Genomic DNA, 576,716 nt, shown 5'->3' with positions numbered 1-576,716 from the left:
AAGAGAAGGACAGTGGGCTGTGGACAGTGGTCTATGGGAAGAGTATGGCTTCCCTGCTTTGCAAGGAAGAGTACAATTTAGATAAGTTGGAAAAGAATGTGGAAGACCTTCCAGACCAAAGAAGTGAGCATAAACATGGGGTTCTGCAGAGCAAAAACATGCTCACTGCAGAGGCTGTTGGGGCTGTGGAAGGAGCTGGAGTACATAAATGTTGGCTCTAGGCTACTGCCTGGGACGCAGCGGGGCTGAAGGCCACATTGGCCATTCCAGGCCTCATAGGGGAATTGCTCTGGTAACCAGAATGGACTAATGGTGGCATGCTGCAGCTGCCCTCTCCTCTTCCCAGGCCCTACAAGCAGGCCCAGCTGGGGCCTGAGGCCTCGTCCAAACTACTGCTATTCTTGCTATTCTTGCCACAGGCCCAGAGGTAGCAATAGAAGCTGGAAAGGCAAAGCTGTTTGATTCCCAAGGCTTTCTGAACCAGCCAGGTGGAAGGCAGCCAGGGAGGCAGCAGCTGGTGACAGCCTGCCTGCCCGCCTCAGATAGCAGGCGGCTACTCAAGGGAACAATTGGGCAGAAGCAGGGGTGGCCGGTCAGGGAACACGGGCCAGTGAAATTCTGAACAAGGTCAAAGTCCAATTTGGTACAGTGGTTTATTACCAATTTAAATCTCATCTTTCCTCCCAGAGTAGCTGCCACCCCTGCAAAGAGACCAGGACTGCCACAGGAAAATTTGCATTTAAACACTGCAAATGCCAGGCCCTGGCTGGGCTGCAGTGTGCTTGTGTTCACCTTTGCAGCTGGCAGTCTCATGCTGGAGATGCCCCTCTTCACCTGTAACCGGCTGCCTGTTTCCAGGGTGGGGGTGGGGGATAGGGATTCCAAAAACAAAAACTTTTCTGGCTGCTTTCAATCTGAGAAAGATCCGGAGGCAGGCAGGTGGCAGGTGGCAGGTGGGAGGTGGAAGGGTCCAGAAGGTGTTGATCACACATTTTTCCTAACTTGAATGGGTGGGGGAAAGTGCCAAGGAAGGGCAGCCACAGAGGGCAGGAGATACCCAGGGGCTGAGCAAGAATCCGGGTGCAGTGCAGTTACACCAGGAGGCAGGAATCTGGGAGAGGCTGGGGTCTGGAGGGTGATTCTATAGAAGTCCTTGGCCGATTTATTCCAGGCACGTGAGTCAGTTTGAAAGCAGGCTTCTTTTTCCTGCCTAATTACTAATGGCCCAGAAATCTATTTTTACTGCTTCCCATTTGTAACCCTTCCCACTACCCCACACTGAATGGATGGAAAAGCTCCTCCCCACCTCTGTGTAACTACAACATTTTTGGATTGGTCTTTTTAAATTATCTTTATTTTTATCTTAAAGAGAATAAAACTGAACCAAATAGAATAGAGCCAATCAAAACAAAACAGTGACCCTGATATAGGACTTCAAAACAAGATTAATAGGAAATCAGTAACGGCTACCATAGTGTCTCTTGTTTTCTTCCAAATAGCTGTCCATACCATCAGACATAATAAAACCAAACAAAACAGAACAATGGAACCAATATAGGACTTCAAAGCAAGGTAATAGGATATTAGCAATGGCTACCACCTTCCTTTTTAGAGTCCTTTTGTGACCTGTGTAACGTTAAATTAACATTGTATTGAGGATTTAGGTGTCAGTAAAAAGAAAATAGCTGTACAGCTTAAAATATAGATAGGTTACTTTTGATTTCAGCAGGACTTTTCTTGAGAAGAGGGAGTATGTGAGGCAATTCTTTCATGCCCACGATGTCAAGGTATGTGAGGATAATGACCTCCTCACAAGGAGATTTGCTCACAGCACCTCAAAGGCAAGGCTTGTGGCAATCCTTGGCTGCTTGATCTTGATGGCCTGGGGCATCAGGACTAAGTGACTCAACACCCTGTTCCCTGAAATATGCAAGTATACACACACACACACACACACACACACACACACACACACAGGAGGCACCTGAAGACACATTCTGCACATTTTGCAGCTAAGTTGACAGTCATCCAACCTTGAGTCCCTCTAAGCACTGTTGGAACTCAGCAAGATCACTGAAATTTTGGTGTGGGCCTCAGGGGCTCATCACTCTGCCCTTTCTTGGTGGCCCTCTGTCTCTTCTCATCATACTGGAAAGAGCAAAAAATGCCCCAAATCAGTTATTTGAATATAACATGCAGGTCTCCCCAGACCTCACCATCATGCTGGGGCCCCGGAGGCTGAATGGCCCTGGAGGCTCACCTTAGTGCCCATCTCTGGCAGGAGCTCAGGGAGAGCTATCACTCAGAGACTGACACCAAGATAACTAGGCTGCAAATTATTTTTGTGCACATGGAAAAACCCAGCCCCACCTGCCCCATTTGCTATTTCTCTGGAAGTGACATGAGCTTTTGTGGGCACATTAAAAGCCCCACTTTTAGGATCAGAAATCCTGTGTAGCTCCATGCCCACTGCCTGAAGTGCAAAGGCCTGTGGGTGCCACCCAGGGTACTTTATCATCTGCTCCCAGATGTCCTGTCCAGCCTCACTTGCCTCTGCTGTCACTTGGCTCTTCTCAGATTGCTCCACACTCGGTGTACCTCACCCCTATATCACCTGGCTTGTCTCCCAGGCCATTAGTCCTGTGTGCCATTCCTATCACAAGTGAGGAACACCTGCTTCCTCCCTGGCCAAGTCCTACCAGTCCTTATGGGCTCAATTCTGGGAGACCTTCCTCAACTGGAAGGGATTTCTTGGCATTTATTCAGGATGATACTCTGTGCCTCAAGTGCTAGCATGGTATGAAGGAGGTGCTTGGGAAGACTTGATCGAATAGAGCAAATACATATCGACAATCCTTGCCATGAGCATGGCACTGTGGCTTGGGGCTTTTCTCATGTATATATGTTACCTCTGAAACTTCTGAGTGTGCAGAGAGCCCAGCCCACGTGCTTCCCATCTCCTTACATGTCACAGGTAGCTCAGCACCTTTCCCACGAAGGTGTTCAGTGAGAGGTGCATTTTGGTAATTAGGAGGAGAGACACTGAACAAGGGCTTTTTCCTCTTTTGCACGACATGCTTCACTGGAGAGCTCTTCTTGACTGTCCTTGTCATCTGTCCCCTCCCTTGAAATGTCTTGTTCTGCTCATTCCATTCTACTCTGCTCCTTTGTCTCCGCTAAGCCACACCTGTAGTTCCCAAGGCCAGGCTGGATCCCATTTTGTCTGTCATATCCATCTCTAGGCCTCTCAGAACTGGAAGTTATGGCAGATCTCAATTAACCATCTCATGTTCCTAAGAAATATCGTTCTATATGTTCTCTAAAACAGCTCAGTGTTGACTCCATATCCCCATCCTACTGCCCTTTCTTTGGTCACTCCTGGATCTTGAATTGATTTGGGTAAATTCTCCAGGCCCTTTTTGCCAGATGTCACTATCGCATGTCGGTCACAGTGCAGATGGCCCCTGCCAAGTGAGTATGGTCCCCAGGGCTCTGTTGCTCTTGGTCTTTCCAGTCACCTTTGGGCTATGGGCTTCAGGTCAAGAGCAGAGTTCCAGGTGCAGTCTCCCTATGTGCCATACAGTTATTTCTTCATAAGACTTCTCAGTGGGGGGGCTTCAGGGTGCTAATCACAAGTTTATAGCTCTGGGAACCTCCTACAAGTAAGAGTTGGATAAGGCAGAGGACAAAAAGGGGCTCAAGACATTTTATTTCACAAATTACTTTACCAGTCCCTCCTTTCTGAGTTTCACTTATATATGAGTGTTCTTTACTTTTCAAATGGAATATTCTTGTCTTCCTAATGAAATCATAAACTTGTGAGGTCCATTTGCTGGTGTTTAATTTTTCCTTATATTTTCTTCTTAACAACTTGTGCAGAGCTAAGCATGCAGCAGGTGAACCTTTGGGTTTACTGATAGACTCATCAGAAAATGACTTTGGCTTTGCTCCAGATCCTTGGAAAACTGGTTGTTTACACTGGTGCTTCCTGTTGCCCTGAAGACATCAGCCCTACTCAGGCTTACTTCTTCTACCCTGGCCCTTCCTGACATGGGGTCCTCTCCCAGAGCTCCTGCAGTGCTCATCTGGAGGCAGAAAGGCAGCCCATTATAAAGGGCAAGTTCCTTTTCCTATCCTGGCTGGGTCCTGGCCAGGATAAGGCTGAGCCCCAAATGGGTAGGGCCTCAGCCTCATTTGTGGCAAGGGCACTACGTGTCTCTTGGAGAGAGTTTTGGAATTTCCATTTTATTTCTTGTCTTGTGGGATTGAAACACTGAGATGTTTCAGCAGCATAGAGGAAAGACAATTCAGCTAAGGAAAAGTCTGTAGGCACAGGCAGCCTTAGGTAAATGTGAGGCACTCCTCCTCCTTTCAGCTTATTCTCCCTCTAACCCCTTTCTTTCCTCTTTCCTTCTCTCTTCACCCTGCCCTTCCTGGATTTTCTTGATTGCTGCGTCCACCTTGGGCTGCCAGTGCTGACAGCAGTGCTACCTTCTGTGGCTTTCTCTAGGAATAGACTATGTGCTTGTCTTGGTTACTTTTTACTTGTCACTGAGACAAAATACATGATGCCCAAGTTGGGAAAGGAAAAGTTTATTTCTTACAGTTTTTAGAGGTCTTAGTCTATACTCAGTTGGATCCAAGGCAGGGTGGCGTGGCGGGACTGCAGTTTCATGGTGGCTGCAAACAGCAAGCTGGAAACCTGCAAGAGACAGACACACACCTTCTTCCTGCCATTACATTGTATGCTGGCTCCACCCCTCTGTGGGTGTAGCACTGACACATCTATCAAGTACTAGACAATGAACCAATCATAAATGCATAATGCAAAGTCAATGAGGCCTGGGGCCCACCCACACAAACCGTGACAGTGCTGCACAATAGTGTTTCCATCAACAACAGGTTTTGAATATGATGTGGTCTGTAACATTACTATGGAGCTGAAAAATTCCCTTTCCCTAGTGAAGTCACAGCCATCACAGTACCCTAGAGCAATACATTCTTTCATGTGTCTTTGGTGATGCTGGCAAAAATAAACCTACTACATATAAAATTTAAGCATATACAATTGTATATAATATGGGGTACTAGGTAATGGTAGTAAGTGCCTATATTACCAGTTTATGTGCTAACTATACTACATCTTTTGTTATTGTGTTAGTATATATTCTCATATGGAAAAAAGTTCACCGTAAAACACTATGCTGCATTATACCAGCGACAGCTTCTTCTGTCTCATGTTGACTCTGTCTCTTGATTGCATCATTTCCCTTGGTGCTTAATTTAATCTCATGTTATTTTGCTCATCATGGGCCCTCACTATGCATTTTGGTAGATTTTGTTTGTTTTGAGACAGGGGTCTCACTATGTAGTGCAGGCTGGCCTTAAACTTGCTTATGTAGTCCAGGCTAGCTTCGAACTCATGTCAACCCTCCTGCTCCAGTCTCCTGAGTCTGGGATTACAAGCATGTACCACCACACCTAGTTTCTTTAACTATGCAAAATTACCTGCTAATGTTGCCAGTAAGAGGCTACATTGAGTGATTGACCTGGAAAAAAAATTAAAAGTGATAAAGGACTATGAAGATGGAAGATCAGTGTGGTTCTTGCTTACCAGCGAGGCATGTCCATTCCACCGTAGCTATGATCTTGGAGAACAAGAACAAAGTGATGGAAGCTGTTAAAGGGTCTTTTCCACTGAAGGCAATGAGACTAGTGGAAAATTGAGAACAGTCTGTATCAGATATGGAGAAACTTTTTTTTTTTTTGCAGTACTGGGGATTGAGTGCAGGACCTTCTCGCTGAGCTACATCCGCAGCCCTTTTTTATCTTTTTATTTTGAAACAGGATCTCACAAAGTTGCTTAGGCTGGGCTTTAACTTGCAATCCCCTTTCCTGTACTCCACAGAGTGCTGGGACTCTAACTGTGCACCACTACACCCAGCTAGACTTGGAGAAACTTCTAATGACCTGGAGTGAAAGTCAGACATAGTTTATCCTTTCTGCATCATGACAATCAGCACTAGGTCCCTAGGTGTACACCAAAACGTGGTATTGAAAGAAAAAGCTGAACCCAACTAAAATGTTCTATGTATTTCTAGTTCTGGTTGGTTTAAATGGATCTAAGAGTCATTATCATTCATAGTATGGAAGTGAACAATGAGTCTGTGAGTGCTCATGAAAAGTTTTGGGAAAGCTAAATGAGCTAATTCTAGAGTAAAACACTAGAACAAGTCTTCAATAAGGATAAAACTCTACACAACAGACAGAAATCACTCAAAGATGCAGTTCTCAGAACACATCCCTGTCTCTCAGTGATGCATGAACATGTGTGCTTGCAAACATGAAAATCATCTGTTGGCTAGCTTGTGATTTTTTAATAGTATCATGCTACCCTTAATGGAATGTGAAAAATACCTCCGTGTTAACTGGTATAAAATAATGCATTTTAAAAATGGCTAAGTCCTATTTCTTAACTTGGCTCTACTGTACCATCTTGTATTCAAAAGATTCCTTCAGTAAGGCTGTTAATGTTTTGCACAATATAAATAATGTTTCTATGTTGTTGCATTTGAATTCTATGGAATGTACTCTTAGATATGGCTTTTCTGATCCAAGTAAATGTGTGAAGTTTACAATTTAGATACAATGAAATACTTCTAATACTTTAGTGACATTCTGCAGGTTTACAAAATGCATACAGTGCCTAACCTACACCACAGTCAAGATAGAAAACAGATTCATGCACTCAGAATTTCCCTGTTGCTCTTTGACACTGCTTCTTTTGACTCTGGCTCCCTTAACTCTGGCTCCCGCCCTTGCAATCACTCATCTTTTTTATACTTTTGTTTTTTATTTTCTAGATTATCATAGCAATGAAGTTAGAGATTAGGCTTTTGAGTCTGGCTTCTTTCAACTCAGCATAAAATTCATCATTAGGACAAACATCACAATCTTTCTCCTTTTTATTGCTGAGCAGCATCTCACCATATTGATGGGTATGTGTCCATTCCTGCTGGAAGTGTTGTATCTATTTTTTTGCAATTACAAATAAGGCTGCTATAAACTGTGATAGTACTTATGCATCATACATTTTTACTTCTCTTGATTATATTTCTAGAAGTAGGATGCTTAGATGTGTGGTAAGTATTAAAGAAATTGCTGAGAAAGGATTTAAAATGTAACAAAATTCTTTAGCAGGGGTAAACAGAGATATGAGACTGCAGCCACCTAAATTGATCAGATCTAGCACTGTATGTGTAAGTCAACTCCTTGCTACCATAAAGATAATACATTAACCCAATACAAGTCTATTCCTGCTTATCACAATTCTTACCTATAATAAATAACTAAAAAGATATGCTGTGTCCTATATTCTTATCAACCAATGCATTATAATAACCATTTTAAAGTTTCAAATTCTTTTTTTTCCCCCATCAATCTATAAAAACCCAGTCTTCTTGGTTGCTATTTCAGGATTTCTTAGTCTGGGAAATGGTAGTGCATGTTTTCTGTATACATTTTGGCTCAAATAAAAGTTTTCTTCTCTGTGTGCCTAACTTGCCTTTTCGGTTGACACCTGCTCAGACCAGGCTGGGAGAGATCCTCAGCTCTAGGCTGGGGGGGGGGTATCTTCTCACTCTCCCCACAGCTTTTCTATGAACAAGATGGGTGGCTCCATCTCCTATCTCCCTGAATGGAGGCAACACGATGCTTTGCCAGCTGTGAGCCAAGGTAAAGAAAGGCAGACTTTCTGTAAGCACTGGACCTCAGGGGCCCTTTGACAGGCACAAGAAAACTCCCAGGCATGCTTAGGCTTTGTGCACAGACAGCATGAGTCTCCCCACCTGTCTTGGAGAAGCAGAGTAAAGACACCTTGGGCCTGTCTAGGGGTGACCAGAGGTCTAGAGTCAGCTTGCATAAAGCCAGACTTGCTTTTTCTTTCCTAGAAAGAAAAAACATTTATTTTTCTTGTTTCTTTCCCCTTTAAGTCCTTCAAGGGAGCAGCAAGGAGAAGCAATTTCCAGACACTAAGGGCCTGAGCATGATCATAAAGTGAAAAGATGTGTCAGAGAGCCTTTAACTAGAAGGGCTGCTCCTATGGATCGTGTAAGCTGGATCCTTTGGCTGGGGTCCTTATGCTGGGGTCTCTGTTATTCACAATGCTCTCCACATCTGGGCCGGAGCTGTGGCTTCATGAGCCCCTCAAGTCTTTGTGCTGGTCCTGAGCCAGGGTCTGGAAAATGTCAGGTTGTGGCAGATCACATGGAAATGACTAGCTTCTTCTGTGCTGAGGAAGGTTTTCCACTCACCACCTTCCTGGTTTCCAGGGCCAGTGTCTGTATTTATGTCCAGGATCTGTGAATGGAATCTCCTGACTGGAGAGGCTTCACTTTGGCCCTGGACCTATGGTCAGCTGTTGCCTGCAAGAGAAGGGACTGAGGAGGGAATGGGCAGCCACACCCGAGCTCTTCCTAGTGTCCTTTTCTTCATGAGAGGCATCCAGAACCTGTCTCCTGGGGTCCAGTGGTGCAGGGAGGGCCAGTGCTCTGTGCCCAGGGGGTGATGCCTTGCCTGGTGTGATTTGAAAGGAGGAACTTCCTCCTCGCCAGCCAAATACATTTACCCTCCTCTCACATTGCTTAAAAGACTTCCCAGATGTGCCTCAGATAAAACAGCTTCAGTGATAATAACACAAATGTCTCGTTTACCTTGTGCTTTCCTTGTCTCACGAACTTCTTCAATCTCCATGTCAGTTTTCCCAGGTGGTAGAATTATTTCCACTGTTTCTTTTTTTATTTTAAAGATAATAAAACAAAAGAGGACAGAACAGAGCAGATCCGAACAGAAAGTAAGCAACACAGCACTTCACAATTTAAGTTTATACTATTACACATAATAAAATTCAATCAGACACAACATGATGGAACCAACGGAAACAGAAGAACAAAACTATGGTAGGATTTCAAAGCAAGATGATATTAAATCAGCAATGGCTGCCATAATGTCTTTTCTTCAAAGTAGCTGTTTATACCATCACACATAATAAAATCAAACAAAACAGAATAAAACCATTCCAACCGATGAATGAAAACATTATAAGACATCAAAGCAATGTATTGGAGAATCATGATTACCATAAAATCTTATGTACCCTTACCATTTCTTACACTAGGGAGACTATATGGTATTTATACATATGAGTTTGATTTATTTCACTTATGAGTGTGGTCTCAAGGTGCATCCATTTATTTATAAATATCTCAATGTGATCATTCTTTGTAGCTGAGTAGTACTCCATTGTATAAAAATACAACAACTTTTTATCCATTCCTCAGTTGATGGGCACTTGGATTGTTTCCAAGATCTGCCTGTTACAAATTGTGCTGATATAAACATGGGTGCACATATATCACTGTGGTAACATATTTTCAGTTCTTCTGGGAATGTACTCAGAAGTGGAATAGCTGGATCAAATGGAACTTCCAATTCCAGTTTTTTGAGGAACCTCCAGATTGACCTCCACAGTGGCTGCACCAGTCTACACTCCCACCAGCAGTGCAGGAGAGTTCCTTTTTCCCCACAGCCTCTCCAGCATTGTTGTTGGTAGTTTTCTTTATCCTGGCCATTCTTTCTGGAGTCAGATGGAATCTCAGTGTGGTTTTAATTTGCATTTTCCTAATGACTAATGATGCTGAATATTTTTCCATATATTTATTTGCCATTTGTATTTACCTGAGAACTGTATTCATCTCAGATGCTCATTTTTGGGTTGGGTTTTTGAATTTTGGGGGTCTTTTTTAATTCTTTATATGTTTTAGAGAGAAATCCTTTGTCTGAGGGACAGTTCACTAAGATTTTATCCCCAACTTGTGGGTTTTCTTTTCACTATGCTGGAGATTTCTTTTGATGTGCATAAACTCTTTAATAAGATGTGATCCCAGTTATTGATTCTGGGAAGTATTTCATGTGCGGTTTGATTCTTGTTCATGAATTCTCTACCTACCCTGTGCCTTCAAGATTTTTATCTACTTTGTCTTCCAACAGATTTGGTATTTCTGTTTTACTATTTAGATCTTTGATTCATTTAGCCTTTAGTTTAGTACATGTTGATAGGCATGGGTCTAGTTTTAGTTTTTGCATATGGACAGCCAATTTTCCAGCACCATTTACATTGGCCCCTTTATCAAAGATAAGGTGGCTGAGTGTGTTTGTAGTTGTACTTGTATCTGCTAATCTATTTCACTGATTTTTAAGTCTGTCTTTATTCCAGTACCATGTTGATTTTATCACAGTAACTTTGTAGTATAATTTCAAGTCAGGGATTGTGATGCTTCCTGCCTTGCCTTTGCTGCTTAGGGCTGCCTTTGCTATTCTAGGTCTCTTCTGGTTCCAGATGAATTTTAGGAGTGATTTCTCTAGATCTATCAGGTATGTTGTGGTATTTTGATTGAGATTGCATTGAATCTGTATAGGAGTTTTGGGAGAATGGCCATTTTCAATATTTATTCTTCCTATCCATGAACAAGGGATGTCTTCCCATTTTCTTCTTCAATTTCTTTTTCAGGGTGTTACAATTTTCCCTGAACAGATCTTTTACTTCTTTCGTGAGATTAATTCCTAAGTATTTCATTTTTTGGGATGCTATTGTGAAGGGGGTGGCTTCTCTTATTTCTCTCTCAGTGATTTTGTTGTTAATGCATAGGAATGCTATTGATTTTTGAGTGTTGACTTTGTATCCAGCTACATTATTAAATTTATTTATTATATCTAGGAGTCTTTCAATGGAATTTTGGAGGTCTTCTATGTAGAGCATCATGTCATCTGAAAATAATAATTTAAATTCCTCTTTTTCTATCCTTACTCCTTTTATTTATCCTCTTGTCTAATTTCTCTGGCTAGTATTTCCAATACTACGTTGAATAGGAGCAGTGATAAGGGACATCCTTGTCTTGTGCCTGATTTTAAGGTAAAGGCTTTCAGTTTTTTGCCACTTAATATGATGCTGGCTGTTGGTTTGTCATAGATGGCTTTTATCATATTGAGGTAAAGATCATCTATTCCAATTTTATGTAAGGTTTTTATCATGAATAAGTGTTGGACCCTATCAAAAGCTTTTCTGCATCTATAGAAATGACCATGTGATTTTTGTTTTTGGCTCTATTGATGTGTTGAATTACATTTATTGATTTACGTATATTGAACCATCCTTGCATTCCTGGGATGAATCTCACTTGGTCATGGTGAATAATCTTCTTGATGACTTGCTGCATCCTATTTGCCAATATTTTATTGAGGATTTTTGTATCTGTGTTCATCAGGGAGATTGGCCTGTAGTTCTCTTTTTCAGTTGGGTCTTTCTCAGATTTTGGTACTAGAGTAATATTTGCTTCCAGGAATGAGTTAGGAAAGATTATTTCCCTTTCAATTTCACTGAAGAGTTTGAGGAGTGTTGGTATTAAGACTTCTTTGCATTTCTTGTAGAATTCCACAGTGAATCCATCTGGGCCTGGGCTTTTCTTTGTTGGTAAGGATTTAATTACATTTTCAATTTCATTAATAGAGATTGGGCTATTCAGCAGTTTTATATTTTTGTGATCCATCTTTGGTATTTCATATGTTTCTAGGAATATGTCAATTTCTTCTGTGTTATGAAACCTTTGAGAGTAGAGGTTTTCAAAATAGGTATTAATGATCTTCTGTATTTCCATAGAGTCTGTAGTGATTTCACCCTTTTCATTTCTTATTGCATGAATTTGAATTTTTTCTTTCTTTTTAAAAATATGGTTGGCTAGGGGCTTATCAATTTTATTTATTCTTTCAAAGAACCAGCTCTTTGATTCATTGAATCTTTGTATTGTTTTCTTAGTCTCTATTGCATTAATTTCTGCTCTGATCTTTGTAATTTCTTCCCTGCTTTTGATTTTGGGTTTGACTTATTCTCCTTTTATTAGATGTTTGCAGTGTAGCATTAGATGGTTTATTTGTATTCTCTCTGTTTTCCTGATGTGGGGATTCACTGCAATAAATTGTCCTCTGAGGACTGCTTTCATTGTATCCCACAGATTCTGGTAAGTTGTATTTGTATTTCTATTTGCTTGTAGATATTATTTAATTTCTTCTTTAATTTCCTCTGTGACCCACTGATTGCTCAAGAGTGTATTCTTCAATTTCCATGTGCTGGTGGGGTTTTTGCAGTTTCTTTCATCATTAACTTCTAGTTTCATGGCACTATGATCCGATAACATGCATAGGATAATTTCAATTCTTTTGCATTTACTTAAGGATGTTCTGTGGGCTATTATATGGTCTATTTTAGAGAGTGCCCCATGTACTGTTGAGAAGAATGTATATTCTGATGTTGTTGGATGGAACACTCTATGTCTATCAAGTCCATTTGTTCACAGGTGTGATTCAGTTCTGTTATTTCTTTGCTGATTTTCTGTCTGGTTGATCTGTCCCTTTATGTTAATGGTGTATTAAGGTCTCCTGTTATAATTGTGTTATTGCTTATTTGATTTTTTCATTTCTGTTAATACTTGTTTTGTATAGCTGGGTGCTCCCAAATTTGGTACATATATATTTAAGATTGTTATCTCTTCCTCTTGAAGTTTTCCCCTAACCAGTATGTAGTGTGACCTTCTTTACCTCTTTGGATCATTCTTGGTTTGAATTTCACATTGTCTGCATACAGAATAGCTACCCCTGCTTTTTGGGGGGGTTCCTGTTACATGAAGTATTGTTTTCCACCCTTTGACTTTCAGTCTATGCGTTTCCTTTTGGGTTAGATGGGTTTCTTGTAAACAGAATATGGTTGGATGTTGTTTCTTGATTCATTCTGCCAGTCTGTTTCTTTTAATGGTGAATTGAGGCCACTTACATTAATGGTTATAACTGTTATATATTGTTTTATTGTTGACATGTTATCTTTTTGCTGTTGCATCTTTATCTTTCCATTCTGTTTAATTGTCTGTCTTGCTTAGTGGTTTTTCCTAAGTATATCTAAACTGTCTTTCAGTATTCTTTGCAGGGTTCGTTTGTTGATCACGAAGTTCTTCAGCTATTCTTTGTCATGGAAGTATCTTATTTCTCCATCCATTTTGAAGGACAGTTTTTCAAGATACATCAGTCTAAGTTGGAAATCATTTTCCTTTAGTATCTGAAATACTTCACTCCATCCTCTTCTTGATTTCATTGTTTGTGCTGAGAAGTCTGCTGTGACTCTGATAGGTTTTCCTTTATTGGTGATCTGTCTTTTCTCTCTGACAACTTCTAATATTCTATTCTTTTGTTGGATTTCTGGGATGGTGATTATTATATGTCTGGATGTAGTTTTATTTTGGTTATGGATTTTTGGAGTTCTATATGCTTCACTGATCTGGATGTCAGTTTCCATTCTCATGTTTGGGAAATTTTCAGCTATTACTTCTGTAAATAGCCTCTTGATATACTTTGTGTCGTTCCCTTCTTTTTCATTTATCCTTATCAATCTTATGTTGTTTTTCTTTGCATCATCTTGCAACTGTTGAATTATTATTTCTTGATTCCTTGTTAGTTTTAAAAGATCTTTTCTTTCCTGTTCACTAGCTGTAATCTTGTCTTTGAGGTCTGAAATTCTATCTTCACTTTCATTGAGGTGGTTTTGCCAACTTTTGATGGAAATTTTGATTTCCTGTATATCTCTTTGAATCTGCTTCATGCATTGTTTGTTTCTTATATTGTTCATTCAGGATTTCCATCTTTTTGCATTGTTCCTCTAATGTTTTAACTATGTCTTCTTTAGATGTGATCAGCATTTCATTCATTACATTTATCATTTCTTCTTTTACTTGGGAGATTATTTCTGATTTGAGTTCTTTTATAGCTTTCTGGAGTTGTTTCTTTATTTCAGTTGACATCATTTCAGGCATTTCAGGTGTATGGCTTATATGTTCTTCTATGTATATGGCTCCTAGACTTTCTTGGGATGGGCTAGAGATTTGAGATTGCATTTTGGTCTTTCATTTTGTCACTTTCCTGTATTTCCGGGTTTCGTGTGATGTTTCAAAGCTTCCCTCGGGCGTGTAAGAGATCACCTCGTGTGCCCTTGCTGGCATTGATGGTCCAAAGCTCTCGCCAAGCCAGTGCAAGTGCTCTGGAACTCTATTTCCTCTATTTCACAAATGGGGCCACAGGAAGGAAGCAAGCTCTCACTGGGAGTCAGGTGGCCTGGCTACTGTCTTCTTTCTGTGTCTGTCACTGCTGCCATAAACATAACTTCTCTGAACTCAGTTTCCTGATTTGAATATGACTTTGTCCTTTATTAAGTTATTTTCATGTACACAAGACATATGTCAATTGAAAGCAGCTCTTTATGCATGGATAGAGTAGCATCCCAAAGGTAAAATGTTAGGAGCAGAATGCACCACACAGAATATGGGCATAATGTGCTACTGTTTAAATTTTTAAAAGTCTGTATGTCCATACATTGGATGTGTCTTCACTATCACTGGGTGGATATGTAGGGTGTTGGCAGGAGTGGGGTAGGAGGTGAGGTGGGTGATCGACTTCTCTAAGTATTCCTTTGTGCCTTCTAATTTCATACCATATAATTACATTATATGTTACACATTTAAACAAAATTAAAAAATAAAAACCTAGTTTAAGAAAGTGTTAGTGACATCAACATTTTGTTTTGGAGCCAGTGAGATACACAATGACATGAGATTTTTATCTGAGAGAGAGCGAGATCTCAGAGAGCATTCTCCACACTATGAGATGTAACAACATCATGAATTGGGAAAGTTATGTGCTCAATTAAAACTTTGCTTTTGAATTTTTTCTTCTAAAATCTTGGCTGGGGGAAAAGAACAGCATCTCTTACAAGTTACTAGAAATAAAATGGAAACTCATAAAACCTCAGGCAAAAAGTAGGTTGCGCTTTCCTTCCTATGACCATGTGTGGCAGGGCTCTGGGGAAGTCAAATTTAAGGTAAGTTTTGACTTCCAGGAAGACCTCTGAGCTACAGTATTCTGTAGAAATGTAATGGGAGCCTCAGATGTAACTGACTTCTAGCAGCCATGTTAAAGAACTGGAAAGCAACAGGTGAAATGCATTTTAATGCTATATTTAATTAATCTAAAACGGCTATAAAATATTACCTTATGTAGTCAACGTAAAACCATTCCTGAGTTATGGTATATTTATTTCCATAATATGTCTCTGAAGTATGGCAGGTATTTTGTAATTACAGCACCATCCAGTTTAAATTAACCCCTGCTCAGGTGTTAATAGCCCCTGGTGCTAATGCGGTGTGTTGGAGAGAGCAGCTGGAGAGGTGGTCTCAGCCAGAGATGACACAACGGGAGGCTCCGAGTAGGCTGACAGCTCAGTGCTAGATTTCAAGTGGAAGGGGTGGACTGAAAACTTCCTTTGGCTAGTTCAGGCTATGCTTAGATTAGAAAATCACAGAACATTGCTGAGTGGGTAAGAAGTGCTGCTTGCCCTGTGAGACTATCTTCCTTCCCCTTCCCCCTGTCTGAAAAAGGTCAGTGCTACCCTGCTACAGGAGAGTGGGAGGGACCCGCATGAGAAGCCAGGGCAGGGGCCAAGAAGGGCTTAAGGTATCTCTGCTATTGTCCTCTTTTCCTCCCCCTGCTTGGTCTTTTTCTCCTTTTCCTTCTGCTTCCTCTTCTTTTTCCTCTTCTTTTCCTTCTTCCTCTTCTCCCTCTTCCTCCTTCTTTGTACTGGGCGATTAAACTCAGCAGTGCTCTGTCTCTTAGCTACATCCCCAGCAATTTTTATTTTGAGACAAGATTTTGCTAAATTGCTCAGACTAGCTTCAAATTGCAATCATTCTGCCTCAGCCTCAAAAGAAGCTGGCATTATGGGTGTGTGCCACCATGCCCAGCATCCTATTTGGTCTTCTGGTGGATCTGCACCTGTCTGACCCTGACATGGTGCTTCTTCTGAATTTACTATGAGACTTTTTCATGCCATATAATCTCCCCATTATGGTTGATACATTGTGTCAACTTGAGAAGTTTAGAAGGTTAACTAAGAGACTCGGCAGGAAGCCAATTTTCTTACTTTGTAAATATCATCATCCTGCACAAGAGGAGGACACAGGTGGTGTGAGGGCTGCAACCACTCTGGGGTTGGGGAGGTGGCCTGCTTTACAGTATAAGGGAGGAGAGGCTTGTAAGCCACCAGCCCCCTCCTTGGCTCTGGCTGCTTTTGCTGGCTGCTGCCTTGAAGTGTTGCCCTGGTGCCATGCCACCATGCCTTGAAGTTAGTTGATTATGAACTGAAACCTCCACAAAGAGTGATAAACCTTTTCTTCCTTCATTTTGGCTATCAGGTATTTTATCCCACAATGAGAGAAAAACAACCAAGACATTGAGTCATTACTCTCCTTTCCTGGCTCTAGAACACTTGGTGGACTCAGACTCTGTCCCTGAGATCTCTTTAAACTCAAGCCTAACATAATCCAGAAGTCACTTCTGGACATCCCAATCTTCTGGACATCTCTGCTTGGATCTCTCCCTTCCTGCCGGCACTTGCTCCCTTTCCTGTGTGCTCTTCTTTTGACTGCTCAAGTCAGAAACATAGGCACATGTGTGAGTCCTTTCCTGCATTCTCACTCCCTAATCATCACCAATTTGATTCCATCCCTAAATATCCATGACTATTTCTTACCTGAATCACCAGGACAGCTCCTTGCATCATCCCTTGGTATCTAGTTTTGCTCAGATCTGATCTATTCTCAACTCTGTAGTTAGCCTAGAGTTCTAAAGCTTAAATTCTGTCACTCTCTGGCCTACACACATGCCTTGGTCACAACAGTCCCCGGATGGAGTCCAGGGCCCGTGTGCATCCCCTGATACTTCTGTGGTCTCGTTTCTGACTACTTGCACTCCTACCCTGTTGTGGGCTGAGTAGTGTCCCTTCCCCATTCATGTCCACATATCTCACAACACAGCCTCATTTGGCAGTTGGGCCTCTGCAGCTATGGGTGAGTGGATAAAGATGGAGAAGGCTCCAGAAGATCAAGACAAAGTTGGAAGCATGCCCTGAGGTGGGGCATTGAAGATGAGGCTTCAAGGTTTCTAGGAGGCAAGAACATTACCACGTTGCCTGTGGGTCTCTTGCAAGTCCAACTTCCTCTTCCTTCTCCTTATCTACACCTTGCCCTTCCACCCCCCCAGGAGGCTCCAGGCCTCATTGGCCACTGGGCCTTAATTCCTGTCCCCTGTTTTCTTGTCTTTCCCACCCACCTAGGAGACCCGGACAAGTCTTTCCTCCTGCTCCTACCTGCAGGAAGGCCCGGGCAATCTCCAAGGAGGGTGAGCTCCCCATGCATGAGCAGGTACCTTTCAGTGTGACACCTTACCCCACTGTCACCCAGATTCTGATTGGCTCCCTCCATTCGCCTCCATCTCTTGTGTTATTTTCTGCCTGGAGCAGTAGGGCAGAATCCTATGTTGCAGAAAGCATGGGCTTTGAGGCTCCCATACCTGCATATAGATTGTCACTATCAGTTCAGTGGAACTTCCAACAAATGATTAACCAGAGCTTCCTCCTCCATAAAATGGAAACAATAATATGTTCCTCTGAGGGAAATAAAATGATGCAATCTGTTTAACATTCTTGGCATACTGTAGGTGATCAATAAATCCATGTTGATTAATCAAGCAATTACTTAAGTGTTGCCTAATTACAACAAGGATTGGGAAGCACTTTTTTTCTCTTTTAATACAACAAGCCCATGGGTTTTTAGTAGTCTTGTTTCACAGAACTGAAAACAAAGTTTAGATAAACTGTGAACTCCTGCCTGGACCAGCAGCTGCCCTTAGATCTTTTTCCCTGGGGTCCTCGGCTTTCTCTACACCATGGCTCCTTGGATGCATGTGAGGGACATTGGGGACAATTGTTGCTGCTGGACTCTGCTCTGAAGACCTCAACTTTGGGTTGCTTGGCTGAGGATGTGGCTGCTGGCCCATGACAAAGGGCCTGCATGTTTGGCTGCAAGCTGTGGTCATTTGCAATGGCGCGGCCCACATCACGTTTTGATGTTTTCCCCCGGGTTATTGGACATGTCCCACTCTTGCTTGTATACTCTGTCTTTGGCTTGGTCTTCTCCATGCTGGTAATGGAGCACCGATGTGGTCTGGAACACGATGTTTTCTGGAACTGCTGTTCTCTTAAAAAAAAGGAGAGAATCGTTTGATGAAGAATATAAAGAAAACATAGAATACATGAAGCAGGTTCAAAGAGATTACCAGAAAATTAAAAACTACATTGAAAGCTGGCAAAACTGCTTGAAAGAAACTAAGGATAGATTATCCAAACTGGAGGACAGGTTTGCAATGTGGGATCATGAAAGGAAAAATTTCTTTAAAATAACAAGGAAACAAGCAGTAACAATACAAAAGGCTAGAAGATGACAAGAGGATCTATAACTTAAGAATAAAGAATGTGAATGAAGAAGCAGGGGTACAAACAAAGGAACTACAAAGGCTATTCACAGAAATGATTAAGGAAAACCTCCCAAAATAAGAAAAGGAAATGATATTCAGATATATGAGGCATACAGAACTCCAGCCACCTACAACCAAAACAAAGCTACACCCAGGCATATAATAAAGACTCCAGAAATTCAATATAAGAACAGAATATTAAAAGCTGTCAGAGACAAGAAATAGATTACTTATAAAGGAAAACCCATCAAAATCATGGCAGACTTCTTGACACAGTCCATCAAATCAAGAAGCACTTGGAGTGAAGTATTCCAATCCCTGAAAGAAAATAACCTCCAGCCCAGATTGATATACCCTACAAAACTGTCTCTAGAAATTAATGGAGAAACAAGATGCTTCCAAGACAAAGAGGAACTGGGAAAATTTGTGACCACCAATCCAACTCTACAGAGAATACTGAAGGACATTCTAGAGAGAGAGAAAAGTACCAGGATTTCAGGAACAGTGGCAGAGTCCTCAATGAATGAAGCAGAAAGCGAAATGAAGTAGACAACCAGACAATTAATGGCAGAAAAAGAGCACAACAGAAATGAGGCAGATAAGGTTGGCTATAGACTCTAATATAGATGGCCTTGACATACTAAATAAAAAAGAAAAAGAGAATCATAGGCAGAGTGAATCAGGAGGTAGGGTCCACTGAGATGCTCTTTATGGAAATATAATTAACCTGAAAAAGGGTATATGGTCCAAAAATCAAATATGAGAAACAATGCTCTATGTGACAGGGAACCAGAGAGCAATAAGTATTTGTGGATAGGTTGGAAAAACAGGCTTTAATAGGTAAAGGAATACAATTAGAGATCAAGTACAGGACAGAGAGGGTTCGGAACCAGTTAGATAAATAGCAGGTTGCTCCCCAATATAAAACAGAGGATGTTGGTGAGACCCAAAAATGCACAGTGCATCCTGGGGGAGTGAAAGGGGAGGAATAGTCTTTAAAAAGATGGCAGAAGATATTGTTAATAGTGTATCAGGAATTAAAACCCATATTACTCACACTGCTCTGCCTAGATAGAATTTATTCTGTCCCAGTTTGTCTACTTGCACTAGATCTGAGGGCACAGACAGCTATCCCCAAAATATCAGGATATAGCACAGTAATCATCTTTAATTTCCTATTAACTTAATCTTGAGCCCTGCATAACTTATTTTTTTTTTCTTTTGAAAGTAGTAAAATACAACAGAACAAGACAGAATAAATCCAACAGACTGTGTAGTGAAACTGGTACAGAACTTCACAGCAGGTAACCGGGATAACAGTAATAGGTATCATAGTACATTTCATTATCTTTACAATAGTTGTTCTTTCAATCATGTATATCAAAATAAAATGAAATACAGAACATTATAGAACTTATCAAAACAGAATATTGAATAGAGCAGTACCATTAATCAGAATAAAGCAAAACAGTAATAAAAATATTTGCCTTCAAAGATATGGTAGAAGGAAATCCCCCTTATTTGCTACGGTCAACCTCCCAAGAGATGCTCAGATTTCTGGTTCCCATTTGCCTATAGAAGGACAGGGGAAGTGGGGTAGGGGAAGTGGAATGTTTGACTTGAGGCTTTGCACCAATAGGTTTGCTATTGCTTAGCAGGGAGGCAGGCTGGTTGCTTCTGTTTCCCAGCGTCCTAAGTTCCAACATGGTGTGGATCTCAAAGGACACTGGTGGTTCTCCCCCAGGAAGGGCCACGGCCTGCCACACCACAGCCACTTACCAGGGAGGGGAGCTGCTTGCTTGGTTTCCCAGGGTCCTAAGTTCCAATATGGTGTGGACCTCAGGAGCCACTGGTGGTTCTCCCCCTGGAAGGGCTTCATTCTGCCACACCACAGCCACTGACCAGGGAGGCAACGAGCCCTATATAACTTATATTGTTTTATCATGACTGATTTTAGTTAAATCTGGTTCATTAGATTGCTGTTTGGTATCAACAGATTTAATTTAAAACTGTTATGATTGATAGTATCAAGTCTGAGAGTATAGGCAACTACACTGAAGATGACAAGATTCACTATGATACCCATTCTGGTTTGATTATTATCTGTTTTTGTAGTTTTACACTATCTATAAAGTTGTGTTTTTTTATTAATACTGTTATGTACTGATATATTCAATTATACTATGTCTGATGATATAGTCAATTCTATTGAAGTTATCTTCAATAGAGACAAGAGACAACACTAACAATGGTAGAACTCCTTGTACAGTGGTTTTATGTCTTTTTCATTTTATGTGTTTACAGGAATATGTTTTGTTTCTCCCTGCTTTGTTTTGTTTCTCCCTCTAATATATAAAGGACAGAAATACATATTAAGACTCATGCATGCATAGAACCTATAAAGAGTTTATGAGAACTGATCTTATAACACATGATGACATGAATAGATACTTTGAAGAAAAAAAAGACACTACAGTACCTAGTACTGATCCCGTAGTGTCATGATGTGAAATCTAGCAATACTAATATTCTTTGTTCAGAGTGATTTTAGCCTGTTTGGTTTGTTTAATCTCAACATAAAATGAAGATATGGACAACTGCATGTATGTTTAAGTGTATAGAATTGATAACTATATTACTAAGTTTTTGTTGGAGAGTTGAACAGAACTGTTTGCAGTCTCGCTGTTTGAATCCCCACTTTATATGTTCCACTTTTGTAACTTGAACAACTATTTGTAAGATGACAATATGTAAACATCAACCAGTGATTTGTTACTGTTTATTTTTTCTTTGAAAGTATGTATCATTTCTACCTATTTTCTGTTTTGTTTAATCTTTCTTTAAGTAAAATTAAAAAAAAAAAAAAAAAAAAAAAGGAATCTCCAAGCATCTCCAGCACCAGGCTGGTGTTCCCTTCCTTCTGAAATGTCAAGTTCTCTCCCTCCCACCTCCTCTCTTTGGCCAGCAGAGCTGCTATCCTGGGTAGGAGTGTACCTGGGACTCCCCAGGTGGCTGCTGGGCTTGTGCTTTAATTTGTATCTTGGGAGCAGCTGTGCAGAAATACACACCAAACGAGACCCAGCCTTTGGCCTCTCACTACATATGTTCAGAATGGTCCAGCAGAGACCCACATACAGCTGTTCACACCAGTGGCTACTCTTAGAAGTGAGAGGAAAGCTGGTCATCACTAGTTGATGAGCGAACCCTGGAGATCAGACTGTGTGAAAGGTTGCTCTGTGGTGCCCTGGGAGGGGAGACAGGCTTGGTGCCCAGCGCCCTTCCCCACGGGGCAGATAGCCACACTCGAGAGTGCAGTCAGTGTGCAGAAATATTTGTTGAACTATTGTGTGTGTGTGTGTGTGTTAGTGTGGATCAAGCCCAGGGGTGTTCTGTCACTGAGCTACATCCTCCACTATTTTTTAAAAATTTTATTTTGAGACAGAGTCTTACTGGCCTTCAACTCATGACCTTCCTGCCTCAGCCTCCTGAGTGAGTAGCTGGTATTTTAGGCATGTGCTACCACACCCACTATGAGTCTTATACTTGTTTGTTTGTTTTGTTTTGTGTGTATTATTGTTTTGTCATTTGGTTGGGAGAATGGAGTGTATGTACTTGGGCAAGTCTTAGGGAGGGTCTTCCACAGGCTCAGCTGGGGTCTGGAAGAGGACGTGAATCACTGAGTTTGTTGGAAGTGGAACAGGAGTCCCAAACCCATGGAATGTGGCAGTGCAGGGCACCTCCTGACGCCCAAGCCAGCAGCGAGTTCTACTGGGAAGGCAACCAGCAGACCTGGTCTGCTGAAGAATCTCCTGAAGGATCCTGAGATACGCCAATGAGGACAGAGAAGCAGAAATCTCTCCCTGGAGCTTATATTCCAAAACCATTTTTGTAACACTTTTCAGCTCCTGAAGCACTTTCTCCTTGGTTCTGTTAGGTTGGGTTGGGTCAGCGGTCCTGCCTCGAGGCCAGGGACAGCGCCTAGGAATCTTGCAGTTGCTCACACGCTCCCCCTGGGAACCAGCCCAGATCTGCTTAGCCGATCAGCTCCTGGTCTGACAAACTGCGGCAGGTGAAGCCAGGGAAGCTGGGGTTTTAAATGGAATCTTTCAAGTCTTAGAACCAGTCCGTGTTCTTAACATAAATTTCATCTCTACAGAGTGCCAGATGGAAGCATTCTCATCTCCATCATCTTTTCCTCTTCTATCCTCTTTCCTTCTCTTCCCGTTCCTTTTTCAGGTGCTATCTCACCGACTATTTTTTTTTGTTTGTATTAAAATTTATTTTTATTGTACTAAAATATACATAACATAAATTTCCATTCTAACTTTTGTTTTTCTTTTGATACCAGGGATTGAACTCACGACTGCACGCTTACAAGGTAGGTGCTTATGCCATTGAGCTAAATCCCAGCCCCCATTTTAACAACTTTCAAGGCCGTAGTTCAGTGGCATAGAGTACATTCATATTGTCATGCTACCTTCACTACCATTCATCTCCAGAAGCCTTATAGCTTGCAAAACTCGCACTCACTACACACTAACTCCCCATCCCTCCAAACCCCAGCCCTGCCTGCAGCCTTGTTCTGCTCTCTTTCTATGAATCTGAGTATCTTAGCAACCTCATAGAAATGGAACCATACAGTGTTTGTCTTTTTGGGTCTCATCTTCTCTTATAATTGATTTAAATTATATTTACACTCTCCTTATCTTTCAGTAACTGACACATGCCCCCTGGGATAATCACGGCCAGTGTTCACTGGACACTGCCTCATGCTGGGCTGTGCACCACGCAGCCACTGTGCACTCATGTCCTCTGATCCTATAGCCATCCTGGGCAGTGGGTCCTAGTCTTAACCCCATCTCAGAGATCACGAGTGGGAGGCCCAGATAGGTGACACAACTGGGGAATGGAGGGCTGCAGGTGGAATCCTGACTGTCTAGGTCTAGAGTCTGATGCCTCCTCCTTTCTGGGGGCAAAGACGAGCATAACCTGGATCTGGTTTGTGCTTCACAGCATCTTCAACATCCCACAGGACCCCGGAGTTGTTCACATCTCTCACTTACTCATCACCTTGCTACAACTGTTTTCCCTCCTGTGCCAGTGTGGGGACAGCACACCCAGTCCTCCCATCATTTGCTCCAGTGAGGAATGTGGGAGAGCTTTGCCCTCCTCCTCCAGCCAACCCATCTGTTTCCTTGGATATTATCTCCTCAATTACTGGCAAACTGGTCCCACCAAGATTCCCTTCCCTCCTTTTGCCGGGGTTATCACAGTGGCCCCTGAACTGGGCTGACTCGCTTCCAGTCTGTTCTGTCAAGGCAGTTGGGTGCAGCCTGCTAGGTTCTCCTGAAGGAGGACTCTTCATGCTGCATATTAAGCCAGACCACTGGTGCTTTGAAAAGGTCCTTGAATGTTACAGCAGCTTCCTGAGTGAGACAGGATGAACCATCAGCTCCGATGAGGGCTTCAGTGTAATTTCTAGATTTCACTTAGAGCTTGACCAAGACTCTGACTGAACTTTAATCAGGTTCGTCTAGGCCTCTAGTCTTGACTTTGCCCTGTGTTCCTGTTGGGCTGGCATTACCCAGTTGCAGTGAGAAGCGTGATAAGGCAGTTTAGAGAGAACTCCCCACACGTGGCTTCTGACAGCTTTCAAAGTCTGATCAATTCCTTAGTCCATACTCTCAAAGCCACATAGTCTGGGAACCCCACGCAGCAGGCTCCTTGTCTATCAGTAGCCTGGCTTCTATGACATTTAAGCTCCACTGATGCTGCCTGAGTGATAAAGAATGATCACAGAACATAACAGGCCTTTGAATGGGGACCTCTGCAAGGGAAAACCATTTGCTTCACTAATTCTAGCATGCAGCATGATCACCTAATGAGATAGCATGTCTGATCTGTGATTTTATAGTGAAATGTTAATGATACTTGGGTTCAATGTGTGTACTGAAATAGAAATATGTTGCTACATAGGTGGTGTGATCAGTGAATGCTTACATTTTAAAAGATTGTTACAGTAAAAATACAATGCCATTAATCCCTTTTAGAATACTCTCCCTTGGCTGGGGATATAGCTTAGTGGCACAGTGCCTGCTCAGCAAGTGTGAGATCCTGAGTTCGATTCCTGGTATCAAAAATACCAAAAACCACCCCTCCAAGAAACACCAAAAACACCAAAAAACACCCCTCACTTCAACACCGTTATACCTTTGCTCTTACCACTTTCTGAAGCAGTGCCCAAAGTTCTCTTCTGTGGGTGTCTTTAATAGCATTGGGACTACTGCAGCGCCCTGAATCAATTCAAAATGTTTACCTTTCATGGTCATTCTGACTCCAGACAAGCCAGAAGCCAAGTGGTGCTAGGTAAGGTGAATGAGGTGGATGAGGGTGCACACATGGCCATGTTTTCACAAGTCTGCCTTTCCACTGATGGCACTCGGCAACAGTATTCATTGTATTTTTGAAGACACTCATAAAAGATGACTTCCAGAACTTCAGAAGATGGCATAACAATGAGATTAAGTGTCTTTGAAGTGAGGGTAGTATTTTGATGGGATTAATTGCATCTTGTCTTTTATTGTAATAATTTTTAAAATTTAAACATATGCCATTAAAAAAAAATCAGCCCTTGTGTTGTTGAGAACCAGGGTCTCAAACAGTGTGATTTTTTTTTAATCCATCTGAGACAAAAAATAGAGTTGAATCTAAGGTCTTAAGGTCTTAATTTATTAATTGGCTAAGTTTTTTCCTTGCTATAGACTTGCCAAACAAATTAGTTCCACAGAAGACTCCCTTTCCTGCCTTTTACCCCTCCATGTCCTGTAATGCTTGTCTTCTACTCCTTGTTCTCTGGAAGTGGCTCACAGATTGCAGTGGGCCACAGATCTGGGAGGTGAGTCAGAATAGCAGAACTGGGGAAGGAGGAAGGCAGGGGAGGGAAACACAGGGGATTTAAAAAAGAAAAAAGAAAGAAACAAGCTGTGGTATGTACGGGTAACCCCTCTCCAAGGTGATTGTAAACTGCATAAACTGCAAACATGTACTAATAATATAAAAATTTGAAAAAAGACAACATGAGGTGTTGGCTGGGAAGGAGGGGGCGGAGAAGGGCCCACTTCCCCAGGAGATCTTCACAAAGCCTCTCTTTTCCCACCACTGAGGGAGCATAAGGACAGGTAGTGGGTGAGGCTCCTGAGTAGGGAAAGATGACTCCATTGTCCCCAGAGAGAGCTGAATTAAAGAAGAGGGATGGAGAATCCCAAAGATTTGGGTGCCCCATGGCACCATCAATTTGGAGGACTTATTGGCCAAGATGAGGCTGGGAAAGAAGGCAGTGAGGCTTGCTTCCTTAGTGAAGAGAATGCTTTTTCTGGACTGTCAGGCACCAGCAATGACAGGCACACTGGCAATTTCACAGGATGTGAAATCCCTCCTTACGAATCCTTCTTTACGCAAGCATTCAAATCATCCAAAGTTGAGGCTTCTAATTGTTTCCCTGGCTTGGACCCAAAGCAGCAATTCAAACCCAGTCTTTTCTTGGATTAATCTAGAATAACTTCCTTTTTATCCCCTCCTACCTGCTCTCTTCCAAGTCTAGAATCTAGAGACTTGACATGACTGAAATTTGGGGTTGTGTAATTCCTTATGGCGGGAGTTGGAACACTCCAGTCTCTCTGTGAACATTGCCATATGTTCCCTTAGGGTTAAAATTGCCACTGCTTGAGACCTACTGACCTATATGTAGATACTTAAAGTATCTATGTGTCATCCTTTCAAACTAATGGCCTGATTTTGATTCAAGATCAAATGAGGAAATCATGACAAGATCTAGCAGCTGGGGTGTATCATGACATGGTGAAACCAGTTCAGCTGTATAATTGGTTCCATGGCCTTGGGCAGGCAGATTGTCCTTGTTGCAACTATATTTGCTTACCAAACACATAGCGAAACAGCAGTCTTCGATTAACTGCAGGTGTGTTTGCAAGATAAGGGCAATAAAATGGTAACGGATGCTGGGAATCTTTGGAGGAAATATGTATTGTCATGAAGCCAGTTTGCTATTCTTTTACATGAAGCTTCATTAAATCAAGCTGTTGTTCTAGCATCTGACAGATATTTTATAGTCAAAAATCTCCATGGTACCTTGATTTCAAATATTCTGCCCCATTGTCTTGAAATGTCTCAGGAATCCCAAGAAGGCAGTTCTTAGCCTGCCTCCCTCCTGCCAGGCAAGCATGAGGCACAGTGGAATGAGACTGGCTGAGGCCCTCTGGTCTCCTATGCAGAAGGACCACGTAGGTAGATTGTAAATGGGCACGAGACACATGCTACATTCTCCAAAGATGCAGAGAGGCCCTACTTGTCAAGGATAGTCCCAATCATAAAGACATTTTTTGTAATAAATGCCTCATGAAGAAGGGGGAAAGTATGTTACAGTGAGTTTGGAGCTTAGAATTTTGGTCCCAGCTTCTCTACTTCCCATGCCTGGGTCTTGTGTTCTTTATGTGTAGGATTGTAGAGCTGGTTTAGAGGTCTTCTAAGCCTGCTTACAGCTCTCTAATTCCTCGTGATACTCATGATTCCTGAACCAGTTTTCAGCATACTCCTGGCAGGCATTTAGAAAGCAATCAGATGTCCTTGCACATGGTGTCCTCCACATGGTCACATTCTGGGTGTGTAAGCCATTTGGAGTAGGACTCTAGGGTCTGATCCTTATAAGCTGTGATCTTTCTAAAGTTACTTGGACAGTATGTTTACTATCTGTAAAATGGGCCTAAACATGGTACCCCATCACAGAAAGAATGCTGTTCTTAGATCAGTGTCTGGAACATAATAAACTCTCAGTACCTATTAGCTGTTACTTGTATTATTACCTGTATTATTACTTGAATTATTTCAGTATGGTTAACGCCACAGTAAAGCTGCAAAGAGAATGTTGCGGAGGTGTAAATGATAAATGCGACCCAATCCAGGAAGACTTGATCTTTGCAAGTCTGTGTCTCTAACAAAGAGTAAGATTCAGAACTCAGGAACATACATACAAGGAAATCCAGCTTCCAACATTCCATGTGGCCTCATCTGAGCCAGTGGGCTGTCCAGCAGAAGAGGGACGTTTGTTTCTCAATGCATGCTCTCTAATGTGACTGGGCCCAGCCTCTGGGCTCCACTGGGAGGGGAGCAGCTACTTCCAGGAAAAGGTCAGCTGTGTTATGAAAAGATGGGAATTCTTAATACTTTGTTTACAGGAAACTGGTTCAGTGAAATAATACAGACTATCAGTGATTAAAAATTACCCAAAATTTTGCACTAGCTTTGTAAATACAGAGCCATTAAAATGCAACTATTTTTTATACTCAAGAACAGCTCAAACAGAAGTAAATCTAGAGAAGTGACAGAATTGGTCCAAATGGCTCAGGGCAGTGAGCGTGCCACCAGACATATTAGGTCCAGAAAAGGGACACTAGTACCTGGGGATGGTTTTTGAGGTATTCCTGAATTTCCTTTGGCTGTTGGCTCCTCTGGCAACTATATCCAATGAAAAAGTCAAGTGCCAAGAATTCAGTGGGGAAGTTGAGTTGTCTTTTTAACAAATGGTGCTGGGGCAATTAGGACTCAGATGTGAAAGAATGTCGGACTCTCCTACACAGTCTACAAAGATTAAATTAAAATAGATGGGAGACTTAAATGTAAGAGCTAAAACTACAGAAGATAAATATTCATGACCTGGGAGTAAGCGATGGTTACTTAGGTATGACAATAAAAGCACAAGTGACCAAAGGAGGGGGAAAATGTTGAATCAGACAATCAAAATTAAAAATCTTTTGTGCTTCAAAGGATACTATCAAGAAAGTGAAGAGACAAACTATGGAATAAAAAAAAAATATTTGAGCACAAAACTGGTACATAAATGTTTATGGGATCTTTATTCACAAAAGCCAAAAAGTAAAAGTAAACCAAATGTCCATCCGTGGATGAACGAACATTATATATTCACACAATGGATATTGTTCATTCATAAAAAGGAATGAAGTACTGTACATGCTATAACCCTGACAACCCTGAAAACACACTGAGTGTAAGTATAAGAAGCCAAACACAAAACACTCTAAAGTATCCTTCTTGTACATAATGCCCAGAATAGACAAATCCGTAGAGACAAATAGCAGTTGCAGGTGCTGTGGGGTGGAGGGTATGGGGAGCCATTGCTGGTAGGTAAGGTGTTTCTTTTGTGTTTAATGAGAATTTTCTGGAACTAGAGGTGGTGATTTACAATCGTATTAATGTACTGAAAACTGAATTTTACCTTGGTAATACATGAAGTACGTCTCAACACAAAAAGTAATTCAAAGGACACGTCTCTCCGTGTACCTGCTGTTTCTCTCCACATCTTCCTCAGGCTTTTTTCTCCAGAGGGGCTGCGAACCAAGTATCCCTACTTGGATCTCTGTACTTTGCAGCAGATCATTTTCAGTATAGCAGAAATTTGTATCATCCCAATTAAATTTCACTTGGTTAATTTAGCTCATCTTTCTATCCTTTCAAAGTGTTATGCAATAGCAGCCCGTGAAAGATTTGTGGTTTCTAAGTTGCATATCACCTATACATTTGACAGTGTGTTGGTTTCTCTGTTTGTTTGTTTGTTTGTTTTTGCAGTCCTGGGAATTGAACCCAGAGCCTTTACATTGAGTTATACCCTTAGTCTTTTAAATTTTTAAAAAATGATGGTATCTTTCTAGGTCATTAAATTGCCCAGGCTGAGCTCCACTTAAAATCATCGTACCTCAGACTCCCAGAGTGCTGGTTTATAGGCACATGTGCCACACCTAGAAAATGTGTGTTTTGATGTAGACATTGATTAAAAGCAATGAACAGAAATTTGCTGCGAATTGAATGTGGTATTTTACCTACAGAAAATGTTTCTTGAAAAGTCAAATGACCCCAGGTTATTATAACTAGCAAAAATGAGCTTTACAATTACACTCTTTTTTTTTTTTTTTTAAAGATAAATGACTTGTCCAAAATTCCTTCTGCTGAGCACATAACCAACACTCCCTCTCCCCTGGGCTTAGATAAAGCAACATATCGTACAGATACTAGCCTAGGAGGTCAGGCTGAGTTTTCTCTGCACAGGAAAGGGAGAGGTCTTGCTGAGGAAGGCTGGGAGTGATAAAGCAAGCCTGGAGGTATGTGTTACCTCTTCTGCTTAACAGGCAGGCTCTGTATGGCTGAGTTAAATCCCTAGCCTAAAAGATACATTGTCTATCCAGAGCTCTGGACAGGTTAGAGGAGTTACTTTATTATCTCTCTTTTATAAGTGAGTAAACTTTTTCCCCCTGTGTCACATTTTTATTGAGACTGAAAACCTTGGAAAGTCTTCAATTTAAGCAATTTAATGACAGTTCTAAAACAAGTTAATCCTAAATCCGGACCTCAGCTCATATGCCTGTTGGAGGCCGTTATCTCCAAAGCTCTTTGGAGTACTGAGACTGGCAGCCCTCACATTCTACCTCCATACTACCCAGGGCAGCCATGGCATCAGCTTTTACTTCTTTGTTTTTAATAATAATAATAATATTATTATTATTATTGGCTGCAAGATTTCCTTTTTTCTTTTTTAAACTAAAGCCATCTTAAATAAAGACATTCATTTGCTTTTACCTAACCTTTATAAAGATATTTTTATAGCAAGGTTTCTAAGTTTCCTGGTCTGCCACACTATCAGAAATGTAAATCTCTATAATTCAAATTACGCCTATTAAATTGGAAAAAATGGACCAGGCATGCATAAGTCTGTAATCCCAGCACTCAAAGGCTAATGTAAGAGGATCACTAGTTCAAACCTATCCTGGGCAATGTAGTGAGATCCTTTCTCAAAATGAAGTAATAGAAAAGAGCTAATGATGTAGCTCAGTGTCAAGACCCTGTCTGTGTTCAATACCCAGTAGCAGAAAAAGCAAACAAATAGACAAAAATTGTAGGAAACATGTGTGTGGGTAGGGAAGGACTCGTATGTTACGGATAGCAGTTTAAATTGGCACTTCCATCCCTGAGGGAGTTTGGCAGTCATTGGCTCACAGTGTTCCAGACCTTTGTGCTGTACACAACATCAGAAAACAGACAGAGCCGTCCTCCCCAGATGGAGAAGCCCACATCGATATCTCTTTGAGACCAGCTGCTTGGTCTTGGGAGTCTGGCTTCAGAAGGACAAACACAGCATACAGGGAACATCAGAAAAACTCAGTTCTTTTTTGTTGGATCATTGAACAGAACTGTTTGCAGTCTCACTGTTTGAATGTCCACTTTGTATGCTTTAATTTTGTAACTTGAACAACTATTTCTCAGATGACAATATGTAATCTATTAACTAGTGATTTCCTACTGTTTATTTTTTTGAAACTCTGTATTATTTGTACCCTTTTTCTGCCTTTTTCTTTTTCTCCTTAAATAAAATAAAAAAAGAAAAATTCAGTTCTTCCTTTTTATTAGGGATTATGCTGATATAAATGGGTATCATTTATTGAATGTTTACTGCATTTTCTTATTTATACCTTAAATCTTCTTTACTCTTTTTTTATTATGAAGGAAATAAAAAAAAGCCATAAAATGAAACAAAACAAAACAGTGAGAACAATATTGGATTTCAGAAACAAGACAAAAAGAAATCTCTTATACTTGCTATATTGCATATTGTTAGCCTCTAAACAGGTGTTTGGACTACCAGCTTTAGGCCTGCAAAGTCAGTCAAATAATACAAGCATTAAGTTGTTTTTGTACCTCAGTACCTATCAACTCAGCCTGTGTTCCTCCAAATCAGTCAGTTGCAGTGTGTGTGAGGGGAGACTCTCTTCTAGTGTCTGGCCCACATGAGTACTTCTGGCTCATGGGAGGAGTTGGTTGGCTTTTTGGTTCTCCTCCTGGCTTACATGGCTGCCACTGGCTCATGGGAAAAGTGGGTTGTACTCTTCTCTTCCCTTATTGTTTCTTTTCTGCAGTGCTAAAGATTAAACCCAGTGCTGAAAATCCATTTTACCCAGATTATTAAGCCCATCTTAAATCCAGTACTGAAGATTAAACTCACACTGAGCTATGTCCCCAATCTCCTACCCCCTTTTTAAATTTCAGACAGGGTCTCATTCAGTTGTTAACTTGTCTGCTTTGGCTGAATGTGTGATGTTCCTGCCTAAGCCCCTCAGTGTGTTGGAATTATAGATATGCACTATTACAATTCCTTGGGTACTCATTTTAGTACTCAGAAAGTCAAAGTTCAGATAGGTTAAATAACTTGCCTAAGATCACATTGCCAAGTTGTCTGTTTGTCTGTGTAACTATTTTAAGTTATTCTTTCTTAGAAAGATCAACAGTCCTGTTTGGGTTTGACTGCCCTGGTTTGAGCACGGAAAGTCCCACATCCTGAGAAACTCCTTACTCCCAGGCAATCTGGGTAGCAAGTCACAATCAGCTGCCCTTTGCCTCCTTCAGTCTGAATTCTACCACTGGAAAAATCCCACTTCTTGTCTTATCTCTTCTCTGAAGGCCTTGCTGGACATCCTCCTCTCCTTTGATATGTACAGTTTTCCTCCCACTGAGTGCTTAGCAGCTGAATGTTCACATTGGCACTCACCTGGCTTCAGCTGCAGCTGGTGTTTTCCATGGCAACTTGGGCAACAGTGTACTTAGAACTCATACCAAAGGGGAAGAATCCAAGTAGAATTAATGAGTGAATGAATTACTCAGATCCCCTACTGCAGATACTTCTAAATTATTTCTTTTGAACCAAGCATGGTTAGGTACTGTGGGAAATAAACAAGTGAGTTAACTAAATAAACAAAGGAGTAGTGAGACTAACTAAATTACACTCCAGGGTAGAAGCTTGCACGATTTGATGATGCCAAAAAGGGCTAATGATGGGATGCTATGAGACAGGCTTGGTGGCTGTTGTGACATCAGTGTCACCCACAGCAGTGATGCTGTCTGCTTTTGGGAAGTCTTGATGCTTATAAGCCTTGTCAGTCATGTGATCTCATTCACTTGCCTTCTAGGAAGCACAAAGAACAAACAGAGATGCTCAACCCAATTGTACAGGTGAGGATGGTGAGTTATGAAGAGTCTGCAACCTGCAGAAGTCATGATGCCAGAACGGGGCTCTCAGTTTCTCTACAGGCCACTCTTGTGGTTTTGTGGCTTATACAATTATTTTACTAATTGCAATATTTAAAGACTGTAAGGTTTTGCATAAAAATCAGAATTTCTCATTCTTAAAGAAACAGAAGCTATGACATCTCCTGTCTCTCACAAATGGCCACCACTTGACATGAGTCATGGATTTCTGATATTCTTATTTCTAAATTGCCAGCCTACATGTCCTGTGGCATTAAAGCAAAGAAATGAGATGGTAAAGAAAACATCTCCAGTGACAAAGTCATGGGACTGTAAGGGTGTTAGGGACCCTAGTGGTTGTTACATATCTGCTTGGCCACATCTGCCTAGGCCAGAAGCAACTTACCTCCTGCAGCAGTCTGATGTTGTCCTTGCTTCTCCTTTCCACCATCATTGATTCTCTCTCCCATTTGATTGGTCAAATTACAAAATGAGCTTTTGACTTTTCCCGATCAACATTTCCTTTAGTAAATGGCAACTTTATTTTAATAGACCAAATATCTTGGAGTCATTCTTGACTTCCCTATCCTATCTCAGCAAACTTTGGTTCTGCCTTGAAAACATCCTGAAAAACCTTCTTCTCCCTCCATAGGCAGACTACCAACAGCAAAGCTTGGAAAGTGGTGGTCATGTTCTGATTCTTCTTCCTGTTGCTGATACTGTCCTGCTGCTGACAGTACCCTGCTGCTGTCTGTCCTCCATACTGCCACAGAGGGATCCTGGTGAAATACCAATGTGTCATGGTTTGTATCTAGATATCCCCCAAAGCCTCGTGTGCTCATAGGTAGGGCTCTGGGGAGGTGACTGAATCATGGAGGGGGTGATAGTCTTCAGGGGATTAGTCCACTGATGAGTTAGTAGCTTGGAGGCAAAGCCTGGCTGTAGGAAGTGGGTTGCAGGGAGCATGACCTGAAGGAGTGTATTGCCCTCCCTCTACTCTTAAGCCATGCCATGAGCTCTTTCTCCTCTGCCATGCCACTGTGTCATGGAGCCAGTTGACTTTGGACTGAAACCTCTGCAAACTGTGAACCAAAATAAACCCTTCCTTCTTTAAACTGTGGGTATCAGCTATTGTTTCTTGATGACAAGAAGGCAACTAATATACAGTGCAACCAGGTTTCCTCTGCCCAAAGCCCTTTGTAGCTTGCATCTCTCAGTCAGCCCATTGTGCTCAGCGTGACCTCTGTAGCTCCACCCTCATTCTATCCAGCCTCACTGACCCTGCTCCTGCCTCTAGAATCTTTGAATACCAGTGCATTAGTGTTAGGGCTCTTTGTGCTTGCTGGTGATTTTGGTAACTAAGATTGTGTAATGAATCACTCAAAATTTAGTGGCTTAATAATAATCCTGTATGGTCTCCTATGGATTCTATGGTATGAAGATCCAGGAACACCTTAGCTGATAATTCTGACTCATGGACTTTTATCAGGTTGCAGTTGGCTGTTGGCAGGGACCAAGCCATAAGAAGCCTGTCTAGGATGTAGAGGCTTCTTCCCAGGAGGCTCACTCACATGATTAACAAGTTAGTGTTCGCTGTTGGTTGGAGCTTCAGTTCCTAGCCATGTGGAACTCTCCACAGGTTTGCAGTAGAGCATCTTGAGGACTTGAAAGTTGGATTTCCTTAGATTGAGAAAACCAACACAGCCAGGTGGAAGGAGTCCACTGCTGCAGTGTCCATTATGACTTACCCTCAGAAGTCACACCCTATCACCTGTGATGTGCTCCGTCACTCACTCAGAACCAGCCCTCACTCACTGCGGAGGGTAAGAATCTCAGGAGGCTGTGATCACTGGTAACACCGTGGAAGGCTGCAACCACACCAGTCTCTGTTCACGATGCTCTTCCTTAGTGACTGCAAGGGCTGACTCTTTCATTGCCTTAGATGTTCTGCTCCTATGTTGCTAACTAGAGAGGCTTCTACACATGTCCCTGATAAAGCAATACCCTATTCTCATAGCATTCCTATCTTACTTTTGTTTTCTTCATATCATTTACCATACTTGAATTATTATGTATATGTTTGTTTATTTTTGTCTGTCTCCTTCCAGTAGAAAGCATTCTCAACATTCAGACCAGTACCAGGTCTAGAGGAAGTGCTCAATATTTTTCAAATTAATGCATAGTCTATGCATGCATTAGAATGAGTGAAATCTTACCTTTTTGAATATGCTTCATCACATCACATCAGAGGCACATTCTGTTAACCCAATTATCATGCTGTCTGTCTTCCATACTGCCACAGAGGGATCTTGGTGAAATATCAATGTGTTGTGGTTTATATCTAGATGTCCCCCAAAACCTCATGTGCTTTATCACAGTTGATGTTGACCTTCATCAGCAGACTACACTGCAAAGTTACTGTTTGTGTCTTGTTTTGTCGTTTCTTTTGTTTCTCCATTCTATGTTTATTGGAAAGAAGTCACTATGTGTCAACTCACACCTACAAAATAAGTAGGTACATTCTACATCTTTGAGGTTGAGTTATGTCCATGATTTATTTGGAATAGAAAATTTATCTCTTCTCCCTCATTTATTGAGTTAATTATTTATTTGTATTAGCATAGATTCATGAATATTTATTTTATACTTTGGGTTATAATTCAATCCTACATTATTTTGTTGCTCAAATTATTATAGCTTTGGCCAATGAGAGTTTTTCTATGTCCCTTGGATGTATCCCCATTGTGTGTGTGTGCGTGCATGTGTGTGTGTGTATGTGTAAGCGCATATGTGTGTGCATATAGCACTTTATTGCTTTTAGGCACCACAAGATGCTCCAAGCTTATCCTGCCATGATCCTAGTGTCTCTTAAAGAGCCTTAATGTCTCTTTGTTGGAGAATGGTGTGAGGAACCAAGGTTTGCCTTACATTTACCTCTGGGTCTCCTCTTGTCACCATCTCCTCAGGCACTGGCCTCATCCACATTGCCATTCACGGTGTTTTCACCTCTTTGTCTCCTCCATTCCTCATCCCCAACACTCCTTCCTACAGTCATGAATCTGATCATGTTAACCTCCCAGTGGGTACCATTGTTATCAGGATAAAGTTCAACTCCCCCGTATAAGATAAAACATCCTTCCAACCTGGGCCTTCTCAACTTTTCAACCTTATGTTTTCTATTCCTTCCAGCTTTGTTTCTGTGTCTTACAAATGTCCTGCAGGACTTTTACACTGCTGAGAGACAAGCTCTTAGTCAAATAACCATGACTATATTAAAATGTTTCTTTCTTTTTTGCTGTTTTGAGCTAAACTATGAAGAGCCTCTGTAAATTAAAAAATAAATATTTGGCATTCCCCCCTCTATTCCTGGCACAAAACTCTTAAATCCCTTGTCATTTCTGCTGTACACTAGCAAAAAGAGCTTTGTTATTGCTCGTTATATTTGTGTTATGCCAAAGTACCTGTACCGCTGCCCACTGTTCTGTATGCGTTTTTTCCCCCTCTGGGTGACCTAATTGATTTGTTAATCAATGCTCCCCTCTGTAAAGAATTGTAAATCCCTAAAAACCTAGCCTAATTGATATGTTAACCATTGTTGCTCTTCTACAAGTAACAGATGTGGTGCTAGAATAAGTTGATAAAGAATTGTTAATTACTACTTGCTAGACTACTCTATCCTCTGCTAAGGAAAACAAAGGTCTTCCTCATTAGCAGATTTCCTGATCCACCCCCATAGCCTCTTTGTAAACTGTGATATGTACATAAAGACTGCAAGTATGGAGGAGCGACACACAGCTTTTGCAATCTTCAACTGCACTGTGTTGCTGAGCCCAGAATAAATCAGCACTGCTTTTTAAAAATATGTTTTTGCCTCATGTTTTGAACTCAAGTTTGGGGGCTCATTTGTGGATTACAAGAATTTCCTGCATTATAGGAGAGTCTTTTGTTCTAAGTCTTGCTCAGCCTCATTATAGCATTCAGGATGAGTGCTGGTCTGTAGAGAAAGAAACATGATTAGGGAGTTAAAGGTGACAATTCTAGTCCCAGCTTCCAGGGAGGGGAGTGAGGATTGAAGATTGACTTAATTGCTAATGGCTGGTGATTTCAGTTTAGAGTCATTTTAAATTTAGAGTGAAACTTCTATAAAATCCCTAACCCCAGTTTAAGAGAGCTTTTGGCAGTGGGCACACTGAGTTGGTGAACTTGAAGAGGGTACTTCCCTGCCCCTTGCCCTCTGAATTTCTTCCGTCTGGTGGTGCCTGAGTTGAATCTATTATAACAAGAGAGTAACTGTAATTAAAGTATTTTCTTGAGTCCTAAAGACTGTTCTAGCAAATTATCCAAAAACCAAGAAGGGGGTCCTGGGAACCTCAGATTTGTAGCCAGTTCATCAGAAGCACAGGTGAAAGGGCTGGTAGTTGCATGAGCCATACACCTGCAAAGTCTGTGTTTATTCTAGGAATTAGCATCAGAGTTTAACTGAATTTTAGGACATCCAGCGGGTATCTGGAGAATTAGAGAATGGGCTGATGTGGCAAAGAGTTCTTATGCATTTGGTATCAGAAGTGTTGACAGAACAAACTGTTCACTTACTTCTGTGAATCTGTCTTGCAATGGGCCAGACTTCAAATTGTGCTCTGGAAATGTGTGTGTGTGTGTGTGTATTCATGCATGTGTGTATGTACATGTGTGATGGGAATGGTGCCAAGCTTGTCTTGGGTTTTACTGTCCCATGGTTGTGTTTAGCTGCCTCTTGCAGTACCTGGTACTGTATGATTCATGAAGCCACACATTGTGGCCTTTTATGATGCTAGTACCTGGGTCTATATTTGCAATGTTTGATATATTTGTATATGTATATATATATATATATACTTTTAGCAGAATGAATAATCAAAAAGTGAATAAAGATAAGGTTGGGTAAATGAATAGATGGATAAATTATTGTGCTTTCTTTATTTGCACACAAGGTCAGAAGTAGTTTCCAAATATTGAAATTTTAAACTAACGTGAATGTTGAACATTGGCTATTCATTAGTCTATCGGGAACAAGATGTTCTTGCATTGGAGAGTACTGAGTGTCCTCAATTCACAGTACCCCACTGCGGAGGAGAAAAAGAACTTGCTGGCTGCTATGAGAAGCCTGCCTCCAGCTTGTGTTAGGGAGGGCTTCCTGGAAAAGTAAGGTTTTCTTTGAATTTGAAGTTCTAAGAGAGACTAAGGAGGCCATACATCCTGTCAAGCCCCTGCTGCATATTTCTGATCCACCTTGACTATGGTTCGGCTGGGGAGTGCATACTTTGAGTGGGTGTTGAGGTTTTTGCAAGCAGAGAGAAGGTAGAAGGAATAGGCAGTTCCCCTTTTGTCATGTCTTCCTTGGTATCAACCAATCCAAGAATTTGCTTTGACAGGAAGGACCTCTGTGCCAGCCCCCAAGAATCTTTAGTGTCTAGAAAGGGAAGCATATTGATGGGAAGATTTCCATTACTGGGATATGGGATTATGGTAAGTGGGCTGCTCCTGCCAGGCCTGTGCTTCCTTTCCTCCTCCTCTGGATTTGTCTTGGGCCTTCCAAGACACCTAATGTGGATGGAGGGGTCAACTGACATAAAGGATGAGAAATTGCTGCATTGAACAACACATAATTGTTATATGATTGTTTTTATTAGGAAATAGAAACTAAGTTCCAAATGATCACTTTCAAATGAATTCGTAATGATAGTAGACATCTGTTGTTTTGTTCTGCTCAGTATCCTTTTCCCTTTTTTCTGGCAACAATACCTCCTACACCCTTCTTCTGGGAAAGTGCAGCCCCTTAAATCCAAAATTGCTACACTGACAGGGATGTCATGCCATTATTTCATGCCAGCTCATAGAGATGGACATGGGACCAGATTTGCTAATCCCAGTAGCCCTGCCCTTCATCTCACCTCTCCCACACAATGATTGGTTGTGGGGTCCATGTCCAAGATCTAGTCAGTGACAAAGCCCTTAGGTTCTGACTTACCGAAGCATTAAGAAAGCCATTTTCCTGCCTCTAGATTTGAAATGTCTCTTAGATAGGATACTTGACTCAAGATAATCAACAGACAGTAAAGACATACTTAAAGAATTAAAGTGGGCTGGATTAATGACCTTTACAATAACTGCTTCATCTGCTTTTAGTTCTGTTCAGAACATACTGAAATATAAAAAATAATACAAAATAAATATTATGTCTGGATGAGCCAATGCATATCCTTATAATTAAATTAAGGGAAACCAAGTGTCAGTTCGCTTTTATCTCTAGGTAGAGGCAGTTCTGTTTGCTACAAAGACCCAAGAAGCAAAGTGTGTGGTGGTTTGGGGAAAAGATAAAAGGAAACTGGAATTTCTTTTTCTGTTCTGGGATCTTGTTTTAAATGTTGCTTAACTGATTGGATCTTATTCTGATATTGGCAACCATTTCTGGCTGGAAATATCTCCTCCAAGACAAGTTGGGAATTACAGACTGAATCAGTTCAATGTAGAATTTGAGGATACACAGAAGCTGTGCAGAGATGTATAGCTTTTGAATGGGAAGGGGCACTAGCTGGGAAATATCCCAGCCCATCTCACTTTTTAAACTATCAAAATAAAACACCAGTGGCACAAACAACATCACATGATCTCCAGCAAGAAAGCAGAGTGAGGAGCTGGGAGGGAGACAGATTAAGCAATTCAAGAGTTAAGATAATGCTTGGGAATTTGAGATTACCTCACCCTACTGTCAAAGTTTAAATAAATAATTTCACTTAGAATTATGACCACTTGTATGCTTCCGCTTAAGGTTAGTAAAATGTCTGACACAATGAAAGAAAATGAGTAAGAACCCCCATGTCCTATAGAGGCTGATGGGGCTACTATGCTGAGGATGAGAACAAGGCCACCTCCCATTCCAGGTCTGAGCAGGAGCAAAAGGAGCTGGTGGCAGTGCAGAGGAAGGAGACCAAGCTCTGATTTGCCCCACTCCGAGGCTGCCAGTGCTATGTCTAGACAATTACCTACCTAGAGATCTTATCACCCATCTGTATAGAATTGCTTTAAAGGTCAGGTGAAATAATGGATGACCATGTATGTGGAACATTGTAAATACCTGTAAGAATGCAAGATCCACTGGAAGGGTGGTTTGCACTGCCATGGCGGCTACCTCGACCCTCTGACTGACTGGCCAAGTCCCCGTGATGTGGGTTTACCACCTAAGGGGCAAGAGGCCCAGGTAGTACCTGACATGAGCAGGACCCAGATTTAGTTTGGGAGCCTAGGAGTGGAAGCTACAGGAGTTGGAAATCCATTGGCCTCTTTGCAAGCCCTCAGCCTGAAGCGGGGCCCCAGAAGCCCGGGATCATGTCCCTTGTCACCAGGTGTCCTCCTCCACTCCTCAGCAGCCCTACTATACTTTGTTTTCAACCTGCTGCGAGGGCCACAGGGGAAGGTATTCAGTTTCCTAGTGACTGCAGGTCCCTTCTCTAGGGATGTTATTTCATTACCCATTTAGAGTTCAGCTCATTTATGGGCAATTATTGTTCCAGGCATTCAGGTTGTGGGTGGAGGACAGGGCAGCTCTAAGCTTGCAACTCTAGGGGGGAGGAGCAAAGATGGTGGATAGATAACAACTGGCTACAGAAGCTCCATGAGATAGTCAACTTAAAATTCAACATAATACAGAGTGGGGAGCCCCAAACAGAGGGAGATGAAGTCTCTCATCCCACAAAGGAATTAAGGCGACTTGCCAACTACCCGAGGTCCCACCACAACTGGCCGAGTTCCCGCTGTGACTTGTCGGGGGTTCTGCTGCAATTGGTTGGGGTCCCGCCGTGACTTGCTGAGCCGTCCGAGGTCCCACCGCTTTGACTCACTGGAGGCACAGTTACATTGAGTTTGGGGGTCAGTGAGCTGAATGGAGAGCTGAGCTGGCGGGGAGCCTACATCAACCTGTGGTGAGTGACGGTAGTGGAGCCATTCCATAAATAGGGGGGCACTGGCAGACGACATTCTGGGATCCGGCAGAACAGGCAAGTACAAGGGGCAGCAGTGACTTCAATTGTTCCCTTCCTGAACAGGATTGGTGGAATGAGCTAGACCTGGGTCATATGACCTGGCTGAGAGCCAATAGGTTATCTGAGGTCAAGTCCCTGCAGTGGTGTTGCACCCTAACCACACTGGCCCAGTGGGGCCTTGGAGGTTTGGCTGGTCAGGAGGGGAGGCAGCACAGAATAATACAGTGCAGGACACAGCAGCTTGACTAATCTAGAGGGGAGGGGCCAGGTTATGCTGTCCCTGTCTGTAACTCACTAACACACTGTAGTGTGAAGGGTTATCTAACCAATGTGCTTCAGAAGAATTATAACCAACAAAGAAAGAAACTGGGGCCTCCTGGAGGAAGCAAAAAAAGATGGGAAAAGGAAGCAACAACTAAAAGTCCCCAGGCCCCAACCCTAAGAATACTGACCCAGCGAATGAGAATAGCAAACATGCAATATCATACACAGTGCTAGTGGACATAAAGAGATATATTTGGGACCTCATAGTCAAGTTCAAAAGTGATATATTTAGCCAAATGAAGCAAGATATAAGAAGATTAATAAAGGAGATAGTAAGTACCCCTCAAGCAGACACAGATGGAAGAAGGGAGGAACTCAAACACAAGAGAGAACCATTTGGTGAACAATATAAAAAAATACAGAATACATGAAGCAGATTCTAAGAGATCACTAGGAAACTAAAAACTCTATGGGAAGATCCAAATCAGCTTGAAAGAAACTAAGGATAGATTATCCAAACTGGAGGACAATTTTGCAATGTGGGAGTATGAAAGGGAAAACTTTTTAAAAATAACAAGGAAACAAGCGGTAACAATACAAAGGCTAGAAGATGACAAAAGGATCTATAACTTGAGAATAAAGAATGTAAATGAAAAAGCTGGGATACAAACAAAGGAACTACAAAGGTTATTCACAGAAATAATTAAGGAAAACTTCCCAAACATAGGAAAAGGAAATGATATTCTGATATATGAGGCATACAGAACTCCAGCCACCTACAACCAAAACAGAGCTACACCTAGGCATATAATAATCAAGATCCCAGAAATTCAATATAAGAACAGAATATTAAAAGCTGTTAGAGACAAGAAACAGATAACCTACAGAGGAAGGCCCATTAGAATAATGGCAGACTTCTCGACACAAACCATCAAGTCAAGAAGAGCCTGGAGCAAAACATTCTAAGCCCTGAAAGAAAATAACCTCCATCCCAGATTGATATACCCTGATAAGCTGTCTCTAGAAATTAATAGAGAAACAAGATGCTTGCAAGACAAAGAGGAACTTGGGAAATTTGAAACCACTAATCCAACTCTACAGAGAATACCCCAGGGCATTCTAGAGAGAGAGAAAAGTACTAGGATTCCAGAAACAGTGGCAGAGAGGCCGCAATGAATGGAGCAGAAAATAGAGTAAAGAAGATAAGCAGATAACTGATAACAAAAAAAGAGCATAACAGAAATGAGGCAGAGAAGATTTTATTCAAAACTGATATGATTGATAGTATCAAGTTTGAGAGTATAGGCAACTACCCTGAAGATGACAAGACTCAAGGATACACATTCTGGTTTGATAACTGATATTTTTTGAAGTTCTATACTATATACAAGGTTGTGTTTTTATTAATACTGTTATGTATTGACATATTCAATTACACTATGTCTGATGATATAGCCAATTCTATTTGAGATTAAAAAAAGACAACACAGGAACTATGGTAGACCGATTCATACAATGGTCTTATATGTTTATTTCATTTCATGTGTTCATAGGAATGTTTTGTTTTGCCTTGCTTTGTTTTGTTTCTCCCTCTAATATAGAAAGGATAGAAATACATGTTAAGACTCATGCATGTGTAGAATCTATAAACAGTTTATGAGAACTGATCATATGACACATGATGAAATCAACAGATACTCTAAAGAAAAAGAGACACTAAAATACCCAGTGCTGATACTGGAGTGTCATAATGTAAAACCCAGCAATAGTATTATTCTTTGATCAGAGTGATATTAGCCTGCTTGGGTTCATTCAGTCTCAACATAATTGAAGAGATGGATAACTGCATGTATGTTTAAGTGTATAGGATTGATAACCATATTTCTAAGTTTTTGCTGGATAGTTGAACAGAACTGGTTGCAATCTCAGTTTGAATCCCCACTTTATAAGCTCCACTTTAGTATCTTGAATAACTATTTGTCAGAAGACAATCTGTAATCATCAATTAGTGATTTGTTACAGTTTATTTTTTCTCTGAAGCTATGTATTATTTCTACTCGTTTTCTGTTTTGTTTAAACTTTCTTTAAATTAAATTAAAAAAAGACACTACAGTATCCAGTGCTGATCATGGAGTGTCATGATGTGAAATCCAGCAATACTATTATTCTTTGTTCAGAATGATTTTAACCTGCTTTAGTTTGTTTAATCTAAACATAAATGAAGCTATGGATAATTGCATGTATGTTTAAGTGTATAGGATTGATAACCATATTTCTAAGTTTTTGTTGGATAGTTGAACAGAACTGGTTGCCATCTCACTGTTTGAATCCCCACGTTATAAGCTCCACTTTAGTATCTTGAATAACTATTTGTAAGAAGACAATCTGTAGTCATCAATTAATGATTTCTTACAGTTTATTTTTTTCTCTGAAGGTTTGTATTATTTCTACCTATTTTGTTTTGTTTAGTCTTTCTTTAAATAAAATTTTTAAAAAAAGCTTGCAGTTCTAAGCTCAGTTGCCTTTGAGAGCAGAGAGAAGGTAACTGAGCTGTCTGTGATTTAATCGAGACTCTTCACCTATCCTGCTTGCATGGATGGCTTCTGCTATTGACTCTTACTCCTAGCACCCTTAACCTGCAGAAAGAAGCAATCGGAATTCAGAAAATCCAAAGGCAAAAGGAGCTGCCAGTGCTCCTTCCCAGAACCCTGAAGCATGAAGCCAGGACCAGATCTGGTATTTACACTAGGGAATTTGCAGATTCCTGATCAGTTTCCAGGTTAGCCAAAGGCTTTGATGTCAGCACTGATGTTATTTGAAGGGTTTTAAAAAGTAAATTTGCACCCTCTTTGAAGCAGAAACTGAAGCAGGATCAAAAGTCCTGAAGACCGGGCCTGTGTGCTGGCTGCAGCAGCCCTGGGCTCTGGAGACTGTGCAAAGCCCCTTGCTGCAGGCCATGCTATATCTAGCTCTTTACAGAAGCCTGGGCAGGAAGCCTCATCCAGAGATCAGAGCCACAGCACAGCTTTGAAAGGGCTGGAGCCCAGCACTCAGAGTACAGAAGAGAGGGAATAAAGGAACCCAGGGACTGGGGAAGGGAAGCTTTGAGCCCGTCACTATAGCCTCGGATCATCAGAGTCCTGCACAGGTGACTGTGTGGCACCAGAAGCACTGACAGCATGCCAAGTGACAAGAAGCTAGAAGAGTTGATGGTAGATGAGCCAGGTGACAAGAATTTCAGCAGCAAAGTCATGCAGAGGGGGCAGGAGTTCCTTAACACCAATGGGAACTTACTTACTATACAGAATTTGAACCAGGGTGTGGAAATTCCATGTGGTTATGGAAATTCCATGTGATGCAGAGCAGGGCGAATAGGGGGCTGTCAAGATTTCTGCCCTTTTTGTTTTGTTTTGAGAGTTCCACCATGCAGCCAGGCTGGTCTTGAACTCAGGGCAATCTTTCTTCTTCAGCCTCCTGAGTTCTGGGATTAGAGACATGCATGACTAGGTCCTGCTAAGATTTCTGCATGTTTTAGTTACCTTGATAGAGTGGAATGTTATGAGCCTGGGATATGAGTACTTGTGGAGAACTGCCCCCACCCTAATACTTGTAATAAAATGTTTGGGAGAAGCAAAGTGTTTGCCTTCTGATCTCATTTCCTTCTTACTCACTGAACACTAAGAGTTCTGAAACTGCTTAGTCAATTGGTTGTTTTCCTTACGTACAAAAATAAAGGACTGGAGATTTAGCTCAGTGGCACAGTGCCTGCCTGGCAAGCTTGAGATTCTGAATTTGATTCAACTACAATCAAGGGGAAAAAAGATCCAGTTAAGAATGGAGGAAGAAATAGATCCTCAAATGAAAAGTGAAAACCACAAAGCCTAAAATAATAAGAAACTAAAGATGGAACATGGAAAAGATTAAAGGATGTTAGAAGATTGATATTGCAAATCTAGCACTTGCAATATCAAGTGCTGACCTGTTGGAATACAGATCGCTACTAGGGTAGTGGACTGTAGGGATGAAGGCTTGGACATACGCTGGAGCTTGACCATCTAGAATCATCCCAGCCTCACTGTGAATTAGCCAAGTGAACCTGGGGGGACACAGCTTCTCTTTTCTTTTATTCCTTCATCAGTAAAATAGGGATAACACATGCATCTCAGAGAAGAGTTGTGAGAATTGAGTCCACATATATAAAGTACTAGGAATAATGTCTGGACACAGTAAATGTTCAATAAATAAGCTACCACTTATTATCCAGAGTAATAATCCTGCCTTCCTAATAACTACACGTGTGATCTTAGGCAGATTACTTAGCTATAGTAAAGGGATGTGTCGGACTAGACAGGGTTCTCAGTGTCAGCACTGCTGACATTTTGGACCAGTAATGCTTTGCTCTGTGCTCTGTTCTGTGCATTATAGCATGTGTAGTTCCTCCTTGGCCTCTACCTACTAGATGCTTGTGGCACCCTGCTTTCTTATGGGAAAAGCCCCAAATGGTTCCAAACATTTCCCAATATTCCCCTTGCTAGGTAGTGGTGGGAAACTACCTTCAATTGGGAACCACTCGATTGAAGTGGGGTTCCTAGGACAGACTAGGGGATCCCAAAGATGAACTTTGAGAAGTCTGAAGACTCTGAGATTCCTGCCGGTGTGTTGTTCACATGACAGTCCCATTCTCATTAGTTTTAAAGTAGTCTGTGATGCAAGAATTCTAAAACACTGGTCCTGAGTCTCTCACAAAACTATCTGTGCTCTGCGAAGAAAAGGGTTTTATTATTTGTTTATTTATTGCTTATATGATTCTAGAGATTGAACTTAAAACTTTCACACTGAGGTACTTCCCCAGATATTTTTATTTTTTGAGACAAGTTCCCACTAAATCTCCAAGTTGCCCAGGCTATGCTCAAATTTAGGATCCTCTTGCCTCAACCTCCCAGCTGGGATTACAGGTATGCACCTGACCAGGAAGTGTTTTAGATAAATACTGAGTTCTGTCTACCCTGTGTTGCTCTCTGATATTTCTCAGCATTTTGGATAACACTTTGTCCTTTGCCCCTTGCCTCATCTACAAAACCTTTCCCTTCTCCCCAACGCTGGTCACCTGAAGGACTTTTACACTTTTCCTGGGAAGACTGAATATTCTCCCCCAATAGCCAGCTGCTCCATTCCAGCTCTTTCTGGAGCTCTGTGCTGTGCCACAGTGCAGTGGGTGGGTAGAGAGAGGATAAGTGGTGTTGGGCAGATGCAAGCCAGGAGGCATTTTAGGACTCTTTCTTAGCAGTGTTGGTCATATGCTGGCTTTGTTTCTGTCTCTTCCTTGCTATTGTTCTCATCTGTATTATCTTGGGTAGAACCAGGGTATTGGGGTTGATCAGTGCTCCATCTGCCTAGAGAAGGATACAGCAAGGGATAAAAATTAAAGGCAAAGAAACACACTTTCAAAGTATGAAGGGGGCTGAGAGGTCAATGCCTTGGGCTGGGCAGAGACAAAGCCATTGAGCTAGCCACTATTTATTGGGTGCGCACAATAACTGGAGGGATTATCAGATGACTCAGAAGATAGGTGGTGATTTTATGCTGCTGAAGATTTTGGCTGGATGAAGATTATTTCGGATAAACATTGTGGGATGTGGAAAGTTCTTTACAATAGCAGGTGGGAAGAGACAGCAGGTTAATAAGGAGTTTGCTCTTTCCCCCAGGCAAAACCCCTTTTTTTAATTACTACTGAGTTCTCGAGGAACCAGGATATCTTCAGCTAACATAATCTTGTCCTGGAGTGTCACAGCATCAAGGGACCTCTGAGGCCTTCACTGTGACTGGAGGCCCACTGAGTTCTGTATATCGTAGCTGGCTGGCATGATAGGATACTAGGCCTAAGATGTTCCCTAAGCATACTTTAATTATGAATTAATGATGACCCCCCCCCAGATTATATGGAATGGCTCTGGACGCCAGGGAAGCCAGCAGCTTTTTGTCCAGGGTCACTCTGCTGGAGAGCTAATATGTACACTGCTGCTGGGGTATGGGATGAATCTATTGTGTTCTGCAGCCCAAGCTGTGCTGGACCCCAGGATTTCCTCATGAAATGTGAGCAGGTTGAATACGCAGAGTCTCTCATTAAGAACTTGGCTCATAACCAGGAAAATCCGTTCCCTTCTCAAATAGAAGCAGAATCTTCGTTTAGCCTGACTTAGGGGTGGGGAGAAGGAAAGGGAGGCCAAGGCACTCAAACATTTTCTGATTGTGTCATAGTTTATATAAAATAATGGGAGAGAAAGAGAAGAGTAACTTTGCTGAAACACTATCAGCCTGGGCAGTTTGCCCTCCTCGGAGCTGGAAATCCAAAGGCTGCTGGTGGAATGTCTCAGCTCTCTGCTCCCACAGGAGAATTGTGGGCCAGTGGAAAACACCTACCATCATCAGATCCTTCTTCATTTTCTCTTTCCTCCCACATTTGCCCTAAGGAATGGGTTGGAAAGTTTGGTTCCTCTCCAGCGTGGTTCTAAATTGGAACTATGTTATGTATTCAGTGTCAGGACTGAATGAAGACAGGTGTAGTCTAGAAAAAATTTGGGTATTTGTCCAAGTAACCTAGCATTTGGACTGCCTGGGTCAACTTTGTACCAACAGTTGGATTTTTCTTTCCATGATGCTAATGGGCAATGTGCATGGGTATGGGGCTATGGAATGATCTAAAAAAGCAGTGATTATGACTCACAATTCAACTTTGTCATGAATGAACCACTGAGAGGTTTTCACAGGCAAACTTCCTAAGTGAATGTATCAAATGATTTGGCTTTCATCTACTTTATCCATTCTTCATCATTAGAAGAGTCAGGAAATTTGTAGTTCCAAAGTGTCACCCTCAGCAGTAGCATTTATCAAATTCCCAAGGTACCCTTTTTTGGTCCTTGTTGCAGTCTGGGGAGTTTACATTTATAATCAGATGGAAAAATTATTGGAATTCTAGTGATTTAATTTTAACCTACCACCTCCAGTGCAACCCATGGCAAAGATGAAGACACTAAGACATATTTATAGTTATGGGCAGCCAGGGGGTCCTGAGTCTGGCCCAGATGAAGGTTCATAGAACAAAGGCCTGGAGCCAAGCTTTGGGAAGAAGTGTGTGACTAGAGGATGAGTGACTGGGAGAATGGCAGGAATCATGTGAGTACTGTGAGCTGGGCTGGCTGGGAGGCTGGAAAGCATCTTTGCCATATGTAAAGAGGATATACAGCAAGACCAATTTGCATAACACAATTGAGGAACATTTAATGTTTAGAAGGCTGGTGCTTCAGTTCTAAAGTACAAACCTTTCTTCCCTGGCCTCTTTATCTCAAGGATTAAACCCAGTTGACAGCCCTGGAGTATTGGCTCTGCATCCCGCTGGGCTCAACCTTTAAGGAGATACTGAGTCAGGGAAACAGTGACTGTCGTCTGGCTTCAAAGATTATGCACCAGTACTTCAGCTGGCCCTATTTACATTGCTTAGAGCCAATTGAAGGGAATAGGAAATAGCTAAGTCAGCTCTGTTCATATAGGTACATGGAGATAGGGCCAGGAGGTAATTGTTTTGCATTCAAGGAGAGCTGTCCAGGTGGCCTTCTACAACTTGGAAGCTTGGTTTTTCTTCCAGCATTCTGGAAAACACAGATCTCTTCTTAAGCAGTTGTGGGAAGTACCTTAATAACTTCTCCTGTTGCTGAGACACAATATGTGATATCCACAGTTTTAAGGAAGAACTATTTATTATTTTAGTTCACAGTATGCAGAGGTTTTGGTCCATAGTCATCTGGCTCCAGGTCAGAGGGGCAGTCCAGAGGTGAAAGAGCTCATGGTGTGATAGTAGGAAGCAGTAGATCAAAGGAAAAAGGAGAGAGATATACCCTTCAGGTCACAGCCTATCTCTTTCCCCACACTTCACCTCCAAACATCACATTTAGATATCAACTTATCACTGGACTAATCCACTGATTAGTACCATGCCTCCATGATTCACTCACCTTCCAAAAGCCCACCTATGATTACATAAGGCTTTAAGGGGACATCTAGTTATAAACCATAACAGGAAGACACTTATATTTCATGAGCCTCAGTCTCCTCGTTTGTAAATTGAAAGTAATGCCTCCTTCAATGAGTTGTTTTGGCTATTAAATGACTTATGTAAGGGATAATATTTTGTATATGATAAGTGTCTTCTGTTATGAAATGTTATTACATGTTAAAATCTTGTGCCCTTAGTCCTATAAAAAGACATCATTTCCAGTGAGAGACTACTTATTACTTAAGAGTGACTTGAGCATTATCTAGATTCTGTACCTTCAAAAATTCATGTACTTCTAGGCTAGATGGAAATAATATTGAATTAACAATTGTCTCCCTAAAATAGGGAATTCTAAATCCAAATATAATTTTAAGATATAGTGAGATAGGAGGTTAGAGTGTGGAAAAACTACCAGGGAAGTAGGCATGACCACTTAGTTACAGAGATCGTGGAACACATGCCCAGAACAGTTCCCCAAGCCCTGCTTGTGGACTTCTCAAGAGTGTGAGCAGGTTTTTAATAGGTGGGCCATGACCTCCTGTCAGGCTGAGGTGTGGAATCCTAGTAGCACCCTTCAGGGTCTGTCTGTAGAAGTTCTTGAGGGTGTCCTTGAGATTTGGACAGAATAAAAGACACAGACACCAAGAAGAACGTGCTACTGTGGCCTTCTTTATGGTAGCCCACCCTACTATTTCTAGTGTGTCCTCTTATTGCTTTTCTCTTTTTACTCAGCTCAGGCTCACTTTGAAGAGCCATTCCTCCTTCAGTCTTTACTTGTACTTTCTCAAATAAATTTGGCCACTGCTGTTTGTTTATTTTGTTCAACATGAGAAGAACCTGGAATGCAGCTCCAGAGGGAGAGATGAAAACCCCAGAACCTGGGAACGTCAATGAGCAGCACTTTAGAGGCAGATTACCCAGCATTCAAGAGAATACTGCAGGAAAATAAAGTGAAGTGCTCTGAAATATGTTCACACTTCTGGTTTTGTTAAACTAGACCTATTTTGGTAAAATTAGAAAAATTTGGCTTACTAAGCAGCTTTATGAAGATGTAATAGTTACCAAGTGGTAAGGTCAGCAGAAATGTGTGCCAGCTTGTAGTTTCACAGAAGTAGCTGTCACAGGAAAACAACTGGAGAGAGCCTTGCTATTGACTGAATATTTGTGTTCCCCAAGTGCTTGGGTTGAACCCTAATCTCTGATGTGACTGCATTTAAAAATGAAGTCTTTGGGAGGTGATTAGTTCAAGAATGGTAGAGCCTTAATGCATGAAATTAGTGTATGTTATTGCTTGTATCTAGATGTCCCCCTAAAGCTGCATCCAGTCATAGGTGGGGAGTTTCAACGTGGCTGGATTAGGGTATGTGAATGAGGACTAGAGTATGTGGATGTGGACTAAGGCATGATACTAGGATTAAGAGGGTGGATAATGAAACTCCACCCTGGGTATAAGTGGCAACAATCAATAGGGTTACAGCCTGGGTGGAATATAGAAGCAGAGAGAAAAAGTGGCTGCTTCTTCTCTGCTGCTGCTCCTTGCTGCTTACTGCCTTTTGCCTGCCCTGCCACACCATGGACTATTTCTCCTCTGTGTTACCCCTGCCATGCCACCCTGCCTTCCAGCCAACAGACTATGGACTAAATCCTCTACAACTGTGAACTAAATAAACTTTTTGTCCCTTAATTTGGTGTCAGGTATTTTTTCCTCAGCAATGAGAAAAGTAACTAAGAGAGTGCCCTTGTCAGAGAGAACCCAGAGAATTCATTTATCCCTTCCAGCATGTGAGGACACAGCAAAAACATGGCTGTCTATGAGCCATGAAGAGACTGTCACCTGACATTAAGCCTGCTAGACCTTGATCTTCTCATTTGAGAACTACAAGAAATAAATCTCTGTGTTTATAGCCACCCAACCTATGGAATTTTTGTTACAACAGTTCAAGAAGACCAAGACAGGCTTGGAGATCATCTAGTTAACCCTACAACAATATAACCAGAACAAAGCTCTCCCTTGAGTCCAAGGGAAGTGCAGAGACTTGCCCAATGTCACACACCCAGGGAGTGATAGACCGGGAAGCACTGGCTTCCTGTCCAGTGTTCTGTGTGAGTATGTTCCTAAACATTAGTTCTGAGGCAAAGTCATTTTTTTCTTAGATTTAAATAGAATCAACCAAATAAATTTAATTGACTGATATCTAGCCATTGAAAGATTAAAATAGTGCACATTTCAGAGGAAGCGTGTGTGTGTATGTGTGTGTGTGTGTGTGTGTGTGTGTGTGTGGTATTTAAAGGGGAAGTGATATTTCTAGAATATTCCATTTTATGTATAACACTGGAAGAGTTTCTGTTGAGTTGTTGTGAGGCCTCCAATATTAACCATAAATTTTGTTTTTTCTTTTGTAAGTACTAGGGATTGAGTCCAAGGCCTTTACACAGAGCTACAACCTCAAGCTTGTTTGTTAGCTTATCTTTTATTTTGAGACAGGGTCTTGCTAAGTTGCTAAGGATCCCAGACTAGGTTTGAATTTGTGAACTTGAGGTTCTTTAAGAGTGCTGTCATTACAGGTGTGCACACCTCCAAACCCCTCTGTATTTCTGATGCTTTGAAAGTGACTACTTGCTGACTCTGGAAAGACTATTTTATCCACAGAGACTACATAACCTGTTCACAGGCATGGTTTTCAGATACAAACTGACGAATCCAGAATCCACACCTCCAACCACCTTCTTCACTCCAGGCCACTATAAACATGTTAATTGTCCCAGGGTCAGGTAGTACTCAACATACCCTATGCCACAGATCCTACCAAAATTATTCAAACCAGCCAATCCCAAGCCTGCATACCCTCTCTCAACCTGTCCTTTCAAATGTAAAGCACAATAAAGACTCTTTACACAATCCCCCGAACTTTTACTTATGATAAACCTTAGCCTTTCCCTGTATGGTCCTGTGTGCTAGGGTTGCTCCCTTCTCTTGGGATCTATGAATAATAAACCACCTTTTCAGGAATGATTATCCTGTGAAGTTTTGGCCTTGTTGTACCCATTACATTAAAACACTGTTGTGAGAATTCTACCTGCATGGAAAGAGGAAGAGGAGCCCCCACTTGATGCTAGATGGCTGAGTCAGTCAGGGCTCTTTCAGCTGCAAGTGTTAGAAGACTAGTGAACTAATTTAAATTAGCTGGTCATGGTGGCACATGCCTGGAACCCCAGCTCTCTGAGAGGAGCCCAGGGCAGGAGAATAACAAGTTAGAGCTCGGCTGTGCAGCATAACAATTCAGTGAAGCCCTGTCTCAAATAAAGAGGGCTGGGGTCAGTATGTAGGTGCTGGGCTCTCAATCCCCAGTTGAAACAAAACTAATTTAAGTTGAAAAGTGAACTTATTGGTTCATGTGACTGAGAAGCTGAGGGCTATGTCACATTTCAGGCACAGGCAGACCCACAGGTGGAACTGATGATGCGGAGATGCTGTTTCTCCTTTGCTTCCCTTGATTCTCATTTCCCAGCTTAGCTTTCCTATCATGCAAATGTCTCCTTCCCAACAGCAGCTCGGCAGAAGCCCCCCTGGGAGCTGTGAGACCCTGATCACGGTTCCATCAGGGAAGGGTAGTCTGTATTTGACACTTGTTGTCTCTTTGGTTCAGATGTAGCATCCTAAATTGTGTTTCCTTGCTGTTTCCTGTTCAGGCTGTTACAGCAAAATACCATAAACAGGTGTTTTATAAACAGCAGAAGTATGGTCCCGAAACAATGCCAGCTATTTGTTGTAGCTGCTGGTTTCAAACAGCAGTCTAAAGAGAAGTCTTTCTAGGGTCTCTCGGCTATTTCAGAACTTTCGAAACGTAATGGTCAATTCATTACAAAGAAATAGTTTAGGGCCCAGCATGAGCCCAGAGAAGAAGTCACATCCTGAGGCTCTGTAGCCATGGGAGAGCATCAGTGAACCACAGCCCTGTGCCTCTCCACTTCTCCAGGAACCCTGGATTGAAGGAACCCATATGCTTCGCCCAGTTCCCTACACCAAGAGGCTGGCAGCCAAGGCAGGAAATGCCTAGGATGCAGAAATGGGCTGATTTGGAGAAGCACAAGAAAATGCAAGACAAAGGAGCAAAATACAGTCTCAGACCTCCAGATCACTCAGAACAAGTTCAGGAGACACTTGAAATTTCAACTTAGTTCTTATATTTTTGGTTAATTTTACATGCGTATGTCTGATGGTCTGGGCAGTTCTTTTTAAAATAACAAGATGCTTTGTGATAGCCATTGTTAATTTCCTATTATCTTATTTCAAAGTCCTGAATCCCTTTCATTGTTTTGTTTGACTCTATTCTGTTTTGTTTGGATTGATTTTAATCTTTTAAAAAGCAGCAGAGATTTATTTATCACAGTTCTAGAGCTACAAGTTCAAGTTTAAAGGGGTTGGCACATTCAGTGTCTGGTGAAGTCCTAGGGCACTCCTGGCCTATAGACAGTTAATTTTTCACAGTAAACTCTCATGACCTAAGAGCTAAGAGGTCTCTGTGGGTCTCTTTTATAAAGGCACTAATCACATTAATGAGGAGTCCAATTTCATTACCTAATCTCTTCATTACCTAATCTCCCAACTAATACCATCTCTTTGGGGGTTAACATTCCAGTCTGCTATCACTGTGAATTGTTAGGAGGCAGGAGAGTCAAGCATTTAACACATTGCACTCACTCTTGTATAATACAACCCAAGTGAGTTCTGTGTCCAGCAACATCCCCAGCACCATATCAGCTTTACTATTTATGATTGGGGTGACATCAGGGACCAAATGGGGTCCGTTTTATATGACCCTTGTGAAGAGGTACAAAAAAATGAGGCACGGAATGCAAAGGTTTTAGTACAGTCTACCCTATAAATAAGACTCCAATAAAAATGAATTACATTATTTCTTTAGGAATTGAAGATGATGGTGTTCAAGACTACACTGAGTAGACCTAGCTAATGGGTATGGAAGACCACTGAGATGGTTCTCTTTGAAAAAAGAGTCTTTGTTTCCATTTTGGCTAAACCTGGCCCTGTTTCCATTTACTGATATGTACACAGTGGCCTAGGCTATTTCTTTACCCCATCAATTGGCTTTAAGCAATGCAAATGGGTCTAGCCAAGGTGCTGATGTGCAACAGGTCAGTGATGCCCCACCTATGGCTTTCAACTAGTAAGTAGAGCGTGGCAGAGTGGCCTTGCACTATTGACTAAGACTGAGGCTTGAGAAAGAACCTGTGACATTTCAGGCATGAAGGCCAGACATCAAAACTGAAGCATGGACCTCAAAACAGGAGATACTTCCTCAAACTGTGTTATGCAGGTAACTCTTCCTGCGCACCTCTCTCTATATACTATAGAAGTGCTATGATGCCTTCTACCTAGCCCAGCTCATAGCATTCATGTAGTTCCCACTCTTCTCACTGTCCCTTATCCGCATGACACTCCCCTCTTCATAAATTAATAAAACCCAAGTTCAACCTCAGGTGAAGGCCTTTGTTCCAGTGAGCCATTCTTCTGACTGGACTTAGGATCCTGTTGGCACCTCACCATTGTAGATATGTTTTTGTGTCTTTATTCTTGTGGCTTGCACTGGAAGTGGGAGATTGGAATTACTTATTAAAATTCCAGTAAGCTTTCCCTGGAATTACAAATGTGGACTCCTCTAGGCCATGATGAGGCTGAATCTCTATAAATGGGATTGAATGTCTTTTGGCAAATAAATTGGATCGGTAGGAGATAAGACAAATATATGCTAAGATCATACTTAGACAACCAGGGGATGGCATTATTTGGTGCCCATGAACAGAAAACAAAGCTCATGTCTCATGCTGCACTACTGTGAGGATTCATTAATGGTTACATGAACATATGCTTACATGAACCAGCTGGGTCCTCGTAATCTAGAATCAGAATGACAACATCCACTTCCTTGGGCAGGGTAGGAGCATGGAAGGCTGGGTGCTCAAGGCTTGAAGAGCCAAGGGAATATTTGTAAAATATGTGTGCCCCTTGCTTCACCCACAAGTAGGCTACACTGGACTTGAGATTGAAGATTGAAAAAAATTTCACCTTTTTATAACCACTGAAACCCTGAAGACTACGAAGAAAAGTACAGGATTTGAGGCAGGTGAGACTTTGCATGGGGCAATAGAAGTACTTTTGGATTAAACAAGGTCTCTAGCAAACACAAGTCTTTGAAGGGTCATGAGTTCAGTTGATATTTCAGGAAAACCACAAAAAACCTCAGAGAGTCCTTTATGAAAATGGGAGTTAACTATGTATTATTAGATGGGGTTCTATCTCTGTATGTATGATTCTATCTCTGTACAGTTCTATCTATGTACCTATCTGCCTGTTTGTGTTTTAAGAGAGATTGAAATGTATTTTAAGGAACTGGTGGTGAGTCATGTGGTGCTGAGTCCAAAATCTCCAGGGCAGGCAGGCAGCCTGGAGACTCAGAGAAGTTGCAGCTGGAATCGAGAGGCCGTCTGTTAACTGAATTCTTTCTTGCTCAGGGGAGGTCAGTCATTTTCTACCAGGCCTTTCAACTGCTTGGGTAAGGGCTTCTTACATTATGGAAGATCTTCTATTTTACTCAGAGTCCACCAATTTGAAAGTTAATCTCATTGAAAACACCCTCCACAAACATCTAGAATAATTAACCAACAATCTGCAGTCTAGCCCAGTTGACACAAATTTAACCATCACAGTTACAAAGACAAGGCTGAGACTCATGGGTCATGGAAGAATGCTAAGACTGCGTATGGCTGGGAGTTGTGACAGTGCCCTCCCATGAACTTCCTCATGACCTCATGGTCTGCATCTTTCATTGGAGAGAGCTGGGAGTCTGTTTCTTGGAGCTTGACTTCAATCATTTGTTTCTCGCATCTCCAAGTCCGAGTTCATTCCTCCTGACTGAGGGTGGTAAAAGAAGCCTGTGTTTGTTCAACAAGTGTTTATAACATTTTTGTCCTTTTTTAGAGCATGAAAGGTAGTGCTGATGAAGTAACTTGGCTACTTGATGTCTAGTTGTCTGGAACAGATTTTCCCTGACAGTGCAACTCTTGGCCATCGTACTATAATTTTATGTTTTTGTTCAGTCCAGCCATGAACAATGTAGTCAGTGTTATGCGTTCATGAATAGCCCTGGCATGATAATTGCCCATTGCCCAGCTCCTGAACATGGGAAAAGGAGCCCTCTGCTGGGACATTCTTAGCAATTCTGCTCACAGGCCTGAGGATGGAAACATGGTTAGAAGATGGCGACACCATGCAGACTCCTCACAAGGTTCTCATGACCTTGTAGCTCCTAAAAATGACTTGTGGTGACCCCAGTTCACACTGGTGAGTCTTGGAAACTGAGAAAGGCAATTTCCTCATTAATAAAAACATTCTTCAAGAAGAGTAAAAGCTGCATGTGAGAGCCACTTAAGTAATGAGCATCTGATCCTGCCAAGGGCCAATCTGCTAGGGAAACAAATTCAAGCTGATGTTTTTACCAAACAGTTTTTTGGCAAACACAGAGGCTCAGCTCTGAGCTCTGTCCTTCAGTCTGAAGTTTGCAGGCAGTGAGAGGAACATCCCCTTCCCACCAACCCCTCCCTGCAAGCACAGAAAATAGAAATGGTGTTTGCTGAGTGAATCAGCTGTGCACCCCCTGTACTCACTTCCCATTACTTTCCTCTCTAGATCAGCATTTGCAATACTGCATCATTGGTCTCGGAAGAGTGTTTTGCATAGAGAGCACCATGGAAACTGTTCTGTGTCCTATACATCCTAATAAAGCAAAAATCCCAGATGTGTTTTCTCAATAGTAGCACAAATTGCAATTAGTCAACTATTCCTTGATTAAGAATATGTTGATCAGACAAAATGACTAATGAAATCTACAAAAGAAGAGAAAGGTTAGATATTTATGGATCATAAACAAAAACAGACTCACCTTTTGGTAGTGGTTCACTTGACAACAGGAAAAATATATTGGCCATGAAATAAAATTCTTTTTCCCCCTGGAAAATATCATGGCTTAGGGAATTTATCCAAGCTCATATGGATTGTTCTATTGTATGTGAATTTGATCCTCCAACTCTGTTCAAGTCCATGAGCTGAATTATTGCAAACCTACTACCTGGGCGGGGGTGGGGGGGGAGATTGAAAATTAGAGAGACTATTTTCCTTTTTCTCATAGAGTTGACAAGGCTATAAGAGGTGCCAAATGAAACAATAAATCTGACAGCAATATAAGTGCCAAGTTAAATTTTTAGAGAGAGGGAGAGAGAGAGAGAGAGACAGAGAAAGAGAGACAGAGAGAGAGACTGGCATGTAGTTGGCAAATGCTTCATTGATAAAGTGGGTCTTAAGCTGGCCAGTGAAAAGAGACAAGACTCACATTCAGAAGGAGGAAGGTGATCTGCACTTAGCAAACTGTGCAAGTGTAGAGAAAAATATGATTCAAGTCCAGCTGAGCAAAAATGAGGAGAAAAATCAGATCCAGGTCTATGTAGCAGGAGCTGTACCACAGCCTTTCTGGTAAGGTAGCAAAACCAAATGTTTAAAGTGGCATTTACACATAAATCCATAGTGAAACACAATAGGCCTCTTACATGTGGTTTTACCTTCCATGTTTCAGTGACTTAGGCCAATTGCAGTCTAAAAAAACATTATTAAGTGGAAACTTCAAAAAATAAACAGTTTACAGTTTTTAGATGTTGCCCTGTTTTGAATAACATGACAAAATCTTGAGCAGCCCAAATCTGTCCCACTTGTTCCTGTCTGTTATGTGAATCATCCCTAAGTCTAGTGAATCCACATTGTATATATACTACTTGCCTGTTAGTCCCTTAGTAGCCATTTTGGTTGTAAGATTGAATGTTGTGCTATCATAGTGTGTGTTCAAGTAACCATGATTTACTTAATTGTTGCTCCAAAGGGTAAAAGTAGTGATGCTAACAATTTTACTGCCACTTGTCACAATTGTTCCATTTTATTTTTAGTTAATCTCTAGAGATGCCTAATCTATAAATTAAACTTTGTCATAGACCTGTGTGCATAGGAAAAAACATAATATGCATAGGGTATGACACTGTTTGAGGTTTCAGGTAGCCACGTATCCTCTGTGGATAGGCGGGAGGGACTACCATAAATGAGTGATGGAATAAATGTGAGGAAAAAACTAAATCTTTCTTGCAGAATAATTCCAAATAGCATACGTTAATATTCTTATCTCCAAGAAAGATGAGAATACTTAATCTACTTCTGTCTTTATCTGGTGAGCAAGACAGACACAGTTGGTTTCAAAAGACAGAGCATTGAAAGGACAAAGAGCATTACCCAGTGAAGTCTGGCAGACACTGTCTTAGCCATGTAGTCAAAGTTGACATTGCTAAGCGGATATATGATAAAATATGATAGGGCTATTTTACCTCTGTGGTGGTCTTTGCAAAACAACTTTTCACTCCAGTTTAATTATGAGAAAAACGAAATAATCCTAAACCAAGGGGCATTCTACAAAATACCTGATTAGGACTCAGAATTGTCAGGGTCATGCCAAACAAGCAATCTGAGAAATTGTCATATACCAGAGGAGACTACGATGAGGTGGCAACTGAATGCAATTTGTCATCCTGGATTGGTTCCTGGAATAAATAGAATAAAAAGTGCTAATGGGAAAACTGATGAACTCCAAACAAAATTTGTAGCTTAGCTAAGAGTATAGCCAGTGTGGGCTTCTTAGCTTTGACAAATGTAACCATGAATGATGATAACATTAAGAAAAGCAACATTGGCTGAAGAGAATGTGGGAACCTGCTGTGTTACAGCTCTTCTGCAAGTCTTATACGCTTCCAAAAATGTTTAGTTAGGAAAAAATTTATTCTACAGCCAAAATTTGGGACTTTTTTTTAGATTTCAAGCCTTTTCCATCCCTGTGAAGAGAGCATCTTGGTTTGTAGTATCCACTGATTGAACAAATGCAGGCCAGTGGAAATCTCTTGTATGGTACAATGGTTCGGAGCCTACACTGCCCCTCACATCCACTAGCTCTGTGGCTTTGGTAAGTTACTGTATAATCTCTCTGTCTCAGCATCTGTCTTGGTAATCTAGAGATAATAATTGTACTTTTCTCCTACGTTGCTGCGAGGGTTAAATGAGTTAAGGCACGCAACATGCTTAGGATAGAGCCCAGCAAAAAGCAAATACCATCTGAATATTAGCTTTTATTACCAAAAGGTCACTAATGCTTTTAAATGAAATTGCCCTTTGATCACAACAATATCTGCAAATATTTAAAATGCATGTGGATCATGCTATGACATGAATGAATTTTGAGTACATTATGCTAAATGAAATAAGCTAGCCACAGAAAGACAAATAATCTGATTCCAATTATGCAAGGTCCCTAGAATAGCTAGACCCACAGACAGAAAATAGAATGGTATTTGCTGGGGTAAGGGGACAAAGAAACAGGAGTTCAAGTTTGAATGGGGCCAGAATTTCAGTTTTACAAGATGAAAAGAGTTCTGGAGATGGATGGTGATGATGGTGGTTTCACAGTAATGTGAAAGTATTAATGCCATTGTACTGTATATCTAAAATGTATATAAGGAAAGTTTTATGTGTATTTTATAGAAGTAAGAAAAAGACACTAAAAAATGAAATACATGTGTGACACATACTGTTTCTTCAGTCTGCAGCAATGGTGGAGGTGAGAATCTGTACTTTGAAGAGTAGAACTGGGTCTACATATTGACTTTGAGCTCTTTGCAGTCAATCTTTGCCTTACCCCACTCCCTGCCCATCCTGGGGTGGGGGTGGGTGTCCCCACAGCAGCATGGTGACACAGGAAAACTGACGTACTGGGTTAGGTGTCAGGTATGCTAGGACTTCAGAGACTAGAGATCCCAGAGGAGAAGGCTGACATTGTCATGGAGGCTTCCAAAGCATGGGCTCCATGTTGGACAGATGGAACCCAGGGAGTCTCTGCGGATTATACAGACAGAGAGAGGATGACCAGAGCTCCAGGATGAAGTCTTTTCTTTCCTTCCATCCTTCCTCCCTCCCTTCCTTTCTTCTTTGCTTCCTTCATTTTTTAATCACACTGTGAGGTGAGCAAAGAGTCACCAAGAACCTCTTTTTAAAAAGAACCGGTGTCTCATGTGAGAAGGCACAGCCTCCCACCTTGCTTCCTGCTTCCTCTGACTTGCTTTGTAAGTTTCCATCAAAGGCCTAAACACCTGTGTGTTTTTCTGAGAAGTATGATCTAATGGAGGCGAGCTGAGAGCTTGAGCTCTGAAGGTAAAGGCCCAAGAGCTCTTCCTGGCTCTGCCATATCCTGTGCATTTTGGAGCTAGTTACTTTGCCTTTTTGTGCCTCCCTCTCCTCCCTTGAAATTATGGCTAGTAAATAATGTCTTCCTCAGAGGCTTGTTTCAGAGACAAAAGAGACATTAGAAGTCTTCCTAGCATATCAAGCATAACATAAATGTTAATATTATTGTGATCAAGAGTGTTCAGTGTTGCAAAATATTCGAGACAAGTAAATAACCGGATGTGGCTATGGGCTTGTCTTATTTGAGCCAAGTCAAGGCAACTGTTGTAGGAGCTGGTAGTTGGAAGGGGCTAAAAGCCAGATTGTGAAGATGGGAGTAAACATACCTGGCTCCCTCCTGCTCCTATGTTTCATAATGTTTGATGCTTGAATGTCTCAATTTATCTTCCTTCAAAGTTTGACTGAGTGCTATATTAGTGCCTCAGGGTCATGCAGACAGGAGGTTTTGGGTTTTTGTTGTTTATTTAAGACACTTGGTGCAGAAAATGTTGGGCCTTCACGGTTACTTTTCCAATAGGGGCAGAGGACCCTGAGGACCAGAACTTTACCTGGCCTGTCTTCTTGGCTCCCTGGCTGTTGGCAGGGCAACCAACAGGATCCTTGGCATAGCCACAAGAATGATATGGAAGATGTCAATCTTTCTCTGAGTCCTTTGGATTGGAAATTGAGGACTATCCAGAAAGGTAAAATGAGCTAATGGAGGTGGCATTTCACTAAAGAAAGAGAAAGGGAAAGACAGAAACTAAGCGGTGCCCTTCCTGTGCAGACAAAGCCCAGGTTATTTCCAGGTCCTGGTAAATTTTCCCTCAGAATGCCCCAAGGCTTCAGGAAAAGTGCTTCATAGGGGCTGGGGATTTAGCTCAGCAGCATAAGCACCTGCCTTGTAAGCAGGCGGTTGTGAGTTCAATCCCTGGTACCGGTAAAAAAACGAAAAAGACAAAAAAAAAAAAAAAAAAAAAAAAAAAGTGCTTCATCGTCCCTGGAGAGCTGTGTCCCCTGCTTCATGTGCTTGAGAGGGAACGTGATCACAAGAGCTTTCAGTACTGTTTAAAAACAAGAGAGCTGATATTTTGATAAACAAGCTTAACTGGAGAAGGGGGTGGGCAAGTGGTAGCTTGTTTTGGGCAATGGGGCAGACCACTGGGGCCAAGCTCCAGGGCCAGCTCCAAGGACAGAGAGCAGAGAGGACAGGCCTGAGTGATCAGCTAGGAGTCTAAAGGCAAAGGCCATGTGGGTTTATCTCTAAATGTAGCTGAACCAGGAGCAACCAGGAATAGAAGGGGTGTGTCAAGAGACTGCTATTCCTGCAACCAGTAAGGTAACTGAAGCCATTCTTCCACCATAAAGCCATCTGTCACCTTAAGGGAGGAATGTGTCAGGGGAAGACTTACATGATTATGGATGGGAGAATTCTACCATCTGCCAGGTGTAAACTGGAGACCCAGGAAGCCAGTGATGTAATTCAACCTGACTGCAGGTCTGACACTTGCGGGGTGGTAGTGGTGGTGGTATGAAGAATTTTTGGTTCAGTAGTAAGGAGACGATGAAGGGAGATGGCCCAGGTCAAGCAACAAAGCAACAAAAAGGAGAAAATGCCTTTTTCGCCTTCCTTTTTTTCTGTTCTGGTCCTCAAAGGATGGGATAATGCCCAGCCACACTAAGAGGGCCCTATACTGGACTGAAGGCCACTTGCCACTCCAAATGGTAGTCTCATCCAGTACACCCTCACAGAGACCCCCAGAATAATGTTTAATCTGGCACAGAGATAAAAGCAGAGAGAAGCCTGACACTTCTAAAAAGCCAAGGGATACCAAGAGTTTCCAGAAGAACACTAGATGCTTTGAGAGAACATGGAACAAGTTCTTTCCTGGCCTTAGAAGGAGCCATTTCTGCAGACACTTTGGATTTCTACCCTCCAGGACTGTAAGACAATCCATTTCTGTTGTTTCAGGTTCGTTATTACAACAGCCCTAGCAAGCGAATATATGTACAGACAAAACCACTCCATTTCCATGTGTCCTGTAAACCAGTAACTGACCTAGCGGTCACACCAAGTGTCTCAAGACAGTCCTGCTGTGCGAGAGTCACGGTGAGGTCACCCAGAAGTTGAGAGGGGACCCTGCTGGGTCCATCCCAGGGGCTTTATGGAGAAACAAAGAGTAGACCAGAGAGCTGCTCTGCTGTCTCAAAGTCCTTTGCCCCTTTGCCTTCTGGAACCAGTCAGCCTTTATTTAAAAACATAATTTAAGGCTGTAATTTTCTTTGGGCAATTAATGTTTCCGCAAAAACTCAGAAAAACAATGATCAACACACAGGTATCCATTGTGCCCCTCATCTGAAGAAGGGACATTAATGTTGAATGCATAGAATAGTCTCTATGAGACACCAGAACCATCCAGGGATGTCACAGGGAGCAAAGTTTTGGGTGGCAAAGACTCATTATCTGGAATGCCATTTCCCTTACTGTTCTTAGCTATGGTGTCTGTGGCTTATCTATTACTAAGTGCTTGAGTAGAGTAGAGAGTAGAACACAGCACAGTCAGAGTACCAACAAGTCATCTAGTCTTGGTATATTCTTTTGTGCGATAAACCTAGCTCCTGCCTGGCCGGCAATCCTATGGAATCTCTTAGCCCTCTGAAGATTTCTTCATGGGAGAGCTCATCACCCATGACTATGGAGCGAATTTGTTAAACAGCATTAAACCAGGAATTTCTTCAGCTCTAGAATTTGCTTAATCCTGGGAAGGCCTTTCAGAGCATTTAGAGAATCCCAGTGTATCTTTGGGGTGAAGTTTCCTCAAAATGGTATTTGTATATGACTTAGGGAGTGACATTACCAGGGAGGCAAGGGACATGCTTAAGATGACAAGTCAGTGGGGGACTGATGGCTTTCCTCACCTGCATTCTAGGGCACATCATTATGCTTGAGTATGTCCCAGGGTGCTGAGCACAACCACATGTCCAAGCTGAGAGAAAATTCACGTGTTATCAACTGCAGTTTATGTTTTCATTTTAGAGAAACTGCAGACCAAGAAGGAAGGACCTTCCTGAGGGATCATTAGTGGTTTCCAGACAATGCTAGGGCTAGAATTTTGATCCTTCCAAGGCCTAGGGCTAAGAATTTTGATGCTTCCTTGCCTAGATTGGGTTCCACCATTTCCATATCTTTCTTGCTTGCTTGAACTTTATCAAGGTAAAAACACGGATGTCAAAGCCTCTGGATGGAAACAAAGAGAAGACACAGCCATGGTTGCAATTCTAGTTCAATCTTGAGTTTCATCTGCCTAACAATGTTGATTTCTCTGGAGCCAGAGAATAATAACTACTTAAAGTTTAAAAGTGCCATGTGCTCCCTTGTGCCCGAATTAGTCTTGTCAACTGTTTACTTATGTGAGACACATGAGTTTATACGGTTACACATAAAATCCCAGTCTAGGGTAATCTTAATGTACTAGCTGTGCAAATGCTTGGGTTGCTGACCTGCTCAGAAGTTTGTAGGTGTGTGTGCCTTTCCTCTGAGATTGTCCTGCAGAGTGGATAGGCTACCAGGAAGATAGCATGTGGCTGACCCAAACCCGCTGCTAGAGTCCATAGTGGCTAGACCATGTGATCAAGTCTAACCATGTGACCTTTCTGGGTTACAGTATTCTTCTCTATATGTTGGGTTTTATGATACTTATAACATGGCTATTAAGAGGACCATGTGAGGCACCAATGAAGAAATAGTTGGAAAAGAGTAAGTGGCAGGAAGCTGGGCAGCCAGGCAGCCCCTTGTTATTGTCTCTGTTCTACCTACCATGAGATGATCTGGCTATGGGGAGGGAAAAGGCCTGCCATCTCTTGCCGAGATACTCTTCAAGTTAAAGGTTTGTTTTTCTTTTCAAAATTTAGTGATGTGAACAAGGACTGTCCCACTGGAATCTGGATTCCTGGGCATGGGGGGAAGCAGGTTAAAGGTTCTAACCAGGACGTCTTGGTTGCCAAGGCAGGACACTGGAGCAGGCCTGTCTCAGGACCTGGTTGACATTGCTCCTGCTGGGAGGTTGGTGACTATGGAGAAGGACATGCGCTGAATAGGAGCAATTTCAGGAATGTAGGGGAAAATGCACCTTGAAGTGGGTCTCTTGTGTGCTTTGATATACTTGGAAAGTGCTCAGTTAGAAATGTGGTTCTTGGGTAACCCACTCGAGACCTCTTCTGTCTCTCTCAGACTGAAGCTTCCTTTCCCCTCAATAAATATATTCTACTTTTAACCTCTGTTGTTCCTAGAATTTATTCTTCAATTGTAAAAACTATTCATATCAAACATCTAGCAGATTGGGTGTTTCTTTCCCATACATTATTTGAGGTCTTCCACTGAGACACCTGAATGGAGAAATAGGGAACACAATTTCAACGTCTCTTACTTTTTTGAAATGTATTCTTAAGCACTGGAAGATGTTCAACCTTTACATGTTGAGAAAGATCTGTTTAATACTTTTCTGTACATGTACATGGCCTGCCTGCCCTCTAGAACCAAGACGTAATATAGAGGGCAGTATTAACTATGATGCTCTTTCATAACTAGAATCAGACTGTAGGAAAAAAGAAAATGGTCAGAATTACCTTATGTTTGAACTTCCTTTACATTAAGCAATAATTCTTATTTGTGTTCAAAGTATAATTATAATCCATTAGAGACTGCCTACATTCATGTATCTCTTTCTCTCAGTGATCTAAAGCAGATCAACCTACATCTAGGAAAATTTTCAGAAGACCCTGATAAGTACATTGAGGTCTTCAGAGGACTTATTTATTCAGATATATCAGCTAGACTGGAAAGATGTATTATTACTCTTAAATTAAACATTGACAAGCACCATTACAAGCTACTACTATATTTGGGATGAATATCATGTTGTTAATTTTAAACAGTCAGAAGACATGCAGCCAGGGAAACAACCAGTTCCCACTGGAGCCCAAGGAGTCCCTACTCGAGACCCCTGCTAGCCTAACAGCCAGACCAGAGATTGGTATAAGAGACATTTTCAAGTATACATTCTTGAAAGTCTAAGAAGGACAAAAACCATGCCCTCTAGTTATTTTAAATTGTCAGCTATTTGTTAGGAGACAAATTAAAAACCCTTGTGCTTTCTTGGGTCATTTATGAGGGAATTGGTAAACTATGTTCCTAGCTCCTGATTCAACAGAAGGACAGAATATTCCTAAAGACAAGTTTATTACCCAGTCAGCCTGAGATATTGAGAAAAAGTTACCAAAAAATAGCTACTATTCCAGATAGTTCACTTATATTTTAGCAAAAACTGCCTCAGTATTCTATAATCAGGACTGGGAGAAAGTCAGGGAGAGAAAACAGATAAAAAAAAAGCAGCTACCTTTGTTTCAGCTGTAAAAGGAACAGACCCTCAGTCTGATTCTTGGGACTCCAAGAAGAGCTTAATGACTAAACTCACCTGCTACTACCATGGAAAGCCAGGCTTAAGAGGACTGCCTGCCATGCCCTGACTGCAGAGGTGGACACTGGAAATATGACTGCATGTGGAGGCTGAGGTCCCAGAGCTCAGACTCATCTTCCCAGCTGGACTAGTAAGACTAAAGGGCCGGCGGCACTCTGCCATTTCCACAGAGGAATCCTAGGTAACCATGACTATAGAGAAAAATCAGCCTGTTGTGGCACATTCGCACATATCTCTTAGTCTTTCTCTTCAACCCTGACCTTCCTTCCAGCCATCATACCTCAATAAAAGGAATCACTGTGAGAGAGAACGAGAATGAGAGGGAGAGAGAGCAAGAGAGAGGGAGAGAGAGAGAAAAAGAGAGAGTGAGAGAGAGGGAGAGAGACAGAGAGAGAGAGAGAGAGAGAGAGAGAGAGAGAGAGAAGTTACTTAGACTATAACTGGGATGACTTTCTTTTCACCCATTCATTTTGTGTCTCAAAGCCCAGCTTCCCTTCTGAAGAGAGATATTTTATCCTATACAATATTGTAATATATATATCCAGCTTGCCAACTGATCAAAATGATGCCAAGACTGGTTTTACAAACACAGTACATATTATTGTCTATGTGTAATAACTTGAGAGTTTTTCATTGGTTAAAATAATGTGTTAATTGTTAGAATCTGGTTCTCCCAAGTCATCAAATTTTTGGATATAATTGCAACTGAAACTGGAGGGATTTATGACAAGATATCAGACTTCATAAATAGAGGAGTCTACCATTGTTATTTCAGCCCCTTAAAAACAGTTTCTAGATTTGGCTCTTTGCCCAGTCTGTCTATTTTAGTGCTCATGCTTTGATTATATATGTTCTAATTTCTCAAAAATTTGTTTATGATTGCCTAGAGGCTGCTATACCCCACATGATCATACAGAAAAAACCAACAACAAACATGCTAGACTTTTTACAGGGATCCGTCAGATCAGCCTTGTTGAGAGAGGGTTATTTGACACATTGAGGCATTAACTAACTATATTCAGCAGGCCTTAAATGACACCACAGCTGGTCTCTCTCTCCTAAATGAAGACCTAAAATTATACGTCTGCCCAAGATGAGAATGCCTGGCATTAACTAAGGGCTGTTAGATAGAGCCTCTGAATGTTATCGCTGGCTGCTGACTGCACAATTACAATCTCCTTCAGCCTGAAGAAAAACCAGATGGGTCATTTCCCATTGCTCCTTTCAGAGGGTTAATATTATACACAGATAAGTTAAGTGAAAATATTGCAGGCAGTCAGACCGCCCTGGAAGGAGCCAGTGTAGGAGATGGGAAACATTGTAACTATGGGGGCAGTACACAGCATTCACTAAAGGCCAGACCTCAAGACGAAAGGTAAATGAATACACCGGCATACTTCCTGTAAGGACTGATACACAGGAATTTATATTCTAAATAGGTATCCATTAACTTGGAGACGCCAGGAAGAGCAACTTACCCACTCCCTCCAGGAAAACGACCTTTTCTGTATTCATGCCCTCTTGCTACATTACCTGCTTTCTCATATGATCCCCACTTAATCAATATTACCAGAAAAATCATGCTCATCATCTTATTGGTTGACTATAGTTCTGTTCCACCTCATGCCCACCTTGTGATTTCTTATCTTCCCTCCATGTTGGACCTGCCTCACCTTAGGGTTTTGCTCTATTAAAATCTCTTGAAAAGGCAGAGTCCTTGGCAACTCACTTGAGACTCCTTCTGTCTTTCAAAGACAGAAGCTTTCTTTCCCCAATAAATTTATTCTACACTTCAGAAAGAAAGAAAGAAAAAAGAAAGGTGGTTCTTGCTAGGATTATTTCCAAAAGATGAAAAATATTCCTAAAAGATGAGAAGTATAAAATAAAAAGTGGCCTTTATTCTGAGAACAGAGAGAGATGACCGGCACGCCTACCCCTGGTGTCCAGCCATCTCTCCAGCACGTGCTGTGGGGGTATGTAAATAGCCTCGGTTTGGGGTGGAACCTAAGGCGGGCATTAGGGATGCACAGGTAGCCCATTGGTGGTAGGTTTGGCGCCATATGTAAATTTCCAGGGGCGGGAAGTGGCATCACTGGTAACTTCCTAGGGGCAGGGGAGATGGGGCTTCCTGCTTCCGGTTGAGGCTTTCCTGGCTACAGTGTCCTGTCTGCGCCAAAACCCTTTCAGGTCTTGACTCCTGTTAAGGCTTAAATGCCCTTGAAATTGATAGCTTAGTGAGAGTTGTATGCATTTCACGGTTAGTGAGTTTACCAGATCTTTGTGGATAAGAGTTTGGTTCAGGTTGAAGATAGGGAAAGAGGGAAGACCAAGAAAGAGAGAGGAGAGTGTCATGCTCCATGGGTGAGGCTGTCAATGACAGGCATGGTAAGAAACCGCAGAAAAAGAACAAAGCCATGTCTTTCTACACAGCCTGTCCCGAGAAATGACCACATGCACCTCTGCCCTATCTGTTCATAGAAGCACTATGGCCCCAAAATTCTTCAAGGCAGCAAACTCCTCCCCTTCCCTTTAAAGCCTCTGCTCTACTCTTGCTACCTGCTGATTTCTACTCTCCTAACTTAGCTCACTCCCATGGGGGTGAGTAAACAACCATGCTTGGTATATGGAGCCTACTCAGCCGTCCCTCTTCTTTCTATGCCTTTAAAAGGGAGAAAGTGAGGCAGCATTTCAGACCAAGGAGAGGGTCATACAATTATCAATTAGTTTCTGGTCTAAAATGGAGTTTGGAGATTGCTTATGACATGAAAATGGTCATGTTTTGTCTCTTTGGGATCCAACAGTCTTTAGATAATTGGATTCACTGAGTTTATTTTTGCTCTTACCTATCATCCAATTCATTTTCTTCTACTAGGTGATCTGTTCATTTAGTGCATACGTGGTACCTATTTTAGGAAGTCTGACAGCTTATCAGTTCCTGTCATCAGACATTCCCATTCCCAGATGCTTTCTCTGCTTGCTGTCCTTGTCATGTATTTGTGTCTTTTTCTTGTTCTACTTGGAAGAGTGTTTCATAAATAACAACACACACACACACACACACACACACACACACACACACGTACACACATACACTCTGATTTCTTAAGTTGATAATAATGGTGATGAGGAGAATGTTTTAATTAGCCAATCTCTTAATTTTTCTTAAATAAGTCTGAGATCTCAGTTTCCTTAACTTACTCTGACAGTTAATATGCAGCAAGGAAAGAAATGAGAGTCTAATTCTTCATGTATTACAGGAGCTGGATTTCTTGTCCTTGGAGATCAGCCTGAATGCAGCCAAATGGCTTCCCATTGAGTCTTGGTTTCTACATGTATGGAAAGCGGATCTGGGTAGTGAAGCCTTAGATGATGCCCATGAGGATCAAGGTGGACAATGAAACAAGACTGATGAGGACTGTAGCAAACTGGAGAGGCTATGCCTCTCTACTGTGGTAGCTACAGATAGCAATGCCTAAGTACTCAATTCTGGGAGAACACTCTCCTCCTGAAAAAATTCAGAGATTTGTATTTATTTTTCAAAAAATAGTAACTACTTAATATTTTTTTAAAAAAGTTACCCACCAAGCAAGTCTTAAACATATTGTTGTCTCTAAATAGGAATATAACACTCAGGGAGGGTTGGACACCGTGTCACACTGTAACATCCAGGGGTGCACAGAACCTCTGCTCTACTGCGACATGCATGGCTCTGCTGGGGCATGCAGCTCCTGGTGGTTCTAAACCCAGTGTCAGTAAAGAACTACGGGGGCTGGGGGTATGGTTGAGCAGCGTAGTGCCTGCCTGCCTGCCAAGCATCAGGCCCTGAGTTTGAATCCCAGTACTCTCCCCAAAAATGGACTAAAGAAGCATTTAAAAATAAAAGAAGACAATTCATTTAAAGATGGGGAAGGAGAAAGAATCTGATTGGCTCACTGGTTTGTCTTTCATCTCAGCTAGATTTCTTCTGGCCAGACAACCTCCAAGCTTTGATGGAGAGTAAGATTATGGGTAAGCACAGGTAGTTTAGGCTAAAGGGTTAAGTGAACAGAAAGTCTGAGATCCTCATGTTAATTATGCTGCTTAGGAACTTCCTGGTCCTGAGCTCTATGTCTTTATCTTCCTTATTGCTTCAGTTTAGCTGCCTTTGTCCTTCTAATTGCTGGAGTCTGGGCTGCAGAGATCAAAACGGTTTTTTTAATAAAGCTCAATGAGGCCTTCATCCTATCCAGGTAATCCAGGTAAAAATCTGGATTTAATTCCTTTTAGGTACAGGCAAGTTGAAACTGGAATGATGTTAGCAGGTGTTTTAGGGGAGGGACTGAGTTTTTATATGGCTTGGGAACACAGCAATTCGATTCCGTTGTTCTATGCAGATCTCAAGGAATCTGCATAGAATGTGCGGAGTCAAAATACCAAGGATAAGCTGGGCCTAGTGGCACATATCTGTAATCCTGGCATTCAGGAGGCTGAGTTAAGATTATTGTGAGTAAGGATTATTGTGAGTTTGAGGCTAGCCTGGACAACAAAATGAGTTCAAGGCCAGCTTGAACTGCTTAGGTAGATCCTGTGTCAAAAATACCAAGAACAGGGCCGGGGATTTAGCTCAGTAGCATAAGAGCCTGCTTGGCAAGTGCGAGTTTATGAGTTCAATCCTGGGGACAAAAAAACAAAAACAAAAAAACAAACTAAAAACCCAAGAACAAAACAAAGGAAAAACAAAGTACCAAGCACGGTCAGTGCAGTTGTTCAGACACTGCCAGACCCTCTGGCATCCAAAGATTATATGTCCAGTCCTAAATTTCTTTATGACTATTGTTGTAACCTAGTTCTAACCAATGCGCCCCCTTCCTGTTCTGTAGGCGCTGCTTCAATAGAGATTAAAATTCCATCTCCAGTAAAGACTCAAGTTTCAACTTGTAAATCCCTCTCCCCTCCCCATTCTTAGGTTAAGTCTCCATTTCCCATAAAAGCTTTAAATTTCAGTTTCTTGTAATCCCCCCCCCTTCAGCCTATCTGCAATACTATGTGCTGTCCTTAAGAAACTACAAGGAAGTTTAACTACAAGGAAGTTATCAAACTGGGTCAAAGTTCGCAACATTCCTGTGGTTTTTGGCTTTAAAACCCAACCTTTTTAGCTGTAAGGTGCGCAGTCTCCAAATTGGCTCCCGGACCTAAAATAAAGCCTTTGCTCCCCAAATTTTAATTTTCTTGCTTCCTTGGGTTTTATTCTGGGGTCCAAGCTATCACAACCATCAGTTATTTGCTGAGGGTAGCATGGTCCTTTTAGTAGATTCCTGTTGCATATGGAAGGCAGTATGTTTATTGTGATGGTCTTTCTCAGGTCAGGCCTGGCACCTACTTACAGTGCCACCTGTCCCTAAGGGAGATCTAGAAGAATTCTTTTAATGAACAGAAAATAAAAACTACAGTGAATGTTTAAGAAAATGCTTTAAAACTTACGATAAAAGACACCTAGATGTCCCTTTATTTCCCCTTGCTTCAAACACATGAATCCCACAGTTTTTGCATTTTCTGAAGTAGTTGTGAACATCTTCTTGTAGATCTGTACTTGTAGTATTGTGGCTGCCTCAGTGTCCTGAAGCAGTCAAAACACTTACCTGTCATGACCATGTTGGTTTGGAGGGAGAACCAGGAGTCACGTGTACCAGATCTAGTAAGCAAGGTGAATGATTTCATGTCCAGCTTTCCACCAAATGGCAACAGCATTCACTGAATTTTTTTATGACACCTCACAAAGACACAAAAGAAGACTTCCAGAGCTGATGCAAAAATGGCAAAAACAGTAAGTACATTCAAAGCTAAAAGTCATATTTTGAGAGGGTCAGTGATAATATCTTTTACTGTAAGTTTTAAAAAATTTAAACACACACTTTTTAAAAATCAGAACTTACACTTGACTGTAGGGCCAAGACACTGTAGACTTTTAAGAAACACTGTCTTGCTAATCTGTGTTGTAATGCTACAAAGTTGGTAAATTATCCACACTTACACATCAGGAAGCTAAAGCTCAGAGACATTCAATACCTTCCCTGAGGTATACTTTAAAACTGATTCTAGGAACTATTAAACCACACAAGAAAGTCCACAAGCAAACTGGGAGAATACATTCCAAGGTTCCTCTAGTGTTGGATCTCTGACCAGAAAGAGAAGCAACAAAAAATAATTGGCAGCCTCGTCTACTCAGGAGAAAGTTCCCAAAGAGTGTGTCTCTCCCCAGCACTTGCCATCTGCCTGCATGCTTTGTGTTTGACTATATCCTGTCTTTCATTGCTCTCTCAGTAAAAATGTGGTACCTTGAAAGACCCTGTCTCAAGGGCAAGAACTGAGTTCATATCCCTTCCTCTTGTGTCCCCTACCTTACCTAGTAGAGCTCGTGAACGTGATGAGTCCTCACAGATACCTAATTGGTAAAACAAAGAAATCTTACGAGTCTGAGTACTTTTTAAAATGAAAGAATATTTCCTCCTCACCTTTCCAAAGTCTTGCCCATATTGTTCCATTTCTAGGCACAAAGCAGAGATAGCTTTCTTCCTCTGTAAAACATCTCTTGAGAATGGTAATTGACCTACATGTATTTTGCTCCCTGCATATGCATCTTTTCCTGGAGCTGAGTCAGAAACTTGGAATGTAAACATTCAGAGTCTGCTTAGGTTTCACTGTTTTAAAATTTTGTCCAGAGTCAGATTTGTTGATATTTAAGTTTACAGGAACCAGAACATATGCAGAAGTGGGCATCTGGGAGACCTCTCAGTCCCTTAAGAACAGACAAGCCTGATCTTCCCCAGCTACTGCCACCACCATGGCTATAGGTGTGCCCAGTACATACAGCAGGTGTTTAACAAATATCCACTGGATGCCAGATGGTTGGATGAATACACTGACTATGAGCTAACAAATAGTTGGATTATTAAGTAATTTTCTGTTTGGCAAGTCTATGAGGGGCTTCATAGTCTTATCATTTCCACATCCTCCTTCTTCTTTCAGTCAAGTTGGTATTAAAATTCATATGGAAAAATAGGAGCCAGATGTGGTGGCTCATGCCTGTAATCCCAGCACTTGGGGGGCTCAGGCAGGAGGATTACCATCAGTTCCAGGCCACCCTAGGTTAATAGGTGAGTTCAAGGCCAGCCTTTACTACTAGTGAGGCCCTGTCTTTAAACAAATAAACAAATAAATAAATAAATAAGCAAGTAAGATTGGGCAGAAAGAGACTAAAAAAAGAAAAAGTTTGATGGGACACTATTTCATGTTAAAACAAATCATAAAATATCCTTAACATTAAAAGCATTATATTAGCAAATGCAAATGGAAGTTAGTAGAAAAGAAAGTTTATCAATAGATCTATATTCATATGGAGAAATTTAGTTGATGATAGAGATATTACCTCAGATTACTGGAGCAAAAACATTTTTAAATTGCAAGGAGGTTGGGGATTTAGCTCAGCGGCATAAGCACCTTCCTTGCAAGTGTGCGGTCGTGAGTTTAATCCCTGGTACCGATAAAAACGAAAAAGACCAAAAATAAATAAATAAATAAATAAATAAAATGGTGCAAGGAAAACTCTATATTATGCCTCTTAGGTGGGGGCTTTTTTTTCCCCCCTAAATAAATATTTCCTGCTCTTAACCTCTATTGTTCCTAAGATTCTGTTCTTTGATTTTGGGGAACATAAAAATCGGCATATTGAACATCTAGCAGGTTGTGAGTTATACTATTGCCCTTACATTATTTGGATTATCCCCCCCCTTTTTTTGGATTATTTGGATTATCCTCCCCCCCCCTTTTTTTATCCAACTTCCAACTTTAACACTGAGCATAAGTAAAGTCATTGTTATCATGTGAGAGAGGTGTTGGCCTGGTTGTAAAGTTCCAGTCTGCAACAGATCTTACCTAAAGCAGGGGATTAACTCTAGATAAATTCCAGAAACATTGTGTTTGCAATGTTAGTCACCAAAGGTTTCCTATGAAGAATGAGTAGGAAAAAAGAAATGTCAGAGCCATTAGAATTTTCTTCAAGGACAAGAGATTTCCCTTGTTGAATAAACTTTACTTGAGCATCAAATGAAGTTTATGGTGGGCAGAAAGAGCAGTTTCATTTAATGGCACACATTATGCTCATAAGACACAGATTGTAGAATTTATGCCTTCAACACCTTAAGTATACTTATTTTAAAGTCTACATCACATTGTTCTATAGGATTAATTTTATCTGGAATGAATTGATGTTTTTGAGTGTTAATATTATAAGCTGTCTATTTAAGGATTGGGTTTTAGCATATATTTTAGGCTTTTGATTTGCAATCTTACTTGAGTTTGGGAGAATTTATTTATTTCTGCCCTCCATCCTCTGTTGTAGTCAGGATTTACAAGGGGATAGATTTTATACAGGACACATATTTATCAGATTATTTTATAATATTCACCAAAAAGAGTCAAGTGCAGAAGAGTACAGGAGACCTGCACATGCACTAAAGATCCAAAGAATCTAGCTGAAGGTCTGGATCCCACAGCAATGTCCTCCACAAGTCCAGCTGGAATCCTAGAGCCCACAACAATGTGTCATGCAATATGTTTCACAAAAGTCCCAAAGGTCAGGGGTGGAAGCTAGAAAATCTGTGCCAGCGGGAAGAAGGATCTGTGCTGAAAGATCTGCACTCTGAGCCAGGAAGTGACTCTCAAGGTAAGTACCAGAGCTCCCCCAAAAAGAGTTGCAGTCATCCTCAGGGACAATGAGGAGCTGAGCTCCTCTGATCATAACAGCTGAGTTCATATCAGCAAAGCCAGAACAACAAGCTTCTTCAGGAAAATCAACAGCACTCTATCTTCCCCTCTAGTTCTTTTTTTATACTATTGAATCCTCAGATGGGCCTTCCACACCCAGAGCCACGCTGATTCAGTTTAGCTGGGTGTTACAAATTGGCCATTAGTTAATTTACCACACTCCTCTGTTCTCCTTCCCTAGAGAAGTCTTGCTCCAGAAGGCTTTGGAGATTCTGCAGAATCCTTTTTCTCTAGATGCAGAGAAAAAGGATAGTTGGACTCAGTTCTTGGTCACAGGGGAGTGTCTTATTTTTCTGTCTCTTTAGTCTACAGCTTTGGAGATCTAGGGCTCTGGACTCTAGAGGGGGGATCAAGTTAATATCACGGGAAAGAAGGGAGTCCACTCTAGATCCTCCAGGCAGCACTTTCTAGTCTCTTCTGCTGTCTGGACCAGAGCTTTCTTGGTCCTCCTTACCACCTCCCTCCACATCCACTGCCCATCTTCAGACCTGGTGCCCAGCAGGCTTCAGCTTCCACTCTGCTTTCCAGTCAGGCCTCCTACTTCTTGTCTACATTGTGTTAATCTTGGTTTTCAGTATGGCTAACTCTTTCTGGCTATTTTGTAAACATATTTTATCTGTTTATTTTGATTACCAAAGAGTAAATGTGTGGCACCATTTTGACAGGGAGCACCTGCGGTTTCTAGGATTTAAGTGTGTGATCCTGCTTTCATAAGCCAAAACAAGGAGGGAAGCTCCCAAGGCCAAGCTGGCTTAATGTGGGCTTAGAGTGAGCAGAGAGGAGCTCCGAAGGACATTCAGGCTGGAGACACAACAGTAAAGGCACAGGAACTGATAGTCATGCTTAGATATCCCTGGCCAGAAGTGAGAGCCCTATTATATAGTCTCATATGGAACTGAACTTCTCTGTAGCCCTTGTCACTATAGTAATTAATACACAAATATATTGTATATTTCTATAGTTCATACATTCCCTTTTGGTCCAGCAGCAGTCACTCATTTGGGATACAGAAAATTTCAGAGAGCTCTCAAAGTGCAGAGATTCAGCTTCCTAGAGCAACACATTGCTGTTAGGTGAGTGCTGTCTCCTTGAGCTTTACAAGTGAGTGGCATGTGATGCGACTGATGGACTCAGTCATAGAGCAATATCTTGGATACCATTCCTTTGGCCTCTTTCATCCTGGGTGCAATCCCTCTCTCTCCTCTATCTCCAAAGCCACTTTCTTGTTTCCCTTTTTCTTTAACAAGCAAGCATTCTCCATGGCCCATTATGGGCTTTTCCATGGTGCCTGTTATCAGCAGTGGGTCCTCAGTCTCTTGCCAAGTGTTATAGTGCATGGTGGGAAGAAAGAGCAAGAAACAATTTAGGGGTGCAGGTAGTGATCTGGAATGACCAGTTGTTCTTACTGAGCAAAAGGTCATGAAGCACTCAGAACTTGGGTATTAATTTATTACATTTGAGTCAAGGCCAAGAGGTGAAGACAGTGGGTGTTTCTGGGAACAGCAGTGGTGACTAAGGTGGGCTAATAAGAAGAACAAAGCATTCTTGCAAGGACATGGATGAGACGGGGGCAAGGAAGAAACTGTAGTTTCCCCCAGTACCTTATTGTCTCCAGCAGGTCTTATCTCTCAGGCTGTCAGCACCACAGCAGTCATCTGCCCTCGGGCTTCTATCTGTGACCAGAAAAGAACAGGGAGTTTCCAATCTGGCCCGAAGGGCAAAGCAAGGACAATCGTGGATGTCTCCTAGACTCAAATTATAATTTGTGATCTCTGGCAGTCCATTAAATTCTAAGTCAGAATAATTAGTAATGGAAAAGTTAATTTACCTTCTTGGAGAACAAAGAACTATTAGTCTCCTACGTTTTCAAGGAGATAAAGGAAAATTAATTATATTACAGTCTTCCAAAGCTGCAGAGAAGACAAAACAAAGTGGTAGGATTTCCAACTAATTATGAATTTATTTTTCCTTTAATTATACCAGCTCTATTGTGTGTTGAAGCTGTATTGTTCAGTGAATAATGTTTAGGATGGATCCTTTTGTGCAGATATATATCCCCACCTCTTCTGGTAATGGCACCGCTCTTCAGTGTCTAGACTCTGCTGTTTGGGTGGGTCTTCCCTTGGTATCCAAGTTGACCCATGACACACACATGGCCCAGAAGAATTACTTACCCTCCCACCCTTCCGGCAATGATTGGCTTAGGAGTATAAGTAGAATTCCAGATGAGCTAATTAGAGATATTCAGTACATTCCAGAGTTTCACTGGACTCTTAATCCAGTTTAAGTTCCTTGGAGCTGGAGACATCCTTCTTTCCCCAGATAATAGAAGTAAAATGAATAATGGAAGCAGAATGGAGCTTCCAAAAATTCAGACTTCCTCTTTCTTCGCCTTTAAATCTATGCAAGCCCATTGGATGGTGCCACACAATCAGGTTGGTCCAGGCCCTCAGGTTGCTGGTTCAGGACTCTGTAGAAGCTGGGCCTAGTAGGAGCAATGGAAGCTGACTGAATGCCAGCCTCTGCTATATACCAAATAGATGAACACTCTTATCATTTTGAACGTTCATATTTTAGTTTTGTGGCTTTGAATAAGAATTTTATTTTTAATATCATTTAACTCTACATTTCTTTGTGTAACTCTACATTTCAAGATTTCAGTTTGGTATAATATTTCTGTGCCTTCTTTTAATATTTTTTGCACTTGTACTAAAAGTGTGCTGGCAATGATTTTTTTACTTTTTGTTCGTCTGGGAAAGAATTTCTCCTTTTAAAAAAGATTTATTTTAAAGGGAATAAAGTAAGCCAATAAAATGGAACAAAACAGAACAGTGAGAATGATGTTGGATTTCAAAAGCAAGGCAGAAGGGAATCCCCCATAATTGCTATATTGCATATTGTTATCCTCTAAATAGATGCTCAGAAGACCAGCTTTAGGCCTGCAAAGTCAATCAAATAATGCAAGCATTAAGTTTTTGTTTTGTTTTGTTTATTTCAGTTGCTGTCACCCAGCCTATGCTCCTCTAAATCAGCCAGTTGCTTTGGGCAGAGGTGTCTTGCTCTTCTTGTCTCCTGGTCCATGTGCTAGCTGGCTCACAAGAGGGCACAGCTTGGCTTCTTGATTCTCCTCCTAGTCTACATAGCTACTTGTGGCTCATAGAAAGATATGGGGCTTTTTGGTTCCTGGCCTACACAGTTGCCTCTAGCTCTTGGGAGGTCATAGGTGGGCTTTCTTGGTTCTCTTCCCAGTCTACATGGCTGCTGCTGGCGTATGGGAGGGCATGGGTTGATTCCTCGGTTCTCTTTCTGGCCCTTGACTGCTGCTGGCTCATGGAGTTACTTTTGTTTTTTTGAGATAAGATTTCACTATGCAGTTCAGGCTGGCCTTAAATTCACTATGTGGCCCAGGCTGGCCTCAAATTTATGGTTATCCTTGTGTTTCAGTCTCCTGAGTGCTGGGATTACAGGCATGCATGGCCATGCCTGGATACTTTTGCTTTCAAGATGCTCCTTTGGTTTGTTTTCAACAATTTTAACACGATGTGCCTAAGTGTATATCCTTTTCTCTGTTGATGTTTATCTTAGTGTCCTCTGAGATATTTGGCTCTGTGGTTTGGTATCTGTCATTAATTTTGGAAATCTCTCAGCTGCTATTCTTCTATTCTTTTTCTTTTATTTCTTGGACTTTAAATATATGATGTTAGAGCATTGATATTGTATCACAGATCTTGGATATTTTTTATATTCATGTTTGCCTAATTTTCATAAATATATTTTTAAGTTCAACAATTATTTCTTCAGCTTTATCAAGTCTACTAATAAGCCCATTAAAATATTCTTTATTTCTGTTACTATATTTTCACTGTTAGTGTTTCAATTTGGCTCTTTCTTATAATTTTTATATTTTTGCTGATCTCACATATAGTCAATATTTTGCATTAGGGCCTTTAACATAAGAATCATAGGTGTTCAAAATTCCCTGTCAGGAAAAAAAAATGCCCTGTTATCTATGTTGAACCTAGTTTTGTTGATGCTGTTCTGTTCTGTTTGTTACTGTGGTGTGGACCTGGTGTAATTTTGGGCTTGGATCATATTTCTTCCTTTCTCTCAGGGTAGAAGGTTTTTCTTTCTTCCTTTACTTTAGCTCTGAAGGGTTTTGTTTTTTTTTTCAATGTCTCAATGGCTACATCATTTCCACTACAGATTAAGCATTTTACTAGATAGCCAGCACTGGGGAGAGATACCCTGGGGGGAAGGTTGACTTTTGTCTCTCATGTGGTGGTACTGTCCCTCCACCCATGCCTGTGTCATACGGGCTGCTTTCTCAGTATTCTTTCCAACTTGGAGGTCTGTGGAGAAGGCAGGAGAGGATACAAACTTCCCCTGTGTACCTCACACTCTTTTTCAACCCCACACTCCATCCCTATCAATTCATTAAGTGCTCCAGCTGAATTCTGACTGGTGTGCTGCTGTGTCTGCCACAGGAAGCCAGTATGCAGTCTCATCTCTCCCTGTTGTAGGCTTCTGTTTCTTAGATTTTAAGATAGTTGCCTATAACCTCAGGTCTTTGATGCGTTTTATTAAAGTTGCAAACTTGCAGTGTTTTGTTGTTTGTAAAGTTAGGAGCAATACTGTTTCCAATTTTGGACATGTAGAATAGAAACTGGGAGTCAGAGTTGAGTTAAAGGAAAATAAAATGAGAAACCATCAGATGATTTTCCTTATCTGCTCTGTGGATGGAACTGACAACTTCCCTTACAGTACATTTCCATTTGGTCCTAGTCCTGTGAAGTAAGTGATTACTATTTCCATTTACAGATGACGTTTTGGATAGTTGAGAAAAGAATCTGGTTCCTCTCATATCACGCTACACTCTGCAAGAACAAATGTTCTGCCTCCTGGGTTATGAATAGAAACCTTGGGGTTAGGAGGAAGCTGCAGGAGGAGGCGGTGCTTCTTCTCCTCACCAAGTTGTATCTAGGCAGGTGAGCATTTAAGAGCTGAGAAGGACTGAAGAAGGTAGGCAGAGGGTCAGCATGTGGCCTGGATTGGGTGGGCAGAGGCTTTAGCTGGCAGATTTCACAGGACTCAGGAGGAATTGGATCTTAGGGGAAAACCAATAACTTGAGAAACCTAGAAAGCTTTCCATGGAGCCCTTTGCTGACCATGTGTGGGAAGTAAATTCCTTAGAGCCTTGTAATGTGGGCCCAGTACCAGGACAGGGATGAAGCTCTTCCTAATGTTGAGGAGTCCAGGCCTTGGCCCTCCGTGGGGGAAGTGGAGGTGGGGAATGTGGGAAAAGTGATGATGGAGCCGGAGTGCCGGTAACAACACTGAACTTTCTGCTTAGTCTGAGCCCATCTTCCTTCTTTCTCAGAAACATTCCCAGGCCCACTACCCCGGGCCAACAGTGAAATTCCCCACCCCTGCACACTGTAGTCTAGTCTCTCTGAGAATAAAGATGAGAGAGATAGGAATGCATGTAGCTTAGTGGCCCTTGATGCTCTGTTCCTCTCTGATGACCGGAGGAAGGGCCTGAGTATGGGAAGTGGTGAGAATCAGTTTTCTACAATCCTCAGAGGTAGGTAATGCATGGTGTTACCTGGGCACCTGGCCAAGCACCAGATCCCTCCTGGGGGCCTTAAATGAGGCTCGTCTTGGAGCATTCCTTGCAGAGTCTTAGCACACCATGTTACTCAGGGGGCCAAGTATTGTGCCATGCAGTCCTGCCTGATCTTCTCCTCCCCACCAAGCGCCTCTCTGCCAGACTCTTTGTTTACCTAAGTGCTTTTCCATTCCAGTTTCCATGCCTTCCTTCTCCCTGCCCACTCAAATCACATACCCTTCATGGCCCAGCTTAAATACCATCCTTTTCCAGAACCTCATCTGAGTCTTCCAGTTAGAATTAACCATGCTTCTTCAAAAGAAATCACCAACAAAGTGAAAAGAAAACCCACAAATGGGAAAAAATTTTAGCCAGCTGTCCCTCAGACAAAAGACTTCTATCTAGAATGTATAAAGAATTGAAAAACATCAGGCCCCCCAAATTCAAAGAGCCACTCCAAAAATGGGCATCTGAGATGAACAGATGCCTCTCAGATGAAGAAACACAATGGCAAATAAATACATGAAGACATGGGGGGATGTGGACATATCAGGAAGGAAGCTGAAGCCCAGTCACCTTTGAGAGTACCGGAAGGTTTGGCTAACCGATCTGAGATGTGATTCGAGATTTTCCCTGGACTTGCTAGCATGGGCATGTGCTTGGTCATTCCCAGAGTGGCCATGCATACCTCCACAGGTTCTCCTTCTGGGGCAAGGAAAAAAGAGTTGTCAGGTTTCATACCAGTGGAGTTTGGTGGAAAGAGATGGGGCACATCTCTGGAGTTAATCATTATTATGTCTCCAAGGGTTTGGAGAACATCTATTAAGGGAGAATTTTCCTGACTGCTGAAAAAACAAGTTATGATCAGTAACTCCACTGGAAGTTTAAGCAGTGTATTATGTAGCGTGCATTTTAGTGTGTTATGCAGTGTTTAATAAAAACAAAATGAAAAATCAAAAACAAAAAAGAAGAAAGGAAGAAAGAAGCAAATGTCCAACATCACTGGTCATTTGAGACATGCAAACAACACTGAGATTCCATCTCATCCAGGAAGAATGGCTGCCATCAAGAAATCAACCTGCAACACATGTTGGAGAGGCTGTGGGGAAAAAGGAGCACTTCTCCACTGTTGGTGGGAGTGTAGACTGCTGCAGCCACTGTGGAAACCAGTATGGAGGCTCCTCAAAATACTAGGACTGGAAGTTCCATTCCATCCAGCTATTCTCCTCTCGGATATTTTCCTAAAAGCTGAAAACGTCATCCCACAGTGATATATATACATCCATATTAATAGCAACAAAATTTCTAATAGCTAAACCTTGGAAACAATCCAAGTGCCCATCAACCACAGAATGGGTAAAAAAGATGTGGGATTTTTTTTTTATGTAATGGAATATTACTCAACTATAAAAAGGATAATCTTGAGGCTTATATAGGTAAATTGAGGCAACTTGAGACCATACTCATAAATGAAATAAATCAAACTCACATTTATAAATATTGTATTATCTCCCTAGTGTAAAAAATAAAATAAAAAACTGAAAAAGTAATAAGAATCAAAATGTACAATAGATACTATAATAATGAAAGGATAAGAAAGTGCTCAAAAAAAAAAAAAACCAACTGGGATAGGGGAAAGGAGAAAAGGAAGAAAGGAAAAGATTGTATGTTTGTAGCTACACATACATAAATGTATGTATGTATGTATGTATATGTATGCAAGATAGATAACTATACTACAAATCTTTGTCAGCTCATCAAAAATAATGGTTTGTGCTATCAGTCACTGTTTGATCATTTTTTATGACTAGATCTTATAACCTGAACAACTACTTCTAAGATAACAATGTGCAATATATTAACTAGTGTTAATTTCCTACTATTTTTTGAAGTTCTATATCACTTCTTTTTGCTGTTTTCCTTTTTAAAAGAAAGAAAGAAAGAAAGAAGGAAAGAAAGAAGAAAGAAAGAAAGAAAGAAAGAAAGAAAGAAAGAAAGAAAGAAATTAACCGTGCTACCCCTATGATTTCACACTGCTTTGCCCTCTTTTACATTTAACCTCTTTCACTCTTGTTTCACTAGAGAACTGCGTCTTCACCGGCCTCCCTGCTCCCAGGTTGTGCTCCACTGTGTTGAAGTAAGACGAGACCGTCTCCTGTGTGATGCACACACCACAAGCCTCCCATCACTCTTTAAGCCTCTGCATGATCTGTCCTCCTCTTGCTTCAACTGTAAACCCCTTGAGAGTAGGCATCAGGGCTTAGTGATAACTCATTCCTTAACATTTCTAGCACTTGTCTGGCACATAGTAAGTACTCAATAAGTAGATATCAAACTGAAATGTTCATTGAATAAACTGGTTTCTATAAGCCAAGGGTAGCTAGTTTCCTCTTCCATACAAACTGGCCTGATATTCTACCTCAGTGGCATAGCTTGGGGGGTGGAGGGGGTTAGAGGGTAGTTCGTTCTGGGTGGTGCATTTTTGGGGTGGCATTATTGGTCAAAAGGAAAATTATAATACAATTTACCCCATTCAGATTGGAAGATAGCAAACTAACGGACCACTCCAGCAGCATGAGCTCTAGCTATGGCATTATCTATGTTGATCATTCCATATTCTTTTAGTGTGTTTTAGGGAAAAAAATCTTTTTAAGTTATAATTATTGAAAAATATTCAGATTATCTTCTCAGTCTTAAGAGGTAGATAACTAGCAGATTCTCCACTCAGCAATGGACTGCCTGCTGGTTGCTTTCAATTCTTTTTGGAACAACAACAAAAGTTTCTGACAGTTTTTGTCTCAGATCATCTCATAGGAAAGTGACTGAAAAGTCCCTGTATTGTTTTATACATTTTGTAGGATGAAGGATACGCAAAGCTAAAGAAGGAAGGGGAGGCAGAGGCCACATTTTCCTGGTAGTAGCACACCCAAAAGTCAGGTCTTTAGCCCACGGACCCGAGCACATTCCCATACATCACCACCCCCTCATCACATTGTCTGAGTCTGAGCATTTATCTCTCTGTGTCTCAGTTCCCATATTTGTCAAGTGGATATATAACACTTGGTTTTCAGGAGACAAAAAGGAGATTGCACATTGGACCACTGTGTACCTATGGAAAGCCCCTGGGCAGTGCCCTCCTGACCCCTTGGTCTTAATTGTCTGCTGTATCTGACATTACAGGCATCTACAGGAAATGTCTACATACTTAGGATATGATTCTTTCTGATGCCAGTCTGATTACTCCTACAGCGTTCACCTTCCCCAAAAAGTGGAAATGATGAATTTCAAGAGGCCATGGTCACTGATCTCAAATCCCAGCCTAAAAAGGCACGGACTCAGATGTGGCTAACTAACCTTGGCCATGAACTTGTGGCAAACTTGGTTTTCTTTATCTTTAAAGCAATGGGCATGGGAAAGTTAAAAGGAGAATTGGATTTTCAAACTTTTTTTCTTGACCATGGAAATTTTTCTTCAAGGAAAAGCTGATGGAGGACATAACTATCTAATGAAACTCTTGGAGCTGCCTCTATGTTTGACATGGTCATTGAAACATGTTTGCCTACATTCCTTCATCAGTTTAAGCAATAACTCCAGGGCTCCTAGGGGTCCAGTTAAAAAATCCGTGACTATTACCTAGTCATTTCATTTTGATGCATTTGCCCCAGGGAAATGGAAAACGTTCACAAAACACTTGTATGCAAATGTTTGCTGCAGCCTTTTGGTAATAGTACCAACCAAGTGCAGCCAATGGTGTGGACAGTGGCATGGAATGGACAAAGAAACAATGGTATATTTGCATACTGGAATTCTACTCAGAGTGAAAGAAATGAATGAGCTATTGATATGTGCATCAAAATTTTGATGCTGAAGTGAAAGAAGCCAGACCATAAAAAACATACACTATATGTGCCAGTTAATCTTAATTGTCAACTTGACTAGCTTGAGACTCCTGGTGAGGTGACTGGATCATGAACGTGACACACTCCTCAATGGATTAATCCACTGATATTCATAGCTGAATGTGCTGCTAGGTGTGGAACCCCGTAAGCAGAGGTAGGTCAAGGCGGGGATGTCTTTGGAGGGTGGATCTCTCACCGGCCTCCTGTGCTTTACTCCCAGGTACTTTGAACCAAGGGCTTTGCTGCATCATCGTCTTCTGCCATACGGTTTCCAAAATGGAGCCAGCCAATCATGAACAGAAACCTCTGAACATAAGGCAAAATAAACCTCTTTTCCTTTAAATTGTGGGCATTAGGTATTTTGTTCCTCAGTTGAGGAAACTGACGAATGCACTATATTTTATTATGTACTATATAATTCTATTTATGTAAAATTCTAGAAAATACAAACCAATCTGTAATGACAAACAAACCAGTGGTTGCCTGGAGATGAAGTCAGGAGGAAAGAATTACCAGGCAGAATGAGGAAACTTTAGGAGTGATGAAAAAATGTCCTATCTTTATTAACATGCTGATCTTATAGCTGTACACATATGTCAACACACCAAATTGTACACTTTAAATGTGTGCTATTTATTATATGTGACTACACCCCAAAGGTTGCAAAAGGAAAAAAAGGCTTCCAGACCACTTTACCTTGAAGAACTAACTTTAAAAGCACAAAAATTCCAAACTTTCACCAAGGCTGAACCTATGACCTGGTTCTTTCTAGAGACCTAAATCCAGTAGTGAGTCTAGTTCCTGTCCTGTTGGTACTCAATGACCAAGATGGGAAGAGATTCTAGAAGATTCTAGAAAGATGCATGGGAAACCTCCTTCCTTTTGTTGGCAAATAATGTGAGAACCTACAGATTTCTATGTTTTTGAGGCTTCCAAGCGAGAGTTCAAATGTCTGGCTTTTGCTGCATCCTATCCTGAGAGGGCTGACTGTGCTCTCATGAATGAACCTTCCAATAAAACATTCCCCACTTCCACATTTTTGTTTATGTTCAGATCAATTTCTTTAAGAAGCTCTCTGTGCAGGTCCTTGAAGACAAGCATCTTGTGGATCCATCCTCCTGAAAGTCAATCTCCAGGTATGGGGTCGAGGGGGTTCAGCACATAGGGTGAGAGTGCTGGCTCATAGGTTTTCTGAACATTTGAATGACCTGAAGAAAAGTTTAAAATAGTATAGGCAACCACTTTGAAGGCAATAAGATATACTATGATGCCCGTTATGGTTTGACTATTATCTCTTTTTGAAGTCCTGTAAGTCTCCAGTGTAGGTTTTATCGGTCTTGTTCTGTACTGTTTTGATCAATTCTATTATACCTGATGATATAGGCAACTCAATTTAAAAATAGCAAGAGGCACAATGGTAACCACTTTTGATCACCTGGTATTCTATTTTTGCATCATGTACTATGCCCATCCTTCTGTTCTGACTCTGCTTTGCTTAGTCACCTTTGGTTTTATTCTCTTCAAAAAAGGTAATAAGAACTGTGGGAGTAATAAAACCCCAAAAGTGTAATTGTTATTGTAAAAAAGAGAGGAAAGGAAGGTGGACTAAGGGATATAACTGCAGGTATGTTTGAGTGTGTAGGATGGAAAACCATATTACTGATCTTTTGCTGGATCATTGAACGGAACTGTCTCCAATATCACTGTATGAATGTCCACTTTATATGCTTTAATTTTATAATGTGAACAACTGTTTCTAAGATGACAATATGTAACCTATTAACTAGTGATTTCTTACTGTATATTTTTTCTTCTTGATAATCTGTATTACTTGGACCCTTTTACTGCTTTTTTTATGTCCTTTCTTTTTTCTCTTTAAATAAAAAAAAATTTAAATAACAGCCACTTTGTCTACCAGGTATCAAGAGAGGAGCAGATGTTTGCTGACTTCTGTCTTGCCAAGAGCCGCTCCACTTTTGGCAACACTTGGAGATTTATCAGGAAAGAACTATCAAGCCACAAGTTCTTGTGGTTTGAGTGTTTTCTTTAAAAAATTCTTTTCTAGTACATGTTATGTGTTGAGTAGTGAGTTAGATACTGGAAAACAGGCAGGGAGCTCACGACTGAGAGGCTGTGCTCTAGTCAAAGACAAGACAGGGTGCCAAGCAGCACGTGGAAGGCCAACACTTGCTAAGTGCCTGTGTGCATCCAGAACACTAGAAGTAAAGGAGAAGAAGGTCCTTTGGGCTCAGTGTCTTCAGACAAGAGAAAATGGGGCTTCAGGGAAGTCCCAAGAAACTATAAAGGAGAGGAAAAAGTGACCAGAAAAGCCCACTGGAGCATCCAAGAAATAAATGTACCAAGAGACACAGAGTGAAGTTTGATTGGGCACAATGCTCAGTAATTACAAATTCTGAGTAAAAAGGTACATATGAATTTCAGATGTATACACATGTAGACTGTCTCCAGTGACATGTCCCAGAGCAAGAACAGCAGTGACATTGAAGCCACAGAATGATCAGGAAGGGTGTTTCACTTTTACATATTGCTTGAATATTTATAATTAACTATATTTCTGAGAGATCTGTATGTTTTTTACTATCTATTTTATAACTTATTGTTGTGCCAAAATATATATGTCATAAAAGCTACCATCTTAATCTTTCTTTTTTGTGTGTTTAAAAATAAACAAAAAACTTTAGGTGGCGCCTTCTGCAGGCCGCTGGCCAGGTAGCTGCTGTGTTCCAGGGAGGAAGCACCTCCCATAGGGACTGGATATCAATGCAAGCCTGAAAAAAAGTACTTTCTTCCTCTTGAGCCATGGCATATCGGAAATACCACTTTGGGAAAGTCTTCTGGAAAGCCTAGATGAGCTCATACAGTCCCCACAGGTCACCCCCCAACTTGCCCTCCACAATCTACTTCAGTTTGACAAGGCTACAAATTCAGCATTGGTTCAGAGGGTCAGGAACAGTCAACTTCAGGTACTCTACATATGTACAGATTCTGCGATGATGTGTGAATTTTCGCATTGAATGATGTTGAACTCAGAGACGTGACAGAACCTATTAAAGTGAAAATTGTAACTTGTGATGGTAAAAATGCTGGCTCTAATACTACAGAATGTATAGAAAAAATGGTTTTCTTATGCCACCTTCTGCTATTATTCGTTGCTTTTTGAAGAGCAATATAGACGAGACTTTTCAAAATTTATTCTAGCATTGCAAACATGACTACACTATCAGAGAATTCTGGCAGAAAAATGCTTTTACAGTATCATTACTATAAAATGTGAAGAACACAACTTTTTAAAAATGACAAAGCTTGTAGACCCCCCTGAGAACATTCTTTAATAACTTTTGAAACTCAAAAACAATTATTGGTGCATTTTGTTTTTATTATTTATTTATTTTCCCTGCCTTTTTGAGACAGGATTTTGCTGGCCTTGAGCTCACTTTGTAGCCCAGGCTTTGTGGTCTCAAACTTACAGCAATCTCCCTCCCTGCCTCAGCTTCCCGAGTACTGGGGTTACAGGCATGTGCCACCATGCCCAGTTCATTGGTACATTTTAGATGCACCTAATGAACACACTCATCATAGGGAATCTGTACCTGTACATAATATATCTTGCTTCTTTTTTCCCATTCCCCTCCCCAACATTCAACCCCTCTTTCCCTCCTTATTTGCAAAAGCTTTGCTTCCTTTTCCTTCTATTCTTTTTTTCTTGTCTCTCTTTTCCCCACTCTTGTTCAGCTTCTAATTTTTTTAAAATTTAAAAGACCAATCAAAACAAACCAGTGTAAGAGATACAGGCCTAAAAATGTTACAAAACCAACAATAGTTACTATAATGCCTTTTGATGTCTTCAAAATAGCTGCAGATAACTTCAGACATAGTAAAAATCAAATAGAACAGAATAAAATAGAAACAGTAAAAACAAGACAATGCAACAAAGGATCTCGAAACAAGCCAATAGCAAATCCAAAATTGCTATCATAGTATATCTTGGTATCTTTGAAATAGCTGCTCATGCTGTCAGATTTGACATAATCAAACAAAACAAAAGAGAATGAAACCCAACCCAACAAAACAATGGAAATGATACAGGACTTCCAAAACAAGATCATAGGGAATCAGCAATGGCTGTAGCCCTCAGGAGTAGATCCCTGTAGATGCCACACTGCGCACCACTATCCTCTGAAACAGCGATGTTAGTGAAACACCAAAGCACCACACGCATCCAATTGCTTTTCACCTCCACAGCTATCTATCATCGCAGCCTGTGTTTCTCCGGATGAGCTGGTGGCTCTCGGCAGGGGTGCGGGTGGGGCGTGCGATGCTGCTCTTGTTTGCCAGCTTGGCGGGAGTCCACGCGTGGCGTGGCGCTGCTTCCCAAGCTGGGTTTGCTCACTGATGTTCCGCTTCTCATTTGAACATTTCCTTCCCATTTTCCAGCCTCAAAGTTTTGGTCCTTATTTACAGTTTCGATTTCCTAACCTTTGTTAAGCGCAAAGTGGTGTTATGTACATTTTCAGAGTTATGCAATCCCTCCCACCACTCAGCTCTAGAATTTTTTCATTTTCAAACTGAAACTCTACGCCCACTGAACAGTGAGTGTTCACTTTCCTTTCCCCACACTGCTGGCAGTCGCCGGGTTACCTTCTGTACTAAGGAATTTGGCTATTCTAGGTGCCACATACCGATGGAATCCCACAGTATTCCTACTTTTAACTCTGGTTTATTTCACTCAGCATAATGCTTTCAAGGTTCATCCATGTGCTACAGCATGTCAATATTTTCTTTTAAAACTAAATGATATTGCTTTGCATGGTGTGCTACATTTTAAAATTCCTTATTTTGTTTTATTTTAAAACAGCTATCCTAACAGGTGTGAGGTATTATCTCATTATGTCTTTGACTTGCGTTTCCCTAATGATCACTGAAAGGCATGTTTCATGTGGATCTGTGGATTTTTCAATAAAAACAATATTTAAATGAGTTCAACAATAAATAGAAAAATATGGTGAAACTTCTGGGAAACCTCCATATAAATATTGTATCTCTCTGAATGTTTTCAATTTTCAGCAGATGTTTTTTCTCCCACTGTACGAAATGGTTGTCGATGGTGACATCAACAGCTCCATGCTCATCCAGAGACTATGACCCTTCCATGCAAAGCAGCGGCCTCCAGGCAAGTTTTGGGACAGCAGGCTTCTCTGTGTTAGTGACCACATGGGAGGCAGGGGCCAGGGAAGTGAGAAGATGTAGAAGAGGCCATCGAGAAGAATATCCACCTCAATTAGCACATTACAGAAAGAGGTTCCAGACTTCTGAGAATTTGTAGCTGTTTTCTTTCTAAATGGGCTGGGAAAGTTGACCTCTAGCAGGGCAGGTCATCTGCCTCAAGGAGAAAGCAGCGCCTACACAAGTCAAAGGCACTGTACAGATGGGGAACTTGTTTCTCTGCAAATGGTGGTGATTACACAGTTCTGCGTGGGTTTGGAACTTGCTTGGCTTCAGGGAAGTTTCTAGAAATACTTCTTCTTTTGCTGTTAGTTAACTTACACAGTGGAGGGATTTTCCAAAGACTCGTGGACCATCTTCATTTTACGAAGCTTTTAATTTGTAGACTGAACTCAGCTTTTCCTTCATTCCCAACTGTTCCCATCTCTGTCAGCTCTGATAGTTACAGTTCTGCTCCAGGGAGGAGACATCAGTGAGATGCAGCCCAGCTCAGGGTGAGCATGGCTGAAACTTCTGACCTCAAAGCTAAAATGTTCAAGCCACTTCAGAGATATGACTTACCCTTGATCTATGGAGTTGTATATATTTTGCTGAACTCAGAAACAGAATGGGTTATCTCTCACCTGCACCCTTTCTTGTGTTGCTGTTTTCAAAGTTGAATACAATCTTCTGGAGCAGCACAGTGTTTCTTAGTTTAAAAATGAACTAACCCTTTTCAGTTCCCAGAAGGACCATGTCACTCAGACGGGAGATTTCCATCTGGGGAACATGACCTCACAGTATGACTTACTCAAAATTTCTGTATAATTGCAGTCCAATAAAAGAAGCTTTGAAAGCCCACTGGTAAAGCCTTTACCCTGCCCTGTATTCTGTGTGGACTATCATTTTCTCTTTCTGATAAATTACTTAAGTGCCCTGCCAAGCCCTGTTGAGGTTTGTTCCCTTTTGCAGCCTTCCTTAGTCCCCTAGTCAACTCAACATGTCCTCCTTGGGCTCCCCAGCACCTTGAGCCCACTTGGTACATCCAAGAGGGGTCCCGAGCGGACACTTGCCTGATGTCTGGCACATAAGCAGCGTTCAGTCGTTTGTTTGTGAAGTTTCCCTCTTGTGTTACAGTTTCTTACGAGGCAGAGTCAGGCTCCGCTTGTTTCAAACTTTGTTGTCTTTGGAGGATGAGAGGCTGAAAAGAGGCCACCAGCACCACTGCTAAGGGACCATATGATATTCCTGCTCCTGGTGTTCCTAAGGGTGCCACTTCACACTGTGATTCTTTGCTTCCTAGCATCAGGAGGGGGAAATGTGGGTTTATACCGAGAAAAATCACAGGTCTATAGTTCTGGGCACTTTCCCAGAAACATGAGCCTGAGCCAGGACTGCATCCTGCCAAGCTCCTCTGGGTGACAGCCAATCACAGCATCTCCTGGGGGCTTCCAGAGTTGGGGAAAACATGTACCATCTGGAGCCAGAGCCAGAAAAGGGCTGGAGATGCCAGAGGACTGAAGAGGAGATTGCTAAGGGACTAGGGAGCAGTCGATGTGCAGCAACCTTCTCGGGGCAGGCTGTGGGGAAATGTAACTAAAGATCATTTACAGAATCCTGTGAGTGCCTACTAGAGCCCAGTCCCAGGTGCCCTGGGACATAAGTTAGCTCATAAGATCCAACTGACTTACGGCCTTTTTCTAGATTTTTTGTCAATTTTTTTATTAGTTCATGTTTGCCATATATAATGATCACATTTATCATAGGGAATTTGCACCTGTGCGTAATAGTCTTAGTTCTTCTTTTTTCTCATTTCTCTTCCCATCCCTTTTCCCTTCATTACCTCCCCACCTCCTTGTTTTCCTTCTCATTTGAACATGTTCTTCCTACTTTCCAGGATCCATCTTCCAATTTGATCCCTAGTTACCCTTGGGGTCTCTCACACAAGAGGAACAATGAGGTTCTTAAACTGGTACCTGATTTATTTCACTTAAAAGTGTGGTCTTGAGGAGCTTCTGTTTATCTAATAATATCTCAAGTTTACCCTTATTTAATGCAGAATAGGACTTCATTGTATATAAATACATTTTTGTATCCATTAATCTGTTGATGGGCATATATGGACTCTTTCCTAGGTTTACCTATTATAAATTGTGCTACTAGAAACATGTTATGCATATATCACTATGATATAATGCTTTAACTCTTCAGGGAAGATGCCTAGAAGAGAAATAGCTGGGTCAAATGGAGCCTCTAGTCTTAGTTTTTTGAGGAATCTCCATATTTGTTTACATAGTTGTACCAACCTACACTCTCACAAACAATGGATAAGAGGCAAAACAGGGAGCATCATAATCCCTGATTTGAAGTTATACTACAAAGTTACAATGATAAAAACAACATGGTACTGGCAAAAAACAGACTCAAGTATCAGTGGAACAGAAGAGAAAAGGTAGAAAAACCCTAAGCACAATCAGCTACTTCATTGTAAAAAAGACAGCCTCTTTGTGGTGGCCCATGCCTGTAACCCCAGAACTTGGAAGGCTGAGGCAAGAAGGTTGCTGTAAGCTCAAGGGCAGTATGGGCTACATAGTGAGATCAAGGCCAGTTTGAACTACACAGTGAGATCCTGTCTTGATGATGATGCTGATCATGATTATAATCATGAATGGTGCTGAAAAACTCTGTTTCCACATACCAAGCATTAAGCCTAGACTTGCATCTCGTACCATGCATTAAACTAAAATCAAAATGGATCAAAGATCTAAATATTAAAACAGAAACACTCTGCTGGAAGATAGAGTAGGTAAATCTCTTGAAGACATAGGTATAGGCAAAGACTTATGAACTAAATTTCACACACAGAAAATATTACAAAGAATCAACAACTGGGACCACATTAAATGAAAAAGCTTTTGCACAGCAAAGGAAACCACCAACAAAGTGCACAGACCACCTACAGTGTGGAAAAAAATTTTTACTAGCCACTCCTTAGACAAATGACTACTATCTAGAGTATATAAAGAACTCCAAAAAAATCAGACCCCCCAAATTTAAAGACCCAACCCAACAATGGGCATCTGAAATGAATAGATACTTCTGAGATGAAGTAATACAGCAAATAAATATATGAAAAACTATTTAATGTCACTGGTCATTTGAAAAATACAAATTAAAACAATACTGAGAGTCCACCTCACTCCAGAAAGAATGGGTATTTTTTGTTTCCTTTTAATTGATTTATTTCAAAGAGCTCCCCCCCCCCCGCCCACTTTCCTTTCTCATCTCTCTGCTTTTGGGGGGAAAAAAAGATTCATTAAACCTTTTAACAAAACCCAGTGGTGGCTTTAACCAATTTTATTCCTTAAACCTCTATGTACTTTTCAAAAATTATCAAAAAGAGTGTAACCATATCACAGGAAGACACAGAACAGAAAAGAAAAAGCCTATATGCTCACAAAGTGTGTCATTCTGATACAACTATTATAACAGAAAATGCCCCACTCCACCGCCAGCCAGTATACTTCAGTTTCTTAGGCCCAGGTAACAGTTCCCGATACAGTTCTAGTCGCTTCTATCTCTCAGAAGGGCCAGTCACTGTGATGCATAGCTGGTTACTATGATGAATATTGTAAGAACCAATCCCCACCTGATGAGCCTTTCTGTCTCTGCACTTCCTCCTTGCTTATCTAATGTGAGCCCTAGACCTCCAGACATCAGGGCCTGATATTCTGGGAATGATCCTGATCAGTGTCTGTCAACATAAGTAAATCTGCCTCCAAATCCTGATGTCATTCAGGGTTTCTGCCTGCCACTGTGCCATCAGGTGTGCTCTGTCCCATGCTACTGTCTCAGCCAAAACCCTAACTCATGTGAAATATTGAGTGCTCCATGTTTTCCCTCCTGTGTCATAGGTATCTATTCCTTGGAACTTTGTAGACTCTGTAAATCATTTTAGTGTCTGTAGAATATAAAAGGATGGAAATTCTTTTAAAATTGTCTGTTATATGCTTTGTTCAGACTTTTACTTTTAGCAGAGTTATTCCTTTAAAAATAAAAAATGCATTGGCTCTCTCCTTCCAGGCTCAGCTCTGAATCTGTTTGTTTGTTTCCTGGAGTTTGGTATCTTGGTCGTTGGAGAGGCTGCTGGATAGAACAGAAGTTTCTTCCTAAGTCCACACATTTAATCTAGCCTCTGGACATTGCTCCTTTTGCATCCCCTATGGTAGACAGTGAGAGAGACAGGCAGCCCTGTGGAATGAATGCGTGGATCACTTTAAATGGATTCTGACCCATGGCTGACAAAGTGCAGCCCATCTGTAAGCAACCATTTAGGCGAGTGATGGTCTTGCCAAAGTCAAGTTGCACATACCTTGAAGAAGTAAAAGAATAAATTAAAAACTATGTGGAAGCCTTGCCTGGCAACAGGAAGTAATGAAGAGTTGTATACACAAAACCATGTGTTCATTTTGGAACGTTTAAGGGATTTTTTTTTTTTTTTTTGGTACCATGGATCAAACTTAAAACCTTGTGCTTGCCAGCCAGGCCCTTGTGCTGCTGAGCTGTATCCCTGGCCCTTTTAAGATATTTTTCAAGGGTAATTTTTAATTTTTATTAGTTTCATTTTCTATTTTCACCCTGACTTTAGGACAAAATGTGGACATTTTAGGGAATGACCTAACCCAGCATTTGTCTTGTAGATTCCAGCAAGAGGAAGTGAAATAGAGGCAATGTGTTTCCTTCCTTCAATTTCTGTGTGAGGCGGAATTGTTACCAGAATGGTGAGTAATGGGATCCACTATCCTTGAGAAGATAGTGGGAGCAGGAGGATCACATTCACCTTTTCCTGGCCTCCCATGAATCAGGTTTAAGATTCTCATCTGAGAGGTACCCCCTCTACATTCAGAGGAAAGGAACTATTGTGACAGAGACACAAAAGGAAGTCTGAACCAACTAAGTCTTACTAAGTCTCCTCAATTTCTTACCATATTATCTGTTGTCGTCCAATCACACTCTGCATGTCCAACTATTCTTCACCAAATCTAAATGCGGCAATACACAGTATCATTGTTTCTTTGTCTTCATTTTATAAGGCTCCCATGTCATGTAAAAGTGTTATAAATCTGTATGCTTTTTTTCTTGACAATCTATTGTAATTAGAATCCTCAGTTATGAACCCAGTTATAGGTAAAAAGAGATATTGTTTCATCCTCACACAAGTCTTAGACTAAATTTGGCCAAGAATGAACCTACATAAAAACAGTGACCTATTCTCAAATCATGCAATCTAATGTTGTTGTAAAGTCAGAATGTATGGCAGACTGCCAAGCTGCATTGTCCTGAGAAATGAAGCGCCTTGCTTCCATCTGTCCCTGATCTTTAATCCAGCCCTATTCTCTGAGATATGCAGAACTGGCTATATTGAAGCAGATGGTTCCTGAATTCTAGAAATTCTAGGGCTAAGACATGAGACGTCTTGGCTAAGACTTTGGAACTCAGAAAGAATTATACTTTCCTGACAGGAAAGGTGCCAGCCTTATACACATCAAGCTATTTGTTGCAGAAGGCCTTTGTGCTTGGTACAAAATTACTCTGTTTCTTCTTACAGTGAATGCCTGCAGAGTTTCTCTTCCCTAGTACTCTGTCATGACTCCCTCCCACCTCTCTGAATGAAACCAATAAAAGCCATGAGCTTTTGAACTTGTGGCTTTTTGTTTCACAGAAAACATCAGGTCATCTCAGAGCTCCTCAACTGTGGAATATTCTCCCTTTGTCTTTCTTTTGCACCCATGTGTCATATTGCTGTGCGGAAGATGAGATCCCTCTGCAGTGGTTTTGGTAAGAATGAAAGTAGAAAATGAAACTAAAAAAAAAAAAAAAAAAAAAAAAAAAAAAAAAACAACCTTTGAAACAGTTCATGTCCCCACTTACAGGCATGTATCAATCTCTTGCAGTGAGACCACCTTTCAGAAGTGTGCACTAATATTGCAATGATAGGGTCAGCCTATCTGAGTCAGTGACAGCTGTTCATGAGATGAGTGCCCAAAACCAAAGAGAATGCTGGCTCCAGATTTTAATTCAGCGAGGATAGGCTGCTGGATTTGCAAGCTGTGGGGTGGACACTATCAACTCTTTTTAGTATACCACATTAGTTAACATTTATTCCATCAACAAAAAGTTAAAAATTATTTCTATCATCTTGCATGTTATTTATGGAGCACTCTAAATTAGATTTTGAAATCAAGTGGTTAGTGTTTCAAATGTTAACTGAGTACTCCTATGATATGGATTAAAATGACCTGAAAATAGCCAAAGTGTCCCCTTGCACTGATTAAATGAAAGTTGGCATAATCACATAATGAAGAATCAGCTTCTGAAAGAAACGAAGACACTCCCTAGAAACTGGTGAGGAAAGCCCCCAAGGCTTCAGTGGAAACAGCAAAGTACAGACATGTGAGTGAATGATTTGCTGTATTTTGTGTATATGGAGGTAGAGGGGACTGTCTTAGTTACTTTTTACTGGTTGCTGAGACAAAACACCTGATGCCCAAAATTGGGAAAGGAAAGGTTTATTTCTTACAGTTTTTGGAGATTTCAGTCCATCTCAATTGGCTCCAAGGCAGGGTGGCATGGCAGGGCTGCAGTTCAGGGAGACTGCAAACAGCAAGGCAGAAACCTGCCACTATACTGTATGCTGGCTCCACCCCTAGATGGGTGTAGCGCTGACACCATCAATTCAAGCGCTAGATAATGAACCAATCACAAATGCACAATGCAAATGCAAGAGGCCTGGCAGCCACTGACATAAACCATGACAGGGACTAAGGGTTTATACTTGAATTTGCTTATGATCTCATGAAGAACCATTGAAAGGATGCCTAGAATACCTCTGGAGGAGAGGTTGGAAATAGGACCAATCAGGGTGGTATCTAGGTTAGTTTCTCACTGCTGGGACGAAGCACCCACAAGTTAAAGGAGGAAAGGTTTATTTTAACGCATATGTTTGTAGAGGTTTTAGCCCATAATCAGCTAGCGCCAAGGCAGAGTGGCCTGATAGAGGTGCATGGCAGAGTCACAGTTTATAGTGTTGCAGACAGGAAAAAGCAAGAATATATATATATATATATATATATATATATATATATATATATGTAGTGTATCCCACACATTTACTCACGTGTGACAGCGGCAGTGATATTGTACAGCATGGTGTTCAATAACTAAAGCTTGGAAGTGATCTACAATGCCAGCTACTGAAAATGGTTAAACGATCAAGGGTCTTTAAACAGGACAGTGTACCAGCAGCATGAAAGGCGTGATGTAACTCTCTGTGTACTGCCTGGGAATTGCAGTGAACGTACATGAGTCTATGATTAAACACACACATGCAAAATGTCCAAATACACGTGTACAATTGCCTGATTCCTGTTTAAAATAAGAGTGTGACCTTGTGTTTTAGGAATCATTAATATTTGACTTTTTTGACCCTTGATATCTCTACTCCTCCCCCCAGGCTTCACCTCCCAGCATCATGCCCAGCTGTAAACCCATCAGTGGACAAATCTGTTATCAAACATCTATGATCCAGTCACCTCCCCAAATTTTCACCTATGAGTTTTGGGGGAAATATCTTGATATAAGTCATAACAGGTGAGAACGGAAGCAAGTTTTTTTAATGGTGATATCTTCTATATTGTTTTGGTTTTCTAACCTCATGAATGCATTACCCACTTTGAGAAAATAAATATGTAAGTTTTTGCATACACACATCATACTGTTTATGTGCAAGTATTTTGAAGTACATTTGAAGGCAGACAATGGGAATGTGGTGCTCAGCCCTGCTCTCATTTTAAGGCAACACTTTTCAAACCATAGGGGCAACAACTCCAAACCACAGGATAAATTTACCTTACTGGAAGATCTGGAAGTAACACAGGCATAGACATCCTCTAGAGTAGCTCTACTGAGCACCCCTGCCTTTAGTCCTGTTGAAAAGCTCCCTTTGTTCTTTGATGTGGATGAATGGTAACCAGGTGATTTCCTGACCGAGCATTATGCTGGAGTGGGGGTGCTTTGCCTGTCAAGGACTTTCTAAAGCAAGTTTCCTTTGGGCTCCACCACCCCTCTGGAAGGGTAGTTTTATGACCAAATGATGAGAAGAAACCAGGAACCACAGACCACGACTTGACTAATTTAATTTGAAGGAGTTTTTGGATCAGTAATTTTACACTAACACACAATTAATGGCTGCTGTGTGAAGAATTTATGTGCTTTTGTGTTTAGTTACTTAAGACTGAGAGCCATATCTTGTTCTTGCTCTTTGTTTTTTCTGTTTTTGTTTACAAACTGCCATTTTCCTTCAGGATTGAAGGAAAACCTTCAGATATTAAAAAAAGATCTGGGGAGAATAAGAAGTGGGAAGATATACTGAGATGTGTCTCTCATCTTTATCATAGCCGAAGCTATAAGAAAATCTTTAGTTGGTCCTGCCTTGCAGTTCATGCTGTGTCTCAAGGGCCCAGGTTGCTTCCACCGTTTAGGTACTGTGCCTGATGCGTTCACAAACATTGGTGTGCAAGTTGCTATTCATTTAATGGTGGAAACAGAAGTAAATGGAATTTGGGGAAATGAAAACCTTCAAGCACACAAGGCCAAAGATAGAAAACAAAAAATTTTGCAGGTGATAAAAACTAAAGGAACTTCTATTCAGGGGCATGATGTCTTGGTTGATTTCCTTTTACATTTGCATCAACCTGTTCACCCTTAACCAGTTGTCAGACATCTCAATGATTTAAGGGAGGGGAGAAGAAACAACATGACATTAAGTCTTGATGACGAACCGCATCCCAAGTTCGGAAATGCTAAATGTGCACCTTAACCTGGGTCATTACTGAAGTTAGGGGAAGAGTAGGTGAAGACATAGTATGCTGTTCTTTCTTATTTTAATAAGCTTTACATTTTAATAAGAAAATAAAATTAATCTCAGGACATATTAAAAGCATACCTTATAGTAATGGGAAGAGGATTTATTCTACATTGTAATTTAATTCACCTTCCTTGGCTCATTCTCCATCTCTAGGATTTGGATGTTTATAAATTTGTTCAAGCCCCTAGGTGCCAATGAGAGGCCTCTCAGGGCCTTGGAGGTTCACAAGTAAGCTACTCTGGGATAATTTCCCCTCCTCTCTGCCTTCTGACCCCAAGCAACACAGTGGAGTGAATGTCAGTAAAACTAACTTACTTGATGGGAGAAGAAAGAAAAGGTCAGGGTAGCTCTTGGTCTTGTTCTTGGTCAGCACATCTGTCCTCTGCACTTCCAGAGGGCCAGTCATAGTGAGCTCCCAGGGAGAGGGACTGGGCTGTAAAAGATGCTGCCTTCATCCCTTCATCCCTACTTCCTTATAGAAGGACTTTCAACAAAGAAACATTAAACCACATAGTGATACTCTAGCAGGCTTTCATGTGGTCCTGGAACATCTGTTGAGAAACCGCACCCTGTGGGGTGAGTCACTGGGGTCTGGCCTCACATTGGCTGAGAGAGTCTCCTGATCCCAGGGAGGAAAACTGATCTCACTTCCATGGCAAGGAGCCCGCAGCTCTGCTTAGCTCAGTGATGCTGGAGCACGCGGTTACCACCGCTACCTCTCAGCTTCCCCAGCCCCTGCCAGTAAGGGAACTTTTCCAAAACCAGCTTCAAGTTTGAAGGAGAGTCCCAACTAGTTCAGGAAGATGAGAAAGATACTCCATGGCTCAGACAATAAATTCTGGGTGAGCATTTTGTCCCATTTTTTCAGTGATCCAACTTGTCAGTTCTGAGTGGCAGTCCTGATGTGACTGAAAACCTGCAAAAGCTTCTTAATCCTGCAGGGGAAAAAATGTCATATTTTCCATAGGAGTAGCTCAGTCTTCCTGGTTTAGAGCTGAAGACAGCTCCCAAAATAGCCCCAACAAGGACAGAGTCTGTCTGAATACTGCAGGGCCAGCCTGTGCTCTTTCCTAAGCAGCATGTGCCACTTCTCTGGCAGCTGTGTAGAGGGACTTCCTACCACAGGCTCCTGTCCTCCAACCTCTGACAGGTAGCTCTTCCCTCCCCTCCATCTCTGCTAGCCATCTTCCTCTGTGTACCGTGGACACATCATTTGCAAAAAGAAGAGTATAGTCATTACCCAAGCATAGTAGTCCATGCCTGTATTGCAGCAATCCGTGAAACTGAGGCAGGAGGGTCACAAGTTTGAGCCCAGCTTAGGTAACAGTAACTTAGTGAGACTCTGTCTCAGATTTAAAAATAAAAAAGAGCTGGAGATCAGCTTAGTGGAAAGGCAGTGGATTCAGCCCCCAATTCCACACAAACACACATACATACACACACACACACACACACACACACACACACACACACACACACAAAGAGTATATCTGTCATGTTTATTTTTTAAAAATTTAAAGAGAAAAAAAGCAGATAAGAAGCAAATGAACCTAAAAAACAACAAAAGCAAAATGACTAAAAAAAAAATACAAAAAAAAAAAAACACTCCAGCCATACATAGGTTTTAAAAACTAGATGATAGGAATTTAACAATGGTTGTGATACTACACATTGCTATCTTCAAAGTAGTTGCTCAGGCCATTAGATATAGGAATAAAACAAAACAATAAAATGGAACAAAACATTGGATTTCAAAAACAAGACAGGAAAATATCCCCAACAGTTGCCACAGTATACACCGCCAACCTCCAAATAGATGCCCAGACCACAAGCCCTAGGTCTGCAAGGTCAAGCAAATGATACAAGCATCAAACTACTCCTTTACCTCATTTGCTATCATCTCACCCAGAGTCCTCCGAATCAGCCAGCTGCTTACCATGGCGGGTTGGTGGAGGGAAGGAATGCTCTTCTGGTTTCCCAGTGTGTGTACCAGCTGGGTAGCAGGAAGGCATGGTTCTGCTTCTTGCTGAGTCTTTTACTAATCTGCATGGCAGAGCCTGCTTCATGGAAAGGCCTAGCTGTTATTGTTTATATCTCTACATATGGATCATCCTCAGCAATATCCTCAGGGCTCGGTGAAAAGGAGATTTGGGGGTGGAGATCACACAAGGTCTTACTATATCAAAGCTCAAACAAAAATGACTGGCTTTAGGGAAAAAAGTCTTAAACAACACTGGCCTTGGTGACTCAGTAGGCTTGGTTCCCATTAATCCTTACTCTAGGCTACCTGAGATAGTACTCATCCTCATTTTGCAGGGGAAGGCAGGATAAGTAACTTAGCATGGTCATGAGTGTGTAAGTGGCCAAGTTGTTATTCATGCTCAACTCTGTCTGTGCCAAACCTGTGCCCTGGCACTAAGCTACATCCTGGAGGTACTTTAGACAGCACCCTACTTAGAACTCATTACTCAGTGAGGCTGAGGCTCTGGGTTTCTGAGAGTCTTGGTAAAGTCATGTCATTAATCAACGGAAGAGCGGAGATGTGAGGGCGTTCATAACTCCCACTAGTTGCTTCCTTTTTCTTTGCTCTTTTCTCTCTTTAGAACCCTCCAAACCCTAGTCTTGAAAACTTTACTTGTTTTGCAGCCTATAGGTTATAGTTTAGATGCTTAGTTAGCAGTTAGACTTCAAACAGTGAGTGAACTTGGCCAAATCCCCAAAAGTCTTCCTCCTCTCCCTTAATTGCATATGGAAACTACAGAAAGAGGAAACAAATGAGCTTATCTCAAGGCAACCAAACTGCCTGATGCCCACATTCTGTACGTCAATTACCCAGATGTATAAGAAAGGCTTGTAACATTCCAAAGCAAAGATAGTGCTGCAAAAAGGTGGTATCCATGGTAACTCCCTTGACCTTGTGAACTCACACAGGGATATATAAAGAGAGAGAGAGAACAACGCAATTGCAGCCAGCCAGCAGTTTCGATGACCTAAGCTGCTGACCACTGCAGTTTAAAATAAACCTTACTTGTTTCCCGAATCTCAGTGTCCAGTGGATAAATTTCTTGAGCTCATTATAACAAGGAGAAGCAGCCAGATGTCCCATCTTCGGTGTTGGAGTACAGGGGAGGCACCTTCTTGCTCCTGTTCTTATGGGCTTTGAAAAGGATAAAGTTCCACTCATACTTAAAAGCGAATCACTTACTTAATTCCATGAAAGGAAATCACAGTGGGAACATGCTGGGGCCTTAGAGGCCTGATTTCAACACCACCCAGTGGAGCTCTTTATACCTGGCCTAGCGAGCTGGCCAACCCTTGTCCATGAGCCAAGCGGGATCATGATACTTTACAAATGGGTCAAATGTGTTGGTCTAAAATGTACCATGTTACTGACTCGCAGTAGGGAGGACCCTTAGCCTCAAGCCTGCTAGTACCACAGATTCTTACACATTTCATTGCTTTAATACAGATAGTTCCCAACTTAGCAAGTTGATAAAAAATGTATTTTGAACTTGGATATCTTCCCGGCCAGTGATATGCAGGACCATGCTCATTGGAGCTGCTGGGCAGCATCCGTGAGGCACCACTGAGTCAGCCACACAGCCATGGGACGGACAGCCAGTGCTCAACCCTACAGTGTGCCACATTTGATCAACTCCTTCGGATGTTCAGCACTTGATCATAAAATGGGTTTTGTGTTAGATGACTTTGCCGACTGTAGGCTAATGTAAGTGTTCTGAGTATGTTCACAGTAAGGTAGGCTGAGCTATGATGTTCAAGAGATCAGGTATATTAAGTGCATTTTCCAATTAAGACATTTTACTTTTCAGTGAGATCTTTTTGGGACATTGATGCCGTTGTAAGTGCCATTTAGAGCCTGTCTGGTTTGCATACTTCATGGACCCATCAGCATCTGCCAACTGAGGACGAGACTACCCCTGTAGCTCAGGAGGACCCCACACTGCTGCTGCCCTCTGGAGCTCTCTGACCCTGAGACTCCCCCGCAGAGCTGTGTCGCTACAAGCTTCCCTTCTGCTCCAAGATTCCTGATGCCACCTTCCCTCCTGGGGGTGGTTTTGCCTGTGGTCTCTGGAAGGTCATTTGCCTCCCCTGCATTTCACACTGTCCAAGTGCTCTCCAGGAAAGTTTGTGTTATTGTTTCCACGACCCTTGTCCCTTCCTTGATCAATCCAGAATTCCCAAACTTATCACACTCTTGCAGCTGGCTCCTGAGTCAGCTATGGCAATTTTCTCAGCACTCACGCAGGTGTTGTACAGATCTCACCTGCACTGTTGGAAGTTCTCCAGCATGAGGTTTGCTCCTCATGTCCAGGGCCTTAGGGACAGGCAGCAGCTTCTGGGGAGTCAAAGAGAAGAAACGCATATTCAAGCCAAGTACCCCAAGCTTCTGGCTCTTGGTGACCTGTGGTCAGATAAAAGTGACTGGAGGTGAGGCCAGCTGGAAGGGAAACCAGGACTTTGCCAGCATAGGGACCAGGGCTGACAGACACCAGGGTACTATCACTGTGGGGAAAGAGTTATAGAGAGGAAAGGTAGGAGCTAAGGGGCCCAATAGGACCCGCAGGTCCAGCTTCACTGTGCAGGGAAGTCTGGATGCCTTGTGAAGTGACTTGGCCAGTTCCCATGCTGATTACTGGCAGAGTTTGGTGCCTGCTTGGCTGTACCTAGGCCAGTCCATTCCACAGTATACAGGAGATGATTTGTCATGGGAAAGACACCTGCAGACTGGCCAGTGCTGCATTTTTATGATTATTTCTACTTTTGTCTTTTTCAGACACAATCTTGCTGTGTAGTTCAGGCTACCATTGGATGTACTATGTGGCCTAAGCTTGTCTTGAACTCATTCATTGAGGGCAATCCTCCTGTCTCAGCCTCCTGAGCATTGAATGACAGGCATGCACCATCATGCCTGGCTCAGTACTATATTTTTATCTTACAGCTGTGAAATCCAAGAATCTTGTTCCCTTTACCTTAGTGACTGGTTCAGGGTGAGAAGTAGTTCAATAGAGCTAGTGAGGATTGACACCAATTTTTCTGGGCTTGCTAGAAGTGGCGTTTGTGTTTTTCCTAAGTATGTATAAACCTGGGCACTTCGGACCTAGGTATAGCATAGAACCCTTGCCTCACATGGAAATGAGAATGGGGAGGGCCCAGAGGACAAAGGTGCTTGGAGGAAGGAGAGGACAGAAAGTGACTTAGTCCTGGTAATAGTGCTTGAGCTCCTTCTGGACTTTTTAGTTAGGAGGGAATTGAAATATCTCTTTTTCATGTAACAAATTTAAGTCATATTTCCACTCACTTGCAGTGCACACTGTGGAATCAATTCTGCCATCCCCTATTATATATATATATATATATATATATATATATATATATATATGGGTTTTTTTGTACTTGGGATCGAACTCATGATCTTGATCTTGTGCTTGGCAGGCAGGCACTTATGCCGCTGAGCTAAATCCCCAGCCCTTCATCCCCTGTAATATTCTATCGCTCTTCAGCTTTGGTTTTTTGCTGGTCATACTCATGCAAATCCACTGCCTTCCTCTGACCATCTTGAGGTTCAGTCCAGTTGAAAGAACATTCACTTGTTAAATAGGAATCTTACTGCATTCCAGGATCTGAGTTATGCTTTGGGAGAGGAACAGAGATTATTAGGACACAGTTCCTACTTTCAGGGAATTATAGACACAGACCCTGCTATTAAGTGAATGATAACACACAGTAGTGTGTGTAGTTATGCAGGTCCACAGAGGGCCAGGGTCATGTCTAGTAAGAAAGAATTCAGCCTGGGCAGGCACGGGCAGCTGCCAAGGGGAAGGATTCCAAGCGACAAAATGAGAGCAGAATTGGAAGAAAAATACTCTTGGGAGACAACAGGTCATCCCCATCCTTCCATTACCTGGCTTTAGGTGACTTGGTTCTTTGAATTCCTCCTCTGTGAATTAGATCTTTCCTTCAAATAATATCTCCTTAGAAAAGCTTGAATCAGTCTTCAGGGCTGAGCTATGACTATTTGACAATACGGCCATGCTGAACATCCTAGCTTAAGAAGAGAGAAGAGTTTTAAAATGTATATTAGAGGCCTTTGACATTTGTGTTCATATATTGGAACATTCTTATCTGGAGAGTCAGAAAGCTTCTATATTTTTTTGGTGAGGTCACAGAGAGCTCAAATCCTGGATCAAATGCAGGTGGATTTTATTAGGACTTTGTAAGTCTCGGACTGAGCTGCCCTGTGGGCACGAACGAACCTATTGTTCTCAGAGCACAGTGACCCAAACTTCCAGGTCACCACCATGCTGCTGCCTCTTTTGGAAGGCACCCTCCTTATTCAGTCATAGTGACTTCTCATCCTCACTCCTCACCTAGACTGCCACTACTTCTGGATCCACAGCTGTCTCCAGGATACCCAGTGTATCTGCAGGGTTGTGGGAACATGGAACACAACTGTCTCCAGGAAGGGGCCTGGGAAATTCACATTAAGGATCCTTTCTGAAAGACTGCTACATTCTTCTTAGGATCCCACAATCTTTCACGCTTGCTGTAGGGGAGGAAAAGAAGGGGAGGTTACAGGGCAAGCCCAGATAGAATCAGCCTTTGCTCTGTCAAGAGTCAACAGTAGTCAGTTCTAACTGCTTGCCTACTTAGGGTTCTATATAGAACATGCTCACTGTGTAGGGCTTTATATAGAATGAAATCATTTGTGCCCTGAGATACCAAAAAGACCCTTCTAGAAGGATCTAATTCAAGTGGGAAACCCTTGTCAACTAACCACACAACCCATAGGGCACCTGGCCCCCTAACATTATAGTCATTACTAGATGTTACCAGTGACGGTGAGCCTCTTAGGAAAGAGAATGTTTTCCCCCTTCTGTCTTCAGTGACCTGCACAATGTTTAGCTTATGGCTTATTACATACATATAGAAAACACAAATGGAATGAATCAGGAATGAGTAAATACAGGGGTGAATGAATGAACTTTTTCCCTGGGATGAAAGTGGTGATCAAAAACAAAACTGGCAGTTGGTACAGCTATGTGCAAATGAGCTGGCCTTTGGAATGCTTGCCTTTCTTCCCTGAAAAAGGAGGACAGTGGGCATCTGAGTTGAGACTCTGACACTGATTCTAGAGTTCTGCACTTTCTAACAATGGCAAGATTTCCCAAGTAACTTCAGCTGTCTCTTGAAACACTACAGTCTAATGATAAGACATGACTTATCAGAATCCTGCAGCAACTAGAGAACCAAGTGCCCTGAGAGCCTTCCTAAAGCAAAAGTTCTTTGTGTTGGCCTCCCAAGGTCCTGCCACCATTAGGATGGAGTTGGACATTCCATTCAATTTTCTCTCTACAAGACTACATTGCTTCACCACACTGGGGGACCATACACACTGAGGACAGGCCAAGGTCACTTCTCCAAAACTGGTGCAAAGACAGCACAAAGGAAAAATTCAATGACATAACTAGAGGCTATAAAGGGAAGTGATTTTGTTAGAGATGAAACTAGGAAATGACTAGGAGATGAGACTAGGAATGACACTAGTGAGATTTGGTGGGTCAGAAGATGAATCGGGAGAGAATTGAGAAATGGAAACGAAAGAAGAGGAATTTGAAAAGAAATAATTATTTGAAACTGCACAGTGAAAGTCCTGGGACTGTAGATCCTGCTCAGTAGATCTGTGTCAGCCCCAGTGACTGGGTGTGGTTTTCTTGGGGTTGTTGGGGGAGCTTTCCTGCTGTGGCATGGGAAGAGAGGATGCTGAGCTTGTCATTTTTGGGTCTTTGTTTTTCATAGTCAAGAAGGTAGAAGGTTACCTCTTCTATGGTGTATATTTCTAATCCCTTTAGATTTTGTGGCCAGTCAGGTAGCCAAAGACAGCTGCCCTGGACTGACAGATTGTAGAGTACAGCAGTGGGCAGCCTACACATGGCCAATGTCAGCATCTGGGATGCTCTTCATTCATGGCTGAGACCTGAGTTTTCTCAAGAATAAGGAGAATCCAAAGAAGACTTTTTGACTTTAGCCACAAGTCTCTGCCAACAAGTTCAGAATTTAGTTTTCCTGGGTCTGTTACTCCAGGGGATTTTGGCTAAAGCAGTGCTGTTGAGGGTGTAGAAGAGTAAAGCCCATTTCTTAGTGCTATGTGAGGCTGACACTTAATGGTGACTCCCAAAGGCTCTCCCAGCCCCCTTCTCCAAGCCCATTGCTTGTTTTCAATCCTAGAATCGTGAATCACTTCCAGTCTCCCCTGAAGATGGGCGTGGCCATGTGATGCTCTTTTAACCCACTAAACAGAAGCAAAGCCTAAGGAGGAAGGAAATGGGGAGTCACTGGGGAAGACTATGGTTTTGTGATAAATGAAACAGAGAGAGCATACTCAGGCTTTTTCCTTCCTCCTGCTGTGCTGTAAATACTAATGGTCATTACTTCCTGGAATTTTGCTTTCAAACTATTCTTTTTTGTTCATATTTGATATTCAAAATAGATGTGTTCTCAAAACAGATGTGTTTCTATGGAATTGCTAGAATAGATAGAGGGGCCAGCAGGTTTTGTCAGGCCCTCTTTGCCCAAGTGTAGTCCCAAACTTCTTTTTTTCTCTTTAGTAAAAAATGAGAAAAAGAGTTCATTTACCTGAAGCTCTTTCTTTGCAATACTGGAGACTGGGCCGAGGTTCTCAGGTATATGAGACAAGCACTCTACCACTAAGCTCCATGCTGAACCCCTTAAAATTTTTCATTTGTAGACAGTTTTACTAAATTGCTCAGGCTGACTCCAGCCTCCATCTCTCAAGCAGCTGGGATTACGAGTGTTTAAATCACTGTGCTCAGACCTGAAGATTTTAACATTTCATCTTTTGCTCCAAATACTGAAGACTATGGTCTTCAAGAAAGAAGATCTCAGACTCATATTCAGCAAGTACATATTCACCAATTCATTCGTTTTTCCCTCCATTGACCCTTCCTAGAACTCCAGCACAGAGGCTGCCCATTGTTTACCGATGCCGCTGGTTTCTGGACTGGAGCTCCAGGTGCCCATCAGAGTGCACAGGTGAGCTACGCTCCTTCAAGTCATCTGCTGTGCATCTTCCTGCCTGGCCCTCCTCAGTTCTCCATTTGCTAATACATCTGTTCTCCCTTTTATAGAGTCAGGCTGAAGACTTATCTACATGGCAATTAAAAATGCAGAATTGTTTCAAAACAGATAAATACCAAATCACCAACTCACCAAAAGTCCAGTGGAAGTACCAACCACAAACTGAGACTCACAGAGGGCAGTGATATTGGTTTTAATTACCATAGAGCACACAGCATTATTGTGAGTACCAAGTGAAAAAGAAGAAGGCATGCTGTAAGCTGCACAGTGAATGCTATTATCTTGTTTTCAGGTATAGGTGGCATTGAGCCAGTGCTTTCATAGCTCCCCCGTTCCATTAAAATTTGACTCAAAATTTCCCAAGGGATGATTTAGCTTCTTGAGTCCCAGAAACCTGACATTTCCTCTTTGTTCTTCTGGCAGATCTGGGATGGTTTTCTAGACTGTAAACTGCCCACAAGCTATATGCAAGTTCAAATTGATTAACTCTGGGGAGAAAGTGGTAGATTGGGTTGAGTGAACCCAAACCTCAGAATGTAGTACTATTACTGTAGGAACGATATCAGGACCTCCAAATGATATAGGGGAAATATTATAACTCCCAACCTGCTAGATGTCTGAAATGCCAAACTCGTCTTCCCCAAACTCAAAGAATGAATTGTGAAGAACAGCGGTTAAGAGTAGACAGTTTTATTGAGCCAGCTCCTCCCTAAGAGACGGGAGAGAACCTAGAAAGTGAGTTTCTGCAGACTCCACTTATACAAGAAGCTTTTTAAGGCACAATCATATGGTATGCAGGAAATCACAAAGTTGGTATAAGATGGGACAGAACTATAATCAACCAATAAGATCACAAGTATAGTCACTTAGATAATATTGATCCAATGGGAAAGCAAGTGTACATGGAAAGGATAGGACCTTCCCTGGAAGAGATGGTTCCTCACCTAGGTGACTGATGCCTATTTAGAGTATTGATTATCACTTTTTATCCCTTGGGAAATATGTAGGTATAGTTATTCTATCCTTGTCCTGAGGCCTGACCTTCAATGCATGGGCCTCCGCCCACAGGTGCAATGTGTTCTTATCTTATGCACTGGTTTCCTGCGGTATTTCTACCTAACTTAGCTGTATAATACTATGAACTTGAAAGGTCAAGAAAATAAAAACAAAAAAAGAAACAAAAGAGTTGTAGCCATCTTCACAGTTCTTCCTCTCAGTACTATCCTTGCGTGATGATATATGGGTTCTATGTTGAGTAGAAGGAATTATGTTAGTACAGGGCCCTGGGTAGTTTCTCTAAATGGGTTAACCTGAGACACTTAGTGATGAAGGGTCTGTTCCCAAGTCACTTTCATTGGGAAGCTGTCACATTTGCATATTACCTCAATGATGAGGTAGTATTTAGCTTTTTAAAAGCCCAGAGAAGACTCACAGTTAACAAACATGTACAACCTGGTATTCTCAAATTTATTTCACATGAAACCCTAACCCTCATTTCAGCCTCATTACCAGCCTTGTGGGCTGGTACAGGCAATAGGTATCACAGGGAGCAGAGCTGAATGTGGATCCCCATGTGAAGAAGATTTGACTGACACTGACAGCCCAGTTTGTTTGGATTCAGCCTCAGGCCGGGCTTTGGGTATCAATATACACATGATGACCTCCAATGGGAATGAGCTACAGTCTGGCCAGAGATGTAACTGGGAGGGGGAAAGAATTCATCAAGTGTGCAGGCTGCTTCTGGTTCAGGAAGTCTTCTGGGGAGAACTTGAGGGGCTAGGGTGGAGCCAGGCTAAAGGGTAAAGTGGGGTCCCTGTGCCAGGTGTGTGGTCTGGCAACAGGGAAAGCTCTGCCTGAGTCAGGCTGGCAGCCTGTTCAAATCCCACCTGCACCAAGGACAAGCAAGCTCTGAGAGGCTGGGCAAGTCCCTTCCCATCTCTGTCTCATTGTCCTTGTCTGAAAGGAGGATGATGATAGTTGCCTAATGTGTTTGAGGAAAACTTTGCAGAGAGCCTACCAGACCGTTTTCAATAAATATTGGCTATTGATTCCATGCAAATCTCCATTTTCTTTTCCGTTGTGTGTATGGCTGTTTCCTTGTCAGATGTCTGTGTGGGATATTGGAATCAGTCTTTAGGGGTAGGCAAGGGAGGTGCCTCTGGAGGAATTTGTGTGCAATACAGTGGATAGCAAAGCCAGGGCTTACCACAAAGAACCAGCTGCCTTCACTATGCTAAGCTGGCTGGTTCAATTAATCTGTGCTGGCCTGGACAGCATAGCTGGATAGCAAACAGGACAGATAGGCGCCCTAACACACACACGCACGCGCGCGCACACACACACACACACACACACACACACACTGCCATCCTTCCTCCTTGGAGCTCTTCACTGTCCTGCAGTGGCATACAGAAAAGAGAGTTGAGGGAGCTCTTCCCATTGAATCTGGCTACCAGGACCACTCTGAGCTGAGGCAGGAGGATCAGAAGGCACCCCAGAGGGACCAGAATATTTTTGTCTGAGTGCTCAGAATTCTGTGGTTAGTATCTTTGGATGAAAGCCATTGAGCCTCTAGACCAATCCTCAGTACCCAGGGCAGGGTAAAGGTAGGGCACATTATCACTTCAGCTTTGGCCAGGACTAAGTGGATACTAGGTAGGTAAATGCTTATGGGTGATACACAAATCAATGTTTGGATGCCCAAGAGGACAGAAGCAGGTAAAAGGGACGCTGTGGGAGCCTGGAGGCACACTGAGATCTGGAAGGCAGGGTGCCAGGAGGTATGGAGTCAGAAGGTGAGCCTGCAATTACTCTCAGTGGACACTTGACCCTCTGCAGGGAGAGGGAGCCCCTCATGGGTAAATTGAGGCCACAGATCAGACTCTTGCAAGGTCCCACCCACCATGCTCTAAGGCTTCAGGGCCCACTCACTTTACTTGATTTTTCTGATTTTTTGCTGCTAGAAGACAGTTGGTCAATGAGGCAACAAGGGGCCCTGCAGGGACTAAGAATAAGAGGTAATGAAGGTGATAGCCACAGTCCTTGAAGCCCAGTCACCGTAACTCAGGCAGCAAGGGACAGAGAAGGTCCAGGACCTGGCAACTGCCCTGAGCCCTGCCCAGCTGAGCCTTCCTCAGGTGGAGGGGTCCAGGCAGAGGGCAGATGGTACCTCAGGCTTCCTGGGTGAGCAGCAGCCCCCAAACCCAGTGGGTAGTCTCCACGCTGCTCTCTCCTCCTCTTCCCTCTGAGGCTGCTCACTGTGCACTCCCCAAAGGGCCCGTCAGAAGACCCAGGAGAGCTGAATGTAAGGAGAAAGGAAGAAGGCCTAGGAAGGGCCCGGACCGTCGTCCATCAGTGTCACCCCACACAGAACAGGTGAGGCCTCTGCAGCCACGAGTGGGTGGCTTGGCCAGGTCCCTGTACCCTATCGGCTCTGCGGCTACACCCAGGGGTCTCTGAGCCAAGTTTCTGTTTCTTTCAGGGACACAGAGGGAGGGCCAAGTAAGAGGGGAGGGTACCCCCTCCCAGGATGCTGAAGCCTAGGGATGTCTCCTGGGAGGCCTCCTCTACCCCTACTTTTGCATACCGGCTCCTTGCTGAGTTCTGGGAGGACCAAAGGATGCAGAGGCAAGCGTGGAAGGGTGTGGAAGAGCAAGTCAAGTGTGTTGGGAGAAGGATGATAGAGTTGGACCATGGTGGGAGCCGGGTCTTGGGAGGCTGTAGGAGTGGAGGCCTAAATTCCATTTAGGAATCTCTTGGTTCTATTGCAGCTCATTTTGTTCAACTATAAAAAGCACACTGGGAAGCTGGGCGTGGTGGCTCACGCCGGTAATCCCAGCACTCGGGAGGCTGAGGCAGGAGGATTGTTTTGAGTTCAAGACCAGCTTGGGCTACAAAGTGAGCTCAAGGCGCCAGCCTGAACTGCATAGAGAGACCCTGTCTCAAAAAAAGACAAAAAAAAAAAAAAAAAAAAGCACAGTGGGGAAGTCAGCAGATGGAATTGAGAATTCACAAAACAATGAAACAGAGACAAAGCACCACCCAGTGTGGGGCCAACCTCTTATGTGCCATCCAGCCTCCTTAGGGGACGCCTAGGGAGGCCTCATGCCCCATAGCCCAGCACTTCCTTCTCAGGTTGCTCAGCAGGATGCCCCTTCCCATGATGGGGTTCTGTGTGGACAGCAAAGGGGGTCCCTAACATTCCTGCTTGTCCTTCACAGCCTCTGCACCCTGTTCACTTTCTCCTCCTCAGGATCAGCCCGATCCACAACCCTGACTCCATTCTCCTTGTTTTTACCGTTTCCTGAAGCTCGCTGTGTCTGGGGAGAATGTGGCTGGGCCTGGAAGCGTTGGGTCCAGTGTTGTGGAGAAAAGCTCCTTGTAAGGCTGGGTGCCTGCTGGGGGCACTGGGCCACCCATCCCCAGGTCTGTGTGTTTGGGAAGGTTCTGCCCAATCCACAGGATCTTCTCAGGACAGGTAGTCAGCCAGGTAGGGGGTAGGGGACAGGTCAATGGATGTTTCCCCTGATCTAGGGTGGGGAGGTGATGGTTACTAATCCTGTGCTGTCCATACATTGTGCAGATGGGGTAACCTGGGGATACTACCTTGCAGACATCTGGGGGCAGTGGGGGATGGCTGAGAATGAGCCCCTCACCCAGAGCTAGCCCAGCTTTTGGTACCAGCCTCGGACACAGCAGCCCAACCAACAGAGAAATGTTCTGACCTTGGGCATCAGGAAGTCTATTAATCCTTCGAAGCCCATCTCAGAGCCCGTCTCCTATGCAAACCTTTTCACAAACACAAATTCAAGCAAAACCTGGGTGTGTCTGGGTTCTCAGCTCTCCCCTGTGACTCACAGTCCAGACCTGCTGCAGATGACTGTGAGCCTGCGTGTCGTTGTGGAAGGGCTAGAGCATGTTCATGGCTTTCTGGAGGTTCTGAGGGAGAGACATCGGTGAACCTGATGGCTTTACATCCACACTCCCTCACCATATCATGCACCCCCTTGGCAAGGGCCAGGCAACTGACTTCACCATGTTCTTCCTGTTCCAGGACACATGTGTGCAAATGTTGTCTTTTCTTGGCTCAGTTCTTGGTTCCTGTGGGGGCCTCTGATGGAGATTATTGGTGAACACACAATTTCTTTTCTTGTATCTGTTCCTGAAGAAAGTAATTCCTTCTCAGAGTTCTCAGCAACATTGTGTCTGCTCTAGATCAGGGGCTTCTGAGTAGCCAGGTATATTCAGGGATAGGCAAGCATTGTTATACTCTGTACCCTCCTCCTTCTTTTAATGAGGGAGCCCCACACTGTTGGCCAGGCTGACCTCAAACTCCCGGGTCCCAAATGTCTTCCTGCCTCACCCTCCCAAGTAGCTGGGACTGCAATTGCTCATTTTGTCACTTTCTGACACTGCAAAATTAGAGCCACCCTAGTTCATTCATTCTTTAAGTTTCCTCCATAGCTCACTAAAGTCAGTTTCTTTCTGAGGGCTACAATTATTTCTTTGGGCACCAGGAGACCACTCTATATCAACCTTCTAACAGCTTTATGCTGGGCTTGGTGGCATACACGTGTATTTCCAGCACTTAGGAGGCTGAGGCTAGAGGATCACTAAGAGTTTGAGGCCAGTCTGGGCTACATAGTGAGTTCAAGGCCAACCTGAACGACACTGAGATTGATTCAAAACAAACAACACTCCAAACAGCTTTATTGAGGTATAACTAATATACAAATAATGCATTTTAATGCATTCACTTTGATGACATTTGGCATATGTAAACATCCTGAAATTATTACCATAGTCAAGGCAATAAACATAACCATCTAAATATATCTGTCATCTCCCAAAGTGGCCACATGGTCACAGCAGGTAGGAATATCAGGTTGGTCTGTGACATGACTTTTTTCTCATTTGTACCACAATCTCAGTTCCTGGGGGAGTGCTTTTCTTTGCAACCTGGAAATGTGGTCTGTGTATTTATGTATAAATAGCCAGCGCAGCTTGCTCTCCATATCAGTATGTTTCCTTACCATTTTTATCTTGTTTTACTCAACAGCTCCCAGGGAGCACAAGCCTAGCTTTTCCTCCTGCAGTGCCTGTGTTCTACAGCCGATTCAGGCTCCTGGACTGTGTCTGAGTGTTGGTTGTGTTGAGTCTGGGCCAAAGCTTGGCTCTGGAAGACACTATCCATGATTTTCCTGTGCTCCTAATGGAACAAGGCAGAATGATGAGGAGATGCCGCAGAGCAGACAGGTGGCGTCTTGTCTTCCACACTGGCTGTTTTCCTGGAAAGTCTTATGGCCATCACAAGCTTTTCCTCACTGAGGCTTTGAGACCAGAGGCACCGGTGTGTGACTGGGGCTGATGGCAGGGTTCGTGTCCTGGAGACCAGCAGCACACGAGGAAGGCAGGCTAGGATACAGGATGTACCTCTCCTCTCTGCTCTCTGTGTGTCCTAGCTGTTCCCTAGGTCCCCAGGTCTCAGACCCCTTGGGCCTTGGTCCTCAGTCAGCTGCTGTGCAAGAAAAGGAGGAGGGGCAGATGCCAGCAACCCGCAGGCCTGACTCTGCGAAGGGAGGAAGGCTGGGTAGCTGTGGACCCTCACAGGGCCCAGGTGAGGAAGAGGAGCTCTAGGCTCTTTGAGGCAGATGCACTGAAATAACTTGATTGTTGCTCTATCTGCCCTGCTGCCACAGCCGGTGTCCCCAGTCATCTCTGTGTGCCCTCTGCTGGTGGGGAAAGTCCACGGATGCTCAGCTCCCCAGCCAGGCCCCAGGATCTGCTGGGAGCTCAAAGGCTGTGTCTGACTGGACTCCTGGCTCCAGGGGCTTTGCCTCTGCTGTGTTTTCATGGAGGAGAAACAAAGGGCAGTGTCCTTGGCTGGGGGCACTGGGGACTGGTCCGGAGAAGGGATACTTGTCCTCTTCTACAACCCTGGGTTTCTTTGCTGCTGCATCCTTTCCTGTCCTCATTCTTAGGGCAGAGAAGGACCTTTGCTGAGAGATGCCTCTTTGAGACACTGTTAAAAGGAATCTGGGCAGCACAAGGCTGGGGTGCCACCTAGGGGAAGAGGTATCCCTAGACTCACTGATGGTCCAAGAAGACGTTTCATCTCAAGTCACTTAATCTATGAAAATCTAGAATTCATGTCAAAAATTTAAAAATAGGAATGGAAAGGGGAGTCATTTTCCACTTTATAAAAATGATTTCTCATTTGCAAAGACATTCTTGTTGTTCTATTTAGTAGTTAACAAGGTTTCTTCCTCACAGAGGTAAAGGCAACAGAGGTAGGTCATCCTTGAAAGGTATCAAAGATATATGTGGCTTCCTACATTATTGTTTGAATTTTTTCTTAAGAAATAAAAATGAAAACCTAGCAATATAAATAGAAATTGATCAGCATTCCTTTTTGGGTCCACCTAGGATGGAGACCACTCAACTTTGTCTTCTGCAGTGCTTCAAGACAGTGTCCTCACATGTAAACAAGATTATTTCTCTTCTCTGCTCAAAAGCCTGTAATGGTTCCACACTGTACCCGGACAAGCCAAAGTCCTTCCATGGCTTATAAGGCTCTGCACAATATGCACCCAGAGTGCCTGATCCTAACTCCTGCACTAGCTCACTTTGCTCCAGCTACGCTGGTCTCCTCGTTCCTGCGCATAGCCCGTGCATTCCTGCCTGAGGGTATATGTGAGCTGCTCCTCTGTTCTTTCCCCAGACACCTGTGCAGCTGCTTCTTGCCTACTTCAAGTGTTTGCTTCAAGGTCAAGCAACCAGTGGGGTCCTTCCTGATTGTATTTGTACCCAACAATTCATGCTCTCACAGTATACTCATTCAGCCCTCTAAAACTTGAGGGAAAGTTTAGTTTGGCTAACTAAAATGGGGTGCTTTTGTGTCCCAGTTTGCCCAGGATGATCTCAGTTCATACCTGTTGCCCCAGGGTAATTAATGGTGTCTTTTTACCTCTCAAGAGCGAAAGGCAGTAAAAATAAGCAAGATACTGTCTGCACAATTAGAATACAAGGGTTCAGTTAGCTGGCTAGACACAAAATATCTAAAAACTAGTCATTAATAACCAAATAGAAAAGAGAGAGCTTATTCGAATAACCAAACTATACAAGACCTTTATGGGGAAAAGTGAGAAACATTTACCATGGCCAGTTCAAGGAGATGCCCCAGGATGGGGCTGGCTTTAGCTATTTCCCTGATGACAATTCCTCCTTTTTCTGAGAAATCATGGGTTAGGGAAGTTATCACTAGTGTTTCTGGAGAATGGTAACAAGTGGCCTTGGTCATTTCAATCCCCAGAGATAGTCTTGTTACAAGCCATAGCAAAAGAAGGAAATCTAAAGTATAAAATATTCTGCAAATTACTGTTTATTATTTTGGGAAATTACGTAAATCTCATATTTTGCAATATTTTAAGAGACTGAAGAAAATCTGCCTTTCAGTAACAATCCCAGAAAAGGCAAGCCACGTTTCCACATTTCCAGTTATCCATTATCCTGTGATAAACGAGGTAGTCAGACCTGCTCTGTAGGGAAGGCTCACATCAAGAAACCTCTTGCCACCAGCCTCTTCTACAGTTGGGGAGTGGGACACATTTTTTTCTTTTTGCTATTTTATTTTTGAGATGGAGTTTCACTAAGTTGCCCAGGCTCTTCTCAAACCATGGCAAGCTTTATGCCAATTTTTTTTTTTAAATACATGAGCAAAGGATTAAGGAACCAAGGCAGGCTGACACTGATAATGAATATTATTTAAAATTTCTAGAGTAGAAAAACTAGAACTTGCTGAAAAATTTTTGATTTATTTCAACCCCTAAAAGTTCTAAATTCTTCTTGACTTGGCAGGAACCAAATTAATAAATTAGGACTTGTCAAGGAAAAGTCCTGATCTTTGTAAAAAAATTCCTAAAATAAAGAAGAAAAAATCTGATTACAGATGGATTTGTAGATACAAGGAAATTCTGTATAATAAAGTATTAGTTTTCTCTAATGAATCCATAATATGTAAATTCAATTTAATCTCAATTAAAACTTCCAGTGAATCTTTTGTGACCTTAACTAAAACAATCCACAGTCAGTGCTGTACCAGACATCCAGCCTTAGGACAAAATAAATCAATGAAAGTGTATTTTCTTTTTTTTTTTTTTTTTTTTGTCTTTTTCTTTTTTATCAGTACCGGGGATTGAACTCACGACCACCTGCTTGCAAGGCAGGTGCTTATGCCACTGAGCTAAATCCCCAGCCCCCATGAAAGTGTATTTTCAAGGAAAAAAAAAAAAAAAAGGATGAAACATAGACTCTAATCTGGAAAGAAAAGAAAAATTGCTTGAGAGAAGTCAGTGCAGTCAATGGCTGGATGTCTTCATGGGACAACCAAGTGTAAGAGGTGATAACAGACGTGGGTAGCTGCCATGAAATACAGAAAAGTGACTGTTCTTTTAGTTACAGAACTGAGAATTCCTTGGCTGACTGGATGCTAGATTTTCTAAGAACTAAAATATGATTTAGTAGTTAAAATAATAAGGGTGACAGAAGTGGAAATAACATAGTCACTGGAAGAAAAGACATGAACAAGAGGCCAAAGAAGGAAATAAGGCTAATGGCAGGTGAGATGACTGATAACATGAATCTCAAACTAGCACAAGGTTTCCAAAGGGATGGGGAAGGCCACTCTGCAAGCAGCACTGGGGCAAAGCCACAGGCCCCACCTTCAGACCTGAGACACAAGGGCAAGGGTTTAGAGAAAGACTTCTCATGGGGCACTCCTGTGTTTGCAAGGACCTTAGATATTTTGAAGAATTAAGACCAGGCCCATTTCTGTTACTTGTTCTCATTCACTTCACCTTCCTAACTCTTCACCAATGCTCAATATTAACCAATATACAGTGATAGCAGGAGAAAGATTTTAGAAAGCTATCCATTTTTATATTAAAAATGGGTGTTGCTCTTCACAGTGGGACATGTCTATAATACCAGCATTCTGGAGGGCTGAGACTAGAGGATTGTAAGATTAAGCTCAGCCTGAGCAACTTAGCAAGACCCTGTCTCAAAGTAAAGAATAAAAAGGGGTAGGGATGTAGCTCAGTGTGAAGGCCCTGGGTTCAAACCCCTGTACCACACACACACACACACACACACACACACACACACTATCCATACACAAAGAAGGAGGAGGTAACATGTGAGAAGCTAGAGGAGGCAATAGCAGCTTCCTTGCCATTTGGGCCAGAGGATTTTTCGGTGCGGTGACTGTCCTGTGCATTGTGGAATAAACAGCAGCATTCCTGGTCTCTTACCCACTGCATGCCAGCAGCAACCTTTCCTCAGTCATATTAATAAACACCTATTTTTCAGATATTGCCAAATGTCCCTGGGGATAAAACTGCCCTTGATGAGAACCACTGGGATAGAGATGAGCTACAGAAACGGAGCGAGAAAAGGGTGTAACTTGAATAGAGAAGGAAAGCAACAAAGGGGGATGAAATTAAGGCAAAACTGTAGTCTCCATTTATGAAGCTTCCCTAAATTTCAGTGTAGGCTCAGTGATCTGTTATAGCTACCTCCACCAGCTCAGATTTCCCCAGTTAGTTGACCATGTGGCCAATTTTAACAGCAACATCCCTGGCTGACTGCTGGGAAGCACTCATGGTGGGAGAGTCATACCTCTTCCTCGGACACTAGGCTTCAATTAGTCCCACATTTTCTATTTCAAAATACGGCCTCTAAAATGAACACAAGGCTATCATGCCTCTTCATGATAGTCCACTGTAGGCTGTAGGTATATTTTATTTTAATTTTTCCTCTCTTTTCACTTGGCCCAAATTTGTTCTGGGCCTATTTCCCGTTTACCCTTCAGTTTCCTTCCTAACTTTAATGAATGTGAAACTTGGTCACTGTTAAAAAAATGGACATAAATCTTCCTATAGAAGCCTATGTTCCCATTCAAATGTACTTAAAGAGTTGAGTACATAATCAGCACTGTCTTTATTCAAGGAAAAACAAACTAATATGACACCATTTATTAGTATCAAGATTCTGTTCAGTAATTCCGCTCCTTGCACATAGCTCAAAAGGCAGAAGTAACCTAAATGTCCATCAGTGGGTGACAAAAAACCAAACACACAAAGGAATTCAGTCTTTAAAAAGGTTACTCTGACACATGCCATAAGACAGATGAACTTTGAGGGCATTATGGTAAGTGAAATAAATCAGGCACAAACAGATAGAAATGGATCCCACTTGCATGAGACACCTAGAGCATGAAATGCATGGAGACCAAAGCAGAATGGTGGTTGGCAGGAGCGGCGAAGAGCGGAGGATGGGGCATCACTGTTTAATGAGTTTCAGTTCTGTGAGATGAAAGAGTTCTGGGGTTAGGTGGTGGTACTCTCTGTGCAACAGTGTGAATCTATTTAATGCCACTGAACTGCACACTTAAAAATGGTTTAAAAAGACTAATTTTATAATGTGCATTTTATCACAATTAAAAAGTCTTTAAAAATATATATAGACAAAATTAAGGTACTTTTATTTACTTTCCTTATAATTATATCATCTAAGGCATAAGTGGTGTTTATTTATCATATCATCTAAGGCATAAGTGGTATCTTATGAGGTATTCTACAGCTGGATTTTCATTCAAAAACACATTATGTTAGACTGGCGGAAATGGAGACCCTCCCCTGGTACAGGATTTCACTTATGATAAATGCATTTTTCCCTCATCAAGCCTGGCTCAGTCGCTGTTTTAGGGGCAGACAGGGTAGTGTGGCAGCTGCCAGGAAGGTCACCTGGTTTACCACAGCCAGTCATGAGAGTAAGAGAGGCATACAGCGGGCTCCTTGGTTCTCTCAGGCCACGTTCTCAATGATGACTGCAATGCCTTGGCCGCCTCCAATGCAAGCCGAACCAACAGCGTATTTTCCACCTCGACGCCTAAGAAAGAAAGCAGTGGCTGAAATCTACTGTGATAATTAGATGAATTAACTAAATTGAATTAATATCATTCATATTTGCATTAATAATTCTTATTCAGCTCGACTTCTCAATCTTTTCTATAATCCTCAATTTTGGTACATAGTCATAATAGCTTATTTCTTTTTTTTTAATTCAAAAAAGAAATAAAAAAATAACACAGAAAGAAGAGGTAATCTAAGTAGAGGATTAGTAAGTAGGTTTAGGGCCAGAAAAACTGAAACAAATATACAAGCTTACATGTGCTGCGGGAAAAGAGCGAAAACAGGAGATACGTTAGAGACGTAAGGGGATTTGAAAAAGGAGAAAGGAACATTCAGTTTCTTTGATTTACATGGTTTTCGATTTTTATGGCACTTTAGAAGAAAAATAATTCATGAGGTTGATCCATATGAGAGCAGATAGTTTAGAAAGAGTCGTCTGCTTCATAATAATTAGGCTCACAGAGAAACGCCTGTTCCCAGTCTTCAGTCCTGACATGGTGACCCTGAGAATATCATCTAGGAATTATTTCTACATGTCAACCGCTCATTTCAACCCCGTAAATCAGTGAGTGAAATGAGTCCCTTTTCTCTAGCCTTCCAGGGTCTCGCAAGGACTTTTCAGTCTCACATGTTTGGTTTTGTTTGCAATTTTCCTGCCAGTAGAGAAAATACATACAGCCAGAAGGAGGAGCTCTTCTACCAAACTAGAACATCCAGAAGGCCACGCTGAAGGGAACATCTTAGACCAAACTGCCAGCTTGCTTAGGTTCTTTACATGAAGGATTCTAGATCAGCAGCTATAGAGTATTTTCATTTGTTTGTTTTTCTACATAAATCCACCTTACTACTGTAACAGTCACTGAAATGCAAAATGCCATAAGAACCAGGGGTTCATTAAGTGAACTGGTCATCAGTTCCAGGCCACTGCAGAGCAAAGCTTGATTCCCAGCCGAGGGCAACTAACAAGTCAACTGAGTCATCTGCAAGGTATGCTACAGTTGTCCAAATAACTGGTCAGAATCAGTATAGGGGATTAAAGGAAAAGGCACAAAAGGTTGGACTGTTCTAAAAAAACTGGAATTCATGTGTTTTTATTACAAACAACACATCTAAAATGGAAATACCTTAGTTCATGAACCAGGTGTGCGGTAATTCTTGTTCCAGATCCTCCCAAAGGGTGACCCAAAGCAATGGCTCCTCCATTTATGTTGGTCTTACTCGGATCAAGATTCAAACTTTTCTGAACAGCCAAGTACTGGGGAGCAAAAGCTTCATTCACCTTAGGAAAAAAGGTAACAGTGTTAAGAGTTTCTAGTCATAAACTTTTAACCAAAATGGGCTAGCCCTATTGAGAGCAAACTGTGCTAATTCTTCCCATTTAAATTATCTCGTAATATTATTTGATACTATCTTTAATCATTGTGTAGAGAAATCAGGTTTTTCTAAAGACAAAAGAAAGGAGGTGGGGAAGGGGAGAAGAGAGATTGATTGATTTAAAAATAGTCAAAACAATCATGTTCAAGGTTATTTAGAGGTATCTTCCTTTACAAAAGATGTCAGGTTTAAAAGAAGATATACTTCATAAACGATACTTTGCATCAAATACATTCCTTAAAGGAATATCAGCAATCTTTTAAAGGACACACTAGAGGCAGGGAGATAATATTGAAAGTCCATAGGTTTTGGAGGCAGATAGAGGGTACAAATCTTGGCTGAATAATTTATTCATGTGTAACCTTGAACATGTTACTAAAGCTCTCTTTATATACACATTTTCTGAACTGTAAAATCCAACTGTGGTATCATGATGAGAGTCATTGTTAAAGTTAAATAAAATCATAGATAGTGTCTAGTATATTATCTGACAGATAGCAAGTACTCAAGTGGACACTATTATTATTACCCAGGACAAGCTGGTCACAGTGGTGCACACCTGTAACCCCAGGATTTGGGAGGCCAAGGCAGGAGGATTACTACAAGTTTGAGGCCATACTGGGCTACATAGAGAGTTCAAGGTCTGAACTACATAGTGACACCCTGTCTCAAAAAAATAAAACTAATTAACTAAATACTATTACCAAGAACTAAGAGCCATCCTTCCAAGAGGAAACGAACAGACAACAAAAAATAAACCTTCAGAAGGGTTACTATGTCAAAATGAGGCAGAAGGGCCAGGAATTTAGCTCAGCAGAGTAAGGGCCTGCCTGGCAAGTGCAAGGTCATGAATTCAATGCCCGGTACAAAAAAAGAGGTAGAAAGGAAAAGTGTCATTGCATGATGTTAATACTTACCAATGCTGGCTGTGAGAATTGCTTTTGCTTCATCAATAGTACCATATTTTCGTATTATCTTAGTTTAGGAATTATACAAAGAAACTAATTCTGAGGAAGATAACATTTATAGAGTTGGGCTAAATTTCAGTCTTGTTCTCTTTCCTACTATATTTTTGTATGTTTCCAAAATTATTTGCCCTTAGATCCAACATTATTCATTTGTTTTATATCATTATATTCAAAGAGATACTATACTAAGAAACCTAGAATATGTCATGAAGAATAAGCTTCTGAACCAGGAGAACTATGCTGTCCTTGCATATCCATATGACTAGAAATGATAACAAACAGCTTTTCAGTGGTTAGGTGCAATAACTTATGGAGAAAGCTGATTAAATTCTTGTCCAGTTTGGTTTTGTAACCAGACTTGTGGAAAGACTTAAGTTCATGACCTGAGGCACCACTGTTCAATGTGATAGTTCAGCCCTCTTGAGTTTGTGAGCTGTAAGCTGCTAAGCATGAAGATTCACAGATAAACCATTATTTATTTGAAACTTTGGTTTTCTGGGTGAGGGATTAGAGGAAACCACATACATACCTACCCCTTCTCTATCATTTAAATAGAGATTTCTTTGTCATATTAGTTATTTCCCAATGCCAGTTAGCACAGCTTAATTACCTGAAATGTTCAGATACTTCTCCAAAGTAAAATGTTTATAATCCATTACATTCAACCAGTAAATTTGTATTTATAGTGTCTTGTATCAAACCACAAGAAAGGTGCAAAAGCCAAAGACAGGATTGAAGAAGCATCAATTTAGGGGACAGGGCAAGAAACTTGATTTGGCATTATGTTAATTCTTCTGCCTATATTTTTTTTCATTTAAAATGGGATTATGGTTATTTATTCCTCTCCTACCTCCCTTAATACTAAATTCAACAGGTATTATCAACAGTCTAAAATGTAGTGGAGTTCTACAAAGTCCCAAGAAGTTTCCAGGACTTTATACTTTTGTAGGAGAAATTAGTTAAGTTATTCAAAAATAAATCAAGCATTTTAGTCAGGTACAGAAAAGTATTAGCACAAGGCATGTAATACATAGATATACACGGTTTGGAAAGGCTGGTTGTATCAACTCAAAAAGCTACAAAATATTAAGACAAAGCCACTGATGCTACAGAAGTAGGTGGTTCATGCCTACTATAAAAACAGAACAACTTACCTCTACCAAATCCATATCCTTGAGACTCAGTCCTGTTCTCTTCATTGCCCCACTGATGGCAGGAACAGGACCTATGTAAGAATAAGATTTGCTTACAGAAAGAAACATTGTCTTATTTATTTATGTGTCAAAGTTCTTCCATAACAAGTAAGGATGACATAATGTGACGGAGTTATCAGCTGTCACAAGTCTTGCTGCTTTATCAGTATGGATTAAATAATGTGAGAATGAAGAAACCAAAAATGGGACCAGTGAAAGGCTGTTGGACTCTGCAGTCAAATTTCAGGTGACAGATTTCTACGGGAAGATCTACCGTATGGCTTTAGGGTTTCAAACATCCAAAGAAGTCACTGGTGGGGTTTACAGTTAGAGGTCCTACTTGATCTCAAACAGCTGGGCACACCAAGTGTTCATGGGATAGAATTTTCAGAGACCCATGTGGAAAGAAGGCAAGAAATAGCAGCACCTCCACAGGGGCACAGAACCGAGGGGCTCCATGGCACTGAAGGGAAGTAGATGAAGTGAGGAAACAGTGCTAACTCCAACGGCAGACAGAGGATTTAAAAAACACATGATCCCTGACTCAAGAAATGCAAAGCTGCCTGATAAGCCTTTTGATATAAACTAACTTCCACATTTCTGATAATTACCAGTAAAAGTGTAATATTGCTCAAATTTTTAAATAAATCAGTCTTTCTTTTCTAAAAGGTAAAAAAGTCTCACTAGAGAAATTATCTCCTCTATTTATTTATAGAGCATGAAACTTCCATAAGTGTCTACCATGAAAATATATGATATATTTTATTGAGTTCAAGTAATCAAACTTATGTAACAAATTCCACAAATACACCTAAAGTGAGATGCAAGATGAATCTTGGTAAGAAAAATGCAGTTCAATATAAATAAAGTGTTACAGGTTCTCTAGACATGTTTGCTTATTGAGTAGGACCATCCATTTAGTGCTTTTCTTATTTAAAACAGCAGTTTTTGTGGCCACTAATTTAATATGGAATCTAATTCTAGATTTTCTTTGCGTAAGTGTCCAACCATAACAGGATGGGTAGTAAAAAGTAAAGTACCAGATATCTAGCATGGCCAGAGGATTGTTAGTCAGCTTTTCATCACTATAATGAAATACTTGAGGTCATATAAAAAGAAAAGGAGGCTGGGCGTGGTGGTGCATGCCAGTAATTCTAGTGCTCAGGTGGCTGAGGCAGGAGGATTGCTGCAAGTTGAAGGCTACCCTGGGGTACATAGTGAGACCCTTTCTCAAACAAATAAAAGAAATAAAGACAATGTAACTTCAGCTTCTTCTTTTTTTTGAGACAGGGTCTTGCTGGTTACTCAGGCTAGCTTTGAACTCAAGGCTGACCTTGAACTTGCAGTGATTTTCTTGCCTCAGCCTCTGGAGTGCTAGGATTACAGGTGCATGCCACCATGCTTCATTTATTCTTCAGTACTAAAAGATACCTAGAAAGAAAAGTACTAAGTTCTTAGTACTGACGGTGCTATGTCACTGTGTTCACAGTTCTTCAGAAACATTAGGAAGCCTGAATCAACTAGCTCATGTTAACTCATGGTCATTATAGTCAAGTACAACTGTATACTGGGCCATAACGTATTTCTTCTTAGACCACAGACTTTATTTCTAGGCCTGGCTCCTGCCACTAACAGGTGTAGCTTTGGGTACTTCTTTGGGCTTCAAAGTTCAATTAAAAGACACTTTGAATTGGTTGTTAACCTTTGTCTTTTTAATACTGGAATTTTTTCTACAGATGAAGCCCAAAAAGGATGAAGCCAGAGCAGCTCAAGTTCAGAGGCTTGAAGTTCCAGTGTGTACGTTCACCCTGCTATCTTCTAGGAGTTCCAGGCAACAGGGTCTTTCTGGAACTGCGTGCTTCATCAGGGTCACTGCTGTTCTCTTTAAGTCCTGGCTTCTCATTCCTGGGCCTGCATCTATATTGAAGGCCACAGACTGTTACATGTAGGTATCTACAGAATTGAGGACTACTGCTCTTACAATCTGGATTTCCAAATCAGTCCCCACTAGATGCCCAATAACCTGTTTTCCCTGTTTGTTTTCCTGGGGCACTTTTCTAGGTACCTTACATAATCCCACACTATCAGTGACAGACCAGCTTCCACACAAAGAAGGCATTTGGAACCTACAGCTCGGTGGCATTACTGAGTCCCCCTGTAGGGATGGCTGGTGGAAGACATCTTGAAATTGGGCAGAGCCTGAGTACGTGCTGGCTTCAGCGTCATACAGAGAACTAGTGGGAGACATCTTAGATTTGGGCAGATCTGCTGTTCTGGTGCTCCTGTGACAGAGAGGTCTGGAAGAGAACAGCTGGGATTTGGGCAGAACCCTGTGCCATAGTGACATTAGTCAGCTGCTCCTGGTACAAAGAGAGCCGGCAGGTGCTACTGGGGCTAAACCAAGCCTCTACTTGGGGCCCAATAAGCAGATACAAAATAGTCACAACTCAGTGACATCCAGAAAGTACAGCCTAATTTACAGATTGACTGGCACAGAGGCTGGAGACTAGCCTGTACCGCCCCTGCATCCCAACCTACCCCAGATAACAGCAAATTGGGGAGGACAGCAAAAACTCAAGTCAGCACGCTTCTGAAAGGCCCTAAGCAATTCAGAGAGGGCCAGAGAACCCCAGGACAGTCTGAAAGAAACCAGAAACATGACAAGAGATAAAAATAAAAAAAAAAAATCTCCAGCTGCCCAACATGAGAAAATAAGCCCAGGAGAAGTAAACACAGTAACCATCCATTGCTCTACACAGCATCAGCCGAAATTAAAAAGTACCTGCATGATCTCATAGAAGAATTTAAAGCTGTACTCCTGATCCAAGTGAGGCAAGATATAAAGAGATTAATTAAAGAAATGACAAGCCCCGCCCAAGAGAACACAGATGGAAGAACTGAGGAATTCAGAAAAGAAAGAGAAACTTCTGAAGAAGAATTTAAATATAACTTAGAATACATGAAACAGATCCAAAGAGAATACCAGGAAACTAAAAACTCCATTGAACACTGGCAAAATGCCTTGACAGAAACTAAAGACAGCCTTCTGAAACTTGAAGAGAGATTTATGGCATATGATCGTGAAAGAAAAAGCCTCTTAAAAATAACAAGGAACCAGAAAGAAGCAATTCAAAAACTAGAAAATGACAAAAAGATACATAACTTAAGAATAAAGAATGTGAGTGAGGAAGCAGGAGCAACCAAAAATGAAATACAAAGAATATTCACAGATATATTAAAGCAAAATTTCCCATGTATAGCAAAAAGAAATGATATCCAGATAAAAGAGGCATACAGAACACCAGCTACTTACAACCAAAACAGATCTACGCCTAGACATATAATAATCAAGATTCCAGAAATCCACCAAAAGAACAGAATATTAAAAGCAGCCAGAGAAAAGATGCAGATTACCTACAACGGGAAAACTATCAAAATAACAGCAGACTTAGCGCACTATCAGTAGAAGTGCAGCTGGGCAGTTAAGGCTGACTAAGTTAATAGGGTGCTTACATGACAAGCAGCAGGATAGGAAGAGGTCACCATGTGAGTTTTCACTTGCGATCATCTATGTAAGTTTGCTACACTAACTTGGCCTCCACTATTTTATAATATTCCCCTTACACTGGGAGACCATCAGGCTGTGGTCTCAATTACAATGTCCAGAGAACACTTCATGCAGATGCTTTATTGGTGGAGGTGAACAATGTATTTTGCCCATCTGTTTGGGACTACAATGGTCTATCTCCATTTTTTTCTACCAGGAATCAAACTCATGACCTCACACTTTCCAGGCAGGCACTTTAGTCCCTGAGCTAAATCACCAGCCCCATATATTATTGTTTACGGTGTAAGATTCAACATTATTCTCTTGGAAAACTAAGTGACTTTTGATACTAAATTAATTTAATTGCTAAAGTTAAAACATTGTTCATTTTTTTATGTTCCATACTTTCACATACAAGTGAACTGATTTCTAAGAATACATAATTTCATGCTATGAAAATACGTAATCATAGACTATAATGCAAACTGAAGAAATGAGAATTATTTAGACAGTAGAAAGTATGTTTTAGAAGAGTTGTAGTTCTTATCTTCAAATAGTTGAATTGCTGATCTGTAGGCCTGAGTCAAATTTGCTCATTGCTATGGATGTTGCTTGTTCAATATGTGGTTCTCTTAATCCCAGTTTGGGAGCTTACTTTTCATTTCATGTGTGATGGAAGCACGGTGCATTTTTCTGGATTTCATTCCCAAAACCAAGTTAATAATTGGGTCCTACTTTAAGCATGGACAATAAAGTACTACCCATAAAGCTCTGGAAAAAAAAAATAACAGCAGACTTATCAACACAAACTCTTAAGTCAAAAAGAGAGTGGGGAGAAATATTCCAAGTCCTGAAAGAAAATAATATGCAACCGAAGCTCATATACCTATCAAAACTCTCTCTCAAAATTAATGGAGAAATAAGATACTTTCAAGACAAGGAGGAACTGTGGGAGTTCGTGGCCACCAATCCAACCCTACAGAGAGCGCTGAAGGACATTACAGAGAAAGAGGAAGAGATACCAGGATTCCAGCAACAGTGGCAGAGAGGCCTCAATGAACGGGGCAGACAGTGGAATGAGGGAATAAGGTGGACAAATTATAGCAGAAAAGTGGAGTAGCAGACATGAGGCAGAGACGGTAAGCTATAGTCTTTAGTATAGACAGCTCTGAAACTCTATAAAAAAAAAGGCAGAGGTCATTGTTAATGGTGTATAAGGATTTAAAAGACACAGTAGTCATATTGTCATATTTAGCTTGAATTTAATTTGTACTGGTCTGTCACTCATGTCAGATTTGAGGGCACAGACATCTTGACCCAAAAATAGCAGGTTATACCATGGTAACTATCCTTACTTTCCTATTAACTTAAACTGAAAATACTTACATTGTCTTACTATGACTGATCTTAATTAAATCTGAATCATAAAACTATGGGTTGGCCTTGGCTGATTTTATTTGAAATTGGTATGCTTGTTAGTATCAACCCTAAAAGTAGAGGCAACTACTCTGAGGATGACAGGATGTAAAGGATATCCATACTGGTATTAATTAGTGACAGCTCTCAAATCCTACAATGCTATCAAAGTTAAGTTTTTATAAAAATAGGTGATACTATATTTAACTATAATAAGCCAGTGTTGTGGTCAAATCTATTGAAAATAACAAGAGAAAACATAGTAACTACGGAAGATCATCTATATTGTGGTCTTATATGTCTTATCCATTGCATGTTTTTCTAGGAAATTGTTTTGCTGTCTTGCTATGACTTGGTATTCCCTATAATACAGAGAGGATAGATATATATGTAGAAATTCACACATGGTTTTTTTTTTTTTTTTTAAATTACTTACGGGAACAGATTATATAATGCAAGATGTAATGAACAGATACTCTGAGGAAGAGACGCTAAGAAACCCGAGGCTAATTTTGTAGCATTATGATATAAATTCTAGCAATACTAGTGTTCGCTGATTAGTATGACATTGGACTGGTTTCTTGAGTTCAATTTCAGCATATGTAGAGATGGGGACAGCTATCACAAAGAGAATGAGAGATGCGATGGTAGTTACTATTGTCTTCCCTAATTTGGAACTTGAGGACCTAAAAAGCCTCTAATGATTTGATTAGTTCTATAATATGCAATAAGTATATAAAGTGGGTGAAGATGGGGACAACTATTTGTAAGAAACTAGAGACAGTTAGATAGACAATGAAGATCTCCAGTGGACTTGCTTTGAAATCTGTATTTCTTTAAATTGTTTTTTTAACTGCTTTGTTCTGTTTTGATATGTTTAATCTTACCCTCTTTGAGATATAAAACAAATGTGTAGGACTGATAACCATATTACTGAGCTTTTGTTCGATCATAGAGCAGAACGGTTTGTAGTGTCACTTTTTGAATGTCATTCTAAATACTTTAATTCTATAACATGAACAGCTATTTCTAAGATGACAGTGTGTAACTTATCAACCAGCAATTTCTTACCGTTTGTTTTTCTGTGTTTGTATTATTTCTACCCTTTTTTTTTATCTCCATGTATTTTTTTGTTTCTTTTTCTTTAAATAAAAAAAAAAAGGAAGGCATTTGACAGTGACATATTTAGTATGTACAGCTCTGCTCAAACCCTGAGGAAAAAAAGATAATCCTTCACAGTAGCATTCATTGTACTTTATGGTGGATATCTGGGCCAGGGAAAAGAAGGAAGAAAAACATTTTCTTTGCTCACCAGCTAATACTAACCTATCAGTGCCCATAAAGTGAGGTTAAACTGAAAAACAACTATCAAGTAACTACTTATCTAAATCAGATAAATGTGGTGGATCATCAAAGCATGTAGGTTCTCTGAACAAAACCCAATTTCTGGGCTCCATTCTAGATGTGCTAGAACAAAATCTTAGTGAGGTGAGGTTGTGGGCAGCTTTGGATATTATCTAGGATGGGAATTACTGCTCTGGATCCTGAAATAATAAATTGTCATCTCAATGCACAGATGTTTCATTTTCCAAGCCACCTTTTAAGACAAAAGCTTTCTTTTGCCAATAGTGAGTAGCTGAATGCTAAAAAGCTTTTAAAATCGCAACAGAAAAATACTGACTTTTAGCAAATGTCCAAATATCTTGCAGTTCTTGCTGATATAATTGAAGATATATAGGTACAACAACAAAGTATGGACACAACAGCTTTTTTCGTAGGGATTCTATACAGAGATCAGTTATCTCTAAAGCGCATGGCAGGAAATACAGTTAAGTACTAACTTAATCCCAAGTCAATCCCAAGTCTCTGAGACAGAAAGTCAGCAACATATTATTCTGCTTTTACCTTGGGATTCACCCCAAAATCCAAATCAGTCACCCAGTCAGTTGGAAAAGGGCTAAACCCATAGAAAAAAATCTTTGATCCAATCAAGAATCTGAAAGCTACACACCAGAGCACGTTTTCCCATGCGGTGTGAGGTCATAGCTAGGATAAATCAACGCCTCAGAACATCAATTTTAAATTTGCAAGTGAAGTATGTAATTGGCTTCCTGTTCTCCCAGAGAAAGGTAATAGGAACTACGAAATCTGCATCATCTAGCTAGGTGATGTGGTTCATTGCTGGAAACTGAGCTACTTAGGAAGGTGAAACAAGGGAATTGTGAATCTGAGGTCAGTCTCGGCAACACTGCAAGACCCTGTTTCAAAACAGAATTTTAAAAAAAGGTCTAGGGTGTAGCTTAGTGGTACAGCACTTGCCTAGCATGTGTGAGGCACTGGACTCAGGTCCCAGTACTTGAAAAAATAATGTATCATTTGCAGTGCCTATGTGTGCATCCAGCAAAAAACCCTTTTAGTTCTAATTCATTATTGTCAAGCCATGAATACACAAGTTTGTAAGGAATTCCAAATTTCCGATACCTAGATAATTGTTTATGCTCCTTCATTTTGCTAATAACCCTCAGCTGGCCTGTGAGAGAATTACTCTGACTTTCTGAGAGAATGTGTTTAAATCACAGTGAAAAGGACCCTTTAACGACAACCCTGGATTCACATCCTGACTCCATTGCTCACTGGTCTGGAACCTTACAAGGCCACTTTCCTACACTTCAGTTTTCAAAAAGTCTCAGTGTAGTGGTGAGCTGGGAAGACTGAGATCCACTAGAGAGTATGGGCACAGCCACCAGGAAGCTCTGCTACCATCATCAAGCAGCCTTCTCTCGCTCACCCCAACACTGTTCCTGTCACAGAATTTCTTTTATCCTGCCAGCAATTCTGTTACTTTCTGTGTGTTAATTTTAAAATACCTCAAATAGACAATAAGACACAATTGCTGCTCACGGAGAATTTGCATGGCCCAGGTTTTCCTAGAAAGGTGATTTGTTTTAAATGACTACTTGCCAATCTTAGGAATTTGAATTCCAAAAACCTATCTCCAGAAACACAATAGAAGCAGTTTGTTTCATTATGAACTTACCAATACCCATGATAGATGGATCACATCCAGATGCAAAGTAGCCCACAATTCTTGCCAGTGGTGTGAAGTTATGTTTTTTAACAGCATCTTCACTAGCTATGATAACCGCTCCAGCACCATCAGATACACCCTTGGGGGGGGGGGGAATAGTGGACACATGAACTGGTAAAAGAGTTCAGTGAAAGTCTGAAAGTAGTATTTATTTTTTAATTTGGCAGTACTAGAGTTTGAGCCTAGGGCCTCACACATGCTAGGCAAGCACTCTACCACTGAACTACATTCCTAGGCCCTTTTGTTTTGAGTCAGGGTATCACTGAAGTGCCCAGGTGGGGCTTACAACAGCAATTTTCCTGCCTCAATCTCCTCAGTAGCTGGGATTTCAGCCATGTGCTCCTGTGCCTGGCATGGCATGGTATTTCTAATGGAATAGCATGGCACGCAGGAAGTGGTGGCATAATTCTGGATACAACCTGTAGTACTATAATCCATTGTGGGGATTACTTTAGGCTCAGAATAGAACTCCATTGAAGGACGACAGGAAAGGATGTCACAGATGTGGATGGTATAAAAAGAAATCTGATAAATTGCATACATATAAAAGAAAAAATCTGAAAAATAAAATAATATACCTGGAATATTTCCTTTTCAAATTTGGAAAGACTAAGAATTAGAAGAGTATCAGGGCCCCTAGCTAAAATATTTTGGGTTGCACTAGTAAGCCTGAATTAACTGAATAAGAAGCCCCAGTTTAAGCTAACTATACACATAAGCATGAAAGTATCTAAAAGAGGCCCCCAAGTTCATTTTGCATGGAACACAGCAGGAAGAATTTAAGGTGATATGGGGTGACACCAACCGATGCGTTCCCCGCAGTGACTGTCCCTTCCTTCTTGAACACCGGAGGGAGTTTCTGTAACTGCTCCAGGGTTGTCTGGGGCCGAGCGTGCTCATCCACTTGCATTGTCTGTTTTCCTTTCTTTGTCTTCACTTCAATTGGCACCATTTCATCATTAAAGTAGCCGGCATCATTAGCTGAAATAGAAGAAAGTCTACCATAAGAAGGAAAACCAAAACAGAGAAATAAGAAAGGAATCAAATAAGTTTGGATTTTTAAATTTTTTTTTTTTTGTGGTACCAAGGATCAAACTCACAACCTTGTGCTTGCCAAGCAGGCACTGCTGAGCTAAATCCCCAGCCTGAAAAGAATCAAATAAATGCTTTGATTTAATTTCTGGTCCATCTTCTGCTCATGTGAGCCTTTACTACTTACAAAACTTGCCTTTCCCCCTGGAGGATTTAATGTACTTGGTGAGGATCACAAACTCACAATGGTTAGTTTTGTGTACTTCCCTAAGGGATGATGAAATGGAGGCTTGGGATTATCAATACCACCCATTTGAATTTTCCCATTGACTTTTCTTAGCACAAGATCATCTACCCCCTCTTGAGTCATCCCAGGATTATACTCCAGAACAAGACCTTTTTAGCATATGATCATCTGTGCCATGTTGAGTCTGAGTCTTCTGCCAAAATGGAATCTTTCACTAGTCCCACCATTACTATATACAACGAATAAATAGTGGGTGTTTTGGAGCGTGAGAGAACCCATCGGGAGACATTGACCTCCCAGCCACTCATGTGTTACTAAACTTGTCAATGTTTTTTATTTTCTCGCTGTACCTTTAACACAGACAAAGTGGGACTCTTCACTGGGTCCCTGATTCATACTGTCATGCATCTATCAGATGCTGTTACAGTCATACATCATGTCCACTAGAGAAGTCTAGGAGCTTAACTAAGTGACTCAGCAGCTCTACATCCTGGGGTGTAGAGAACAAGCTGTTACCATTCTAGTGCCAATCTGAGAAGGTCAGAAGTTTAAGGGATTCAGCAGGAGGCCAGGGTCCCTAGTTTGTACCATCTTCAGCCTTTATAAGAGGAGGGCACCCAGATGGTATGAGTGCTACACCCACTCGAGGGGAGCAGCCTGCATACAACAAAAGCCGAATGAGGAGGGACTGATTGCTGCTTCAGAGGAGCTCCAGTCTTTGCCTTTGTTTTGGATATGACATCCTGGCTTCTGGCTCAGATTGTTTGGCTTCTGCCTGGGACTCTTCCACCTTCTATCGTAGATTCTTCAGTGATCCACTGCAGATGCATTGGCCTTCTGATGCAGACTTGCATGGGACACTGCAGTAAGCTTCAGTCCTTGGGCTGGACCATTCAACCTCTAGCATGCAGACACCCTCTGCACGCTCCCTCAACTGACTTTGTGGCTGACCACTGTAAGCCAATCTTGTAATTTCTTATTCATTTGTATATTCTGTATTATATCTGTTTCTCTAGAAAGCCTTGACTGATTACAGATATATTTTGCTCTTTTTAAAAAATTATTGTTTTTTCTTTCTTTTTTTTTTTTTTTGGTACTGGGTATCGAAATTACGACCTTGCGCTTGCCAGGCAGGCATTTATGTCACTGAGCTAAATCCCTAGCCCAAATTATTGGTTTTTTATTTTGTATTTTTTTCTTATCAGGTACCACTAGACTGTTAGGAGTATCAGTCCATTAGCTACAGATGAAGTGGTGCTAAATAGATTTAACTTCCTTTAGGTGAGATAAGGAGTTAATTAAAAAGTTAACAAGTTGTATATGCTGCCAGGTGATCTATAACTGAAATTTAATGCACAACTTGAAAATTTTACGAGTTGTCACCAACACAAGTACACACATAAAAATCTCCACTAGAATGGACTACAGTAATCTATAGTTTCAAAAACAGAGTAAGTCAGAAATAATACAACCTTAATTTTGATAGTATTTTACAGTAAGCAAAATAGTTCCTTTGCATTCCTTTATTTGGTTTTAGAGCAACCTTATTAGGTAAATAGGCAGAGGAAACATTGTTACCTATATTTTATAGATACTCAGTGAATAAATGACAAGGTCAGACAACCTGTAGCTGGTAGAATTAAAAACACAACTGATAACTCCCAACCTCTAGATCAATACTGTTCTACTAGGAAAAAACCAACAATAAAATATTACAAAATATAGATAAGGTGAATAGTATAAGCTCCAATTTACTTTCCCTCTGAAATGTAAGATGGACTGCAATTTCATTACTTCAAGTATTTAATATCCTAACTAACAGTTTCCACTTGCTTATCACAACTTTAGAAATTCTTTTCATGATCCAACAGATTCTTTCATCTTGCTACACTTATGAGGTGACTACCGTCACGTTGTTCATTTGGAGGCAAGGGCATTATAGTCAAGGTTTTGCACCAGTCAAGTCTGAATCTGGCCTAATGATTCTCCATCTGGAGTGGGAGGAGGCAGAGGAGGACACTCATGTCTTTTCTCAGCGTCTCTTCCACTTCTTTTTGTCTTTTTTGTTTTTATCGATACCAGGAATTGAACTCACGACTGCCTGCTTGCAAGGCAGGCGCTTATGCCGCTGAGCTAAATCTCCAGCCCCTCACTTCTTGTGATTACATGATGGTTGTGGGAAAGGACACCCTGTGTACCAGTTGTGACAGTGAGTAGTCACCTTTGATGGGTCTACTGCATGCCTCAGTATGCTATACTGAGTCAAGTGTCTACCCAGGGCCAAGGAACAACATGTTTTAAGTAGTTTTAACATCTTTTAAGAGAAATTGCCAGTTAACTTTGCAATATTAGAATAACTGATCATCTAAAAACAGTAACAAAATGTGATTTTTCAAAGGTATCAGTTAAACTATTATTATAGGTCATATTACAGGATGTTAAAAATCCTAATATGCTATCGTGTGTGTGTGTCTACATACGCTACTAGGGACTGAACTCAGGGCCTTTCCCACTGTTGGTTTTTTTTTGAAACAGAATCTCATGAAGTCAGTAAGTTACCCAGGCTTGGCTTGAATTTCTGATTCTTCTGCTCCAAGCTCCCAGAGAGACAGGATTATAGGTGGTTGCACCATGCCTTGGTTTCATCATAATTTTAGAGCGTGAAAATCGTTCCTTTTTTTTTTGGTATAGATACTGATAGCCAAGTCATTTCACTGACCTGCTTTCCATCTCTGCTGTGACTGCAGGGCGTATTTGTCACAATCTTCTCTGCTAATTTTATGTTGTACTGCAAGATTCTCTGCAGTCAGTGCCATGGAGAGCTTAACATGTGGATCTGTTAATCCTTCCCACAGAGAATCTTCCAGCTAAAAACAAATTAGCGAAAGTAATTTGTTAAGGCATTATCTTTTGAAATTAAAATGTTGTAATTTCTTTAAACAAGCAACAATTCCAACAAACACAGTAAAATGAGACTTTCTGATAACATTTGTTATTACTATTCATATTTGGTTCTTGGATTAAAAAATCCATTTAAAAACTCAAATGCCTTTAAATATGGAACTCTAAAGAGAACCAAAAGTTAAGCATGAGAAGTAAGAATGTAGGAAATTATGCCACAATAAAAAATTAAATCCTCAAGATTATATCCATAAGCACCTCACAGAGTTCTTATGAAATGCTTTCCTATAGCCATCTCTGTAAAGTAGTTGTGTGAAGTCTGTAGGAAAGAAAGGATTTGTGCTCCTTTGTTGTCTAAGGCTTCAATGACAGGTATATCTGGTCCTAGCAGTCACTACCAGGCTGAAAAGAGCCAGGGATAGAGTCTCTATGTAACAGAAAGATTGCTAATTATTATCTAAGTAGTTAGAGTCTCTATTAAGTGTATCTCATAGGCTGCCTCATCACTTTTAGAGCCTCTGACCTTTCCTTGTGAAGGATTTCTTAAACATACTTAGTGTACAAAATATTGCTAATATATTCCTATTTTCTAAGACTTTTTCCTTCTGGGTTTAAAAAGAGCCAGTTGAAAAACTGAGTGTACAAGATGTTAAAAATCCTAATATGCTATCATGGGAAATTATGTTATGTTATCAGTATCAGAAATTATTATGTTATCAGTATGATCATTCTCAGGTCACGGTTATGAAAGACAGAAAGATCAGTTTTTTATCTGTCTGATTTAGGACAATATAATCGTATTTAAAGACGTGTTTCTGTGATGAAGAAGAAACCTGTTCACTGGAGAGTGTTACAGAAATACAGCCTCTGCAAATCATGATAAAGTTTTAATTACTCAGAATCCTACCTGTTGAATACAGATTAATTTACCTTTTGTCTATTTTGTTTTGTTTTGCTTTGTTTTTAGAGACAGGGTCTCCCTACATAGTTGAGCCTAGCCTTGAACTCACTATGTAGCTTAGCTGGCCTGAACTCTCAGTGATCCTCTTGTCTCAGCCTCCCAAGTGCTGAATCAGAGGTGTGCACTGCCACACCTGGGGCTCTCTGTCTTTTAATCCATTTCTCATCCTCTATATTTCCTATGCCTATGCCTACTTCCACTTGTTAAATCTAATTCCATGGTGTTCTAATAAGTGTTGTGAAATAATCTGCAAAGTTGAATCCTCACATGTTGCCTGGTACTTGATAAACAACAAGGGTTTCAAAGTTAGTTTTCTCTTCATGAAAAAGTTATGGTTTAAAAATCACTGATATGATATAGCTTAAGAAATAATTTTTAAAATTTTTAATGGTTCTAACCTTGAGATCAAATCCAAATCTGGTTCCAAAACGCATGTTTCTGACACAGAAGGGAGCCTGGCTCATGCTTTCAGTTCCTCCACACAAAACAACTTCAGCATCTTTAACACAAATTTCCTGTTTAAAAACAATGATACCAAAAAAGCCCATTTATTGTGCCCTGAGTATATATTCAGAAGTACACTTATCTTATAAATTAATGGCAATTTTAATAAATACTGTAGCCTAGTTTACAGTGTTTCAAAAGAAAATACCTTAACGTACTTGTAAATTCAGTGTTACAGTATTCATTCCCAAGATGTAAGGGGGGAGAAAACAAAGCCATTCATGCCTCAGTAATACACCTCCACCTACCTACACTTTGACTAAGAAAGTGCGTGTGCTGAGGACTCACAGGACTGAACCCATGGCCTAACACATAGCCAGACGAGCACTCTACCACTGAGCTACATCCCTAGCCTTGTTTCGTTTTTTATTTTGAAACAAGATCTTGCCAGACTGTCCAGGCTGACAATGAACTTATGATTTGCCTCAGCTTCCCAACTAGCTGGGATTACAGGCATGCACCACTGTTCACAGTTTAAGAACAGTAATTCATAATAATTTATAATTCAATATAAATCTACAATCTGCAGAGATTTTATCTGGCATAAATGTACATTAGATAATAAAGGACAAGCCTATTAGAAAGGCAAAAGGAAAATTTATTCTATTAACAGATACACCTGAAGAATTCCAGAGATTTCTAGGAACTAGGTTGATCTGAGAAATTTAGTAGAAGTAGCTATTTCATCTCTCAATTATTCCTGCTACTTGCACTTCTTAGAAAAGATGCAATCAGTAAGCTTCTGACGTTTAAAAGAATTTTCTTTGGTATTTGTTTGTTTTTTAGACAAGGTCTCATTATGTAGTTTAGGCTAGCATGGACTCACTATATAGCCTAGCTTGGCCTCAAACTCAAATTGATCCTCTTGTCTCAGCCTCCCGAGCACTGGGATTACAAGTATGTACCACCATGCCAGGTCTGATGTTTAAAATTAATGTTAGGAAAATGTATACATTGTAAAAATATTGATTTGAAAATAATCTATTTATTACAATGTATATGGGTGTCATTTATTTTGTAAAGAAAAGACTTTATTAAATAAAATTGGATTTTACTATATTCCTGCACTCAAAGGTATATACATATTTTACCTTACTATCATTTAAAGAAATCATGGTAGTTTGGACTTCTACCAACAGTGTTATTTAGCTCCTTTGTAACAAAAAATATTTTCAAGGGCATTCTTAAATTCTTCAACTCTACTCCTCAATTGCTGTCCTTATTCAATATTCCTAGACTTGGGTTCAAACTCTGCCCCTATGACTTAGTAACCATAATATCCTTAATAACCAGCTTTCTTGCCCAATAAAAATGAGAATAATAACATATTCTTGCTTCACAAGATGGTTGTGAAGTTTAAACTAGATAGTGAATGTAAATCAAGGACTTTGGTAGAGTGCTTTCTTAGCATGGGGGAGGTTTTGAATTCAATTCCCACATACACACAAAACTATAGTCATGACTGGCTTTTAAAAAATAGTGTAGCAAATATACATAAAACCTATCATTTTAACTGTTAAGTGCTCAGTTAAGTAGCACTAAATATACTCACATTGCAGTATAATCATTCTTATCATTCATCCATAGATCTACTTCCATCTTACAAAAGTAAAATTCCACACCTCATTAAACATGAATCTTTTTTTCTCCCCTCTCCCAGTCCCTGAAAACTAGCATTCTACTTCACTGCCATGAATCTATTTTAGTACCTTGCGTAAGTGAAATCATATAGCATTTGTCCTTTTATGACGTTATTCCACTTGAAGCTTCTACTTGAATAGTATCAAATATTTTTCCAAGAAAAGTCAAATTTTATCTCATCTAACAGGTACTATAAAAAGCTAAAATGTTCTATTGAAGTGGAATATTTATTTTTGTAACTCTTACAATAATGTTCAGAGATTTAAATGAAACGTTGCTCATACCTGACATCCGTTCACGATGGATTGGAAGCCAGAGCCACACAGCCTGTTGACAGTGAGAGCCGGGATTTCTTTTGGGATTCCCACTCTTAAACCAACATGTCTTGCTAAGTATATAGCATCTGAAGAACTCTATACCAAAGAGATGGACAAGAAAAACAATTTCCTCTATTAACTCAGGCATTTAGAACAAGCACAGCCTCACTGTCCTATAGCATTATCTGAATGTTGAGCAGGCCGCTAGCACCGTGAAGTTCTGGACTTTGAAGCATGTATTTGACCACCTATGGGAAACTGTTACAACATAGCTGTGATGCAAAAATATCCAAACCCTATGAACTCAAGTATGGTCCAAGCTGATATGCTGGTCAGACACGCAGATCCTTATGGAAAGGCGCATGGCCACAGACTTCTCAGCAGAGTAGGGAATGGCTTCTGTTGTAAGCAAGAACCAAAACATGTGTGCAAGAACATTCTGTATTTGATACTGTAAAAGTACTTGGAAAAATTGGTATCCACAGTCAGTCTTCCTAAGATAGAATGTTAAAGCTTTTCAGACATTGGAACTTTCCCTGGCTGTGGGACCAATCCCAGAACAAAGCAGAGCCACCTTCTAGGTACACACAAACTGCCTCACGGCTGCAAACTAGACCTGTGTGCATGAGGAACTCACTTTAAAAGAAGAAATTGTAAAGTTGTTAAATACATTAATTTGTATAAAATGAATTACCCTGCTGGAAATCACAGTGTTTTGATTTGGTACTTACATGATATTTTTGTAGTGACGATTATCACTGAAGGAATATATGACTCCAACAGAAATGCTATTTTATTGTATCCAAGAGTACTGCATTGGTTTGCCAAGTTTTGTTACTTAGTAAAGGTACTGTTTTCCTTGGATCTGTACTTTATGACTTAGCACACTGTATGTAGGCTGGTTATGCCAATTAAAAAAAAATAAAGTCATTATCTGACTTTAACAGAATACTTAACACTTAAACAGAAGAGCAGCTGTTCACATCTTTCACTATTTCACATCTGCTTAACTTATAAATTGCCATGTGTCAATACCATGGTTCTGACCAGCCAGTCAGCATCTCCAGAGATCTGCACCATGTTGGAACTTAGGGCACTGGGCACCTGAGGAATCTGCTCACCTCCCTGGTAAGCACCCATGGCTCGAGCGAGCGGTGGGCGACCCAGGGAGAGAACCAGCCAGCCAGCATCTCCTGAGATCAGCACCATGTTGGAACTTAGGGCGCTGGGCAACAAAGGAACCTGCTCGCCTTCCTGGTAAGCAGCTGTGGGCAACCCAGGGAGAGAACTAGCCAGTGTCTTCTGAGATCAGCGCCATGTTGGAACTTAGGGCACTGGGCAACAAAGCAACCCACTTGCCTTCCCGGAGGGCAGCCATGAGCCTACTGGCATGCGGGCTGAGAATCAAACATCCCACATCCCCCTTCTCTCCACTGCTGTTAGCAAATGGGAGCCAGAGGTCTGACCATCTCTTGGGAAGATGACCATATGTAATATAGCAAATATGGGAGATTTCCTTCTACCATCTCTTTGAGGGCAAATATTGTTACCACTGTTTTGCTTTGTTTTGATTAATTATATTGCTCTATTTAATACTCTGTTTTAATAGGTTTTATGATGTTCTGTATGTGGTTTGATTTTGCTATACCGGATTGAAAGGACAACTATTGTGAAGATAACAAGATATACTATGGCACCTATCACTGTTATCTCAGTATCCTGCTAAGAAGTTCTGTACCAATTGTCTTGATTGGCTTTATTCTGTCTTGTTCTATTGTATTTTACTACTTTCCAAAAAAAAAAAAAAAAATCATGGTTCTACAGCTGCTAAGACATGATATGTCAAGTTATTTGAATATATTATTTTTAAAAGTAGTTGTGACCACAAAACACCTTTTTTACATGACAAGCTGTACATCATTTGTATGGGGGAACTGGGGAAGAAAATGAAGTATGTAGTGGGGGAAATGGAATGGTCTATACTAAGTAGGTTTTACTGATTGAAAATCCTTATTTGGGATAACAGGGTGGCTACAAGTGAAAAACAATCCAGTAAATCTATTTTGTTTAGTATTTTTCTGTCAGGCAGTTAACCACTAAATGATATCTTTGCTACTGGAAAATGTTGTGTATAACTTTTTTAAACGGTGATTACCTTTTGCTTTTATTTTATAGTGTGTAGCACAATTAACCTTTAGTTGGGTTTCCTATAAAGAAACAGAACATATCTATAAAACAGCTAACACATTTATAAAAATAGAAACAGAAATAGTACCAAACTTTTAAAATTAGTGTTTTTCTATTTAAATATTGTGTAGCTTTAGAATTCTTAGGACATTTGTAATTATGATAAATTCCTTTTTTCCTTCTTTCAAGGAAGAAAGGTTTATTTGGCTCACAGTTTGTAGAGGTGTCATAGTTAGCTGGCTCCAAGACAGGGTGACACATGGTACAGGGGCATTTCAGAGGAGGAAGAGTTCATGGCAGCAAAGTAGTTAAAACACAAGGCAGCAAGTAATTATGCTAAATTCCAACAAGGTTTCTGATTTTTTTTTTGTAACCAGAGATGGCTTTTACGATAGAAATAATATTGTAGCTAAAAGAATTTGCTAAATACATGTTAAAATTTGACAAAAAGTGACTTGTATAATTTTTGTAAATTATATTTGTTCTAAAAAAGGTATTATGCCTAGTGATAAATTATTTTTAAACCAATCTTTATCATATCCTTTGCTTGATTTTTACTCTGACCTAATGATAAAGCATCTATAAATTTTCATCTTCCAAGCTAACTACATCTATTTAAATATTTGACGATTCATGGCTTCTATTAAAATATGAACAAGTTCACAGCAAGTTCACTGACAGGACTAAAGTGGAATAAAGTGTGGAATTAGAGCTGTTAAACCTATTATCCTATTTAATATTAAGATGAACTTATAAGAATTAAAATGGTCTTTGCTAATAAAGACTTTCTTTTCATCATTAAAAAAACAAGCACAAAAGACATGGAAATGTTGGCAACCTATCACATACGATAAACTATAAAATTCTGAAGTAGGATACAATGCATATAATTATGGCACATTTTATGTGATATGTGCTGATGATTTGAATAGACAATTGTGATTTTTGCATTTTTTATTGAAATAAAATATCTATCACATAAATATTACCACCTTAAACATTTTAAGTGTGATATTTAAAAATTTTGTAATATGGAGCTGACATTGAGAAATTGAAATAGAACTCGAAAAATTAGGCTTTGGAAGATCCTGGGAAGATGGCAGAACAGTAAGCAACAGAGTAAACAGCCTTTCTGAGAGAAACAGTCCAGAAGCTGGATTATATAGCATTCTGGAGAAGACAAGAAGGAAGGAAGTAGGTCCCCTCAACCGGGAAGAACCTAAAGTGAGAACTGAAGTCCACAGAGAGAATAAAAAAAAAAGAAAAAACTTAAACAGAAGAAGGTGGTAGCTGATGGCGCTTTTACCGGAGCAGAAACCACCTTGTGAGAAGTGCTGTTGAAACATGGGGATGCATGGTCACATTAAGCTGGGGGGTGGCAAGCCCAAAGGCCTCTCTGGGAGATGTGGTGGCAGAGGGGAGCAGCAGACTGGAGAACTGCACTGGCTGGTGGTGAGTGTGGAGGACTCAGTCCTCCTGCGGGAGTGGGTGATTGACTGGGGGCCATTTTGGAGTCCAGCAGGATAAGCCCGGAGCCAGAACTGCAGCTGGCTTCATTCAGCCACTCCTAGCTCAGAGAAGACTGGTGGAAATTGTTTGGACTGAGTCTGCACCTCTATGCCCAATCCAACAGCCACCATGGAGGTTTCCCTAAAGCTAATCCCAACCAGTTCTGCCTGTCCTGCAGCATACTAATGTGGTAAAGGCTCCCTGTGGTTAACCAGCTCAGGAGGGAGGCCACAGCCTGCCCTGCCCCTGCTTGCACTCCATCAGCCACCTATAGCCCTATACCAGTGCATCCAATGGTCACCTTATGATATCCCTAGCCAGCACACTTCAGAGAAATTCAAACCAACACAGGAAGTGCCAGGGACCCCACTACCCACTTGTCCAGAAGAAACCAGGAACATGCCAAGAGGAAGAAGCAAAAGGCAGTCTCTGGCCTCCAACCCAAGCAGAACTGGTCCAGGAGATGTAAACACAGAAGAGATCGAGTTGCATACCTGAAGTTTCTGAAGCAACAGCAACTGAAATAAAGAAACAACTTCAAGAGGCTATAAAGGAACTTAGAACAGAAATACTACCTCAGGAAAAAGAACAAATGAGAAATATAATAAAATAATTGCTAAGCACCTTAAAGAAGATACAGATGCAAGAATAGAGGAATATAGAAAAATGAGGGAAACCTTTAATGAAGAATATAAAAAAGATTTAGAATACATGAAACAGATTTAAAGAGATTACCAGGAAATTAAAAACTCCATTGAAAGCTGGCAAAACTGCTTGAAAGAAACTAAAGACAGACTATCAAACCTTGAAGACAGGTTTGCAACTTGTGATCGTGAAAGGAAAGAGCTCTTAAAAATAAAAGGAATCAGGAAGTAACAATGCAAAGGCTAGAAGATGATGAGAGGATCTGTAACTTAAGAATAAAAGAAGCAGGGGTAAACACAAATGAAATACAAAGGCTATTTACAGAAATAATTAAAGAAAACTTCCCAAGCTTAGGAAAAGGAAATAATATTCAGATAAGTGAGACATACAGAACTCCAGCCAGCTATAACCAAAACAGACCTATGCCCAGACATATAATAATCCTAAAAATTCAACACAAGAACAGAATATTAAAAGCTGTCAGAGAAAAGAAACAGATCACCTATGAAGGAAAACCCATCAGAATCACGACAGACTTCTCAACATAAACCATCAAATCAAGAAGAGCTTGGAGTGAAGTATTCCAAGTCCTGAAAGAAAATAGCCTCCAACCTAGGCTGATGTACCCTGCAAAACTACCTTTCAAAATAAATGGAGAAACAAGATGCTTCCATGACAAAGAGGAACTGGGAGAGTTCATGACCGCCAAACCAAACTTACAAAAAATACTGAAGGACATTCTAGAGAGAGAGAGAAAAAAGACCATGGTTTTGGGAACAGTGGCAGAGGGGGCTCACTGAACAGGGCAGACAGTGGAATGAAGACAAAAAGTAGACAACCAACGGCAGAAAAATAACATGGCAAAGATGAGATAGAGGAGGTTGGCCATACTCACTAATATGGATGGCCTCAATTCACCAATAAAAAGAAACACAGGCAGAGTGGATGATGAGATAGGATCCATCAATATGCTTAATATAAGAAATACATTTAACCTGACAGGGGGTTTAGAGACTGAAAGTCAGAGATGAGAAAACAATGCTCTGTGTGACAGGGAACCAGAAAAAAGTGTGGGTAGCTTGCCCATCAGCTGCACAAAGCCACAAAGCCACAGCACTTTTATACAATGGAAAACTACTCAGCAATAAAGAAATAAAACCTTGAGGCTCTTGTAGGTAAAAGGATACAACTTGAGATCACGCTCATGGGTAAAAATGTTCAAAATCAGGTGAATAGCGGGTTGCCTCCCTAATATAAAAACTAAAGGAGTTAGTGGGATCCAATATATACAATACATCCTGTGAAAGTGAAAGGGGAGGAATTGTCTAAAAAGGGAAGGTAGTGGCCAGTGTTAATCTATTATTATGATTTGAAACCCATATTGTTTTCATCATTCTGTTTAGTTTGGTTTTATTGTTTCAGTTTGTCTACTTGTATTAGATTTAATGGCATGGACAGCTATTCCAAAGATAGCAGGATATATTACGGTTACCATTTTTGATTTCCTATTAGCTTCATTTGAAGCCCTGTATTGCTTTCACTGTTTTGTTTTGACTGATTTTATTCTATTTTGTTTTGTTTGATAGTATCAAGTCTGATGGTATAGGCAACTACTTTGAAGACAGTAAGATATACTATGATACCCATTGTGGTTTGACTATTATCTTCTTTTGAAGGCCTATAATATCTCCAATGTTTTGTTTTTATTGGTTTTGTTCTGCACTGTTTTGTTCAATTTTATTATGCCTAATGATTTGGGCAATTCTTTTGAAGATAATAAGAGGCATCATGGGAGCCATTATTGATCTCTTTGTATTTTAAGTCATGTACCACATGGATCCTTTTGTTTTTACTGACTCTATTTTGTTTTGTCTCATTTGGTTTTATTCAAAATAAAAAAAAAAGAAGAAAAATTAGGCTTTTAAAAGTTAAGCTATTTGTCCAGGTTTCCTCATGACAGCCATGGTGCCAAGGAAATTTCTTTTTTTTTGTCTTTTTCCTTTTTATTGGTACCGGGGATCGAACTCACGACTGCCTGCTTGAAAGGAGGCACTTACTCCGCTGAGCTAAATCCCCAGCCCGCCAAGAAAGTTTTGATAGAACCAAAACGTTTTCCTGGACTCGAAAGCCTGACTGATTTTACATGCATGAATTTCCTGTATTTTGTTCTCTCTGATAAATGAAAGTGCTTCTGTGCATTTGAACGCATCATACTAGCTTGACTTCCTATTTGACCAATTTGTGAATAAAGATACTTTTCCATTTGTATGGAATTCTCTTGTACGCTCGACAAGAAGTAGGTGAACAAATTCAGGTAGTGGGGACACACAGATTCAGATTTCTGGTCAGATCCCTGTTAATACAACTATAGTCAATTGGATATCACACATACATATCTGCTGTGGTTTTTGGATCACGGGTGCATGATACTCATCAGTGAATCAGTCCACTAAGGTGTTTACAGCTAAATGTAATTTGGGAGGTGAAGTCTGGGAGGAGGTGGGTCACTGACAGTGTGGCCTACAAGAATCTATTTTTCTCCTCCTTTGATCACTCTCTGCTCCCTGCCTACAGTGTTAGGAGCTGTTTGTCCTCTGACATGCTGCTCTGCCTTGGTGCCAGCTGACTATGGACTGAAACCTCTACAAACGGTGAACCAAATTAAACCTCTACTTCTTTAATTTGTGAGTGTTGGGTTAAGGTTAGTGTCTCACAAGGAGAAAGTAACTAAGATACTAAGTATGCTTGTACTTGAAAAATCATTCTATTAAGTCTGTAAGACAGACTGTAACAATTAGAGCTGTTTAAAGAACAGGCTGAGGTTCTCAATCTTGATTGTAGACTGGAATAATTATAGAATCTTTATTAACATATTTGTGTTTAAACTCCTGATTGAACCAACTAAACCAGAAAGGGTGAAGGCAGGACCTGGGCAATAGTCTATCATGTAATTCTATCATGAAACAAACTGACAAATGCAGACTTGGGAGTTCAGAGGGTAGATGAACAAATGGTCAGGAGAACTAGCACAGGGACTAAATCACTGCTTCCTGAAATGAATTTTGGGGCATCTCATTAAAGTGCAAGTTGTGAATCAATAGTATAGGGCTGCCTCAGATCTTGCATTTCTAACCATTTTTATTGTTAGTCCAAGGATAATATTGAGTAGACTTTGAGCAGAAGAGATGAAATGACTTTTAAAAAAGAAACAAATAGGACAGGCTTTAATAAAGAAAACTAAAATAAATTTGACAAAATTTGAAGATTTGGTCCACTAAGGTAAAAATATTAAGGTACTTATTAGACAAGCCTATTAACTTCTGTAAAGGTTTGAAGTTTTTCAAAATAAGATTCAATGAATTTCTTTATATTTATAAATTAGAGGTTTGAATGCAGATCAAAATGGGAAAAGCTCAATAAAACATCCGTTAATCCATTGACTGTTTCATTCCTTGATGGAGATGAAATCATCTTATTTTATAAATTAATGTTATTTAAAAATTCTTGGTCAGTGGTTATTCTTTTCTCAAGGTCTGTGTTATAATTACAAATCTTATAATATTCCATCCTGTACAGACTGGTAAAACAGATGTTTCAGAGAAACTATCATCATACTTAGTAGTGATGCCACACTTGATGTCTTTTCTCTGACATCAGAAATAAGATGGGCATAAGTAATTTCTTGTCACTTCCATTCCATATCCAGGATTTTAGAAAGATCAAGTAAGTAGTCAATAAAAAGAAGTAAGAAGGAGCCAGATTTCATTGTTTCCTAAAAAAAAAAGTAAAAACTCTTATTCTAAGTGACATCAAATAATATTTAACTTATTGGAAAAATGACTTTGAGATATTTGTCAAGTATTAGTTGACATCCATTCTGTTTTCTTCTATATATAAAAGCCTAACCCCAACTGTTTATCTATTAAAAACATAATACCTTTTTCAGGAAATCTTATCTTGGCCTGTCACAAAACTTAGTGTAAGAAAGACTGTCTGTAGAAAGAGGTACAAACACAATGAAACTGTTACTAATTATAGTGATTTTGTTGTAAACTTTGAGGAAAACTAGAAAGATTTTAGAAGAAATAAAGTCCCTTTAAAATAAATTCTAGGAAAAACAACAAAAACAAAACCCCCAGAGTACCTTACTTCTATGTGATCTTTAATAATGCTTTATTAGGTCAGATGTCAAAGTCTCCCCAATCAAAAAAGAAATGAAACAAAACACAATGGTGAAAAGTTGAACAAATACAAAGAATTCTCAGCTAGGCTTGGTGGTAGAAGGATTATGAGTTCAAAGACAGTGTAAGAAATATAGCAAGACTCTGCCTCAAAACAAAAACAAAAACAAAAAACAATCTTCATGAAAATATCTTAGGTCCAACAGACATAATTATAAAAGAAAAAATAAAAAAAAACTCATTGTTTTTCAGTATGTGAAGATACCTAATGGCATGATGGCTAGATTAAAGCTCAAATTGAAGATCTAGTGCCTTTCTGTGTCCACTGTATTCTCTTTTCTTTAGTGGTGATCACTTCTTTGGCATCTTTTGAAAATTATACATCATATCCCCATAATTACATTATAATCTCCTTTTGTTCCACTTTGGGTACTTAATATACTTGCATAGCACCTAAAATAGCCTCTGCTAGGCACCCAGTATTTGTATACTTTGAAAGAATATACAGCTCCATGGATGAATATCTGCACAGATAATCTATTTTGTGTACCACACACATCAAAATAGAGGATAAAGGAGCTCCTTGTTTCCCACAACAAACAGACAAAACTCCTAAAATGTGAAAAGTTATGAGAGGCATGTGGTACTGTGTGGGCCTGTCACCCTCCTGCTATAGATTGGATCTGGAGTGTCCCTCAAACACCTAGATTACAAAGGCTTGAGCCCAGCCCACTGCACTTCTGGGCGATGGTGGAACCTTTTGGAAGGGGGCCTAGTGGGAGGAAGTTAGGTTGTTGGGGGCATTCTCCTTCCTGTATTTTTGTTTCTCACTGCTGTGAGGTGGACAGCCCTTTTCCACCACACACTCCTATCATGATGTATTCATGGCCACAGGTTTCCATACTGAAACCTCTGAAACTTTGAGCCAAAATAAACCTTTCCTCCTTTTAAATTGATTATCTAAGGATTTTGTAACAGTAATGGAAAGCTGGCTAACATAACTCTGTAGGTGGCATCCCAATCAGACATACCCAATTCCCAAAATATATGTTGCTTTGACTCATCACTTCTGGAGTCAAAGGATTACTCATATTACATATTTCATGAACTGGTAACTATTAGTAACTTATTTATTGTGTGACACAGTAATTATTTTTAGAAAATGATCATGGTAAGCAACAGACATGTACATTGCCCTCTGCCCTACTAACCTGCATGACATTTCCTACAATGACACTGTTAATGGTCTCAGGTGGGACTTTGCCAGCAGACAGAGCAGCCTTGGCAGCAAACTCAGCCAAATCAGTAGCAGTGTAGTCTTTCAGAAGACCTCCATAGGCTCCAAATGGTGTTCGCTTAGCAGCAACAACAAAGACACCTAATGCAAGAAGAGATTTGTAAGCAAACACAGATCAGTCGGTATCTCTTAACATGCTTCAATCTTACTGTGAAACCTTACTGTAAAGAACAATTTTCAGTTAATAGTCACTGTTTATTTTTGTAACAGTAGTTTTGCATCATTTTTCTTGACTCTTTCCATGTTTTCTTTCTAATTTCAGTGGTTCTACTTCTAGTCATGGACAAAAATGCTCTGATCTGACCATAGACAATGAAATATTCCACACAATAATGAAAGAAAAACTATATCAAGGTCCTAGAAATGAACAAAAGTAGGCCGGTATGAAGACAACTGATACTTGGAAGAAAGGAACAGTACAGAATGAATTTCCCACTTATTTATTGAAAGCTAACAGTCCATCCTACATGGGTTGACTAGAACTTTGAAATACGGTCATAACAGCATTAAAATTCAGAGAACAAATTCCATATAGCTACAGCCATTGGAAAGTGATGAGAATCTGAAAAACAGGAGCACCAAGGAGGAAGAGCATAAATTTTGCATAAAAATGCCAAATATCTGACACATGAACCGTGCATTGTGGATCAGAGAACAAGTATCTCAGCCAAATTTAAAAACACTAACCTTAAATTTGAGCGCTGCCTACCACAGGGAAAGACATAGTTTGTAGTATGAGTTCTGTCATAATAGCTGCTTGCAAAAAGTAAAGGCCTACTGTTACGATTGATGCACTGTGTTAACTTCAGAAACTTAGAAGTTTAACCAATAGACTCAGCAGGGATTCAGGGTCTTTATTTTGTAAATATCCTCAGCCTGTGCTAGAGCAGAGCACAGACTTGGTATGAGTGCTACATCCACTTTGGTGGTGGTGGGGTAGGCTGCTTAATGAGAAGAGGCTTGTTCTCATCCCTTTTGTTCTGGCTGCATTTGCTGGCTGCTGCCTTGTAGTGTGGCCTCAATGCCATGCCACCTTGCCTTGGAACTAGCTGATTATGGACTAAAACCTTCAGAAACAGTGAGCTAAATAAACTTTCCTTCCTTCATTTGGGTGTCAGGTATTTTGTCCCAGCAACAAGAGAAATGTAACTGACACCAACCAATAAGTCAATAGTCTTCCAAAGAACAAAACAATTCAGTTTCTAAAAAGTTTAATCTGCTATATCCATAATACAATGAAACATTAATACACATTAAAGAAACAAGAAAATATGACTTGCTTAAGAGACAGAGTCCAATGGAGACTGATCCCAGAATGCAGGTGATGTAATTAACAGAGAAGGATTTTTAAAAACAGCTATTATATTTATGCTCAAGGACATAAAAGAAAGTATATGTACAATAAGAGATAGGATATCTGTCTTAGTTACTTTTCTCTCTCATTGTTGAGACAAAATACCTGACAAAACTTCCTTCCCAAAGTTAGGAAAGGAAAGGTTTATTTCTTACAGGTTGGAGGTTTCAGTCCATACTGAGTTGGCTGCAAGGTAAGATGACACAGCTGAGAGGCAGCAGTTCACGGGTGCCACAAACAGTAAGCCCGCACAGCAAAAGAGAAAAAGACATGCCTTGTTCCTGCAGTTACACTGTATGCTGGCTCCACCCCTGGGCTGTGTAGCACTTATACCACAATCTGAATGTAAGACAACAAACCAATCACAAATGCTAGATTTGGCCATGTCCATGATCGCACGAGGCTTGGGGGAACATCTCAACATAAGCCATAACAGTATTTCAGCAAAGAAATAGAAACAAACAAACAAACAAAAAAACGAGTTATAAAACTTTAAAAAAAATCACTGGGTAAATTTAACAGAATGAAAATTAAAGAGAAAGGTTCAAGGACTTTTAACACTGATAAACAGAATATTCAATCTGAAGAAGAACACAGACTGAAAACAAAATAAAGCATAGGCAGAACTACATATTTTGACAAAGAAATATAGGCAACTACTGAAGAAATGACAGTCCAATCAATGGTGCTGGAAAAACTAGATATTTACATTTGGGTGGTTTTGTTTTGTTTTGTTTTGTTGAGACAGGGTCTCACGATGTAGTGCAGGCTGATCTTGAACTCACTTATGTAGCCCAGGTTAGCCTCGAACTCATGGCAATTCTATTGCCTCAGCCTCCTGAATGCTGGGATTATAGGTGTGAGCTACTATACCTGGCAACATCTACATTTAAAAACATTAATCTAGACATAGATTGGGCACTTCTCACAAACATTAATAATGGGTCATATACTTAAATACAAAATATAAACTTACAGAAGATAAACAGGAAAAGTCAATCTACATGTTTGATGATTTTTTAGATATAACACCACAAGCATGATCCACGAAACAAAAACTTGGTGACACTTTATTCAAATTAAAACTTCTGCTCTTCAAAAGACATTGTTAAGAGCATGAAAAGACAAATCATAGTCTGCAAGAAATATCTGTAAAACACTTATCTGGCAAAGGACTTGTATCCAAAATATTTTTAAAAAGCTCTTAAAGCTCAACAATAAGAAAAACGAAGAAAAAAAATCAATTGTAAAAGTGGGCTACAGATCTGAACAGATACCTTATCAAAGAAGTTACACAGACAGCACGTAACCATATAAAAGATGCATGTCATATCACATTAGAGAATTGCAACTTATAATAATGAGCTACATCTACACAATTATTTCAATGACTAAAATCTCAAAGACTGACTATCAAATGTTGGTGTGGAGGTGGAACAAAAGGAACTCATTGCTGATGGGGAGGCAAAGCAGTACAGTACAACCCCTCTGGAAGACAGGCAGTTTCTCATAAAACTGAACACATTCTAACCATACGACTCACCAATTTTGTTCCTTTGCATTTAACCAAATAACCTAAAATCCATACAAGAATGTTTATTCTTAACTGCCAAAACTTGGAGCTACTAAGATGTTCTTTGATAGGTGAATGGATAAAAAACTGGGTGTAGTGAATGGAATATTATTCAGTAATAAAAAATGAGCTATCTAGTCATAAAAAAGGAATCTTAAATGTGTATTCCTAAATGAAGGAAGTCAATCTGAAAAGCTGTCTATTGTATGATTCTTACTATATGTCTGGAAAAGGCAAAGTTATGGAGACAATAAAAAGATCAGTGCTTCCCACAGGTTCAGAAGTAGAAGTGAATTGGTGAAGTTTAGGTGACAATATAATTACCTTCCAAGATGCTGTAATGATGATCCATATTATTTATATATATGTCAAATTCCATAGAACTGAAAACAGAGTGAGTTCTGATATAAACTATGGACTTCAGTTAACAACGATATATAAATATCAGCTCACTAATTGTAACAAAGCTACCATATGAGTGCCAGATATTCATAATATGGGAAATGAGGGTGATTTGAGAGTACATCAGATAATGCCTTGTGCTTTCTGTTCAATTTTTCTATAAACCTAAAATTAGCCCCCTAACAGTTTCTTAATTAAAAAGGGAAACCAGGAATTGTGGCATGCACCCATAATTCCAGCACTGAGGGAGCTGAGGCAGGAGAATCACAAGATCCAGGCCCACCTGCGCAAATCAGCAACATGGTATCACACACACACACACACACACAAAAGCCATGGATGCTGCTCAGTGGAAGAGTGTTTGTGTGCCTTGGTTCTTTCTGTAGTATGTCTGAAAAAAAGAGAAATTTAGGAAAAAAATAGGCGGAGCACTTACGATATCATAGGAGAGTAGGAATAAAAAATAATTTGAAGAAATAATAAATGAAAATTCTATAAATTTGGTAAGAGGTAAAAATTTGTGGATGCAAGCTTCCACAATGCAAATAGAATAACCATGCTCCTATACCTTGGCACATCATTGTGAAATTTCTAAAATCCAAAGATGATAAAAATCTTAAATGCACCCTGAAAAAAAAAAAAGACATATTGCATGCTCATGTGAATATGTGAATCATTGCTATGCATGCAGTATGTCATCTTTTCAGTGTGTTTGAAGTGAGGGCAGAATATCCTGAGGGGGATTAATGTCAATATATCTTTTACTGTAATAAACTTTTAAAAAATTTAAACACTCATTGTACATTTCCATCACACTTCACTGATGTGTTGGGCCCTTATGAAACTCAGCATGGTACCTGCCCAATGTGGCACTGCTCCTTAGAGTGACAGTGTGCCCCTTCAATACTAACTTTCCGTGTCTTTTTCCAAGCCTGAAATTGAGCTTCTTGTTTTTGGTGCCCGTCAGCATTCCTCCAATCAGCTGTCAATACGTCATTCCACCCACCCCCTCAAACTCCACCCCCTATCAAACTTATAAAAGCCCACCCTTCTTTGCCTCAGAGGAATCTTACACTGTTCCGCAGCCTGCCCATGCCTGCAGTAAAGGCCTTTTACTTTTTTCCTGTCTTTGTTTCTGTACTGAACCAAGAAAAACCTATCATTCATAATTTCATTTTTCTCTATAAAGTTCATTAATTTCTCCCCCATATTTCATAATCCAAGAAAATATTTGTGAGAGGCAGACCTAGTAATGCTTATGATGAAATATATATACAAAAGTGCATAATGGAAAATAACAAAAATAATTACGTTCCCTTTACTCATATCACTGCTTTTTACCTTGAAGCTGTCAGCCTTAACTGAATTAATACAATCATTCAGAATGGAAAATAATGCTATTAAGTGTATGTGAAAAAATACTTTGGGCCTCTGTTCTACACCATGTGCTATGTCTATCCTTGGTTTTGACTGACAGCTTTGTTATGCCATATTTGACTGTATTCTCTCCCCCCCCAAAAAGTAATAAGAACTAAGGAGTAATAAAATCCAAAATGTGTAAATTTTGTTGTAAAAAAGAGAGGGGGAAAAAAAAAAGAGCTCTAACGGATATAACAGCAAGTGTGTTTAGGGGTGTTAAATAGCTGACTATATCAATGTTTTTGGATCATTGAACACAGCTGTTTGCAGTCTCCCTGTTTGAATGCCCACTTTGTATTCTTTGATACTGTGATTTGAACAACTATTTTCAAGATGATAATATGTAATCTATTAACAGGTGATTTCTTACTGTTATTTTTTTTTTGTAGTTCTGTATTACGTGTACCCTTATACCGCTTTGTATGTTTTGTGTTTTTCTCTTTTTCCTCTTAAATAAAATTAAAAAAAAAGAAAAAATACTTTGGGATATGCATATATAAAGATAAAGACAATATGAAGTTTTTTCTGGTTATTTCATAAAGCCATTTATTTCATTTATTTTATCTGATACCGAGTTTATGATGGCTATTAAAAGATCTAAGATGTTAACATTTGTTAACACCAAACTAAAATCTTGTTTACAGAAACTTTGTTTAAAAGATTCTAAAAATTCAGATGCTAAAGATTTCCAAAACTTATGACAGTGAAGAGACATTAACTCAGAAAGTCAAACTCCAAGTACAGGCCTGACAAGGTGTATTGATTAGACAGCAGAGGAAAAGCAGTAATCGGAGAAAAACAAGAACTTTGCCCTCATATCTCACATTTCAGCATTTGTTTCTTTTTCTTTCTGAGACTGGTTCAGCGCTTCAGGCTGGCCCTGAGCTCACTTTATAGCCCAGGCTGGCCTCAAACTCCCAACAATCCTTCTACGGCAGCCTCCCGAGTGCTGGGATTTTACAAATGTGTACCACCACGCCTGGCACACTGTCAGTACTGTAACAGCACTGCCAAGTTAAATATTTACTCATATGCAGGGAGCAAATGCAGCAAACTATGACACATTAAGGAAAATTGCTGCTGCTCCTTTTCTGTTTCAGGAGTACAATAATTTAGCAGCCTCTGCTGCTTGCCTGGGGCGGGGGGGGGGGTGTTGAAAGAACCTTCCCAATAAATCTAAGGAATAGTAAATTTAATAATGTATTGGATAGGTGAAAATCTTCCATGAAGCAGTGGATTAGTGCTAAGAAAAATCTAGGGTATTGGCTCTTGTCTGAAATCTGATCAGCTAATGACAATTCTTACCAAAGTTAAATATGGTCCCATTCAAATGCGTCCTTTTCTTTAACAGTCATCAGTCCTGTGCCCTGCTTTCTTATTTTTTTATTCTTTATTTTAAAGAGGGTAAAACTAAACATAACAAAACAGAACAAAGTAGATCAGAAGAAAACAATGTAAGTGGCACAGATTTCAAAGCTATCAACCCTATAAACACTTTGTAAGAAACTTGAGAGAAACCTGCCTTATCCTTAGTGCATTCTAATTAGTATACAACAATCACTTTTTGAAGCTCAAAGGCTTGAGTTCTAGTCATACCACTACCTACCTGTGATATTACAGACAACCCACTTTACGTTTCTGGACATTACTGTCCTTAACTGTAAAGTAGGGAAATCAGGGAAAAATATGACCATCACCTCAAACATTATAAGTAAACTGGGTCACAAATATATAACCTTCCTACTTCTTTTAATATAGGTCCATGTGTCTATTTTTCCCCTTACTTGTTCATTGTTTTCACAAAATGTTCAAAGCAGTCTGGAAAAAGTTAACAACTATTGGTAAAATATTAAAGTAAGTGAGACAGTAAAAAAAATTTTTGAAAAGATACTTCATTATAAAGGCAGCTTCTAAACAAACTGGGTTTCCTGAACACATTTTTTAAAAAATCAACATGCTCCTTTATTAAGTAAACGCAATTAAGTTCTGAATTGAGGACACTGGTAAGTGAAATCCATATTGTAGGAAACTGGACATACTGTATTTGGTGGCAGAATACTTAGCATTTGATTTGTTCACATGCCATATTTTGCTGCTCTGACTTCCAAAGCCCCCTAACCAATGCCTTACCTGATACCCTTCACTTTGGTGCTTCACAGGCATCAAAAACATGGCAGAAAACTTAATTCTGAATCTCCTCTTCCAACTATACCTCCCCTAGTTTTCCTCCTAAGTAGCATCAAGAACTAGTTCAAGCCAGACACCTTTACTCATTCTTTATATTTCCTTCTCTTTAACCCACTACATCCAATTCATGACCTTGTTCTACCAACTGCACCTCCAAATCTGTCAAACCACCCCTCCCCACCCCCTTTCACCCACTCCATCAACCCCACAGTCAACACCACCATTTGCTGTTGCCTTGGACCTCAGTGATAGATCCTTAAAAGGCTTTTTTATTGTCCTAGACCCTGCAGGAAACGAGACACAGTAGAAACCAGACGGTGTCATTGCCCTGCTTTAAATCCTAGTTTTGCCTTCCACTGGATTTACAAGAAAACTTCACCTTCTTTACAGAAACCACTGGTCCTTGGACCATCAAAACGTCAGTTCTTAGACCCTGTGAAGTCTTTTCCTGTCTCAGGGCCTTGATATGTATCCTAGCTGAATATTCTTCCATTGTCTTTGATGACTTATGAAAACGAAGTTTATATAATTTAAAGACAAGTGAATAATTGTAGAAGTGCCTGCACTGCGCTTAGTCGCTCAAACGAAAGTAACAAAAGGGAGGAAGGCAGGTACTACTCAAACAGGCCTTTCCCGCAGAAGCCCCAGCACGCCATCTCCCCAATCCCTAACCTCCTCCCTCCCACTCAGCGCTGAGAGGTAGCCAGGCTACTCCGAACACCTACTGTGCCCCACGCTTCTCGTGCTTTGGGGGACGCCCTGATAGATAGTTAAGTTCGAACTCGTGGGTCACTATTACTCGAAGAGCGACCTCCAAGGTCACAACAAGCTATCCTTGATCTCCATTCAGTCCACAGAAAATTACACCGAAATCGTTGTCGCTGGCACTTTCAAGCATGCTCCTTACTGCAAACAATCTCAAATCTCCCCCAGGACCAAAAAAACACTGAACTTTTCCCACGACCCCTGTCCACTGAGCCCGAAAGCAGAGGATTGACTAGGGCTAGGATCAGACCAGAGGGGCAAGAAGGGTGCCGCGCTCACCTCGGAGCAGGGCCATGGTGGCAACCTGGACCCGCAGAGAAGACCACTCGTTTTGGCAATGTACAGAAGTTTGGAGAAAGCCTGGCTCAGCGCAGGCTCCCGGCGAGGCCACGCCCCTGACTTTTCACCTACTTCCCGCAAGCTCCTCCCCCGGCCCCGCCCCGGGCCCGCTCTGGGATCGCTGCGCTCTTTTCGCCATCCCCTGGGAACCAAGGTTGCCATTATTTCTGGGGAGCAGGGCCAGTGGAAACGTTCATCATTGTGTTTCAGACTTTGCAGCTGCTTCCAAATCTAGAAAATTACTTTGACAACACCCGATACATCTTTACCTTGTCTTGCAAAACACCCTATCCTCTCCCTCCTCGCCCTTAGCCCTTGGATATTGCATAAACTAGGAGAAAAGATGACAAATGCCTGGGTGGAGTAGGCGGGCGCCCGCGCGCTGGGGGTGGGCCGGAAGTCAAGTGGGCGGGGCGGGAGTCGGTGCTTCGGGATTGGCTGCGACATCCCGCGGCTGCGCAAACTGTTGGGCCTAGGTCGGAGGTTTAGCGGGGACCCGGCGGGTATGTAGGTGGCTGGGGCGGCGTGGGCGGTAGGAAAGCGGGGAACAGCGAGTGTAGAAGGACTGCGTTCTCCAGGTTCCCTGAGCAGCTCCCAGTGAGCCTGCAGTATTTTCCTTATATGATCAGGCCCCGTTGTGGGCAGCGCTGCATGCCTGGAGCCTGAGAGGATTATGAAATGTGCCTGGCAAAGTGGAGCCCAGGGACCTGGTGCGGGAGAATTAGAGGTGAAGGCCAAGCAGGTGAGGCTAGGCTAGGAAGAAGTCGAGGGTGACTTCCTCCGTAACGGTGAGCCCTGGCCAATGATGACTAGACCACTGCGCAATCTGAGTTCTGGGAACCAGGTGATGGAGTGTGCTGTAACAGCAGACTGAGGCCGGCAAGCCGCAAGCAGACTGGGCAGAGGTGAGGGGAGAGCACCTGGGAGCCAAGCTTGGACAGCCTGCTTGCCTGGGGCTTGCTTGACAATGTGAGAATAGGTCGTGGGTGGCAATTGCTAGCTTTGCAAACCCTCTGATGCCACTCTTGTAATGTTGACTTTAGAAAAAAAAGTATGGTGAAAACTTTCAAATATGTAGAGGAAAGGAAGGGGTTGTTCAGTAAACACTCTACATTTCCTGTTTCACATCAGATCCTCTGTTCTTCGAACAAATCATTTTTTTTTAAGGAGAAAAAAAAACAAAAAGTAATACAAAATTTAAAAAATAATAAATCACTAGTTAATAGATTACATATTTTCATCTTAGAAATAGTTGTTAAAGTTACAAAATTAAAGCATATAAAGTGGACTTTCAAACAGTGAGAGTGCAGTTTTGTTTAATGATCCAACAAAACTCAGTAATATGGTTATCTATCTTATACACTTAAACATATATGCAGTTATAACCTTTAGAGCACTTTCTTTTCTTTTGTACAATGACAGTTACACATTTTGGGTTTTATCATTCCCACAGTTCTTATTTTTTTGAAGAGAGTAAAACCAAATGCGACATATCAGAACAGTCAGTCAAATCAAAAGGATGGACATAATAGATAATGTAAAAACAAAATACAAGGTGATTAACAAAGGTTACCATACTGCCTCTTGCTATTTTAAGAAGGATTGGCAGTTACAATAAAATTGAACTAAACAGTAAAGAATAAAACCAAAGCATTGGCGACATTACAGGACTTTAAAAGAAGATAATAGTCAACCAAAATGGGCGTCTTAATGAATCTTACTGTCTTCACAGTTGTTGCCTATACTTTCAAACTTGGTACTATCAAGCAAAGCAGAATAGGGGAAAATCAGTCAAAGCAAGATGATGAGAGCAATACAGGGTTTCAAATCAAGTTAATAGGGAATCAAAATAGGTTACTATAATATATCCTGCTATTTTTTATTTATTTTTCCCTTAATTAAAAATATAAGAAAAAAGTAAATAATTTTTTAAAAAAGGGGATTGAGATAAAAGAGGGCATACAACAGAACAGCACAGATCAAAACATAACCATTTAAGCAAAATAGTGTTTCACCACAAGATATCCTGACATAAAAATAGTTACCACAGTGTCTATTTCCTTGAAACCTTTGAGTATAACTTCGTATACTGTAGCACCAAACATATCAAGACACTATAAAACCATTCAAGAAATGACATTATTACAGGGTATTTAGAACCAATTAACAGAAAATGAACAATGGTTTCTGTATAATCTTGTCTATAAAAGTTTTTGCTTATATTATATATGATAAAATCCAATAAGATACTTTGTATGACGGATGGAGGCAGAAGAATACAAGTTTGATGGGACTTCAAGATGATACTAAATCAGCACTAGCTATTATGATGTCTTGTTTTCTCCAAAATAGCTGTTCCTACCTTCCGATCTTTTCTGCCTCATTTCTGTTGAGCTCTTTTTCTGTCGTTTGTTGTCAGTTTGTCTTCTTCATTTTGCTTTCTGCTCCATTCATTGTGGCCTCTCAGCCACTATTTCTGGAATCTTGGTATTTTCCTTTTTTAAAATATCCTGCAGTATTCTCTGTAGAGTTGAATTGGTGGTTGCAAATTCCCCTAGTTCCTCTTTATCCTGGAAACACCTTGTTTTTCCATCAATTTCTAGGGACAGTCATGCAAGATATACCAATCTTGGCTGGAGGTTATTATCTTTTAAAGCTTGAATTATTTCCCCCCACGTTCTTCATGATTTGATGGTTTGTGCTGAGAAGTCTGCTGTAATTCTGATGGGTATTCCCTTGTAAGTGATCTGTTTCTCATCTCTGATGGCTTTTAATATTCTGTTCTTATATTGGATTTCTGGTATTTTGATTATTGTATGCCTGGGTGTAGCTCTGTAGTTGGCTGGGGGTCCTGTATGCCTCATACATCTGAGTATCTTTATCATTTGCTAAATTAGGGAAATTCTCTTGGATTATTTCTGTGAATAGCTTTTGTTTGTGTCCCTACTTCTTTTATGTTCTTAAGTTATAGATCCTCTTATCATCTTCTAGCCTTTGTATTGTTGCTGTTTGTTTTTTTGTTATTTTTAAGAAGTTTTTCATTTCATGCTCCCATATTACAAATCTGCCCTCCAGTTCAGATAATCTATCCTTAGTTTCTTTCAAGCTGTCATGCCAGTTTTCGATAGAGTTTTTAGTTTTCTGGTAATCTCTTTGAACCTGCTTCACATATTCTATGTTTTCTCTATTTTCTCCATCAAACAATTCTCCCCTTTTTTTCTGTTCTTCCATTCCACCATCTGTTTTTTCTTGGGCGGTGCTTAGCATTTCTCTAACTATTCTACTTATATCTTGCTTCAGGTCATTAATAACTTCATTCCTGAACTCGTCTATGAGGCTCTGGAGATATCGCTTTATGTCTATTGGTGCCATGTCTGATATTGCATGTTTCTCAGGATTGAGGGCTAAGGACCCTTTCTTGTTGCTCCCTCTTCCCATATTTTTGGTTCCTGCCATACAAGCATATATAGGAGGTCCAGTTTCTTCCTTTGTCGGTTACAGTTTGTTTGAATTGCGCCGGCTAGGTGTTCCCGCCCACTGCAGTGTACTAGGGAGACACAGACCTGGGCAGCCTATGCTGGGCCCGCCCCTCCAAGTCAACCTATTGAAGGCTTCACCGCTAGGGTGCACCTCCAGGTGCTGGGAACTGGTTTGGGCTAGCTTATTGGATCTTAGTCAGTGGCGTCATCCAAACCAAGCACTCCCCACCAATCCTGCTTGAGAGGGGAGTATGTGACTGAAGTCACTGCAGGGCCCTGTTCCGGCTAGTCTGCCCGGTCCCTGTATGTCCTTTGCTGAAGCCTCCTACTCTATGGAAGGGTCACCGCAGGTTGATGCAGGGCTCCCGGCCAGTCCCACTCTCAACTCCATTCACTACTTCCCATTTTCAGAGCATTTGCGCCTCTCTCCTTGCCGTGCCAATTGGGACACAGCAGCAGCTGTAGGAAATTCAAATCGCGGCTTCCAGTGGCGCGGGCCCCAGCTTCTGTGCTGAGACCTTATCTGTTCCTGTTATATCACTGGGATTGCGTTTCCAGTTAGTTTCTCTTAGTTTAGTTCGTTCCTGGGTCGGCAAAGTATATCTCCCTTGCTTAGGACTTCTCACCCAGCACCATTCCTGGATTTTAAGTGCGGTTTCTCAGAGAGCCTCTGAAGCTACTGCTATCTATTGGCCCGGAAGTCGATCAAATCATTTTTTAAAAATAAGATGATACCTTACCTAATTAACATTTGAGTGGAATATTTATTTATAGTTCTTTTATAGAAAATTTCCATACGACCAGATGTATAAATCTTAAGTTCGATGAGCTTCACAAATTTTAAACTTTTTACTGTTTTTTATTTTATGAAAAAGTAAAAAACTAAATATATATTTATACACACACACACACATACACTCTTGTGCATTTTTCTATTCAATTTGCTCTTTGCCCACCACATATTTAAGAAAAGGTATTATTTCCCCTTCATTCTACAAATCATCATCAGCAAATGTGTGAGTCCTAAATGTATTGAGTGAAAAGTTGACATGTTACATGTAAGGATGTTTACATAGTCTTGGTATCAGAAGAGTAATTTACAATGGAGAACTTTTGTGGGTATTAAGTAAATGATCACATTTAATCTCACCAATAATAGGCCAAACTCATGGGCACCCTTGCACTGAGAACAAATCTCACTTATGTAGGATTTGCTCCAAAAGGATAAGGTAAACAAATTGAGGGACATTCTTCAAAATGACTCACAAGCTTTTAGAAAATGTGCAAACCAAAAGAAGATGGGAATTGTATGTTTAAAGAGTAGAGTTGTAACAATTAAATGTAATATGGCATATTCATTGAAACTTGGATTCAGAAAAATCAAGGATAATATTGGGATACTTGGAGAAACTTAAACATTATGTGGGATAGTAATACTGACATTAATTTTCTTGATTATAATTCTGTAGTTATGCAGAAGTCTGTGGTTTGTTCTTAGGATGTAATATACTTAGGGGTAAAGAGTTATGATGTCTGCACCTCATAAATGCCTCAGAAAAATAAATAAGTGGGCAGAGAAAGAAAAAACAAATGTGAAATACTACCAATTGGGGCATCTAAACGAATATATGGCTATCATTTTATTTTTGCCACGTCTGTAGGTTTAACTTCTTCAGAATGAAAGCTAGGGAAAAAAAAATCCTTTAAGCTATGCACTTACTGGAAACACAATGTTTTATGTGTTTACGTAACTAGGCAAGTGTACATTGTTTGATGCTTAGTATATCTATGAAAATTAATTGCAAGTTTTTGCCATAGACATGGAAACTCTCATGAGATACAAAGTTAAGTTATTCTAAGACATTTAGCTTCCACTATTTTTAGAAATGCAGCGTTTCTTTCTGTACATTTTTGGAGGGAAGGAGTGTTAGCACAAGATTGGAAATTAGCAAACATATTGTCAAATATGTAAATCCTAGTGTTAACATTTGATCAGAATTTCAGCACTACCTGCCTCAACCCATTTCATCTCTCACTATTTCTGGGTAATTTTTCTATGCTTACACAGTTTTCCCTGCCCTCCTGTAACACTCATAATTGATAGCAGTTGAAGCAACAGTGGCTTTAGAAGTCTCAGTAAGAAATAGTATGAAAAGCTGGTGAAGTTAATGGGACTGGGACAATTTTTTTTAAATGAGCATATGAATCTGAAAGAGTGACAAAAGTAATGTATGTGTTCACTGATACTCTAATGGCTTTGTGAGAATTTCAATTTTTGTTTGTTGAAAAGCAATTATTAGCTTGATTATAGTTTTGTCCTTACAACAAATATCTACTCGTTAGAAAGCTCTAGTTGCCAAACAAGGTAAAGCAAAGAAAATGTAGACAAAAAGTAACATAGACACTCATTTGCTGAATTCCCTGGTTTTACCCTAAGTCTTGATGGGTTCCATTAGACTTCAGACATTGAACTGAGCTGAACTTAAAGCTATTTGTTTCTCTTCATGTTTGAAAATTATTTGCAGTGTCTAAACTCTTAAGGAGCCTTAGTTAGAGTTTCATTTAGTTATATAACTTTAAGCTCAAGTCCAGTACTCTTTGGGTCTAAATTTACTCTGTAGAATACTAATGTTGGTGGAGAATGACAACGGTGTATCATCTTCAGCCAAACATCTCTGTAAACATACCTACAGTTGAAGAAATTGGCTTGTTCATTGTCCTTGTAACAAACACCTGCCCTGCACTGGAAAATGCATAGTACAGGCATAATTTGGGGGACTGGGGCATCTCATAAGATGGTGTTAGGATGTGGTTTGCAGAGGTCCAAAGAAGCAGGAGTTCATTCTAACTTGGGTGCTGTCAGAAAGCAGGGGCATCTGTAAGGAGACATCTCTTTATGCAGTCAATGACTGAGAAATGCATCTGCATTGTTGTGGGACTATTACAGGGTATACTTACTGGTCACAACATCCCTCAGCAGTACAATCCTACAGGGCGACCATTGTACGTGTAGTTGGTGTGCTGACTGGAACATATTATGTAACACTCCACTATATACTTATCTAGAAAGAGAGCAGGTTGGAGCTAAATTAAAGTGACACCTGGTGAAGGAAAATAATCCCTCACAGGAGCTGAAAAAGTTGACTATAGTATCCCATGGTTTACATAGCAATTTTGTTTTCAGCTGTGCCAAATTTACACAGTGGTCTTTTCCCTTTCAGTTAGAGCAACTTTGTCTGATGCTTGTGCTTGTAAGGTTATGTATGTGTAGAAGGAGAACAGTATGGCCTAGTAGGGCGTACCAGGGCCACTTCTAACACCTTCAGGCCTAGCTCCAGGGTTGTATGAGTTTCTGGATGTTTAACTGCTTTTCTCAGCTTTATTAGGTAAGTCTGGCTTGTTTGAAATTTTGCACTTCTGATGGTTTTCCTGATGTCGTTAAAGACAGACCTAGACATGAGTATGAGCGGGAGATGGAAGCTGGGCCTCACATGTGCCAAGCACATGCTTTACTGCTGAGCCATGGTAAGTACTGTATTTCAGTAGTGGTTCCTAATGAAGAGTGTTTAGGAGGACCATCTGTGGAGATCTGACAAATTAGGGTGAGGCTGGTTATAGGCCTTTATAAAGATCCTAGGTGATTCTGATGATGCTTCTAGTTAAGAAACAGTATCCTCATGTTTCCATAAAGATGTTTAGTTTCTGGGCAGTTTTCTTCCATTGGCCAGTTTTCCTCTGTGCTAATCCCACACATCTTACAAAGGTGTGACTAAAAAGCATAGCGGATATTTACAGTTTTGAAAATGGATTATATTAAGTTGCACATCACCATTAATTCCCCCACAAAATACTCCCCTTGCACTTAACCTGTCATTCTTGCTACTTTTTGAAGCAGACCCTAAAATCTTTTTGGCTTCAGTTATGAGGTTGTGGCTGCCTTATTTCCTGAATCAACTCAAAATATTTACCGTTCACAGTCGTTTTCACTTTGGGTAAGAGCCGGAAGTCACACGATACCAGATGTAATGAATTGGATGAGGACACACCATTTTTGTGAGGCTGCCTTTCTGTTGGATGACACTTGACAACAGCACACACTGTATTTTTGATCACACATCATAAAGACACGAAAGAGGACTTCCAGAGCTGCTTTAGAAAGTGGCAAGGATGACAGATATAATTGAAATGAGGGGGAAATTTTCAGGGGGACTAATGGCAGTGTCTCTTTTCCTGTAATGTTTAAAATCTGAATGTGCACCATGTATTTTGATCAGCTTTTAGTTATTAAAGTTTCATGACGTCACAATACCTGCTAGGGAAAAACTCCCATGTTTTCAATGAGGGTTGTCCTCTTCTGTGGACTTTTTACACATATATTTTAGAATGAACTTGTCAGTTTGCACAAAAACTGGCATTGAGACCTTGAGTTTAATCTACAGGGACTACTGACATCCTGTTGGAGGCACGAAATCTCCGTGTACATGGTTTTTTTCCTCCATTTTTTTGTTACTGTTCGTCAGTTTTTCTAAGTTCCTCCACATAGCTCTTGGGAACATTTCCCCACTGACTTTTAATGCCATCCTTTCCATGCTATGTTATATATCTGCTTTTGGGATGTGTATTTTGTTTCAGTGATCTGCTAGTCTTTTCTGTACTCAAACTGCTTTGAATTCCATAGCTGCAAAGTAATTGCTCAATAAATCTTATAAAGTTCTACCCAATCCCAGCTTTCAGACCATCATGGGTGGGAAGCCCTCAGCCAGTTTCTAATATCACTCAGGCCTAGCTCCAGTGTCAAACCAGTTTCTGAATACTGTCCTAATTTAATCAATCATGATGCATGTTTGAATATGGCCTCAGAATGAAATCTCTCAGAGCACCTCCAGGATGAATGTAACCATTATTGTACTGGAAAGATATATTACAATAAAAACTTCTTTGTAGTCAGTGTGTAGCTGCAGTTTACAGTTTTTAGATTTGGCACACCACTTTATTTAAAAGTATTTATTTCCACACATACTTATCCACAGGTGAATATTATAGTGACATACAAGCATTCTTCTATAAACAAAGGTGTCTGTAGTTTACACATTTGTCCAAAATGGAAAAATATTTGTACCAGCAGTATTTAGTCTATAATGGTACATTTACCCCTGAATATGTTGTGAACTCCTTTAGAGGCAGTCCCTTCATTTAAACATCAGTTGATGGCAAAATATATACAAATCTGGATTACTCTGTTATGTTCCTTTAGTAAGTGACTTAATTTCATTTGATTGATTCCCTTTATTAGAACTAGAAGTCTTTAGGAAAAACTATCCTTAGTATCCAATGCCTTTAAAAAAAAATAACCCATCCTATGCCAGTGGCATCAACCTGTAATTCCCTAAATCCTCTAATTATGGCACCAATGTATACCAAAGTTAAATTTTGGTTGACTCATGCAGCAAATTTTTAGAGACTGACTACAAATATTCTGTGAGAAATGAGCGAGTCATGCCCCATGCTGTCACATTTTAGTAACTATTTAGTCATGTAGTCATTAAGTGCTTCAATTGAGGATGCTCTTGCTGCCTCAGGGTTAGGCCAAGTGTTTGAAAATTTAATTTGTGCAAAGGAATTTATTTGGTATTTATTAAGGTTCTAAATAAATATTTGATGAGTAAATGGTAGCACTTTTCCCTAAATTTCTAAGTTCCTTTTTTTATACAAAAGTCTTGAAATTTATATTGGGAAAAGTCAAGGAAAGCAACTCCTCTTGACATGCTCCAGGGGAAGAGACAGGGAGGGTCAGTCTACCTTTAAGCTTTACCTGTGTCCCAGGTACACCACAGGTGCCCCCACTCTAACTGCCTCTCCCACAGCACAGGGAGAATCCATGCACTCTCAGCTTCAGTGATAACTAATTCATGTGTACTATAGGAAAACAGGTCCCATATAATACTAAAGACAAATTGATCTATAAATATTTGATCCTTAAATAATCTTTAAAATGCCTGTGAAATCTACCATATTACACTGAACATTGAAATTCTGCTGACAGCAACTTATTTCAGAGAAACAATTGATAAATCAGTTATCTCAGGAACAGCTAAAGGCACAGAGTGAGAAAGGTATCAAACTAGATTTTTAAATATTAGCATCTAGTGCAGAATTTGAACCTTTATGTTATTAAGTTGCTACAGATTTCATAAAATTGGCAAGTGTTTGGGTTAAATTGACCATACATGACAGAGAATAAAAATGCTAACAAAAGGTTAAAGTTTCCTAAAAATACTTCAGCCTCCATGTTAAATAGAGCAGATCTAAGCAATATGTGACCAATTCCTATATTTTTTTTGTTACTCATCTACAAATTACAGTTCCAGTGAAATACCTTGAAGAAATCTAAACCTGCCATTTCTTAAGCTAAGTACAAGCCTACTCTCATGCCCTCTGCCAACACCATTTACTCTATTTGCCTTTGGCATCTAGTGACAGACCATGACAGCAGAGTAGCAACCCAAAGAGATGGAGGGAATGATGATCTAAGACAGTATTAAAGGACTGTAAGCCATTGTGTTTGTGGAGTTTCTGTTTGTCAAAACTGCTTATCACTCCAGTAACGAGGCATTTTTGGTTATCTTGAAGATTAAGGACAGTCTGCATGAGACCCAGTTTTAGACTAAAGTGCATCAAAAATTATACTTCATAAACAATTTTTAACAGGAAGAGGTAGCCACAAACTCAGTTGATTTCAACTGGCTTTCCGAACAAAGTCAGTGTGTACGATGAAAAGCGTGTGTCACAGATGTTAGTGATTGTGTAACTAACTGTGCTCTGAGACCCTCAAGAGAAGCCAAGATATTTAATGTGGACATGGAGGAGATGATCTGATGACAATTTGGACATGACTGTCAGTAGGACCTGGGCCTTCTGGCTCCAGCAGGAGGGAGAATGACCCAGGACATTGAACTGTACGGGGACAGGGCATTACTGTTCAGGCCCGGGTCTCTGGGAGCTTTCCAGGTTGGTTGGCTTTCTAGGTTGCCGCAGCCGTGGTGGGGTTAGTTTACTTCTGATATATGAAGAAATCTTATCTTCTTGATGTAATATGGAGGCTGTTCTTGACTGATTTGCAAACCATCCATTCCTGTTATAGGAACGGTATGGTGTTATTAAATATAGGAAAGATAGTAAAAATTAGGTGGAAAAATATGTAGGATTTTCTATTGAATGACTGCTTTTAAACAGTCTAAAAAACCCTTTAAAAAAATCTAAGATCAGCCAGTAAACATCTAAGCCTATTAGTGAATTGTCTTTTTAAAATCTATTTTACAGTAGAGACACATAAGGGGAAATTGTCCTATGCCATTTTATTCTCTCAAAACAAAAAGTTCCAAACAAAACAACCCTCCAAAAACAAAAACCCTCAACAAAACAAAACATACAGATCTTTGGATAAATTAATGATCACAAATTATTTTTTAAAGACTTTTTAAAAAAGCAAATAGATTCTCAAACCACGGCCTGTTTAGTTCCTTATGTGTCTTGGGGGTCTAGAACTAGTAGCACATTATTTAATGAGCATAACAATACTCAATGGGGGAGCTAGTGGCATTAAGAGATGAACAGCTTTCGCTTTCGGGAGAACATGGCGGACAGATAACAGCAACTACCGGCGGCTCTCTGAAAGACTCGGCTCAGAAGCCAGGAATGGTGCGGACTAAGGAGACATAAGCAGGTGGAGATATGCTCTACTGACTCAGGAACGAACTGGGCTGAGAGAAGCCAACTTGGAATGCAGTCCTGGTGCTAAAACAGGAACAGAAAAGACTCGGTGTGGAGGCTGGAACCGCGCCATTGTAAGCCGCGATTTGGGTTTCCTGCCGCGCAGCGGCTGGCTGCCTCTACAGCGGCTCAGCAAGGGGAGAGACGTGCAGAAGCTCTGAGAACGGCAATCTGCGAACGGCAGGGAGGCGTGCACTGACTTATGGTGAGGTGAGTGAGAGAAACTGACACTCTACCACAGTTTGACTCCAGCAGAGGACTTTCTGGGCCCGAGCAGTCCTGCGGGAGCAGGGCGCGGTGGCGACTCCAGCCACACATCCCCCTCTCGGGCGGGATTGGTGAAAAGTGCCTGGCCTGCGTGACGCTGCCGGCGGACCTGGTAGACTGTGCCAACCCAGATCCCAGAGCCTGACGGTGGCCGGGAGGGGAGACGCATAGGCTGCCTGGTCCGTAACTCCCTGGTGCGCAGCGGTGAGCGGGAACACCTAACTGGCGCAATTCGATCAGGCTGTGGCTGACTGGGAGAGAAGCTGGGCCTCTTATATAAGCTTGCATATATAAGGAACAGAGAAGAAGAGGCAGCATGGGAAGAGGCAGCAACAAGAAAGGCTCCTCGGCCCCCAATTCTGAGAAACAGGCAATAGCAGACACCGCACCAATACACATAAGGCACCATATAGAGAGCCTCATAGACCAATTCAGGAATGAAGTTATCAACGACCTGAAGCTAGAAGTATGCAGAATAGTTAGAGAAATGCTAAGCACCACCCAAGAAAAAACAGGTGGTGGAATGGAAGAACAGAAAAAAAGGGGAGAATTGTTTGATGGAGAAAACAGAGAAAGCATAGAATACGTGAAGCAGGTTCAAAGGGACTACCAAGATACTAAGAAGTCTATCGAAGACTGGCATAACAGCTTGAAAGAAACTAAGGACAGACTATCTGAACTGGAGGGCAGACTTGTAATATGGGAGAATGAAATGAAAAACTTCTTAAAAATAACAAAGAAACAAACAGCAATAATACAAAGACAAGAAGATGATAAGAGGATCCATAACTTAAGGATTAAGAACATAAAAGAAGAAGTAGGGATGCAAACAAGTGAACTACAAAAGCTACTCACAGAAATAATCCAGGAGAATTTTCCTAATTTAGCAAAAGGTAAAGATACTCAGATGTATGAGGCATACAGGACCCCAGCTACCTACAACCCAAACAGAGCAACACCCAGGCATATAATAATAAAAATTCCAGAAATTCAATACAAGAACAGAATATTAAAAGCTGTAAGAGACAAGAAACAGACCACTTACAAGGGAACACCCATCAGAATTACAGCAGATTTCTCTGCACAAACCATCAAATCACGAAGAGCGTGGGGGGAAATAATTCAAGCATTGAAAGATAATAATCTCCAGCCAAGATTGAGATATCCTGCACAACTGTCCCTGGAAATTGATGGAAAAACAAGGTGCTTCCAGGATAAAGAGGAACTGGGGGAATTTGCAACCACCAATTCAACTCTACAGAAAGTATTGCAGGATATTCTAAAAAAAGAAAAATACAAAGAACCCAGAAATAGTGGCGGGGAGGCCACAACAAATGGAGCAGAGAACAAAATGAAGAAGACAAACTGACAGCTACTGACAGAAAAAGAGCTTAACAGAAATGAGGCAGAGAAGATTGGATGATAGGAACAGCTATTTTGGAGAAAGTGACATCTTAATAGGTAATACTGATTTAGTATCATCTTGTCTTGAAGTCTCATCTAGCTTTTGTCCTTCTGTCTCCAATGGTCTAAATAGCCTGTATCTTATTGGATTTTATTATGTACGATAGTATAAGCAAAAACCTTTTAAAGACAAGGAGATTATACAGAAACCATTGTTCATTTTCTGTTAGTTGATTCTAAATACTCTGTAATGCTGTCATTCTCTTGAATGGTTTTACATTGTTTTGATATACTTAATGCTACAGTATACGAATTTGTACTCAAGGATTTCAAAGAAAGAAACAATATGGTAACTACTTTTAGGTTAGGATTATCTGGTGGTGAAACACTATTCTGCTTAAATGGTTATGTTTTGATCTGCGCTGTTTCGTTGTTATGCCCTCTTTTATCTCAATCTCCACTCCATTATTTACTTTTTTATCTTTATCCTTTTAATTAAAGGAAAAAAATAGCAGGATATATTATAGTAACCCATTTTGACTTTTCATTACCTTGATTTAAAGCCCTGTATTACTCTCACCATCTGGTTTTTAACTGATGTTCCCCTATTCTGTTTTGCTGGATAGTATCAGGTTCGAAAGTTTAGGCATCAGCTGTGAAGATAATGAGATTCATTATGACGCCCATTCTTGTTGACTTTTAGCTACTTTTGAAGACCTACAATGTCTCCAATGTTTTGGTTTTGTCGGTTTTATTCTTTACTGTTTTGTTCAATTGTATTATAACTAATGATATAGGCAATTCTATTAGAGATAGCGGGAGACATTATGGTAACCATTGTTGATCACCTGTATTATGTTTTTACATTATCTATTATGTCCACCCTTTTGACTTGACCGATTCTGTTCTGTTATGTCACATTTGGTTTTACTCTCTTCCAAAAAAGTAATAAGAACCGTGGGAGCAATGAAACCCAAAATGTGTAATAGTCATGGTACAAAAGAGAGGAAAAGAAAGTGCTCTAAACTATATAACTGCATGTATATTTAAGTGTATAAGATAGAAAATGATATCACAGAGTTTTATTGGATCACTGAACAGAACTGTTTGCAGTATCATTGATGGAATGTCCACTCTACAAGCTTTAATTTTGTGACTTGAACAATTATTTCTAAGATGACAATATGTAATCCATTAACTAGTGATTTCCTACTGTTCATTTTTTTTCTGTAAATCTGTATAACTTGTACCCTTTCCCTGCTTTTTTTTTTCTTTTCTCCTTAAATAAAATTAAAAAAAAAAAAGAAATACATAAAGAGATGAACAGCTTTCACTCTGACTTGTTTAGTCTTTACATCTTTAAATAATTCTCTTTTCATATTTAGCATATATATATGTATATATATATATTTTTTTTTTTTTTTGCAGAGTTTTTCTGGACTTGTGAAGTGAATGGACTACCTCCTAAAACAGTATTTTTCCATCTTCCTTACGTCTGATAACTGGGACAGCATTTTTAGCATAAATCTTTCATAAATCTAGGACTACACAGGACTTGAGCAATTGTGGACTTTGCTTTGAATTTGCTTCAGAAGTCAATACTGACAATGTTTGGTCTGGAGGTCAGCTGTGCAATGATGTCTGATTCACCAGTCATTAACATACAGCTTTGAGAAGCTTCTCAGAAGGCCTCAACATGGATTTTCTTAAAACATTTTCAGGAGCTCATTTATGCTTACCATTTGTCAATCTGAGAAAAATATCAGTATCTACCATTATCATGGTTATTAGTACCATTGTTTGTTACAAATCCTACCAGGGCAATTGATATCACATTATTTTGATATTATGTTAATTTGGACATTTCTCCAGTTATATGTAAAGATCAAAATTAGGCAGCTTCCATTTTATAGAACTGGCACCTTTTATGTGGCCAACAGAGACTACTTGGTGGCTGTAGATTATGATGTATATTTGTTTAGATTGAAATCAAACCTTAAAAAATAATCTTCCATATTTCAAGTGTTTTTATTCTGAGAATAGATACAAAAATTGACAGAGATGTGTTTTATTTTGATTAGTCCAGCACTCTCTCCATCTCTGATTTGATCCACTTTTACCAGATTTAACAGGTCCTCAGATTCACACAACTGCATGTATTTCCTTGTTGTGCTCATTGGAAATTGAGCTGATGCTGGAAAGGTGCATCTTCAGACTTCATTGAGGAATTCTAGGTTTAGACATGCTGGAATGTGGATTGAGTCCATAGTCAGAGAAGATGGATTAAATGGAAACAAAACAGGAAACATGTGTTTGAAGTCTAACAGCAGTTGCTGAGGGTCATTCCGGTCTTGTAGTTGTGCCTATAGGAAAGAGTACCACAGATAAATATTTAGTACACAAAAGTGAGTTGGCATACAGGATAGAAAGATCTCTAAGATAATCAAAGAGGACCTTCAAGACCAGGAAAACATGGGGATCCTATCTCCATGGTAGTTACTGGTGAGAGAAACCCTGGTTTAGGCTTGGAGATCAGATAATTATTTTTTCCAGTTCTAGCATTATTTACATTTTTATTCTACAATAAGGAAGAAAGTAAAAAATGACAGGTGTAGGCCATGTGGTGAAGCACAGTAGTGAAGTGGAACAGGTCATATGTTTCAGAAGCAGACAACATTGACAGTTAATGTGTGTGAATCATGCAGGTAGAAATTGTACTTTTTAAAAAGTCATTGAACTGTTCACATATAACAGAGAATAAAATAATATACCTCAATTTTGTGAACACACAAATCATCCCATTCTAGAATGAGATAAGATTTTCTCTTTGGGACAACATACTACAACATACTACTTTGCTTCCAATAGTAACAACATTTTCAAGATGAGGTATTAGTCAGCTGGTGTCTGTTGATAGCAGGATGTGAGCATTAAGGAGTTCAGGTGGCTCTGCCCCTACAGTCTTGATAGTTACAGCTCACATGGTCGCTCTGTTGGCCTGGCTCTGCTCATTCCTGTGACTTCCCTCAGCAGATGTTCCACATTCCTGGCTTCTTCAAGTCCCTGGGGTCTTTGATGCAGCTTCAGTTTCACAGATTTGTGCACTGGCTTTTCAGCAGGGATTCTAACCCTGTTAAACACTGCTGCCTGCAGGGGTTCTAAACCTGTGAAATATTGCCTGGTTTCCCAAGCTCTCCTTGGAAGTCTCAGTGGAAGCCTCCCTGACCCCACAGCTCTTGCATTTTGCATGCACAGCTCTTGCATTTTGCATGCTTGCTAAAAGTATCCTGTAGAGGCCATTAAGGTCTGGCATCAGTTCAAGCAGCAGCAAGGCTGCCTTGGTGGTGGCTGCCGTGCTTTCTGAGTGGCTGGATGGCTGAGCACAGTGAAATCATCCTGAAGAAAACATCCCTTAAGCATTCCCTGTCTGTGCAAAGGGCCCAGGGACTCTTCTCAAGTAAAAGGCTTATACTTTTATATCCTTGAACCTGTGATGGGTGGGGTCTTGCTGATTTCTGAGACACCCTCAAGGCCTCTTTCTTCTTGTCCTGGTGCAGAGTATTTGGCTTCTATGTGATGATTCTACTTTTCTTAACAACCACACCTTCCAATTTTAAATATGTTTTTCTGGCCCAATGAAAGTTTTAAAAAAATCTTTTGCCTTGAGATCCCACCTACCCCAGATCACTTGTCTGTCACTTTTAAACTCAGTTCACCCAAGTTTTATGGCATGAACAAAAAGCAGACAAATTCTTTCCCAAAATGTAAAATGTGTGCCCACTAGTCCAATTCCAAATAGAATTGGACCGATACCTCATGAACATAGTCTTTACTGTCTACATTCCTGTCACCATTCTGGTTGTCTGAGTTCCAAGGAGAATTGGTCATTAAGCTCTGCTTACAGCATTCCAGTAATTGCTTCTCCAAGCCCTTCCAAACACTTTCTACAAACGAGTTCCAAAGGATTCTGAACCTTATGGGCACACAGAGTCACACCAATAACCCTACTTTTCTGATACCAGTTCTTTTGATTAGTCAACTTCCTCTCAATGTGACAAAATCAGAAAAGGTTTGTTGTGGCTCACAGTTTCAGAAGTTTCAGTTAGTGGCTGGCTAGATCTATTGTTTTAGGCCAGTAGTAAAGTAGATATACCATGGCAGAGGAAAGCGGCTCACCTCATAGCATCCAGGAAGCAGAGAAGAGGCCTGAGAGAGCCCAAGAAGTCCTATCCTTGAAAGGTACACCTTCAATAATTACTTCTTCCGACTAGGTCCACCTCCTAAATAGCCCATTTAGCTAAGAACTTACCAATTGATTAAAAGCATTCTCACAATCCAGCCACCTCTCTGGGTCATTCTTAATTCAGTCAAGTTAACAGAGATCAACTATCATAGGCTATAACTTGTTAGCGGTTTCATCATTTCTCCACCTTAGAGATGAGAATCCCAAGAGATATTAATGTGCTCACCTCCTCTAGGAGTCAGCTGTTACACTCAGACCATCGTTGGTAAATACATGGTAGCATTTGAAAAGTGCTGGGAAACAGACTTATGGAAGGAAATCAGTTTGAAAGTAGTTTTATGAGGTTGTTTTATAGTACTGCAGAACCTCAAACCATCCAGGTCTTCTTAAAATATCTGGATAATGAAGGCGAAGTTGTCCTTATGTTCCCAGAAAAGGGTCACAAAATTCTCAAATTCAAGCTCTTAAGATGGGTTAAATTTTAAGGTAACTTTAATAGTTTTAGGAAGGAATTTAAAATGAGCAAAATTTAGAAGACATAAGAATGTTTAGGGAAGAATAATCGATACACCTCACTAATTCAGGCTACCAAAAGAGTGGCCTCATGGAAAAATCACTCTGGGATTGGTGATTGCTCACACTCAATCCACTCTGAGCTTTGCTATGTTTGTTACTGTGAATGTTGCATACAACATATGGAAGTGTACTGAATATGTAAAGTGGGAGACACTGGAAAAGATCATTCTGACAGTCCTTAAACTCCTTTCACTTCTTGTTATGGTTGATACATTTTGTACCTTGAGAAGTTTAGAAGTTTAACAGACTCGGCAGGCAGCCAGGATCCTTTCTTTGTAAATATCCATGTCCTGTGCTACACCCCCGCTCTGCAGGGGGTTGGCGTGGTCTGTATACAATATAAGGGGGGAAAAGAGGCTTGCTCTTCCCGCCTTTTGCTCTGGCTGCTTTTGATGGTTACTGCCAAGTGTTGCCCTGGAGCCATGCCACCTGTCTACCGTGGAACCAAATTATGGACTGAAACCTCCACAAACTAAGCTAAATAAACTTTTTGTTCCTTCATTTTGGGTGTCGAGTATTTTGCACCAGTAATAAAAGAAAAGTAACCAAGACACTTCTCTGTAATAGACACATCTCTAAGCTCCACCATTGAAAGGGCTTGAAAAAAATTGTAAAAGATTTGGACTTCAGTAAAACAGGATGAGACGCTGCGTACAGTGGTGCACAACTGTAATCGCAGCACTGAAGGACACTGAAGCAGGAAGATCACAAGCTTGAGTTCTACCTGGCAGCTCAGAAGGACTCTGTTTCAAAATATAAAATAAAAAGGGCTGGGGATGTGGCTCAGTATAAAGGCCCTGGATTCAATCCCTATTACTAAAAAAAAAAAAAAAATCTCAATTTTAGCTGGTACACAAAAATTGTACATATTTATGAAGTACTGTCCCACGTGATGTTTTGATAAATTCATTTCTACATATTTAAAGGTAAGTATGTACTTCAGTACTGATCAGCTTTAACAAGGGAATTTCTGGCACATGTATTAAGGTGTAGGCGTGTGGGATCGATTATTCACCATCTCCTCTGAACCTTGTATGAGGAAAACAAAACAAGCTATAGCTAGGAAAAAAAACAAACCCAAAACCCAAAAAACAATTGCCAGACACTGACATTGGTATCTAAAGAAGATTTAGGATCTAACTGTGCATATTTTCAGAGAATATCTCACCCTTAACCCTCTATGACATTTTTCCTTTGTCCTTCGTTAAACCTAAAATCTGACTTGGCATGTACTCTTTTTTTTTTTTTTTTTTTGTCTTTTTCTTTATCAGTACCGGGGATCGAACTCACCACTGCCTGCTTGCAAGGCAGGCGCTTATGCCGCTGAGCTAAATCCCCAGCCCCCAGGCATGTACTCTTTGAAATGGACTCTCTTGTAAGTTGTGTTCTTAGCAGTTTATAATCAGTTTGGTTCTCCCTTCGATGTGTCTCAGACATTCACCAAGAGTTAGACTTTCTAAGTTTACATTTCTGCAAGCTTGGTTATTTATCAACCTTCCATAAACATCAGTTCTGTGCTCAGGATCAGGTATCAGAGGCTGTTCTTCCATTACCCAACTTGTCCTCCCCTTTCAGCTCTGGCTGTATTTATTTCCTAAGTGAGTCCTTTCGGTCAGCACCTTCCTGTGTCCCATGAGATGCTTGCATGGTGACTGCCCATTTCTCAGTGGGACGCATCTTGACACTGCATTTCCATTTTGTCCTTAAGAGAACAATCCATCTTCAGTCTGACTTGGCACCCATTCCTTCAGCCTTGCCCTCTATTCTTTACCTACACACAAAGGTTGAAGTCATATATTCTTCACCACAGCTCTTTTTAGAGTCATGGATCCTTTCTAAATCTGTGAATCTCTACACTGATGCACAGCAAGGAGTTCTCAATAAAATCCCAAGTATTTCTAAACTTCATATATAAAACCTGTTTCCTTAAGATTCTTCGACGTCTTTGATCAGCCTCTCTTTTGGTTCCCTTTCTCCCAACTCTTATCTGTTTCATGTTGGCATTACCTCACCTGTTAAAGTACCATATCTCACAAGGCGTTCCCGTTGTGTAACTGTCATTTACTACATATACTCTGAGTTATCATTTGATGCCATTAGCCACTGTGACACACAAAGGCTGGGCACCCAGCTCAAATTACCTGGTGCTTAGGTTGAGTAAGCTGATCTTTAAGTAAAAATTTTCATTTTAAGGCAGACTTACTCATTAGTCTAATGTGTTTTCTCCCAAGCATATTCCTAAGGGCAAGAATCGTAAGTGTTAAAAAAGATTTAATAGTTCAAACTGTGTTCTTAAAGAACATTTCTTATTTCATTTTTAGGCATGGTTGATATTTTGGCTTTTTAAATTCCCTTTGTGCCTTAGGTAAGTAGCATGTTGGCAATAAAATACTTGAGAGGCAGAGTTGTAACAGTTCAGTCCTCTGTAAGTGTATACAGACATGTTATTCATGGGTGACAGGGGTCATGTTTATTTAAGCAGAAAGCCTAGGAATATAAGGCTTTATAGCTTTTAATGTAATCTGTATTTTATTAATAAAGAGAAGGTTAACACCTAAGTTCCTTTGCAGTTTTAGCTTAGGACCTTTTAAACATTGATTCATATTTTAAAACTCACCTGGATTGTTCGTATGAAAGACACTGTTACTCGTTCTTCAAATTCATTCAGTGGAGTATAAAGGTTTAAAATTTTGACAATCTGTTGGAATGAAAACAAAGTTTAGCACAGAGCTAAATAAAAAGAAGTCAACTTCTGAACTTTAAGAGATTATATAACATTGGTACAAGAGTATAATCCTCTACACACGAAGTAGATGAAGCTAGACACTAGAATCTCCATCCATGGCTACACCTGATAGATTCAAGCTTCTGTGCTACGTTTGTCTGCCCGTCCCTTCCCTGGGATTGGTGACTTGTAAATAATGAGGAGTTTAGAAAACTGTTGCCCAGAGTCATCAGCCACTTAATTCAACAATTTCTTCCAAAAAGAAGTGGGGATCTTACTTCAGGTGAGAAAGGTCTTACAACACCCAAATACCCTTACACCCTCTTCTCCTTATTAAAAAGTCTTTTACAGTGAGATTTGCTTATTTGAAATGGAGACAATCTGTTTTCTACCTGCCAACTGTTTGACGGAAGTAGCTTGCGCCTACGCAAAGCCAGCTGCATTTCAAAAGTAAACACATGAAAGTAAAATATATTTAAAAGTGGGGAAAAGTTGGAAAACTTTAAATATATTTTCAGGAGAAAGAAGTTTTACTAAGAGCATGATAATATATCTTTTAGTAGTTATTAGAGGAGGTAGCAAATAAGTACTATATTGAATTTGGAGTTCACTGTTTCTAGGTGCTGATTGGGAAGAAGATGCATTGAGTTTGGAAAATCTGGTTTCCTTGTACTGATTTTCATGGCTCATTTCCAAATGGTGCATTCATAATGCTGGGCAAGGTCTACTTGCCTGTGAATTTTTATATGTAATATATATGTAATATAATAATATTTTTATATTACTTCTGGAACCAAGTAATAATCTAAATACAATAGGGCACTTAAATATCTCTTAGTGATTTCATAAAAAACTATATGAGTCATCAGTGAAAATATGACCATACTGAAATTATAATTGTAAAGAAAGAAAATCATTATAAAAAAGCAAATGCGTGATACTATTTCAGAATTTTTAAATAAAAATTTCTAGGTAAACAACAATCTAGAATTCATTGTTCGAAAAAGTTGTTATTTAAGCTTGATGTACTATGGGTTTGCTACTTTATCTTCCAAGTGAGAAGAAGGATATGAGAATTATGGGAAAAGGCTCACAGACCAAGGTGGTCTCGGGTTCATCGGGAACATGCCATCAATGGCCACCCCAGAAGTGTGTCGGTAGGGCAGACAAAGGCGAGCAGAGAACACTAGGAAGAACTGCTGGGAAGAACAGATGGGAGCAGAAGTGGGGCTCTCCTCAAGTACCAGGGCCACAGAGGCCTAGAATAGCCGTACCTGCTGAGTGCTGAGGGCGGTACACAGACAGCAGATGGCCTCTGCGTCCTCGTGAGTTTTCTTCTTTAACTGCAGGAGCTGGGCTGCCTGGATCAGAGGCTCCATGGTCTGCACTGCTCCACTCTGGTGAAGGTTTCTTCCTCGAAGCCACTCTTCAAGTTGGCTTATGTTGTACCTTAGCCATAGGTAAAAGGAAGTGATGGGCGTGAGGACGCCCCGCTGTGCTGCTCTGGCCCACTGCAAATCCTATCACATTCTCTTCACCTTAATTACCGCACAGGGCTAGAAGCTTGAGGAGTGCTCGGCACTCGGTTAACTATTTGTCGAATGAAGAATGAATAAATGAGACTCGCACGTGTAAATACTGTACTGTCTCCCTACTGTAAACAACCGCAAGAGTAATGAGATCCAAAATGTACACAGAGATTGTGAAAGGGAAAGAAACTGCTCAAAAGGAAAGAACAACTAGGACAGAGGAAAGGAAAAAGGAAGAAGGGAAAAGATCTACACACACACACAAGACATTACTGATCTCTGTTCATCAAAAATAATGGTTTGTGCTTTTCATTGTTTTTTTTTTTTTTTTTTTTTTTTGGCTTTTTCCTTTTTATCAGTACCGGGGATCGAACTCTCGACTGCCTGCTTGCAAATCAGGAGTTTATGCCGCTGAGCTAAACCTCCAGCCCCCATTGTTTGATTTTTTAATGTCTATCTATGTCTTGTGGTCTGAACAACTACTTTGAAGATAACAATATGCAATATATTAACCATTGTTAATCTCCTATTTTGCTTTGAAATTCTGTACCATTGTTTTTATTCTTTGCTTTTTAAAAGCAGAATAAATGAATTGTTGATTACAATTAAGCATAGATTAAATACATGACATGTCCATATAAATTAATTTGGGAGCAGTATTAAATATACTTAATTTTCAAACTTGTCATTAACATCAAACACATTTATGCTTCTACATGAGCCTTCATGCCTCTTAACTCATCAATTTCCCTCTGACCTAGCCACACTGATCTAGTTTTTAAAGCATGTAGTCTTCTCTTTTGATTTGTTTCCTAAGTTATCATCTCAGCTTTGATGAATTTTACCAACCAATAAAGAGGAGATGGAGATTTGAGTCACATATGGACAGTGACAAGGCCAAACAGATTTGGATTTGACCGCTAGAGGCAAATGCCTTGTGCTCTGATACTGGCTGGTGTTGGAGTGAGGCACTGCTCACCTGAGTTGCATCCCAGTACTCCAAGAGCAGGCGTCCTTCCGCAGGAGGAGGTTGTTGAGAGTCACTGCGTTGATCATGTAGAAGAGCTGTTTGAACACCTGCAGGATGATCTCAGGATCCAGGCCCTGGTCACACATCACCGTATGGAAGGAGTTCATCTGGTGGATGATGGCTTCCAGGCAGTATGAGTTATCCCCGTCTATCATACTGGAGGAGCGCTTCCGGTAGCCCGTTGGCTTCACACCAGATAGACCCTGAATGCTCTCATTTTCCAGCATGGCAGAAACTGAAAGAAAAGCAGAGTTTCTCTCAAGCAAGCTCTGCCATTCAGCCACTCAGATCAGACAGTGTCTGGGGCTTCAGTAATGATACATTCCAGTGGTATACAATGTTGACCCACTCAAGAGTTAACTACATTTTGCAAAAAAATTCTAATGTGTTAGACTCTATAGGGAATGGTTATGGGCTAGATTTTCACTTAAATATTTTGGTGATGGGACAAAGATAATGCACATGTATGAATTTGATTGTGTACTGTCTGTGCTAAGAGCAGTTTGAGAAGTGAGCAAGTTGCTTGTAGTTACTGCCCTGCCACTGAGTCAATATTAGCTTAGTAAGCCCCACTTACTTACTGAACAGCATTTAACTGTGTGCTAGGTACTTATGTGTAGTACTTCTTTTAATAATCCAACGATCCTGCTGAGGTACTATTATTTTACTGATGAATGAATTGAGGCATAAAGTAATTTTCCTACAGCCATGCTGCTAGGAAGTGGCAGGGCAGGACTCTGAAGCCACATCTGACTCCAGAATTGTTGTTATCAACCATTACATTGTTGTGAGTTCTGAAGTATCTCCAGCTTGAAGCCAGTTTCCCTGTGTGGTGCCTTAGAAGAAGACGCCACAGAGGCAGGAGGATTGGAATGACCTCCTCCCAAGAGATCTGGATTTGCCCTACTTAGAATTCATTCACCCATAACCTACGTGTACTGAAAGAATGAGGAGAAAGCACGACTCACAAGTCGAGGCCCGGTTCCCTCCCCAGCCTTTGTAGAGCACAGGGAGTGAAATACGTATGTGTCACCTTGACCTGACAAGATCACTGCCTTGACTTTTATTCCTGATTTCATGTTTAGTGCCCAAGTGCACTGACTGCTTTGTATAGAGTACATGTTCAGTAAATGTTATGGCCCAAGTCCTTGCTGCTGTGTTTTCATATGAACCCACATGCTTTTTCTTTAGAATTAATCATATAATGGATTAGAGGATTGCATTTCTTAAAATTGTATATGGATTTTTTTTTACTTTTTGAGAATTTATTATTGAAATTATTTGCCTTGGGAAAAATACAATATACTACAGAAAAAGAGATAAAGGAATAATCATATCACTATGCTACCATAATGCATTTTTTATGGGATGGTTTGGAAAATTTCACAGGTCATTTAGGTGTGGTGAGGATACTCATGCCTTCACTGAGAAAGCTTTGGCTTTGTGGAGGTCATGGCTAACATATTTGGGTCCCAGAAGTTAGGAGAGCTTACCACAGCCAACTCTCCATCCAGGCCCCAAGAAAAATACCAGAAATCTGTGCCAGCTTACCTATCATAGGTTGCAGCAAGCCCTCAGCGATTTTAATGAGCTGCTGGTAGATCTGAATGGAAAGGTCGCTCAGCACCTGACGGTATTCAGTGAGGTCAAAGTTCTTAAGACAGTGCTCATTCTGCTTCGCAGTGTTTTGGGTCATGAAGCCCTGCAGAGGAGAGGTGTACATTGCTGAGATTCTATGATCCCCTGGGCTCAGGACAACTTCAGGGGCTCTGTTCAGGTTGTGATTTATACCAAGATGTCTTTTTAAATAATCAATGCACTCATAAGTGGGACTTTTGGGAGGTGACTGGATCATGGAGGTGTGACATTTATCAGTGGATTAGTCCATGGATGAGTTGATAACTAAAGGTGATGTGGGAGGTGAAGCCTGGTTGGAAGAGGTAGGTCACTGGAGGCATGGTCTGCAAGGGTCTATTTCCTTCTCTCCTCCTATGATCTCTCTGCTTCCCGCTGCCATGCCATGAGCTGTCTCCTCTGCCATACTGCCCAGCCTTGGAGCCAGGTGCCATATGAACTAAAACCTCTACACACTGTGACCAAAAAAAGGGGAAAAAAAACCCCACACCAAAACCAAAACACCAAAATGAAAGAAACAAAATAAGACTACTAAAACCTCTCTTCCTTTAATTTGCAGGTGTCAGGTATTGTGTCTCAGTGATGAGAAAAGTAAGACAGGTCATTTTAGTAATTCCCAGGTACTCCCTACTTGTAAGTAGGCACTGCATACTGACAAAATCTTATCAGTTTTCAAGACCTTGATGATACCACTCGAACTTACAGGCAGTGCAAAAAACTCACTTAACATGACAGAGAAGTCAGAACTGCGTAATTATAAAGGTCTAAATCATGCAGTCCAAATCCATGAAGTAAAGCAATTTCCCTAAAGTACCAAAATGTACCAGATCAGAGAAAGGAGATTCATGCTTTCTGTGGTACCTATTCAGGTTACTTGAAAATTTTGGAGTATACAAAGCCCTTAAAGGAGTATGACCGTGGGCCAGATTATACGTTTACTATGAGACACTATATGGGTTCTATTACTGAGTATCAGAAAGAACAGAGGAACTGAACTGATTTTATAATATGGCACTGTGTCCTCTTAGCTTTCTATATTAACTGGATGAAACAAGACATGAGTAGAACTGTTAACATTGAAAGGACTCACTGACCAATGTCCTTTTTATGCAGGCCAAGGGAAACCAACAGCAGCTGAAAAGATCAGTGCTTTCAGAAAGGTGACCATCCCAAGGACAGCCTCTTACAACGTGGCAAGGTATAAATCAATCTTTAATACAACAAAAGCAGGAGCGATAGGGAGCAACCGTGGCTAAGATAGTCTTTCCTTCTTTTTTGTTAGACTCCCCAGACCTGGTTATGCACTGATTAAAGTCTTATCTGTGAACATCAGTGCATGGAGCAACAATCTATATTTTACTTAGCATGTGTGCTAACATTGAATAAAACAATCTCAATGAAATAACATTAAAAGTCACTATTTAAACAATTTGTGTCACAGTTACACAATGAAGGCCGTTTCTTCTACCTTAGCCTATCTCTTTTGGAATTAAAGCAGATGATCAAATTGAGGTTCTGATTCTCAGGAGAGCTGTTAAACCCAGGCACCATCCAAAGAAGGTAAGACTGAGTTGGCATCTCCTTGTACTGCCTCATTTGTCAAAATGAAAATATCAAAGTTTGTTCTGGCATAATAGAACAAATCTTTAAAAATCGTGGTGGGTTCTCCTCTATACTATATCTTGACTGTAGGAAGTGTGCTTAGTGAGATATCTGAAAACAAGGGGAGATAGGAAGTAGCAGAGACCTGGGAGTGCTCAGGGCTGGAGCCAGTGAGGCTCTGACTGGGTAGAAAGTGCATCATCTATTATGAGGTCACCAGGCTGAGCGCAGAGCACAGGGGAGGCATTTTCAGGGACCAGAATTGAGGAGAGCGAGTTCTAGACAGAGCTAGGCTCCAGAGGTCCAGACAGGAACATGAAATGATGGTGTCAGGTGCCCCAAGCCAAACTTGAAATTGCTGTACAAGGAATCAAATTTGGTTGGAAGCATGACGCTGGACTTCAAGGTCAGTTTATACTAACATAGCTCTGATTAAGGGTCACCTTCTTTACTTGTGACTGTCTTTACCTGTCCTGAATAGGATGAACTAATTGTTTGACTTAGGATATAGTCTGACACACTGAACAACTCAGTTTTCTTCCTATATATACATGGAAATGAGCTTTTTTAGGATAGCTTCAAAAATGTAAGGTCAAGCATGGCGTGATGGCACACGCCTGTAAGCCCAGCACTCGGGAGACTAAGGCACGATGATCACTGTGAGTTTGAGGCCAGCGTGGGCTATGGAGTGCATTAAAGGCCAGTCTGAACTATACAGTGAAACTGTACCTCAAAAAAGACAAAAAAAAAAGGGGGGGGGTGTAAGGTCATTAAGATTTACCTGGAGAATTCCTCAAATTTGGTTTGAGGCAACTGAAAATGGGTGGATTAAGCAAAATCATTATTCTATCAACTCTATTACTTAAGGGGTGTTTTTCAGGTGCCCTTGGAGTGTTGAAAGCCATCTGGAGCTAGGTCTCCTGTGGCTTCCAGTCACCAGGGATGGGAAGACTTGCCCACAGTCTGAGGTCCCAGAAGGTGTTCCAGAAGTAGGTGACCCTACTTCATCTTCTCAGGGGATTCAAAACAGGGATGCCCTTTGGGAACCCATCTTGGCACTCACCTCATCTCCACTGTACTGCTTCAAACAGTGAAGGAGGCGGCAGGTGTTGGATAACCAGAATGTTGTCATCTCAAAGTCGTCATTGTGCTTCTGGGAGAAGAAATGGAGATTCCCAGTTATGAGTAGGTGGTTCCTGTCAGGTGAAATGCTCACTCTGTCCCTATGTCCCCGTGTTTCCCACTGTTACCTAGCACTCCCCAGCATCCCTGTCTGGCAGGGCTCCTGCCTGTCAGAGTGGAGATCCCCTGCTGAGAAGCTGTATTCCTGCTCCTCCACTACAAGGAACAGTATATATGACCCCATCTGTTCCCCTAATCAGTGATGAGCGTTCAGAACACACATGAGTAAAAGCTGCTCCCCACAGCTGAAGAACACAAAGCCAAGTGGTGCAGACAAAGCTCAGCCCAGAGCCCCAAGTGCTAGTCTAACCCTTTGGTCTAGCTAGCCCTGATTCTGAGCTATTGGCTCTTCAATACAGGAAGCCAAGAAGCAGGGCAGTGAAACATTCTGGTGTTCCAGGAATTTAGAGGGCAGGTGTCCAATGATTTCAAGTACAGAACATGGCAACCGACTCATACCTATGTGTCAAAAGGCCATTTAGCAACCCACTTATGATCCAGCTTCTGTACCATACAGCTCATTCTCTGAGGCATCATTGTTATTTAAATGGCAGAGCAATTTGAGTGGACAATAAAAAGGTTGGGGAGACTAATTTATTTGAGGATAACAGAAAGGCTTCCCTAAGGAAGTGACACAGTCAGACCTGGGCTGCCCAGGCCTGGTCTAAGACTCCATGTGGAAGCTGTTAAAAATGTCAAAGCCAGAGACACAAATTTGAGTGCAACTAGTAGGCGGATGACACATATTTAGTGTTGTAAGTGGATTAAACTGTACATGGGGATTAGAGCAGAGAAGGCCCCGCTGCTTCCGGGAGCATGGCGTCAGAAGCTAGGGCTGGCTTGGCGCTCTTACAGTGGGAGCCAGGAGCTAGTGGATTCCGATTGTCTAGCCTCAGTACTCTTGAGATGGCTTGGATCTGGAAGTGGCACTATGGAGGAGAACCAACGGCAGTCTTGGAGCTCATGCCTGCCTGGAGGTAGAATGCCTCTTCCTGAGGGCAAATCTCTCTCAAAAGTCTCCCCTTGGAACTACACAGCCACCTTTCTGTGGGCAGACTTCAACTTTGCAGGTTTGCTTCTGTCTTCATTGGTGAAGAGTCTAACGTCTCAAGGAGCATTTCTGAGCTGCTTCAACACCTAAGACAGCAGGGTCCTGGTCTAGCCTGCCTTCCCTTGTAAGCTGATGAATGTCAATAGTTTCCCCCTGTGCCACACCCTGGGAAGTAAGTATTGGCCCCTTTGGAAAGACACAAGAGTGCCTGGTTCCAGATATGACCCTGAACTCTGTCCAAGGTGAGGCGGACCCACTACTGGCTGCAGCAGGACATTGCCCGGGTGTCCTTGGCACTGGGCAGCCAAGGCTTCCCTAAGTACAGTGTTGGGTGTCTCTGGAGGCCCAGCAGAGATGTGTGAGGTCTACATTGGAGTTCTGGGCTTCCTGCCATTTCTGAGCCTGCACAACCTTCTCTGGGAATTGCTGGGCACCCCTGCTAGCACAGTTGGAGGCTTGAAAGAACCCAGAAAAGAGGAGCAACAGTGAGATGTTACCCTCCTTCAGTGTACTGTGAACCCCAGCCTTCTGCACAGACGTCTTACCTTCAGGACTTTCTTAATGCCATTGATGGTGGAGGTCAGCAAGGAGTGCACCTTGAGGTCATCATTGGTATAATCTGCATGTCTGATGCACATGTAAAGGATGTATGCAGGGAGACACGGCACCGTGCCAGACAACGTCTGGGGCTTCAGGTCTAAAACAGTGACAGCAAGTGTGAAACCTATGAGGTCACTTTGGTTATTAGAATGCTCACTTCAAATAGAAATGCTCACAGTATTTCCTTGCAGCTCACCTAGGTCAAGAGAAAAGTGCCCAGAATATGCAAATTCTTTCTGACTTCAACTACCAATAGTTTCAGACACCATTAAAAGAAAATTAGGCAGATGTGGTGGTTCATGCATAATCCCAGCACTTGGGAGGCTGAGGCAGGAATATTGCTATGAGTTTGAGGCTAGCCTGGGCTACATAGAGTTCAAGGCCAGCCTGCACCACAAAGCAAGATCTTGTCTCAAAAATAAAGCAGCACAATGCAATGCCACACAATGCAATGCAAAGCAAAGCAAAAGTTCCTAGTAGTTTGCACTGCAATATTAAAACAGGCTCCTAAACTTTTATCCTTATAACATGTAGGAAAAAGGCCCGCAAGAGCTGTGATGGTCTTCAGCCAAGAAGGGCTCTATGGCCAGAGGTAGGCAATGGACAGCAACTGGCTCCTTTATTGGTGAGTATTCCTGGATTTTTAATTCTTGGCACACCCACTCCTTACTAATGAGCACAGTTGGTTCTCCAACAGCCAGTGTACAAAGGTTGACCCCAGGAGAATTTGGCAAAGTGGGTATTTCCAAAGACAGAACCAGTCTGCCAAGGACTGGGAGCAACCTCTGTCCTAGGGAGTCATCAGTTTGGGGCTGAATTGCATAACTGCAATAGTCCTGACGTCTCACAGCCAAACCAATGTAGCAGGCCAACACCACTCTGCGCTCTTTCCCAGCGCCTTCCCAGCCTGTCACTTCCTCCAGGTCCTCTCTTCTGCATCCCCTGCCCACCTTCCCCTGGGTAGGTCTTCTTAGGTTAGAATGCGAGGGCCTTGTGATTCTTCCCATGACTTGAACACTCAGACTCAACTCTGACCCCTTCCTGCTAAAGCCTTTGGAGAGCCAGGGAGAAACCGTCAGACTGCTTTCTAATCCAGAGTATGCTGAAAGAGCCAATAAACCAGGCTTCAGTGATGGTGGAGGCCTGGCGCAAAGGCAAGATGGCGGGTGAGAATGGGACCTGGAAGTCTCACTGGGGCTCTCACAACATCCTAGCCTTCAGCCTTCACTCTTATTACCTGCCCAAACCAAGCCCATGATTCCCTCCATCCTGGAATGCAATGAGGGGAAGCCACCAATGGTCTACCAGCAAGCAGGCAACATCCTCAAGACTTCTCCTAGGGCTGATCTGGCTTGGGGGGCTGTGCTGCCATATTTTCAGTTGCTACTTGGGCTACACCATCCTTTCCAATGCACCCTCTCAGTTAAATGATAACTATAGGCCTTAATACTTTGGATATATGGTTTAACATCTAGGCATTTTGTAAATTTGATAAATGAGCACATATTAGCCTTTGGTTCTAATTAGAATGCTAAGAGTATTTATCCAGAAAAAAACCCTTCTTTTTAGGTTTAGACTTCCAACCCCATACTTCTGACTGTGACCAAACAGCCTTTCTTGGATTTCCCAGCTAGATCTTAGCACCTTTACAGAGGAAACCATGACTATATTTCCATCTTTCCTCTAAAGCAACATGATGTTGCTTAGTTTCTAGGAAGGGGTCTGTCTGTTTGGATGGGGTATGCTGGGGCACGGATACTGGATGTTTTTCCTGGGTAACTCAGCAGGAGTGATCTTGCTGCAGCCACTTTAGCAATGACAGCATCCAGAAACCACTGGCTTGGCATTTATTAACTTTAAATAAAGTTAAATAGTCTTAAGTTAACCCCAGTGCTTTGACCTTTGAACTTCATTCACTAGGGTATAAATGTCTGTTCCTAACAGATTAAACCTGTTTAAAGAAGTTTTATGTGAACTTGTATCACATTTAATAGCTGGACAATTATAGGGCAAATTGATAAAAGAGCAAAATGTCCACTTGTGAGTGGGCTACTAAAAACATCTAAAATAACAAGTGGAAGGAGCAGCCAAACTAAAGAAGTGGAAGAATTCTTCCTGTGGCCCAGGCTTAGGCTCAGTGATCTGTGGAGTGAGACTTCAGTAGTCTGCGCTGAGTTCCTTCAGACTTGGAATGTTTGTCTCTTGAACTTAACTAACCCAGCAAAAGCTGCCATTTCTTCAAATTCCTCATTGTGAGAAGGCTTTGCACTTTCCACCCTGCACTTTCACCTCTGCTACATGTCATGTGATGTGGCAGGTTCCACTATACTACTTTATGAATGGGGACAATGGGCGCAGAGAAGGGAGCTAGTCCTGGGGGGTGCAGCAGACAAGATCAATCACTGAAGATTCTTCCTCCTGCCTGTGCAGGAAGCTGCTGGACTGGGCTGGGCACAGAGCAGGAAGGTGGTCTGCTGAAGGCATATGGGGCATGAAATCAGAGGGGGAGGGGATGATAAGCTTGGCAAGGCGTGCTGAAGTCATTGAAGAAAGCAGCTCTGAAGAACTCTGTGTGCCAGCCCAGAGGGCAGCACACTCTCCCAGCCACATGGAATTATCTAAGCACAAATGTGAGCAACCTACAAATATAATGCAGACTTCACTCGTTGATTATCCAGGAAGAGTAACCCTGAGGGGTGGAAGATAAACAGGAAAGCTCTCCTTTTCTTGCAGCTGAGGCAGTAAGTCTTTCAGGCCTGAGAACCAAGCTGGGGTGCGGGGCTCTGAAAAGCAACTCCAAGAGCTGCCTAGTAACCCTGGGGATCATATCAGGGCCAGGCAGTGTCAGACACTGTCACATGCTGAGGTGAGAAACTGCAGGGACAGTACTGGCTATCTTGATGAACTTCCATGATGATCCTTCCAGAAGGATCCTGACCTAGGTACTGTGCGTGCATGAGCTCAGTGCTTGTCAGACTTCAGTGAGCAGGTAAACTATCTGATTTCTTGCTATATGCATTCTGATTAGGGAAGTCTATAGCAGAACCTGGAATTTTGCATTTCTAGCATTTTCTGAGAGGATGCTGATGTTTCTGGTCTGTGCAACATATTTATAAACTTGATTTTTATAACTCTGTGCTACTGGTGCATTGTCTTCCCAATGTTTTTTATGAGAACACTGGTGCCCAGCTACAAGGGTAGGAAAAAAGGGCCAAGTTTGCCAACATGCTAACTTCAGACCCATCACCATATATGCTGTATCATATGATATTTAGGAAGCGTAAAGTTCTCAACAAACAAGGAATTTGATTCTTTGATTTACTGCAGATCTGTTGTGTGATCTAGACATGTTATTAGAATGACCTCAGTTTTGTTTGTAAATGAGAGCAGTGTAGTACCTACTGAAAAGGCTGTTACTAAAATAAAGACAAGGAGAGTTAGCTAAGGTGGTTGGCAGCATTCCTGGCAGCAGGATGCACCCATAAACTTGAGCTGACTGACAAAGCTTTGTCACTCATACCAAGCTTCACCAAGGAAAGAGGACTGTGGCTGGCACTGGGGAGGAGTGAGTGGCAGCTGGAGTCACGCTGGTAGCTCCCCCATCCTCGCCCAGCACAGGGGGAAGAGATGTCTCCCTTTCCCCAGTTTACATGAGGCTCCAATTTGGATTTTTTTTTTTGTCTTTTTTTTTTCCTTTTCCTTTTTATCAGTACCGGGGATTGAACTCATGACTGCCTGCTTGCAAGGCAGGCGCTTATGCCGCTGAGCTAAATCCCCAGCCCCTTGGATTTTTTTTTTTTTTTACCTAAAAAGGCAGTGGGTTGTTGGTAGGGGCAGCTGGAACAGTGGGTGTGAGGGAGGGGAGTGGGCAGGGCTGTGTGAGGGCGGGGGTTGAGGAGGCCTGTGCTGTAGACAGAAAAGGGAGTGGGGAGATGGTGTGAGGGTTGATGTATGGGGTGCCATGATGGTTCTTGACCTGTCACCAGGTTCCTGATGAGGGCAGCCTCGTCGTCCTTGTGGTACTCCAGCATGCCCTGGAAGTCCTTCTCTTTCCGCTGGACAGTGACCTGCCTGGTGAGTTCATGGTGCCTCCTGTCACTCTGGGCCAATGCCTGGGCAGCTGCATGGGAGAGGAGAGAGGAGAGGAGAGGAAACATGAATGAGGACTGTGACAGTTCATATCTTGGTGTCCCTCTAAAGCCTCATGTGGGGCTTTTGGGAGGGGATTGGATCCCAGGGGCATGATACTCATCAACTGACCCATGGCGGAGCTTATGGCTAATTGTGATTTGGGAGGGAAAGCCAGGTCAGAGGAAGTAGATCTCTGGGAGCATGGCCTGGGAGCTTTTGTCTCCTTCTCTCCTCTCTCTGTGTTTCCTGAGTGCATGTGATAAGCAAGCCTCTTCTGCCATGCCCACACTGCCATGCTGCCTGCCAACTACAGACTGAAACTTCAACAAACTGTGAGCCAAAATAAATCTTTCATTCTTAAGTTGTGGATATTGGTATTGTGTCAATGACAAGAAAGTAACTAAGACAAGGACATCGAATGGCAGGTTGTGGGGAGGGCTGGAACCAGTGCACAGAAGCTTGGACCTAGGTCAAGGGTCAATGCTCTGGGTCCTTGAGCTCCCACACACTGCTACAGCAACCTATATCACACTTTAGATGTGGCCTTAAGATCTAGCAATTGATTCTGTGTCCACTCCAGACAAGGGGAGGAAACACTCTCAAAATGGCAACGGACAGGTTCTGGAGCAGAGAAAACTCGTGAAGGTATGAAGGTGCAGGATGCTCAACCCATTCTGTGGGCAGCTGCTTCTTTTTCCCTATCAAGTTGCCATCTTGCTGGAGGATGTTACAGCCTGGCCAGGCCTGCTATGCTTGATTCCCTTGTGTGGCCAGAGATCAGACATCACAACACAGCTGCAGTGCAGCTGAGGACACTGCCTATGGCTATGGGAAGGGAAGCATAATGGAGGCCAGGAGGCAGAAAGACACTGTGTGGCACCTAAAGGTAGAGTTAGGTTTGGGAACCTGCTAAATGCAGTCCATGTGACTACACAGTTACTCAGGAGGAGCTTTGGTGGTACATTTGAGGGTTATAAAAGCTTGACCAACCCTCACTCAAGCCCTCCTTTAGCCTGAGAAGGAAGAATGGAAGACACCACAGATTTACCTCCAGGCACACCTGGGTGTCTACCGCACAAAGGGCACTGCTGTAAGCACTTGAGCAAACACAGGGGAGCCCCCAGCTTTGTCCCTGGCCAGTCTAGGCAAGGAGATGCATCTGTATCTTCACATGGAAGCATGCACTACAATGCAGCTTGGCCAGGGCCAGTCTGGGCGTGTATACCATGGGTGCTGATGGCTGCTGAAGCTGGAAAGACTCCAAGGAGCACTTTCAACTTTCAACTACTAGGCAGTCTACTGACCCCACTTCACACAAGCTCCTGGACAACGGGGAGAGAAACAGGGAGGCTCTGTGTGTGGGCACAGTGTGGAGAGGAGTACCAAAGCACAGTTGGGCATTTACTTCGCAGGCCATGGTGGGGGTGGGTTATGGAGGACAGACAGTGCCATGACTAGAGACAGGGCCTGGGAAGCTAATCAGTCACCTTGGGACAGGGGACAAGATTGGTCACAGGAGATGGAGGGGCATACACAGGAGGAAAAGGAATGATAGGACTAAGAAAAAGGGAAAAGCTAGAGGCCAAAAAACTAGGAAAATGAGAACAGACAGAAAATGAGAAAGTCAAATATGGAATGGCTCCTTGGGCAGGTATGGGGAGAGATCATCGGCTAGTAAGAGACCATTCCTGCCGATATGTGACCATGTGCCTGGACCAACGCTGGCTACCAGAGTCCCTGGTCTACAGCAGCAGGTGGATGCAAGCAGGTGATTAACTTACACCTGTGATCAGGGCTGTGCCAACAGCTTGTAGTGCTGGGACAGCATATGACAGGAGCCCTGGGTGGCGGCCCTTGAGCCGAAAGTGAGAGGACGAGAGAGAGATCCAGGGGATGAGGGGCCATACAGTGGCCCACACAGAGTGGCATGTGCTTTAAGAGTGGCATGCTTAGATATGCAGCAGGGGGTCAGAGTAGAAGCAATTCTTGGTGCTCAGAATGGTGCTTTAGGTAATTTTCTAAACTGGACTCCAGACTGGATGTTTAATCCTGACACTCCATGCCATGGGGTGAGGACCCTGGAGATGGAATCTATGTCTTGCACAGCATTCTTTTTTACCCCAGAAAGTACTGTCTCCAACTCTAAGCCCTTTGAAGGCAGCAATTACCAGGTCTCTGTGCTGCATTTTTTCCACCCCACAGATCCTTGGCTTGGAGAAAGCACCCAAAACCTGCTAGATTCACATTTTCTGCCTCGATTCTGTCAACCCCATATAAGTTCATGGGGTCTGAATTCCTCTATTGCATGGCTAGAGCAGGCATGGCCACTCGAAAGATGGCAAAGTGTACAGTGTAGCAAAGGGTAGCAGCTTGGTCCTGCAGGAGTGGCCATGGCCACCTCTGCCTCACAAAACAATACATTCACACACACTCTACCTTCTAGGTCCTGGCCTTTCTTCATGTAAATCTTCAGTTGTTTTTTTAACTTCCTTTCATTCTTTTCCAGCTTCTCGACTAATTCTTTAAGATCCTGAAAAGCAAAAGGGAGTAGAGTCAGAACAGACTCAAGCACTAGCCTGGATGGCAGGTAAAATACTTGCTGAGAGCAGTGGAACCAGAGAAGCTTGCCTGCAGCTGTCCAAGGGGCCCAGCCAGTGTCCTATCTGCAAGTGTGCCCCCAGAGGCTTGGCTACTTGTGCTGGAGCCCAGGAAGCAAGCCTGAGCCGGAACCCACCATCTCAACAATCACAGGACAAACTCTTCCTAGTTCTGGCAGTTGTGGAATCCCAGAGCTCCCAATCCAAGTTTCCTCAGGTTGCCATATCAATCTGTAGGAGAAACTTAGGCTGCTGTCCTTGGGAAGGGTGGGCAATGTCTTAGGAAGAAACAGACAGAGATGTAGCAATGTGGGCCCAGGGAGAAAGCGAGATTACCTGGGCCTAGAAGCCAGACAGCAGCAGCTGAGGCCTCAATCCCTAGCAACTGTTGCCACTGGAAACAAGTCAGTCTTCTGGGATCCAGCACAGCAAGTGATTGAGGGAAAAATTTTCCTGTTGCTGATGTCACCCAGATTCAGCTAAGCAGTCCTCTGTGTCACAGGAGGAAGGGAGGAAGAGCCCATTTTGTCACTTTTACAGTCCAGCCTCAGTGATTCAAGTGATGGGAAATACAAAAGTAAACATGCTCTCTTGGAACCTCTAAAGGCATCTTAGGTGACAGTTGGTTAAGGCTGGCCCATAGACGAGAGTCAGCCAAAATGTCAGCCCCAGTACTGTGGCTAATGAAGATAAAAAGCTGAGCCATGGATACTGTAATGACTTCATTCATTTATCTTGATAAAAAACTAAAATTAGAAGAAACAAACTCTCAGATATATATGAAAACCCTGTTCAAATGGCAGGAGAAGGAACACGGTAAACTCAGGTCAGGGCTCTGTGGCAGACTTTACAGAGAGATTACTTGGTACAAAGGATCCAGGTAGTCTGAGAAATTCTAGCGAGTTCTTAGGGAGGACATAAGCCCTCCTGGGAAGCCTCAGGCCTACTGTAACTCTGCCTTATGCTCGGATGTACTTCTTGAGCTGTGCCCAAAGCCTCTGAATGTTCCTGCAGCTGATTTGACTTTGCTGAACTACTCCTGCCACCCATTCTTCATGGTCCTGTAACCCTTTCCCCGTCCAAACACCTGGAATCCTCAACAATGGCCCTGACTCTTGCAGTGCATGCATTGGTGCTTGGAGGCAAGGAACTCCACTGATTCAGAAAATGAGGAACTCAGTCTGCACAGGCCGAGCCTGGCCAGGGCCCTCGTAGTACAACTGCTAACAGGTCCCCATGCTCCTCTATTCAACACTACCAAATCCAGCAGACAAAAATGTGTTTGGATCTTTCCTTTGTTTTAAAACCTTTCCCTAGTCTCTAGAAGGACAGACAATAAATACCCCAATACCTACTTTCAACTAACTAAACACCAAACACTTCCACGAGGAAAGAGAGTTCAGCAGCCAGGCATAAAGCTCTAGTGTGTCAGGCAGTCTCTGCAAAGAAACCCAGGTAGTGGGAATTTGGTGATTTTGTACTGGTGAGCTCCTGTATTTTGTTTGCTAGCATTTTTAGGTCAATATCCCTCCTCCTAGATACCATAAGGTCATGTTTCTAAATGTGCCAAGCAACATTACATAATGTCATGCCTCCCAAACTTGCTATGATTTGGAACCACCTGTATCTTTAAAGTTTAACATTAATAAAGTTAGAACAAAGAAAAGGGGAAGGAATATTTGAAAAATTATGGAGTTACTGAGGTCCAAAATCACACAGGCTAAAATGATCATAGCCTACAGGACAGAGTTCATCCTAAGAGGAACACTGACACTGAAAGATGCAGGTGTCTGAAGGTATCTCTGCTACCAGGAGAGACTATCACATTTCTCTACCCAGCCCTTTAAGAGTGCAAGTGATCTTACAACCACACTAGCCAGAAGCAATTTCCCCTAAATTGCTATACACATGAGCCCCAAAATTTCCTGGTATACTGTGTTGTGATTAACTGTACACACATGTTCTCGCTGATGGATACATGCGCTTTGCTGGCTAGCACATGGAAAACACCATGATTTTCTGAGCAGGAAAGATAAACCAAACTACTCCCAGAACTTGCTGTGGTTGAATCTGCTTATGGGTCCCAGACTCTGCCTGGGTAAAGGAAGAATCATGCCTATCTTCTTCCTTACCCTCACCTAGCCAAGCAGTGATGGCAAACCTTTTAGAGCTTCCAATGATACAAACACTCTGATGTAGTACATGTGCCACAGATGTGCCACGGCTGCCCTATGGCACATTACCTTGGCAGAGGGGCCCATGGTACTCTTCTTTTGCTCCAGTGGTCTCTTAAGGTGGACCTACTGACTTTTTCTATTTACTGACTCTAGGCTGTCCTTGAGAGTGAACACCGTGGCTGCATGGTACCAGCTCTCTTTGCTAGATAGTCATCCACCAACCACATTATTGGTCAGTGGCCCTCCAGGGAGTACAGGTGGGCCCATGCATTTTTTTTCGCTGCCACCTCTACCTGGCAGACACTGGCCTAACAATTTAGTAGGCACATTTCTTTCTATAAAGCCACCTCTTTACACTCATATGAGCAACAGATAGTGACATGAAAATGGAAAGTGAGAAAGAAAGGAAAGGAAGGATCATATGAATCCAAGTTCCACTTGGAAAGCTGGTGGTCCAGGAACAACACTATCCCTACTCTTCGTGAAATCAACCTGGGGTTACCAGGTTGCCTCGCTACAAGAGAAATGGCAACCTGGATGCTGGACTGGACACTGTTGGTATGTGACCAGTTGTTCATATTTGGGGGACCTGCCTTTGTCCGCGCCCCCCCCATAGGCATGCTCACTCCAGAAGGCAAGAGGCTGCTGCTATGCCATCCCACCCCTCCCCTGTACTCCTGTCCTGGTACCTTTGTCTGTACCCGTCTTCCTCCTGCCAAACTACACAGCACGTCCCCTTCATGCCTCATTCCCCCCCACCCCCCCCGTAGCCTTCCTGCTAATTAGCTCTCTTTTTGTAATATTTGCAGCTAATCTCATGTAGAATCATGTTTTTAAAAACACTGTCTTTCTTCCTTTTTATATGCCTTGCATCTACTGATCTGTAAGCTCTCATAGGACAGAGGCTTGCTTTCCATTTGTCTAGCATCTGCCAGGGCTCCTTTGGTGACAGCCTCCAAGTTGTCCATCAACAATTCCTTCTATTGGGAGATGAGGTTTATCCCCCAGGATACCTGGCCCAAGGTGATCTGTCTCGGGCAATAGCATGTGATGACAGCAATACTGTGCTAGTTCTGGGACCAGACCTTAAGAGGCCCATGGCTCCTGCCTTAATCCCCTTGGAAGACAGCTGCTAAGGTTAGACCAATGAATGGGAGAGCTCTTGGAGACTCAGACCACTAGAGGAGAATGGAAGTTCCAGACATAGGTGTGAGGCTATTTTGGATTTTCTAGCCTTGTTCAATATCATGTGGAACAGAGACATGCTGCCCCACCAAAAATGAGAATACTTGATCTATACAATAGTGGTTTCTACTTTAAGCCACTCAAGATGTTTCAATTACCTTTCATTGGCAGACTGGAGACTTCTAGAATCTTTGTTCCTGCTAGAAAGCTAAGGACACCAACCTTTGTATGTGGGTAAAATCTACCCCAGTGCTAATTTCTTACAGCATATGATTACCACAGCTGCAATCCACAAAGCATGGTTACTTACCAAGTTCTCATTGGTTAGCCGGGATATTTCCTGCTGGACACCAAATTCCACCTGGGCCTCTGGGGAGAGCAGCAGTGTCTGGCAGAAGGTCTGTTGCTGTTTGTCCATCTCCTCTTTCAGAGCCTCCAGCTGGGCCTTAAGGCTTTCCACCTCCTCTTGGTGTTCTAGACTCTGGGCCTGCAGCTGCGCTTCTAGTAGCCTGTAGCCAGGAGAGGAGGACAGGTGACCACGTGGATTGGGATTGCTCCCCCAACTGAGGACCACAGACAGAAATACATTAGGGGAACAGCCAAGCACACAGCAACGAATGGGTTTCACCAGTTGGGGATGATTGCAGCAGGGAGACAGACACCGTGGCGCCATCAGGCAAGCAAGCCAACCTGTCTTCCTCTCAGGTGATGAGAAACCCAGGCCAAAGGCATCCCTAGACTTAGGCCCTTTTCTTGACTTATTCCTCATTCTGTGAGCTTAATCTCTTGGTTTGGGACTGAGAAACTATCCCCGAGTCAAAATATTATAGTAAAAGTTCTTATCGTGTGTTTTAAATTCAAGAATTTATTTAAACTGCCCTATAATTCACAAGAATCATTAAGACAAAAATCCAGTAAGCTGAGCTAATTACTTATTTCCCTTATAGGAGATTCCCAACAAATTCAGGGGGCTTATGTTTTGCCTTTCTATTTATCTTCACCATTACTATATCCACTTTATCCCAAGTATACAATTTTAATAACAATTCTCCATCCAGCCTAAAATAACTGGTAGCTGGGTATGGTGAAACACACCAATAAATCCAGCACTCAGGGATGCTGAGGCAGGACATTTGGAAGTTTGAATCCAATCTGGGCAACTTAGCAAGATTCTGTCCCAGGAAAAAGGAAAAAAAAAGGAGGTATGGAGATGTAGCTCATTATCTCTCTATGAAGCACTGGGAAGGCTATAGGTTTACTCACTGCTATTGAAAAACAAAGAGTAATTTGTATCATGGAGTAGGGTGAAGGTTTAGAGACTAAATCTAAAAGGTCAAATGTCAGGACTCCTACACTTTGGGGAGATGCAGCAGAAGCCTCATTTTGGGGAGCTGAACTAACATGGTAACATGCTGTCTTTGCTCAGCTTTCACAATCAGACAGCCAACTTGACATGAGAGAAAGGTAGGGGTTGCTGGATGAAAGGGACTGTAAAAAGCTTTCTCATGTTATCCATGGGATGACATGTCCTAATCATTCCCGGAGACAGAGTAAAGACTATGACCAGAGCTAGGCATAGAGTCAAGACGTGGGCAGCACCCAGGGTACAGCTGTTGGAGCCCCTGGCTGCTCTAAAGCAGGACGAATACAATGCTGGCTCCCAGCTGCTCCTCAACCAAGTGACACATGAATGAGGATATGATCAAGGACCTCGCTCATTCAGCACAGCTCTACTACCAATGAAAACAATAACTTCAGGGCTGTGGGGGACAGTTTTATAATTACATGAGCATTTTAGATGACACAACATTTAGATGATATCAATATTGGCTACAGTATGCTAAAAGTAATCACCAGAGTGTTGTAAATTTACAGAAGGACAGGAACACACAAGTTCTAGACACACTTTCCAAGGATGAACCTCATGACCTGTGCTGTGTGTTTCCTGTTTGTGACTACATCGCTCTCTAAGTGGGCTGTGGTGGATTCAGCCCAGGGCTTGGTGTGAGGCCTTGGTGCAAGCTTTGTTCTAGCAGCAGGATAACCTCCTCAACATGCAAGGGAGAAGGATAAAGCTGACAGAGGCCTCAGGCCGTAACCTGGGCAAAGGATAAGTTAGGTTTCCCAATGCACAACAGTCTTATATGCTATTTTATTAACACACTCATTTACGTACTCATCATACTATGATTGAGCTACTGACAGAGAGACACATGAGGAATAACCTAGTTTGACACACAGGTCCCTCTTTCAATAAAAGAGACTTGAGTGGGCAGTGATGTGATCCTTCTGAATAATAATCACCTTAGGAACATAAGTAGCAGCTATCTAATGTTTTTTCTGCTTGCCACAGAGACATGTACAAAGAGTTTTGTCTTTATTAATCACTTTCCTTATAACAATTCTGTGCAGCAGGTCCTATTCTGATTCAGTGCCTTCCTGTACCCCCAATGTTGCCTTCCTCACAGGCTACGGGCCACAAATGAACCCAGAGAAAGGCTGCAGACATGATACCCCCGTCTCACTGCGGGGACAGAGCCTCTACCACATTGTCAGCAGCAGTAGGAAGAGAGCCTGCTCTTCTCTGAAGAGTGAACATGAGTGAAGGGTGCCAGCGCCTGTTCCACTCAGTCACTGCCTTGCTGAGGGAGCCTCTGATGACATTCATGCCTCCTTTCTGAGCCTGTCTTTTTCTGGGAAACAAACCTAACTAGCATCACCCCATCCCTTGTTGGGAAGCTCAAAAAAGCTAGGGCGTAGCCCCTGAAAGCAACAAACATGGAGATCATCATGTTGTGTTCCTTTAACCACTGCCGAAGGTTGATAAGTAACAGTTCAGGGCCTGGAATCAAATACTAGATCTTCTGCTTAACCAGCAAGTCCCTCAAGCCCTCTATGCTCAGTACTCTTGCCCGTGAAAGTCAGATACCACATTGTGCTTGGTACTTGGCTTTGTCAGCTCTGGGGAACTTTAACACAAGGACCAACCTCTGGGCTAATGTCAAGTTTAAAGGAACCCTGCATTTGGCACAGAGCTGAGAGCCATGCCGGGACCATGTTTTTGGCTGATCCTGCAGAACATGGAAGCAACACAGACCTGGGAGCCCCTGGAAGTAAATCTTCCCAGTACTGATCTTAACAGTGATGTGCCTGCCATCATGCAAGCTCCCCCTCTTTTCTGTTCCTTCGTCTAGAGAATCAGGAAGTTGGATCATGTGGTTTCTAAGGTTCTCCTGGGTCACCCAGTGCTATCACCTTGACCCAGACAGGCAGCCTCCCCTAAGCCATTCACACAGCCTGAGCACAAACTGACAGGCAACTCCAGGGACTACCAGCCAGTGGCCCATGTTTACTGTGCCCTGTGCCTTTGCACCCATCCAGCCAAAACAGAGGAGCATAGACGTGAGCAGCACACAGGAGAAGCAGACACAGGGAAATGGGAGTGAATTGACCTGGCCACTTCTTTTAGGCCTTGGTAGGCCAAGCCGAGTTCTCCATCTTCATTCAAATATCCCCAATCCTCAGTCTGGCTAGAAATAAAGGATAGAAAAACAGGGTGTCCAGTGTAGAGGAGAGAGTCAGGCAGGTAGAGAGCCCAGAAATATGAGGCAATTCTAGCAAAGGGCTGGAAACTGGAAAAAGGCAAGGAGAAGCTCCCCATCACCTGTCTTCCTCTCCAGCTCCCACACTTTAGGTGCCTACAGACTGCATCTCTTCCAAGATTCCCAGGTTTCAGTTTCTGTCTGGCAAGCAGGTCCATGTGGCCTCATCTGAGACTCACTAACAATCACAGGTCCCTGGGGACACACTGTCATGGAGAGAGTAAAAGGCTGCACCTTCTCCGATCACTAGGGAAAGACACGGCAGAATTTCCACACCTCACACCCAGCATGCTGCCTCCTGAGGAGGAAAAGATGGAAACAGGCCTGGGAAGACAGAACCTGATGAGTGTGCGGAAAGCTACAGGGGTGAGTAGGCTCTCACTGCAAGGGAGGACGCGCCCACTGCACAGCAGCAGACATCAACTTAGCCAGGGTGAGAAAGGAGTGCAAGTTTCACATGCTTTTCAGTGTACTTCTTTGTGTCACACCTTAAGGGCACAAAGGTATTACCTAAGCTTAACCCTTACTCTCCTAGAGTCTTGGGTAAAGAAATAGCTAAAACACAGACACAAGATGATGACAGAATGATTTGTCCTCCTGACTATGGCAATCCGTACATTCTCCACTTCACTAACTTGTGAAAGCAGAGACCTTGTGCCTGTGCACTGTTGCTGTCTCCAGGTTGTGCAGCTCTGGGAGGGCAGGGATGTCAAATGCACCTCCCCACTTCACACAGGCCTGGGAACAATCTTAAAGGTGGGTAGACTGGGTAGTGGTGGACAAGGAAGGCACTGCTGTCCCCATTATCACTCTGCCCATGAATAATGCAGTAGTAGCTGCAACCATGCTGCCTGATGACCAGTGGCCCCTTTCAGATTCCCAGGTGGCAAGATATTCATCCTCAGGAAGGTTTCTGGCCCAGGTGAGTCACTACCTTTCCCCACTGGCTTTTATGTGATGTCCAGGGAGTGAAGTTACGATTACAGGTCCCCCAGAGCTAAGCTTCGAGGTGGTTCTCAGACCTTGAGGTGCTCATATGAGCTGCTTATTGAGCAGAGCTTGTCATAATCACATACTGGGCTTTCTCTTAAGCTCTAAAGGAAGAGGGTAGATGCCAGAGAGGCCACTTCCAGGGCCTTGCTATGGCTTCTGTTCCCTGGGCCAGCCCCTTTCTGTCAAGAGTATCTTCCTGTGTTTGAACAATGAGGGACCTACAGTCAACAAGGTCATCCTACCTAAGACTTCTGCTCTGAAAATGCCTAGAGCTTCCCCAGATATAGCCTTTGGTAATAGTCTACCTTTTCTGTTCATGGTTAAGACTTAACTGTTCAGTTTCATTTTTCCCAGAAAATCTAAAAGTGACCTACGGCTGTGTTAAGAGGAAGCGCCTCCCTTCTTAGCTGTTAATGCTTGTATTTAGCAAGGACCTTGTTTGAATAGTGCTTTACCCCAAAGGAGGGTCCTGAGCGGTATGCCACAGGGCACAGTGGGATGAATACAAGGATCCTCTAAGTCCAGCCATCTCCTTTCCACAGTGGAGAGATAGCGGCACCTGGTACGGGCCCCAAGTATCTCCTGACCTTGCCGGAAGCTCCCTGGCCTCATGTTGCCAGCAGGCCCTTCAGAGATTCTGAGGGGTTGCTGGGTCTCCCAGAGTCATCTCACTTCTACAGTTCCCATCATCACAACCACACTCGAGGGCAGCACATGTGTGATGCTGTGATATGCCTCGAGGAAGTCAGCCATGCTCCCCTCATTACCAGCTTCAGGAGAACTCAGATTTCTGAACTCTAGAATGTGCCAGATATTGTGGACAGAGATAGGAAGAGTTCTAGGTGCCCCATAGTGTTCAGGAAATCCAGCATACAAGGAAACAAAAAACTCAGCAAACCAACGTGGCAGAGACCCTTGCTGCTAGATGAAAGATAATCAAGTCCCCAGAAGTGGCTCTCGCTATCCTACACTCATGCCTTTCAGGACAGCAGAGCCAGACAGGAAGCACTAACTGTTGGTCAGAAAAGGAAAACCCTACACAGATCACAAGATTTTTTTTAATGCTTATTGTCAATTAATAAACCAACAAATATTCATAGAGAACATCCTGTGCACAGGCCACTGTGCTGATCCCTATTTCCAAAGCGGCCACATAGACACTGAATAAGCACTAAGCACTAAGCACTAAGCAGTCTCTGACTGGGGCAGTGTGGGAACACAGGCCTCCCCTGTAATTCCATCAAGGCCTGGCCTGGCCTCCTCACCTGCACTTCCTCAGCCTGTTTCTTCATAGTCAGCTCAAAGTGGTCACGCACTGACCACTGGGTGATATTAAAGGTCTTTCTACATTTTAAATTATTAGCTATAAAGGTCAGATGCCAAATATTTACTTTCCCCCTGTGGGCATCTTAGAAAACAGGATCCAACTATCACCCCTCTGCCAGGGCTAAGGTACTGTCTCTTTGCAGACAGAAAAAGACATGGACCCTGCTTGATCAGAAATGGTCAGCTCTCTGCTTCTAGAAAGACCCAAAGTGCTTTGGGTGCTTGTATTTCTTTAATTCACTGTGGGCTTCCTCCTGGCAAGTACCTGAAGCACACTGGGTCTCAGAGATCACAGAGAAGTAGGAGAGGGTACTCCAAACACAAGGAACACCAAAGCACCTAAGGCAACAGGCCTGGCCACACCAGATGGACGGTATGTGGACAGGCATGGTTTATGCACCGAATGATAGCAGGCTGTAGCTATGCCACTGATTTAGGTCTAATGCGGCGAGAGATATACCACATAGATGAAAGCTCAGTTTCTGGACAGGAGCGGTTAAAGGGAAGTGTTTTAAGGAGGGGGCCGGCAGGATCAGGCTCTTTTCTCATCCCAGCAGCTCTCAGCAAGATATCCTGCAGCCCAGGAGGCTCAAGGCTGAATGAGTCAAATCGACTGCAAGTCTATCTCAAGGAGACAACAGACACCTCTGCCTCAGCAAACATGGTCTACACTGTCCTAGAAAGAGCAGACTAGGGTAGAGCAGCAGAGTAGGGGTGTGCAACTCCAGAAGTCCCTACCCCAGCTTAGATGACAACAAAACCATTCTTGGTGCCAAGGGCCTCCTGTTGTTTCCTGAGACTGCCCGGGGAAAGGGGCTCCAAGGGGGTTCCTGGGATATGAGGAAAAGTCTTGAAGACACCATCGAACTAAGTTTAGAGTTTTACACCGTTAGACGGGCTTGGAGGGAAGTGGCAGGGGTCAGATCTATCTTGCAGCCAGACTCGACTCCCACCATTTCAAACCTGACGACCTCCGGTGACACAGAACATTAGCAACTGCTCTCCCAACCCAGGCAGCCAGGAGAAGACGACAGACTTCCAGCAGCCAGTGTGGTTTTCTCAACCTCTTTCCCTTAGCTTTCTTGCATATAAAACAGCCGCTGAGTTCCGGAGCTGGAAGCATGAGAAAGCCAGTGGCCGTGGAAACAGCCTCACTACTGCTGCTCACCCCAATCCAGGGGAAAGACCCGTGTGAAGCCCAGAATGGAACTTTACACATTATGAGAATAGTCTGTGAGAGAAACTTGGGGCTGTGGATGTTTAGCAGGACTGCGACAGGGATAGTGGTGTATGTGCCTGGAATCTCTCCCAAAAAGTAAGTAACAGTCAGTGTCTGAATGGGGGGACAGGATAGATACTATCAAATCCTAAGGGTCCCAGCTTAACTCCCCTCCCTCAATCACACATGCATAGATACAATTTATATGCAAACTGCAAAAATGTTCCATTGCAAGACAGTTGCAGGGAAGAGTAAACCTCCATCTCAACACCAGGACACCTTGCTGGCTGGGTACCTTAGAGCCACTGTGGGACCCTCCCAGCCGGCCTGCAGAAGTGCCCTCTTCATTCAGTGCTGGGGTTCACTGTAATTATAACATTCCCTCAAAGCTGAGTCTGAAGCCAACCTGGAAGACACAAGCCTGGCATAGTCACGTCTAACAGCACCTGGTGAGGTGGGCATTGGGGGCACAGGTTCCAGGTCTCCTCCTCTCCCTCCTCCTCCTCCTGACAGCAGCCTTTTCTCAACTCAGGCTCATAGGCTCTAGCTGGTTATTATATGCTGGGAATGGAATTATTTTCAGATATAATAAATAATATTTTTATCACCGGCATCATTATTGTCATAAAGATGACAAACCCAGGGGAATAATTAGCCGCTGGGAAAACCTAGTCTGTGACTGACCCCTGACACTCCTCTCACTCCTTATCTTCAACTCAAGATAATTTCACATGACTAGATCTTCACTCCAGTTTTACCAAAGAGGGAGTCACCTTCATCTCTCCTCTCCATCCTTTAGAGAAAGAATTACTTCTCTTGAAGTACATTTCATTTCCTCCTAAGGTCCCTTCTGACGACCTACTTTGGTATTTGCAAACAGTCTCAGCCCAGCAGCCACAATTGCTGGATGCTACCTGGACTCAGTAAAGGCCAGATGAGTGCCTGAGCTGCTCAACCCTCTGGGCCTCAGTTTCCTTGTCTGCAGAAAGAGGGACTGTGTTAGAAGATCTGAGAATCAAAGCACTAAGTTCTTAGTAACACTAATATTCCTGAAGAAACTTCAGGTTGTGCTTAGAGTGTCACCTACTGACATTTTCTGGAAGTGCTTCCTGTTTTCAGCAAATTCTGAACAAATGTTCAGTGATAACAGCCAAGGAAATCAGTTGAGATGAGAGAGGAGGGAAGCCAGGGTAAAGCTACAATTTTATAGGTGCTCCCAGAGGACAAGAAAAACCGGTTATGGTTGATACATTGTGTCGAGTTGAGAAATTTAGAAGTTTAACTAAGACTCATCAGGGAACCAGGGTTCTTATATTTGTGAATATCTCATCCTGTGCAAAGGAGGGGGAGGAGGTTTTGTAAGAGCTACAGGTGTCCTGAAGCTGGGAGGGGTCACCTGCGGTTCTATGTAAGGGAGGAGAAGAGGCTTGTTTCTCCCTTTTGTTATGGCTGTCCTGCTCTGGCTCTCCCTTGAAGTGTTGCCCCAGTGACATGCCACCCTGCCTTGCAGCCAGCTGGTTATGGACTGAAACCTCCAAAAACTGTAAGCTAAATAAATCTTTTCTTCCCTAATTTTGGTTGTCAGGTATTTTGTCTCAGCAAGGAGAGAACAGTAACCAAGACAAAAACAAAGGCAGCAACATTCACTACATGTTTAACACACGTTCTAAGTGCTTTACTTAGACTAACTTACCTAGTCTTTCTAATACCCACAAAAGCCACACTGCTATCATTGTCCCCAATTCACAGATGAGGTACTTGAGGCACTAAACACTTATGCAGTAGTCACAGTGAGTAGGCAAGTGGACTCTAAGCCCACAATCAGAACTAGCCTCTGCCACACCATCCCTTCTGTTCACTGACACCTCCTGCCCCCTTGCTTCCCTCAAGCAATCACACTCTTCTGCCTTCCAATGGTTAGCTCAATATTGAAGAGGCAGACATTTCTGGTTAACTATAATCCAAGGAAATCTCATTCTGGCTAAAAGGGTAGTGGGAAAACCCTTCCATTCATCTTTGGGAGGACCTAGCTTGAGTTCAATCTGTTTTAAGTGAGACGGGATAGCCCCCACCATGACTTGAGTGCCCTCTCCATTACTTGGCCAGTCTTTCTGAATTCCCTGCATTCCCTGCCTCCTGTCATCCTCCATGGAAAACCTGTGTTCCTAACATATCTAGTGGCGCGAGATGTGTTGCTCCAGTCCTGCTGAAGCTAATGGCAGGCTTCCCAAGGGCTTGGGGCTAATGGAGCCTACTTTAATAAATAATTCCCTGATGCTGAGCACATAGCCAGGACCTGAGGATCCTCCTCCCAGCACCTTCTCCAAGTACAACTTACAGAGATGAGCCTTACCTGTTTGTCTGGCAGACCCCGTGATAGGCCTCAATGGCATCTTCTTGATCCACGTGCTTTTCACTGTTAGGCCAGCTTGTTCTAGCACTAATGTTCGGCTCCTAAAAGGCCCCAGATGAAAAAATAAACAATCTCTGGCTATAAACAACTTTATATATGAAATGCCTTCATATATAAACAGAAGTATGAAGATACGTTTTGGAACAAAGACCTAGAAAGACTCAGATAACTGCAGTTAAACACAAGTGGAAATGTGATTTCAAAAGATCACTTTAGAAGGGACACAGAATGGCAAGGCCTGGCTGGGAAAAGCTAAGTGCAAGCAGTGGAGGAGATGGCATGAACAGTGTCCTTGGGAAGAGAGTACACCTGCTCAGAGGACACGATTAAATTCTGGCTCAGGGTTGAATCCTCGATCTTCGCTACCATCTCTTTACCCCATGTCAAAGCTACCTCAGAGACCATACCCAGAAGTGACCCAAATTATAGAGCCAATGGAGGGACCCACATGGCTTCTGTCCTCTACTGCTCCTCAAATAATCTGTCCCAGAAGGTGAGAGCCTTAGGAACAAACAGTAATCGAGACATACTTCCATGGGAGGGCTGAGACAGAACATTTTTCTCCACTTTAGAAACAAGCAGCAAGAGGCATGAAGTAAAAGAACACAGTTGCCTCAGGCTATATATCTAATTCTTTGTCTTGTTCCTTCTGGACAGAGCACATTGAGAAGATTCTAGAAACTTCTAGCTCCATTTCTCAGTAACGATCATGGTCAAAGGGCAGCAAATCCCTTTTGTTGCAGCTAGAGGAGACTCGGTAAAACAGATTCTGCTCTTTCAGGTTTAAAACCATTGTGGGTAAAATACCTAAAAGAACAAAAGATTATTACCCAGTGTCCCCCAAACAAACCCAACCATAGCAGCCATCTTGTTACCGTGTTTTTGTCAGCAAGTCGGTGCTGGTCAGCGTTCACAATCTGGGTCCTGAGGATGAGCACCTCCTCCTTGCGGACCTCGAGCTCCTCATTGGCCAGCTTGAGCTGGTTCAGTAGGAGGCTGTAACTGTCTGGGGAACTGTGAGGAGAATTGTTCTGTGTGGCCTGATCAGCTACAGCTTTCCTCAGCTCATTTAGATCATTTTTCAGCTTCTTATTCTCCGATTCCAGCTCTTGCCTCTGGAAGACAGTTGACAACCCTTTTACATCCTCAGATGGTCTTCTTGCCTGTCTTAATCAACTCAACATGGCTAAAAATGTGTTAAGTAGGCATTGCTTGCATGTTTGTTGCAGAACCACAGGATAACAGAACCAGGACCACTTTGTAGAATCTCTATTTTCTGAATTAGAAAACAGAGTCCAGTGAGGGAAAGGCTGACAGAAAGTTTAAAGGCTGAGCCTGGGCAAGGGGCTGGGACTCCCACCTTCTGACCAGGGTCTTTTTTTTACCACTTCAACATACATGTAAAGATTCTCGAGGATATTTAGAGCCATGCATGAAGACAGTGATTCTGCAGATGTGAAGAGGGCTCTGGGTCAAGGTGACTAATCTTCAATGATTATTGATGAACTCATCAAGCCTATGGTGAGTCTACTTACTAAGCTCAGGAGACTCAGCATCACACGGTGGAGTTACAGTGGGCTTGGAGCAGGAGCCTAGGTCCTTATTATGCATGGCTCAAGGTATATTCTGCGCAACCCTGACCTCAGCCTCAGCACAGGTATGGCTTGAGGGAATAAAAGCAGATGGTGGATAAAGTTTCTTCCTGTTCTGATTAGCCAGATGGGTCCCGGGACAGTAGCTGTAGGCTAGGTGCCTGGGTTACAGCCATTACAAGTTCCCATTCAAGACTTAAATCTTGTTCCAAGACAAAGAGGGCCAGCCTGAGGGAAGCTCCAGCTGTTGGTCACAGATTCCCATCAAGGGCACACCTGAGAAGGGTCTAGTCTAGTCTTCAACTGTCTCTGGATAGGGTCTACCTTAACCAACACCTCTCCTGTGCTACCCACCTGGCTTACCAGTTCCACATCTTTCTACCCAGCCAAATGTTGCCATAAAAGGAAACATGGGCTTTCATGTGGTTAAAAAAATACACAGAATTTACCATCTCAACTATTTTTAACTATATAGTTCTATATTGTGAAGCACAATCACACTGTGGTGCAACCAGTCCCTAAATCAATCTCTAGAACTCCTTCACCTTCCCCAACAGAAACTGTTCCTATTAAAAAACAAACTCCCCATCTCCACTCCACGGGCCCCAAGCAACCACCATCTATCCATATTTTTTTTGGTGCTGGGAATCGAACTTGTGACCTTGTGCTTGCCAGGCAGGCACTGTGCCTTTTGAGTTATATCCCCGGCCTATCTATCCACTCTGTGTGTTTGACTTACTCATCTAGGTGCTCATAAGTGGAACTGGATAGTATTTAGGTGAAAGACTTTTTGTTTTAAAGGCAATATGGCATGGAATTTATTGTGCACTGGTTCAGGCAGAGAGTGGGCTAAGACTGTGAAAGACGTTTTTGACGCACCCCAATGTCATGCCATTTCCTTGGAGGACAGTGCAGTTCCACTGTTTTATCCTTCCCTTTTGTTGGATAATATGGCTCAGCACTAGGGACGCAGTACCTGCTTAGAGCCTATGATTACACTAAGGTACAGATCACTGCCCTGCAGTTGGGAATACGCTGTGAACCAGGAGTCACAGAAGGTCTCCATCAACTGAGCCTTAGAGATAAGAGCAGGCTCCCTGGAGGAGATGACTGGGGACATTAAATCTGACAACTAAAGACCAGCAGCAGTTAGCCAGGTGAGATTTTCATGCATAAAAATCCCAACAAAAGGAGGAGGCCAGGTCTTGCTGAGGACATGCAAAGTAGTGTAGGACAGGAAAGGAGAGGGCTGTGAAAAACGAGGGAAGGAGCTGGACTCAGGGCAGAAGAGCAAGGTGGCACAGGCTGTGGCAAGGACCAGAGTGGGACATAGATGTGCCTCAGTCAGGAGCTACAACTTTCAGAACTTGGTGACCGGGTGTAGGAAGTAAAAAGAGGATGCCTGGGCCATGTGAATGTCATTTATCAAGTCCAGTAAGCCCAAGAAGGGCTCCACAGTTCAGATGCATCTGACTGTGATCCTGAGGGCACATGAGAAGTGAGAATTATGGGTCTAGGGGTCTGAGTAGAGGTGGCTAGAGAGAGATCAGTAAGAATAGGGTGAAGGCTCAGCTTTGAGAGGGTATGTGAGGGGGGAGAAGGGCTGAATAACTCAGGAAAAGGACGCAGAGCATGGCCGAGAGCCGGTCAGGCGTGGTGTGCTATCACCTCGCACTCCTGCTTTCCCTCCTGCTTTATTCTTTCCTTTCTTTGCTTCCCCTTTACCTTCCTTCTTTCTTTTGGACCTGGGAGTTGAAGTGTCCCTTCTCTGGATAGCCTGTGGCGTGTTCCTGAGCCTCTAAATCAAGTGGGTAGATTGGATGGATACTTCCGCAGAGGGTTCTGGCATCTATTATTTCCCTTCACTGTAATGCATCTCTGGAGAACACCTTACAAAAGGGCCCACTGCAAAGCAGGCCATATTTCACATGGGAAGAGTGTTAACTTGGGAACTCGCACAATTTCAACTAAGGCATAAGTGCGTTTCAGTTTTTGTCTGGTGGAGGAGCGGGTATTGCTAAGTTGGTCCTGGACCTGCAGTTCTTCTGCCTCACCCTCCCAAGCAGCAGCATGCTACTGTACCCGACTGATACACTGGGACATACACTCAACACTGCCCTGGTAGCACCTCTGTAATATTTTAAACCAGTAAAACTGATCCATGTTCTTGGTATTGGAATCAAAACAGAGGCGAAGATCAATGGAATAGATTAGAAGATACAACCACAACTACAAACACACTCAACCACCTTATCTTTGATAAAGGAGCCAAGCAGGTTCACTGGAAGAACGACAGTCTCTTTAATAAATGGTGCTGGAAAAACTGGCTCTCCATTTGCCGAAAACTAAAGCTAGACCCATGTCTATCACCATGTACTAAATTAAAATCTAAATGGGTCAAAGATCTGAATATTAAAACAGAAACACTAAATCTATTGGAAGACAAAGTGGGTAGAAACCTTGGAGACATAGGAGTAGGTAGAGAATTCATGAACAGGACTCAAACCGCATGGGAAACACTTCCCAGAATCAATAACTGGGACCACATCTTATTAAAAAGTTTCTGCATGTCAAAAGAAATCTCCAGCATAGTGAAAAGAAAACCCACAAACTGGGAAAAGATTTTAGTGAACTCTCTCTCAGACAAGGGACTCTTGTCTAAAACATATAAAGAATTAAAAAAACTCAGACCCCCAAAATTCAAAGATCCAATCCAAAAATGGGCATCTGAGATGAATACGCAATTCTCAGATGAAGAAATGCAAATGGCAAATAAATATATGAAAACATGCTCATCATCATTGGTCATCAGAGAAATGCAAATTAAAACCACACTGAGATTCCATCTCACTCCTGAAAGAATGGCCAGGATCAAGAAAACCAACAACAACAAATGCTGGAGAGGATGTGGGGAAAAAGGAACTCTCCTGCACTGTTGGTGGGAGTGTAGACTGGTACAGCCTTTGTGGAGGTCTGTCTGGAGGTTTCTCAAAAAGTTGGGATTGGAAATCCCATTTATTCCAGCTATTCCACTTCTAGGCATATTCCCAGAAGAACTGAAAGCATCATACCACAGTGATTTATGTGCACCTATGTTTATAGCAGCACAATTTGTAATCGCCAGATCTTGGAAACAACCCAAGTGTCCATCAACTGAGGAATGGATAAAAAAGTTGTGGTATTTCTATACAATGGAATATTATTCAGCTATAAAGAAGGATCACATTGAGATATTTATCAATAAATGGGCGCAGCTTGAGACCATACTCATAAGTGAAATAAATCAATCTCGCATGTATGAATACCGAATAGTTTCCCTAATGTAAGTAATGATTCAAATATATGAAAATATGTGGCAATCATGATTCCCCATTATGTGGCCTTGAAGCCTTATAAAATTTTCACTTATTAATTAGAAAGGCTTTATTCCGGGCTTCTTGATATGGAAATATTTGAAGCTATAGTATATGAAGTTTTATCCAAATATCTCAAGGAAAAAGACAGACACTATGGTAACTATTATTCTTTAAAAAAATTATTTAGTTATTTCTTATGTTTATTTTAATTAAGGGAAAAATTTAAAAAATTAGGATATATAATAGTAACTCTTTTCGATTTCCTATTAACTTGTTTTGAAGTCCTGTAATGCTCCCACGATCTTGTTTTGACTGATTAGACTCTGTTCCATTCTGTGGGATAGTATCAGGTCCGAGGGTATAGGCAACTACTTTGAAGGCAGTAAGATTCACTAAGATGCCCATTCTGGTTTGACTATTGTCTCCTTTGGAAGTCCTGTAATGTTTACAATGTCTAAGTTTTATTGGTCTTGTTCTCTACTGTTTTGTCCAACTTTATAATATCTAATGAGATAGACAAATCTTTTTAAGGAAACAAGAGACAACGTTGATAACTATTGTTAATAACCGTATACTCTGTTCTACATCATGTGCTAAGTCTATCCTTGGTTTTCACTGACAGCTTTGTTCTGCCATATTTGACTTTATTCTCCCCCCCCAAAAAAGTAATAAGAACTAAGGAGTAATAAAATCTAAAATGTGTAAATTTTGTTGTAAAAAGAGAGGAAGGGGAAAAAAGAGCTCTAACGGATATAACAGCAAGTGTGTATAGGGATGTTGAATAGCTGACTATATTAATGTTTTTGGATCATTGAACACAGCTGTTTGTAGTCTCTCTGTTTGAATGTCTACTTTGTATTCTTTGATACTGTGATTTGAGCAACTATTTCCAAGATGATAATATGTAATCTATTAACAGGTGATTTCTTACTGTTATGCTTTTTTTTGTAGTTCTGTATTATATGTAACCTTACACTGCTTTGTTTTGTTTTGTGTTTTTCTCTTTTTCCTCTTAAAAAAAAAAAACTGATCCATGTTCCATAAATAAGCTAAAGCTACTCAACCAGCTCCATCTCACAAACATGGCCTTAATGGTAAATGATACAATTTAATTTCCTAAAATTCTGAAGTTTTAATGGAATAGTTATGGATGACCCAGGTCTGTCTTCAAAAAGCAAACCAAAAGTCTGGTTTTATCACACTAGCACTTATCACAGTACAACAGAGCAATTAATACGTTTGGCAGTTAAAGTGTTTAAGAAAATTGTTATAATCATGTTATCCAATTTTAATGAACCATGAAAAATCATGCGATTAGGAAGAAAAATGCTTGTTAGGTTAAGTGAAAAGAACCAAAATATGAAGTTCACTATATCAGCTATATAAATGATGTGGTAGTAAAGCTTAATTGTGTCAACTTGATTAGTTTGAGGCTGCTGTGGTGATTCATATACTTCTGGGTGTGCCTGGTGGAGCTCGGAGGCATGTCCTTGCATGTCACATCTAATCCTTTCCTTTCTGGCACTGTTCCCTGGCTCAGCTTCACAGCTGCCATAACCCAACCCCTTTGCTTTGGACATCCTTCCACTGTGATGTTTCTCCCTTGCAGCCAGCTAACAATTGATGGACTGAATTCCCTGAAATCATGAACTCAATTAAACCTATCTTCCTTTAAGTTACAGATATTGGTACTGTGCCCTGGTGACAGGAACGCTGAGTAATACAAATAATATGCATAGTAGAAGCATGAGGATATCCAAATATTATCAGAGGATGCCTCTGAGAGGAAGAAATACAGACTTTTAAAACAATTGTTTAAACTTTTTGGATAAAAAATTTCCAACGTGCAGGATCACGTTTAAAACTTTACAAATGAAATAAAAAACTTCTGTAGAAAAGGAGCATTAAGGAAACAGAACAAATCATTGATAGGACCTCCTTCATTGAGCTTTTTCTGGTCCATGCTCACTGAAGTTGGGTGGCAGCTAAAGATGAAAAGATGTACATGCCAATCTGGGCTCTCAGTTGCTCTGTTTTCTTTTCCTGAGCTCTGAGTCAGTGGGCACTATTTTCTGATCTCAACTCAGGTAAGGCCCAGAGCAGGAACCCAAAGCTGCTGAATGCCTTGAGCCCAGCAAGTTCCCAGGTGAAAGAGAAACAACTCCTTTTGGCCTCCTGTCTCTCATCTTGCGCTTGGTCCTGAGGATAGCGAACTTCTCCCCTCCCTGGTCCCATATCCACCCTGCCTGCTGCCCACTGTCCTCTGCCTTGATGCCTGTGCCCCGGCTGCTGGCCACTGACTGGCATCCCATCTCCCAGTCCAGCCGCATTCCTTTGGACTAATTTGGGCAATGCCAGGTGTGACAAACCTGAGGACCTTCCACTTGACATCACTTCTAACAGGTGGCATACACAAGCCTGTGTGTATGGCCCAAACAATGTGTCTCTACCCAGAGGCAGAACTGGAGTTACTTTATACATTACAGAAGGATCAGCAAAATGTCTAAACTTCTGGTAGAGAGTATCCAGGGTTTGATCAAAATTTACTACTCACTGAGGGTTCATCCCAGTGTAGCCTTATCTTATATATGCCCATGTGGCAGGGTTCTCAAGACCAACCAGACAAGGCTCCAGTTGGAAAAGAACTAAGTAGCCAGGTGTGTCAACTCACTGCCTGGCCCAGAGCTTTGCCTCAACACTGGGCTAGACTATCTTATCAGTTCTACATAGATAGGTGGCGTTGCTGCCCGCCAATGGATGGAAGGATAGACAAAATGTGGTATATATAGATAGGATTAGTCCCTAAAAAGAAAGGGAATTCTGATATCCCACCATGTCAATGAACCTCCAAAACAGGCTAAACGAAATGAGCCAATGATGAAAAGGAAAATATTGTATGATTTAACTTGTATAAGGCATCCAGGTAGTCAAACGCACAAAGAAAGAAACATAGAATGTTGGTTATCAGGGCCTCAGGAGAGGCAGGAGTGGTTGTTTGGGTAGATGGTTTGTTTTGCATAATGAAAAGATATGGATAGTGGTAAGATGCTTGCATAATATGACAGAATTTCATACCTCCAAAGTATATGCTTCAAATAGTAAATTTTATGTTATGTGTATTTCATATCATAATAATTTTTTTGAGGAAAAAAAGCCACAGGAGTGATTTTCCCTGAGCATTGTAGCCATGAACAGAATTGTCTGTAGTCACACAAGTGACTAGCAGATTGGATCAACTGCGACATTATCAAATCTTTGGAAATGGGAATAGGAGGAACAGAGGGAGGAACTGGTCTGACCCTCCTGTTCTGTACTCTCTTTCCTACCACGAAGCTCCTACCCTGAGCTCCCCACCATTCCACTTGCTATCTCTAGCCAGGTTAGCACACTCTAGCCAGGGGAGAGCCCTCTGTTTTACATCTGTCTCCGCCAGCCTGCAAATTTTTCCCCAAAGTGCAATTTTCCGTGTCCACATTTTATTTTAGCTGAAGCTGAATCAGGTAGATAAAGCATGGATTACCATTCCTTAGTAGTAAATGCAGATTTTCTTTCATTTCAAAGACTAAAGTCTTAGTGAAGACACAAAGTGTGGAAAGAAGTTATTTGTTGACGGGTCTACTTTCTACCCATAGGAGGTTGGAGTTTAGGACCGGTTTTCTGATGCCCAGATTTGTCATCCATTCTCTATTGGCATACACATAGTCTCACCTTCAGACTGTTGTAGGCCAGATCTGAATCCTGGTCCAATCCTTTGTCATTCTTTGGTTGTTCCATCTGCACAGGCAAAGAGACAGAAAAGTATGTATTCCACAGAAATATTTCTGACAATGGTCAAACATGCTTGTTCTGCTTTTGCATAGACACTTGGCACCTTCAGCCGCCTTGAGTGCATTTTTGTCCCTCTTTCAAACCATAGCTCAATACTCAGGTTACCATGAAGTCCTCCATAAACAGTTCCTTCCTGCCCCTTTTTATTCACATGGTCCCCACAGGCATACAGCCTGAGTTTATGTAACATTGTGTTAGAGGTTGAACTGTTGCCCCTCAAAACATTCTGAAGTCAATCTCCCTCAACCTGTGAATGTGCTTTTATTTGGAAATGGGGTCTCTGTAGAAATCAATGAAGTCAAGTGATAAGCAGGGGCTCTACTTGCATAGGTATCCTCATAAGAAAGACATACACATAGAAAGGAAGGGCATGGAAAGATGGAGGCAGGAATTTGAGTTAAAGAACATCAGAGATTGCCAACATAGGAAGCCAGAAGAAAGGCACAGGCAAATTATACTCCAGAGCCTTCAGAGTTCAGCTTTATCAACACCTTAATTTCTGGATTCTATAACTATATAATAGAATAAACTTTTCTTGTTTTAATCCATCACTTTGAGGTCATTTGTTTCAGCAGCCCTAGGATGCTGATGTACATTGTAAAACTTACATATCTATTGATGAGGTGAACGACACTTGAATTTGGGAGGGGGTACTCCTGTGTGTTCTGTTTCCTAGCTAAGCTTGAACCACTTTGCACGGGAGTGGCCTTCTCTGTGACCTTCTGCAATAGGTAGCAGGAGAGCTGGTGCATAATACCTGCTCAGGACACACAGCCTGAATTCAGAACTCCAAAGCTAGAGGCTGTGGGTGGTAACAGCAGATTAATAGCCCATTAGGACTCAGCTGAGCCAAGCATACCTATGATTACTTGGCAGCCATCAGACTTGAATTGCCCCAGGCAAAGGGAGATAGAAAGCATTTTTTATAAGTAACTAACTCCTTGGGTTTGAGTTCAAGCAGTCTAAGATATTACTGAAGATGGATTTTTAGAGCTAAAAACTTACAGAGCTTATCGAGATTACCTAGAATGCTTACAGCTCAAGTCCAGGTGATGCCATCATTAGCTATGAATGGTAAGGGTTGACCCAGGCTTAGAGACAGCAAGGGATCTAAGCATGTCCTACAACCCCTGCCAGATGAAGGGTGCCTACATGCACTGCACTGCTTCTAGTCCTGAGCCCAGGAAGTCCTGAGCCCTAAGATCCCAGTCTCTACCTTGCTCACTATCATCCATGGTACAGGGCATGTGACCATCAGGGTCACCACTCCATCTGCTGCTGAGGTATCAGGACCAGACTTATGCTCTGTGTAACACACACATGACTACCTGTAATGCCATGTAAATACACTAGGTTTTCAGAAAATAGGGAGGAGTTGAGTACTAAGGTGGGCTAGCGGCCGTGCTTCCAATCATGCAGCTCTGGAGGCCAAAGTGACTCTGACTTTGCCAGGCCAGGGAAAGGGAGCTGGATTGATGGTAGGTCAAAAACTGACAGCTGGCTTGTCACAGAAGTCTCATGCTCCCAGGAGCTCAGTGATTCCCCTACTGACAGTACATTCCACAGACTTCCCTGCCATTTGTCATTCAGTGCATGCTCTCTAAGAGTGGGACCTAGGGCCACACTGCTCCGGGATAAAGACCCAGGTAGCTCAGGATTCTTCTTGGGGCCAAGGGAAGATCCAGGAACTTGAGCCTTTGTCTCAAGAGTTTGTAGGATTCCATGCTCTCCACTGTCCCACTCTTGTCCTTCTTACTAAACCGTCAGAAGCATGACATTCAGACACATGTTTCTGAATGAGATCTCAACATACATAATGGAGCTAGGGTCCTCATCTACTGTTTTGAGGGAAAAGATACCCTTTTTTTACTTGATCTCAATACACACATAAATTCTGTAGCTATGATTCCAAAATTAACTGGCATTTCTATAATGGAGAACAAATCCAGGTAATTAGGTACCTAGCCAGCAAGGTAGACTAGGAACTTTTATATCAGACGTTATCTGATGTCATCTGTGTAGGTTTCTTTTTCTTTCTTTCTCTCTCTCTCTCTCTCTCTCTCTCTCTCTCTCTCTCTCTCTCTCTTTTTAAAGACAAGGTCTTGCTATGTTAGGTTGGCCTTAGCTCACTGGATAGCTTAGGCTGGCTTTGAAATCATGGTGATCCCCCTGTCTCAGCCTCCTAAGTGCTGGGGTTACAGGCATGCACCATCATACCCAGCACTGTAATAGCTTTCACATCCGAATGGTTCCTGACTTATCACAGGTAATAGACAGGACTTTCAAATTTATAATGGTACAAAACAACACATGTTCAGTAGAAATTGTACTTCAAATTTTGAACTTTAAATCTTTCCGCAAGTGAGCATCATGCTGCATGATCCTCTTTGGTGATGCCGGGCAGAGGCAGTGAGCCACAGCTCCCAGGTGACTCCATGTTACAACGGTAAACAACCAAGATCCTACAGCATGCCTGGCTGCTAAGCCAGGATTTTCAGAAGGTGAGATGCATTAAACGCATTTTCCACTTATGGTGGTTCTAACTTATGATGGGTTTATCAGGACATAACCCTGTTTTAGGTCCAGGAGCACCTGTACAGCATTTGATTTATACTTGCCTGTCAGGTAGCTTCCCTTGCAATTGAATGAGTCATTTATAAACCTAATCCTTTCACTCCTTCTGCTGGAATCTAATCCACCTGAGAGATTTAAACCCAACAATGAAATTTACCTCTCTACTTAGGAAAAAACAAAAAACAAAACAAAACAAAAACTCAGCAGGATTTGATAACAGTACAGATCAGAGTCTGCACAACATTTGAGTAGCAAGGGAAGAGGGTGTTGCAAAAGTAGAGTACACAAAGAGGTAGGGATAGAGTGGGCTAAGGACTGGAAGAGGGTTTCAAGTCCCACAATTCACAATTCAGATCTGAGAACAGATCAAAGGCCTTTGCCAAACCCATTATAAAGTTAGCTAATGATATGCCCTAGGACAGATATGAACTTGCACCTATGAGAAGTGGTCTGTTATAATACCAAGGAAATAAAAAGTGGTTCTTACTATTTACTACCACTTACTAAGTGGTTCTTACCTACTATATTCAATGGGCTCTCTATTGTTTATGGCTTCTCAATGTAAAAAGCCACTGGGGTTTAGGGGGATGTACTCCTGTCCATCTCGGTTAGGACACTCACAGACTCAGTGTGACTCCAACACAGATGGAAGACACTCTGAAACTTAGCACCAGCGTGATCCCAGGGGGTCACATGAGCCTCGGTGGCCACAAGCTGGGTTTTGTCTTGCTCTCACACCATAAGGGTACCTAGCCATGCCACGCACCTGGGCTTTTTTACTCTCTTGCTGCTCTCTCTTCTCCAGCTGTACCTGCAGCTTTTTCCGCTCCTGCTCAAGCTCCCGCACTCTCTTCTGTAGCTTCAGGAAGACTGTCATATCCATGGCTGCCTTCTCCACACCGATCTCCTGCAAAGGAAGAGAAAGCAGGGAAAAGAGGTTGCATAGCACAAACACCTGGGGAAACACACAGCACCTCACTGTCCACCTCCACATCAGCCATCTGTCTCCTCACTCATCCCACACATCCATCTTCACCTCAAAGCCACTGCCAACCAACTCGCATTTATCGGAGACGTGACTCAAGGCTCATCGTCTGTCTGATAACATCTGAGTTTCAGCCATCCCTCCTGTGTGGGCCACTCAGAATGACCAATCACATACTATAAGGACAAATGGATACAGATATAGCTGTTTTGTTTGAAAGCTAAATGTTCACTTCTGGAAAATGGCTTTATTCTTTAGATATTATAAAATCAAAGATTTAATTCTTCCTGATGAAGAATCACTGTGAATACGCTGTCAACCATTTGATTGCACCTTGAAAGAACAGCAGCCCTGCCATGGAGCCCATCTACCAACCAGATATCAATGCATCAATTTCCCACTGGATTTTTCCCCTCAGAGTTACACTTTAATTTGCTCGACAGGGCTCTGCTGTGTGTTGAGTGTGTGTGAAAACACATTTGTCTGTGAAAGGGTAACATGTGCAAACACGTCAACATAGACTGCTTTTGCATACACGTATGTACATGTGCTACACTATAATGTGGTTCTCCTGGCATTGAATGAGTACTCTGTGCTTCCCTGGCACTGGATCGGTCTCAGCTTCCTTGAAGAACACAGACCTAGAAACAGGAGCACTTATATCTGCATAGAACAAGGCACGCACACAAACACTGGCAGTGCACCTGGAATTTAGGCTGAATGAAGCCTCTAGAGACCCAGGCTTCGCAGACTGCATTAGCAAAGTCAAAGGCCTTAAGCCAACATTTACTGAAGGCTCACTCAGCACACAGCAAGGCCCAAGCCTCATGGAAGAGCCAGAAGACCTTTTCTCCAAAGGGTCATCCTCTACCCCATTCCATCTCTATTCTTTTATTTTTCTTTGTAGCACTGAGCAGTACCTACAGTTCTGTTACACATTGCTTTTTTGAGGTAGGGTCTCACTAGGTAGTGCAGGCAGACCTTAAACTTACGGTGATCCTCCTGCCTCACTGCCCCACCAAGTGCTGGGACTGCATGTGTGCACATGAGCACAGCCACACAGTTTCTTCTTAACTGCTTACTACCTAACTCTATCAAACAAGCTCCAGAAGGGCAGGGACTTCTCTGGCTTGGTCACTACTGTTTCTCGGTATCTCCTAGCAGTGCTCTGGCACAAAGGCAGGCTCAAAACTCACGGTTATGATAACTGTCTCTCTTTTATGTCTGTCTCCATCTGCTTTGTAAGGTGTGATTATCTTCTTTTCAAATGCCTTAGGGAAAATTGTGCAACTATATATCCATGGCAAAACTGCCCACAGACCGTAACACCTGCTGTATGGTATAAGATGCTACCATCCTTTTTCTATTAGAAAAGTTACTATCACCCAGCATACATTCATTCCAAAACATTTACTGTTCTTTTTTGGGAGTTTTACCTAGCTTCTCAGTCAAAGAGGGGAATTTTCTGCTGTACTTATTACAGTATGTCTTGTTATAACAGGTGGGGATGATAAACTACTTATTTTAATGATTCAGTTGGTTTTTTTACAATTTAGTCATTTTATTCTGCTGTTTCACTTTCTCAGCGTTATAAAAGGAACAGCAGTGGAACACAGAACACATTAGCTCCATGGTGTGATCCACAAGTCCACAGCAATCCTAGTGATTCTGTTCTCCAGGATTAGCTCTTGGGCTCTCTGGTTACCATCAGCAGAAGGGTACAGCTCTGTTAACAGCTCATAACCCAACCTCTGGGGCAGGACAGCCATCACAAGCTTGCCAACTTACCTCCACCTGTTGGAGGGCGTCCTCAGTGTCTCCGACCTCAGAGGTAGAGACGGAGGGATAATTGGAGTCAGATTCTAAGCTACTTTGGTTTGATGGGTTCCGCCTGTGGCCTGGTGTTTGCTGTTCAAGGAGAAAAGTGTGAATATTCATAATGAACTGATAGTAATAACCCCTTAAAGAGCAGCAGGGTCAAGAGTTGGACTCCTGTTTCACTTGTCAACAGGACTAGGTATCACCCTTTCTTGGAATGGTGGCTAAGTAGAGCTCTTTCCACAGAACATTCCACCTACTGTTGTTAGTCATCCATCTAGCTAGCCAGAAACATGACAATTCCAAGAGTGCATAGGGGAAGAACCATGTCCCCTTGTCTCTTAATGGCATGCAAACCCATGACACTTGGCCTGTTTCCCTGTTAGGTCCTGGGGAACAACACTTTAGTCCCACTCATGCCCTCAAAGTATGTAGCCTGGCAGTTGAGTGAGGCCCTGTCTCAAAATTTAAAAAACAGCTGGGGCTGTAGTTCAGTGCAAAGGCACTGGGTTCAATCTCCTGTACATGAGGAAAGGAACAGAGACACAGACACATCTGTCCCTTCTTCTCTCTTTCTTGAAAGGAAGGCTGTAAAGCTACAACAAATGGTCTCTTCAACTCTATGCCCCTAATTCTATTATGAAACCTGTAGGAGACTAGGGATGGATTTTATCATTTATACTGTTCATGTAAAAATACCTTTTGGTTTTATCTATTTTTGGCACCTGATTTGGCTTTCAGGGTGAAAACTGAGCTAGAAAATTTTTAGATTTTTATACAAGGTCCTATAGCTCCTCTACCATGTATTCATGAACTTAACCGCTTCCATTTTGTTTAAATACACATGTCTAGAGGAAATGTTACATGGGAGAAAGAAGAAAGGAATTCCTGAAATATCCTGAAAACCCTTCACATACTCCACGTTTCATCAGAGCTTAGACCTGCAATCAGGCTCTGTGGGCAGCTCTCTACACAAACCAAGCTGACGCTAAAGGCTTGGCCTTGTTACGATCCTCCCAGCATGGGAAACAGAAGTGGTGACACATGTTATTTATGGACAGTTCCATAAGCTCCTAACCAGCATGCCTACAAGACCTCAAGACTGGAAAAGGAACATTTTTAGGAAGGACACAGGCAGGGTGCTGTCTTACACGCCACATGTCTGTGAGAAGGACAAGAACAGAAGCGTGTCCCACGTGCACTCTGCGCACTTAGAGTCTGAGGCAGGCCACAGCGTGGTGCATGTGGGCAAGGGCCATAAAGCTGGTATGACGGGCCTGCACTGCGGGGCAGCAGAACTGCCCTCTTTGCCATTAGGGTGGTCACCTCGTCCCGTAGGTTGTCATATCTCTGCTCCAACTGGGAGTATTCCTTCACAAGGTTCTGGTACCGTGAACGCTCCTCCTCCAGCTCCTTTTTCATTAGGAGGTTTTCCTTCATGGAGTTCTGAGCAAACTCATCTGGAAGGGAGGCACATGAGATGCAGGTTTACCATCCTAACTGACTCCCTAGCCCACACCCATGCACTGATGCATGCTTTCTGATTACTCTCTTCTAAAAGGCTGCCTATGACAACTCCTCTCAGAGGCACTGGCTGAATGTCTTAGGCTCATCTCCTATCACAGTCAGGGACCCTCGTTACTCTGGCCTAAGTCACAAGAACTCAGTTCACATGCCTGCTCCTCTTCTGACCAGCTTCATGGTGGCTGCTAGTAGCTTTCCTGGCAGAGCCACAATTTCCTTCTGCAATTTTTTTCTATTCCTGACCTCTCAGGTTCCTGGAGTGCAGGGAGATTAAGCCAAATTAGGTTAGGGGAAGAACAAAAGGCAATTGAACAACATGGATAGGCTTCTCCCCTGCCAAAACTTACTGTTCATAGTAATGGAAAGGAAAATCCACAAGAGAAATTTAAGAACAGCTTATAATTAAGATTTTGGGGTCATGTGGTTTAGCTATCTTGTGATGTGAGTGAGGAATCAGGATGGGGTAGGAGATCTCATCACATGGACCTGGGTACTGGGACACCCACCACCATTTCTAGCCGATGGGCAATGGAGGATGGATGGTAGCCCAAGAGTTAGTAGGAGCTTGAGAGGGGCTGACCTGGAGCCCAAGCTAAAACTCTCTCCACAGTAAACATTTACAGTAACCCACTGGGTAGAAGAAACAGGTACTAAGAATGCTCAACATAAAATCAATCTAAGCATTTCCACCGTGCATCCTGCTCACCCACATATAAGCCTTCTGAGGTCTGTCCTTCCTGTCCATTTTGCAGATGAAGAAACTGAGGACCTGCCGAAGGCCACACAGAAGCACACGGCACAGTCAGGCTTGACTGCAGCTCTCCCTCAGGTCTTGTGCATGTGCGTTATACTATGTGCTAAGCATATGCTCCCCCATCAACCTCTTCAAATCAAATGTCACTTTAGGATCTTAAAAAATCACCATCCTTTTTTCTATCTGTTATAGCTCTCTCTATTGCAGCACCTAACAGGGTAAAGGGAAGCAGCCAAGAAAAGGGATTAAGACCCAAAACAGCACTCTGGAACTTACCTTTAGACTGGCACAGGATCTGGTTGTTAAGCTGTTCTTTTTCTTCTTTCAAGAGAGCATTTTCTTGCTTTAGGTCTGCAACCCGCTGAAAGAGAGAAAAGGGAAAAATGTTTCGCCGAGATGCTTGGCAAAGGAGAGGCTGTTTGTGTGGCACTTGAGTCTTGCCTGGTCATGTGTAAATTCTCTCTTTATTTCACAAAATTGAGTTCGACAAAGCTGCTTTTAATCTGAAAAAAATGTACACTAAAAGAAAAATCCCATTACAAGACAAGCAAGCTCAAACTGCTTATAGCCAGCTAGTGCTAATTCACATCTTGCAAATGTCTGCAGCATGTTTTCAAGCCTGGATGAGGGACTCATGGACTGCACAATACTGAGTGCGTCTGTCAGTCCAACTAAATGACTCAAATGTGATTCTTAAAAAAGCTGGTCATGATAAATTATCTCTGATCTTCATTTCACCTGTCCTTTCCTGGTTCACTGGACCAGCACCACCAAGGTTCTGGGCAAGGAAAGCAGGTTTATTGTTGACATTCAAATATCCAATTCCAGTGTTTGACTTTTTATGATGCTGTCAAAGAAACATGAGGTAAATATTACTGAGGGGAAAAAAAGGCAAACAAAGAAGACAGGAAATTCTAATTAAAGTCTAGTCTGCTCAAAGAGTAAGGAGGATTAAAATAGTGCAAGGCAAATGTCTAAAAATGAAAAAAAACTTTATTATTAGAGCAAATATTGGCATAAATATTTTAAAAGTAACAATTTGGACGTGTGCTCGGAGGCTCTGAACGTATTAGCTGGTGGGAAGAAGGACTAGCCCTTGACCCACCTTTCTATTTGAAACCTCTGGAGAATCATTCTGCTTTCTGTAAGAGGCTAATCGGTAATGTTCCTCACCTTTGTGATACTGAAGAGGAAATACTTAGGGAAGAATGGAGAGATGTGCTGTGCCCCTTCAGTTGGGCACCAAGACCCCAGCCTGTCACACATCATCACCCAATAAACCCCCGAGCTCATGTGACATGAGACAAAGTCCAAAAGCTTCACAGGCACACAGACCCCAGGTTCCACAAACCTCAGTTTCCCCTCTGTGAAACTATTATCCACCACATAGGGTAGTTTTGGCATTAAATGAAATGATGTACGTGAAGTACCATGCAGCAGGCTCTGCATACAGCAGCTGATTGATACACGAGACTGTTCTATAACGTGAACTTTACTAGATACCGCATAGAACATCTTTAAGGTCATCCTATCTCTTACCAAAATATTAAAGAAAAAAGGAATGCTTAATTCGTTCTATGAGGACAGCATTACTGATACTAAAATATAGTAAAAATCTTCCATTAAATATAGCAAATGTCTATGATGAAAACACCCAACAGGTTAAACAAGGAACAGAAATAAATTTCTGTAATTTGATAAAGGGCATCTTCAAAACCCTATAGGCTCAGATACCACTTTTTTGTTCAGAAAGATAACAAGGAGTCTGCTCTGTTATTTCTACAGTATTTAGTACTGTACCAGAGGAACTAGCCAGGGCGATCTGGCAAGGAAAATAAAGGCATTCACACCGTAAAGGAACAAGCATTTGATATTGGGCTGGGTTCTGAGGATGTGGCAGCTGGCAACACGTCCCCTTAGTTCACTGTAGCAGCCTATGATCTAAAATCTGAGCCAACATTTCAGTGTGGGGAAGCCATGACTAACAACACAAACGCCACCAATGCCTTCTATTGTTTTTAAGCCTTTCTTCCTTCCATCTCGCTCCAAGGCTTTTACTCATGAATGCAGGTCTGAGGGTGAGCTTGGCTGTGTTATTCTAACTCATGCATCTAAACGTCATTGTGGAGGGTTTGCTTTTCTTGCTCACCTGAACAATTGTGGAGGTAGGTTCATTTAGCAATCGGTGAGCCACATGCAGAAATAATCCCACACTCAGCTCCACATGCCAGGGAGGCCAGAGAAAGCCTCTCTAGTCACACTCCCCTAGGTACTGGCCAGTGGCACATGGAGTTTGTTGACATTAAGCACAAACTTCTGCAGCCAAATGGTTACATTTTGTAAGTCATCAGGGATGGAGGGTGCAGTGAGAGACTAACAGCAAAGAGGCAGGTGGCATCCCAAGAGCATGATAAATGTCATCTTTTAAGGTTTTAAGATTCATTAAACACTATTTAACAACTTCTTGTAGGGGGCGCTAAAGTGGGAAGAAGTCTCTTAATTCTTACAGGAAACATTTGGGAGGCTTCTAATTTTCACACGGGTATATGGCATAGCTCATCAGAACCAGCACTGAAGCAGGGATCCTGTAACTGTCAGGCTAACACAGTTCCTATCAAGTCAAATGAACCAAATGCCCAACCATTTTCTAAAGAACTGCATTTGTTACTGTGTCTTTGTGGATATAAGGGTAGCTGTGCACTGTTTAATCTTTACTTTTTAAAGTTGGATATTCATACTGTCAAAAGAGGTTACAAGGTTACTAGAAGAAAACCACTGACAGACTGGTTGCATGATGCCTATCAGGAAAGATTCATCTATCATCTGTCTTTAATATGGTGTATCTATCAGGTAGTAGAAATTTGCATGACTCTTAGTAGAAACAATACTTCTTAGTCATGTGAAAGGCTACTTGCCCATCTTTGGCATTGAGGCAAATAAATATGAACATTCTATATAAATGGGGTATTATTTTCTCAATGGCAATGGGTATAAGAACAGAATAGAGAAGCAGAAAATGAAGAGTGGACAGAAAGTACACAGAGGATGGTGCAGAAAGAAAATACAAGCTGACTTGAGACATATAGCTGTGTTAGACACCTACACAAATTAGAGATAGTAAATCAAGGATGGGCATACTCCTTCTGCTCTAGGGAAAGGAAGTATCTTGCCTATTAGAACATCACTGGAGGAGAGACCTAGAAGGTTCCAGGCCCCTTGCTCAGCACCATGGGTATCAGGATACACTCAAAGCAATGTAAGGTAGAGCTCACAGCCATAGTGAAGTTATAGTCTAGGTGAGAAAAACAGCAACAAACAATGACAACAGAAACATTTATTGACCTCTTACTATATCTATATCCCAGGCACTATTACCTTTTTTTGCTTTTAAGAAAACTAAGGCAGAAACAAGTTAGAGAACCTGCCAAAGGTCACACAACCAGGAAGAAGAGTATCTGGCTTTGTCTGTGTAGTCCAAGTATAGTTCAGCCTCTGAGCCACTATGCCAACCTGTTTCCTGACAGCTCCAAAGACACATAGAGGAAGAACAGCAATGAATGTGCAGGCCTTACCTTACCGGTTCCAAGACCTTCCTATTGGAATTATTTAAGGTAACCAGGCAGTGACTGACAATTCTGTGGCTGAAGACATGATACAGTACACCACTCAACCCCACCAGCCTGAATGCTAGCCTGGGGCCTGATAAGGCCCTCACACATGCCAAAAGCCTTTTCAGAGCCAGGGAGCTGTTGGTGGGCCACTCTTCCTCATCCAGGACAACCTTGTACCAAGAAAGACCTTACTTTGGTCATCAAAACACTTCCATAGTAGATTCTGATAGATGCTTTGTCAGAACAGCTCTAGAAGCCACCTACCTTTCATCAAGGACATCAAGCAGGATGGCCATATGAAACACCACAGCTGTGCAAAAGCAACTAGAGATCACTGAAGATTTAAGGATGAAAGGGCAGGAAGTTAAGTCTAGGTGTGGACTCTGTCGCTTAATGTACCACCCAATGTAATGGATTTCATTAGTAGAAAAGGATGTGGCTGTGGTATAACAGGGACTGCACTGGGTTCCCTGGACATACAGAGGAATTCCTGATCCCCATAGCAAGCCAAGGCTGTGGGCTGCCAGTTAAGATCATCAGGAGTGGGGGCCCAACACGTTCCAGAATGCCAGTTCCAATATCGCATTTGCTGCTTTTGCAGACAGAAATATCAAACCTATTAATTAAACATCCACCAGCAGTCGGCCCCTTCACAGCACGTTGCTGGTCTCATCAATCTCACTCAATGCAAAACAGGACCCTGGACAGGTCCAGCAGGACGCCTACTGTCTAATTATTTAACATCTGTTAAGACTGGATATATTGGCCGCTGCTGAATATTAAAACCCTCCTAGGCCTAAGAGACTAAGCTAAGAAAAAAAATAACTGCCAAAAGTCTCATGCATTCAGAGGAGGGAATTTTTGAAGGGTGTTTGGCTCATGAGGGTGCTAACATGATGACGTTATAGCTGAATGTGATCTTAGGAGTGGGCACTGGTCAGAAGAGGTGGGTTACTGAGGACGTAACACCGACAGTATATTCTTGTCCCCAGTTGGGCTCCCGACCTCTCCTTTCTCTCTCCCCTCCTTCTTTCCCTCCCTCTCTCCCTGCCTCCCTTCCCCCTTTGCCTCCCTACTCTGGCTATCATAAGATGTTCAATACTTCTCTGCCATGCCCTTTCACTACACCATTTTTGCTTTGAAGCTACTTAACCATAAACTGAACCCACTCGAACTATGAGCCAAATAAACTCCTTTAAATTGTAGGCTTCAAGTATGTTATCCTAGCAATGGAAAAGTGACTAAAACCCTTGGCCAAGCCCTGAACTTCCCCCAAATACTAGAACAAAAAAGTTTTACAGACCTTAAGGAAGAAACATTTGCTTCTACTTTTTTTTTCCTGGAGAGTAACCTTTCATTTAATAGTCCATCTTATGCTGGTGCTTTTGAATATTAATAACTTGGACTTTGCTTCTTTTTGGGGTCAGGGAAGGGGTCTGTTATTTCTTTCTTGTCCTATTGCTTCACTTCTTGAAATGTCCTTGATTTTTAATTTTTTTTCTTGCTAGTTCTAGGCTCTAACTTTATTTAAGACCTGGGTCAACATACTCCCAGGAAACAGCAACTGCTGGTCATAGTGGCAAAAGGCTTGAGGTGAGAAGATCACAAGATTGAGGCCAGTCTGGGCAACTTAGAGAAATCCTCTCAAAATTTACAAAAGGGTGAGTGTGGTACAAATGTAGCTCAGTGGTAGAACACTTGCCTAACACAAGACTCTGGGTTCAGTCCCCAGTACCGTGGTGCCTTGGTTCATGAATATTTCTGTTAGCAAACAATTTGGTTCTCAAACAAAAGCGTTTGACAGAATTTTGCTTTCATTCACAAACTCCACACTGGGTGACAAACACAACTATGACCATCTTCCTTGAAACTGTAAAACAAATTAAGTTTATGAACCCAGTACCATTGTATTAGGAAAAAAGAAAAAAATTAAGCAGTGGAAGGGCAATTTGCTTCTCTATTTTGCTCTGGTAAGGAAGATTCTCCTATGAGAAACTTACGATCTTTTGGATGAAGACCTGCATATTTTTAACATGCTCTGAATCCCCAAATCACAATTTTTAGCAAGAAGCAGGGAAGAAAACTGTGAGGAGGGGGGTGATGAGCACTACTTGAGGGGGTGGAGACAGAAAGGAACCTGGTTTTACGGCTTTGTGGGGCTAACACATCACCCAGGTGTCTAACATGACCGCTTATTCAAGGAGCAATCTTTTTATCTTTTCTCCTAGGGCCACCAACCTCTAGCCTCCATTTCTAATACTGACCTCTTCTTTGTGCCTTTGGATTCTACCTTGTCTTTTGTTCACATAGAGGTTTCACCATCTGGTCATCTGTTCCAAGGATCAGCAGAGCACAAGAACGAATTCCATGGTTTGTAGATCACAGGCTTGCAGTAACATATTGACAGGAGTATCCTAGCACCACGTGCTGCATCCCAAAGAATGAAATCTAGTTCCTTCACGAGGGGCGCTGGAGGGGCTTTTTCTGGTCAGATTTTGTAATATGTCAAAGCAACTCATGAAGAAGGTGGCATTCTACATGCTGTGCTGCCTGAGGTCCTGGCTGAGTCCCACCTTTTAAGGCTGGAACTTGGAAGGCAAAGGCTGGTGTGCTAAAAGCTGTGCCTGGGATGGGAAAATGATGTAGGCAAGCCCAGTATGCACTGGCTCAGAGGGCTCTCATCTCCGATAGGTGTCTGTGTGGTTCTCAGTTGTGAGAATGGAGCCCAGAAGAAGGGAACAGAGCAGCATAAGATTAAAGGACTATAGAGAAGGGTACAGAGTCCTCCAAACCTTCCAGAAGCCAAACACAATCTCAAGGTATCAGCCAGCATGGGTCTAGAAGGGGCCTAGGAATGATCCACTACATACACACACACATGCACACACATGCACACACATGTGCAAGGAACTAAGCCCAAGGAAATTTCTGGTACATGCTTGACAATGGAAGAGCAGGGATGAGGGTTAATATTCTAGCACCTACCCCGGGATCTTTTTTGTGCCAGTACTAAGTCTGTTCTTCCTATATTATGAATGCTGAATCCCTCCTGAGATCTCCAATCCACTGTAACTCCCCAGTGATGGACAGATACTAAGTACATGGACAGTGTGCTACTTTCCCTGTAGCATGTGGGTCACTGTGGAGACAAGGAGAGAATGATGGTATCCTGGGCTACTGGGTACTCCAGTGATACTGTGGGACTTTCCTGGATAGAGTAGTTATCTTGAGCATGGAGAGGGGATTTTTTGTAATCTGACATTTGAGGCAATGGGGACAATTCTAGGAAGCCCTTTTTCATGGCTTGGGGGAAAGGTCTATGGAGTATACCGACCACAACGTGTAAATTATGTTGGCACTATCAATATAAACTTGGGGCTCTTATTAAGACAGTGTATTTTTTTTTGTTTGGTTTGTTTTTATTTTTGTGATAGGGTCTCTCTAGGCATTTTAGGCTTGTCCCTATCTCACTACATAGCCCGGGCTGCCTCTAACAGTGATTCTCCTGCCCCAGCCTCCTGAGTGCTGAGGCGTGCATGCCACACTCGGCTCCCATAGTGATTTACTAATCGGTAATGACACCCACAGGCTGCCCCAAGGCCTAGAACAGCCACCACCTCTGTAACTGCTTTCTTGCCATCAAGAATGTAGGCCACAGAGCTGAACCAGGGATAGAGCCCAGGCTGTAATAAAGACGTTCAGAGGTAGACACTGCATCACTTCTAAGGGACATCACAGGGTGCAGCCAATGACAGCAGTTTAGTCAACACTCGCTCAGTGAGTGAATGCATGCTATGTATCTTATCTAGAAGTGTGGCCACTTTCTGTCTAACACAGAAGAGCGATCGGTCTGTCAGCATCAGCCCTGGTAGTCAGGGTAGTTTCCCAGCCTGAAGAAGGAATAGTCTGAGAGTGCTCTGTTGCCAGGCTACTAACTCATACCTTTCTCAACTCGTCCCTCTCTCTGCTGTGGGCATCCTCCAGGACCTGGCGCTCCGAGTGGGCCCTCTGCAGCTCAGTGCGCAGGCTCTGCACTTCTTCTTGCAGCTGCAGGCTGGTCTCTGCCCCCTGGTTCTGCTGGTAACAGGCCAGCTCTTGATTCAGTTTTTCCACCTCTGTGGCATGAATGGTATTGACAGTAGACAACTTCTCCAACAGAGTCTTGATCTCTTTGTTCTGCAGAGAACATCAGCAAGTGGGGAGAGGGGAAGAGGTGGTGGAAAGAGATGGTTACTGAGCAAGGAAAAAGTGTAAAGGCCATTAGAAAAAGACTTCCGAGGCAGAATGAAACTTCATCATCATTACATGGCTGAGTGCTCTCCTGCTATCTCCCTAACAGAGCTTTGCCTGTGAACCTTGCAGAAACAGAGGAAAGCATAGAACAGCCAATATTAACATTAAATAGTCCAAGGAGCTTTTATGAGCACTTGCAGAGCTGGAAGCCGGCTGACAGCAGTTTGCTTCCTGTATTGGATCGGCAGAACTTTCACCTGCTTTGCAAATTGGAGGAACAATTTAGCTGGCTCCCTGGATCTGCAGTCTTGTCTTCCACACTAAGCCCTCCTGCCTTGGAGTTGCTAGCACAAAGCACTGCAACCTAATCCCTGGCTCTGAGTCAGTGGACCTCTTCAGTATCCCCTCTCCCAAGATGGCTCACGGCAGAGGGCCAGGAGACTTCTATGGGGCCTCAGAGCCTTCTTGCCACATGTCTTATCCCATGCAACTCTGACTCAGGAGACTGGAGTCTGGCATAGCCTTCCCCACTGTAACCCTGCAGACCAGACACCCAATCACCAGCCTCCCCCTATAATCCTCTCCTGTGCCGAGGGTCCTGAAAACTCAGGGCTGGGGCTAACCACAGTGTAAATGATGGGCAGAAGTCAGGCTTCGATGGCGAGGAAGCATTGCTCAAATGTAGTTTGAAAGGAAAAGTAGAGAGGAAGAAGGAGGGCTCCCCAAGCAAGCAGGGAAACTGAACAGTCATTGGTTATTCTTCATTACTGTGCTCCTCAGGAGTAGATTAAAGATACCAGTTAAAGTATCAGTGAGCTGGGGCACCTGACATCAATGATTAACTTGTGTCAGAAATTAGACTTCAGACAAAGCAGTGAGGAGCAGTAAAGGAAAAGCTATTGGAGCCCGTACAATACCAAGCACAACATAACCCATGTGTGAGCACGCTAGTTGCATTTTTCTGCATGGATATAGCAGGACAAGATTCACTCACCCTTCGTGGGATCTTCTAAGGCAGTGGCGAATCTTCTAGAGCTTTTAATGATTACAGCCTGCTGTGGCACACATCTAAGAATCTTGATTCTCATTCTTAAAAAGTTCTAAGTTCCAGCTGGCCAAGTTACTATACACACATGCTTGGATAAAGGCAGACTGGCAGAAAGTTGAGTTTATGCATGCAGTTCATTTTGGCTAAATAATGTCGTACCAGAGGCCAGCACTAGGGATACAAGAACTGCTCTCAAGAACTGTCACTGCATTTATCACTGAGCAGGGTGTGACTCATGACACCCCATGTAGCATAAGAGAACCTTGCTTCTGGTGACCCTGGCACAGGCATATCTTCTCCCTTTAAGAATCTTTTGTGTCAAGAGAGTCAGTGCCTGAATTTTCTCCAAGGATTGCAGAGAAACAGCCAGCCCCATCTGCTAAGAGGCGCAACAAAACAAGCAGCTCTAATACATTCACAATGGAGCCATAATCCATGTGTCTCACTGGCAGGTGGCTTGAACCACCAGTGGTACATCATGACTGTCCCATGTATGACTACACCACTTTTACCACCAGCGGTACAAGCTGTGTCACGGACAGTCATGCATGTACTAGTTGGTGGCTCAAGCCAGTAGGAATGTGTTAAATAGCTGCTAGTGAAGAATATGCTAATGTCTCATCTCAGACACTGGGTCACAGTCCCCACTATAAATGGCTGCCAGCCCTATAGACAGTGCTACCTGTATGAGAATGTACCCAAACAAGGTTAGAATCTCCTCTGGAGTGAGCTATTCTCTTCACATGCCTCAAGAGGCTCCCAACGGGTAAAGACTCAACTATTTAAAGGTTAAAGGTAGTAGAATATACCCTGAAACCACTCCATCAAATTTTAATCACAGCCATCTACTTACTAGCAGTGTGGTCTAAGACAGATTACTTTGTGCCTCAGTGTCCTCATCCTTAAAATGTCCTCATCCTCATCCAGGGTTGTAGGATTTGGTGAGTTAGTTTGTGAGAATGGTGCCCTGCGCATGGTCAGGCAGCATGGGAAGGGTGTGAGAAAGCAAGACCTCATCTGCCTCTCCTGACCTCCTGTTGTATCCAGGACACCTAGCTCACGAAGGCAAAACCAGCCGCTGCAAACAGATGTTTTCCAAGCAGGAAGCTTAAAGCAAAAGCTCTTTAAAAATAGGCCTTTAAATCTGCTTCTTTTGGATGTTCAAGCATGTGGATCATAAAATATCAGGTTTACTTTTATCCTCTGGATTCAACTTCAGAAATCAGCAAGGCCAAAGCAAAGCCCTATTTAGAAACGCAGGGCTGTGGTGGGCACACGGGGCTCCTGACAGGGGCCAAAGTGGTCAAAGTGTCTTTTTCCTTCTAACTGTACTTTGCCTGGAAATGTGCCTTTTCTGCCCATTGCCTTTAACTGGTAAATGTGCCTTTTCTGCTCAGTCATCAACAGCCACACTCATAACAATAAGAACTTTGGGGCACTTTGTGCTGGAAATTTTCAAATGGCCAATGCCCTCTGAGTGGGTGGCCTGCCTCTCTCACCTGGGTGTCACTACAGGCCAAAGGGGCAGGCCAACAAGTGTTCCCTAAGCTGCACCCCAGTTTTTTATCTGGATTTCCGAAGAAGCCCAGCTGAGCACGGCCCCTTGGAGAACTCACCAGGGAACACACACCTGGGCAATGGCTCTCTCAGTGAGCCTGGTCCCCTGTAAGGGAAGGGTAGCAGGGACATTCCACTGCCATCTGGGCACTGCTTTGGAGCTCCTGTTCGAGACAGCTGGTTTATCTATAAAATAGCTCAGTTGTGTTACTACCCTATTGGGCTCATGAGGAGCTTTTTAAAATGCCCAGTATAGAATAGGTACAGCAAAACCAAATGACACTCAGCCATGCCTGGTGGTCTCAATCCTGAATTTCTCTTTCTTCACACTTTCCACAACAGACATGCCTTCTGTGTCCCTTCTCTTCCTCCTTTCCTTTCTCAGGAGGTACCTGCAACTCTCCAGGGAACTGCAAAAGCCTGGCCCTGTGGTCACCTTAACACTCTGCATGAAACAGAAGACAAGTGAGTTTCCTTTCAACTCTGAAGTCCAGCTCAGCAGTGACGGCATGCAGGACAGGACTGGCACTTCAGCAATGTTTGAGATTAAAAGTGAGTGCTGCCTTTGTTATGGCTATGGGGTCAGACCTGGGTAGAATCCAGGTTCTAGCACTAATTCTGTGGCCTTGGCAAGGTACTTGATATCCCTGATCTACAATTTCTTCACTTATGAATGATCTCACAAAATTACGTGAGGATCACTTGAGAGTGAACATAAAGCCCATGTCACAGTCCTTGGCACAGGGTGGTGCTCAGGAGGGGAATCCACACTAGCCCCACTCTCGTAGGCCTTCCCAGAATACAGCACCCGTGTGTGCCAATGACATCTCCTCCCAAACCTAACAGAGCATCCGAAACAATCAGGTGCCAAATGAAGGTCTTCTGAGGGGAAGACTGGCCACTTGAGCCACCAGCGAGTAGGTCAGGGCATGGGCATGCGTCACCTTTCCAACCTGGATTCTACCCCACATCTCTCTGACCCACAGAAGGAGCTAAGTGCTCTGTGCTTGCCTTGAATTCCTTGTAGTACCTTGCACAGCACCCTGTTCCACAGCAGCTTAGTCAGTGGCTCTTTGCATGTTTGACTGCCTGGTGTGGGAAGATGGTGACATTGCCAGAGGCAAAAGCTTAAACATCCTAACAGTGCTAAGTATTTCCTGAATTGTACACCAGGCCATCTCAGTTTGTCATCTGTGAGAAACCAGGATGCTACCACATACCTCATGGGACAGCACATACAGATGAAGAGCCAGCCCACTGTCGGCCCACATGACCCTCTGTAGGCACTTGCTATGGCTGCTACTATGCTGTGTTCCACAGGGGAATAGGAATAAGGAACAGGACTAGGACTCGGTGCTCATCTGTCAGTTTCCGAGTTGCTGGCTCAAAAACCATGATCTATTACCTTACAGTTCTAGGAGTCAGAAGTCTAAAAGGGGTCACAGGACTGCGGTCCTTAGGACAGTCTAAGGAAGACTATTTCAGTGCCTTTTCTAGCTTCTAGATGCTGCCCACAATTCTTGGCTTCTAGGCCTGTATCACTCCTACCTCTGATTCTGTGCCCACATCTCCTCACCTGAATCTCACCTGCCTCCCTCTTAGGAGGACACGTCTGATCATATAGGGTCCACCTATCTAATCCAGGCTCATCCTTCCATCTCAAGAACCTTAAGACACATTTGCATAACTCTTTCTGCCCTGTTAGGCAACATATTCACAGATCCCAGGGGCTAGAATACAGACATCTTGGGGAGTCATTATTCTGCCTGCCATAGTCAGTAACTGTTCTTGCTGAGTGGGAGATACTCGGAGGACTTCTGTGCTCCCTCAGGTCTCTGGCATGTGCCACTCCACTCAAACATGCCTGGGTGCCTCATGAGCCCAAGCAATGGGTAGAGAGCTCCTGGTACTCACCTGTTCATCAATCTTGCGCTGAAGCTGGACCACCTTGTTCTCCATGCCCACATTGAGGCGTTTCAGATGCTCCGCAGAGCGGGCCTCTATCTTGAGGGCTTTCAGCTCTTGCTTGGCTTTCAGCCTGCGGAAGGCACACTGGATGACGATGGTTGCATGCCGCAGCTGCCGGAAACACCTACGTGCCATCCAACCCCGGGCATGCTTCTGGATGATGGTGGCCTTGTGCTCTATGAGGACCTGGCAGGGGACAAGCACATACACCCTGTGGGTCTGTCCTGCATTGCAAGACAGGAACAAGAGAGCTTATGCAACCATTTGGAGAGGAGAGACAAGCTTGGCCTCAGTTGTAGAAGACAGAAAATGTGTCCCCTAACATGTAAGACTTTGATGGCTCTTTGTTTTATGAACAAATTTTAGCTAGGTTCTCAAGTCCATATATTCATAGAGAATCAGCTCTCTCTTTGTAAAACCGTATCATAGTTCGACCTAAAAACTTCAGTTATGGGGACTATTGATTATCTCATTCATGTCTCCTCATCACAGGTGCATGCCTCAGACTGGAGTGATGGAGCTAGCACAGGAAGCAAGATACTTTAGTCAAAGGTCCCAATTGGTAATGGCTTATAATAAACAACTTGAGAGTGTCTTTCAATCAAGTTAAAAACCATTCAGAAAACAAAAGCATCAATGTTTTTGCCTTTACACTCTGTAAAATATTCATAGAATAAATAAGCAAAAGTGTTGAAAGATTAACACGCCCAATGCCACAGCTACATGACAGAGCTTGAGTTCACACCTAGTGTTTACTCTTTATACATGCTGCCCCCTGCTGGTTGCATCCAAAATGACACTTCCCCTTCCACGGCGACACCACATGGGTAATGCCAATCTCTTGGGAAATTCAGAGATCCTTTTCTTACTGGCCTGGGATTCTCCACATATTACATCTCTACATGTGTTGCACCCACTCTGATGCCTCACTAAGAATGTTTTTTCATCATGAATTTATGGCTTTAATTTTATTATTTAGAAAATCATACATTTCTGATCATAGAAACAACAGATATTCATTTTAGGAAAACATTTTATTCATTTTCTTCAAGGTATCTTCCATATGAGCATCATGATTCAGTTACAGTGTCACCTGGTTGATCAAATGCGTCCTGATCTATACTTACCTAACTGTGGATTTTAGCCTCACTAGAATAGTGCAAAGAGAAATGGCCGGGCAGCATCCTTCTCCTGACCTCACCTGACTGGGCTTCAGGTTCCCAATCTGCCCAAGAAAGGGGCAGGAGCTGCTGATGCCTAGTATCACCTCCAGCTCTCAAATGTGAATGAGTCCACATCAGCACAGCAGTCCCCACTTCTGGCTGATATGTGACTCAGTTTCTCTAGGCAGTAGAGGTGTCAAGGGGTACAAAGATATATACCCTTTCTTCTTAAAAAGAACTTTGAAAAGGATTTAGTGATGGTAGAGATGTACAAGTAGAAAACAGGAACATCCAGCAAATGCTTATGTTGCCAACAGCTCATCACTGCTGCTTTAGCGACAGATCTGCAGCATGTAAATCTCTTGGGATGGCTACTCACCTGGCGGTAGATTCTGCGCACAAACATGGCCCGAGCAAAGGCCTGGATGATGATTGCAGCCCTGCGGACCCTCAGGTAGGCTTGTCGGGCCCTCAGCATTCGGTACTGTTTCTGGAACACCACGGCTGCACGTGTCCTTCGCAGGTGCGCAGCCAGCCTGGAGGACAGAAGATCGCAGGTGGAGCCAGTTCAAGGGTGCTGACCAGCCAGCACAGTGGACCCTCAGATGTCCTCCACACAAGCCCCTCCATCTGCATTCCTACACAGACAGCTGCAGGCTAACTCTCACCATTTTTTCCAAATGCAGCCACGATGATGCTCGCTCAGGTTTAGAAGGGCAGAATCATCTTTCTCCTTGTGGCCCAAAGTCTTTGTACCAGCATCAGCCCTAGGTTGGGCTTGACATCCTCTGAGATCCTGACTCAGACGCTCCTCGTACCTGTACACTTAGCATTCTCATCCTTCAGTGTTTACACTGCTGTCCATCTGTGCTTAGCCAGGCTCAAAGATAGCCAGAGCCACATCTGGGTCACTCTGTACTCCTGCATCTAGCTCAGAGCCTGGGAAAGAGGTACTGGGCAAATACAAGCTGAATAATGAAAACTTTCTCTGGTGCCTAGTGATCCTTTCTCTCTTCTCATCTCACATTTCTGCCCATCATGCCCAGAATATGAACTGCTCTTCTCTTTCATTTTTTTTTTTTTGTCTTTTTCCTTTTTATCAGCACCAAGGATCGAACTCACGACTGCCTGCTTACAAGGCAGGCGCTTATGCCACTGAGCTAAATCCCCAGCCCCTTTCTCTTTCATTTTTGCACTCCTACCTTACTTTCCTAGTAAGATGAAGAGCCACTTTCTGGTCTTCTAAAAAGTCTTGTTTGGTGCTAGGTCACACCAGGTACTCAAAGGCCAACAATGCCAAATGCTCGGAAGGACCTTTGAAATTATTTAGCATGGCCCTGGAAGAGGAGGTGACTGAAATACCCAGGCTATGGAACACATACCTGCAGGAATGCTCGGTTTTCTAGTCCAGCTCTTTGTAAATGCTTTCCCCCTACCTGGGCCTTGCCTGACTGCTGGATCATATCCTTGCAGGGAAATGCAGGCCAGCCCTATTAGGTCTTTGCCCCCAAAGATCCCAAGACAGAGTCCTGCACATATGGGCACTTAGTGATGACTTCATTAGGTGGAATGGATTTAGGAGAAACACTTATGTATTAAAACTACTGTCTTCTCATTTCTATAGCTTGTGCTCTAGGGCTCCTTTCAACAGTTCAGAGGTGATTAAGGGCATTCACCATCTCTGGGCATGCTTGCATAAGCAGCTTATGGTGAGCTTGAGGTCTCTAGCACATAGGCAAGGAGAAGCACTCTCCTACCTTCATGACATACAGGGTGCTATCCTTTCCTTTTCAATCTCTAGCAGATATGAGTGGGCAGTGACTGGTGAAATTTTGGTTTCAGAATGGAAGATTTTGTGGCAATTATTATCAGTCCTCCGAGGAAATTCCAATTTACAGAGGGCACTGGCTACCAATCAGGGATGGATTGAAATCTGACAACTTGTATAAAATGCCTGAGGGGCACCTCATTGGAGGCTATGACCCCTGGGCCTAGGATACATCTCAGGGGAGGTGGCCCCTCACCCTACCCTCAGTGGAAACACTCCCACTGCTCTAGCACATTAGCCCAGAGATAGTAATTAGGAAGGGAGTGGTTACAGCAGTTTCCTCTGCATAATATTGGTGGGGGTGGGAGGGCCTAGGCAGGAAAGCCTGACGAGCTCTACCACGAGGTGGCTGTTAGGGTTGCATAAGTCACACTCGCTCTGTGATGGCTTGGTCAATAACTCAAAGGGCCTCCCAGGAATTTGTCCTAATTACCAGATGCCAAGGGATTCTGAAACTCATGGTATAAATGAGGCTACGTAAAAGTTAACTGTGAAAAAAAGGCTCCATCTCTTTTCCTAAAAGTTATATATTTACTTTGGGGTTTAGGCAAAGGGAAAAAGGTTGATCAGATGGTTCTCATTTAGTACTGATAGCATGAGGAGAGGGTGCTGGGGGGCAGGAGACCTAGAAACTAGACCTCCTCCTAGAGAAGAGCATTGGGTAATGGGTCTAGCCTTTGGGAGAAAGCTAAGACATGGGCAAGGCCAACAGGATGCACTCCAATACTCTAATTGCTGAGCATGAAAGAGGGAGGTTCCCTCCTTCCGGGTTGGCTCACCTGCGGGCCAGGTATCCTCTGCAGTACCTCTGCAGGGTCACAGTCGCCTTCTTCAGCCTGTTGTATTTCACCCTCTGCAGCCATCCCCGGACAGTTTTCTGGATCATGATGGTGGCTGCTCGGAACTTGTCAGCCCGCAGCTTCTCCAGGTAGGCCACCTGGCCTGCCCGGAAGAAGATTTTGGTGCGGCCAAACTGGAACTTGTCAGGGTCCTTTACAAGACAGGGAGAAGAATGGGTTGGTCATCAGTGAACAGCAAGGCAGCACGTACCTTGGTCTTCTAAGGCAACTTGAGGTATACCACCCAGGTCAGAATCCCTTGCCAGACCTCACATACCCCCCTCTGCAGGAACACACCACTCTCAGTATTGGCTCAACAGACACAGAGTCTCCACCATGGGGCAAGCCCTGGCATCCAGGACATGGCTGTGAACAATGTATCTACCTCACAGCACCAGCACCATGGTGAGAGTAGACAGGCAAGCAAAGACACTCTCCATTTTCAAAGAGTGGCTAAGAAATGTTAAGGAGGAAATTAAACTGGGAATCTTTTTAAAAATGATAATTAAGAAAGGCATCTCTGGGAGGCGATATGTGAGCAAACACCTGAATGAAGCTCCAGTGAAGTATCAAGAAGGAGCATGACATGGCTATCATCAAGAAAGCAAGTAACAAATGCTGGCAAGTCTTTCAGGGGGGAAAAGGAACTCTTCTACATTGTTGGCAGGAGTGTAAACTAGTATGGCCACTATGGAAATCAGTATGGAGGCTCCTCAAAAAATTAATCATAGCCATTTCATTTGACCCAACTATTTCTCTTCTAGGTATCTCCCCAAAGACTTGAAGACATCATATTCCAGTGATACTGCACACCCATGTTTACAGCAGCAAACTCATAATAGCTTAATCTCAGAAGCAGCCTATAGGTCCATGAGCAGATGAATGGATAAAGCAAATGTGGCATTTTTACGTAACAGAGTGCTTCTTTGCCACAAAGGATAAACCTGAGTCGTTTGTAGGAAAAAGGATGTTCTTTGAGAACATAATGTTAAGTCAGACATAAACTTAAATAACAAGATGGTTTCTCTTATAAGACAAACTCAAAGTATAAATCACTTAAAAAGCAAAATAAAATAACAGAAAGCAGGGAGACAGGTCTTTTGCAAATGAGAAGAGGACCAAGAGATGTGTGTGGGGCAAGGGGAAATAAAATAATTAAGATGTATTGTGTACATGTATCAACTCCTCACAATTACCTTACAATCATTATGTACTGTAAACAGTTACTAATAAAAATGTTTTAAAAATAAGGGGTAATTTGCGAGAGCAGAGCAGACGCAAATGTTCTGGGGTAGCAAAAGCCAAGTATATTTGAGGAACTAAGGGTCAGGATGGCTAAATGTGGGTGGTGGGAGGAACCAATAACCAAGAGATTTGTACATAACTGGAGTGCGAACCAAGAGTTGGGATACTGAGCATGGCAATGACCCACTTATCCTCAAATGGCCACACAGAGCTACACGTAATTACAGATTGCAAATAACCCCCCAAAAAAACTGCACTATGAAATGCTTTTCCACCTGTAATTACCATCTTAATTCTACTTTTAAGTTAAAATTACTTGCCCTTCTCTGTGTTCACCTCAATGGGTGAGGAAAGATAACTCCCTGGGTGCTGGTGGACAAGCCTGGTAGAATTAACCATTGACAACTGAGAGCACATTGCAAACAAATGGGCATCTAAGTGGGAAGGGGGAGAACAAGGCCTCCCAGAAAGACGACCACGCAGAGTGACACCAACCACGAGGGTTTCTTGTGCATTTGTGCAATTTATGTCAGCTTTCTGTGCTCTTCAGTTTCCCCATCTGTAAAATGAGTGATGATTGCATCTTCCTGACAAGGTGAGCCATGGCTAGCAGTTTCCAGTCATGACAGGCTTGCCTGGCTTGTCACTCATGCGGCACCTGCACTAACACATCACTCAGTGATAAACAGGAATTGTACCAGAACACAGCAGCAGTAAGGTCTTTGCATATGTACATGCTCACAGGTCAGTGAAACGACAAATGTCTGATCACAAGACAAGACATAAATGCAATAAAAAAAGACATTGAATACTACTGGCCATTGGAAATGGAGTTGCTAATTCCACCTGGGAGGCCAAGACAGGTTGCTCAGGACAGGAAGTAACTGAGAGCTCAGCTTGGAAAGAGTAGAACCTGGTGAACAGGTTAAAGAGGGACAATGCATTTCAGGCAGAGAAAACAGCATGTGTCATGTAACTTTTCTTCAGGCAAGTCCTCACTTATTCATGCCACGACTGTGTGGTGGGCTCCTTTGTGCCAGGCTCAGTGCTCACAGGTAAGGAGGATGTCACTGCAGAGACAGGTCCCTGGCAGGGAAGGACACAGGTATCTGAGATGGGGCACAGGTATCTGAAATGAGCCTTAAGAGTAACACCAAGTGCTGCAGAAAAGTTCAGGGCCTGGAGAGCAGGAGGGCAGAGTTGGACTGGAAGCTGGGCACTGAGAAAAAGGCAGGCTTCTCACCAGAGAGAAAGAGGCAGATGTGCCTAGCAAGGTCCAATGACCCGCACACATCAAGAAGGCAGGTCTTAGGCAGGACACTTGGCCCCACAATCCAGAGTGGAACACACAGTTCAGTGAATACCCTTTGTTTGGAAAATGGAGGTTCTGCTAAAAACCTTGGAGACACTCAGAGAAGAGAGGGGAGGGGTGGACAAGAGAAGGCAGCCAGGTAGAGGTTTGGACTGCAAACCAAGTGGTCATCTTGTACCACTTGACACTACGTGTTAACTGGAGTCAGCTGCCCTTGAACACGTTTTTCTCATCCATGCAGAATGAGATTCTAAGCCCTAGACACTGACAGACGGGTCACAGCAAAACTTCAGGTCACCAGAGTACCAGGGACAAACCACAGCCCTCAGTTAGACAGACTGCTACCCTCTCTTAAAAGGGGAAGGGACAAGAGGAAATAATATCTGGGCCCTCCTTTTTAAGACAACTTTAAAACCTTGCATATTTAGTACACTACCCTGTGTAGTCCATAACTACAGGCTTAGAAGCTGACAGACACATTTAGTGAATAAAACATGACTAATACAATGACTACTTGGTAATAAGCTACTTCAAGTAAACATTTCCTAGCAAAGTAATACTTGAAAACTTAATATTTTTGATGTAACTCTTTTTACCGTCTTCTAAAAAGAAAGATTCTCAATAGGACTTAGCCCTTTATGGAGACCTTGTCATAATCTGCTATCACCCTTGAGTTCGTGGAACTATTAAAATGTTTAAAGCTTTGCTACTCACGGCTGTTTTTATAGTTGTCCAGTCTCAACTGTCAGGTGTTATTTCAGGCTATTTCAATTAAAACATAAATCTACTGCCCAATGTAAAATATATGGATGAGGAGGGCTGGGGCTAGCTTTGCAATAAGATAAAAGTGGACCAGCTCTTTTTCACTGCTAACATGGGCTTGTGCCTGGACCCCAGATCAGATCCTACCCAGCTACAGTGGCAGGAATGGGTGGGCTCATCTACAGAGGAGTGAGAGATGCTGGGCCAGCAGCCACAGCCAGCAGCGGTCTCTTCAAACACCCTTGTGAGCTGTGCAGATAACTCTATCTTGTGTATATGCTGAGATGTAAAAGGTTAGGAGATAAAAGGGCTTTTTGTTCCTAGTCTCTGATGCCAGAGAATGGACTAATAGCTCAGTCTCAGTTAGAATGACAGCCGAAGTTGCAGTTGACAGCCCACCCTGCACTCTCAGGCCACCTGGTCACACCCTCAGCTGAGCCCAACTCACCCTGATGAGGCTCTCTAGCACAGACTTGCAGATGGCCTTCTTGTCGGTGTTGGCAAGCTCTCTTTTCTTGACCAGCACCCGATACCGATTGAAGAAGTCATGGTAGGTCCACCTGAAGGACAAGCAAAGGTATGTCAGGTGACAGACACATCCTGCCTCTTGGCCACACATGGGCTGTGGGTGACCCCAGGTAGTATTTAATGGGATCAATGCAATTGAACAAAGCATTGTTGAAGCAGCAAAAGCCAGCCCCTGGGGAGTTCCATCTTCCCTCCAAAAAGTTCAGTCTGTACAGATTCCTAGAGTCAGGCTGAGAACAGAAGATCCGTGGGCTCGGAACAAGTTTCTGCGGGATGAGCAGAGGTATCCATAAACACAGAGCTCCTTTTCCTGCTGATAGTGCTGAGGAGTAGAGTACCTTTGATTGTTTTTGTGTTTTGTGGTTCAGGGGACACACTTTGGGAACATTGAGCTATACTTCCATTCTCTTTAAAAAATTATTTTGAGACAAGATCTCCCTTTGTTGCCCATGCTGGCCTTGAATTTGTATCTTCCTGTCTCAGTTTCCTAAGTAGCTGAGATTACAGGCATGTGTCACTATGTTTGATCACAGCTTTATTTTTTTAAATGTTTGAGTTTTCTTCTTAAAGAACAGATGACGGCTTTTTAATGTAGAAAAGTATACCACAGAAAAGAAAAAGAGTGGCCAATCTTAATCCTGAATCCCTAGAGGAAACACTGTTCATATTTTGATATGGCATTGAAAAAACAACTTTCTTCTTCAAGTAGATTTTGCTTATGATTCCCTTTTCTTCTCACTAGAATTGGCACCCTGAAAAAATATCACTGTGATTTCACATAAATGAAGAGACCGGTAATCTACTGCCTTTGCAAGGAAGTGCTGCTTTGGTAAATTTGGGAAGAGTGTCTATACAAGGCCCATAAGTTTGCTGCCTCCAGGCTTTCAAGGCCACATCTACATAAACAAATCAGTCATTTCTACAGGAAATCTACTCTTTCCTAGGCAGGCCTGCCCTTCCTCCAAATGTAGCCTCTGTTTATACTTCCCTGATATGCCTCAATTCTCATCTTAGCTTTCAGAGATGCTCACAGCCTACTGTGAGTCAGCATAATCCCTCCTGAGAGGTCTAAACTTCTCTGAAGGTCAACACAGCCTGTATTCAACTTTCCTGAGTCCTGGGCAGTGGAGATGCAGAGCTGGTACTGGTTCACACCTTCAGAAGCATCTTGGGGGCCAGCATGCCCTGTTCTCCAAGGTTTCCTGCTGAGTACTTCTTGTTTGGAAGTCAGCAGGCACTGACTGCAACCGCCTCCAGTGGGTGGCCTTGCTGAGGAACTGGCCAGCTCCTCAGATATGCTAAGGTGTTAAGTAGAAAATGAGGGACTGTACCCCTACCCCAGTAGCTCCTTGCCTCTAAAGAGGAAATTTTATCTAGGAGAAGCAAGAGTCAGGAGCCCAGCAGGGTGATGGGGTGCACTGACCTTGGGTAATGGGCTCCCTAATAAGCTGCTTTGACTCCAAGACACCTTGCCTCACTAGGATGAGGAGAAAAGTGGTGACTGAGCTCCTTGCCTCTCTCTATGCCCCTTCTTCCTCTGTAAATATTTTTCTTGACTTGGTGGAAGATTTCTAATACAGTAATGGGTCTCAGGAAAGAGGCAGTGTAAGAATACAATCAGGATGACATTGTTTCATCCTTTTTCCTGTGTTACAGGATTGGTTCTATTTTACTCCTTAGTTTAAAACAAAAGCTTTCTTTGAAGATCACTTATATGTTAAGATAAAACTTACCCTTTAAAAGTGTACAGCAGTTTTTAGTGCATTTGCAAAACTTTACAACCATCCCCAATACTGAATTCCAAAACAGTTTCACAACCCCAAAAGGAAATTGCACACCCTGAGCAGTCCCACCGCATTCTCTCCTGCTCGCAAATGCTGGCAGCCCCTACTGCGCTTGGTCTCTATGCCCCTTCACCCTGTAACCTGTTTGGTCTATCAGGATGTAGTGGAACTGGGAAATGAGAGCACACATCACACTCACAGCTGCTGTGCTCTTCTGAGGCCTGATCACTATCCACAGGGACTCCTTTCAGGGAGGGAAAAGGAGGTCCTTAGAGCTTTCAAGGCCTCTGTTTTATGGCCAACCAAAAGGTCCTCTGGCTCTTTATACCCTACACTCACTGAACAACAGTTTTTCTGCCCCATAGCTGAAGAGACTGTGACTCAGATCTCTGAGTTACTGGCCTCTGTAAAAAGGCAGCTTTAAAAATGAAAATATTGGCATGAAACATTACATGCCTATATCTTGTACCCTGAACAACTACTGTGAATGTAACAATATACAACATGCCGATCATTGTTACTCTCCTTCTAGCCTTAAAAAAAAAAAAAACGTTTTACTGATATTTTTTTTCTGTTGAAAATTAAAAAAGAAAAAGGGACTATTTAAGATCTTTGCTTAGCTAAATGTTGCTTCAATTATTTCAATCATGTACAATAAATATAAAAAAATACCCCAGCTCTGGCCAATCCTTGAGTGACTTAAAACTGAGGCCTGTGGAAGTGACAGCTAGAGTTGACGAGTTGCAAATCACATGTGCTTTTTGTTTCTAGCACATGCAAACATCATGGAATTTTTCCTAGATGCTTTCTGCCACAGACCCCTTCCAGTCTTAAATATAGACCATTCCTTCTGATACTTCCACATAGGGAAAGGATTTGAGCAAGAATCAAATGAAATAATGAATTTGAAAAAAGAGCTTCATCAAGTCTAAGTCTCCTGGTTGCTGCTCCCACCTGCCCATCTAACTCAACCAACACAAGTAACGTAATCCTTGCTAGCGCTACCTTTAAAGCTGCTTGGCACTTTCTTGTGACTTTCTGAGGGCACTTCCCACATTTTGCATCACAGTTATTTGTGTACTCATTTGTCTTATTTTTTTTTTCTATGAGCCTGCAATTTTGCTGGAGGAAATAATTAAAGCAGCATTTAGCTAGGCTAAAAATCTTAAATGCTTCTAATTTGAAAATCTTATTGCTGACAGAACCATAACTCAAGGAAATTATGAGAGCAGGGAGATGTGACTGCAAAGACATCAAAGCCAGTTTGGAATGAGCTTGGAGGAGAGAAGCACAGAAACCTGGTTTTGACCTTGGTCAGTCGCAGCCTGGATGCCTCATCTCCCCTAGCTGTAAAAGAGGTACTAGTCTATCTCCTCACAAAAATACTTCACAGGGCTTTAGGAGCCAATCATATGGACTATTTGGAAAGGTGAAAAACTTCCAAAGGTCTAAATTGCTTACCCTTCCTGTGTAAGTCTACTGCACTCCTTTCCTTGCAAACACACTCAAAACAGCCTGCACCACATTGAGGGTATGCACTGAAGTCTATGGGAGCAGGGATGCCAGGTGCCTGTGTGGAGGCAAAGGGTCCACTGAGAAGCACATTATCACCTTAGGCAGATGCGCTTCTGCTACAGAGCCTGGGCAGGAGACCTGTAAAGGTGTTGGTCACTTTAGGGCCCAGAATCACATATGGGACCCTTTGTCCATAAACCTTTGAATGCCCCTGGAGAGAAAATAGTTCTAGGAAAGGATCCTTCACCTCTAATAGAAAAACTTTCAAAATGAAGCTGAAAAGAAAATATTTCTTTAAAAAAAGTGCTCTAAAGGATACAACTGCAAGTGTGTTTGGGGGTGTTAAATAGCTGACCATATTAATGTTTTTGGTTGGATCATTGAACACAACTGTTTGCAGTCTCACTGTTTGAATGTCCACTTTGTATGCTTTGATACTGTGACTTGAGCAACTATCTCTAAGACGATAATGTGTAATCTATTAACTGGTGATTTCTGTTTTTTTTTTTTTTTTTTTTTGTAGTTCTGTATTACTTGTACCCTTACACCGCTTTGTTTTGTTTTGGTTTTTTCTCTTTTTCCTTTTAAATAAATTAAAAAAAAAAAGAAAATATTACTTTTTCCAAAAACAGAACTTCTTAACAGGACATTGATTTGGTGGGAAGCTTTGGATGTTTAGTAAGAGCACGGACCTGCCTAGGATAATTTTGTATTATGGACTCCCCCAACATAATGGACACACACACACTGCATTTTAGTTAGCGCTGAGTCCACCATGAACATGGAACTTTCTGCTTTCTATTACAGATCTGCTTGTACATAAGAAGCTCCATAAAAAAAAAGAAGTTCTGTTAAGCAAAAGGCTTCCTTGACTCAGTTGTTTAAAAATCTCTCAACACTTAACAGCAACTACCAATTGTGCCTTTACCCAGTTGCTTTTATAGTTAAAAAAATCATGCTTTACTGACTACTCAAGAGGTTAGAAACTGACTTCCCCATCCCTGCAGTTAAATCTCTTCTACATTTTTCAACAAATGGACTACTGCCTTTGGGTTAACAATTCTAGAGTGTGTAGAACAGTCGTGTAAAACATAGAATCTTCAGACCATTCACTCCTCCCCATGAACATTAAAATCTCTCAAGTATTTGTAAAATATTTACTAGAGAGCATAATTTGAATCCAGGAAGGCTTCTTGGGAACAACCATCCATGACTGCCATTTGCTTCCAATGGGACTCCCTCCTTACCAGGTGGTCCCACACACATCCTCTCACTCTGGCTGCAGAGGTCCTATACCTCACTGCTGGACCTGGGTACTCTTCCATCCAATTCTGTATTAATGGTAGGAGAATAGTCCCATCATGATTCCATGCCCAGGCCCTGCCTTTGCTTTATGGAGTCTCAGCAATAGGAGCTTGTCTCAGATCCCCCTTCACTACAGCCTGCTCTCCCTAGATTCTGACTCACATTTTGGGAGCCTGGCTGGGAACCCTAGACTTCAATGTCATGCTTCCTTTTAATAACAGGCCTTTGCCCGGTGAGCTCTGGCCTGTTGGGGAGAAGTTGTCTTGACGTGGCCACAGTGAAGTGTGTGGGAAGGGCCCAGGGCCCGTGATTGCTTCTATGCAGGCAAGCATTGGTAAGTCCATACTCTGGAAGGATGCCCCCTATTAATGAGCTCTTCAGATTGGAGACTGTGAGTGACAGAGCAGCTGTAAATGGGGAAGAAAACTCAGGACTTGAGGTGTAGTTTCGGTTGACTGGGCACCCATCTGGAGCCTCACATTGGATTTAAACATCTGTATGTGGGAATACTTTGCAGCACAACATACCTGCCTGAGAAGCACACAGTGGACCAGGGTCAGATACTGCTGCAGATCTTTGTGCTGTTTTTCTTTGGGGCATGTTTCCTCATGAGGATGTTGGCTACATTAGCTAAAGCCTGAGTGTCTCTCTAGTAAGACCTTGCTGTGATTGATGCTCTAAGTCATATAATCTCTGTGATATCAGGCCAAGAAGAAGAATCTCTAAAGATGTCATAGTGGATGATCTCAAGGGTCCCTTAAAAATGCTACATCAAAATTGAGTATGTCAATTGTACTTTCATGTATTCCACTATGCTGCCATTCATTTTTGATCAAAGAGTCCCAGTCAAGCATTCTATGTCAGTGGGAGGCTTCTTTTTGTAATGTTTCTCTTAGCAGAAACCTATAAGCTCAGCATGGGCCTTGTCCCTTACAATATTTCATCATGGGATCAACAGCAGTAGTGCAGGTAAGGCATTTAGCCAGCTGTGAGGTCTACCAACTTGGACTAATGGACCCTCTCTGGATATACAGTGGTAGATTCTTCATAGTGGCCATCTATCAAGCAACATAAACATCTCTGTTCTCCTCTTTAATAGAATAAATCAGCAGAGAAATAAATTACACTGGATACAAAAGGTTTTTGGATGTAAGAGTTTTGTTTGGAAATATACCAGGGATGGACAAAACTTTAAAAAGGATATAATATGCAAAGCACAGTGGCTCACACGTATAACTCCAGAACCCTGGAGGCTAAAGTAGAAGGATTCTGAGTTCACAGTCCGCATAGCCTACATAGCAAGACCCTGTTTTAAAAAAACAAAACACAAACACAAACAAATGGGAAAAGCCTTGGCACACTGTACCGAGACTGGCAGGGCCCCGCCCTGAGTCCCCCATCACCAGAAGATGCACTGGAAGGTCCTTCTAGGCCTATTTGGGCTCCACCCACCAATTCCTGTGTGGCCTGCAGCTGCCTGCACTCAGCCTCATGAGCTTAAAGTGCACGCACCAATTTCCACCCCACGCAGAAGACTTTGTGTGGCTCCAAGACTTGCAGGGCCCTGCCCAAGGTCCCCTATCACTGGAGGATGCATCAGGGCTATTTGGGCCCTGCCCAGTGACCCTTGAGTGGCCTGCAGCTGCTTGCTCTCTGCCTTGCAAGCTGGAGTGCGTGCAGTGATTTCCACCCCACAGGGAAGCCTTGGCCCATCACTCCAAGACTGGTAGGGCCCTGCCCAGTGACCCCAAGTGGTTGAGAGTCACCTGATAAGGTCTGTCTAAGGACCTCCACTAAACTGGAGAAACACCTTGCAGCAGGGACAGATATTCTCAACCCAAGAAACAACTGAGACCTTGCCTTTGGCTTCCCTGACAAAATGAAAGAGCAAAATGCAATCTCAAAACCCCAGCCCTTCCCAAGAATGCCTAAGAGACATGGGCAGAGAAGCAAATGTAAGTAATACACCTGAAACTCCTGAAATGATAGCGATTGAAGTAAAGAAACAACTCTGGGAAGCTATAAAAGAACTCAGATCAGAAATAATCTCTCAGGTAAAAGAAGAAATGATAAATGTAATGAAAGAAATGCTGAACACATTTAAGGAAGATATAGTTAAAAAATTAGAGGAACAATGTAAAAATACAGAAACCTTGAATGAACAACACAAGAAAAATAACAATGCATGAAACAGATTCAAAGAGATATATAGGAAATCAAAAATTTCATCAAAAGTTGGCAAAACCACCTCAATGAAAGTGAAGATAGATTTTTCAGACTTCCAAGACAAGATTGCTAATAAACAGGAAAGACCTTTTAAAAACAAGGAATCAGGAAATAATTCAACAGCTGCAAAATGATGCAAAGAAAAACAACATAAGATTGACAGGTATAAACAAAAAAGAAGGTGACAACACAAATGATACCAAGAGACTATTTACAGAAGTAATAGCTGAAAGTTTCCCAAACATGAGAAAGTAAACAAAGATACAGATAAATGAAGCATATAGTGTTATAGTGTGGCATCATATACCATCTTGAGCCCTGCATTTAACTAGTGCCCTATATTTGACCCAGGGAAATGGAAAATTACTCAGGGTATAAGTCCAATGAGAAAAGCAGAATGAGCTGTACCCACAAGAGAAAAATTAACCTGCTCAACAAAAGAAGCAGGATACAGGTGTCAAAGAAAAATAATATAATATTCTAGCTAAATTGCTTCCAATAGAATGTCTTTTTGTGATTCTCTTTCACAAGCTCTGTAACTTTTCAATTCAGAGCTACTTGTTTGGACTCTGAAATGGGGGAGTCAGTATACGAGTGGTCCTGAGCTCAGCTAATTAAATTTCAAATTTATCAGTCTGGCTGCTTGGATTCCTATATTGTTTTTCATGAACCTACTTTAACAGAACTACAAAGAGCCATAACCAAAATAAAACTATACCCAGACATATAATAATCAACATCCCAAAAATCCAACATAAGAACAAAATATTAAAAGCTGCTAGAGAGAAGAGATAGAGCACCTATCAAGCAAAGCCTATCATTATCACAGCAGACTTCTCAACCCAATGAAGTTAAGAAGAGCATGGAGTGAAGTATTTCAGATCCTAAAGGAAAACAACTTTCAACCCAGACTGATGTATCCTGAAAAACTGTCCTTCAAAATGAATGGAGAACTAAGATACTTCCATGTCAAAGAACAGCTGAAGAACTTCATGACCACTAAACAAACCCTGCAAAGAATACTGAAAGATATTGTAGAAAGACATAGGAAAAAGCCACTAAGCAAGGCAAACAATTAAATAGAGGGTAAAGATAAAGAATCAACAGCAGAAAGACAACATGTCAAAAATAAAGCAATATATTTCAGTTATACCCATTAATGTAAATGGCCTCAATTCACCAATTAAAGAAACAGACTGGCAGAATGGATCAAAAAATAATATCCAACCATATGCTGCATACAGGAAACCCATCTAACTCAAAAGGAAACTCACAGACTGAAAGTCAAAGGATGGAAACCAATGCTTCATGCAACAGGAACAACAACAACAACAAAAAGCAAGATCTTCAAACCAAGAAGATCTGAAGAGATAAAGAACATTATATGAGTTAGGGGAAAACTTCAACAGGAAGAGATAACAATCTTAAATATATATGCACCAAAAATTGGGAACACTCAGCTATACAGAACAAATATTAACAGAAATGAAAAATAAAATAAGGAATAACACAATTATATGGGAGATCTTAACATCTCACTGACACAAAGAGATAGATCAACTAGATAGAAAATCAGCAAAGAAATAATAGAACTGAATCACACTTGTGGACAAATGGACTTAGAGGATGTATTCCACCCAACAACATCAGAATATATATTCTTCTCAGCAGCACATGGGACATTCTCTAATATAGATCATATACTAGCCCACAGAACATACTTAAGTAAATGCAGAAGAATTGAAATTATCCCATGCATGTTATTGGATCACAGAACCATGAAACTAGAAATTAATGACCAAAGAAACTGCAAAAATCCCACAAACACATGGAAATTGAATAATATATTCCTGAAAAATCAGTGAGTCACAATGGAAATTAAGGAAGAAATTAAACAATATCTACAAGTAAATGAAAGTACAAATACAACTTACCAGAACCTGGAGGATACAATGAAAGCAGTTCTCAGAAGAAAATTTATTATGGTGAATTCCCACATCAGGAAAACAGAACAAACAGAAATAAACAACCTGATGCTATACCTCAAATATCTAGAAAAAGAAGAGCAAGTCAAGCTCAAAGGCAAAAGAAGGGAGGAAATTATAAAGATCAGAGAAAAAATCAATGCAATAGAGACTAAGAAAACAATACAAAGAATCAATGACTCAGAGAGTTGGTTCTTTGAAAGAATAAATAAAATTGAGAAGTGCCTAGCCAATCTTATTTTAAAAAGGAAAGAAAAAACTCAAATTCATGCAATAAGGATTGAAAAGAGTGAAATTGCTACAGATGCTGTGGAAATATAGAAGAGCATAATACCTATTTTGAAAACCTCTACTCTCACATTTAATAACAGAGAAGAAATGGATAGACTCTAGAAACATATGAATTACCAAAGCTGGATCAAGAAGATGTAAAACTGCTGAATAACCTGTTTTAAATTAATTAAATTGAAAATGTAATTAAAACCTTACCATCACAGAAAAGCCCAGGTCCCAATAGACTGATTCACTGTGAAATTTTACAAGAAATTCAAAGAAGACTTAATGCTGACACTCCTCAAGCTCTTCAATGAAATTGAAAGGGAAGCAATTTTCTCTACTTCATTCCTGGAAGTATTACTCTAAAACTAAAACCAGAGAAAGACCCAACTAAAAAAGAGAACTATAGGCCAATCTCCCTAATGAACATAGGCGCAAAAATTCTCAATAAAATACTGGCAAACAGAATGCAGCAAGTCATACACCATGACCAAGTGGGATTCATCCCAGGAATGCTGAGATGGTTCAACAATGCAAATCAATAAATGTAATCCACCATATCAGTAGAGCCAAAGACAAGAATCACATGATCACTTCAATAGAAGCAGAACAATCTTTTATAAAGTTCAACACTCATTCATGATAAGAACTCCACAGAAAATCAGAATAGATGTACCTCAATCTGTTAAAAGCCATCTATGACAAACCAATAGCCAGCATCACATTAAACAACCAAAAACTGAGAGCCTTTACTCTAAAATCAGGAACAAGACAAGGATGTTCGTTATCACCACTCCTATTCAATATAGGGTTGGAAATACTAGCCAGCACAATCAGACAAGAAAGAGAAATAAAAGGAATAAGGATAGGAAAAAGGAGAAATTAAATTATCATTATTTTCAGATGACATGATAATCTACATCGAAGACCGCAAAACTCTATTAAAAGACTCCTAGATATAATAAGTAAATTCAGTAATGCAGCTGGATATAAAGTCAACACTCAAAAGTCAATAGTATTCCTGTACACAAACAACAAATTCACTGAGCAAGACATAAGAGAGGGCACACCCTTCACACTAGCATCAAAAAAACTGAAATACTTAGGAATCAGTCTAACAAAAGAAGTAAAATATCTATTCAGGGAAAATTACAGTATTCTGAAAAAAAATTGAAGAGGACCTCAGAAAATGGAAAGACATTTCTTGCTCATAGATAGGAAGAACAAACATTGTAAAAATTGCCATTCTCCTAAAATTGTTATAAACATTTAATGCAATTCCAATCAAAATACCATTAGCATACATCACAGATCTAGAGAAACTATCCCTAAAATTTATCTGAAATCAGAAGACACCTAGAACAGCAAAGACAATTCTGAGCAACAAGGGCCAGGCAGGAGGCATCACAATTCCTGACTGGAAGTTACACTACAAAGCTACTGTGATAAAATCAGCATGGTACTGGAATAAAAACAGACCTGAAGATCAATGGACTAGATTAGAAGATACAACTACAACTACAAACACATTCAGCTACCCTATCTTTGATAAAGATTCACTAGAAGAAAGATAGTCTCTTTAATAAATGGTATTGGAAAAACTGGCTCTCCATATGCTAAAAACTAAAACTAGACCTATGCTTATCACAAGATACTAAACTAAAGTCAAAATGGATCACAGATCTAAATACTAAAACAGAAATACTAAATTTGTTGGAAGACAAAGTAGGCAGAAACCTTGAAGACATAAGGGTAGTCAGAGAATTCATGAGCAAAAATCAAGCCACACAGGAAACACTTCCCAGAATCAATAACTGGGATTTTGTCTTATTAAAAAGTTTTTACATGTCAAAAGAAATCCCCAATATAGTGAAAAAAGCCCACAAATTTGGAAAACAAATTGTCAACTGTCCCTCACACAAAGGAGTTTTATCTAGAACATATAAGGAATTAAAAAAAAATCAAGCCCTCAAAATTCAAAAACTCAATCCAAAAATGGGCATTTGAGAAGAATACATACTTCTCCACTGAAGAAATACAAAGGGAAAATAAATAAATGAAAAAAATGTTCAGCATCCTTGGTCATTAGATAAATACAAATTAAAACCACACTGAGATTCCTTGTCACTCCAGAAAGAATGGCCAGGATAAAGAAAACCACAAAAGGAAATGCTGGAGAGCTGGTTGGGTAGCGGGGGGGGGGGGGGGAGGGGGGGGGAGGAACTCTTCTGCACTGTTGGTGAGAGCGTAGACTGGTGCAACCACTGTGGATGTCAGTCTGGAGGTTCCTCAAAAAGCTAGGATTAGAAGTCCCATTTGACCCAGCTATTCCACTTCTGGGCATATTCCCAGAAGAACTAAAAACAGCATACCACAGTGATATATGTGCACCCATGTTTATAGCAGCACAATTTGTAATAGCCAGATCTGGAAACAACCTAAACGCCCATCAACTGAGAAATGGATAAAAAGATGTGGTACTTTTATACAATGGAATAGCACTCAGCAATAAAAAAGGATCACATTGAGATAGTTATAAGTAAATGGATGCAACTTGAGACATACTCATAAGTGAAATAAATCAAACTCACAGGTGTAAATACCATATTGTCTCCCTAGTGTAAGAAATGGTAAGGGTACATACAAAACCCTCAACAAATAGGGTGAAAGAATAAGAATCTGCTCAAAGGGAAAAAATATCTCAGGGAAAAGGAAGAAAAAGAAAACTGAAGGGAAAAGAATAAAATATCTACATTTGTATAAACACACTCAGGAAAGTTATGTGACTGTGCTATAAATCCTACTAGTTCTTGGAACAAAACAGTTAACATTCGTATGATTAGATCAATTTTGCATTTTTGTGTCTGGTGATCTAAGGAACTTGTTGGAAGATCAGTAGGTACAATAGGCAGCTTAGTTATGCTCCTACCACCCTGTTTTGAAGGCCTGTATCATCATTATTTGGACTCTTTACTATTGTTATTTTCCTTTTTTGTTTCTTGTTTTGCTAGTAGTCTGTTTTGTTTTTTTCTTCTAATACAGAAAGGATAGGTGTACATGTGGAGGCTTATACATGCCTAGAACTTCTCGTAAACAGTTTATGAGAATCAATTATATTATGCGTGCTGAAATGTACGGTTACTTTGAAGAAAAAGAATCATTATGGTACCCATTGCTGAATCCACATCGTCATGCTGTGAAATCCAGCAGTGCTTTTATTCTTTGTTGACAGTGGTTTTAGTTTGTTTTGTATTATTTAATTTCAACATACATAAAGGTATGGACAACTATTTTGAAGAGAACAAGAGATGTTATGGTGGCCATTGCTGATTTTCGTATTGTCTGGTTTTGAAGGCCTATAATGCCTTCATTATTCTGTTTTGACCGATTTTATACTATTTTGTTTTGTATGAATTCATTGTGTGTCAAGATATGGACAACTATTTAGAAGAAAACAAGAGACATCATGGTAGTCACTGTAGATCTCTTGTCTTGCTTTGAAATCTGTGTAACATCATTTTCTTTTGATCTGCTTTGTTCTGTTTTGTTTTACCCTCTTTAAAATAAAAAAACCAAACAAACATAAAAAAGACAGGAAAAAAAAAAGATTAAGTAAAAGAGACACAAGAGACCAAAGCTGAAGGGCACCTTGTTAGAGACTCACGAGGTCAGACAACCTTAATCTTGTGCAGGATGCTTCTCTCTACCTTTCTATCTAGGAGGACTGATTTAATTACTTTTCTAAGATTTATTTTCTCATGTGCAAAAATGGACGTGATACCACCTATCTTGTTTACCTCAATAGTAATGTGACCTTTTCAACAAACAGTCCTGGGACAACTGAGTATCTGTATACAAAAGAATGAGACTGGGATGCTATATGCATAAATTATAAATTATGCAAATTGGGTCAGTTAAAACTGAAAAAAAAATCTGAGGGGAAAACATAAAAATAAACCTTTGTGACCTTGGATTAGACACTGATTGTTTTAACCATGACACTCAAAGCACAAATAAAGAAAAAACTAAATTAGACTTCTTTAAAATTAAACGTTCTTACCAAAGAATACCAACAAAAAAGTAAAAAAAAAACTTATAAAATGAAAAAATACGTTTTTAAATTGAATGTGTGATAAAGATCTCTTATCCAGAATACATAAAGAACTCTTACAACTCAATAGTAAGCAAATAATGTTATGGTTTGTATCTAGATGCCCCTTAAAAAGACTTGTGCTTATAACTGGGCCTTTTTGGAGCTGGCTGGATCTAAAATATGTGATACCGAGATTAAAGGTATGTGGTACTAACTTCCTACACTAATTAGTTTAGTACATTCTGGGTATGGATAATGTGAAGGCCCACCGTGGTGTGGGTGATACCACTCAAATGTTATAGCCTGGATGGGATAGAAGGCAAAAGGAGGTCTCGGCTGCAGCTCTGCTGCCTTCTCCCTGCCATGCCCTACACTGTTTCTCCTATACCATGACCCTCTGCCATGCTGTCTGGCTTTGGAGTGAGCCAGGGGTGGACTGAAACCTCTACAAACTGTGAGCTGAAATGAACTTTTCCTCCTTGAACTTTGGGTGTTGGGCATTTTGTCTCAGTAATAAAAAAATTACTAAGACATAACCCAGTTTTAGAAATAGGCAAAGGATTTGAATATGGGTTTTTCCAAAAAAGACATACAAATGGCCAGTGAGCATGTGAAAAGATACTTCACATCATTCAGGGAAATACAAGTCAAAACCCCAATGAGATATAATTTCATATTCATTATGAAGGCTATAAAGACAGATAATAATTACAAAAATGCATAGAAATGGGAACCCTTCCCAGGTGGTGGCACAGGCTTGTAATTTCAGGAATTCCAGATGGGAGGTTTTAGAATTTAAGGCCAGCCTGGGCAACATGAGACTTCTAAAAAAAAACCCCTCATATAATATTGATGAGAATGTAAAATGGTACAGCTACTGTGGAAATTGGTATGGCAGGTCCTCAGGAAGGTAAAGAGTGACCCAACAACTCCACTTTCAGAAATAAAAACATATGCACACACAAAAACACCTATACAAATGTTCATAGCAGCAATTTTATACTTGCAAAAACTTAGAAAAATCCTAAATGTCCATTAACTCAGGAATGGATAAGATATTCATACAAAGAAACTATATTCAGCAAAGGAATAAAGTATTGGTGCATGCTGTAACATGGATGAATCTTGAAAACAGTTCCATGTGAAAAGTGCCAGATGCAAAAAGTCATATATCATATAACTGCATATAAATGAAATATCTAGAATAAAGGAATCAACCAACATACAAAGGTGAGTGCTTTCCAGGGCCAGGGAGGAGTGGAAAGGAGGAATGAATAATAACAGTTTCTTTTCAAGGTAGTGAAAATATTATGAAATTAGATAACAGTGATTGTTGTACAGCTGAATGTAATGAAAATCACTGAACTATCTTAAAAGAATGGATTTTATATTATATGCGTTATATCTTAAATGTGAGGTTTATGAGCAGCTTTCACAATTTATAAGCAATGTTTGCTATTATTTCAGCACTAACCTCATGAAGGAATTCCTAGGGTAAAGGCCACATGATGCTCACCATATGCCTTGTACCACTATAAACCCTCACCCCTCCCTAAATATCCTGGCTCTCCCGGGGAACACAGGTTCAGCCACAGAAGTGGCGTCAGCTCTGAAGCTTTCTAAGCTTTGCTGCAGGGAGAAAGCAACACATTTCCTTTCTGCTGGCTCTAAGTTGGAGCGGAGACATAAACAAGGGACCACGGAGGAAAACCCCTTCAGCCCTAACATCGCCTGCACATGCAGAGGGGCCAACATGAGCCTCCGGAGTAAGTTTTCAGGCAGGATTTAAAAATCACTTGAAAACCTTGTCAAGATGCAAATGCTCAGGGTTCCATCCAGACTCTGAGTCCCGGCTGATGAAGGGCCCTGGCCTCTGAAATGGTATGGATGGCCTCCTAACTGTTATGTGCAACTCTGTGTGTGCACCACTAGGTCAAACCCCAGTCTACAGAAAAGGAGAACAGAGATCAGGCAAAACAGTCAGGACCTGAGGCTGTAAGAGTCTGAGATAAAGAATCACATCACTCTAAAGTAAGTTTTACACTATTCCCTTTCCGAAGAATATTTAATAGCAAGGGAAGTAATTGTGTGTCTGTTTTAGGTTCAAACACGATTAGGTAGGAAGGTAAATCAGGCAGATTCCAAGGCTTTCCTCTGATTCTACATCTTGCAGTATTTATTCCACATGGGTTTGGAGAGGTGCAAGTTGAGGAGTTGGAAATCTTTTCAGGAAGCCTCAACTGTTATGAAGATGATGAGCTGAAGTGAAGAACTAGAGTTTATGCAGTTTTTCTTTGATTCATTTTTGAAATACAAATCACACATTCAAGGAGTCCCCTACCACAATTGTTTTGGTTAAGCAGCATTTGCCCCAGTTTCTCCAGTCTTTGTGAGCCCAGAGGGGCAGGTGACTGCACAGGCAGGAGGGCCAGGAGCTGTGTGGGTTACATTGTATTCTGGACAGTGCATTCATCACTGGGTTTTATGCACATTACAATGAACATATTTCTTAGCTACTGAACAGCATTTCAAACAGAATGATACATTTTATTTTAATTTAAAGCAATACTCCCAAGAAAGCCATAATCCTTAGGGAGGATAAAAATAGATACCTTAAAGCCTTAAGAGCAGCAGCAGCCCTGGATAGCTGCTTTTGGCTGGTAGTGCTACAGTTTGTCCCCTCCAACTTGGTGGACTTTAGACTGAATGTGTCTCAAATTTGGAAGAAAGGTAGGAATTCTTCTTTCAAGTCATCAGTAGAGCTGATGCAGGAACTGTTTCTGAAGCTTGGGCTCTTGGAGAAAGCCCTGTGAAAGATTTATCACCAGCCTCTGCAATCCTGGGCAATGGATGCAATTTCCTTTACTATTTTCCTTTTCTTTGGTCACTCACACAGCAGAAATGCAGAAAGATATATAAATTGTAATTCCTCTAATCACAGAAGCTCATTGAAAGGTCCTTAAGACACAGCTGTGCAATGTTATGCAGTTATTTGACAAGCTAATACAAGTGAAGTCACTTTATTGTGTTTTCAGCAACCGAGGAGGTGAATTTTTCTTGTAGATGACTCCCAGTCTGCCATGTTCTACTCAAATACCTCTGCCCTTGAGAAATTTCCCGAAGACAGGTCCTCAAATAGAGCCCAGCTCTACACACCAAGGCTAGCGCATATTGCACCTGTTATGTGCTTCCTTCCATGGCCAACTCTGCAGGCAGATGGCATCCATAAAACTCCATCTGATTTATCTCTAGCTACAACAATTACCAATCTCCTGGATTAAGTGGCTAGGTAGCACTGTTTACCCTTCATCAGTGAAGTCACCCTACATGGTTATCATGGCAAATGCAGAAAATTAAGCCACAGGCTCAGATAAAAGATTTCAGGTGTGAGGGCTTAGTTCCTCACTACTCATCTTCCAAATAAATGCCAGCCTAAGTATTGTGGCTTGGTAGTGGCAAGAGGATGCAAGGGAATGAGGATTTAGAAGAAAGAGTGAATGATTCAATGTCACTGTAACACTAACAAAAGTACCATAAAACTATGGTGCTGCTTTCCAAAATCTAATGGCAGTTCAAGGAGGGAATCCTTTCTTGGACCCTTCGGCAAAATGTACAAGTCAGAAAATGTAAGGAAGTGTCCTGGATCTAAGCCCACACGTTTACAACACGGCTTTAGACAACATGTTCTGTGATACCAAACGTATATCTTTCTTTCCTTCATTAAACCTTTTGTAATACCAGTAATTAAATAAAAAAAGTACAGTTGCACTTGTAATTACTCACTAGAAGGAAGTCTAAAACCATTAGGATAACAGCAAAAAAAATCACCCCCAAACAAACAAACAAACAAAAAACACCTTGTAAGATGCCAGCACGTTGTGTGCATCTTGATCCTGCTGGCAACTATGACTGCAGTCAGGGGGAATCAACAGTGGGAGAAGCCACTTTCCACATGCGTCTAAAGACTTGGCAGACATGAGTTCTTTTAGTTGCCAAGAAAAGTCTGCTTGGATGAAGGCAGAGCACATCTGGTGTCCAAGCATCTGGGAGACTGAACACCGAGAGGGCAGAGCAGCCCTCTTTAAGTTACCGTCCATCCTGGGATAGTGTGCTGCTTCACAGCTGGTGGCATTTCCTTGCTGTCTCCTACTAATCCAAATCCTCATTCTTTAAGGCCTCCAGCCTCACCTTATCCAAGAAGTCTCCACTCTTCTCACACTTGCACTATGAACTTACATCTGGTTGAGCTGCTCTTTAACTTCTTCAAGCTTGAGTTACTTCTAGCTGTGAGTTTCTTGTGGGCATGGGCCAGCTCAGAGCTGGATGCTCCATACAGGAGGTATGGAGGAGAGAGGTTAAGCAGGGAGAGAACCTCACGAAGGCAAAACACTGTTCTCATTTCACATGAAGCTCTCGTGAGAACCCAGAAGTAAGCCTTCTCCTCCTCCTGTCTCGCAAATAGATTGTTTCATACAGTGATAGCAAACCTAGTAGGAGTGTGGCTGACATGCACAGTCACTCTGATTTCACGCAGTGAGGCTGTAAGGAAGCTCAGCTGGTGAATTGGAGGTGGCAGATGTGTGTACACTCCTGCCTATGCAGGGTTTATGGTTAACCAGGTCAGCTTCATGGGCTTCTAAGCCTCTTCTTGATGTGCAAGGAGACACTCTTGGCATGACACCTCTTCCAAGTCACTTGTTCTACCATTAATTCAATCTGTTAGAAACTCCTTGGTGAAATAGGTGACTCCTTTTATACTGAGACATACTCCAAGGCTTCTCCTGGCATTAAATGACCTCATTGTCACATGCTTCCCTTGTGTCTTCTCTATGGCTTGACATGGTTTGCAATTTACATGCCTTCCACTTTACAAATCCACCATTAGACACAAAGTGGTGAGTTACACACCAAGGTGAACACTTTGAGCTTTTCTGCTCACCTCCAGGCCTCTGCAGTGCATAGCACAGGCACAGCTGTAGAAACTGGTTTTCCAAACCTACTTTTACAAAGGCCCTAGAGAGTTTAGCATGACATGTGTGTAAGCATACTAAGGACATTCTCTGCCACTAAATTACACCATAAGCCCCTTTATATAGCTTTTGAACTGACCCTTTCAGTTGCTTAAGACTCTCAGGATACTCTTTCAAGGTAGCCACATATAGCGGGATTTCATGAAAACAAAGCTAGAAATTTCTGGTACAGACATAGTTTTCCTAGATACTTACACCTATAGGGAGCCAACTTCTTGCCCATATTTGGATGACTATAAGTATTTTATTAAATGCTCAAGTACTTTTACTGTGCTGAGGATTTTATCCCATTTCTTATGACACTTATGAAATAAGTACAATCATTTTAAAGATAAGGAAACCCAGGCTTAGAGAGGCTTATTAATTTGCACAAGGTCACCCAACCGAAAGTGTGGCAGCCAACACCTGAACTCAGGCCTCTCTACAGAGTCAGAGTTCAACACATTCTGGCTATTTTAGGTCTTTCCCAACCTAAAGTTCCAGAGTTTGGACTCCAAAACATTAGTGAAAATGAGGAGCAGTCATTGCTATGTCAGCTCTCAGGCCTGGGGCTGGCACAGGGGCAGAGCACAGTCTTTCAGGACCCCCACCCAAGCCCCTTCTCCTTCAGATAAACTTGTGTTCGGAAGACAATACTTCACAGATGTAAGCCGTAAGATGTTCAGCAAGGGCACTGGAGCATGGGCAGAGGGGTGCTGGCTGCAGACCCAGCCCAGCCACCAGCAGCTCACTCATCCTCGGGGGCTCATTGTAGGACCACATCTTTAGATGACAACATACCTTGCCTATCTTAACACTGAGAAATAGTTGTGCCACAATATTCTTTCGGCCACAAACTGTCCTCTTACAATTTCCAACCTGAGATATTTCAATAAAAAACAGTATGTTGGGCATAACCCAATTCAATTGATTTTAGGGTCCATTAATAAGTTGCAACACACAATTCTGAGAAACAGACTAACAATGGTGAACTAAAGAAGCCTTTAGTAAATGAAACCTGTTTTGAGAGCCCCATAGACATAATAGTGAAGTGCCAAGAGCAGAGTGGCTGCCCACAGAACTCAGTTTGAAGATCAGTGGCTCAGAAGCACTCTAAGGTCATTTTCTAACTCTTCAACTAAATGAAATGTTGTTATCCTACATATGTAGCAGAGACCGAAATGTCAGTGATTTGAACTCACACCTGCGCCACTTAACCTGGACCCTAAGGCCCTCTCCCCTCAATCAAAAGATAGAAACGCTGGGTACCACAGGGCAGACTGAGAAAAGAAATGCCAAGCCTTATCTAAGAAGCAGAAGCTAGCCCATGTTCCTAACAGTGGCTAGCTATCACTGTTTAAGATACCAAAGTCAAAAAATGAGGCCTTTCCTATACAAGGAAAGATGTGGTTGAAAAGAAAAGAATTAATCGCCTTAGATCTGGCTCCAGGGATCATCCTGCTGGGTTTTGAAAAGTTGCCTGGATGTTGCAGATTAGTGATAGTTCTTATACTTTCCAGGTCAAATGCAAATTCTGAATTCCATCAATAATTTCCCTCCAGGGCTAACATTTGGGAATTGTTTACAGTTAAGCTGTTTATGGGTAATTAACTACTGCACATGAAATGACAGGTGGAGGGGAGACCTGTGCTGCCTGCCCTCGTCTGTACCTCTGGCTCCTCCCACCCTGACACACAAGGGACTTGTGAGGACAGATGGTCCTTGTGGGCAGGATCACAGCACTTGGCTGCTACACCGTTTAATTCGGTCTCAGTTAACAGCAGAAGGTGTTTGGTTTATGTGTCACTGGTACGTTGTTTGGTGTGAGCTAGTGAAATTGTCATTTGCTTCCCTACTCTGTTTCCTTACTTTAGGCAAGCATCCATAGGAAATCCAGAGTCCTGGCACAGCTTGCTCAGATTTGGAGTGCTTCAGTGGCTTATCCAGAATGCACATTAGACCATGAAATTGTATTTTCCACTATAGAGAATCTATGAATGGCCAGGCAAAATTTGATACAGACATGTAAGGGAATATTAGCTTTAAGAAGCAGAAAATTCTGTCACATTCTATGACCCCCAAATGAACCTTGAAGACATTATAATAAAAGCAAAAATATTACATGATTCAGTTCATACATGGCACCTTAAACTGTCAAATTCAAAGACAAAGTAGAAGTGGCTGGCAGGAATGGGGAAGGGAAAAGGAAGGTCTGTGGTTCACGCAGTTTATTCCTCAAGGATCCATGTGTTGAAGTTTGGTCCCCAGGGTAGTGGTGTTAGGAGGGAGGGTATACTGGAAGGTCCTTAGTCCAATTGGGACACCACCCTCAGAAGGCACTGTGGGGTCCCAGGTACTCCAAAACTTCTTGTCTGATGATACTACCTATCCAGCCCACATAGCTTTGGACTTTCAGCTTCTTGAACTATGAAGTAAATAAATCTCTTTTCTTCATAGAGTTACCTTGTTTGAGATATTTTGTTATAGTAACAAACAGGGACTAAAACAGGGAGTTTTTATTACATATTTTGCAAGATAAGAAGCATCTGAAAATGGGTGGTAGTGATGATTATGCAACAATGCTACTAAATGTTTAAAAATGGCTAGGATGCTAACTATTACTGTCTTTTACCAAAATAATAAAAATTTTTAAAAAAGATAAAAGGGATATGTCAGAGTTGAGTGTGGTGGAAATCCCTTTTGCTCCTGTAGCTCATTCATCACCCTAGACCAGTGACAAGTGAAATCTGAACAGCTGCCCCAAAGGACATTACTGTTGATTCCCATATTCTTCAGGTCAACTGAAATTCTTATTCCCATCAATATTTTGCCTGGGCCACTGGGCTGTGGGAACTGTGAGGATCTGTTCTGGGTTAACGGTATATATGAGGACTCCCTGGCTGCTCTCTAGCAACCCAGGAGGGTGTGGCCAGCAGCACATTACCTGGATGGATAGCCCGCTGCACTGATGCGAATCGTCTCCAGCACCCCGCAGGCTCTGAGTTGCTGCACGGCTCTCTTTGGGTCAAAGCTGCCAAACAGTAAGACAAGTGATGAGTGGCCATGCTGACACATAACATAATGGGAGAGAAGGAAAGCACACCTTTCCCCATAGTATATAGAGAAGGTTGTGTACACGGCTGGGGCACAGACTGCCTGGCAGGTGAATGAACCAGTTAGCATCTTTAACTCCATGCATGAGGCACTTATGTACTTATGCCTAAATGAACACTCTCCACCCTCCAAGACTCCATCCTGCTTCGTTTCCAGAGTCTGCCCTGTTTCCATCCAAGTGGGCATGTGTCCCAATTCAATGTTCACAGCTTATGCTATATGCCTCCGTTACACTTAGCACCACTAACATTATTTAGCTTGGTGACTATAAAGGTGAATTTCAGCCCAGGCAGACCTGGGTTTGACTCATGACATGGCCACTAGTAACAGCACATGTAATTTGAGGCAAGATTAATCTCTTTGGGTCTCAGTATAAGATGGGATATTCAAAGCACCCATTTTCTAGGGATAGTATGAAAATTAAATAGCCCATGGGAGCCAGTAGAACAACTCCTGGCACAAGATCATGGCGCATATAATTAGCTAGGATCATGACAGATATTGAAGAAATTATATAGATGCTGGGCATAGTGGTGTATGCCTGTAATGCCAGACTCAGGAGTTGAGGCAGGAGGATTATCAAGTTTGAGGCCAGCTTGAGCTACATACTGAGTTCAGGGCCAGTATGAACTATGTAGTGAGACCCTATCTCAAAAAACCAAAACCAAAACAAGTCATATAGATGAAGAACTTTATCTCTCTTTCTTCAGAGAGATGGGCCCATTTTAAATCACTCTCATGCCCTACAATGCCAAGTTTAGCACCCAAACACCAGTATTCATTTACACACAGACATTGAGTGTGATATTGTAGAGTAACTCAGACCTTATGTGGGCTTTCTTAAGGGCCGTGGTGCTTGGAGAGGAGAGGGCACAGTAGTGTACGCTACAAGGCAGACTGGGAAACAGGGGCAAGTGGTGTAAGACACCTGAGGGAGTCTCAACTGAGAAAGAATTAAGCTGACCTAAAATTAATTGCTATTTACAATTTGTTAAATCTACCTTCCCACTCTACTAGAAGAGATAAGCAATAAAGTACCCTTTCCTTCTGATTGTTTGCATCTCAAATGCAGCAGAAGAATGTTTCTTTTGTTCGTCCTCCTTTGTAAATGGAAAGGCAGGAATGAGGACCACCCCCAGGTTCACAGCCACAGATCAGTGTCTGTGGCCAGAACCAGCCCCAGACAACCCAGCTTTCCCTGCTGGATAAAAAGAAATAGAAGCTACATCAACTCCAGGACATGCAACTGCCCAGCAGGCAGCCTCTTGCCAAGCCATCACTTTCCACAACCACCCAGGAGTAATTCCCAGTGGCCAGACCCCTCAGATACAGGCCCTGCAGATGGATGTAAGGGTCGGCTACAGGCAGATTCATCTGCCTCATGGGACTGGCTGTCTGTGCTCTCATCTCTCTGTTCCCTTCTCAGTTATAACCATCCCACACTCTAATACTGAGTATCACATGGGCCCGGGCTCAGCAGGTTCCTCCCAGGTGACTGGCAGCACAAGTTCCCACTTCACTTCCAGCACTCTCTGCATCCCAGTCGAGTCATGGATTTCAAGTCCCAGGAAAGACCACAGCCTCCTCTAAGCCCGTACTTGCTTTCATTCCTCACTCCTCTCCTCAGCCTGCCCATGTCCCATGTTTTCCCAACAGCCAGCTTAATGGTCTTTTTGGTTAATCCAGAATGACATCGGCCTCAAGTCACCCACACTGAGAGTATAAACCACAACCAGGTGCTGAATTTTACACGGTCCCAAACAAGACCATTACTTTGTATGACAATTTCATCTTTTTCACCAGAATTAAAGCTCCTCCAGCACTAAGGTCTAATAGGACTACATGCATACTATTTTCTGATACACATCCTATGCAGTTTTTCAGTCTTCCAGTCTTCTACAGAGGATATAGAACAAGTTCTGGGAGCAGAGGAGAGCCTTGATCAATATCGTAATGCATTCCTTTAGACATAGACTCCTGGTGACCATGCATAGCACTTGGGGTACAGTCTCTGCTCATTTCACCTCCAGGACAGGCAATTGCACCCAAGTTATGAATGACTGCAGAGGTGTTATATGGACTGTGGGACTCCCTCCCCAGACTCCATACCTCACCACAGCAATCATATGATCACTGGTGTCTTATCTCTGCCTGTTACATCTACAAGGAACTCATCCCACCACATATGGTAGAGATGGCAGCATGCCTCAAAGCATCTGTGACACCATGAGAGGTATGGAAAGAGTCCCCACTCCCATTACCTCTCACCACGTTTTTAGTGGACAATAAACAGATACTCTCTAATAATCACTTCTTTCCTTAAAAAACAAAAACAAAACAAACTAAACTACTTCTCTTTCTAGCCATCCTATCCCTCCTTTCTCTTGTATCCCCTTACATGATGCTCTGCAGACACTGTGCATCCCAGCGGTCAACTGTCTGATTGTCAGGCAATGGATTGCTGGATGTCTCTACCCCCACACAACACAGCAAAAGTATGTTGGGAAAGAGGGGTGTGTGTGTGGTGTCAGTCTTGTCTCAGAGCTGCACACCATGCCTAGAGCTCAGCAGGAAAGCTCAGCCTTAACTTCACTGCTTCAGGAGCTCAGCCAAATTACTCCACTCCTCACAACTGCTCTGCCCTCCCAAGACACCATCCTCTGTGCTTTGGGCTAAAGGCATGAACACGGGTCAGCCTCGGCTCTGCCACTATCAGCTGGTGTCACTCTGCAGAAGACATGATCTCTCCATAGCACACTTCCTCATTCACTCAGTGGGTGCTGAGGACATCTGCTTGCTTATCACCTCCAAGCTTTGCTGTAATGATCAAGTGATATGAAAAAAGGACTTTTCAGAGTAAAGTAAAAAGACTTGATACAAAGAAGATATTGCCACTCTTAAGCCAGTCTTCTGTATGTTAACTCGGTAGTACAGAGGACTCCCTGTCAAGCCTGTCTTCTCACTGCCTGTCTGCAATCACTATGAATTGGTGAAGAGTGGGAAACCAGGCTTTCTGCTGTTAAACTCTGGAGGTCTCTGGTGAGGACAATTAACATCTACTTCAGGTTACAAGAGAGACACAGGGTCAAACTGTAGTTTACACTTTCCCCTCCAGTATAAGGTGCAGAACAGAGCCTGGAGCTTGTTGAATGTACAGTGAGGATCCCATGGTGTCAGAACTGGGCTCCACCTCTGCAGTCAGATGTCACTCAATCAGCCCTTTCACTTTTTCAGGCTTGGCAGTATCTTATGAGTACAGCTTAGGATCCCAAGACCCTGGGGCCAGTGTGCTGACCTTTAAGAAACTGGGTCCTCTTCCAAGTGTCTCTAGATTATGACATTCACCACACGCCACCTCTTTCCTGGGTGAAGAAAGACCCTTTACTGTGTTTATTTTTGTTTCTATTCCAGTAGCACTTTCACAGGACTGCCTAGAGTCACTTCTGGGACACATTGCCAGTTATACATGTTAACTGGGTTTGGTATCTTTATATAGCAACCACTGATCAAATCCAGCTGCCCTCTATTCACATTCACTCTCATGTGGAATCAAGGAGTCACCCTGACTGTGACTGCGATAGCCAGACTGCGATGTCCAGATAGCAGGACACCCAGACCATTAAAGCAGCTTCTTGGCCACCTCGGCAGCTCCTCTTCCCTGACTCTGGGCCTCTACCTGCCATTCCCTCTGGCTCAGAAACATGCATTTTAAACTTTTTAAATACAGCTTATTCCCACCTTTCTTTATGCTAAGACCAAAAGGGAAACCATGGAAATTTCTTTCTGTGAGAGCTCTGACTCTCAGACTGAACATCTGAACTGCCTTCCGCACTTGCTGTCATTAATAAAGCCAGAGGCCTCCCCTTGGGCCTCGTGGCGGGAGAGGGCCAAGGAGACAGCAGTGAGTCAGTGTGCTCTGAAGTGTGCTGACTGCTCCTTTCTTTTTTCCTCCACATTCTGAGATGTGCCTGCGAGCCCTGCACCTACCGAAGTGGCATCTGCTTACTGCTTGGCTACTGTCAGTTACTTGTGATGGGACACTCCTAATGTCATTTTATCTATGCTGTCCTGGTTCCTAATAAGAGGTATGAGGGAAGGCTCTTGAATAAAGAAAGCAGAGAGTAAAATAAGATATTACCAAAGCAGTCAGTATAGGACAGTGGTCCTCAGTGGGGCAGTTTTATTCCCCAAGGAGCATGGTCAATGTCTAAAAACATCTTTGTCACAGTGGGGAGAATGGTACTGGTGTCTGGTGGGTAGAGGCCAGAGATGCTTCCAAACATCCTATGATGCACAAGAGGGTCCCTTATGACAAATAATTATGACCTGAGATGTTGATAGTACTAATACTGAGATATTTATAAGGAATGGGAAGAATGATACAATAATTTCCTTCTAACGTCAGTAACAAAAATTCTAATCATATTAATGCTTACACCTCTTACAAGCAATTCCCACGATCTCCTTGGGTTTTTTCATCAGGATATTCTAAAATCACAATTAACAGGTAAAGCAATGAAACAAAGACAATCAAAGACCGCTTTGTGATTAGCCAAATAATCAGCAGTGAGCCTGAAGATGAATTCAGGTTTCTGTTTTGGTTCATTACTGTTTTTTATTTTTCCCATTCTCTGAACTTGCTGAAAAATTTTGGTTCTGGAGGCAAAGAAGGGTCTCAGAAAAAGGGTGAGAAACCCACAAAGTACTTGGCACTTGGAAGATACCAGGCTTTGGTCAATGAACTGCCCAGGGTCACAGCTGGCTGGGGCAGAACAGGAACTGAGCACCATCTGTGCTGTCCCGGCCTTCATGTTACCCAGCCCGTCACACACAATCTGCATCTTTCACACACACTGCTCTTCCACCAGCTTCTTTTCCTGTAGCCAAGCAGTAAGCAGATGCCACACCGGTGGGTGCAGGGCTCGCAGGCGCATCTCAGAATGTGGAGGAAAAAAGAAAGCGAGCAGTCAGCACACTTCAGAGCACACTGACTCACTGCTTCTCCTTGGCCCTCTCCCGCCACGAGGCCCAAGGGGAGGCCTCTGGCTTTATTAAATGACAGCAAGTGCGGAAGGCAGTTCAGATGTTCAGTCTGAGAGTCAGAGCTCTCACAGAAAGAAATTTCCATGGTTTCCCTTTTGGTCTTAGCATAAAGAAAGGTGGGAATAAGCTGTATTTAAAAAGTTTAAAATGCATGTTTCTGAGCCAGAGGGAATGGCAGGTGGAGGCCCAGAGTCAGGGAAGAGGAGCTGCCGAGGTGGCCAAGAAGCTGCTTTAATGGTCTGGGTGTCCTGCTATCTGGACATCGCAGTCTGGCTATCGCAGTCACAGTCAGATTGACTCCTTGATTCCACATGAGAGTGAATGTGAATAGAGGGCAGCTGGATTTATCAGTGGTTACTATATAAAGATTCCGAACCCAATTAATGTTGGGTTCATAATTGATCCATGTTCATAAAAAGTTTAAAGGAAAAAGAAATGAACAGGATCTGAAACAAGGAGATAGGAGAAGGGAAAAAAAAAAGAGAGGCAATGAGTTAAATTTTCTTGTAGATTTCATGGGACTTTGACAATGACCAGACAATGGGAGAAAAGGAGGCAAAATCAAGGGCTGTGCTGTTTAATGTGTTAGTCACCTGCGGGAATGTGCCATTGAAATGAAACTAATGAAACATTCAGTTCCTCAATTACACTAGCCACATTTCAGGCACTGAATGCCACACATGACTAGCTGCTATGACACTGGACATGTGAATACAGGACAGTTCCACTGTCACAGAAGATCCTGCCGGACAGAGCTGGCCTAGAGGGACTCAGGATTCTCATTTGGGCATCAGGTTTGGAGATGAAGGAGCTGTCAGGAATGGTTACACTGTTCACTAAAGCAGAGAGCAAAGCAAGAGCAGTCATTTTGGAAGCAAAAGATCAAGAGTGTGGTCTCAATGTTGAATGTGAGGTGACCTAAGAGGCGGTAAGCAGCATACAGAAACACTAGTCTGGAATTTGGTAGAAGCAAAAGGCAGAAAAAGATATTTACCAGTTACTCTTACATATATTTGAATGAAGTCAGCCAAGTGAATGTGGACAGAACTGCAAGGAACAATTTCAAGGCAGAAATAATAAGTGCAGAGAAGGTAAGAGAAGATAACCTGGGAGTGCAGTGGCAGAGGCGATGTGAGAAGCAGGACTAGCTTTGCGTCCTGACATTCCAGGTGACATTCGAGGGCTGGCTTCCTCAGTGCCAGAAACAACTTTTCAGGCTACTCCTGTCATCTTCATATGTCTAAATTTAACATTTTATGGGAGAGACATGGCTTTCCACAGTTAATGGCAAACTTCTACATGATCCTCATATTTGATTCAGGGATGCATGCTCAATACCACTGCAAGCCTAAGGTAACTATAGAAATGTATCTGCTCACCCTCTTGAATCCAGGAGAGTGGCAGGTGCAACCCAGTGACATCTGTCAGCCTGTTCACACATAAACCCACCTGACCAGTCACCATGCTCAAGCTACAGAATCCCATCCCATTCCCCTTGATGCTGCAGAGTGGGCCCATCCCACTTTCCCTGAACTTTTGAGGAGGATGTAGTCTTGGGCTTGTCCATGCCCAGCAGATACTTACTAAAATGGCAGCTTGTCATTGTTGGGCTTGATGCAGCGGACGTAGTGTGGTGTTGTGGCATTTAAGGTCTCCATGAGGCGATTCAGTGAGTTGCGGAACTGGGGAGGCAAAAGCCAGCGTTTGGTTATTTTTAACATTTTATTGAATCTAAGATAAAGAGTGGTGGTGACAGCAATAGTTGTTACTATTATTACTATTAGGCAAAGAATAAAGGAGGAGACTCAGAAACCTGTGGTCAGATTCCAGCTGACATTGCTTCCTTGCTGAGACCAAAAATCAAGTCCTTCCTACTCAAACCAAAGGAGCAGAGACCATCCCTTGGAATGCTTAATTCCCAGGGATGGGATCAAGTGAGATGAAAAGGAAAGTGAATGCTGAGAGACAAGAGAGGTGACAGCTGTGCACTGTGGCCTTGCAGCCTTGACACCCAATGGCACAATATCCAAGGAATAATTGTATGCATATGAGATGTCCAGAACTGGCAAATCCACAGGAATATAAGTATATGGTGGTAGCCAAGAGCTTCTCTCTGAAGATACATTGGGCAGAACGCCAATAGAGACCTTAGAAGAAGGGAGAAGTTGTTTGGAAGTGTTTGGAAGTCTTCATCCCTGTGCTTATTCAATTTTCCTCTCTGCATTCTTAGCTAATCACTATGGCTGTGCTCAGCAATTAATGCATTGATTGGGCTTGTCCTATTTCTCTTCCCCTTTCTTCTGTTAGTTCTCTCTGATGAACGTTTTGGAGTTTCCTCCTCAAAAGACAAGAAGCTTGATTTAAGTGGCCAAGGCCATTGGCACCAAGGCTACCATGACCTTCCTGCCCTTGTAGTCATACCTACGGCAAGGTCACCCCAGCCACACACACCACAGCTATGGCTTTGAGCCGTGAGCCTGGAGCTGACCTGGTGGCCCACAGTTTTCTTGTGCTCTTTGTTGGCGGCCTTCATGGGGGGCTTGGCAGAGCGAATGTTGATCTTTGAAGATGATCCCTTCCCGGCCGGGGTGGCAGGAATGGCATCCTTGTCATCACGAAACAAGTCAGACACTAATGGGAACTAGAAACAATCACAAGAAGAATAATAAAAATGAGATTTCTTGCAGTTTATATTGTTTAAATCCTCCCCAAACTGCTTTCCTAAGATATGCCCACAAGAAATGAAACACACAAAACCTTGTACACCCTTCGGAGCAGCATTATTCATAAGAGCAACATACTAGGAACCTTCAAATGGCCATATCTGATGCGTGGGTACAATGAAATGAGCCAACAATGCAAAGGAAGAAATACTGCATTCATGCTACAATATGAACTTTGAAAATATGCTAAATGAATGAAACCAGACACAAAAGCACACATATGTCATTTCAAATACAATATATGAAATGTCCAGGGAAGAGAAAATGACTAATGGATACAGGGTTATGAAAATATTCTCAAATTTATAGTAGAGAGAGGTAGAGATATACTCTCACAGGACTACATGTAAACACTATGTTCTCACACTTGTTGGCTTTTGTAACATGGTGTGATTTCCCTGAGCCTGGGTATAACACTATACGTGTTATATGGGTTTGCTAAAAGGACTCAGTTCTGTGGTTTCTCTGGGTTGGCACCTCTGTAGCAATGTGCAGATGGACACCTTGGATGAAGAACCGGTGGCTCAGAGAGCCCTAGCCATTGGGACCCTCAGCCCTATACCCAGAACACAGTTCTGCCACCATCCCCTGGCAGTCACTGCTGGGGCTAGTACAAAGTACTGTGAGACCTTAGCAAGAACCTGTCAGTGCCGAAGGAAAAGAATTCAGGTCCCCTTTGCCAACCTTGTTCCTTCCATCCTCAACAGACCAGAGTCTGTGTTAGTGCCTCAGACTCCAAGTTCTGCTCTTACTTCTTTATTTTTTGAGTCAGAGCCTCACTACGTAGTCCAGGCTGGCCCTGAACTCACTATGTTACCCAAACTGGCACTGAACTCAAGGCAATCCTCTTGCCTCAATCTTGTGAGTGTTGTGATTACAGGAATGTACCACCAATTGCACCCACTTCTTTTAAATCCCACTTAAATGCCTTGCTCCTGCCTCTTCTATTTTGATGTCTGAGTGCCCTGGTCTAACATTCAAGGACTCCATAATCTGACCCCATTCATCCTCACTCAAAAGACTGCAAAGCAGTCAGGTGCTGTCCCATACAGCACCATGCTTGTTATTCCCACATTTACACTTTTGCTCACTGTGCTCCTCTTACCTGAAACACCCCTCTCCCTCCTCCTCTGTTTATCTTGGGGCCTCTCTCTCCAGGACCAATCTTGTGTCCCCTGTGACCCTTCTCACAGTGCTCTACCCATTTTGGCACCCAGAAGGTACCCCAAGGTCTGTGCTCAGTCTACAGCCTCCTAACCTCTCCCACCACCAGGGAAGACGAGGGCTGAGATAATCTATATAAGCACAGAGAAGTGAGCCCATTATGTAAGTACTCTAACATTATCTACTTGAATTATTAGATTGCATATGAAACACTTATCTAACCTTCAGATGTTTAAGAAAAACATATCTTTGATCTGAAAAGAAAGCAGCAGCATAGTTTCAGATCTGGAACCAACTCTCACCCCTTGTTGCAGGTGAGGAAACAGGAGCTTGGGGAACAGGGCCCTCCAAAAATTCTGCTTTAATTTTCAAGTGCAGTGGCTGATAGGAGCTCTTCAAGGGCTGCCAGTCAATGGTTGAGCCCAGACAAGAAACCTGGACACTCAGGGCACAACTTGTTTCAATACTCAAAGGTATCCTTGTCACTTAAACTGGCACAATAAAGGAAGTAGAAATACAAGAGAGTTTAGAATAGAGCTTTTGTCTTTGATATGCTTGTGATCATGATCAAGCATATAAAAAGGCATTTTGTGAACTAATCCTCCAGCTGGTAACATGCTCTGAAATTCGGAGTAGAAAATTTAGGCGAGGTGAGTTAAGTACTCAAGGTGGAACATCATTTTCATATAAGCCTATATGTCCTAGATAGCAGTGATGGTCAACTTCTTTGATTATATTCTGCTTTGAATTCCCTAGAGTCTTCAATAATTTGAGTCCTAGTTTAATTGAGGATTCATTGGGCACCCTAAGAACATGGTAAGTAGGCCATTATACTAATAGCTTGGAATAGCTTGGAAAATAAAAATATTATATAATGGAGAGGTCCAAAACGTCATGAAATAATCCAAAGACATCTTTCATCAGTATTTCAGAGCAGATCTATTCAGATCTATATATGCAGATACTCTTAGAAATCTACAAATATTAGGCAATACACAGAGGCCTTTCACATTACAATGTACAGTATGCCCTGGTCATCTCACTCCTCTCCAACTCATACTACGTGACATGACAGTCACACAAGCTGATGATGTCTCAGCATGAACATGTTAGCATCCAGACAAAGGAGCAACACAGTGCTGTGGCACATGACAGCTCTTCTCAGGACCTGGATGTTAGACCTGCTGACTTAGCTCAGTTGAAGGCAAGTTTTGCAGCTCTTTAGGTAATCATGCTTGAGTCACATGGTAAAATGAGGTACAGAATAAAACATGTCATGGGGATCTCATTCCCCTAAAACTTGACATTCCCCAGGACAGGCATAGGACCACTGAGGCATGTCCATTTACAAACTGAGAAATGCAGATACTTGACTCATCTGATGACTTCTGGCATTCCTTGTATAATAAGTAACAAATAAATTCCATAAAATAAAGTTAATTTTCACCAAGTGTTAAGCCTAGTCTTACGCAAGAATACTTTGCAATCAAAGAAGATTGGCCAGGGGCCGGGGATTTAGCTCAGTGGCATAAGCACCTGCCTTGCAAGCAGGCGGTCGTGAGTTTGATCCCTGGTACCAATAAAAATGAAAAAGACAAAAGAGGAGTGGCCTGAGTTGCCAACCTACACATACAAGGTCAAGACAGGTAATACTCAAAAGCAGTATCTAATGCTGGTAAAATTAGACTTGTTTCCTACATCAAGCATGTCGAACTAAAACTAAAATAAAAAATACAAAAACATAGTTCTTCCAAAACTGCTCTTAGGTATTAGAACTTTACAGTTTTTAGTTCAACTTTAGAGTCAGGAGTAATTATATACAAATCAGTATTTTGTTTTACATAGCACGTTTGCTAGTCAGATGGGCTACAAGGCAATGAAACAACTGTGTGTGTACTTGTGTGACTACATATGCGAATATACTGGGATCAATGTCTGTTTTAGCTCCTTCCTCTGAACTCTCCATTTCTCGCTCAAACATCAACTATCAGAGAGCTTGATTTCCATTTTTTAGCACAGTGGTTTACATGAAGATTAAGGTTGTAGTTGTTTACTTTTCTGGTCTGGCTTTAAGTTCAATCTAAAAACACCACCAAGTGATTGGGGTTGGAGATATAGCTCCATGGTAGAGTGCTTGCTTAGCATGTGAGATTCTCGGTTCAGTCTGCTACAATCCTAAATAAACCAATATCATTCAATGATCTTAAGGTCAAAGACCATCTGGTGAGGAGCTCCAGTCAATACCCACTGCTGGCTATTTTGTGGCTGCAACAGGATTGTGACATTATAATTAGCACTGGAGAATGCTACCACGTTCCTCAGAAAAGCACAATCTGAATTCTTGCACCAGGCCTAGAAAGGCCACAGCTAACAGCCAAAAGATATCCAAAACCCACAGCCAAAATAATTTCAACAAAGGAGATAAAGAGACCTCAGTCCATACTAAGGATACTGTAGTCAGGCAGATGGCTTGGAGGGTCACTCTGATGGCATCATTATGGAGTCTCCAAGTTTTAGCTGCCCACAGATGAGAGTTCTGTTCCTATTCATAACGTCTTTGCAATGAATCTTTTCTCACCTCTTCTTTTCATGCACAGCATTTCAAAGTCATAAATATTGTCTCCTTAGATGGAAGGGTCACTATTACACTGTCAGAGAAATACAGACAACTCATACATAGGATTTTTAACATTAGCAGCTAAAATTTATACGCCACATGACATGTGTCCTTTTATTCGGTACTTAATTCTATATGTTATCACAGAAGAGAAAGGAAACATTAGGTCAAAAGAAGATTGACCAGTTAGTTCGTTGATAGATCCAACATTATTTACTATCAAATTCACAACCCATGTTGTGTTAGGGGCTGGTAATACAAAAATGAACAAAACCACAGCTTCTTATGTACTCTGGAAGGTAGACACTAATCAATTACCTCTGCAATTAAAAGCATAATGACAAGATGGTGTCCTAAATAAAATGAATGAAGATACAATTACAGAAGTGCCTGGGGTGTGAAAATTAGGAAAAGATGCTCTTAGGAAGGGGCTGTTTAGAGTGGTGGGATATCTGAGGGGTAGGAAAGCATGTTACAGATGGAAATAACTGCACATATGGAGCTCAGCACTGACATAAAGGCAGTACACTCCAGTGCACGTGTGGGAAGGAAGAAAAAGTGACCAGTCCATGTGGGCCTTAACTGAGGAATTTTGTTGTTAATCCTATGACTAAAATGAAACAAATTAAGGGCTTTAAAAATAACAAGCACTAATATTTTAGTATTTAGAATGTGCCAAATATATAAGAACTCATTCAAACTTTCCAATAATCATGTGGAATAATACCACTGTATCTCAACTTACTGAAACTTGGCACCAATAAAGGGCAAAACCAGGGTTTAAACCCAGACAAGATGGCTCCAGAACCCAAGCAACAAAATACCACTGAGAATGGCAATGACCAACAATCATTTGGGAAAGATCATTGGTTTCAGCATAGTCAAGAAACTGAAAACCCTACTGCATACAATTCCCTGTAAAAATGGCAGAGAGAGAGAGAGAGAGAGACAGAGAGACAGAGACAGAGACAGAGAGAGAGAGACAGACACACAGAGACAGAGAGAGAGGCGAGCCTGTAACTTAGTAGATATCTCAGAAGTAATATGGTAGGAGGCGCTAGGACTAGGCTCAGGAGATCTGAACCTTACAGAGATTGTACAATGTAATTAGCTTTGTGATTGCTGGAAATTTTTCTCACTATTCTTGATTCTACTTTGTTTATATATAAAAATAAGGAAACTGAACTGGCTGCTTCCTCCAAATCATTCCTTACCTAGACTCCTAGATTTTCTTGCACTTTGAGTTTTCTATCCCAATGTTTCTCCCTCTAAATATAGAGCTGTGCAGTGGAGTTCAGCGTCCTTTCCTGCCTCAACTGTTCCCATGCTCAGTTGCTTCTCTTCTCAAGGCACTGTTGGCTGCCTAACAAGGTAGCCAAAGACAATGCAATTCTTTGTTGACCCACCTCAGTCCTACCTCACTGGAAGCTCTCAGGCCTCCTCTCCACACTGCTGAAATTGATCCTAAGGGACCATTTGAGGAGGCTCCTTGCAAAGTCCAGTGGCTAGAAATGCTATCAATCATTTTAGCTGACTTCTTCCAAGACTTCCAACGCAACCCACTCTTTCTTCAACTGTGGTGGCTCTATCTCCTTCAGTTCCTGTCTTCCTGTTCTCCCCCAGCACCTTTTACTGGTCCATCTTCCTGCTTTCCCCTCCTCTGCACTACTGTTTGCAAGATCTGCTTATTTTGCTCCAGTACTCATTCCCTGGGCAGATCACTGGGGCTTCCTTCATCCCTCTCAATCCTGCCTTTCTCTTTTTCCAACACTGTGATTGTATTTCCAGCTATCTTTTCAACACCTTTCTCCTTGGGGATATTCCTCTGGCAATGCCAGATGTGACATGATGAAAAATTGCTCTTATATATTGCCTTCTAGAATTAGAGATCTTGCATTCACCTACCTTCCATTTCAATCAAGTACCACATTCTGTCTAAAGTATCTACAATCCTTTCTGCACAAATCAGGAATGCTGCAGCCCTGGTTCAGGATCACCAGAGTTCTCTCCTGGACCACTAGTTATACCTTCACATCCAGGAATATCCTATCATTAGCCAGTTTTCTTTGAATGCAAACTTTATCCATTTGCTCCTTATATTTTTAAAAAGAGAATAAAACAACAAAATGCAAAACAAAGCAGATCAAAACAAAACAATGCAAGCAACACAAGATTTCAAAACAGGACATCAGGAAATCAACATTGGCTACCGTGTTGTCTCATTTTCTTTGAAATGGTTGTCCATATCTTCACACAAATGAAGTCAAACAAAAAATAGTATGAAACTAATAAAAACAAAAGAATGAAATCATTACAGGTTTTCAAAACCAGAGAATAGGAACATCAACAATGGTTACCACAATGTCTCTTGTTCTCTTCAAAATAGCTAACTATACTTTCACACACATTGAAATAACAGAAAACAGAATAATTGAATAACAGAAAACAGAATAAAATCAATCAAAACAAAGAATAAAAGCATTATTGGACTTCAAAACAAGGTGACAGGAAATCAGCACTGGCTACCATAAATGTCTCATTTTCTTCTAAGTAGCTGTTGATACCATTACATGTAATAAAACCAATTTTCGTAAACTCTTTAGGAGAAGTTCTAGGCATGTATAAACCTCTACATGTACATACATCCTTTCTGTATTAGAGATAAAAACAAAACAAACTACTAGAAAAACAAGAAACAAAAAAGACAATTAACAATAACAAAGAGCCCAAAACACTGACAATATAGGCTTTTAAAACAAGGTGGTAGAACATAACTAAAGTGGTTATTTTGCATAGTTATCTTCAAAAGAGTTACTCAGATTACCAGATATAAACATACAAAATTGATCCAATCCTATGACTTTTAGCTGTTTTATTCCAAGAACTAATAGAATTAGTAATACAATCATCTTAGCTATCTTAAGTGTACATATACAAATTTTATCTTTTTTCTTTTCCTTTCCTTTTTTCCTTTCCCTGAGTTATATTTCCCTTTGAGCAGTTTCTCACCCTTTCTCAGTATTTATTGAAGATTTCATATTTTATTTATTCTTTGAGTTTCTTACACTAGGGAGACAATATGGTACTTACACATGTGAGTTTATTTCATTTATAAGTGTGCTCTCAAGTTGTATCCATTTAACTATAAAAGCCTCAGTGTGATCCTTCTTTAAAGCTGAGTAGTACTCCATTGCATAAAAATACCACTTCATTTTTATCCATTCCTCAGCTGATGGGCATTTGGGTTGCTTCCAAGATTTGGCTATTACAAATTGTGCTGCTATAAACTTGGGTGCGCATATACCACTGTGGTATGATGTTTTCAATTCTTTTGGGAATATGCCAGAAGTGGAATAGCTGGGTCAAATGGGACTTGCAATCCCAGCTTTTTGAAGAATCTCCACACTGATTTCCACAGCAGTTGCACATGTCTACACTACCACCAACAGTGCAGAGGAGTTCCTTTTCCCCCACAGCCTCTCCAATATTTGTTGTTGTTGGGTTTTTTTATCCTGGCCATTCTTTCTGGAGGGAGATGGAATCTCAGTGTGGTTTTAATTTGCATTTCTCTAAGGAGTAATGATGATGAACATTTTTTCATGTATTTATTTTCCCTTTGTATTTTTTCAGCTGAGCAGTGTGTATTCTTCTCTGATGCTCATTTTTGGATTGGGTCTTTGAATTTTAGGGGCTTGATTTTTTAATTCTTTATATGTTCTAGATAGAAGTCCTTTGTCTGAGGGACACTTGACTAAGATTTTTTCCAAATTTGTGGGTTTTCTTTTCACCCTATTGGGGATTTCTTTTGACATGCAAAAACTTTTTATTAAGATGAGATCCCAGTTGTTGATTCTGGGAAGTATTTCCCATGCAGTTTGATTTTTGTTCATGAATTCTCTGCCTACCTCTATCTCTTCAAGATTTCTACTTTGTCTTCCAGCAGATTTAGTGTTTATGTTTTTAATATTTATATCTTTGATCCATTTTGACTTTAATACATGGTGATAGGCATGGGTCTAGTTTTAGTTTTTAACCTATGGGAAGCCAGTATTCCAGTACCACTGATTAAAGAGTCTATTTTTCTTCCAATGAACGTGTTCTCCCCTTCTCAAAGATAAGGTGGCTGAGAGTGTTTGTACTTCTGGTTGTATATTCTAATTTATTCCACTGATCTTCAGGTCTGTTTTTATTCCAGTACTATGCTGATTTTATCACAGAAGTCAGGGATTGTGATGCCTCCTGCCTTGCCTTTGTTACTGAGAACTGCCTTTGCTATTCTAGGTCTCTTCTGGTTCCAGATGAATTTTAGGAGTGATTTGTCTGGATCTGCGAGGTATGCTAGTGGTGTTTTGATTGGAATTGCATTAAATATGTATAACAATTTTGGGAGAATGGCCATTTTTTAGTGTTTGTTCTTCCTATCTATAAGCAAGGAATGTCTTTCCATTTTCTGAGATTCTCAATTTCTTTTTTCAGAGCATTGCAAATTTACTGAGTAGATTTTTTTTTTTACTTCGTTAGATTGATTTCTAAGTATTTAATTGTTTTGGATGCTAGTGTAAAGGGTGTGGCCTCTCTTATGTCTCTCAGTGGGTTTGTTGTTTATAGATAGGAATGCTATTGATTTCTGAGTATTGACTGAGTATTCTGCTATATTACTGAAGTTGGTTATCACATCTAGGAGTCTTTCAATGGAATTTTGAGAGTCTTCTATGTAGAGTATCGTATCATCTGCAAATAATATTTTAACTTCTTCCTTTCCTATGCTTATTCCTTTTATTTCTCTCTCTTTTCTAGTTGTTCTGGCTAATATTTCCAGCACTATATTGAATAGGAGTGGTGATAATGGACATCCTTATTTTGTTCCTGATTTTAGAGTGAAAGCTTTCAGTTTTTGACAGTTTAATATGATGCTGGCTGTTGGTTTGTCATAGATGGCTATTTATCAGATTGAGGTAAAGAACATATATTCTGATTTTCTGTAGGGTTCTTATTAATGAAATGTTGGACTTCATAAAAGATTGTTCTGCATCTGTTGAAATGATCACGTGACTCTTGTCTTTGACTCTATTGATATGGTGGATTATATTTATTGACTTACATATGTTGAACCATCCCAGAATTCCTGGGATGAATCCCACTTGGTCATGTTGTATAATCTTCTTGATGACTTACTGCATTCTGTTTGCCAGTATTTTATTGATAATTTTTGCATCTATATTCATTAGGGAGGCCTGTAGTTCTCTTTATTGGTTGGATCTTTCTCTGGTTTTGGTACTAGAGTAATACTTGCTTCCTGGAATGAGTTAGGGAGAATTGCTTCCCTTTCAATTTCATTGAAGAGTCTGAGGAGTGTCGGCATTAAGTTCTCTTGAGTTTCTTGTAGAATTCAGCAGTGAATCCATCAAGACCTGGGCTTTTCTATGACGGTAAGGTTTTAATTACATTTTCAATTTCATTAATTGAAATTGGGTTATTCAGCAGTTTTACATCTTCTTGATCCAGCTTTGGTAATTCATATGTTTTAGGAGTCTATCGATTTCTTCTCTGTTATCAAACCTAAGAGATAAAGGTTTTCAAAGTAGTTATTGATGATCGGTATTTCCACAGGGTCTGTAGTGATTTCATCCTTTTCTTTCCTTATTGCTTGAATTTGAATTTTTTCTTTCCTTTTTAAAATAAGATTGGCTAGGGGCTTATCAATTTCATTTATTATTTCAAAGAATGAACTCTTTGATTTGTTAATTCTTTGTACGGTTTTCTTAGTCTCTATTGCATTAATTTCTGCTCTGATCTTTATAATCTTCTCCCTTCTTTTGGCTTTGGGCTTGACTTTTCTTTTTCTAGATGTTTGAGGCGTAGCATCAGGTTGTTTATTTGGGTTCATTCTGTTTTCCTGATGTGGGAATTTACCGCAATGAGTTTCCTCTGAGGACTGCTTTCATTGCATCCCCTACCTTCTGGTCATATTTGTATGTAGGTCATATTTGTATTTTCATTTACTTGTAGATATTAATTTCTTCTGTGACCTACTGCTTGTTAAGGAGTATATTTTTTTCATGTGTTTGTGGGGTTTTTGCAAATTCTTTTGTCATTAATTTCTAGTTTCATGGCACTATGATCTGATAATATGCATAGGATAATTTCAATTCTTCTGCATTTACTTAAGCATGTTCTGTGGGCTAGAATATGGTCTATTTTTTTGAGACTGTCCCATGTGAAGCTGATAAGAATGTATATTCTGATTATGTTGGAACACTCTGCACACATCTAGTAAGTCCACTTGTTCCCATATTTGATTCAGTTCTGTTATTTGCTGATTTTCTGTCTAGTTGATCTGTCTCTTTGTGTCAATGGGGTGTTAAGGTCTCTCATTATAATTGTGTTTTTGATTATTTGATGTATTTCTATTAATATATGTTTTACATAGCTGGGTGCTCCCATATTTAGTGCATATATATTTAATATCATTACCTCTTCCTCTAGAAGCTTTTCCTAACCAGTATGTAGTAACCTTCTTTATCTCTTCTGATCATTCTTGAAGTTCACATTGTCTGCAAACAGAATAGCTACTCCTGCTTTTTTTTTTTTTTTTTGGTTCCTGTTGCTTGCAATATTATTTTTTATCCTTTGACTTTCAGTCTATATATTTCCTTTTAGGTCAGATGGGTTTCTTGCATACAGCATATGGTTGGATGTTGTTTTTTGATTCATTCTGTCAATCTGTTTCTTTTAATGATGAGTGGAGGCCATTTATATTATATTAATGGTTATAATTGCTATATATTGGTTTATTTTTGTTGTCTTTCTGTTGTTGGTTCTTTAACATTTCCCTTTCATTGTTTGACTTGCTTAGTGTTTTTTTTTTCTTTTGGTATTGTTGGAGTCATAGTTATTTTTATTTCTATCTAGAATATCTTTCAGTATTCTCTGTAGGGTTGGTTTGGTGGTCATGAATTTTAGTTGTTCTTTGTCATGGAAGTATCTTACTTCTCCATCAGTTTGGAAGGACAGTTTTGCAGGGTACCTCAGTCTGGGTTAGAAGTCATTTTCCTTTAGGATTTAAAATACTTCACTCCATGCTCTCCTTGACCTCATTGTTTGTGTTGAGAAGTCTGCTATGATTCTGAGAGGTTTTCCTTTACAGGTGATCTGTCTCTTTTCTCTAACAGCTTTTAATTTAATGTTGTGTTGAATTTCTGGGATTTTAATTATCATATGTCTGGGTGTAGATTTAATTTGGTTATTGGTTTTTTGGGGTTCTATATGCTTCACTTACCTGTATCTCAGTTTCCATTCCTATGTTTGGGAAATTTCTGGCTATTCTGTAAATAGTTTTGTATCATTTGTGTTGTTACTTGTTACACCTATCAATCTTATACTGTTTTATTTTGCATCATCTTGCAACTGTTGAATTGTTACTTTCTGATTCCTTGTTATTTTAAAAAGAGCTTTCCTTTCCTGTTCACTAGCTGCAATCTTGTCTTCCAGGTCTAAAAATCTATCTTCACTTTCATTGAGGCAGCTTTGCCAACTTTCAATGGAATTTTTGACTTCCTGGATATCTCCTTGAATCTGTTTCATGCCTTGTTTCTTATATTGTTCATTCAAGGCTTCCATCTTTTTGCAGTGCTTCTCATTTTTTTGAAACTACGTGTTCTTTAGATGTGTTCAGTATTTCTTTTGTTATGTTTATCATTTCTTATTTCATGTTGGAGATTATTTCTGATCTGAGTTCTTTTACAGCTTCATGGAGTTCTTTACTTTAGTTGCTGTCATTTCAGAAGTTTTAGGTATATAGCTTATACTTTCTTCTTTGTCCATGTCTCCTAGGCTTGATTGGGATGGGCTGGAGGTTTGAGATTGCATTTTTTAAATTTCACTTTGTCATTTTCCTGTATTCCCTTGGGGAAGCTGAAGGCAAGGTCACAGCTGTTTCTTGGGTTGAGATTATCTATCCTCATTTCAGGGTGTTTTCCCAGTTGAGTGGGGGTCTTTAGGCAGGCCTTATCAGGTCCCCAGTGGCACTCAAAGGCTCCTCAAATGGAAGGTGTACACTGGGAGGGCCTTCAGCACACCCCACGTTGCACTCTGAAGCTTCCTGGCTGCATGAGATTGGTGTACAGGACTCTACCAGCTTCTTAGTGGTGTATCAAGGCTGGAAAGCTACCTGGAGTACTCTGTGCAGGCCTGATGCCACACAATGCACCAAAGCTCCCCAACTGTTTGGGTGGGGCATACCAGAATCCAAGTGAGATGCCAAGTTTGCATGGTTAGATGGAGAGCACTGTGAAGGCCTTTGGCTCATGCCACCCTTTGCAGGAGGTTCCCCTTCCACTGAAGGTCACTGGGAGGGGCCCAGCCAGGACCCAAGTGACCCACTGCAGTTTCCTGGATGTTTGGGGGCACTGAGTGGGACCCTACCAGATTCCAAGTGAGGTGCTGAGCTCGTATGGCTAGGTGGAATTCATTGTGCAGGTCTTTGGCCTGAGCCACTCAGTATAGGCGATTTTTTCCTGCCACTTGGGTTGCTGGGCGGGGCTTGGCCAGGACCTGAGTGACCTACTATAGGCTCCTGGGTCTTTGGGGGCACTGGTGGGGCCCTGTAGCCCCTTGTTTAAACTCATTGGTCAACAGTATTTGTCAGAAAGCCACCATAGTATGTGTAAACTAGAATATGGGGGCAGTAGGGACAAAAGGGCCTGGAGATGAAGAGAAGACAACCAGCCCAGCAGCCTCTGAAGAATGGTAACAGGGCACCTAAGCATATGAAAGAAAGGGCATACGTACTGAGAATGCTCCACAGGGAAATGATGCAAGCCTCAGAGGCTAAAGATAGCCTTCTGACTCAGTCTCTCATACTAAAGCACAATTCCAGCTGATTAAATCATTTTAATCCCTACACTTTTTGAAATGAATTTCCAAGATGTTTATGGCACAAGTAGAAATTATCAGCCTTCATAATGATATAGCTTGGAGAGTAATTTATACAGTTGATGTCATTAACATCTGAAGGGATTTGTAACTTAAGAACAGAAATGGAAAACAGTTCAAGGAAGATTCTCACCTAAGTTGGTACTGTGCTATACTTTGGGTAGAAACACGACCAAGGTGTAGTCTGGAGAATTTGCATTTTGTTTTAAAAACTGTTTTAATTATGGATATCTGCTATTACAATGCGATTTGGAAGAGGTAAGATGAATTCTTAGAAATATTAACTCTCAAAAACAGGAATATGCTTTATATTCAATTTAGTATTTGCTTTTATAGAGTCAGGGACCAATTTTAAGATAACCACAAGACTGAAAAATCAAGGTATTCTGTGAAATCTTGTGCTACAGGCAACAGCAAAAGACCTGGCAAAAACTATCAATGACTGCCACTGCCTACCCATTTACCTGAGGCTGGGACACAGAAGGACCCAAGTGCATCCCAACTATAAGCAAACTCCAAATTACAGTGAAAAGTAGGTACTTGACAAGATTCATACAAAAACTCTCACACAGATGACGAGGAGAAAGTTTTTCCTTCAACCTACTAGCTCTGGTTATGCTTCTAGAGCTACTGAGAAGCTTGTTTATAAGGTTTCTGACCAGGAATGAACTCTTTTACATCATTGTCAGGCCTGGGAAATGGTGTTCACATAGGACTTTCTAAAAACCACTTGCTTCTAATTCAAAAACAGTTACAATAACATATTCAGACAAACCAAGCATTTCCTTAACTGTGTTTGTCACTTATTTGAAATGTGTCCATAGGTACTGGCTTTGGTATTGCCTGATATTGAAGTTTATATATAGATTTTAAAAACCTGAGTCAAATCTATTTGAAAAGGGATTAAGAGAAGTATGAAAACACCTTCTAAAGACCATTTGACAGTTTAAGGAAATATCAATCACGGCTGTTACCTTGGAAATCACACCTATTCATTTGTACTTATAAGAATACAAAAGAGATTTTTTTTTTACAACAAACTTGTGAAACTAAAAGAAGACAAAATAGAACAGTCTGATGTAGATCCTTTGCTTAGACTTTTATCTTAAAAAATTGCACCTGCAGCGGGGTATGGTGGCACACATCTATAATCCCAGCACTCAGGATGCTGAGACAGGAGGATTGCTGTGAGTTTTAGATCAGTCTAGGGTACATGGTGAGTTTAAAGCCAGCCTGAACTACATGAGACCCTATATTAAAAAAAAAAAAAAGCAAAAAACTCACTACACCTATATACCCATGTGATGTTATTCATAATAGCCAAGAAATGGAATCAGTCTAATTGCTCAATGATAGATGATTAAAGAAAATATTGATATAGGGCCTCCAAACGATATAAGGGAACTACTAAAACTCCCAATCCGCTAGATAGCAGATATGGCAAGTTAGTGTTCCCCAAAAATCAAACAATGAATTCTGAGAAACAGTGGAATTAATAGTAGGAAATGTTACTGAGGGAGAGACAGCTGTTAAAAGAGACAGGAGGGAACCTGGAAAATGGGTTGCCAATGAGCCCACTCCTGAGAGGAAGTTTTATACAGCAAAATCACAAGTTAGGTACAAAATCATGAGGTGGGATAGATACAATGTGGGAAAAACTCTACTGTTGATCCAATGGGGAAGCAAGTAAGAGTGTACGTGGAGAAAGAACAAGGACCTTTTTTGGAAGAGATTCCGAGGGCCTCGTCGCACACCTGGGTGTCTGACGTCTAGACTTCATCGGACCAGGTGGTACCAGTTACAGTACATTGCTTATCTTGGTCATTCTGTCTTTATCTGGAGGCCTGGCCTCCAACAGATGCCCCTCCAGCCATGGCTATAATGTATTCCATCTGACTCCCTTGAGGGACCAGCGCAGTGTGACTGCCTATAATATTTCTACCTAACTTAGCTGGCTAGAGTAATACGGTGTACTATACACACAATAGTGTGTTACTTGGCCATAAAGAAGAATTAAATTATATCATCCGCAGGAAAATGGATCAACTAGAGGACATCATGCTAAGCAAAATAAGCCAGACACACATATCACATTTTCTTTAAAAAGAACTGAAAATAGAAGAGGGACTGTTAGATAAAGGAAACTGGGGTAGGGAAGAAAGCGAACAAGACTAAAGTACAACGTATGCACATATGGCAACATCCCAGAGAAAACTCTTTACTTTGTATAATTAATATCCATTATTATAACTTAACTATGGCTGTAAACATAATCAAAATACATTTAACCAGGCTTTTTTTTTTTAACATGGTTAATGCTACTATTGGGGAGAAAAATCTCCAATGTCTATCTAGATAAGAAGTTTTTATTTAAGTCAGTTTTCAGTGCACTGTAGGGAAACACTGCACCTCACTCTCTGGAAGATGACAAACATGCACATTCCTGCACTGGAAAAGGGATGGTGCTAGCTAATATGTCAGCTGGACTTTTTTTTTTTTTTTACATAGAGACCTGCTATTCTGAGCACCAGTAGTTGCATTTCAACTATCAGCACAAACACCAGTAACAAGCGGCACTCCAAGTACATTTAAGAATAAGCATTTTATAGTATGTTGACTAATAATGTTGCTAAAGTTTTTAACTTAAAAACCTTTTTTTTTAGGCAAAAAGCAAACATTTGATCAAATGATACGTGCGTATTCTTTAAGGAACAAGAGACTGTGGAAAGCAATGGACCATGACTCCTTGACAGCTGAAGCATACAAAGGGAAAAAAATTGGGGAGAGAGCACTGGGACCTTGGCTGAGCTCCTCCACTGTGACTACTGGACCACAGGAACTGTCATGGCTCAGCTCAGGTAGCTTTAACCCAAGACTGTCTGTGAGCCATTGTGGCCTTGAGTCTTCCTGCTGGCATGGAATGGAGATGCTTTTGGAACTTCTCCTGAAGGACACGGCCTACAATGACCCTCGCTGCCTGGCATGCACACCCTACCCACTGCTTGTCTTTCCAGCCGATACACATTGGAGGACATAGGACACAGGACACAGGACAGTGTGGGAACAGAACATCTTGAGAGAAAAAATATTTTCCTTTTGAGGTCTCTCACTGACTTAATAAAATATACTTTTTACAATAAACAAAAGTGAGGAGGGAAAAACCACCATTCTTCAGTATTTAAAATGAATCTGTTAATAGCTTCAAGACATGTTTTAAAGAAGCATTTTCTTAAGTCTCTATTTATAATTGTGATAGCTGTGAAAGCAATTAGCTACATTATAAGCTGTTAGGCAGTGGAACTGACTTTAATAATTACATTGTCATTAACACAAGTTTATCTCACTGCTCTAGCTGAGAGTGTCTCAAACATCCCTGTGGCTGGCAGGCAGGTGGGAGTCTTCTATCTCACTGCTTAATTGTCATGTCAAGTTGCTAATTTATCAGGGATGCCACACAAAGGAAAGAAGGTGATAGCCTCCCATAAAAATAAAATAGTATATTTAACCAAAAGTTTGTGAGTTAGCTGTGCTCAGAGAAGGGAAAACCAATAAAAAATGGGTATTACATATTTAATTAATGACATAGGGCCTTGTATCATTGTCGTCTTTGTTTTTCAACCTTTAACATGGAACTAGTAACATAAGCTTCAGAGAACTGCTGTGAACGCTAAATCAAACACATTCATGAATGGGATGAAATTAGTATGACTTGCTGCCAGGCAGCTTGATTCACTGGTGGTATGTACATCACTATCCTATTGGATGGCTTTTTATTAGTAAAAAAAAAAAACACCAATAAAAGTGATTGGATCCATTTGTACCACCCATGGTACAAGCTGCCCAATGGAACAGTCATGCATGTGCCACCAGAGGTTCAAGCCAATGTGAGCTCATTAAAGGAAATGATAGAGGTTCAGTGAACTGAAAAATGCTGACGTGACAGAGGCTGCTAGACACGGCTGACTGCCCCAAGACTGAAAGCACACTTAGGAGTGTCTCTGCAGTTTGTAATTGCACCTGTGCACATGTCTCTATAAATTGATGGTGTCCAGTGTCAATTGTTGCCTTCTGCCTTGGAGGAAGTCTGAACTGCATTGCAAGGCTCAGGGTAGACAGCTCCTGGCCTCTTCATGTGAGGGACTTTATTCCAGATCCCTGCCTGGCTATCTAAACACAGCTGTTCACCACCACCACATCTCAGGGAGCTGGGGATGGGGAGCAGGGTGGCAGTAAGGTCACTGGTTCTTCAGAAATATTAGCTGGTAAGAGGAAAGCTAGAGCTGTGGTTGGAAATAAGAAGGGAGTATGTTACCTTTCAGGAGTACATCACAGACCTAGTTGTTCTCCAATTTAGCAACATCTACAGGTTTAAATACATATGCCCTGGGAATCATCAATTTCACTTCTAAAGTTTTACCCAACAGACAACTGTACAAGCAAGCAAAGACACACATGGAGGGCATTCACTGCCACTTTATTTGAAATAGCAAACTGCCGGAAGTTGTTTAAAATAGAAAAAATAAATGTGTATTCATGTGGAAAGATGGCGAGGATACAAGAGTTACTGAAAAATTATAGAGGACTAAGTATGTATGCTGTGATTGTTTAATCTTAAAAAGATGTACTCACCTGCTTGTATAAGCAAAATAGAAATTCATCAGAAGATAGGTCAAGGAATAGAAGAGACTGCTTTTATATATTTTTGCACTATTTGAATTTTTATGACTCCACATTTCATTTCCATTAAAAACCCAGTATCCCCAATCTAAAATGATATCCTTGTACAAAAAGAGACTGCTATCCTTACAAAGACCTCCTCACAAGGTCAACCCCCTGATGTCTGGAAACTTTGATTTCAGGAGGGTTTTCAGCATTCTCTGGTAAATTTAACTTACTATGCCCAAAATGACTGTGCAACAGCATGGCTAATGCTGAATAGCTGCTTCCTCCTGGGTATCTGAAGTTTTGGTTCATTTGAGGCAGGGGGTTCCTATATAACTGATCCTGAATAAAAGCCCTGGACACTCAGGCTTAGACAGTATTCCCAGCTAGACATTTTACAAGAATCTTTATACTTGTTTCTTTGGGGGAATTCAGCATATTTTGTATGAATCCACTGGGAGAAGAAACTTGGAAGCTTGTGCCTAGATTCCTCCAGATATGCTCCATGCACCTATCCCTGACTTTTATTCTATATCCATTTGCTGCAGTAAATGACATACCCTTGAGTACACATACTGAGTTTTCCTAGCAAACTACTGAACCTGAGTGTAGACTCGGGGGTCTGCCAACATATCTCATCCTTTCCCTTATCACTTTTCCCATGAACTCCATAGTACTTCATGAAAACACATATCTTTCTGCATTTTGTATATATGTAATAACTGTATACCCTTTTAGTATAGAAAGATCCATAAGGTTAAATATATGCATTGATTATCATTGTACTGTGTCCCAACAAATACTTAGTAAAGTTTTTAAATAAAAATGATTTCTAGAGTGGCTGCACCAGTTTACACTCCACCAACAGTGGAGAAGTGTTCCTTTCCCCCCACAGCCTCACCAGCATTTGTTATCGGTCAGTTTCTTGATGGCAGCCATTCTTTCCGGAGATGAAATCTCAATGTGTTTTAATTTGCGTTTCTTGAATGACCAGTGATGTTGTGAACATTTTATGTATTTGTCATTAGTGTATCTTCATCTGAGAAATGTGTGTGCATCTCAGATGTCCATTTTTGGAGAGGGTCTTTGAATTGGGGAGGCTTGATATTTTTCAGTTCTTTGTATGCTCTGGATATGAGTCTTTTGTCTGAGGAACTGCTGGCTACAATTCTTTCCCATTCTGTGGGTTTTCTTTTCACTTTGTGGGTAATTTCTTTTGAAGTGAAAAAACTTTTTAATAAGATGAGATCCCAGTTGTTGATTCTTCAAAGTACTTCCTGTGTAATTTGCATTTTGTTCATGAATTCTTTGCCTACCCCTGTGTCTCCAAGATTTCTATCTACCTTGTCTTCTAGTAGATTTAGTGTTCTTGTTTTAACATTTGGATCTCTGATCCATTTTGACTTTCATTTAGTACATGGTGAAATGCATGGGTCTAGTTTCATTCTTCAGCATGTGGAGAGCCAATTTTTCCAACACTATTTATTAAAGAGGCTATCTTTTTCCAGTGAACATGCTTAGCCCCTTTATCAAATATAATGTGGCTTGGTAGTTGTGTTGCATCTTTTAGTCTGTTCCATTGATCCTCGGGTCTATTTGCTAGTAGCATGCTGATTTTATCACTGTAGCTTTGTAGTATAATTTCAAGTCAGGAATTGAGATGCTTCCTGCTTTGCCTTTGTTGCCCAGGATTGTCTTTGCTATTCTAGGTTTCTTCTGTTTCCAAATGAATTTTAGGAGTGTTTTCTCTACATCTGTAAGGTTTGTTAATAATAGTTTGATTGGAATTGCATTAAATCTGTGTAACAGTTTTGGGAATATGGCCATTTTCACAGTATTTGTTCTTCCTAACCAAGAGCAAGGGATATTTTTCCATTTTCTGACATCCTCTTCAATTTCCTTTTTTAGAGTAGTATAATTTTCATCATATAGGTCTTCTACATTGTTGGTTAGGTTGATTCCTAAGTATTTCATTTTTTTAGATGCTATTTGAAAGGCAATATTTCCACAATTTCTCTCAGTGAGTTTTTTGCTTTTGTGCAGGAATATTGATTTTTGAGTGTTGATTTTGTATCCGGTACACTGCTGAAATTATTAACTCTAGTAGTCTTTTAATGGAGTTTTTGGGGTCTTCTATGTAGAGTGTCATGTCATCTGAAAATAGTGATAATTTAACCTCTTCCTTTCCTATCTTTATTCCTTTTATTTCTCTCTCTTGTTTGATTGCTCTGGCTATTATTTCCAGAACTATATTGAATAGGTACGGAGATTCCTTAAAAAACTAGGATTGGAAGTTCCATTCAATCCAGCTATTCCTCTCCTGGGTATTTTCCCAGAAAAATTGAAAGGTCATGTCACAGCAATATATGTACACCCCTATTTATAGCAGCACAATTTGTAATAGCTAAATCTTGGAAATAACCCAGATGCCCATCAATTGCAGAATGGATGAAAAAGATGTGGTATTTTCATACAATGGAATATTACTTGGCTATAACAAAGAATGACCTTAAGGCTTTTATAGGTAAACGGAAGCAACTTGAGACTATCCTCATAAGTGAAATAAATCACTCACATTTGTAAAAATCATAGTCTCTCTAGTATAAAAAATAATAAAAAACTGAAAGAGTAATAAGATCCAAAGTGTATAATAGATATTGTAATAACGAAAGGGGAAAGAAAGTGTTCTAAAGGATATAATTGTATGTATGTTTAAGTGTGCAAGATAAATTAACAAAAACTTAGTACTTTGGTTATCTATCAAACAGGTTTGTACTGTCATTGTCCATTTTTTATGCTTCTATGTTGTGACTTGAGCAACTACTTCTAAGATAACATGTAATTTATCAACTAGTGATTTCTTATTGTTTTTTTTTGAAATTCTGAATTATTTCTACCCTTTTTTCTGTTTTCCTTTTTTTCTCTAAATAAAAAAATAAGGGGGAAAACAAGTTTAGCTACTAACAAAAGATGATCTTTCAGAGAGTTTATTGGCAATGTTCCTTTTTAGGTTCTAGCATCCCTGGAGAGTCACTCAAGCTGAAACAATCAACAGTGGCAGAACCAACACTGTATCTAATGAGAACTCTCTTATGCTTCGCCTTGAAAGAAGAGACTGATACCCAAATAACAGGGGCTCCTAGGCCTGGGACCACCAACAGACATAAAGGAGGTCACTGGCTTCACAGCATTCCAGGACACCCAGGATGAGGACAGTGCTCTGGTGCTCACTCTGTCCAATTCTCTTCTTTCCCTGTGTTCTGAGGTTCCTCTTGTTCCCTCCCCATCACCACCACTCTTGAGGAAAAAGGTAAAACCCTTATATGATTATCATGGACCAGAGATTTGGAAACTCGGGGAGCTGATAGGTTAATCTTGTGCTGAACTCCAAAATTTGCCACAGCAGACAGATGGAGCCACCATCACCCACAGCCAGCTGTCCCAGTGACTTGTTTGCTGATGTTCCAGATATTCAGAGGGAACAAGGTAGAGGAGTCTGCCCTGGACAATCTGCATGCTGCTGCCCACTTAAATCCTCCCTAAATCCTCAGGCTCCAGGGCCACATGACGTAACAAGGTTTGCCTGGTTTTAGGTCGTTGGGTCCATTCTATCATCTTTCCCTGTTGCATTCATCCAAAGATTATCACAAACAGAAATTCATCTGTCATTTTGACAGTGCTATCAAGCCCTTGCAGTATCATATGGTATGAGAAGAAAGCTTCCAAAACCCTGTCAACTTCTTTCCTGGGCTCTCTCTGAAGGGCTAAAGCTGGCAGCAGCATCTGCATGGCATGGAATGCTGGTATGCAGGGCTCCATAGCTGTCTTCATGTTTCTTCTCTGAGATACCAGTGGACATATTTCTTAGTCCACAAGAATGTAACAACTATAGTGCAAGGTAGGCTGCTTTATTCACCCTCAAATGAGAATAGGTGGGTCATAAGCAGGGGCTGTAACAATTATATGTAGGAATGGATACCTTATTTCCTACCCCTGTAGAATGATGGACATAGCATATACTCTTTTTGTTATGCTCATGAGGGAAATAGCTACAAGTGGACTTAATGGACAGATTTAGGTGTCCTTTAACTCTCACTTTCAATTCCAGTAGATCTTGGTTATAGAGGTTCTGCAGACTGACTCCTAACAGAAACTAAAGGCATGAATACCAGGATATGAAGGAAGGAGATGGCAGACAGCTAACTTTAACATGTACGAGCAACATTTTCACAGTCACACTCACCACTGTCCCCCTCCTGATTGTCATCTCCCACCCCTGTCCTGTGTCCTTCCAGCAGCAGGCATCTTTCCCAGTGCTCTCTCCCTACCTCCCTCTTGCTCTCTTCAGGCTATCCTGAAATGCATTCAGACTGGAATAACCAGTGAAGCCCTCCATCTCTGCCTTCCTTATGTCTTCACTCCTATAGGCTGCAGTGAGGCTGACACCGGCCTCAGCCCCGCTCTGGGTGGACACCCTGTTCCACCCCCCATTCCTGATGCTCTTTACCTTGCTGGCCTTCAGGATGTTGATCTGCTCTTCATGCACTGTGTCTCTGTTTTTTTCAAGAAAACCATCTGAAAGGTACTCCACCTGTGGCCACAGTAATGAAAGGAGAAACAATCTTAGTGCTTCAGCCTAACCAGGATCTCCAGCAGTCTGAGTTCTTGAATACGATCATAACTTAGTTCACGAAGGCCTCTGTTTGCAAACAATTTGGTTTGCAAATGTGTGTAGCAAAATTTTGCTTTTGTTCACAAATTTTGACATCAGGTGACAACCATGCCCAAGATCTTGCCTACACAAACACAGTCACCTTCCCCCATATTTTAAAACAAATTAAGTTCATAAACCAAGGTACCACTGTAGTTATGACTCATCCATGTGGAATTTTCTAAATGGAGCTGTGAGTAGATGGAAATGCACAGATGTCCTCATTTAAAATGCAAATTCAATAAGCCATTAGGAGACTGACAGGGAGAACTGAGTATTCACTTTGTAAAAGAAAATACTATCTTTCAAGGGAGTTCTCAAAATACAAGGCTTCATTAGGACTCAATGGATGAATTTCTCAGTCATACCCCAGGACCCATTTGGTCACATCATCCATTTTAATAGATCCCTAGTTAATTTACATGTTCATCACAGTCTGAGAACTAAAAAGAAATCCATTTAGAAAAGTTCTGTTACTACACCCCAAACTGGGAGAGAAGTCCCTTAGGGAATAGTAAGGGATAGCTCCCTCTTAGCCAAGAAGTCTGAGTCTCCTTAAGGCAGGGCAAAGGCAGGGCAAGGGCAGCCAAGAGGACAGCCACCTTATCTGCAAAGTGGACCACAATGAAGGACGTGCTGGACATGCGGGGTTTCTGGAAGTGCTGGCTGCTTGAGTGCCGGTCATATAGCTTCTGAACCCAGTTCTGGTCAGTTCCTTTGGGGACCTGCAAAACCACAAAATACACAGAGTGCTTTGTGAAGAGAAAAACGAACCAAAGTGTCACAGCGGAGGGGTACATTGGCTCTGTAAGGTAGAATCACCTCAAATCAGGACCTTCACTAGACCGCAGAAAGGCTGACTCAATCATGATGTTCAAGGTCACGCACAGCAGGCCACTGACCCACATGTGCGGACTGCCACCCACAGAACTGTGCTGAATCTCCAAGGATATGCTGGCTGGCAGAAGCAGGAAGTACAGCGAGGATGAGTGGAGAAGCCAAGGCCACAGGATCAGTTACACCCATGGAGCCATCTGAGGACGCTTCTTCCCTACAGCAGCATGAATACACTTGTGCCTCCCAAGCACAGCATGTGCTCCCACCCTGCTTGCTCCAGTGGAACCTGCTGCACAAAACCCACCTCTTCCCCTGGCTCATCCATACCACTAACCAGGCTCAGCTCTATTATCTTTTTTTTTTTGCTTTGGTGCCAAGGATTGAACTCATGACCTCATGCTTGCCAGGCAGGTGCTTATGCTGCTGAGCTAACTCCCCAACCCCTATTATCTTTTCTTGTGAGGTAGTTTCTGACCACTCTTGACCTTGAGTCTCCCTCTTCTGAAATTCCTTACAATTGAATTTTTATACACCCACCACATCCTCTACCACTACCACCATCACCACCACCACCACTAGTATATTTTTACTATACAATATAGGTCTGTTGAGTTCAAGGACTGACTATATATGTTACTGCTTTATTTCTTGTCCCTCGTGGACCTAGTCACACATTGGGTCCCAAGTACCTAGTGGTTGGTCTGCCTGGGACCAGTATCTCTGTCTTCCCCCCAAATATAAATTCAGACCTAGAGATTTCACTCCATTAAGAATTTCTAGAAGCACCCCTTTCAGTGTCTCTATGGATGTCCTTGAAAGTAAACAAGCACCTTGCTCCATTGAAAACAACAAAGTCATGGTAATCACAGTTCAAAGTGTCAAGGATGACAGCAACTTGTCCAGTGGAAGGTGCTCCCTCTTGTATCATCCTTGACACCCACTTACCGGAATAGGTCCAGTCCCCAGTTATGAGTCACTAATTAACTAACCCATCATTAATTTAGACTGTGCGTCTGGATCAAGCAAGGATGAAGGTGACCCTAGCCATTTAAAAAGGGTTTTGCTTAGTAAATGGATAAAATTTGTGTCATAAAGAAAGTGCTTACATACTCGAGAACAAACTTCTTAAATCCTTTGTAAGCAAACAGATTTTTCCTAACACTAAATGTGTATTGTATTGAATACACAACTAGTATTGAATACCCACAGCTCAATGTGTAAGAAATTCAAGGAAAGAAAATGTTTTCTTGAGGAAGGCTATTAATTGCACTGGGCAGACAAAAATATATTTAATTCAGCATTTTCTATAAATACGCTGTTTTATATTTGTATACAAGCACTCTGTATTTAGAACCACCAGGTGTGGAGAAAGGAGGGGTCACCCTGGTAGGGCTGTCAGGACCAATTAGGCTGAGGGCAGGAGCAAGACAGAACCTGAAGGGCTGGCCCAACTGGGGCAGCAGAACCATGAGAAAGTTCACCTCAGTAAATAAATCTGCTGGTAACAAAATCATGTTGAAGGGAAGAGTGGATTTCCAAGAGAAGACCTCATGGATGGAGAAATTCAGACTGGCATGAATTAGCAGATGAGACCAACGGTCAAGGTCAGGCAGAATACATTCTTAACAATCTCTCTTCTTACTTCCCATCCCACCTCCAACTATAAATAGGGGCCAGGGGGAATTTATTTCAATTAAGATTCTCAGATAATCCTAACACCAAATGCACACAGCGCTTTATGTTTGTCTGCAGTTTTCTACATGTTTTAGATGTACCAACTTATTTAATCCTGTGTCACCCTATGAGCTAGGTAGTATGTTTATACATAGAGAAAAGGAAATGGAGAGAGAGGTTAAATAACTTGCCTAAGATCACACAGCTGGAAATCACAGTGGACCTAGGGCATGTATTTTTTGTTACTATACAAACCTTGGGACCTTGAGCAGAAATTATTCTATCACAGAAGCTGCAATCATTAGTCTGGGATGTCCCCTGGGGACAAAGCCTGCCCCCAACAAAGCTCCAGACAGGAGATGGCTGCTAAGGACTTCCCAGCTAGTTATTCATCTTTCTTTGGTGTCCTGGTCCTCGTGTACCACTGCACCAGTGACTGCCTCTGCAGACACTGTCTAGTTCTGCCCCATGTCTGTGGCTCCCTTATGCCTACCTCTGCCAGCCTCGTATCACCACTGCACCAAAACACCTCTGACCTCAGTCTCTGAGGTGTATTCTCTGTTGTCTCCTTGCAGAAGTGAAGTTCCACTGGGCCCAGTACTATGCAACCTGAATAGCTCTCCAGGGAGGAGGCAGCTACTTCCTCTGCACCCAGCAGCACCCAATACTGCTTTGGGTCGGTCTTTAATCTTTCCCCTTCCCACTCCCCTTCTCTGCATGCTCAGCAGAAGACCAACTCCTGACAGTTCTGAGCAGACTTCTTCCTTTCCCTCAGGATGGAGGAACTCACAGAGCAACTCAGTTTTCCTTCACCATTTTTCTTTTCCTTGCTGATCTAACACCATGTAACAAGTGTCTTTGCCAAAAAATAGGGCCAAGTTTCACACTTCTGCAGATCTGGAGTTAACCTCAAAGACTCCTCCATCTGTAAAATTATACTCTCAGTGATTCGCTCTCCCATTCACAGGGCAGCTCCTACCTTCCTCCAGCCTCCAAAAGCTTCTGACCTGCCTCTGCGTGGCACAGACTGCTTCCTCCTCCATGGGAAAATGGAGGCTTTCAAGCATGAAATCTCAAACTCCTGCTGTATCGCCTAGCCTAGAGTAGCTGCATCCACAGCCACTGTCCCTCACTTCCCTTGGGGGGAAGTGCTGCCCTCCAAGCTAGCATCCCATCCACCCAGCCCTGCCTCCCGCCTCTCACAGCCAAGCTTCCAGGAAGAAAGTCAGACTTGGTATCTCTATGGCTTCAGCTCTAATTACTGAAATTCCACCTATGATCTGACCACTCCCTTGAGATTGCTCACTCCAACAGATTCAAGATGGCCTCTCCCATTGCTGAGCTCCTGAAAGTCCAGTCTGCCTCTGCCTGCTCACTCCAGACTCTCTCCAATCAGCTTCAGTGACCCCGTCCAGGGTCACTGAAGATACCACAACCCTTGATCTAAAAAGAGTAAACTCTCTGGGGAGCAGGATGGCCCCAACTGACAAGAAAGCAGAGCAATGGCTTCACAGTCTTCAGCCTGAAGGCATTGAGAAGCCACAGCAAGGATTAGGAATGTCTAACTGCTCAGCCCTTCAGCTGGATTCCGTGAAACAAAACAATCCACACAAGGCACAGCCTGCTGCTGCAGCAAGCCTGTCTTTGAGGAGCTCCATCACTGTCTCTCTGGACTGTGGCAGTAATCTGTATTTTTACTCACTATGATTGCTTTCACGGATCAAGCCATCATTTCCAGATTTCTGCTAAATGTACACATACACCCAGGAGGTATACAATAATGCCTCATATTCTATAAACCTGGACTAACTTGTTCTCCGAACAGGGAGGGGATTGATGCATGAGACACTGGATGACAGGATGAGGCATGACAGTGACTATGGCTTAATGGAGGGCGAGGACTGTCGTGTTCATCTCCCCCGCCAGCTCTCAGCAGCCTCAGAGCACATCGTAGACTGGAGAGTTTAGGAAAGAGGAGCCTGAAAGTTGAAATTTTCTACAAACACCTTTTTCCTACCTCCCAGGATAGCCAAAGCACTGTGTAGTTTGTGGCTTTGCTCTGGGTGTGACTGTAAATGCTAGAGTTTTTCCACCAAAAAGGAACTTGAGCAATCTGCTGCTGTGGTCCCCGTACCTTCCCTGCAGTTCTGAGACCTAGCACAGGCCCTGGGGAGAACCCCTCCCTGTGCTGCCTTTCAGACTGCAGCCAAGCGTGTCCACGTTTCCAACTGAAACCCCAGCTCACCGCCCTGCTTTCTGCAGCATGTCTCTGGGAAGCAAGTTTTACACTGGTTGCTTAACACCAGTCCAAGCCTCTCCTGGGTTTGTGCCCCATCATGGGGGGGGGGGTCACAGAATTCAGTTCCTCACAGTGAGACCTTATTATTCTTTCTCATCCCACAGGGGATCTGAGAGACAAGAGGAAAGGGATGTGTCCGAGGCAGCTCTCACAGTTCAAAAGGCTTCATCCTGAGGGACTCTGTGTTGCCCAGCTGCAAGATAATGCAGGAATTCTTCAAACTCTTCAGGCCCAGGGCTGTGGGTGCTTCCAGAAGGGCCTGATCCCTACATTTTTTAGAGTCAGACTATAACAGTGTAATTTTCCTACAGTAAAATGCACCCCTTTAGAGGGATCAGTTGGATGACTTTTGATAAGTTTAATGACATCGATTGATTTAAAACTGTCCTGCTAGATGCTGCAAATTACACTCAATCACTTTGACCACTCAGAACAATGAAGTCCGGGTACAAAAAGTTTCCACACTGTGGGCTTTTGTCTAACTCCTTAATGTAGCATTCATCTCTCCTCACAAGCCACACTTATGGTCTTGGCCACTGGTTTGTTTAAATGTGCCACATTCACAACATTACCTGGCATCTTGACATTCCCAGCACCCAATAGCCCCAAGAGCAGGAAGTCTGGACTTTGGATGAAACCAAGGAGCTCAGGGAAGAGGAATCACAGTGGCTGCAGGTAGCTCAGTGTCATTTTGAGCTGGTACCCCTTTAAGTCACTCTGCAGTCCGTGCCCCTCCCAGCCTCTGTGGAACCTGGTATCTCCAGGCCTCATCTCTGTTCACTGGTCAAAATATAAACTTGCCTTTCCTCCCTTGAAAGCTAGGAGGGAGAGGTTAATTTTTCCTCTCTGAGGATGTTCCCTCAAGATGAAACACCTAGTATGTGCATAACATGGTTTTGGCATTTGACGGATTGTAGTGGCAGGAATTAGATACTCAGTTTTATGTTTCTGTAGCTTGTTATAACTAAAATAGATGTCCACATTGATGTTGTACATGGTGTGTGCTCAGAATAAAGAGAAGACAGTCTTGGGATTCTTTTGGACTGGGATTATGTCAGGGTGGAAATTCTAATGCTTTGGGGAGGTCACTTTCATAACTGCTGAGCGTGGCTTGTTTTGTGGGCCTTCCTGTCTGAACCTGGCTTGTTTTGTCTACAACTGCTACCTTCTGTGTGTTCACACCATTCCTGGAAACCACCTGCCCCAGGGCTTCCCTTGGGGCTAAGGCCCATCTAACTGCTCTGTGTGCACTGGGATCAGTGTTCCCATTGCTGTGCTTTGACATTCTTGCGAGATGGTCCCTTGGGTGGTGGCGCCTCTCAGCTCCACCAAGACAAAGCAAAACAAATCCACCAGCAGCCCTACTTTTTTTGCCAAGGGGAGGTAAATCGTTGCAAATCCACTAGGCAGATGCTGGCCACAGAGCTGGTCTTCCTGAAGCACTGGGATATTTGGGTTGTGAGTAAATAGGAAAGCAGAGACCATGTTCCCTGGGGGTCCTGGTTTATGGTTAATTTTCCATCATGGAATCTATGCAGAACAGACAACCTATGCCCTACAGTCTCAGAGTTGTGCATGATCCTCACCAAGCAAGGAGAGGTGTGAAAATCCAGAGTTCACTTTGAGCAAGGGCTGGTAAGCTAGACTGGCCCAGCCCCCTAGAGGACCTGGTGGGAGATGTAGAGCTGGAGGAGCCAGACCGACAGGAAATCTCAAGAGACTGACAGGGTATGCTCCAGGCTGGGCTAGGACGCTGGCTGTGGACAAGGAAATTAAGGAGTCAATACCAAGGGAGAGAAAGGAGGGCTTCTGTTGTGATGTCAGCAGTTTAGCTAGTGCCACTTAATCCAGGAACAGTCATTTTACTTTGACTCCAACCTCAGAGACAAACACCTGACAAAGCAGAGGCAAAGCAAATACATGACATGACAAACACCTAATGCACTGAAATTATTTCTGCTTGGATACTGACTTTGAAGATAAAGCTCCTGTCTCTAAAAAGATACTGAAATATGTTAGGAGGTAAAAATGTGCCAGGTATAGGATTCGGTATATTTTTACTTTGTTGCCTATTGCTTAATTAATTCTTCCTTTTCATTTCAAAGTCGAGGAAAAAAAGAGAAACCTTCTTCAAGGAAAACTCTTTCTCCTCTCCTCCCTAACCACTGTGCCACATGCCTTCCTTTAGGGGCACAATATAGGAGAAAAGGTTAAAGCAATGGAGTTCATCCCTTTCAATACCAAAATCCATGTCTCCTAGACATTTTTATGAGTTTCTATCACTGGAGGAATGAACTGTCTACCCCTCTTATCAATCAACCAACAAATTGGGAGAGACTGTGATGATCAAAGCCAGCTGCCATCAATCCATACGACAGGAAGCCAGAAGCCAAAGTTAAGCAACTGATAAAATCCAGTTCCTCTCACCCTACACTTCTAAGCCTGTCAGGTATTCTTCTTGTCATGCTGGGTAAAGTCCATTAAAGCCAGAAAGATAGAAATCTGTGACTCTCACCTGTTACCATGCCGCACAACACTGTCACTCACAAACCATTTCACACTGCAAAGATGATCCTGGGCTTTGAGTCTTCATTGGAGAGACTTGTCTAGATGCTGAGTCCCCTTCGCACCTAGGACATCTGAGGCACCAAATCTATGCTGCCATGTCATGCCAATCCCTAACAGCTGCTGCCTATTATTATATGCCAAGAGAGGCATATATTGACCAGGATAACACTTGCCCATCACAGTCAATGCATGCAGAATGAATAACAAAGCTTTTTCCAGAACGCCAATGCCATTTGATCATAGATCAGATCCCAGCTTTGAGAGTTCACAGTTCCTTCACATCACATAGCTGCCCACTGTCCCAAAACTCAAACTTAAAACTGAATCAATTTGATGAAAGTATCACCAGTTTTACCTTACATTCTTCATCCAACAGATCCAGGATACCCAGTTTAGCTTCTATGAGATCAATACAGGGTTGGTTATCATAGAAATCAATCAAGGTCCAAGGGATCTGCTCCTTCATGTATTCTTCTTGCTCTAGTTTGAACACATGCTAGGAAAAGAAGTAAAAGGTCAAGGCAAGTGAAATGCAGACATACTTTGACTTCCATTTCCACTGAATTGTGTTCTGGGACCTGAAGGATGATAAGTAGCTATTAGAAAAGGTTTGGAAAGTATAGTCATGACAGCAAAACAGAAGAGCTTGGTGAGTGATTTCTCCATTCCTATGCAAACCTCTATTTGAGTATTTTAGTAATTTTGTGTTGCTATTGCCCAACCAATCACAAAGCTCTGTACTTGGTCTGCCATTGCTTAAAAACCTTGAAAGCCCAGACTCAGATGAGTTGGAAATCAAAGCCAGGGGATTATTTCCCTTCTCAGCACAGCTACTGGAGTCATATGACCTCGCTGGCAGGGAAGAGCCAGTTCTGAAAGCTAGTGGCACCATAAGGAAACCTAAGATAGGGTAGAGCAAAGCTGCAGCTCACTGACCTCAGGTGGAAGGGAGGTGGCGACAGCGGGGACCAACTCCAGGAAGAACGTGAGGTTTTTGGTACACCAGACTTACCAGGTTGAACTGCTGCTGGAGCTTTTCATTAGCAAAGTTGATACAAAACTGCTCGAAGCTGTTTACCTCAAAGGTCTCAAACCTGCAAAACAGAAAGAAGTAAAGACAAAAGCAAGAGAGCCCTCCTTTTACGGAAGGAATCACTATGACTTTCACAAAGCCACCCTCACCCTCTACTCCAGCCCAGCTCTGCCTGTAACACAAGCACTGAATTCCTCTGCTCCACTGCTGCACGCAGGGACCACTGTTTCAGGCCACACTGCAGACCTTCAATAGATTAGCAAAATAAAAAACAGCTATTTTCACAAAAGAAAAAGAACTACAAGTGGGAAAATTTAGGGACAGGAGAGAAGGTCAGTCATGGTTCTCTCATGCCAACCACCAATTACATCTCAGTAAACTTCTCCAGGAGATTTTAAAATTTTGAAAAAAATTACATTTATCTGTACAATTGTAGCTCTTTTTCCCAGTTAACTTTCCATTATAAACAACTGCCTGCACTATTTTTTCAAAGACATTTACATATTAATGTCTGTCTGGTCAACCAAAATACAGATCAGGGCTGTGGTCAGAAACTTGGGATGTGCAGAGGTACCAGGTAAAGGGGTGCTAAGTTCAGCTGTCCTGGATTCACACGAAGGGATCTCATATCCTGGCACTGGTCCCATACAAATTGATCATAATATAATGAATCCTTTATCCTTTATCCAAGGACACTTTGTTTTCCTAGTGTTAACAGGAAAATAAAAACTGACAATAGCATATATGGTATATCTCCAAATTCATGATTCTTTCCTAAGGATGTTATCTTAGGAGAATTACCACATTCAAAGAGTACTGCTTCTTAAAAGATAGAAGCAAATTAACTTCCAGAAAGATGGAACTAAGTTATGTCAATTCCTCACCCTTACTGCCCACTGTATGAAAGAGCTTCCTTCTCCTAACACAGGGACAACAATGTTTTAATCATCTTTGGAGTTTACATAGGGCAAGAGGCACTAATTTTAGTATATTTCAATGCATTTTTGACCATATTATACAAAGTAGGAGACATATAGAGATACAGTTGCAGAAAAAGAACATGTTGCAAGTGCAAAATATTTTCATTACTCTAAAAATTTCTCTTCTGATCCATTCAGGTTAATCTATCCTTCCCACACTGGGAATACTAATGTATTAAAGCTCTCGTGAATAGTGCACATTAACTTTTTAAAATATTTGGCTTCTTCGTAGATAAAAATGTCTTTAGATTTTAATTTCTTTGATCCTAATAGAGTTCAACATTTCTCGATATACTAATAACCTGTACTTTGTGAATTGTCTGTGATCCTTGGCAACTTTTATATTACTATAGTTTCAATATTACTTATTTGAGCTTTTCATACTTTATCTTATTAACACCTTCATTCATTGCTCAACTCAACGTCTGCCATATGGGTCCATTGCTATGGGGAGAGCTGGAGCCTGCAGAGAAACGAAGCAGGGTCCTCTCACAGGCCATATGATGCTTGGGTTTTACCTCAGGCAGTGGGAAGATTTAGAGGATTTAAGATTAAGAAATGATAATCAGATGTGTGCTCCAGAGATTAGCAGGCAAAATACTGATTTAGGGGACAGTGTATAGAACCAGAGGCAGGAAACAGCCTGGAGGACGGAGCCAGATATGATCCAGACAAGGTCTGACTTAAGCCAGTATTGAACGAGTAATAGAAATGTTCTTAAAACATTAAGGACAGTGAGGAGCAGAGGACTTCCAATGACCAACAGGATGTGCAGATAACACTGATGCAATGGACGGATTTGGTATCACTCACCAAGCTGGCGACATAAGCATTGGCAGCTTTAGCTACAAATGAGTGGCATTCACTGTGCACACTCAACAGTGGCATTAGGCTGTGTGTGGTGGGAATAAGGGGGCAGAAATTAGCATGTTTACATAAGAGGCTGAGAGACAGCAGTGGCCCTGTTCAAAAGCATACACTGACAGCTAAGATCCAAGTGTTTTTTTTTAAATCAGTTTTTATTTAATATTTACAATCAGTAAGAGTAAGGATGTATTACATATTAGCCCATACTACAATTAAGAAAACTGGGGTATGAGTTTAAAAAACCTGTCCCAAGTTAGAGGGTCAATAGGAAGAAGAGTGTTTGAAACCAGAGTGTCTGATTTCTGAGACCACAGTCTTAAGTCAGAGTGGTATGAATTCTTATTAAAAAATGAAGAAAAGATGACTTGGAAGGCTGTGCATAAAAAGGGTAAGTTCCCAGAAGGGGATATGTCTGAGACATGGGAGTGGGAGGGGGCAGTGGCACTACTACGAGGGAACCAGGGGCTGGGGATCAGGCTTCATCCAGCGTTCTCCACCATCTCTGTGTCCATTCCTTCTACTCATTAATATGAACAGCTAAATTTTCTGTTTTATATAGTGTCATGGGGGCTGGGGATTTAGCTCAGCGGCATAAGCGTCTGCCTTGCAAGCATGCGGTCATGAGTTCGATCCCTGGTACCGATTAAAAAAAAATAAAATAAAGTGTCATGTAAGCCCTTCCAAGTACTGCCCTTCCTAAGTACCACTCTTAGGAATGTTAGCGCTGCCCTGGGGAGGGTTGGGTATGGTGGCAGTGGAGTAACAGCACATTGTACAGAGTGACCACCAAAAATGGATGCATCAGACACCCAACAGGGCTGAGTCAGTGCCTGCAAAACATTAGGTTTCTCCACAATCATCTCCCCACCAAGGTGTAAAACATGGAAAAGTGGGAAATCTTGAGATCAAAGGAGTTAACTGCTTGGAGACAACCACATTAAAGTATAGCCTTTGGCCAGGTTTGTGTGGGAGGAATAATTCTAGGTTAATAAAACAAGATCAAAGGTGCAAATCCATGCTAGGATAGAGGAGGACATCCATGTACAATTCAGGCCAGGTAGAAGGTGCTTTGTGTGCCAGTCACTACCCTGGAGAGTAGCACTGCCAGCCCAGATGACAGTCCTACAGACTGAGTTATGTCACTTAGAACCACATTCCCTCCACTCTCCCAGAGAAGCTGCTGATAACAGCCAAGCCAAGAGAAAATTTAATTAGTAAAACCTGAAAGGAAGATTTTTTTTAAAAAAGCCTCTCCAGCAATTGGCCAGATAATAGTGACTGGGTATGCTGGCAGAGCTCACACTGAGCATTACAGATAGAGGATTTAAATCTCTCTCACTTGTCATTTTTTGAAGGTTTACATTGGTAGCACTTCAGAAAGAACATTCTCATTAATTTGAGATGGCTGAAATTAGCTCATAATTTCTTTATTTCTAAGATATTATCTGGTAACAATTCCTCTGCCATCTAATATAATTACTGTAATGCCAAGGGCCAGAGATGAATGAGAGGGTCGGGTAGCTTAGAAAATGACTAACCTCGGTAAGCTACAGTCAGGGAGACACAGCCACTTCTCTTTTACAATGGAATTATATTTGTAGTAATTCTTTCCATCAACAGAGATGACTTTTAGAAATAAACACAATGGGTCAATTTATAGTTCATAGCATTAAACTGTCAAAAAGATATTTATATACTAGAGAGAAATGAATTTCTCCTATAAAATCAATGCTGAAAATATTCAGACCAAAATCCTTGGGTGGGAGGAAGGTCAGAGTAAGGTTGGGAATGGCATCTGCACTCCTGGTGGTACAATGGTCAGCCTTACTTCAATTTCCTCCTATCTTCAAAATGTCAGTTGAAAAGTATATAATTTCCTTCTCATTCTACTCCAATTTCAAGGTGTAGAAAGGACCACAAATGCCTCTAAAAATAAGAGCAACTGCTGCAGAGTTAGACGGCAATAAAAAGACATCAAGCAGTTATTCTGAGTTAATTATTAAACTCCATTAACCTCTCACTCTACAAGCTGGAGAGAGAGAGATAGAGAGAGGGCAGAGGGCCAATGTGCCACTTCAAAGCTGGGCAACAGTTTGGAATCTTCTAGCCTACCCTATAAAGATCACTCTTAGGCAGTCTACCTTTGGGTTACATATAGAGGAGGGGTTAAGGAAAGGATCAAAAGTCATACAGGAAAAATAATATGGAGAAATTTCTTTCAGATGAGCCTTTTCAATTAATTGTAAACACTACTGCACTTGGACCAGCTCAGAGAAGCCCTGAAACAGAGTGAGAAAAGTGATCCAAACATCCTTTTAGGTCCCTATCCATCCTGAAGTTGATAAAATCAACTTGGAGTGCACCAGGGCAATGCTCTGAATTCTTTCTAAGCAATTTTGAACTGCTAACTGCCTCAAGTCCTTCAAATGGCAGGGCTTGAATTCTGTCCATGTGCTTCTCTCTGCATCTAGATCCAACCTCCACCCAACTCACCCTTCAGAGAGAACACAGGCCAAGGCATTGCTCATCCTCAAAGCAAAGAACACTTATTCTTCTTGAGAGCCTCAATCCACTCAATCTGACATATTCCCCACCTCCTGCTCCCATTTATGGCTGGGCCTACAGTTTGGGGCAGGAAAACGCTCACTATATGGTAATCCTCTCCAACCCATAAGCCAGCTGCTGAAACAACTGTGAGAGCTGCCAGGAAGAGCAAGTCCCTGTCCCTGCCTGAAAGAGCTACTGGGAAAACGATAAAAAGTTGAGATATAAAAATTTTCAAAGGGGCATAAAGTGTACGTGTGAGTTTGGTCATGGAGAAGGGTGCTGGCATGGACAGAGAGAAAATGGGACTTCCCCAGCACCTTAGAAACATGTGGGAGGACCACACTCCAAAGGACAAGCTTCCCCAGGGAAACTCTAGGAGGTTGTATTTGGCTTTGGATCCCTGGGAGTTGTATTGCTTTCCTGGGAGGCTGGAGAGTCCAAGGTGCATGTGATAGCTTCAGATGATCTGGTAGGTGTGAGAACACTGTGGCCAGCCATGCATGTCCACCCCAAAAAAGGCATGTTCAGGGATCTACTGGGCCATCTAGGACAAGGTCTCTGTTCACAGACTAGACGATAAATATAATCCATGGCAACCTTTTCATACTAGCCTGGAAGAAGCTGGATAGTTCTTTCTTAAAAACTATTTTGGGTCTGTAAAATTATCTGTAAATTGATTTTGCAGAGCCAGACCAAGAAAACAAGACAAACCAAAAGAAAAAAATTTCTTTCATCAAAAAAAAAATAATAATAATGAAGGAAATAGTGGTCTAACCTATGCAACAGGAAAAGATATCTGTAAACTCTATTTATAATAAGATGCTACTATCTAAACTATGCAGAAAACTCCCAACACTCAACAACAAAACCTTATTTTAAGTGGGCAAAGGAACTTGAATAGACAATTCTCCAAAGATTTACAAATAGCTAAAAGGTACATAAAATGCTAAGGTACCTTATTACTCATTAGAGACAGGCAAATCGAAACCCTTCAGATATCACCTTATACCCAATTTCATGACTACTTTAAAAAATAGTGTTGGCATAGATATAGAGAAACTTTAAGCCTTATGCAGAATTGTTAAGAGTGTAAAATGGTGTAGTTGCTATGGAAAAGTATGAACATTTCTCAAAAAATTAAAAAAAATAATTACCACATAATTGAGCAATCCAATTACTAGAATTAAAAGCAAAACGCTTAAGGCAGAAGGATCTCAAGTTTGAGCCCAGGCCAAAAATGTAAAAGGCTTGGTATGTAGCTCGGTGCAAAGATCTTGGGTCCAATACAAGTCCAAGGCTGAGGTGAGGGAGGGACCTTGAAGAGATTTTTGCATACCCATTTTCACTGCATCCATCTAAGGATAAATCTTATAAATACAAACAATGGAACATTAATTATTAAGCCTTAAAAGGAAAGAAATACGAACACATGGATGAACCTGAAGGACATTATGCAAAATGAAATAAGTCAGTCACACAAAAAAATACTAGTTCCACTTATATGGGATACCCAAGAATGATGGTTACGAAAGGACTAGTGAAATGAAGAATAGTGGGGCTTGGCAGGCCTAGAGTTTCCATATTGCAAAATGATATAATTCTGGAAAACTTTCAGTACAATGGGAATGTAGTAATAGTAGTCAACTATTCTGAACTGCTGAATTAAAATGGTTTCATGCTATGGTTTCCTCAATGACAAATTTTAAACATCTTTTAAAAATATGTATCATTAAAGAGCACTAACAAGAGTTGGATACTAATTTTGCATTAGAAAGTACTCAAGAAAATAACACACAAGCCTAAGAAAGATATACAATTCCAGCAAATTCCATTTCCTGTTCCTACAGCTCCAAATTCCCTACTTCCTTTCCCTGGTGTCTCCCTCAATGTTTTTAGTCAGTATATGAACCTATTACACCTTGCATCGCTCCAAAAGTCTGTAAGACAACTTTCCTCAGCAAGAATATCATGGCCATTTTCAAAGCTCTTGCTATCTTGGCATTTTCAAGGCTGAAATCAAAGATCAACAAATGTGTGTTTTTTCCCTAATTTTATTGCCTCAAGAAAAAAAGAGGAATGAAGGACTAAGGTTGCAACTGATCAACCCTATAGAGCCAAATGCTGGTTTATGCGACATGAAAGGGAAACCCCAGCTGAAAGCCGCCAGCCTCTCCTCTATTAATTTCATCCCCTGCCTGCTAAGAAACACCCTGCAGGCAGTTTCACAGAACAGCTTGGCTCGTGTTGGCTAAATTGCTCTGGATATTGCTTGCTTTGCACTTTTCTGAAGCTGGGACTGTGCGGCAAGGTGAAGGGTGTAAGGGTACCGGATGTCTCGAACCATGCAGGACAGCCTGAGGGAGTCCACAGCCTGTGCTAAGTTTTTAAGGAGTTCACATTTTCTACTCTACAAGCTACCTATCAGTCAGGACAGCATGCTGAGATGAAATATATGGAATGATGCTAGCTTGGTGTGCCTATTCATTTGTGTGTGTGTGTTTATTCACTCTAGACATTGACTCTAGTGAGATTTTAGATATTTATGGAAAGTGTAGGGCAGCTCACCTATAGTACAGAATCTTTTTCATTTCTGCCTTTAGAATGAGCCTGACTGCTGGGTCAATAATAGACTAGGTAGGTGCTGCGATTCATCCGGGGACAGTCATCTCAGTGGAACAAATTAGTGTCCACTCAAGGGGGGATGACAAGAAGAACAACTCCAGCTCACTTTCTAGCTTTGCGCAATTCTAACCCAATGAGAGGGAAACACCTGCTTATTCATTTCTTCCTAACAAATGGGGTCTGTTGTACTTGGAAACATCCCACCTTTCTTCTCTTTTCTCCAGATGCCCACTGTTTTGATTACAAGTGACAAGGAGTAAGAAAATCAAAGGTAGCAGTCAGCCAAAGGGCATCTTCTGTGGGCACCAAAGTAACTCCCTTCACAAACGAGAAAGAATGATAGGTGGTATTCTCCCTTTCCAGCAGTTGGTGGCCAGTGGTTGGTGATAGGAATAGAAAACAAAAATTTAAAAAAATTTTGAGTTCCTTGATTCCAAAGGAGATCGGACGCTCTTCAGAGGGAATGGGTATGAACAAAGCTTAATGAGGGAGTCAACTTGAAAGGGAAGGAAGGCAAAGAGTCTGAGTGACAGGGGCGTTACCCGCTGTGCTGTTCACTTCTGGTGACTGGGGATAGCCACTTTAAAAAATACAAGTGAAATTCAATGAGTTTCTGGAAGGTGCCTGAGTCCATAAGAGTAAAATAGAAGAGACTGTAACTGGTACATGGAGGTGACAGGAAATAGTTCACATACTTTTAAGTTTTCACCAAAGGTTCTTCTTTTTTCTCCCAGAATGAGAAACCATGTCACTAACATGACAGACCAGAAATATTACCTCGAGACTCAAGTGACCTGCTCTCTAGTGGTCAAACATTTAGTTTTAATCTCCTGGGCGTTCATGATGCAGAAGAGAGTCTGGAGCAAGCCCACATGTGTAGGATCTTCCTGGCAGACCAGATTTCTGGGAAGCATACATATTGTATTTAGGGAATGGCTGCAAGGGCATTCTCAGCACCAGGGGCCCAAAGACTGCCAGCTTGTTCATGCTGACCCCAGCTCATCCCTAACTTTTTCTCTTTTCCTTTGCCCATAGGGTAGAAGTTTGGTATTGCACAGAGACAGGAGAGCATATCTGGGCATTACTGGAGAGTAAATCCCTTTATGACATGGTTTAAAAATAGGCAAATTAGCTTGAGAGAGAGAAAGGATTTAAAAAAAACAGTATGACTTGAAGGAAACAACACTAAGGTAAGAAGGTTTCCCCCGTGTGCTGGTCAGTAGCCACATGCCACGTGGCCTGTGTCACAACCTGTACTCCCTAGAAGTTGCTGGTGGATGCTCTCAAAGGAAACCATAGTCTGCTCAGAGACAACAGAGACATACAGGGCAGGAGCTGCACTAAAACTAGGAGACTGTTTCTGGATTTTCACCCCTTCTACTGACAATTATACCTTTCAAATCACAGACCAGATTTCCCTGTAATCTATGTCTCTACATCTCTCCTTTGGATAATCACAAGACCTTGGAAAAAATAAATTCAATTAGGCTAATTAAATGGCAAATATAAGCAAAAAATCCTAGCTTGCATGAGGCCAGGTAACAGCAGGCGTGAAGCCCAACTCCCAGAGTCTTCCTATCAATGAGCAGACTATCATGTAGGATCCTTGAGAAGGTAGTGACAGTTCTTTTCAACTGAAGGCATTGTTAAGAACATATGTAAATAAATGGAACAGTGGCATGACGTTTTACATCACAGGAACAGTGCGGTCCTAATATTTTCATATACTATTCACAAGTCAGCATACTAATCTTTCTGAACCAAAACATCAGTAAAATTAAGATTCTCGTGCAGGCAGATTACAGAATCAGGAGAGATGCTATAGCCTGGGTTTCTCTGGGTCTTTTTTCTGAAAGCAGCATCGAAGGTCAGTATTGTGGGAAATCCAAGAACTGAAAATACTCCAGGTAAAGGAAACATAACACATAACCCATTATTGATAACCAAGCACTGGGTTCCTAGACAGCACAGACTGTCCTATGCTCTCACAAGGTTGAGCACAAAGCAAGTGCTCTACTGACCAGAAGGAGAAAGGCTGTCCAGTTACTTAGTTGAATTCCCTGAGAATGAGGGCCCCTAGGAGAACAGATCCTTTCATCCTTCGCCTGCGTGATTCTCCATTGTTGGCATCCCATCAACCATGAGGTTTCCTTTCAAACCTTTTCTTCTTCCCTCCTTTCTATCTTCTCCCTTCCTCTTCTTCAGTATCTGGGTCAACTTTCACCCGCTGTACTTTCCCTGACAATGCAAACGAGTAAGCTCTCGCTGGCCTTCAAACTCAGAGGGCACAAATATTCAAATCCTCTTAATTCAACATGTTCCTGAGATTTATAAAGCCAGAAATCATGTTCCACTCTTTCTCCTCCACACCCTGGGCCACCGTTCTTCCGATGCTGCACTTCTGTGAGTGTGGTTTCTATTTTAAAACAAAGCCATGACTTCTAGGATTTAAAGACTCAGGAGGTTTTAATCTATTATTAGCTTAAAGAGGGTAGGTCATGGGTAGAAAAGAAGGAAAGGGGGGTGCCACCCCACTCATATGACATCCAATAATTCTAGCTGTATCTGGAAAGGAATTTCACTTGACGTTTCAGAAACTGAAGACCATAAAGGGGCTACAATTTTTAGTCTTTCAGTTATTGGTGACATCACCAATACAAATGCCAGTTTCCCGGTGGCTAGTTAAGTACACTTTCTACCATGCCATACTGTCTTGGCCTGTAAAATACACACTGTGATATATGAGTCTTTTCAATCAGCTTAGGATTCTGAGAGGCAAAGAAACATCTAGAATGATCACTCAACATGAATCTGTACAGCACAGAGCAAAACTACAGTTTTAAAACCACCTTGACTGATGATATAGTCAAAAAGTTTGGGTGGATGGCTGAAACATAACTGAGACACATAATACCTGATTAACTTCCCAAACGATGCTAGCTAGGCAAGTCACTTCCCTTTCTGGGCCTCAGTTTCTCCATCTAAAAATGGATGCCTATAGGGTTTCTAAATGGAGAAATTACCAATGCTAATATAAGACCTATTTTTTCTTAGGTCTGTTCTCTTTATTGTAGGACACCTAACATCTCTGCTCTCAGGCCAGCAGTAACCTCAGCCATCATAACAACCAAAAAGGCCCCCAAACATTGTAAGCTCTCCTGGTTGAGAACCACCGGGAAGCTCTTGAGGCCCTTACTGCTTCTTAAATGCCTGTATGAAGACAATACTGACCAGCAAGGGCAGTGAAAGGTGGGAGGGTGGGGGCAGGCCTACCCATAGATGTCCAGGACCCCGATGAAGGAGTGCTGCTTGATGGACGTGTGCAGGGCCTTGTTGATGTGCTCCACAATCCAGTTGAAAAGTTGGGCATAGATGTGCTTAGCCAGAGCATTGCGAGCATTAACCACCTGCTGCAGGGACATGGTCTTGACATAGGTCTCCGAGGTGGTGACCAGCTTGCGATGGCACAGCCAGTGCTCCATTTGACTGAGCTCCACCCCGAGCAGGCGACAGAAGTTGCTCAGGTGTTCATCCTCAGGCTGGGGTAGGAGGGAAGATAGGTTCAGGAAGAGCATGGAAGACAAGCCCCCCACCCCAACTCCATTTTCTTTCTTGTCCAAAAGGAAAACAGCGAAACCTAAGACTTCCCAGAACTCTAGAATCCTATCTCCTCCAACTGACATACATACGCGCACATGCGCGTGCACACACACACACACAACTAGATGAACAGCCTGATTAGGGTTGCTCAAACTGATCATCACACCTGCTAATGACTAAAATTATCAGGGATTTCGAAAACAAAACATCACTATGGTCTTGTCCCTTCCCCTGCACTGCCCAGCGGCTGCTGTGAGCAACAGGTAGGAGGAGATTGCCTAAGTGAAGAGAGAAGAATAGAATTGATAGCTTAGAAATGGACAGGAAAAAAAAAAAGTAGATAATCCAACCAGAGAAAGAAGCCAAAAAACTGAACCTCGTACTTGTATCTGTAGGGTTTCACATGCTTAATGACAGTCCAGAAAATGGTTCTCTTCCTCTGTCTCTGCCTCAAATGTACTTAGCTAAATGCTTGAAATGAACCTCAGACTCTAAGGCTGGAGGGGACCCTCAAGGCATTTGGCTACCACTTGCCTCTAGACTTTAGCAGAGCAATGTGAATGGAGCAGAGCAGTAACTGTTTTCTAGGTCAACAGGTTATGGAGAATCACCCTAGGATTTTACACCCTTCTCCTTCAAGTTGTATGATACCAACAAAGGTCTTCCCATATGCCTGGGAAAGAAACACGCTAAAGCCCAACGGACAACAGCCTTCCCAGTGCTGATGTCACACAATCCTGTGCCTTTAAGCACATTTTGTTTTGCCTTAGTGATACTAATTCACATATAATTGAACTTTGTTTACATTCTTAATGCACTTTCTGCTGGGATAAAAATTAATCAACCTAGAAAGCTAGGAAAATGGAGAAAATATAGAACATATTTTGACCTGAAGTCACTTGAAATACTTTTACTGACAGTATTGCATGTATTTGGAGCTGGAAACAAACTAGGAATTCCTTCAGTTTAAGTCTCTTTTCCCCCATACAGATAAGAAACTGAGTCCCAGAGCAATGCAAGAGTTACCTGGGTCCCCGGCACCCAGGACTCCTTTTTACATAATGCTTCAACCAGCTACTCAGCTACCGCTAGTAGTTACATTTGAGCCTTGACCTGGAATACTAGCACATCGCCTGGGCTTTGAGTCAATGGATAACCAAAGTTCCTGCAGATCTCATCTTCACAAATCAACAGAAATCTCTTCAATATCCCCTGTTGGCCATACAGGATATACCACCATCTAAGTTTGCCACGGAAAGCTGATACGCAGCCTTGGGCCTGCTGGAAAGCTTACTGACTCTGAAGCTGAAAAAATCCTTTTGAATATGCTGTGTACTCCTAACAGCCCAACAATGCTTGTGGAATTCTTATTTTTTTTTATGAAGCTACCTTGTAGAATTTAAATGAGGGATTGTTCAATAAAAACATCATTTCCCCTTAACCTCATATCCTCAGGCCAGTTTTTCCCCCATGGATATCTAAAATCTGTCTTTCCAAAATGAACATAAATATAAAACAACAGAACCTCAGAGTCAAAAGAACTTCTCTTCAAATTATTAAGGCCAGTGTTTTTCCAAAGCAGTTTGTGGAACACAGTTGCAAAGAATATTAATTGGTTTTACAATTTCACAACAAGTTAAATGCACCGTCATTGGTATGTTTACACACCTAGCAAGCACCAAGAGAGAGATATGTTTTTTATGGAAAAAAGACTAAATTTCATAACAGAATAATAGGAAAATAACAATGGTTAATATGTTATATGTTATCTTTAAAGTGGTTGCTCAGGGTAGAAGATATGGACATAAAAATTTCCCTGATCAATATTAGCACAAATAAGAGATAGATATTTAAAGGTGCCTTTCTAGAGCTTATTTGACCAAAGACCTGTTGGGTTCCCAGGAAAACACCTTGGGAATTGCCATTCTGAGGGAATTGCCCCTCTTCTTATTCAGCTGCGGAAAATGAGGCTCAGTGAGGCTCTCTGACGACCTGAGCCAGCTCGGTGTGGGTTGGCTGGGTGGAAAGGACTCATCTTTGCTACACACTCAACAGCAAGGGTTGCCCAAGACACTTCTCTTGGCCAGCAGCCTTTTACTCTGCACCCTCCCTCTTCTCTCCCCCTCCAACATAAAGCCATATGGGAAGAGTTTAGTGCCTGGCAGGCAGTAAGTTCAGAAGTGGAAAGTGTCCAATTTGTTTATCTGATCTATTTAAAAAAAATTCTTAATTGCTATATGCAGTGTGCAGATGGATTCCCTGACATTTATTTTAGCATTTTTAAAAATTTAATTTTAAAGTCAATAAAACAGACCAATAAAACAAATCAAAACAGTAGGAAATCTACAATGGACTTCCAGCAGCAAACACCTTGACCCAAGGCCTGCTCCAAGGTACTGTTCCTTCCCAGTGCCTCACACTGTGGAGGTGGTAGGGGGGGACCATAGTTAGGGATCTCTGGGAACCATCAAGGGATAAATTTCTAGTCACTGCTGTGGGATATGCTCCATGTTCACCTGCTTCTAACTGTTGATTAAGGGTAGTAACAGAAACTGATTCAAGGTAGTGCAATTACACTTAAGTGTAATTAAATGATGCTAAATCCATTAAAAATAGCCAGCATTATAGGTACCAGATTAGTTTTATGGGCCCACATTGCCAGATTCAAGGAACAAACTGCCTCTGGTGTCCAAGTAATTGGATGCTGTTGCATCTCCAAGGTAACACTGGTGATTATGGAACACATTCTCATGCCTTAATTAAAAATAAAAACTAGCAAGCAGAAAGTACATTGCTTTTGGGTAGACAGCCTTTCCAGTAGGAACCAGGTCACCCGCTGGACCTGAAAAATAAGCCAAAGTCTGTCTGAGAGAGGTTATCAGCAGAACCATTTAAAGATACCCTTCTTGAGCTTACACTCGTGTGAAGCACCATGCTTCAGATGAGTAGGGCCACCAACCTGGGGAGGATGGACTGGATCAAAGGTTCAAGAGGCTGAAGGAAGAAGCAACACTGAGAGCAGAGCAGGGGAACAAACACTGGCTGGGCAGTTAACTGCAGTGTTTCGTTATTGTTTTCTGGCACTATTAGAGACTGAATCCAGGGGTGCTCTACCACTGAGCTGTATCCTTGGCCCTTTTATTTTGACACAGGGTCTTACTAAACGCCAGGGTTGGCCTTGAACTTGCCTTCTTCCTGCTTTAGCCTTTTTTTGTTGTTGGTCTTTTTGAGATAGGGTCTCACTACACAGTTCAGGCTGGCCTTGAGCCACTTTGTAGGCCAGGCTGCTCAATCTCACAACGATCCTTCTGCCTCTGCCTCCCTAGTGCTGGGATTACCGGTGTGCACCACCATGCCCAGCTGCTTTAGACTCCTTAAGTGTTGGAACTACAGGCACCAGCAGCTTTAACTATCATTCTGATCTTCATGAGAAAGGTTATTTTGCTTTCTGGACCTTTAGATTTTCCTTCCTTGGATGATGAGATGGATGCTCTTAAGGTCTACTCTGGCTCTAACAAGAATGACAGTAGTGATGGTTTCAGTCTCCATGGGAACTGAGCCAAAGTCTCTCTATGCAGGGGTGCATTTATCTTCCATCCACTTTGTACAGAGGAGGGAATGGACATAGAGAGGGGAAGTAACTTTCCCTGAGCATCTGGGAAGTGACAGAAGTAGGATTTGAACCTGGAAGCCCTGACTCAAAGAAAACATTTTTATTGTTCTCTAGAAAGCTTCTATGGGAAGAGCCATCTGACAGGCTAGACTGCAGGCCCGCCTGCAACTTCTGCAAGAAAAAGGTCTGCTGCATAATGTGAGCTTCAAACCTCTGCCTCTCAGGCTCCTTCATGCCCTACACCACCAGCTCCTTAACCGTACCTTCATACAGACACCATGCAAACCCCATATATGTGCCAACATATGGCATGATTGTAATCACAACAAATGTGAACCCAGAATTTAGTGGGGAGTGACAGACATCAACCAATAATTAAGAAATAATTATTTTCTTCACACCTGGCGGTGCTCAGAGGCCAGGTATGGAGCACCAGAAGTAAGATCAGTGACAGGGCACGTAAGGTGCAAGACTGGCCCTCCCAAGAGGCTCCAGGTTTGCCCACACTCAGTTGCAGGTGCCAGACACTCTGTGGCTTGCTTCTTCTGCCTTACAAGACCCATTAATATTTCTGACTTTCTCACCCATGCTTATCCAAGTATCACCCACTCATTTGCATCACCTAAGTCCTCGAGTACCTAATCAATCATCCAGCTGCCTACTTCTTGAGTGCCTACTGAGTCCTGGACACTGCTGGTGACAAGAGGATCAGTCCCTACCCCTCATAGAGTTTGGAAGGTAGGCAGACAGAGGCAAAGTTAATAATCACACAATAAATGTAAAGTAACTATGTTAAACTGCAAGGTGGGAGAGGGACAGGATGCTGTAAAAATCTATGACAAGGGTCTGCAGATGGAGCATATGCTTAGCCTGCTTGAGGGCCTGGGTTCGAGCCCTACCACACATCTCCATGACAGGGGTATGTGACATTGAGAAGAACACTGAGGTGGTGAGGGTGTTGAGTAGGATCAAAGCCAAAGGAACATTTGTCATCTTTCTTGTATCTTATTAACACAAATCAGGGGTTTGTCAATGCAAACATTGCTAATCTCCTTTCCCTGACACGGGCCAGAGGATGACTGCCCCAAGGGACCCATGGAATATTTACTGGATGTTATGTGGGGAAGACATAAATTCTATGCCTTCCTTGATAGGAGAAAAATCTCTGGAGCAACACTCAATGGGTCCCAGAGACCCAGAGGAGGGCAAGATTTGGTCTGTAGTGGAGGCTCATCCACCAAGCCACAGGGCCTTGGCATACACTGGTCTCTCCTAGCATCACTGCTGCCAGCCCCATCCACCTTCACATGTGCTCACACAGAGACACAAACATCAGAAACTGCTCCAGGGAACTTGACCCTACAGCTCCAACATCCCCTCCTTTTCCACTGGCTCCACATGGGAGCTCCAAAGCTCTCACGAGGCTATAGAGTGCTGATCATCAAACCTCAGATCACTTTTTTGAGGGAAAATATGTGGGGGTGGAAGGGAGATGGGTGATAACCTCTGGTTATAGATAAAGCTTAGATCTTCCTCTCCCTAAAGACAGAACAAATTTGAATTTCTGATAACCTCTAACTTAGATAAACAACAGGACGTTAATAAATATCCACTCAGTGGAAAAGGCAGGATACCAGCTGTAGCCTAGACCAACCCCACTAAATTCCAGAAAGGACACAGCAATTGCTGTCTGTACTACTGTACTGGCACTTGTTATCAGCCACCCATCCATGCAGAATCATCCATCCACTACATATCAGCTACTGTACTGGACCAGAAAAAGGACTTCCACTATGAGTCTTTATAGAGCACTTTACAGTGTGCATGACTTTCATGTAGACGTCTTACTCAATATTCTGCCTCATACTGACAAAATCTTGGCAAATGCTGCCATCATCAGTCTTGTCATGTTAGACTTCTAAGGCAGTCACCAAGTAGGGTGCCCGATATTCTTTTGTCTCCTTGTTGTAGGGATCTCAGTCCTGAAAGCACTCCATGGACTGATAAACATGTTGTAGAATTCCATGTACCTCAGGGTACTTCAAATTAACCCATCAAAATGAATTTATTGAATAGCCACTAAATTTCTTGCCCTTAGTGATAGAAATTTGACGGCAGCTGATTTGAAATAGATTGGTTCTTTTAAAAAATTATCAGCTAGTGAACAGAAACCATTATGGTTAACAATAAATAACCTAGGGTTGCCCTCTAAGTGCAGAGATGCATTTCAGTCATATCAAACTGTAAGAAAGCAGTAAATTGTGTACACTTTATCTCTGCCGCTGGGTTGCAACTTACTGATATGCTACAGGAATCACCATCACGCTCAGCCTGAATCTCCACACTTCCCAGGTGCAGGATAGAAGCAATTATCTTAAAAATGTTTATCTGATGGGACTCTCTTACTCCTGAAAGAAAAAAATGAAGAAATGACACTCATATCCACGCTATGATAAAAAGGACATTTTATTCCTTTTAAGAACTTTTTAAAAAATAAGGTTTGATTTTTCCTTCCAGGGCCAGTGACACCTAAAATGATCCAGGCTGCTCACTAAGTAATTACCACTCACAGCAACAGCTCAGAAGGCAAAGGGGCTTCAGTACTAAAAAGAGAATATACTCACTCTGATTGTCCCAATCAAACCAGATGGGTCACACTACCATTTCAACTTCTCAAAGAGCACGAGAGGAAGCAATCACACAGGCTCATTTGGATTTCATTTCAACCAAGCACTTTATGGATGATTTTATAGTTTAATAAGAACGCAAACATCTGTGACACACATCCGCAGTGTGGGGGGAAGGAGGAGAGAAACCCCCTGGGATCGCAGTCTTAGGGGTTGGCTGGCCAGCTGGCTCCTGCCCTGTCTGAGATGACACGGCTATTCTCCATGCTGATTGAGCCCACACAGTGACATTCATACACACCTCTCACCAGAACCACTGTAGCAGCAAGCAGGATTATCAAATTTGTTATTTACCCACGTGAACTATCAAAAGCATATAAAATCTCTGGAAATGTATATTTAGTTTGAAGGTATTAACATTTCCTTTTAAATTAAAAGATAAGATTGGACTTGTACAAAAAGTTACAGAATGATATAATGCACATTAGTAAACCTATGGCTCAATTTAAGAAATGGTACAGTTGTAACCACATATTTCTCCCAGCAACAGGTTAGCAATATTTTATTCAAGCTTTAAAAAAAAAAAAGAAACACTGGTGTAAATGGGAGGCACAGATATATCATTCTGGAAACAAAAATTTCCCCAGATAATCTGCAAAGTAGACAACCTTTGGTATGAACAAAATAAAGGTATGAACAAAATAAAATGAACACTGTTTTTTCTTCCTACTATAAGATTCTCTGAGTAAGCAGTACCTCACTAAGGGAAGCAAAAACTAAACAAAAGTCCAGGAATAAAAGCTAAGAAGTGAAACAGGAGTTAGCAATCTATGGTTCAATTACTTTTTTGGTAAGTTTTTGCTGATTTGTTGAGATAGGGTCTCTCTATGCAGTTCAGATGAACCTTGAACTCACCATGGAGCCCATGCTAGCCTCAAATCTGTGATTCTCTAGTCTCAACCTGCCAAGTACATAAGTAAACTTTAATCAGGACACAGTCAGGCCACTGGCTTATATTTTCTGTGGCCACCACAGTAGAGCTGAGAGGGTGCATAGAAATCCCATGGTGTATGGCTTGCAAAATCTAAAATGCTGTCTTGCCTTTTAAAAACAAGTTTGGCAGGCCCCAGAATTTAAGAGAAACGGACATAGGTTTTAAGGAGTAGGGAAGACAATCTTATTAAAGTACTTAATTTTATAAACGTGATCAGAGCCTCAGAGGGACCTATCCACCTTCTGCCTACCACTTGCTCAAGCACTACAGAGGTGGTGGTCAGAAGCCTTTTTTGGTTTCTGGCAAGCTAGCAAAATGCATCCAAGCATCCTCCAAACCCTTAACTCCAGGAGCATGATGATGCTAGGGAAGTCAGAGCGTCCATTCTCAGCTCATCACGGCTTGCTCTCACATCACTCCCCTCTTGTCTTGCTTCGTGGTCCTGAGGCTGGTCCTACACCCTTCTGTGTCTGCCGATGGGGCTATCAGGCTTGTTCAACTGAGGACACTACAGTGATGTCCAAGGAAACAGCAGCAGGGAGGCGTTTTCCTTTCTGGTTCCAGTCCTCGCTGGTAATAATCACTCACTTGGGTGCCCCGCAACCTCCTTGAGTTCTTGCTGTGCCTACCACTGGGTTCTCCCCATTAGCTGCCTCTCCCCATTAGACTTTCTCTCCTCTCTCAATATACGCTGTCCTGGCTGCTGCTTGCCCTAGTGATAGAAGCTTCCTTTGCACTACCTTTAAATCCTGAAAGTCCTTTGTGTGGACATGTGTGGTACTGCGGATTGAATCCAGAGCCTTTGCACTGAGCTACACATCCCCAGCCCTTTTAAAATCTGGAATCAGGGTCTCCAAATCATTGAGTTGCCCAGACTGAGCTTGAAATTGAGATCCTCCTTGTCATAGTTAATCAACCTTTGCTACTTTGGTCAAAAATTATTCATGTTAATTTTCTCTGTTGAAATAGCAATATGGTTTCATCTCCTGACAGGTCATAAGCACAAAAGACAAATCCTGTGCTTCCCAGAGAAAGAACCCATATAGGATTTTAGCACTGAAGGGCCTAAGCTCTTCCCCACATACAAAGGCATGTCCTGCTTGGCCACTGGATAAAACTTCCCCAACTCCCACTATAATCCGAATGTGCTGTCCTGAGTCAGTGCCCAGAAGGCCATGCTCTGCCACTGTCAGGGAGAGTGTCACAGAAACACAGGGGTTATCCTGAGCTGCTTTCTGGGTTTCACGCTGGCTTCTTAAACTTTCTGATTTCCTTCTCCTAGCTAGCAGGTATCAGAACTCTTCCATCTCCCAATCAAGAAAGGCTTTCCCTTCCTCCTTGCTAACTGAGAGGTCCTCCCCAGAAAATTAGGCAGGGAAGAGAGGCAGGTTCTTTCAGCTCTACTGGCACCTTCTGCTTCTGTTGGAGAGAACTTCTTGCCCCACCACGCTCTATGTGGAAACAGCTAACACATCACACTGCATGTGCGACAGAGCTACAAGTGTTTATGGTGTGCTTCTGGCTTAGTGCATAGGCACTTAAGCCCCAGTGCTGGGCTCTTCCTGCTGGCATACACTGCCTTTGAGCCCAACCACGGCACAAAAGATGTGGGCCTACTGGCTATCCCTCCAGCAGTTTCAATGGCCAAGAAGGTGAAAAGGAAACCTTCATCATGCCTTTATTTTCAATAAAGACCAACGAAAGCTCTAAATTTTAAGCTTGAAGCTTGAGGGTTGAGGTGGGTAAGACTAGCAAGTTCACTGAGGTCAATCCTTTACAGGCTGGCAAACTATGTAGGACATCATCTTTCTTCCACCCCACCAAAGGATCAGACCTCTGGGCCTGCTCCTCTCAAATCAGAAGCCCCTTACCAAGGAGTGTGAAGGCTTGTCGAGTCTTCTCAAAATCCTCTGCATCATCAACACCCTCGATGGTTGTGTCTCCTCCCTGTGATGTATAGAAAAAGTCCTCTGCACATGCTATGGGAGGCAAGCAGATAAGTGTAAGACACTGGACAGAAGAACCTCAGCCCTGCATCCTCTACAGGTCATGACTGCCTGATCCAGCCCAGTGGTTTCTACTCCCCAGAGATGCCATATCCAGACATGAAACCCTTTAAAATATGCTTTATCCACAATGGCAAATTGGAGAGAGAACTGAATAACAAAAAATTGCATCACACTGACATATTCATGTAAAACTCATGGCAAAAACATGCTAATATAAAAAATAAATAGGTCATAAATAGTTCAGTTTAATAAGATTCACCCAGGTTTGTTTTTGAAAAAGGATCTGTCATACAGAGGTAATGTGTATACTTAGAGCCACACCCTAGAAATCAGACTTCCATGGTCTCACATAATCTTTGTCTGACAACCTCATTTGACAAATGAGAGGCAGGGACGTGTTTTAGGAACATCAACAAGTACAGGATGAAATCCTTCTATGTCTGCTCTCATTCTCTAGGTTAACACTTCTTCTCAGGCCTCTAGTAACTGCCTTAGGGACAGCTGATAAGCGGCCACCTTGTGTCTTACAAGTCAAAGTCAAGCTAAGCAGAGGACAAAAATAGGAGAAGCCCTGGATAGGAGCTGCACACATGAAGGATGGTAGCATAAGCTGTCATGCGGATCCTGGCCTCAGAAATCAGCATTTAGGGTAATGATTCCCCAAAATGAAAATACCCTTAAAAATCATGTGACTCACAAAATACCTTATCTTCTGTGGTCCAACTCTGCCTGGTGCTTTGTGCATAACATTTGGTTTTGACAGGATGCCAAAATTGGACACAGGCTGGTTTTCCTTCTCCCCAGAGAACTTCTCTTAAATTCTTTTGCCTTGACCCAAATGTGAATGGCTGAGTACCCATTGGCTAAACACACTTAGCTAGACAGCTTCAAGGCAGCCACCAAACCTCTTCAGCACCTTCTGATCTGATCACTCAAAAACTTCTGTAGCTCTTTCTTTTCTCCCCACTGACTGCCAATGTTCTGAGTCTGACCATCAGCAACTGTTGTCTTGGGTCTGCTGCAAAATACTTTAAATCTATCTCCATGATGGCAACTCCAATCACACCATTTGCCTGGCTGAAGCTCTTTACAGGTCCTATTGCCCTGGAGACCAAGATCAACAACCTGGGACAGCCTCCTAGACCTTTGTGTCATGCCAGCTTCCTGGTTGCACTCATCAGTTCTGCCTGCTGTGCATGCTGCCAGTGGTTCCCACCCACCTCTCCTTCTCATCCCTCCCTACTTCCTTACGTTGCCACAGAGTTTGCTATGTTCCAAGTCAAAATTAATTTTGTAAACTCTTCTGGCCCATTAACCAAACACTGCCAGGCCCAGCCAGAAAGTGGCAGAATTCAGTCCTAAACTCTACTTTGACGATACAACCTGCACTAGAACCTTCAGGTTACACAGCCCACAGGAAGTGAGGAGTGAGTCAGTGGGAGGCTTAGGAGAGAAACTTCCTGAAGGAGAAACTTAACATACTGTGATGACTAGAAATCAAGACACATGAACTGCAGAGGAAAGACTTCAGCCCTGTGCTCATTCAGTAGCATGAGCTTCAGTAGAGAAGAATTTTTATGAAGAAAAACATATCAGATCTTTGCTGAAGACAGCATACTTAGCTCTTTCATAGCTAATGACTCAGTAAGCTCTGAGAAAGAATATTACAGTTTCAAAGGCTTAAAAAGTTCTTTTTTTCCCTTTATACTCACTTTTCAAAGTATTTCATCTGATGATTTTTACAGTGTCAAATATATTTCTCCTACTTTTTGGACAAACAAAATGAGGAACACAGGGCTGCAAGAAGTTACCCAGGCTCACCAGGGATTGCCTAGGCTCAAACCTGATGATTTGACTGTAGAGATGATCCTTTATCTCCTCACACCATGACTCAGCCATAAACAAAACCTAACTGATTACTGAGTGTCAGCCAAATACATCAGTCCCTTAAGGTTCCAAGGCAGACTTTTAAATTGGAGGGAAAGCATCTTTTGAAGACACCACATTGTCAATAGCTAGGGACCCCGTTGCCTGATGCTCTGAATCAGACACTCTACTCTCTACCTTCCTTGCTCCCGGTTCCCAGAACTCCAGCCCAGCTGGGTAACTTCTTCACGCTCAGGTTTATCATTGCAGGAATCACTAGGACCAGTTCCAGCAGATCTCTGCCAAATGATTTGAATTGAATCAAACCAAACATCTCCTTTTCCTCTGCTTTGAGATCTGTAATCACTTCTGTTAACATCATGCTCCAGGCCTTCTTAATAAGAGACCAAATTCAGTCAATCTTTCCCCATCTACCTGACCTGCCTGGATCTCAGCTCTTCTTTCAGGCCCACGAAGGCAGCACAGATCATTTCATCTCCCAGTTCAGATTGCTCTCTTTACTAAGAATTCCTAAGAAGAAATATACCACAAAGCCTGTTAACTGGCTCAACAGGCAAATACTAGATCAGGCAGTAAACAGATCATGAAAGAGGGATGATTTTTAAGAGTGCAGAACTATCAAGGCCAAGGATAGAAGCTTGAACCCCACTCAGGGAAGCTTTACTCTGATCTGTTCAAGTGCAAAGAGGTTGTTTTTTAAACTGTGTCAATACACTACGGAAGCTGTGTGTGGGGAGGCATGTGTGGGAATGTATGCCTACAATTCCAGCTACCTAGGATGCTGAGGCAGGAGGGTCACACACAGATTCAAGGCCAGTTTGGGCAGCTTCGTGAGATGTCTCAAAATAAAATTCTAAAAAAGGGCCAAGAATGCAGTTCAGTGGTACAGTACTTGCCTAGCATGTTCAAGATCCTGAGAAGAAGGGAGGAGAAGGAGGAAAGAAACTTTTTTAATCATCTAAGGATGTGAAGGGAAATCAGCCCTTGCACTTTGCCTTCTCTATTTATTAACAAATTATTCTTGGGGCTTTTAAGAAAGCTCCTCCTCCGGTCATTTTAAATGCAACTGCAGTAAGATGAAGACAGTGGATAACAGGACGCAAATCTGCACCTTAGTTTCCAGACAAATATGCAAAATTATAGTTTCCAGGGCCACTGGCTCCTGGAAAGCCTTCTCCGTATCATTGTAGAAGAAAAGGAGAAAGATATGAGGCAACTCACGACTCACTTGAAGCCCTTAGCCAGTCCTTCATTTATCTGACTTTTCCAGCTACTGGACCAGGATTAACATTAGAATCACAGCAAGCTTCAGGGCTCACAGAGAATCCACCTTCAAGGCTGAAGACAGCCACACACCAGAGCCTAAGAGTTTATCAAAGGCTCTTTGTTTCACTTTAAGATGCAAGAAATTGATCAAATTGGATAGTTTTCAAGTGTTTCAGCTGGGAGCCCAAAGAGTCTGTAGCTCTCTTGCACTGATACAGAATAAAGAAAAGCCATTTTTAACCCCAATACAATTCATGCAAGTGAAAAAATTTAATTTAGGAGGCTTTTGTTCCTGTTAAAGTTACATCTGGAACAAAGTGGCCCAAAATCAACCAGGTGGATCTTATTGGTACTATACTTGTTCATCCTTTATAAAACTGACTTAGAGGAAGGGAATCTCTTGTCTTGCAGGTTGGCCCTGAAAAGGCCTGCTGGGCCCAAACTCTACTTTGAACAGAAAGAGAAGATGGCAGAGTCCATGTCTTGACTGCCTACCTGGTTATCTGTGACTAAGAGCTAACATCACAGCCAGAAGGCGCCAGGTCAAACAAGGTCTGTCCTGCTTCTGCTCTACTTAGCGGGCAACATATACTCCTTTTCCTTAAAGTAGGTGCAGAAGAATCAGACTTGTTAGCAACTAGAGACCATGAAGAAACAGTACAGTGAGTGTCATCTAGAACTTTATCCTTGGGTCCCAATTGAAACAAGGCTTCCTTGGGAAACTCTCTGGCCTGCCTGAACTGTGCTTCCTACAGCACGGGCTTATCACTTTATTATAATTGACAAATCAAGCAAAAGCAGGACCCACCACTGTTCTAGTCAATACAGCATCTCCAGTGTCTACCCTGGCCTGAGAAGAGTGTGATGAATGAACAAAACAAATGCTAAACTTCACGGTACATGCATCAGGTAATGTATAAACTTATAAAAAGAAAGCAGAGTTAAAGGGTAAACCATTAATGGATGACTTGATAAAATGTAGCCATTGGGAGTACAGTGGGTTCTGGACCTGGCTCCTCTAGATGGCTAGGATCTGCTTCAGGGATAGCAAACCTTTGGAAGTCTCTGTCTCTGTCTTTGTCTTCTGTCTGTTTGACTCTCACAGCGGTAAAGACCAACTAATGTCTTCCTAGACATCAGGCTTTTTAATACCACCCTCCAGCTTTGGCTCTTGCCACATAACCCAAAATATACACACCAGGAAGGGGACAAGACACCCTCAACACACATACTGGCTACAACAACTCAGCAGCAGGAATCCATTAGTGCTACAAGATACAGATCCACACAGAGAAGGGGACAGAAGCTCCAGAACCCACCAGAGGTGCTATGTGGTACAGAATCAAGAACTAAAAGCCTGCTCATAGTGGAGCAAGGTGGTGCATGCTGAGGCAGGAGGATTGCAAGTTTGAGCCTAGCCTAGGCATCTTAACAAGAACCTGCCTCAAAGTTTAAAGGAATTGTGTGAGGGGGTGAGGATGCAGATCAGTACAATGACCTGAATCAAGTTCAGTCTTCCCCTGTACCATCAAAAATAAAAAGCCTGCTCACTATTCTAATGGCTCCAGGTCAAAAGCTTTGGAGCAAAGGAAATTTGCTAATGTGCTCATTACCAGAAACAAAGCATCGGCCCCTCCACCTGAGGGGGACAGAGTGATTCATCTAATCCACTTTGGCTCCTGTGGAGAGGTGCTTTTGATTGCTCCATTTACTTGTACTAGAAGCTTCCATGCCTATTCAGGATGGATCAGACAGCCATGTAGCCTTGAATCTCACTTGCCCGAACCCTGTATGATCTTCTATGAAGCTGCTGCCCTTTCCTTAAGGAAGCAGAGTCATCACTGTATCCTTACTCTTCCTTTTTCTTCAATCCTAAAATAAGACCTAAAACATGTTGGCAACAAGTACGTGGTATGCATTATCTGAATCTCTAGATCCTCAAGGTAGGGACAAGTGTCTCACAAAAAACATTTCCACCTCTACCTTTTTATCCTCTCCCACACTTTCTGTGGCAGGAGGGCTGGATACGATTAACCCCATTTGGCTAACTGGGCAGCAAGGTTCAGCCTTGGCCACCCTAGAGACAGAGCTAAGAACCCAAAATGGAGGGCTCTCAGAGGAACCCCCAGCTGTACCACTCAGTGTAGCAGCAGCTACCCCAGAGGACAGGTAGGCCCCTGCTGACTTACTCAGTGCAAGCTCTTTGAATTCCGGGAGGCTGGCAGCAGCACAGAGCTGGTAAAAGATGTGGTAATTTCTCTCATTATCTGCCTGCAGGAGGAAATGGCAAACAGCTTATTTTAAAACAGTGATCTCCAAGATCATCATCTTTTTCCTTCTGATTTCATGTGTCCAGGTGGTAGGAGCCAAGTCCAGCATTTTGCCCATTTTCCTCTACATCCATTCACTTCCCACTGCCTGATTTTCACCTGTGTGATTTTTTTCTAAGTTGGAGGGATCTATTGCTTTGCGTATACAAAAGCATTATGTTTTTTCCTTCTATAGAGAACATCATTGGTAGCCCACAAATGGTGAGTCAGTTGATCAGCAAATACTGATCCAATGCTGCTTGACTATCGTGTTCTATAGATTACACTTTCCTCAATGTAAGCTCCCTTCTGCCTCTGGGAGGATTGGTGCTAAGTGATAGCTGAGCCTGCTCATCACGCCACCTGGGCAGTCAGGGGAGTTCACACTTGGTGAGGATTTCCAGTGGACACTTGGGGCCAGACTGCTGATTGGCAATGGTTGTGGTAAAGATTTGCCAAGTCTGAACAAAGACAGCAAAGGAAGAGGAAACCTCAAGAAAGGGTTCCTTCCTGGGAAGGAAACATGTCAGACCCACAGCCAACACAGCAGGCTGCATCCTCTGCTGCAGTAAAATAAAGGACAGGGGTGACCAAATCAACCCATGAGGTGCACAGCAAATCTGGGCAAAAAGGGGGAGTTGGTTAAAACATTCATTAGACATTTGCCAAGCATAAGCATCGAGTTGTCACTAAGAAACAAAACAAATCACAGGAAGAAGGAAAGGTAAGAAAAGACAAGAACCAAGTCAGGGGAGAAGTGAGAACTCCATTTACTTGAAAAGAAACTAAGGAAGAGTGCATGTGTATGTGTCTGTCTGTGAACACACGCACATATTTTTTAAAACTACCAAATAAAAAGGTCCTAGGACAGCTGAACGCACAGACTCTGCCACTGCCTGAAGGAATGCCTTGTTCTTTATTGAATCTCTGGGGTGTAACACAGAGCTAATGCACAACAGGCCCTCACTACCGTATATGCTTGTTGACTGAATCAAAGTAACACTGTATAAAAGCTTCTTGAAGACCAATGCCTGTTCCATCTGACTACTCATGATGAAAGAAAACAAATAGACAAAAAAAGCAAAAGGATGAGTACATTTAATCCTAAGCTCAAAAGGTAAGCTGCTGTTGGGGCACAGGGAGCAGGGCAGGGAGAAACAAGAGAGGCCCCTTCCAGACAATAAAACACAAACAAGGCCCACATCCTCCCGCTCACCTGGAAGACCACTCTCGACTTCTCCAGCAGGTAGGTCCGCATGTTGGCTCCAATGATGTGGTACCTTTTGTCAAAGCCGATCTGAATGTACTTCCCGAAGCGACTGCTATTGTCATTGCGAGTGGTCTTGGCGTTCCCGATGGCCTGGGCAAAGCCAGTGATGGGCAGGTTAGTAAAATGACCAGGGCTTCCCTGAGTTCAGGTCTCTAGGTTTCTGGCAGCACCTGTCTCCCTGCTCCCTTTCCCTCCTTAGTTTCTGAACCCTTCTGCTATCGTGATGACAATGGCCTGACACAAAAATGCTTTAGCTGACTTAAACCAAAACTAAATTACTCAGTTTCCTTTACTACGGATGGCTGCTGAGAATAATGAGTTGGTTAATATGCTCTGTAAAGGAGACTAATCAAGTGGGAGATGTGCTTCATTACCTCTCCATGTTCCTCCTTTTCCAGGAATATACATGTGATGGCTCTAGCCACAGCAGTTGGTTTGGAACCATGAAGGAAAAGCCTAGAATATCATAGACACCTCGACTCTGACATCTTTGAGCCACTAAACCAGTGATAGTGCCCGTTAACTCTGAACTATCTGTAAGAAAAAATCAGTCTTCTTGTGCTTAATTCACTTTTATCAAACTTCAACTTAAAGGCCCGCGGATTTAGCTCAGTGGCATAAGAGCCTGCCTGGCAAGCACTATGTCATGAGTTCAATCCCTGACATCCAAAACAATAACAAAAAAACTTGAACTTAGCAGACAAGTGATATTCCCAAATGATAATAGTATTTCCAAGTCACAGGCAACCAACTGCAACATATTTCATTAGTGGGACAAATCAGAAAGTCATCATCATCCTCTTGATGTCATTTCTTAGGTAGCAGCAGGAAAGGACACAGTTCAAAACACTAGACAGAAATTTAAAAATGAGTGGCTAAGTAGTCTCACTGCATGACTATTTACTATGAATATAAAATATCAAATTACTAATATAACGGTTAATAAATGTATTAATAGTTTAATCTTTTTGACATATTTACATTTTTAGGTGGGTAAACACTTGAAAAGTTTTTTCATTATAAGTTTTCAGTAGCCCCAGAATATGAGACACAAAGAGTCTGGGGGAAAATACCCAAATGCCAGCCCGCCCTTCACTGCTGCCCAGCTGAGTTCAAGGAACACAATGGCACGTATCCCTTGATACCTTGAACCCCACAAGGCCAACTTGCATCTATTATTAACCAGGTGAGCAAAAGAGCTAAAAGCACATCACACTGCTTCAAAGGTCAAAACGCTGACCTCTAACACTGGTGGAGACAGCCTGCTAAGTTTGTGTATGGAACTCATGGCTCCTACTTTCAAGGTGGGTAAAATGGGGCCTCAGGTCCTGTGACTTCCATTCCTAGAGTCTGGCTCTGCACTAGGGGAGCAGTGTTGCCTGGGACTGGCTTGCTCTGCTCTATGCACCTGCCTCCCTGCAAATATATCGGGTACAGCACCTCAAATGGTCACTTTTTTCCCCACTTCTGTCCCTCTATAGCCTCAGCCTATGTTTCTTCCCAGCTGCTCCACCATGGGTGTCTTCGCTCCCAAGCTTGTCGTCTGCCATCAGTTCCTCACCTGACTACAGTTCTTGGTTACATTTCCCAGGTCAAATGCTTCAATGTACCCTGCTACCTTCTGAGCTGGTTTCCCATCCTTGGCAGATTCCGTGCTTGGCAGGATCCAGGCAGTCTTGATTCTTGTCCTTTTTGCCCAAAGGGAGCCTTGGTTTCTATTAGTCTTTCCCACTTTTTTTCTTTCTCAAAAGCCCTACATGCTCTCCCTCCACTGGAGATACTTTTTTCCTACTGTACCCTACACCCAGCTGGCTCCTCTTTTTCCTGCTAGTCTTAATCCACAGGCAGGCAAGGTTTTTCTAGGGTAGAATGCCTCCTTCCAGGCCCTGCATTTCCCCCTCCCCTCTCCTCGGCTTCCCTTTCCTATCATGCACCTGTCCATGAGATCAGGGTTCTCCAGCACCTTTCCAAGTGCTCAGCATGTGGGAGACACTCAGTCATATTTGAGTGAATGGAAGCATCAATGAACTTTAGTTTTCCTCCACTGAAATGAGAGTTTTGTACTCCTTGTCCTCATGTCACTTGCCGCTCAATGTTCCTACAACCCTCAACTGGAGTTGTAATACATTTTATTCTAGGGTTAAAATGTATAAAGCATGCTACACCACAGACGCAATGAGCTCCTATGCAGGAAGCGGGGTAAATGCTATATCCTTTGAGTGTCAAACTCCTCTGAAGTGCATCTTAGCACTTAAAACACACACAAAGTTAAGGCCAGGCTACAGATCAGCCAAGCTAACATGGTTCTCCAAAAGACACCTCATTAGAGAAGTTTATGTCATAACCTGCCCCCAACAACACAGGGAAGCATTCCTTCAGCACCTCAGTGTCTCAGCCGAGGCCTCAGTGTCCTGCTTCTCCTCAGAGACGGGGTGTTTGACCACTCAAGGCCCACAGGACAAGGAGAGACTGTTACAATTTGGTAAGCCAGTCTCATTTGGGAAATGAAAAGTAAACCTAAATTCCCTAAAATGTTGGTAAAAGCATTTCCCATGTGTCCAACATGGACTAGGCTCTGGATGGGCCCTCTGGTATCATCTAATCCCAGTAAGGACCCAATGTGATAGAGATTATCATTTTTCATCATTCTCATGGGAGAATTTAGGCTCAAGTAACATGCCCAAGGTCACAGGTCTGGGAAGTGATCATAACCAGACACATTCAGAAACGCCTGGGTCCAAAGTCTACATTCTACACGGTGTCTTCCATAGTGTCTCCCAGCTCTCCACCCTCACACCAGACAGGAAACTGCCATGCTCTTGAGCAGCTTCTCACAACTCAGATGGCCAAGCTGAATCACAGGTAAAACAAATTTACCATTCTTTGCTTTTACCTGTTCTAGTGAAGGGGGTTGGCTCTCAGAACATATTGGGGAATCAACTCATTTTCAAACTAGTAAAAATCCAACATCTGCCTTAACTTGCCTAGGTAAACCGTACCTCAGAGTAACTAAGTGGTTGGTGAGGAAAGCTTCCTTCATACATTTATTCAAGCTAATAAGCACAGGGAGAATAATAGAATAAAAGTGTATCGCTGTCTTATAACCTCTGTTAACTAATAGGTGTAGGCATAATCAACAGCTGCCAACATTATAGGAGACAACCAGATAATTCTGTACCTTCTGATGCAAGCCCACAGACTCACATATACAAAAATCTAAACAAACCTGTAAGTTTTATTATCCTTTTACAGAAAGGCAGCAGTGAAAGAATATTACTGTGCGGATACAACCAACAAAGCCCAGTTTGTGGAACATTTGACAGGACAATCTAGTTTCAACATTCATCTTCAATTTCAAAATTCTAATTTGAAATTTCAAAAACATTGAAATATCTTAATTTGTTAAATGGCAGCAAGCCCCTTAATCATTGTGGAATCATTCCTTGGAAAATTCAGGAAGGCCTTGCCCAGGGTATAACAAAAATCACTGCCAAAAGATCTGTTCTCTTACCTCGTGAGGCTGCTTTGCCTAAAAGTACTGAAACAACCAACCTGAAGAGCAGCATCTGCTAAATAAAAATTGAGCATGCATGTATCTTACGATTCATCATTCTACTTCTAGATCTTACCTAAACAAATCTTCACATAAAGGCACAAGTGAGCATGCAAAAGAATGTTCAATACCGGCCATGTTTAACAATAAAAAAATAAAGCCTAAGTCTCTACCAGTGAAGGGAAGATAAATGAAACGCATTCTACAATGGGATACTCTAAAGCTGTTAAAAGTAATAAAACACAGCATAGCTCATGGTTAAATAAAAAAAATGTTGAGTGAAAGACAGTTATGAAAATGGTTGACAGAATATGATACTAGTTTACATAGCACAAAAAACAAGCCTCTTTGTGGTTTATACATATAGAAATACATGATTTCTATGAACTAGAACCAAAAAAGAACCAGAACAATTTCAGTGCAATCAGATTGTACAACAAAGGAGCACACACCAAGCAGTATGAAAACACTGACAGCAATTAAGCATGCTCCACAGAAAAAGCAAGGCCTTAAGATATGAAAATTGAAGCGAATCAAAGTAATTATACAGTGAAGAAAGTGAAAGGATTTTACTTATGAATACAGGATGGACAAAGTGACACAAAGGTGTGAATTTATGCTGGTGCATAGGAGAACACAAGAAATGAAATGGTAAGGTGTACAGGGGGTGGATTACTACATGAATAGGCTAGTAGCAGGCTTTCGGACTGACCTTTAAAAGCAAACAAAAACCCTGAAAATTACCTCTAGTCTTGCTTCTACTTTTATTTTTCTTACTGTACTCCTTTCCTCCCAGCAGGGAAAAGTTTTGTGGTTTTAGAAACCTGCAAACTTCTTGCATCACAGTAAGTCACGTGACTTTGTGGTCTGGACTGAGGTTCTGTCCCCTCTCCCACAGCCTTTTGATTAGCAATGTTCTTTTAATCAGTGAGATGTGTGAACAAATCACTCCTGGGATGCTGACAAGCTCTTAAACAGAATGGGGTCAGGCAGAGACAGCACCAACAATAAATCATTCCAATCCACCCCAGCCAATCCCAACGCATCCTCAAGTTGCCTTAATTCCAACAACTGCCACTTAGTGCGGCCTGCTGGGAATTCCCTGCCTAAAATGTCCTCAGCTCTTGCTCTCCCCAGGAGGTGTCTGCAGTTGCTAGGCTTCTTCAGAAGCAAGGAGATGATGACATGAACATAAGTGCTTGCTTCATGGGGAGATTTCACCCTGCCTCATGACAGAAGCAGAGACATCAGTAATCAGCTGTCCTTGATTAAGACATGCCTCTGTTGGTTACAACTGTCTGAGGAGCCACCAGCTAACTGAGCTTCCCGATACAAGAGTTCAGCTAGACTCGGAACTTTGCAAAATTACATTTTCAGACTTTGGCATTGTCTTTCTCTCCATATTCACATCAAAACTTTCTCTTGGAGATAACACTTAATAATAGCTCAAGGGACAGTCCTTGCAATGGAAAAATTCTGCATTTGATGAATGACCCCTTTAGATTTACAGTTCCCAAAGTACCAATCCGTACAAGGCAAATAATTAATGTGTTTATTTACACAGTCATGTAAATTAGACTGGTTTGTATGTAACATGTGTTTTGGGGTATACATGTTACTCTCACATTTCTCTTATGCCTAACCTCCCTGCTTGAACAAGAGAGATACCTGCTGACTCAGGCTATAACAGATATTACAAACCCTCGATAAGCTCTAATTACTAAAATTTCATTTTAGCTTTTTAACCACTGTAATTTAAAAAGTATTTTCAGAGCAGAGATTCAAACAAAAATTTGCACCCTTGTGTCCTAAGTAGCACTATTTATGACACCTAAAAGGTGGAGACAACCCAAATGTCTATCAGGAGAGGAAAGGATAAACAGAATGTGGTATGTCCACATAAGGAAATATTATCCAGTCATAAAAAAGAACAGAATACTGATACATGCTGAAACATGATGAACCTTGAGACATGAGGCTATGTTAAATAAGCCAGACACAAAAGGACTCATATGATTCTACCTAGATCAGTTCGGTTTGAAGACGGGGATTGAAAACAGGTTACCAGGGACTGGGGGAAAGAAAAATGGAAAAATACTATTAAATAAGGACAGAATTTGTTTGGCTTGATTTAAAATGTTCTGAGAATAAATGGTGGCAATGGCTGTACAAACATTGTGCATGTGCTTAAAGCCACTGGATAGAATACTGAATAGGTAAATTTCTTGCTATGTATATTATACTATAATAAAAAAATTTTAAAAAGCATTCCCCTTATGTCTTATTTAGTAATATGGTACTCTGCCTTCCCTGAATTCCTAGTATCACTAATAATTTCTTTGTTCAGTCATCAGACATCAAGGTTTTATTCTACTCAATTTTGCCCAGAATAACTACTTACTCTTTCTAAATGAAGCCCTGGATCTCTGAAATATCACTGCCTAAAAGATAAGCAGAATTTTGAAATCCAAGGGCAAAGGAGAAAGCCTGCTTTTATTAACATTGTGTTTTATCTCAAATGCAAACTGTAGCATACTGTCTCAGCTGCCTTAATATAGGTACACAGATGATCTTATGAAGGTTAAGGCCATGGCCCACGAATGCCTTCTGAATTGTATCCCTGGTTTCAGCCCAACCTTGAGGCACAGAATAAACACTGAGTAACCAACGTTGGACTACAGAGAGTCACATTATAGGAAAGCCATTTATTAATCTATGTTTTTGCGAGTAAAACAACTTATAAAAAGTTTAAGGATATGGGAACAAGGTATATGCTAGAATATTTGGGGAAAAAGCATGAAGGAAATAAACCAAACTGTTGAATTTTTATCAATACGCTGTCAGTGATGGTGAACCTTCTAGAACTTTCAGTGATATAAACATCTCGCTGGTAGGATTATAGGGACTGTTTCCCTTTTAGTCTTTCATATTCTCCAATAATCACCTTTTTAATAGTTCAGTGGTTCTGAAAGCATGTACCCAGATCAGTAGCATCTGTTTCACACAGGAACTTAAAGAGATATGTAAATCATTGGCCCCTTCCCAGACCTTGAGAACAAACTCCAAATAGGAGATTAGAAAAGCTGAGCTTAAACAAGTCTCCAGGCAATTCTCAGGTACCCTACTGTTTGAGAAACACTGCGGAGTTTTTCTTTTTGGTAAAAGAAATCCTTGGCTATTTGGTCATTTCTCAATTCATATAAAATATTAAAATCTGCTTTCATTGAATTCTTAGAAAACAGGCAGTATCCTATTACTCAGCAAAGAAAAGCTTTTCCGATAATTTTTAATTTTTTAATTTTAATTCCAATAATTCAAAGTAGGAGATCCTGCTTGAATATCCAATAAACTCCTGTGAAATGAGACCCAACATTTACCCCTGCATTGGTAAAGGAAGAGGGCTACAAGGGGACTGGGGACAGTCCAGGTAACTTCTTGCTCTAAAATACCTTGAAAGACCAACAATCTTAGTGAGTTGACGGGACTCAGACTGCTAAGGTAAACCAGATGTGATCCTGGATGAAAGGGTTGCCCAGGGCTGGGCGAAAAGCCCCACTCTCACCAGACTGTAGCCCAGTCTATAATGAAGAGACTTGGCTTTAAAGGTGGCCCAGAGCTCTGAGGCCATTTAGTTCCACTCTACCAGAATTATGACTGTATGCAGAAGAGAGAGAGAAAGATAAACACCTTCTTGATCTGAAACACAGTTAAAGCAAGATCTAATCTTCAGGAAGTTCTCTAGCCCTATACTTACATCAACTCCTTTGTATCTACCAAGCCCCAGTCCTCTCCTGAAGCCCTAACTGATTCAGGCAAGGGCAAAGCCATACACAGGACCTGCCCCATCCAGTTCACAATATCATAGGTAACTGTTGTATGAGATCTTTGACTGAAACTGCTTATCAACATGTATGCTAACTCCCAAAGATAACATGTCTGAATACTTTTTGGGAGGAAAAAAGAATGTTCTACCTAGATTCCTTTTGTCCCCCTAAGAACTGCCCTCTTGATTTAGTGGGCCCTTAAAGCTATTTGGTGGTTTTGAGGAACTACTGATTTGCTGACACATGATAGCAGCAGGCAGGGAAACCAGCAGAAATTGGCAGCAGGTAGGGAAGGACCTCCAGGCAACAGGCAGCAGAATCCAGGGACAGAGTGAATGTGTGGACTCCCTCACCCATACTGGGTCCTAAAGCACACAAGCAGGTGGGATAGCCTCACACCTGAAGTTCCACAGGCAAGGGCTGCCGGGGAGAGGCATGAATGCTGCTGTGTGAGCTGCTCTAAGGAGAGTGTGAGCAGTCACACCAGATGTGACACCCAGAAGGCCGGCCACCAACAGAAGGAACTCCAGCCAGGAAGACTTTACCTCCATGATGGGACTGGATGCCAGGACCTTCTCTTCAATGTTGGTCTCACTGGCTGAGCCACCAACTGTGGCAAAATAGTGCATGGCATACTTGGCCGACACTGTCTTCCCAGCTCCAGACTCCCCGCTGACGATGATGGACTGGTTCTTCTCATCCCTGGAAGGAAAAAAATCTCTGGTCAGCCACTGGTCATGGAAAAGATTTGTTACTCTTCAGAGACTCTGATGAGGAATTGAATTTGATTAGAAGCACCTCTCCTATTTGGGGGGATAAATGTGTGTGAACATAGTCTGTCCTCCCTTCACTGGCCCCCACAAAATCAGAATGTGAGAGGAAAAGCAGGTCTAAGCAGAGCTCACAGATGGCACAGGCCTCCATTGCCCACAGGAAGGGAAATGTAGATAGAAGATCACTCACTAGTTCTCACTGAGTACAGTCCCCAATATCACTCCCTTCCACCCGTCCTAAGGACTGACACACTTTCAGATACATAATTTATTCATACTTTCTCTAACATGCCCATGCTATGCCACACTATAAACTATAATTTCTTTTTTTTTTATTTAAGGAGAAAAGAAAAAAAAAACAGTGAAGGGGTACAAGTTATACAGATTTACAGAAGAAAAAAATGCGCAGTAGGAAATCACTAGTTAATGGATTACATATTGCCATCTTAGAAATAATTGTTCAAGTCACAAAATTAAAGCTTGTAAAGTGGACATTCCAACAATGATACTGCAAACAGTTCTGTTCAATGATCCAATAAAACTCTGTGATATCATTTTCTATCTTATACACTTAAATATACATGCAGTTATATTAAACTATAATTTCTTCTACAACAAGGATCTTTTCTTCTCTTGCACTGATCCTTGCTGTCAGCAGACATATATTTGAACATTTCTATTCACAAAGATATATCACAAAAGGCATGCTATTGCCATCAGCCTGATCTCACCTCTAGTTTCCCAGAAAAATGGGTAAAAAAGCTATCAATTTGCAGAAAGAGGGATTTGAGTCAGACTAAAAGAAAGGCATAAAGAAGGTACTCTTATATCAGGAGAAAATGCGTGTATATTTATCCTTTTAAAAGAGAGAGTAGGAAGACAGACAGGTAACGGAAAGAGTAGCCTGACACAGGTGGATGCTCAAAGCAGAGGTATGACAAACATTTAGGAAGTAAACTGTCTGCGAGTGCAGAATTTAAACTCCCTCCCTCCCTCCACTCATTCACAAACTTTTCACCATGAGGGTTAGCACTTTGCTTTGAATGCCTAGCGCCAGGTACAGTGCCTGGCACCAGATATACAGTCAATATCTACTGTTGGACTGGAAGTAAATTAGGATTCAATTAGGGTTCTTTTCTAAATGAAGGCATGTTTAGAACTCCTGGTACTAGCCCAGGACACCTCATGCTTGCTCCTGTGGAAGTACAAGCATGTTCCCAAAGCCCCTCTAGTCCTTGAATACCACTGTTATCAACACAGCATCCACCCTTTCTTACCTGCTCCTGTAACCTCTTTACACAGAAAGATGACCTTTAAAGATGCCTATGGGTGCTGACATTTTCCATTCCATTTTAAATATTAATTTTGTTATTGTATCTATTGAACCCAATGGATGACAGGTGTCATTCGTGCTCTCAATATTTTCATTGTCAAGTACTTAGATAACTGCTCAGAAGCATAGCTATCACAGACGAGAAGAGCACAGCAGGCTGGTCTTTACACCTCTGAAACAGACAAAGGTGATGGCATCTTAAAAGTTTCCTGTGTATCTGCAACAAGGAAAACTGAGCTATAACCGTCACTCTCAAATGTTTGTGGAGTTTCACTCAGTCTGGGGGTCTGACCAAAAATAAGTGGGTGAGTTTGGAATGTGATTAAGAACTAATGCTTAGCAAACAGTCATTTAGAGTGGAGATGTGTATACTGGCCCAAATACTCAATGGGGAAGCAGCCTGAAGACAGGGGAGAACACAAAACAGACTGGGCTGGGGGAGGTGCTGCCAGGCTCCCTTTGGCAAACAGCATACACAGGAGATTGGGCTGCCAGGAAACCAAAGTACCATATTACACTTTGCAAAGATAAGGCACCAACCAGTGACCTTTGTCACTTTTCACTTAGTGAGTCAAGTTTGACCTGTGCCGCACATCATTGGGGAATGATTAAAAAGCCATGCACTGCTCAGGAAAGAGACTCGTATAAGAGGTAGAAAAGTTTGAAGAGGCAACAGGCTATTCTAAAGATAAGTACACAGGAAATTTAAAACAGTGCTTATTTATGTGCCAAGAAGTGTCAAGAATTCACAAGGACAAGGAAACAAAGTAGTGAAACAAGATGAGATAAATACTTGGACAAAATAATAACAAGAGTTTTAACTTAATTTTAAAGGTCTCTAAGTTTTAAAATCTTTGCATTTGACTTTTTTTGAAGAACAAGTATAGGAAATAGCCATGAGTTACTGGCCCCTAACTTAACTGATATTGACATAACACTGGTAGGCTGAAGTTAGACAAATTTACCTTAGACCAATGATGAACCTGTTAGAGCTTTCATCACACAAACAGCCCGATGCAGGACACACCAACAGGTACCTTTGAAAGCTTCCTTAATTTAGAGTGATGTAAAACGTCTGAGAAAAGTGATGATTTTTATTTAGCTCAATTGCACTTTATTTAGCTCGATTCTACTTCTTATGCACAGACTACCCAATGGCATCCCTGGACTAGTGCAGGGCTAAGTGCACATTAGTGTGTAACAGCCCTTAAGGGATAAGGTACAGCAGCACTGCCCTAGATATGTTAGCCCTTCTTCCAGCTCATTAGAGAACTGGCATCTAAAACATGGGTGTTAGACCTCAGTTGCACCACTGATTAGCTATCTTACTTTGAAAAGGTAGTTAACTTACGTGACCCTCAGACTATCTCACTGCAGTCTCTTAGGACTTTGATCCTGGAAGCCCAAGATCTTCTAAGTAGTCACCTTGATTTAGGTTCCAGGATCTCTCATTCATCGTGACACCCTTGCCACAGTAAATTTCTAAAGCTCAGCTCTAATTAAGTTTTTGCTCTGCAAACATGTACAAAAAAGAAAAAAGAAAAAGGAAGGGGATTAAGAGATGGGGGAGAAGCAGGAAGGGAAAGGAAGGAGATAAAAAACAGGAACAAAGATGTGTCCTGTACATGTACCAACTTCCCCCAAGTAATGTGAACATTATGGATTACACACAAGTACTAAAAAAAAATAAAAGTAAGCATTAAAAAATTAAATAGCCACTTATCATTTGTCAAATCAAGTCCAGAATTCTTAGCTTGGCTGTTGAATCTCTCTATAATGCATAAATAATCACTTTTTGGCCATGGCCATTTGTCTAAGATCGAGTATAGTATCTTTTGTTATCAGTTTACTGCAATGCATAATGCTAAACCCCTTGATAGGTCCTGGGCAAACTGAAAAACACTGGATCTTCCTTGAGTCCTGTTTCTGCCACTGACAGACTTTGTAAGCCACTTAACTACATGGTAGAGAAAACTTTGCATCTTACCTTTGCTGCAAGATTACGTGAGAAGATCTCCATGCTTCTTATAAGATAATAGATTTATGGTTCAGCTGCACTGGACTCACTTCTGAAGACTGCATGCTTTCCTACCATCAGTGTCTATGATATCCCCTCTACTTGAAGCCATCTTCACAATATAACTTTCTTCTGAAGGTCTATCCACACACAGTGCCAAGACAGTCTGTCTTGACTCCTGACCATAGGCATCCTATCAAATAACGATTTTTCCATCTCCTAGTCTCACACCACTGGCATGTTTCACTTTATATTGATGTCAGCCCCTGCATGATTGTTTTCACTACTGTGTTATTTTGGGTTGCTTCCTTTTTCTTCCCTTCTATCTTTTCATCTCTAAAGTACAGCTATAACTTGGACTTCTCAAATGATTGTCTTCTGACATTTTGTAAGTCCATTACTAAAATTCTAATAGGAAACATAAGTAGGGAAAAGGTCTTAGTTCTAAATTTCAGATATTTGGGGTTGGTTGTGAGGGACATTTTACAAGTATGGAAACCTACACAATGTCCTTCAAAAGGATGGAAAATGTGTGGCTCCATCTATTCAGTCCAATTATAAAGATGATTTAGTTGGCAACTTGGGTCAATCTGTTTTCCAATAAATTCCATTCTCTTGAGGCCAGTGTCAAGAGAATTCCCTTCAGAGAAAGAAAATCACAGCCAAGAAATTTAGTGCCTAGCTGTCATTCAGGTGCAACTGTCTTCAGTAAGTCATGCACCACTGCAAACAGGAAAGGTCCTTGAAGACCTGTGCCTCAGACAAGAGCACAAGACTCCAGGTTAGAAAGCCACTCTGCAGCTTCCAGCAAAATACCAGACATGGAGTGCATGGGTGCACACACAAAACTACTCCCCAGTTCATACTGGACCTCTTTTTAGCAACTGAGTAGTGAGATCTAATTTTTCCAAACCACCTTATTCCTCCTGCACAAGTTTTCCACTGAATCTCTGTAGCACTTTTAAGGTCATGAGCAAGATCAGCCTATCCTCTCCCCTTCTAGTGGGGCCACTTGGAAAGAAAAACAGTGCATGGAGCTGTCAAGTACCTGAGGTCTCTACCCAAAGGAGAGTACCACTGAGCAGCCAGGGCGTCATTTGAAGAGCCCTGTTTTAATAAGAAACACTGCTGTGGTGTTGTTTTGTTTGGCTTTCCTGCAAGCAGTGATTTGCCACCTGTGATCTCCCAATCAGCAACATATATCTGGGTGTGTCAGTAGAATATATTTTTGTCCACTAAGGAGATAATCAATCTATTGCTTCTTGTCTATGTCTGATTACTCTCTAATTATACTGTGAATGCTACCACTGAAATACAAGTCATCTATTATAGTGAAAATGAAAAAAAGAAGACCACACTAGAAAATAGAAATTTTTTAATTTAGAAGTTCTGTTCAACAAAAATATTCATGTCAGAACCACAGACAGCACTAGTTGTGAAGGGAAAATAAAAACTGCAAAGAAACAGTGCTGACTTCAAAATGAAAGTCACATATGTGTCCTACTGCACTGCACTGCCACACCTTCCACTCCCCCTGCAGGGCTGAGCTGGGGCACAGCCCAGAATTCAACACAGCTCTTAAATATTCATTTACAACTGTGTAACTGACAGCAGTCAGATTCTTAAGTGTCTACTTGGTAAGACAAAAAATGAACCTCTCTGGAGTGTAAGAGATAAGTACTTAGTGTATTTAATACAAACTAAGAGAGGGTGGTAAGCCAAATATCATTTTTCCACTTCAGTTTCATAGTGGCCCACTGGGCATTAAGTTCTATCTATAAACCTTCTAGGTGTAGGATGATATAGAAACAGCAAATTAACCCATCCGCCCCTCCATTACTTGCTGTTCCCAAGAGGGACTGTCTTCATCTCAGGAATAGAAAGCACAGAAGCAAGAAACCCAGGAACTCACTCAGTCTACCCCTTACTGGCAGATAAGCATGGACAGAGTGAGAGCTGGCCGTGGGTAGGAAGTTTCTCACTGTGAATGAGAATGCGCCAGCTTCTTTGCTCTTAAAATACAGGGCTGGAAGATGATCTCTAAGATCTCCTGCTGCTCCTATATTCTGTGATTCCAGACTCAGGCTATAGTTGAGCTATGTGATACATTTCACATCAAATGCAGTTAACTGTTAATCTCCAAAATATACTTGGAATCCAGAACCCTGTGGGTTTATGTCAGCAGGCAAAATGGGGTAAATGATTTCTATGATTTTTCTACTTTATAGACTTTTTTTGGTTAATATCACTAAGTATAGCTGAACTAGCATACACACATATTTATAGCCTGTAGTACCATTTTTCAGCTCTCTACTTTATTTGGTCCTGGAACTACTTTGCAGTGAAGGACACATTTAAGCACAATCTTGTCTTGGCCAGCAGCAGTCCAGCCAGTACTTGGAATCAGGTGCACCTGAGAAACTTGCCTACAACTCAACTTTTTTCTTTATACCACACTGTCTCTTTTATATGCCACCAGTAAGATATAGGATCTTTTATTATTTCTTCCATAGGGACAGCTTCAGCCACTCATCTTTTAAGTTTAGGGCCCCTTGAAGGTCAATTTTAATACAGCTCTCTCTTCTCCAGGTGGCTCTTAGGTGGTCTCATTTTCTCTCATAATTCCACCTGTCACACTTAATTGTCCACACTCAGATATCTTCCCACAAACGAAACCTTTCTCTGAGACGCAAGCAGGTGTGCACACCAGCCCTGAACAATCACATATGGAGAATGCAGAGGCATCATGCAACCTGTGTGTCCAAAATGGAGCTCTTCAGTTCCCTACCAAACTGCTCTGCATCGAGGCTCCATGAGAGTCTCAGCGACCTGCAACACAATGAGTGAAGGCCATGGAACCTGCTCTAGACCCCTTTCTCTCCATCCTCCATTAGGCTTGGCGGATTGACTGTACTGCCTCCATCTTTTTTATAATCCACCTCCCAAACCCTGTTTCTGCTCTTCTTTACTAAGTTCCACCATAGTATAAGCACCTATCTGTGTCAATTTTATCCCCTCCTCTATCATCCCTCCTCACGGTTACTAGAAAGATATTTCTAAACACCCATTGGAATGTGTCTAGGCCCTGCTCCGTGCACCCTTACATGAGACCCTATGGCCTGGAGGATACATGAGGTCTTCAGCACTGCAGTCTTTCAGGACCTGTTCCCAGAGCCAGTTCAGGCAGAGAAGTCAGGCTGTGCAAAAGGTGGGAAAGCCCAGGCAGCAGTCAAAGAAGAGGGTGAAGTTTAGGACATTCTGATTCCAACAGATGGTCCCTGGCAACACTTTGTACAGAAACATCATTTGGTTGCTGTAAGAGGAATTCTCTGTCCTGGGAACATCGCTGAAGCTCATGAAATCACCCCATCTGGGTCCTACATCTGCCCAGCTGGGTCACAATCTCTAGGCGTAGGGCCTAGATATTGTTTTTAAAATTTCACAAGTGATTTTGAAGAACTGCCAGAGTGCTAATCCTGTTGGCATTATTCTTAATGCCATTGTGAAAGACTCAACAGCTTTGTTAAACAGGCTCAAATACTTGCAACAATTTAAACACCTTGTAACTTATTCACAGTTAATATTAGCCTACACACAATGTAACACAATTTGAAGATCAGCATAATGAAACTAAACAGTTTTTAATTTGTAAAAGAATTAACTCTCGGGGCTGGGGATTTAGCTCAGCGGCATAAGCACCTTCCTTGTAAGTGGGGGGTCGTGAGTTCGAGTCCTGGTACCGATAAAAACAAAAAAGACAAAAAATAAAAAAAAGAATTAACTCTCCTTCTCCGCTGTAGATGGCAGAAGTCTTTTAAATTTAATTCCAAACTCAAGCAATTGACTTATGATAAATCACCTACAAATCAAAGCAGTTTCCTCATCTACTGTATTTACATTATTGACTCTTCATAGTTAGGGCAGCAGTGTAGACTGGTCAGCTTTGCATGTCAAGGCACATATGCATGTACATTTACAAGGATATACCACTGCCGATACTGACCTAATGCAGTGGTGATGAACCTATGCCCGCCTGCCACACCAGGCTATTTGCATCACTGAAAGCCCTGTAAGGTTCCTTGTCCCTACTCTAATGGAAAAAATTCATGCCTTCATCTGTACCAAATGCTAAAATCTGTAAGGTTGTCTTCATTTAGAAGTACGCAATGTGTATGTGGGCACAACTCATAATTGCTAAATCTTGGAGGCAGGCTTTATGTCCAACAACAGATGAATGGACAAAGAAAAAGTGGTATTTATATACAATGGAATACTACTCTGCCATAAAGAAGGATAAACTTGAACTATTTGTAGGAAAATGAATGCACCTTAAAACCACAGTGGAAAGTCAAATCAGACACACAGGCTTAAATATTGCATTGCTTCTCTTATACTGGAGATCAAACATATAAAGAGCAAAATATAGGAAGTAGGGAGATAAATCTTTTGCAAATAGGAAGGCAACCAAAAGATGTAGAGAAGGGGAGGGATGAAAAGGGATGAAAAAGAATTAAGATGAGTTATGTACATATACCAACTCTCCACGAGGAATGTAATCATTATGTACTCCAAATATGTACTAATAAAAATAATTGAAAAAAACTACACCAAAAAAAATCAACAGTAGTTTTAGCAAAACCTGACTTTGCAATTATATCATATTACAGCTGCTGCAGGTCTCATTAAATATTTATATTCATCATAATTCAAAACCATAGATATTAGCTCTTCCCCAAACAAAACCCCTTATATTTGCTACACCATAAATTTCTGAAACGTTTTGGTAACTTTCAGTATAATCAATGTCCTTTGTAAAACTACATTATAACCTGACTTTGCCTCTTGGCCCACTAGGCCAAGCAAACCATGAGAATCTTTTTTTTTAACAGGGCTCATCACCCCTGTGCTGCTGGGCCTGTGCAGACCTCATTAACATTAGTGGAATTAAAGACAATGGGTAATTCCTCTTAGAAGTTTGACTCTGATTATATAATTAAACTCTCAGTGTCTCGGGGCATTTCAGGCAGCAGGCAAAGTTTGGAAACATTCTGCCTGAGAGGGGCTACAGATGACAAGGGCAACATCTGAAAGTGACTCACCTGACAGCTGCAGGGCTCTTAAATGCAGACTAAGGAGGCTGGGCCACAGCACTGCTTCTCAACCCTGCGTTTTGCACCACTTTATCCGAGTGAACGAATGACTGGAGTCAAAGCCCTCCTTCAGAGTCATCAGGGAAAAAAAGGGGCCCCTGTGCCTGTTTCTAACATGTTCCTCGGGGTTGCTGCTGCTGGCTGATACCCTAAACATCACTGGTCCAGATGATTTCCTCAACCCTTCACTGGCTTCAAACTTCACAGCTCTCTTCCTGGAGCCTGAAGCTGAGTTGTCCTTGGTTATTTTGGGTGTATAATCTAGAGGGTAAGTGCAGGGGAACAGTGTTCATGGGCCTCTCAACTAGCTATCTCAAGCCTCTTGCCTGGCTCAGTGTGGATACTCTCCCTGGGTTAAGCTTCCCAAGCCCTCTTCCTCTAAAGCAAGCGACGCCTGCCCTTTGGCTCAGAAATTGTTTCTTCAATCACTTAAATATTTTGGTTACTGAAGACTGGAAGTGGAGAGGGCAGGTACCCAGCACAGCAATAGAAAGGGCCACTTAGGAGACTTGACAATGGTTAAATGACACAGAGCAAAAACACAGCCTGATGCATAGTATGTGCTCAAATTATTTCATGGTGAGTGGTCAGATCCGGGTTTGGAAAATGAGAATTCAAAATATAGCTTAACTATGAAAAGCTACTATCAATTGCAGACATTCATGTCAACTATTTAATATGTATATCTAAATTACCACGCAGCACAATGATTATGAACATCATTAAACATGTTACACTAATTTTGATATAGTTTTTACTCAGCTGCAAAAGTAAATGCTCAATCTTAAGTGCTTTGCTTATATTATGATACCTTTGTACTTCCTGTTAACTGGCTTCAGAAGTGTGACAAGTACCAAAATCAAGAACCAAACAAATTGTTTTGGCTGGAAAAAGTAGTGAGTTATGAGATAATCAACACAGAGACAAATTTTAGCTTGTGTGTCAAGTACCAAACAAATATTGGGAGAAAATTTTCATATCCAAATGCACTGAATACCAAATTCAGTGAGTTTCAAAGCAGTTAAGTACCAAGGTATGGCTGTATAACTTTCAAATTTTGATTATTCTTTCCAGGGACAGACCCATACACTTTAGAAGCTAACTGCCTTAAGACTCTTACTTATAACTCAGCATTTCAGCCAGAAAACTAAAAGAGTTGTAGAGACAGATACAAGAAGGGTCTCAGTGGCTTCAAAGAAAAACTTTTTATAAGGGAAACAAAAAAGGCTCAGGCTAAAGCAAGTATTTGCAATTTAATTTCTCAGTTCCAAAAGAACAGTAAAGCTTATTACATCAGAGGTTTGCTCAGATTAAGGGAAAGGGGTCTAACATTCCAAGAGCTGTTGTTTATGGGACAGACGATTCACAGCTTTATGAGGGAAAAGTCAGCTAGAGGACCAGTGGTAAAGCTGCAAGGCCAGCAGGCAATGGTGTGGGCTCAACATGTCTCCACACTCTGGTAGCTTCCTCAGGGTAACAGCATTTCCATTTTTTCTCTTTAAAATTCCAGGGAAACTGCAAAATCTCTGGAACTGTCAGAGAACAAAAATTGAATAAAGGATAACATTTACTTTTCTATATAGTTTTGACCAGGTGGCCAAAACCTGAAGAATGGAACACTTCAGTTAGTGTGTCCATAATGACATTTGGATTATACAAAAACCACTTCTTTGCTGCTTGAGTTTTCTTGCCATTCTCCCTTGCTATCTTCAGCCCTAGCTTCAACTCCCCCCTCCCACTTCTTTCATATAGAATTTTTGTTCAGTTCACCAGCATCCCCCCAAGAACAGGAAGCAGAGGGTAAGAGTGTGGCAAAGGGAAGGGCCTCACATCACCACACTGAAGGACTTCCTTGGCTGGTGCCATTCTGGGGGCAAGGTAGTTTCAAGATGTGTCTAGGTTAGAATTCACTATGACCTGCAACATGCAGCTTTACCAAGGACCCCATGCCCAGCGGATCCCATTAGTACAGACATGGGATGATGGGCAAGATGGACAGGACTGTGAAGTCAGAGAATGCAACACCAGGCTGTAAAGATTCATGAGGCCTAAGGTAGGGTGGGGAGACAGTGAGTGCCACCAAGAGGAGAGCAATCAGCCAGACCCAGTGAGTTTCCCCTCCCACCCTGGCACCAATAAGAAACTTACTCACTGTAAGTTCAGAGTAACAAAAATTCTTGAGGCTCCACTCAGTGGGATTACTGATGTTCCCCCTCAGTAGACTTACCCTTCTCTTAACATCTCTTCATATTTTTCCATCTCTATCTGCTTCCCCTGTTTCATTTACAAATCACTCCCACCCCTGACTCAATTCAAACCATCTAGAGAAACCTGCCCTGAAAACTTACGTATAAGTAAGTGCATCTTCCTTCAAAAGGCCACTTCTTATACCTGGATACCTGCTAGGTGGCTACTCCATTTATTCTCATGAACATAACCAATAGTGAAGAGACTGTACAATTGAAAGTCATATTAAGTTGCAGAGCCCCAGGTGGATAATATGAGCCCACATTCTTCTTACAGTGCCAAGACCTTTTGAACATACCACATCTAACTACCAGAGACACTGTTCCACAAAACATCTCCACACTGAAGCAAAGACATCACCTCCCTCCTACCTTAGTAGATAATTCATGCAACTGCAGTGCTCAGAGCAAACACATAACTAGTGTCAGCTCTATTTATCACTAGCACTTTTTAATTCATGGGTCTCCCTGGTACAATGTCCCAAGTCTGTAGATCCTGGGATACAAATGAGTTATGACCGTAAGATTCTTTCAACACATCTGAGCCCTCAAAAGCCAGACTCACTTTAGTAGGTCTGGAAAAAGCTCAATAATGGAAAGCAAATCAATCATTCATTAGGCTGGCAGGAAAACTTGCAAACTCTCAGAAACATCTCTAACAGAGTTAAAATTGAGGAATACTATTCTCTTCTCTCAGTTACAAAAGCTTTGGATAGCACTTGGCTGGCATCATGTAGAAGATACTGCTCTGCAGGTCTAAAGGGGCCAATTCCACCCTTCACTGTCATTCCACTGAAGCCACTTGAGATTTTAAGATGACAAACATAGCCATCCAAGAGACCAAAAGATTACACTTAGATCAGTCCCTCAACTTCTCAGCTAACCATCTCATGCCAAAACCAGATTCTTGACAGAATCTAGGGTCTGATGACGTAGGCTGAGCAGGAGCGTAACCAAAATCTTGGTTCCTATAGACAGTTCCTACTGATTGCTCATCTCCGTGTCTTCCGCCAAGTACCTTTCTATATACCACACATGTACATGGCCAAGAGTTAGCATAAAATAGTAGACTTGGGTAGCACAGATAAATAACATTCACAGTAATCAGAATGACTTCTAACCTACTGCATGGCCACATGCAAAAATCTGTTTACCTTTCTGCTGATGACAGGAGGCAGATCATGTAACATTCCTCTACTCACTTTACAGGGATGAGAAGCAGCAGAAAGCCATCGTGATTCATCAAAGTCTGAGGTTATAATTGCACCCCCTAGTGTCTTATGTTTTGAGGTGGGGCTTTCAGAAGGTGACTGGATTATGGAGAGCTCTGTCTTCTCAATGGATTAATCTATAGATGAGTACATGGCTAAATGTGATGTCAGGCAGTGAGGCCCAGGTAATGGAAGGGGGTCAGTCAGAAAGGGTGTATCTGTCACTCTGGATTTTATCCTGGGCTCTGCCTACTGGCTGCAATGGACTGAGCAACTTTCACCTGCCATGATGATTCTGCTTTAGAGCCAGCCAATGATAGGATAAAACTTGTCTAACCAATTTTGTGTGTCAGGTAATTTGTCCCTGGCAGAACCTAGTGTTGCTCCTCTCCCTGAACTGCCAAGGTCAGCAGAAGATGTGGCAGGATGCATTCCACAGGTTGAAGTCCCAGGCGCCCTAGTGCATGGGGAAGTCATCAGAGACAAGGACCCGAAAAAGAGTACCACTTCTATGTCAGGAATGTTTGACCCTCTAAATTATTGTCAATTTCTTCAGCTTTTGCCTTCAAATGTTTACCAAAAATGTAGTAAAACCAGATTATGCCACACAAAAAAAAAATCCAAGAGATCAGTTTGAAAAAGAGCTGGGGCTGTCTGTACAGCTTCTAAATGAGAGAAGCAGAATTTGAAGGACGGATAGACTGCTAAATATTTTAGAAACATCTGGTAATGAATGCATGAAAATTGTAGGGAAAATGGATGAGAAGCAAAACTAGGAGGGTGAGTCCCTGACAGAGGCCATTACATTAAGCTGGTACATTAAAGTACTAATGATAATACAGTGATCTTCCTTTAAGAGGGCTAGAGAGGCTTTCTCACCTTAGGCAATTTCTTTGCTTCTCTGAGCATCAGTTCTCTCAACTCTAAAGGGAAGTATTAAAGGGCTCCCCAAGACCCTCGTAGAGGCTTGTGGTGAGAGGTCTAACATGTCATCCGTTAGAGTGGAGTTGGCCATAATTTGCTAGCATATAGTGTTAGTGTACCACCTGCCTATCATCTACAGTCAGTGACTCTCAGCCCCCTTTTAAAGAACCATCAGAACCTCCTCAGTGGAGCCAAAGCTCTATTCTAATCTATTTCTAATCCAACTCCCATTTGAAGAACTCTGACCAGTCCAATAGCAGGCTTTCCTATGCATAGGGGACACGCCACTCCCCAGGGAAGCCCAGCAGTCACTATGCTCTCATTAACAAGGGCTATAGAAAGTACATTTAGGTAATTTCTGGTATCTCTAGGCACTAAAGGGTACGTTTAGTTTTGCTTTGTTCTAACCTTTCAAAAACAATTCTAGCCTTTCATTAATAATTCCAACTGTTGAAATTCTTTTCAGTAAGAGTTATGAGAAGTTCCTTATATTTGTAAAATTCCAAATTTTGAAATATTTTTAAGTATACTTTAGTATTACTTTTAGCATCACTTTCCAAAGTCCATGAAATTGTAAATTTGAAGAAATACTCTGTTGAGCAGCAGGGAGCAGGAAGTCCAGTTTCCGGTAGCTGCTAGTATTCATCCATGAGGCCACACATAGAATCCCAAAGCAATGGATCCGACAAGGCTCCCTCTTTTTGAGTTACTGACATCAGTAATCAACTCCCTCAGATGCTCCATCTGCTCCATGCTCCATGCTACTCATGGAATAAATTGCTTCTGTCATTAGCAGGGCACTTTGCCTTTCTGGTGGCTTTCTGGTATGAAAGCCAGGTTATGTTCCATTTTACATCCGGCATGAAATAATCTGGAACAAGTTGCGATTCTTGCCTATAACAGTCCTGGTCTTCTGGAAGTACTACAGACTGTTGCTTTCTGGAAAGCCTACCTCATCTACTTATTCTCAACTGGCAGAAAACTGACAGGAGAAAGGGCCAAAGACAGAAGGTATCAGGCAGTGGGCAAAGATGAGAAAGTTATACAGCCTTGACCTTGAGATGGATTTGCTGAAGGGTAGCTCACTTTCTTGTTTAATATCACTGTTTTTGTCCCATTCATCTTGCTGTGCCTGACTTGCAGTTCCACCAGGACATATACCTAGCTCAGGATTCAATCCTGCATGAACCCAATTCCTAAAGATTTTCTCCAAAATCCTAACATGTTTACTAAAGCTTAGATTTATTAAAAGGTTGACTTCTACTTAAAAGAAAGCTTTTTAAAAACAACATTGATTTACTTGCATATTGATGAGCATTTGTTACATCTGTGGAAGGGAAATCTCTATGTACTATGTATTTATAAGACTACAAACTTAGGATTCTTTGCAATGTAAAATTATTCACAATTGACTGCCCTCAATTCACCTGCCTCAACCTCACTTTATCAGGTCTTAGCTCAAATGATAGCATTCAACAGACGTCTTTCCTCTCCACTTCATCTAAATTACCATGCCCAGTTCGGCTACTGTCTACCTATTCATATTGAGATTGAATGCACATGTTGTATAACTCATTTATTTAAAGTGTGGTATTTGAAGATTTTTAGTATGTTCACAGAATTGTGAACCATTAGAATTTTAGAACATTTCCTTCTTTTTCAAAAGAATTCCCTATGCCTAATATCAATCAGGTGCTTCCTAATACAATCCCTATACTATTCTATCGTGATCTACCTTGTGCATCCACAGATCTGCCTATTCAGGACATTTCATGTAAATTAAGTACAACACTATGAATGCCTTATTTCCCTCAGCATAATATTTGTAAGTTTAATGCATATTATAAGATATGTTAGTACTCCATGCATTTAAGTAGCTAAAAATACATTATTCCATAGCAAAGTTAAAACTAAATCCTGTTTATTCTTTATTCTACTGATGGAAATTTGGTTATTTCCATTTTGGGGACCATTATGAATAATGCTATTATGACTATGAAAGGACAGGGTTTTATGTAGACATATTTTTTTCTTGGATTGCATTTCATATAGATATAGTAAACAACATTGCAAATTTTCTTGAAAGATACACACTAAAAATCCTTGTTACTCTGAGTCGCTCAAAATTTAACCTGTGTCATAAAATGAGATAACATCAGCAGCAACATCATCATCCTCATTCATTCAGGAACAATTATACAACCCATGTATTCCCTAAAACAATGTTCAGTGTTTTTGGTTTTAACCAACCAAGATAGACGGGGAGTCCCTCAGTCCCATGATGTTTTACCTGACAAATGGAACAACAGTCCTTTGATGTTTGTCAAATATTTTTTTAAAATTCCTATTCTTCTTACTGGACTGGTTTAACTTTCTCAATTCCTAAAAATTCCAGTTAAATTTTCATTAATTTCCTATAGAAATTTTTAAAATTTCAAGTATTCCTTAATACAAAAATTGATTTGGGAATTTCAATATGATTAGATAAGCAGTTATTGTTTCTCCTTGGAGAAACAAATGGGCCATTTTAAGAAAGTTATTTTTCCAGTCACTCATACATTTCTGCATAATCCAACCCTTTAAAGTCTTTCTCGTACTCTAAAGAGCTTAGCACTTCTAGGTCTGTTTCGTACATATTCTCTACCTCTTTTGAAAAACACTGTATGTTGAGAAAGATCTAACTTTTCTTTTCTCATACTAGGTAACTGGTTGTAAAATATGTCTAAAGAAGTTTTTAAAACTTATGCTAGTATGAAAATTTTTTGTTTGATTTTGAGACAAGGTCTCACTGTGTAAGTCAGGCTGGCCTTGAACTCATTATGCAGCACAGGCTACCCTGAAAAGTGTGGCCTCTCCATCCCTGGTGCTGGGATTATAGGCATGTGCCATTATTCCTGACTTCAAAATTAACATATAAACAATTAATATGGTCAAGAAATGCTTTAAGAACATAATGATAAAAGCTGCCTCTCACATAGTCCCTTCCATGTGCCACTCACTTTCTATGTATCTAGTGCTCCTTCACACAATCTTAGGGGTAAGGTCCTATTATCACCCCCACATTACAGATGAGGAAAAAACCGACACAGAACAGATATAACTTGCCTGAGGTCAGACAATTGAGTGGCAGCCTAGCTCCTACACTCTCTCCAAACATGTTTCTGCCTATGATGAAGGCAGGTCTGACAGCATGGCATCAAAACACATATTTATAGAGGGCAGTCATTTCAACGACGACGATGGCAAAGCGAGTGGCAGATATAATAAGCAGTTTCTAAGAAATACAACAAAGGATGGGAGGTAGCTATTCCAAACTAATTAAAGAGGTAACATTTTTCTCTGGTTGGCTCAGATGAAGATCTATGCCGCTGTCTATGTGACCAACTACCTCAAAATACTGTGCTTGCTGATCTACAGGAAGAATAATATGAAACCACATCATGCTCGAGAGGCACTTATTCTTCACTTGGGAGACAAGACAGCAAATTACATGCATACACACAGCTACAAGGGAGCCTAAATGAAACCTTCTTTACATTTGGAGAAGGCTCATTTATAAACATGCTTTTAAACAATACTATCAGTAGTTATTGAGGAACTCTAAGCTACTGAAAAAGACAAGTTTATGGAAGTCACAGTTCTTAACATATTCCATTATGTTTTTTACAATGAAGACCAAAGCTTATTAAACTTCAAATGAGGGAGCACAACTACTCAGTGGTCAGCCTACCTCTGTCCTCCCAGCTTTTTCATGATCACTATGGAATCTAGCCACATCTGCTCTTCTGATGGCCACATGGTTTTCTATAACACAGGATCCCGTTTTGTATCTGTCCCACTCATCAAAACTCACTCACTCTATGGCCCAGTCTCTTGGAAACAAGTGTTCATCATCTAGCCATTTCACTCAAAAGTGTTCCCACAAACTAATTCACCATAAAAGCAACATATGATGCCCACTTTGACCAAGGACAAAGTTGTTTCATTTGGACTGAGGACTGACTCTGTTCACGCAGAGATGCAACAGTGAGCAGGGATCTGATCCTGTTCAGGGGTCCTTCTTTAAGTTTAGAAGGAGCACTGGACAGGGTATTTGGGCCTCAGTACCCACTCAATGTAGGGCATTTGAAATGTCTTCTCCTCCTTTATGCTCAATTTAATCTTCTTTAAAATAAACAAATTGACTAAAGCACCTCCAATGATCTTTCCAGCTACTAGCATCTGATTGTGTCCTACTTTACCTAGCATGGCCTCTCTATCCAATCTGTAATGATTATAAGGTGGCCCAGATGAGAGACAGAACCTGCTGCCACCACACACTAAGGCAAGGATGACAGGTCCACAAATATCACACTGATGACTGCTGTCAGCATCCCACTATGGCTCATCAAGCTCAACCACTATAGGCTGTCAGAAAACTGCAGTCCACCCTCACTCCTAAATTACCTGTCCTGTGAGTGATACTCTCTTTATACCCACTTGATCACCTTTGCACCAACTGTGCATCATCAGCTCACAGCACAAATGGTAGATTTGGCTTCTGATTATTTTGCCAAACACGTATGACTTATCACTGCCACACTGATGGGTTTCCAGGAAGCATCATCTTCATGAGAATAAATTCCATGCAGTACTTATCCAACATCTTACTGTCAACTATATGTCAAAATTATGAAGGAACTTAGCAAGTATGTTAGTCACTTTCCCCATCACTGGGATAAACTACTTGCCACACACAATTTAAAGGCTCATGGTTTCAGAAGTTCAATCCATGGTAGGCTGGTTCCAGGACAGAAATGACAACAGAATGGCCTGAGGGAGAAAAACCACTAAGCTCCTGGCAGCCAGGAAGCAGAGAGTAAGAAAAAGCCAGCCCTCCCATAGGCATGCTCCTGCAACCAGGTTCCACCTCCTAAAAGACCATTCAGCTATGAACATCAATGGATCAATCTTCTGATAAGTATAACATCCCCATGATCCATTCAATCAACTTTCAAAAGCCTCAATTATGAACACAAGAATTTTGGGAGGCATTTTAGGAGACATTTGCTGTTCTAAACCACAACAGCAAGTAAGGAAAGAGACCAAGAACACCTAGCTTCCCTCCTTCTCTTTCATAACAAAAGAACCCCGCCTCCTTGTAGAGGGAAATTTCATCCTCTGAGTTTTGAATTCCTTCTCTACCACCCTATCCGTGTTTTCCTTTATCTGTGCCTCACACTCCACAGCTTCCACTCACCCTCCCATGTCACTGGACAGACATTTACCCTTCAAAGGCACACCTTACCTTTGACTGGGCCCTGCCTCCTAGTAACACATACAGATATGAACATCAGGGAATTAGTCCACTAATGATCCAATCACCTCTCCAGGAGTCTCTGAATTAAGTCAAGTTACAATTAAACTCAACAGTCTCAGAAGACATAGAGGCACAGCAAAGCAAGGGCTGCTCAGAGGCTGCAGTACTGACCCAGGGGGAGTAAGGGCCCCTTGTTCAAGTAGCAGGGGTAGAAATGAGGAGCAAGACTGAGTCTCATTTTAGAGGTGTGACACAGAGATGACATTTTCTTTCTCTCAGATAATATGCATATTTTAATAGTTTCTGACTCAGAGCTGACAGGAATGGCAACACTTTAAACAAAGTGACAGGGCAGGAGGGGGATATTTTTAGACAGCAGAATCTTTAGAGGGTCATCTAATTAATATAACATAGTTACTGCCCTACTCAGAATTTCAAGACTAGATCAGTCTCTGGGGCAGACAAGCTGATACTCAAGGCACTCATGATTTATGCCCACATGGCAGCCGCCCTCCTGGGACAGTGTGGAGGATGATTTTTACAGAGGGGAGAGTTAGGACTATGGCTGTCCAAAACCCACTGCAGGTTCTGCACTCCCAGTACACACGCATACATATATACACATATATGTACAGGCTAAGGATAAAAGGTCACCTGCTGTCAGCGTCCCACTATGGCTCATCAAGCTCAACCACTATAGTCTGTCAGAAAACTGCAGTCCACCCTCACTCCTAAGGGAAGTCAGCAAGGGACAAACTAGTTGGCTCATGGTTGGCCTCCCAGCACATACTGACATCATGCAGACAAGAAAACTTCTCATTACAGAGCAGATTACTTTGCACAAGCTCAGCACTCTTCTAGAAGGACAGCTAGAAACCCAAGTGGTTCAGAGTCAAGCCACAGTGGAACACCAAAGTCCAAGAGAACAGCAAGACCTCTGAACAGGAGGCCTTGAAACCAAATTCTCTCACATCACTCCTGCTGCTCACGATTCAGTAACATTGGGCCAGCTCTCTACTTTCTCAGGCCCCCAGCTGTCAAAAGGTTGCCTTTTACACTCTTGGAGTTATGGAATAAGAGAGACAAAGGAGTCAGAAAACGGAAGGGCATGATACCTGTGAGAATTATAAAACACACTAAAGACGCTGCTGTGTGAACATGCTGGCTGATGGAAAGCAATGCTTTGCTGCACAGGCATGCCCTGCACACTGCAGGGTGCTCGTGTAGTCCCTGCAGGGATACTCTGCCCCATTCTGTTTGTGTCAAACAGAAATCTTACACACATCTCGAATTGCCCCTAAGGAGGAGTCATCATCCCAGACTGAGATTCACTTTCTAGCTGAGATTTCCTTATTATAGTTCCCTCCTTTTCTACTAGAACTTCAAATATTAATGTTACCTCAGGATTAGATCTGGGAGGCATCTTCTTCTCCCCAACTTTTCTTGGCCACTATCATCCATTCCCTGGTGAGGGACCATCCATCGGCCAAACCTCTCTTACTGGCATACATACACAGTCACTTAACACCTCTGCTTGAGTGAAAGAGTTAGTGTAAGACATTCTGAACCTAACAAGTCCCAAATGAACACTTCATTTTCCACCCTTACCCCAAAGAGTGTCTCTACCTACCTTCTCCATTTTCCTTGTCTCAACAGACAGAACTCTTTATCTACTCAGTTTTCCAAGTCAGAAACCCAGGGGTATATCCAACTGGTCCCCAGCCCAGGGTATGCAATTAACAGTCCCCATGTTCATATCATCTTTGCCAACAGACAGTCAGCTGCCTTAGGCAAAATGGGCAACTTTCTGGTGGCTGCATTGCCAGAACTATAAAACTGAGATAGTGTAACCCTGGCAAATAAGTAATGCTTATACAACACTTAGGATATCTGAGAATGCTCTCTTTTATCATAAAAATATGGATGAAAGACAGATTATCAACAAAGCAGGGAAATATTTCTGAAATATGTTAATATGCTTTTTTTCTTCCATATATTTTTTATAAGGCATTCTCTTTCATCAACTGAGTGATTTTTCTTAGGATAACTAGGATATTATAATAGGCAAACAAAAGATGAAGAAAGTACCATGAAGTCAAGGTTTTAGTTACTAAAACAAGATTTTCTGGGGGGGTTCTTAGTGTAATTCTCTTGAAATTCTTCCCTCTGCTGTGAGCAAAGGAATGTTCATAATTCTGTTAATAGTTCCATATACCATGAGGTAGGCCTAGGGGACAAGGACAGGAACATCAGTTTTGATATACATCACAGTTGAAAATAATTCAAGATATTGTGTGATGAAGGTATCAGCTATGGAGGAGATCCTGGAGAAAAATCCTAGGGGTAGGACCACAACAGAACAAAGCAGGACCACAGCATCATCACTCCCCATAGGAGAGTCGCCTGCATCAGACTAAGAGAGAAGCCAAGACTTGAGGGGAAAGCTCATGTTCAACTCTAATACCATGTGGTTCATGTCTGATTGCAGCAAGAGGGAAAAGGGAGAAGTGAAAAGGAAGCCAGAAGCACAAGAGGCAAGTGATGAATCCATAGGATGGGGCTGGGGGATGATGGAGGTGAAACTGACTTCTCTGTTAAAGTTAAATAGTCTTCTAGGCTGCGCCTTCAAGGATAAGCCATCTATCCTCTTCTTTATAGATCTCCAAAGTGGAAAACTCCACAATATTCTATAAAAAAAGTCATCTTGATGATTTAACATTGCGATAGTACAGACATTTTTATTAGTTTTAAGAACACTGTATCATCAGCCCAACTCAGTTACTGAGGGCAGAGATCTGGAGAACAGAAAAACCTGGATTCCAGAATGGACAGTCATTTAGCTATGCTTCTAGACAAGCTCTGTGTTTATGGTGGGCTCACAATATAGGACCTCACATGATGGTCCTCTACAAAGCCAGTACGATATACGATCCTATCTCAGAGGTGATGTACTGAAATATTTTGGTTGGGTGATTAGCAACCATCACAGCAAGGAACTATTAGTAAATTTCTATGGCTGTAGCTTTTGCTACCAGGAGAATGAAAGAAGGTCATGATACTCTGCTCTGGTCAAACTAGAGCTAGAATCTTGTCACAATTATAGGTATCATTTTTGAGGGAATAGTTAGAAAATTTGGAACATACTCCCATGAACTCCATAAGAATGGTAAAATGTCACATGACAATGCAAGTCAGACTAGGAAAAGTTTAGCTTGTTGAAAACCAAATGATGGGTGCAAGCCAGTGAACCCCATCCAGCTGTGTAACCTCAGCACCTCACTGAGAATCTGACAGGGCCCTGCCTAGCACCCCAAGCAGCTGCAGACCTTTGGGTAGGTACCTCAGGGCCTGGTTGGGCTGTGTCCAGTAACCCTGAGTGGTCAGGGAATCGTCTGCACTCTATGATGTGAGCCAAAGGTACGTACAGCGAAACCCATCCAGCCATGCAACCTTAGTACCTCACTTGGAATCCGGTAGGGCTCTGTCGAGCACCTCATTCAGCCATGGACCTTTGGATAGGTCCCTTAGGGCCTGGTTTGGCCCCATCCAGTAACCTTAAATGACTAGGGAATCACCTGCGCTCAGTGGTGTGAGCTGAAGGCCTGTATAGCGAACCTCATCCAGCTGTGCACCACATGGCATGAGCTAAAGGCCTGCATAGTGTACTCCATCTAGTTGTGTATCCTTGGTACACCACACAGAACCTGGTAGAGTCCTGCTGTCTTAGTTACTTTTTACTCTTCGCTGAGACAAAATACCTGAAGCCCAAAGTTGGGAAAGGAAAGGTTTATTTCTTACAGTTTTTGGAGGTTTGAGTCCACACTCAGTTGGCTGCAAGGCAGGCAGGCATGGCTGGGCCACAGTTCATAGCAGCCACAAACAGCAAACAAGTACCAGCAAAGAGCAAGACACACCTTCTTCCTACCATTACATCACATCCTGGCTCCACCCCTATGTGGGTGTAGCACTGACACCAACAATCCAAGCACTAGACAATAAATGAATAACAAATGCACAATTCAAACTCCTAAGGCCTGGGGGCCACAGACATAAACCAAGACACCTGCCCAGCCACCTCAAACAGTCAGGGAGCTTAGCAGTACCATGTAGGGTGTGCTGAAGGCCCTCCCAGCATACTCTCATGTTTGAGGAGGCTTTGTGTGCCACTAAGGACCCTGTAAGGCTGCCTAAAGATGTTCACTCAACTGGGGAAACTCCTTGCAGCACTGACAGATATCCTCAAACCAAGAAGCAACTGAGATCTTGCATTCAGCTTCTACAGGGGAATACAGGAACCCAGACTGATGTACGCTGAAAAACTGTCCTTCCAAATTGATGGAGAAGTAAGATACTTCCATGACAAAGAAGAGCTGAAGAACTTCATGATCACCAAATCAACCATGCAAGGAATACTGAAAGACATCCTAGATAGACATAAAAATAATTATGACTTCAAGAACACCAACAGGGGGAAAAAAAACCACTAAGCAAGGCAAACAATTAAACAGAGGGGAAAGGTAAAGTAGCAACAGCAGACAGAAAACACAACAAAAATGAGCCAATATATGTCAGTCATAACCATTAATGTAAATGGTGTCAATTCACCAATTAAAATGAACAGACTGGCAGAAGGGGTCAAGAAACAATTAACTCAAAATGAAATGCATAGACTGAATGTCAAAGAATGCTAAACAATACTTCATGAAGCAGAAATCCCAAGAAAAAACACGGGTCACTATTCTGTTTGCAGACAATCTGAACTTCAAGATAAAGAAGGTCACTACATACTGATTAGGGGAAAACTTCAAGAGGAAGAGATAACAAACCTAAATATATATGCACCAAATATGGGAGCACCCAGCTACATAAACAAATATTAATAGAAATGAAAACTCAAATAAGCAATAACACAATTATAATGGGAGACCTAAACATCCCACTGACCCAGAGAGACAGGTCAACTAGACAGAAAATCAGCAAAGAAATACCAGAACTGAACCAAACTTGTGAACAAAAGGACTTAATAAATGTGTACAGAATGTTCTACCCAAAACAACAGAATACACATTCTTCTCAGCTGCACTTGGGCCATGCTCTAAAACAGACCACATACTAGCCCACAGAACATGCTTATGTAAATGCAAAAAATCGAAAGTGGGATTCATCCCAGAAATACAGGAAGGGTTCAGCATACACAAATCAGTAAATGTAATATGCCATATCAACAGAGCCAATGATAAGAATAACATAAGCATTTCAACAGATGCAGAAAAACCTTTTGATAAAGTCTAATACTCATTCATCATAGGAACCCTACAGAAAATCAGAATAGATGGTCTTGACCTCAATATGATAAAAGCCTTCTATGACAAACCAACAGCCAGCACCATATTAAATGGTCAAAAACTGAAAACTTTTACTTCAAAATCAAGAACAAGACAAGGATGTTCATTATCACCACTCCTATTCAATATAATGCTGGAAATATTAGTTGGACCAATTAGAAAAGAAAGAAAAATAAAAGGAAAAGAAAGATAGGAAAAGAACTTAAATTATCATTTGCAGATGACATGATACTTTACACAGAAGACTCTTAAAACTCCATTGAAAGACTTCAAGTTATAATAAGCAAATGCAATAATGTAGCTGACACAAGTCAACACTAAAAAAAAATAGCATTCCTGTACACAAACAAAAAACACTGAGAGAGAAGTAAGAGAAACCATACTCTTCACAATAGCATCAAAAAAAAAAAATACTTAGGAATCACAAGAAGGAAAATATCTATTCAGTGAAAATTACAATACTCTGAAAAAAGAAACCAAAGAAGATCTCAGAAAATGGAAAGACATTCTTTATTCGTGGATAGGAAGGACAAACATTGTGAAAATGGCCATTCTCCCAAAATTATTATACAGATTTAATGCAATTCTAATCAAAATACCATTAGCATACCTCACAGATCTAGAGAAGGCATTCCTAAAATTCATCTGGAACAAGAAGAGACCTAGAATGGCAAAGGCAATCCTGAGTAACAAGGGCAAGGCAGATCCCTGACTTGAAGTTATACTGCAAAACTACAGTGATAAAATCATCATGGTACTAGAATTAAAAACAGAACTGAAAATTAATGGAATACACTAGAAGATACAACCACAACTACAAACACACGCACCTACCTTATCTTTGACAAAGGGGCCAAACATGTTCACTGGAAGAAAGCTTCTTTAATAAGTGGTGCTGGAAAAACTGGCTTCCGATAAGCTAAAAACTAAAACTAGACGCATGCCTATCAACATGTACTAAAGTCAAAATGCATCAAAGATCTAAATATTAAAAGAGGAACACTAAATCTGCTGGAAGACAAAGTAGGTAGAAATCTTGAAGACATAGGGGTAGGCAGAGAATTCATGAACAAAACTCAAACTGTACAAGAAACACTTCCCAAAATCAAGAACTGGGATCTCTTCTTATTAAAAAGTTTTTGCGAGCCTATTTGGGACTTTCGCAACCTCTCGGTGCAGAGTAAGGGCTGGGCTGATCTGGGGCGCCTGCATCCGCCTCCCCGTGTGTCTGGTGTACTGTGGAGTTTCAAGCAAGCAGGCGGGCACACGATGTCCCTGGAGCCCAGCCTATCTGGAACTATGGAGCTCTAAGAAAGCAGAAGACTGCCACTGGTTCCTCCAGAGGCCTGGGGGAACTCAGTGCCAGAGTCCCAGGAGCTGCGAACACAGAAGTGGATTTCCAACAGGCCCTGAGGAAGCTTTTGAATAACACTTGAAACACAGAAATATAGGAAAATGACAAAACCAAAGACCAAATTACAACCTCAAACCTCCAGTCCATCTCAAGAAACCCTAGGAGTGAAGTATATAGAAGAAAATATATGCCATACACCTCAAATATCAGACATAATAGCTATTGAAATAAACAAGCAACTCCAGGAAGCTTTAAAGGAATTCAAACTCGAAATAATCTCCCAGGTACAAGAAGAAATGATAAAAGAAAAGAAAGAGATTCTAAATATATCTAAAGAAAACACAGTTTAAAAATTGGAGGAACTAAACAAAATCTAGAATCCCTAGATGAGCAATATAAAAAACAAACAGAATACATAAAGCAGATACACAGAGATATACAGGAAATAAAAAACTCCACTGAAAGCTGTGAAAACCACCTCAATGAAAGTGAAGATAGAATTTCAGACCTTGAAGACAGGATTGCAGCTAGTGAACAGGAAAGGAAAGATCTTTTAAAAATAACAAGGAATCAGTAATTAACAATTGAACAGCTGCAAGATGATGCAAAGAAAAACAACATAAGATTGATAGGGATTAATGAAAAAGAAGGGGACAACATAAACAATGTCAAGAGGATATTTAGAGAAGTAATAGCTGAAAACTTCCCAAGCATGAGATCAGAAACCGACATCAGGTTCAGTGAAGCCTATAGAACTCCAACTAGTCATAACCAAAATAAAACTACACCCAGACATATAATAATCACCATCCCAGAAATCCAACACAAGAATAGATTATTAAAAGCTGTCAGAGAGAAAAGACAGATCACTTATAAAGGAAAACCTATCAGAATCACAGCACACTTCTCAGCACAAACAATAAAGTCAAGAAGAGCATGGAGTGAAGTATTACAGATCCTAAAGCAAAATGATTTCCAACCTAGGCTGATGTACTGTGCAAAACTATTATTCAAAATCGATGGTGAAATACGATACTTCCATGACAAAGAACAGCTGAAGAACTTCATGAACACCAAGCCAACCCTGCAAAAAATATTGAGAGACAGTTTAGATACACAAAGGAAAAAATCACTAAACAAAGCAGATAATTAAACAGAACAGAAAGATAAAGATGCAACAGCAGAAAGATAACATGTCAACAATAAACCAGCATATAACAGTTTTAACCATTAATGTAAATGGTCTCAATGCACCAATCAAAAGAAACAGTCTAGCAGAATGGATCAAGAAACAAAATCCAACCATATGCTGTTTACAGGAAACCCATCTAACCCAAAAGGATACTCACAGACTGAAAGTGAAAGGATGGAAAACAATGCTTCATGCAACAGGAATCCAAAATAAAGCAGGAATAGCCATTCTGTTTGCAGACAATGTGAACTTTAAACCAACAATGATCAGAGAGGACAAAGAAGGTCACTACATACTCGTTAGGGGAAAACTCCAAGAGGAAGAGATAACTATCTTAAATATATATGCAACAAACTCCAGAGCACCCAGTTATATAAAACAACTATTAACAGAAATAAAAAATAAAATTATCAGTAACACAATTGTAACAGGAGACCTTAACACACCATTGACGCCAAGGGACAGATCAACCAGACAGAAAATGAGCAAAGAAATAACAGAACTGAATCACATTTGTAAACAAATAGACTTGATAGACATATACAGAATGTTCCACCCAACAACATCAGAATACACATTCTTCTCAGCAGTACATGGGTCATTCTCTAACATAGACCACATATTAGCTCACAGAACATATGTAAACAAAAGCAAAAGAGTTGAAATCATCCCTTGCATGTTATTGGATCATAGCGCTTTGAAATTAGAAATTAATGATAAAAGATACTGTAAAAATCCCACAAACACATGGAAATTGAATAACACACTCGAGTAATCAGTGGGTCACACAGCACATTAAAGAATTAAATAATACCTACAAGAAAATGAAAATACAGATATAGCTTACCGGAATCTGTGGGATGCAATGAAAGCCGTCCTCAGAGGCAAATTTATTGCACTGAGTTCCCACATCAGGAAAACAGAACAAATACAAATAAATAAGATGATGCTACACCTCAAACAGCTAGTAAAAGAAGAGCAAGTCAAGCCCAAAGCCAAAAGAAGAGAGGAAATTATAAAAATCAGAGCAGAAATCAACGCAATAGAGACTAAGAAAACAATCCAAAGAAGCAACGAATCAAAGAGTAGGTTCTTTGAAAGAATAAATAAAATCGATAAGCCCCTAGCCAATCTTATTTTAAAAAGGGAAGAAAAAGCTCAAATTCATGCAATAAGAAATGAAAAAGGTGAAATCACTACAGACTCTACAGAAATACAGAAGATCATCAACACATATTTCAAAAACCTCTACTCTCAAAGGTTTGATAACACAGAAGAAATAGATTCCTAGAAACATATCAAGTACCAAAGTTAGATCAAGAGGATATAAAACTGCTGAATAACCCAATCCCTATTAATGAAATTGAAAAAGTAATTAAGTCCTTTTCTACAAAGAAGAGCCCAGGCCCAGACGGATTGACTGCAGAATTCTACAAGAAATACAAAGAAGACCTAATGAGGACACTCCTCAAACAATTCAATGAAATTGAAAGGGAAGTAATCCTTCCTAAGTCATTCCTGGAAGCAAATATTACTCTAGTACCAAAACCTGAGAAAGACCCAACTAAAAAAGAGAACTATGGACCGATCTCCCTAATGAACACAGATGCAAAAATCCTCAATAAAATATTGGCAAATAGGATGCAGCAAATCATCAAGAAGATTATACACAATGACCAAGTGGGATTCATCCCACGAATGCAGGGATGCTTCAACATATGTAAATCAATAAACGTAATCCTCCATATCAATAAAGCCAAAAGTAAGAATCACATGATCATTTCTATAGATACAGAAAAAGCCTTCGATAAGGTCCAACATTCATTCATCAGAAAATTGGAATAGATGGTCTTTACCTCAATATAATAAAGGCCATCTATGATAAACCAACAGCAAGTATCATACTACATGGCCAAAAATTGAAAGCCCTTACTTTAAAATCAGGCACAAGACAAGGATGTCCTTTATCACCACTCCTATTTAATATAGTACTGGAAATACTAGCCAGAGCAATTAGACAAGAAAGAGAAATAAAAGGGGTAAAGATAGGAAAAAAAGAAGTTAACTTATCATTGTTTGTAGATGACATGTTACTCTACATGGAAGACCCCCTAAACTCCATTGAAAGACTCAGATATAATAAATTCAGTAATGTATAGATGAATACAAAATCAATGCTCAGAAATCAATAGCATTCCTATACACTAACAACAAAATCACAGAAAGATAAATAAGAGAAGCCACGCTCTTTACACTAGCAAGCAAAAAAATGAAATATTTAGGAATTACTCTTATGAAAGAAGTGAAAGACCTATACAGGGAAAATTATAATACACTGAAAAAAGAAATTGAAGATGATCTCAGAAAATGGAAAGACATCCCTTGCTCAAGGAGAGGAAGAACAAACATTGTGAAAATGGCTAATCTCCCAAAACTCTAACCACTTTTTTTTTCTTTTTCCTTTTTATCGGTACTGGGGATCGAACTCACGACTGCCTGCTTTACAAGGCAGGCACTTATGCTGCTGAGCTAAATCCCCAGCCCCTCCCAAAACTGTTATACAGATTCAATGCAGTCCCAATAAAAATACCCATCAATATACCTTATAGATCTAGAGAAATCACTCCTAAAATTCATCTGAAACCAGAAGAGACCTAGAATAGCAAAGGCAATTTTAAGCAGCAAGGGTAAGGCAGGAGGCATCACAATCCTTGACTTGAAGTAATACTACAAAGCAACCGTAGTAAAATCAACATGGTACTTGAATCAAAACAGAGCCGAAGATCAATGGAATAGATTAGAAGATACAACCACAACTACAAATACACTCAACCACCTTATCTTTCATAAAGGAGTCTAGCAGGTTCACTGGAAGAATGACAGTCTCTTTAATAAATTGTGTTGGAAAAACTGGTTCTCAATTTGCTGAAAACTAAAACTAGACCCATGCCTATCACCATGTACTAAATTACATCTAAATGGATCAAAGATCTGAATATTAAAACAGAAACACTAAATCTATTGGAAGAAAAATTGGGTAGAAACCTTAAAGACATAGAGGGTAGGTAGAGAATTCATGAACAGGAATCAAACCACAGGGGAAATACTTCCCAGAATCAATAACTGGGACCACTTCTTATTAAAAAGTTTCTGCATGTCAAAAGAAATCTCCAGCAGAGTGAAAAGAAAACCCACAAACTGGAAAAAGATCTTAGTGAACTCCCCCTCAGACAAGGGACTTTTGTCTAAAACATATAAAGAATTTAAAAAACTCAGACCCCCAAAATTCAAAGATCCAATCCAAAAATGGGCATCTGAGATGAATACGCACTTCTCAGATGAAGAAATACAAATGGCAAATAAATACATGAAAAAATGTTCATCATCATTGGTCATTAGAGAAATGCAAATTAAAACCACACTGAGATTCCATCTCACTCCTGAAAGAATGGCCAGGATCAAGAAAACCAACAACAACAAATGCTAGAGAGGCTGTGAGGAAAAAGGAACTCTCCTACACTGTTGGTGGGAGTGTAGACTGGTACAACCTTTGTGGAGGTCAGTCTGGAGATTTCTCAAAAAGCTGGGATTGGAAGTCCCATTCATTCCAGCTATTCCACTTCTAGGCATATTCCCAGAAGAACTGAAAGCATCATACCACAGTGATATATGTGCACCTATGTTTATAGCAGCACAATTTGTAATTGCCAGATCTTGGAAACAACCCAAATGTTCATCAACTGAGGAATGGATAAAAAAGTTGTGGTATTTCTATACAATGGAGTACTACTCAGCTATAAAGAAAGATCACATTGAGATATTTATCAATAAATGGGCGCAGCTTGAGACCATACTCATAAGTGAAATAAATCAATCTCGCCTGTGTGAATACCAAATAGTTTCCCTAATGTAAAGAATGATTCAAATATATAAAAGTGTGTGGTAATCACGATTCCCCATTATGTGGCCTTGAAGCCTTATAAAGTTTTCACTTATTAATTGGAATGGCTTTATTCTGGCCTGCTTGATATTATGGCCTCTGATGAAATGAACAGCTATTTTGTAGAAAACAAGAATCATAATAGCTAGTGCTGATTTACTATCATCTTGTTTTGAAGCCCCACCAAACTACGGCTCTTCTGTCTCCATTGGTTTTATGACGATGTATCTTACTGGATTTTATTATATGTGATAGTATAAACAAAAATTGTTATAGGCAAAGAGATAATATAGAAACCATTGTTCGTTTTCTGGTAGCTGGTTCTAAATACCCTATAATGCTTTCATCCATTTGAATGATTTTACACTGACTTGATATGTTTGGTGCTATAGTATATGAAGTTATATTCAAATATTTCAAAGAAAAAGACACTATGGTAACTACTATTAAGTCGAGTTATTTGGTGGTGAAGCACTAGGTTGCTGAAACTGTCATGCTTTGACCTGCATTGTTATGCCCTCCTGTTATCTCAATCTCTCCCTTATTCATTAAAAAAATTATTTAGTTATTTTTTATGATTTTTTAATTAAGGGGAAAAATAAAAAAAATTAGCAGGATATATTATAGTAACTTTTTTGATTTCCTATCAACTTGATTTGAAGTCCTGTAATACTCCCACTATCTTGTTTTGACTGATTAGACTCTGTTCCTTTCTGTATGATAGTATCAAGTTTGAGGATATAGGCAATTACTTTGAAGGCAATAAGATACACTATGATGCCCATTCTGGTTTGACTATTATCTTCTTTTGAAGTCCTGTAATGTTTACAAGGTTTAGGTTTTATTGGTCTTGTTCTCTACTGTTTTGTACAACTTTATAATACCTAATGAGATAGACAATTCATTTTAAGGAAGCAAGAGGCATTGTGGTAGCCATTGTTGATAACCTTGTACTCTGTTTTTTCATCACGTGCTATGTCTATCCTTGGTTTTGACTGAGAGCTTTGTTTTGCCATATTTGACTTTATTCTCTTTCAAAAAAAGTAATAAGAAATAAGGAGTAATAAAACCCAAAATGTGTAAATTTTGTTGTAAAAAGGAGAGGGGAAGAAAAGTGCTCTAAAGGATACAACTGCAAGTGTGTTTAGGGGTGTTAAATGTTTTTGGTTGGATCATTGAACATAACTGTTTGTAGTCTCACTGCTTGAATGTCCACTTTGTATGCTTTGATCCTGTGACTTGAGTAACTATCTCTAAGATGATAATGTGTAATCTATTAACTGGTGATTTCTTAGTTTGTTTTTTTTTTTTTTTTTTTTTTGTAGTTTTGTATTACTTGTACCCTTACACTGTTTTGTTTTTTTTTTTCTTTTTCCTTTTAAATAAAAAAAAATTAAAAATAAAGTTTTTGCATATCAAAAGACATCTCCAACAGAGGGAAAAGAAAACCCAAAAATTCGGAAAAACAACTTAGTCAACTGCCCCTCAGACAAAGGACTTATGTCTAAAGCATGTAAAGAATTTAAAAAAAAAAAAAACTGATTGGACTTCTGGGAGAACATGGCAGATAGATAACAGCAGCTACAGAGGCTCTTTGAGATAGCCAGTTTAGATTCCAGTAATGGTGCAGTGTGAGGAGTCCTAAGCAGGGGGAGATATACCCTGCAGACTCAGGAATGAACTAAGCTGAGAGAGGCCAATTGGAAATGCAATCCGGGTATTATGACTGGAACTGCTAAAGTCTCAGTGCAACTGGCACCCACATCTCTGGAAACCTTGGCTTGAATTTCGTGCCGCCACTGCTGCATCTGAATTGACACAGCAGGGATAGAGACGCGAAAGCTCTGAGAATGGAAATCGAAGAACCAAATTGTGAGCAGAGCTGGCAGGGAGACTTGCATAGACCTGCGATGAGTGAGAGAAACGAGAACCCCTCCATAGACTAGGAGGCTCGAAAAGAGGACATTCTGGGACTAGGCAGACTAGCCAGAACAGGATGTTGCAGTATCTTCAGACACATATTCTGCTCTCAAGCGGGATTGGTGGGGAGTGCGTGACCTTGGTAATGCTGTTGACTAAGACCCATTAGACTAGCCCAAACCAGGTCCCTGCACCTGGCAGTGCACCCTAATGCAGTGAAGCCCTTTAGCAGGTTGACTGACCTGGAGGGCTGGGCCCAGCATAGGCTGCTGAGGTCTGTGTCTTCCTAGTACACTGCAGTGGGCAGGAACACCTAGCCGGCATGATTCAAACAAACTTTAACCAACAAAGAAAGAAACTAGGCCTGCTATACGCTTGTATGGAAGGAACAAAAAGTATGGGAAGAGGGAGCAACAAGAAAGGGCCCTCAGTTCCCAATCCTGAGAACACTGATCCAGGAAAGATAAATGCAAAGGAGAATGAGGTCAGAAAACATGCAATATCAGGCACGATACCAATAGACATAAAGCGATATCTCTGGGACCTCATAGATGAGTTCAAAAGTGAGGTATTTAACCAAATAAAGCAAGCTATAAGTAGAATAGTTAAAGAAATGCTAAGCACCTCCAGGAAAAAACAGATGGTGGAATGGAAGAACAGAAAAAAAAGGGGAGAATTGTTTGATATAGAAAGTAGAGAAAACGTAGAATACATGAAGCAGGTTCAAAGAGATTACCAGGAAACTAAAAACTCTATTGAAAGCTGGCATAACAGCTTGAAAGCAACTAAGGATAGATAATCTGAACTGGAGGACAGATTTGTAATGTGGGAGCATGAAAGGAAAAACTTCTTAAAAATAACAAGGAAACAAGCAGTAATAATACAAAGGCTAGATGATAAGAGGATCTATAACTTAAGAATGAAAAATGTAAAGGAAGAAGCAGAGATACAAACAAATGAACTGCAAAGGCTATTCACAGAAATAATCAAGGAGAACTTCCTAATATGGCAAAAGGTAAAGAAACTCAGATCTATGAGGCATACAGGACCCCAGCCACCTACAACCCAAACAGAACTATACCTAGGCATATAATAATCAAAAATTCAGAAATGCAGTATAAGAACAGAATATTAAAAGCTGTCAGAGACAAGAAACAGATCACTTACAAGGGAATACCTATCAGAATTACAGCAGACTTCTTGGCACAAACCATCAAATCATGAAGAGTGTGGGGTAAAATAATTCAAGCTTTGAAAGATAATAACCTCCAGCCAGGATTGATTATACCCTGCACAACTGTCCCTAGAAATTAATGGAGAAACAAGGTACTTCCAGGATAAAGAGGATCTAGGGGAATTTGCAACCACCAATTCAACACTACAGAGAATACTGCAGGACATTCTAAAAAAGGAAAATACCAAGATTCCAGAAACAGTGGCAGAGAGGCCACAATGAATGGAGCAGGAAGCGAAATGAAGACAAACTGACAACTAATGACAGAAAACGAGCTCAACAGAAATGAGGCAGAAAAGGTTGGATAGTAGGAACAGCTATTTTGGACAAAACAAGATATCAAATAGCTAGTGCTGATTTAATATCATCTTCTTTTGAAGTCCCATCAAGCTTTTGTTCTTCTGTCTCCATCAGTCTTAACATGTATCTTATTGGATTTTGTTATATGTAATAATATAAACAAAAACTTTTATAGACAAGGAGATTATAGAGAAACCATTGTTCACTTTCTGTTAGTTGGTTCTAAATACCCTGTAATACTGTCATTCTCTTGAATGATTTTACATTGTCTTGATATGTTTGATGCTACAGTATACAAAGTTATATTCAAAGATTTCAAGGAGACCCTATGGTAACTACTTTTATGTCGGGATATCTTGTGGTAAAACACTATTTTGCTTAAATGGTTATGTTCTGACCTGTGCTGTTTTGTTGTTATGTCCTCTTATCTCAATTTCCTTTTTATTGTTTTTTTTTAATTTTTATCTAATTAAGGGGAAAAATAAATAAAAAATAGCAGGATATAGTATAGTAACCCACTTTGATTTCCTATTAACTTGATTTGAAACCCTGTATTGCTCTCACCATCTTGTTTTGACTGATTTTCCTCTATTCTGCTTTGCTTGATAGTACCAAGTTCAAGAGTATAGGCAACAACTGTGAAAACAATAAGATTCACTATGATGCCCATTCTGGTTTGACTATTATCTTCTTTTGAAGTCCTGTAATGTCTCCAGTGTTTTGGTTTTATGGGTTTTGTTCTTTACTGTTTTGTTCAATTTTATTATAACAGATGATATAGGCAATTCTTTTTAAGATAGCAAGAGGCATTATGGTAACCATTGTTGGTCACCTTGTATTCTGTTTTTACATCATGTACTATGTCCATCCTTTTGATTTGACTGTTTTGTTATGTCACATTTGGTTTTATTCTCTTCAAAAAAAAAGTAATAAGAACTGTGACAGTAAAAAAACCCACAATGTGTAATTGTCATTGTAAAACAAGAGAGGAAAAGCAAGTGCTCTAAAGGACATAACTGCATGTATATTTAAGCATATAAGGCAGATAACCATATTACTGCGTTTTTATGGATCATTGAACAGAACTGTTTGCAGTCTCACTGTTTGAATATCTACTTCATATGTTTTAATTTTGTAACTTGAACAATTATTTCTAAAATGACAATATGTAATCTATTAACTAGTGATTTTCTACTGTTTATTTTTTGAAATTCTGTATAACTTGTACCCTTTTTCTGTTTTTTTCTCCTTAAATAAAATTTTTTAAAAAGACTTTTAAAAAATCAGAGCCCCAAAATTCAAAGACCCAATCCAAAAATAGGCATCTGAGATGAATACATACTTCTTAGCTGAAGAAATATAAAGAGAAAATAAATACATGAGAAAATATTCAGCATCATTGGTCATTAGAGAAAGGCAAATTAGAACCCCACTGAGATTCCATCTCACTCCAGAAAAAGTGGCCAGGATCAAGAAAATCACCAAGAACAAATGCTGGAGAGGCTGTAGGGAAAAAGGAACTCTTCTGCACTGTTGGTGAGAGTGTAGACTGGTGCAGCCATTGTGGAGGTCAGTCTGGAGATTTCTCAAAAAGCTGGGATTGGAAGTCCCATTTGACTCAGCTATTCCACTTCTGGGTATATTCCCTAAGAATTGAAAAAACCACAGTGATATATGTGCACCCATGTTTATAGCAGCACAATTTGTAATAGCCAAATCTTGGAAATAACCTAAATGCCCATTAACTAAGGAGTGGATTAAAAAAGATGTGGTATTTTTGTGCAATAGAATACTACTCAGCTATAAAGAAGGATCACACTGAGACTTTTATAGGTAAATGAATGCGACTTGAGACTATGCTCATAAGTGAAGTAAATCAAACTCATATGTGTAATACCATATTGTCTCCCCAGTGTAAGAGACTGAAAGAATTAATAAGATACAAAATGTTCAATAAATAGTCAAGATTCAAGCAACTGCTCAAAGGGAAAAATAACTCGGGAAAGGAGAAAAGAAGGAGGGTAAAAGAAAAAAAAAGATACAAATTTGTATATACACACTTAAGATAGCCAGAATGATTTGCTAATTCTATTAGTTCTTGGAACATAACAGTTAAAGAGTCATAGCATTAGATCAATTTTGCATGTTTGTAATCTGAGTAACTCTTTTGAAGATAACTATGCAAAACAACTGCCTTATGTTCCTACCACCTTGTTTTAAAAGCCCACATTGTCATTGTTTTGAGCTCTTTGTTACTGTTATATATTTCTCTTTTGTTTCTCGTAATTTGTTTTGTTTTGTTTTTCCCTCTAATACGGAAAGGATAGACATACATGTATAGGCTTATAACTGCCTAGTACGTCTCCTAAAGGGTTTACAAGAATTGATTGTATTATGTGTGGTGGTATGAACAGGTACTTTGAAGAAAATGAGACATTATGGTAGCCATTGCTGATTTCCTGTAATTTTGTTGTGAAGTCCAGTAAAGCATTTATTGTTTGATTGGTTTTATTCCATTTTGTATTATTTATTTTCAATATGTATGAACATATGGACAGCTGTTTTGAAGAGAACAAGAGATATTATGGTAGCCATTGATAATTTTGATATTGTCTGGTTTTGAAGACTTGTAAATGTTTTCATTCTTTTGTTTTGATTAGTTTTATACTATTTTACCTTGTTTTAATTCATTGTGTGTGAAGATATGAACAAAGAGAACAAGAGATATTATGGTAGCCACTGTTGATTTCCTGTTGTCTTATTTTGAAATCCTGTGTTGCTTGCATTCTTTTGTTCTGTTCCATTCTCTTTAAAATTAAAAAAAAATTTTATAAAAGAAAACCAAATGATCTTTCCTAGAACAGTCTGCTCAGCTGCTGACTCCAAAAAAGTGCTCTAGATGGGGAGAGGGTGACAGAGATGGCTGTACGTTTTTGATTCAAACAGACTTTCAAACAGTTTCTCAAACACACAACTGTTCCAGAGTGAGGTACAAGTTTCCATTTGAGACGGGTACCCCTGCCCTGTAGGGCTTTACCAGGGAACTCCAGGAAGGAAAGTCTTTGTCATTCTGTTCATTACATCAGCACATATTCCACAAAATAAAATGTAAAGGGCCTTATAAATATAAGAAAGTAAAATGAACAAAATTGCAGAAATGACAACCCCATACAAATGGGAAGAAAAATCCCTGCTTAGGACTGCTGAGCCAGGGTTTGTACATGTCAGGTAATTATGGTGGATCAATAAGTGGAATGACAAATAGAGTAAAACTCTAGGAGTCCCATGACCCAGTGGAGAAGCACTGCAAACTAGAGTGAGCATATATTGATCCCCAATATCCTACAGAACATCAGCACTACACAGTTCAACTAAATGCATCTGGAGATATTCTGAACAGTTCACACCTCTGTATTACCATACCCTCAAAAATCTCTCATAATACAAAATTAGGGGCACAGCTACTAGATTCAAGACATTTCCTATAAAAACATTCCATAATTCTAAGTGTTCTTAATACTTGCTCTTCTAAAGAAAGTTAATTGCTCTTTTAACCAAAAAGAACATTATTTTTAAAAGCAAGTCATTGAACATGAAGCATTTTTTTGTTCTCTGTTCTGGGAATACAAGAATCACATTAATTTTGTCATCTTTTGGCTATGGGTACCCCTCCTGTGTCTTCCAACAGCATTGATCTATAACAGGGGAAGAAGCCAGGTAGGCATAAAAGGCATTTATTTTTAAGTATGTCCACTGTGGATCTATAGGAAAGACATAAGACTTTATCCTGACCATACTCCACTGCCTGAAAGTGAGAATTTCTGCACCATTGCTCATCCAAGGAATTCTCACTTTCCAAGTCTCTGCTACGGGCAAAAACCTGGTGGGTAATCGAAGCTGCACAGGTATTTTCAGCATAGCTCTCAACGCTGACTCAGACGGCACTTTGGAGTGCTTAACAAATATCAACACCTGAGCCCCAAATGAGTCATGCTCTTTAGGGTGAGGAGTGGATATGGGACGCTCAAAGCCTTCCCAGATAATTCTCATGTACAGTCAATGCTGAGAAACATTGCAGAAGAGGTGAGGTATATCTTAAAATTGGAGGATCCCCCTCCTTCTAACAGGTTTTCCAATTCTGCATCTTCTTTGCTTAACCAAAACATATTCTCAGACCCTTGCCTTACACAAAGATGTCAAAAGCAATCCTGTAGGATTACTCAAGGACTGAGGAGACCATCAAAACTTGTGAAATGGATTCCCTCCTGGTAGTACCTGTTCTGAGTCCCTCAAATCACAGATACTCATCTATTCCACAGTTTCCCCAACACTATCTCAAAGATTTACTCCCTTCTGAATCACTTGTAGAGCTTAAAAAAGGCAAGAGATATGGTTTCATGCTCAAGATTCTGATTCAGGACTAGGAACAGGGATCTTCAGTGATTCTGTTGCAGTTTATGGGAAATTCTGTTTATTCCATTATAGGCAAATCAGGTCTAGACATTCCTGGGGCTTAATTCTGTCTCCATGGAAAAAGACTTCCTCAAAGCAGAACACTCATGTACTGTTCTATAATCAAAGAACTACTAAAAAGAGTAGTGTTCTTTAACACAAACTAGAAAAAGAACAGTAATAGAGGAACAATGGTCGTGTGTTCTTAACCATATCTCCCTTAAAGGGCATGGGTTACACTGACTGGACCACCTTCTTCCCACTGTACAAAGAGTATTTGATGAGAACTATGGTGAGTAGCTGAAAGATAGTTTTCCCCAGTTGGAACATAAACTATTCACAAAGATCATTGCATATGTGGCTTTAGCCACTAAATTAATCATCTCTTATTTTAAGCATGTATCTTTGCTAATAATTAAAAATGGAGCCTAGTTCTCAAAATATATTATTATGAATCATCTTCTGGGCTACTGTACTTCTGGGCTACTGTACTTTTATGTACATTATAGAATACACAAATATTTTTAAATTTTAAAAGAATGTGGAAAAAACAAAGTTTTAATATATTTCCTTTGCACATACCAATGAATTTTCTTCCCAAAACTGGTATACCTAGCAGTTTGAAGGCTGCTGCTCCAATCCATTCACTGTCGCAGGCACCATTGCTTCCGGCCACTTACAAAAGGCTGCTTTGTGGCCTCTACCATAAGCTTTGTTAATCATATTTGGCTAACTGCTGTATGGAGCAACTGAGTCTAAAGCAACTGAATCATTTGGTTCTTGCAGTATAATGTATTATTGCCTTTTTGCTTAGGCTTACAGATGGCATCACCAAAAGAGCAGTGTTGCCCACATTCTAACACTATTGTCAGGGCTGCCAGGCTGTTGTAGTATAATTTCTCTGTCTGTAGAACTGAAAGCTGTTGGTCTTTCATGTACAACAATAAATACATTTAAATGTATCACATCTGGTGTTTACTTCTTCTAGACAAATTAGAATTGTAGAAGTGGTTAAATACACAAGCCTAGATGAAAGCCCAAAAGAACCTAGTTGAGCACATACTACACTGGCCACCCTTAGACTATTCAGAAAGTAACATCTGTTCCGAGCATGCCCTATAAAGGGAATTCCAAACAACTCTGAATTCTCCTCCCAGATTTTCTTTCTTTTGAACAGTGTGACATAATACACATATTACATGTTACATATTAGTACCATCACTATCACTATGTGTGATATTCACTGAACACTTACACTAAAAAACATACTAGGTACTTTCATTTATCAATCAGTTTAATTCTAACTGTTTTCTGAGTTAGACGTTGTTGCCTGTTGATAGAGTTAGGCCTCTGCACCCATGCAGTGAGGTGAACTCAAGGAGCTTGAGATCACACAGTGCCCCTTTGAAGAATCCAGGCATTGTTCCTGTCCTTGAACCACACACTCTTCTTAGCTGCCTTACTCCAGAGTGCATCTTCCTTTGCTAGTGAATTTTGGCACATTGGCTCATGATATTTGCAGCTGGTCTGTCTTCTGGGATACAAACATGAAAATTTGCAGTTGAAAACGAGTAGTTAACATGGTGTGAAAGGCATTACTATGATGCAAATAGAAATGCCATTTTATCCTGCTAGACTTCACATTTGATTAGATTTTTTTTCACTAAAAATCATCTCAGACACCTTGAAAACTAAATCTTATTCACATGTCACAATTAATTTAAAAAAACACATGGGGTGACAAGTTTGACATCAGAAAACGGCTACATAAGAAGAACAAGGTGGAATAATCTCAAGAGCCCATCTCCACAGGGCTCAGCCCAGCACCATACTCTGTACTTTGTATTCCACATGTTTTAACCTGGGAAGCAAGGCACACACAAACATTCTTGCTGTATTTGGGGTACCTTTTGTGCAGGAAACTGACCAGGTCATGTTGGGATGCTAGCTGTGGTTCATGCTAGCTTAATGCTCAGGCAGAACCAAAAAGTCACATCAAACCAACCCAGTGTGCAGAGGTTTTATAAAGACTTAACATGAGTTCTTGGACTAAGTGCTTTTTTTCTATCAGATTACATGATGAGTACTGGAAGAAAATCTTGTCCCTGCAAATAATGCAAATCCATCTAGATGAGTAGTTCTTAATTAATGGACAAGAACATACATGAATCAAATTAGGGAGACAATCTACCAGATGTAAAAATCAGAATGCAAGAAGATACACTCATGGAATCATGAACCAGAAGTACAAAGACGGAATGATGCAATATGGATAACTGGAAAATCCTGTTCAGCACATTTGAAAAAAGTCAGTTGCACAAGTGCAAAGTGAGAGCAAATCCTAAAAGCAGTATCTCCTATGACACTAAGTAAGTCAGTAGTTACCTGGGAGTGGTGAGTTGGACTTCCAAGGAATGCATAGAAACTTTTGAGATTAACAGAGATGTTACTTTGATTGTGGTGATGATATCATAGATGCACACATCTATCAACATATGTCAGACATGCACTTTAACATGTGTCACTACACTTTAAAACATGTGCAATTTATTGCCGGTCAATTAAACTTCATTCAGATTGTAATACAAATAGTGCTTGAGCACACACATGGCAGGAGGGGATATATAGGCAGCACCTTGCAAAGTTGATAATGTGAAATGCTTGCCAAAAGCTAACTGACTTATGGTCTCCTCTACCAAAAATTCCCCATAAAAAAGTTAACTCTTGAACTTATTCAACATGGGTTATCCAATACCTTCCTAACAGAGAGAAAACTGGATTGTGTCTACTGGTGACCAAACAGGAGAGTATATGAAAAGCCATACAGAAGAGGATGTAGCAGCCAGAATGTTTGGCCCAGAGTTGAGGAAGGATGACAAACGGAGCTTCTGTGTCAGAAAATGCCCATGACCTGGACAGTTGCACAGGGTAGAGCTCAGGCCCACAGGTGAAAGCAAATAAGCAGGAAACTAGAGAAATAACTAAGAAAGGGAAGCTGCTAAAAATCACACAAATATGAGGGACAGGTTTGGCCTTACTGGGTATGGTCAGACAGCACCCACATACTGCTTGCTGGGGCATGATAGCTGGTGTTCTCGGAGTGTGCCGTGAGTTTCCAGATACCTGCATCTTCTCCCCTTTCTAACATGCTATGATTTCCCAGGTAAAATAGAGTGACTGTTAGTGAACTAGAGCGTCCTTCAGCTTTATGACTGTAACTTGGAATTTAATCTCACAAAGCACATTGGCTATACTGCAGATGTGCAACTGTTAGTAACAATTAAGACCATTACAGAGTTAATGGAAGTTGAGTGAAGAAAAATGAATAAACATTCCTTTAAAATAGGAATGTTATCACTAGCCATATTCACTGCACAAAATTTTCTCTTGCACTCAAAAATTTAAATAAAATAGTAATGTTAACTTGATAGGTAGACATATAAACAACAACAGTATCTCAGAGATTAGGCAGGATTACAAAGATGCTACAGACCTTAGTTCCCTAGAATCTCCAGGGAACGGAGATCGGCATACTTGGTATGGTGATCACAGGTGGTCTCAAATAAGGAGACCCAAGTGAGCAGGAAAGGATAAGTACAGATGAATGATACAGAACATTCCAGAGACAAAGCTACACAAAGTGTAACACTCAGGACATATACAAGAGGTCAGAAACACCACCAGAGAAAAGCAAGCTATTTCTGGGTTCAGACATCTGCAGTGTCTGCAATACTATATCCTAATGCAATTTATGGTATTTATTTGAAATCACAGCCAGTAAGAAAGAAAACAAAACTTCATCCAAAAATCAGTTGACAGAGGCATGATTTCAGGTATCACAATAAAAACTCAGCTAGTCATTATTTCCTACTGATGAACGTCCCCAGGGATTTCTTTGTTGATTGTATCCAAAAGCAGCTAGTAAAGTTGTGTGTCAGTTTTAACATTTACACTCCAAAGTTTTAACACATTTCTACCAGCTCGAATGACTAATGGTACTTGCACAACTGTTGCATTAGATGGCTTGTAACCTTGGAAGTACATAATCACTTTTATTGGATTTTTTTTTTTTTTTTTTTTTTTTTTTTTTTTTGAGATAGGGTCTCGTTAATGCAGTTTAGGCTGGCATGGAACTCACTTTGTAGCCCAGGTTAGTCTGGAAATTTCAACAATCCTCCTGCCTCAGCCTCCTGAGTGCTAGGTGGACTTTTTACAAATAACATGAAAAAAAGACATCCAATGGACAGTCTTGTGTGTACTACCAGTGGTTCAAGCCACTCAGCAGCAAGACACATAAATTACAGACAGCTCCATCATGTTAAAGCATTCATTGGCTTTTAAAAGCTCACAACTTCTCACTGAATTCTATCTTTCTCCAAGGCAAGGCCAATGTTCTCCTTCAAGAGGACACTGATGCCACAAAGGCAGAGGTTTTCCAGGTCATGCAGTAAGTAAGGAGAGACAAGACTATCAGGACACAACTCTGGATCCTACTGGATAGCAAATAATTTATAAAAAGCAAAATATTGGTCTCATTAGCACAATGTTCTTGAACTCAAAACATGAGGTTTCACCAGAAACACTTTACATCTTCAATTTCCAAACCCCACAGCCCAGAGAAACAAGCTGTTTTATTGAAAATTAAGGAAGCTGTTGTTATAGTACCTGAAACTTGAGCTAAAAACAAACTGCCAGGGATTTAGCTCAGTGGTATAAGCACCTGTGTGGTGAGCATGAGATCGTGAGTTCAATCCCTGGTACCAAAAATAAATAAATAAAAACTGTTTATTTGTCTCACTTATATATTATGCTTTTAAAACATTTTTTCAAAGATTGAAGTTCCACAAATTCATAGCCTAGAAGAGATACTGAAAACTCTAAAGTCTATTCTCATGGATACCAGAGTATTTTACAGTTGTCAATTACATCCTTGCTGTTTAATCTCCTGGAGAATTCATAGCTTCTTCATTCCATCTGCCTTCTATAACACATCCACAATTACGAATTTCTTTTAGTGGTTACCTTTTTCAGAAGAACACACATTGATACTTCTTTCTATACTGCTCCCTGCCAGGCTTTCAAATTCTCTACCTATTCTTTGCATTTAGGGGGATCTAAGCTAAACGAGACGCTCTCTCCCAAAAGTTCAACCCAGGCTTTGCACTAGAATGCCTGATTTCCAAATCCCAGAGCCCAGAATAACAAGCTATTTTATTGAAACTTAAGGAAGCTGTTGCTTTATTACCTAAAACTTGATCTAAAAACAAACTGTTTGCCAGGATTTAGCTCAGCGGTATAAGCACTGGTGGTGAGCACGAGACCATGAGTTCGACCCCTGGTACCAAAATGTAGATGTAAAGTGTTTCTGATACCATAAGCTCTGACTCTCATGGGTTCCGAACCTACCTGCAGGAAGGTACCCACTGGAGCATGGGTCCATTTCAGTCACCATTCAGGGTAATGCCACAGGTGTATCTAGATGCATTCTCCTACCCCAAGATCTCAGGCAACAGCAATCCAAATATTCACTATTAGTCACACTTTGGCAACACAGCAGAGACAGATGGGGAATGTGGTGCTTCATTATCTTGGCTACCTGAGCAAATAGATTTGCTTTACAGTGTTCTTGGTGTCATTTAGAAAATTAACACAAAACAAACAGCTCAAAAAAAAAAAAAAAAGATCAAACCTGCAAGCCCAATAAGACGGGCTTCTACCAAAGCAGCTGGGAAATATATCAAAATTCTAACCCCACTGTAGAGTCTGAGATACTTAAGGGAAAAATATCTATCCTTTTGGCCCTTGGTGTTACCCTCAGACAGGATCTTCTCTGATACAATAAGACTATCAGGTCAGTCAACAGATGGTTGACTCTTACAGCTTCTTAGCTAATGTACGATGCTCTGGTCAAACAGATGGGACTAGATTTCATCTCTATTTGCTAGCTTTATGACCTTAGAAAGGTGTTCAATGCACTTAAATCTCTATCTTCATCAGCATCACAGAGACAACTAATCTGATGTGACAACTGCAAGAACTAAACGCATTAATGTGCCAATTATTTCTAGTCTTCCTTGACTGCACACCAATCATAAGCCCTGGGGTAAAGTACCACTGACTATACAAGGAAAATAACACTGTACCAGGTAGTGTCATACGTTTTTAATTCCTTACTTTTCAGCCATTCTACACAAGTCATTTATAACAGACAAGTTATTTCCACAACAAATTAAGCTCATGAGAAGATATTCTTATCGTTGGAAATGGTATAAGAATACAGAAACGAAAAAGATTACTTGAAATAATATCCACGAGAGAAAAACTTTTCTTTGAACATCCTTTAAATTGTATTACGTTCTTATCCAAAAAGCTCTAAAATGTCACCAGTGCTCTGGGCCAGCATTTCCCAAACAGAGTTACATGGAACATTAGTCCCTTGAGATAATCTTTGAAAACAGTTTTGTGTTCAACTATGATATCCAGAGGCACAGTAATGCATCCCCATCTTAGAGACTCAGTGCACGTCAACACAGAGATCCTGAGAAACTCTGCCTAAAAGGAAGATGCTTAACTTGATTCACTAAGGTTTCCTTACTCATATGACCACACTGGTCACTCTGCTAATAGGACACATAAAGCTCATCCCACCTCCCACCTTGTCTCTAACTCCAGTCCCAGAACTCCCTACAGATCCACTCACTCTAGATCCACATAGGTTAAAGCCACCTAGGTACTGTCCCCAAACCTTGCCTTTCTGTTTATAATAACTTTTTTGATAGAACTCATAAGTCACTCATTTAAAGTACATAACAATGGTTTTTAGAACATTTACAGAGGTGTGCATCCCTCACCACAACCAATTTTAGAACATTTCATGACCCCCCCAATCATACTCATCAGAAATCAGTCTTTATTTTTCCTCAAGCCTCCAACTATTAATCTAGTTTCCATATCAATTAGTTTTGCCTACTCTTGACATTTCATATAAATGGCAACATAAAATATGTGGCCTTCTCTATCTGGTCTCTTTTATTTACTATTTTTTCAAGGCTCACCAGTACAGCAGCATGAGTCAGGTCTTTGTTCCTTTCTATGACCAAATAATATCCATCATGTACATATGCACTATTTTGCCTATTTATCAAGTGATAGACACTTAAGTTGCTTTCACCTTTGGCTATTGTGAATAATGCTGCCATCAACACTTATAACCTTTTAGATTGAATATGAGAGGATATATGGGAGTGGAATCACTAGGACTAGGTCATATGAGAACACTATATTGAAACTTTTGAAGCACTCTTAGACTATTTTCCAAAGTGGCTGCACCAATTTACATTTCTATTAGCAGTGTATGAGAATTTTTATCTCTCCACATCCTTGCCAATAAATTCTATTTTTTTATTTCAGCCATCCAGTAGGTAGGAACAGTATTATCTCATTGCAATTTTATAACCATGCCTTTTGATGCCTGCACTTATGGTCACAGTTTCTACCTACCTAGGGGCCTTTTCAATCTGCATCCAACCAACTCATCCAGACACAGCTAAAACCCTACAGTTTTCTTGGACTCTGCGACACTGTCTCCAAACTCCATTCAGATGACCCTAGGGCATAGCTTCCATTTATACTTCCTGCAATTATGGGCTTCTGCCTTCTTTTGTCTTCTCTTTCCAAACAGTGAACTCCTTAAGAAGTAGAATGAAGGAAACGTCCTCTAGGTCCATTAACAACTGAATGGATAAAGCAAGCATAGTATTTATACACCCTTGGATACTACTCTGTCATAAAGAAGAATAAACTTCAGACATTTGTAGGAAAATGAATGCTCCTTGAGACCACAGGGCTAGGTGAAATAAATCAGACACACAAGCTTAAATATGGCATGGTTTCTCTTATGAGAAACTCAAAATAAAAATAAAGACCAAAATAAAAGAAAGATAACAAGAAATAAGGAGATGGGTCTTTCTTTTGCAAAAGGGGAGAGGATGAAGAAATGGAGGGAGAGGAGAGAGAAGAACGGAAAGAGATGAGAAAAGATTTGAGATGTACGTGTACCAGTTTCCTGAGAGGAATGTAATCACTATGTACTCTAAGCATGTACTATTAAAATTAAAAATACAAGAGTCAGAATTTTAAAAAGTGAAATGAGGTCTTATATTTCTTACTACTTCATAAATTTTTACTAACAATTTATCAGTTGATGCTATAGTTGATGCGAATAAAAATGAGAAAGAGGGCAAATCAATGGAGATAGTAAAAATCATACTCTTGAATCTGGCTATGTGGTGCATGCCTGTGATCCCAGCACTTGGGAGGCTGAGGCAGGAGGATCACAGCTAAGTCCAAGGTCAGCCTGGGCTACACAGTGAGTTCAAAGCCAGCCTGCACTATGTAGTGAGGCTCCAACTCAAAAAACCAAAAGATCAATTGATCAATCACTTATTCATTCTTTTATACCAGGGAAGCAGGAAGAAGGCCCCAAAGAAGCCCAGGAGAAATGAAATGTCAGAATTTTATTCTAGGGCTGGGGGTTTAGCTCAGCGGCATAAGCGTCTGCCTTGCAAGCAGGCAGTCCTGAGTTCGATTCCCGGTACCAATAAAAAGGAAAAAGACAAAAAAAAAAAAAAAAAAAGAATTTTATTCTATTTCTCAAAAAAAAGAAATTCTAAGGAACTATTGCTCCCTAAGATCTAGGTTCAAGGTCACAAGAACAAGACAAAGATAAAAGATTGGGAGCAGAACTTGAGTTGCTTCATTTCTCAGATGTTTCCTCAATCCCAGTCTCTGTTTCCTGATGAGCAGGAATAGCAAAGCAAAATGGGAATTCCCACTTCCAGCCCTGACTCTCGGGAGAACTGGGATGAGGTTATTCTCACCTGGCCATTTGCTTGTAGGCTTCTTCTGCAACAGCAAAGATGTGGGGATCCATGTCACCCATGTTTTGGCCGCTGTAGGCATAGATGACATCTTGTCCATAGATTGGCAACTGCTCATAAGGGTTAATGGCAACAAGCACAATACCTGCAGACAGACAAGGCAGTCAGATTTCTATAGCACAAGAAGCATGTGACCTCAGCTTAAGGCACCAATCATGTACATTGCAACACAAGAAAAAGAGGTAGCAGGAGGAATCTTAACCACTAAACTTAAATCTAGACACATTTGTATGACTCTGAACTAGGCATTCCTGAAAAGAAAAAGATACACACAGACCAGGCCTCCAGCTATCTTATAGCCTGAGAAAGCATGTGTCCTCACACAAGCACATACATGCTCATAAACACACACTCATAAATGATCAAACTGAGTTTATAAAATGCAACTCTGCAAAGCATTCCTCAGGTTATCCAGCTGACGTCCAGGTCAGTGCAGTTGTTACTCTCATGCTACAGCTGAGGCACTGAGAGGTTAAGTAGCACATTGATTGTACTCTCTGTCCATAAATTACTTGTATTTTAGTTAAGATGACCCATACACAAATGAAAAAATTAATTCCTTTCCCAGATTTTAATTCTTAGATGGGTTTTTAAGACTCGAATTCTTTTTGATAGAATCCTCTTCTCTCCCTGCAACACTCTACAGAGTTGTATTTTATGAACTCAGTTTCAATGTACATCAATGCTCCCTAGCCTGACTCCCCAACCAAGTTTCCAACTTGCTGTATCTGAGGCAACAGGTCACAGTTTTATTTTTGTTATACCATTTAACAATAATCAAAGAGAGTAAAGAAGCCAAAAATTGGAATATAGGAAAAGGAAAAGCAGTTGTTTCAGGAAAAACAAAGATGGTAATTTCAAGAGTTTCTGTTCTTAAGGATTTGCTATGGATATCTTCATTAATTCAATAAAGATTCAACAAGCAGCATATCTGTACACAGGCAAGTAAGAAGGTCAGAGAAAAAGGCAGCCTTTTAAAGCAGAAAAGTACAAGCCAAGCTCACATGTGCAGTGTGCATTTGACGGTGAGAGTATGTACCAGAGCTAGGATACCGACTGTTCTCGTACAAATCCAAGAACAAGCCTAAACCAGCTGCCTCACTGGGCATTTCTCCCTTAGTTGAGCAGTGATTAACATCAGCCATCCTACTGAGACAAGGGTAGTTTGTCACATTCACTGATTGGAAACCTTTTGAGGGGTTCAGATGAGAGGTACTGGAACATGAGCATAAAATCAGAATTTTTAACCATTTAATAAACTAACATCTAAAGAAAAGCACTTTCAAACACAGGCAGCAAAGAGAAGTCACCTACTTACCACAGTAAGTGTAGATATGGTTGGACTCTAAGAACCGGACCTTCAAGTTATGCAAAACTGCAGGTTCATGGAGATAACTAAGGGCAGTGAGATCATTTTCTCCCACCAAGATATCTGGATTCCGCAAGAAGGGCAGCTGGTTGCTTCGGACATCAATTGGATATTCCAAAGTCTAAAGAATGCAAGTAGCAAACATAATTAGGCACAGTTACAAAACCTGTACTCAACATCTTATCTTCTTGGCTGCAATCATTACCCTACAATGACACTAAGTGCTTCTGATAAATGTTTTAAAGAAGGCAAGAGGAATAAAATGTCTGAATTTCAATGACAGGTGAGCCCAGGTGAAAGATTTACTGATAATATAATCTCAGTGTATCAGTATAAAAGATCAACTCAAGAAATTCAGGAAGTACAACCAGATGCAGCAGGATTCTTGCTTCTTAATGAAGAATACTCGGTTTTTAATTCTAGTTGCCATAGAGGTGGCTCTTTCTCCCATCTAGAAGACTTTCCTTGATTGGTTGCATTTACTGCTGAGATTTCTTTACCTGTATTTCTCTCCAATCCCTAAATTACTTATTTATTTGGGTTATCTGCAATTGAGGCCTTGTGCTCTATTAGTGGAATCTGTATCACTTGCATATGTATTGCTCCACATCCTAAGTGCAACTCGTCCTAAGACAATAATTTTACCTAAAGTACAGTAAAGAACTTGAATATATGCCACCAGGGAGCAAAGTTTTACATCTTAAGGTCAAATTGCAAATGAGAGCCTTCTACTGTACTTTTTTGACACACCATTTGGACTATATAAGTGCTCAAAAATGTTTGAAAGGATACACATGTACACAGTAATTTACAAAAGGTTTTGGTATATTTAAGCAGGAAGAAGTTCACCATGTTTTATCTCAGTGTTAAATTTCTAATACCGTATTATCTGGGAAGTTTTTCTGGTTCAAACTTACATTTTGAGAGCTCTGCGATACGGTCTAGGAATCTGATTTTTAAAACAGTCCCAATCTTTTAAATAGATGGCCTGTGGATCATATTTTAAGAATTACTGGTCAATGTAAGAAATTTTAGGAAATTCCATGGACACAGATTCAACTTGCTGGGAGGTAACCGTCAATTTTAAAGAGAATGAACTATCAGGGTGCTGTCTATGCTGCATTTTTTTTTCCATGCCCCCTTTTAAAGGAACATGACCAAATTTTTATTTTTATTCTTTTTTATTTTAAAAATCAAAACAGAAAAAAGGACAGAAATTATACAGAATTTTTAAAAAAATAGGAAATTAACACTGGTTAATATATTGCAGATTGTTATCTTAGTAGTAGTTGTTCAGGTTACAAGATTTAGGCATAAAAATGATCAATCAAACAATGACAGCACAAAATGTTCTTTTTGATGAACAGAGATTTTTAGGATAGTTATCTGTCTTGTTATATCTGTTAGTGTTATATCTGTTTTTCTGGTTATATCTGTTAGTATGATTTTCTTCTGTGTATATGTGTTCTTTTTCATTTTTCCTTTTTAAATCAAGGATTTTTCCTCCTGTAAAATTTTCTATATATACATACATATACACATGTATACCTACATATATATAATCTTTCCCTTTCTTCCTTTTCTCCTTTCCCCTATACCAATTGTTCTTTGTTTCTGAGCACTTTCTGCCCTTTTCATTAAAAACAATATCTACTGTATATTTTGGATCTTAATATATCTTTCAGTTTTTTTTAACACTAGGGAGACAATACGATATTTACAAATGTGAGTTCTGGTTTATTCACTTATGAGTATGATCTCAAGTTGCTTCCATTTATCTACATGACCACATCTGAAGGTAAGTTATAAAGTCATCAAGTAAAGTACAATGGCTCTGAGTGCTTTAAAAAAATGGTAATAACAAATCCAGAAATAAATGCAAATATATTTGGAAAATGGCTACATGATGACAAAATTATAAGTAAATGCATAAATGCATTTTTCAAATAATAGGGGTAGGTAAATTAGCCATTTAGGGAAAAAATTAGTCAAGTTTGTTTTATTCTCTAATAAATTTAGATGTAAAAAATTTAAAAATAAAGCCAAAAAGAATAAAGATGAAAATAAGCAAGCACTGTATAAGTCTGGTGAAGAAGGACTTTTGAAGGATGCTTTTTAAAACTGCTAGAACTACATAGGAAAATATTAATAAACTTGACTATAATATAGAACTTTAAAACTACCATGAAATACACCACCTACAAAGTCAGCCTGGAGAAAGGCATTGGTATTCTGGATTACACAACATCATTCATACTAGTCAGGTTTAGAGCTTTTAAAAATCAAAAAGAAGAGGGCTGGGGATTTAGCTCAGTGGCATAAACGCCTGCCTTGCAAGGAGGCAGTCGTGAGTTCAATCCCTGGTACCGATAAAAAGGAAAAAGACAAAAAAAAAAAAAAAAAATCAAAAAGAAAACACCCCCAAAAGAAAGTTGAGCATAGTATACAAATCACAAAATAACAAATGGATGGCAAATGAAAAACTATTCAGGTTGGCCAGTAACCAAAGATACACAAATAAAAGACTTTAGTACTAATGTTATCTACCTGATAAGCAAAGGCCTAAAGACTTAAGAAGACCCTCAGAGGAAGTGTGGGCAAACAAATACACCCTATGTGGGCTCAGTCTTGCTCCAGCTCTCCAAAAGGCAGCAAGTAAGGAGGAATTTTTCCTTCAGAGGAGTCTTGTTTCTTAACTTCAAATAATCTTACAAGTGAACAAAGATACAGACACACAAATACCATAAATAGTGAAAGTCAAATGTGACATAGGCCCCTATAGATGGTCATGTAGCTATCCACAGAATTCTTCTAAATTAAAAAAAAAAGGTGATACAAATGTAGTATACAAAAAGATCCCAATCATTTAAAACTGTATATTAAATCTGTGTCAACAATGTCCCACCAAACACTACTGGTTATATCTGTTAGTGTGATTTTCTTCTGTGTATTTGTGCTTCTTTCACTTTTCCTCTTTAAATCAAGGATCTTTTCCTCCTGTAAAACTTTCTAGTTGTATTAAACTTTCTCTATGGAGGAAACTACTAAACAACTATCATGAAGATAATTCAGAAAAGTTCCATAAAGTAGGAACAAAGGGAAACAGAGTGCTGAGGGCTGATTTTAGTTCATTAAATTCTGAAGTTGGTAGCTGTGTTTTTTTCGTTACTGCAATAAAATACCTGAAACAATCAGCTTATGAGGAAAAATCATTTATTCTGACTCTTCATTTCAGGAGTTCTGAGCCATCTTTGTTTGCTCTATTGCTTTGGGCATGTGCAAGGCAGAGCATCATGGCAGGGAATGTGTGGCGCAGCAAAGAGGTTCACTTCCTGGTGGCCAGAAGCAAAGACAGAGGGGGAGGGACTGGCACACCCCAGTGATCTAGCTTCCTTCATAGACCCCTCCCAATAGCACCACAGGCTGGCCGATAATCATTTAACACATGCACCTTTGTGGAATACTTGAGATTTGAACTCCATCCATCATCTGAGTCAACAGGCAACACCTCCCTAAATCACTCTAAAAACATCCTTTGGAGATGTGCAGCAACTCTCTCTGTTCATCCCATCCCCTTGGCAAGTAGCACAGGGATAGCCAAGCATGAAACCACAGCCCCCATCCCAACCTGTGCTCGATATTCAGATTGAAAGCCATGACTTCAGCCCAGTGTCTGCACACCCTCAGGCAGAAACACTAGCATTCTACCTTTTCTCAAATGAATTGCCTCTCAGAAGGCTTCCCATATCGTGCAAGGCAAATGCATATGTAATTTTGTGAGAACATGTCCACAAATAAGTCAGTGGTATTGGTTACGGTAAAATTGGTAAAAGGGTAAAAGGGTAAAAATGCCAGAGCAGCAGAAAAGAGCAGGACTTGCAAGCTCAGCATTCCAAGTTACAGACTCCTGGGTGTGTGGACATCCAGAGGGAAGGAGAGATTAAGAATAGATTGTTGTTGTTGACAAGAATTCGAATCTAGCACAGCTATTAGTGCCTAACATTTACAGCTGACTGTGGCTCCAGAGGTGCTGAGTATTTGCAATCACTGCACATAAATGAAGAACACATTATAATACTGCATGAATCATAGTACTCCTAAATTCGTTTATACAGAGGTATAGGCACAGCATTCCTAAAGCACAGATGCTAGTTCCTTGCACTGGCATCTATGTGGAGACTGAATAGAATAGCAACCATCTTTATTCTTAAAATACTGTTTTATACCCAGGTATTGCAGCATACATCTGTAATCCTAGCAGTAAGGAGGCTGAGGCAGGAGGGTCCTTGTGAGTTCAAGGCCAGCCTGAACTGCATAGTGAAACCCTGTCTCAAAAAGACAAGAAACTCAGTCCAAAAAAGTTTCATATTTAAAAATAAAAATGTTAGACTTATTTCAATAGTTTTGATAATATATACTTGAAATATTTAAATAGATGTAGGGTTACATCTTCTTGCTACCACTACATTTGATGTTAGGGCAGGCTTGGACACACTGAGAGTATACTTCTCTCTGTAAAGCTTATCTAATTCCCATCTTCTTTACTCTCATGAACAGAAGTCAGGTCCTTGCACAGAGGGAGCATTTACCATCAAGGTGTCTGACAGATAGTGGACTCAAACTCATAGTGGATACAAATTACATTCAAAGAACCTAAAAGCAAAACCATGGTAAGGGGAGAGTTTTCCCAGCCACTAGAGGGCAGGAGTGGAGCGGTTTGTAAGGGAGGCGGGGCCAGGAAAGAAACTACATGCCTGGGCCAGAGTTAACACACCAGTCAAAGCTTGAGCATGCCACATGGATGGAAGGCTATGTCTCCTGAAAGGCCTGACCCATTCAGAGGCAGGGTTCTAGGCTAAGGGTTAGCACACAGACATTTTATATTCATCATGGCTCTCAGGAGGAAAAGGTGGAAGACACTATTCTTTTTACACTAGGTGTCAGGTAAAACATTTACCTTATGGTAGGAGAAATAAGCCAGACACCGAAGCACTAACACTGTATAATTACACTTGTACCATGTACCTGGAACGAAGCCATGGAGACAGAAAGTAGAATGGTGTATTCCAGGGGATGAGTGTAGGGGATTACAAAGTTAATGTTGAATGGGGACAGAGTTTCAGGTTTACAAAATGAATACAGCTCTGGAGAAGGATTGTTATGATGGTTCCACAGCTGCCAAAGCTACTCATCTGATCACTTAAAATGGTTAACATGGCAAATCTGACATTACGTATGTTTTGCCATAATAGTCACAAATGAAGTTTATACAGTGAGAAGTCTGAATACCCCGAACACATGCAGGACAGTCCAACATCAAGGAGGAAGGTCCTGCCATTAACCTGGGGTTAGGACACTCTTAGCAGAGAACCTAACTGTAAGCTTTTTCCACTAAAATGCCCTAACATTTTGAGGGTAGGGAGAGCAGCTGGGTCAGATATCTGCCAGCAAGGATGCTTTCTGCTTCAGAGGAGATGCTCTGAGTATTCAGCATTCAGCCAGGCAGCTTCCACACTCCTGCCTCTGGCACACAGTGGCCAAGATGCTCAAAGTTAACTATGAGCAAACCATGGCCCCTGAGAAAACACTCAGCCTGTTTTCTCGAGAGGGGCTGATCTCCAGCCCCAGGCTTCCTTCTGATTCCATACTGACCAGCCTCAAAGCCAAGGAGCTGGACAATGGGCCTCAGGAAGCCACCAGACTAGTCAGTCATGCAGGGCCAAATCCATGTGCAGCCAGAGAGGCCAGCATCTGCTCTGTGTTAGCAGCATGGCAGATCATTCCTCGCTACCTCTGTACAACTTTTAAAAACAGCCACCCACCTGAAAAGATCAACTGCAATGAAATCTGTTGGCAGAAGAAGACACATCACTCAAGTGGGTGGATTCATTTCATTTTGTTTCGGGTGTGGGGTGGGAAATTATTCAACATGGTAAACAAGATTCCATCTGGTGGGGGTTTTGTTTTCACTTCAAAACCAACAAGAAAGGCTTAGCAAAGGCTGCCTGCAGTTAGGGAAAGGTCAGGGCCACACCTTACAAACTCATAGGTCCTCCTCCAGTTTTAACAAATGGCATGTCCAAAATGATGCAAAACTAGTTAGCAGGAGAATGTTCAAGCAACAGGTTAATCACGAACCATTTAGACCAGACCAAAGTGCTTGAAAAAAATGAAAAACAATGAGACAGTAAGTAGTTTAGAGGATGAAAGGACATGAAACAGAATTTGTGTTGTAAGTTAGGGATGGCAACAATTATGCCAAACCAACCTTTCCTCCAAGCAATGCCTGCTCACTACCCCAAAGCTAATTCTCCATGTCTTCCCACGTCTCGTTGAAAATCACCTGACTGTTACTTTCTCCATTGGGGTTGAGTACTCTGGTTTTCTTTCCTTCCCTTTCCCACACCCAAGAGACTCTTAGGTCTCAGGAATGTGGTACCCACGACTCCTACCGGGATACCCTGCTCTCAGCCCATTGCACCCTGACCCTTAGCAACCGGCTCCTTTCACACCCTCTCTCCTCAAGAAGCTTGGCCTTGCTGGGCAGCAAGGCCACAGTAGGTTTCTTCACTTGTTCCCCTGCTCCTCACTGGCTTGCTTCTTTGTTGCAATGTGTCATGGAGACACTGTATCATTTCTATTTTACATTCACCGCTTCATCTAACACAGAGCTCCTGAAATGTTAGGGCTGCAACTTTCTACCCATCTGACCCAGCACAGTGCATGAAATTCACAAATCACAGTGGGCTGGTCACAAAACGCTCATGCAAAGCTGAATCAGTTCTGAGGAGGAATACAATTTCACAATGACTACTTTGTCCCTTTTTGAGGAAAACAACCTGAAATTCCTCACAAATCAAAAAAGAATACTCTTCACAGAAGCCAACATATAAAAAGTTACGCGCCAGGCACTACTTTTAGAAAATAATAGACACTGTTATGGTTCACATTCAGGATGCCCCATAGCCTCATGTGTTCAGAGGCAGGGCTTAGGGAAGGTCACAGGGCTTATCAGGTAGGGCACAGTCAGAAGAGGCAGGGCAGTAGGGATATGACCTGGAGGAGAGTATCTCCCTTCCTGTTCCCTTCCCTTCTGCTTTCTGGCAATCTTGACTTGAGCAACTCTCCTCCGCCTAGGACTTCTCACCAGGTACTTCCTGACCTAAAGTAAACCCACAGTGGGCTATAACCATAAATCAACATGAACTACTTAAAACAGGATAGGTTTAAGTGTCAAGTATTGTGTCTTAGTGACTGTGAAAGTGACTAAGGCACAGAAAGAATGCTAGCCTGATTGAGGTCATAAAGTCAGTAAAGGCTGAGTCAGGATCCCAGCAAAGCAGGCTGGCTCCAAAGTCCATGCTCCTGACCACATCTGCAGTGTTCCTTGGCACAACTCCCTTTCCTGGCCACCCACAGATGCCTCAACTCCACAGAGGGGACTTCTTGTTCCCTCCGATCTACCAAAAGGATTCTTGTCCCAGACATCAATGATTTTTACACTGCTAATGTCAATGGAAACTTACTATGTGACATTCAATGAGCAGCTCATAATTTAGTACTTCTAGTTTATTATCAATAACAACGAAGAAAGAATCCAGAGTCTCAGATGCTTTAATGACCAGGAAAAGTCTAAGCACACAATGTACCATAGAATACTATTTGGCACATGTTTAGTGTCCCACTTCAGGACCTGCACTTACAGTTTCATCTTCCAGTTTGAGCTGGAGGCTCTTTTCTCCTTCTTTATAGTCCTTCGTTAGTTCAGCCGAGCGCCACACTTCATCTGGGTCAGGAATCCAGACTCTTGTATACTGAAAGATAAGAGAGAATAAATTTAGTACAAAATGGAAACATTTAAGTTTCTAAACACGTATCTAGCAGGGGCCCTGTCAGACAAACTTTTAAAGCCATCTGCACATACCTTTCCTCCCTTTCAAGACACAAGGTGATCCAATATCATGATAACAGATAAATAACTCACAGGATTGATAGCAGAGGGCACCTTCTAACTCGTAAAAAACAGATCAATGAAGTCAGACTTTGGCCAAAAAGCACTATGTATACATTTGGTTAAAGCCACAAGGATTTTGCATCATCTTCTCAAAGAATGATTAAAAAAAAAAAAAGAAAAGAAAAAGCAATGTCAGAAGGAAGATCTGGCATGCTAAAAGCAACAAAACAGCACACATGGGGCTGGGGATTTAGCTCAGCGGCATAAGCGCCTGCCTTGCAAGCAGGCAGTCGTGAGTTCGATCCCCGGTACTGATAAAAAGGAAAAAGACCCCCCCCCCAAAAAAAAAAAAAACTAGAACACACAAAAACTAAGAGCTTAGAGCAAATCTTTACAGTTTGGGAAACCCTGCTCTGATATTCTGCTTTCAGAGGTCAAGTTATTTTCCCACAGAAGTAAAAGTAGTCAACAAATCCAATGCACTTCAGCATCCAAGTTGTCAGCCACTTAGATTTCTTTGTGTATTCTTTAAGCCACACACATAACACAAAATTGTTACTTCACATCCTGCAGGTGCTAGCCTGACTTGGAGATAGTTATTTAACCCAGCCGAGTTCTTGCAGGAAAGAACACAGGCCTTCTTGGTAAGCAGGAACACAGAGAGTAGTAGCCAGTGATATACCAGATACATTCTCTATTTCACTAAGATTCTTAGTCCTGGCTGCATGTTAGAATCACCCGTGAAACTGAAAACTAAGCTCTGGGTTCCATATCAGACAACATCAGGGTCTGGGGTGACAGAAAAGGTCCTCAAGAGGGACAAGCATTCGCAGCTTTCAACTGCAGCGTCTGCACGTACTATCATCACTCTTGGTCTCGCCCTTCACGCAGCTGCCAACTTTCTGAATTTTCCTCTCCTGGCTAAGGGATTTCCATGGGGCTCCTTTGCTTCAGAGGTTGTACACACATACATTCAATTTTTGTGCCACAGAACATTCTTATGGCTCCTTTGGTCAAAAAAGTTCAGCCAGAATGTATGCTTGAGGCGGTATAATCCATACCTTTCCAGTGAACAATAGCTCTAAACAAAGTGCTAGGACCAATCAGCTACCTATGCACAAGCAGACAGCCGGCTTTATTTGGGCCTTGCTTCTTTTTTTTTTTTAAAAGACAATATTTCCCTCTCTGTGGTCCTCTGCTTTTTTGTTTGTTTGTTTGTTTGTTTGTTTTTGTTTTTTAAAGCAACTCCTGCCATTCTAGTCTCTAGAATCAAGCAGTAAAAGTCCTAAGGCAATACAATCAGAACATTAATCAGTGAGAAAGAAAACATTGACCCGTTTATATGTTTCACATTCCAGCCCAAGGTATGTGACTAAAAGTTTCATTTTTTTTTTCTTGGCATTACAAAGAAGCAGACTCACAAAATCATAACCTTCTCTCTGTGCCTCAAGCCTGTCTCAAAGCACATTATTATGGTATCTTTACAGTAAGATACTGTAGCAGTTTATAGAAACAAATAACTTTATAGTTACAGTATCTGGGAGTTTCTGAGTCAAATATAATCTCTAGAGAAAGCTTTCTGAGCATCTGTCAACCTCAACAGTCAGCATGCCTTTTCCTCTCGGGTGTTTTAAGTGGCCCTCTCCATGATCATCTAAGCCCACCACCCACTCAGCTGCAATTGTAATATGCTGTTCCTAGGCGTCAGATGAGTGGCCTCGCTCCAGCCTCATGACAGCTCTTTCTGGTCACTATGCAGAATTATGTTCCCAGAACTTCCCTTCTGTCGGCACACCCAAGCAAGTTTACCCAAAATAAAGTCTCCACTCAATGTAAATGATGTCCAGAATGGCTCAAGATATCACTAGGACAAATAAACAAGAAAAAATACAGGAAATCTAGCAGACACGGAATGGAGGTGATGTGTGGACACTCAAGTCAACAGCCCAGTCACAGCCTCATGTGGCCTCCATCCCACTGCCACGTGCCACTCACAGCACAGGTAACGGTGGGCAGCACTGGGAGAATCTGCTGCCTGTCTACTTCCTCTGCTCCATTCCTAATCTGAAAGAGTGCATTTACCTCCCATTTCTTACAAATCTCTTTTTTCAAAGGAGACCAAAAGTACCTGGTTGGTAAAAAATTGAGTTCTGTATTCCTCCATTTCTACAAAACTAATCAGAGCATCAAGAGTGTAGTAAGATCCTAATGATCCTATATTTAGCTCTATTGTGTTGTTTTTTTTTACCATGTCTCTATTCTTTGAAATAGTTGAACATACCTTCACATACAATAATATCAAACATAAAAATATAGTATAAAACCATTCAAAAGAATGAAAGCATTATAGGACCTCAAAACCAAGTAACAGGAAATCAGCAATTACTATATTGTATCTCTATAATATAGTGTAATATTATAATATCTCATTTTCCTAAAAAAAATTATCTATACTACCACACATAATAAAATCAAATAAACCACACAGGATGGAACCAATCAAAACAGAAGAGCAGGGGCAGGGGATTTAGCTCAGTGGCATAAGCATTTGCCTGGCAAGCGCAAGGTCATGAGTTTAATCCCCAGTACCCAAAAAAACCCCAAAAAAACAAAAAAAGTCCAGAACAAAAGCATGGTAGGACTTCAAAACAAGATGATAGTAAATCAGCAATGGCTGCCATAATGCTATATTTAGCTCTTTACTCCTTCCTGTGAGGACCTTGGCATCACCATGACCTAGGGACATGTTAGGAATGCAAAGCCAAAGCCTTCCCCTCGACCCACTCCATCAGGTCCTACATGTCTGACCACTGTGTCTGATCCTGAAACATGGTCTCTCATTTCTCCGCCTTGGAATGGGTTAGCAAACTACAGCTGGGAGCCAAAGCTGGCGCTGTGCCTTTTTTGTACATGAGTTAGAAATGGGTTTTAAACTTTCAAATGGTTAAAAAATATCAAATGACTGATTAGTCATGTAACATGAAAAAAAATTACATAAAAAATGTTGATGTCTAGAAACAAGATTTTTCTGTAATATAGCCACACTTACTCATTTTCATCCTATGAATAGCTACTTTCACACTTCAGTTACAGAGTTGAGTTGTTGTGTCCAGAATACTTACTATGTGACCCAGAATACTTACTATGTATTCATAGCTAATGTTCACTAAATTCCAAAACTATCAATAGAATATGTCTTTATGGAGGACTCAGTTTATTCCTATGTGATAAGTCTCTCATGGTCCAAAACAGTACAAATTAACTGCACTTCAAGAACCTTTAAAATCCAGCTGAGCAGATAATTTCCATAAAAATATTCTCTAATAGAGTGATGTGACCAATTTGTAAGAAAAATAACTACCTCATGGGAGGAGGAGAAACAGGGTATGTAACAAGTTAATGCAGACTTAAGAGGGGTTAGTGAGCACATATTATATATGTGAATCTGATTAAGAAAACCTTAGACTCTCATTCAGTAAACATCTGCTGTGGGCTAAATGCCAACACACATACATCTTCAATCTCTTCATTAATGATACTTGTGGATAATGCACCAAGAGTATAGGAGCCCAGTCTTAAACCAGAATGACATCAACCCTGTGTTTTGAGGGTACAGGGAAGTTGGCATCTGTAACCTCCTTGCCCATTTGTTTCTTGCCTCACTTTTATCCTACTTCATGGATTTTCAACCTGAAACTCCCACTGGGCAAGGCTGTTTACCTAATGTCACGCTTACCACACAAGCAATTTACTGGATGTCCAAGGGTCATTTACCCATAATCAAATTTCACATACTGACTTTGCAAACAGTTAACCACCATTCCTTCCTACCACCTACAAGACACATCAATTTCAAGGAAGATACATGGCCTCCAAACAGTATATAATCAGTGCAAATTAAACACCAAGAAACACACATACAAAAACTAAAGAACAGAGAAACAAGCACAGAAGTAGCAAGACCTAAGAATGCAGGAAAACCACCATTTGAGCTTCAGATACTAATGACTTGGAGGGGAGTGAAGGGATTTCTTTTCAGGGTGAGGAAAATTAAGTTGGCAAAAGTTATGGTTGTACAGTATCATGAATGTACTAAATGCCACTAAATTTAGTTTTATATTTTGTGAATTTCCCTCAATCTAGACATAAACCACATACATTGTGAGTGCAAGAGTGCCAACCGCACTCTTATATACCCTCTTCCACATAGGTTTTGGCTACTAGCCCATGGGAAAACAGTAAGATAAAATATGTTCTCACAGCGGGTTATATGAGCCAGATGCAAACACTCTAGAAACCAAGGCTCTGAGTTGCCTCAATTTTTCTCACCTTCAAGGAATTTCCTTAAACAAATAAGACCTCTACTAGCTTTACTATAAGGCAGCAGACTGTTAAAAAGATCTCACTTATGTAACAATTATACAGCCCGATTTATCGCGATGCTGTTTTAAATATGCTTAATACTTTCATATCAAAGTAAATACAATTATAAATTATCAAAGACGTTTTGACTTTGGAAAGAACCGGATATGTTAACTAGATGCCTCTATTAAATGCAAAAGCATTGGAACTGAGCTGATCTTTCAGCCCCTGTTCATTTCTTTCATCTCTGCAGGACTAGCTCCAATGGCAACACTATACCCATCTTAAGGGAGTGGCTGCCTGTGACAATACAGCTCAACTCTGGCTGCATTTTAGAATCACCTGGGGAGCTTCTTCTATCAATTCCCATGCCAGGCAACACCCCAGATTATTTACATCAACTTCTGGTGGCGGGAACCAGGCAGTGTTCTTGAAGCTGTCCAGGTGAGTCCCAGGAGCAAGCCACGTTAAGAATTAGTGGGTATTTGGGTAACTGCTCACACAGACCCTGATAAGCCTCTATTGGCTTGTGGTTGAACATGGAATTCCATCCTGCAGAGTCTCCTAATCTATGGAACTCTCCAAAAAGTCTAGCAAAAAATGTAAATACAATGTCTAAAAGAGCATACTGTTAACCATCTATATGAATTCTCATGCGGTACAGCACTGTGGTTAAGTATGTGGGCTCTATAGTCAGAAAATTTTGGTGAGAATCCTAACCTCCACTTATTAGCTCATGTTAATACACGGTCTAAGGCGTGTTTTCCTCAGTTAAATAATGTGCTACAAATTATACCTAAAGCATAATGTTTTCTAAGCTGTGGTATAGAGTACATACTTACAATATGTACTGATGAGATGATACTGACAATATTGCGTACTATTTGTCTGGAAAGCAGAGTCCTGATAGAAATTTTGGATAAGATTAGGGAATGGGAATAGAAAAATAAGAAGCCTAAAAATGTTTCACATTACTGTGATCCTTTTGACAGCCTGCAATCATGGTACATTAAAATCTACTGGGATCTAATCTTTTTCACTCCAAAAACCTGAGAAAAATCACTGTGTTGACTCTCAATATAAGAAATAGCTCAGCTCTTTAAAAAACAAAAACACCGATACTCATGTCCTGCACTACTTGCATAATTAAGATTAAATCTCAGGGTAGAATGCAATCATTTAAAAACTTTTCATGTGATAAATGTTATCATAATTAAAACACTCTTTCAGAACAAGGTCCAGAGCAAAGGTAGATCTTAGGGAAAGACAACAGACACATTTCAAACATTCGCTCCCTGAAATTATTAACCATGCTACCTCTATAACCTTTAACTTAAGTAATCTTGAGGGTTTTAATCATTTCACCTTAGTCTCAAAACTGAGTTAAGGTGAGCAGGGTTATCACTCCTGTTTACAGAGGAAAAATGAGAGCGTTAAAAGTACTAAACAATTTGCTTAAGTTCCCAGAGCCACGTTGGGGCAGAAGCACAGGAAAGGGCTTAGTCTCTAAGTCTTCCATTGCCTACGCATCCTGCAGAAATACAAATTTTCTTAAGAGTAGCTCAGGCCCTGCTGAGAATGTATTTTATACAAGTAAGTGTCATATAACACTTGTATTTTAACGTGTGCACTTGTATTTTATACAAGTAAAGTGTCATAAAAGCACAAATGTCTATTTACAGGAATGGCAGACTGAAGATTTAGCTATAATGGAGTTTTGATCCGAATCAAGGAAGTCTACATGTATAACCCCAAGAAAAGACATAAAGGGACCTATGGCCTAACTTGGTGGTTGCCCAGATCATCTCTCTGTCTATTCCTGTGTGTACAGAGTGCCAAGAGTAGGAACACTGCCTTAGTTACTTTTCTCATCTCTAACATAAAATACCTGCCACCCAAAGTTAAAGGAGAGCAGGTTTATTTATCTTACAGTTTGTAGAGGTTTCAGTCCATAATCAGCTGGCTCCAAGTCAAGGTGGCATTGCAAAGAAACACTTCATGGTGGGCAGAAGATAGCTAAACAAGCAAGAGATGACCATACCTCTTTCTATCCTTTATATTTTACCCAGGCTACTTAGAGTAGGTAGTACTTAGGCTCTCAATCCTAGTGCATAGCATAACATTATGAATCAATTCCAGCATCAACACTCTAGATCTAACCAGGTCTGAAAAAACCTCACATATAACCACATGAGCCTTTGGGGGGACATCTAGACACAAACCATAATACTATCTCATCCTGATTTGTTTACTGCTGTATCCCTGGCACTAAGGTAACATTCATTTTTTAGTGGGCACTCAAATCTCTGTTCCATAATTGAAATCAGAAGTCTGGTTAGGGATGAGTGGAGAGGAATTCTCTGGATAGAAAACAGAATATAGTCAATAAGCATTTTCTCACAACACAAATTTTTGCTAAAACTTATTGTAGAAGATACAAATTTGAGGTAATCAGCCTCCATTCCTCAAGAAACACAGAAGTCACCAAACTTCTCCATGTAAGACAAGTCTTAAGTTCAAGCATACCAACAAAGTCACCAAACTTCTCCATGTAAGACAAGTCTTAAGTTCAAGTACACCAACAAATGAAAAGAATAACTGGACAGACTGGATTTCAAGGGAAAAAAATAGCTGTTTCTTCAAATAAATCAGAGAAACAAGCTTAAATATTATATTATTCTTATATGAGAAACTCAAATTATAAATAAAGACCAAAACAACAGATAAATAGGAAGAAGGGAGATAGATCTTTTTCAAATGGGGAAGGGACCAAGAGATGGAGGGAGAAGGGGAGTGTAAGGGAGGGAAGAAAGGCATTACAATGTTTATGTACATGAACAAACTTCACACAAGGAATATAAGCATTATGTACTACAAACGTGTATATAAATAAGTAAATAAATGCCCTACCTCCTCCAAAAAAGTAAGATGATGAGCCAGCACTTAGAGGTCACCCAGCAGAACAGGAGCCTCTTTGCTGCCATTGGCTAAAGCCCGAGGCCCAGGCATAAAGTAATAGAGTCCTGGAGTACTTCAGAGACTGAAAAATCATCTAGGTCAAGTGAATGTGTACTCCCCTATAAATATACCCTCTTAAAATGACAATATTCAAGCTCAGTCCTTCAAGGAATTTAGGCAAACACACTTAAAGCCACTTGAAAGTCTTGTTTATGTAAGCATGTCTACTTTGAAGCTTCTCCTATTAAAGCAAATAGTTCTATGGAGGAGGAAGAAAGAAAAAATACATCCAAACAAGCCAGTAGTTTCATTTTGCCACTATCACAATAGCAGATTCTCAAGTGGCTTGGCTTCCGGTAGGGTATTATTTTGTAGGAATCATGAAAACACCTTGCCTGATCATGGTCACATCTCACTGTCTTCCAAATTCTTACTTTGCAAAAGCTAACATAGGCTGGTCATCCCATCTCAACAGAACCTCTCTCAATCATCTCCATATTTACTAATGTCAAAGACAGTGTCTATGGACCCAAATACCAACTGCATCTGAAATCCAGTGATGATTACTCCCCCAATTTTGGAAGCCAAAATATCCCCAAGGGTGGGATGCTGGTCATCATTCTTTTCCATTTTTTTGGGCTCCCACTTGGGAGACAGATATGGAAGCTGAGTCAGGTATAAGGAGTTTGTTTCAACTCCCATCAGCATATTTCTGAGGCTTAGCTTTCTCATCTGTGATGTGGGGAAAAGATCTTAAGTACTAGAGTTATTGTTAGGATTAATATACATAAAACCTTAGCATAGTATCTAGCACATAGTTTAAGTGCCCGCTAGTCATTACTACCATGCAAGAACTGTGACCCTGAGACTGACACATGGAGGACTCCCTCGAGGAAAATACAGATACAACCAAATAACCCCCAAAGAACCATGTGCATGCAAAGCCCTCATGGGAACACCCACCCTCATGACTTCCAATTTATTTCCTAAGTTATTTAACTTCTCCTCCCCTAGCAGCAAGCCAGATTTCTCAGTTTCTGTTTGTTCATTCCCATTAACATCTTCCTAAATCTATTATACTTTCATACATCCCAAAATTCTCTTTGCTAGGAATTCCTCATAATTCAGAGCCAGAGAGAATTTATGCCAATGTATTATTTGTCCAGAGCCAAGTAAATAACTGAAAACTTGTATATGACTCCAGATCCAATCAGGTAGATTCCTGAGGCTCAATTCAGATTCTTCCTGATCTTGCTTCATAAAAGCAAACAAGGCCAAGCAGAGCACCAGAAGGAACCATAATATAATGCATAAAGACCAGGACAGCAAAAAGCCTCTTTCCACTCTTGGAATAAAGGAAGATAGGAAAAACAAAAACAAAACAAAATGAAAAGTTTCATTTTGTATATGTTCACTTCATAGTTAAATGGTAAAGTTGTAATACTTCCTATCTTTAAATGAAACAAAAGTCAATTACAACAAAAGGCAAATCCATCTACATATGTCTGGAATGTCATTATGGTCACATTTTTAGTATCTGTTACCTTGTGTGCTATGATGTCACATCATTCTCAACCACTACCTTGATAAAAAGTCAACTTGTTTTGCTATCTGATTACATCAATCACAATTTCATCTTAATCAACATTGTACATCTGTATTTGAAGTTTATAAAGAACCAAATCTCCATGTGGCTGAAGGCAAACTTTGCTGCTCTGCAGATGTAGTTAACAGAGTAAGCAGTTTATCCTTACGTGACAATTGAACACAACAGGTAGTGCTTGCAGTACAGGAAGAATTGCTCAGTCATTTGGGGAGCTACTTTTTACCAGCAACCTATCTTTAGTGATGGGAGCTACACTGATACCAGAAGCCTACAGATAGCTTCAACAATATGTTCATGCAACCACTCCTAGACTTCTCTTTTAGAATCAACAGACATTTTAGATAAGTGCTTCCTGTATGTCCACTTCTAATGAACTAGAATATAAATCCCTGAGTCTAAATTGGGGATAAAGGGTCTTTTTTTTTTAAAGCCTCTGAATGCTTTACCAAGGATCACTGCAAATCCCTTATTTAAAAGGACTGTGTAAAGCTGGGGGTGGCGGCACTCACCTGTAATCCGAGCACTTGGAAACAGTCTTAGTTTATAATCATTATCACACTTATTAGAAAGTCATAGCCCAAGAAATATTTGCCATGTCTGAATTGCTTGTCTTTTTTTCTTTTAAATGTGTTCCATTATGCGAGCTCTCTAAGTAACCAAAGTCATCAGTGACAGAAGTTACAAGCTAAGCTCTCTGCTGCAAACAGTATTTCACTGATGAAAATAAAGTAACCAAAAGAATGTATACGAGTGTCACTTTTCTGAGCAGTAACTTTGGGGAACCTGAACCTGCATCTGAAACATGAGCACACTGATTTGCTCAAGCTGTTTTTCAAGAGATTGCCCATCTTGGAGCACAAACATCTCACATCATGTCAGTCTTCCCATCTCCGATTAATCAAACACTTCATCTCTGAGGCTGTTAAATAAGCCTTCTTCAACTCCTGCATATTCCAACTAACATATAAAGGACTACAGGCTGAAACATGGAACTAAGTTCACTCATTTCTCCACTGCTTACTCAAAACCTCTGCAAGTCAGGTCCAGTTTGGGTTCTGGGGAACGTGAAGAAACCCACGTCCCTATCTTCATTGACCTGGCCACATGACAAGCTAATCTATTTCAATGGCCCCACTGCTTCAATAACAGCCATAACCCTGGCACTCAAGGGGGACCTCATCTAGAATGGATCATCAACAAAGACACTGCTGAAGAAGTAAGGTTCATGCTGAATGCTAGATGGACAAGTTGTGGGGTGGGCAAGATAGGGATGGGGAGGTTTCCAGGCTGTGCTAAGTCCGGACAGGAAGGAGAATTGCTCACTGAGGATCTACAAGGCTCCAAATGGGGTTAAGTCACTTTACATTTTCTTTCAATTATTCTATGGCCAATGGAAAATTATAAGTGGATTTTATATATAGATGTTATAGTTTGTGTCTAGATGTCATCACAAAGCCTCATGTAGTTTTAGATGGGGATTTTCAGAGGTATCTGAGTCTATAGTGTGTGACTGATTTGGAATGCAATGCTGGGATTAAGGAGTGTGAGTTACACCCACCCTAAGGCTGGCAGCCTGCATATGGTATAAGGGACTTGCCTGCTCTCATTCTCTCACTTGTTGCTTTTGCTGTCTTCCTCTGCCATGAACTGTTGCCCCTCTGCCGCATGCTATTCTGCCTTGGAGACAGCCAAATTATGCACTGAAACCTCTACAAATTGTGAGCTAAATAAACTGTTCCTTCTTTAACTTTGGGTGTTGGGTATTTTGTCTCTGCAACAACAACAACAACAAAAAAAACCTAAGATAGTGGGAAAGGACATGGTCAAAACTGCATAATTAAAAGATCAGTATTTTCAGATTGATGTGTATGAAAAGAGAATTCTCAATATGAGAGTATAGTTAAGTCTTCCAGCATGTAAGATACCAAATCCTTCTGTCTTCACATGAGTACTGGCAATGAAAAGGGAATCAATGACATCATTTATCCTGCTTCTACTCTCAAATAAACTGCATTTAAAATTTTGCTCCTGAAGCCAGCCATGGTGGTATATGCCTGTAATCTCAGAACCCTTCAAGGCCAAGGCAGGAAGAGTCCAAGTTTGAGCTTAGTCTGGGCAATGTAGCAAGATACTGTTTCAAAATGAAAAACAAAAAATGTGCTGTATCTCAGGGTAAAGGACCTGGGATCAATTATCTTTAACAACAAAAATAAAATTTAATTTAAAATTTTAAAATTCTGTTCCTGGATATTTTTATCTAGTTTTTGTTTTGTTTAGTACTGGGAATCAAACTCAGGACCTTGTGCTTACCAGGCAAGTGCTTGTGCCACTGAGCTATAACCTTGCCCCCTTTCCTAGTATTTTATTACTCCAGACTACTAAATTGTCATTCCAGTACTACCTTAGAGACATACCTACATAAGTTTTGAATTCAGAGCCAGAAATTTATGTTATTTATGTCATCCTCAATCAAGTCTGTCATACCATATTTTGCAATGTGGAACCTGCTTTGGAATTTCAAAAGTTTAATGCTAAGAACAAGGAGAACACTGGCAAGCAGGTCCTGTAACTGCATCTGAAGTCCTAGGGCCTCACAGCAAGGGAAAGATGCTCTAGAACCAACACATTTGTGTGCTGAGTCTCAGCCATGAGAATGGTTATGACTTTTGAGCTGTGGATTTAAGTGGGTGTTTGTGGTATAAATTACTTATCACCCAAAGGCCTTAAAAGGATGCCCTCAATTTCCAGCATTACTCTGAGAGGAATTACTGAACAGGCATTACCAATAGCGCAACTTGTGTATTGGGAGAATTTTACCCAGTAAAAAATAGAGTTGCTGGATATCACACTCTCTAGGATGGCTATGGCTACCTGAAACTCCTCAATGCCAAGTACATGTTTTAGGGACAGTCAAACGCAGCTTTGTACTGAAATGTCCCTTCGAGACCACATGGATAGTGGGTCTGCAGCTTGAAGGGTGGCCTAACCCTCTCTATATTCCTAACAAGAAGAGACTCAGGACAGTTTAGAGAAAAAATTAAAGAAAGATGAGGTTGCTGTGAAATGCATCCCTTATATTTTCTATTTTGAAGAAAGGAGGTGAGAGTAGAGGACTCATTTTAAAAGTTAAAATGAGAGAATGTGACTGATCGCAATTTAAAATGTTGCCCAAAAAATAGCATTGCCATGAAAAAAATCATTTAAGGAGAAGCTATGAAGAAATAATGAAGGGACCAGCAGTATCTCTTTTTCTGTGCGAGGACAACCCTTGGTGGGTTTGATGACTGTTTCCAAAGCTAACGTTCTTGCCTGCTTCCTTCCTTGAGTGACACTTCCTGAGTGACACTTAACACACCCATGAGGTCAGTGGTGCTGGTCCAAGGGGCAGCTATTCAGAGACCGAGTTACAGGGCTGCACATAAAATCACAATAACCTATGGAGAGAAGCAACAAAGAAGCACTCCAGTCTTACTGATGCTGTTTTCCTTATCAAGTATGCTACAGAAACGTTCTAGATATGTTATATTTTTTTTAAAAAAACACCTTAAACTAGAAATATTTTGAATCCAGGAGAGCTCTAAAACTGTGGTAACCTAAATAAGCTTTATTCCACAACGAAATTTTCACATATACATAAATGCCCTACACACTAGGTAGCCAATAAGATTTTGGCCAGTGCATTGGTACATTAATGCTGGCTACTGAAACAGATGTGCATCTCTATTTTAACAAGTATATGCCCTGGTGTTAAACATGCCAGTTCCTAAATTATTCATATTCTGGGCACAGCCTGAGTCACACAGTATTCTTCCAATACCAGTTAGGTGTCAGATAGTGATGCGTCCTGGGGCTCCAGCGCCAGCCTTCCTCCGTGACCCTCCTCAGGTACCAGGGCCTTGCTGGAGTTCTAGCACACCAGGAATGACAGCCTGGGGAAACACTACAAGGGACTGACTAAAGCACCAGCAAAGGTAATCAAGACTCTCTAAATAAACTTTAAAATGCACCAAAGGAGACAAAAGAAAAGCAGTCACTCCTGTTCAAGACACAGTTGTATTTATTCTTTTCAGGATGGCCAACAACATAAAGCTGTGAATGTCAATAAAAGACAAGTCCCTGGTATGAAAGAAGTGTGGATCTGGCTGACAGTTTGCCAATATATCCAAATCTTCCTCTGGATCCACACAGCAGAATGTCTTAGACTAGTTATTCCCATTCCCTCAACCTTGGTTTTCCCAAATAGTAGGGTAAGCTAAAAAAGCTCTAAATATTCCATATCTATTTATCATTCAATCACTTTCTTGTAAGACAGTCATTCACAGTAAATTCTTCTAAAAGTCCACCTCCAATTCATCCATGGAAAGCTCAAAGTTGTGGCTCAACAGAAAAACTTCTGATCAGGAGCCCATCAACTTAGTGTTTTGTTTGCTCAGGAAAATGGTCCTTGCATTGTTTAACAAGTGAGGGAGATGAAGCTCGCCAGAATCAGTTTCTTGCATAAGAGCACGGTGCTCCATGGAGCCCAGAAAATGTTCTGAGAACCAGTAGGAAATGGTGAAAGGAAAAAACTAGCTTTTTTTTTTTCTTTAAAAATCAGCAGTGAGTACTTAAAATAGGCTGCTTGTATCTGACACAGCACTTTCATGTGGGTTAATGCTTTTACTGTTGACCTCAGGATGAGGAGCAGCACTATATTTTGACAGTCACAACTCATAGCTATAATGTCAACCACAAAACATAGCAAATTTTTCCCTAACAAATCTCAATGTCCCATGCCCACATTCAAGAACCATGTGAGTAGAATGCAACTGTCATTTAATAGGGCTCAGGGATGCTGAATATCCTACAATGTGCAGAACAATACCCCCCCCCAAAGGATCAATGCAGCTCAACTATTAATAGTACCTAGGGTAAGAAAATCTAGAATTATCATTTAGCAAGAAAAACACAAACACCTCATCCTTCACAATGAATGTCATTCCACTGCTTTAAAAGTTCCATTTCATTTACAGAATATAAGTTATACAAGACTGTTTACAACCTCATGCAAATTATTTTTCTGGCTACATCTCTCCCTGCTCTCCTGCCCTCCACCCATGCCCACTATTCCTATACTCCAGCCACACTGACCTATTTTCAAATACTTCTCAAGCTTTTATTTCTGGATCTCTTCATATATCTTTTCCCTCTGCCTCCTCCCTTCCTCCTCTTTCCCTGTTATTTGTCTTTAGAGGTCTGGCTAAAATAGTACTCCTTTGTCAGGCCTTTCTGCTCACACTGGCCCCAGTGGTCGCTCTTTTGTGTTTTACTGCACCAGTGCTGAAGAGCACGACAGTCGCTGTGTAGATGCTATTCATCTTTGTGAACCATGCAGATAGGACAGGACCTGGGAAGTACTTCAGTGCATGCTCACTGAACGGATACGTGCATGTACAGACACTCTAGCACCGTATATTCTTGCTTCTCATAGCAAGAAACTGTAGCCTCTCTCTCACTAGAGGTGCTAAATATAGTACTATCTAAATAACCATCAGTGCAGGGCTGTCACCAGCTCAGAATATCTGGGCATGAGGGCAAGCAGGTTTGTCATCAAACCCCACTATGGAGTCTGATGACGCTGCACTTCTTTCTGCACAGTTAGTGCAGCCACAGCTCCCATAACTTCAAGTCTACTTTGTTGGAATTCCTGACTCTGAGAATTTCTGAATCCTGCAGATTCAGAAAACTTTGAGGCAATGGTGTATTAAGTAGTGTTTCCTGTTTCTTTAAAACAAAATGGAAGTATGTCAAAAGCAGGATCTTAGCACCAAGCTAACAGCCGCAAGGGAATGTCCAAAAGGCATTTCACCATGTCTTAGCTATTGCCCTGTGTTAATCAGGGACAAATCAATAGCTGGATTCTAGAATGTGCTACATCACACAGACCACTTGCCTTCTGTCTCTGGAGACAAGAAATCTCTACATGGCTTTGGCTAAAGGGAGACAGACATGAACTGTGTTACAGATGTCTCCTTTAGGACCACCAGGTCCTGTTAATTCCACAGTGATACCTCTTAAAAGCTCTCCACGGACTCCAGAAATACACTGATGCCAACCCTACAGGAATTGATGCCTTGAAGGAAGAACACTGTGAACGCCCAGCAGTTAGAATGCATTTGAAACTTATATAACAGGAATCATTTTTAAAAAGAAAAAAGGTTGAACAGTGTTTATCATTTTTCTCTGCTCTATGAGACTGAGACTAACAAGCTCCAGGGATCCAGTCCAATGCATCTAGAGAGCATCAGTGGCTGAGGCAAAGCTGCATCTTTGGTGAAGAAAAGACTCAAGTAGTGACTCAATAGTTCAGTGAACAGGGAGTATATCAGATAAATCTGAAAATGGACATTGGTAGTGTGAATGCTTGTCCCAGTCTGGTTACTAACTACTCTGTGACCTGAGATAAACTGCTGGTCTATATCCTTCCTTAGTTTTCTCGACTGTGGAGCTGTTTGTCTTACCTCAGAGTATTAAAAGAAAGTAACTCCAATCAGATATCAACACCTCATATGGGCACACATTGTTACTTCTAGATACTGTGGTGCCTTCTAAGCCATGGTTTTACCCTTGAGGAGCTAACTGCATGGCTAAGCAAATCATAACAAGAAGAAATATCAATTTAAAGTATGTGGCAGACCATAGAATTGCAGGAAATCATTGGAGTATTAAATCTAGTGAATGGTACCAGCTCTTGAAAATCTGAAAGGTGAGCTTCCAATGTCTGGAAGAGTACCGGAAGAAGTCCTAGGAGAGCATTTGACCTGAATAAGCAGAAGCATCTGTGGAACAGGACCTGATACTCCACGGAACAGGGTGCAGGGTGCACTTGAGGGCACCATCTCCACTTTGGCTGGAGGAAAGCCAGGGATTTGCAGGGAGGTGTAGTAGTAAGTTCAAAAAGCTAAGCTGGAGCCCTACGATGGTTTGTATCTTGATGTTCCCCCCAAGCCTCATGGGGGGCTAGCTTTTCCAAGTTGGTTGAATCTAGATTTGTAATTGATTTATGGTCCAGTGCTAGAACTAAAGGTATAAGTGCCACACATGCCCTGAGGTGGGTAGACTGCATACAATTTAAGGGACAGAAAGAGACTCACTCTTCCCTCCTCTCTTGTTATTCTTGATATCTTCTGCCATCATGAACTATTGCCCCTCTGCCATGTATCACTCTGTCTTAGCGCCAGCCTATTATGCACTGAAACCTCTACAAACTGTGAGCTAAATAAACTTTTCCTCCTTTAACCTTGGGCATCAGGTATTTTGCTTTAGCAACAAGAGAAACGTAACTAAGAGAAGTACTATCATGGCAGAGAATTTAATCATCACTAAAAGGGTCTTACCTAATCTTGTGCTCAGGACAAGCCAGAGGAGGCTTGTGGGTAGGTGAGCAATCAGTATAAAAAGTTTATAAGGATAACACATTACACAAAAACAAAGTGTTATCGTTGCTATTCTTGGCACCTATTACTGAAGCTCAGCACCACATAAGGGGTATCCATATGGCAGAAATAAAAACATTAAAAACTGAGATAGACCACTGAATAGCGTGTACCAATTTAGTCACCCAATAATATTCTGCACTCACAGAATGCAGAGTGCAAGAGCTGGTGATATAAGAAGAACTAAGAATTTTTGGAAGCTAAGCAAATGAAAAAACAAGGTGGAGTGAATTGAGTGAACAAGTTTTCCTCTATACAAAGCACTATGAGTAGCTGTGTTTCCAAAACCACTTGGTTTTCTTGACCAAATCCCTGGTCTGTCCAGGCCAAACTGGCCACTGCATGGACTCTTCTCCACTCACTTCCTCCTTGGCCCTCTTCCATTGTCTTAATGTACTTCACAGTCCTGGCACGAGCTTATGCAGCCATGTATATGACGGCTAACTCCCTTGTATGTAACTCAGCCTAAATCTTTCCTGAGGCCTAAATCCATATAACCAACTCATTGTCTGCACTTCGTACATAAAGCAAAGTTTTAAAAGTCACTCATGAATCACTTCCTATCTATCACTTGTCTTTTTTCTAGGTTTTTCCACCTCAGAAAAAGACATACAAGCACACTTGGTTGCAAAAGCAAAAATCCTAGAAATTATCGTCCTCCCTATCTCCCTCTTACATTCACACCCAATCTGCAATGAGGTCCCTGAACTCTACATATTTCCAAACGCTATCCCAGACTTGACATTTCTTCATTCACCCTATTGACTGGCCTACCTTCTTTTCCTTATTAGTACATGTTTGCAGTACATAATGTTTACACTCCTTCTGAGTTGGTACATGCATATAATACATCTTATTCAGTTTTTCATCACTTTCCTCACCCCTCCTCTATCTCTTGATCTCCTTCCCATTTGAGAAAGCTATGTTACTCTATCTCCTATGATCTTTTAGTTTGCTCTTTACATTTGGGCTTCTCATAAAGAGAAACTATGTGATAATTAAGCTTATGTGTCACACTATTCCAATTAATATTATGGTCCCAAGATGGGTCCATTTTCCTACAAATTACTCATTTACCCTTCTTTATGGCAGACTTGCACTCTGCTGTGTGTAAATACATTTTCTTTACCCATTCATCTCTCAACAAACATATATATATATTTCTAGTTTTAGTATTTTTGAAGACTCTCCACACTCATTTTCACAGTGGACCTAGTTTTTATATTCCCATCAACAATACAAGGGATTATTTTTTACCTGCAGCCTTGCCAGCATTTGCTATTATTCAATGTCATGACGATGGCCACTCTTGCTGGGGTAAGATGAAATCTCAGTGTGGTTTTAATTTGCATTTCACTAATGGACAGCAATGTTGAACATTTCTTCATGTATTTACTGGCCATTTGTACTTTTTCTGAGAAGTGCCTATTCATTTCACTTGCACGTTCTTTGAGTCAAATTACATTGGAGGAGATCTAATTTTTTAGTTCTTTATATAGTAGTCCTCTGAGGAATACTGTAGCTGAAAAAAATTCCTGCTCTATAGGTTGTCTTTTCACTCTGTTCATCGTTTTTTTTGTGTGTGCAGAAGCTTTATAATTTGATATGATCCCATTTGTTGATTACTGATACTACTGGTACTATGAAACCTGAGTTCTGTTCAGAAAGTCCTTACCTATGCTATGACTTCAAAAGGTTTACTCTTTAATCTTCCAGCGGGTTAAGTGTTTGTTTTAATATTGAGTCCTTTGACCCACTTTTAGTACATGGTGAAAGATATGTGTCTACCTTCAATCTTTTGCATGTGGATAATTTTCCCAGCACCATTATAGGCTATCTTTCCTCCAGTGTGTTTTTGGCCCTAGTTATGGTTTATGTCTGTGGCCACCAGGCCTCATGCATTTGCATTGTGCTTTGTGATTGATTCATTGTCTAGAGTTTGGGTCAGTGCTACACCCACCTAGGGGTGGAACCAGCATATAATGTAATGGCAGGAAGAAGGTGTGTGTGTTTCTCTCTTGCTGGTTTCCACCTTGCTGTTTGCAGCCACCATGAACTGCAGCCCGCCATGCCACCCTGCCTTAGAGCCAACTGAGTATGGACCGAAACCTCCAAAAACTGTAAGAAATAAACTTTTCCTTTCCCAAATTTGGGTATCAGGTATTTTGTCTCAGTGATGAGTAAAAAGTAACTAAGACAGCCCCTTTGTCAAATATCCAAAAGTTGAGTATGCTCAGGGTTGTTTCTGTATTCTCTAATCTGTTCCAATGATCCTCATGTTTGTTTTTGTGCCAGTACCATGATGTTTTTGAACACTGTAGCTATATAGTGCCACTTCAAGTCTGCAATTGTAATACCTCCCCTTTTTGGTCTTGTTACCCAGGGTTGCTTTTACTATTCTGGATCTCTTCTAATTGCATATGAATTTTAGGATTGTTTTCTCTAGTTCTGAGAAGAATGCTATTGATATTTGACTGAGATTGTGTTAAATCTGTACATTGGTTTGGGAAGTATGGCCATTTTGACTAAAGTGGTTCTGCCTATGCAAGGACAGGAGATATAGGTCTTCAATTTTGTTTTTCAGAGGTCTTTTGTACTTTTTAAATTACTAAGTATTTATTTTTTCTTGGTGCTATTCTGAACCGTAATTTTTCCTAAAATCTTTTTTTTTCAGTTGGCTCATTATTGGTATATAGGAATGTTATTGATTTTTGCATGGCGATTTTGTATCCTGCAGTATTACTAAATTTGGTTATTTCTAGGTGTTTTCTCATGGATTTTGGGGGGTTTTCTATATAAAGGATCATGTAATTTGTCTTCTTCCTTTCCAGTACCTCTTTCATTTCTTTTTCTTGCCTAATTGCTCTTGCTAATGTTTCAAGCAAAATTTTGAACAAGAGTGGTGATTGTGGACATCCTTGTCTTGTTCCTGATTTTAGAGGAAAAGCTTGCAGTTTTTCTCCATTTAGTATCTTACTGGCAGTGGGTCTGTCATAAGTGCCTTGTAGGTGATTGAGATAACATCATTCTATGCCTAAGAGTTAAAGACATATTACTGTGATACTTGCATACCTATGCTGACAGCAGCACAACCCGTAATAGCTAAACCATGGAAGTGGTCTATATGTACATCAACAGATGAATGGATTACAAAACGTATTTATACATAATAGAATACTATTCTGCCTTAAAGATAAATTTGTGTCATTTGAAGGAAAATGGATATATCTTGATGCCATTAGTTAAGTGAAATCAGATATACATGCTTAAATACTGCATGGTTTCTCTTGTATGTAAAATCCCCACCCTGTAAAAAAGAAGTATCCACCAGAATATTTTACTCTTTCATGTAAACTCTTTTGCTACATTAACAAAAATTAGAACAACTCATAGAAGCCTTCAAATTCTGCAAATTCTCTCCATTTTCATCTTTCTACCCAACAGATGCCATAGCAGCTATAATCTCCTTTTCTTTCCTTGAAGATTCTGCATTCCCAGTTCTCCTCATTCTGTGCCCAGGGATTTTCCAAAAGGTTTTTTTGTTGTCTTATAAACCTCAGCTCAGATAGCACCCTCTTAAGGATCCTTTCCTAATCAACCAATCTCAAACAGGCCAGTTAATCACTCCCTGCCATTCTCTAGTCATGATTTCTTCATAGCATGAATCTGTATTGATCAGGTTCATGTCCCACCCATCTCATAACCATAAATGTAAGCGCTGAGGGGTAAGAATCCTATTTGTTTTGTTCACTGTGACATCAATGCCAAGATCAGTAGCACTCAAGTATTTGTAGAGAAGCCCCATTTGGGCTACAACAACTCATTTGTATTATGCAGATCTGGATGAAATGGGAACATTTTATTTGTCCTTTCTCTTGGGCTAAGACTCAGAGAAGAAAGAGGTCTTTTGCGACCCAAAGGGTCTATGGGGAGAGGGGAATTCACCAAAAAGACATAGGATAGAGAATGACAGACAATCTCTCAGATATGTGCCAGAGTAGTGGGGAATCCAAGTTTTAGTTATCTACTGACAGTGAAAGGGACAGTGGAGGTTCATCTACAGGAGTGGTGGTACCAATTTCACAGTGTAAATTAGCCTATCATTTCCCTTCTTGGTACAGACTTAAAAAGAAAAAGGTTTTCTGATTACCACCATGTATCAGTTACCACACTGAGTACTTTCTGTCCATTGTCATTTGACCTTTACAGTTCTGGTGAAACATTACCATCCTTATTTCTAAGAATACTAGGACCTGCAGCCATAGAAAGCATATCTTTGTCTATCCAGACCACATAGTAATGGCAAAGCAAGCCTGGATCCTGGCATGCATGAGGTCATGCTTCTTCTACCCACAATATACCATGTGATTCCCAAAAGAAAGGAGGTACCAAAAAGAGAAGGTGAACAGGAAACTCACTCCCCTGCAAACAAGTTGTACACTTACGGCTCTAGGAGATGCAACTTTCACCCCTAATAGAAGCCTGGAGCCAGAACTCTGGACCAAAATCTTCAGCTCTTGGCACTCCTTCCTACCACCACTGCACTGTTTCAAAAGATTAATGTGGGGCTGAGGATTTAGCTCAGTGGCATAAGCGCCTGCCTGGCAAGCACAAGGTCATGAGTTTGATCCCTGGTATCAAAAAAAAAAAAAGATTAATGTCAGTGGCAAAGTGAAACTCTACCAGTAAATTCACATCAGAGGCCAGGGAATGCCATACTGCAGAATGCTCAGAAAGGCTAAGCTTTGATTCAGCAAATGTGACTGCAAATTACAATCTGATCAAAAAACTCCTCAAGGATCACCCTGGGAACCCTCTACTGACAGCTCCTGGATCAGCTCACTTTTGGAAAAATTATCTCAGATATAGTCACAGCTGTGAGGACAATAAGAAAGGAGGATTAATAAGATGTTTCATTTCGTGTACATTGCAAAAGAGATGGCATGTTTCCTCTAGACCCTAATGCCCTAAGAGTAAGAGGCATCAAGCATTGGAGATATTTGCCTTGTCTCAGGAGAATGAGAGCAAAGAGAGGAAGGGAGGAAGGAAAGGGTGGGAAAAGAATAAAACAAAATGAAAGGGGAAAAGTAATTATCCCAAGCAAAAGTATATTAACAAAAAGTCACCTCCATCATTCCATTCAGAACTGGTAAATACAGATCAGGATTGCAATGAACTAGTTCAGGGATCCATTTAACTGGATGTCAACAACCTTTTCCTCTAAGAAAATGAAAAGGCAAGGATATTAGTGACCAATCTAACCAGGATATACTGATGCAAAAGACATCCACATGGCCAACCCTGTACACCATCCCCAAGGCAAAAGGAAGTTCCAGGCAGACATTCATAGTGACAATACAGTAATACCTCCCAAGCTTTCAGAATTCAGGATTTTCCTGGACATACCAGGTATCTATTATCTAGGCTTTTTTATATTCCAAGAAATAAGCAAAGGAGGCTCCAGTAGATAGTTTAGATAGGAAGATTCCAAAAGCTGCTCAAGAACTCACCTTCATGGGCCCTTTTCTTCATGGTACCCTTTCTTACAAACCAGATGTAAGCATGTACAACTTGAACTCTATACACTGTCCTCCAGAACTAGACACCTGAACTATCACCCATGCTGACTTCCTGTTCCTTTATGAAAAATCAGAGAAGCAGGCAAAGCTTCTCATATGTCTTTCAAAATATTCCAAAGTGAAGTAAAGTTAGTCATTTATTTTGTGTAAAATGTAAATAAACTTGGGGCTGGGGATTTAGCTTAGCGGCATAAGAGCCTGCCTTGCAAGCAGGCAGTCATGAGTTCGATCCCTGGTACCGATAAAAACGAAAAAGACCAAAAAAAAAAAAAAAAAAGAGGCAAAAAAAAAAGTAAATAAACTTGGAGTTTACTGCTGTTGTTTTGGGAAGGGGGATACCAGGGATTGAATTTACAATCTTACACTAGTCAAACAGGTGCTGTGCCAGCTGAGTCATATCTCCATCCTATAAACTTACATTTTAAAAGAATACTATAAAATTTGGGTAATTTGTCTTCATTTGCAATATTTTTTAAATATATTCCCTTTTCATGTTTATGTATGGGATGGGAAGGTTGCTGGGGATTGAAGCAAGAGCCTTTCCACTGAGCTACATCCCTCTTTTTTAACTTTTCATTTTTGAGACAAGGTCTTGCTAAATTGCCCAGGCTGAGCTACAACTTGCAATGCTCCTGTCTCAGCTTCCCAAAGTACTGAAATCACAGGCGTGTCTCACTAGCCCTGCTGCCCTTTCATGTCTTTACAAGTGAATAGACTACTCTTCACTCCGAGATTGTGCCTTGTTACAACTGTCCTCCCTTTTAAGGAAAATCAAGCAGGGCAATAAGTGGAAGTCGGGGTTTTATATTTTTGTTATTTATCTTGGTAAAGTAACCAAAAACAACAAAAAAAGACAACTCTGTATCAGTGGCTAGTTTTTGTTTTTGTTTTCTAAAGTGGTTAGAATTCTTGTCATCAATCTGTTGTGCTATTTTCCCTACACTGAAATACAAAGTCTGAGAATTCCTAGTATGCACATTTTAATGTATATAACACACTATACCTTTACACATAAGCAGAGTTGCAGAAACCAGAGAGGTCTTTGCAGTAGGTCCTTTATTCTATGTCTGATTACAACTAAGAAATCCTATTCCAAGAGAAATGAGTTTGTTAACTTATCAAGTGCTTCCCCTTTGGTCATTTATCTCCCAGCTATATCAGTTGGTAACAGATGATTAAGTCAAGAAAATTAGTAAAAGGGCTCAGTGGTCACCATTTCAAAAATCACGTGACCCAGTAATCACCTAAAGATGCAAAATACTTCCTGCTTCTAACAACTAAAAGTTTTACAAATTTTTAAAAATACCTGTTTTTTATTTAGGTGTAATTTTTACACCTATTTTATTTAGGTGAAATTTTTTAAAATTACATCTAAAAAGAAAGTTTTATTTATTTGAAAAGAGGTAACTGTGGAGAGATATTTGTATTTTCTGAAAGGCACTTTAGGAGACAAAGGCACAGAGGAAAGCGCAGTTGAAGCAGTCAGGAGCCCTCTGCCTCCAACCTGCTGTGACCCAAAGCTCCCTGCACCAGACCCCAAATGTCCTCAGGCTGCTTCATTGGTACCTACATGGTATAAAACATTATCTGTGGGCTGCCAGTCAGCATACTCCCTGAGCCAGATTTTCCCATAATGGCCACATAGCCTGAACTGGAGGGAAAGACACATTAGCATACAAGGCATCCTAGAATGGACTCATAATATTTAATCTTTCCTTGTGTGCAGAAGAAATCAAGGAATCAGGGTTATGATATAAAAGCAAGGCCAATAATAGAATTCTAGGAAACACAGGGTACTCCTTCAAGGTCAAAGTCTGGACCAGAGTTTCCAAAGTCAAAGATCTTGTTTCTGTTAAATCCTGCCAGAAATCTTACAGGTGAAAGGATTGGATCAGCACTTGACATCTTCTCAGAAATAAGTCTCAAATTCCTGCACATTTGGAAAAATGGATTTCACTCAAGGTCCCTTCTCATCCTTGTAGATTTTGTATACTTTATCATATACCATGATCGGCAAAGGTAGTATATTTTGGTGGGCTTTAAAGGTAAAGTTTTCTACCTAAATCCCCTAACTGCAAAAGAAGGCAGATGCATAGTGTTCACCCATCAGAATTTCTAACACTTTATACTAAACGCAAACTTCACAAAAATATTCAGATTTAGTCATCAGGGAAGAGAAAATTATGAGATGCCATCACATACCACCACAAGCAAAGGCAAAGGGGTAGGGGGTGACAAAGAGGAGAAGCATTGACAAGGATTCGGGACAATGAAATTTTATATATCATACACGAGCACAAAAAAGATAAAAATTTTTGGAAAACTGCTTAGAAGCTATCTACTAAAGCTGTGGACAACAACCTCCATGCCATAGCAATTATACTCCTAGATATTTTCCCAAAAGACAGGTACAAGAGTATTCCAAGGAGCTGTTTCTTTAATTGCCAAGAACCAGGAATACTCCATATCCACTAATGGTATAAAGGATAAATCTTAACATATTCACATTATAATATAGTAAGTTTTGGGAACAATCTATGTGATAGTGTATGGGGAACCTGACTGTGTAACTTAAAACTCTACTGTCCTGAGGTTGATGTGACCTTGCTTCTGGAACAGGGAGGTATACAGAAGGCCGTGTAACCCTTGGCTATGGGTAGAATGATCATAACCCAGCACTCCTGATGAAAAACAGCATCTGCTGAGGACAATCGTCAAAATACTGGCACTTGGGTTTAGAAAAAAAATCTGGTTCCTCATTAACTTAATTTTAATCCACCCATTTTCTATAGTTACTATTCCATGAACTGGATGTTACCCCTCCCTGTGCTTCTTGCTAGCCAATAAAAGCCAACCAGCCATGGATGTAGCCAGCCAGTCCACTAGGGGCAAACTCCTCCGCAGTCCCCCTAGTACCCTGATATTTGTCTCTGTCTTTTTTTATCCCTCACCATAATCTCCTGAGCAGGCCACTGAGGGTCTGATCAGCTCTCAGTAAGTAATAAAGCAACAAGAATGAAGAAATTATCACTACATACAACAAGGATAAATTTCAACTGTAATGGGAACACAACAGTACATACTAAATTATTTCTCCTATACAAACTTCAGAAATAGGCAAAGGCCAACAGTTATGTTAGAAGTCTGGACACCATCATTCTAGGGAAGGGGACAGCATCTACAAGGACTTCCAAGGTGCTGGCAAGCTGTCTCCTGATCAGGTAGGAAAGACATGAGTGCTTCAGTTGTGACAATACAGTAAGTGGTACACTTATAATGAGTGTCTTCCCAGATATGTTTTACTTCAGAGTAAAGTTTACAAGCAAGTGAATTTTCATGGTATTCTATATTCTATGACTTCAACACAACTTTGCCTATATTGTTTTCATCAAAATCTTTCATTAAAATCAATGTTCTAGAAAAATGTGCCACACTAATTAACCCGAGGCTTGTCTTCCTCCCTAGGTACTCCCAGGTGTGAGAAGCAGTAAGAGAAACCACCACCGATTCCCAGGGACCAATCACTGTCTTCTTCCCCTCTCCACTTAAAAGAAGTACAGGGTAGAGAAAGCCCCCTGTGAGTTCTTTCTCTGGAGAGACAGCCTTTCTAGCACTACGCAAAGAAAAATCTCACTTTTAAAAATTTATTTTTCTCTCTCTTTTCCAGCTGGAACCACAGAGGGTGTTGAAGAGAAGAAAAAGAAGGTTCCTGCTGTACCAGAAACCGCTAAGGAAAGGTGAAGACATGTCACAGAGCTGAAGGTAACGTGCCTGAGAAAGAAGTTTGCCCAGAAGACACTCAAAAGGCAAGGAGGAAGTTCATCTATGAAAGAGCCAGCTGCTATCATAAAGAGTACAGACAGATATATACAGCTGAGATTTTAAGTACTAGAATGGCAAGAAAAGCTGGCAACTTCTATGTACCTGCAGAACCAAAACTGGCATTTGTCATCCAGATCTGGGGTAGCAATAGTGTCAGCCCAAAGGTCCACAAAGTGTTGCATCTTCATCTTCATCAAATCTTTAGTGGTATCTTTGCTTAGCTCAACAAGGCCTCAGTTAACATGCTGAGAACTGTGGAGCCATATACTGCATGGGAGTATCCAAACCTGAAGTCAGTAAATGAACTAATGTACACAGGTGGCGATGGCAAAATCAGTAAGACGCAAATTGCCTTGACAGATAACTCATTGATTGCTCGATCTCTTGGTAAATACAGCATCATCTGCATGGAGGATCTAATTCAGGAGATCTATACTGTTGGAAAATGCTTTAAAGAGGCAAATAACTTCGGGTGGTCCTTCCAATTATTGTCTCCATGAGATGGAATGAAGAAAAGTCCACCCATTTTGTGGAAGCTGGAGATGCTAGAAACAGGGAAGATCAGATCAACAGATCAATAGAAGGATGACCTAATGTACCTACCATAGTGTTTTATGATTTGGTCAGTCAATAAAAAGTGTCTGCTTCCAAAAATAAAAAAATAAAATTTACTTTTAAGTACCTGCTGGCACTGGTACTGGAGACCACGAATAGAAGACTGCATGAATGCTTATGCAGCACCTGTATGGTCACTCGCCACTCTCCCAGTTCCCTGGAGAACATGGCAGCCAGAGGAGGCAGGGGATGAATGGGAGCCACAATATCTGTGGAATCAGACTGTTCAAGCTGGGGCATGGCTTTCACCTCAGGCCAATGGCCCAGCTGAACAGTCTCTGAAGGAATGCCTGCCCAGGATTCTGCCAGTGTGCATCCACCCAAGAGCACCGGGGGCTCTTACCACAGGGCACAATGGACCATTCAGTCACAGTGCAGAGACTTCTGAGACAAAGAGGTCAGGAGGGCTACTCATGATATAGATGCTACTGTTTTTCATTTTTAGTTTAACTGTAATAAAATATGCATACAATTTACCATTCCAACTGTTTTTAAACACACAAGCTAGAGGCAGTAAGTACATTCATATTACTGTGCAACCATGACCACCACCTATTGTCCAGGATTTTTATCATTCCAAACATACACTGTATTACTTACAAAACAATAACCCACCAATCACAAGACATTTTCAAAAGGCATAAGAGAGCCCAGTGAGGTGGTACAATGCCTGTAATTCCAACTACTTGGGGAACAAAGACAGGCTGAGTAACCTAGTGAAACTCTCTCATAAAATATTATTTTAAAGAGGGGCTACAGATGTAGTGCAGTGAGTCCAGCACTTGCCTAACATAAGTGAGGCCTATGTTTAATCTCAACTACCACCAAAAAGGAAAGGAAAAAGAAAAAGAACAAACAACGGATGGTAGAGGAAATATCTCAGTAAGCCATGGGAACAGCCTGACACTAGAGTAGCTGGGTATCAATGACAAGGTCATTAAATTAACTTCTCACAGCTAATATCCTTTTCTAAAAAAAGGTTCTGCATTGACACTCAAGAAGGACATGGTGACAGGGTGATGATGGCCTCATCTTCCTGGAACAAATTTTCACAGCAGCTTTGCTTCCCTTCTACACCCATCTCCCCTCTTGATGCATGTGTAAGCCTGTTCTGGGGCCCAAGGGAGATTTTCATAAGCGAGGTCCTGAGGTTAAAAAATATGTGTGTACAAGACATCAGCAGCAACAGCAGGTAGCATGGAGCAGAACACAGTGCAAGAGACCAAGAGTGAAGAGCAGCCTGCATTTTTATTGTATAATTCTTAATATAGATTGTTTTCTCACATTTACATTCTTACATAGGGCTGTAACCAGCATGAGTGCTAAGTCATGGATACATAACTGTATACCACTGGTTGCTTGTGCTAGATTAGCAAGATCACATCCTCAGGTGTCCTTAAGTGCCCTGAGCTTTGAAAGGGTCTGAGTGATTCCCCACAACATGTTATTCCACGTAGATGTGTCTACAAACATGTGAAGGGAACCAATGATAACCTGCCCCACAAAAGCCCCCAAGAGTCATGGTTTGAAAATAAGTCAGTAGATATTCACTGAAGGGTCCCCAAGTATTAGACAATAGAAGAAGACAATGACATTGGGAAGGAGATAAACTGAAAAAGGCTAATGAATAAAAATCCTCATTAGGGTTGTGGTAAACATTTGTAAGACATCTGTTATGCATCGAAGACTATACAAGATAATAGAATGAACTAAATTTTCATACTAAAACCTTAAAAGGTCAGGGGGACTTAAAGCCCTTCATGTAAAGGGTGCTGAGGGGCTCCTGCAGCAAGAAGGAAGGTATATGAAGGGGCTGTGGACATCTGAGTTATTTGCCATCCCCTTCCACTGAGTACAAGAGTACATATTTCATGCTGGGTACTGTAATTCTTTCAAATGCATGCTGGGCATTGTGGGGGAAGTCTATAATCCAGGTACTCAGAAGGCAAAAGACAGCAGGATCACAAGTTCAAAGCCAACCTGGGCAACTTAGTGAGATGCTGGGGGTCATCCACCAGGAGCTCCGTACTCTCTGGGTTCAATCACCAGTACCAGGCAAGAGGGTGTGTGTGTGTGTGTGTGTGTGTGTGTGTGTGTGTGTGTTGCATTGTATCTGGCCAGTAAACTGCAAAATGGGTAGCAGACAGAAGATCAACTTGGAAGAAAGTTAGGAATCATGTGACACTCAAACATGCCTTCCAAGAAGACATGTTTTCTCAGATGAATTAGCAAGCTCTTCCTTCCTCTTCATCTTCCACCTTTCAACAAGTGATCAAAACCTGGATTTAGGCCAAACTCCTCAATGATTCTCACCCGAGACTCCATTCTTCAGCAGATCTCATGTTAAATTATCTCCTAAAGTCACCAGAAGATTGACTGACAGCACTAGGGGAAAAGGACCTATTCCCAGAGCCTAAGAACACTTTAGTTCTTTTTTGGGGGGGAGGGGGTGGATATGCACAACCTTGAGGAAAACAAGGACCTATTTTTCAGTAACTAGCCAACAAAGCTAACTGGAGGGCTTAGGATCTTTCAGCTGATTCTCTACACTCAGGCAATTCATACACCAGCTATTATACAGGTTGTGAGAGAAAAAGAAACCTTTAGAGAAAAATGTCCTCATTATAAAGAAACATGTAAAAGTTTCTTTTACTCTAACAAAATGTAAAAGTTCTCTGCCAAATAGAATAACCTATTCTATTTGGGAGTTTTGTGTTTAATTTTCATCACAGTATACAAATCAAGTGTTCTGGAACAAAAAGTCTTATATAGGAACAAAAGTCTTATTTTCAGGAAAAATATTTTAGAACCAAGTTAAAATTTAACATCCTGGCTTGTACAAAGCAGTATTCTCTATTCTGTCTCCATACTCCATAAGCTTTTCTAGAGAATAAAATTCAGGAATTTAGTTAAAAATATAAGAAACAGCTGTGGAAGGGGAGCTGCGTTGAGGCTAACCCAGGGGCCTTTTTTTTCTCTCTCTCTCAATGCTTCAAAATTTGTCAAATGCTTGGGTACAGAATTTGGAATTTTATCATAAAGTGACACATTTGGTTTAACCATATCCTTTTCTAAAAAAGGCAAACACATCTCTAAAAAGAAACTGGTATATGTGCACCCACATAACAAGTCACTGTTCACAGGAATCTAAATGCAGAATCAGAGAGAAAAAAAAGAAAGCAAGCACGTATTCCATTTTTAAATCTCTCCTTCTGGATCTCTGGCACAAAGGTAGTTTTATAGTTTGGGTTTAAATACTCTCAGTATCAGAACACTCATCAGTCACACATCAACTCTTCCACTTGCTGGAGGTTTCAGAAGTGCACCTGCCTTCTGGGAACTTTTGAACCTAATCTATATGGTCAAAGAATTTCAATGCTTGTTCCCATGGTAGTAACAGAATTATAGTTTGAAGCAGTTAAAAATGACCCAGTTTGACCTCACAAATCTGCTAAGAAATAAATAAGACAGTTATTATTCCATCTCTAGAAAAACAAAGAGGTTGGATCGTCAGGACTCAGCAAGTTTAAGCAGACACTTTTCCCATGACACTTCAGTGTCTCAAACGTGGATCTTCCAGCACCAAGCCAAGACTTTGTCTATTATCACCCACCAGCCTTTTCAGAACCATGAAATTCCCTAGCAGGTGCTAAGCATAATGAACGGCATCAATAGTCTTTGCCTTTCCTGCTTATTCTGCTCAGATAATTAACGGAGTGATCAGGTGGTCATTTTTCCACCATACTACCAGATTACATTATTTTAATTAGCAAAATACATGGATAATTGGAAAAGCATTCACAGAGCATACATTCTTTAGGACTTTATAGAAATCTAAATCTGCTATATACCTGCATTAACGATTAGCTAATAACCAAATAATCAACCTATCTCCACTTACAGTTTAAACAAAAAATATTTTATCCTGTTACTTTTCTCATGAACATTCGCTATTCACCTTTTACCGCCTTCTGTAAATTACCCATAATATGAAACTAGAATAATTAAACTGGTTGACACTTTAGGTTATATGGTGATGTAATCATCCATAAAAGTGTACAAAGATCATTTAACACGTAAAGGTCATTTAGGACAGGCCTATTGCCCACTGGGAAGGTTAACCACTCAACAGAGCAGAAACCTGTACTGTTTTGTTGCCTACCTGAGCAGCTGTATCTCTTATATCAGCTATTGTCATTTTGGCCTCTGTAGTCATGGGGAGAGGGGCACAACTCTCTTATCTATCCATTTCCGTATCCTATAAACCACAAAGTCTCCTGAAGTGCTTCAGCTGCCCTTCTGTGGGAATACTCTTTTTATTCACCAAAGGTCTTTGGGATGCTGCAGCTTTTAAGCTGACAGTAAAGAACTTAACATCACAGTGATATGTGGAAGAGGCAAAGTCTCATAGGGAATAGTGCCAGGAAAAAGGCTATGATCACTTGCTCTTTTTTAAGCGAAGCCAAGTAACTCACAGTTACCACCAGCATGAAGGCATCCTCACAACTTCCATCCTCACAACTTCCTAAGACCTTCCATAAAAGAACAACCACAGCTTCTCCTAGGAAACTCTTTCTAGGTGTAAGGGTTCTTCCCAGTTCAATTGCTACTACTTTTTAAAACCTAATATAGCATATTTTATTCTCAGCACACAGAGAAAAGGTCTCACCCTCATCCTGATTAAAAATGCCACATTAATAAAACATTCTTGGATCCATTAATTCAAATAAATATTTAAGCACCAATGTAGCAGGTGCCAAGACACATGGACAATTAAGACAATGTTCCTACTGGAACGAATCAATTCTTCCCAATGGTTGGCCTGTCTTCTCAGTCCTCTGAAAACACACATACTTCCCTTTTGTGGATATCTAATAAAGAGTTTTGTGAGGCTAATAGCATTATAGGGATGCCAACATAAATTCTACTTAAAGAGATAGTAAAACATTTGCATAAACTAGGCCCTAAATGTCATCAGGCTGTCCTGTGCCCTGGATGGATTTTGACTAATAGCTATAATATACAGTCTTAGCCATGTGGCTCAAAAATGATAAATTAACTTTACAAAGCAAAGGATCAGATTACAACAGGATTAGACACAGGGTATTGTAAGATTAGTGGGCCAGGAACCATGTGATCTAGGTTCTAAACCCTGACACACACACCAAGTCCCTATTGAATTTCTTAAGACACAATAACCTTACCTCTGCTGACTTCTGATATTATATACATCAGTCTATTTAAAGATTTTAATAAAATATCATGCCTTTTAAAAAAAACTATAGTAGAGTTAGAAGAACCAACTATATCTCTAACACTCAGTCTTAACATGTTTTGTGTCATATTTCTGCTTGCTTTAGAATTTTATAAAATAAATTTGAAGCTACTATTGAGAGTTTCTTCCCCAATCCATACCTTCTCTACTCCAGAAGATGGCCATTACTTTGGCAGTAGACTGACTCCCTTACATCCATGTTTGTATATTATGACTACATTAAAACATATTAAATTATATAACTTTCAGATTATATCTTTCAGATAAGTGGTAGCATATGATAATTTTACCCTTCTACATACATGAAAATCTGGTTTATCATTTCAGTATTCCATCATGTGGGTATCACAATTTACCCATCCCTCTATATGTAGGCCTTGACAATTTCATTACTATGTGTGTGCTATACACTGTATAGGCATTAGGGACAAAAAGAAATCTATATAATACTTATATTTGGGGCCCAAAATAAAAAGCTTCCTTACAGAAATGCCAACCTGGGGGAATCCCACTGGCTGTGCCAGAACTGTATGTGAAGAGTTCAAGAAGTAAAGGTTTAGGAAATAAGCCTAGAAGCTTATGCATACAGGCTGAAGCCACAAGAGTAAATTGGCCAAGGGAACACATGAGAGTGCTAATCTCATAACATGAGGCATTAAACGTTAGGGTGCTTTGTATATTGCAACACATAATCAAAAGAGGCCACTCTACCAATATTCCCAAATCAAAATGACTGAGAATAGTGATCCTCTGCAGCAAATTATGAAAAGGACCCACAAAAGTCGCACACCTGGAACTTCCAGTGTGCCTTACAACTGGGACAACATCCACACTGTCACCATCACAACACTAGGCTAGCACTGCCCAGAGACACCTCTTACCACTTCAGCTTTCCCTAGGCTTTCTGACAGCCTTCCTTAAGCTACACTCAGGTGCATATGGATTCTGCAAAGACTTTAACTTTAATGATATCCTGTTTACATCTCCTCACTGTTCTGGGGACTTTAAAGATTATTATAAAACAGAACATTAAGACAATAACATTAGACTTAGCAATATGTATCCATCATATAGGTAAACATCCAAAAAAAAAAAAGTGAAATGTAAAAGTATCAACAGAAGAGGGATGATGATGCTTACAAGGCAGGCCCAACCAGGGTCAGGAAGCCCAGGGCAGTCACTGGGGCTACTACAAGTAAATGGCACCTCTCAGGCAGGTACGGCCCCAGCCTGCAGAGCATAGGTGATACCAGGAGCAGGAACATCAGGATGAGGAAAGTCAGTAGGGAGCAGAAAAGCTGCACATAAACCAAAAATGAATTAGCAGTGAAGAATTAAGCACCCCAGAAGTTCAGTGATAGAGAAATTCTTTTAACTGATAGAAAAGAAAGGCTTCATGGCAGCAGTGGCATTTGAGCACAGCTTTGAGAGGATCCTAAGACTTGACTTTCAGAGACCAAACAGGTAGTGGCAGGAATGAGGCCAGGCCATGTGATGCACAGCAGCACCAGGTGAGGAGGGAGCCTGCTGCAGGCTGGCTGTGAGTTTGGCTACAAAGGCAAACAGAAGAAATTAAAGATGGAAGTCCAGATGGTAGGCTGACCACAGAGCACCCTGCATGTTCTGTTAAGAAGGGACTTCATGCTGTAAGCTAGAGAGAGTTTCTGAACTTGAGAAAGGAGAGATGGGAACCGAGGAAATGTTATGGTGAAAGTGCTCGTGGGAAGAGCTACCACACACTTCAGGAAAATAAGAAATGTGGAGTCTACTTTTCACCACCCAGACCCAGCACACGCAGGTAGCAATACTGATAAAACCACAGTGGTGAACTCTCCCAACCCCATGACACCTCCAACATGTAGAGGTTGAACCCAGGGCCTCGTGCTAACTTAATAAATACTCTACCACTGAGATACAGTACCAGCCCAAAATCTTTCAAAAATTGTGTCCCTTTCAATTTAATGCTAGATTAGTTCATAAGGAATGAAATGGATAGTGAATGTATTTTTTCTTAATCTACGTTTTGACATACCCTCTTATATAACTGTACTTTCATGCTCTTTCCTTCAAGGACCAGCTTGAGCCTATACTTTCAGAAACTGCCATTTCTGCTAATTATCTGGATTTTGCATTTGAGCATATTACCATTTAAAATGTATGCATTCATACATATATAATTTATATCTTCCATTTTCCAAAAATGATTTATAGCACAGTAGTTCATTTTATACTGTCGTTTCCAGTCATTGTTTTGCATATCTTATCTATTTATCTGTATTATAAAATTCTTTTGAAGAAGGTTTGTGCATTGTACACTCTAGTTCTTCTAAAATTTTTCACATATATGCCAGTGTTTGACAGACTCTTGTTAACAGACTTCAGCCTTGGTAATATAATTTAGGTGGGAAAATGCTTATTTTTCTGGGGAGTCCACCAAGCCAAATTGATTTCTGGAGGGAAGCCATTTTTTTAAAGTATCATTTTCACACATTTTAATTGATACATAGACATTCGCTATATTTATGTGATACTGTGACATTTCAGTGTATGCATATGATGTTTAACGATAGGGTAAACTTGCATGTCTACCACCTTAGAGATGGGATCATTTCCTTTTGCTAGAAACATTCAAAACTCTCTCTACAATTATTTTTAAATATTCAGTTAATTTCTGTCCACCATTTACCCTATTGTGCTATAGAACATAAGAGGTTTGTTCCTCTTATATAAATGTACCCCTCTACTCATTTACCACCTTCTCTCCATCTTCTGCCACACCTTTCTCACGTTCGTTTCATCACTATTATACTGTTTCAGCCAACTTTTAAAAAAGGAGTTTATCTGAAGTTCTGTAACAAAACTGATAGGCTTATCTTGCTAAAAACACTGACTTTTCACTTGGATCTGCAAATGCCTAATAGATAACTACAAGTAGGATTAAAAATTTGGCATCTCTGCCTCTGTTCTACGTCTGTTTCCTTTACTCTGGCAGTCACCTTGGGTTCCAGGAACAAATCTGACCAGTAAACATCTTGTGATGAGTGGGAACTAGTCCCAGACAACAGCAACAACTGGTTGAGTGGATTTGACTATGCACACTTCTGGTCCCTTTGTCTTTTAGGGGTGTGTGTCGGTACTTCAGAAGAGAGGGCTGAAAACATAGGTCCCTCCTTGTCTTCCCATTGTCTCTATACCGATTAAACTTTCTTTCCTGCTTTTCACCATTGCTGTTTTATAAGTGGCTGGGCCTAATTTGCTAGGACCTTGAAAGTCTGGCCTCTGGCCCAAGATCTCAGTAACAGCTTAAATTACAGAGCCCTTCTTTAAGGGCAACAGACACGAAAACCAAACCAAAGTTTTCCCTGTGAGGGAAATTAACAAAGGATGTCCCTCTAAGTTATACTGGGGTCTTCCCATGAGAATGAAACATTGTTCACAGACAAACATTCCAGGAAATGACTGCCATAGGATATTAACTAATATCCCTTACTGGTTCTATTTCTAACACGCATCTGGGGTTTAGTAACCAACATTTGCATGCTCTACAAATCAACATTTTCACTAACCTGGGAAATCACCACCATCCTACTTTGAGTGGGTTTTCCAATGCAACTTCCTGATCCTTTTTCAGAATCTTTTGGGGAAATTTTTTTAAGTCAATGTCTCTAAAATACAATTTTTACTTTCAGAATCATTCCCTACTCTTTTATGTATTGAAGTCTTCCTGCAACCAACCTGCTGCATGTTCCAGTTAGGCACAGAGACCTAGTATATCTTGGATCCATCCAGAAGAAGCCTCACTTCCCCTATAACATGATCCCACATCATCTTATAGTACTAGTTGAGGGGGCTCCTTAGCATTATTCAAACAAGCTATGTTCCAAGTTCTAAGTCTGGAACTTAGAATTCATTTTTTCCACAGAAATAATCCTACAAGTGTTAAATTCTCAGAAGAGCCCATACAACCTGTATGCCTCAAGTACATTAATTTATGTTTCCATAAGGAAGTGCATCTCAAATTACTGGTCATCAGATTTGTATCTGGGCATCCTTGTACCAGCATCGCCCCAGTTAGTGGAGGCCCTACCTGAAGACAAGGAAGGGCAATGACGGCCTTATGTATGGACACATTTCAGCTACTTACCAAATGATCCAAAAAACTGGAACAAAGCCCCCTTCTATCAAATGTACTGGAGCTTGTAATAGGCATTTTAAGTATCTGGAGCTCCATCTCAAAAAACCTTGATTAATCAATGAGTATTTTACTAACAATAATGTTGTACACCAAAACTGATAGTCTCATCTCTCAAGTTGTTTAGCACTTTATTTCAAACCTCTCTTCGGGCATTTACAAAATTTACTCACTATCCTGAACACCTGGTTCTTGTATTCTTGGAAATCTCACCACCAGCACCAATACAATGCCACTTTATAGATGGCATTTCATTACAGTCAGTATACATAAATCTCATCCTTTAGTTCTCAAAGTCATGTCATTAGGTAGACATACTCAGAAGCTAGGAGATTATAACTAGCATGGAGGCACATGCCTGTAATCCAAGTGCTCTGGCAGACAGACAGGATTGCAAGTTCCAGTCTAACCTGGGCAATTTAGAAAGATCCTGAATCGATGTTTTAAAAATTTACAAAGTGCTCAGTCTGAGGCCCTGGTTGAGTTCAATCTCCAGTAGAGTGGGCAGGGTATACCTAATGCACGAACAATTAATTGGTAGCCTCCAAATTTCTATCTATATCTGGTAACTTTGCTGCTTCTTTACATCACTCAAGGGTGCTTCTGCCATTGTGCAGGAGGTTCTAATGATACATATGCAACCATTTGTTTTTCAAATGAGCCACCTGCCTTAGAGCCACCTGGCTCGATACCACACCCTGTTAAATGCATCTCAATGCCCCCCCACACACACACACTTCTGCTCAGCCTCTGCAGATTGAAACTCCTATTTGCATATAGGCTTACACTGAAAATTTCCCAGAGCTTTTAATATTGACATGCTAACAGGAAGAGGGGGGATATAGAGTTAGAAAAAGCATAGGTTTGCCCAAGAGAGTGATGCACTGAAACCATCCTCCAAAGACTGAGAAACAGAGGACAGTGGAATTACCTATGGCAGTTAGGGCAGCCTTACAATGCTGGAACTACAGCCTAACTCTCTGCCAGTAGATTTAGGCTATTTCAGGGCTGATACTTCACGGGATGCTAGCATCTGGTATGCTTCTGCAGGTTTCTAATTTCAGCTGCAGAGAAAGTGTGTGTCCAGGAAATGAGGCAGCCACATCTAAGGGCCTGCAGAAACAAAGAGAAGAATCCAAATGAATAACTGCCTGCCTTGAAGGGATTTCAAATAAGAGGCTCAAAGATGGAAAGAAAAGATTAGAAGAAAATGATAGGGGAAAAAAACAACAATCACTGAAGCAGACACAGCCCTAAGGTGAAATTCAGAAAAATCATGAAACCACCCAGTGATGAAAGATGTTAAAAAGGATAACTGGATCTTGCATTTGAAATGTGAACAAAGGAGACTAGAAAGGTCAGGGGACAAGCCCAAGGACATAGAGTATAATAGAGATAGGAGATTATAGAGAACACAGCTCCTGCTTCTGGGTTCTAACTGCACCCAACATTAGGAAGAATCAGGTTTTGTGTTTGCTTTTGACTACGGAGGACTGAATGCAGAGTCTCTGCACTGAGACACAATACACCCACAGATCTTTTTTATTTTTTGAGACAGGGTCTCACAACTCATTAAGTTGCTTAAGTAGGGCTCCAACTTAGGACCCTACCACTTCAGCTTCCTAGAGTGCTGGGAGTACACATGTGTTCCACCAAACCTAAGAAAAAATTTTTCATTTTTAAAGAAAAGCATCCAACTACAAAAGGGTTACAAAGGTATCATGGGGTTCCTAGAAAAAGGTAGTCAGTTATTTGGCTAGACCATAACTTTTCAGCCTTGCCAAATAAATGATACTCAATTTCTTTAAAAGCCACGAGCATAATTGAATGTGCAGGACATTCTGGAGCTTAAAATGGATAGTGGGTGGCAGATGCAGGAAGTGATGCTGGAGTAACTAGGAACAGCACATTAAGTCGATAGTCTCTTAATAGTAGATTTACTGAATCTGAATAGTCCAGAGTTTTGAGTTGGACTCCAAAACTACTTTATTTTCAAGAACTGAAACCCTATATATGATATAAAATTCATATTCCATCAAGGAAAAAGTGTGACAGTTTGACAGTATTTTCTTTTAAAAGACTGTTCATAAATTTTAGAATAACTGCCAGAAGATACAAAACCTTCACAAGAATATTAAAAAGGGGCTAATATAGATTATTCTCAAAGCTTCTGTAAGAAAATACTAACATATAGAGCACATAAATTTATGAAAAGGTGTCCAACGTTGCTCATGATCCAAGAAATGATCCTTAAAGGATAAGTTGCCATTTTTAACTCACAAACTTTACAAACTAAAAGATTATCAATGCCAAGAAGGGAAAAAGGCACACTGCTAGTATTGACAAAACTGCAAAACGGGTTAAATTCAAAAAGCATCATGACCTCATCGTACCTCAGTGTTCCAGCATCTAAGAGTCTGTCTTGTAGAAGCACTGGCTTGAGAATGAAGTAGTACATAGCCACTACTACAGATGTGGACTACAGTGCAGTTTATAAACACAAAAACTCAGAACTGCCCAAAATGTCCAGAAGGCTGGTAACAAATCATATGGTCACCCTTACCAGTGCAAATCTCAGACACTAACATGTACCAGACTATTATAAATTGACTTGGGAAGAAAATGAAGGTATATTAACAGAACACAAGTCACAAAATATTGCATCCAGTATGATTTGTGTCTTGTTTTAAAAACTACCTCTCCATGGAAAGGTAGTCCATATAAGCAATTAGTTGGTCTAGAAAGATTCACCCCAAAAGTTAGCAATCTATTTTTAAGTAAAAGAGTTTAAAAGGAGGGAAGAAATGTATTTTTAAAAAAAGAATACTAAGATTATAGATGATACCCCTTTTTCTTTATGCGTTCTACATTTCCTTGATTTTCATAATACTTCTGGGTTCTTTCATGTCAAAGAATTCAATTTAAAAACTAAGTATTTCATAATGAAACAGAAAAAGCAGTTCATTCCAGAAGAAAGAAATCCACTATCAGGAGAGATATGCAGCAATAACTCTCACTTTCCACTATGGCCTCATGAGTACACTTGTCAAAACAAGGCTATAGATTAATGTTGCTTTCATCAAAGAAAAAACAGACCAACGCACGCTACTGTTAGAATGCTTTATCTGTAAGCCTGAGACCTGACACACAGGCTTCTCTGGCAAGACTCACTCTTTCTATTACCATTAGGCTACTGTGATCCAAGGCTAGGACCTACTGCCCGTGGAACTACCTGACAATAGAAACTCAGCCTTGACCAGTTCCTGCACAACACTCGCAGGGGCGGACCCTCTTGAGTGCCCCATTTCAGAAAAATATGCTTCCACTAAAATGTCTTCTGTCATGGTTGGCTTGACAAAGCCATTTATCCTTTAGGGACTGATGCCTTGGCATGGCCGATAATTCTACCCCTGAAATCAAATTGAGAATAATGACTTGATTCACCTCTTCAGTACACCCAGGCCTGCAGGTAACTCATGTAACAGAGGGCCTAAAGTAAAACTTTAAGTAAACGCCTTTGCCACAGTGGCATTTCTGTTTTTCCACCAGACCCTTGGTAGTTGCTCAAATAATGGAGCAGGCATGTATATTGGGGTCTATGCAGAGTAGCTTCTGTGGCATGTTAACATGGGTTAAGTTTGCCCTGAATCTCAGATATCACCAAGCCCTTATTATGACAAACGGCCAGCCTGTGAGGTTGCCTGGCTTTTGGAAAATACATAGTCCCAAAACATTTAAAAGACACAAGTAAATCAATGAAACCCAGGAATCAGACTGACCAGCCACTGGCTTTAGCCACCTGTGCAATATCCACAGAATAGGGGCTTTGTGTATGAATACACGGATAGAACTCAAACCTCTAATCTGAGCTATGCTAAGTACAATCCTCCGAGGCACCTTTGTGGGCTACCTGCAGAAGCTTTATGCTTCCAGATTGCTTAGTGTGAAATTAGTCCACTTCTAGACAGGAAATAAAATTTTTGGAAAGTCCAAAAGGAGTCAGTCTCACATTTGGTGAACATATTGGACAATATGACCTACTTCCTAATCCCAATTCCTTTGGGCACTCACCCTTCTCCTGGTCACCTTGGGAACCTTTTGGCTTCATCTCCCCACACCTAATTAGGGTGACCAAATCACTTGCTACCCAAGCCAGAGCTCTTCTCAGAGCAAAAGGAAGCATTTTTGAACCTTTGTTTGGATGATATGAAATTGCCACATCAGACCATTTTTGACATCCAGAAAGGCCACCCCATGGGATACATGTAGATTAGGACAATAGGAATAGACATATTGTTTCTGAGGGAGATCAAGGACATGTGCTCACTCAGTAGCCAAACCATCTGAAGATCCTTTACATCTGCCTCACTCCTGTGACCATTTAAAGCACTGGTTCAGGCATTTGCTTCTTACTTTTCAAAGCTGTGAGTACTATGCCTTCTGCCTCTCTCCTTACCAAAGTAGCCCACCAAGAGGTAGTGGACTCACTTTCCTAAAACTCAGGCCTGGCCATATCACTCTATAAAAGAACAATATGGTTTGTTCTTTTATAAATAAAAGAACAATATGGTTTGTTCTTTTATAAATCCAGAACCTCCTGGATTAAGGCCATACTTCTTACCCTCTATCCAACTCCCTGACACTCCCATTTCCTTCCAACCTTTCACCTGACTTATGATTTACCACTTGCCCCAGCAGTAATAGGTCTCATTCTAAGCACACATCCTTGGGTTACTCCCTGGCTTAGACGTGTGTGTGTGTGTGTGTGTGTGTGTGTGTGTGTGTGTGTTACGGAAGACTGAACCCAGGCCTTCACACTAAGATATATCCCCAGCCTCATTTAAAATAGTTGAGATAAGGGCTCACACTAAGTCACTAAGGTGCCCAGGCTGGGCTTGAACTTGTGATCCTCCTGTCTCAGCTTCTCAGAGTACTAACTAAATAAGCTGTCAAATCTCCCTGCCTGCCTTGCACTCAGCTGTCTGTCCTGTTCCCACTGCCTCTCCACAGTCTCTAACTTTCTTCTAACTCCCCAGGCCCAACACTAGATTTTTGCTGGTTACTCAGTTTGGATACCCAGACCCCACCATGCACTGTCCCAACTCCTCCAGGAGACCACAGCTGACCCTACACACACCCTCCAGCCTCACCTGGTATCCAGCCACAGGGCTAGTGTTTATAGTAGAGGCTGCTCAAAGGTGAATGAACCACCACTGCAATGTGCAGCGTATCAATCAAATGGAATCGCTCAAATTCTGAAATACTGAATCATCACTGATAAGCTTCTTTCAACTTCTCTCCTGGCTTACCATTTTGAATCCTCTTCATTCTTCAAAGCTTATATTTTCTGACTTTCCTCTGACCCCCATCAACCACAGATATCACCCCAACTTGTAAACCTCTATAACCTATCTCTCCTTTTATATAACATGTTAGGACATTAGGGCATCCTGCCTCCTCCTAATTCTGTGCATGTGCTTATTTCAGCCAGACTTCAAATTCAGGAAGGCAGACATTGTATCTTGCCATTTGCTTGATTCCCAGTCCCAATACACTATGTGGCCCGTCAGAAGTCTTCAATAAAGGACTTAATTGCACTAATCAGGATTGTTTTGTCTATACATAACTTAGAACATTATTGAGCTTAAGCGTAAAGGAGGTTCCAAAACTTCCTGAGTAATCAGTGTTATTGGAATAGTAAAATGACTTCACTCAACAAAACTTAGACATACAAGTCACAGTCACCCCATAAAGCCAAGAGTCTTAGCGCATGCCTATAATCCCCAGCAACCTGGGAGGCCTAAGATGCGAAGATCATAAGTTTGAGGCCAGTGTGAGCAATTCAGTGTGAGACTTTATCTCAAACTAAAAAATAAAAAGGGCCAGAAATGTTGCTGAGTGGTAGAGTACTCCTAATCCCAATAGCACCACCTCCCACCAAAATCAGCCCCTTAAGACAGCAGAACACAGCAATAAGCCTGATTGATATACAGATCTCACAGGCAAAGTTTTAGTGCCTAAATAAGTAGTCATCAAATGACAGCCAGTGGTCAGGGAAGGACAGTTCACACCTCTGCAAGTTTCAGGTCTCTGGGAAAACCCTTGACTGCTCATGCAGCAGCTGCAGGTGTCAAGGACCAATAGGCTGGATAGAGCAGAGACAGTACAGAGAAAATATACTTGGAGACTGAAAAGAAAAGTCACTATTCAGGGTTCCAGATCTCAGTCTCAGGGGGAAACCACACACAGTTTTTTGTCAAAAGGCTACAGCACTAGAAAGTTAGAAAAACACAAGAATGACCAGTTTCTCATAGCCTGAGTCAAACCAAAGTCCAAGCAAGAGGTCACTTTTCTATATTAAATAATGGCATGCAAAATTAAGTATTTACATTAACATTTCCTCCATAATTTAATTTGCCCATATCTAACATTCCCCATCAGGTAGGTCAGTTTATGGGTTATGAAGTATATGGGGTTATACTTTAATAGTGATTAATATTGACAGATTTGTGGAGATACAACCTTGTTTAAAGTCAGTTATTTATCTCTTAAGCATATTGCTCAAATCATTTATGGGCCAATGTGTCAACTGGAAATTGTTTTGGAACTACAGACACCAAACTTAGTTGTTTTGTTCTATGGAGTCCATTTAACCATAATATTAAGTGTCCCCAAGAGTTCCACCAAATTCAAGATTAAAGCACTAAGCCAGCCATTGTGATAAAAAAAAATACATAGGAAAGAAAGAAACTACTCTTACTCCAAGTAGGTTGTAGGCTGCAAGTTAGCTTTGAAAACAGTCCACATTCAGCTGTGTGGTACAGATCAGAAATGCAGTAACATAGGGGTTGGATGAATTGGCAAGGTTTTCAGAGATGGCAGAATTTCAACAGGGGTAAGCAAAGGCTTGGGCAGAAATGAAGTGTACAACAAGTAATGTAATAGATACTGTAGCAAGCTCTCATACACAATCCATGCCATGACTCGCAAGTATATGCTCATGAAACACAAGTAACTCAGAACCAACAGAAGCCAACTGAGTGGGCAAGAAGGAACTTTCGTGAAACTGCAGGTCCAATAACAGAATCTCTGATCCACACAGGCCTATTCCTGTAACCCCAGAAAACCCAGAGGGGGAAGCCATCTGCTGTCTATGTGCCTCCCTCAGCACCCAGGCCAGTGTTGAAACTATCAATCTTCACATTCCTTTGAATGAACTTTAAAATGATAGCAATTACTATTATGCAAATGATTCAAGCACAACTACAAAACTAAACCATTCTCACAACTGCTATTATGTTTCAACCACATATGGTCCATGTCGTTTCCATTTAATCCATCTTTCCCAACCATAGAGTCAATTCATATCTCAGCATGATCTAGAGTTTCGCAGTGAAATCTGAAGATGGACCTTTCCAACCTAAAATACATCTAAGTCTTTATCTTTGTACCTACAGAAAAAAAAGCAATTTAAGCTAAAGACAACAAAACAAAACCTCCTAAAACAGAAAATACACAAGTAATAGAGGGAAATGGGCTTAATAGGACAAGTTGAATAGATGATAGAGGCTTCTTAGCCCAGGAAGATGTTATAGTCCTGAGCAGATGACATATGAAAGCTGCTTCAGAACAATCCATCCAGCCACAGTGACATGCACAGCAAAGGTGTATGGGAACAGGAAAACAGAAGTTTGATGAGCTGCCATTGGTTCCTTCTACTTTCAAAGACCTGTCTTAGATGCAAAGCCACTCAGCCTTAGCTGGTATGTAAACTGTAGTTCATTCTTTGGGTTCTTACCTCAGATTTACTCCAGAACACAAAGACTTCATTCACTGTGAGAGGTTCTCAAGTAGGACAGATTTGCTCCCCCATGATATATCTGGCAAGGTCTGAACTTTTTTAGTTGAGTTTTGAGTTGCCTTTAGATGGTGGAGCTGGACCTCCACTTCCTTTCAGTGATTGTGTTTACATAAATTCAATGTTTAGCTGAGAAATATCTTAGAGTTCTTTTTCCCCTGCAAAGTAAACTAGCTTCACAAATGCTAGCAGATATCTAATGTTAAACATGTAAAACTTATCCTCTACCAAAAAGGCTAAATAGCAAATACTTTATACCTCTCCAATGCCTGCCATAGGCTCACTGGGCCAGTTTGGAACACTAGACATAGGACCAAGGCTCCACAGTCCTCACATGCACCCTCCATGTCCTAGGCCTAGGCCAATCTTCAGGATCCAGCTCCTGCAGCCCAGTGGGTACCACCCAAGTCCATAGCCAAGATACACAGCCAAGATGGTTCAGCAAAGCTCTGGCTAGAAGCAGAAGGAATGGTATAAAGTCACATAACAGTATGCCAATGCAGGCCAATGACAGAAGGAGCATATTTGCTTTGCTACAAGAGCACATCTGTTTGGATATTCACTAGAGTAAATTCTTAAGTGACTAATTCACAGTTTCACTTTGTCAGGATTAAAGCAAAGTATTTTATGTGACATCTGCTTCTGCTAAATAAGGATGCTATTTCCTCCTGAGCTGTCATGCTAAAGATAGGATATGTGGTGATAGTTGTGCTGTGAAGGTCTGAAAAAATTATGTTTTCAGACATGGGAATCCCAGCTTCCTTGAGAACCTAGGAAACCTGCGCTACTACAAGTCAACAGACCTATCAACAATCAGAAAACCTCAGCTGCTGATATGCAAAGAATGCACTTAAGTTATATTCAAGCAGGAAATCACCTGCATGGTATAAAGGGAAGAGAAGATTTGCCCCTCTCTCCACCACTCTCTCCACCTAGTCCTTTATCTCTAAAGCACACAATACCAACGGTCAGGTGCCAGGACATCATCTGCTGTTAGCTGTTACCCCAACATGGCCACTGAGGTTAAAGGCCACAGTCCTTCTGTCTTGTCACTTCCACTCCTCCATATGTAGGTATCAGCAACCTGAATCAGAGCTAAAGGTTCCTCAGTGCTGGCCATTTCTTTTGCTCTCCCCTTCCTGTCTTTGCATTGCAGGGGTCCTGTTTTCACAGAGCACAGTAAGACTGCTATGCTAGATAATGACTCTTGGGGGGAGCCAATACCACCAACCAGATCTGTGGTGTTCCAACCTGGAGGTCTGATTTGAAATGCAGCAGACTTGAAGCCAATCCAAATCTAATGGAACTTCATCTCCTGTTTGGCAGTTGTTCCTTAAGAGGAAAAGAGGAAGTAGGGAAATGTTGGTGGAGGAAGGGGAAATGGGGAAATGTTGGTCAAAGAAAACAAACTTTCTCAGTCAAGATGATTAAGTTCTAGACAGCCAATGTACAGCATGGTGACTATGGTTAACACTGTATTGTACACTGGAAACTTGCTGCAATGGTAAATCTTGAGTGTTCTCAACATATATATGAAACTGGTAAATGAGGCGATACTTTTATTAGTTATTATGTTGATCATTTCACAATGCATATATATATATATATATAATATTTTGTGTCCCTTAAATAATAGATATTTATTTACTGATCATACTTTATTAAAGTTGGGAGTAGAAAATGGTCACAGGGAGAAGAGATGCTTAAGGAAACAGAACTCAGACATCCCTATGTCAAGTGATTTTTAAATTCTAGGCTTCCTTGATTGCCATATATTAAGACAAAAAGTGACTTTTAACAAAAGGCTCTCCAAATCTTAATCCTAGCAAAGGGAAGGTGTCCTTAGAGAGAACTCTCAGCAACAATTGCAGCCCTGGTAGACAACAGCCAGGGAAGAAAGCTCCATGGTCCTGTACTACAGACAGTGAGAAGCTAAATGCAAGCGTGACTGTAGATCATAATACTAGTGCCAGGCAGTATCTGCACTGAGTAAAATGCCCTGTCATATGGCAATAGCAGCCCCAAACTTGTCCTGCATGGCCCAGAAGAAGGACTAAGAGCCTGGCTGCTCCAAATGTGGTTCCCAGACCAGAAGCAGCACCATGACCCCCAACCTGGTTAGAAAAGCAGAAGCTCTAACCCTAGACCCCAAGGAATGACATCTGTTTTTTTTTTAAAGTGTCCAGGTATTCTGCATTCACATTAAGGTTTCAGCTTGTTCCAAAACCACCAAAAGTACTGAAAGAATTAGATGATCTTGTACCAGCCCAAAGTTTCTCAAAGTCCTTTCCTTCCTCTCCCCAGTTTCAGCCTCAGTCCAAGAAAATTTATGCCCTCTTCCAGAAACAGTAAGTGGGGTCTTGTCTTCTTTCCCCCGGATTTCATGCCTCCAGAAAGGCACAGCATAATCCTGTGGATTTTATGTTATCAGTAGGTACAATTGTGATGTTCCTGATGTAGGCTCTGCCTCCGTCTTCCTGCTTCTTCCGTGCATCCCCACCTGCCCCTCTTCGCTTTCCCGTACTCAGGGCTGTAGAAGCTGCAGCCTCTTATCAGCAACCAGCAGCCTGCTTTGTGAACTCAACTACCTTGCATTTGGGCCTATCCACAACCTCAACAGTTTATCAAAGGTTCTAAATTTGAGGGTAACCAGGTATACCTACATGTGCCTTAAGCCACTACTGTAAGTACTGTCAGTAGATACTGTATCAACTCAGTAGGAGACGAGTCGGGGGTATTATAGCTTAACCATTCCTGGACATTGTTATCAGTATTGCACTACCTTCTGTATGCCTAAAATCCCAATCTTGTTTTTTATTCTTTGTAAATATTCCAAATGAACATCTAGGCACTCTTAACATTACACTGATCTTCCAAGTTTGATGGACCCTAAGAGCATGAAGTTCCACATGAGCACAGCAACCATGCAACCTTACTGTGGAACACAGTTCAAAAGCTAAATTGACCTGAGAATTTCCTCTTTAAAGAGAATTCCATTTTATTTAAACATTTTTAGTTTTGAAAATGCTTTGGCAGGGCATGGTGATTCACACCTATAATCTCAGTATTCAGGAGGCTGAGGTAGGAGGATCACTCTCAAGTTCAAGGCTGACCTGGGCTACACAGGGTATTCAAGGCTATCCTGAATGAAATAGTGTTACTTTGTTTAAAAAAAAAGTTATGATTTAATTTAGGTCTCCATCATGAAATAAATTTGATCTTCATTTTATAGCTAATTCATTCAACGAAGAGAAACTTATTCCAAAAGGCTAATATTTAGATCAAAAGACACAATTAGCAAAGACCATATAATTTTTTATCTTATACAATTAGCAATGATTGTATAATTATTCATTTTTGTGATTGCCATTTTCTTTTTTTGGAAGAAACGCAAACAGTGTAGGCATCAAGAAAAACGTTCTTAGATTTCCTATAACAATGGAAATTGCTCCTAATAATTGTGATATCATTCATAACAACAATGACAAATTTCAGACCATATTCTCTTAAGCTATAGCTAAATAGATACAACTTTTTTACAGTCTTTCCTTAAGTTTAAAAATGACAAGCAACTCACACCTTTTGACCTTAAACTTATTTCCATAATGTTAGTTTTGCCCCTTTGGCATTTTCACCTGGCCTTGCATATCTGTTCCAGGAACCTATTAAATGAGTGATTTGTGACTAGGCATATACACAGACATCTTTGAACTAATAACCCCCTAGTTATATGGAACCACTATGAGCCCATGAATAACAGTCTGTGGCTTGGGGAAAAGAAGAGGAATGCTGAAGGGATTATCTTTCCTCTTCCCAGATTGCCTGATTCAAATCTGTTTCATTAGCTTTTACTCGCTGATTGTTACATAGTTAACTATCTAACACTAGACTACCACCGACTTAACCTTAGAAACCAGTCATACCTTGAAAATATTTAAGGACACAAAGTAGTAATGTGGAACTTCTGAAGCTCCCTCTTCATGCCAAGAGTGACACTTGGGCAAATGGAATTCGATGGAGCTCTCTCAGTTACAACATCCTGGAGGATGTTGACAGGTGGATATCATTACCATCTAGAGTCTTAAGACATTAACTTTCTACCAATCAAAACAAGGTGGCAATGGAGCAATGTCTCAGTAACCTGTGAACCCTGAACCAGTTTCACAAATTCAAAGAAATAGAGGGCAGGCATACCCCTAAGACAGCGCCATAGTTTCATGCTGTATAATTCCACTTCTAGTAATAGAGAACAGATTAATGGCTTCATGGTTAACATATCTTTTAAGTTACTATGTGTTTGCAGTGTGTACTTTTCTGCAAGAAGATTTCACTTGATTTCAAGTAGATATATCACCCCACAAAGATGAAGGAAACCACTGCTTTAGAATAACCAAGGCACAGTGCCTCGCACAGGCTATTCTGAGAATAGAGTCTGATTGGGCATATTAGCTAAGGGCATAGTCATGGAGTCACTTCCATGCACCACTCTAGCTGCCTCCAGTTGAGCGCCTTCCGGAAAATCTTGCAAAATAATAAAGGCCTCAGTTGAATCAAAAATACTCCCTGGAAGTGCTCTTCTGCAATGCTCCCTAGGCATCTTCTGCTACTTAAAGGACTATTTCAAGTACATTCTACTCAAGATGAGTGCATCTTTTCAGCCCTGCAACTCCATTTCCTCCTGATGCTCTACTCCTGATCCAATGTTAATATCCTCTCAGTTGTCCAAGAAGGAAGCAGGTACATGGGTCGCACTGCTGATTAATTCACCGAAGAGATCTCCCAACTAGCCCCACTACCAATCCACTTCTTTCAGACCCCTTCTTGCCTTACTAGGATTAAGGTAATGGACCCCAACCTTTACTTTGGCTTCCACATCAATGCATTTTCCTTAATATATCTAAAATGATACTGCAAAAATGCAGCTCTTATATTTTGCCTCTTTTACTTTGAACTCTTTAGCCGCCTCCCTGCCTATTCTTAAGGTCAAACTCCTATAGTGTCCGCAGTCTTCCACCATCTGGTACTTCCCAGAACTTTCTCCCTCTTACCACAAACTCCTGGAAATACTCCACTTTGGCTTCCCTAATGGTGCTCTGTTCTCTTCCATCACTAGGCCCTAGCACTACTATTTCTCCTGGTACTGTGTGCTACTCCATATATGAATACCATTGGGTCCTTGTCTATTTACTCCTCTTCATACTGAGGAATATCCCAACAATTCCTTTCTCTGGTATGCTTACCTCCGGGCCCCATAGCCTGGGTGTCACTTCCCTTCAGAAGTGCTTCCCCATCCCCATTTCCCAAGCCTGAGGCATGAGCTCTTCTCTTCTAGGTTCCACAGGACACAGCCATGCTGTGTCCATGCTGTTAGGCAACAGCTTTTGTGAGTGCCTGAACTAAACCTAAGACCTGTGAAGGTTGAGTATCTTATTTACTGCTGCAGCACCCTGAGCACTTGCTTATGATAGAAGCCAATGTTTGCTATCAGATAAATTGGTCTCTTCCACTTGTGACTTGTAATTCTCTCACATCACACAGCAAGCCCTGGAGAAATGATCACTCACAGAGATTCAATTTGCTGCCTTTACTAAGAGAGGCTACAAGAGGAAGAGAGCATCTTGCCACAAAACAGCCAGGCAATAGGAATTAATGATGAGAACTCAAGTTGCCCCATTTTTAAATCCTGCACTTCGACAGCTTACCTGACTCAGGGCTTTCAAATGCCCTAGGCTTCCTCCAAGGACTCCAAGAGCCATCAACTACCAGAGAAATGGGATGAGATAGTCCATTCTGTCACAATCAGAACAATTTTACCTTCTCCCATCTTATATCTTGAGCTTAAAACTGTGTTTGGGAAAGAGTTTTGATGCTAAAGTTTGACAAGACCTCAGATCCTGTTACTATCTTCTCCTTTGACAGATGCAAAATTGAAATTTAAAGTGGTTAAGGGCTGACTCCAGCTACTTAGCTATTTAGTGCAAGAGGCTGCTCTCATGATTACAACAATCCTGTTTTCAAGCCATATGACATACACAGACAGGCAGCAATAGAAAGAGCAAAATTATCCTAACCATCCTCTGTTTTTGTTCTATACATTTTTATTCACATAACATATCTATATAAAGAATATAACTACTAGAAAGTAAACATTTGTATAACCAAAAAGAATACTGCACTCTGGAGACCCCACATCCCAGTGTCTGTCCTTCCTTTGGGAGGTAAACCATTACTCTTGTCTTTTGAAACAGTTCTCTTGCCTCTTGATAATTTGACCATCCAAGTAAGAATCTCTGGGTAACAGAGGTGAACTGTTCCTATATTTGAGCTTCACAGAAAGGTGTATTACTTTGTGGTTTGCTTCTTTCGCTCCACATTAAGTAAGATTTATTCATGCTACTTCGTATTGCTAGCGTTTATTCATTTTGGCCATTATGTGCTATTCCACTGTATGAATGTCCCATGAAGTACTTGTCTTTAAAATACAGATGCATATTTCACTCATGTTTTGTTATGGTTTTTTTTTTTGTTTGCTTGTTTGTTTTTGTGGTACTGAGGATAGAACTTATGACCTAACGCTTGTCATTCAGGTGCTTATGCCGCTTAACTAAATCCTTGGCCATTGCCCATGGTTTTAACCTTAACTTTGAATCAAATGAGTCCATACAATTTCAGCATGACTAATGAAAATGCCTGAGCATCCAGAGCAGAAACATGAAGGTTAGACTGGCTGGATGTTCCACAGAAGCCATGGAACAGGAAATTACACAGATGAACCTCCTTCAAATAAAAATCCTCCACAAGCTAGAGCTTCACTAGTAGGTATGCAGTAATCATCTCAAGTTCTAAAACTAAAACCTTGCTATTTGCTGACAAATCTGAATCCATAAATATGTGTAGTAACACTGCTGCCAAGGGTGGATATATGGATAAAAACTGATTACCTCAGGCTAGGAATATAGTTCAGTGGCATAAGTGCCTGCCTGGCAAGCACAAGGTCGTGAGTTTGCCCCCTGGTACCAAAAACAAAATAAAACTGATTACCTTTCCCTAATCAACTTTGAACTACTCAAGTCTAACATGTGGCCAAGATCCCTTTTCCAGCCAGCTGTGAATTATCCATATCCAACATGAGGCTGCACCTGCTGCTTTCTTTGTAAACTGGGCTACCCAGAGAAAGACCTTTTCTTCTCACGCAACAGTTCACCTAGTTTTGAAGTGTAAAAGCTAAAATTTTGTCTTCTGTTAATACCCAGCCTGAGTGGCAGTCCATGAACCAAACTTAGTGGGTCACTGAGTGATTTCTAAGACCTAGCAACCCTATCCACATGGTCATCTATAGCTGCCACTGTGTTATAGCTGCCATGAGGAGAAAGTTTCTGACGTCACAATACCTTAGTGTCATATTCTTATAAAGGATACAAGATACCACAATCAAGTCAAAATTGATGGCATATCTTTCCATGAAATAGAATCTGTTAGGAAACCAAAGGGAAAGATCGTGAATACAAGGCACCAAAGAAAGGAAAAATAGTCTTAATTTTGAGGAAAACCCTTAAAAGTGTTAAAAGATCCATAAAAAACATCTCTCCAGATCAACCTGCCCACCTTGCCCATGATGAGTCTATTGATTATGAGTTCATCCAAAGGTGGCAGTTCTTAGGTAGACAAGGGCAACTTCATCCTATCAACTAGCCTCCCAAATCCCACTGCTGAGTAACTGATGTCCTTCCTATTCCAATTTACATCTTCACAACAACCTGAAGGTCATGAGACTCTGCTCAGAATCCTCCACTGGTTCTCAGAGTTAAAGCCAAACCCTTATAGTGGCCCTGAAGTCCCTACCCAGCTGCTTTTTACACCGCCTTCTCTTCTGTATCCAACCACAGGCTCCCTCAAGGTTCCTCAACATCAGGCCCAGTGTACCTCCGGCCCAGGAATCTGATATTCCCTGTCTGGAATGTTCTTCTTAGTACTTTCCCCCTTACTCAAAGGTGCACTTCTCAGTACGAACTCAGACTTCACCTCACTCCCATCCTTATTTTCCTTCCCTGCTTCGTTATCTCTTGCTGGCACTGAACAGTGCCTATGCACTCATCACTTCAGCTTCTCTGTCTTCTTCACTATGATATAAGTTTCATGTCCCTGGAGCCAGCTCCTCATCCCATTCCTCACTCATACTGGGGATTTCCAGCATTCGGTAGACACTTGAGTATTTGAGTAAGACTATATTTATTTTCAATTTACAATAGAAAGTGGGGTACCTAGTTGGCAAAGTTAAGCATCTTTCCAAGTATACATACTTGAAAAGATAAGTTAAAGAACAAAACTTTCGCTCCATCAGTAAACAATTTCCACCAATGTTGGTAGCATGCATAGCTTACAATGATGAATTTATGAGGGCTATAAATCACCTAGCCAATCTTGACAACATAAGGTGGGGGGCGGGGGACACAAAGCCAAACACCTACAGATTCGGATTACAGAATGTCTAAGTAAGTGCAAACATGGCAAGAACCTACAACCAAAGTACATGTACCATAAATAGTAGTAAATGTGAAAGCTACTTAAAAGAGCCACATAATTTCTACAATACTGAGCTTGATTTCAGGATTACATCATAGAATTCCTTCTGGCAAGGTCCTGTTACGGTTTTCATTCTTTGGTGAAGATCACAGTAAATAAGGAAATGGCAAAAATAAAAAAAATTTTAAAAAGAATAACACTTAGAAAGTCACTGCAGGGACAGGGTATTTAGCTCAGTAGCATAAGTGTCTGCCTGGGTACAATGAAGTTATGAGTTCAATCCCTAGTACCAAAAAAAAAAAAAAAAAGTCACTCCAATATCACTACTGGGGCAAACTATAGTTGTATCTCTATTCTCAATGATCTTGACAACACAGAACAAAGGTCTTTTTAAAAAGAAAAGTTTGGCCATTCATGGTCTGCAGGAGGAAGAACAAGAATTCACCAAGAAGCAGTCCCTCCCTGCAGGCCACCTCCAGCAGCAGGACAGCCAGATCACCAGATCCCAGTTCCTCCTGTGTGTGGGCTGGTAAACAAGAAGAGCCGATTCCTCCCTTCCTCCATAAGTGACCAACTGACCTAGAGAAACACATGCTGAGTTGATAGCTACTGAGATGAAATTTGATGCTTGCAGTGTTTTGGCATTTCACTGACTTTGCAGGTCTAGGGCCAGTGGTCTGTTCAGAAGACCACTGTTCGAAGATAATGGTACGCAGTGTGGCCTCTACAGGTGATCTCCTTCTAAAGGTGGTAACCATTGTTAATTCCTTATTATCTTGTTTTGAAGTCTTGTATCATTTGCTTTGCTTTGTTGGGTTAGGCTTTGTGGTTTTGTTTGATTTGGTTATATCCAATAGAATGGCAGCTATTTAAAAGATAGAAAGATATATTATGATAGCCATTTTGGACTTACTATTGTCTTGTTTTAAAGTCCTTTATTGCATTCATTGTTTTGTTTTTATTGGTTTTATTCTATTGTTTGAGTTTTACTATGTCTGAAGGTATCTGCAGCTATTTTGAAGACAAATAGAGACATTAAGGTAACTTTTGTTGATTTTGTACTATTTTGAAGTCCTGTATCAGTAACACTGGTTTGTTTAGATTGATTTCACTGTTTTATTTTCCTTGGCTTTATCCACTTTAAAATAAAAAAAAAAATACATATAAAAAATTAAAAAGTTTTAAAAAACAGTATAAAGTTAATACCACAAAAGGGGGAAACATAAAGCTAAAAGCCTACAGAGTCAGATTACAGAGTGTCTTACTAAGTACAAAAATGTCAGGATCCTACAACCAAAGCAGGTGAACTTTAGGTCTGAATTTAACCAGTTCAAAAAGGCCCGCTCTGAAGGGAAATTTCACTACCATTATTTATAATATGCAACACTTCTTGCTAGATAAGTCATATTAAAAGTTACAGTTATCTTACAGAAGATACTTCTATTTATAAATTATAAAATCCCTACTGAGTAGTAAATTATCAATATATTAGTCATAGATTGAAACAGATATGTACCCAACTTCAAGATTATCACTTAAATTAGTAGACAGGGAAAAAAAAAATCACCCTTCTGAATCTTATCTTTTATAAGGTCTGGACCAAACTCTATACAGATTGCATCTTTCATTTAAATATAGTCTGTGTATTAATTTAAATAAGAGAAAACTCAAAAGAACTTAGTACCTGTTATCTTCTTAAGGGATCAGTCATAACTAAGATCCTTAAGGACCATTACTGTTATTTCCATTTTTGTATGTTTACACACTGTTTTGCAATTATCAATCACCAGCAGTTATTAAGGTCCTAGAACTGTCTATAGTTTACACCGGCAAAGGGAATCTCAAAATTAAATTAAGTCCTAACTGAACTATAGAACTGCAAAGTAAGTCTTAGCTTCATTTCTTTTTTTTTTTTTACACTACAAAAGAGTTACCTGGAGACTTTATGGGACACATTTATGCAGTGCCTACTATGTTCTAGGCAGACTCTGGGCATTGGGTGCTGAAGATGAAAAGGTAAGGCTAACTACATTCAGGGAGCTCACATTCTAGTGAGAACAGCAGATAAAGCCACCTGGCATGAAGAAAGATAAGGCTTCACAAAGGGGCTTGGAAACTACCTGAGTTGGAAGAACCAAGAGTATTATTTAGATAAGGCTGGTGACAAAGGCCTCTCCAAGAAAGTGATAATGCAAAAGAGAAAGAATGGAAATGAAAAACCAACTTCCATAAATAGCAAGAGAAAGCACAATAATAGAGGTGAAGCCCCACTCCAGAGGATCTGGGATAAACACCTGAAGCAACTTATAAGAGGTGTTCAGATTTAAGAACCTCATTTTGAGAAAAATATAGTAAGGATAAATATGGAGTCCTCTGTACACAGCAACAAAAATAATAACCTATCATAGTAAACAAAGCATCAACACTAAGAGGTGAAGGCAAGGCTCCTGCTGAGCCATTCATGCATCTACACCCATCAAACTGGGCTCCGAGGGAAACATGTTGAGGTGGTCCCACAGGCTTCCAGACTCAAACTCCATGGTGTCTTCAACCAGCTAAACACCACCGGCAGTGTTTTCTTTGAGCAATCACTAGGTATGGCATTAGATACAGACTATGGCCTGTGAAGAACCCAGTCCTATCTGCCAGCTCAATACAGAGCCTTCTTTTGATAATAGCACCACCACCCCTGTCCCTACCAATATGTACATACCTCCACTGTATCAATCCACTTCCTGCTGAACTAAACGTTTTTAAGTTGACACACAGTAGGAGTTCCAGAACTGTTTGATCAATCATAAATGATTAATGAGAACAATAACATCCTATTATGACATTTATGAAAATGAACCAATTTCCAGCAGCATAATACCCAACATAATGGCTTTCTTTCACTACAATGTTAAATCTCCCATTTATTACAATAAGACATTTATTAACAAAACACAATCATCAAATCACAAACACCCAAGCCTATCACCCACATTAAAGTTTAAAATTATTTCTTTTAATGACTGTTACATGGATGCTGAGTGACTGCTTATGAATAATGCACAATAATAACATTTTCTCATTACCAGGAATTAATAGTTGTTTCCCAAGATTGGTTTCAGCAATGTCTCAGGCTACCTGCCCCTCCCCTGCCACACAAACACTGCCCAGTGTGAGGTGGCATTTTCTGAAGCTTCCCACCCTTTCTCTCAGAAAAGTATCTGTTCCACACGTTGGCAGGCGGCACTGGTTATAGAACAGTGATGAAACTGACAAACAACGCTGCTCTTGGGAAGTTTTCCAACCCAAAGCAATCTCAAGAGGTGTTGTAATGTGAAACCAAGAGCCTTGCCTTCCTTTCAGGACTCAGGGCTGTCTTCCATGGTGCTGCTGTGACAATTTCTACCAACTTTATGGCAGGCCTCACTGTGATTTGGATGTGCACAACTACATTTTACATTTGTGTTAAGAATGAGAGACAGCTAAACATCAGAGAGGGGGAAAAAAAGTCTTATCTTTTGGGTCAGGAAATGCTGCTTTGATTTGGTTTAATTATTCAAGTCAGAGAGCTGCTATTTCCTTTATGTCTGAATATCAAGTGTAGCCTTATAATTATCTGGCCCAGATAGTACATTGCTATTCATTTCTGGAGATTAAAGAGCACCCAAAGGAGAATCAACTACCCAAAGAGGGGTACAGTGAGGACCTTAAAGACTGAAATTAGTGTCGGAGTCTTCTATGAGCAGATTCCATCAGGGAGCAGTTCCTAATAGCTCCTCTTACCCTCTCTAGCTTTGATTGTTACCCTCAAAGTAATTCAGGCAGCTGTTTTTATCTCTCCGACATCTCAAATGCTATTTTAGCTTAAAGAGCTAGGAAGTTTAGCTTTTGTCCAAAGCCTAAAGAGCTGCTGCACCAACTGGAAAAAAAGAGCACACAATTAACTCATTTTATTGATTCCCCAAGTTCTGTCTAAGACGGAACAAATGGGATCAGATTTCAAAAGATTAAACTTCCATCTCACAGTCCCATTTATAGCATTAAAAAATCTGTCTGCCACCTGAGCTTGGTTTCTCCATCCTTGGTCACTTAAAGTGGCAGCATGCCCGATTACTACTTCATCTGGTTTGATGTCAGTGCCATGAGCAATAAGGAATGGCAATGCACATGTGGTATTACCAGTCACTCAACAGCCACTTACTGAGTGAGTAAACTGAGGCATGGGTCAAACAAAGTTGGTTTTTTAAAAAAGGATGAGTTTTCCTCTTTAAAACATCATGTAATTGTTGTAATATTGAATTTAGGCAGAGTCAAGTTACAGCTGGCCAAAAAAGAATGGAAATCTACTTCTCAGTAAGGGCTCAAGGTTTCAGCTAACAGACTTACCCAAAACCTTTTCCCTATTCTCCATAATTTTTCAGCAGGTCAGACTTGCTGTCCTGTATACTGACAGAGGGAGGAAATAATCTAGGCATCAAAAGAAAGGAAGGGAAAAGTGTGCAACTGCTAACTCTAAATGGGCAACTGAGGAACGCATTAAGGGGTAACTTGGGCCTTGAGCCACTAGTGTCAGGTTTATATAATAAAGTTACCTAAACCTCCTGCAACTCAGACATCTCTCTGAGCTGGGCAAGCTTGTTCAAGTGCCAGCTACCATCCTCAGAAGTCTCAGCTCATACTGACCCTGGAGAGAACCTGGCAAAGGGCTAAAGGACAGAAACCAAGGGTGACGGAAGGGTAGGCATACAGAGGAGACCAGCAATGCTGACATTACCACAACAAGTGAGTACATGGCCGGGTAAATGCCACTGTGGTGACACCTAAAACAGACGCTGTGCTAGCTAAAACCTTGTCAAAGCCTCCTCAGACCAAAGCTGAGTGAGAAGCCACATGCAGGTACCTGTTGCCCCCTTTCATATACAGGAGGCTCCTCATTACTTCAATGAACATTTGGAAACCCATAGTTGTAGTAAAATTTAAAAAACAGTCTGAAGATATAGGTTTTAATCCAGGCCCTAATGCAAACATATTGTTTGATCCTGAAGAATCACTTTCCTGATTTGAGTCTCAGTTTCTTCTTTTGAACAAAGTTACCAGTCAGAGTCCCATCTGGTTCCCATAGTATATTCTGGCCTGCTCAGGCACTACAGCAGGAATGCACTCATCCACCATTTATACCTGTGTCCAATCTGTGCCTCTGTCCTCTTTATCATACCTGTCCTGTGGATGTTGACAGCTCTTCCACAGAAACTGGCCCTCAAATGGGTAAGAGCCTGAGCAAGGCCCCAGGATGCACTGTGGCACCCCTGTAGGCATTCTCAGCTCTTTGCATGTGACGCATTTATTTCCTCTCCTACCCACCTCACCATACATAAGTGGTCTTGGTTAATCTTCAAAAAGTGTTCATGGAGTTGCACCTTAAGGCTAGACTCAATTACTTTACCCTCAAGACATCAGTTACTCTTGGGTCAGCAGTTACATGGCCTCCTCCCTTCAGACAGAATTTCTATTCTTTCATCAAGTGTATGTCTACCATGTCCAGACCTTGGCCTAGCGCTAAGAAGGCACTGGCTGGCAGGCTGGCAGGCAGGCAGGCAGGCAGGCAGAAAACCTTGACCTGCCTTCATAGAACTGACAGCTTATTATTGCAAGCCTCTTTAAATCCCTTAGCATAGATTCAGACATTGAACTGTGTTCCCTTTCCCAATAAATGGGCCCAATGTTTTCCTGAAAGAAGGTTCAAAATGGATTGCCAAGCAAATCAAGAAAAATCTAAAGCTCACCACAAAATCTCAATAATGTCATACATCCCTGTGATCCTGAGACCAGGATGTGGAGTATCTGGTGCGGCTCCTTGAAAGACCAGGTTACTGTTTTGTCCAACTTTATGCACATCATGAGGGGAAATCTGTCTCAAAACAGCCACTTTCCGTCTATAATAGGGATGGAGAACTTGAAGCACAAAATGGTCTTTATCATTTATTCTGTAGCCAGCAGTGAGTGTGCAGGTGTTCCACAATCTTAGACCAAATGAATACAGGAGAAGCAGGATGCTAGTTTCTCAAGGCAAAAGGAAGCCCAGACCACAGCTTAAAAAGCAGTTTTGCCAATAAAGGACATAGGGTTGATTCTACTAATCCTAACTAGAACCATTCACTTCAGAAGTGAAAAACAAGCACTCAGGAAGCTGAGACAGGAGGATCACTGTGAGTTCAAGGCTGGCCTGGACTACATAGTAAGTTCAGAGCCAGACTGAATTACAGACCAAGACCCTGTCTCAAAAAACCAAACCAAACCAAACCAAACCAAACCATAAAGGTCCAAAAACAACCCAGTGCATTTAAGGTCCAGTGTGTCAAGTGCTCACTTGACACAGTGGGTGGAAAACAAAGGTGTAGAAGTTAGTCTCTGGCCTCAAGAGGTTTAATATTATTCTAGTTAGGACAGCAGTTCCCTAAACGTGGTCCCTGGACTAGCAGCATCAGCAATCACTTGAGAAACTGTTAGCAATACACATTCTCAGGCCTCGCACCAGACTTGCTGAGTCCATATTTGGGACTCAGGAATACACTTATCAAGCCCTCTGAGCAACTCTGATATATACTAAAGTCTGAGAGCTGCTGAGGTACAATAAACAGGACAAAGCCATTAACACAAGGAATCAAGCCTGTGATGCCTTTTAGCTATGAACATGTTCCACACAAAAGTACACATACCCAACATTTTTGACACCGACATAGTCGTGGCATCTATTAGATACCATTAAGTACTTACCATCAGTTGCCAATTTATTATGAGACACATGAGTCCTATGCTCTAATAACCTCTGAACCTTTCTGTGTAATTGGTAGCTTATTTCAAAAATCTTTTTCTATTTTTTGCCAAGACATGATTATGTATTTTGATCCCAATGTAGGAAGATAAATGGAACACAGGTGAGTATGAGTGTGACCAAGGCCTTACAAAAAGGCAAAGGATAGTATTAAGTTCTCTAGAGAAGGAAATCTCAAAATCACATAAAAATGGTGAGCTGTGAATCCTAAACTCTCTGGACTTCTTTAAGGCCCTCCTAGAAAGACCCCAAAATCATTCACATTTGTAAAGCCAGCCTCCCCGAGCCTAGGGTGGCACTTTCAGCCCCTTTTCTGGGTCAGGAACAGGCCTCCATGGTCTGTAAGTTAGATCAAGAGAAGCAGCTCCACAGGACATCAGGTATGAAATTCTGAAAGTTTGGATTATATAATCCTACATGCTCTACTACCACCCCTTCCTCCTTGGGAGTCTGGTTTGCTTTCACTGTAGAGCCACAATCTATAATCTATAAAACAGGAGACTTAGCACTACTTGTTTGTTTTTTCAATGTTCTAAAAAGCCCGGGGGAAAAAAAAGTGAATCACCAGGAGCATTCTCCTCTCCTGACAGGCACTGTACCACCCAGCAGAGAAGGACAGAAAGAAAAGCAAAAACTGAAACAACTTCCGAGCTTTAGCTCCTAATGGAAATGATTTTGTTACTAAATACAGCCCTTCCTCTCTTGGACCCCTCCCTACTGAGGCCTGAGCCCACACGGTTGGTCTCTGGATTATATAATACCACCACGGCTGCCTCCATGGGGCACCTCATGCCTGGTCTGCGAGCCTCTCCATCTAGGACTGTACAGTAAGCACTTACTGCACAAAAGCAGCAAAACAGAATGCTGAGCCACCCCATCTCCTCCAGAACCTGCTTCTGCACTGCAAGGTTTCACACAGAAGTGAAAGAAAAAATAATAGGTTCAAGTCCATGACAGCCACACATTACCGCAAGCCTAATGAAATTGGCCTTTTATTACTGCCTCAGCCTCCTCCTCTCAATGCAATCAAGAAAATGCCTGTCAAATCACTGCAACTCAATAGGATACAAATTTTTTTTTTGTTCATGGGGGTTTTTTTTTTAAATTTTTAAACCCTGAGAGCAGTTAGTATGATCAACTGTTCCAGTTTGCTTGGGACACTCTTGCTTCAGTCCTGAAAGCCACAGGTTCTGTCAACCTGGGACAATTGGTCATGCTAGAACCAACAGGGTCTGTGACTGCTGCTAAAAGGAAAACAAACGAATGCCAGGGGCAGATTTTCAACATAAACTCCAATTTTTAAAAAGCTGCAGCAAAGGATCACTGAAATTAAGGGTCTTTCTGGGATAGAGCCCTGAGAGCTAGGGACCCAGGTTGGTATTTCAGTGCATACCTCCAGGTGGGCTTGCCAAAATAGTGCTGGACCCAACTCCCAGAAAACTGCATCGTAGGGTTGGGTTGGACTCATGAATCTGCATTTCTAACAAAGTCTTGGGTGCTGCTGTTTCTTGCTAGTCAAGAATCACAGGAGGAATACTAGCCTGAGATACAGCTGAGAAAAAAATACTAGCCTGCTGAGAAAGCCCACATCAACTGTCAGCCTTCCTGGGAAGCCACTTACCCTCTCTTGGCTTGGTTTTTTATTTTTCTACAAAATGTAACTGATGCCTGAGGTCTCAAATTCTGGACTTTTGGGGTAGCGTTGTTGAACTTTAGCATGTATAAGAACCCTCTAGCAATGTTTGTTGAAATGGATTCCTCAGCCCCTCCCCACTTGCTAGATTCTACAGGCCTCAGGAGAGCCTGGAAATCTGGATTTCTCACCAGCTTCAGATACTGCTGGTCCTACTGCCAAGTACCCACTCTGAGTGTCACTGTCCTACAACACAGGAGGGACTCTGCCCAGCAACACTGTAGCTCATTAGACAGTATATTTTTAACAATTTTTCATTGACAGCTGAGTAGCAATGACCCTACAGGCATTGCATATTTCAGCTTAATTTTTTAATCCTCAACAAAATCTATTTTCTCTCCAAGCTCATTATACCAACAGCTGCATTCCATCTCCCTCAACTTTTTGTCTGTAGATTTTGAGACTGCTGTCTCTGCAGACAGGGTAATCTTGTGAGCTGGGAAGTTCTCTCTTCAGTGATCCATTCAGTTTGCATGACAGGGCCACAGAAAAATTCAATTGAAAAGGACATCTCTGAAGAGGATGTCCTTTTCAGAGATGTAGTAGCTTACCCAGAGTCCCAGAGCCAGGGAGAAGTAAGGATTCTTTCATTTCATCTCCAGCAGAATATTTTTTTGTTTTTTGTTTTTTTCCTTTTTTATCGGTACCAGGGATGGAACTCACGACTGCCTGCTTACAAGGCAGGCACTTATGCTGCTGAGCTAAATCTCCAGCCCCCTCCAGCAGAATATTTTAATAGGCTTCTTTTCCATTTCATGGGAGGATGTACTAAAGGGAAAACTCATCACTCTGGGTCAACCCAAGTTGCTTGCTAACAAGTGTCGCAATTCCTGCCTACACTCTTGCTCCTTTTTAAAATGTTTCTCCTAGGAGTTCACTGAAAACTTTAAAAATAGTAAGCTGAATGTGGTAGCATATGCCTATAAATCGCAGCTACTCAAGAAGCTACTCAATGAGCTAGGCCGATCATAAGTTCAAGGCCAAGCTAGGCAACTTAGACATTATCTCAAAGTAAAAAATTTTTTAAAAGGCTGGAGACATGGAGCTCAGTTGCAGAATGCTTGCTTAGAATGTGCTAGTACAATTTCCAGTACTTACAAAAATAAGTAAGATTAGCTAGAGGAAATTTTTCCAATAAAGAAAAAATATTTCATTTGTTTTGGATACCTTGTGATGGCACCAGTATTTTAAATGAGATAATCAACCAGCCCCTTCCCCTAGAATGGCCTGTAACTGGGCAGAGGAGTGAGGCAGGCTTCTCATTCTTTAAAATACACAGCTCAGAGCAGATAGATCATAACTAAGATATTAAACAAACACTACCCTATATTCCATAAGCAGAATGTTGTATACATGCAAAATTTCTTAAATACTTAAGCAATCTTCTTCAACGTTTATAATGTAGAAAGAAAAAATAAGACCCAAAACAGTACTTTTCAATTGAATTTGTTTTGGGGGCCAGAGCAGAATATCTGGAAATGGTCAGCCTCCTGACCTTCATAGCCATCATTCATCTCAAATAAGCACTCTGGGTAGAGTTCTAAGCAAGCAGGCCGGTGGTGCTTCTGGTTCCAGAGGTCTGGTGGCCTGGCGTAAGTGCCCCACGCACTTTCCCCGAGTCCAGCTTGTTTGGGACCCTCGCGGCTTCCAAGTGCACTGGAATAGCTCAGTAGGTCTGAACACCTGGCAGCGGCCTCCCCATTCCCAGCTGTGCTTGGAGGACTGTGTAGTTCTAAGCAAGCAGGCAGGCACCACCTGTTCCAGAGGCCCACTGGCCTGGTGTTAAGTGCGCCTTGCGCACTTCTCACCCCACCCCCCCCTCACCCCCCAGTCCAGCTTGTTTGGGACCCTCGCTGGGCCAGGCCAGTGAACCTCGAGGCTTCCAGGTGCACTGGAGCAGCATGGCAGGTCCAGGGAGCAGCATCAGCCTCCCTTCTATCTGCTGTGCTTGGCGGACCCTGGAGTGCTAAGCCAGCAGGCAGGCCCCATGGGCTCCAGAGGCTGGGCTTGAGCCGGCCTGCTCCACCCCCAGTGACCCTCTACCAATCCAGGGAACTGGGTGACAGAGTCCCAGGAGCTGAGGGCATAGAAGAGGATTTCCAACAGACACTGAGGAAGCCTGAGAATAACACTCGAAACACTTGAAACACAGAAATATAGGAAAATGACAACGACAGACCAAATTACAATCTCAAACCTCCAGCCCATCCAAAGAAACCTTAGGAGCGATGTATACAGAAGAAAATACATGCCAAACACCTCAGATATCAGACATAATAGCAACTGAAATAAAAAAGCAACTCCAAGAAGTTTTAAAGGAATTCAAAATAGAAATAATCTCCCAGGTAAAAGAAGAAATGATAAAAGAAATGAAAGAGATGCTGAATATATCTAAAGAAAACATAGTTAAAAAATTGGAGGAACTAAACAAAAAGATAGAATCCCTACATGAGCAATATAAGAAACAAACAAAATACCTAAAGCAGATGCACAGAGATATACAGAAAATCAAAAATTCCACTGAAAGCTGTAAAAACCACCTCAATGAAAGTGAAGATAGAATTTCAGACCTTGAAGACAAGATTGCAGCTAGTGAACAGGAAAGGAAAGATCTTTTAAAAATAATAAAGAATCAGGAAATAACAATTCAACACCTGCAAGATTTCGCAAGAAAAATAAGATTGATAGGGATTAATGAAAAAGAAAGGGACGACATTAACAACATCAAGAGGATATTTAGAGAAGTAATATCTGAAAATTTCCCAAACATGAGATCAGAAACTGATAACAGGATCAGTGAAGCATACAGAACTCCAAATAGTCATAACCAAAATAAAACCACACCCTGACATATAATAATCACCGTCCCAGAAATCCAACATAAGAATAGAATATTAAAAACTGTCAGAGAGAAAAGACAGATTACTAATAAAGGAAAATCTATCAGAATCACAGTAGACTTATCAGCACAAACAATAAAGTCCAGAAGAGCATGGGAGTGAAGTATTCCAGATCCTAAAGGAAAATGATTTCCAACCTAGACTGATGTACCCTGAAAAACTGTCCTTCAAAATTGATGGAGAAATAAGACACTTCCATGACAAAGAGCAGCTGAAGAACTTTATGATCACCAAGCCAACCCTGCAAAAAATACTGAAAGACAGTTTAGATACACTTAGGAAAAAACCACTAAGCAAAGCAGATAATTAAACAGGACAGAAAGATAAAGATGCAACAGCAGAAAGATAACATATCAACAATAAACCAACATATAAAAGTTATAACCAATAATATAAATGGTCTCAATGTACCAATTAAAAGAAACAGACTGGCAGGATGGATCAAGAAACAAAATCCAACCATACGCTGTCTACACAAAATGCAGCTAACCCAAAAGGATACTAACAGACTGAAAGTCAAAGGATGGAAAACAATACTTCATGCAACAAGAACCCAAAAAACAACACGAGTAGCCATTCTGTTTGCAGACAATGTGAACTTTAAACCAATAATGATCAGAAGAGACAAAGAAGGTCACTACATACTTGTTAAGGGAAAACTTCAAGAGGAAGAGATAACTATCTTAAATATATATGCAGCAAATTCCAGAGCACCCAGTTATATAAAACAAGTATTAACAGAAATGCAAAATCAAATAAACAGTAACACAATTGTAACAGGAGACCTTAACACACCATTGACACGAAGGGACAGATCAACCAGACAGAAAATGAGCAAAGAAATAACAGAACTGAATCACACTTGTAAACAAATGGACTTGATAGACATATACAGAATGTTCCACCCAACAACATCAGAATACACATTCTTCTCAGCAATACATGGGTCATTCTCTAAAATAGACCACATATTAGCTCACAGAACATATGTAAACAAAAGCAAAAGAGTTGAAATCATCCCTTGCATGTTACCGGATCATAGTACTTTGAAATTAGAAATTAATGATAAAAGATACTGCAAAAATCCCACAAACACATAGAAACTGAACAACACACTCTTGAGTAATCAGTGGATCACAGGGGAAATTGAAGAAGAAATTAAACAATACCTACCAGAAAATGAAAATACAAATACAACTTACCGGAATCTGTGGGATGCAATGAAAGCCATCCTCAGAGGAAAATGTATTGCACTGAGTTCCCACATCAGGAAAACAGAACGAATACAAATAAATAACCTGATGCTCCACTTCAAATATCTAGAAAAAGAAGAGCAAGTCAAGCCCAAAGCCAAAAGAAGAGAGGAAATTCTAAAAAATCAGAGCAGAAATCAATGCAATAGAGACTAAGAAAACAATCCAAAGAATCAATGAATCAAAGAGTTGGTTCTTTGAAAGAATAAATAAAATTGATAAGCCTCTAGCCAACCTTATTTTAAAAAGGGAAGAAAAAGCTCAAATTCATGCAATAAGAAATGAAAAAGGTGAAATCACTACAGACTCTATAGAAATACAGAAGATCATCAACATCTATTTTGAAAACCTCTACTCTCATAGGTTTGATAACACAGAAGAAATAGACAGATTCTTAGAAACATATGAAGTACCAAAGCTAGGTCAAGAGGATGTAAAACTGCTGAATAACCCAATTTCTATTAATGAAATTGAAAATGTAATTAAGTCCTTACCTACAAAGAAGAGCCCAGGCCCAGACAGATTCACTGCAGAATTCTACAAGAAATACAAAGAAGACCTAATGCCGATACTCCTCAAACTCTTCAATGAAATTGAAAGGGAAGCAATCCTTCCTAAGTCATTCCTGGAAGCAAATATTACTCTAGTACCAAAACCTGAAAGATACCCAACTAAAAAAGAGAACTATAGACCAATCTCCTTAATGAACACAGATGCAAAAATTCTAAATAAAATATTGGCAAATAGGATGCAGCAAATCATCAAGATTATACACCATGACCAAGTGGGATTCATCCCAGGCATGCAGGGATGGTTCAACATATGTAAATCAACCAATGTAATCCAGCATATCAATAATGCCAAAAGGAAGAATCACATGATCATTTCTATAGATGCAGAAAAAGCTTTTGATAAGGTCCAACATTCATTCATAAGAACTTTACAGAAAATTAGAATAGATGGTCTTTACTTCAATATAATAAAAGCCATCTACGACAAACCAACAGCCAGTATCATACTAAATGGCCAAAAATTGAAGGCCTTTACTTTAAAATCAGGGACAAGGATGTCCTTTATCACCACTCCTATTTAATATAGTATTGGAAATACTAGCGAGATCAATTAGACAAGAGAGAGAAATAAATGGGGTAAAGATAGGAAAAGAAGTTAAATTATCATTGTTTGCAGATGACATGATAATAAACTCCATTGAAAGACTCTTAGATATAATAAATTCAGTAATGCTGGATACAAAATCAATACTCAAAAAGCAATAGCATTCCTATACACTAACAATAAAATCACAAAGAGATAAATAAGAGAAGCCACACCTGTCACACTAGCAACCAAAAAAATGAAATACTTAGGAATTACTCGCACAAAAGAAGTGAAAGACCTATACAGGGAAAATTATAATACACTGAAAAAAGAAATTGAAGATGATCTCAGAAAATGGAAAGATATCCCTTGCTCATGGATAGGAAGAATAAATATTGTGAAAATGGCCATTCTCCCAAAACTCTTATACAGATTCAATGCAATCCCAATAAAAAATACCATCAACATATCTCATAGATACAGAGAAATCACTCCTAAAATTCATCTGGAGTGGAAGAGATCTAGAATAGCTAAGATGGTTCTAAGCAACAAAGGCAAGGCAGGAGGCATCACAATCCCTGACTTGAAGTTATACTACAAAGCAACCATAATAAAATCAACATGGTACTGGAATCAAAACAGAGCCATAGTTAAGTGGAATAGATTAGAACATACAACCACAACTACAAACACACTCAACCACCTATCTTTGATAAAGGAGCCAAACAGGTTCACTGGAAGAAGGATAGTCTCTCTAATAAATGGTGTTGGAAAAACTGGCTCTCCATATGTCAAAAACTAAAACGAGACCCGTGCCTATCACCATATACTAAATTAAAATCTAAATGGATCACAGATCTGAACAGAAACACTAAATCTATTGGAAGACAAATTGGGTAGAAAACTTGAAGACCTAGGGTAGGTAGAGAATTCATGAACAGGACTCAAACCACATGGGAAATACTTCCCAGAATCAATAACTGGGACCACCTCTTATTAAAAAGTTTCTGCATGTCAAAAGAAATCTCCAGCATAGTGAAAAGAAAACCCACAAACTGGGAAAAAAATCTTAGTGAACTCTCCCTCAGACAAACGACTTCTGTCTAAAACATATAAAGAATTTTAAAAAATCAGACCCCCAAAATTCAAAGATCCAATCCAAAAATGGGCATCTGAGATGAATATACACTTCTCAGATGAAGAAATACAAATGGAAAATGAATACATGAAAAAATGTTTATCCTCATTACTCATTAGAGAAATGCAAATTAAAACCACACTGAGATTCCATCTCACTCCTGAAAGAATGGCCAGGACCAAGAAAACCATCAACAACAAATGCTGGAGAGGCTGTGGGGAAAAAGGAACTCTCCTGCACTGTTGGTGGGAGTGTAGACTGGTGCAACCATTGTGGAGGTCAGTCTGGAGATTTGTCAAAAAGCTGGGATTGGAAGTCCCATTTGTTCCAGCTATCCCACATCTAGGCATATTCCCAGAAGAACTGAAAGGATCATACCACAGTGATATGTGTGCGTCCATGTGTATAGCAGTTCAATTTGTAATAGCCAGATCTTGGAAACAACCTAAGTGTCCATCAACAGAGGAATGGATAAAAAAGTTATGGTATTTTCATACAATGGAGTACTACTCAGCTATAAAGAAGGACCACATTGAGATATTTATAAATAAATGGATGCAGCTTGAGACCATATTCATAAGTGAAATAAATCAAACTCACATGTATGAATACTGAATAGTTTCCCTATTGTAAGAAATGATTCAAATATATAAAAGTATGTGGTAATCATGATTCCCCATTATGTGGCTTTGAAGCCTTATAAAATTTTCACTCATTAATTGGAATGGCTTAATTCTAGGCTGTTTGATTTTACTGCCTGTGATGGTATGAACAGCTATGTTGAAGAAAACAAGACATCATAATAGCTAGTGCTGATTTAATATCATCTTGTTTTTGAAGTCCCACCAAACTGTTGCTCTTCTGTCTCCATTGGTTTTATCATGTTGTATCTTACTGGATTTTATTATAAGTGATGATAGAAACAAAATGTTTTATAGGCAAAGAGATAATATAGAAACCATTGTTTGTTTTCCATTAGCTGGTTCTAAATACCTTTAATACTTTCATCCTCTTGAATGGTTTCACTGTCTTGATATGTTTCAAGACATACTATATGAAGTTATACTCAAATATTTCAAGGAAAAAGACACTATGATAATTACTATTAAGTCGGGTTATCTTGTGGTGAAGCACTAGGTTGCTGAAACTGTTATGCTTTGACCTGTATTGTTCGGTTGTTATGTCCTCTTTTATCTCAATCTCCTTTTTTAAAAAAAATTTATTCATTTATTTTTTTAATTAAGGGAAAAATTTTTAAAAATTAGCAGGATATATTATAGTAACTTTTTTGATTTCCTATTAACTTGATGTGAAGCCTGTATTACTCCTACCATCTTTTTTTTTTTTTCCTTTTTCCTTTTTATCAGTACCAGGGATCAAACTCACGACTGCCTGCTTGCAAGGCAGGCGCTTATGCCACTGAGCTAAATCCCCAGCCCCTGCTCCTACCATCTTGTTTTGACTGATTTTACTCTGTTCTGTTCTGTCTGATAGTATCAAGTTTGAGGGTATAGGCAACTACTTTGAACGCAATAAAATTCACTATGACACCCATTCTGATTTGACTATTATCGTCTTTTGAAGTCCTGTAATGTTTCCAATGTTTAGGTTTTATTGGTCTTATTCTGTACTGTTTTGTTCAATTTTATTATACCTAATGATATTGGCAATTCTTTTTAAGGTAGCAAGAGGCATTATGGTAACCATTGTTGATTACCTCGCATTCTGTTTTTACATCATGTACTATGTCCATCCTTTGTTTTGACTGACTGCTTTGTTTTGTCTCATTTGGTTTTATTCTCTTCCAAAAAATAAGTAATAAGAGCTATGGGAATAATAAAACCCAAAATGTGTAAATGTTGTTGTAAAAAAGATAGGAAAAAAAAGTGCTCTAAAGGATACAACTGCAAGTGTGTTTAGTTGTGTTAAGATAGATGACCATATTACTAAGTTTTTGTTGGATCATTGAACACAACTGTTTGCAGTCTCACTGTTTGAATGTCCACTTTGTATGCTTTAATCCTGTAAGTTGAACAACTGTTTCTAAGATGACAATATGTAATCTATTAACTAGTGATTTCTTACTGTTTTTTTTTTGCAATTCTGTATTACTTGTACCCTTTTATTGTTTTATTTTTTTTCCTTTAAATAAAAAAGAAAGAAAGAAAGAAAGAAAGAAAGAAAGCACTCTGCCTGAGTCTAAAGATGAAAGAGACTTGAGTCTGGTTGCGAAGTTTGCTCAAGACTGGCCTTATGGAGCCCTAGGATTCCGGCACCTGTTCTTAAGCCCTTGCCTCACTCACACAATGCAGAAAAGCAAAATGGTGGTGGCAGGAGGGTTACCTGCATGGGTTTATGCTGCTGGAATGCACAGAACCCCACATGAGACACCAGCCGTCCTAAGGAGCACTGCTACTGTCCTTCGCCCTTTTGTACCTAGATTAGAAGGGCAGGATGAGTCCCGGGCAGGAGGCTGGCAGCATTCCCAGGCCCAACCCAGTTAGCCGACCTTTTACAGGTCACATCATATCAGAGCCTCATTTCGTCTGTATGTGAAAAGGAGGTAATCCCTGCATGGCTAGAGACTAAGTGCTTATGCCAGGCTGCAGTGCTGCCTCTGCTCTGGGGAAGAGTTTGGCCCACCTTTAGAAGAGCAGTGACAGGCACTTCTAACTCCTGGTCAGCTGGTAGGTGGTGAACACTCCCCCACACTCTGTAAAATCCCATAAATTTTCCAGCTTCTCTGCCAGTTTCCTCTGCCAGGTTGCTAAGGATCTCTTCCGTCTGCCACCACCTCCCACCCGCTAAGCCCAGAGGTCAGTAAATCCAGCAACTTACTGCCAATTTAATTGTGTGTTCTCTTTGTGGGCCTTTGCAAGCACCACTCCCCATACCTGAAATGTTTTCTCCTCTCCTCCTTGCTTTTCAAATTCCGCTAGGCCTAGTCTGGATTCCTCTTCTGTGAGATGTTTAATGAAGAGTTCTTTCACTTCCCTTCCTCTCTCCCCAGTACTCCATGAAGCCTTTCTCTGACTCCCCCAGCACAGTCAGCCCCCCCATAAGTTCCCAATGTGTGTTCCATTGTACCTACAGGATCTTTGTGTCTGCTCCCCTCCTAGACTGTAATCTCCAGGCCTCACTTGTTGCTTCACCTTCAGCATCCAATTTCTATGGTAGTTTAATAATGTTAGAATACATGAACTGAGCTCTCTAGTAAGGTAATTTGGCTATAGTATCAATGACCTTTTCAAGTAATAAGCGAATGCTGGTGCATTGTTGGGAGCCGCGTCTGTGACAGCTCGCCTTGCGCGGCGGACGTGCGGCCTGTGGTAAAGAGCAAAGCCTGAGGTAGATTACCCCTCCCATCGAATATGTTAGTTTCCTGCTTACCGCGTAAACAACCCGCTCAACAATATAGTCTGCCTGGCAACTGATGATGTTAGCCAATCAGCTTGCCTTGCTTACTTTAACATGATTGGACACTGTACCCGTATATATACCGGCGCCACCCCTGGGCGGAAGTAGAAGCCAGGTAGAAGCCCAGAAGTAAAAGCCCAAAAGGAGCCGCGGAGAGCGGACCGGTAGAGGCTTTGGGGCAGACTGAAGCACAAAAGGAGCCGCGGGGAGCGGACCAGAGGAGGCTTCAGCTGGGAGAACCCAGGGCAGGCTGTACGGAGAAGGAAAATAAAAAGAAAAGGTTGTCCACTACCAGACTTTGTCGTGTGTCCTTCCTGCCGGCCGGGAGCGGACATCGACATTTGGAGGCGCGCCCGGGGACTGATCACCCCCAAAACGTGGAAGTGGACAACGCTCCAGTACAGAGCTGCGAGACAGGTGAGTTGGGGATAAGCCTGGGCTCTGGGTGGCGCGCACCTACAGGGCTTTTAGACTCCCCTCAGGCTCACGCGTAAGTGGCGGATTCCTTGGGCCTCACGCGGTGAGTAACATATTAAAAGATGGGAAACATGTTAGGTAGCAACACTAAGAGCGAGGGTGGTTGTGGAGAAAGCTCTCAAGAGCTTACAAAAGTACGCAGGGTATCTGAGCAGGCCCAGTCAGGGAGCTCCCGAGAGGGGTCCGTCAAGGGGAACAAGGATGCTAAGGAGGAGGACGGGGCTCTAGCCTCGGAGTCGTCTGACTCCGAGGACGAGGGAAAGTTGAATGGCAAGGGGGCCAAAGAGACCAGCTGTCAGGAGCCTAAGTCGCTCAATAAGGAGTCGCAGGGTTCTTTTCCAGCGTTGCCCCGCGAATTGCGCTCTGCTCAACCTGGTCTGCGGAGGAGTAGAGAGCTCCTGAGCGCTCCCCGGCAGCGAAGCCTTCCGCCCCACCTTGGGGGCCGTTTCCGGAGGCGATTCCTCGCCACGAGGCGGCCGCCTGGGAGCTCTCTCCCCTTTCGCCAGAACAGGAAGTGATGCACGGGCCCCCATTTTCCGCCCAATCACGGCCGCTGTCTTATGCTCCGCCGCCGGCGGGTCGGTATTTTTACAGGCGGCTTTGGCAGGGGGGACGCTTGTCTCATGAGGTACATCCACCTGGGATAGATAGTGGCCCCTACGAGATATTTCCTGTACAAGTAGCTATGGGCCAGGGACGCAATGTATGGGAGCCTTTTGAGATAAAGCAGATTAGAGAACTTAAAAATGCAGTTACAACCTTTGGGCCGACTGCGCCTTACACCATTGCCATGCTGGAGAATCTGTCTTCTGGGCCCCTCACCCCCGCGGACTGGATTCAGCTGGCAAAGGCGTGTCTGCCCTCGGGTAGTTACACAGAGTTCTCTGCCGAGCAGGCTGAGAAAAACGCCGGTCGAGGAAATGGGGGCTGGGGATTTAGCTTAGCGGCATAAGTGCCTGCCTTGTAAGCAGGCAATCGCCAGTTCGATCCCTGGTACCAATAAAAAAAAAAAAAAAAAAAAAAACACGAAAAAGATAAAAATAAAAAACAAAAAGGGGGAGTAAGCCAAGGCCTGCCTCCAAAGGCGCGGTTATCTATGACAGGACAATGGATGGGCCCGGATCCAGTGGTCAGCTGGAACCGAGGCGCGGTTTGTGTTTTCCCACAGGAACCGGGACGAGAACCACTGTGGATACCGGAGAGACTGACACGGGCAACAAAGCCCTCGACTGAAGATCAGACCTGCCCTACTGGAGATCCATCACAGACCAACCAACAAGATGAATAGAAATAGCGGTAGCCCGAAATGGACAAGAAGATCCTCAGGCATATGCATGGCTTGCTCAATTGGCCCACGACCGAGTCTAGATATGGCGGGCATCCCTCATTCTCCTCCATAAGGTGACAATACACAGCAGGGTAGGTGAGTCAATGACGGGTAAGAGCGTGCCTCCCCAGCACGACTCGACCTAAGCCAGGCCCTACCCCATCCTGCACGTAAGCTGCTGGACTGTTAGATGCTGCCCAGGTCTAAATTTCTCTCCGAGGGGATTTCTTTACGGAGAGGAAATGAGTGCAAGCTTGTGTGCATCCAGGTTCCGTCCAGTTTGTGCCTGGCCCTAGAAAAAGGACGAGGGCCTCAGGGCCTTGGCAGACCATGGCATGGCCAACCAGGGTCTAAGCCAAGGACCTACGGTGGGCCTACACATAGGGCATAAGCCTCTGCACCCAGTCCAGGAAGGGCTACGATGCGCACATTCATAAAAAATAAAATAGGGGGAGATGTTGGGAGCCGCGTCTGTGACAGCTCGCCTTGCGCGGCGGACGTGCGGCCTGTGGTAAAGAGCAAAGCCTGAGGTAGATTACCCCTCCCATCGAATATGTTAGTTTCCTGCTTACCGCGTAAACAACCCGCTCAACAATATAGTCTGCCTGGCAACTGATGATGTTAGCCAATCAGCTTGCCTTGCTTACTTTAACATGATTGGACACTGTACCCGTATATATACCGGCGCCACCCCTGGGCGGAAGTAGAAGCCAGGTAGAAGCCCAGAAGTAAAAGCCCAAAAGGAGCCGCGGAGAGCGGACCGGTAGAGGCTTTGGGGCAGACTGAAGCACAAAAGGAGCCGCGGGGAGCGGACCAGAGGAGGCTTCAGCTGGGAGAACCCAGGGCAGGCTGTACGGAGAAGGAAAATAAAAAGAAAAGGTTGTCCACTACCAGACTTTGTCGTGTGTCCTTCCTGCCGGCCGGGAGCGGACATCGACAGTGCATCCCACTCTAAACAAAGTGTGAAAATCAGATTTACCTAAAAGATACATCAAAGGGCTGTTGCAACAAGATTCACCAGAGGACATTTTTAAATATCAAGTTCTCATGCATTTAAAACAAGATTCAGCCTGATATTTATTTTTTCAAGAACTTGCCTTCAATTCAGTCCAGCAAACATTTACTGAAAACCCAATGAAAGGTATTCTTCACAACTCACTGCGGTTGGGGGCTTCTCTATCTACTTCCTCACACTCTCCACTCAACATAATCACAAAGCATCCTCTTCAAGACGTCATTCAGACAAGGAAAGAGCCTGCATCCCCCAACCACCAGCCATTCTCCTCAATGCTCCAGCCTCCAGCATGGAAATGGCCCCATCAATGGAGGCCCTGGCTACCCCAGACCCCAGTACCCACACAATCACCACTGACAGTCCTTTGCTACTGAAATCTGTAGTCTTCACCCTTGACTAAAATATTTGAAAGAGACAGCACCTTTAGTTTCTTTTTTTCTGTTTCCTAAGTCCCAACTCCCCAGGGAAAGTTCAATCACCGAGTCAAATAGGCAGCCCTGAACTGAACCTTAATGCTGCTGCTTACCACCTATGTAACTTCAAGTTCCTAATTTAGTCTGTCCAGCTCCCTCCAAATGGAAAAGTCTAGGAGTGAGAACGAAATGTATGGTGCAGAAGTGCCAGAACACGGGTTCCAAAGCAGGCAAACTGCTTTCACTGCATCACACAAAACTCATTTTAAAAGCCACTCCTTCTAGGAAGTCCACTGTAAGGCTCAATAGAAATGTGGCTCTTCCTTGATGTTGCTTAATTAAAAACAGAACCCTATAATGGCAGATCAAAAATCACAAGGACATACCATTTTACATCCCCTAGGACAGATACAATAAAAATAAAACCACCAACGAGAATGTGGAAAAACCGGAACCCTCTGATATTGAGTGCTGATGCAAATGTGAGATGTAAAATGATGTAGGTGCTGTGAAAAAAGCTAAAAAAAAAAAAGTTGAACAAAAAAACCATAGGACCTATTAGTTCGACAAATGAGTAAACACTCAAAAGAATTGAAAAGAAGTACCCAAATACTTTTCCACAAATGTTCACAGCAGCACAGATTCATAATAGGTAGAAGGTAGAAACAATCCAAATATCTATCAGCTTAGGAACACAGGCAAAATGTAATGTGCACCTATTCCATTAGTATAAAAAAGAACAAAGTCTTGTATATACTACAAGTAGATTAACCTAAAACAATATGGTAAGGCAAAGAAGTTAGAAAAAGTATTGCATGATTCCATTTATATGAAATATCCAGGCATGCAAATTTATATAGCAAAAAAACAGATTGGCAGTTGCCAGGGACTAGCAGAAAACAAAAATTGGTACACATCTTTCTCCTTTGTGGGTGATTAAAACATTCAGGAACTAGATACAAATAGTAGTTGTACCACATTGTGAATGTGCCAAATAACACAAATTGTACACTTAATGATGGTGTATTATGTGATCTTAACCTCAATGTTAAAAATAAGACCTGATGAAATAGGAATTTTCATTTTTTAAACAGAAGATACAATGTATCACTGGTAGTACAGTCGTTTCTCAAATACCTGCTGGTAGCCTGCTGCATTCCAGCCACCAAACTTGATACGGATCCTTACATCTATTACATCCTAGCGGTTCATGTGCACCAACTAAAGTTGTGTGTGTATACATAAAATATGTCCATACAAATAGATGAATCCACAGAATATGTAGTTTTCCTCTACTCAAAGTTCCATTAGTCCTTTGAATGACTGCTTCTAGACCTACAAATCATGTATATGCAAATATTGTAAGGCCATTTCCCATCACAGCAACTTATTTGTACTTTTGGTCTAATTGGTAAACTGGATTGAATTTTCATCTAAAAGTCTAACAAAACCATACTATGTCTAAATATCTTTCTGTAATGGCTGCAAGTACCAGATGCACATTCACAACCTCACTGACCCTAGGGTTTTAGTACATGATTACAGTACATAATGTTTACATTCATTGTGTGCAGTTGGTACATGTACATGTCTTCATTTTTTTATTCCCTTCCCCTCCCATCTCTTAATTCCCTTGCCATTTAAGAAAGATCTATTTCCCTACTTCCTATTATCTTTTATTTTGCTCTTTATTTGTAATTTGAGTTTCTCATATAAGAGAAACCATGCAACATCTGACAGTGGGTTTTAATATAGAGAGGCTCTAGAGATTTAACATTTTACCCTCAAAGCTTTATAGACTTCATTGTAAAATCATGCTAAGCTTTTAAAAAGCATTTTCCAACACTGTTAAAACATTTTCATCAAAATGTAGCTTCCTTATTTGAAAACAGTCATTCCCAAAGGGGAGATGGGTACCTCTTTTCCTATGTGGATGGTCCCATAAGCCTCCCTCCAGCAACAAGGAACTGACATTTCCATTATCAAAGTCACTACCGTGGCTCTTTCTGGTGCTTTGTTTTGCTTTAAAAACAAAACAACAATGACAAAAAAAAAAACGTGAAACCAGAAAGTAGTTTGGAACAGGAAGAAAAGAAAATGCCTCTAGGCTAAAATATATGTAAACCTAAGAGGCAAGTGTAAAAACTTTATCCAAGTGTCCTTCCCATTTCTAACTCCACAAGACTACTTGCTTTTGGAAAATCTCTCCTGCTGCTTGATTATTTTGAATGGTATATGCTATTTTTCAGATAAACTTTGATTAAAAATATTTCAGGAATGTTGTGTCCTTAACTCTCCAAAATTTATTGCATCAGTACTTACAATAGCCAAGATACAGTATCAACCTAAGAGTATATTAATGGACAAACATAAGAAAATGTGATGTACACAAAAATGGAATGTGTTATCCAATCAAAAAAAATCCCTATCATCTGCAGCAGCATACATGAAGCTGGAGGACATTATGATAAGTGAAACAGAGACAAATATCACATGCAGAATGTAAAAAAGCTGATTTCAGAGAATAGAAGAGTAGCTTCCAGAGATGAGAGAAGGGAAGAGAGGATGGAGCACTTGGTCGATGCATATGAAGTTACAATGAGATCAGAAGAGTAAGTTCTGGTGTTCTATAGCACATTAAGATAACAAATATTGTATATTTTACAACAGCCATAAAAGGATGCTGAACATTCTTACTACCAAGAAATGATAAACATATGAGGCGACAGATATACTAAAGTCTTTGATCAAATTATCACCCAAAATATACATCATCAAACATCATACTGGAATTGGCTATGGTGATGCATGCTGTAATCTAAGCTTTCAAGAGGATAGCAAGCTCAAAGCCACAATGGGCTATGTAGTGAGATCCTGTCTCCAAAACACAAAAATAAAACCTGCACCCTAAAATATATACAACTGTGTGTCAATTAAAAACAAAAAATAGTCTCCAAAATAAATAAATAAATAACTGGGTAATCTTAATTTTGCCATCCTGGCCGGGGCTGGAGGTAAGGCTATGGGACCGGCAAATATTAGTGAAGGGATGGAATTCAGCCTCAATATTAAGGACCAGAAGTGAGCAGCTGAATCACTGGAAACTAAACTCACAGGACCCCTTACGCATCCCCATAACCTGGCCACTCCCCAACATCTCTAGGCTGAGGTTGGGGGAGTGTGGTCTGCCACAGGTGGTAACCCTAATAAATTGTCTGTGGTAATTTAGACCTGGTATAAGCACCAGTGACTCCCAGCCAGGTAGTGGCTTAGGTGGGGCACAAAACCACCTTTACGGCTTCTCTTCTCAAAAGGTACTGTGCCATACACCTTCCTAAATATTAAACAGACAGAAACTCTAGATTTTAAAAGGCTGTGTCAAGTGGAGACATCTAGTGTTTACTTTCGTCTAGGAAATAGTTACGTGTAGCACACAGGAACTACCCTAGAGCTTTTAAAATACTAGGTTATTTAATTTTCAAAATAACCCTGTGATCATTCAGCAATTCCACTTCGGGGTATATGCCAGAAGGAATTGTAAGCAGAAATTCAAACTGATAATAGCACACAAATGTTCATAGATAGCATCAATAATTCACAACAGCTGGAAGGTTAAAATAGTCCAAGTGTACACTGATAGATGAATGGATACACACGTGATCCATCCATACAGTGGAATATTATTGAACTTTAAAAAGAAGGCAATTCTAACACATGCTAACAAATGGATAAACATTGAGAATGTTATGCTATAAGAGATAAACTAAACTTAGGGACAAATACAATACTTTGATTCATGAACTTAATTCATTCTGTGATTATGGGAATAATCTTTCATGTGTGGGAAAGATGGTCATAATCATGTATCATCGCCTAATATAGTTTGCAAACAAAAAAACTGTCAAATGCTTCTGTTTGCAAACAAAATTATTCATTCACAAACAAAAACATGAACTGAGGTACCACTGTATTCTACAGTTTCACTTCTTCAAGGGACCTAGAATAGGCAACTTCATAGAGACAGAACCTAAGATGGTGACTGTTAGAAGTTGGGAGAGGAAGGTATGAGGAGTGTTTCATGGGAACAGAATCTCAGTTTGGGGAGATAAAAACATTCTGGAGGTGAATGATTATACAACAAAATGAATGCATTTAGTGCCACTGAAATGGTCACTTAAAAACAGTTAAATAGTGGTTAAGACTGTTAATTTTGTTATATATCTTTCACAGTTAAAATTTCATAAAGATTAAAAGTTTTATATTTTATCACAGTAAAATAAAAAACCTTCTAAGACAGGCCCTTATCATGATGTTCTTTTTCCAGGTATGGGCTCTTTGGCCAGACCAGATAGCAGCTTACACACCAGGGACACAGCAATAAACAGAACAGCCTCTATCCTGTCCTGACAGGGCCTGCATTCCACTAATGAGACCCACATCAATCATCTTCTAATCACCAGTGAGGCACAGGTCACAAAAGTGAAACGCAAAGGTAGGGACAGATCCTCAGGACAAGGATGCCAGGTCCTTGTTGTCCCAAGCTGTCCGTATCAAATCTAACTGTCACCCTGGTAAGCAAAGGCCATGACAAGTCAAGAGACCACACATTCCTGCTTTCAGTTCCTATACGGTTCAGCAGATTCCCCAGTGGACAACAGTCATGCATGAATCATCTCCAGGATCTGCTTGAATGGGTCTCTGCACAGCTATCCCAGCCTCCAGAACATTTTCACACCCATCCTTCAGCACATTGTGTAGTGAGGACTGCACTGTGGAATGGCTCAAGCTTCCTGGGTTTGAGTCCCAGCCCCACTATTCTATGGCTCTTTAACCTTGAGCAAGTTATTCAGTTTCTCTGGACTTCATCTCAAAAATAGGAAAATACATACAACAGAGGGCTATAAAATTAATGTGACATTTGGAAAACATTTTTAGAATAGTTCTTTTTTTTTTGTCTTTTTTGTTTTTATTGGTACCAGGGATCAAACTCACGACTGCCTGCTTGCAAGGCAAGCGCTTATGCCGCTGAGCTAAATCCCCAGCCCATTGCCATATAAATAAAGTTAGCTGGTATCATTATCATCATCATCATCTTATTCCGTTTTCATGAAACCTATAATGCAAGTGGGGAAGCACCAACTTCTCTAACATAGGAATCTGAGGTAGAGAAGACAAGTTGCTTGAAGTTTTATGGCTTCTTACTTTTATGCTCTCCCCATCATACCAGGGGACCTACAATAATCCAGAGGTATTTGATGGAAATTTAAAGCATCTCAATATTTGGACACCTAAAACATATCACATAATAGCTACCACATTTCTTGGTAGCTATGTAGGAAGTGAGATTTCAGGTTCTTCAAGCCTATCATTTTAGTCTATAACCCCAGCAGTGAAATTCAGCTGCCTTCAATTCATCCATTGTGAAGTAAGATTAAGAGCCCACATTTTATTTACATCTACTACAGACCCAGTAACTCTATCGTGTGGAAGACAAAAGCGGTAAGACTCATGATATCTGCCTTGAAACCTGCAAGAAAGGCAAGTAGTACTCAGACAAAGTTATCAGAGGAGGGACGGTACCACTAAAGTTGAGCTCTTGTAGAGTAAACAGGAGTAAAAGGAACCCAGTTAAGCTGACTCAAGTGTGAAGTGGTGCAATCAAGGAAAACTCTGAAGCAAGTGGTAGGGCTTTATAGGATGTCTTCTGTTACTGTCAATTTTGTGCCTCAATTTGATGGGGTCAAGGATACCCAGAGACTTGGCCAAACATTATTCTGGGTGTATCTAGGAAAAGTTTCCAGTTGAAATTAGCATCTGAATTGTTAGACTGAGAACAGCGGATTGCCATCCCTAAAGTGACTGGGTCTCATCTGATCAGCTGAAGACCTAAATAGTACAAGAAGACCGATCTACCTGACTGAGCTGCGACATGAGCTTTTTCCTGCCTTCAGAATCAAAGAGAAACACTGGCTCTTCCTGGGATTTGGGTCTGCTGGTTATTTGGAATTTATCCCACCAGCTATCCTGGTTCTCAGGTCTTCAGATGCCAACTGGAAAGGAACACTATCATCAGCTCTCCTAGGCCTCCAGCTTGCCAACTGTTCATCTTGGAACCTATGAGCCTCCATAATCCTGTAAGCTGATTCCATATTTCATATATGTATACACACATACATGTATCTATACGGACAATTCCTGATGTAAGAAAGGAATTAATGACTTTTGACTTTGACAGCATACTGCCATGAAATCAGCTTCCTTTTGTCAGTATACTACTTATTAAGTTACATGAAATATTCAACACTTTATTATAAAATAGGTTTGTTAGATGATTTTGCTCAATTGTAGGCTAATATAAATGTTCTGAGCACAGTTAAGGTAGGTTAGGTGTATTAACAGGATTTTCAAGTTACCAACTCCAGGACCTAACTCCACCAGTCAAGGAACATCTGTATAAATATACATCTCCTATTGGTTTCCATCCTCTGGATGAATCCTGATTAATACACCACTATCAGCTTGGCAGACAGGAAACGGGGAAGAAAGCTCTCAAGAGTATAAGAAACTGCATGCAAACATGAAAGAAGATGGGAGCAAAAGAGTGAAGTGGACGCCTCTAGAAAATGGCTTTGAAGGGAAGAGGGACAAATGGCAACAAGGACAGTGAGGCAGAATAGGGTATATGAGGACAATTGATTAATTATGAAGGTGACTCTCCATGCAGGCAGGCAGACAGGATGCCTGCGGTCTTGTGAACCACACAAAAAATTTTTAAAAAGCAATCCTCCACACATGAGAGTAGAAAAGGCTGGAGCCCCGAGGTCAGCTCGGTGACCACTGCATTTGCTAGCCAACAGGCAGGTGTGGCCAGATGGCAGGAGATCCTTACAAAGGCCAAATAGGACAGGAGAAGACCAGCTATCTGTACATAATACTCTAAGATCATTCACATTTCCCAAATCTGTCAGTTTATCACCCTGGACTTCAGGTTATCTTTCCAAGAAATAGAGTGTCATGCTGCTTACCTCACAGAAGGGAAGTAAGGATGAAATGTGAAAGAACATCAAAGGAGGAAGGGACTCAGAATAAAACAGGCACCAGCAAAAACCACCTTAGCATGAAGAAGCTTCCAAGCACCCAATCACCCAACCATGCTGTAACCCTCTGGAAAAATAAACATTTTGTGGATGAGACCTGCAGAGATCCATGCTCATGAAAACACTCCTAAGCCTCACTAAAGTCATGAAACAACAATCTGCTAAATCTTGGCAATGATTCACTGCTGGGTATTTTTACCTCCCACACTAACATGTAGTTTTTGCAGCTAGAATATGACAAAGTGGCCTAGGTAAGGTGAGAGGAAACACCCAGGCTTCACCCTACAAATGTGGAGATGGATATGATGAATGCAGATCAGTGGATGAGAGGGGAGGCCAAGCCAGAGCAGGGCTCTGGAGATGGCAAGGACCTCCCGATCTGATGATTTCTGGAATTGATAGGTGAAATCTTACAGTGCTAATCCATAGCAGCACACTGACCTACCATAAACTTTGGGCATGCCAAGAAAGCTGTAATGGACAAGAGTCCAGCCCCTATTAATTCTATCATGAATGATCAAGGTGACTAAGACACTATAAATGTTGCATGTCTGAACAGGATAAGAAACAAGAGATAAACTTAGATAAAACATAAAATGTGACTAACTAGAGCTTCTGTATTATGGTTTAAATATGAAGTATACTAACTACTTAGTCAGAGATGGACCCTAAAGAGGTGATTGTATCACAAGGACACTAACCTCTTCAATGAACTGATCTATTGATAAGCTTATAGCAGAATGGGCTACTAGGATATGGGGCTCAGTTGGCAGAAGCGGATTACTAGGGGTATATCTTTGAGGAGTGTGTCTGTCACCTCTTCCTCTGTGTGGCCCTCTTACCCTCTCTGTTTCCTGACTGCCATAAGGAAGGCAGCTTTCCTCTACCACACTTTGACACCTAGTTTCTGCCTTGCCATAGGCCTATGAAAGCAATCGAGCTGGCCAACCATGGACTAAATCAGTGAAATCATGGGCTAAAATAAACGTTTCCTCCTCTAAACTATATTTCCAAAGGACTGTCACAGAAAAAAAAAAAGCAGATCAACACAGCTTTTCCTACCTCTACTATAGAGAAAGAAAGCAAATGATCCAGGAGCAAGTCAATATCAGAGACATGGTAAGAACAGTTGCACTTAGAAGCTTCATGCCAGACCCTATTTTTGAGACCCTACCTTTCATTTATAGTATTAATTCTTTTATTTCTCCTGTGAGATATCATCTCCATTTTGTAGACGAGGAAACTGAAGCATAAAATGATGAACTAAGTTGCCCTAGGTCCCTAATGAGTACGACATCTAGAATTTCAACCTGGCCAAGTACCAGGCTTCCAAAATATGGGTTCTTCAAGGAGTGCCCAAATTCACATGTTCTCTGCCTTGCTTTGCTAAATCAGCTTCTGGGGATAACAGCACAGGAGCCCTGCTCAATAAGAAAGGTCCAGAAAGGGGCTTTATGGCTGCCTAACTTTTCTAAAATAAACATGATATGCTTCTGTAGGCAGAAAAACAAAAACCAAACCAAACTGACTTTTTTTTACTGACCCCCTAACCCTAGCCCTAACCCTTCACATCCCTCCCAAGTAACCCTAGGAGATGTGCAGGACAGAGCTCTCTACCCAACCTGAGCACCCAGCATGTCCTGCCCAAGCCATGTGAAATTAGCTCCTCAAAAACAGAAACACCAATGCAAACACAGCAAGGCTGAGCACCAGGCAGGCTGCCAAGAGGCTCCACTGGAATCAGCTGTCAGCTACCTAGTGATCCGATTAAGAAATGTTGGTTAAAACTGAGGATACAATTAAAAATACATCAGCCAAAAAAAGAAGAAAAAAGCTTTCAAAAATTTGTTCACCAAAGCAAAAAGTTCTAGAGATAAGCCTGTAGAAGGCACTTAGATTTCAACAACTGAAAGTCTTCCTGGATGAGGGGAACTTCCTACTTGCCTTTGCATGTGACGAATGTACTCTGAAAAGTGCACATACAGTGGTTCTATGTAGCCCAGACGTCTTCCTCCACACTCTTTGGCTTTTTGAGAGGATCTTGCCATGTAGCTCACACTGGCTTGCAACTATGTAGCACATGCTGGCCTTGGACTCACACTTCTCCTGCCTCAGTCTCCTGAGTGCTGAGTTACAAGCATAACCAGCATTGTTGTGGTTCTATGGAAGGTCTTCCTGGCCACTGGTAAAGCTCCTTCAAAAAAAGCACAAGCACCTAGGTGCTTCCTGAGTGGAACTGCTAGGCACTGATGCACTCACTCAGTGAATTTATTGTTTAGTCATGAACAATTTGGAGGATTTCTTGACCTACCCCATGCAGACCTAAATTCAAAGAATACTGGTGAAAACACTGAGACAGTTAGTGGTATGGATGAACCAACAAAACTATCTACACAGGATGGCACCAAACCTCCTCTGATCATTTCTGTCTGCTCAACTTTTCAAGACTAGCTTTACCAAGTTACCATGATGTGCTCTGCCAACCGAAAGCATTTCAGGAATCCTTGAAGAACTGCCTCTGTGAGGGCTGAAGTCAGTTCCCTCTGGTCTTCAGAACCCTAACTGAACTCCTCTGATGGAGCCACAGCTGCTGGAGCCACCTACTGATTCTGTAGCCCCTTCTCTGCTGCCTTGAAATTCTAAGCATCATAGATCCCAAGCAAAGCTGTTACACATGGGAGGAAGAATGCTGGCAAAATGCCTATTATGTTCCAGCTATACAATATGGACAAGCTTTTTCTTCCAACCTGCAATTCTATGACTGTCGGACAAGATCATGCTCTCTTCAGGTCACACAGATCTTTGTGAGAATCAATGAGATAACATATGTCATGGCACTTTACAAATTAAATCCTACAACTGGCTCACAGTAGTCATTAACTGCATGGAATTCTAGAATGGAATGCATAGAAACAATCCTGAAAAGAAATCTTAATCCTAAAACTATTTAATAAAACTCAAATATAGGCCTCCAATCCCTTTCCTTCATTTCTAAGACGTAGATACAGGGAGAGAATTCCATTCCATTCTAGCACAATGTGTACTCTGAGTCTTTAGGACTCTACAACAAATACCCAGTCCTTATCACCAAACCACATCCAAAGCAGGATTCAGTAGAAAAATAGATGCCAAAGCCCCTCCCCACCTGCCAGCTATAAATGCCCACCAAGCAACCTCCTTTCTGACACTGGCCCCAAACATTTAAATAATGGCATGACACTTGGCATATGCTTTGTACCCCTGGAGTTAAATTATCATAATTATTATTATTCTTTGACAGTGAGGTAGGCAGAATGGTGTTTTAAAAGCATTTATAGCTTAAAAACCAATGGGACAACAGCCATTTGAAAGCATTTAGCTGGATACTGAGATCAGTGAAAAAGCTCATTTGTCACCATAACAGGAAGTGATAATGTGACATTTCACAAGTTTCAAAACAGCAGGGGAAAACCACCTCCCCTCTATTATTTGTAGTAATGCTGGACTTCCAAGTACACACTGCATGAACTATGAATCACTCTAATTATTCAGCAAGCTCAATACCAACCCAACCATGGTCCACAATCAAATCTGTGCCTGAACTTTTTATGAAAAGAACACTTTAATTTCTGCACCTGAAGCTCCCCCTTCATGAACACTATTTTTCCCAAGCAATAATAATTTGCAGAATTCTTTATTGAAAACAGCTTCTGCTCTTCCACAATGGGTACTGGCAAAATATATAACATTTCCTATTCTTTTCTCCTTTTCCAAGTGTACTGCTTCCTTCTCCCTACTTTAACAAAAAATCAAGGACTGAATGCATGCATTATCTTTCAAACCATCATCTATTCTTTGTTTTGTAACACAGATCACTGCAGTCCTTCACAGATTCTCCAGTAATTTAAAAACAGGATAGCATAATATGCCCAGGGGGGAAAACTATTTACATCAGGGGCTCAAATTCTGGATCATGTGGTTCCTAGCTGTGTGATCTTCAAGTCACTAAACCTCTCTGGGATTCACTTTTCATTTATGTAAAATAGAACAGAAACATCCATCCTTCCAAGTTTTAAGGAAAATGAATATGAAATTAATAGCTGCGTCACACACTATAATATGATTCACATCACAATGGCTCAATGTCAACTAAAAATGCTAATGATAATGGCAGTAACTCTACGGTTAGGCAAAGCAGTCTCTGACAAGCTAGGGAAGGAAATGAGCTATAGCAGCCATTTCACTGTACCCGTTCTCTCCGCCATGTTCCTCTCCTCTCTACTGTCTCTCTTCTTGGAACTAGGGTTGCCTACTAAGAATTGATCCAAGAATAGATTACAGTAGTTTCCACAAACAGGAAGAGGAAGGAGACACTGGACGAAACACCAACATTTGCAGGTAATTAAGTGGTAGCATGAAATTTACAACCTCAACTGAAACTTGGAAGGCAGGTAAATCCTGTAAGTGAACCTCTTTTAATCCTTTGTAATCATTTCACACAGCTGCCCTTCACCTCTTTCTCATTGCAAACTGGTTACAGACAGCTGAACCACTGAGATGTTTTTGAAAGCTTTCTTAGATCAGTGGGAGAAAACTATTTTCTTTGATTTATACAGACCCAAATCCTTATTTCTTGATGAGACTAGAAGATGATTCTCTAAAAACCAGCTTGTGCTGAAGTCAGAATTCATCCAGGATCTATTTCCTTTCCATAAATCCAAAATATTAGCGAGGAAGAGTAAATCTCAAGTTACTCCTTATCCATCTCCACATGAAAAGCACTTCATCATGGATCATCCTGCACAGGAGAGCAAGGTTCACCAGGCTGGACAGAAGCTGTCTTCCTTCTTTGTTCTCTGTTTTCTCTATCTGGTACTTGCTTCAGAAACTGGAGAAAGTGAAAAATAAGCACACAGAAAATACGGAAGCCCCAAGATTAGAGAAGAGAGTTAAGGACGAGTAGTGCCTCGGATGAAACTGGATATTCATTCTCTTCTACAGAAAGAACTGAAGGAACTTACAGTAGAAACATAATTGCCCTCAGGTATCCTGAAGGATCCACTGAAAACAAACATGCCAGAAGCCCATAGAATAGCCTGCTGTGACATCCTGAGGGAAAAGAAAGCCCCCTTCGTGATCTGCAATTTTCATCTTTTGCCTCTTTAGAACTTTAAATACCTACCAATATTAGATATTAGTAAAAAGGATTCCTTTAACAGATTTAACTTAAAAAATAACTTCAAAGACTAAGACAGATCCTAAGATCCTGTTCAAGAGTAAAACTAGATGATAACTGAAAAATAGTCCTCCCTGCACTCTTGCAGTAGGCCTGCCCCACACTCTTCACCATACAGGGTTCACCCATTTCGTGCCCAGGGTCACAGCTGCCTGGAGCTCAAAGTCTGAGGAACACACACCTAATGTAATGATACCTGGGTTTTCGGCCAGTTGGCCAAAGTTGGAACAGTTACACAGACAAAGCACTCGGTTTCAGAAAAATCTCTCGATTTATGGGAGCACATTTCTCAAGCTATATTTACTTCTAAATAAGCGTTTCTTAATCTATTTTCTACTACCTAAAGCATACATTGAAGTCCCCTTCAAACATTGAAAATGTTAAATTGGGCAGCAGGGGAAGGAAAGCAGCTGCTCTCAGGCATTGTTCGAAAAGGCGGAGAAAAACAAAACAAAAAAGGTAAAACAAACAAGAGTGCAGAGATGAAAAGAGGTAGAACCTCAGGTGAAGGCTGTGTGCTGTGGACATCAAAGGCATCCCCAACTGCAAAAACTGCCCAATAATGGCATGTGACTCATTCAGCTGCTCAGAATCTAGATACGTCACCTGAGGAACAAGGAAATCACGCCCCACAGCTGCTCCTGGGGTGGATACTACACTGATGACTCAGCAGTAGCTCGAAATTCAAGTTTTTATGAGAATCACCTGTGAAAATATGGCCAAAACAAAGAGCCAGGCCCCTCCTAACCTCCAATGCCCAGTCTCTACATGCTTTAGTAGCTTTCCAGGTGACATTAACATTTGAGAACCACCATCACTATTAAATGGCCATTAAATTAAAAAAGAAAACTCTTTAAACAAGAAAAGGGAACAGTCTTCAAAATATGTGAGAATGAAGAAAGTGCGGAACAAAACGATTAGCAGAGTACCTTATGTATAAGAAAAGACAGACAATAAAACTAAAGAAATCTTCTGAAAGAGCAAACAGATAAAGACATAAATATCTCATAAACCTGTTCACAAGAAACAAGTCATACTGGTTCCTTCCGAGAAAACTGCCTAAATGGAGACACAGGTAAAAACAATCACTACATTCTTTTCATCTCTTGAATTTCGAAATATAAATACATTGATAAATTTTTGCTTAAATTTTAAAGTGTAGATGGAGCGACATAAAAGAGAGCTTTAAAAAATGATTCATGGATAAAATAGGCTTGCTTCAAGATTTTTGAGTAATTGTGACACAGAAATGCTCTTTGCTTTAGGCAGGATTGTTCTATTGTTTGGGTTCCAGATGTGAAAGACTCATCTTGGGCAGGGAGGAATCACAGGAGACCACTGATGAGACATCTAAAATGTCTTCCAAGTCAACTGCCAACTCTTTAAAAAAAAAAAAGACTATTCCTAAACCACTAATATATCACCCATGCCTGGAGCTGGTTAATCAATGCCTGTTGTAGCTTACACAGAGGCCTGTCTTTGCATGAGATAAAGCAACCATTTAAAAACAGGCTCTAAGCTTTGGAGTTAGGTTCCTAGAAACTACAGCAAAAGCTTTGAATTGCTCTGACTGCAACGTATAGGTTCTTCCCAGTGGTGGTGAACCTCTGGCAAACATTTGTCATCCTTGAAAGCTCTAAAAGGTTCACCATCCCTGCTGACCCCTGCTGTTCCTCTTTAAGATCACATGTCAACCCACAGCAGCCTTTATTCCTCCTGATCCCAGTGGCAACAAAATTTGGAGCTTGAGAGTTTAGATTCTGCCTTGTATTGCTGACACCATCTCCCTTCCTTTCATTTCCTGTATTCTTTGCAGAAAAAGAAAAACAGGAATATTTCCTTCCAATGTCAACTCTCTCCTCCCTTCAAGAAGCCTGACTTGAGATCTGTTAAGGCACACTTTGACCGTTGAGTCTAGAAGGTACCTTTTACAGCGGTAATAGCAGAACCTTCAAATATGATATGAGGGAAACAGTATAACTCCTGACTGTTAGATGTCTCATGCACTATGTTCATGTTCTCTAAAAATCAAAGAAAGAATCCTAGGGACAGTGGAGGTTAACAGTTGGAAGAGATTTACTGAAAGAATCCAGAGTTCCTGTCAGAAACAGGAGAGGTTCCAAAGAGGTAGCCCAAGAATTCCACTTTACAGAAAAATTTTATGAAGCAATATCCAATGTGGGTACAACATGGGTTACTGCTATGATTAACCAATAAGGATACAAGTATAGTCACTTAGGCAATAGTGAGCCAATGGGGAAACAAGTCACTTAGCAAGGATGCGTGGAAAGAACAAAGACTTTTTTCTAGGAAATGATGGGTCCAGAGGTCTTGGTCACCCACTGGGGTGACTGATGTCTATTTGGGCTTCATTAGGCCTGGTGTTTGTACTTTGAGGAAGTATACTGGCTTGGTCATCTCATCTTTATCTTGAGCCCTGGTCTCCAACAGATCTGCCTCCGGCCACAGTTGAGATGCGTTTGACCTTTGTCCTGGCCCTCTCAAGGGCCCAGCCATATCTGGCTGCCTAAAGTATTTCTGCCAAGCTTAGCTGTCTATAACAACCTTACAAAATTTAAGGAAAGCTAAAAAGACATCAATATATAAAGATGAATAGGAAATGGAGAATCCAATAATACCATTAAGTTATCACATCTCTTTGCCAGAATTAAAAATCCATCTCACAGTTTATATCATTGCCACATATTTCTATATACTTTTTGCTGAACAGACAGGAGTCCATTAAAGGAACAAAGATTCCAATGATGTCCCAAAGCAACCTCCCTATTTTGTTTGATACATCATTCCCAGACAGTAAAAAGTATATGTATTTGAAATGCTATTTTGATGATTTCCTATTTTTTTCTTATACATACCCTCTAAAAATGATTCCTTGAACACTACCACCAGGCTTAATATTGTAGAAGTGCATTTTAAACCATCTAGATTATTAGGCTATAGAAACTGCCATGGGGTGACCTGGATGACTTATCCAGGGATCTTGAAGAAAAGGCTGCACAGCACTAAGTGACAAAGACATGCAATAGGTCCTCAAGCTGTGTGTATAGTGGTCTAAAATTTTTACAGTATGTTACAACTTACAGTGCTTTTTGGGTCACCTCTTTTCATGCACACACAATCCCATGAGACAAAATGTTCATTATTTCATTTGACAGTGGAAAAATCAAGAGGAGAAAGAACTTACCCATAGTCATACAGTTTGAATGCAGAAAGTCCTCCAAGTACACATCACAGCCTTTTTCCACAGCATCACATGTTCTTGTGGACAGGGCTTTGGAGTTCTATCATCTCACATGATCAGCTAATTCAGGGCTTAGTAAGGGTGAAATCCACTATCTCAGTGATGTGAAATAAGCAAGGCAAAGTGGAAGCAACAAGAAGCCCTACAGTCTCAGAGGTCCAGGTTCAAATCCCAACCCTGACACTCAGTGACTCTATATATAGAAAAGAAATATCATTTTAACCCTGTTTAATGTAACTTAAGAGTGAATCCCCTGTCCTGGAGGAGGTAGAGCAAAGATGAATGGATCCGATGAGGGCAAGTCCCTAGTATACTGTGCGGCTCACAGTGTTCAGTAAGTTACTGCTGGTTCCATGAAGCATTTCCTGACTACCCAACTCCACCGTGATTTCTTCATCTTCGGTGGCCAAAACACTGGTGAGTCCTGCTGCAGGGACTTATATATTACAGTAACTGGCCTCAAGAGTTTGTTTTCCAAAATAGTTTTTTTGGTTTTTGTTTTTTTGGGGGTTTGTTGTTGTTGTTTTGGTACTGGGAGTTGAATTCATAACCTTGTGCTTGCTCCAAAATAGATTTAGAAATCCACCTTGGCATTGAAAGAGGATGGCTAATACTTTATATCGCTCATAGACTCTTTCAGGATGCCATTTAAGCAAGAGTCAGAATGAGGTAGCTCAAGGGAAAAAAGTTTCAAGACAAGGAAGCATGATAGAAATTTCTTTCACATTCAATCAAAAGGTATGGCAAGTACACGTATCACAGATGTGCCCTAGGATTTGTAGTCTTATCTACCATAAGGTAACATCTACACTCCACTAACATTTTTAATAAACATCTTTTACACCCTGCTGTACGACAGCACTGTGTAAGATGTCTAGGACACAGGACCCTCCTTGAGGGAAGTGTTTTGTTGAATTTCTTCCTTTGGATCTTAATCTTTTAAAGTAACTTGGCATGAGTATAATGGGTTTCAGTGAAGTATGAGAGTCTTTCTAGTGAATAATTGAACTTGAAAATCTCTAAATTTATAGCTAGGGTCAGAGTGAGGGTGAGTTGTTTAGACTGTTACTGTTAAGCAGACAGTTGACTGTGTTTCCAACTCCTTATGCTTCAGGTCTAGTCTAGAACTCATTAGATCCTCATCCTGCTTCTCTGCTGGATGGAAAGAGCCCATTTGCATTGCTTTGCCATCTGTTTGCTTCTTTGATTGTAAATATCAGAAAGGACTTGGAATCTGTGGGCTTGCAGAACTTTCTTTTCAATGGTGAGTATGAGAGTAGACACAACTGTTATGGTTTGTTTGTTGCTGTTGTTGTTTGATTGTGGGACCGCCAGGTCTATAGGAGAAACAGTTTTCTTGTGTATTATTCAACATCCCCAGTAACTTGTGGATTTTCTTCTTGTGTTAGTCAAAAATTACTGGGCTCTGGAACATCACTTCTTCCTATTCACCCACTTAGCTCCACTTTTGGAAAAGATTGCTACCTTTTTGCTTAAAAAAATAGCATAAGTTGACTTTCAAAATAAGTTGCAAGTCATAAGTTGACTTGCAAAATAGCATTTTGCAAATAACAGGTAAAAAAGTTATTCATTTTCCCAAAATAATAACTAAGAAAGAAAGCCTCAACCAGTATAAAATCTCTTCAATGCTATTCCTGTCCCATCCTCTGACCAAAACTCCTATATATTACAATTTTGACCTTTCTAGTATGACCACATCCCTCCCTGTGGTGTGAACACCTCCTACCCTAAATCATACTTTCCTTTCTTAAATTCTAGACCCAACAAAATCACAATGTTAGTCCACAACAAACCAGGTCCTTCGGTGGGCAACACTAAATACCTTAATACAAGGGAGCAAATGAATGTACTGCGTAAAGTCAGATACTCCTCAACATAGAGCCAAGCAATGAAGTCAGTCACAGCCTGTTGGAGTGGAAGCCCTTGTCATCTGCTCATTGCTGACCATAATTTTCTCAGATATTTACCCAGGCAATGAGTTAGAAGTTTAGGAAAAGCTGCTGGGCATGGCAGTATGTGTCTATAATCCCAGCTACTCACAAGGTTGAGGCAGGGGGATTGTGAGTTCAAGGCTAGTCTTGGCAATATAGCAAAAGACTGACTCAAAACATAAGTCCATATACAATTTCTTAACAACAACAAAATAGTTTCTCCATGGGAATTCTATTATTGTTTCTAGGACCAATAGAACCTGACTTTGCTCAGATTCCACCAGCTGTCTTTTTGCAAGTTAATCCATAAGCCTCCCAACTGAATGCATCCATCAGGATAGATTAGATTCTGCAGTGGTCACAAACCACCCAAAATTCCACAGGCACATAACAAATGTTTGCTTTGTTCTTCTGCTCCACATTCACTGTGCATTGGATTAAGGTTCTGCTTTCAATCAGCCTTCAGAATTCAGATTGATGGAGCACTCCAACCTGGAGCCTGGCAAAATATGTGCTATCAGAAATGTTAAAGAAGGCTTCCATTCACATTTCCTTGACCTACCTAAAATCCCATAGTCATACCCAAGTTCAACAGGGAAAGGAAGTGTAGTCCTGCCATGTGATCAGAAGGAGAAAGAAAACCAGATAGTCGTGAGTAGCCAAACTACTGCAACATCTATTTCCCAACCAAAGTAGGACACATCCTCACCCATGACTGCACCAAAGGCTAAAAGGACCTGATTTGGAATTTGGGGGTTTGTGTCACTCAAAAAAGATGACATACTGGAAATGCTTACAATCTGAAGTCAAAGAGTTCAATGTGGAATAACTGAGAATTAAATGTTTCCACCTACCTAACTATCTTGCTTTACACTGTGGGTTTCAAAATTCAAAGTTCTCATTGAGAGGTTGGTAGTCCCAACCCCTACTTTCTAAAAACCATTAAAACAAGATAGTATGATGCCCAGAACTAGATCCAGTGCTTAAAAGGTAACCTCAGTCTGACAGTCAGCAACAAGGTACACTCAAGGTTCACCTTAATACATTCCTGCAAGCTTGCAAGATTGACGGTACATGCATGACTGTCGCATTAGGTGGCTTTTTGTTAATTTTGTTAGTAAAAAGACCAATAAAAGTGATTAGATTCACCTGTACCACTAGCATACAAACACATAAGACACAAATTATGGTCCCGTCATGAAGTTGCTAATTCACAAATCCAAATACACTGAGGTGTACTGAGTAAACTATGTAAAGTCACAACAGTATCATTCCAATGAAAACAAGTGCCAGAAAAAATGCTAGGAAAAGATCCCTTTTCATGACTAGAAGGTGAATCACAAAAACTCCCGACAAATTACCAATTCATTTCAAAATGTGCTAAACCAAAAACCCATCACTTCTTCAAAGACATTTTTGCAGTCAAGGAGAATTTGGTACTTGTATTATTGATTTTTTTTAATCTAAGTGAAGCATTTAATGTTTCTATTAAGTTTTATCTTGCCTGTTCAAATCTAGCACGGTAACGACAGCCCTCAGCACACCCACGAAGAAGGTCACTGGAAAATTAGTGAATACTTATAGGAAGAAGAGGGTAGTAAAAGTCTGACAGATGAGCAATAGTAAAGAGAACTGGACACATTTAGGCTGGAGAAGCCTTAAGGAGTTTGTGTTACCCATCCAAAAAACACGTGAAGGGCTCCTCTGTTGCGTACCTAGATGTCTCCTTAATTCAGAGGTAGAAATAGAGCCAACAGACGGGACAGCCTCATTATTCAGACCACTTTCTAACAATGAGTTTCCACATGCTTAGCAATCAGGGTCTCCTGCCACTGGGAGTTGTCAAGTAGCACCTGGCTGATACCAGCCATGAAGAAGGCTATTAGAGTGGTTGATCAATACAGGACAAAGGATTCTAAATGACTAATTCCATCCAATTTACACTGACACATGAAAGCTGGGAAGTTCTATAACATTAGCACCAGATCCAGAAAATCCCTGAAGGTCTATAGGTATAAAGAGTAAAAGGCCTTTAGGGTTTTTTTTGGAGGAGCTGTTATTTCTGTGGAAGAATTTTTAAAAACATTTATTAGTACATGCTTGCAAAATTATTTTCATTATGGGGAATTGGTATATGTACATACCACATCTCAATTTTTCCTCTTCCCCTCCACCCTTCCCTCCTTTTCTGCTGGCATCAGATTTATTTGTAAGTTCTTATAAAATTATCATACATACAGGTTAACAGCAAGACTAACAAGCCAAAACATTCAAAAAGTATAAGACAATTATAAAATAAAGGTACACTTTCAGATATTATCCATGCAGGATTGCATTAACTTTTTTCCTATTTTCTTTTACTTTGGACTTTGAGTTATTTATATTGAGAACTTTATATTGAGCTTCTCACATAAGAGAAACCATTCAATATTTAAGCTCCTGTGGTCCAGTTTACTTTACTAACATTACTGGCTCAAGGTCCATGCATTTTCTTACAAATGACTCAAATGTATTCTTTTTATGGCAGAGTAGCACTCCGTTGTGTATAAATACATCTTCTTTATACATTCATCTGCTGATGGACACACAGGCTGTGCCCAAGATTTAGCTATTAGGAATTGTGCAACTATAAACATTGGTATGCATGCATCACTGTGACATGTCTTTCATTCTTTTGATAAGATACCCAAAAGAGGAATAGTTGGATCAAATGGAATTTATTTTTGCTTGCTTTGAGGAATCACCATGCTGATTTCCACTGTGGTTGTACCAGTTTATAGTACTACCAATAATGAAGAAGAGTTCTATTCCCCTTTGCCTCAGCCACATCCTCTCCAGCATTATTTGTTGAATTCTTAATGACAGTCATTCTTTCTGAAGTGAGATAGAATCTGAGTATTGCCTTACTTTGCATTTCTTAAATGACCAGTGATGCTGAACATTTTTTCATGTATTTGTTATCTGTTTGCACTACTTCATAAGAAGTATCTATTCATTTCAGATGTCCTTTTTTGTTTTTGAGTCTTATACTTGGAGAGGGGTCTAATTTTTTTGAGTTCTTTATATATTCTAGATACTAGTCTTTTGAAATACAGGTTCTATGAAGGAAGAAACTTAGGGGCTACCTGTATGCACAAATAAGCAGCTCTTTTTCTGAAAGTCACCATGGGAAAGACAATGGGACTAAGCAGAATGTGTGTATAGACCTGTTCCTGCTGTTTCCTTTGTACCTGTATTAATCCTGCTAGTGACCTACATGGTACATTCTGGGGTTTTTGGTGATGGGGATTGAACCTAAGATCTTGTGCACATAGGCAATCATTCTACCACTGCTGTGGTCAGCATTTACAAGAGAATAGATTTAACACAGTACACATAATTTATAGGGTTATTTTATAATATTCACCCAAAAAGTCAAATGCAGAAGAGTACAAGAGATCTGCACACACACAAGACCCAAAGAATCCTGCTGAGGGCCTGAACCCCACAGCAATGTCCTGCATGAGTCCACCTGAAGACCTAGAGCCCATGCCAACATGCTCCATGAGTCCAGCTGTATCTACACTGTGGAGACCCAGAGGTCAGTGGTAGAAATTAAAAAGTTTGCACCAGTGGGATAAAGTATTTGTGCTAGCAGTGTGATGGATCTACACTGGAGCCAGGAAGCAATGCTCAAGGTTAAGGGCCAGAGTTCCCCCTGAAAAGAACCACAGCCATTCTCAGCAACAGCAAGGACCTGAGCTTTTCTGACAATGAGATAGCCAAGTTCATATCAGGAAAGCCAATGTAACAAGCCTCTCCAGGTGAATCAACAGCACATCATCATCTCCCCTCCAGTTCTTCATTTGAGGATTGGCAACAATCCTCAGGTGGACCTTCCAAACCCAGAACTGCACTGATTCAGTTTATCTGCATGTTACAAGTTGACCATTAGTTAATCTACCACAACCACCAAACCACTTTCCAAACATTTTTCAACATTATGAAACAGGATTCTCACAAAGTTGCCCTGAGTGGCCTCAAGCTTGTATCCTCCTGTCTCAGCCTCCAAGAGTAACTGGGATTGCAGACACACGCTACCATGACTAGTAGATTCTGTCTTTTTCCAGTGCTCCCATGAAAGTCCTTCTTAGAGCTGATCATACATACAGTAGACACATACATTTTTCTGATTTCTCAGACACCATTCAGAACACATTATCACCCTACTAGGCAAAAGCTTTGTTTGACTTAGCATCTGCAGCCTATGAGGTCCTACTGCAATGAGGACTCGGGTGTTGTGGAAGCATGTTCTTGGCGGATGACTGCAAAGTGTGTTGCAGGGCTCTTAGTAACCACCAGAAGACCAAGGTGAGTTGCAGGATTTCTTAGTAACCACCAGAAGACCAAGGTGAGTTGCAGGGCTCTTAGTAACCATCAGAAGACCAAGGTGAGTTGCAGGGCTCTTAGTAACCACCAGAAGACCAGGCTAAATATTACCTCCCAGACCATTCCTCCCCATCAGGAGCTCTGACTGGATTGTAAAGAATCCAAATAATCCCTTTGAGTAGAATGTAAATAGATTAAGCAACTAAGTGATTTAACACACCATCAGTGATTCTCTCCCCTTTCCCAGTATAAAGGCATAGACCAGCATCACAAAGGCACAGATCTGCATTCTCTTGATGGCATCCAAGACCAACTAATATTAAAGTTCCGCTAGAGTAAATCCTTGACCTGAAGCAGTCCTGAGTGTGCCCTCTACCTTTAGAAGGTGGTCATCAGTTCCGCAGGAGTTTTCCCAGGGTCACATCTTCTCAAAATTCACTTTTCACGCTCCTACCCAGAAACCAGATTTAAGTGGAAAATATTAACAGAGCTGCTGAGGGATGCTCTCCCCTAGAACTACGTACACAGAGAATAGTAGCAAATAAACCCACAACTCTCAAGAGTCCTTAGAGGAAAAGAAATTTATTTAGTGATGCAAAGCACTGCCTGGGCTTAAGGAAACTGCTGGTATCAAACCAAATGAAATCTGCAGGAAGAACTGCCTGAATTATAAATCTGAAAATCCCTTTGCCATGCCAAACACATCATATAACAGTTTGTCCATACAAGTCCACCAGGTGTGTTGAGGACAGAGACCACTCCCAGCCCTGGTCTGCATTATGTACACAGGAGACTGAGTCTAAAACACATGCAAAAACAAGTCTGACAGCAGAATTTAAGCCCACTCTTCTTCAGGGTTCTAGGGATACACTGAGGCCCATTACATAACTTCCAATTGATCACCCATTTTCCCTAAAACAGGGAACTTCCGGAAGGGGCAGCAATTAATTGTCTTTCAGGGAAAACTGCCACATGGAATTTCAGTAGCTTTTTTACACAGAGGAAGTTGAGGCTACGACTCTCTCCACTATGCAAAATTTCGAATGACTATAAACTAACCTACTTTCAGGTATCTTGAAAAGTTTTAAAAGCAGTGATTCAGCATCATGCCTAAAAATGAAATATTTAAATACAAAAAGGCTGATGAGGAGTGCTTAAAATGCACTTCTTTCATCATAAAAAGTGTATTTTTTCATTAGTTGAAAATAAAATGTTTTCAACTATCTAAAAAGATTATTCAACCAGTTTTAACTCAAAGTCAAAAGAGCCAGTCACTGAACCTAACACTGTCTCAGAAAAAATTTCTGCAAACAAGTAAAAAATGTCATTTGAAGTATACAGAAGTATATGAGGGGAAATAATGGATGGCTTTTCATTAATATGTCTTTTAGAAACTCAAGTCATTCTAATTAAATCTTCAAACTTGCTACACCGCTGATCTTCACTGGTGTCTGTGACATTGATGGAAGAAACCATTTACCAAAAACTGATACACTTCAAGACATTTTCTGTGGGAGTTTTGCTTTGCTTTTTCTTTGTTTTGTAAATTAAAGGGACAGCCCTTTTCAATGTACAAATTACTTCACCAACTCCTTAAAAGGTGGAAAAGGCAATGGAAAATAACATCTTAGTTTAATTATGATTTATGGAGGGCAAATTACATAGCAGGTAGTATTTTTTCAATATATTTTCACATCCTATCATCACTCAGTCTATCTTCTGTAGGCCAGGAATAGATGGGCCAGGAATCATGAAGTATTTGTGCCAGACACAATCTTGCCGGTCATAAACCAATCCTCTCATTTTAGAGATGGAGAAATTGAAGTCCAGGGAGGTAAAGGCACCTGCCCAAAGTCACACAGCCAGGGAATGGCAGATCCTTGGGGCAAACCAGGATCCTGCCCTCACATGATTCTCTGTCCACCAAAGCCCAAGCACATTAGCCAGCTTCAGTCCAGGAACTGGACTTACCTAGCAGCATCAATGAAGAAAGCTGCATCATAATACAACAGGGAGGAAGCAGCCCAGGAGAAGGGCAAGGACTGTGCTCTTCATCCAGAGTGCTCTGCGTCCACCTTGTGTCTCAATGTGACAGTGAAGAGGACAACAACCAAAGAAGTCAGGCCTTGTTTTGATAAGATTTTATTTATTTATTTATCTATCTTTTTGAGACATAGTTTTGCTATGCAGTACAGGATGAACTTGCTATGTAGTCCAGTTTGGCCCCAAACTTGCAGCAATCCTCCTGCCTCAGCCTCCAGAGTACTGGTATTACAGGCATGAGCCACCACGTCCAGCTGACAAGAATTTTTAAAATCTGCAATTTCCTCAAGAGCTATTAAACCTAAATTAACTCAATCCTAAAATTCAGCCCGTATTTTTATGATATCTCTTTAAATGTTTTTCTATATGAACCACAGATCCTTAGAACCAAAGAGGACATTATAAAAGTCTAGTCCTTCTGGGTAAAAATATAAAGCTTCTATATTTAGGGTTGCTTAGGCACAGCAAACAGCTGGAAGGACACAGGACAAAATGTTTCCGCATCTAATTCTGGGGAAGGATGGGAGAAAAGGAGGGGCAGATTTTTCATTTTGTGTAATTCTATGCTCCCTGCTCTCCAAGTGCTACACAACTTACACGTTCTTAAGAATCATAAATGCACAAGTTCCACCGCAGACTGCAACCTTATCTCCTTATAGACCTGACTCCACTAAATCACTAAAATTATCTCCAGCCTGGGCAACCTTCATCAACTCTAGAACTGTTCATCTAAAAGCTCACAGGTCAGTTGCACGGTCCACTTTCCAAGGCAACACGCATGTCACAGAATTCGCCACACTGGCTTCCTCTTTCAGGTAGTTACGTAGCCAAAATCCTGAGTCCATCCTCAGAGCCTCCCCTTCTCCTGCCACACTAGATGAGGGTCTTCCTGGAACCTCTCTCAAAGCAGGCTTCTCCTCCAATCACTGCCACTGCTGCCGGAATGACTACAGTGACCTGCTTTGTTAGTGCCAGGTACTGGAGCTTCCAGTTCACCCATGGCAGGACACACGGGTTACTGAATACACAAAGTGGAACAAATTTCTTCATTCATTTGGTCTATCTTCACTGAGCAACTACTTTACACCAGGTACTGTCCTAGGCCATGAGGATGCGGGCAAAACATTGTTCCCATGTTCATGAACCTTACATTCTACACACTGAATCAGAGTTAAGATTCATTTATGGCTCCACAATGCTTCAAGGAAAACCAAATGCCTTAGGCAGCATACAAATCCTTTCCTGATTCTAGCACCAACAACCCCGCTCACCTCATAGGATACCAAACTCATTCACCCCAGGCTCCAGACTTGGTGAACCACTGTCAGCTCCTAAGTACACACGCCCTTCTCATCCTTCTAGATACTGCTCCCACTGCCCAGAACACCCTTCCATTTTCTGTCTTGTTACCTCATCCCTAAAATGTCTAGGGTTAGTCTCTTCCAGGAATCCCTCCCCAACATGAGTCAACAGATATCTTTTACAAGTTCCTGGGCAGATTTTGGCCACAGTACTTTGTATACAGCCCTGCTTTGTGGAGTTAATCCCCCACCAGATCAGAAGCTCCTCTGTATGAAAGCCCTAATCTATCCCTCTTCTCTCTCCTCGCATGTCTGGCACACACACTGGCTCATTAACAGTAAACATCAAGGGATCTATTTCTAAAGTGCTCAATAAGTAACTGTGCTGCCAACTGTAGGAGGCTATCAGGTAAAACAGAAAAAAAAGGAAAAAACTATTACTAACCTTGACAGACATGAAAAATGGAGCAGTAGAAGCCATAACACGCAACTAAAATAAAGCTATGCCCATAGCGCTATGCCTGTCACCTCTACATCTCTCCTTCTGCATCTCTCCATCTCTTTTCCCATATTAAATATATAGGGTGTGGTCTCTGACCCTAAAAATCTTAGTGAGTAGCAAGCACAGTTTTTACGGTTCATTTTTAAGACCACTTCTCAGGAGGCTGCCTGTGTCTTTCTGGGTGCTAGTTAGATGCCATCACTTAGGACAAGCTCTGGGTTTTTCTCTGGATGTGGTTAAGTGGGACCTCCCTTTTATGCCAAGGCTGATTTTGCCTTTGCCTTGTTGTTTCTAATCTCATTTCCTACCCTCCACTCCACCCCTACCATGAAAATGGCTCCAAAATTAAACATGTCAAAGCTCCCTAGTTCATAGTTAGCTTGCTAGCTCAATATTACAAGGATAAAGAATTACCATCACACTGACCAACCATGAATTTTTTCTTGGAATAGTGGACACCACTGCTTTGCTTCCCTAACATTGTGACCAGCTAGGAGAGGATACCAACCCCCATAAGTGACTACTGAGCCATTGTAGGTCTCAGCACCTTCATGAAGTATCTCACTTCCAAGAATCATGATTCATATATGACCCTAAATTTGTATTCAATTATTGAGACTTTGGGGATATTTATGGATTGATGTCAACCTGATCTAACTTTAAATATAGGCTCCAACACTCTCTAACTATATGGCTCTGAGTGTTTCATCACTTGTAAAACAAAAGCGCCAACACATTGTTATGTAACTAGATATGATTACTCAAGAAAAATTGGTTCTAGCAAAAATATGCTATAGTATGCTTGTTTCCCTTCCTCCAAGGCTCCTCCCAAAAAAAACCTGAACAGAGCCAAGATTGTACTGCATCAGAGAACTCTGTTTTGTAACCCTAGAATAAACAGTTTTCTGTTTCAAAGGCTGTGAGGGTCAACTCTCTGACCTGGTCATTTAGACCCATAGGGACTTGCCAAGTTTCTTTAGGAAAAGGTCCAACCTGAATCATACTAACACCTATATTGTCTTCCAGCTCCAGAAACGCACAATACCAGCAAACCATAGAGCCTGCATCACAGAGGAGATTCCACCTAGTTCAGATCCTCTCCCTATCCTGATCTAAGACAGATAAGGACATGGTGAGGCCGGTAAATGGAATGAAGAATTATGTAAACAAGAGTGCTAAGTCATCATGAAGATGACATCCTTTCTGGACCACAATTTCCCACTGAAAGACCAATACATCCCATAGTACTTCAATTTACCAGCTTTTAATGTAAAGTACATACATTACATGCCAATCCATGTCCCCGTCAAGCCCCCCATGTATCCTGCTGAGTGGCAGGCAATTAATTAGAGCCACCTGCCTAATCAGAGTACCATAGAAACAGCTTCACAGAACTGCATCTGCTTCTTTAAGCACTTAAGGGCATGATGCGGGCACCTTGAAAAGAATCTGAGATACTATATTCTGGGATAGAAGTGTAAGATACTAAATATAAAGCAGGTGTGGTGGCACACGCCTGTAATCCCATTCAGGCCACATAGTGAGACTTCGTCTCAAAAACAAAAACAAAACCAAGAAAGAAACTAAGTATATTCCTCCTACATTAAGACAGATGAAAGAGGACTGATACACTTGAATAAAGAAAGTGCTACTACTTTCAGCAGGATTCTAAAGTACAACTTCTTGGTGATTCTTATTTTAGAATTTAGTAAAGCTCCTGGACACTTCTGTACCAGAAATGAGTTTTAAAAGCATATTCCATTATGCCCTATCACATTCAAGACTGACAACCTGAAGGCCCTGACAACACAAGCTCCCCCAATATAACAGCTGTAACAGCACAGGTGATCCGTTCATAAGCCCAGACAGGCCCACATGAGTTAACAAACCTCCATATTTTATTATGATTTTTTATACTTAAATTTAAAACTCAAGATAGCCAAAATACTCTGTGCTAAGTTCTCATACTGAAGTTCTAGAACCTAACAAGGATTGAGCAAAGTACTATTACATACTTGTTGGTGTACATTAGAAGAAACAGTATGTATGCTATAAAACAAAATAAAAATAAAAATACATCACACTGAAAAGAAATTCAAGTCCCTTGTTCATACACTAGTGAGTTCTAGATTCCACCCTTAAACAAGTGCAACTAGAATTTATTTTTTTATGAAAAATGCAGGAAATCCAGCTAAACTTTCAGTTGGTGCCATCTTCATGCAGATTTATGCAGAGGAACAAGGGGGTGGTCATTTTTATTGTCATGACAGTTGGGCAGGTAATCTGGGATCTTAATTAGGCTTTTCACAAAAGTATCAGTGTCCTGCGATATACAGTAACTATCCTCCAGGTTAAATCTCAATTACCTAGTAAATTACTGTGGCATATTAACATATTCTAATTACACCAAGAGATAAGGTATATATGGTCTTTTAAGGCACAAGGATGTAGTGTTCAGAGTCAATTATTTAGTGCTATTATTTTAATAACAGTGTATTTCGGGCTGGCAGGGATTGGTATGCCATGAGAGAGATAATAATGATGCAAGTAGTGGACGGAATATGTTCTAGTAATTCACAAGCACAAGTAACATGAAACAGAAGTATTTCACTTTCCTTATAAAAATAAAAAGCAAGGTCAGCTTGTGAACAAATTGTTGAATAAAGCCTTGTTCCACACTACTGTACCCTGGCTGGCCAGCCCAGGGACATCTGAGCACAAGTCTGCCATCATCAATAAGATCTTTGTCCAGATTCCTATCACAGGTGGCTACCCCAAGATACCAGTGAGGCAGCACCCTGCATGAATCTCCCCATGACAGTCAGACCACCATCATCATCACTCCCCCACCCATCTAGGCTCCACAGTTCACCTCTAGAGCCTTGTCTATTTACATAACAAGCCTGCACACTTCCTGTGTGTGACATTTGCCAACAGAAGAGCAATGGCTGCCTTTGAGAAAGGGGCTGGAGACAGAGGGGTAGGGGAATGGGATTCTCACTACTTATTCTGCAGACTTGATGGCTATATTCCTTAATTTTTACAAGATCACATTTGGTTTGTGAATTTTTTGAAGCTTACAGAGAAATCACCAACAAGAAGCATCACCATCTCACAACATTAAGTTAAAAGTCCTCTTTGCACACTAAATTTGTTTCTAATTTTTAGAAGTCTAATAGAGCTCTCATACCTTTCCTGATTGATAAATGTTATTCTAAGCAGCCAGCATACCAGGCAGAGCCAGAAGCAGTGCCAAGGTAGAGTTCAAGGAGCTTTGAAAAATAAAGTCCTCAATCTTTATACCTCTTTCTATTCCACAGAAACACATCCACTCAAGTTCACATTTGTTACCTATTATCTGGAAGCACCAAGGAGGCATTTAGTACAACATACTAAAGAAGGAAAGCTATGAGTTAACAATCTATTAGCTTGTTCAACGAGCACTTGTAATTGGGGAAGGCAGAGACTGAGGTGGGAAGGACTGGCATTAACCACAAGGAATACTTTCCCAACAACTAAGGGCTGGTTAAAGCCCTGAATATCAAAAGACCATGTTCAAGCTCCCCTCTCCAAAATTCTTTAAAATAAGATCAATTCTCACCCATCCCAGATGGTTCTACAGAAGCCCTGTCTGACATTGGCTGGTATGTGATGAACAGGTTTCCATGACCAGTAATCCAAAAGTCCACCTGGCCCTCTAGGTTCCTTGTCCTTGACAATGAGAAGTTAGCAAAAACGATTGAAGTATTTACCATAGAGCAGACAAATTTTAATCACAACTGTAATTTCTCTAGTAGTTTAACTTAGATTAATCTGAAAAATAAAATTTGTAAGTTTGCTTTTCAAGTTTATATGAATGAATGTATATGAAGTTTCTGACATAGAGAGACTTTCCACAACCCATAACTGCAAATCACTCCAGGTAAGCAGTGGTCATGTTACACAATTATGCCTTTAATGAAAATACATCCCTTCATTAGAACTCACATAACTTTTACCAGTACTTTTTGTTATTTTTTAGAACCCAGGACTTTGGCTGTAAATTGCACATTCCAAACCATTACTACCACCCTTCCTACCCCTCTTTGAGACAAGTTAAGTCCCCACTAAGTCACTAAGTTGCCCAGGCGAGTCTTGAACTTGCAATTCTCCTGTCTCAGTCTCCCAAAAGACTGGAATTATAGCCATGTACTGCCATGCCTAGCACCATTATTTTTTTTAAAAATATGACACAAATTAAGATATAAAAGAACCAAACATGATTATATTCAGTGAAGTACTTACCTTGTTAATTCTTGAGTAAAAGATTTCTTTTACATCACTCTAAGATCTTAAGAGTTTAAAGTCATCTTAAGATTTGTATATCCATCATTGCTTCTAACCCTGTTCCAACAATTTATCTACAGAATAATGAAGAGACCGGACTCTTTCCAAATTATAGAGTCACTAAATTGTTTGCCCAGGAATCCAGGTAAGTGCAGTGAGTTTATTTTTGCAGTACTGTAGACTGAAACCCAGGTCTTTGAACTAAGCTATATCATAAGCCTTTATTTTGAGGCAGGGTCTCAATAAATCACCCACAGGGACCTAAAATTGTGGTCCTCCTGTCTCAGACTCTTGCTAGGATTACAAGCCTGGGCTAGCACACGCGACTCATTATATTTCTTTTGTCAAAGCAGATGCATAATGGAAGAGAAAAAGCTGAATGTAGTCACGTGACTTATCAACTGTCCTTTTACCAATCAGAAAAAGTAATTCTTTGACCAGTTAACAAGAACTAGGATTTTCTGCATGCTAAAGAGATTCTTATTTTAGCCAGGCACTGTGGTGCGCATCTGTAATCCTAGGACTCAGAAGGCTGAGGCAGGAGAATCACTGTGCATTTGAGGCCAGCTTAGGCTCCACAGTCAGCTCAGTAGCAGACTAAACCATATAGCAAGACTGTGGCTCAAAAACAAAAACAAAAAAAGACTCTCAGTAATGCTACAAACTAAGATCCGTATGTGCTTTCTGAAAAGGGCATGGTGTCAACAAGCCTTCAACTAAAGTGTGTTTTTAGAAGTTGACTTCAAACTTTTTTATACCACTAGATTAAAAGGTAAACTGGAAGACCCTCAGAATCTTCTTAATGTAGGATACAGAGGAGAAAACCAGCATCTGCTGTAGTCCTATATAAGGACATTTCAGTATGGTGCCTTGTTTTTTCTAGAATCACAGCAAAGATCTATTGGAATATGCTCATTTAGTAAAGTCTCAAGTAACCAAGCCTAGGTAACCAGACCAGTCCACTGGAGTTCCAGAAGAAATAATGGAGTTAAAGAAACCATATTTGTAGTCATTATGTATGACAAACGTACTAATAAAAAAGATATAAAATTAGACTACATATCAAAAATTACATTTATATTTAATGTCAACTTTTAGGGGACATCTAGTACATGTTCAGCATAACCTCCTATATCCTTGTTATGTATTGAACAGTGAGTAAAATTTGCTATTTCAAGCCACTAAGATCTACCTTTATGAAACTGGTTATCTTAGTTCTTTCTCTTTAGGTGTAAGTGTCCCAATCTAGGAAAGAGTTTTCATATCGCATCTCCGAAATAGCTTCTCCACTTTAATCCTAGTGCAAAAGTCAATCCTGAGACCCCCCCCATCCCAACAATTGTCCCATCCTAGCAGCCACACCAAGTTCCATCAATTCTACTGTCAATGCGCACCTGAAATCCATTCGCTCGTCTCCAACACTTCTGTCACTACCCAGATCTGAGCCAGTACCAACTTCTACCTGAGCCACAGTGAGCCCCTATAATTGATCTCTCCATCTTGAGTCTAGTCATTCTTCACAATGTAGTATGAATAATTAATTGAATCTATATTGAATTGTATCAGTCTCCCTCCTTAAAAACCAGTAATAAAGGGAGAAAAAAAGAAACAGTTAAGAATTTTCTTTGGGTACAGGATAAAACCTAAAATACTTGTCTCACCAAAAAGGCCTATGTGATCTGACCTGGACCTATCTCTCTTACCCTCCCTGAAAGTCCACCCCTATTATCTGTAACACCCACCTCTCTGATCTTTCCTCAACTGCTCCAATATAAGCCCTTTCTTGCCAGCCTTGGGACTTTACAATAGCTTCTCTGCTTGAACCACATTTCTCTTTTCCCTAAACACAACCACGTTTTTTTCCCTCCACTAGCTCCTTCCCTTTTGCTTCCTTAGAGAGGTCAAACCTGGTCTCCACTCTAAGCAGGCACTCTATTATTCTCATACAATCCTGTTGTTTTTCACTCCAGTGACCATCAAACTGTTGACCTCACAATTAGCCATGTGATGGTGATTCAGCATTGGTCTCTCCCATTTGGCCACAATTATATGAGAGCAGAAACCATATCTTTTGTTTACAAATGCCTATACTGTGCCTGGTATAGAGTAGGCACTTAAACAATGGTGAAAGCCAAGAAGTGAGAATATTTGAAAATTGAGTTCTGCATTTATCCAGCCAGAACTCACTATAATGCCCCAGGTTCAAACGAAGGTTTTACTGTATATTGTAAAAGAAATTCACAAACTAACTGCTGAAAGGCAGAAAATACCTCTAAGGTAGAAGCAAGCCCCTGAAGCCACTTCCCTGAGAATGTTACTTCATAATAGGAGTCAGCAAGCAATGAGTTCCAGGTCATCAATAGGCAACTTGAATTAGTTTTATATAAGGTCTTGGGGACACATGTCCAATGCAGAACAGTGATGAGCATGTCACAGACATTTGTTTACAGTACAAAGGAAAAGAGGGGGAGAAAAATCCCTGGACCCCCCAATTAGCTTGTACATGGATCCTGTACTTCTAGACTTTTTAATCAAATCTGCCCTCTCATAGACAAAGCACCTCAATTCAGCAGGCCAACCTCTATTCCCTATCTTTATACAGATATTCAGATATTTCATCTACTTTTTTCGCCTTTTTGGTAGAACCACTTCTGGTCACTAGGACCCACAATTATACCTTCACTTGAATGAATTTCTAGCTCTACATATTGTTCATGTATTTACAATTCTATCATGTAATATTTTAGTACATGGAGAACTGCAGGCTCCTACAACACAGAAAGTAACTGGGAAGAGCCCTGAAATATCGTCTAGTCAAAAAGATCTCATTTGCAAGTTAAAAACCCAAAGGCCAAGGAAAAGATATGATTGAATGCACTAAAATAAGAATGCCACTTCCCTGCTTCCCAATCTAAAAACTACCTGGTCATTTTTTCTGCAAAAAGTCAGTTCTCTGAGGCAGGAGCCACAGCTATCAAGTACCTGGCACACATAGGAGCTTGCATTTTAAGTATCTAGTGATTGGATTAGAATGGCATGGTATATGGATTAGTACCAAGTCCTCCACATTAAACATTCTCTGCACCAATATATTTACTATTATGATCATTGTTAATGGACATTTCCAAGTGAGTTGGCTAACAAAGCACTGTACACTCTACAGATCCTTTCATGCATGAAGACTAACAGTCATAACAGCCAAAGCTTTGAATTAATTTCCCTAGGACGTTCCCAAAGAAATTGTACAGGTTTGTCCACTGCTGTCAATCATTTCTGAAAACAGACCTTGGTAGATAAGAAACACAGTCAGCCTCAAAGTCAGGTTAACTAACCCACAGCCAGGCCTGGGCAGATAGGCTCTCACTCCAAAGAAATCATACAAAAGATATGTATTTTCATTGAACTGATATTCTCCTCCTCTGTCTCATCCCTATGCTATTCAAGGAAAAGATGCTTTTCAACTTTTTTAACTGTGATATTTAAAGATTTCAATCCCTGAAGAAAACTTTTCATAGATATCAACCCCCTGACATTTTCAAGGAGCTTTTATATGTTTATTACCTTCTTTGACCTTCGCAACCATCTTGTGAGGCTGGGTCTAAATAATACCAAGGACACTCAAACAGAGACATTAAATGATGCCCCAAATCACCCAATTAGTGACTTGCAAAGCAAGGATCTGGTCTCCCAGATATTCTCCAAACCATCATTTAGTTTCTCACAGTCACAATGACTTCTTATGTGCCCATATCATATGAAATCCCAACTCCTCTCCCTGACTTATAGACTTACCTCCCATTTCCTCTAACACAAATCTTCCACTCAATAAAGCTCCCTCCCCCATCTCCAAACCTTAGCCCCACACCTCAATTTGTGGAGGTCTCTCAAGTCCCACTGTTGAGACTACACTCCAGATCTTAGTAGCACAAGCCCTTGCACACTCCTTAGCACCCCTGACACTTATCTTACACTGTTCTATCTGGTATGATTTGTGCTGCTGCTGCAATTCAAAACTAGGGCAGAAACTCTTCTGTTGAACCTTCTCCACTCCACACAGTAGAACTCAAGAGACCCCAAAATTCTCAACAGATGAATGTAACCAAGTTGCATTCTAGAGAATCATAACATGAACAATATTTATAGTCATGCATGACATGGACAGGGTTGAGCACAGCTCATCTCATAAGTAAGGCCTATGAGGGGCATATCTGCCTGCCTAATTTAAGATCAATCCAGGTAACTGATCCCCTGATCATTCTTCCTTATGCCTTTTTAATGCTTAGCTGCCCATTTGCAGAGGGCACCACTAAGTAGCAGGCTCACCAAGAGTTACCAGTCACTGAACCTTAGACAGAAAAGGGAGCTTACAGATTGCACAGCCCTGCTCTCTAAAGAGGATGATGAAAAACGGGTTCTTTGACTTGTAGATTCTACAGACTAGTCAACATTTACTTGATTACTATCAGCAACATTCTCCAAAAGAATAGGCATTTTATTCCCCCTCAAAAGTAAGAACTACCTTGGCAAAGGGCTGACCTTTAGCTGAATAGGATATTGTGAAGAAGCCACATAGCAGGCACACTCCCATCAAAGCTCAGGCAGCCGCTCTGTGAATCACCTCATGGGGTGGCAACTCAGGGAGCGGCAGCATGGAGGATCACTCAAGTCATCTGAATGTTGAATCCTTAAACAGAAACTTTCTTCCACTAACCCTAGTTGTGACCTCAGTGGAAGTAAATACAAATTAAAGGACCTGGCACCAAGTAAAGCCTCAATAAACATTAACTCTCCATACTTCATTCTAGAATTCATTTTCAGCTCAAATTTATGTGGAGACAGAATTCACTCCCAGTGACCATCCCCACCCATTAACCAACACATTTTAAGCTCATTTTCTTTACAGGAAAAGTCCTTGAATTACGGTGATCATTGCTTACATGTTAGCTTCCCAACTCCCACATCATCCGACTGGGACAAAGATAATCCTCATTTATGCCCTTTTTAGAGTATGAGAGTCATTTTTGAAGGACTAAGCACAACACTCAAGTCATGGTTGCCATGTTAGAGCACTCACAATCCTATGGAGAGAAAAAATAGCATATAGAAAACAATGAAAGAACCCCTTTTCCTTGCAAAGAAGCAAAAATAAAATCATATACATAAACATTAAATTGTGTGCCCAGACACTAAAGGTGACAGAATTCAGAGGAAAGGGAATTTAGAAGAAAGGGATGTTAAGCAATTTTCAGGGGGCACAGTCCTTATTCTTACCCTATTTCATTTCTTCCTTAAAGAAAAGAAAAGCAGATTACAGAACACACACTCAGCCCTGACGCTGGCTACCACCCACTGCCTCCAATTCCTTCTTCAGTGACCCCAGCAAGGATCTCTAGAGACAACCAAGTTCCAGAGCAATGGTGGCAAACAGCATGGCACAGCGGGCTGTTTGTTATTGAAAGCCCTGTAAGGTTTACCATCATTGTTCTAGAGTCTCTACTAGCGACAACCACTTACTTAAAGAAAGTGTTCTGGGGTCCTGAGCACGGAAAGATAGCTCTGAGGCAGGAAGGAGCCTCTTTCCTCCTGCCCTGAAAGAGGATTAAGAACTACAACCAACAGCAAAGGAAGTTGCTAGAGGAAATAACATCCTAAGGTTTTACTGTAGAAGTCAAAGATGCCACTTTCAGGAGGGTGAGGAAGCCAAAGAAGCCAGCCAACAGCAGGGCCACCAGCTGTCTGCTAAACTGGTTTGGCATCAGTTTGTTTGTCTGTTTATGGAAATTACTCCAAAGGACCCACTTGCAGCGCAGATAGCCAGTGGCCACTCCTTCAGCATTATTTTCTCAGCAGAGGGCAGACGAGGGGTGCTTCTCCTACAAGAAGGTTTCACTGCAATTCTCAGATTCCTCTGGCCTTCAATCCAGCAGAAAAAAAGGCCATTTGTAAACCTGTTCTGCTCTGCTCAACCTGCTTCTTCTAATCAAATCCTAAAATATCTTTAGTCATCTTCACATGCTCCAGCAACAATGACGTGAGGAAAACAACCTTCAAAACACTGAGCTGTCACCGTCCCACCCCCAGTAAGTTCCTGCCAAATGGAAACATATTGTCAAAACACTCTGCCACTCATCATGGGAATCCCTGAGCCAGGTTTTTGACACTGAAAGTTAAGGGAAGCAGAATATCTAATGTGCCACTTGACAAGCTAAGAATGTGCTGGTCTGCCAAAGAAGATCAGCTTCCCTATAAACATCCTTTGCCTTGAAAGAGCTGGTTTTCCAGATTGCCAACACTGTTCAGCCATAGACTCAGGTAACTGAGAAAAGAGAAATGCTAAAGCGTCAGATCAGGAATTCTTTGGCACATTCTAAAGCCAACTTGGAAACCCTAAACCCTTCATAATATCACATTAACTCCTGATCCCACAGCCTCCGTGAGGTCCTGGTCCTGAAGGTTATCAGAGCTACCATTTGCATAAGACTATCAAATCTATCATTTGCAGGGTGCGTGCAAACTACTCAGGGCTGCACTGGACCAACCTCTCTGTAACCCAGTGGTCAGCAGGGTATCGTCAAAACACCGGAAGAGGAATCTTCTAGCTGTATGGCATTCCCTAACCAATGCTACCCTAACCCATCCTTCTAGCTTTGAAAGAGCAGCCTCTCCCTCTCCAAGAATAGTATCAGCAAGGCAAAGTGTCCTTGGCACAGATAACAACCCAGGAAAGGTAACTGCATTTCACATGTCAACTTTTTTGGGGGGAAGGGGGAGTTCATGCAACTGTAGCTAACACCATAAATGACTTCATGGAGCACCAAGTAACCAGCAGAACTTCTGAAATGAGTTGTTACCAAGGCTTCCAGCTTTCTAAGATGTGAGATGATTCAACATGGCATGGAAAACAGACCTAGTGAATGAAAAACCCAACCCGGCCTAATACTTACTTCCTTTCTCCCCACACCAACTCATTCCCCACCAAAGAAGCGAAAGTCATGTGCAGGGATTTATCTAAATTAACATAGAACATGCAGTGGACAGAAAAGCATGGCCCCCTTCCTCTGGGTTCCCGTTACCCAGGGGCTGGGCAAATGCAGACACCATTCATGTGTGGGATTCCCCTCTACCACAAGGTAAGCCCAGCCTGGCGGTTTCATGTGGACGGCCTTTTTCCATTTTCAACCTGCCACATCAAGAAGGGAAAACCCTGGGAGCTGTTCTGGCAGAAACTGAGCACAGCCCTCTAGGGATACATGACCTCAGCTTCTCTGCCTATCTTATTTCCTAGCAGTCAGGCTCCACTGGTGGCCTGGGTGCTAGATACTGTGGGAAACTTGCTGCACTGTATTTCTGATAGTACCATGAGTAGCTTTCCTAACAAAGCCAAGTCACAGGGCCCGTGAGAACCTTTAAAGCAAGCTGAGCAAAAACAGCTTCATTCGGCAGAGACCAGGCACCTCTCACAAAGCCAAAATCACTCAAACTGCAGCAGGATGAATTCAGTCCCCAGGAATTCAGTCCTCTTGGGCTGGCCTGAACTGCTTGCATTAGGAACAGATAAAGAAGTGGTGGCATTATCATGATGCCAGTTCTCTGGATTGACATTTTTCCTGTTTGTTTTTCCCTGAGACAGGGTCTCATTATGTGACCCAGACTGGCCTCAAACTTGCAATCCTTCTGCCTCAACGTCCTGAGTGCTAAAATTACAGGCACACACTTCTGTGCTCATGATGCCAACTATCACTGACTCTCAGATCCCAAACAGTTGAGATGACCTCAAACATTTATGTTTAGATACAAATATCAAAATATCTCAAGTTATTAGAAAGGTAACATTCTTGCATGGAAATTAAGTGTCGTTTGTTGCCTAAAACCAGAAGATGGATTTTAGTGCAGGTTTTAGACAAAGTAACTAAGAGATCCTTGTGCAGGATTCAAAGACTAAGATGTTGGCCCACACCAACCTCTTAAGCTTGATCTACTGGGCAGTGTATCCTCCCAGCCTGAGGCACCTACAGCATTATTCTTCTGGATAGAGTAGTTCTCCCTCTGTTTCAACCCTCGAATGTGCCTCTTAAAGTTATGCCTTAACATGGGTAGTATTGTCCTCAAATAAAACATGAAACCCCAGCCTGGCTCATGACATTGTTATGCCATGGGAGTAACACATCCTCCTGCTTCTACAAGAGCTACTGAGAAAGACACAGCAGAACTAACAACTGAGCCACTGCCTCTGTCCACTTAACAGCACTTCTGTTAGGGCAAGGATCTTATCAAAAAGGTATTTGCACACATTACAGAGTCTGTGACTCAGCACCTTCCATGGAATTAGATCTGTTTAATAAAACGACAAGCTCTTCCACTTGTGATGACTTTTAAAATTGAGTTTCTACTGAGAGGAAAGAGAAAGTGTTCCCTTGTGTTGGTGCTGAAGGGAAGATGTGAAATGTGCAGACCTGGAGTCAGCTCAGCACTGACATTATCATCAGGTAGGGAATGCTTCGTGGTTGTCCCACCACTTCTTCAAGGAAGGGTTTTATAACTCATCAGGTACATGGCAACATTTTGGTGTTTATGATGTGCTGGGCAAGGCCTTTACCTTGCAAGGGATAAACAAAGAACCAGAAATTGGGCTGCAGATTTGTACACCTAGGATGTTAACTAAGGACAAACTCAGAAGAAATGTGTCTATCAGAATGCCACTGACAGATGCATAAAATGGCCTTGCTGGCTGCCCAATGTGGTGGTGCAGGCCTGAGTAAGCTGAGGTAGAAGGGTCACTGTAAGTTCGAGGTCAGCCTGGGCTAGATAGTGAGTCCAAGGCTCTGTAGCTTGAACTATGTAGTGAGACCCTGTCTCAAAAAATCCTAATAAATAAATAAATCCCTGACTGGCTGGAGATATAGCTTGCTAGCATAGCACAGGTTTAGCATGTACAAGGCCCTTAGCACGTATTTATTCCTCCATGATACAAGAAATAAAATTACCTGGCTGGAAAACCAAGCCAGGCAGATTCTCCTTCCCAGAGGCAATGTGCATTCGGGCACTCAGAGTACACAAAAAGTGTTAGACGGTTCCAGAGGCCTCTCTCTTCCATCCAGGATTTGGACTGTTCATGGATGATTGAGTACTTCCTCCCAAAGTGGCAGTTAAACTCAAAGACTTGTCTTTGTCCCTCTGCGTTTGATTGGCAACAAAAGGAGTCACTATCTATGCTAAGTAAGTCACCGCACAACCACACAGGTATTGGCTCCCTTGCCATTCAGAGATTTCAAGAACACACACCGGCCCGAGGACTCACGAGCCACTCATTCTGTGAACCACACTACAGAACAGATTCACCTGACTGATGGGCAAATGCAGCATTCTGATTCCGAATGAAACCCAATTCAGTCCAGGTCCTCAATACTGATTACAGCAGCTCAATTTATTTTCTTTTTTCCTCAAAATTGTTTTCTGACATAACCATGCTTAGTGTTTTGTCTTTGTTGTGCTGGTGATAGACTGCAGGGCCTTGAGTATGGTTAGTTTTTGTCTTTTGTTTTTTTCTAATTGTTTTTATTATTGCTTTATTAAATATCAAGTTAAAAAAAAAAAGACTGGCCAGGCACAGTGACACAAACCTATAATTCTGGAAAGCTGAAGCAAGAGAATTTCAGGATGGATAACTTAATAAGATCCTGTCTCAAAATAAAAAATAAAAGAATGATTGGGGGACCTCGGTGTGAGGATCCAGTACTGGAAAAAGAAAAAATATAGCCAGGCAAAATAGCATACGCATGCCTATAATTCCAGTTATTCAGGAGGCTAGGGCAGGATGATCTCAACTTCAAAGTCAACTGAGCAATTTAGAAAGACCCTGTCTCAAAATAAATATTAAAAAGGGGCCAAGGACACAGCTCAGTGCAAGGCCCTGGGCTCAACCCCAGTATGAAATGATAGATTAGATAGATAGGGACAGAGGGAGGGAGAGATAGAGTAGGTGGATGGGTGGATAGGTAGGTAGACATAGGACTCAATTCTAAGTTAACATATTGCCTTTAAAGCATTTTCTCTAGTTTATTGATTTTACATATTATAAGCTGATTATGGAATCAACTTAAACTACATGTAGACAAAGTAAGTAAAAGCCCTTCCTCTTTCCTACCTACCAAAGGAAAGCACTTAACAATCAGGAGTTTTTATTTCCTAAGATTCCACATGAGAAAATCAGTGGAATCAAAGGTCTTGTATGAAAACACCATTGATAGGGACATGATACATTACTTTTTGAGAAGAAGGGAAAATTACAGCTATTTTTTCCATGTATCCTTAGTGTAAACAAATACAAGCATGTAATACTTTGCTACCTGAATCCTGGACATCAATTTTTAAGGCATTTAGAAAGAAATTCCAATCTGTAATGCACATAACCAATGATTTCAATTATTTAAGTGAACATAAAAGATGTCAATAAAATTTTAAAGAAAGAATTTCCCAGAAAGGATGTTAAGGATCCATACAGTTAACTGAATCAGTCCCTCAAGCACCTTTTCAGTGATTGCCATCCCAGCTGGGAAAAAAACTCTAAGTACAATTTTGAACAAAGGCAAAGGAATCTCCCTTATTTCCACAGGAAAATCCCTTGCTATGTATTGCAAAAGATTCCCTCTACTTCTGCCTCCTTGTATAAATTTGCAATTTGAAAATTCAAAATATATTATTCAGTCCACTTTGAGGCAATGAGCTGAGTATCTTCATATGTCTCACTCTAGGTACTGAGACTGGTCTCTCCCCACCTCACCGGTACTTTTATTTTTGAGGCCAGAGATTTTCTGTTATTGACCCTTGAAGCCTTAAATCACATAAGTGACAGCAATAAAGGACCTCGGGCATCCGTTTCCATTCATCTCCCTCAGTTTCACATTCTGCTGCCCCACACCATTCAACCTCCCTCTTCAACCTCAAGATGATTGATCAACTGTCCCAACCTCCACAGACTCAATTTGCACCAGATGAAAAATAAGATAAAGCAAATGGTCCTTAAAACATCAAAATTGGTTTACTCCATGAAAGGTCATGGAAATACTTTTTCTCCTTGTTGTCCAGCAACCAATTATATTGGCTACCCAAGCCCCATCTCTCTTCAAGAAGCCTCCTCTTCCGTTGCCCCCATAGCTATCCCAACTGACACAGGCAATGACCCATAGGCAGGAGACTGTCTCCTATGCCTAGGGCTCTTGCATCATTTTTTAAAGGATATATATATCTTCAACATTCAAGTCCTCAAATTAAGCCAAACCCATCTGCCATCTGGTCCCATGGGTGAAACAAAAACACTTGACTCTCATTTGTGGAAACCTACATATTCAGCATAAAGGCCACTGCTGCCCTGAGGGCTTACAGTCTAGGTTAAACAAACAACTCAGAAATAAAAGATACCATTAGAGAAAGTTGTTAAATTTCACATAGGGCCAAGCTTCCAGGGTATTTATATTGCACTTATATGAAGTACCACATGGGGCCTTGGCTGGCTTTTGTTAATTCTGAATTATTCAGCACTCCGTTGATAGATTGCTAATTAAAATACTAACCCCTAAGGCACAGGCCTAGCTAAGAACAGTCCTCCTGGCTCCATGACTCCCTCTAACCACATCAGAGCAAATCTCTTCATCTGCCTCCCTGCCCGGTAACTTTCCCAGTACACCAAGGCCCATCACCCTGATAAGTCAAACCTGTTTAACAGCTAAGAGTAGAAAGTAGAAAATCTGGTGGCAGGTGACTTACTGAGGTTCTCTAAGAGGCTTGCTGTTCCAGAAGAGTCAGAAAAGGTAGGATAGTGCTGACATTTGACATTCCAGAAAGGAGGCTGCCTTTTCCTGGAATATATCTCAGTTCTCCTTGTCAGGCTGCAGGCACAACCTGCCCAGCAAGGGCCCATCTCCTCATTCCATGTGCACTGCAGTCCCCATTCCATGCTGCTGAGAGTCAGGAGCACCAGAGGACATGGTGCTCCCCAAATAGTGAAGGGGAAAGAGAGGGTGTAGAGACCCTGGACTGGACCCCACCACTCCTGTAGCCCAGTGTGAATCAGCACAAGTGCCTCTGACCCCTAGCTATTGGGCCATCACTTCTCTCACATCTTTCTTGGGTCTTCAATGTCCCAACACTCAGGTGTTTGCTTTGTTTTGTTTTAAGGATGTGTAAATAAAAGTATACAAAGCCTCACAGCTCAATGGACTTTCAAAAAGTCACAATTTGTATGATCAGCTGTCAGACCAGAAATATCTCAGAAGCCTCTCATGGATACACTCCCCTTCCAGCAAGAAATGTGCTTTCCAGTTTAAATTTAAATGAATATTATTTCAATCCTCTGAGCAACCACCACTTCTGGGTGATTTCTCTCTCACACCAGAGATAGGACAAAGGGATTGCAGGGAAGAGCAGAGTTAACATTTAATCAAGTACCTTCTGAGGATCAGATAAACTGACAGGTTATGAAACCTTTGCAGACATGTGGTCAGAATTAACACCACCAGTCACACAACAAATAGATATAACAAGCCACCCAATAGCCTGTAATGATCAGATGGTCTAGCCAAAAACACAACTCAAATGGAGGACCCAACAGTGACTAGACTAGAATCTTTAAAATTATCCGAGCCAACTGAGACAAACTGAACAAATACCCCAGAGTAAAAGAGATTAGAGAAAAAGGACAAGCAGGTGAGATGTGTTATCCTGAACTGAATTCTTTATGGTCAAGGATGTTACCAGATGAACTGGAAAAACTTGAAACTCAAGGTATACAGAAGTATCTAGGATTATTCTTGCAACTTTTCTACAAGACTGAAATGGTTTCACAACAAAGTTGCTTTGTCTTGCTTGTGCAGGAGGGACAGGGGGGTTTGCTGAAGATTAAGCACAAGAAACACCTGGTACACGCTAAGCTTACACTTTACCACCAAGTTGTGTGCCCAGCCTTCAAAATACATAGTTTCTAAAAAGACCGTTTTTGCTTTTCACATTGTACCTTCTTATTGCCTCAGATACAACGTGACAATGAAGCCTTTTGATAAAGAATAGAAAAGACCAGAGCTATGGCCTTGCCCAGTAATACATGCTGCCCACATGAAATATTATATGGAAGAAAAACTCCTTGATGGTTCATATTACTGTTTCTTGTTAGCCAAGACAATAATAATCATTTTTTTCCATTATTGTTGTTTAAAAAAAGTTAACAGAACCTCTGATTGGTCTCAGGAAGGCAAGAAGATGTGAGCATATGTTTGTCTAGCAATGGGCAGCATGGAAAGGAAGTCTGGCCAGAAACAAGGGCAGGTCCTTCAGTGAACTTTTTTCTCTTTGGGCACTGGGAATCAAACTCAGTACCTCACACTTGCCAGGTAGGTGCTGTGCTGCTGAGCTGTATTCTTGGCCCCAATAAAAGCAGGTCCTTCAGAATCTGCCAGCACAGCAGCACCTAGTTTGGCACATGCTGAATCAAAAGGGCTTTCTACTGCCTTGCCACTGACACAGCACTGTCACTATAAGGAAGATGCTGCAGCCTGGACCTCAAGCAACTTCTGGAAAATTATCTGCAAGGGGACTTTCATAAACAAGTGTCCATTCATACTTCACTTTGTTTTCAGAAGTCATTGCATATTTCATTTTCTAATCATGACTGATTTTTATTACCATGATACTTCCTCCAGCTGGACCAGGATGCTTTGTTTCTTCTGACCATTATATTAAATTCACTGCCACTCTCGACAGTATTGTGAAATAAATCCAACTGTTTTCACACACACACACACACACACACACACACACACACAAAGGAGATTAAGGCACTTGTCCAAGCAAGGTCTCATAGCAAAGAAATGTTAAAGGAAGCAAGAAATCTTAACCAGGACTCCCAATCCAGTGTTCTTTTTCCTAAACAACACAGTACATCACTAATAACACCATCCATTTTTAACATTTCTTGTCTTCTTAGTTATTTTAAATGAATAGACAAAGTAACACAAAGAAATCTCACATATTCCATGCAGCTTTAGAATAATGTCCAGGACATTTAGCATCATCGTCCATCTTTTTTTATTGTTCATAATTGTTTCAGAAGTGCTATAAAATATTGGTCTCCATGGTGAGTCCACATCCGCTTCCCTGAGACTCTTCTTGCTGCCAGCATGCCCTCACAGCTGGGATTTGCTAGGCTCTCAAAACTCTACAGATAACCTGGGATTGGGAATGCTTATCCACCAGCCCTACACAGCTCTGTTATTTAAATCTGCAAGTACCTGTTTTTATAAGACACAGTATTGGGCACTTGGCATGGTACCTGCCCTCCTGGAGAAGACAAGGAGATAAGGCAACTATGTAAAAGTGAAGCAATCATCTAAGAAATAAACAGAAATGCAGACCAGTGAGACATACTTAAGAGAGGATATAAGTAAATCCCAAGACCATGCAAACAGTGGATCACAAAGTGATAATCAACTTACTGAATATCAGCTGACTACAAGAGAGGCTCACGGCTTGGCTAGCCTCCTATGGCATTTGTAGCTCATATGTCAGGAACTCCAGGTGGGTTTGCATGTTAGCTGTTTCGGCCAGAGGCACATGGCTGCACTGAGGAGGGGTTCTGTGGAAATGTCTTTTTTTCAAGATGACGAAATGAGGGTATACATAAAATCAGACAACCAACCAACCACCACAAATGGTGGTCACTTACTGAGCACTATCCCATGTATTTCATCCTTACAACAAATATTAGGAGCAAAGATCAAAGGCAAAAAAACAGAAGAAGCACCTCTGTAACAGCAATTAATCTGGGGCAATGGAGCCTGCCCTCCAACCATGCACTTAGTTACTAACATGTGTAGATATCTAAAGGGGTCAGACCAGAACAATGGCCCAAAGCCGCTCAAAGGCTATAGAATCACACCTTTATTCTAGCCACTGTTGAGAGCCTGTGTTCATTAAAGCAAAGCTGTGACAGGATATCCCCAATGTAGTACAGAGAAGGTGAGGGCCAACATGTCACCAGCCTGTCTCACTTCTTCGAAATGGCCCAGAAGACAAAGTATGCTGACATTAAGACCAGAGAATAGAAATTCTCAATACATTCCTGATATAGTGACATCCCATCACAGTGAGCTCTGTCATCCACGGCTTTGGCTAGGCTCAGAATCCAAGCAAGACTCTTACCCTCAGTGAATGTGGGATAGGATGTATCTCACTGATACTGAAAAATCTGTAAAACCATTTAGAGAAGTTGACCAATTGCAACACTACTCTATAAAGTATGCTTACAATAATATCGTGTTTATTTTAAAAATATTTACTGAGCACCTTCTACATGCTGCACATGTTCAAAGAACTAGAGACTGAGCAATGGACAAGTTCAGTGTTCTCATGGGCCTCAGAATCTAGGTAGGAAGACAAGCACACAAGTGCCAGCTATAGGCAAGTTAAGAAAAGAAGTAGTGATAGATTAAATGATTGGCAGACAAGGCCTCCCTAAAAAGGGATCTTAGAAGAAGCTCAAATGGCAAGAAGCCACCAGTGCAAAGCCCTGAGAGACAATGTCTCTGTAGAAGGACTAGGGTAAAGACAAGAAACCTGCAGCATGTAGGGAACAAGGAGACGCCTGGTACAGATGGAAGCATCAGGTACAAGAGATGGGGTCACGATGTAACAGGGTAGGCGGGGTCCTGATTACACTGTTCCTTAGTAACCCAGTAAAGGGGCTTGAATTTTATTCTACAAGTGAAAGGAAAGTAGTCAGCCAGTTTTGAGCAGGAGAATGACAGAATCTGATTGACACTTTACAGGACTGATCAGGCCTCCGTGGAGAAAAGACTGGAAGACAACAAAGAGGCATGGGACCAGTTAGGAGATAATTTCTGTTATCAAGACCAGAAACCACGGGGGCTCAACAGGACAGAGTGGAGAGGGGGATAATAAATGCGAGGATTCGAGCTGTGTTTGGGAGTCATAGCAACAAGGCTTGCTGACTGAGTGGTGTTGAGAAAGGAATCCAGGACCCTCGCCCAATCAGGGGCTTAAGCAACTGGATCTTGATAGTAAAATGGTGAGACTGGGAAAATAGGAATAGCTACAAACAAACGCACTTCTACTATCTTGTTAAGTGAGGTGGCAACTTTTGAAAATGTATTCACTTTCAGATTAAATGATTTCACCTTCCATAATGGGTCAACACAATGATTAACAGTACATATCAACCTAAATGAAAGAATCAAAAGAGCCCCAGAGAGCTGGTGAAACTATTTCTGGGTGTGTCTGTGAGGTTACTTCCAGAAGAGATTAGTACTTGAATTGATTAACAAAATCCACCCTCAACAACAAGCCCGATATCATCCACACCAACGAGGGCCCAAAGCAGAACCAAAAGGCCAAAGAGCAAATTCTCTTTTTTGAGCTATGCATCTATTGTTCTGTCCTCTTACATGGGACCTCCTGGTTCTAAGGCCTTTTGGAATTCACATTAAAGATTTTTACCTTCAGAACTAAAATCTCCACTAATCACATAAATACACTGGGATATAGATCTATAAAGGAAATGTATTATGGACTTGGCTCCCATGGTTATGGAAGTAAAATACTAAAAACAGAAAATACAGCAATGTAACTAGTAACAGGGAGCCTAACTCCTTTGGACGTAAACAAGCGACTGAGTCTCCAGGAAAACACATTCATGGAGAAAGTATATAGGAGACAGAATCTCCCACCCCTACCAGCCCACAGTCCCTAGTAAAGACAAGGTGACATGTGCCGGAACCCCAACTTCAGGGGCTGAAGCTCTGCATCCCGGTCCTCCTTGCAGAGCAAGCTTGGGTGTGTCACCTAACAGCACAGGTCTCAGTTTCCCAATCCTTCCTACCCTTAGCTCTGGTGAACAAGAAAAATGACAAGTAAACGGGAACCCCAACTCAGAAAGTACACAACGTACACATATGTAAGAAGATACTATTAAAACAAATTGCTGATGATTTCTGAAGCAGAAATGTAAAAAGCCACCTATTGATTTCAAAGCCACCTCTTCTTTCCCACATGCCCATAGTTATGGGACTATGGTGGTTTAGACATTTATGCAAATGTGCAAAGTGAATTCCTTTTTAATTATACAAATGCTTTACCTAGCAAGCTACTGATTTGCCTAATGCAGACATGCTACAACTTCAGAAAGGTTTCTGACCCCATTAGGCCTGTTCCTAGAAGAACGCACCCCATGCCAGGATGCTGATCGAGTGACAAGTGCAGTGGTACCTGGAAGACAGAAGGCAGCCAGCTATGCCAGGATATCAGCACATCTTGGATCCACCACTATTGAAATGCTCAAAATAAAGCTAAGTCACTAGCTGCTGGCGTGATGGGGAACTGACATCTAGAAAAGATAAAGCAAATCCTAGCAGGCCTCACAGAATTTGATAAACTTCCCTTCTGTAGCTCTTCTTTCAAAGTCGACCTGAGCAGCATTTCTGTGTAAGAGGCTGCATAAAGCACCAGTTCTGTCAGGTGTAGCCCCCACACCAGGAACCCCCCTCTTACTTTTCAGTCTCCTCTGCCACCGTCACCCTTCCTTTAACTCCTTTTTTTCATTCTTATCCCATTCCTGTCTGCCTCCAAACCACAACCCACACAAGGCTTCATTCTAAAAAGGGTAACAGGTGATCCTTCCATGTTGCCTTGTACACTTTAGCACTAAATAACCACAGCATGGAACTAAAGCACACTTTAAACTGTTTTATTCTGAATCAGTATTATCTCCATTCTTAAATTCAAACTGGAAGCCTATTTCTCTGAGAAGCAAAAACCATATAAATGAAATTTATTTTTATGAATAATTAAATCTCAAGAAGAAAATGGTTTACGCCATCCTTCTATCAAAAATGTATTTTAAATTACTCTATTCTCATTTATGTATCTTCCCAGTAAGAAGTTACTTCTAGCCACCTTTCAAGTGGAGAAGTTTCAAGGTCACAGGGGCCATATTCCTATGCAGGCACTCCCCAGGGCATCCCTGCTGGACAGTGCTGACACTTGCAGAAAAGACGCCCTCATTTCCACAAAGGCTGCCCATCCCGCACCTGGAGGGGAGTGGGCCAAATCACCACATTCCTGCACAAAGTTAAATCTTCTACTCTGCAACACAAAGCTATTGTTCATCCTCTTGCTCTTTGGATGTAATCAGGGGAGAATACAAGCTTTACCTGACAGCACTGCTGTATTTCTTTTTTTTTTTTTTTAATTTTATTTAAGAGGAAAAAGAGAAAAACACAAAACAAAACAAAGCAGTGTAAGGGTACACATAATACAGAACTACAAAAAAAAAACATAACAGTAAGAAATCACCTGTTAATAGATTACATATTATCATTATTTCAAGATCACATCTTTCCCTGGCAATTAAGCGCTGGATTCCCTAGCTGTTCTTCATATGCTACGGTGTCCAGGTCCTTGCTGTTCCAGGTATCTTCCTCTGGATGAGCTTTATTTATTGGGGTCTCCTTAAAATATGTCACTGAGATCAAAACATAGTACACATGTGGAGTCACATCTTATTGGAAGGGGTGACCTTGACCCTTTTTAAAATTTTCATTAGTATATCTGCAGCACCTAATGATTAATCACAGAGAGATGGTACACATACATAATACATCTTAATTATTTCTATGTCCCCTTCCCCTATTTTCCCTCCCTGGCTCCATTCTAAAGTCAATAACATAGCAAACGCTACGCAGCACCAAAATTACCCTTTAAAGTGCCTTATAAATGCCTCCATCATCACACTGAGATGTCCCCACTTGCAGAGGCTCTGAACTAAGGAAATGATTTCCTCCTTCCATGTCACGCTTACCTTCTCTAAGAAGGTTGATTATTCATACAACTAATGCTATTCTTCTTGGTTTTTCACTTCATTTGTTTCTTAGGGATTTTTGTATTCACCTTGCACACAAAGACACTTTCCTAAAATGTAAACACTTCAATGAGCCAGACTCACCAAAGCAGTAATGCCACTGTTACTTAGTCTCCTCAAAGGACAGCTGTTTTCATGGAGTCTTCACGGTTCATTCTCCCTTCCTCGCCTAGTCTGTGATCCAGGTCAGTATTTCCTGAGAACCAAAATCTACCACTAACCAGTGCTCAAACAAGAAACTTTGTAAAACTTCCATTCTGCAGTCTCACTTTTGCAAATCTTTCTCCTGATAATAGAAGTCATAAAGAGGTTAATGAGATAGAAAGCTTACTACAGTACATAAAATCAATAGCGCTGTCCTTTTCTAAAGTCTGAAACAACTTAAGCAACTGCTTTTTTTGCCCATAAGACAAATGTGCACTCTTGGACATCATTTATCATCCCAGGGGAAAAAATATTGGCACAGTTTTCCTGCCTGTATGTTTCTGAGTACAAACATTCATTCACTCACTTATTCATTCATTTCAGTGCTGGAGATCAAACTCTAGGCAAGAGTTCTACCACTAAGCTACATCCCCAGACCCTCTGATTAGGTTTAAAGTTGTCTTTAGTCATGTTATCACCAGAATCACACAGATCATAGCTGGCACTCAGGTATCTAAAATGAAACGTACCATTTTATGAAGAATGACTGCACTTTGAAAGACTTCATATGACATCTTTGCTCAAAACATTATCAAAGCCAGGCGTGGTGGCATGCATTTGTAATCCTAGCACTCAGGAGACTGTGGTAAGAGGATCAGGAGTTCAAGGTCACTGTGGGCAACTTAGCAAGGTCCTATATGTCAATATGAAATAAAAAGGCCTGGGGATGTAATTCAGTGGCACAGCTGCCTAGTATGAACTGGGTCCTCAATTTAATCATTAATATCATCACACACAAAAATATCCACACAATGTCAAAACAATAAAACTAATTAGACAAACCAAAATCAATATGTTATAGAAACAAGTCCACCTTCCAAAAAATGTTGGTGTTAAGTCAACTTTGTTCTCAAAATAAGCTCCAGTCAATTCAGTAAAGTACTACATGGTAAGATGAAAGGCATACTAGAGGCAGCCCTACAGAGCACCACACAAATAGACTCTTCTATACTTTGAATATTAGTGTGTTCTCATTTTTTGAAAGGCGTGTCACTTCTTATAATACCACAGCTTGCAAACTTCTTTTACATTTGGATTTGGAGTATATGCCCATTTTTGCTTTCTTCCAAGGAAGACATAGTACTCTTTGAGAATTATTCTTGGATGTTATGTAATATTCTTTCAATCTTTAAGGGCTACACTTAGCTTTGGTTCCTGGCTCCACCCAATCAAGCTGTTTCCCCAAAGTCCAGCTGTCTTACAGGTAGCCTTGAGCCTCTGAGGCTAGAGGAAAAGGAGCAGCTTTTTAGGCTAAAGTGGAGATCCCACTATAGTGAGTTCTTTTTAACAACTCGGAAGGCTGAAAGATTCCCTGTTAATGTGATCTGCATCAGCAGCCACTAACCTACAGTTCAAAGAATAGAGCTCCATCCTCTTAAGGTGAGAGAGAGAAGGGCATACTGAGGGATGGAAGGGCAAGGCAGGTACAGTAGGCCACAAAGAACAGCAAGGGAGGAGCCTCCCAGCCCACTGCTTGACAGCTGCCATGACAGCCAAGGAACCTGCTACAGGGGTACCATATCCCATCCTTGACATACCCCAAGGGCTTCAATATGGGTAACACACTTCTTGCACACACTATTCCTGGGCAGGACTTAATATACCATTGCCTCACTACTAAGGATGACATTATCCCTCTTTTGTACCCAATGTTATGCTTAGTATCAAGCAGATTCTCAAATGTGTATGCCATACAATGCTGCTCAATCCATCAAGACCAAGTGCAGAAGATCTTTCAGCTATGGGAAAGTAGTAGATCTCACACATACTAGCTGAAAGCAGACATCTCTGCAAAACAGAGCTTCAGATTCACTTCAGGATATCTCCAAGTTCACAGCCCAAATTGTACAAAGTAAAACTATTATCATTTCTATTGCCTTGTTAGATTAGAAAGCATAACTGAAAACTGTCAAACGTCTCTAGCCCTGTGTAATGAACTAGCTGAGTTAAACACACTGAGCAATTATGGGAAAAAAAAAACCCTGCAATTTCTTTGTGTAAGTATTTTACACAGCAAGTTAACAGGAAGCACTTCAGATGCATAATAAGCATAGCTCATTAGAGAAGTAGGACCACTGGCAAAGCACAAAAAACGTGAGGTGAGATTTCAAATTCCAGGGTCAAGGCAAGAGTTTATTGTATGACATAAAGGAGAAAACAATAGCCTTGAAAGTTTGGTAGGCACAGTACATAAGACACATAGCTTTAGATACAAGCTACTGTTCCAAGGCTTTGAGTGTTATTTACACCCAGGCACATCATGATTCTTTGTCCAACATTTAAGCAGTTTCTGATTTCCGAGATGGTTCACATTGCAACTTGAGCACCATTCAGACTGATGCCCTCAGCACCTGCCCCATGAGAGCGCCACACATTACTGAGGGTTGTGTAACCCCAGCAATCTGCTGAGTAGGATGTGATTACACACTGCCAGTCAGATTTCAGGGATATTAATACTGTACAGTGAACGATTCCCAGAGCCTTTATTAAGGTTTAGGAATGTGAGGTGAAGGAGGAGGGAGAAAGTAGAGGATGCATTTGGAGGATAAGGGGAAGACCTAGAACACTTTTAAAGGAGGAGCTGGACAAAATCCAAGAAGAAAAAAAGATCAAACTTGTTGTTCTGGCAAATGTTAAGGCCTGCTTTCCAACATCTTTTAGGGGGCAACAATGGATTTCAGCCCTTTCAGACATGGAAACTACCACAAGAATCTGGGGTAGAAACTGAGATGAAAACCAGTTTAAAACTAAGGCAGAAGGATGCAAATTCCACAAATAACCATGACTTCACAAGAAATGAAACCAGGCCTAGGATAAATACCCCAAATCCTATGCTATGGAATGAAATACAGTGACTATATTTTCAGTGTCTCTCTGGATAACTCTGATACATCTAAAATAGGAAAACCATGGCTCTGGTGCCTATAATTTCCACGTTTCTCTTGATGAAAGCACATGGTTCCCAGTGACTGTACCATCTTCCAAAGCTCCTTAGGCCAAAGGAGCCAAGATACTTGGACCAGGGTAGCACCCGGCCAATAAGAGTCAATCAAAAGGCTATGTTCTACCAAAGTTTAGAGCTTTGATCACCCAAGACAAGGTCAACATCCAACATGGAGCCAATGTACACTGAAACTGGAGATATAGAAAGGGCATTTAATCCAAGGCTGAGGTGAAGAGACAGAAAAAAAGGCTGAGGCCAAGAGGAACTGAGTCTTGTTGATGCCACTAGCATGGAAGGAAATACACTCCTGCTGCTGACAAGGTAATCTGATCCTCAAAGCCATAGCAGTCTTGAGCATCTTTCTGGCCCTCTGATATTTGGTAACCTATTAGTCCAGGCTAGCTAAGCTAGGGACCTGAGAAAGCTCTCTTAATGCCTACAACATCCTTAGAATAGAATCTGTATCTTGAAGTAGGCTTGCACCTAGAACAGCCAAGTATACCAAGTATCAGGTTAGATATAGGTGTCCCATTCATGGTATCCACATGGGATGCTCTTCTTTGTGCAGACTGGGGAGTCCACCGCTAGGAGCAGCAGAAGAGTTAGGTCTGGAGATTCAGGGAAGAACATCTAAAGGGACAAATGAGTCTCAAAAACCAGAACCTGAGAACCCTTTTTGTTTTCTCCACTAATGGAAGAGGAAAAGTATGTCTTAACACCAGTTTCTCCATCAATGCTAATACTTTGCTAGGTTAGAGGATCCAAATCAAGGTTGGCCAGCTGACAGACAATGAATCAGCACTAGAACTCCTTTTTCTATGTTTAAGGCTCTACCTCACACTGCCTTGTGGCTTCACCAAGGACAAAACCTTTATGAACAATAATTATCAGCAACTGAGACAGTTTACCTGTTATCTCATCAAGCTTCAAGGGTTGCATTAAAATACTTACTCCTAAGGCTAAAGCCTAAGGTTATACCTTTGGAAAGCTGGGGAACTAGTACAGTACTCCAAACCCTGGTCTAGACATACCTCAAGATTGTGAGACTAACCTCCATTGTTTTTTTCTACCCTCCCTCAACAAAACAAAACTTAGCATATAACCATTTTTAAATGTACAGTTCAGTAGCATTCGCCCTATTGTGCAACCAGTATCTATATCCAAAACTTCATTTTTATTTAGTAAAACAAATCCTGAACCTCAAAAAAGAAAAACAAAAAGCAAGAACACCTATTATCCTCCCAGCAACCCCCTTGTAGTTTATCTTCATGAATTTGACTATTGTAGATACCTTATACATTGTGTGGAATCACAAACATGTATTTCTTTGTTATTGGCTTATTTCACTTAGTAAAATGGCCTCAAGATTCATTTATGTCACACTCTGTCAATTTCATTTAAGGCTGAACATATTCCAGTGCTCTCTTCTCTTACCTTCACGTATGTTTAGTACTTAACATCCTGTCTGACACAGCAGGAAGCAAATACAAAGTGCATCCTTCCATCCATTTTCAAAAGAGCGTTTTAGAAAATTAGGCAGAATAGGCTTTCAAATTTAATTTTAAATCAATAGATATTAATGCTATTATACTTGCCATTACATTGAGATAATTATGTGTCCATGTGTTAATTGTATTAACATATATATAATTTAAGTGAATTGTAAATCAATTTGACAAAATTCTGTGACTGTTAAATTTTTAACCAAACAGACCAAAACTGCTAAATCTGAAGGAGTTTTTGCCTGACAGCTTCAAAGGCACTCCTGCATTTTTACTGATCACTGAGAACATTCAAAGCTCAATTCACTCCAGAGGACAATAACTAATAAACAACCACACAATCCTGGCATCCATATCTGGAAGTCACACATTATTTTTAATACCAGTTAAGTCAATAAGTCTATAGCTCATCTGACCAGTTTTTTTCTCCCCAAACATTTGACTAGGCCAGCCTGAACAGCATAGTGAGACTCTGTCTCAAAAAGACCAAAAAAAAAAAAAAAAAAAAAAAAAAAAAAAACAATCAACCACCTTAACAGCAAAGAAATATTAGTTTCTGGCTGAGGAGACATTAATTTTCCTTATTTTACAAATAAACATTAGCCCTCCTTAGGGAGTAAATGCAAGTTAAGAATGTGATTAAATCTGATGAGTGAAGTAAAACAATTTATCTCTTTTCAGTGTGCTAGTATCACTCTAATGTCTATTCATACAACACATGAACCACTGAAACACAAGACTACCGTGTACAGATGAATCTTTTCCTCCCCATACCACATACGGGTCTCAGCATTCACCCAGGCAGTCACAAAGTGCTTTGTATATGTTGCCTGAATGAGAAATATAAAGATGACCAGAATCTTCAGATCCGATTAATCTATGATGAATATTATCTTCTTTCCTAAAGGAGATAAGACAAATTAAATGGATCTAGTTTTTCTTCCCTGATTCACTTGCTATCACTTTTGAAAACTATCTGCTCTGCTCAATCTCAGAGGAGGGATGGAGAGTCACATTTGCCCTCCTCTGCATTTTACAAGTATCCAGGGGTCTCTATGAGATTGCTCATAAGGCCTTGTGAGTTATCTGGAGGAATAAAAAGAGACTGCCTTTTAACAGGTAAGGGCAGATATATACACATAGCCGAAATTACAGATAATATTGGGATAGTCAAAAACAAGCCTATCTTATCAGCTTTCACATTCATCAGCGTTGCTTAGCTGTTGCTCCCCACTCATATCTTGTGCTAAGCCTTGAGCCAATGTAACCAAAAACTGAAAAACAACATTTAACCATCTCCTGACATGGACTCCTCATTCCATAGGTCTAGGCAAGCACCAGAGGAAACAAATGGACTTTACACTGATTATCTAAGCCAACAGACTTGCCAAAAATCACAAGAGAAGGCAATACCACACTAAAGGCGGTTGCTGTTGAAGAAGATCCATGGCTTGGAAATGGGAGGAGAGAAGTCCAGGTAGAATTTAAGCTGATTCTAACATTTGTTGAGTGCTTCTGGTATACCAAATCCCATCTTGAGAATGGTGTGGATCCGGAGCATAAGATTCAACCTTTGTTTTCAGTAAGAGCAATTTTTCAAATGTATGTTCAGCCAGCAATTGCATGCATAAAAGAAAAAGAAACAGAGACTCCAAAATTACCCGTGATCTCAAACCTATTTAGATTTGTAACTTTTAATTTGGCTCAGTGACTCATTCTGTTTTCAGCAGTACCACCTTTTTTTGATATTTGAGTAACTGATGGTGCATAGTAATAAATATCTATGAGCTCACTATCCAAATTAGTAGACCTAGTACTACTGGTCCCAGTCCTGTTCCCCTGCCACCCTCATTTCAAATTATTCTAGTTTCCTTTCCTCTTATTCCTTAGTTTTTCCTTATAGTTGTATCGTGTACATACTCTTCAATAATACAGTTCATTTTGTTTAGAAACTTATAAAGATATATTGTACATATTAATCCCCAAAGCACCATCACCAATGACACATTGAGTACCATCGGAAATGAGGTGGTATGTTCTATGAATATAGCATATGGTGAGATTGTCCTGGGGTCTGGGTGGGCAATAAGGAAAAACTTGAATTAGCCTAGAGCAAATGGCCATAGCACTCAATGTAAGATAGTTAAATACAGTACAATGTAAAGGTTAAAATAATTTCCCCTCTCACCTTCTCCACGATTCAGACCACAATATGAAGGTTTGTCTCCAAACCAAGAGACCTAAACTTCTTAATGCTAAAGACACAACAAGTTTTTTGTTTTGTGGTACTAAGGACTGAACCAAAGGCCTTAGTACTGAGCTACATCCCCACCCCCTTTAATTTACTTTTATTTTGGAACAAGTTCTTACTAAATTGCCCATGTTGGGCTAGGACTTGTTATGTTCCTACCTCAGCCTTCCAAGAGGCTGAGATTATATGCATGTGTCACCGTGCATGGCTGGAAGTCTCTTAAATGTATAGAAAACCTCTGGATGTTATTCCTCTTAGGGTTTCATGTCATGGTACACTTCAGTTTCACAATGGCAAAAACTCTGGGAAAAATCCACTTTTCAGGTGTCTTCATTCCTCCCCAAACATCAGCAAAGGTAAGAAAAGCTACAGGGTCATGTCACTATTAAAACTGTTTAAAGAAGAGCAGTAAGCATGTCACAGTTCAGCATGTCTGTAGCACCAGCTACTCAGATCCCTGAACCCAGGAGTTCAAGTGATCACAAGGAAGATGCATAAAAGCAGCAATTTATGAGCCAGTGAGCACATTTTAAGAGGGGAATTATGAGCCGTGAATCTGGAACTCATACAGGTAATTTTGCTCATCCTCACAGGTAAATTAACAAGGTATCAACAGCACACATCCATGTCCAGGTCCAGACAACTTAAGGACTTCTCCTTTTGTCAAACTTAAAATATCCTTAGAATGTCCTTGATTGGAGGATCTGAGCAGCTTTGACAAATCCCCTGATGAGCTCCTAAAGCTATGTAAAAGGAATGCTCTGGGTCATGGAATGGTTCTGGTAAGACTCTCTCCTCAGCTGCCAAGGGAGAGGCCTTGTCTGTGATGGCCAAAGCAGAAAACACAGTGAGGAGGAGACTCTCTCCTCAGCTGCCAAGGGAGAGGCCTTGTCTGTGATGGCCAAAGCAGAAAACACAGTGAGGAGGATGCACTGAATGCCTGCCCACTCAGAGCACATGCATAAGTGTGAAGACCTCTGGCTAAGAGGGCAGAAGGCTCCTAGAAGAGACTCATACTTGGTTCACTAGTCATAGCCCCAAAAGAAAGCAACATGTAACATCAAGTATGGGAGGAAGATACTCTTCACAATTGGGTTTTAAGGAGGAAATGGAGGCAAGGAAAGTGGACTAAGCCCTGCAGCGGTGAGACTTAAGGATAACTTTATGCTCTTTTCATTTCACCTATGCTGTTTGAAATAGCCTTATAGACCAAGAGCAGGAGTTGCATCTCCATTTGGGATATAGTTTTAAGCACCAGGGTATCCAAGGGGCTAGGTGTAGTACTGACCGGGGGGGGGGGAGGCAAAGCAAAAAATCCCCAGAACAAGTACCTGCAGGACTAGATCATCTATCCTTTCTACCTATCCTTTCTCTCCCGCTCTGATCAAGCAGGGTTTTCTTTTCTGATACTGGGGAGGTGAGGGAAACAGCACTAGAGAAAAGCGCTATGATGCTAGGGGCTCTTTGATGCACATATGTTCCAGACGCACCATCAAAGGGACAGAGACTTCATAAAAAGTAGAACAGATGAGCAGAAACCAGTTAGATTTGGGTGCATAATGTAAGCCAGAGGTCCTGCACTTGGAAATGGAGATGACAGGAGTGGCTACCTCATTCACTGAGGTGTTTAATGAGCTAATAAATGGTGCAAAGAAATGACCTGGCACAAAAACCTCTCAGTAACAGTTCTCATACCAGGGGATTTTTGACTTTAGAATTCAAAAACATGAATGGGGGGGGGGGATGACTGCAGATAAAGTAAATTAGAAAGGACTTATGTCCTTGAGTACCTTATTCAAAATATTGTTGCTGAATGCCACAGTGCACATGATAATTCCAGCTACTCTGGAGGCTGAGGCAGGAAACTGCAAGTTCAAAGCCAATTTAGGCAACCTAGTGACTTACAAAGACTCTGTCTCAATATAAAAATTTAAAAATGGCTGGAGATATAGTTCTGTGGTAGAGTGTTTATCTAACATCCACAAGCTGTGTTCAGTCCCCAGCATTATAAAAAATATATATATTAAACCAAATATTCTCTTCCTATGCTTTGCCATCTCTATAAATATAAACAGGGGGAAGAAAAGTTACAAGTAATGAACCTTCTGCTCAGCCTCTCATAGTGCTAGGATCAGAGTCATGTGCCACCACGCCTGACTGATCCCATATATTTTTTGAATATATACTGTACACAAATCTAAAGCAGCTGTGCCCAGCAGAAATAAAATGCAAGGCTGAGGGTGTGGCTCAGAGACAAAGTGTTGGCCTAACTCATACCAGGCCAATTTTAGTTCTGGCACTATATTTTAAAAAGTATGATATGAGCCACACATAGAACATTACATTTTCTAATGAACTTGGAAAGCCCAATAAAATTATTCATATAACTAATATTTTAAAAGTATGAATGAGATACTTTACATCATTTTTCTAAGTCTTAGAAATCTGGGGTACATTCTATACTTACTTCCCAATTTGCTCCAGCCTCCTCTTCTAGTGCTCAAAAGCCAATAGGGGGTTTCTCTATTGGACATCACAGAACCAAAGAATACACATAATAGCTGTTTCTGAGACTGGCACAAAGGAACCTTATCTTTCCCACATTGTATGAATTGTTTCAATAATCATTCCTATTCAGAGGGGGGAAAAGGAACATTATGAAAAATGCTTTTTAATTTTCCTTGAAAGCTATAATAAAAGACCAGAATGCACAGTTTAAAACTTCTTTCAACTTGCTTTTGCTTCTTCTCAAGGGGTGGTGGGCAGGAGGGAGGAACCTTTCCTCCCACTCCTTGGTTGCTTAAAGCTCTGGCTTCACTATGTCACTCACCAAGTCCCGCTATGATCCATGCCCATGCAGCCTTACTGAGCAATATTGAGAGAAAAGACCTCAGGCCCCATGACAGTGACTGCCACCCAGTACTGTAACTGGCAGAGGAAGCAAGCTATGAACAAGTGCCAAAACCACACAGTGTTCTAGACACAGTATGTGGAACAGATCACATAACCTTCCAATAACCTTCCCATGATACAGGTAGCATCCCCAAATTTTCAGATGAAGAAATCAAAACACAGAAAGTATCTGCTCCAAAGTGTCACAACAGAGAGCCTTTAACCACAATATCCAGGGACGTTTCCACCAAGATCATAACTGCAAAGGCCAAGATTACCCATATCAAGGTATGCTTAAATTGACCCTTATTAATATGATGCTAGAAGACAACTGCATTTCCAGGCTTCTCACTGAGCGAAATCCCCAGCCCTTTTCATTTCCAGACAGGGTCTCACTAAATTGCCCAGGCTGGCCTCGAACTTGCAATCCTCCTGCCTTAGTCTCCAGAGTAGCTGGAATTACAAGCATGTAACTACCATGCCCTAGCTCTCATAGGTTCTTAACAAAACTTCACGACTTCCATCTAAGTATGAGAAAACATCACACAAGCCTAAGTTGAGAGTCATTCTACAAAATGAGTGACCAATAATCTTAAAGGGCCATTATCATGAAAGATAAGGAAAAAAGAAGAAATTGTCACCAATAGGAAAAGATTAAATGCTGTGTACTAAAAGCATTGTGGGATCCTAAATGAGATTTTGGCCTAAGAAAAGGTATTAATGGAAAAAATACATGATATTCCAGTAAAGACTGTAGACTAGTTAATAGTATACTAACACTGATTTCCTAGTTTTGATAACTTCATTTTGGTCATATAAAGTGTTAACATTAGGGGAATGTGAGGAAAATATGCCCAGGAATTTTTATTTTTTTACAACATTTCTATAAGCATGAAATTATTTCTAAATAAAGAGTTTTAAAAATAGTGCTATAATTATCCCTAAATACACTTAGATCATTCCTGCTTGTATGCTTAAACTGACTTTCCCTATTTCCCTATCAAATCTTTCTGACAGCATCCTCTTCCCTGCCTCATGTATTCAAACCTTATTCTTCAAGATCCAATCATGCCCCATGGCTCTAAAGGAAGCTCTTCCCCTATTATAATCCCTATGACCAACACTTCCGTAAAGGGCCTATGATGCCTGCATCTGCACCTCTCGTGACACATGGATCGCCCTATATTGTTAGTTAACTCTGTATATTTAAGTTTCACCCCTAAACATACTGGAGACTCCTCAAAAATGTTGCTACTCACTTCTGTTCTTCATGTAGCCTAAGCAGGTAGAAAACATCACATAAGCTACCAAAAGAAGACAGGGCAACAGTCTACCACGTGACCCCAGGTGCAGGCAGTCACATATGCCATGGGTAAGTGGGGAACAGCTTCATGAGAATGTGGAAATTCTTTTTTTTTTTTTGTCTTTTTCCTTTTTACCGGTACCAGGGATCGAACTCACGACCACCTGCTTGCAAGGCAGGTGCTTATGCCGCTGAGCTAAATCCCCAGCCCCAGAATGTGGAAATTCTGAAGATTGCCACCAGTAAGCTCACTAGGTGAGCCAGCAGCAAAGGCTCACTAGGCTTACAGGCCAATCGAGAAAAGGGAGCAGAAAGGAAAAGGAAGCAGAGCTAGGCATACACAAGGCAGTGAAGCCAGGAAGAAAGCGGGGAGGGGTAGGACACTGCTCTGGGCTTGCCTGGGACCCTACAGGTGCCAAAACCCTTGAGTTGCTTAACACATGCTCCATCAAGCCACTATGAGTAATGGGTTAATTACTCAGAGAAAGAGTTAGATTCTGAGATGAAGACTCCTGCCCAAAAGATTTGTTAGGCAGTGTTCTTAAGGAAAGGCCAGTAGGGAAGCTGGGAAGTGGGACAAGGAAAAAAGCCAAGCAAGAGTGTAATGAAGAATCAAAGCAAAGTAACTCTGGCTCAGCCCTGCAGAAGAATTGCGGAGATTGCAGATCATGTTTTAGATCTGTCTCATTCCCAAGGCTGGGGGACAGGAAGCTGATACTTTTTAATACTCTGATTGTTTATGGACTTCTCCCTTTGCAGAGGATGTAAACTCCCAGGCTCCATGTGCAAAGGCAAAGATGGGAAGTACTGACTACTGACAAAGTGGCATGGGAGCTGGCTACTGACAGCAATCGCCAAGGCAGCATGAGAGGAGAGATGGAGAGGGGAGATGAAGCAACAGTAACAGTACCCACTGCCATGGCTTGGCAAGTCTTCCCATGTGTTTAACCATGTGGAGATCACAGGGCAGCTGTTCCCTCTTAATACAGTTAGAAGACTTTGTACTTCTCAGATTAGCTGTATCCTCCAAAGAGTTAACACTACTACAACCTTTCCAAACAATCAGCGTCACTCAGGAGCCAAAGTCAAAGACTGAATCATTATTCTCTCCAATGGTAAGGGTAGATAGAGAGGAAAAAGTTGGCTCTTGCTGCCTTAGAGACTGATACTTGGGAAAAACCTACTTATCTGAGTCATGAGTAAGGAAAAAATTAAAGGACACCTAATTTTACAGGGCTTCTGTTTTTCAAAGGATTGGTACCCAAATAAAGGCCTCTGTTCAAACCTGCTATATACAGGATGTGCCCAACAGTAACCTCTTTAGCAGCACTCAAAATTCTACTGTGAGGACTGTAGTGAGGGTGAGGGTGTGGGTAGGAGGGGAGTAGCTCAGTAGAGAGTGCTTATCTAGTATGTATGTGCAAGGCCTGGGGTTTGACCCACAGACACACACACACACACACCTGAACACTACTGCTTGGACACCAGACACTACCTATCAGTTAAAAGCCAAGCAGAAAAAAGGATTATATGAAATCACTGTTTTCAGTCTGATGACTTCCCAACTGCTGCTGTCAAGAATCAAAGTAGCATACTAAATGTCAGTAGTTGAAATAGTAATATTTAAATTTTTCATCCAGAATAAGCCTCTGAGGTTACATTATTCAACCTGAGAGAGATTATATATTTTATATTTTAAAAAATCAGGCTATTCATGCTCTGAAAACACTTTAATCAAATTATTAGCACATGCTTTGGCTTCGTTCCAGGACCTGTACAAATCAAGCCTACACTGTGTTTTCTGGAGGGTTGGAAGCCAAGCACTAACACTTGCCACATATACACTGCTCGTGACAGCAAGGCGTACCTGAGCCCCACCTTTCTACGAGAATGAATGGGGCCAACTCATCTTGACATCACCCTGAAAGTGTCTGGCACGGACTCCGATTTTCTTTGTCTGTTCTCACCACAAAGAAAATAATTTCTCTAAGCTGAGACACTACGTCTTCTGAAAACAGGAGTCTCTTTATTAATGGGATGTGCCTGCCTTTTGCCAGTGACAAAAATCAGTGCCCCCCCCCCCCGCGCGAAAAGTCAACATGAGCCTGCAATTAAAAACAGGAAATGAAGGACATCAAGAAAACAGTAAACTAGAGAACATATCTTTTCTTGGGTAACTAAGAAGACACTAATATAGTAACCTCTTACCTGGAACAATTTAATACTCACAGGCTAATATAGTCTGTATACTTAAATGTTTCATATTTTAATATCATCCAAATACATCCCTAAAGCAAAAGGTATGATCAATAAAAAGCTTTGAAATTTCAGTTCCCCAAGCACTTACAAATTTTGCTGGCAAAATGGATGATTTCCTTCATGTATAATATATTAAAGTACATGCATGGACCCCATGTTCATCACATTAGAACACCTCCCTACCAGCTTAAAAATAAAGGAACATTGTTTCAGGATTACACTAAAATGAACAAAACATCTCCAACAAACAAGGTGAATCTGGGCAGCAGGCACAATTTCTCTGTATAATTTATGAATCATTTGCATATTGATAATCCAGCCTGGCAAATGGGGCCATAATGGTTAGGAAACAACAGTACTCCTTCTCAAAGTAGAGTGTAAGTGTGCTTAACTCTGCTGGAAAGAATAACAACTGTTTAAAACACAAGCCTGGAACTTAATGCTTGGAAGCACAATCAAAAAACAAACAAACAAAAAATCCTCAACATTTGACTGGAAGGCTGAAAAATGATTAAGTACTAGAAACCCCTAAAGGGGGCAAGGTACATTCCACAGCCATAGGGAGGAACTCTAACGTTCACTTTGGTTTAATTGTTCCAAACCAAAGAAGTTACTTTTCAGTGTGTTCAGTAGCCTTCTAAGACCTCTTCCTGCTGATACCAGTTTAATGTTACCAAAACTTAAGAAAAACTATGCTGAAATTCCTTGAGTTCAGACTCCCACTAACCCATCATTCCTAGTAGTTACTATGCATTTTGTTCCTAACTAAAAAGCAAATTGAGTGTTTCTCCCTGAAAGTATTGTCTTTAAAAGCAATCCAGAGTAAGTGGGTTTTTCAAAACCTACAGCTCCAAAAAGATGCATTCAATAAATAGTCCGTTAGCTTCATACAATATATGACAACTAAATAATGTCTCCTACAGGACTTCATGTATAATACACCAAGCTTATGTCAGGTCACTCGTTTTACTCTGGGTTGCAGGTTGCAACTCCAAGCACTTTGACTGAACACAGCTCCCGCTCTCAGCACTCGGGTTCAGGTTTTTTTCCTCCTTCATTCACTGGTTTCCAGCCTCCTTCTCCAGTTCCTGATAATCTGATTCTGGGAACAAACTGCAAGAGGGGGCTTTGAGAGCCGCTCCCTGCACTGCCACAGGTAACAGAGGAAGCGTGCTTTCCCACTCAGCCTTGCCTGAGTTCACTACGTGGAGGGCACCTTCTCCACTTCTCTGGCAAAGTCCTGACCCTTGGTGACAGTTAAGGGGTAAAGGGAGTTGCCTGGTGGGTCCAAAAGTGGTCTCTGAAGTAGCTGACGTTGTACCCAACCAGATGACAGCCTCCTGGACCACTGGATGAACGTCAACCCTTGCTGGTCCAGTTCCTCTCCGAGAAAAAGGGACACTAAAAAATTCCCGAAAGAAGGGCTGGCAGCCCGCCAAGCAGAAGAGCTCCCCCAAGCGCTGGACAGCGGCGAGCAATCGCCAGGTGAGGACGCGGAAGTAGCTCTTCCCACCCCGCCCAGACCTGTTGGCCAGGCCCGGCGTCTCAGGAATCGCTCTCACCCCGGACAGAACGCGCACACGCTGCACGCACCGAGCCTTCCGCCTGGAGGCGAGTGCACAAGGCACTGTGCAACGCGTCCTCGCGACCAGAAAAGTCGATCAGGAAGACCAGGCATCGGGATATCTGAAACTTACAGTGGACACCGGGCAGCGGCTCAAAGGTCCCTCCGGCTCAGCGTAGGCGCTCTGGGAAGCAGCGACAGCTCCTAACTAACCCCGGCGCCTACCGCGGAACCCAGGTGTGCCCGCGCGGCCGCACCTGTTCCCAGCACTGAACCCCGAGCCCCGCGCGCCCACTCTGATGTTGAAGACACCCTGAAAACCCACGCACTCCGGCCCAGCTCAAGGCTATCCTAGGCCCTCTTGGCAATAACTAAATGCCCAGTCGGTACCCACCCAAGGGGGGGGGGGTCGCCTCAAATTGCCCATCACCAGCGAACTAAGAATGCTCTTCTCCAGAGATCCCACGAGCACCCCTCCGTCACAGCTTACACCCCTTCTCCAGCCGCGCATCCCTCGCACCAGCCCCGCCCCCAGCCAAGTTCGGGGTCAGCCGGGTCTCCAGGCGGAGGGAAGGGAGCCTCGGCGGCGCTGCGGGCACCTGGGCAGGGCCCCGAGCGAGGACGGCGGCGACTCGCCGGGTGCCACACTGAGATCTGACCCCGGCCCGGCTCCCAGTTGGCAGAGACGCACCTGCGGGCCGGAGAACTCGGCTGTAGCTAAGGCTGAGCGCGGAAAACACGGCGAGGCCGGCGAGGAGAGGGGCGACAGGCGCGCAAAGGTGCGGCGCGGAGCAGGACGGCCGGTCAGCGTGCGGGGTTCCCGGAACCGCCAAACTTTCCCGGCCACCGAAGTTAAGGGCCCCGGACACGGCGGGGAGAGGAGTCCGGCGAGGGTCCCCGCCACTCCCACTCCGGCGCTCCAGAAGGTGGCCGACGCCCGGCCGGCGCCCCACCTGCGCGCCCGGAGCCGCGGCCCGCACTCACCTGGCTGTAGAGCTCGCTCACCGACATGGCCCGGCCTCGCGCCTGCCCGCCCGCCGGGGACGCCGGCTCCCGCTGCTCCGGCGGCTCGCGCTCCGCGGCCGGCCCTCCCGGCGCCCTCTCCCTGGACCGCTCCGGAGTTCTCCCTCGCTCTCCCTGGCTCCGCCACCCCGACCTGCCCAGCCGGCTTCCTGGAGGCGCCGCGGCCGGCTCGACCTTTACTCCCGCGGCGGCGCAGCTGCGGCGAGCAGGAGTTGCAGGAGGGGGAGAGGCCACGCACCGAGCGCCGCTCCCCGCTCAGGTATGGGGAAGACGTGCGAGCGCCCCGGCGAGGGCGAGCCAGGGAGGGAAGACCGGCGCGTCGCCGCCACCGCCACCGCCACCGCCACCGCCGCTGCCTGTGAGCCCTCGGCACCCTCGCAGCCGCAGGGTCCTGGGCCGGGGGCGGGGCCGGCGAGGAGCGGCGCCCTCTGCTGGACTGCGGGCGCAAACTGGCACAGGTGTGCGCGGCCCTGGGCACCTGCCTCGCCACGCGGGTCTTCCACCCAGGCTATGCTCCATCGAGGGTGGACAAGAATTCAAGAGTCAGGGAATTTGTTACAAATTACAGCTAAGGCTATGGCTCAATGGGAGCACCTCCGGCCCAGCAGCCCGAGTGTCAGGTGCAACCCTTTCAAGACCTGCCAATGGAATGCAAGAATGACCTATGCCCTACTCAACATCAGTGCCTGGATAATGATAATCACGTGGGGAGTGTTGCGAGTTCTAAGAGGGAGCCCCACTCCCAGGAATTCGGATTCGTTGGTGCAGGACGGGACCTGGGTATCTAAATTTTTTAAGGCTCATCTCCCCCCCCCCCACACACACACTTGTTTCTCCAGCTCTCTGGTCCCACTTTCTCAATTTTCCTCTCTAGCTCTGCTTCCTCTTCCTATTCCCTGAATAAAAATGTGTCCCATTTCCTAGAATTTATCTATCTTCTCACCGTGCCCCCTTTTTTTAGCCCTCAGCATTACACTATCAAATTGCAATCTAACCATACTGTACACTCACCTTACTGTTGTAGCTTGGCATAACTAATGCCATTTTGTGCCCTGTATTTGACCCAGAAGAGTGAGAAATTACTCAGGGTACAAGTCTCTTGAGAAACGCAGAATGAGCTGCATCCACAAGAAAAAAATTAACCTGCTCAACAAAGAAGCAGGATACAAGTGTCAACCAAAAATTAATGTAATATTCTAGCTGAATCGTTTCCAACAGGATGTCTTCTGGGGTTTTCTGTTTTAAAATCTCTGTAACTTTCCAGTTCGGGGGCCACTCAGTGGAACCTTGAAACAAGGGTCTGTATGCGAGTAGTCCTGAGCTCAGCTAATAAAATTCCAAATTTATCAATTTGGCTGCTTGGATTCCTATATTGTTCACAAACCTACTTCACTTGCCATCTTCCAGATAGGCAGTACTAGTAACTCTGATTAAGGACCAACTCCAACCCACTCATGCAACCTCCTCCCCTGCCTGTCTGGCTCCTATCACACCTAGCACAAATTAAAACCCTATTTCACACTGACTAAACTGAAGCCTTGATGGGAATACCTAGCCTTCACCAGAGATTTGTGAATTTCTAATCCTTCAATTAGATATGATCTTTCCCTCCTCTGAGTAACAGTGACATTTTAAAACTTACTTTCTTCCAGGAACATGCTGAGCACCTATAATCTTGATGGAGTCTGAGGGTACCCTTATAAAAGAAGTTCTGCACATTTCACAGATAAGCAAAGTAAGGTTCAAAGAGAAGGGGAAAGAACCATTCTAGAGCTACTACTCAGTCTCTAAAGTCTAAGTACTTGCTTTTACATTAACTATTGAATTTTGTGATATATATCAGGATTAATGGAACATCAGGGGGTGCTAACTCAGTTGACCAGAGTTGTCTGTGAGCCTGAAAGTTTAATAAACATCCTACTTAATGTAGGGTCACCTGGGTGTAGAAACATTGTTCTCTGTTCATGCTTGTCCAAAGTAAGAGAAGACGTCTGTTGAGAGTGGGGATTTTCCATAATATGCAAATAAGGAAAACATTGAACTTACAAAACATTCATTTGCACCTCTAACATGCTCATATTACTGTCCTCTGTGTTCTATATGTATTAATATCCTTTTCTCCTCTTATCACTTGGTTCAACAGGTCTCAGAAATAGGGTCCCACCTAATCTGCATTTGCACCAGTCTTAGAATGATGGCTTACCCAAAGTAGATCTGAATAGATAGTAGGTGAATTGAGCTGTATTTTTTAGTCAGGTCTAAAGGAAATGCTGCTCATGAATTGGTAGAAAAGAGGGGGAAAAGAAAGGAATGGCCAAGCAGAAAAATCAGTGTAAGCAAAGGAAGAAGAGAGGATGGAATTCAACTAAGAGGCCTTCTTATCAACTGGCAATTATGTGAAAGTGCTTTGTAAACTATAAATCAGTATCAGCAACAGTTACAATTCTCTCTCCCTACAACACAGATTCATATCTTCTCCCTTTCCTTCTCTATTTGAACTACACGTTCATAGAAAACTACACAAAGCATCCCCAGCATCACTGTAGCTGTCTTGGCTGAGGAGCAGGCAGCAGAGATAGGTGTGGAGAGGAGCACATGTTGGAGTCCCTGCTGCTGAGCTCTGAGCTGTGCTTCTCTCTCCCAACTTGTTTCTCCACTGAGTACTGGAACTGCTCATTCCCTATGGCTCCCTGTTTGCTCACGCCCCATGCATGCCTCTGCACCCTGCAGATAAAAAGACCAGCCTCTTAGGCACTTTTATATTGGGATCTGTATCATTCAGGATTGGCTAGGTTTCACTGAAGCGGCAAACTCTCCCAGTCCCAGTGCCATGCTGACAGTATTTCATGCCTATATTTCACCTCTACCATAAGTTGGATATAGCTCTGTTCCATACCACCTTTCCTCTGGGCATCCATCTGGAATGTTGCCAGTATTATGGCAGACAGAAAGGTGACATAGTGAACTCTAGTTTCTAAAGCTTTTACTTGTAGAACCATTCATTCACATCTCACTGACCAGAACAAGACTCAGGGCTACCTGTGATTCCATCACCAACTTTGCCCAAGTCCAATAAATGAAATCTGGATCTGAATGAAGAGCTGCGAAACTGGAATATAAACTCATAAAAGTAAGGAAAGAACTTTGCCAACAAGGGAAGATAGAGAAAGTGGATTTGTCCCCAGATACTTGGGCATAGACTCACTGATTCAGAGTTTTTAGGTGAAAGTCATCTAGGTCAATGTGCAATGCTAGAATGTTCAGCCTGGGATGGTGCTGTAGCCCAGTTGTGATGTACTTGCCTATTGTAATGCTGGAGGCTCTGGATTTAATTTTGCAGCATGACAAACATTAGGACAGAAAGAAAAACAAACAATAATGTGCACCCTGTGAAATGTATAATGAGGGCCAGAGATTCAGCTCAGCAGCACAGCACCTGCCTGGTAAGCATGAGGTCCTGAGTTTGACTCCTGGTACAAAAAACTTGCTGAAATGTATGATGACCCATCCTCTGATTACGTACCACAGGGATCAGAGATCTAACATATGAGGAGCTGTCATTGTCACTGAACTCTGGAAGTCCTCTTAGTGTTAGGAATCCATGTCATTTCAACCCTAAGCCAGTTTGTGATTCATTATATCTCTTCAATTGATTTTTGAGTGCTGGGATGTACCTTATGGACTATAACCAAGAAATGACATACAATTGAACTTATATTCTTTAACCAAAAAAGTGAGTGATAGTTAAAATTATTTTCTCCGACAGGTTATTATTAAATCACTGTAGTAAGGTGCTTGAGAACTGGCTGCTAATGATATTTACATCTTAGTTTCTACCACTCTGTAATCTCTTCCCTTGGTATGTGGATTGGACTCAGTGATTTATTTCTGTGAATAAAATACAACAAAGTGATAGAATTTCACTTACATGATTAAGTAATAAGAGGCTGTGACTTTTGTCTTGTTGGGACTCTGGTTCTTATATGCTTGTCCTGATGAGGAGTCCATGAGAAGAGGACCATAAGGCAAGGAATAAGAGTGGCCTCAGTGCAGTGACCCCTCAGGATCTGAAGTTTCCTAGCAACTGAATGATTTTGGAAGTGGATTGCCCTGGATGAGCCCAACAGCTCAGCTCACTCTGTGTGTGTGTGTGTGTGTGTGTGTGTGTGTGTGTGTGTGTGTGTGTGTTTTACTGGCAATTGAACCCAAGGCTAAGCAAGTGCTATACCACTGATCTGCATCCTACCTTAAGCTGGCATTTTGGTGGCAGCCATGTGATATAGCCTGAAGCAGAGGGCACAAGCCTAAACTACACTGTGAAATAATAAACTTTGTGATCCACAGAAACTGTGAGATAATGTTGTAGTCAGGGGTTAGCAAAGATAAAACAATTACATACAGGATACATAATTTATAGTAGTATTTTATGATGGTCACCCAGAGTCAAATACAAGAAGGGCAGGAAATCTACACATGAAAGACCTAGAGAATCCAACCAAAGTCTGGATCCCACAGCAATATCCTACATGAGTCTAGCTGAAGATCTAGAGGCCATGACAATGCCCCCTACGATTCCAAATGGAAGCCTAGAGATGGCAGTGACTCATGAAATCTGTTTCATGGATCTGTGCTGGGAAGACCCAAAGCTCAGTGGTGGAAGTTAGAAAGTCTATGCCAGCAGGGTGAAGGATCTGTGCTAGTAGGTAGAGGATTCTATACTGGAGCCAAGAAGCAACACTCAAAATTAGGAGCAGGGTTCCCCTGAAAAGTATCACAGCCATCCTCAGCAACAATGAGGTCCCGAGCTCCTCTGGTGATAAGAACAGCCGAATTCACATCAGGAAGCCAGTGTGAGAAGCTTGTCCTGGAGATTGTACAGCACACATTTTCCCCTCCAGAGCCAGGACGTGATGCTCAAAGTAAGGATCAAAGCTCCCCCAAAGTGAACCACAGCAACCTCAGCAACAAGGTCCTGAACTCCTCTGATAATGAGAACAGCCAAGTTCATATTAGGGAAGAAGCTCCTCAAGCTTCTTCAGGAGAACCAACAGCTTCAAACAACACTTGGGGAAACCCACAATGCTACCCTTCCCTGCTAGGTCTCCCTTTTATGCTGGCAGCTTTCCTCAGATGGGTCATCCACACTTGGCACCACACTGATTCAATTCAGCAGGTGTTAAGTTGACCACCAGTTTTTAATCCACCACAGATAATAAATGTATGCTGTTTTAAACCATTAAGTTTGAGGGTAATTTGTTACATGGCAGTGAAAACCTAACATAATTACACACAAAAAGTGTTCTGTGGTGATTGGCTGACTGATAACTTCATTTTAGCAGCTCCTAACCTCTTCATAGCAGGGTGGCATGGCATGTTCCTGCCTGTTAAAGTACCCAACTTCAGACTGAGTCTTATTGTCCCCAGTCGATTTCCAGATCCTAAACCTCCATGTGAATTCCTTCCTAAAGGTGCCCATTCCCACTCTCCCTTCCCTGACAGGGCAGAACATAGGCTGTCAGTCCTCCAGAACAGGAGGGTGAGGCTTTGCTGAGAGCCAAAGCTTCCAGGACACCAAACAAAAGACCAGTAATGCTAGTGCCTCTAAAGAAGGGGCCTCACATTCTTCTGCAGGCCAAGGGGTTTCCAGTTCTATGCTATCAGCAAAATTGAAAAAGGACCTAATCCAGCGGTCAGCTGCCAAGGTATTAAAGTAATCTTTTGATGGATCACTGTGTGATTTTTGGTAACTCAGAAAGAATTCAAAGAATTGAAGGCTACTGTTCTAACAAAATTTTTCTTCCCATCTGTTTATCTGTGTAAACAAGACTTCTCAGCGTTTATATCCTGATCAAAATAGAAATAGGTATTTGAAGTTAGGTAATAATAACATTTGTGATGATAATTCAGTTCAAAATAATTTCAATACTCAGACAACTGGAAAAGTTAAAACTATGCTAATTCATATTCACATTTTTGTTATAGGTTAGTATTATAGGTGCCTAAAGAGTTTCTAGTACAAAGGTGTAAAATAAAAATAAAGAGGAAAGAGGAATGGAATTTCAAGCTCCAGGAGAAAAAGTTGTAAAAACTAAGCAAGTAAACTGACTAGTTTGTTGTTTTTAATGACCAATGAAAGTATGAAATTGCCATGGCAATTGCAGTTCCCTGGATTCATCTAAACCATGAGAAAACAGTTTGATTTTAAGGGACTATATAAGGGAAATTACATCTTTTCTAACTACTGAAACTAACATTTAGAAATGTATTTGTTAGCTTTTAAATGAATGGAGACATGCATGGTTTTTCACGTTGGAGCTCTGAGAACAATAAATTCTGAAGCCCCTATGGTGGAAGACAGCTTCACAACCTAATAAGTTTAGAAACTTATTAGGAATATTGGGATTTAAAATGATGTTTAACAATTCAACATGGTTGAACACTTTGTTTGCCAGTTTATTCTTTGATTCCCTCCACAACCACACAGACTTGTTCTCACCTCTTCTAAATTCACACGCAACCTTCAAGGGTTTGAGTGGTGATTTCTGTTAGTATTTGTATGGGGGACACCTTCCGCCAGCCCCTAACCTGGCTTCTGCATAAGCACTCCTCCACAAGTGGAAGCCGTAGTGTAACAGAAAGTGATCCCCCCCACCCAGCCAGTAGACTTCAGTGTCTTAGTTCCCCAGGTAATAATAGTTCCTGTTCCTGTTCCTGTTCCAGCTGCCTTTGTCTCTTAAAAACACCTAGTCAGTGTGATGCACACTGTATAAACCAGTCCACAGTTGACCAGCCATTCAACCTTCCTCCTTGCTTATCCCATATAAGTCCTAGATCACCAGAGATCAGTGCCAAATATTCTGGGAATCAACTTCATCAGTGCCTGACTACATAAACAAATCTGCCTCCAAATCCTGGGTGTCATTTTGGTGTTTCTGCTTGCTGTTGTGGGGTAGGGGGGCACCCCACATGTGAGCACCGTGGAGATCATTGGGGTTGTCTGGTTTGGGAAAGACAACACTCCTGGACTGTCTTAGTCATTTCTTCTTATCGCTAGGACAAAATACCCAACATCCATCACTAAAAGGAAGAGGAACTTCTTTTGGCTCACATTTTCAGTCCACTGGCTCCAAGGCAGAAAGATATGGCAGAGGGTCGCAGCAAAGGAAAAGCTGCTCACTCATTGCAGCCTGGAATCAGAAAGTGAAAAGGGGAGCCAGCCGGAGGGGAGACATACTCCTCCAGGGCACACCCCCAGTGACCTGCTTTTTTTGACCAGACCCCACCTCCTAACCGCAAGTAAGCTATAAGCCTCCATAATCCAATTACCTCCCCAAAGCTTCACCTATGATTACATAAGGCTTTCGGTGGACATAAACCGCAACAGGGACTGACAAATGGTGAAAGCTGGGTCCCCAACAACGGAAATGGGATCATCACAACTATTTTCGATCACTAGAGAATCTATCATGTGAAAGTGACTTAGTGACCAGTTCTACTTAATAGAGGCCAGGCCCAAACCATAGGAGGAAGTTTCATGTGACAGACGCTGGGCAATCCTAGGAACAAGTACAACATTCGAATAGGAAAAGCTGCTCAAGAGAGGATCAGACACCACATAGAAATGTGAGCTTGCCATCCCAGAAGGAGTTCAGACAGAGGTTGGGTGTGGTGTCAGGCTGTCCCAGCAGGGGCTGCATCTGAGTGGCACACTAGCTTATGACACAAAAGAAAGTTAGGAGTTGTCACAAATATTGGATTTGTAAACTCAAGGAAAGAAAAGCCCCTCCTGCAGATTTGCTCCCTGGGTGAGTCTGGCATTAGTCCCTTAACTCTCAGTGACTCTTCTGTCATGTGATCTCTCTGGAGCTGGGGGTAGGGGAGATTGTATGTAAAACTTGACTTTAATCCTAAATGGAATGAGCCACTTTGTCTCCCACTAGGCTTGTCACTCTGCTGCAAGAAGTAGTAAAGTTATATTTTGATCGGGGAGAGAGGAGGAAGGGAAAAGGGTGCCACTTACACTTCCTAGAATCTGCAAATTTTCTATTAGTAGAGGCTGTTTGCAGGGTCCAAGCCATAGTATAAAAAATGATCTCCCCACCCCCAGAATGAAAGCATGGCTCTCTTAGGACTTGAGTGGAAAGAGGGGAGGGAACAAATGAGGTGGCATGAGTCACAGGAAATGCAAACATCACAGCCTGTGTGTCCACAGTCTGCGTATCCCCATGAAAGCCCTGCCGCAATTGGCCCCTCCCGGTCTCTTGTCTTACAGTTAGCTGCGCGATTCTTTTCCATAGGACCGCAGCCGTCAGTGTATTTAATCCTCGTCACCTTGCGCCCTCTTCTGGACACTTTTCTCAACAGCTGGTTTTATTTTTGTCTTGTCTCTCATTTTTAATCTTCTATGATCGTCTTTGAAAGTTCTAACTGGAAAAATCAACTCTCTTATTTTGCATATGAAAACTAAGGCTCCACAGGGAAGTTGGACTTGCCCAAAATACACATCTAGTTGGCGTTGCTTCTCTTGGCCTGGGCTTTTCTGCTAAGAACTCGGAGACCAGAAAGGTCTGAGAGACCTGTTGGGGAAAGCTGACCTTCATTCACAATCTCTCCCTATCCCACCTTCACCATAAAGTGTGCCCTTCATTCCGTATGACCTGCTAATAAACCAAAATAGAACCATTTAGCCAGGAATTTACTGTCAGGTAAATTGACTAGTTTCAGGTGAGATTGCTTTTATGCCCTGAGATTGAGAAGGAACCAGAGTTATGTGTTAAACACATAACTGTGCACATTAGCAAAATCTCCCTGAAATATACTTTCTGTTTCCAAATTCCACATGTCTAATCTATGTGTTCAATCCCTAGCATCATGGGGGAAAAAAAGGAAAGCTGATATGTGTATCTATCCCAAATATTCCCACTTAACTAAGGAAGGATAGTCAAGCACTCCCTGCAGAACCTAGAGCACCACCAAAGTAAAGAACCTCTGCTTAAGACCTACTCCACAGCTACCTCCAAAAACCCATCCCACACTCAGAGGAGTAGATGTTAATGCTCTGCTTGCTACCTGAGATTCAGGAAGTCTGTAATATACTTTGAAATATTTCAGTATCCTTAGTTTGAGCTTTATTTCTGCAGGTGACCAGGTCACATGCTGTCAGAAATTCACATGGTTGGGGCTGGGGATTTAGCTCAGCGGCATAAGCGCCTGCCTTGCAAGCAATCAGTCGAGAGTTTGATCCCCGGTACCGATAAAAAGGAACAAGACAAAAAAAAAAAAAAAAAAAAAAAAGAAAGAAAGAAAGAAAAGAAATTCACATGGTCAGCAGGTATATCAGGAAAGTCCACACTCCCTGTAGCCACTATAAGTCCCTTTGCCCTGCAGGTCTCAATCAATTAAGTGTTGGCTAATTAAAGTCATGAATGTGAAAATGAGGTTTTTGGTGGGTTTTGTTTTGTTTGTTTGTTTGCTTTGTTGTGTTTTGATGATACTGGGGATCAAACTCATGGGTAAACTCTTGATGTGCTGTATCTTCATCCCTTTTTAAAATTTTGAGACAGGGTCTTTCTGAATTGTTCAAGCTGCCCTCAAAATTGCCATCTTCCTGCCTTGGCCTCCTGAGTAGATGAGATTACAGGTGTACATCACCTCACCCAGCTCTAAATGAGTTTTTATTGGTAAAAATGCCAGGAGATGCAAGAAGTAAGCACTCTTGAGGGAAATCAGGTGTTCAGGATTTGGGGGTTTGGCTAGAGACTCCCCACTCTTCTTAGAAGGAGCCATAACATGACTTGAGAGTGCTTTCTCTCTGAATCATTAGGGAGGGTTCCCAATTAGATCCCAGTTTGGCCTGCATCTAGCAATTGTTGAAGAGGAATCTTATTGTATAATGCTGACTAAAAGCCCAGAGTCCTGTTTCTGAAATACTGCAATAAATGAACTTTTACTACAGCAAGCTATGAATGGCCCAGTCTCACAGGTTTGACAAGAGTCCCTAAAATATGGGTGTCCAAACTTCTGACTTGCTTGGGCCATATATAAAGTATGTAATTAATGTTTATAAGGAATAAAAATTTCTTTTTGTTTTATTTCATCATTTTAAAAGGGCAACATAACCCTAAAATAATGGGATATTTGCTCTTGTTTTTGTGAAAACCGTGCATAAATATCTGTTTTGGTGGAAGTGGCTGTAATTCATAGTAAGCTCTCAAGGTACTCTTCAGGAATCTTTGATCTAATTTTACTCTCCACAAGTTTTAGCCTTGAAAATAATTGTTCACAAATATATGTACTACCAAAAAATGATGACACAAATAAGGTATGATTGGGAAAGGTGGAGGATTTTTCTCTGGACAGGTAGGTTTTACAAAAGTTTCATAAAGAAACACACTTAAGTTCTTCTATGAATTGAATAGTTGGTTTATATACTACATTTGAAAATTGACAAGGAATGTATTTACATCCACTGAAAATAGAGTTGCAAGTACATCAAAAAGTACATCAAAAAGCATTAATGATTTTTTTTCCAAAAATCTTGAAACCTAGTCTCAAATTCCTGTGTTAAAACCAAAAGCAGGCCTGGTACGGTGGTACACCTGTAATCCTAGCACTCTGGGATGCTGAGGCAGGAGGGTCAAAAGTCTAACCTGGGCAATTTAGGAATTTAATGTGAATTTATCTCAAAATAGCAAAAGGAAATCCATACACTGCGGTGCACACCTATAATCCCAGCTCTCAGGAGACTGAGGCGGGAGAATCCCTGTGAATTCAAGACCAGCCTGAGTTACATAGTGAGTCGAAGACCACTCTGAATTACAAAGTGAGACTCTGTCTCAAAAAAACCAAAATAAAAATAATAATAATAATAATAAATAACAAAAGGGCTAGGTGTGTAGCTCAATGCAAAGACACTGGATTCAACTTCCACTAATATGCAAAAAAAAAAAAAACACCCCAGAAATCAAGATTGCATATTGTTTATGGCTCACATGACTGTGTTTAGCCAACATATCGAAAGGTACATGTTGCAAAGTAAAATTATTTTCCACAACTTGGACTTGCCATAATTTAAATTTCATTTTGAGCACTGTTACAGTTTAAAACATAGCATAGATAAGTTGATTTTCAGCTTGAAGATACATGTTTAGCTCATTTAATGAGCTATCACATTTCCAAATATGCTAAATCTATGAACCAGTTTTCATCAACTTCTGTGATAAATTTTGCTTTGATTCAATAAATAACTTGATTTCAACATTTTACCCTGATTTAGCCACATTACCTCAAAAAATAAGTGTTCCCTTAATCAGCATCCATACTTTCAAGGAACTCCTGGAACCGATGACAACCCAATGCCTCGGACTTTATGAAGTCCACAGTCTTGATTGATGATTTCCATGACACTCATTTTTATATTTATCGGTACCAGGAAGTGCATTCATGACCACATGCTTTCTAGGTAAGAGGACTATCCCCAGCCCAGACATTATCCATTTTTAAAGCTTTTGCACATTTGTTTTCTTGTTATATGGTGCAGTCATATTTCATCAAATGTGGGTTGCCTGAGGCAATGCCATCATCTTTTATTACTTTATAAATCTTTTTCTACCAACCAGGGTTCCATCAGATAGTACCAGATATGTTGACAAAGATTAAAGTAAATCACTTAAAAGTAATTTTAAAGCTTCATGCAAATCAGAAGATTTAGTTGTCTCTTTTCATTTATTTATTTATTTATTTATTTTTGGTCTTGCTGAGATAGGATTTCACTATGCAGTACAGGCTGACCTCAAACTCACTTTTATAGCCCAGGCTGACCTCAAGTTCACAGCAGCTCTCCTGCTTCAGCCTCCTGAGTGCTGAGACTACGTGTGTGTGCTATCATCCCCAACTAGGTGTGTTTTTTTAAGGGTACCAAAGAAGTCATTTCTTCAGCGACCTTACATTTGTTACCAATACCGCTGAAAAGAATAGTGAGTAGTGTTGTGTTTGCAACATCAACACTTTTGTCTACTGCCAAAGCATAAAACTGAAATTAGCAGCTTTACTCTCCAAATCTCTTTTGATAGATTTTTCTATTTCTTTAGTTCGCCTGGTTATAATCTGGTGAGAAAAGCTGATTTAAGAAAAATCCATTTTTTATTAGAACAAGCTGTATCAACCACACTTTCTGTGCATTTCTTAATAAACTTGATGTCAGTAAATGGTTTTGATATTTTTGTAGTCAGATTCACTACCACATAACTAGCTTTATAATAGAATCTGTCTGAGTGGCAACCTTAAAAAAAATCTGTTGAGATGACTGACATTTTCAGTTCCACAATTTTATCTCTACAAAACATTTCTTGATATGCACTGAATCTGACAGCCTGTTTTTGCATACGTCTTTTCAAAGTATAGTCTTTTAAAACTGTCATGATTTCCTTACAAATTAAACATGGTTCCTCATTATTTGTCTTAACAAGAAAAGTGACTACTTTTCTGTTCATTTTTTGTTGAAAATTTCCTTCATCTACAATTATTTTGGGGGGATTCTGGTTTGTTTTTTGTTTGTTTCTTTTGTGAGACAACGCTGGAATAAAACATTTAATAAATGAGCAATCCTTTATTTTTCTAGAATTAACAGTGTTTTACAGGGTATGATAGAAAACCACAGTGAATGTTTACATATTATTACAGTAGAAGACATATTGCCATTAATCCCCTTCAAAATATTTCCTGCCATTTTCTGAAGCAGTTCTGAAAATCCTCATTCCTGATTGCCTTTAGTTGGGCTATCTTGGTTACATCTGAAAGGATTTTGCCCCAGATGGGATACTATAACTGGAGGGAGGCTGGGAGGCAGAACCAAGGGGCTCTATCTTGAGGTCATCTTCCCACCTGTCATGGTTTATGTCTGTGTTCCCCAGGTCTCATGAGTTTGCATTGTGTACTTGTGATTGGTTCATTGTCTAGTGCTTGGATTGATGTTGTCAGTGCTCCACCCACATAGGGGTGGAGCCAGGATGTGATGTAATGGCAGGAAGAAGGTGAGTCTTGCTCTTTGCCTGTTCTTTTGGCTGTTTTCAGCCACCATGAAAGGTGGCCCAGCCATGCCCGCCTGCCTGGGAGCCAACTGAGTGTGGACTAAAACCTCCAAAAACTGTAAGAAATAAACCTTTCCTTTCCCAACTTGGGCATCAGGTATTTTGTCTCAGCGATGAGTAAAAAGTAACCAAGACACCGCCCTAGGTAATTTACCTGTGGCGCGAAATGAATACCAATAGGCTACCTGTGCATCACTAATGCCCCTTAGGCACCACCCCAAACCTAAGCTACATGTATGCCCTCACACCACGTGTCTGGCGGAGAGAATGCCAGACCCCAGAGGTCATAGAGTCTCTCCCCACATTCTTAAAATAAAGCCCGCTTTTATTTTATACTTCTTATCTTGTTAGCTGCACCAAAAATTCTATCAGATGGTTCCCTGACCGGGAACGGCAGACGAAAGACTGCTGGTGAGTCCCCTGCTGTTCAGGACCAGACTGCATACTGGATTAATTCCTCACTTCTCAACACTCTGGAGCTGCTAAACTTGTCGATACTGGTTTGCAAACAATACCAATCTAATTCATTTACCACCTCCAGGATTACTCGGTTCTGAGCCAGGCCCCACGTGAGTTTTCTTCCCCTTTCCTTGGACTCAAGTAGCACTCTCACGTCCTTAGACAACCCAAGGCAGAGCCTTTAAGCTCTCACGTCCCTTAGAGCCTTTAAATTTACTCTCACAGGCAGAGCCGTTACTGTAATCCACAGGAACTCCACTCGTGTCTTTGGTGACGGCCAAAAATCATGAGCTTTGGAACCAATTTCCAATTACTGTTCAGTCTAAAAGGTTAAAAGATGACCATCTGACCTGGTCAGGCCACAGTCCCTTGCCTCACCTGACTGTAACTCCGTAGGCCAGGCTCCACACCAGGTTTTCTTATCTTGGGGACTACTTCCTGTCCCCCCAAAAACCCATAACTATTTATAGCTTATCACACTGACAATGTTTGCAAAAACTCTCCATCTTTGGGCCTTTATTTTAAGAATGTGTCCTTTTCTCCCTCTGCTTCTCCAGGATCCCTCCCCCTCCCCACACTTAGGAGATAACCAGTGTCTTTCTCTACAGCTTTCCAAAGGTTTCTCAGCATCCTCCTTTCCCCCTCGCTTCAGTCCCTCCCCTGGCACACGCTGGCCTGCCTTTCCTGCTGGGATGGGGGAGGTGAGCCCAGACAGTGTTAGGAGGTACAGGCACAGGCTGCTCTGGCCCTCAGGCCAAGTCCCAGCTCCGTGCCCCGCCTGCCCTGCTCGCCCTGCCCACCGCCTCCGCCTACCCTCCATGTTCCGCCCCCACCCTACACACTCCACCTGTCTCCCAAGCAGTCCCAGCCCCTGCCCCTTAAACACAAACACTGTTCTGAGCACAAATGCCGCTCTGAGCACCTGCGCAGAGACAGACAACAGGTGGCAGCGAACAATTTATTGCCGCTAATCTGATGGTATATTCATGCTTTCAAATATAAAATTGGGATTATTTCTGCTGCCTTTTTCTTGTGTTCCAGCCAAGAGATACAAATCAGACCAACATGAGTAAACCAATCAAATAATAATTTTTAAACAAAAATTTATGTAATATATGATGACAAATGTTTTCTTTCAGATCCAGACTTACGCTTAGAGATGTTTTACAAATTTCTTCAGCATTCAAATGTTAAAACACTCATGGTTGATAGCCTTTTAATGTTCTATGTTAAGCGTACTGCCTATATTGTACTGTACTGTTATCAATCTTCCAGATGTTTAACAACTGAAATTAAGAGGTAATTATAAATTCCTTTTGCTAAAAACCACTAGATCTTTTCCACAAAAAAGGTTATATGATGCAAAACAACAAGACCAACACTGGGGTAGTGACCAGGCTTGAGCCTTTCCCAGCCTGTCCACCTGCTCTGGCTCAGCCCTCCACCGAGGCATAATTAACTGTATTCAACTGGCATTAAATGACACCGTAGCTGATCTCTCTCCTAAATAAAAAGGTAAAATTTTTTTTTTTAATTTTATTTAAGGAGAAAAGAAAAAAAAAGTACGGAAAGGGTACAAGTTATACAGATTTACAGAAAAAAAAATGAACAGTAGGAAATCACTAGTTAATGGATTACATATTGTCATCTTAGAAATAATTGTTCAAGTCACAAAATTAAAGCTTGTAAAGTGGACATTCCATCAATGATACTGCAAACAGTTCTGTTCATTGATCCAATAAAACTCTGTGATATCATTTTCTATCTTATACACTTAAATATACATGCAGTTATATAGTTTGGAGCACTTTCTTTTCCTCTCTTTTGTACCATGACTATTACACATTTTGGATTTCATTGCTCCCACGGTTCTTATTACTTTTTTGGAAGAGAGTAAAACCAAATGTGACATAACAGAACAGAATCGGTCAAGTCAAAAGGGTGGACATAATAGATAATGTAAAAACATAATACAAGGTGATCAACAATGGTTACCATAATGCCTCCCGCTATCTCTAATAGAATTGCCTATATCGTTAGTTATAATACAATTGAACAAAACAGTAAAGAATAAAACCGACAAAACCAAAACACTGGAGACATTGTAGGTCTTCAAAAGTAGATAAAAGTCAACAAGAATGGGCGTCATAATGAATCTCATCTTCACAGCTGATGTCTAAACTTTCGAACCTGATACTATCCAGCAAAACAGAATAGGGGAACATCAGTTAAAAACCAGATGGTGAGAGTAATACAGGGCTTTAAATCAAGGTAATGAAAAGTCAAAGTGGGTTACTATAATATATCCTGCTATTTTTTTCCTTTAATTAAAAGGATAAAGATAAAAAAGTAAATAATGGAGTGGAGATTGAGATAAAAGAGGGCATAACAACGAAACAGCGCAGATCAAAACATAACCATTTAAGCAGAATAGTGTTTCACCACCAGATAATCCTAACCTAAAAGTAGTTACCATATTGTCTCTTTCTTTGAAATCCTTGAGTACAACTTCGTATACTGTAGCATTAAGTATATCAAAACAATGTAAACCCATTCAAGAGAATGACAGCATTACAGAGTATTTAGAATCGACTAACAGAAAATGAACAATGGTTTCTGTATAATCTCCTTGTCTTTAAAAGGTTTTTGCTTATACTATTGTACATAATAAAATCCAATAAGATACAGCCTATTTAGACCATTGGAGACAGAAGGACAAAAGCTAGATGAGACTTCAAAACAAGATGATACTAAATCAGTATTACCTATTAAGATGTCATTTTCTCCAAAATAGCTGTTCCTATCATCCAATCTTCTCTGCCTCATTTCTGTTGAGCTCTTTTTCTGTCAGTAGCTGTCAGTTTGTCTTCTTCATTTTGTTCTCTGCTCCATTCGTTGTGGCCTCTCTGCCATTATTTCTGGATTCTTTGTATTTTTCTTTTTTTAGAATATCCTGCAATACTCTCTGTAGAGTTGAATTGGTGGTTGCAAATTCCTCCAGTTCCTCTTTATCCTGGAAGTACCTTGTTTTTCCATCAATTTCCAGGGACAGTTGTGCAGGATATCTCAATCTTGGCTGGAGATTATTATCTTTCAAAGCTTGAATTATTTCCCCCCACGCTCTTCGTGATTTGATGGTTTGTGCAGAGAAATCTGCTGTAATTCTGATGGGTGTTCCCTTGTAAGTGGTCTGTTTCTTGTCTCTGACAGCTTTTAATATTCTGTTCTTGTATTGAATTTCTGGAATTTTTATTATTATATGCCTGGGTGTTGCTCTGTTTGGGTTGTAGGTAGCTGGGGTCCTGTATGCCTCATACATCTGAGTATCTTTACCTTTTGCTAAATTAGGAAAATTCTCCTGGATTATTTCTGTGAGTAGCTTTTGTAGTTCACTTGTTTGTGTCCCTACTTCTTCTTTTATGTTCTTAATCCTTAAGTTATGGATCCTCTTATCATCTTCTTGTCTTTGTATTATTGCTGTTTGTTTCTTTGTTATTTTTAAGAAGTTTTTCATTTCATTCTCCCATATTACAAGTCTGCCCTCCAGTTCAGATAGTCTGTCCTTAGTTTCTTTCAAGCTGTTATGCCAGTCTTCGATAGACTTCTTAGTATCTTGGTAGTCTCTTTGAACCTGCTTCACGTATTCTATGCTTTCTCTGTTTTCTCCATCAAACAATTCTCCCCTTTTTTTCTGTTCTTCCATTCCACCGCCTGTTTTTTCTTGGGTGGTACTTAGCATTTCTCTAACTATTCTGCATACTTCTAGCTTCAGGTCGTTGATAACTTCATTCCTGAATTGGTCTATGAGGCTCTCTATATGGCGCCTTATGTGTATTGGTGCGGTGTCTGCTATTGCCTGTTTCTCAGAATTGGGGGCCGAGGAGTCTTTCTTGTTGCTGCCTCTTCCCATATTCTCTGTTCCTTATATATGCAAGCTTATATAAGAGGCCCAGCTTCTCTCCCCGTCAGCCACAGCCTGATCGAATTGCGCCGGTTAGGTGTTCCCGCTCACCGCTGCGCACCAGGGAGTTACGGACCAGGCAGCCTATGCGTCTCCCCTCCCAGCCACCGTCAGGCTCTGGGATCTGGGTTGGGACAGCCTACCAGGTCCGCCGGCAGCGTCATGCAGGCCAGGCACTTTTCACCAATCCCGCCCGAGAGGGGGATGTGTGGCTGGAGTCGCCACCGCGCCCTTCTCCCGCAGGACTGCTCGGGCCCAGAAAGTCCTCCGCTGGAGTCAAACTGTGGTAGAGTGTCAGTTTCTCTCACTCACCTCACCACAAGTCAGTGCACGCCTCCCTGCCATTCGCAGATTGCCGTTCTCAGAGCTTCTGTGTGTCTCTCTCCTTGCTGAGCCACTGTAGAGGCAGCCAGCCGCCGTGCGGCGGGAAACCCAAATCGTGGCTTACAATGGCGCGGGGTCCAGCCTCCACACTGAGGCTTTTCTGTTCCTGTTTTAGCACCAGGACTGCATTCCAAGTTGGTTTCTCTCAGCCCAGTTCGTTCCTGAGTCAGCAGAGCATATCTCCACCTGCTTATGTCTCCTTAGTCCGCACCATTCCTGGATTCTGAGCCAAGTCTTTCAGAGAGCCTCCGGTAGTTGCTGTTATCTGTCCGCCATGTTCTCCCGGAAGTAAAAAGGTAAAATTTAATAAAATAGGCCATCTTCAAAAATGGCATCCTCCAGACAGCATTAGACATTTTAGCAGTATAAAGAGATACTTATATAAAGTTATAATCATAAATACCCTGTTGTATATTATTTGACTTCTGCATACTTAATTAATTCTATAGATACTTTCCACTGTGGCCAGATCCTAAGACAAAAGGCTAAACTTGACCCTTAAACCCTACAGGGAGACTTTCTTAATATGGCTTTTCATGTTTTCAATAGCAGAGATAACAATCTGATCTTTTAGCAGTGACACTTGGAGTTCTGAGACAGGTAAACCAACACAAGGTAGAGCTGCCTGAGTCCTCCTGGACCATGCCTCGAATGCAGCAGAAGGACACTGGGCAAGAGAGTGCCCCATCCTGGCGTTACTTTGAGACCTTACCCCAGGGCTACTGGACTGTCCTAGCCACCAGAGAGTGGGTGGGCCATCCTAACTTCTAGCCCTCACAGGAAATGCCAACACAGCCAGATTCATCGCTGACAGATCTGCTTAAACTTGCTGCTAGACTGATGGGGCTCAAGGGCCAACAGCCCCCATTAAGGTGTCCTTCTCAGAGTCCCAAGTCCCACTAAAAGTCTCAGGTAAGACATTCTCTATACTTGTGGACATAGAGGTCATGTATCGGGTTCTTCCTGCCTGATCTTTCAGGCCACTATATTAAGTCCTCAGTCTCTATATGGGGTATAGATGGCCAACCTATGCAGCCTATACAGGCAGGGCCTATTTCATGCAGGTTCCAGAATGCTTCTTAAACCTACCCATTCACCCTATAATATTTCTATTCTCCTGGTACTCAAAGCTGATGGGTCTTACCCTCTAATACAAGACCTTAAGATACTCAGTAGTGCTGTTTTTACCCCAGTTCACCCAGTGGTGCCCTTATACCATGCTCTCATATCCTTCCCTCCACCACTTACTCTACAGTCCTAAATCTTAAAAATGCCTTTTTGTTCCTTTGTGTTTATGAAGACTGACCCAGACACTCTGAGGTTGCAATAGCTTACACCTGTTATCACTAATAAAACCTCTCCTCAGAGATATATAACACCCCCTTCCTTTCTTATTCACCAATTTCTCAGACACAAGCCTGGGAAGACTGACAGATAAATTTTATCTTCTCATCTTTGTTTATACTTTTTCAGGATACATAAAAGCCTTTCCTACACCCAGGGAGACTGCTGATAAACTTACTAAAGTCCTGTTACAGCAAATCATCCCAAGGACTACAACTAAGTTAAAGCAACCCATTCCTGGTCTTCTTGGCAATCTCAACAGTGGTCAAAGTTGCTAGACTGCCATCCTGGTTTCACATCACTCAGGCTAAGTGGTGCTCTTCCAGCCCTAGATCTAACCATCCTTTTGCCCACTCATCTCCACCTCACCAAGGCCTCACAGCCACAACTCTCAGGCTGTCATGTTTTGTTATCCAGTTTGGTTCCTAATTTCTTATCCTTTTTACAGCAGGACTCTCAACAGTCTTTCCTAAAGACTCCCACATCATGCATATCAGAGACAAGTCTTACCTACCTACCCTCTTAACTTTTACCCTTTCAGATGGGAGAATAATCACCTCTCATAACCCTACAATTATTTTTCAGAATTCTACCTTACCGTGGCTATGATTGTACCTCAACATAGTCTGATAAAATGACATACCTAAATCAAAGGCACCTTTCCTTCTACCTCACCTGGGTCCTTAAATATGATAGTGGCCCACCTCCTCATAACACCTTGTCTCTTTGTTTTTCCAGTCGAACATATGGGCATTCACCAGTGATAAAGTTGTCCTGGTTAAAACACCCGGCACCAACTTCTACATGGGCATCAACCGTCATCCCGTTGACACTCCTAAACCCCAGTACAGTGCCCCCTTTCAGCAGGAATCAGTAAAAGAAACAAATCTTTGCCCTTTTTCCTAATAATCAAAAGACAGAATGAAAGGATTTTGCCCCAGATGGGATACTGTAGTTGGAGGGAGGCTGGGAAGCAGAACCAAGGGGCTCTATTTTGAGGTCATCTTCCCGCCCCCAGGCAATTTACCTGTGGCGTGAAATGAATACCAATGGGCTACATGTGCATCACTAATGCCCCTTAGGCACTACCCCAAACCTAAGGTACATGTATGCCCTCACACCACAGGTCTGACGGAGAGAATGCCAGACCCCAGAGAGAATGCCAGACCCCCAGGGAGAAAATGCCAGACCCCGGAGGTCATAGAGTCTCTCCCCACATTCTTAAAATAAAGGCTGCTTTTATTTCATACTTCCTATCTTTTTAGATGCGCCAAAAATTCCATCAGATGGTTCCCTTCCACGCCGAAAATCCTATCAACATCAATGAGCTGAATCATTCAAAACATTAATCTATCATGGTTATTTGACTGTGGGAAAGAACCAGCAGTGACAGGGTACCAGATCAGGTAAATAAGACAGAGTAAAACACACTAATGGTTTCAGAAGCCTCCTTTCCACGGCCCGGCACTCAGCAGCAGCATTCACCATTTTTAAAAAATCACACTTGGTAAAGACACTCATGAAAGATGATTTCCAGAATGACATCAGAAAGTGACTAGAAAGATGGAAGAAGCATGTTTAAAGGGATGGGAGTATTCTGAGTGAGACTAAAACCCATGTGTCTTTTACTATAATAAAGATTTTAAAATATAATCACTTGCTGTATATTTTGATCACACTTCATGCATATAATTACAACAATACTAGGAGTAAAGTCCTAGATACATTTTTGCGCTTCTTATATCACAGCTGCTAAATTATTAGTTTATTTTAAGAACTAACACTACAGCCCTCAGTTTAAGGTATTAAATAAGAAAACGCATATATCTGAATAACAACAAAAGCCTGTCTTTGGCACTAACAATGAATGCCAATGGGCTGAAATATTATCAATAATCACTGCATTTTAACCTCCAAGTTGCACAAGTACATACAACGTCTGACATGCACAGGTTTGGATTTGACTGTGTGGAGGGTGAGGAGGTAGAGTTAGCTTGTGCCGTATCCTCCACTACACAGCATTCCTGCCTAGGCTTGAGGACTTGCAATTGATTTGTGAAAAATCTTGCTTAAAAAGTCACATATTAATGTTAAAAGTTACAATCTAGGGTCATATCACTTACTTTCTAGGATCCCATATGCCCTATGAGCTGAGGGCTGCACGTAGATGGATAAACTATCTAGGATAGTTTGATATCTCTGAATGGTAGGGCTCAGTGGAGAGAATTAAATCGTGAGAGCACCTGTGGAAAGGGTTAATGCTGGTCTCGGACAGAGCGTGGGTTGTTAGAAAGGTGCCTTCCACATGATTAGCCCTTTTGGCACATGGGGCTTTCAGCTTCTTTGCTGTGACTTAATCGCGATATGTCAACTTGACTGGATTAAGAAATGCCTAGCAGATTAGTAAAGCACACTTTTTGTCTGTATTTGGGTGCATCACGGAGGCATTACCTTGGGTTCTATATGTGGTGTTTTTCCTTTCCTCTCTGATATTACTCTCCTGCTATGCTTTCTAATCATGGACTAAATGTCCTGAAACCATGAGCCAAATTAAACTTCTCTCCTTAAATTGTGGGTATGAGATTGTTTTGGTTACTTTTTTCTCATTGCTGGGACAAAACACGCAACCCCCACAATGAAGGAAGGAAACGTTTATTTAGCCTGTTTGTAGAGGTTTCAGTCCATAATCTGCAGGCTCCGAAGCAGGGTGGCATGACACTGGGACAACACATCAAGGCAGCAGCCAGAGCATAAAGGAGAACAAAAGGGAGCCTCTTCCCTGCCTTATATTGTACACCAAACATCTCCCCCACTTCAGGGCAGTTGTAGCACTCATAAAATCTTGCCCTCCTTTGCAGAGGGTGAGGATATTTACAAAGTAACAAGTAAGAACCCTGATTCCTGCTGAGTCTTCCAGTTAAAGGGCTAAACTTCTCAAGTTGACACAATGTATCAACCATAACAGAGACCTTCCAGTACAACTGTGGTGTACTTCACTAATACAGAAAATTGGTGCCAAAGTATTGCTTTTGTTGATCTGATTATACTTAACCATATGATTCAGAAGTCTTTGGAACTGGTTAGTAGGGAGAGTTTGAAAAAGTTTGGAGAGTAGAGTAGAACTAGAGAAAACAAAGAATACTGTAATCAGAGCCTGATGAGTGATTCTGGCCAGAGCTCAGAGCACAAGAATGCCGACAGGAATGCAGAAGTGAAAGCCAAGCTCATAAAGTTTCAAGTGGGAAGAAGGACTCCATTGGCAACTGTACTAGAAATCACACATGTTATGAAATTATTTAGTTTAGTCATGTCCTGAAACCTTGAAGGAGGCTGACATTTAGGGCACCCAAAGAGATGTGGCTGCTGAAGAGATTAGCACCATTATAAAGAAACAAAGTACTTTGTGCAAGGACAAGAACAAAGATACCTTTGGGGTGTCTCAGTAATCAGCAAATTCCCAACCATCACAGGATCAAGGGTGCAAAACTGTAAATATTGCGTTTGAGAAGAGCGCCCCTGGGCCTCCTGCATGATAAAGGCCATCTAGGGAATTGGTTCCCTTGGATTCATTTCACCATGCTCAGGCATTCAGGTACTCAGAGGCTGTTGCTGCCATGGTTCAAGTGGGTCTGGCTACTGGCCACACTGGTGGGAGAATCTAGCATTGTCCATGTGATACTGGTTTTATTGGCATGCTAAGTGTGAGAGTTGTAGCATTAAGGAAGTTTCCACTCAGATTTCAAAGGAAGGCCTGGGAGAGCAGACAAGGAGCCCCTAGGAAGGCAGTGCAGGAAGCTGTGAAAAAAAGTCAAAGGTGCAGTGGAGACACTGGGAAGCTGGAGATACCAGGAGTGTGGAATGTCTTCTGAGGACAGCTATGGACCATGAATGGAACTTGCTTAAGAGAGAGGAGGCCTCATGGGCTGCACCTCTAAGGCAGTATGAGTGGGACCCTCTGGATGCCAGACATAGAGCTGCAAGACTTACTGTTTTCCCTGCTATGTTTCAGGCTTGCTTTCATAAGATTCTTTTCTGTACCCATATTCCTTCCTTTTGGAATGGAAATGTTTATCCTATACATTGGTATCATATAACTTGTTTTATATTTTTACAGAAGTTCATGGCTAAGTGTTTGCCTTGAGTCTCAGCAGCGACTTTGACTTGAACTTTTAAAAAATGATGAAATTATTGAGACTTTATGGAAGGAGCTATTGTATGTTGGCTGTATGCAAGATAGCTGTATCACATTAGGTGAAGTTATTAACTTACTCTGTTTATTTGGAGATTAGGTAATGGTTTAAGGAGATACGTTTGGGTTTCAAGTTGACCAAATGTTGGGTTGTGACCATTAATCATGATATTTCAATTAGATTGGGTTAAGAGAGGCCTGGGAGATTAGTAAAGCACACTTTTGGCTGTGTCTGGGAGGTCATGGAATTATGAATTTGGGTACTGTATATGGTCTGTGTTCTCTTCTTCTCTGTTCCTCTGCTGTGTTTCCAATACCACAAAGTAAGCATTTTTGCTCTACTACAACATTTGGCCATAATAGACCTGAATTGGAGCCAACCAATGATGGACTGAACACCCTTAAACCATGAGCCATATTAAGCCTCTCCTCCTTTAAGTTTGATGTCAGGTAGAATGTTTCAATAACAGAAAATTGGCTGTATTGCAACACAACCAAAGGAATATTTACTAGAGACTGAGCTCATGGGGTTGCTTGATTTTGAACTTTCAGCCTCCAATACTATGAGCTAAAAAATTTTTTTTCTTTTTAAAATACCCAGCACCTGGTATTCTGTTATAAAAATACAAAACAGACTAATTCAGCCAGCATATCTCCTTCCTATTCACTAGCAGGCTCACTTTGCATTCAGGGAACAAATCAAATGTGCCTTTAGCTCATGTGTCTTGGGCTCTTCCGTTGCCCCTTCCTCCATTTCCCATTCCCTGAACCTCTGCTGTCTCAGTGGTCACCAGGATTCATCTCCCAGGGCCCCTCTCAGCAAGGTCCTGCCTGCCTGACTTAACTAAAATTGCATCTCCTCTTGGTGCCTTCTACTCTCATTCCGCCTTATTTTCCTCTATGCTGTTGTCACTAACATGTTATAGTTATTTGGTGTTTTTCACCATTCTTCCACTAAAATGTAAGTTACTTTACTCCCCAATTTTTAGGAACTTCCTCAGTGTAAGCTTTTTCAGCATAGAGTGTAGTTTTGTTGACTTACTGGTTTGCAAAGATTTTCATAACAAAGAAGCTTAAAAGAATTTAAATTAGGTGGTGTAAAATCACAGAAATTAATCTCTCACAGTTCTGGCAGCTAGCAGTCAAAAATCAAGGTGTCAGCAGGGCCATGGTCATTTGGAAGCATGTTGGGAGAACTTTTCCTTGCGTTTTCCAGTTTCTCGTGGTCTACCAGCAGTGCTGCAAATAGCTCGGCTTGTAGATGCAGCACTTCGGCTCTGTTTCTGATGTCCGTCCATTGTGTCTGTGTCGCCCTTATTCTCTTGTTTTTATACAGACACCTGTCGTCTTAAGGGCCTTACTTACTCTGTGCAACGTTATCTTCACTATTTACATCCACAGTGCCCTTATTCCCAAATAAGGTCACAATCTGAGGTAATGAGACTAAGACTTCAATGTGATTTTGGAAAGATGCAATTCAACTCTTAAAAGGTGACATTTGATGGTGCTTTTATCCACTGGCAGTTCTGTCCAGCTAAGACAAAAATATGAGGCTTGATCTGTTGTCCTTTATAAGACAGAGTCTCCATTTATTTCTTCATCTACTTATCCAAGAAACATTTATACATCCAGGTATTTCCTAAGCACTGGAGACAAAAAAGTGATCAGCAACTCCCCTAACACTACAGTGTGAGAGCTCCTCTTTCCCAGCAAGAGCCACTTATAAGCAGCCACCTGCTGTCACCTTCAATAATGTTTGCACCCCCACCCTGGAAGCCTTGGAGTGTGAGGAGGCATATCTTTTAGGATTTCATTTTTATGCTTAACCGAAAGTTTATGGCATACTTCTATTTCAACATGTGCTACTCCATAAATTAGGCTGTAAAATTCTCACACACAGAAGTTTCCTTTGTATTCAAGAATTTTGCCATTTCTGCTCAAGCTGCTCTTTTTGCTCCCTTTCTGGTACTGGAGATTAAATCAGGGACTTTGCACTGAGTGACATTCCCAACCTTTCTTATCATTTGTTTTAAGACAAAATTTTCACTAATTTTCCCAGGCTGACCTCAAACTTGCAATCCTCCTGCTTCAGGAGGCTTTTGACTTTGTCAGAAGTTCTTAATCAGGGTCCCATGACACACGGAGACAGTGTTGTAAACCAAAGTATCATTTCAGTGTAAAACTTATTTTGTTACCGTTGAAGATGCATGTTTTTGGTTGAGTGTATGTGCGCACATGTGTGTGCACACACTGGATCAAGCCTAGGATACTGTACATGCAAGGAAAGTGCCCCACCCCGGAGCTGTATCCCTATCCCTAGACGCACACGTTTATGAATAGAATGCACCTTGCTGTGACTGGGAGGTAAGACATGGGGTAACGTTTGCTAAAACATTTCAGGTTAGGAAGTGTGGTCAGGGCAATCAAGCACTCTCCTCACATCCTGGTGATCTAGGGGAGAGTGTACCAGTCCAGGAACTTGTACAGATACTTCCAGACACTGTGATGCTGCAGTCATAGCCACAGTGTGATAAGTGCTGATCTTTCAGTATTATTATTATGTCATTTAATTTCTTCATATTTTCAACAAATATTCTGATATTTAAAGTGTGACCTAAAACCCACAAAAAAAGTGCAAGAAACATGATGAGATCAAGTCTGTCCTCCCGTGATAAAGCCCTAGATTCATCAACCAACTTTCTCTCCTCTAAAGTTAATTTATAATGGGGACTAGGACATTGCCAAGTGTTCTGCCATAACTGGCAGAAACTGAAATACACATTCCCTTTGAACCAGATGTTTCACTTTAAAAATTTACTTTCCTGATGTGTCCATAAATGTATACAGATAAATGTAAGCTTGCCTAAAGTATCAGGTAGTAGTAGGTTTGAAAGAACAAGACTATCACCCCTAAACATCCATCTACAGGAACCTTCTGGTGGTCCAACACCCTAAGGAGATTTGTCAGTGATAATATTGACCCAAACTAAGAAGGGATAGAAAAGCACAGTGCTCTCCAAAAGGTGCTTTTTACTTTTTCTTCTATAGTTATCTCAAACGGCTTGCAACTGACCATGGCTACCTCAAACACCCCAGGCCTGCTCCAAGAGACATTCCCTTTAGCTGAGGCTAGCTTCAACAACAGATGCATCCCAGATGACTCTGTTCCACAGCTTCCCTGGATGACTCTGCCCCTCCACAACTGTCCCTAATCCATTCCACACAGAGTCCCACCCCTACCCATGTTGAAGAAAGCCTGCACTTAGCTGGCAGGATGCTACACATGCATGAGCCTGCCTTTTCTCCTATTTAAGCATCCTCCTGATATTGTTATCAGGTCAATCTGTGCACTGTTTCCAATTATGCTGCAAATGAATCCTAATAAAGCCTCCTTTAGACAGTATATGTTTGTTTATTAATGATTTCTATTTTGAATAGAATAGACAGAGCTGTAACACTAGAGGCCACTGGTGGAAAAAGAGACCAGCAGCTTTGGCTGGTAACACCCACAACAACTAACAGCCAGAGTTACCAGGACCCATTAGACCTGGTAGCTGAAAGTGTTCCAGAGGGCTCCCACTAGCTGCTGGCTGTGGTTGCCAGGAGAGCCGTGAGGAGGGCCACTAACACCAAAAGCTGCTATCCACCAGCCTTCAAAGCTTAGAGCTTTTAACAGAAAGGGAGCTGCACTTTGGCTCTTTATAACATCTATCTGAATTTAGTGAAAGAACCTCAACTGATTGTTAACAAACCATCTGTGATAGTAGCACTCTGGGAGTCTGAGACCGGAGTGTCACAAGTTCAAGTCTAGCCCAAGCAATTAGTAAGATCCTGTTTTAAAATTAAGATATAATTTAAAAGGGCCAAGGGTATAGTTTATGAAGTAAGGCCCTTGGTTCAAGTACCCAATACCACACACACATAATAAAAATCAGAGGACTAACTTGCTAGTACATTTTCTGGTGGGAGTGAGCATTGCAAACATAACTGAGACTGGCTAGTTTGGAATCAGAGAAGACATAGAGGAGCACTAATTCTGGAGGGAGGGGGTGGGTAGCTATACGTCCTTGGTGAAGAAAAAGGTATGAGAGGCCTGTTTCTAAGGAATGGGGGATGAGCAGTGGAAACACTCCTACCTGGACTACCAGGAACAGTTTTCAGATAAAAGGGTCAGAGGAGAGATGAATGTCATGGGGGCCGAGTCTGAAAGTAGACACAGGAATTGACAAAGACAAAACTTGACACCTCTCACACACACCTGTATAGTCTGGGTGGCCTGAATGACTGCTAAGTAATGGAAGAGGCTCTCCTCTTCCTGATACAGAAGATGCATGCATTTGTCACACATTTTGGGAAACCACATTCAGTGTAAATGGTTTCCTTTCTTGCTCTTTGCTGCATGTAACTTTCTTCTGTTCTTTGCCCCAGATTTGGAGTTTTATTTGCAGCTCTTGCCATGAAAAGATTTATTGTTTTGTGTAATTGCCCTAAATCCTCATCTGGCTCTATTATTCCCTTTCCACTTCTCTGGAAATTGCTCTCAACTGCCTCTCATATCTCCAGTTGTACAGGTACCAGAGCCTGGCTACTTCCCAGGACAGCAAGACTCCGTGATTATCCCTTTGAGCAAAGTGCTAGTGTAGCCCCAGTTTGTTCTGAGAAAGGAGCCCTGAAAGCCAGGGTCCTGCAGGGTGGAACAAAGGGCCTTGAGTCCCAACATAGGGAGAGGAATATGCATGCACGCACATCAGAGTATGACTAGTAGCATGCTGAATTCATACAAGCATACGTGGGATTAGTGAACCATAAGGAGTCCACTTTATAAAGAATCAGTACTAGAGGCCCCGTCCTTTGTCTGGAGGAGGAAGGGTCCCGGGTTCCGGGGGCACCTCGGCCCGTACCCAGCGGCGCCTGGCCGTCGGTGAGCGGAGGAGGAGCTGCGCGGACCCCGAGCCGCCTGCAGAGGCCCCGTCCTTTGTCTGGAGGAGGAGGGGTCCCGGGTTCCTGGGGCACCTCGGCCCGTACCCAGCCGCGCCTGGCCTTCGGTGAGCGGAGGAGGAGCTGCGCGGACCCGGAGCCGCCTGCAGAGGCCCCGTCCTTTGTCTGGAGGAGGAGGGGTCCCGGGTTCCTGGGGCACCTCGGCCCGTACCCAGCCGCGCCTGGCCTTCGGTGAGCGGAGGAGGAGCTGCGCGGACCCGGAGCCGCCTGCAGAGGCCCCGTCCTTTGTCTGGAGGAGGAGGGGTCCCGGGTTCCTGGGGCACCTCGGCCCATACCCAGCAGCGCCTGGCCGTCGGTGTGCGGAGGAGGAGCTGCGCGGACCCGGAGCCGCCTGCAGAGGCCCCGTCCTTTGTCTGGAGGAGGAGGGGTCCCGGGTTCCTGGGGCACCTCGGCCCGTACCCAGCCGCGCCTGGCCGTCGGTGTGCGGAGGAGGAGCTGCGCGGACCCGGAGCCGCCTGCAGAGGCCCCTTCCTTTGTCTGGAGGAGGAGGGGTCCCGGGTTCCTGAGGCACCTCGGCCTGAGCCCAGCCGCGCATAGCCATCTGCGTGCAGAGGAGGAGCGGGGTAGATCCGGAGTGCCCGCAGAAGGCCCTTCCTTTGTCTGGAGGTTTGTGGATATCTCTGCCAGCAGGGAGGGATCACAGGCTCCTGAGGCACTGCGGTCTGTGGTGAGTACCCTAACCCGGCTGCGATCCAAGAGCTGTGGATCTACCAAGGGGCAGGTGGGTGCACAGTGTCCCTGAGGCCCAGCTTGTCTGGAACCGCGGAGTTCTGATCAAGCAGAGAAGGGCCATTGGTTCTGCAGGCCCAATGGCCTGGGGTAGAGGGGTGCCAGAGTCTCAGTAGCTGCAAACATAGAAGGGGATTTTCAACAGATCCTGAGGAGGCTTTCAAATAACACTTGAAACACAGAAATATAGGAAAATGACAAAACGAAAGACCAAATTACAACCTCAAACCTCCAGCCCAACTCAGGAAACCCTAGGAGAAGTGTATTTAGAAGAAAATATATCCCATCCTCCTCATATATTAGACACAATAGCTACTGAAGTTGACAAGCAACTCCAGGAAGCTTTAAAGAAATTCAAACTCGAAATAATTTCTCAGATAAAAGAAGAAATGATAAAAGAAATGAAAGAGATTCTAAATATATCTAAAGAAAACACAGATAAAAAATTGGAGGAATTAAACAAAAAGATAGAATCCCTAGACGAGCAATATAAGAAACAAACAGAATACATAATGCAGATGCACAGAGATATACAGGAAATAAAAAACTCCACTGAAAGTTGTAAAAACCGCCTTAATGAAAGTGAAGACAGAATTTCAGACCTTGAAGACAGGATTGCAGCAAGTGAACAGGAAAGGAAAGATCTTTTAAAAATAACAAGGAATCAGGAAATAACAATTCAACAACTGCAAGATGATGCAAAGAAGAATAACATAAGAATGATAGGGATCAATGAAAAAGAAGGAGACAACATAAAGGATATCAAGAGGATATTTAGAGAAGCAATAGCTGAAAACTTCCCAAGCATGAGATCAGAAACTGACATCAGGATCAGTGAAGCATATAGAACTCCAAATAGTCATAACCAAAATAAAACTACACCCAGACATATAATAATCACCATCCCAGAAATCCAACACAAGAATAGATTATTAAAAGCTGTCAGAGAGAAAAGACAGATCACTTATAAAGGAAAACCTATCAGAATCACAGCAGACTTCTCAGCACAAACAATAAAGTCAAGAAGAGCATGGAGTGAAGTATTCCAGATCCTAAAGCAAAATGATTTCCAACCTAGACTGATATATCCTGCAACACTATCATTTAAAATAGATGGTGAAATACGAAACTTCCATGACAAAGAACAGCTGAAGAACTTCATGAACACCAAACCAACCCTGCAAAAAATATTGAAAGACAGTTTAGATACACAAAGGAAAAAACCACTAAGCAAAGCAAATAATTAAACAGAACAGAAAGATAAAGATGCAACAGCAGAGAGATAAGAATCCTACAATTAAACAACATTTAACAGTAATAACCATTAATGTAAATGGTCTCAATGCACCAATCAAAAGAAACAGACTAGCAGAATGGATCAAGAAACAAAATCCAACCATATGCTGTTTACAGGAAACCCATCTAACCCAGAAGGATACTCACAGACTGAAAGTCAAAGGATGGAAAACAATTCTTCATGCAGCAGGAATCCAAAAAAAGGCAGGAGTAGCCATTCTGTTTGCAGACAACGTGAACTTTAAACCAACAATGACCATAAAGGACAAAGAAGGTCACTACATACTCGTAAGGGGAAAACTCCAAGAGGAAGAGATAACTATCTTAAATATATACGCACCAAACTCCAGAGCGCCCAGTTATATAAAACAATTATTAACAGAAATGAAAACTCAAATTATCAGTAACACAATTGTAACGGGAGACCTTAATACGCCATTGACACCAAGGGACAGATCGACCAGACAGAAAATGAGTAAAGAAATAACAGAACTGAATCATACCTGTGAACAAATGGGTTTGATAGACATATACAGAATGTTCCACCCAACAACATCAGAATACACATTCTTCTCAGCAGTACATGGATCATTTTCTAAAATAGACCATATATTAGCTCATAAAACATATTTAAACAAGTGCAAAAGAGCTGAAATCATCCCTTGCATGTTATCGGATCACAGCGCTCTGAAATTAGAAATTAATGATAAAAGATACCGCAAAAATCCCACAAACACATGGAAACTGAATAACACACTCTTGAGTAATCAGTGGGTCACAGAAGAAATTAAAGAAGAAATCAAACAATACCTAAAAGAAAATGAAAATGCAGATACAACTTACCGGAATCTGTGGGATACAATGAAAGCCGTTCTGAGAGGAAAATTTATTGCACTGAGTTCCTACATCAGGAAAACAGAACGAATACAAATAAATAACTTGATGCTACACCTCAAACAGCTAGAAAAGGAAGAGCAAGTCAAGCCCAAAGCCAAAAGAAGAGAGGAAATTATAAAAATCAGAGCAGAAATCAATGCAATAGAGACTAAGAAAACAATCCAAAGGATCAACAAATCAAAGAGTTGGTTCTTTGAAAGAATAAATAAAATCGATAAGCCCCTAGCCAACCTTATTAAAAAAAGGGAAGAAAAAGCTCAAATTCATGCAATAAGAAATGAAAAAGGAGAAGTCACTACAGACCCAATAGAAATACAGAAGATCATCAACACCTATTTTGAAAACCTCTACTCTCAAAAGTTTGATAACACAGAAGAAATAGACAGTTTCTTAGAAGCATATGAAGTGCCAAAGCTAGATCAAGAGGATGTAAAACTGTTGAATAACCCAATCTCGGTTACTGAAATTGAAAATGTAATTAAGTCCTTACCCACCAAGAAGAGCCCAGGCCCAGATGGATTCACTGCAGAATTCTACAAGAAATACAAAGAAGACCTAATGCCGACACTCCTCAAACTATTCAATGAAATTGAAAGGGAAGCAATCCTGCCTAAGTCATTCCTGGAAGCAAATATCACTCTAGTACCAAAACCTGAGAAAGACCCAACTAAAAAAGAGAACTATAGACCGATCTCCCTAATGAACACAGATGCAAAAATCCTCAATAAAATATTGGCAAATAGGATCCAGCAAATCATCAAGAAGATTATACACCATGACCAAGTGGGATTCATCCCAGGAATGCAAGGATGGTTCAACATACGCAAATCAATAAATGTAATTCACCATATCAATAAAGCCAAAAATAAGAATCACATGATCATTTCTATAGATGCAGAAAAAGCCTTCGATAAGGTCCAACATTTATTCATGATAAAAACTCTACAGAAAATTGGAATAGATGGTCTTTACCTCAATATAATAAAGGCCATTTATGACAAACCAACAGCCAGCATCATACTAAATGGCCAAAAATTGAAAGCCTTTACTTTAAAATCAGGCACAAGACAAGGATGTCCTTTATCACCACTCCTATTTAATATAGTACTGGAAGTACTAGCCAGAGCAATTAGGCAAGAAAGAGAAATAAAAGGGGTAAAGATAGGAAAAGAAGAAGTTAAGTTGTCATTGTTTGCAGATGACATGATACTCTACATAGAAGACCCCCTAAGCTCCATTGAAAGACTCTTAGATACAATAAATAAATTCAGTAATGTGGCTGGATACAAAATCAATACTCAGAAATCAATAGCATTCCTATACACAAACAACAAAACCACAGAGAGGGAAATAAGGGAAACTGGTCTATTCACATTAGCAAGCAAAAAAATGAAATATTTAGGAATTACTCTTACAAAAGAAGTGAAAGACTTATACAGTGAAAACTATATTACACTGAAAAAGGAAATTGAAGATGATCTCAGAAAATGGAAAGACATCCCTTGCTCATGGATAGGAAGAACAAACATTGTGAAGATGGCCATTCTCCCAAAACTCTTATACAGATTCAATGCAATCCCAATAGAAATACCATCAACATACCTTATAGATCTAGAGAAATCACTCCTAAATTTCATCTGGAACCAGAAGAGACCTAGAATCGCAAAAGCAATTCTAAGCAGCAAAGACAAAGCAGGAGGCATCACAATCCCTGACTTGAAATTATACTACAAAGCAACAGTAGTAAAATCAACATGGTATTGGAATCAAAACAGAGCTGAAGATCAATGGAATAGATTAGAAGATACAACCACAACTACAAACACACTCAACCACCTTATCTTCGATAAAGGAGCCAAGCAGGTTCACTGGAAGAACGACAGTCTCTTTAATAAATGGTGCTGGAAAAACTGGCTCTCCATTTGCCGAAAACTAAAGCTAGACCCATGTCTATCACCATGTACTAAATTAAAATCTAAATGGGTCAAAGATCTGAATATTAAAACAGAAACGCTAAATCTATTGGAAGACAAATTGGGTAGAAACCTTGGAGGCATAGGAGTAGGTAGAGAATTCATGAATAGGACTCAAACTGCACGGGAAATACTTCCCAGAATCAATAACTGGGACCTCTTCTTATTAAAAAGTTTTTGCATGTCAAAAGAAATCTCCAGCATAGTGAAAAGAAAACCCACAAACTGGGAAAAGATTTTAGTGAACTCTCTCTCAGACAAGGGCCTCTTGTCTAAAACATATAAAGAATTAAAAAAACTCAGACCTTCAAAATTCAAAGATCCAATCCAAAAATGGGCATCTGAGATGAATACGCAATTCTCAGATGAAGAAATGCAAATGGCAAATAAATACATGAAAAAATGCTCATCATCATTGGCCATTAGAGAAATGCAAATTAAAACCACACTGAGATACCATCTCACTCCTGAAAGAATGGCCAGGATCAAGAAAACCAACAACAACAAATGCTGGAGAGGCTGTGGGGAAAAAGGAACTCTCCTGCACTGTTGGTGGGAGTGTAGACTGGTACAGCCTTTGTGGAGATCTGTCTGGAGGTTTCTCAAAAAGTTGGGATTGGAAATCCCATTTATTCCAGCTATTCCACTTCTAGGCATATTCCCAGAAGAACTGAAAGCATCATACCACAGGGATATATGTGCACCTATGTTTATAGCAGCACAATTTGTAATCGCCAGATCTTGGAAACAACCCAAGTGTCCATCAACTGAGGAATGGATAAAAAAGTTGTGGTATTTCTATACAATGGAGTATTATTCAGCTATAAAGAAGGATTGCATTGAGATATTTATCAATAAATGGGCGCAGCTTGAGACCATACTCATAAGTGAAATAAATCAATCTCGCATGTATGAATACCGAATAGTTTCCCTAATGTAAGTAATGATTCAAATATATAAAAATATGTGATAATCATGATTCCCCATTATGTGGCCTTGAAGCCTTATAAAATTTTCACTTATTAATTAGAAAGGCTTTACTCTGGGCTTTTTGATATGGAAATATTTGAAGCTATAGTATATGAAGTTTTATCCAAATATTTTAAGGAAAAAGACAGACACTATGGTAACTACTATTCTTTAAAAAAAATTATTTAGCTACTTCTTATGTTTATTTTAATTAAGGGAAAAACTTAAAAAATTAGGATATATAGTAGTAACTCTTTTTGATCTCCTATTAACTTGTTTTGAAGTCCTGTAATACTCCCAAGATCTTGTTTTGACTGATTAGACTCTGTTCCATTCTGTGCGACAGTAGCAAGTTTGAAGGTATAGGCAACTAATTTGAAGGCAATAAGATTCACAAAGATGCCCATTCTGGTTTGACTATTGTCTCCTTTGGAAGTCCTGCAATGTTCACAATGCCTAAGTTTTATTGGTCTTGTTCTCCACTGTTTTGTCCAACTTTATAATATCTAATGAGATAGACAATTCCTTTTAAGGAAACAAGAGACAATGTTGATAACCATTGTTGATGACCTTGTACTCTGTTCTACATCATGTGCTATGTCTATCCTTGGTTTGGACTTACAGCTTTGTTTTGCCATATTTGACTTTATTATCTCCCCCCCAAGAGAGTAATGAGAACTGAGGAGTAATAAAATCCAAAATGTGTAAATTTTGTTATAAAAAAGAGAGGGAGGGAAAAAAAAAAAAGAGCTCTAACGGATATAACAACAAGTGTGTTTAGGGATGTTAAATAGCTGACTATATTAATGTTTTTGGATCATTGAACACAGCTGTCTGCAGTCTCTCCGTTTGAATGTATACTTTGTATTCTTTGATACTGTGATTTGAGCAACTATTTCCAAGATGATATTATGTAATCTATTAACAGGAGATTTCTTACTGTTATGTTTATTTTTTTTTTTTTTTTGTAGTTCTGTATTATGTGTAACCTTACACTGCTTTGTCTTGTTTTGTGTTTTTCTCTTTTTCCTCTTAAATAAAAAAAAAAAAAAAAAAAAAAAATAAAGAATCAGTACTACCTCTCCCCAGCCTTTCTTGGACTGTACCAATAGATGTAAAGAGCTGAAGAATCAAATCCATTACACTAGGATTTTCCTTCCTGTCTGTCTCCTCCTTCACCTTCTTATCTTTCATACAAATCATGACCATTAAGCATTTACTTAAAGTCTACCTTACATATGGTGTTCATTTTGTATACATGATGGAGGCTTCTCAATAAATGAATTTGTGTGTGTATTCTCCTTTCATTTTTGATAGAACTATTTATTTTTTCAAATGATTTAAGAAAAGTTGCATAATTCATAATTCCACAACCTAAGTAAAATTTCCAAAATCATTGGTATCTTAAAGAGAACATTAGACTTACAGCCAAGTGACCGAAGTTCAAATCTTGACCTCCCTATCTGCCTGACCAAAGGGCATGAGCTTAGTCACTTTGGTTTTAGATTTCTTTCTTTGTTTATTTTGCTTAATAATTTCTGCCTACAAGATAATGGATAAGTAAGCTGTAGTGTATTCACACCATGGAATACTACCCAGCAATAACGAAGAAGTTCGGACACATACAGTTTTATAGATGAATCACATAGACTTGTTGAGTGAAAAAAAAAACAGATTCAGAATACTACACTGTGTATGATTCCACTTAAAAGAAATTCAAGAGCAGGCAAACTAGTGGATGGTATTAGAAACTAAGGAATTACTGTGGGGTCAGAGATAGATAGTATATGAGAGAATCTTCTGGGATGTTGGTAATGTCACATATCTTTATCTGAGTGAAATATATAAAATACTTCAACGGACTGCACCTTTTATGTATTTTGCTGTATGTCATACACCAATGAAAAAAGAAAAATACAAACTTGTTTAATGTCCATGACCATGGGGAGGGCCAAGCAAGACTGAACTTGTTTGTAAATCACTGATGTGAATCGTTGTTGTTAAGTAATAATAATGGCATTAGGAAGATGTTAGATGTTTCACCAAGAAAGTCACATAGTTCTTTCTTCTAGCCCATAACTAAGTTAACCTAGAATAGAAATAGCTCTCCTGAGAAGTTATACAATTTTACTAGAAGAAACTGACATGTGTTATGGCCTATAATATTCCTGATGTTGAAGTATAACAAGCATTTGTTGAGTGCTATCCTATGTTATATCATCTCATTGGATTTCAAAACAGGGTGGAGCCATCCATGGTCCTAAATTCTTTGACCTTTCAACTGCCCTTGAAATGGCACCAAAAGTCACCGGTATACTCTGGTCCCAAAGGTCTAAACGCCTAACACTCTACAGTCCATGGTTGCCTGTTACTAATTACGCACCCTCTTTTTCCCTAGAATTGATTCTAGGTGATTAAGGATTCTAGGATGATTAAGTGTAATAATGTAAACAATACAAAAACGACTGTGACCTTAGTGAAAAGGAAGTACACGATCTGGTCATGAATCATGCGAAAACAGGCTGCGCATTGCTGATGTATCAGTCAAGGTTTACTAGAGAAACAGATATAATACAAGATATACAAACATATAAGAATTCATAGATGGCCACCAGAGAGGTGGGTGTGGAAGACTGCAAAAGATCTGTCTACACACTGAGGAACTGAAGGATCCAGTCAAAGGCCTGGAGCTTTGTGTAGAATCATGAGCAGGTCGGGAGGCCAGAGAGTCTGTGTCAGAAGGTTGAAAAGTCTTTACCAAAGGCTTATGGGTTGATGCTGGAGGCTGAAGAGTCTCTGCTAAAATCCAGGAGCTGATGTCTAAGGAGAAATCAAAGAATGGAGCTCCTCTGAAGGAAAGAGGAGCAATCCTTTCTTCATTTCCTTTATATAACACTCTGGTGATAATCCTTCTAGGGTGGGCCTTCCACATCTAGAACTATGCTGAGCCAAGGTAGTTGGGAATTGTTTATTCAAGCTGACAAAGTCAACCATCATGCCTGGAATTTTATAAGCAATCAATTTTTCGTAAAATCTAGCAGGGTTTAGGAGGTTTGCCTTTTCCTCACTTGAAAACTGAATTTTTGAGGGGTCTATTTCAAAATACTCTGACTTCCCACTCCTGCTCCCAAGATAGACTGTACAACTGAGTCAAGTCCATTTCTTGCTATGAACTACACACAACAGAATCAACCCCCAATGTCCTTTATCTCCTGTGGGCCATTTACAGTCTCTGGGAACACATAAGGCTAGCTCAAGCACCACCTTTTCCTGAGCCTTCCTTGACAGCCCCAGCCATTAGGAATCTCTTCCTTTTCCAAAACACCTGAGCACAACCAGACATGGTGGTGCACGCCTGTAATCTCAGCACTTGGGAGGCTGAGGCAGGAGGATTGTTGCAAGTTTGAGACCAGCCTAGGTTACAAAGTGATGTCAAGGCCAGCCTGAACTGCATAGTGAGACTGTCTCAAAGAGGAAAAAAAAGTTAATCCACTTTCCAAAACACCTGAACAATGGCAGTGTAACTCTGAAGTATCACTTGGGTAATATCACCTTCCTCCAAGTCACCAGAAGTTTCTCCTCCAAGCCACTCCAAATGAGCCTAAAATTTAAACAAAATCATGTACTACTATTCAAATGCAGCTCCAAGACATACTCTCTGACCTTGTCTTCCAAACATCTGCCTCCCTTAAAGTAAAGCTACTTAGAAATTCTGTAACCTTCTTAGCACAGCAGTAAATCTGTTCTACACACTCAATTATACTCAACACAGCACTCGATTGTATGTTACTTTTTCTAGTTTTCAATTAGTTCTTCCCTTTAGATCTAGAGCTTCAAAAAGACAGTAAAATCCGCAAGGGCAGAATTTCTGTCATTTCCATGTAACACAACCCTAAGAGTCTAACAGAGCTTAATGCAGCTAAGTTACACTAGTACTAGTTAAAACACTTTGGAGATTCTCTGATAAAAACATATTATGCTTTTTAAATTCAGCAAATTAGTTTTATTTATATTACTAGTGGTAGTAATGCTGATAACCATAATGAATAATTATTAGCATTCTTCTTATAATTGCATTTGTTATTGATTTATCCAGTTGTTAAATGCAATTTATAAAAAGTCAGCTGGACTTTAATCTGCACGGCAGTTATTTCCCACGGTAATAGTGTACATTTTCATACATCTTAAAAGCTATGCTCAGCACATTTTGTAGGATGATGACATAAACTGCTCAAAAACATCTCTGGCAAACAAACAACCAACCAACTCTGGCATCAGTAGCATGCATATCAATCAACATATTTTACTTCCAATCAGGTACTTCTCCATTTAAGATTATTTCCTATTCTGCTCAAATAGCAACTGCAGTTTATTTACTCACCAAACAAGTAGTGTTTCCCATGGTCTTCAACAGCTACGGGGTTGGTATTAATCTCCTAAAGGCCCCAAGGTCTTTATCCAAGTCCCCTGTGGCTTGATCCATCTTTCGATGCTGACTTTTGTGGATTTTAGAAAGGTTGTGTGGGGCCAGGGATATAGCTTAACTGCACAAGTGCCTGTCTGGCAAGTTCAGGTTGTGAGTTCAGTTTCTGGTATCCCTCTCACCCCACAAAAAAGAAACAAAGGTTGTGTGACACCTAAGTCACAGATCTTATTGCATAGATCCCAGCCAGACTTGCAGTAGTGCCCAGTACTCAAAAATATTAATAGTTCTAGAGTAAAATCTGTAGGAGTGGCTTCACTCCTGTTTGGGTCAACCTTTGCTACTAAGTAAGGTTTGGTATTGAATTTTCTGCTTTAAAAGCTCCTTGGATTTTTCAGTTGTAGATGAGGCGTGGTGACTATCTTCTAAGCTAAACATGGAGTAGGCCCATGACTATCTTCTAAGCTAAACATGGAGTAGGACAAGTCTTGGGGTTTGTCAGATTCCAGGTCCAGGGCCCCTCTAGGACTATTCATTTTTCACTCATGTGAGGACTATTCAATGCAGTATACAGTTCCTTGAGGGAGTTTCTGTAAATCAGGCCCTGTTCTAGGAGCTGTGGGAGATGTTTTTCTGGTACTGGGGATTGAACTCATGACCTTGTGCTTGCCAGGCAGGCGCTTATGCTGCTGAGCTAAATCCCTGGCCCCTGTGAGAGATTTAAAGAACAAGCAGATCTCTCTGTTAGTCAGTTCAGGCTGTCCTAACAAAATACCAGAGCTAAGTGGCTTCAGTAATACACATTTATTTCCTCACAGTTCTGGAGGATTGAAGTCCAAGATCAAGGTGACAGCAGGACTGGTTTCTAGGGAAGCCTGTCTGTCCTCTTAGCTCTTTGGCCTTCTCCCCACTTCTTCGTAGGGCCTCTTTTTGCCTACAGAGTGAGTGAGCTCTTGTGTCTCTTCCTTTTCTTACAAGGACACCAGCCCCAGAGCCCTGAAATAGGACGTGTCCATGAGTAGCACTGAGTGAAGGCCTGGAGAGAGGAAATGAGCGCAGGGCTGAAGGGTCTGTCTGAGGACTGGTGACTGTTGGTTCAGCCGGACACCAGGCCCGAGAGGAGTACATGAACAAGCTAATTGTGTCCACAGTGTACTGTTTCTGAAGTTATTTCTTTACCACAGGTTGAGACCCATTAAGTCAAAAGTCTGCTGGTGCCAAATTCAAATGTTTGCACATCCAATTATTTAAAAATAACCCAAATGAACAAATTTTGAACCAACAAAGACTGCTTGCTTTGCATACTCTAGGCAGCCTCATCTAATTGCTCCTATTGATAAACTTGGGCCTTTGTGGGATTAAGGCCCAAACTGGGGTGCTCCCTTCTAAACTGTGAACCCAAAGGTTTCCCGCCATGCTGCTAGATATGTGAGCCCCTCACTGAGCCCTGTCCCCAGAAGCTCTCAGGTCCTCCTCTCCTTCTGAATGATGGTTCTCTCCATTAGTCTCTGGATAAGCTTGGGGCTTGAAGGACTTATCCTCTGAGCAGTTCTGCCCAAAAGAAGCCCAGTTAAATTTGTGTGCTCTACTGCCATCCTGTGGTCATTTTATTCCTTGAAAAGTTCCAAATCCTTCCATCCTGCTGAGAGGCAGAGAGAAGAGCACAAAGATAGAACACTGACTAAATGTCTAGAGACACTGTCTTGCCCTCAGCCCATGCTCTTCACATCAGCACGGCTAATCTGCTTGCTTGCTTTCACCTGAAAACACTAGAATTTGGTTTAGACTTCCAGAATCATAGCAAAAGCAGGTGTGGCCATCAGTCTTAGGCACAGAATCAAGACATGCATCTTTAAAATTCCTGCTCTCCCAGTAGTAAAAAAGAACACAAAGACCTCACATTGGAGCCCTTCATCTGCCTTATGCCAATGTCTATGGCTACTGGAAGCTAAAGGAGATTTCCTGTCCTAAACTTCCAGCTGGAGCCACAGAAATACTCAAGTCTTAATGACCTCCGATGGCTCTGGTTCATCTCCTGCCACCACCTGCCAGCACCATGTACAGCTCTCTCTTGGGTTTTCTACGCACTGTCAGCACTAACCACTGGCCCTTCCAAACATTCTCTGGGCCTGTCTCTCTCTCCCCATGGCCTTTGCCCATTTCCACTTTGCTTGGTTTTCTTGGAACTGATGGATTTTTTAAAATCAGAAAAAAAGTATCAGGGCTAGCAGCATATGCATGCAACTCTAGTTACTCATGAGATTGAGGCAGGAAGATCACACATTCGAGGCCGGCTGAGCAATTTAGTAAGATCCTATTTCAAAAAAATAAAACAAAATAAAAAATTTTTTAAAGTTGGGGATGTAGCACAAAAGGACCTGTGTAGCATATGTGAAGCCTTGGTTTAATTTCTAGTACAGAACAGGAAGAAAATGAGGAAAAGGAAGAGGAGGGGAAGAGGAAAAAAGAAGGGAAAGAGAAGGAGAAGGAATGAGGAAAATATTTGATGATGACCTTTCCATTTTGGCCCCAAACATTTTTTCTCCAAGAATGAATAAACAAAATTTCCTATGAGCTTGTTCTGGTTTGAAAACTTGGCATTTTCAAAGGTGTTTAAGACTTTGTTCCTGCTTGAAGTTACTCTAATAAGAGAAATGTACACACACACGAAAAATATGTGAAAAAAACTTTAACTTGGAGAGGCACACTGTAATCTCGGACGCTCAGAGGCTGGAGCAGGAGGATTGTAAATTTGAGGCTAGGTTGTGCAATTTACCAAGACCTTATCAGAGAGAGAGAGAGAGAGAGAGAGAGAGAGAGAGAGAGAGAGAGAGAGAGACAGACAGAGAGAGAGAGAGACAGAGAGACAGAGAGACAGAGACAGAGAGACAGAGACAGAGACAGAAATGCAACAGTAATGAAACCAACCCAGATTAATCATAAGAGTCCTCTCACTTATATAGCCACACCCTGAGTCAAAAGGTTTTTTCCCCCCCGCCTCATCTCTTTCTTTTTTTTCTGTTCACCAGCATAACTTTCTTTGTTTTCTTCCTGTACTCTGCTTCATATCTTAATGACAAAATGCATTAGCTTACTGGAAAGATCACATTTAAAAGGTTGTTGTCAGGAAAATATAAAGCCAGAGACCAGCTGTGATAGAAATCAGCTGCCTAGACCTTCAAACAGTGAGCCTCAGATCAGTCATGTTTTGTTAGATTCACAGGTCCAGGATGCTTGGTGATTTCCAGACTAAGACAAGACACTCACATTCCATGTTCCAGAACTGGGCATTTCTCAAAATTAATCCATTATCATGGCATTACCATGGCATTCACGTGCCCGATAACAGTCCCACAAAAGATGCTATGGGAACCTCCTCTCCATGGCACCGGACATGGCAGTCATAAGTGCCAAGCCAAGCCAGCTCAAAATGGTATTAGAAAGAATTTGTACTAGACAACTTTGAGTCCCTTCTAACTCCAGCTGCACCTCAGTTTTTATGCAAAATAAATGGTGAATCCAATGTGAAGTTGTGTACAACTGATTGATGATACATAGGCCAGAACCCAGCCTGAACCTGTCTTGTTATATCAGGTTTTCCAGAACTATATCCACAAAATCATTTCAAATAAAAATCCCACACTGCAATGGTTGGAAGCATAAAGGTAATAACACTCAGCTTCTATCCAAAACATATGTTTCACAGCTTTATAGAAAACAGTTGACAAAGGGCACCAGTTTTAAACTGGTCCTCATCCTGCTGATGGTTTCACAAGTGGTATACATAGAATCACAGAGTTTTATTGTTCCCTAAACTAAATGTGATAAAATGTCCTTTTCCAGTTATCTCAGAGACTGCCCCTTATAGGAAGCCATTATTTTTATTCGATGAAATGCTCATCTATCTAGAAAGCGTACTTTCTAGTTAACCTAAAGTAATCAGAAGGCTGGCTTACAGAAGGAAAAAACGCATTCCCATTGTAATATGTATATGGGATATAAATGCATTAGTGTACTTGGTGGCTTTGTACCACCATTAGTGTACTTGGGGGATTTGTTAAATACAGTATTAACACATGGGCAGAGACCACAGAACAGTGGGAACAGAGTGAAAACAGCTTCATGGTAACAGCTTAGACAGCAAGCCCTATGGAGCATATTGGCTAAGAACACTTTGATACCAAAATAGGTTTTGGTAATAATACAACAGTACATGGTGCTGTAAAATAATCCTACTTTATTTGTTTTCAGACCATTTATTTACTGTATTTAAAAAAAAATAACAAGATCATATAGTTGCTTAGTGCATTCGGTTTGGAAGTATATCCGTTGTATTAACTTATTAAGAATATCAAAATGAAAGAATTTCATAAGAATATATATAGTTTTTACTTGATGTAATAAAATATTTACATACAAGTCATCCAGGATCAGAGTAATCCTAGAAGCTGACCTTTTGCAAATATAGTGTTCTTTTATGTATGGGAAAATTTGTAGAGAATAAAAGTCATTAAGGTTATGTTATGACAGATACATTAAGAGTTACACTTATATCACTGATTATACTGTTTCTCAGTTATACAGTTTAGGGAAAAAAAACCACAAGCAATTACTCATAGTAGATTACACTCATTTTTGTATTTGGCTAGCAGTAGCAAGTAGTTAAGAAATCTGAGCTCCAATTTTTTCCCTAAATAGTATTTCATAATATCTTTTGCTTATGTGATTTTCATAATATGCTTAGTAAATGTGACTACTTATACCCGGAAAAGATTTTAAAATACCTCTCATTCTCTTTTTATAATTATACATTTAAATAGATTATTAAATACATTTATATTCTTTTTTTTTGTCTTTTTTGTTTTTATCGGTACCAGGGATCGAACTCACAACCGCACACTTGCAAGAAAGGCGTTTATGCCACTGAGCTAAATCCCCAGCCCCTACATTTATATTCTTATAGGTTGCCATTACCAGCTTGCCATTTGCTTTGTTTAATCTAAATATGCATAATTACAAAGACCTCACCAATTATAACCACTATGCATGCAATATCAATTGGTTGTAATATTTAGTAGTATGTTTCAGTATGACTGAAATATTCAGGGAAAATAATTACCTCTAGTTTATCTAACAATCACCATTAAAATCGAGAAATCATAAGATTTTATTTTCCTGGAAAATACTAGATACAGATAATAAATGTAAGTATTGGTAAAGAGTAAAAATTATATCAGAAACTTAATTCTTTAGATAGAATTTTCTTTATCAATGGCAAATATTGAAAAGAAATTTAAATATTGGAAAGACATGCCAGGAATTGGGGAGACAAAAGAGAGAGAGAGATTCTCAGCACGCGCTTCTTCCTGGGGGCTCACATCCAGTGGCCCACTTCCCCCAGCGAGGTCTCAAACCCTGTGTTTACACCATCCTTGATGACATGCAGGAAGCACCAGGTTAAAAGACAGGCTACAAAAGTGATTATAAATTTGTGATGCATAAAACAGTTATATACAAAGAGAAAGCAGAAAAATACATAAAATATTGTAAGTTACAGGAACACTTCTTTTTATTTTAGAGAAAAAATAAAATTTCAAAACAAGATAAGAAGAGGATAGCAATGGTTAATACATTTAGTATTGTTGTCTTCAAATTATTATTCAGAGTAAAAGACATCGGCATTTAATTGTCCAGAAATATTAGCACAAACCTTTTTTTTCAATGAACTAAGAGAAATGAGCAGTATAGTACCTTAACTAATATATATATATATATGTCCCCATCTGTCATTTCTCCATTCTCCTATCCCAGTTTCTCTTTCCTTTGAAGCTTCTTTCCATTTTACAATATGTATTGTACATTTTGGATCCTATTTACTCTTTCATCTTCTCACCCTAGGGAGACAACATGTTGTTTGCATATGTGTGTCTGGTTTATTTGACTTACGGCTATGGTCACGAGTTGCAGCCCTTTACCTGTGAAAGTCCTTCTTTATGCTGAGTAGTGCTCCATTTCAGAAAAAGACCACATCTTTTTTATTCATTCCTTGGTTGATGGGCATTTGAGTTGTTTCCTGATCTACCTATTATAAATTGTGTTGCTATAAACATGGGTGCACGTATATCACTGTAGCATGATGTTTTTAATTCCTTTAAGAACCCAGAATAGAAATAGTTGGGTCAAATGAGACCTCTAACCCTAGTTTTTTGAGGAATATCCACGCTGATTTCCACAGTGGCTGCATGAATCTACACTCCTACTAACAGTGGAGAAGGGTTCCTTTTCCCCCATAGCCCTGTCAGCATTTGTTATTGGTTGATTTCTTGATATTAACCAGTCTTTCTGAAGTAGGATAAAATCTCAGCATTGTTTTAATTCACATCTCTTGAATGACCAGAGACACTAAAAACTTTTTCAAGTATTTATTTGCTATTTGTATTTTTTCCTCTGAGAAGTGTGTATTCATCTCAGATGCTCATTTTTTGCATTGGGTCTTTAAATTGGGGGAGTCTGGTTTTTTCAATTTTTTAAAATATGTTCTAGATATTAGTCCCTTGTCTGAGAGACAACTGGCTGAGTCCTACTCTGTGGGTTGTCTTTTCACTCTATTGCTAATTCTTTAGCAGTGCAAAAGCTTCTTAATGGGATGAGATTCTAGTTGTTTATTCTTTGTAGTAATTCTGATGCAAACGAGATTTTGCTCTTAAAATCTTTGCCTACATATATGTCTTCAAGAGACCTACCTATTGTCTGTTCCAGTAGGTTTCGTGTTTCTGTTTTAAGGGTCAGATCTTGGATCCACTTCTATTTTAGTTTAATGTATGGTGAGAGAGACATGAGTCTAGTTTCAGTCTTTGGCATGTGGAAGCCAGTTTTCTAGCACATTTATTAGAGAGGCTACCTTTCTTCTAGTGAATGTGTTTGTCCCCTTTGTCAGCATAGGGGGACTAGGTGTCTGTCTGGAGTTGCATCTGCATCTTCTAATCTGTTCCACTGATCCTCAGGTCTGTTGTTATGCCTGTGCCATGCTGATTTTATCACAATAGCTTTGCAGTACAATTTCAAGTCAAGGATTATAATGCCTCCTACCTTTTCTTTGTTTCTCAGGTTTGTCTTTGCTATTATAGTTCTCTTCTGGTTCCAGATGAATTTTTAGGAATGATTTCTCTAGGTCTGTGAGATATGCTAATGGTATTTTGATTGAAATTGCATAAAACCTGTATAACAA

The 576,716-nt window shown here is 41.2% G+C and overlaps 3 protein-coding genes, 2 long non-coding RNA genes, 3 other non-coding genes and 1 pseudogene across 9 annotated transcripts; 6 read left to right on the top strand and 3 right to left on the bottom strand.

The window, feature by feature from the left end:
- Positions 1-4,577: 4,577 nt before the first annotated feature.
- On the bottom strand, positions 4,578-17,475 carry LOC134471870 (uncharacterized). Its single transcript, XR_010041578.1, has 3 exons — positions 17,294-17,475; positions 5,615-5,712; positions 4,578-4,702 (listed from the first exon to the last, which is right to left on the bottom strand). It is a non-coding gene; the product is annotated as an uncharacterized LOC134471870 (long non-coding RNA).
- A 35,155-nt stretch (positions 17,476-52,630) lies between these two features.
- On the top strand, positions 52,631-52,767 carry LOC111758103 (small nucleolar RNA SNORA2/SNORA34 family). Its single transcript, XR_002792336.2, has one exon. It is a non-coding gene; the product is annotated as a small nucleolar RNA SNORA2/SNORA34 family (small nucleolar RNA).
- A 27,942-nt stretch (positions 52,768-80,709) lies between these two features.
- Positions 80,710-80,921, top strand: LOC100715717 (NADH dehydrogenase [ubiquinone] 1 alpha subcomplex subunit 1). Its single transcript, XM_013157089.1, is given in 2 exon segments — positions 80,710-80,773; positions 80,776-80,921. Coding segments are annotated over 2 exon segments (210 nt in total).
- Positions 80,922-118,236: 37,315 nt separating this feature from the next.
- On the bottom strand, positions 118,237-156,396 carry Acaa2 (acetyl-CoA acyltransferase 2). The gene is made up of 10 exons (XM_003474157.5): positions 156,217-156,396; positions 148,152-148,318; positions 138,386-138,514; positions 136,355-136,471; positions 134,814-134,961; positions 131,621-131,796; positions 130,765-130,894; positions 122,726-122,796; positions 120,354-120,508; positions 118,237-119,206 (listed from the first exon to the last, which is right to left on the bottom strand). Exons 1-10 carry the CDS (start codon positions 156,230-156,232, stop codon positions 119,122-119,124), a joined length of 1,194 nt encoding a protein of 397 aa, XP_003474205.1. The 5' UTR covers positions 156,233-156,396; the 3' UTR covers positions 118,237-119,121.
- Positions 156,397-156,722: 326 nt separating this feature from the next.
- On the top strand, positions 156,723-174,516 carry LOC134471781 (uncharacterized). Its single transcript, XR_010041433.1, has 2 exons — positions 156,723-157,181; positions 170,625-174,516. It is a non-coding gene; the product is annotated as an uncharacterized LOC134471781 (long non-coding RNA).
- LOC111758109 (small Cajal body-specific RNA 17) lies at positions 156,849-156,989 on the top strand. The gene has a single exon (XR_002792342.1). It is a non-coding gene; the product is annotated as a small Cajal body-specific RNA 17 (non-coding RNA).
- LOC111758093 (small Cajal body-specific RNA 18) lies at positions 157,073-157,155 on the top strand. The gene has a single exon (XR_002792327.1). It is a non-coding gene; the product is annotated as a small Cajal body-specific RNA 18 (non-coding RNA).
- Myo5b (myosin VB) lies at positions 171,206-530,968 on the bottom strand. Of its 2 annotated transcripts, XM_063231700.1 has the most exons (40): positions 530,740-530,968; positions 391,779-391,889; positions 384,025-384,196; positions 382,647-382,791; positions 335,623-335,779; positions 327,647-327,790; positions 326,311-326,392; positions 320,831-320,938; positions 317,637-317,746; positions 311,399-311,664; positions 301,089-301,170; positions 300,432-300,572; positions 293,301-293,423; positions 292,495-292,578; positions 270,376-270,528; positions 269,472-269,569; positions 262,675-262,761; positions 241,458-241,569; positions 237,631-237,842; positions 235,403-235,559; positions 233,807-234,046; positions 228,997-229,230; positions 221,720-221,804; positions 220,492-220,625; positions 219,136-219,255; positions 217,129-217,269; positions 213,669-213,734; positions 205,888-206,127; positions 204,953-205,053; positions 198,912-198,989; positions 195,770-195,968; positions 191,937-192,030; positions 189,346-189,489; positions 185,315-185,466; positions 183,600-183,689; positions 180,851-181,001; positions 179,249-179,534; positions 178,015-178,189; positions 176,633-176,713; positions 171,206-171,559 (listed from the first exon to the last, which is right to left on the bottom strand). In XM_063231700.1, exons 1-40 carry the CDS (start codon positions 530,764-530,766, stop codon positions 171,407-171,409), a joined length of 5,535 nt encoding a protein of 1,844 aa, XP_063087770.1. In that variant the 5' UTR covers positions 530,767-530,968; the 3' UTR covers positions 171,206-171,406. The 2 variants fall into 2 exon arrangements, with proteins under 2 accessions (XP_063087770.1, XP_063087771.1); XM_063231701.1 differs by lacking the exon at positions 198,912-198,989.
- LOC100714869 (large ribosomal subunit protein uL30-like) lies at positions 416,016-418,420 on the top strand (annotated as a pseudogene).
- Positions 530,969-576,716: the final 45,748 nt, after the last annotated feature.

Source organism: Cavia porcellus, unplaced genomic scaffold (genome assembly GCF_034190915.1).
Source record: "Cavia porcellus strain 051 isolate PalLab524CR breed Dunkin Hartley unplaced genomic scaffold, mCavPor4.1 scaffold_20, whole genome shotgun sequence".
In the NCBI taxonomy this organism is placed as follows: domain Eukaryota; kingdom Metazoa; phylum Chordata; class Mammalia; order Rodentia; family Caviidae; genus Cavia; species Cavia porcellus.
The sequence above is the reverse complement of the archived record's forward strand: the minus strand, read 5'-3'. Positions and strand labels throughout refer to the sequence as shown.

Bases quoted from the DNA above. Each gene is read 5' to 3' on its own strand.
- Acaa2 (XM_003474157.5), bottom strand. The intron at 131,797-134,813 runs GTCAGTGAAATG...CTTCTATTTCAG, and splicing joins ACAGCAGAGATGGAAAGCAG to CTAATGATGCCGGCTACTTT. The intron at 120,509-122,725 runs GTAAGTTGTTCT...TTTTTTCCTAAG, and splicing joins AGGATATGGATTTGGTAGAG to GTGAATGAAGCTTTTGCTCC.
- Myo5b (XM_063231700.1), bottom strand. From the start codon at position 530,766: ATGTCGGTGAGCGAGCTCTACAGCCAG. The intron at 293,424-300,431 runs GTAAAACTGGTG...GTGGTTTTGCAG, and splicing joins TGTTGGATGAAGAATGTAAG to GTCCCCAAAGGAACTGACCA. The intron at 176,714-178,014 runs GTACGGCTATTC...TCATTCCAACAG, and splicing joins CCGCCCTCAGCACTCAGCAG to ATTGTCAAAATTTTAAACCT.